General features: G+C 45.4%; 1 protein-coding gene and 1 pseudogene across 3 annotated transcripts; one reads left to right on the forward strand and one right to left on the reverse strand.

Annotated features, from left to right (window-relative positions):
* Positions 1–29755: 29755 nt before the first annotated feature.
* On the reverse strand, positions 29756–419919 carry LOC141153489 (alpha-1-antitrypsin-like). 3 transcript variants are annotated; one of them, XM_073638325.1, is made up of 5 exons: positions 419762–419782; positions 32725–33370; positions 31731–32001; positions 30342–30489; positions 29756–29988 (listed from the first exon to the last, which is right to left on the reverse strand). In XM_073638325.1, exons 2-5 carry the CDS (start codon positions 33362–33364, stop codon positions 29800–29802), a joined length of 1248 nt encoding a protein of 415 aa, XP_073494426.1. In that variant the 5' UTR covers positions 33365–33370; positions 419762–419782; the 3' UTR covers positions 29756–29799. The 3 variants fall into 3 exon arrangements, with proteins under 3 accessions (XP_073494426.1, XP_073494425.1, XP_073494427.1); XM_073638324.1 differs by lacking the exon at positions 419762–419782 and adding an exon at positions 41323–41482; XM_073638326.1 differs by lacking the exons at positions 29756–29988; positions 30342–30489; positions 31731–32001; positions 32725–33370 and adding exons at positions 412988–413221; positions 413576–413723; positions 415164–415434; positions 416157–416802 and having other exon boundaries at positions 419762–419919.
* On the forward strand, positions 167305–184358 carry LOC141155344 (uncharacterized; annotated as a pseudogene).
* Positions 419920–576716: the final 156797 nt, after the last annotated feature.

The following is a 576716-nucleotide window of genomic DNA, read 5'->3' on the forward strand; positions in this document are numbered from 1 at the left end:
GCTTCTCAGCAGCCGACACATCCTTTTTCTTTCCCATTTTGGCAGAAAATGTAGGCTGCTTAATAATGTGAGACAGCCTTCTTAAGTAGTCTTGCCTTTCATTGGACACACCTGCCAAACTAATTAGCACAGGTGTCTGCAATTGCTTACAGTGATATAAAGAGCCCTGACACACAACACCATCAATGAGTTTAACTGACAAACAAACAAATTCTTCCCTTATCACTCCTAAACACTTTTTGCATAATAATTTGGAACACAGTGTACATATGCTTTTCCACAAAACACCAGTGGTTCACGTAGTGAATCTTACAGTTCTAACTTGCCAACCGTGGTCTGAATGGAGTTGTTCAATAAAGGGCCCAAAATTAAGATAACATAGATGGGAGAGGTCTCTATGAATAGGAATTCCTAAGTATTTGATACCCTGTGAGGGCCAGGCAAAGGGAAAGTTGGACTGGATGGAATCCTATATGGATTTGGGGAGGGAGACATCGAGGGCCTCAGACTTCGCTGCATTGATTTTAAAATTTGACCATGTAACAAAGTGATCTATTTCAGCCATAACAGCATGGATGGATATTATGTGATTGAGTGATATATACTAGGACATTATCAGCAAATAGAGAGCACTTGTACTCGGTGCCTCCCACCTCAATCCACCTAATATTGGGGTTTTGGCGAATTGATGAGAGCAGGTGCTCCGTCACTAGGATGTATAAGAGAGGGGACAGAGGACATCCCTGCCTTGTTCTATTGGTGATTGTGAAAGGTGATGAAAATGTTCTGATGCACCCCCTGGGCCTTGGGACACCCGGAGCCGGACCCTTTTTGGTGGATGCTGGTGGTTGTAGTCTTCGTGGCGGCGACCCGGTTCCGTGGCTCAGGGTGGTCAAACCAGTGGCAGAACTATTTATGTGGTTTTGATGTTTAAATGTCCAACTACGCCACCCGTGGATTGCGGTCAGAGTGAACCGCCGCTGCAGGGCAGACCGCTGAGGCTGGTGTTCTGGGTGCAGCAGAGCGTAGCATAACTCCCCACGGGAGGAGTATAGCCTCAGGGCAGTGTATGCGGAGGATGGGGGTGATGGTGCAGGGCAGCAGCAGTAACGACACGGAGTCAGTGATGCAGTCCAGGGCCTTTACTCACAGTTCTTATTATCCAGACCACGTCTGCAGGTAACGGCTGCCCACGTCGTACTGTGCTCACCAGGTGAGAGGCTCAGACAACTCCCAGATAACTTTGGAGCGCTTCACAGGACCCCCTTTGTGTGTCCTTTGTCTGGCCTTTCTTACCAACCCTTCTGTCCAGCTGCCACGGGCCTCCTCTTGGTAAACTTGGCGCCAGTTTCCCTGACCCTATGTGGTGCCTTCCTAGCGGGTGTAGCGAGAGGCTGCGCCACATAAAATGTCACAGCCTCCGGTTTCTAGCTGAGGGTCGTTTCCTGCCTCCACTAGTTTCGGGGACCGGTCTCCCCCTTTGGCCTGACCCCTCCACGCAGGTGGATTCGGGCGTGCGGTGGCGACTCGCCCGTCCGCACCCCTGGGATCCCTTCATTCCTCGTTCCTGGAGCCTTCTCCGCTCCTCTTCCTTCCTTCTCCCTCTTCCAGGCCTGGGCCTCTGTTACTAGGCCCGCCTCCGGAGCAGAGCTCATGCAGAGCCCCTGCTCCCTGCCACTTCTGCTCAGACTTCTCTGCACTGAAATAAGATGGTGCCCACCTTTTATACTCCCTTCTCAATGCACCCAGGAACTGCTTCCTCCCTGCTCCTGCACTACAGGGTTCCCCTTCCTCAGTGTTCCCTCCCCCCACTCCAGCCAGGGACAGGGACTGTCGTGCCCACCTCAGAGGCATATTGTTCGCCCTGCCCCATGGCAATGTGGTGTAATGCATGCAGGTGTCGGGTCCTGATCCACACTCCATCCTTACCTGAGAGTGAGATATCACACCTCTGGGTGAGGTGCAATACGTCTGTAGCAACCGAGCCCTCAGGGTGCTACAGTTCCATTTATCTTCAGCCTAGGTGACGTATTGCGATACAGGGCCGTGATTTTGGCTATAAAAGGGTCCCCTAGACCCCTACCCCAAGCTTTTTAAGAGAATCATATATGGCGTGCCAGGAGACTCTATGGAATGCTTTCTCAGCATCCAACGAGAGTATCTAATTACAAATTTTTAACTGCATCTAGCCCAGGAAATACTTTGTGCCTAGTAGCAGTGTCTGCTAGTCAGCGGATTATCCCGGCTGTTAAGCAAGCTACACCACCTGTAGTTTGGACACTTAATTTTTTCAAAGAAAATGCTTCGGGACCACGGGATACTCAGTGAAGAGCATCAGGAGGCACCCCAAGGCATAGGGGCTGGGACTGGCAGTAGGATGCCTTGCGGTGGACAGCCGAGCTCGATCCTTATAAAAGCTTTTTAACTGCAGCAGCTTTAGTGGACGCTACTGGAGCTGGAATTACGCGGCTGCTGGCATGAGACTTGCCCTCCAATAGATCCTTGTAAATGGATTTAAAGTGTATTCATTCAAATTAGAGAGACAATTTAAATTAAAAAGCTTAGAGCTGCCTCCACCACAGGGGGGCTCGCTCTACCCACCAGCGGACAGGCACCTGTATTGGGAGAGGGGGGCTGGCCGTCAGGGTTCACCGCGGCTCTGGCACAAACCTGGCGACACGGAGGTGGCACGGGCAGGAGCGGACTGAACGTGTCGGCTTCTCACTTTTTGGATTTTAGAAGGGCATGACATGCCTATATCTGTGTCTCCCCCTCCTTTTACTCCTCCACCTCTTTTATTTTCGCATGACTATATGTACTTGTCACTTTTCCATGTGTTAGTTGTGTCTTCTGAGCAGTTTGTCAGCTTTTGGACACCTTTGAAGGTGTTTTCTATGTGTTTCTATGTGTTTTTGTTTGCCTGCCATTGGATTTAACGGTGTTCGAAGGTGTTCGACGAACAGTTCGACGAACAGTTCGGTGAACACACGGGTGTTCGACGAACCGAACCGAACTCGAAAACTACGGGGGTGGCTCAACACTAGTAACAAAGTGATCTATTTCAGCCATAACAGCAGGGATGGATATATGTGATTGAGTGATATTTACTAGGACATCATCAGCAAATAGAGAGCACTTGTACTCGGTGCCTCCCACCTCAATCCACCTAATATTGGGGTTATGGCGAATTGATGAGAGCAGGTGCTCCGTCACTAGGATGTATAAGAGAGGGGACAGAGGACATCCCTGCCTTGTCCCATTGGTGATTATGAAAGGTGATGAAAATGTTCTGACGCGCCCCCTGGGCCTTGGGACTCCCGGAGCCGGACCCTTTTTGGTGGATGCTGGTGGTTGTAGTCTCCGTGGCGGCGACGCGGTTCCGTGGCTCAGGGTGGTCAAACCAGTGGCAGAACTATTTATGTGGTTTTGATGTTTAAATGTCCGACTACGCCACCCGTGGATTGCGGTCAGAGTGAACCGCCGCTGCAGGGCAAACCGCTGAGGCTGGTGTTGTTGGTGCAGCAGAGAGTAGTATAACTCCCCACGGGAGGAGTATAGCCTCAGCGCAGTGTATGCGGAGGATGGGGGTGATGGTGCAGGGCAGCAGTAGTAGCGACACGGAGTCAGTGATGCAGTCCAGGGCCTTTACTCACAGTTTTTATTATACAGACCACTTCTGCAGGTAACGGCTGCCCACGTCGTACTGTGCTCACCAGGTGAGGGGTTCAGACAACTCCCAGATAACTTTGGAGCGCTTTACAGGACCACCTTTGTGTGTCCTTTATCTGGCCTTCCTTACCAACGCTTCGGTCCGGCTGCCTCGGGCCTCCTCTTGGTAAACTTGGCGCCAGTTTCCCTGACCCTATGTGGTGCCTTCCTAGCGGGTGTAGCGAGGGGCTGCGCAACATAAAATGTCACAGCCTCCGGTTTGTAGTTGAGGGTCGTTTACCACCTCCACTAGTTTCGGGGACCGGTCTCCCCCTTTGGCCTGACCCCTCCACGCAGGTGGATTCGGGCGTGCGGAGGCGACTCACCCGTCCGCACCCCTGGGATCCCTTCATTCCTCGTTCCTGGAGCCTAATCCGCTCATCTTCCTTCCTTCTCCCTCTTCCAGGCGTGGGCCTCTATTACTTGGCCCGCCTACGGAGCAGAGCTCATGCAGAGCCCCTGCTCCTTGTCACTTCTTGCCAGACTTCTCTGCACTGAACTAAGATGGTGCCCACCTTTTATACTCCCTTCTCAATGCACCCAGGAACTGCTTCCTCCCTGCTCTACAGGGTTCCCCTTCCTCAGTGTTCCCTCCCCCCACTCCAGCCAGGGACAGGGACTGTCGTGCCCATCTCAGGAGCATTTTGGTCGCCCTGCCCCATGGCAATGTGGTGTAATGCATGCAGGTGTCGGGATCCTGATCCTTACTCCATCCTTACCTGAGAGTGAGATATCACACCTCTGGGTGAGTTGCAATACCTCTGTAGCAACCGAGCCCTCGGGGTGCTACAGTTCCATTTATCTTCAGCCTAGGTGACGTATTGCGATACAGGCCCGTGATTTTGGCTATAAAAGGGTCCCCTAGACCCCTACCCCAAGCTTTTTAAGGGAATAATATATGGCGTTCCAGGAGACTCTATGGAATGCTTTCTCAGCATCCAACGAGAGTATCTAATTACAAATTTTTAACTGCATCTAGCCCAGGAAATACTTTGTGCCTAGTAACAGTGTCTGCTAGTCAGCGGATTATCCCTGCTGTTAAGCAAGCTACACCACCTGTAGTTTGGACACTTCATTTTTTCAAAGGAAATGCTTGGGGACCCCTGGATACTCAGTGAAGAGCATCAGGAGGCACCCCAAGGCATAGGGGCTGGGACTGGCGGTAGGACGCCTTGCTGTGGACCACCGAGCTCGATCCTTATAAAAGCTTTTTAACTGCAGCAGCTTTAGTGGACGCTACTGGAGCTGGAATTACGCGGCTGCTGGCATGAGACTTGCCCTCCAATAGATCCTTGTAAAAGGATTTAAAGTGTATTCATTCAAGTTAGAGAAACAATTTAAATTACAAAGCTTAGACCTGCCTCCACCACAAGGGGCCTCGCTCGACCCACCAGCGGACAGGCACCAGTATTGGAAGAGGGGGCTGGCCATCAGGGTCCACCGCGGCTCTGGCACAAACCCGGTCGCACGGGCAGGAATGGACTGGCTGTGTCGGCTTCTCACTTTTTGGGTTTTAGAAGGGCATGACATATGTCTCCCCCTCCTTTTACTCCTCCTCCTCTTTTCTTTTCTCATGACTATATGTACTTGTCACTTTTCCATGTGTTAGTTTTGTCTTCTGAGCAGTTTGTCAGCTTTTGGACACCTTTGAAGGTGTTTTCTATGTGTTTCTAAGTATTTTTGTGTGCCTGCCATTGGTTTTAATGGTGTTCAACAGTGTTCGACGAACAGTTCGACGAACAGTTCGGCGAACATACGGGTGTTCGACGAACCGAACCGAACTCGAACACTCCGGGGGTGGCTCAACACTACTAACCACTGAACCACGGTGCTGCCATCTTGCTTCTTCCTTTGATATCTAACATGCTGGAGAAACTTGCACCTATTAACACTCAGTATCTTCAGCTCCTTTGTGAGAAACTAATGTATTTGGGCAGCCACTCAGTCTACCAAATAAAATTCCTGAGAAGGAAATTGGGGATGGCTTCGCCACTGGTACTGGGGGCACTACTAATACCATGCTGTCGTGCCATAGTTCACTGGAAATATTCCAAGCTGGTTGGAGCCAAGCTGATTCCCATAGAAAAGTACCAGCAGCAATCTAAGGAGATGGTAGCCTCTATCATCATCACGACCTCTATCATCACGACCTCGGGACTATGAACTCTCCTGAAGGAGAAGCCAGGGCCCACTGGAGGAGTCTCCGGTTCTCTGGTGCACCCGTCCAACCCAGCTGAGAAGCATCCCTGGCTAAGAAAAGACTGTGGGAAGGTTTCTGGACACTCTATGGCTGCTTTTTTGCTGTGGCCTAGCTCCAGTGACATGTATCATCCCTGGCCGCATTCAACTTGTCCACGTGTTTGTGTTTAGGCGGTCCTTCCCACTAAGTGCACTGGGGAGGGCACGGGTAATGTTCTGGGACACATGCTTGTGGAAGGCGGGGACGACACCGGGAGAAATAGTGGCGGCTGGAGATCGAGTAAGGAGACCTAGCCGCCGCCGTCATGAGATTGTGAAAAGCTTCCGCCTCCACAAGCGTAAAAGGCAACATTTCAAGTGCAAGCAGCTGTCCAGAAATGTGTCAGTTTAGTATTGCAGCCTGTGGGTGGGTGGCTGGCTGGTTGCATACTTGCGCTTGCATTCCAAGTAATAGAAAATGAAGGAGATGGATGGCCTCATCATCATCATGTGGCACCCCGAGGTCTGGTTACCACAGTGGCAGCAATGTCATGTCTGAGAGCAAGTGGGAGGTTCCCTGGTTGGGGACAATTAGCATGCAGCACCTCCTGCCTCAGCCCAGGGAGGGGAGAATTCTGCCCTTTATAAACTGGGTATGGGGCAGGGTTAGACAGACAAGTTCCAGACTAGTTCCAGAACAGAGACGGAGAGGGACAGGTCAGCAGCAGGCTGAGGAGTCCCTGTAGACAGAGAAGGAACACAAGACCAGGCGGGGAGCTAGCAGAGCTCGGCCTGGCTAGAGACTGCAGAGCCGGACACTGGAGTCCGAGGCTGTGAGGGTTATAAGCCCAGCAGCATAAAACCACCACACAGGGGATTTCACGTCCTCTGGCCCAAGGAAGCCCGGAGGCTCAGCCACCCGACAGGGACCACTACTTCCCTCCGGGGTACAGAAGGCCCGAGTCGCCAGTCATACAGGCGAGAACACGCGGTACACTCAGAGACGCGGGCTAACACCACACTACAATGGGATAGCCAAGAAAGAGTGAAGTCATTACGGTAGGCCTACAAACTCCCCCTGACCAGCGGGATTTTCCAATTGCTCTCAGACTGACCAGGCCTCCATTGTATTCCGGAAGGGTCTTTTAATATCACCAACAGTAAAGACCCTGAAACACATAACAGACAGACTCCGTGTGGTTACTGCTGCTCCCGCGCACCATCACTCCCATCATCTACACTCACTGCCCTGAGGCTAAAACTCCTCCCGTGGGGAATTATACTATTCTCTGCTGCACCCACAACACCTGCCTCAGCGGTCTGCCCTGCAGCGGCGGTTCACTTTGACCGCAATCCACGGGTGGCGTATTCGGACGCTTAAAACATTTAAAAACCCTATAAACAGATCCGCCACTGGTTTGACCACCCTGAGCCACGGGACCGGGTCATCGCCACGAAAGGACTACAACCCCCAGCATTCATTCACAAAGGGCCCGGTTCCGGGTTCCCCACGGCCCAGGGGGGCGTGTCAATCACAACCTGAAAGGTTTGCCCTATGAACTCTCCTGATGGAGAAGCCAGGGCCCACCGGAGGAGTTTCCGGTTCTCTGGTGGGCCCGTTCAACCCTACCGAGAAGCAGGCCTGGCTAAGAAAAGTGCGTGGGAAGGTTCCCGAACACTCTATGGCTGATTTTTTACTGTGGACTGGCTCCAGCAATCCATAAGATTGCAATCTATGAGATCCCTTCATTGGCTCCCAATTGCCCAGCGTATCCAGTTCAAATTATTAACACTGACGTACAAAGAAATCCATAACCTTTCTTATCCGTACATCTCTGAACTAATCTCCTAATATATTCCCTTCTGTAATTTCCGGTCCTCCCAAGACCTCCTTCTTTCAACACTTATTTGTTCTTCACCCAATCACCTCCAATACTTCGACCAAATATCCCCCATCCTCTGGAATTCTGTGCCTCAACACGTCCGATTAGCCAGCACATTCAGATCCTTCAGACACAACCTGAAAACCCATCTCTTCAAGACAGCCTACAGCCTCGCATTGACTTGCTGCCACCTCACCTCAACACCACCAGAACTAATGCAACTCCACGACCTACGGTCTCATTCCCCACCATTTCTATAGAATGTAAGGCCGCAAGTGCAGAGTCTAGCTCAGTTAAGTTCTCCCTCTGATATCTAACAATAACAAACAGGTCATGCTGGAGAAACTAGCACCTACTGCCACTCAGTGTCTTCAGCTCCTTTGTGAGAAACTAATGTTTGCTCAGCCAGTCTACCAAATATAATTCCTGAGGTACGGAAATTGCGGATGGCTTTGCTTCTGGTACTGGGTGCTAATACGAAACCATGGTGTGCCATTCACTGGATATTCCTGGCTGGTTGGAGACAAACTCATTCCCACAGAAAAGTACCAGCAAGCTAAGGAGATGATAGCCTCTATCATCATGAAGGAGTTTGCTCATTGTCTAGTAGCCTGGCTTTTATACTAAAGATCCTGCTCATTTTTATAGTTTTAAGTGAGAACTCAGAGACCGTGGTCTTGCTCCAGGTTCAGTGGAGACAGCCATTGCTCAAACTCTGCATGGAGAGCTGTCCACTAGTGATGAGTGAACGTGCTCGCCACTGCTCGGTACTCGCCTGAGCATCACGGTGCTCCACAAGCTCGGCGCTTACTGAATATTTTTGGGTTGTTTGGGCAGGAGCTCAGGTCCCCTCCCTTCATGTTTGGCGCTCTTTAGAGAGCCAATGAACATGCAGGGATTGCCTGCCATGCACTGTAGTGCCGTAGCCATGTTGATTGTGGCATTACAGTGATTGGCTGGCCGCACAGCGTCATCAGGTCTATATCAGACCTGGCGCTGCCATGCTCGTCACAGTCACTCCAGAATCAGACAGTGTAGGGAGAGCTGCTGCTGAGCCAGGGAGAGATTTGCTTGTTGATAGTTAGTATAGGTATTCCATAACATATATATATATATATATATATATATACATATATATATATATATACATATCTGAACTAACAGTCCTTCTGAGGACTAATCCAGCTGGATATAATCAGTGTTAGGCAGGCAGGCAGTGTACGTGGCAGACTGCAGTGTATATAGCACAAGAGGGTCCATTGAATGTCCTGTCTACTGCTGCTGTAATAATTACAGATATTTTTAGAGATAGCCCAGATTTCAGCGGCCAGGGAAATTTTTTTTTTATCTTAATCCTGGTTATTTGATTCAAAGCCATTGGACTCACTGCATACACTATAACTGGAGAGCAGACCCTCTCCTTTCTAATGGGAACATGTCAAACCTTGTTACTTTGGCCCTGCTTTATGTGTCTTTAAATTCTTAGTGGGGTTTTTCTTAAAATTGGTCAGCCATTGGACTCACTGCATACCCTATAACTGGATAGCAGACCCGCTCCTTTCTAATGGGAACATATCATTACTGTGGCCCAGCTCTATGTGTCTTTAAATTGTTAGTGGGGTTTTTCCTAAATTTTGGCAGCTGATGGACTCACTGCATACCCTATGTATTGTCACTAGTGTTGAGCGAGCATGCTCGACACTGCTCGGTACTCGCCCGAGCATCTCACTACTCGGGATGCTCGGCGAGCACCGAGCATTTTCGGGTTACTCGGGCGGGAGCTTGGGTCTCCGCCCTGCATACTTGGCGCTCTTTACAGAGCCAATGAACATGCAGGGATTGCCAGCCAGTCACTGTAATGACACAGCCATGTTGGTTGTGGGCATTACAGTGATTGGCTAACCGCACAGCATCACCTCGAGTATTTAAAACAGACAGTTTAGGGAGAGTGCTGCTGACGTAGGGAGAGATTTATACTGCGAAATAGGTAGTGTAGGGTCTCTAAAGCCTGCCAAATCAAACAAACAGTCCTTCTGAGGACTAATATCCATCCCAGATATCAGGCAGGCAGGCTGTATAGGAGACGCAATGGTTATACCAACAAACACTGCATTACAGTCCTGTGTGCTGCTTCTCAAATTGCTAGACTTAGCCCCCGGTCCCTGGGGCCAGGAAAAATTCTTTTTTTTTCAACTAAATCCTCTTTATTTATTTATTTTTTCCTCAGTCAGACTGTACAAATACCCGTCTTATTAACCTTTTGGTATTTCCCCCTTCCAAAAAATAAATTTAGTGTGTCTGTGAGTGTTCAGACACAAATATATCTGATTAAAAGAGCCTGGTGAAGGCAAGATAACTAGAACTGTGGTTTTGCAGTTCCACGGTTCAAATCTCTGTATTTTCCACTTTTTTGCCCTTTTTTCCATAAAAAAAAACAATTTGAGTGTCTCGCTGACTGTTCAGACACAAATATATCTGTTGAAAAGATTCTGGTGTAGGCCAGAGAACTAGAACTGTGGTTCTCCTCTTTCACGGTCCAAATCTGGGTGTAATCCACCTATTTGCCTTTTTTACATAAAAAAAACGGTTTGAGTGTCTCGCTGACTGGTGTAGGCCTGAGAACTAGGATTGTGGTATTCCTCTTCCACGGTTCTAATCTCCTTTTTATTACCCTTTTGCCATTGATAGGACGATTGTAAGCTATTTTACTTCATTTACAATGGGCAAGGCGCGTGGCAAGGGACGTGGAACTGGACGTTCTGGTGATGATGCGTGTAGAGGATGAGGCCGTAGCCAAGGTGAAAATGTGCCAAAACCAACAGCCACATCTTCTCGCTTCTAGTTCTTGACCGAATTACTAGGGAAGCACACGACAGCTCCACTATTGCGAACTGATCAGTGTGAACAGGTTATTAATTGGATAGCAGATAATACTTCCAGTCACCTTGGCACCACCACCTCCGGTCTGTCTTCCACATGGTCAACTCTTAGTAGCCGTGAGTCTCAACCGCATACTCCTCCTCACCCTGATGCCCCTTCCTCCCACCATGCTGAGTGTCGTCAGGCAGCAACTGATCCCACACTTGGACACTCTGAAGAGCTGTTCACTGGTCCATTTCCATATTTGGGCCCCTCGCCTGCTCCGCTTGAAGTGGTGGAAGAGGAGATCCCATGTAGCGATGGCCAAATATTTGAACAGCCACGGCCACAGGAAGGCGACGCTGGCAATTTGTCACAAGAGGTGGACGATGACGAGACACAATTGCCACGAAGTGAGGAGGAAGACCGTGGTGCAGAAGTGGGAGAGGAGGAAGTGGTGAATGATCTAGTAACTGACCCAACGTGGCAGGAAGACATGCAGAGCGAGGCCAGCAGCACACAGGGGGAGGGAGGCGGCGTACCCCAACAGGCAGGAAGAAGTAGTGTGGTGACCGCAGACAGAAGGCGGGCAACCGCTCACCATAACACCAACACGAGGGATGCTGCCAGTACAACCGGTAGGTCTTCCAGAGTCAGGAATTTTTTTAAAGACTCTGCTGATAACCCCAAAAAGGCCATTTGTACTACCTGTCAGGCCAGCATTAGCAGGGGTGACAAAACTACCAGTCTTACCATCACCAGCATGATCAGGCACATGTCAGCAAAGCACCCGACTTTGTGGAGTGAACCCCAGCGTCCACGACCAGTGTCAGCAGGTGTTACCACTGCTTCTTCCGCTGTTGTGCATATAAGAGAACCCCCTGTTGTGCGTGCAAGGCAATCCCCTGTTCATACTGCATGCAAAGATGCCCCCTCCTCTCAGTATTCACATGTTATGGCAGTTTCTCAAGAAACAGCATCAACGTCCACGTCCCACCGCAACATTCAATTGTCCATATCCCAGACCTTTGAGCGAAAGTGGAAATTCGCAGCTAACGCCCCACAGGCCACATTCCTAAATTCGCACATTTCACGACTGCTTGCGTTGGAAATGCTGCCTTTTAGGCTGGTGGAGACGGAATCCTTCCGCAATCTTATGGCGGTCGCCGTCCCTCGGTACTCGGTCCCAAGCCGACACTATTTTGCCCGGTGTGCCATCCCCGCACTACACAAGCACGTGTCCCAAAGCATCTGCCGTGCCCTCAACAACGCAGTTACTGGGAGAGTCCAACTGACAACGGACACGTGGACAAGTGCTTGTGGCCAGGGACGGTACATCTCTCTGACGGCACACAGGGTAGACATAGTGGAAGCCGGGACCCAGTCGGACCTTGGGACGGAACACGTCCTCCCCACACCGAGGATTGTGGGCCCAATGTCAGTCATAGTTGCCTCCACAGTGTATAGCTCCTGCGCATCATCCTCCTCCTCATGTTCCTCCTCCATCTCAGATATCACCACATCAGTTACAAGCTGGAAGCACTGCAGTACTGCCTCCACCAAGCGGCAACAGGCTGTGCTGAAACTCATAAGCTTAGGTGATAAACCTCACACTGCTTGTGAGTTGTGGAAAGCTGTGAAAGAGCAGGCAGATCTGTGGCTGAGATCGCTGAACCTACATCCCGGCATGGTCGTGTGTGACAATGGCCGTAACCTGGTGACAGCTCTGAGGCGAGGTGAGATCACACACGTACCATGCCTGGCTCATGTGCTTAACCTCGTGGTTCAGCGGTTTCTTAAATCGTACCCCGAGTTGCCCGATCTGCTTGTGAAAGTACGCCGCCTGTCAGCTCATTTTTGCAAGTCGGCTACAGCTTCCGCCGCCCTTGCTGTGTTGCAGCAGCGTTTGCAGCTTCCGGCACAACGACTGGTGTGTGATGTCCCCACACGTTGGAACTCTACCCTCCACATGTTGCAAAGGATTTGTGAGCAGAAGAGAGCAGTTGTGGAGTAGTGTTGAGCCACCCCCGTAGTGTTCGAGTTCGGTTCGGTTCGTCGAACACCCGTGTGTTCGCCGAACTGTTCGTCGAACTGTTCGTCGAACATCTTCGAACACCGTTAAAACCAATGGCAGGCAAACAAAAACACATAGAAACACATAGAAAACACCTTCAAAGGTGTCCAAAAGCTGACAAACTGCTCAGAAGACACAACTAACACATGGAAAAGTGACAAGTACATATAGTCATGCGAAAATAAAAGAGGTGGAGGAGTAAAAGGAGGGGGAGACACAGATATAGGCATGTCATGCCCTTCTAAAATCCAAAAAGTGAGAAGCCGACATGGCCAGTCCGCTCCTGCCCGTGCCACCTCCGTGTCGCCGGGTTTGTGCCAGAGCCGCGGTGAACCCTGATGGCCAGCCCCCCTCTCCCAATACTGGTGCCTGTCCGCTGGTGGGTCGAGCGAGCCCCCCCTGTGGTGGAGGCAGCTCTAAGCTTTTTAATTTAAATTGTCTCTCTAATTTGAATGAATACACTTTAAATCCATTTACAAGGATCTATTGGAGGGCAAGTCTCATGTCAGCAGCCGCGTAATTCCAGCTCCAGTAGCGTCCACTAAAGCTGCTGCAGTTAAAAAGCTTTTATAAGGATCGAGCTCGGCTGTCCACCGCAAGGCATCCTACTGCCAGTCCCAGCCCCTATGCCTTGGGGTGCCTCCTGATGCTCTTCACTGAGTATCCCATGGTCCCGAAGCATTTCCTTTGAAAAAATTAAGTGTCTAAACTACAGGTGGTGTAGCTTGCTTAACAGCTGGGATAATCCGCTGACTAGCAGACACTGCTACTAGGCACAAAGTATTTCCTGGGCTAGATGCAGTTAAAAATTTGTAATTAGATACTCTCGTTGGATGCTGAGAAAGCATTCCATAGAGTCTCCTGGCACGCCATATATGATTCTCTTAAAAAGCTTGGGGTAGGGGTCTAGGGGACCCTTTTATAGCCAAAATCACGGCCCTGTATCGCAATACGTCACCTAGGCTGAAGATAAATGGAACTGTAGCACCCTGAGGGCTCGGTTGCTACAGACGTATTGCACCTCACCCAGAGGTGTGATATCTCACTCTCAGGTAAGGATGGAGTGTGGATCAGGACCCGACACCTGCATGCATTACACCACATTGCCGTGGGGCAGGGCGACCAATATGCCCCTGAGATGGGCACGACAGTCCCTGTCCCTGGCTGGAGTGGGGGGAGGGAACACTGAGGAAGGGGAACCCTGTAGTGCAGGAGCAGGGAGGAAGCAGTTCCTGGGTGCATTGAGAAGGGAGTATAAAAGGTGGGCACCATCTTAGTTCAGTGCAGAGAAGTCTGAGCAGAAGTGGCAGGGAGCAGGGGCTCTGCATGAGCTCTGCTCCGGAGGCGGGACTAGTAACAGAGGCCCAGGCCTGGAAGAGGGAGAAGGAAGGAAGAGGAGCGGAGAAGGCTCCAGGAACGAGGAATGAAGGGATCCCAGGGGTGCGGACGGGCGAGTCGCCACCGCACGCCCGAATCCACCTGCGTGGAGGGGTCAGGCCAAAGGGGGAGACCGATCCCCGAACTAGTGGAGGCAGGAAACGACCCTCAGCTAGAAACCGGAGGCTCTGACATTTTATGTGGCGCAGCCCCTCGCTACACCCGCTAGGAAGGCACCACATAGGGTCAGGGAAACTGGCGCCAAGTTTACCAAGAGGAGGCCCTAGGCAGCCGGACAGAAGTGTTGGTAAGAATGGCCAGACAAAGGACACACAAAGGGGGTCCTGTGAAGTGCTCCAAAGTTATCTGGGAGTTGTCTGAGCCCCTCACCTGGTGAGCACAGTACGACGTGGGCAGCCGTTACCTGCAGACGTGGTCTGGATAATATGAACTGTGAGTAAAGGCCCTGGACTGCATCACTGACTCCGTGTTGTTACTGCTGCTGCCCTGCACCATCACCCCCATCCTCCGCATACACTGCCCTGAGGCTATACTCCTCCCTTGGGGAGTTATGCTACGCTCTGCTGCACCCACAACACCAGCCTCAGCGGTCTGCCCTGTAGCGGCGGTTCACTCTGACCGCAATCCACGGGTGGCATAGTCGGACATTTAAACATCAAAACCACATAAATAGTTCCGCCACTGGTTTGACCGCCCTGAGCCACGGAACCGGGTCGCCGCCACGAAGACTACAACCACCAGCATCCACCAAAAAGGGTCCGGCTCCGGGTGTCCCAAGGCCCAGGGGGTGCGTCAGAACATTTTCATCACCTTTCACAATCACCAATGGGACAAGGCAGTGATGTCCTCTGTCCCCTCTCTTATACATCCTAGTGACGGAGCACCTGCTCTCATCAATTCGCCATAACCCCAATATTAGGTGGATTGAGGTGGGAGGCACCGAGTACAAGTGCTCTCTATTTGCTGATGATGTCCTAGTATATATCATTCAATCACATATATCCATCCATGCTGTTATGGCTGAAATAGATCACTTTGTTACATGGTAAAATTTTAAAATCAATGCAGCGAAGTCTGAGGCCCTCGATGTCTCCCTCCCCAAATCCATATAGGATTCCATCCAGTCCAACTTTCCCTTTGCCTGGCCCTCACAGGGTATCAAATACTTAGGAATTCTTATTCATAGAGACCTCTCCCATCTATGTTATCTTAATTTTGGGCCCTTTATTGAACAACTCCATACAGACCACGGTTGGCAAGTTAGAACTGTAAGATTCACTACGTGAACCACTGGTGTTTTGTGGAAAAGCACATGTACACTGCGTTCCAAATTATTATGCAAAAAGTGTTTAGGAGTGATAAGGGAAGAATTTGTTTGTTTGTCAGTTAAACTCATTGATGGTGATGTGTGTCAGGGCTCTTTATATCACTGTAAGCAATTGCAGACACCTGTGCTAATTAGTTTGGCAGGTGTGTCCAATGAAAGGCAAGAATACTTAAGAAGGCTCTCTCACATTATTAAGCAGCCTACATTTTCTGCCAAAATGGGAAAGAAAAAGGATGTGTCGGCTGCTGAGAAGCAACAAATTGTGGAGTGTTTAGGTCAAGGCATGACTACAATCAACATTGTGCGATGATCAGGATGAAGTGTCTTGGCAATCAAGAAGTATGTAGCTGATTCACAGTACACACGTGTGCGTGCTGATAAGGGCAAATTGAGGACTCTTTCCTACAGGCAATTACGTCAGGTTGAAAGAGCAGCGGCAAAAAAGCCTTGTCATAGCAGCAGACAAGTTTTTGAAGCTGCTTGTGCCTCCAACGTCCCCCGAACAACAAGATGCAGGGTCCTTCAGAGGTTTGCAGCTGTGCATGCGCCATCCTGTCGACCTCCTCTATCCACTTCACACAAGCAGAAACGGCTCCAGTGGGCCAAACATTACATGAAGACTGATTTCAAAACTGTTTTGTTCACGGATGAGTGCCGTGCAGCGCTCGATGGTCCAGATGGATGGAGTGGAGGATGGCTGGTTGATGGACACCCCACGCAAACACGGCTACAGCGCCAACAAGGAGGAGGTGGAGTAATGTTTTGGGCCGGAATCATGGGGAGAGAGATTGTCGGCCCCTTTAGGATCCCTGAAGGCGCTAAAGATGAACTCCATAATGTATGTGGATTTTCTCAAACAGCACTTCCTGCCATGGTTCAAGAAGAAGAACCGTGTATTTCACAGCAAGATCATTTTTCTGCATGATAATGCACCATCTCATGCTGCACATAAAACATCTGCATCTCTGGCTGATATGGGCATAAAAGGGGACAAACTTATGGTGTGACCCCCATGCTCCCCTGACCTCTACCCCATTCAGAACCTTTGGAGCATCATTAAAAGGAGTGTCTATGATGGCGGGGGGCAGTTCACATCTAAGCAACAGCTCTGGGAGGGTATTCTGTCCTCATGCAAAACAATTGAAGCAGAAACCATCCAAAACCTGACAAATTCAATGGACGAGAGAGTTCAGAAGCTCCTTTCGAACAAGGGGTCCTATGTGAAAATGTAACATCACTAGTGTTGAGCGATACCTTCCGATATCAGGAAATATTGTATCGGATTGGATCGGGCCGATACCCAAAAAGTATCGGATATCGCCGATTCCGATACCGGAAACCAATGCAAGTCAATGGGACACAAATATCGGAATGAAAATAAACCCTTTCTTTCCTTGTAGGTTAATTCTACATGAAGTAAAACAACTAAGAATAATGTAGAATGACATGAAAAGCCGGCAATTCATCAGCGGCATACACCGGTACCCGACAATTTACAACAGAAAGAATAGAGCTTCACACATAGATTAGATAGATAGAAACATGTCAGTCACATATATATGAAGTACAGTGACAGTGTTGCTTACTGTACTTGTCATTTAGTGTAAAGGATTTATCAAAAAAAATATTAGTGTTTTCTTGCACCGTCTCTTTAAAAAAGCCGGCCGGCAATTCAGCAGCGGTACCCGACAATTTATAACAGACAGAATAGAGCTTCACACATAGATTAGATAGATAGAAACATGTCAGTCACATATATATGAAGTACAGTGACAGTGTTGCTTAATGTACTTGTCATTTAGTGTAAAGGATTTATTTAAAAAAATAATAGTGTTTTCATGCACCGTCTCTTTAAGAAAGCCGGCCGGCAATTCAGCAGCGGTACCCGACAATTTAGAATAGAAAGAATAGAGAATCACACATAGATTAGATAGATAGAAACATGTCAGTCACATATATATGAAGTACAGTGACAGTGTTGCTTTCTGTACTTGTCATTTAGTGTTAAAATAAAGGATTTATTTAAAAAAAAATTGGCGTGGGGTTCCCCGTAATTTTAGGCTCTAGCGGATGTTAAGCAGACAGCTGGGGCAAATGTTTGAAGCCTGGGAAGGGGGTAATACCCACGGAGCTTCCCAGGCTACTAATATCAGCCCCCAGCTGAATACCTAGCCTTTACTAGCTATTAAAATGGGGGAACCCCCCCAAAAAAATGACGTGGGGTCCCCCCTAATTTAATAGCTAGCAAAGGCTAGGCAGACAGCTGGGGGCTGATATTAATAGCCCAGGAAGGGAGCCATGAATATTGGCCCCCTCCCAGGCTAGAAACACCAGCCGTCAGCCGCCCCAGAAATGGCGCATCCATAGGATGCGCCAATTCTGGCACTTAGCCTCGCTCTTCCACGCTGCCCTGGTGCGGTGGCAGGGGGTAATAGGGTTGGGGTTGATGTCAGCTTATAATGCCAGCTGACATCAAGCCCAGGTTAGTAATGGAGAGGCGTCTATAAGACACCCCCATTACTAACCCCATAGTCAAAGTTAAAAGAAAACACAAACACCCAGAATAAAGTCCTTTAATTGAAATAAAGACACAATTCTTTATTGTTCTAAATTAAACCATACTTACCATCACGCCCATTCCAGCTGAAGCCAACGATCTCCTGCAATAAAAGTAAAATAATAAAGCAACCTCATCCTTACCTTTCCATGGTTCCCAGGACAGCTTCAGCTCTGCTACATCGAGATGACAGGCTGGACCGCAGCAGAAAGCTGCCATCCAGCCTGTCATCCCGCAGACACTGAGAAGTGCAGGCATGCTTGCGCTCCTCAGTGTCTCTCTGTGACGTCATCCAGATGAGCCGAGTTCATGTCCAATGAACTCAGCTCACCTCATGCACGTCACTGACAGCGTGGGAAAATTCTCCTGCACTCAGCGCTTCAGCGTGAGAATTCTCCCACGCTGTCAGTGACATACATGAGGTGAGGTCATGTCCAATGAACTCAGCTCACCTCATGCACGTCACTGACAGCGTGGGAAAATTCTCACGCTGAAGCGCTGAGTGCAGGAGAATTTTCCCACGCTGTCAGTGACGTGCATGAGGTGAGCTGAGTTCATTGGACATGACCTCGGCTCATCTGGATGCCGTCACAGCGAGACACTGAGGAGCGCAAGCATGCCTGCGCTTCTCAGTGTCTGCGGGATGACAGGCTGGATGGCAGCGTTCTGCTGCGGTCCAGCCTGTCATCTCGATGTAGCAGAGCTGAAGCTGTCCTGGGAACCATGGAAAGGTAAGGATGAGGTTGCTTTATTATATTACTTTTATTGCAGGAGATCGTTGGCTTCAGCTGGAATGGGCGTGACTGTAAGTATGGTTTAATTTAGAACAATAAAGAATTGTGTCTTTATTTCAATTAAAGGACTTTTTTCTGGGTGTTTGTGTTTTTTTTAAATACTTTACTAGAAATTCATGGTGGTCATGTCTAATATTGGCGTGACCCCATGAATTTCGGGCTTAGGGCCAGCTGATAATGCCAAGCTGGCCTTAACCCCTTTATTACCCAGTGAGCCACCGCACCAGGGCCCTGGATGAGTTGGGTACAGCGCCAGAAGATGGCGCTTCTATGAACGCGCCATTTTCCGGGGCGGCTGCGGACTGCAATTTGCAGCGGGTGGGGCCCAGAAAGCTTGGGCCTCCCTGCGCTGCGGATTCCAGCCCCCAGCTGCCTTGTTGTACCTGGCTGGACACAAAAATAGGGCGAAGCCCCACGTATTTTTTTTTTTAATTATTTCATGAAATTCATGGAATAAGTAAGAAAAAAAGGGCTTCCCTATATTGTTGTGTCCGGCTAGGTACAAATAGGCAGCTGGTGGTTGGGGGCAGCCCGTTCCTGCCTGCTGTACCTGACTGGACACAAATATAGGGCGAAGCCCCACATAATTTTTTTTTAATTATTTCATGAATTTCCTGAAATAATTAAAAAAAAATTGACGTGGGGCTTTGCACTATATTTGGGTCCAGCCAGGTACAGCAGGCAGGAACGGGCTGCCCCCAATCACCAGCTGCCTATTTGTACCTGGTTGGACACAACAATATAGGGAAGCCCTTTTTTTCTTAATTATTCCATGAATTTCATGAAATAATTAAAAAAAAAAAACGTGGAGCTTCTCCCTATTTTTGTGTCCAGCCAGGTACAACTAGGCAGCTGGGGGATGGAATCTGCAGCGCAGGGAGGCCCAAGCTTTCTGCCCCCCCGCTGAAAATTGCAGTCCGCAGCCGCCCCGGAAAATGGCGCGTTCATAGAAGCTGGATGCTGTACCTGGCTGGCATACAAAAATATGGCGAAGCCCACGTCAAAAGTTTTGGGAAAAATTAATTAAAAAATAAATAATAATTTAGGGACTGCATCTTTATTAACTCCTCAAATGTCATTTAGTGTTAAAATAATGGATTTATTTTAAAAAAAAATAGCGTGGGATCCCCCATAATTTTAGTCTCTAGCGGAGGTTAAGCAGACGGCTGGGGCAGATGTTTGAAGCCTGGGAAGGGGGTAAAACCCACGGAGCTTCCCAGGCTACTAATATCAGCCCCCAGCTGAATACCTAGCCTTTACTAGCTATTAAAATGGGGGACCCCCCCAAAAAAAATGACGTGGGGTCCCCCCTATTTTAATAGCTAGCAAAGGCTAGGCAGACAGCTGGGGGCTGATATTAATAGCCCAGGAAGGGTGCCATGAATATTGGCCCCCTCCCAGGCTAGAAACACCAGTCGTCAGCCGCCCCATAAATGGCGCATCCATAGGATGCGCCAACTCTGGCACTTAGCCTCGCTCTTCCACGCTGCCCTGGTGCGGTGGCAGGGGGTAATAGTGGTGGGGTTCATGTCAGCGCCAGCTGCCATGAAGCCCAGGTTAGTAATGATGGGTGTCTATAAGACACCCCCATTACTAACCTACAAAGTGTTAAAAAGAAAAAACACACTACACCCAGAAAAAAATAATTTATTTGAAATAAAACACACAATTTTATTTAATTCTTAGTTTACTAAAAATAATAGTTACCTGTCCACGTTCCTGCGCTGATCTCCCATGCACAGCTGTCACATCTGGAGATGGTGACAGCTGTGCATGGCTGCTGTAAGCTCACGCTGCCGGGAACACGTCCGCTCCCGGCAGCGGGAGCCACTGACTGAGGTCACCGGAGTGCATTCAGGCAGCGCAGCTCCGGAGACCTCCTTTACGGCACTGCTGTACCGTGGGAATTTCTCACGATACAGCAGGGCCGTAAAGGAGCTAACCGGAGCAGCGCTGCCTGAACTCCGGTGAACCCTTACGGCCCCGTCATTCTAGCGGCGGCAGCGGTTCAGAGCGGTCACATTCTATGTGGCTGCTCTGAACTGGAGATCTTCGTGGGACACTCGTGGACTGCTACGGAGGGGTAAGGATAAGGTTGTGGTTTATTATTTTATATTTTATTACAGGAGATCGATGGCTTCGGGGAATTAGGTGTCTTGGTGAGTATAGGTGTAGTTTTTTATTTTTTACTTTATTTTAGGTGGCGATCGGCGGGGACAGGTAATGTATGAACTAATTTCTTTTAGGTAACCACTGGCCACCAATGACATGTATTTAACATTTATTGGGGACACAGTAGTGCAATTTAAATAGCAGGATCAGGCTGATGGGAACTACTGCTCCCATCGAGCTGATCCTGCTGGCAGGAGTGGACGGGGGACAGACATAGGCCGATGGGAGTAGTAGTGTCACATCGGCCTATGTCTGCCTGCACGCACACACACCGCACACACCCGCACACATCGCACAGACACCGCGCACACCCGCACAAACATCGCGCACACACCCCGCACACACACCCCGCACACACACCCCGCACACACACTAATCATGACGGGCTGATGGTCTGGGAGGTGAGGCTGACCTGTGCGGCCGTGGGAAAGTTCATGTGAGTTCATGCAGTCAAGCATGAACTCGCATGAACCCTCTGAGGTCAACGCGGCGACTTCAAATGAACAGCTGATCGGCATCAGCTGATACCTCAGCTGTTCATTTGAAATAACCGGCGGGAAAGCGCAGCACAGAACGGGAAAGCCGGCGGTGAAGTCTTTTCACTGCCGGCTTCCCCGCCCGGGTCCTTCACTCCCCGCTCCTTGGAGCTGCGCTCCCCGCCCGGTCCTAACTTACGATCGGGATGGGAGGTGGCGAGGGGAGCGGAGGATCGGGGTGGGAGGCTGCGGGGAAGCAGTATGGGGCTGTGTGATTGTTTAAAAGCCGGCGGCTTTATACCGCCCGCCGGCTTTAAACCAATCAGGAGAATTCTCCCCCGCTGGGATGGCATTCTGATGACAGGCTGGATCGCGCTGCCATCCAGCTTGTCATCCTTCACAGACACTGCAGAGCGCAGGCATTATGGGAACTTCCGATTCCGGTATCCGATATTGTAAAAGTATCGGAATTAAGTATCGGAATTCCGATACCGCGAATATCGGCCGATACCCGATATTACAGTATCGGAATGCTCAACACTAAACATCACCTAGAATAAAGTTTTGAGTTGAAAACTGTTTGATTTCAGTTTCTAACAACCTGCTAATGCTTATAATTTCAAAAATGACCATTTTTTTGGTCTTTATTAAAATGAAAAGGTTGATCGAAAAGTTTGGGGGATCTAAGAGTGTGGCAACCCAGTAGTCATGATTACTTCGAATTCTGACAATATGAGGGTCATGCTGCAGGTAGTGCAGCAAGAAGGCACTTATGTGCCTTGCGCATCTCGGAGCCCCAAAATTATTTTCCGGGCTAGATGCAGCTAAAAATTATTTTTAATTTTAAATCTGGTGAAGCTTTAGTATAGATGGCCTAATAGGATCAGTGCTGCACACTGCTACAAAGCCCAAATTATTTTCCAGTCAAGATACAGATAAACATGATTAGTAATTTGAAAGCTTAAAACGGTTGGTAGGGTGATTTTAACCAATCATCAAGCTTTTACTCTCCCCAGGATGACACAGGGGTAGAAAAGTCGTTTCGGATCCATGATTTGTTCATCTTTATGAACGTGAGTCTGTCTACATTATCAGTGGAGAGCCGCGTGCGCTTATCTGTCAGCACACCACCAGCAGCGCTGAACACACGTTCAGACAGAACGCTGGCTGCGGGGCATGACAAGATCTCCAAGGCGTAAGTGGCTAGCTCCGGCCATATATCCAGATTGGAAGCCCAAAAAGAGCAAGGGTCCAGTGACACAGTTGTGGCTTCAATGTTTACTTGGAGATACTCCTGTACCATCGTCTCTAGGCGTTGACTATGTGTCAGACTTCTTGTCTCCTGTGGCCTTGCAAAGGATGGGCTAAAAAAGTGGTGAAATGATTCCGCAAAATTGATGTTACCAGCAGATACTGTGGTTCTGTTACGGTTTGAGTGCTGAACACTTGACGGTCCCATGGTTGGCAAGTTGGAACTGTGAGATTCACTACGTGCACCACTGGTATTTTGTGGAAAAGCACATGTAAGATTCTGCAACAGTCTCTGCTGATACTCCTGCATGCGTGCATCCCTTTCTATGGCAGGAATAATTTCTGCAAATTTACTTTTGTACCGGGGATCTAACAGTGTGGCAACCCAGTAGTCAGGATTATTTCTAATTCTCACAATTCGAGGGTCATGTTGCAGGTAGTGCAGCAAGAAGGCACTCATGTGTGTTGCGCATCCAGGAGCACCAAGTCCCTGTTGTGTTGGTGGCGAGGTAACAATCATGCTTCCTTCCTCTGTCCTCTCCCCCCAACCTCGCACAACAGAAATGTGATCAAGGTCTCCCTCATCTGATGAGTCTTCCATCAGTTCGTCCTACACTTCTTCCTGGGCTCCTGCACCTTCCTCACTAGTTTGGCTGCTACCATGCGCCCTGGTAAAACCATCTCCCCCACCCTCACATGCCTGCCGCCTTGGTGCTGCCGACCGTCTGGACCTTGCAGATGTTAGCCCTTCCGCATACAACTCCTCCTCCTCTACTTCCTCCACCTCCTCTTGTGCCACCACCTGACTCCGAATTCTGTTTAACATGTGCTCCAGCATGTAAATCACCGGAATAGTCATGCTGATAATGGCATCGTCAGCACTAAACATCTTCGTCGCCATTTCAAAACTGTGCAGAAGGGTGCATAGGTCCCTGATCTGAGACCACTCCTCCAGCGTGATTTGCCCCACCTCTGAATCTCGTTGGCCCAGGCTATACGTCAGAACGTATTGCACCAGGGCTTGTCGGTGCTGCCACAGTCTCTGCAACATGTGCAGAGTTGAATTCCACCGGGTAGGCACATCGCATTTTAGCCGGTGAAGTGGCAGGCCCAACGACTTCTTTAGAGATGTAAGTCACTGAGCTGCGGGATGCGAACGGCGGAAGTGAGCACACAGCGACCATGCCCTCTGCAGAAGGCCATCTAGTCTGGGATAGTGGGCTAAAAATTGCTGGACAACCAGGTTCAACACGTGAGCCATACAAGGCACGTGTGTGACATTGCCCCGGCGAAGGGCCGCACCCAGGTTTGCAGCATTGTCGCACACGGCCTTCCCTGGTATCAGGTCCAGTGGAGACAACCATTCATGAAATTGGTTCTCCAGAGCTGACCACAACTCCTCAGCTGTGTGACTCACATTTCCCAGACATTTCAATGTAAAAACCGCCTGATGACGTTGAGCCCTACTGCCAGCATAGTAAGGAGGTGTGCAGGATCCCTTCTGCGCAGTTAGAAAGCTTGTGGCATGACCAGACAGGCTTTGGGTGCAGGTGGAAGACCGAGAGGAGGTTGAGGAGGCAGAAGCAGTGGAGGAACTTTGACATAAAGAGGATTGACGCACAACTCGTGGGGACGGCAAGACTTGGACAGCAGCCCTTTGTCCTGCTGTCACCATAGTTACCCAGTGCCCAGTCAGCGACATGTAACGCCCCTGTCCATGCCTACTCGTCCAAGTGTCTGTGGTGAAATGCACCCTGTCACACACAGAGTTTCTCAAAGAAGCGGTGATGTTATGTGCGACATGCTGGTGGAGCGCAGGCACACCTTTCTTTGAGAAGTAGTGCCGACTGGGCATCTGGTACTGGGGCACTGCGACGGACATAAGGTCTCGAAAATCCTCTGTGTCCACCAGGCGGAAAGGCAGCATTTCTGTAGCCAAGAGCTTGCAGATGGTGAAATTCAACCTCTTAGCTTTCTCATGGCTAGGAGGAAATGGTCTTTTACTTGTCCACATCTGAGAGACCGAGGGCTGGCTATTGTGCTTAGACGGGGTTGATAAGGGTGTCCCCGGCAAACTGCCGGTCTGTGAGGAAGATGCAGGCGGACATGTTAGGTTGCCTTCATCCAAAGGTGGTGCTATCGATGTCGGACAGCGCTCAACACCAGCTGGTGTTACCACCTCCAAAGAAAATGATGACCTGCCAATCACGCTGGCTGTTGCGGGTAAAGAGGTGGCAGGTCTGCGCCCCAAAACAGGTGTGACTGCTGTCCCCCCAGTCACAGAGGATGAAGAGGCCGCGGATGCACAAGATATGGCAGACGGTGGTTGGCCCGGCCGGCTAGGCCGCATTGTAGCACACTGAGCTTCCCACTGCAACTTATGCTTCATGTCCATGTGCCGGTTCATGCATGAAGTACTCAAACTATGTATTTTTTGGCCTCTACTTAGCTTTTGCTGACAAATGTTACAGATAACACGAGTTGGGTCATCTTTATCGATCTGAAAAAATGCCCAGGCTATGCAAGGCTTAGCACCCATGCGACCTGAAGAGCCACCACGACTTGTGGTGAGAGGCAGAGTTGTGTTTGAGGATGCAGTTGTTGACGTGCTTCCAGTACTACGTCTCTGTCCAGGAAGGCGCAACCTGACCTCGTCGTCACTAGCATCTTCCTCCACCTCCTCTGCTGACCTCATCTCTTGGCTGACTGTGGGTTGACAGTAAGTGGGATCTCCGACCTCATCAACATCACCCTGTGCGTTATCACACCCGTCGTCCTCAGAGCCAACCTGTTCCTGCCCTGACAAAAAACTAAAGTTGTCGCTCCAATCAGGTATTTGAGTCTTATCATCGTCTTCCTCATTGTCTCCACCAACAGGAGTTACAGTTTGGGAATGAGGGTCTACATTATGGTCAGAACCTTCTGCGTCTGGTCCTGGATCCGACTCATAAAGATTCTGGGCATCAGTGCAGATCATTTCCTCGTCTGGATTCACAGAAGCGCTGGAGTCGACCTCTGATTCCCAGGCTATAGTATGAGTAAACAGCTCTGCAGACTCAACCATCTGTTCTACCTCATACTCAGACGGGCAGCTGGAGATTTGGGAGCTGTGAGGAAGCAAGTGCGATTTGGGTGACACCTTTGAGGACTGGAGTATTTGTGATGTTGAAGTTGATGTGGAGGAGAGCCCACTTAAAGGAGCACTTGATATCCGTTGAAGCACCTGCTGTTTTTGTGCCTCATCTGGAATTTGTAGCGATTGGCGTGGCCGTAAGAAAGGGATCTTATCACATTGTCCGCTAAAAGAAGTAGACATTTTAGTTTGGCTGGAAGATGGTCTTTCTTCTGCAGATGTTACTGTTGCTTTAACACCTACCCCACGGACACAACCTTTTTTCCCCTTCCCAACACGCCTATTCCCCTTTCCACCAGCAGCAGGCCTTTTTCCACTCATTTTGGTGGTTAACTAATTCACAACTCTGGAGTTGTTTGCACAAAAAAACAATGGATGGTAACCGAGCAGAGCTGAGTGGCCAAACTGTGGTATTAGGCCAAAACTATTGGCTGGGTTAGATGCAGAAAAAAATTATTTTGAATTTGCAACCTGATGGAGGTCAGTATAGATGGATTAATAGAACAAGACCCACACACAGCTAGAAGCCCAATATTTTTTCAGAGGTAGATGCAGGAAAAAAATATATTCAGTTTGCAACCTGATGGAGGTCAGTATAGATGGACTAATACAACAAGTCCCACACACAGCTAGAAGCCCAATATTTTTTCAGAGGTAGATGCAGAAAAAAATATATTCAGTTTACAACCTGATGGAGGTCAGTATAGATGGACTAATACAACAAGTCCCACACACAGCTAGAAGCCCAAATATTTTTTCAGAGGTACTGTAGATGCAGATAAAAATTAGTTTTAATTTGCAACCTGATGGAGGTCAGTATAGATGGACTAATAGAGAAAGTCCGACACACTACTAGAAGGCCAAATATTTTTTCAGAGCTAGATGCAGAAAAAAATTATATTCAGTTTGCAACCTGATGGAGGTCAGTATAGATGGACTAATAGAGAAAGTCCGACACACTACTAGAAGGCCAAATATTTTTTCAGAGCTAGATGCAGAAAAAAATTATATTCAGTTTGCAACCTGATGGAGGTCAGTATAGATGGACTAATAGAATGATGCTATGCCCAAAAGATTTTACTTCACTAGGTGCAGTAAAAAAATTGGTATTCTATACACAGGTGGTATATCTTGAAACACAGATAGGCTACTCCACTGACTAACACACTCTGCAATAGGCCAAAAAGGATTAGCTTTGCTAGATTCAGCCAAATGCTGTGAAAAAAACTTGCACAGCACTGGCACAGACCTGCCTGGCAAAAACTGATAGGAACTGATGTAACCTAGTCCTGAAAAGGACTGCAATCACAACTATTCCCTACTCCCAAGCTATCTGTAGATTTGTGCGATAATTGTCTTGAAATTAACAAGGTATAGCGCACACAGCAACAGCGGTGCCGTGTAACACGCAGCTGCAGCAGTGAGAAAATGGTGGCGACGGGGAAAATGGCTTGGTCTTATAGGGCAAGGACATGTGACATACACTGCCAATGACACATGCCCTTGCTTGTGTGAATAAAAGCACTTCGCTCCGTGTGTGCGCTGCTGATAGGCTGACAGATTGCACCTCCCCACTGTAAATGCGGGAAAGAGAAAAAAAAATGGAGATCTTCATTGTTCCTGCAGAGATCCATCCCCTGCCCCTCCCCCCACCCCGCTGTACACTCAAACTGCGTATTAACATTAATTTTCATCATTACTGAGAAAAAATCCAGTTATGATTTTGGTGCACGAACAGTTATCGAACAGCCGAATTTTTCTCAAATTGTTCGTGTTCACCGAACGGCTCGAACACCGCCCAAAACAGCTCGAATTTGAGATTGGCGAACAGTTCGAGTAGAACAACGCTCATCTCTAGTTGTTAGGTGTTGGGCATTTGCTGGATTTGAAATATGTTCATAACCATCAGTGGATTCTGTGGTCTCCCATTCTGGTCCAACCATGGCTGATACTGCTCAGCATCATCATCAGTCCCAATGCCTAGCTGGTGCACGAGTTGTACAAGATGTCTCTTGGGTCTTTGTTCCTAGTAACATGAAGCTTAGGTTGTGGAGGGAAATAGGGCTGCTACAGCCTAAGTCCAGGATTCTCTGCACTGACCTTGCCCGTGACATGGCTTACTGTGATTGGTGGTTTGGGAGTCGGCTGATCCAGTGACCTGCCACCGCCTGACTGGTCGCGGGTGACGTCACCAATAGTGCGATGGTGGGCAGGGCTTAATCTTTAAATAGCCCTCCCACAAACATGGCGGCGCGCTCTGATCATTGAGCTGTGATGGTGGTTGTTGTGTGGACTCTTGGTCGTTTCGGCTCCACGTGTGCTTTAGCTTCTGTCAGGCAGGTTTAGCAGGGGATAGACAGCCTTAGATGGAGGGAGGCAGGTAGCTTCGTCTGACCGTCTGGCTCCGACAAAGGGGTTGCCATACACCCCGAGCAGTCTGCAGACGCCTTATTCCCGGCACCGCCTGTAAGTCACGTGGAGAGATACCCCTCAGTCCGGTAGCACGCCGGCTGGGAGCACATCTACGCCAGCGTGTATCACACAGGCATCCTAGCGCCTGCTGTGTAGTCTCTGTGCTGTAAACAGGGCTGCGGATACATTATTTATCGCACATCTCTCATGCAGTTAACGGAGATAGTGCGAATCCCTATTCCATTTCCGGTGTGCAGTAACATGGAAGGGATTGTTATTTCAGTTGGTTGTTTTACCTTCTTACCCGGAAGGTGTTCGGCCGCAGTCCTCTAGGTTGCATTGCGGACTCCGGGTTAAGTTGCTTTCCATTATTTAATAAAGTTGTTTGCCACCGTCCCCTTAACAGTATCAGAGTGCCAGGGTCTTGCCGAACATGGCTGACAACCAGCAACTGCAGCGCTATGCAGTATACAGCAACTTGAGGCCAGACTTAGGAATCTGGAACAAGCTGCCAATCTGGTTAACTCGGCTGCGGTGAATGCTGCATTTATAAGGCAAGAAATCCCACTTATTAAACCTGACAGGGCACACCTGTGAAGTGAAAACCATTTCCGGTGACTACCTCTTGAAGCTCATCAAGAGAATGCCAACAGTGTGCAAAGCAGTCATCAAAGCAAAAGGTGGCTACTTTGAAGAACCTAGAATATAAGACATATTTTCAGTTGTTTCACACTTTTTTGTGAAGTGTATAATTCCACATGTGTTAATTCATAGTTTTGATGCCTTCAGTGTGAATGTACAATTTTCAAAGTCATGAAAATACAGAAAAAATTTTAAATGAGAAGGTGTGTCCAAACTTTTGGTCTGTACTGTATGTGCTCTTTGTATGCATGTGTCTGTACGAAGGGGTTCTGTGTATACCCATATGTCTATATGTATGTGCTCTGTGCATGCACGTGTCTGTATGTATGTGCTCTGTTTATACATATTTGAATGTATCTGTGTATATGTGTATATGTGATGGGTATATACATGCACTGGTTAGCACTGCAGCCTTGCAGCTCTGGGGTCCTGGGTTCAAATCCCACCAAGGACAACATCCTGTACTGATCCCGAGTTACATCCTGTAGATCTTTTTATTCAACCGAAATGTTTCTGTGTGATGGTGCAATATGTGAGCATTTGGGGCCCCACTTTAAACTTTTGCCTAGGGCCCCACTTTGTCTAAAACTGTCCCTGCTAACAAGGAATAGGTGAAGTCCCACAAAAAAATCCTGTACTTTCCCTAATGACTACTCCGCTGGCCGGTGCCGCTCCCCTGGTGTCTACATACTTCCTGCAGCGGTCACCTACTGAGCATCCATGTGACCACTGCAGCCAATCATTGGACTCACATGTATTAGTGACCGCTAAGGACAGTGATATTGGCGGCAGCAGTCATGGAGCGATGTGCATCACGTTATCAGTGCAGCTGTCTAGACGTGTCACCCTGATAATACAAGACTGAAGCAAGGACGGCACAGACACAAAGAATAGATGAAGCACTTTATTGTGTGAGGAATGCGTCGGGTCTCATTCTATCTCGTTGGGTTTATTATTCTTCCGCTGAAAACTTCCACAGAAATATCTTTCCTGAAGATGGAGATGAAGAACGGGCGGTTTATTTTGATGTGTTGTGGGAGACTGAACTTTGTTATTCCAACGGCCGTGGCGGCAGAGGCTTCTGTTCCCTCCTCATCCACTTTTAGCACAGCTTTATGCACAGCCTATAGAGATTGAGAGTAAAAAAGTCATAAAACATAGATCATTTGCACTCGTCTTGAGTCTTTAAGGGGGTGGGTAAATTAAGAACATTCCCTCCCGCAAGACCCCCCAAGAATTAGCTGCAATGATCAGAGGATGCAACTGACCCCTCCTTCAGCTGTAGCAGAAACGATGCTTAAATCTTTGGATAACCTATTATAATAAAAATGTATTTTTTGACAAATTATGTTGATAGGGGTGAACTAATTTGCATAATTTTCCCCATGGAGCATTGCCAATGTGCTTCCAGTTGGTCTCATTAAGGAGATTCAGTCCCTGAAAAATGATTCATTGCTCAAACCCAAATTAATTTTACCTTTGACACTTTTAACCTGGAGTCTTCCGTAATCCCGGACAGGTCGGCGTGGTCAGAAAATACATCTGTGATACCCAAGTGTTCTAGTTCCTTCACAAGATCAAGTTCACCAGAAATGGAAAATTTTGGAATTGATAGAATAATCTCTCTGTGCAAAAGGATAAAAGTCTCATTATGTCATAGAAATGTCTCTCTAAAAAGTCCATGTTCACACTGCAATCATAAGATCTTAATTGTGCCATTACAGTAATAACAAGCTAATTTTCATCTGCAAAAACCATACCGAGCAACTAACCTTCACCAGGATGAATAGCAATACCAGGCAAAGCTTGTAGATAGCAGAAGTGTGAGTGCAGCTCTGAGGTATAATATAAGATGTAACTCAGGATCAGTAATGTATGACCACCGTGAATGCACCAGCAGAATAGTGAGTGCAGCTCTGGAGTATAATACAGGATGTCACTCAGGATCAGTAATGTAATGTATGTACACAGTGACTGCACCAGCAGAATAGTGAGCGCAGCTCTGGAGGATAATACAGGATGTAACTCAGGATCAGTAATGTAATGTATGTACACAGTGACTGCACCAGCAGAATAGTGAGTGCAGCTCTGGAGTATAATACAGGATGTCACTCAGGATCAGTAATGTAATGTATGTACACAGTGACTGCACCAGCAGAATAGTGAGCGCAGCTCTGGAGGATAATACAGGATGTAACTCAGGATCAGTAATGTAATGTATGTACACAGTGACTGCACCAGCAGAATAGTGAGTGCAGCTCTGGAGTATAATACAGGATGTAACTCAGGATCAGTAATGTAATGTATCTACACAGTGACTGCACCAGCAGAATAGTGAGTGCAGCTCTGGAGTATAATACAGGATGTAACTCAGGATCAGTACAGGACCACTAATGTATGTACACAGTGACTGCACCAGCAAAATAGTGAGTTCAGCTCTGGAGTATAATACAAGATGTAACTCAGGATCAGTACAGGATCAGTAATGTATGTACACAGTGACTGCACCAGCAGACTAGTGAGTGCAGCTCTGGAGTATAATACAGGATGTAACTCAGGATCAGTAATGTAATGTATGTACACAGTGACTGCACCAGCAGAATAGTGAGTGCAGCTCTGGAGTATAATACAGGATGTAACTCAGGACCAGTAATGTAATGTATGTACACAGTGACAGCATTAGTAGAATAGTGAGTGCAGCTCTGGAGTATAATACCAGATATAACTCAGGATCAGTAATAAAATGTATGTACACAGTGACTGCACCAGCAGAATAGTGAGTGCAGCTCTGGAGTATAATATGTGGTCAGTTCTGTACATAGTGAATGTGTACAATGAAATCCTATAGTCTTTCGTCCTTTGTTACCTTGATTTCATTGCGTTGTTCCATGCCTCTTCTGTCAGATTCTGAAAAGCTTTTCCAGCATCATGCAGTTTCCCTTTATCTGGTAACATAAATACTGCCGTGATGTTTCCTTTGTAGGGGACCTCGACCACTGTGCATTCAGCCTCAGAAATATAACCAATGTTATATTCTCCTTGTCTGGTCATCATCGGCACCTTCACTACTGTGTTCTTATCCACATGGAAGTCCTCTTCTCTGGTATGATCTACATTGAATGCTTCTACCCAGGATCCTACAAGAAATCCCACCAGTATTTCACTTATATTACTTATTTAGTATTTGTTATATTTTTGCAGTTTTTAAAATTTTTGATCTTCCAAAGTTTTCATTCTTTCTCTTTTTGTTTCATGGTGACGTGAAACCTGTTGCTTTTCTTTACATATAAGTAACTCTGTCCTTACATTTCTTTATTGGGGAATTTCAGATTCTAGAAAATTGATACTTTTCCTTTATAATAGGTCATTAAGTCTGATCACCAAGGGTCTCACTCCCAGCTCCTCTTTGAGATTGTGGCACTCCAGCAAGTTCCATGCCCGAGTCATTGTTTACCAGGCACGGTCCTGGACATTTAGTAGTGACTGTGCTCGATCCAACGGCTCAATCACTTGATTGGGACTGATCTCAGGCACCAGGAATGGTCACTACCAAATATCCAGGACCATGACTGGTAAACAAAAAAGGGAACGCAACACTCAACGGAGCAACTTGGCCTCTTTTATTTAGCTGATGAAGATGAAGTAAATTCAACCCCCATAAATTACTAAAACCCCTTTAATGAGGAAGAGTCCAGTAGAAAATAAAAACATGCTACGTTCTCTTCTGTACTTTGTGCTACATATGAGTCCTGCCATGGTTTTTAGAGGAAACAGGGGCTTCCATCTCTCTTGACCCCCATAGCAGCTATATTTGATATATTCACTTCCTAAAATCAATTGATAATAGTTTTGCTCCTTACCCTTGAAGGATATTGTGTTGATGATAACCAGAGTCGTCAGCGGATCAAGATTGTCTAAGAGATCTTTAATATTCCCATTGGTTTTCTTCTCCACGTAACTATTGATTTGTTCTACGGCCTCTTGTACTTTGTGGAAGTCGGTGGCAATGGCTTCCGATCGGTAAAATTTCTTGGCGTCATCTATGAACTTTTCTAGAAGATTCAGCTTGTTATCAATGAAGAGCGCATTGGCGATGTCTAGCTTAAATCCATCTTTTTGTTCTTTGATGATTTTTAAAAGATTCTGGAAGCCTTTGTGGATCATTTCCTCTGAGATCGAGGATGTGTTGAAACCTAATCCTTCATGGATCTGACTGAGGGTCTTGGACTTGGCACCAAGTGAGAGTAAAGAAAATGCTATTGAGATACTCATCGGGGAGTAGAAAAAGTTTTCATGGGGGTGAAGGGCAGCCAGATGGTAGAAGAGCTTGAAGGAAAGCTTGAGGTTTGCTGTGGATATTGGTAGCAAAGCTTCTGATTCATTTTTGTGGTGGGGTTGGTCATGGTGGTCATGGTCATCATCATGTGGTCCTCCATGGTGACCACACACAAGTGCACAAAGCAGAGCTTGGCTGAAGCACAGGAAGACGAAAAGCTTCATTTTTCTCTGAAACAGACATATTATTAATTCATTATAAGTATGTGAACCCCTATATTTTCCATTAATTATATTCAGGACTTTTTGTATAGCTTGGTGAACAAAGCTCCTGCTGTATTATGGTCTTTATGGCTGCCCAAAATAATGCAGTAAAAAGCAATGAAATCATTGTTATGATCTGCTACAAGCACTAAGGAAAGACAGGAGATCTGTCCCTACAATAGAACTAAGCTAGATCCCTACGATGTAACGGGGAACCTGATCTTGCGATCAGACCCGCTAAAGTCCTCAGCTAGTCTGAACAAAGACCTATAGATGTGAGGGAGGGATCCCTACAAGAACTAGGGACTGGGAGAAAGATGGACACCTCCTAGAAGAAATTGTAGCAGTAAAAAGACAAACAAACAACATAGAACATAGAGGTCAAAAGACCTAGCTAAACTGACTGAGAAAGGTAATTAAGCACCTGGCTAGCTTAAGAGTAGAAATTACAATGAAGTCCAGCAAGGCTAGAAGGGCGGAGCATGATTAAATAGGCAAAAACGGTCATGTGACCAGCATAATAGAAAAAACCTAACAGGAGAGTTCTAACAGTACCCCCTCTTCTATGAGGATACTCTGGATCCCCTAGGCCCAGGCTTATCAGGAAACCTCTTGTGAAACGCTCTGACAAGTCTGGAAGCAGAAACATCATCTGCCCTCACCCATGAGTTATCCTCGGGACCGAAACCCTTCCAAGCGACGAGATACTGCAAACTCCCTCTATACCGTCTCGAATTAAGGATGCAGGAAATTTCATATTCCCCGTCCTCCACCACTGGAGGAACAGTGGCAGTGGCGTCTCTATCTGATGCATAAGCTTTTTTCAATAGAGAAACATGAAACCCGGGATTAATCTTCCAGGAGGTAGGAACCTCCAACCTAACAGTAGATTGGTTAACTACCTGAAGCACCTTAAAGGGCCCTACAAACTTGGGACCCAATTTTTTAGAAGGAATCCTCAACCGCAGATTCTTAGAGGAAACCAAACCATGTCACCAACCGTAAACAAAATCTCTTGACGTTTCCTGTCAAAGTACCTCTTAGATTTTTTGTTAGCCTCCTGAAGATTACCACGCACATCCGTCCAAACTCTTTCCAAATCACCGGAAAAACTCTCCTCCTCAGGCACAGCCGATACCAATTTGGAGAATGACCCAAAAGACGGATGTCTCCCAGAACAACAAAAAAAGGCGAACACCCAGCAGAAGAGGATGTATGGTTGTTAAGAGCAAATTCAGCAAGCGGCAGAAACTCAGACCACCCCTCTTGATTGTCTGCCACAAAACAATGCAAGAACTGCTCAACATCCTGGTTCTTTCTTTCTGTCTGGCCATTAGACTCAGGATGATATCCAGATGAAAATGACAAATTAACTCCCAACCTGTCACAAAAGGCACGCCAAAAAAAAGCCACGAACTGAGGTCCCCTATCAGAAACAATGTCAGTAGGAACACCATGGAGTCTGACAATCTCCTTGACAAAGGCCTTAGCGAGTGTCTTAGCGAAGGGCAGTTTGATGAAAGGAACCAAGTAACACATCTTGCTAAAACGGTCCACGGCTACCCAGATGACCGTGAAACCCTCAGAGGGGGGAAGGTCAGTAATAAAGTCCATAGCCAGATGTGTCCAAGGTGCACTAGGAAACTCCAGAGGGCAAAGCAACCCCGCAGCAGGAGTATGTGAAGACTTAGATCTAGCACACACTGTACATTGACGCACCCACTTAATGAACTCCTTCTGCCATCCAGGCCACCAAAAACTGCGACCCACAAGTCTCTTGGTCTCAGAAATTCCTGGATGACCTGCCAACCGAGACTCATGACACTCAACAAACAAATCTCTCCTAAAGGTCCTAGGCACAAACAACCTCCCATGGGGAGTGTTAGATGGGGCATTCTCCTGTGCTTTAAGAATCTCATCTTCCAAAACGAAGTCCAATGCTGCAATCACAACACCTTCTTGTAAAATGCTCTCCTCCTCCTCAGCACCGACCATGGGAGAAAAGCTGCGAGACAAAGCATCAGCTTTAACATTCTTGGTACCTGGGATGTAAGTAACGTAAAAATTAAAACGCGAAAAAAAAGTGCCCATCTAGCCTGACGGGCATTCAAGCGCTTGGCAGCATCAAGATAGATCAGATTTTTATGATCAGTGAAAACCTGATTGGGAAAATCAGCCCCTTCCAAGAGATGACGCCAGTGTTCAAATGCGAGTTTAATAGCCAGTAATTCCCGATTACCAATATCGTAATTAAGTTCAGTCTCAGAAAAATTTTTTGAAAAAAAGGCACAGGGATGTACTCCATCCTTGTTTTCCTGAGACAGCACCGCACCGACCCCCACAGAAGAAGCATCAACCTCAACCAAAAACGGCTTAGTCACATCAGGCTGCATAAGGATGGGGGCAGAGCTGAACCTCTTCTTTAGAAACACAAAAGCTTCAATGGCCTCAGTAGTCCACTGAACCGTATTAGAACATTTCCTGGTGAGATCGGTCAGTGGTTTAACAATAATAGAAAATTTTTTAATGAATTTTCTGTAATAATTGGCGAAACCCAAAAACCTCTGTATCGATTTCAAACCAATAGGCTTAGGCCATTCCTGCACAGCTTGAACTTTCACCGAGTCCATCTCAAAACCCTCGCTGGAGATAATGTAGCCCAAAAAACTAATTCTCTGTACAGCGAACTCACATTTCTCCAGCTTAGCAAAAAGCGAATTGTCAATCAATAACTGCAATACCTCACGTACGCTCCGCCAATGAGACTCCAGGTTAGGCGAATAAATCAAAATGTCATCCAAATACACAGCCACATTTTTGCCGATCAAAGGTCTAAGGATGTCATTAGTAAGATTCTGAAAAAATGCTGGTGCATTGGTAAGACCAAAAGGCATAACCAAATTCTCAAAATGACCCACAGGAGTGTTAAAAGCAGTCTTCCATTCATCACCCTCCTTCATGCGCAACAAATTGTATGCCCCGCGGAGATCAATTTTAGAGAACCACTTGGCCCCCACTAACTGGTTAAACAAATCAGGAATCAATGGCAGTGGGTAGGGATTGCGTACAGTAATTTTATTAATCTCGCGAAAGTCCAGACAAGGACGTAAACCGCCGTCCTTTTTTTTGACAAAAAAAAAAATCCAACAGCCACAGGTGACTTAGAGGGTCTGATATGACCGGCGGCGAGGGCTCGTCTGTATGTATTCCTCCAAAGCCTTTCTCTCAGGAATAGTCAGATTAAATAAACGACTTTTAGGAAGAGTCGCTCCAGGGACAAATTCAATGGTACAATCGTAGTGTCTATGGGGAGGCAAAATTTGCGACTCCTCCTCAGAAAAAACTTTCCAAAAATCCTGAATAGGTACAGGTAATTCCCCTTTATCCGCAGCAGCAATGCGCCCGTTACAACACTTGTCATAACACTTAGGGCTCCAGGACTTAATTTCATTGGCAGACCAATCCAGTACAGGATTGTGCAATTTTAACCAGGGCAACCCCAAAACTACTGGAGAAGGCAAATTATTTAATACCACCAAATCCAAATTTTCTTGGTGAATACCATTAATAGTGAGGGGAAATTCATAAACCTTGTGAGTAACACATTTCAAGGGAGAGCCATCGACAGAAACCACGGCAATAGGGGATGACAAAGGTTTGGGTTTTAAATTAAGTTTTTCCAAGAATCCCCCATCAATCACATTCAGAGTTGAACCACAATCCACAAATACCCGAAATTCAATTAATTCTTCCTGAGCTGCGAAAGTAGCAGAAAGAAATACACCCTTAGTGTTTAAACAGGCTATACGGGCGTAACTGACCTTTTTTTTTTCTTTGTTCATACAAAGCACACAGTTCTTAATGAAATGGTCAGACTTGAAGAAATAAAAGCACAAACCTTCAGAAAACCTGCGGTCTTTTTCCTGAGAGCGGGGTGACATCGCCCCAATCTCCATCGGCTCTCCAGTGTCAGTACAGACCCTCTCAAGACTCGAAGCTGACATGGCAGAGGATTTACTCTCATTAACCTTTTCACACAGTCTCCTGTCCACCCGTATAGCTAATTGCATTGCCTCCTACAAGTTTCCAGGTGTAGGATAAGCAATCAGCAGATCCTTAACCCTTTCACCTAGCCCAGCAAGAAACAAACTTTTCAGAGCTGAATCATTCCACCCCACCTGAGCAGACCACCGACGGAAGTGAGTACAATAATTTTCCACATTACCTGATCCCTGCCTCAAATGTCTCAATACCGTCTCAGCTGATGAGACACGATCAGGATCATCATACAACAACCCCAAAGCAGAAAAAAAACTATCCACTGATCTAAGGCATGGAACACTAGGTTGGAGAGAAAAGGCCCATCCCGGAGGTTCTTTGCTCAAAAGTGACATTATGAACCCTATGCGCTGTGATTCATCAACAGAGGATCTGGGTCTCAAACGAAAATACAATAAACAAGCATTTTTAAAGGAAAAAAAATCTTGTTGTTCACCAAAAAATAAATCAGGCAATAGTACCTTTGGCTCCACAAAATGCGCTCCAGAACAGCTACTCACGTGTTGTTGGAGCTCGGCCACCTCCAGAGAGAGTCCCTGCAGGCATTGAGCCAAATCCTGAACTGACACCATGATGGAAACTGGAGGTCCTTCCTTAGAGAATTTTTTTGGGCTGGACTTACTGTTATGATCTGCTACAAGCACTAAGGAAAGACAGGAGATCTGTCCCTACAATAGAACTAAGCTGGATCCCTACGATGTAACGGGGAACCTGATCCTGTGTTCAGACGCGCTAAAGTCCTCAGCTAGTCTGAACGAAGACATATAGATGTGAGGGAGGGATCCCTACAAGAACTAGGGACTGGGAGAAAGATGGACACCTCCTAGCAGAAATTGTAGCAGTAAAAAGACAAACAAAAAACATAGAACATAGAGGTCAAAAGACCTAGCTAAACTGATTGAGAAAGGTAACAAAGCACCTGGCTAGCTTAAGAGTAGAAATTACAATGAAGTCCAGCAAGGCCTGAAGGGCGGAGCAGGATTAAATAGGCAAAAACGGTCATGTGACCAGCAAAATAGAAAAAACCTAACAGGAGAGTTCTAACAATCATGGTATGTACGCCAAAAAAAGTGTACTTGTCAGACAAAAACCAAGCCCACACGTGTCCATAGATGTAAAAATAAAAAAAGTTATGCGTCTGAGAGAAAGGAGATACAGACACATTTATTTAATTTTTTTTTTACTAAGTTTTGAATTTTTTTTACCAATTTTTTTTCACCAGGTAAAAATCCGTCAGTTTTTGTTCTTTTATCCTCACTGCTCCTCTGAGTATGCCGTTTTTCCAGTCATTAAAATCCGCCGTATGACTCCAGTGATGTGGCTTTTTATTTAATGCTGATTTCTATGTTTTTTACCAAGTGGGCGTGACTCATAAGATTTTTTTCTGGGGGCGTGTCTTGAGCTGCTCTGCATAATTTCCCTGTGAGCACCGCACTCTTGATAAAGACCATAAAAATTAGCACTAAATAAAAAAACACATATCTTTGGAAACATGTCGGATTTTAGAAAAAATAAAAAGTGTAATATTCAGAGAAGCAGCGGGAATTATACTGGATAAGAACCTGCTTCCTTCTGACCTGGTGACGCGTCCTCTTTAAATATAAAGACCTTTTTCTTACTGCACGCTAAATGTTTTAAATACAAATGACCTAAAAAAAATTGACAGAATTTCATTTTTTCCCCATTTGTCCACAGAAAATAGTTTGAATTAATATGCAAATTAGGTTCTCAGTGCACAGTGGACGGTCTGGAGCACCATCCCTCTGTCAGTCTGGTCCCTAGGCTCCTCCTCCCACTTCATTGATTGACAGCACCGGCTTCACTTGGGAGCCATGATGACCTGTACTCGTTATTTAAAAGGATTGTCTGGGAATAATTATTTTTTCTTCTAGAAGTTTGCACGTAAAAATTATAAGCATCCTAATACTCATCCTACCCAGGTCCAGTGCTGTCTTTTGGCTCCATTTTTATTTACTGACTGTAACTTTGCTGTAATGACTCTAGTGCATGTGACCACAGTAGCCAATCACTGGGTTTAGCAACTTGATTGGCTGCTGCCGTCATGTGCCTGATAGTCTTGACATTACAACTGCAGAGAATAAATAAAAAAGACCAGAGCGAGATGGAAAGGCATTCCTGGACCTGGGGAGGGTGACTATTAGTATGTTTATTCATTTCCACATGTGTGAGCCTTTACGAGAAAGAGAAAAGTATTAAAAGACAACTCCTTTAAGCTTTAATGATTGAGTGGATTAGCACCATATTATATTGTTACATTTTATAATTGTTTTCTTGTTTTCTGCTTGTACACATGAAGCATTTTGTATCAATGTGATTGTTCACTTCTCTGTTCATTTTTTACTTACAAAATAATAAAGAATATATTAAAAAATACCAGTGTGGATAAGAAATACCAAGGAGAAAATATCTGGAAGAAGATCAGCTCACTAAAACACAGAGAACAAAAGTGAGGTAAGGTCCAAGAAGAAACAATACAAAGAGAAGGCAAAAGACTCAACAGCAGAGAGGAAAGACAACAGCAACTTCTCAAAGTAGAGAGAAGATTAGAAAGAAGAAAATGGAAGAAAAGGAGAAAGAGATTACGATGAAAGACAATAAGCAGGAGGATTAATAGAAAAGAAAATAGGAATAGGAGAGAAAGTCAAGAAGAAGGAGAATTGGGGAATGCAAGATAAAGGTAGAGAAAAACAATAGGAGGAGAAGAAAGGAAGGTAAGGAAGAATAAAAGCAATGAGAAGTAGAAGAAAAGTAGATGGATGTAATATAAGTAAAATAGGAAAAGATCAGGGAGCAAAGAAGAATAATGAGGAGAAGAAACTGAATATGGAAGATGAAAGACAAAATGGAAAAAGAAAAGAAAATAAGAAGAAGGAAAACACAAAGAGAAGAGGAAAGTAAAAAATAGAACAAGGGGGAAAAGGGAAGATGAAATGGAGAAGGAGAAAGGAAAAGAGATGAAGAAGGACAATAAGCAGGAATATAAGAAGAGATGAAAATGAAAAATTAGAAGGAAAAAAAGAGGAAGAAATGGAAATTAAAAAAAGAACAGTTGGAAGAAGAAAGGAAAAGAAGAGTTGAAGATGAAAAAAATAGAAAAGGAGGTGGAGAAAGGAAAGAATGAAACCATGGAGGAAGATAAGACAAAAAGATAAGTCAAAAAATGAATATGGGAAGAGCAATGAGGAGAAGAATAAGAAGCAGGAAATGAAAAGGACAAATAAAAGTAAATAAAGGAGAAAAATGAGCCTGAAAAAAGAGGAACAAGGAAATATGCAATAGAGAAAATGAACATAAAGGAGGGCAAGAAAAAAGGAAAAATTTAAATAAGTAAAGAAGGAAAAGAATTAAGAGCAGAAGGAAACACAAAGTAGATGAAAAGTAAGAGGAGAATAAATGAGAAAAAAGAAAAACAAGGAGAAGGATATAAAGAGAAGAGGAAATTCAGGATTAGGAGAAGAATCAGACACAAAGAAGAATAAAGAAAAGAGAAGTAGTAATACAAAATAATGATACTAGGTTGGAAAAGAAAGGAAGAAAGTAGAGGAGTGCGATGTTCTGCCAATAATAGCTATTCTTATGTCGGCATAAAACGTCTGATCATAATGTTTGTTTGTCAAGTGATCGCAGACATGTTTACAGGGGCCAATAATTGGGTATGAGCATTGGTAAGATTATCGCAGAATCTCCAAGAGCCTCAGGCCACTGTCCTTTATCGCTCCCATACTTTACACTTAAGCTTTGCTTGTTTAGATAAAATACAAGAAGTCAGCACGAGGAGAGATTATTTGAATTGTAGCATGGACAGAAGACTAGGTAGAAATTATAGATGTAATACTCACCAGCAGCTTGTGGGGCTCTCCAGGATGAGTGGAGTTATAAAGCCGCCTCTCCCTGTATATATATATACTGTATATGTTTATTTACTCTTGTACTTGTGTAACGCTGAAGTTCTTCCAATTAGATTGCAGCAACCTTTGTCCTGTATCCTTGATTCAACTCATTAAATAGTGATGCAAGAAATTGAGGTTACGCTGCAGGCCAGCTCTGCCCAAAACTGTGGGGGTGGAAAATTACAAAATCCTTAAACAATGTCTTCTGCTTTAGGTGACTGTTCAGAACAAGCTGTCATGTGTGAATAAGGAATAACACTACCTCTGGTCATTAAATCGCAGGTGTCCTGCAGTTTCCCAGGCTCTATACCAAATTTTCAGATGTCGCTGAGCTAGTAGGAACAGACCAGATGCTATAATGTCTCTCATGTATCCTACTCCCACACATGAGGGATTCTTGCTATTCTGTCACTATGTAGCACATGCTCAGAAGCATGGAGGATATTATACAGCAATACTGAGCTGTGTAGCTGAGAATCCATCTCTGGATTAGATAACGCACTTACTAGAAAGCAATGGCAAGAACATGGAAGTCATTTTATAGGAAAACTGATCAGGGTAGCTTTGAATTTATCTTTGGGTTCATTAAGCAACAGCAACGTGGAGGACATTATACAGCAGTACCTAGCAGTGTAGATGTGAATCCAGCTCTATGTGAGATCATACTCTTAGGAAAATAGGAGGAAAATATGTGGCTCATAATTGGAAAAAAGTATATTCCTTTGATAAGATATGTTACAGAGTTTCTTATATGATTTGTATGATTTATTTCCACTTATATTGTTCTCAATATGGTTACCTTTTCTGTTCCATCAGACATATTAAATGAACCAGTATAGCATCAATATTGCTGCTCACCTGTCCTAGGTGCAGTGCCGTATTCTGCTTCTTTCCCCTATGGCCAGCTCGCTCTGTGTTAGTCCGCACCAGGTACTACAGTAGCCCGGCATGTAGGTCCGATGTCACTAAGGCTGGATCAGTACTCCGGTAGATGTGCACTCTGCTACTATGAGCTTTCCGGGAGTCAAGTGTCATTTCCCACTTGTCTCTGCATCAGCCAGGAGTCTGATTATTTTCTCAGCTGCTCCCAAAAGCTATCCTGCACCCAGCTTTTACTAGTAGCTTAGCCCTGCTAATCCCACTACTGTACTTACTTTCAACTCTTAACAAATCAAGGTACCTGATAAGTAACTTATCTCTGCTATTCCTGATGATGTCTGCACCTTCAACTCTGTTGATTGCCTACACAACTCTGTTGGTAGAGGAACTTGTCCTACGCGCAATGGGTTTGTGGAGATGCTGGTAAAGAGGGGTTTGGAACCCGTGATTAGTTAGGAGACTAAATCACCGCACAACGATACAAACAGTTTATTTATTGTAAAGTCATGATGCAGACATGTGGCCAAATATTAAGGGTGCAAGGACTTATGCGACATAGATCAGAAATAGATCTCTCCAGGGTCTTTAACATTAAATCGATGGGTGCAGAATAGAGGAAGAAGCCCTCCTGCATCTAAGCTATGTGTGCTATTAATTTCTACACTGTTGTTGCTGTGTGCTACTGCAATCTTGCAGCTAAGGTGGCTGTGTATGTGCTGTCCATACTTTGGCTCTACTGCATCTAGTGCTTCCACACCGTCTTGTCCTATCCAAAGACAACTGACAACTTCTGTTACTGGACGGGCTACTCCACTCCCTTTCTTTGGCAGCCGCACAGCAGTACTCCTGGTAGATGAGGGCAAGAAAGAGCAGGAGCTCCAGTGGATGGCAAGTGCTGCAGCAAGTGGCCTCTCCTCTTCCTCCACCTCAGTATCACACACAGTACAGTCCTCAGAGTTGACACCCCAATCACCTTTGTTTCCCTCCACATCACAACTCTCCAACTGCCCAACTGACTGTGGGGTACCACAGATGGCGAGTCTGCACAGCTGTTCACCCATTCTATGCCATGGGCATCAGAGGTCTTCTCCAAAGATTCACAGAGTCAAGAGAAGGAAAGCATCTGCACCAATGCCCAAAATTGTTTACTGTTGGATTCAGGGCAGGACGAAGTAAGGTCCGAGCAGAATCCTGACCCTCATCACCAGATGTTAACCCCCAGGGGTGAAGTTGATTCTTATGAGACTCAGATACCTGAGGCTCATGCAGACTGTACTGTGCTGTCAGGGTAGGAAGAGGTATAGGGTGACACTCAGGGCAAGAAATGGGAGAACAGAGAAGGTGATGACAAGGTTGTAGATCTCACTTGATGTGAACCTAAAGGCACATAGCTGAGATGCTCAGTAGAGGAGGAGGAGGAAGATGAGGAGGTTATGTTGCAGCTTCCCGCACAGACACTGAGTGATGCAATCACGACAAGCACGGCATCCTTAGCCACAACTGTGGTTGTGGCCAGCAGCGGTCACGGGTCTGCAGCTCGCCGGGGTGGCAAGGGTTGCCTAGTCTGGACCTTTTTTGACACCACAAAGGATGAGCCAACTCACATTATCTGCCAACTCTACAAAATATTACTCAGTAGAAGGAAAAATTGCAATAATTTGACTACTAGATTAATGAACCATCAAATGCATTCTCATAATGCGTTACTCTGGCAATCTCAATGCAATAAAATGCGGACCAGCGGCCCTCACCAACCATCGGCCACCCCATCAACCATATCTGCTGCTTCTTCCTCCTCCTCTGTTACCATGCCAAGTGCTGTCTCTCAGGTCTCTGACCACAGAATCTCCACTTGTTTACCAGCTCCAGTCAGGCTGAGTGACAGCCCGTCAGCTGTAACGGAAGCGGACACACCTGCTGTGTTTGTTTCACCGAGCACACCACATGTTTTTCAATCCACCGTAACTAGAGATGAGCAGTGTTTGACTCGAACTGTTCACCAATCTCAAATTCGAGCTGTTTTGGGCGGTGTTCGAGCAGTTCGGCGAACACGAACGATTTGAAAAAAATTCGGCTGTTCGAGGTTATGTTCGATAACTGTTCGTGCACCAAAATCATAACTGGATTTTTTCTCAGTAATGCTGAAAATTAATGTTAATACGCAGTTTGAGTGTACAGCGGGGCGGGGGGAGGGGCAGGGGATGGATCTCTGCAGGAATAATGAAGATCTTCATTTTTTTTTCTCTTTCCCGCATTTACAGTGGGGAGGTGCAGTCTGTCAGCCTATCAGCAGCACACACACGGAGCGAACTGCTTTTTTTCACACAAGCAAAGGCACGTGTCATTGGCAGTGTATGTCACATGTCCTTGCCCTATAAGACCCAGCCATTTTCCCCGTCGCCACCATTTTCTCACTGCTGCAGCTGTGTGTTAGACGGCACCGCTGTTGCTGTGTGCGCTATACTTTGTTCATTTCAAGACAATTTTCGCACAAATCAACAGATAGCTTGGGAGTAGGGAAGAGTTTTGATTGCAGTCCTTTTAAGGAGCAAGTTACATCATTTCATACGACTTTTATCAGGCAGGTCTGTGCTCTTAAACAGATAGGTTGGGAGTAAAGACTAATTGTAATTGCAGTACTTTTCAGGGCTAGGTTACATCAGGTCCTATCACTTTTATCAGGCAGGTCTGTGCCAGTGCTGTGCAAGTTATTTTCACAGCATTTGGCTAAATCTAGCAAAGCAAATCCTTTTTGGCCTATTGCAGAGTGTGTTAGTCAGTGGAGTAGCCTATCTGTGTTGCAAGCTACACCACCTGTGTATAGAATACAATTTTTTTAGTGCACCTAGTGCAGTAAAACCTTTTGGGTATAGCATCGTTCTATTAGTCCATCTATACTAACCTCCACCAGGTTGCAAATTCAATATAATATTTTTCTACATCGAGCTCTGAAAAAATATTTAGGCTTCTAGCAGTGTGTGGGACTTGGTCTATTAGTCCATCTATACTAACCTCCATCAGGTTGCAAATTCAATATAATTTTTTTCTGCATCTAGCTCTGAAAAAATATTTCAGCTTCTAGCAGTGTGTGGTACTTGTTCTATTAGTCGATCTATACTGACCTCCATCAGGTTGCAAATTCAATATCATTTTTTTCTGCATCTAGCTATGAAAAAATATTTCAGCTTCTAGCAGTGTGTGGGACTTGTTCTATTAGTCCATCTATACTGACCTCCATCAGGTTGCAAATTGAATATATTTTTTTTCTGCTTCTAACCCAGCCAATACTTTTGGCCTAATACCACAGTTTGGCCACTCAGCTCTGCTCGGTTCCCATCCATTGTTTTTTTGTGCAAACAACTCCAGAGTTGTGAATTAGTTAACCACCAAAATGAGTGGAAAAAGGCCTGCTGCTGGTGGAAAGGGGAATAGGTGTGTTGGGAAGGGTAAAAATGGTTGTGTCCGTGGGGTAGGTGTTAAAGCAACAGTAACATCTGCAGAAGAAAGACCGTCTTCCAGAAAAACTAAAATGTCTACTTCTTTTAGCGGACAATGTGCTAAGATCCCTTTCTTACGGCCACGCCAATCGCTACAAATTCCAGATGAGGCACAAAAACAGCAGGTGCTTCAACGGATATCAAGTGCTCCTTTAAGTTGGCTCTCCTCCACCTCAACTTCAACATCACAAATACTCCAGTCCTCAGAGGTGTCACCCCAATCGCACTTGCTTCCTCACAGCTCCCAAGTCTCCAGCTGCCCGTCTGAGTGTGGGGTAGAACAGATGGTTGAGTCTGCAGAGCTGTTTACTCATACTATAGCCTGGGAATCAGAGGTCTGTTCCAGAGCTTCTGTGAATCCAGACGAGGAAATGATCTGCACTGATGCCCAGAATCTTTATGAGTCAGATCCAGGACCAGGCGCAGAAGGTTCTGACCATAATGTAGACCCTCATTCCCAAACTGTAACTCCTGTTGGTGGAGACAATGAGGAAGACGATGATAAGACTCAAATACCTGATTGGAGCGACAACTTTAGTTTTTTGTCAGGGCAGGAACAGGTTGGCTCTGAGGACTAGAGATGAGCGTTGTTCTACTCGAACTGTTCGCCAATCTGAAATTCGAGCTGTTTTGGGCGGTGTTCGAGCCGTTCGGCGAACACGAACAATTTGAGAAAAATTCGGCTGTTCGAGGTTATGTTCGATAACTGTTTGTGCACCAAAATCATAACTGGATTTTTTCTCAGTAATGATGAAAATTAATGGTAATACGCAGTTTGAGTGTACAGCGGGGTGGGGGGAGGGGCAGGGGATGGATCTCTGCAGGAACAATGAAGATCTCCATTTTTTTTTCTCTTTCCCGCATTTGCAGTGGGGAGGTGCAATCTGTCAGCCTATCAGCAGCGCACACACGGAGCGAAGTGCTTTTTTTCACACAAGCAAGGGCATGTGTCATTGGCAGTGTATGTCACATGTCCTTGCCCTATAACACCAAGCCATTTTCCCCGTCGCCACCATTTTCTCACTGCTGCAGCTGCGTGTTAGACGGCACCGCTGTTGCTGTGTGCGCTATACCTTGTTAATTTCAAGCCAATTTTCGCACAAATATACAGATAGCTTGGGAGTAGGGAATAGTTGTGAATGCAGTCCTTTTAAGGACTAGGTTACAGCATTTCCTACGACTTTTATCAGGGAGGTCTGTGCTCTTAAATAGATAGGTTGTGGGAGTAAAGACTAATTGTAATTGCAGTCCTTTTCAGGGCTAGGTTACATCAGTTCCTATCAGTTTTTGCCAGGCAGGTCTGTGCCAGTGCTGTGCAAGTTTTTTTCACAGCATTTGGCTGAATCTAGCAAAGCTTTTCCTTTTTGGCCTATTGCAGAGTGTGTTAGTCAGTGGAGTAGCCTATCTGTGTTGCAAGATATACCACCTGTGTATAGAATACCAATTTTTTTACTGCACCTAGTGAAGTAAAATCTTTTGGGCATAGCATCATTCTATTAGTCCATCTATACTGACCTCCATCAGGTTGCAAATTAAAACAAATTTTTATCTGCATCTACAGTACCTCTGAAAAAATATTTGGGCTTCTACCTGTGTGTGGGACTTGTATTAGTCCATCTATACTGACCTCCATCAGGTTGCAAACTGAATATATTTTTTTCCTGCATCTACCTCTGAAAAAATATTGGGCTTCTATGTGTGTGTGGGTCTTGTTCTATTAATCCATCATCCATCTATACTGACCTCCATCAGGTTGCAAACTGAATATAATTTTTTTCTGCATCTAGCTCTGAAAAAATATTTGGCCTTCTAGCTGTGTGTGGGTCTTGTTCTATTAATCCATCTATACTGACCTCCATCAGGTTGCAAACTGAATCTAATTTTTTTCTGCAACTAGCTCTGAAAAAATATTGGGCTTCTAGCTGTGTGTGGGTCTTGTTGTATTAGTCCATCTATACTGACCTCCATCAGGTTGCAAACTGAATATATTTTTTTCCTGCATCTACCTCTGAAAAAATATTGGGCTTCTAGCTGTGTGTGGGTCTTGTTCTATTAATCCATCTATACTGACCTCCATCAGGTTGCAAACTGAATATAATTTTTTTCTGCATCTAGCTCTGAAAAAATATTTGGCCTTCTAGTAGTGTGTCGGACTTTCTCTATTAGTCCATCTATACTGACCTCCATCAGGTTGCAAATTAAAACTAATTTTTATCTGCATCTACAGTACCTCTGAAAAAATATTTGGGCTTCTAGCTGTGTGTGGGACTTGTTGTATTAGTCCATCTATACTGACCTCCATCAGGTTGCAAACTGAATATATTTTTTTCTGCATCTACCTCTGAAAAAATATTGGGCTTCTAGCTGTGTGTGGGACTTGTTGTATTAGTCCATCTATACTGACCTCCATCAGGTTGCAAACTGAATATATTTTTTTCTGCATCTACCTCTGAAAAAATATTGGGCTTCTAGCTGTGTGTGGGACTTGTTGTATTAGTCCATCTATACTGACCTCCATCAGGTTGCAAACTGAATATATTTTTTTCTGCATCTACCTCTGAAAAAATATTGGGCTTCTAGCTGTGTGTGGGTCTTGTTCTATTAATCCATCTATACTGACCTCCATCAGGTTGCAAACTGAATATAATTTTTTTCTGCATCTAGCTCTGAAAAAATATTTGGCCTTCTAGTAGTGTGTCGGACTTTCTCTATTAGTCCATCTATACTGACCTCCATCAGGTTGCAAATTAAAACTAATTTTTATCTGCATCTACAGTACCTCTGAAAAAATATTTGGGCTTCTAGCTGTGTGTGGGACTTGTTGTATTAGTCCATCTATACTGACCTCCATCAGGTTGCAAACTGAATATATTTTTTTCTGCATCTACCTCTGAAAAAATATTGGGCTTCTAGCTGTGTGTGGGACTTGTTGTATTAGTCCATCTATACTGACCTTCATCAGGTTGCAAACTGAATATATTTTTTTCTGCATCTACCTCTGAAAAAATATTGGGCTTCTAGCTGTGTGTGGGTCTTGTTCTATTAATCCATCTATACTGACCTCCATCAGGTTGCAAACTGAATATAATTTTTTTCTGCATCTAGCTCTGAAAAAATATTTGGCCTTCTAGTAGTGTGTCGGACTTTCTCTATTAGTCCATCTATACTGACCTCCATCAGGTTGCAAATTAAAACTAATTTTTATCTGCATCTACAGTACCTCTGAAAAAATATTTGGGCTTCTAGCTGTGTGTGGGACTTGTTGTATTAGTCCATCTATACTGACCTCCATCAGGTTGCAAATTCAAAATAATTTTTTTCTGCATCTAACCCAGCCAATAGTTTTGGCCTAATACCACAGTTTGGCCACTCAGCTCTGCTCGGTTACCATCCATTGTTTTTTTGTGCAAACAACTCCAGAGTTGTGAATTAGTTAACCACCAAAATGAGTGGAAAAAGGCCTGCTGCTGGTGGAAAGGGGAATAGGCGTGTTGGGAAGGGGAAAAAAGGTTGTGTCCGTGGGGTAGGTGTTAAAGCAACAGTAACATCTGCAGAAGAAAGACCATCTTCCAGCCAAACTAAAATGTCTACTTCTTTTAGCGGACAATATGATAAGATCCCTTTCTTACGGCCACGCCAATCGCTACAAATTCCAGATGAGGCACAAAAACAGCAGGTGCTTCAACGGATATCAAGTGCTCCTTTAAGTGGGCTCTCCTCCACATCAACTTCAACATCACAAATACTCCAGTCCTCAAAGGTGTCACCCAAATCGCACTTGCTTCCTCACAGCTCCCAAATCTCCAGCTGCCCGTCTGAGTATGAGGTAGAACAGATGGTTGAGTCTGCAGAGCTGTTTACTCATACTATAGCCTGGGAATCAGAGGTCGACTCCAGCGCTTCTGTGAATCCAGACGAGGAAATGATCTGCACTGATGCCCAGAATCTTTATGAGTCGGATCCAGGACCAGACGCAGAAGGTTCTGACCATAATGTAGACCCTCATTCCCAAACTGTAACTCCTGTTGGTGGAGACAATGAGGAAGACGATGATAAGACTCAAATACCTGATTGGAGCGACAACTTTAGTTTTTTGTCAGGGCAGGAACAGGTTGGCTCTGAGGACGACGGGTGTGATAACGCACAGGGTGATGATGATGAGGTCGGAGATCCCACTTACTGTCAACCCACAGTCAGCCAAGAGATGAGGTCAGCAGAGGAGGTGGAGGAAGATGCTAGTGACGACGAGGTCAGGTTGCGCCTTCCTGGACAGAGACGTAGTACTGGAAGCACGTCAACAACTGCATCCTCAAACACAACTCTGCCTCTCACCACAAGTCGTGGTGGCTCTTCAGGTCGCATGGGTGCTAAGCCTTGCATAGCCTGGGCATTTTTTCATATCGATAAAGATGACCCAACTCGTGTTATCTGTAACATTTGTCAGCAAAAGCTAAGTAGAGGCCAAAAATACATAGTTTGAGTACTTCATGCATGAACCGGCACATGGACATGAAGCATAAGTTGCAGTGGGAAGCTCAGTGTGCTACAATGCGGCCTAGCCGGCCGGGCCACCACCGTCTGCCATATCTTGTGCATCCGCGGCCTCTTCATCCTCTGTGACTGGGGGGACAGCAGTCACACCTGTTTTGGGGCGCAGACCTGCCACCTCTTTACCTGCAACAGCCAGCGTGATTGGCAGGTCATCATTTTCTTTGGAGGTGGTAACACCAGCTGGTGTTGAGCGCTGTCCGACATCGATAGCACCACCTTTGGATCAAGGCAACCTAACATGTCCGCCTGCATCTTCCTCACAGACCGGCAGTTTGCCGGGGACACCCTTATCAACCCCGTCTAAGCACAATAGCCAGCCCTCGGTCCCTCAGATGTGGACAAGTAAAAGACCATTTCCTCCTAGCCATGAGAAAGCTAAGAGGTTGAATTTCACCATCTGCAAGCTCTTGGCTACAGAAATGCTGCCTTTCCGCCTGGTGGACACAGAGGATTTTCGAGACCTTATGTCCGTCGCAGTGCCCCAGTACCAGATGCCCAGTCGGCACTACTTCTCAAAGAAAGGTGTGCCTGCGCTCCACCAGCATGTCGCACATAACATCACCGCTTCTTTGAGAAACTCTGTGTGTGACAGGGTGCATTTCACCACAGACACTTGGACGAGTAGGCATGGACAGGGGCGTTACATGTCGCTGACTGGGCACTGGGTAACTATGGTGACAGCAGGACAAGGGGCTGCTGTCCAAGTCTTGCCGTCCCCACGAGTTGTGCGTCAATCCTCTTTATGTCAAAGTTCCTCCACTGCTTCTGCCTCCTCAACCTCCTCTCGGTCTTCCACCTGCACCCAAAGCCTGTCTGGTCATGCCACAAGCTTTCTAACTGCGCAGAAGGGATCCTGCACACCTCCTTACTATGCTGGCAGTAGGGCTCAACGTCATCAGGCGGTTTTTACATTGAAATGTCTGGGAAATGTGAGTCACACAGCTGAGGAGTTGTGGTCAGCTCTGGAGAACCAATTTCATGAATGGTTGTCTCCACTGGACCTGAAACCAGGGAAGGCCGTGTGCGACAATGCTGCAAACCTGGGTGCGGCCCTTCGCCGGGGCAATGTCACACACGTGCCTTGTATGGCTCACGTGTTGAACCTGGTTGTCCAGCAATTTTTAGCCCACTATCCCAGACTAGATGGCCTTCTGCAGAGGGCACGGTCGCTGTGTGCTCACTTCCGCCGTTCGCATCCCGCAGCTCAGCGACTTACATCTCTACAGAAGTCATTGGGCCTGCCACTTCACCGGCTAAAATGCGATGTGCCTACCCGGTGGAATTCAACTCTGCACATGTTGCAGCGACTGTGGCAGCACCGACAAGCCCTGGTGCAATACGTTCTGACATATAGCCTGGGCCAACGAGATTCAGAGGTGGGACAAATCACGCTGGAGGAGTGGTCTCAGATCAGGGACCTATGCACCCTTCTGCACAGTTTTGAAATGGCGACGAAGATGTTTAGTGCTGACGATGCCATTATCAGCATGACTATTCCGGTGATTTACATGCTGGAGCACATGTTAAACAGAATTCGGAGTCAGGTGGTGGCACAAGAGGAGGTGGAGGAAGTAGAGGAGGAGGAGTTGTATGCGGAAGGGCTAACATCTGCAAGGTCCAGACGGTCGGCAGCACCAAGGCGGCAGGCATGTGAGGGTGGGGGTGATGGTTTTACCAGGGCGCATGGTAGCAGCCAAACTAGTGAGGAAGGTGCAGGAGCCCAGGAAGAAGTGGAGGACGAACTGATGGAAGACTCATCAGATGAGGGAGACCTTGATCACATTTCTGTTGTGCGAGGTTGGGGGGAGAGGACAGAGGAAGGAAGCATGATTGTTACCTCGCCACCAACACAACAGGGACTTGGTGCTCCTGGATGCACAACACACATGAGTGCCTTCTTGCTGCACTACCTGCAACATGACCCTCGAATTGTGAGAATTAGAAATAATCCTGACTACTGGGTTGCCACACTGTTAGATCCCCGGTACAAAAGTAAATTTGCAGAAATTATTCCTGCCATAGAAAGGGATGCACGCATGCAGGAGTATCAGCAGAGACTGTTGCAGAATCTTACATGTGCTTTTCCACAAAATACCAGTGGTGCACGTAGTGAATCTCACAGTTCCAACTTGCCAACCGTGGGACCGTCAAGTGTTCAGCACTCAAACCGTAACAGAACCACAGTATCTGCTGGTAACATCAATTTTGCGGAATCATTTCACCACTTTTTTAGCCCATCCTTTGCAAGGCCACAGGAGACAAGAAGTCTGACACATAGTCAACGCCTAGAGACGATGGTACAGGAGTATCTCCAAGTAAACATTGAAGCCACGACTGTGTCACTGGACCCTTGCTCTTTTTGGGCTTCCAATCTGGATAAATGGCCGGAGCTAGCCACTTACGCCTTGGAGATCTTGTCATGCCCCGCAGCCAGCGTTCTGTCTGAACGTGTGTTCAGCGCTGCTGGTGGTGTGCTGACAGATAAGCGCACGCGGCTCTCCACTGATAATGTAGACAGACTCACGTTCATAAAGATGAACAAATCATGGATCCGAAACGACTTTTCTACCCCTGTGTCATCCTGGGGAGAGTAAAAGCTTGATGATTGGTTAAAATCACCCTACCAACCGTTTTAAGCTTTCAAATTACTAATCATGTTTATCTGTATCTTGACTGGAAAATAATTTGGGCTTTGTAGCAGTGTGCAGCACTGATCCTATTAGGCCATCTATACTAAAGCTTCACCAGATTTAAAATTAAAAATAATTTTTAGCTGCATCTAGCCCGGAAAATAATTTTGGGGCTCCAAGATGCGCAAGGCACATAAGTGCCTTCTTGCTGCACTACCTGCAGCATGACCCTCAGATTGTCAGAATTCGAAGTAATCATGACTACTGGGTTGCCACACTCTTAGATCCCCCAAACTTTTCGATCAACCTTTTCATTTTAATAAAGACCAAAAAAATTGTCATTTTTGAAATTATAAGCATTAGCAGGTTGTTAGAAACTGAAATCAAACAGTTTTCAACTCAAAACTTTATTCTAGGTGATGTTACATTTTCACATAGGACCCCTTGTTCGAAAGGAGCTTCTGAACTCTCTCGTCCATTGAATTTGTCAGGTTTTGGATAGTTTATGCTTCAATTGTTTTGCATGAGGACAGAATACCCTCCCAGAGCTGTTGCTTAGATGTGAACTGCCTCCCGCCATCATAGACACTCCTTTTAATGATGCTCCAAAGGTTCTGAATGGGGTAGAGGTCAGGGGAGCATGGGGGTCACACCATAAGTTTGTCCCCTTTTATGCCCATATCAGCCAGAGATGCAGATGTTTTATGTGCAGCATGAGATGGTGCATTATCATGCAGAAAAATGATCTTGCTGTGAAATACACGGTTCTTCTTCTTGAACCATGGCAGGAAGTGCTGTTTGAGAAAATCCACATACATTATGGAGTTCATCTTTAGCGCCTTCAGGGATCCTAAAGGGGCCGACAATCTCTCTCCCCATGATTCCAGCCCAAAACATTACTCCACCTCCTCCTTGTTGGCGCTGTAGCCGTGTTTGCGTGGGGTGTCCATCAACCAGCCATCCTCCACTCCATCCATCTGGACCATCGAGCGCTGCACGGCACTCATCCGTGAACAAAACAGTTTTGAAATCAGTCTTCATGTAATGTTTGGCCCACTGGAGCCGTTTCTGCTTGTGTGAAGTGGATAGAGGAGGTCGACAGGATGGCGCATGCACAGCTGCAAACCTCTGAAGGACCCTGCATCTTGTTGTTCGGGGGACGTTGGAGGCACAAGCAGCTTCAAAAACTTGTCTGCTGCTATGACAAGGCTTTTTTGCCGCTGCTCTTTCAACCTGACGTAATTGCCTGTAGGAAAGAGTCCTCAATTTGCCCTTATCAGCACGCACACGTGTGTACTGTGAATCAGCTACATACTTCTTGATTGCCAAGACACTTCATCCTGATCATCGCACAATGTTGATTGTAGTCATGCCTTGACCTAAACACTCCACAATTTGTTGCTTCTCAGCAGCCGACACATCCTTTTTCTTTCCCATTTTGGCAGAAAATGTAGGCTGCTTAATAATGTGAGAGAGCCTTCTTAAGTAGTCTTGCCTTTCATTGGACACACCTGCCAAACTAATTAGCACAGGTGTCTGCAATTGCTTACAGTGATATAAAGAGCCCTGACACACATCACCATCAATGAGTTTAACTGACAAACAAACAAATTCTTCCCTTATCACTCCTAAACACTTTTTGCATAATAATTTGGAACACAGTGTACATGTGCTTTTCCACAAAACACCAGTGGTTCACGTAGTGAATCTTACAGTTCTAACTTGCCAACCGTGGTCTGTTTGGAGTTGTTCAATAAAGGGCCCAAAATTAAGATAACATAGATGGGAGAGGTCTCTATGAATAGGAATTCCTAAGTATTTGATACCCTGTGAGGGCCAGGCAAAGGGAAAGTTGGACTGGATGGAATCCTATATGGATTTGGGGAGGGAGACATCGAGGGCCTCAGACTTCGCTGCATTGATTTTAAAATTTTACCATGTAACAAAGTGATCTATTTCAGCCATAACAGCATGGATGGATATATGTGATTGAGTGTTATATACTAGGACATCATCAGCAAATAGAGAGCACTTGTACTCGGTGCCTCCCACCTCAATCCACCTAATATTGGGGTTATGGCGAATTGATGAGAGCAGGTGCTCCGTCACTAGGATGTATAAGAGAGGGGACAGAGGACATCACTGCCTTGTCCCATTGGTGATTGTGAAAGGTGATGAAAATGTTCTGACGCACCCCCTGGGCCTTGGGACACCCGGAGCCGGACCCTTTTTGGTGGATGCTGGTGGTTGTAGTCTTCGTGGCGGCGACCCGGTTCCGTGGCTCAGGGCGGTCAAACCAGTGGCGGAACTATTTATGTGGTTTTGATGTTTAAATGTCCGACTACGCCACCCGTGGATTGCGGTCAGAGTGAACCGCCGCTACAGGGCAGACCGCTGAGGCTGGTGTTGTGGGTGCAGCAGAGCGTAGCATAACTCCCCACGGGAGGAGTATAGCCTCAGGGCAGTGTATGCGGAGGATGGGGATGATGGTGCAGGGCAGCAGCAGTTACGACACGGAGTCAGTGATGCAGTCCAGGGCCTTTACTCACAGTTCTTAGTATCCAGACCACGTCTGCAGGTAACGGCTGCCCACGTCGTACTGTGCTCACCAGGTGAGGGGCTCAGACAACTCCCAGATAACTTTGGAGCACTTCACAGGACCCCCTTTGTGTGTCCTTTGTCTGGCCTTTCTTACCAACACTTCTGTCCGGCTGCCTCGGGCCTCCTCTTGGTAAACTTGGCGCCAGTTTCCCTGACCCTATGTGGTGCCTTCCTAGCGGGTGTAGCGAGGGGCTGCGCCACATAAAATGTCAGAGCCTCTGGTTTCTAGCTGAGGGTCGTTTCCTGCCTCCACTAGTTCGGGGACCGGTCTCCCCCTTTGGCCTGACCCCTCCACGCAGGTGGATTCGGGCGTGCGGTGGCGACTCGCCCGTCCGCACCCCTGGGATCCCTTCATTCCTCGTTCCTGGAGCCTTCTCCGCTCCTCTTCCTTCCTTCTCCCTCTTCCAGGCCTGGGCCTCTGTTACTAGGCCCGCCTCCGGAGCAGAGCTCATGCAGAGCCCCTGCACCCTGCCACTTCTGCTCAGACTTCTCTGCACTGAACTAAGATGGTGCCCACCTTTTAAACTCCCTTCTCAATGCACCCAGGAACTGCTTCCTCCCTGCTCCTGCACTACAGGGTTCCCCTTCCTCAGTGTTCCCTCCCCCCACTCCAGCCAGGGACAGGGACTGTCGTGCCCATCTCAGGGGCATATGGGTCGCCCTGCCCCACGGCAATGTGGTGTAATGCATGCAGGTGTCGGGTCCTGATCCACACTCCATCCTTACCTGAGAGTGAGATATCACACCTCTGGGTGAGGTGCAATACGTCTGTAGCAACCGAGCCCTCAGGGTGCTACAGTTCCATTTATCTTCAGCCTAGGTGACGTATTGCGATACAGGGCCGTGATTTTGGCTATAAAAGGGTCCCCTAGACCCCTACCCCAAGCTTTTTAAGAGAATCATATATGGCGTGCCAGGAGACTCTATGGAATGCTTTCTCAGCATCCAACGAGAGTATCTAATTACAAATTTTTAACTGCATCTAGCCCAGGAAATACTTTGTGCCTAGTAGCAGTGTCTGCTAGTCAGCGGATTATCCCGGCTGTTAAGCAAGCTGCACCACCTGTAGTTTAGACACTTAATTTTTTCAAAGTAAATGCTTCGGGACCATGGGATACTTAGTGAAGAGCATCAGGAGGCACCCCAAGGCATAGGGGCTGGGACTGGCAGTAGGATGCCTTGCGGTGGACAGCCGAGCTCGATCCTTATAAAAGCTTTTTAACTGCAGAAGCTTTAGTGGACGCTACTGGAGCTGGAATTACCGCTGCTGCTGGCATGAGACTTGCCCTCCAATAGATCCTTGTAAATGGATTTAAAGTGTATTCATTCAAATTAGAGAGACAATTTAAATTAAAAAGCTTAGAGCTGCCTCCACCACAGGGGGGCTCGCTCGACCCACCAGCGGACAGGCACCAGTATTGGGAGAGGGGGGCTGGCCGTCAGGGTTCACCGCGGCTCTGGCACAAACCCGGCGACACGGAGGTGGCACGGGCAGGAGCGGACTGGCCGTGTTGGCTTCTCACTTTTTGGATTTTAGAAGGGCATGACATGCCTATATCTGTGTCTCCCCCTCCTTTTACTCCTCCACCTCTTTTATTTTCGCATGACTATATGTACTTGTCACTTTTCCATGTGTTAGTTATGTCTTCTGAGCAGTTTGTCAGCTTTTGGACACCTTTGAAGGTGTTTTCTATGTGTTTCTATGTGTTTTTGTTTGCCTGCCATTGGTTTTAACGGTGTTCGAAGGTGTTCGACGAACAGTTCGACGAACAGTTCGGCGAACACACGGGTGTTCGACGAACCGAACCGAACTCGAACACTACGGGAGTGGCTCAACACTACTGAGGACGACGGGTGTGATAACACACAGGGTGATGATGATGAGGTTGGATATCCCACTTACTGTCATCCCACAGTCAGCCAAGAGATGAGGTCAGCAGAGGAGGTGGAGGAGGATGCTAGTGACGACGAGGTCAGGTTGCGCCTTCCTGGACAGAGACGTAGTACTGGAAGCACGTCAACAACTGCATCCTCAAACACAACTCTGCCTCTGACCACAAGACGTGGTGGCTCTTCAGGTCGCATGGGTGCTAAGCCTTGCATAGCCTGGGCATTTTTTCAGATCAATAAAGATGACCCAACACGTGTTATCTGTAACATTTGTCAGCAAAAGCTAAGTAGAGGCAAAAAAATACATAGTTTGAGTACTTCATGCATGAACGGGCACATGGACATGAAGCATAAGTTGCAGTGGAAGCTCACTGTGCTACAATGCGGCCTAGCCGCCCGGGCCAACCACCGTCTGCCACATCTTGTGCATCCGCGACCTCTTCATCCTCTGTGACTTGGGGGACAGTAGTCACACCTGTTTTGGGACGCAGACCTGCAACCTCTTTACCCGCAACAGCCAGCGTGATTGGCAGGTCATCATTTTCTTTGGAGGTGGTAACACCAGCTGGTGTTGAGCGCTGTCCGACATCGATAGCACCACCTTTGGATCAAGGCAACCTAACATGTCCGCCTGCATCTTCCTCACAGACCGGCAGTTTGCTGGGGACACCCTTCTCAACCCCGTCTAAGCACAACAGCCAGCCCTCGGTGCCTCAGATGTGGACAAGTAAAAGACCATTTGCTCCTAGCCATGAGAAAGCTAAGAGGTTGAATTTCACCATCTGCAAGCTCTTGGCTACAGAAATGCTTCCTTTCCGCCTGGTGGACACAGAGGATTTTTGAAACCTTATGTCCGACTCAGTGCCCCAGTACCAGATGCCCAGTCGGCACTACTTCTCAAAGAAAGGTGTGCCTGCGCTCCACCAGCATGTCGCACACAACATCACCACTTCTTTTAGAAACTCTGTGTGTGACAGGGTGCATTTCACCACAGACACTTGGACGAGTAGGCATGGACAGGGGCTTTACATGTTGCTGACTGGGCACTGGGTAACTATGGTGACAGCAGGACAAGGGGCTGCTGTCAAAATCTTGCCGTCCCCACGAGTTGTGCATCAATCCTCTTTATGTCAAAGTTCCTCCACTGCTTCTGCCTCCTCAACCTCCTCTCGGTTCTCCACCTGCACTCAAAGCCTGTCTGGTCATGCCACAAGCTTTCTAACTGCGCAGAAGGGATCCAGCACACTTCCTTACTATGCTGGCAGCAGGGCTCAACGTCATCAGGCAGTTTTTACTTTGAAATGTCTGGGAAATGTGAGTCACACAGCTGAGGAGTTGTGGTCAGCTCTGGAGAACCAGTTTCATGAATGGTTGTCTCCACTGGACCTGAATCCAGGGAAGGCCATGTGCGACAATGCTGCAAACCTGGAAGCGGCCCTTCGCCGGGGCAATGTCACACACGTGCCTTGTATGGCTCACGTGTTGAACGTAGTTGTCAAGCAAATTTTAGCTCCCTATCCTGGACTAGGTGGCCTTCTGCAGAGGGCACGGTCGCTGTGTGCTCACTTCCGCCGTTCGCATCCCGCAGCTCAGCGAATTACATCTCTACAGAAGTCGTTCGGCATGCCACTTCACTGGCTAAAATGCGATGTGCCTACCCTGTGGAATTCAACTCTGCACATGTTGCAGCGACTGTGGCAGCACCGACAAGCCCTGGTGCAATACGTTCTGACGTATAGCCTGGGCCAAAGAGATCCAGAGGTGGGGCAAATCACGCTGGAGGAGTGGTCTCAGATCAGGGACCTATGCACCCTTCTGCACAGTTTTGAAATGGCGACGAAGATGTTTAGTGCTGACGATGCCATTATCAGCATGACTATTCCGTTGACATACATGCTGGAGCACATGTTAAACAGAATTCTGAGTCAGGTGGTGGCACAAGAGGAGGTGGAGGAAGTAGAGGAGGAGGAGTTGTATGCGGAAGGGCTAACATCTGCAAGGTCCAGACGGTTGGCAGCACCAAGGCGGCAGGCATGTGAGGGTGCGGGAGATGGTTTTACCAGGGCGCATGGTAGCAGCCAAACTAGTGAGGAAGGTGCAGGAGCCCAGGAAGAAGTGGAGGACGAACTGATGGAAGACTAATCAGATGAGGGAGACCTTGATCACATTTCTGTTGTGCGAGGTTGGGGGGAGAGGACAGAGGAAGGAAGCATGATTGTTACCTCGCCACCAACACAACAGGGACTTGGTGCTCTTGGATGCACAAGACACATGAGTGCCTTCTTGCTGCACTACCTGCAACATGACCCTCTAATTGTGAGAATTAGAAATAATCCTGACTACTGGGTTGCCACACTGTTAGATCCCCGGTACAAAAGTAAATTTGGAGAAATTATTCCTGCCATAGAAAGGGATGCACGCATGCAGGATTATCAGCAGAGAGTGTTGCAGAATCTTACATGTGCTTTTCCACAAAACACCAGTGGTGCACGTAGTGAATCTCACAGTTCCAACTTGCCAACCGTGGGACCGTCGAGTGTCCAGCACTCAAACCGTAACAGAAACAAAGTATCTGCTGGTAAAATCAATTTTGTGGAATCATTTCATCACTTTTTTAGCCCATCCTTTGCAAGGCCACAGGAGACAAGAAGTCTGACACATAGTCAACGCCTAGAGACGATGGTGCAGGAGTATCTCCAAGTAAACATTGAAGCCATGACTTTGTCACTAGACCCTTCCTCTTTTTGGGCTTCCAATCTGGATAAATGGCAGGAGCTCGCCACTCACGCCTTGGAGATCTTGTCATGCCCTGCAGCCAGCGTTCTGTCTGAACGTGTGTTCAGCGCTGCTGGTGGTGTGCTGACAGATAAGCGCATGCGGCTCTCCACTGATAATGTAGACAGGCTCACGTTCATAAAGATGAACAAATCATGGATCCGAAACTACTTTTCTACCCCTGTGTCATCCTGGGGAGAGTAAAAGCTTGATGATTTGTTAAAATCACCTCACCAACCGTTTTAAGCTTTAAAATTACTAATCATGTTTATCTGTATCTTGGCTGGAAAATAATTTGGGCTTTGCAGCTGTGTGAAGTATTGATTCTATTAGGCCCTCTATACTAAGCTCCACCAGATTAAAAATTACTAATCATGTTTATCTGTATCTTGGCTGGAAAATAATTTGGGCTTTGTAGTAGTGTTCAGTACTGATTCTATTAGGCCATCTATACTAAGCTCCACCAGATTTAAAATTACTAATCATATTTATCTGTATCTTGGCTGGAAAATAATTTGGGCTTTGTAGCAGTGTGCAGTACTGATTCTATTTGGCCATCTATACTAAGCTCCACCAGATTTAAAATTACTAATCATGTTTATCTGTATATTGGCTGGAAAATAATTTGGGCTTCGTAGCAGTGTGCAGTACTGATTCTATTAGGCCATCTATACTAAGCTCCACCAGCTTTCAAATTAATAATAATTTTTAGCTGCATCTAGCCCGGAAAATAATTTTGGGTCTCCTAGATGCGCAAGACACATGAGTGCCTTCTTGCTGCACTACCTGCAACATGACCCTCAGATTGTCAGAATTCAAAGTAATCCTGACTACCGGGTTGCCACACTCTTAGATCCCCCACACTCTTCGATCAACCTTTTCATTTTAATAAAGAACCAAAAAATGGTCATTTTTGAAATTATAAGCATTAGCAGGTTATTAGAAACTGAAATCAAACAGTTTTCAACTCAAAACTTTATTCTAGGTGATGTTACATTTTCACATAGGACCCCTTGTTCGAAAGGAGCTTCTGAACTGTCTCGTCCATTGAATTTGTCAGGTTTTGGATGGTTTCTGCTTCAATTGTTTTGCATGAGGACAGAATACCATCCCAGGGCTGTTGCTTAGATGTGAACTGCCTCCCGCCATCATAGACACTCCTTTTGATGATGCTCCAGAGGTTCTGAATAGGGTTGAGGTCAGGGGAGCATGGGGGTCACACCATAAGTTTGTCCCCTTTTATGCCCATATCAGCCAGAGATGCAGATGTGTTATGTGCAGCATGAGACTGTGCATTATCATGCATGAAAATGATCTTGCTGTGGAATACACAGTTCTTCTTCTTTAACCATGGCAGGAAGTGCTGTTTCAGAAACTCCACATACATTATGGAGTTCATCTTTACCCATTCAGGGATCCTAAAGAGGCCGATAATCTCTCTCCCCATGAATCCAGCCCAAAACATTACTCCACCTCCTCCTTGTTGGCGCTGTAGCCGTGGTTGCATGGAGTGTCCATCAACCAGCCATCCTCCACTCCATCCATCTGGACTATCGAGCGTTACACGGCTCTCATCGGTGAACTAAACAGTTTTGAAGTTAGTCTTCATGTATTGTTTGGCCCACTGGAGCCGTTTCTGCTTGTGTGCAGTGAATAGAGGAGGTCGACAGGATGGCTTACGCACAGCTGCAAACCTCTGAAGGACTTTGCATCTTGCTTTTCGGGGGACGTTGGAGGCACGAGCACCTTCAAAAACTTGTCTGCTGCTATGACAAGGCTTTTTTGCCGCTGCTCTTTTAGCCTGACATAATTGCCTGTAGGAAAGAGTCCTCAATTTTACCTTATCAGCACGCACACTTGTGTACTGTGAATCAGCTACATACTTCTTGATTGTGCGATGATCAGGATGAAGTGTCTTGGCAATGTTGATTGCAGTCATGCCTTGACCTAAACACTCCACAATTTGTTGCTTCTCAGCAGCCGACACATCCTTTTTCTTTCCCATTTTGGCAGAAAATGTAGGCTGCTTAATAATGTGGGACAGCCTTCTTAAGTAGTCTTGCCTTTCATTGGACACACCGGCCAAACTAATTAGCACAGGTGTCTGCAATTGCTTACAGTGATATAAAGAGCCCTGACACACATCACCATCAATGAGTTTAGCTGACAAACAAATTCTTCCCTTATCACTCCTAAACACTATTTGCATAATAATTTGGAACACAGAGTACATGTGCTTTTCCACAAAACACCAGTGGTTCACGTAGTGAATCTTACAGTTCTAACTAGCCAACCGTGGTCTGTATGGAGTTGTTCAATAAAGGGCCCAAAATTAAGATAACATAGCTGGGAGAGTTCTCTATCAATAGGAATTCCTAAGTATTTGATACCCTGTGAGGGTCAGGCAAAGGGAAAGTTGGACTGGATGGAATCCTGTATGGATTTGGGGAGGGAGACATCGAGGGCCTCAGACTTCGCTGCATTGATTTTAAAATTTGACCATGAAACAAAGTGATCTATTTCAGCCATAACATCAGGGATGGATATATGTGATTGAGTGATATATACTAGGACATCATCAGCAAATGCAGAGCCCTTGTACTCGGTGCCTCCCACCTCAATCCACCTAATATTGGGGTTATGGCGAATTGATGAGAGCAGGTGCTCCGTCACTACGATGTATAAGAGAGGGGACAGAGGACATCCCTGCCTTGTCCCATTGGTGATTATGAAAGGTGATGAAAATGTTCTGACGCGCCCCCTGGGCCTTGGGACACCTGGAGCCGGACCCTTTTTGGTGGATGCTGGTGGTTGTAGTCTCCGTGGCGGCGACCCCGTTCCGTGGCTCAGGGCGGTCAAACCAGTGGCGGAACTATTTATGTGGTTTTGATGTTTAAATGTCCGACTACGCCACCCGTGGATTGCGGTCAGAGTGAACCGCCGCTGCAGGGCAGACCGCTGAGGCTGGTGTTGTGGGTGCAGCAGAGCGTAGTTTAACTCCCCACGGGAGAAGTGTAGCCTCAGGGCTGTGTATGCGGAGGATGGGGGTGATGGTGCAGGGCTCCAGCAGTTATGGCACGGAGTCAGTGATGCAGTCCAGGGCCTTTACTCACAGTTCTTATTATCCAGACCACTTCTGTACGAAACAGCTGCCCACGTCGTACTGTGCTCACCAGGTGAGGGGCTCAGACAACTCCCAGATAACTTTGGAGTGCTTCACAGGACCCCCTTTGTGTGTCCTTTGTCTGGCCTTTCTTACCAACGCTTCTGTCCGGCTGCCTCGGGCCTCCTCTTGGTTAACTTGGCGCCGGTTTCCCTGACCCAATGTGGTGCCTTCCTAGCGGGTGTAGCGAGGGGCTGCGCCACATAAAATGTCACAGCCTCCGGTTTCTAGCTGAGGGTCGTTTCCCGCCTCCACTAGTTTCGGGGACCGGTCTACCCCTTTGGCCTGACCCCTCCACGCAGTTGTATTTCGGGCGTGCGGTGCTGACTCGCCCGTCCGCACCCCTGTGATCCCATTATTCCACGTTCCTGGAGCCTTCTCCGCTCCTCTTCCTTCCTTCTCCCTCTTCCTGGCCTGGGCCTCTGTTACTAGGCCCGCCTCCGGAGCAGAGCTCATGCAGAGCCCCTGCTCCCTGTCACTTCTGCTCAGACTTCTCTGGACTGAACTAAGATGGTGCCCACCTTTTATACTCCCTTCTCAATGCACCCAGGAACTGCTTCCTCCCTGCTCCTGCACTATAGGGTTCCCCTTCCTCGGTGTTCCCTCCCCCCACTCCAGCCAGGGACAGGGACTGTCGTGCCCATCTCAGGGGCATATTGGTCGCCCTGCCCCACGGCAATGTGGTGTAATGCATTCAGGTGTCGGGGTCCTGATCCACACTCTATCCTTACCTGAGAGTGAGATATCACACTTCTGGGTGGAGTGCAATGCCTCTGTAGCAACCGAACCCTCGGGGTGCTACAGTTCCATTTATCTTCAGCCTAGGTGACGTATTGCAAAAAAGGGCCGTGATTTTGGCTATAAAAGGGTCCCCTAGACCCCTACCCCAAGCTTTTTAAGAGAATCATATATGGCGTGCCAGGAGACTCTATGGAATGCTTTCTCAGCATCCAACGAGAGTATCTAATTACAAATTTTTTTTAACTGCATCTAGCCCAGGAAATACTTTGTGCCTAGTAGCAGTGTCTGCTAGTCAGCGGATTATCCCAGCTGTTAAGCAAGCTACACCACCTGTAGTTTGGACACTTCATTTTTTCAAAGGAAATGCTTCGGGACACCGGGATACTCAGTGAAGAGCATCAGGAGGCACCCCAAGGCATAGGGGCTGGGACTGGCGGGACGCATTGTGGTGGACCGCCGAGCTCGATCCTTATAAAAGCTTTTTAACTGCAGCAGCTTTAGTGGACGCTACTGGAGCTGGAATTACGCGACTGCTGGCATGAGACTTGCCCTCCAATAGATCCTTGTAAAAGGATTTAAAGTGTATTCATTCAAATTAGAGAGACAATTTAAATTAAAAAGCTTAGACCTGCCTCCACCACAGGGGGGCTCGCTCGACCCACCAGCGGACAGGCACCAGTATTGAGAGAGGCGGGCTGGCCGTCAGGGTCCACCGCAGCTCTGGCACAAACCCGGCAACACGGAGGTCGCACGGGCAGGAACCTACTGGCCGTGTCGGCTTCGCACTTTTTCCGTTTTAGAAGGGCATGACATGCCTACATCTGTGTCTCCCCCTCCTTTTACTCCTCCACCTCTTTTCTTTTCGCATGACTATATGTACTTGTTACTTTTCCATGTGTTAGTTATGTCTTCTGAGCAGTTTGTCAGCTTTTGGACACCTTTGAAGGTGTTTTCTATGTGTTTCTATGTGTTTTTGTTTGCCTGCCATTGGTTTTAAAGGTGTTCGAAGGTGTTCGACGAACAGTTCGACGAACAGTTCGGCAAACATACGGGTGTTCGATGAACCGAACTCGAACACTACGGGGGTGGCTCAACACTAACCGTATCATCTACGCCTGCACCTCACTGACGGTCCAGCAGTTTTTACGGTTCACCATACTCTGCCCTCTCTCAGCACTGCAGCCAGCCCTTGATAGTTGTGGTCACGTAAAAGATTGTCTCTTCCCACACATGACAAAGCTAAGAGGTTGAACTCCATGATCTCAAATCTGTTGGCCACGGAAATGCTGCCTTTCCGCCTGGTGATTACAGAAGTTTTCCAAAAGCTGATGGCCGTCGCAGTCCCCCTGTACCAGTTGCCCAGTCGCCATTACTTCCCTCAGAAAGCTGTGCCTGTGCTACACCAGCATGTCGCAGACAACATCACCCATTCATTGTCTAAATCTATGTGTGCCAGGGTGCATTTCACCACAGACACATTGATGAGTAAGCATGGCCAAGGGCGTTACATCTCACTGACTGGGCACTGGGTGACTCTGGTAGCTGTGGGAGCAGGAGGGGAAGGGGCTGCTCCACAAGTGTTGGAATTCCCAAGGCTTGCAGAACAAACCTCTGTATCTAACACTTCCTCCAGTGCTTCTGCCTCTTCCACCTCCTCTAGGGCCTCCACCTGCACTCTCAACCTCTGCCTTAATAAGACACATGTTCCAACAGTGCAGAGAGAATCCCCCCCACCTCCGTACTGCGCAGCCAAGGCTCACCACAATCAGGCAGAGCTAAAATTAATATGCCTTGGAGATCGCAGTCACATGTGAGGGGTTTGTTGAAGATTCCCACTCAACTCCCATCAAAAGCTGTTTAAGTAGATATGATTACCTGTGTAAACTTAAAAGATGTTATTGGTGTTTAGAAGATATGTATTACATGTAATAATAATAATAATTAGTGATGAGTGAACGCGCTCGCCACTGCTCGGTACTCGCCTGAGCATCACTGTGCTCGACGAGTTCGACGAGTATTTCCGGGTTGCTCGGGCGGGAAATCGGGTCCCCTCCCTGCATGTTTGGCGCTCTTTAGAGAGCCAGTGAACATGCAGGGATTGCCTGCCATGCACTGTAATGCCGTAGCCATGTTAGTTGTGGCATTACAGTGATTGGCTAGCTGCACAGCATGTGTCAGATATATATAAGACCAGGTGCCGCCATGCTCGTCACATTTTACTCCGGGAACAGGCAGAATAGGGAGGGATGCTGCTGCGTCAGGGACAGATTTGTTTGTTCATAGTTAGTACAGGTATTCCACAACAAACAGTACAGACCAAAAGTTTGGACACACCTTCTCATTTAAAGATTTTTTTGTATTTTCATGACTATGACAATTGTACATTCACACTGAAGGCATCAAAACTATGAATTAACAAATGTGGAATTATAAACTTAAAAAAGTGAGAAACAACTGAAAATATGTCTTATATTCTAGGTTCTTCAAAGCAGCCACCTTTTGCTTTGATGACTGCTTTGCAGACTCTTGGCATTCTCTTCATGAGCTTCAAGAGGAAGTCACCAGAAATGGTTTAGCAACAATCTTGAAGGAGTTCCTAGAGATGCTTAGCACTTGTTAGCCCTTTTGCCTTCACTCTGCAGTCCCGCTCACCCCAAACCATCTCGATTGGGTTCAGGTCTGGTGACTGTGGAGTCCAGGTCATATGGCGTAGCACCCCATCACTCTCCTTCTTGGTCAAATAGCCCTTACACAGCCTGGAGGTGTGTTTAGGGTCATTGTCCTGTTGAAAAATAAATGATGGTCCAACTAAACGCAAACCGGATGGAATAGCATGCCGCTGCAAGATGCTGTGGTAGCCATGCTGGTTCAGTATGCCTTCATACTTCATGACACTGTGGGGGATTTATTCAAAATTGAAGGCATACTGAACCAGCATGGCTATCACAGCATCTTCCAGCGGCATGCTATTCCATCTGGTTTGCGTTTAGTTGGACCATCATTTATTTTTCAACCAGACAATGACCCCAAACACACCTCTAGGCTGTGTAAGGGCTATTTGACCAAGAAGGAGAGTGATGGGGTGCTACGACGGATGACCTGGCCTCCACAGTCACCAGACCTGAACCCAATCGAGATGGTTTGGGGTGAGCTGGACCACAGAGTGAAGGCAAAAGGGCCAACAAGTGCTAAACATCTCTGGGAACTCCTTCAAGATTGCTGGAAGACCATTTCCGGTGACTACCTCTTGAAGCTCATCAAGAGAATGCCAAGAGTGTGCAAAGCAGTCATCAAAGCAAAAGGTGGCTACTTTAAAGAACCTAGAATATAGGACATATTTTCAGTTGTTTCACACTGTTTTGTTAAGTATATAATTCCACATGTGTTAATTCATAGTTTTGATGCCTTCAGTGTGAATGTACAATTTTCAAAGTCATAAAAATACAGAAAAATCTTTAAATGAGAAGGTGTGTCCAAACTTTTGGTCTGTACTGTATATCCATCTGAACCAACAGTCCTTCTGAGGACTAATCCAGCTGCACATAATCAGTTATAGGCAGGCAGTGTATGTGTCAGACTGCAGTGTATGATAAAGCAAAAGAGGGTCCATTGAACGTCCTGTTAGTCTAGGTATTCCACAACATATATATATATATATATATATATATACAGTATATACAGTATATATATAAATAACTATATCAGAGCTAGGCAGGCAGGCAGTGTATGTGGCAGACTGCAGTGTGTAATACAGCACAAAAGGGTCCATTGAACGTCCTGTCTGCTGTGGCTGTAATAATTACAAATATTTCAAGACAGCCCCAGAGATCAGGGGCCAGGGAAAATATTTTGTTATCTTAATCCTGATTATTTGCTTAAAAAGCAATCCAGAGTACACCATTTTTCTGCTCAGTGCACAATAAAGCCAGATCTGTTCCATATTACAGCGATAAAAATTCAGAAATTTGTACTGAATGTGGAAAATATTTGCCTCCTTTTCAATTCTGTTGCAGTGTGTCGGTGAAGCTATTCACACTAGTTCTCCGTGTAGAATAATATTAGTAAATTACAGGCCTACAATTTAAAGCCGTGGTTCTCTGTCAGACATATCACCGAAAAGACTTCAAAAATCATACATTTCTTCTATTTTCATTCCGTTGCTGTGTGTTGGTGAAGCTATTCACACTAGGTCTCTTTGTAGAATAATATTAGCAATTACTGCCCTACAATATAAAGCTGTGGTTCTCTGTCAGAAATATCACCAAAAAAACATCAAAAAGTATACATTTCTTCTGTTTTTATTCCGTTGCAATGTGTCGGTGAAGCTATTTACAAAATGTCTCAGTGTAGAATAATATTAGTAAGTTACAGCCCTACAATTTATAGCCATTGTTCTCTGTCAGACATATCGCCGAAAAGATTTCAAAGATCATACATTTCTTCCATTTTCATTCCGTTGCAGTGTGGCGGTAAAGCTATTCACACTAGGTCTCCGTGTAGAATAATATTAGTAAATTATAGGCCTACAATTTAAAGCTGTGGCTACCTGTCAGACATATCATCGAAAAGACTTAAAAAATCATACATTTCTTCCATTTTCATTCCGTTTCAGTGTGTTAGTGAAGAAATTCACACCATGTCTCTTTGTAGAATAATATTATCAAATTAGAGGCCTACAATTTAAAGCTGTGTTTCTCTGTCAGACATAGTACCAAAAAACCTACTAAAATCATACATTTCTTCCGTTTTTCATTCCGTTGCAGTCTGTCTGTGAAGCTATAAACACTAGATCTCAGTGTAGAATAATATTAGTAAATTACAGGCCTACAATTCATAGCCATTGTTTTCTGTCAGACATATCACCGAAAAGATTTCAAAGATCATACATTTCTTCCATTTTCATTCCATTGCAGTGTGTCGGTGAAGCTTTTCACACTAGGTCTCCGTGTAGAATAACATTAGTAAATTACAGGCCTACAATTTAAAGCCGTGGTTCTCTGTCAGATATATCACCGAAAAACTTCTAAAATAATACATTTCTTCCATTTTCATTCCGTTGCAGTGTGTCGGTGAAGCTATTCACACTAGGTCTCCGTGTCGAATCATATTAGTAAATAATAGGCCTACATTTTAAAGCCGTGGTTCTCTGTCAGACATATCACCGAAAAGACTGTTCAAAAATCATACATTTCTACCATTTTCATTCTGTTGCAGTGTGTCGGTGAAGCTATTCACACTAGGTCTCCATGTAGAATAATAATAGTAAATTACAGGCTTACACTTTAAAGCCATGGTTCTCTGTCAGACATATCACCGAAAAGACTTCTAAAATCATACATTTCTTCCTATTTAATTCCGTTGCAGTGTGTCGGTGAAGCTATTCACACTTTGTCTCTGTGTAGAATAATATTAGTAAATTACAGGCCTACAATTTAAAGCCGTGGTTCTCTGTCAGACATATCACTGAAAAGACTGTTCAAAAATCATACATTTCTTCCATTTTCATTCCGTTGCAGTGTGTCGGTGAAGCTATTCACACTAGGTCTGCGTGTAGAATAATATTAGTAAATTACAGGCCTACAATTTAAATCCGTGGTTCTCTTTCAGACATATCACCGAAAAGACTTCTCAAAAATCATACATTTCTTCCATTTTCATTCCGTTGCAGTGTGTCAGTGAAGCTATTCACACTAGTTCTCCGTGTAGAATAATATTAGTAAATTAGAGGCCTACAATTTAAAACCGTGGTTCTCTGTCAGACATATCACCTAAAAGACTGTTTAAAAATCATACATTTCTTTCATTTTCATTCTGTTGCAGTGTGTCGGTGAAGCTATTCACAATAGTTTTCAGTGCAGAATAATATTAGTAAATAATAGGAAAACAATTTAAAGCCGTGGTTCTCTGTCAGACATATCACCGAAAAGACTGTTCAAAAATCATACATTTCTTCCATTTTCATTCTGTTGCAGTGTGTCGGTGAAGCTATTCACACTAGGTCACCATATAGAATAATATTAGTAAATTACAGGCCTACAATTTAAAGCCATGGTTCTCTGTCAGACATATCACCGAAAAGACTTCTAAAATCATACATTTCTTCCAATTTCATTCCGTTGCAGCGTGTCAGTGAAGTTATTCACACTAGGTCTCGGTGTAAGATAATATTAGTAAATTACAGGCCTACAATTTAAAGCCGTGGTTCTCTGTCAGACATATCACCGAAAAGACTGTTCAAAAATCATACATTTCTTCCATTTTCATTCTGTTGCAGTGTGTCGGTGAAGCTATTCACACTTGGTCTCCGTGTAGAATAATATTAGTAAATTAGAGGCCGCCAATTTAAAACCGTGGTTCTCTGTCAGACATATCACCTAAAAGACGGTTCAAAAATCATACATTTCTTCCATTTTCATTCCGATGCAGTGTTTTGGTAAAGCTATTCACACTAGGTCCCTTTGTAGAATCATATTAGCAATTACTGGCCTACAATATAAAGCTGTGATTGTCTTTCAGACATATCACCAAAAAAACTTCTAAAATCATACATTTCTTCCATTTTCATTCTATTGCAGTGTGTTAGTGAAGCTATTCACGCTGGGTCTCCGTGCAGAATAATATTAGAAAATTAGAGGCCTACAACTTAAAGCCGTGGTTCTCTGATAGACATATCACCTAAAAGACTGTTCAAAAATTATATATTTCTTCCATTTTCATTCCATTGCAGTGTGTCGGTGAATCTGTTCACACTTGGTCTTTGTGTAGAATAATATTAGTAAATTAGAGGTCTACAATTTAAAGCCGTGGTTCTCTGTCAGAGATATCACAGAAAAGACTGTTCAAAAATCATACATTTCTTCCATTTTCACTCCGTTGCAGTGTGTCGGTGATGCTATTCACACTAGGTCTCTTTGTAGAATAATATTAGCAATTACTGCCCTACATTATAAAGCTGTGGTTCTGTTTGACATATCACCAAAAAAACTTCTAAAATCATACATTTCTTCCTTCTTTATTCCATTGCCGTGTGTCGGTGAATCTATTTACACTAGGTCTCAGTGTAGAATAATATAAGTGAATTACAGGCCTACAATTTATAGCCATTGTTCTCTGTCAGACGTATCACCGAAAAGATTTCAATGTTCATACATTAGTTCCATTTTCATTCCGTTGCAGTGTGTCAGTGAAGGTATTTACACTAGGTCTCCGTGTAGAATAATATTAGTAAATTAGAGGCCGCCAATTTAAAACCGTGGTTCTCTGTCAGACATATCACCTAAAAGACTGTTCAAAAATCATACATTTCTTCCATTTTCATTCCGTTGCAGTGTTTTGGTAAAGCTATTCACACTAGGTCCCTTTGTAGAATCATATTAGCAATTACTGGCCTACAATATAAAGCTGTGGTTGTCTTTCAGACATATCACCAAAAAAACTTCTAAAATCATACATTTCTTCCATTTTCATTCTATTGCAGTGTGTTAGTGAAGCTATTCACGCTGGGTCTCCGTGCAGAATAATATTAGAAAATTGGAGGCCTACAACTTAAAGCCGTGGTTCTCTGATGGACATATCACCTAAAAGACTGTTCAAAAATTATATATTTCTTCCATTTTCATTCCATTGCAGTGTGTCGGTGAATCTGTTCACACTTGGTCTTTGTGTAGAATAATATTAGTAAATTAGAGGTCTACAATTTAAAGACGTGGTTCTCTGTCAGAGATATCACAGAAAAAACTGTTCAAAAATCATACATTTCTTCCATTTTCACTCCGTTGCAGTGTGTCGGTGAAGCTATTCACACTAGGTCTCTTTGTAGAATAATATTAGCAATTACTGCCCTACATTATAAAGCTGTGGTTCTGTTTCACATATCACCAAAAAAACTTCTAAAATCATACATTTCTTCCTTCTTTATTCCATTGCCGTGTGTCGGTGAATCTATTTACACTAGGTCTCAGTGTAGAATAATATAAGTGAATTACAGGCCTACAATTTATAGCCATTGTTCTCTGTCAGACGTATCACCGAAAAGATTTCAAAGTTCATACATTCCTTCCATTTTCATTCCGTTGCAGTGTGTCAGTGAAGCTATTTACACTAGGTCTCCGTGTAGAATAAAATTAGTAAATGAGAGGCCTACAATTTAAAGCTGTGGTTATCTGTCAGACATATCACCGAAAAGACTTCAAAAATCATACATTTCTTCCCTTTTTATTCCCTTTCAGTTTGTCGGTGAAGCTATTCACGCTCTGTCTCAGTGTAGAATAATATTAGTAAATTAGAAACCTACAATTTAAAGCCGTGGTTCTCTGTCAGACATATCACCTAAAAGACTGTTCAAAAATCATACATTTCTTCCATTTTCATTCCGTTGCAGTGTGTCGGTGAAGCTATTCACACTAGGTCTCCGTGTAGAATAGTATTAGTAAATTACACGGACACAAAATAAAGCCATAGTTCTCGGTCACACATATCACTGAAAAGACTTCCAAAATCATACATTTCTTCCATTTTCGTTCCATTGTAGTGTGTCGGTGAAGCTACTCACACTAGGTCTCCGTGTAGAATAATATTAGTAAATTACAGGCCTACAATTTAAAGCTGTGGTTCTCTGTCAGACATATCTCCTAAAAGCCTTGTTCAAAAATCATACATTTCTTCGTTTTTCATTCCGTTGCAGTGTGTCGGTGAAGCTATTCACACTAGGTCTCCGTATAGAGAAATATCAGTAAATTACTGGCCTACAATTTAAAGCCTTCATTCTCTGTCAGACATATTACCTAAAAGACTGTTCAAAAATCATACATTTCTTCCATTTTCACTCTGTTGCAGTGTGTTGGTGAAGCTATTCACACTAGGTCTCCGTGTAGAATAATATTAGTAAATTACAGGCTTACAATTTCAAGCCGTCATTCTCTGTCAGACATATAACCTAAAATACTGTTCAAAAATTATAAATTTCTTCCATTTTCATTCCGTTGCAGTGTGTCGGTGAAGCTATTCACACTAGGTCTCAGTGTGGAATAATATTAGTAAATAACAGGCCTACAATATAAATCCATGGTCCTATGTCAGACATATCACCGAAAAGACTTCCAAACTCATACATTTCTTCCATTTTCCTTCCGTTGCAGTGTGTCAGTGAAGCTATTCATACTTGGTGTTTGTGTAGAAAAATTATAGTAAATTACAGGCCTACAATTTAAATCCGTGGTTCTCTGTCATACGTATCACCGGAAAGTCTGTTCAAAAGTCATACATTTTTTCCATTTTCATTCCATTGCAGGGTGTCTGTAATGCTATTCATACTAGGTCTTCTTGCAGAATAATATTAGTAAATTACAGGCCTACAATTTACAGCCGTGGTTCTCTGTCAGACATATCACTGAAAAGACTGTTCAAAAATCATACATTTCTTCCATTTTCATTCTGTTGCAGTGTGTCGGTGAAGCTATTCACACTAGGTCTCCATATAGAATAATATTAGTGAATTACAGGCTTAAAATTTAAAGCCATGGTTCTCTGTCAGACATATCACCGAAAAGACTTCTAAAATCATACATTTCTTCCAATTTCATTCCGTTGCAGCATGTCAGTGAAGCTATTCACACTAGGTCTCCGTGTAAGATAATATTAGTAAATTACAGGCCTAAAATTTAAAGCCGTGGTTCTCTGTCAGACATAACACAAAAAAGACTACAAAAATCATACATTTCTTCCATTTTCATTCCGATGCAGTGTTTTGGTAAAGCTAATCACAGTAGGTCCCTTTGTAGAATAATATTAGCGAATACTGGCCTACAATATAAAGCTGTGGTTGTCTTTCAGACATATCACCAAAAAAACTTCTCAAATCATACATTTCTTCCATTTTCATTCTATTGCAGTGTGTTAGTGAAGCTATTCACGCTGGGTCTCCGTGCAGAATAATATTAGTAAATTAGAGGCCTACAATTTAAAACCGTGGTTCTCTGTCAGACATATCACCTAAAAGACTGTTTAAAAATCATACATTTCTTTCATTTTCATTCTGTTGCAGTGTGTCGGTGAAGCTATTCACAATAGTTTTCAGTGCAGAATAATATTAGTAAATAATAGGAAAACAATTTAAAGCCGTGGTTCTCTGTCAGACATATCACCGAAAAGACTGTTCAAAAATCATACATTTCTTCCATTTTCATTCTGTTGCAGTGTGTCGGTGAAGCTATTCACACTAGGTCACCATATAGAATAATATTAGTAAATTACAGGCCTACAATTTAAAGCCATGGTTCTCTGTCAGACATATCACCGAAAAGACTTCTAAAATCATACATTTCTTCCAATTTCATTCCGTTGCAGCGTGTCAGTGAAGTTATTCACACTAGGTCTCGGTGTAAGATAATATTAGTAAATTACAGGCCTACAATTTAAAGCCGTGGTTCTCTGTCAGACATATCACCGAAAAGACTGTTCAAAAATCATACATTTCTTCCATTTTCATTCTGTTGCAGTGTGTCGGTGAAGCTATTCACACTTGGTCTCCGTGTAGAATAATATTAGTAAATTAGAGGCCGCCAATTTAAAACCGTGGTTCTCTGTCAGACATATCACCTAAAAGACGGTTCAAAAATCATACATTTCTTCCATTTTCATTCCGATGCAGTGTTTTGGTAAAGCTATTCACACTAGGTCCCTTTGTAGAATCATATTAGCAATTACTGGCCTACAATATAAAGCTGTGATTGTCTTTCAGACATATCACCAAAAAAACTTCTAAAATCATACATTTCTTCCATTTTCATTCTATTGCAGTGTGTTAGTGAAGCTATTCACGCTGGGTCTCCGTGCAGAATAATATTAGAAAATTAGAGGCCTACAACTTAAAGCCGTGGTTCTCTGATAGACATATCACCTAAAAGACTGTTCAAAAATTATATATTTCTTCCATTTTCATTCCATTGCAGTGTGTCGGTGAATCTGTTCACACTTGGTCTTTGTGTAGAATAATATTAGTAAATTAGAGGTCTACAATTTAAAGCCGTGGTTCTCTGTCAGAGATATCACAGAAAAGACTGTTCAAAAATCATACATTTCTTCCATTTTCACTCCGTTGCAGTGTGTCGGTGAAGCTATTCACACTAGGTCTCTTTGTAGAATAATATTAGCAATTACTGCCCTACATTATAAAGCTGTGGTTCTGTTTGACATATCACCAAAAAAACTTCTAAAATCATACATTTCTTCCTTCTTTATTCCATTGCCGTGTGTCGGTGAATCTATTTACACTAGGTCTCAGTGTAGAATAATATAAGTGAATTACAGGCCTACAATTTATAGCCATTGTTCTCTGTCAGACGTATCACCGAAAAGATTTCAATGTTCATACATTAGTTCCATTTTCATTCCGTTGCAGTGTGTCAGTGAAGGTATTTACACTAGGTCTCCGTGTAGAATAATATTAGTAAATTAGAGGCCGCCAATTTAAAACCGTGGTTCTCTGTCAGACATATCACCTAAAAGACTGTTCAAAAATCATACATTTCTTCCATTTTCATTCCAATGCAGTGTTTTGGTAAAGCTATTCACACTAGGTCCCTTTGTAGAATCATATTAGCAATTACTGGCCTACAATATAAAGCTGTGGTTGTCTTTCAGACATATCACCAAAAAAACTTCTAAAATCATACATTTCTTCCATTTTCATTCTATTGCAGTGTGTTAGTGAAGCTATTCACGCTGGGTCTCCGTGCAGAATAATATTAGAAAATTGGAGGCCTACAACTTAAAGCCGTGGTTCTCTGATGGACATATCACCTAAAAGACTGTTCAAAAATTATATATTTCTTCCATTTTCATTCCATTGCAGTGTGTCGGTGAATCTGTTCACACTTGGTCTTTGTGTAGAATAATATTAGTAAATTAGAGGTCTACAATTTAAAGACGTGGTTCTCTGTCAGAGATATCACAGAAAAAACTGTTCAAAAATCATACATTTCTTCCATTTTCACTCCGTTGCAGTGTGTCGGTGAAGCTATTCACACTAGGTCTCTTTGTAGAATAATATTAGCAATTACTGCCCTACATTATAAAGCTGTGGTTCTGTTTCACATATCACCAAAAAAACTTCTAAAATCATACATTTCTTCCTTCTTTATTCCATTGCCGTGTGTCGGTGAATCTATTTACACTAGGTCTCAGTGTAGAATAATATAAGTGAATTACAGGCCTACAATTTATAGCCATTGTTCTCTGTCAGACGTATCACCGAAAAGATTTCAAAGTTCATACATTCCTTCCATTTTCATTCCGTTGCAGTGTGTCAGTGAAGCTATTTACACTAGGTCTCCGTGTAGAATAAAATTAGTAAATGAGAGGCCTACAATTTAAAGCTGTGGTTATCTGTCAGACATATCACCGAAAAGACTTCAAAAATCATACATTTCTTCCCTTTTTATTCCCTTTCAGTTTGTCGGTGAAGCTATTCACGCTCTGTCTCAGTGTAGAATAATATTAGTAAATTAGAAACCTACAATTTAAAGCCGTGGTTCTCTGTCAGACATATCACCTAAAAGACTGTTCAAAAATCATACATTTCTTCCATTTTCATTCCGTTGCAGTGTGTCGGTGAAGCTATTCACACTAGGTCTCCGTGTAGAATAGTATTAGTAAATTACAGGGACACAAAATAAAGCCATAGTTCTCGGTCACACATATCACTGAAAAGACTTCCAAAATCATACATTTCTTCCATTTTCGTTCCATTGTAGTGTGTCGGTGAAGCTACTCACACTAGGTCTCCGTGTAGAATAATATTAGTAAATTACAGGCCTACAATTTAAAGCTGTGGTTCTCTGTCAGACATATCTCCTAAAAGCCTTGTTCAAAAATCATACATTTCTTCGTTTTTCATTCCGTTGCAGTGTGTCGGTGAAGCTATTCACACTAGGTCTCCGTATAGCGTAATATCAGTAAATTACTGGCCTACAATTTAAAGCCTTCATTCTCTGTCAGACATATTACCTAAAAGACTGTTCAAAAATCATACATTTCTTCCATTTTCACTCTGTTGCAGTGTGTTGGTGAAGCTATTCACACTAGGTCTCCGTGTAGAATAATATTAGTAAATTACAGGCTTACAATTTCAAGCCGTCATTCTCTGTCAGACATATAACCTAAAATACTGTTCAAAAATTATAAATTTCTTCCATTTTCATTCCGTTGCAGTGTGTCGGTGAAGCTATTCACACTAGGTCTCAGTGTGGAATAATATTAGTAAATAACAGGCCTACAATATAAATCCATGGTCCTATGTCAGACATATCACCGAAAAGACTTCCAAACTCATACATTTCTTCCATTTTCCTTCCGTTGCAGTGTGTCAGTGAAGCTATTCATACTTGGTGTTTGTGTAGAAAAATTATAGTAAATTACAGGCCTACAATTTAAATCCGTGGTTCTCTGTCATACGTATCACCGGAAAGTCTGTTCAAAAGTCATACATTTTTTCCATTTTCATTCCATTGCAGGGTGTCTGTAATGCTATTCATACTAGGTCTTCTTGCAGAATAATATTAGTAAATTACAGGCCTACAATTTACAGCCGTGGTTCTCTGTCAGACATATCACTGAAAAGACTGTTCAAAAATCATACATTTCTTCCATTTTCATTCTGTTGCAGTGTGTCGGTGAAGCTATTCACACTAGGTCTCCATATAGAATAATATTAGTGAATTACAGGCTTAAAATTTAAAGCCATGGTTCTCTGTCAGACATATCACCGAAAAGACTTCTAAAATCATACATTTCTTCCAATTTCATTCCGTTGCAGCATGTCAGTGAAGCTATTCACACTAGGTCTCCGTGTAAGATAATATTAGTAAATTACAGGCCTAAAATTTAAAGCCGTGGTTCTCTGTCAGACATAACACAAAAAAGACTACAAAAATCAAACATTTCTTCCATTTTCATTCCGATGCAGTGTTTTGGTAAAGCTAATCACAGTAGGTCCCTTTGTAGAATAATATTAGCGAATACTGGCCTACAATATAAAGCTGTGGTTGTCTTTCAGACATATCACCAAAAAAACTTCTCAAATCATACATTTCTTCCATTTTCATTCTATTGCAGTGTGTTAGTGAAGCTATTCACGCTGGGTCTCCGTGCAGAATAATATTAGAAAATTAGAGGCCTACAATTTAAAGCCGTGGTTCTCTGATAGACATATCACCTAAAAGACTGTTCAAAAATTATATATTTCTTCCATTTTCATTTCATTGCAGTGTGTCGGTGAATCTGTTCACACTTGGTCTTTGTGTAGAATAATATTAGTAAATTAGAAGGTCTACAATTTAAAGCGGTGGTTCTTTGTCAGAGATATCACAGAAAAGACTGTTCAAAAATCATACATTTCTTCCATTTTCACTCTGTTGCAGTGTGTTGGTGAAGCTATTCACACTAGGTCTCCGTGTAGAATAATATTAGTAAATTACAGGCCTACAATTTAAAGCCGTCATTCTCTGTCAGACATATAGCCTAAAATACTGTTCAAAAATTATACATTTCTTCCATTTTCATTCCGTTGCAGTGTGTCGGTGAAGCTATTCACACTAGGTCTCAGTGTGGAATAATATTAGTAAATAACAGGCCTACAATATAAATCCATGGTCCTCTGTCAGACATATCACCGAAAAGACTTACAAACTCATATATTTCTTCCATTTTCCTTCCGTTGCAGTGTGTCAGTGAAGCTATTCACACTTGGTCTTTGTGTAGAAAAATTATAGTAAAGTACAGGCCTACAATTTAAATCCGTAGTTCTCTGTCATACGTATCACCGAAAAGACTGTTCAAAAGTCATACATTTTTTCCATTTTCATTCCATTGCAGGGTGTCGGTGTAGCTATTCATACTAGGTCTTCTTGTAGAATAATATTAGTAAATTACAGGCCTACAATTTACAGCCATGGTTTTCTATCAGACAAATCACCGAAATGACTTTTAAAATCATACATTTCTTCCATTTCCATTCCTTTGCAGTGTGTCGGTGAAGCTATTCACACTAGGTCTCCGTGTAGAATAATATTAGTAAATTAAAGGCTTACAATATATAACCATGGTTCTCTCAGACTTGTCACGGAAAAGACTTCCAAAATCATACATTTCTTTCATTTTCATTCCATTGCAGTGTGTCGGTGAAGCTACTCACACTAGGTCTCCGTGTAGAATAATATTAGTAAATTACAGGCCTACAATTTAAAGCTTTGGTTCTCTGTCAGACATATCACCTACAAGACTTCCAAAAATCATACATTTCTTCCATTTTCATTCTGTTGCAGTGTGTTGGTGAAGCTATTTACATTGGGTCTACGTGTAGAATAATATTAGTAAATTAGAGGCCTACAATATAAAGCCGTCATTCTGTGTCAGACATATCACCTAAAAGACTGTTCAAATACCATACATTTCTTCCATTTTAATTCTGTTGCAGTGTTTTGGTGAAGCTATTTACGCTGGGTCTCCGTGTAGAAAAACATTAGTAAATTAACGCCTACAATTTAAAGCCTTGGTTCTCTGTCAGACACATCACCTAAAACACTGTTCAAAAATCATACAATTCTTCCATTTTCAATCCGTTGCAGTGTGTCGGTGAAGCTATTCACACTTGGTCTCCAAGTAGAATAATATTAGTAAATTAGTGGCCTACAATTTAAAGCCGTGGCTCTCTCTCAGACATATCACTAAAAAGACTTCTAAATTCATACATTTCTTCCATTTTCATTCCGTTGCAGTGTGTCGGTGTAGCTATTCAAACTAGGTCTCCGTGTAGAATAATATTAGTAAATTACAGGCCTACAATTTAAAGCCGTCATTCTCTGTCAGACATATCACCTAAAAGAGTGTTCAAAAATCATACATTTCTTCCATTTTCATTCCGTTGCACTGTGTTGGTGAAGCTATTCACACTAGATCTCTTTGTAGAATAGTATTAGCAAATTTCAGGCCTACAATTTAAAGTTGTGTTTCTCTGTCAGACATATCACTAAAAAAAACCTTCTAAAATCATACATTTCTGCCGTTTTTATTCCATTGCAGTGTGTCGGTGAAGCTATTCACACTAGGTCTCCGTGTAGAATAATATTAGTAAATTACAGGCCTACAATTTAAAGCCGTGGTTCTATGTCAGACATATCACCTAAAAGACTGTTCAAAAATCATACAATTCTTTCACTTTCATTCCGTTGCAGTGTGTAGGTGAAGCTATTCACACTTGGTCTCCGTGTAGAATAATATTAGTAAATTAGTTGCCTACAATTTAAAGCCGTGTCTCTCTCTCAGAAATATCACCAAAAAGACTTCTAAATTCATACATTTCTTCCATTTTCATTCCGTTGCAGTGTGTCGGTGAAGCTATTCAAACTAGGTCTCCGTGTAGAATAATATTAGTAAATTACAGGCCTACAATTTAAAGCCGTCATTCTCTGTTAGACATATCACCTAAAAGACTGTTCAAAAATCATAAATTTCTTCCATTTTCATTCCGTTGCAGTGTGTCAGTTAAGCTATTCACACTAGGTCTCAGTGTAGAATAATAGTAGTAAATTACAAGCCTACAATTTAAAGCCGTGGTTCTCTGTCAGACATATCACCGAAAAGACTGTTCAAAAATCATACATTTCTTCCATTTTCATTCCGTAGCAGTGTGTCGGTGAAGCTATTCACACTAGGTCTCCGTGTAGAATAATATTAGTTAATTACAGGTATACAATATAAAGCAATGGTTCCCTGTCAGACATATCACCGAAAAGTCTTCCAAAATCATACATTTCTTCCATTTTCGTTCCGTCGCAGTGTGTCGGTGAAGCTACTCACACTAGGTCTCCGTGTAGAATAATATTAGTAAATTACAGGGATACAATATAAAGCCATGGTTCTCTGTCAGACATAATCCCCTAAAAGCTTGTTAAAAATCATACATTTCTTCTTTTTTCATTCCGTTGCAGTGTGTCTTTGAAGCTATTCACACTAGGTCTCCGTGTAGAATAATATTAGTTAATTACAGGTCTACAATTTAAAGCCGTCATTCTCTGTCAGACATATCACCTAAAAGACTGTTCAAATATCACACAATTCTTCCATTTTCATTCCGTTGCAGTGTGTCGGTGAAGCTATTCACACTCGGCCTCCGTGAAGAATAATATTAGTAAATTAGAGGCCTACAATTTAAAGCCGTGGTTCTCTGTCAGACATATCACCAAAAAGACTTCTAAATTCATACAATTCTTCCATTTTCATTCTGTTGCAGTGTGTCAGTGAAGCTATTCACACTGAGTCTCCGTGTAGAATAATATTAGTCAATTACAGGGATACAATATAAAGCAATGGTTCCCTGTCAGACATATCACCGAAAAGACTTCCCATATCATACATTTCTTCCATTTTCTTTGCGTTGCAGTGTGTCGGTGAAGCTACTCACACAAGGTCTCCGTGTAGAATAATATTAGTAAATTACAGGGATACAATATAAAGCCATGGTTCTCTGTCAGACATAATCCCCTAAAAGCTTGTTCAAAAATCATACATTTCTTCTTTTTTCATTCCATTGCAGTGTGTCTTTGAACCTATTCACACTAGGTCTCCGTGTAGAATAATATTAGTTAATTACAGGTCTACAATTTAAAGCCGTCATTCTCTGTGAGACATATCACCTAAAAGACTGTTCAAATATCATACATTTCTTCCATTTTCATTCTGTTGCAGAGTGTTGGTGAAGCTATTCACGCTGGGTCTCCGTGTAGAATAATATTAGTAAATTAGAGGCCTACAATTGAAAGCCGTGGTTCTCTGTCAGACATATCACCTAAAAGACTGTTCAAATATCATACATTTCTTCCATTTTCATTCTGTTGCAGTGTGTTGGTGAAGCTATTCACACTAGGTCTCTTTGTAGAATAATATTAGCAAATTATAGGCCTACAATTTAAAGCTGTGGATCTCTGTCAGACATATCACTAAAAAAAAACTTCTAAAATCATACATTTCTTCAGTTTTTATTCCGTTACAGTGTGTCGGTGAAGCTATTCACACTAGGTCTCCATGTAGAATAATATTAGTAAATTACAGGCCTACAATTTAAAGCCGTCATTCTTTGTCAGACATATAACCTAAAATACTGTTAAAAAATTATACATTTCTTCCATTTTCATTCCTTTGCAGTGTGTCGGTGAAGCTATTCACACTAGGTCTCCATGTAGAATAACATTAGTAAATTACAGTGATGCAATATAAATCCATGGTACTCTGTCAGACTTATCACCGAAAAGACTTCCAAACTCATACATTTCTTCCATTTTCATTCCGTTGCAGTGTGTCAGTGAAGCTATTCACACTTGGTCTTTGTGTAGAAAAATAATAGTAAATTCAAAGCCTACAATTTAAATCCGTGGTTCTCTGTCATACATATCACCGAAAAGACTTTTCAAAAGTCATACATTTTTTCCATTTTCATTCCATTGCAGGGTGTCGGTGTAGCAATTCATACTAGGTCTACTTGTACAATAATATTAGTAAATTACAGGCCTACAATTTACAGCCATGGTTCTCTATCAGACAAATCACCGAAATGACTTCTTAAATCATACATTTCTTCCATTTCCATTCCTTTGCAGTGTGTCGGTGAAGCTATTCACACCAGGTCTCCGTGTAGAATAATATTAGTAAATTACAGGCCTACAATATAAAGCCATGGTTCTCTGTCAGACATGTCACAGAAAAGACTTCCAAAATCATACATTTCTTCCATTTTCATTCCGTTGCAGTGTGTCGGTGAAGCTACTCACACTAGATCTCCGTGTAGAATAATATTAGTAAATTACAGGCCTACAATTTAAAGCTTTGGTTCTCTGTCAGACATATCACCTAAAAGACTGTCCAAAAATCATACATTTCTTCCATTTTCATTCCGTTGCAGTGTGTTGGTGAAGCTATTTACACTGGGTCTCCTTGTAGAATAATATTAGTAAATTAGAGGCCTACAATATAAAGCCGTCATTCTGTGTCAGACATATCACCTAAAAGACTGTTCAAATACCATACATTTCTTCCATTTTCATTATGTTGCAGTGTGTTAGTGAAGTTATACACGCTGGGTCTCCGTGTAGAATAATATTAGTAAATTAGATGCCTACAATTTAAAGCCTTGGTTCTCTGTCAGACATATCACCTAAAAGACTGTTCAAAAATCATACAATTCTTTCACTTTCATTCCGTTGCAGTGTGTAGGTGAAGCTATTCACACTTGGTCTCCGTGTAGAATAATATTAGTAAATTAGTGGCCTACAATTTAAAGCCGTGGCTCTCTCTCAGAAATATCACCAAAAAGACTTCTAAATTCATACATTTCTTCCATTTTCATTCCGTTGCAGTGTGCCGGTGATGCTATTCAAACTAGGTCTCCGTGTAGATTAATATTAGTAAATTACAGGCCTACAATTTAAAGCCGTCATTCTCTGTTAGACATATCACCTAAAAGACTGTTCAAAAATCATAAATTTCTTCCATTTTCATTCCGTTGCAGTGTGTCAGTTAATCTATTCACACTAGGTCTCAGTGTAGAATAATAGTAATAAATTACAAGCCTACAATTTAAAGCTGTGGTTCTCTGTCAGACATATCACTGAAAAGACTGTTCAAAAATCATACATTTCTTCCATTTTCATTCCGTTGCAGTCTGTCGGTAAAGCTATTCACACTAGGTCTCCGTGAAGAATAATATTAGTTAATTACAGGCCTACAGTTTAAAGCCACGGTTCTCTGTCAGACATATCACCGAAAAGATTTCTAAAATCATTCATTTATTCCTTTTTCATTCCGTTGCAGTGTGTTGGTGAAGCTTTTCACACTAGGTCTCCGTATAGAATAATATTAGTAAATTAAAGGCCTAAATATAAAGCCATAGTTCTCTGTCAGACATATCACCGAAAAGACTTCCAAAATCATACTTTTCTTCAATTTCGGTTCCGTTGCAGTGTGTCTGTGAAGCTACTCACACTAGTTCTCTGTGTAGAATAATATTAGTAAATTACAGGCCTACAATTTAAAGCTATGGTTCTCTGTCAGACATATCACCTAAAATACTGTACAAAAATCATACAATTCTTCCATTTTCATTCTGTTGCATTGTGTTGGTGGAGCTATTCACGCTGGGTCTCCATGTAGAATAATATTAATCAATTACAGGGATACAATATAAAGTAATGGTTCCCTGTCAGACATATCACTGAAAAGACTTCCAAAATAATACATTTCTTACATTTTCGTTCCGTTGCAGTGTATCGGTGAAGCTACTCACAGTAGGTCTCCGTGTAGAATAATATTAGTAAATTAGAGGCCTACAATTTAAAGCCGTCATTCTCTGTCAGACATATCACCTATAAGACTGTTCAAAAATCATACATTTCTTCCATTTTCATTCTGTTGCAGTTTGTTGGTGAAGCTATTCATACTTGGTCTCCGTGTAGAATAATATTAGTAAATGAGAGGCCTACAATTTAAAGCCATGGTTCTCTGTCAGACATATCACCTAAAAGACTGTTCAAAAATGATACAATTCTTCCATTTTCATTCCTTTGCAGTGTGTCGGTGAAGCTATTCACACTTGGTCTCCGTGTGAAATTATCTTAGTAAGTTAGAGGCCTACAATTTAAATCCGTGTTTCTCTGTCAGACATATCACCGAAAGGACTATTAAAATCATACATTTATTCCATTTTCATTCCGTTGCAGTAGGTCGGTGAAGCTATTCACACTAGGTCTCCGTGCAGAATAATATTAGTCAATTACAGGGATACAAAATAAAGCAATGGTTCCCTTTCAGACATATCACCGAAAAGACTTCCAAAATCATACATTTCTTCCATTTTCATTCGGTTGCAGTGTGTCGGTGAAGCTATTCACACTAGGTCTCCGTGTAGAAAATATTAGTAAATACAAGGATACAATATAAAGCCATGGTTCTCTGTCAGACATATCACCTAAAATCCTGTTCAAAAATCATACATTTCTTCCATTTTCATTCGGTTGCAGTGTGTCGGTGAAGCTATTCACACTAGTTTTCCGTGTAGAATAATATTAGTAAATTACAGGGATACAATATAAATCCACGGTCTTATGTCAGATATATCACCGAAAAGACTTCCAAACTCATACATTTCTTCCATTTTCTTTCCTTTGCAGTGTGTTGGTGAAGCTATTCACACTTGGTCTTTGTGTAGAATATTATTGTTACGGGTCCGGGTGGTGGATCCTCTGTGCCGAGGTGCAAGGAGGGACCCAGAGGGGCGTGACTAAGTATCCACCGAAACCGACCCTGGGCGTACGGCAGCTATCGACACCGTGACCAGGGAGGATCCGGGCAGAGGGACCAGGTGCTACTCTGGGGACGACCTTGTAAGAGAGCAGGTGGCTCCCACGAGTCAGATGCCTGGGACAGACCGGTATGGTGGATGGACACTGCAAGCAGTCGGAAGTCTCTGGTAGCTGAGATTTGGTCACAGTTCGAGAAAGCAGGGCGAGTAGCAGTCTTTAGGTTTACCCGGAAGGTGGTCACAGCAAGTGATGGCAGGGTCTCCAGGCAGGCTGGCAGAAAACAGGCAGGTGCTCCCAGGTGAGCGGGCAGACAGATGAGGCGGGTAACTGTCAGCTAACTGGTGGGCGCTCCCAGGAGAGCGGGCTGACGGACACAGCAGGTAACAGGCAGGTAACTGGTGGACGCTCCCAGGTGAGCGGTCTGACAGACGAGGCAGGCGGATACTCCCAGGTGAGAGGGCAGATTGCCAAGGCAGGTAGCAGACAGGTAACAGGTGAGCACTCCAGGTGAGCAGGCTGGCAGGCTCGGCAGGTAACGGACAGATATCAGGCTGGCAGGCTGGATGAGAAGTCAGGCTAGCAGCGGAACCTGAGGGCTGAAGCACAGGTGAGACAGTGCAAACCACTTTGCTCGGGCACCTCCATTTTGGAGGAGGTGCCTTATATATGGGAAGTCCTCCGGCAATTGGCTGGGGACTCCTTAGGACTACGTGCGCGGCCCCTTTAAGAGAGGGGGAGCACGCGCGCACCCTAAGCACAGTGTCCGGGAAGGAGCGCGCGCCGGCAGCAGCGAGGGAAGGAGCGCTGGAGGACGCCGTGCACTGAACAGGAAGGTGAGAGGGACGGCGTCTCTGCCTAGCAGGAGGCAGAGACGCCGATGCTACAGTACCCCCCCTTTAAGCCCCCCTTTTTTTAGGCCAGAGAGAAATTTCTCAAGGAGAAGCAGAGCGTTGATGTTCTCCCTGGGTTCCCAAGTTCTTTCCTCTGGACCAAACCCCTTCCAATCCACCAGAAAAAAGGTTCTCCCTCTTACCCTCTTGGTGGCCAGGATACTCTCCTCTTCAAAGACATCCTCAGCAGAAACTGGAGTAGGAGGAGTACCTGGATTGTCGGAAAAAGTGTTAAGGACAACGGGTTTGAGGAGGGATACGTGGAAGGAGTTGGGAATGTGTAGGGTTGCCGGGAGTTTTAATTTGTAGGCAACTGGGTTAATTTGCCTGAGGACTTCGAAGGGTCCGATGAACCGAGGACCCAACTTGTAGGAGGGTACTTTGAGCCGCACATATTTGGAAGAGAGCCAAACTTTGTCTCCCGGATGGAATTGAGGTGGATCCAGACGTCTCTTATCAGCATATCTCTTCATCCGCTCGGAGGACAGAAGAAGAGCGGACCTGGTACTCTCCCAAATAGTAGAAAATTCGCTGACAAGAGACTTTGCGGCAGGGTTGTCCACAGAAGCGGAGACAGGAACTGGAATCTGGGGGTACTGGCCATAGACAATAAAGAATGGGGATTTGGAAGAGGATTCGCTCTCATCGTTATTATAAGAGAACTCGTCCCATGGTAGGAGATCCACCCAATCTGAATGGTGGGCATTAACGAAGTGCCGGAGGTAGCTGGTCAGGATCTGATTTATCCGCTCCACTTGACCATTGGACTGTGGGTGGTAAGCGGAGGAGAAATCCAGGGTGACGTCTAGCAGCTTACATGTGGCTCTCCAAAAGCGTGAGGTGAACTGATCCCCATGATCCGACAAGATGTGGAGGGGTAGGCCATGGAGACGGAAGATAAAGTCTTTAGCCTGCTCGGGTGCAGATGGGAGACCAGGCAGGGGAATGAAGTGGGCCATTTTAGAAAAGCGGTCAACGACCACCCAAATGACTGTACAACCGGCAGAAACAGGAAGATCGGTGATAAAGTCCATAGCAATGTGCTGCCATGGAGCAGCAGGTACGGGCAGGGGCAAGAGATGGCCAGCTGGTAGATGTCAAGGAACTTTGTTACGGGCACAGGATGAACAGGCAGCGACGAAGTCTACAACGTCCTTACGCAGGGTAGGCCACCAGTAATGCTGTTTAATGAGCTGGAAGGTCTTCTTTTGGCCAGCATGGCCAGCTAGTTTAGAAGAATGTCCCCAGCGAAGAACCCTCTCCCGATCTAGTACTGCTACAAACGTCTTACCGGGTGGAAGACGAGTAAAATCCAAGGGGACCACATTCATCACCTTGGAGGAGTCAATGATGTGCGTAGGCTCCTCCTCTTGATCAGAGGACAGGAAGGACTGGGACAAGGCATCAGCTTTGACGTTCTTATCCGCCGGGCGGAAATGAAGAATGAAGTCGAAGCGGGCAAAAAACAATGACCACCGGGCCTGGCGAGGATTGAGTCTCTGGGCATTTTGGAGATATGCCAGGTTTTTGTGATCCGCGTAGATAATTACCGGATATATGGCCCCTTCAAGCAGATATCGCCACTCCCCCAGTGCCAATTTGACGGCTAGCAGTTCACGGTCTCCTATGGAGTAGTTGCGCTCAGACGAGGAGAAGATTTGGGAGACGAAGCCGCAGGTTACCATTCTCCCGATAGAAGATTTTTGGGTGAGTACCGCTCCAGCTCCGGAGGAGGAGGCATCAAGCTCCAGGTAGAATTGTTTATTACAGTCCAGATAGTGCAGGACGGGAGCAGAGGCGAAGGCTTTCTTTAAAGAAAGGAAGGCCTCCTCGGCTTCAGGCGACCAAACCTTGGGATTAGCCCCCTTACGGGTAACCGCAGATATGGGAGCAGTCCGGGACGAGAAGTGTGGGATGAAAATACGATAGTAATCCGCGAAGCATAGGAATCGCTGTATCGCCTTCAAACCTTCTGGACGGGGCCATTTTAGAACGGAAGAGAGCTTCTCGGGATCCATTTGCAGACCTGTCTGGGAGATAACATAGCCCAAGAAAGGTAGGGAGGTCTGGTCGAAGAGGCACTTCTCGTATTTGGCATAGAGGTGGTTCTGCCGAAGCCTAAGCAGGACCTGACAAACATCCCTTCGGTGTGTGGGGAGATCCGGAGAGAAGACCAAGATATCATCCCGGTATACCACTACGCAGGAGTACAGGAGGTCACAGAAGATGTCGCTAACCAGCTTTTGAAATACAGCGGGAGTGTTAAAGAGACCAAAGGGCATCACAAGGTACTCATAGTGACCGTCCCGGGTATTGAATGCTGTCTTCCACTCATCTCCTTGACGGATACGGACCAGGTTATATGCTCCTCGTAGATCCAGCTTGGAGAAGATCCTGGCGCCCTTAAGACGGTCAAACAATTTGGAGATGAGCAACAGGGGGTATTTGTTTTTTACAGTGATTAGATTGAGTCCTCTGTAGTCAATACAGGGACGTAGCGAGCCGTCTTTCTTTTTAACAAAGAAGAATCCGGCTCCAGCCGGGGAGGTAGATTTTCGGATAAATCCCCTAGCCAGATTTTCTTCAATGTATTCAGACATGGCCCGGGTCTCGGCTGCAGACAACGGGTAGATACGCCCACGGGGAGGAGTGGCGCCAGGTACCAGGTCGATCGGGCAGTCATATTGCCTATGGGGTGGCATCGTCTCTGCCTCCTTTTTACCGAAGACGTCACATAGGGCCAGTAAGGAGCTGGGAGACCTGGTAGATTAGCTGGAGTAGGCGGAGGGCGAGCTGGGCGGACCGGAACCAGGCAGGTCTTATGGCAGTCTGGACCCCACCGGAGTACTTCACCGGATCGCCAGTTCAATACCGGTTTGTGTGTCTGGAGCCAAGGTAGACCTAGCAACAGGGAGTGAGAGTGTACGGACAGCACATGGAATGAGATTTCCACAGAGTACAGCATTCCCACCTGCAGGGTTATGGGTTCAGTGACGAGCAGGATGGTCACCGGGAGAAGTCTTCCACGGAGGCGACTAACAATGGTTCAGCCAGGGGCTTGGTGGGAATATGGTATCTCTCTACCAAAGACTGGGAGATGAGGTTTCCAGCAGCTCCAGAATCCAGGTGGGTGAGTTCAAAGGACGGTTTTCTCCCCAAGCAATAGAGACCGACAAGGTCAGAGACGGAGAGGGCTTACTTTTGTCTAGGATGACCTCTCTGAGCGGTCCTAGACACTGGCATTTCCCGGCTTCTCCGGGCAGGAACGGATGGAGGGCTCCATACTGGTACAATAGAAACAGCTTCCCTCGGCTCGGCGAGATTCTTGGAGAGATTTGACCATCTTGGTCTGGTCGATCTGCATAGGTTCAGGCGAGTGCGCCCGGGGAGTGACTGGTTGAGAGGCAGGTCTCAGGGAAGTAGGAGCAGAGCGAGAAAAGTATCTCTCCCAGGCGGTCTCTTTGGCACGTTCTTGGAACCGGATGTCAATCCGGGTAGCGAGTAACACCAGGTCATCCAGAGTGGTAGGAATGTCCCGACCAGCTAACTCATCCTTAATCTGGCCGGAAAGACCTTCCCAGAAGACGGACACCAGGGAATCATTTTCCCACGTAAGCTCAGAAGCGAGGGTGCGGAACTGTATGGCATATTGGCCCACGATGAGACTCTCTTGGCAGAGACGTAGCAGAGAGGAGGCAGAAGAGTCTTCATCGAAAACTTTCCGGAAAGCAGCGAGGAAAGATGTCAGGTCGGACACCAGGGGGTCCCCTCTCTCCCACAGGGGATTTAGCAATGCCAGTGCCTCCCCAGTGAGATGGGACATGATGAAGGCCACCTTGGCCCGGTCGGACATGAACTGGTATGCCAATAGCTCAAAGTGCAGGGTGCACTGGTTTATGAAACCCCGAGCTAAAGCAGGTCCGCCGGCAAAGCGTGGAGGTGCCAGAAGCCGAGGTCCATAGCCGGGTGCCATGAAGGGACTGGATTGCGGTACTGCAGGAATAGGCACGGCTGGGCCAGAGGTAGACATAGACGAGTCACACAAAACGCCTAGACGAGAGTTAACGGACCGTAGATAGGCCAGTACCACTTCCTGCTGAGTTTTCTGACGTAAGACTTCCTGGTGCAGATCGGAGATCTGGGGACCACCGGGTTCCATGGCCCAAGCAAACTGTTACGGGTCCGGGTGGTGAAACCTCTGTGCCGAGGTGCAAGGAGGGACCCAGAGGGGCGTGACTAAGTATCCACCCGAACCGACCCTGGTCGTATGGCAGCTAACGTCACCGTGACCAGGGAGGATCCGGGCAGAGGGACCAGGTGCTACTCTGGGGACGACCTTGTAAGAGAGCAGGTGGCTCCCACGGGTCAGATGGCAGGGACTGACCGGTATGTTGGATGGACACGGCAAGCAGGCGGAAATCTCTGGTAGCTGACAGGTGGTCACAGTTCAAGAAAGCAGGGCGAGTAGCAGTCTTTAGGTTCACCAGGAAGGTGGTCACAGCAAGTGACGGCAAGGTATCCAGGCAGGCTGGCTGAAAACAGGCAGGTGCTCCCAGGTGAGCGGGCAGACAGACGAGGCGGGTAACAGATTGGTAACTGGTGGGCTCTCCTAGGTGAGCAGGCTGACGGACACAGCAGGTAACGGGCAGGTAACTGGTGGATGCTCCCAGGTGAGCAGGCAGACAGACGAAACAGGTAACAGGCACATAACTGGTGGACGCTCCCAGGTGAGCGGTCTGACAGACGAGGCAGGTAAAAGGCAGGTAACTGATGGACGATCCCAGATGAGCGGTCTGACAGACGAGGCAGGCAGATGCTCCCAGGTGAGCGGGCAGATAGCCAAGGCAGGTAGCTGGCAGGTAACAGGAGAGCGCTCCAGGTGAGCAGGCTGGCAGGTAACGGACAGATAACAGGCTGGTAGGCTGGATGAGAAGTCAGGCTAGCAGCGGAACCTGAGGGCTGAAGCATAGGTGAGACACAGTGCAAACAACTTTGCTCGGGCACCTCCATTTTGGAGGAGGTGCCTTATACATGGGAAGTCCACCGGCAATTGGCTGGGGACTCCTTAGGATGACGCGTGCGGCCCCTTTAAGAGAGAGGTAGAGCACGCGCGTCCTAAGCACAGTACCCGGGAAGGAGCACGCGCCGGCAGCAGCGAGGGAAGGAGCGCTGGAGGATGCCGCGCGCTGAACAGGAAGGTGAGAGGGACGACGTCTCTGCTTAGCAGGAGGCAGAGACGCCAAAGCTACAAATTTTAGTAAATTACAGGCCTACAATTTAAAGCCGTCGTTCTCTGTCAGACATATCACCTAAAAGACTTCAAAAATCATACAATTATTCCATTTTCATTCCGATGCAGTGTGTCTGTAAAGCTATTCACACTAGGTCTCCGTGTAGAATAATATTATAAATTACAGGCCTACAATTTCAATCCGTCGTTCTCTGTCAGACATATCACCTAAAAGACTGTTCAAAAATCATACATTTCTTCTATTTTCATACTGTTGCAGTGTGTTGGTGAAGCAATTCACGCTGGGTCTCCGTGAACAATAATATTAGTAAATTAGAGGCCTACAATTTAAAGCTGTGGTTCTCTGTCAGACATATCACCGAAAAGACTTCTAAAATCATACATTTCTCTCATTTTCATTCCGTTGCAGTGTGTCGGTGAAGCTATTCACACTAGGTCTCCGTGTAGAATATTATTAGTCAATTACAGGGATACATTATAAAGCATTGGTTCCCTGTCAGACATATCACCGAAAAGACATCCAAAATCATACATTTCTTCCATTTTCATTTCGTTGCAGTGTGTCGGTGAAGCTATTCACACTTGATCTCCGTGTAGAATAATTTTAGTAAATTACAGGCCTACAATTTAAAGCCATGTTTCTCTGTCAGACATATCACCAACAAGACTATTCAAAAATCAAACATTTCTTCCATATTAATTCCGTTGCAGTGTGTCGGTTAAGCTATTCACACTAGGTCTCAGTGTAGAATAATATTAGTAAATAACAGGCCTTCAATTTAAAGCTGAGGTTCTCTGTCAGACATATCACCAAAAAGACTGTTCAAAAATCATACATTTCTTCCATTTTCATTCCATTGCAGTGTGTCGGTGAGGCTATTCACACTAGGTCTCAGTGTAGAATAATGTTAGTAAATAACAGGCCTACACTTTAAAGCTGTGTTTCTCTGTCAGACATATCACCGAAAAGACTGTTCAATAATCATACATTTCCTCCATTTTCATTCCGTTGCAGTGTGTCTTTGAAGCTGTTCACACTAGGTCTACATGTAGAATATTATTAGTAAATTACAGGCCTACAATTTAAAGCTGTGGTTCTCTGTCAGACATATCACCGAAAAGCCTTCCAAAATCATACATTTCTTCCATTTTCGTTCCGTTGCAGTGTGTCGGTGAAGCTACTCACACTAAGTCTCCGTGTAGAATAATATTAGTAAATTACAGGCCTACAATTTAAAGCCGTGGTTCTCTGTCAGACATATCACCTAAAACACTGTCCACAAATCATACAATTCTTCCATTTTCATTCCGTTGCAGTGTGACGGTGAAGCTATTCACCCTAAGTCTCCTTGTAGAATAATATTAGTCAATTACAGGGATACAATATAAAGCATTGGTTCCCTGTCAGACATATCACTGAAAAGGCTTCCAAAATCATACATTTCTTCCATTTTCATTCCGTTGCAGTGTGTCGGTGAAGCTATTCACACTTGGTAACCGTGTAGAATAATTTTAGTAAATTCCAGGCCTACAATTTAAATCCGTGGTTCTCTGTCAGACATATCACCTAAAAGACTGTTCAAAAATCATACAATTCTTCTATTTTCATTCTGTTGCAGTGTGTTTGTGAAGCTATTCACACTAGGTCTCCGTGTAGAATAATATTAGTAAATTACAGGCCTACAATTTAAAGCCGTCGTTCTCTATCAGAAATATCACCTAAAAGACTGTACAAAAATCACACATTTCTTCCATTTTCATTCTGTTGCAGTGTGTTGGTATAGCTATTCACGCTGGGTCTCCGTGTAGAATAATATTAGTTAATTAGAGGCCTACAATTTAAAGCTGTGGTTCTCTGTCAGACATATCACCGAAAAGACTTCTAAAATCAAACATTTCTTCCATTTTCATTCCGTTGCCGTGTGTCGGTGAAGCTATTCACACTAGGTCTCCGTGTTGAATAATATAAGTCAACTACAGGGATACAATATAAATCAATGGTTCCCTGTCAGACATATCACCGAAAAGACTTCCAAAATCATACAATTCTTCCATTGTCATTCCGTTGCAGTGTGTCGGTGAAACTATATACACTTGGTCTCAGTGTAGAATAATTTTAGTAAATTACAGGCCTACAATTTAAAGCCATGGTTCACTGTCAAACATATCACAAAAAACTATTCAAAAATCATACATTTCTTCCATTTTCATTCCTTTGCAGTGTGTCGGTTAAGCTCTTCACACTAGGTCTCAGTGTAGAATAATATTAGTAAATAACAGGCCTAAAATTTAAAGCTGTGGTTCTCTGTCAGACATATCACCGAAAAGACTGTTCAAAAGTCGTACATTTCGTCCATTTTCATTCCGTTGCAGTGTGTCTTTGAAGCTGTTCACACTAGGTCTCCGTGTAGAATAATATTAGTAAATTACAGGCCTACAATTTAAAGCCGTGGTTCTCTGTTAGACATATCACCAAAAACTATTCAAAAATCATACATTTCTTCCTTTTTCAATCCGTTGCAGTGTGTCGATGAAGCTATTCACATTAGGTATCCGTGTAGAATAATATTAGCAAATTACAGGCCTAAATATAAAGCCATGGTTCTCTGTCAGACATATCACCGAAAAGCCTTCCAAAATCATACATTTCTTCCATTTTCGTTCTGTTGCAGTGTGTCGGTGAAGCTACTCACACTAAGTCTCCGTGTAGATTAATATTAGTAAATTACAGGCATACAATTTAAAGCAGTGGTTCTCTGTCAAACATATCACCTAAAAGACTGTTCAAAAATCATACAGTTCTTCCATTTTCATTCCGTTGCAGTGTGTCGGTGAAGCTATTCACCCTAAGTCTCCATGTAGAATAATATTAGTCAATTACAGGGTTTCAATATAAAGCAATGGTTCCCTGTCAGACATATCACTGAAAAGGATTCCAAAATCATACATTTCTTCCATTTTCATTCCGTTGCAGTGTGTCGGTGAAGCTATTCACACTTGGTAACCGTGTAGAATAATTTTAGTAAATTCAAGGAATACAATTTAAAGCCGTGGTTCTCTGTCAGACATATCACCTAAAAGACTGTTCAAAAATCATACATTTCTTAAATTTTCATTCCGTTGCACTGTGTCGGTGAAGCTATTCACACTAGGTCTCCGGGTAGAATAATATTAGTAAATTACAGGCCTGCAATTTAAAGCCATCATTCTCTATCAGAAATATCACCTAAAAGACTGTTTAAAAATCATACATTTCTTCCATTTTCATTCTGTTGCAGTGTGTTGGTGAAGCTATTCACGCTGGGTCTCCGTGTAGAATAATATTAGTAAATTAGAGGCCTACAATTTAAAGACGTGGTTCTCTGTCAGACATATCACCGAAAAGACTTCTAAAATCAAACATTTCTTCCATTTTCATTCCGTTGCAGTGTGTCGGTGAAGCTATTCACACTATCACTCCATGTAGTATAATATTAGTCAACTACAGGGATAAAATATAAAACAATGGTTCCCTGTCAGACTTATCACCGAAAAGACTTCCAAAATCATACATTTCTTCCATTTTCATTCCGCTGCAGTGTGTCGTTGAAGCTATTCACACTCGGTCTCAGTGTAGAATAGTTTTAGTAAATTACAGGCCTACAATTTAAAGCCATGGTTCACTGTCAGACATATCACCAAAAACTATTCAAAAATCATACATTTCTTCCATTTTCATTCCGTTGCAGTGTGTCGGTTAAGCTATTCACACTAGGTTTCCGTGTAGAATAATAATAGTAAATTACAGGCCTACAATTTAAAGCCGTGGATCTCTGTCAGACATATCACTGAAAAGACTGCTAAAATCATACATTTCTTCCTTTTTCATTCCGTTGCAGTGTGTCGGTGAATCTATTCACACTAGGTATCCGTGCAGAATAATATTAGTAAATTACAGGCCTAAATATAAAGCCATGGTTCTCTGTCAGACATATCACCGAAAAGCCTTCCAAAATCATACATTTCTTCCATTTTCGTTCCGTTGCAGTGTGTCGGTGAAGCTACTCACATTAATTCTCCGTGTAGATTAATATTAGTAAATTACAGGCCTACAATTTAAAGCCATGGTTCTCTGTCAGACATATCACCTAAAAGACTGTTCAAAAATCATACAATTCTTCCATTTTCATTCCGTTGCAGTGTGTCGGTGAAGCTATTCACCCTAAGTCTCCGTGTAGAATAATATTAGTCAATTACAGGGATACAATATAAAGCAATGGTTCCCTGTCAGATATATCACTGAAAAGGTTTCCAAAATCATAAATTTCTTCCATTTTCATTCCGTTGCAGTGTGTCGGTGAAGCTATTCACGCTTGGTAACCGTGTAGAATAATTTTAGTAAATTCAAGGCCTACAATTTAAAGCCGTGGTTCTCTGTCAGACATATCACCTAAAAGACTGTTCAAAAATCATACAATTCTTCCATTTTCATTCTGTTGCAGTGTCTCGGTGAAGCTATTCAAACTATGTCTCCATGTAGAATAATATTAGTAAATTACAGGCCTACAATTTAAAGCCATCATTCTCTATCAGAAATATCACTTAAAGACTGTTCAAAATCATACATTTCTTCCATTTTCATTCTGTTGCAGTGTGTTGGTGAAGCTATTCACGCTGGGTTTCCGTGTTGAATAATATTAGTAAATTAGAGGCCTACAATTTAAAGCCGTGGTTCTCTTTCAGGCATATCACCGAAAAGACTTCTAAAATCAAACATTTCTTCCATTTTCATTCCATTGCAGTGTGTCGGTGAAGCTATTTACATTAGGTCTCCGTGTAGAATAATATTAGTCAACTACAGGGATACAATATAAAGCAATGGTTCCCTGTCAGACATATCACCGAAAAGACTTCCAAAATCATACATTTCTTCCATTTTCATTCCATTTCAGTGTGTCGGTTAAGCTATTCACACTAGGTCTCAGTGTAGAATAATATTAGTAAATAACAGGCCTTCAATTTAAAGCTGAGGTTCTCTGTCTGACATATCACCAAAAGACTGTTCAAAAATCATACATTTCTTGCATTTTCATTCCATTGCAGTGTGTCGGTGAAGCTATTCACACTAGGTCTCAGTGTAGAATAATGTTAGTAAATAACAGGCCTACAATTTAAAGCTGTGTTTCTCTGTCAGACATATCACCGAAAAGACTGTTCAAAAATCATACATTTCCTCCATTTTCATTCCGTTGCAGTGTGTCTTTGAAGCTGTTCACACTAGGTCTCCATGTAGAATATTATTAGTAAATTACAGGCCTACAATTTAAAGCCGTGGTTCTCTGTCAGACATATCACCGAAAAGACTTCTAGAATCATACATTTCTTCCTTTTTCATTCCGTTGCAGTGTGCGGGGGAAGCTATTCACACTAGTTATCCGTGTAGAAAAATATTAGTAAATTACAGGCCTAAATATAAAGCCATGGTTCTCTGTCAGACATATCACCGAAAAGCCTTCCAAAATCATACATTTCTTCCATTTTCGTTCCGTTGCAGTGTGTCGGTGAAGCTATTCACACTTGGTAACCGTGTAGAATAATTTTAGTAATTTCCAGGCCTACAATTTAAAGCCTTGGTTCTCTGTCAGACATATCACCTAAAAGACTGTTCAAAAATCATACAATTCTTCTATTTTCATTCTGTTGCAGTGTGTTTGTGAAGCTATTCACACTAGGTCTCCGTGTAGAATAATGTTAGTAAATTACAGGCCTACAATTTAAAGCCGTCGTTCTCTATCAGAAATATCACCTAAAAGACTGTTCAAAAATCATACATTTCTTCCATTTTCATTCAGTTGCAGTGTGTTGGTGTAGCTATTCACTCTGGGTGTCTGTGTAGAATAATATTAGTTAATTAGAGGCCTACAATTTAAAGCTGTGGTTCTCTGTCAGACATATCACCGAAAAGACTTCTAAAATCAAATATTTCTTCCATTTTCATTCCGTTGCCGTGTGTCGTTGAAGCTATTCACACTAGGTCTCCGTGTAGAATAATATAAGTCAACTACAGGGATACAATATAAACCAATGGTTCCCTGTCAGACATATCACCGAAAAGACTTCCAAAATCATACATTTCTTCCATTGTCATTCCGTTGCAGTGTGTCGGTGAAGCTATTCACACTTGGTCTCAGTGTAGAATAATTTTAGTAAATTACAGGTCTACAATTTAAAGCCATGGTTCACTGTCAGACATATCACCAAAAACTATTCAAAAATCATACATTTCTTCCATTTTCATTCCGTTGCAGTGTGTCGGTTAAGCTATTCACACTAGGTCTCAGTGTAGAATAATATTAGTAAGTAACAGGCCTAAAATTTAAAGGAGTGGTTCTCTGTTAGACATATCACTGAAAAGACTGTTCAAAAATCAAACATTTCCTCTATTTTCATTCCGTTGCAGTGTGTCTTTGAAGCTATTCATACTAGGTCTCCGTGTAGAATAATATTAGTAAATAACAGGCCTACAATTTAAGAAATGGTTAACTGTCAGACATATCACCAAAAACTATTCAAAAAACATACATTTCTTCCATTTTCATTCCGTTGCAGTGTGTCGGTTAAGCTATTCACACTAGGTCTCAATGTGGATTAATATTAGTAAATAACAGGCCTAAAATTTAAAGCTGTTGTTCTCTGTCAGACATATCACCGAAAAGACTGTTCAAAAATCATACATTTCTGCCTTTTTCATTCCGTTGCAGTGTGTGATTGAAGCTATTCACATTAGGTATCCATGTAGAATAATATTAGTAAATGACAGGCCTAAATATAAAGCCATGGTTCTCTGTCAGACATATCACCGAAAAGCCTTCCAAAATCATACATTTCTTCCATTTTCGTTCCGTTGCAGTGTGTCGGTGAAGCTACTCACACTAGGTCTCAGTGTAGAATAATATTAGTAAATGACAGGCCTAAATATAAAGCCATGGATCTCTGTCAGACATATCACCGAAAAGAATGTTCAAAAATCATACATTTCTTCCAATTTCATTCCGTTGCAGTGTGTCGGTGAAACAATTTACACTAGGTCTCCGTGTAGAAGAATATTAGTAAATTACAGGCCTACAATTTAAAGCCGTGGTTCTCTGTCAGACATATCACCTAAAAGACTGTTCAAAAATCGTACAATTCTTCCATTTTCATTCTGTTGCAGTGTGTCGGTGAAGCTATTCACACTATGTCTCCGTGTAGAATAATATTAGTCAATTACAGGGATACAATATAAAGCAATGGTTCCCTGTCAGACATATCACTGAATAGGGTTCCAAAATCATACATTTCTTCCATTTTCATTCCGTTGCAGTGTGTCGGTGAAGCTATTCACACTTGGTAACCGTGTAGAATAATTTTAGTAAATTCAAGGCCTACAATTTAAAGCAGTGGTTCTCTGTCAGACATATTACCTAAAAGACTGTACAAAAATCATACATTTCTTCCATTTTCTTTCCGTTGCAGTGTGTCGTTTAAGCTATTCACACTAGGTCTCCGTGTAGAATAATATTAGTAAATTACAGGCCTACAATTTAAAGCCGTGGTTCTCTGTCAGACATATCACCGAAAAGACTGCTAAAATCATACATTTCTTCCTTTTTCATTCCGTTGCAGTGTGTGGATGAATCTATTCACACTAGGTATCTGTGTAGATTAATATTAGTAAATTACAGGCCTAAATATAAAGCCATGGTTCTCTGTCAGACATATCACCGAAAAGCCTTCCAAAATCATACATTTCTTCCATTTTCGTTCCTGTGCAGTGTGTCGGTGAAGCTACTCACACTAAGTCTCCGTGTAGATTAATAATAGTAAATTACAGGCCTACAATTTAAAGCCTTGGTTCTCTGTCACACATATCACCTAAAAGACTGTTCAAAAATCATATAATTCTTCCATTTTCATTCCGTTGCTGTGTGTCGGTGAAGTTATTCACCCTAAGTCTCCGTGTAGAATAATATTAGTCAATTACAGGGATACAATATAAAGCAATGGTTCCCTGTCAGACATATCACTGAAAAGGCTTCCAAAATCATAAATTTCTTCCATTTTCATTCCGTTGCAGTGTGTCGGTGAAGCTATTCATGCTTCGTAACCGTGTAGAATAATTTTAGTAAATTCAAGGCCTACAATTTAAAGCTGTGGTTCTCTGTCAGACATATTACCTAAAAGACTGTTCAAAAATTATATATTTCTTCCATTTTCATTCCTTTGCAGTGTGTTTGTGAAGCTATTCACACTAGGTCTCCGCATAGAAAAATATTAGTAAATTACAGGCCTACAATTTAAAGCCGTGGTTCTCTGGCAGAAATATCACCTAAAAGACTGTTCAAAAATCATTAATTTCTTCCATTTTCATTCTGTTACAGTGTGTTGGTGAAGCTATTCACGTTGGGTCTCCGTGCAGAATAACATTAGTAAATGAGAGGCCTACAATTTAAAGCCGTGGTTCTCTGTCAGACATATCACCGAAAAGACTGCTAAAATCATACATTTCTTCCTTTTTCATTCCGTTGCAGTGTGTGGGTGAATCTATTCACACTAGGTCTCCGTGTAGAATAATATTAGTCCACTACAGGGATACAATATAAAACAATGGTTCCCTGTCAGACATATCACTGAAAAGACTTCCAAAATCATACATTTCTTCCATTTTCATTCCGTTGCAGTGTGTCGGTGAAGCTATTCACACTTGGTCTCAGTGTAGAATAGTTTTAGTAAATTACAGGCCTACAATTTAAAGCCATGGTTCACTGTCAGACTTATCACCAAAAACTCTTCAAAAATCATACATTTCTTCCATTTTCATTCCGTTGCAGTGTGTTGTTTAAGCTATTCACACTAGGTCTCCGTGTAGAATAATATTAGTAAATTACACACCTACAATTTAAAGCCGTGGTTCTCTGTCAGAAATATCACCTAAAAGACTGTTCAAAATCATACATTTCTTCCATTTTCATTCTGATACAGTGTGTTGGTGAAGCTATTCACGCTGGGTCTCCGTGCAGAATAACATTAGTAAATGAGAGGCCTACAATTTAAAGCCGTGGTTCTCTGTCAGACATATCACCGAAAAGACTGCTAAAATCATACATTTCTTCCTTTTTCATTCCGTTGCAGTGTGTGGTTGAATCTATTCACACTAGGTCTCCGTGTAGAATAATATTAGTCCACTACAGGGATACAATATAAAACAATGGTTCCCTGTCAGACATATCACCGAAAAGACTTCCAAAATCATACATTTCTTCCATTTTCATTCCGTTGCAGTGTGTCGGTGAAGCTATTCACACTTGGTCTCAGTGTAGAATAGTTTTAGTAAATTACAGGCCTACAATTTAAAGCCATGGTTCACTGTCAGACTTATCACCAAAAACTCTTCAAAAATCATACATTTCTTCCATTTTCATTCCGTTGCAGTGTGTTGTTTAAGCTATTCACACTAGGTCTCCGTGTAGAATAATATTAGTAAATTACAGGCCTACAATTTAAAGCCGTGGTTCTCTGTCAGACATATCACCGAAAAGACTGTTCAAAAATCATATAATTCTTCCATTTTCATTCCGTTGCTGTGTGTCGGTGAAGTTATTCACCCTAAGTCTCCGTGTAGAATAATATTAGTCAATTACAGGGATACAATATAAAGCAATGGTTCCCTGTCAGACATATCACTGAAAAGGCTTCCAAAATCATAAATTTCTTCCATTTTCATTCCGTTGCAGTGTGTCGGTGAAGCTATTCATGCTTCGTAACCGTGTAGAATAATTTTAGTAAATTCAAGGCCTACAATTTAAAGCTGTGGTTCTCTGTCAGACATATTACCTAAAAGACTGTTCAAAAATTATATATTTCTTCCATTTTCATTCCTTTGCAGTGTGTTTGTGAAGCTATTCACACTAGGTCTCCGCATAGAAAAATATTAGTAAATTACAGGCCTACAATTTAAAGCCGTGGTTCTCTGGCAGAAATATCACCTAAAAGACTGTTCAAAAATCATTAATTTCTTCCATTTTCATTCTGTTACAGTGTGTTGGTGAAGCTATTCACGTTGGGTCTCCGTGCAGAATAACATTAGTAAATGAGAGGCCTACAATTTAAAGCCGTGGTTCTCTTTCAGACATATCACCGAAAAGACTGCTAAAATCATACATTTCTTCCTTTTTCATTCCGTTGCAGTGTGTGGGTGAATCTATTCACACTAGGTCTCCGTGTAGAATAATATTAGTCCACTACAGGGATACAATATAAAACAATGGTTCCCTGTCAGACATATCACTGAAAAGACTTCCAAAATCATACATTTCTTCCATTTTCATTCCGTTGCAGTGTGTCGGTGAAGCTATTCACACTTGGTCTCAGTGTAGAATAGTTTTAGTAAATTACAGGCCTACAATTTAAAGCCATGGTTCACTGTCAGACTTATCACCAAAAACTCTTCAAAAATCATACATTTCTTCCATTTTCATTCCGTTGCAGTGTGTTGTTTAAGCTATTCACACTAGGTCTCCGTGTAGAATAATATTAGTAAATTACAGGCCTACAATTTAAAGCCGTGGTTCTCTGTCAGAAATATCACCTAAAAGACTGTTCAAAATCATACATTTCTTCCATTTTCATTCTGATACAGTGTGTTGGTGAAGCTATTCACGCTGGGTCTCCGTGCAGAATAACATTAGTAAATGAGAGGCCTACAATTTAAAGCCGTGGTTCTCTGTCAGACATATCACCGAAAAGACTGCTAAAATCATACATTTCTTCCTTTTTCATTCCGTTGCAGTGTGTGGTTGAATCTATTCACACTAGGTCTCCGTGTAGAATAATATTAGTCCACTACAGGGATACAATATAAAACAATGGTTCCCTGTCAGACATATCACCGAAAAGACTTCCAAAATCATACATTTCTTCCATTTTCATTCCGTTGCAGTGTGTCGGTGAAGCTATTCACACTTGGTCTCAGTGTAGAATAGTTTTAGTAAATTACAGGCCTACAATTTAAAGCCATGGTTCACTGTCAGACTTATCACCAAAAACTCTTCAAAAATCATACATTTCTTCCATTTTCATTCCGTTGCAGTGTGTTGTTTAAGCTATTCACACTAGGTCTCCGTGTAGAATAATATTAGTAAATTACAGGCCTACAATTTAAAGCCGTGGTTCTCTGTCAGACATATCACCGAAAAGACTGCTAAAATCATACATTTCTTCCTTTTTCATTCCGTTGCAGTGTGTGGATGAATCTATTCACACTAGGTATCCGTGTAGATTAATATTAGTAAATTACAGGCCTAAATATAAAGCCATGGTTCTCTGTCAGACATATCACCGAAAATCCTTCCAAAATCATACATTTCTTCCATTTTCGTTCCGTTGCAATGTGTCGTTGAAGCTACTCACACTAAGTCTCCGTGTAGAATAATATTAGCAAATTACAGGCCTAAAATTTAAAGCCGTGGTTCTCTGTCAGACATATCACCTTAAAGACTGTTCAAAAATCATACAATTCTTCCATTTTCATTTCATTGCAGTGTGTCGGTGAAGCTATTCACCCTAAGTCTCCGTGTAGAATAATATTAGTCAATTACAGGGATACAATATAAAGCAATGGTTCCCTGTCAGAAATATCACTGAAAAGGATTCCAAAATCATACATTTCTTCCATTTTCATTCCGTTGCAGTGTGTCGGTGAAGCTATACACACTAGGTCTCCATGTAGAATAATATTAGAAAATGACAGGCCTACAATTTAAAGCCGTCGTTCTCTATCAGAAATATCACCTAAAAGACGGTTCAAAATCATACATTTCTTCCATTTTCAGTCTGTCGCAGTGTGTTGGTGAAGCTATTCATGCTGGGTCTCCGTGTAGAATAATATTAGTAAATTAGAAGCCTACAATTTAAAGCCGTGGTTCTCTGTCAGACATATCACCGAACAGACTTCTAAAATCAAACATTTCTTCCATTTTCATTCCGTTGCAGTGAGTCTGTGAAGCTATTCACACTTGTTCTCCATGTAGAATAATATTAGTCAACTACAGGGATACAATATAAAGCAATGGTTCCCTGTCAGACATATCACCGAAAAGACTTCCAAAATCATACATTTCTTCCATTTTCATTCCGTTGCAGTGTGTCGCTGAATCTATTCACACTAGATATCCGTGTATAATAACATTAGTAAATTACAGGCCTAAATATAAAGCCATGGTTCTCTGTCAGACATATCACCGAAAAAAATGTTCAAAAATCATACATTTCTTCCAATTTCATTCCGTTGCAGTGTGTCGGTTTAGCTATTCACACTAGGTCTCCGTGTAGAATAATATTAGTAAATTACAGGCCTACAATTTGAAGCCGTGGTTCTCTGTCAGACATGTCACCTAAAAGACTGTTCAAAAATCATACGTTTCTTCCAATTTCATTCCGTTGCAATGTGTCGGTGAAGCAATTCACACTAGGTCTCCGTGTAGAATAATATTAGTAAATTACAGGCCTACAAGTTGAAGCCATGGTTCTCTGTCAGATATATCACCGAAAAGACTGTTCAAAAATCATACATTTCTTCCAATTTCATTCCGTTGCAGTGTGGCGGTGAAGCTATTCACACTAGGTCTCCGTGTAGAATAATATTAGTAAATTACAGGCCTACAATTTAAAGCCGTGGTTCTCTGTCAGACATATCACCGAAATGACTGTTCAAAAATCATACAATTCTTCCATTTTCATTCTGTTGCAGTGTGTCGGTGAAGTTATTCACACTTGGTCTCCGTGTATAATAATTTTAGTAAATTACAGGCCTCCAATTTAAAGACGTGATTCTCTGTGAGACATATCTCCTAAAAGACTGTACAAAAATCATACATTTCTTCCATTTTCATTCCTTTGCAGTGTGTCGGTGAAGCTATTCACACTAGGTCTCCGTGTAGAATAATATTAGTAAATTATAAGCCTACAATTTAAAGCCGTCGTTCTCTGTCAGAAATATCATCTAAACTACATTTCAAAAATCATACATTTCTTCCATTTTCATTCTTTTGCAGTGTGTTGGTGAAGCTATTCACGCTGGGTCTCCGTGTAGAATAATATTAGTAAATTAGAGGCCTACAATTTAAAGCCGTGGTTCTCTGTCAGACATATCACCTAAAAGACTGTTCAAAAATCATACAGTTCTTCCATTTTCATTCCGTTGCAGTGTGTCAGTGAAGCTATTCACACTTGGTCTCCTTGTAGAATATATTAGTAAATTAAAGGCCTACAATTTAAAGCCGTGGTTCTCTGTTAGACAAATCACCGAAAAGACTTGTAAAATCATACATTTCTTCCATTTTCATTCCGTTGCAGTGTGTCGGTGAAGCTATTCACACTTGGTAACCGTGTAGAATAATTTTAGTGAATTCAAGGCCTACAATTTAAAGCCGTGGTTCTCTGTCAGACATATCACCTTAAAGACTGTTCAAAAATCATAAATTTCTTCCATTTTCATTCCTTTGCAATGTGTTTGTGAAGCTATTCACACTAGGTCTCCGTGTAGAATAATATTAGTAAATTACAGTCCTACAATTTAAAGCCATAATTCTCTGTCAGAAATATAACATAAAAGACTGTTCAAAAATCATACATTTCTTCCATTTTCATTCTGTTGCAGTGTGTTGGTGAAGCTATTCACGCTGGGTCTCCGTGTAGAATAATATTAGTAAATTAGAGGCCTACAATTTAAAGCCGTGGTTCTCTGTCAGACATATCACCGAAAAGACTTCATAAAACAAACATTTCTTCCATTTTCATTCCGTTGCAGTGTGTCAGTGAAGCTATTCACACTAGGTCTCCATGTAGAATAATATTAGTCAACTACATGCATACAATATAAAGCATTGGTTCCCTGTCAGACATATCACTCAAAAGACTTCCAAAATCATACATTTCTTCCATTTTCATTCCGTTGCAGTGTGTCGGTAAAGCTATTCACACTTCGTCTCCGTGTAGAATAATTTTAGTAAATTACAGGCCTACAATTTAAAGCCATGGTTCTCTGTCAAACATATCACCAAAAAGACTATTCAAAAAACATACATTTCTTCCATTTTCATTCCGTTGCAGTGTGTCGGTTAAGCTATTCACACTAGGTCTCAGTGTAGAATAATATTAGTAAATAACAGGCCTACAATTTAAAGCTGTGGTTCTCTGTCAGACATATCACCGAAAAGACTGTTCAAAAATCATCCATTTCCTCCATTTTCATTCCATTGCAGTGTGTCTTTGAAGCTATTCACACTAGGTCTCCTTGTAGAATAATATTAGTACATTACAGGCCTACAATTTAAAGCCGTGGTTCTCTGTCAGACATATCACTGAAAAGACTACTAAAATCATACATTTCTTCCTTTTTCATTCTGTTGCAGTGTGTCGGTGAAGCTATTCACACTAGGTATCCGTGTAGAAAAATATTAGTAAATTACAGGCCTAAATATAAAGCCATGGTTCTCTGTCAGACATATCACCGAAAAGCCTTCCAAAATCATACATTTCTTCCATTTTTGTTCCGTTGCATTGTGTCAGTGAAGCTACACACACTAAATCTCCATGTAGAATAATAATAGTAAATTACAGGCCTACAATTTAAAGCCATGGTTCTCTGTCAGATATGTCACCTAAAAGACTGTTCAAAAATCATACAATTCTTCCATTTTTATTCCGTTGCAGTGTGTCGGTGAAGCTATTCACCCTAAGTCTCCTTGTAGAATAATATTAATCAACTACAGGGATACAATATAAAGCAATGGCTCCCTGTCAGACATATCACCGAAAAGACTTCCAAAATCATACATTTCTTCCATTTTCATTCCGATGCAGTGTGTCGGTGAAGCTATTCACACTTTGTCTCTGTGTAGAATAATTTTAGTAAATTACAGGCCTACAATTTAAAGCCATGGTTCTCTGGCAGACATATCACAAAAAATACTCTTCAAAAATCATACATTTCTTCCATTTTCATTCCGTTGCAGTGTGTCGTTGAAGCTATTCACACTAGGTCTCAGTGTAGAATAATATTAGTAAATTAGAGGCCTACAATTTAAAGCCGTAGTTCTCTGTCAGACAAATCACCGAAAAGACTTCTAAAATCATACATTTCTTCCATTTTCATTCCGTTGCAGTGTGTCGGTGAAGCTATTCACACTAGGTCTTCGTGTAGAATAATATTAGTCAATTACAGGGATACAATATAAAGCAATGGTTCCCTGTCAGACATATCACCGAAAAGACTTCCAAAATCATACATTTCTTCCATTTTCATTCCGTTGCAATGTGTCGGTGAAGCTATTCACACTTGGTATCCGTGTAGCATAATTTTAGTAATTTACAGGCTTACAATTAAAAGCCGTTGTTCTCTGTCAGACATATCACCTAAAAGACTGTTCAAAAATCATAGATTTATTCCATTTTCATTCCGTTGCAGTGTGTCGGTGAAGCTATTCACACTAGGTCTCCGTGTAGAATAATATTAGTCAATTACAGTGATACAATATAAAGCAATGGTTCCCTGTCAGACATATCACTGAAAAGGGTTCCAAAATCATACATATCTTCCATTTTCATTCCGTTGCAGTGTGTCAGTGAAGCTATTCCCACTTGGTCTCCGTGTAGAATAATTTTAGTAAATTACAGGCCTACAATATAAAGCTATGGTTCTCTGTCAGACATATCACCTAAAAGGCTGTTCAAAAATCATACATTTCTTCCATTTTCGTTCCCTTGCAGTGTGTCGGTGATGCTATTCACACAGGTCTCCGTGTAGAATAATATTAGTAAATTACAGGCCCACAATTTAAAACCGTCATTCTCTGTCAGAAATATCACCTAAAAGACTGTTCAAAAATCATACATTTATTCCATTTTCATTCTGTTGCAGTGTGTTGGTGAAGGTATTCACGCTGGGTCTCCGTGTAGAATAATATTCGTAAATTAGAGGCCTTCAATTTAAAGCCGTGGTTCTATGTCAGACATATCACCAAAAAGACTATTCAAAAATCATACATTTCTTCCATTTTCATTCCGTTGCAGTGTGTCGGTGAAGCTAATCACACTAGGTCTCCGTGTAGAATAATATTAGTCAACTACAGGGATAGCATATAAAGCAATGGTTCCCTGTCAGACATATTACCGAAAAGAATTTCAAAATCATACATTTCTTCCATTTTCATTCCGTTGCAGTGTGTCGGTGAAGCTATTCACACTTGGTCTCCGTGTAGAATAATTTTAGTAAATTACAGGCCTACAATTTAAAACCATGGTTCTCTGTCAGACGTATCACCGAAAAGCCTTCCAAAATCATACATTTTTTCCATTTTTGTTCCATTGCATTGTGTCGGTGAAGCTACACACACTAAATCTCCATGTAGAATAATATTAGTAAATTACAGGACTACAATTTAAAGCCATGGTTCTCTGTCAGACATGTCACCTAAAAGACTGTTCAAAAATCATACGATTCTTCCATTTTTATTCCGTTGCAGTGTGTCGGTGAAGCTATTCACCCTAAGTCTCCTTGTAGAATAATATTAATCAACTACAGGGATACAATATAAAGCAATGGCTCCCTGTCAGACATATCACCGAAAAGACTTCCAAAATCATACATTTCTTCCATTTTCATTCCGATGCAGTGTGTCGGTGAAGCTATTCACACTTTGTCTCTGTGTAGAATAATTTTAGTAAATTACAGGCCTACAATTTAAAGCCATGGTTCTCTGGCAGACATATCACAAAAAATACTCTTCAAAAATCATACATTTCTTCCATTTTCATTCCGTTGCAGTGTGTCGTTGAAGCTATTCACACTAGGTCTCAGTGTAGAATAATATTAGTAAATTAGAGGCCTACAATTTAAAGCCGTAGTTCTCTGTCAGACAAATCACCGAAAAGACTTCTAAAATCATACATTTCTTCCATTTTCATTCCGTTGCAGTGTGTCGGTGAAGCTATTCACACTAGGTCTTCGTGTAGAATAATATTAGTCAATTACAGGGATACAATATAAAGCAATGGTTCCCTGTCAGACATATCACCGAAAAGACTTCCAAAATCATACATTTCTTCCATTTTCATTCCGTTGCAATGTGTCGGTGAAGCTATTCACACTTGGTATCCGTGTAGCATAATTTTAGTAATTTACAGGCTTACAATTAAAAGCCGTTGTTCTCTGTCAGACATATCACCTAAAAGACTGTTCAAAAATCATAGATTTATTCCATTTTCATTCCGTTGCAGTGTGTCGGTGAAGCTATTCACACTAGGTCTCCGTGTAGAATAATATTAGTCAATTACAGTGATACAATATAAAGCAATGGTTCCCTGTCAGACATATCACTGAAAAGGGTTCCAAAATCATACATATCTTCCATTTTCATTCCGTTGCAGTGTGTCAGTGAAGCTATTCACACTTGGTCTCCGTGTAGAATAATTTTAGTAAATTACAGGCCTACAATATAAAGCCATGGTTCTCTGTCAGACATATCACCTAAAAGGCTGTTCAAAAATCATACATTTCTTCCATTTTCGTTCCCTTGCAGTGTGTCGGTGATGCTATTCACACAGGTCTCCGTGTAGAATAATATTAGTAAATTACAGGCCCACAATTTAAAACCGTCATTCTCTGTCAGAAATATCACCTAAAAGACTGTTCAAAAATCATACATTTATTCCATTTTCATTCTGTTGCAGTGTGTTGGTGAAGGTATTCACGCTGGGTCTCCGTGTAGAATAATATTCGTAAATTAGAGGCCTTCAATTTAAAGCCGTGGTTCTATGTCAGACATATCACCAAAAAGACTATTCAAAAATCATACATTTCTTCCATTTTCATTCCGTTGCAGTGTGTCGGTGAAGCTAATCACACTAGGTCTCCGTGTAGAATAATATTAGTCAACTACAGGGATAGCATATAAAGCAATGGTTCCCTGTCAGACATATTACCGAAAAGAATTTCAAAATCATACATTTCTTCCATTTTCATTCCGTTGCAGTGTGTCGGTGAAGCTATTCACACTTGGTCTCCGTGTAGAATAATTTTAGTAAATTACAGGCCTACAATTTAAAACCATGGTTCTCTGTCAGACGTATCACCGAAAAGCCTTCCAAAATCATACATTTTTTCCATTTTTGTTCCATTGCATTGTGTCGGTGAAGCTACACACACTAAATCTCCATGTAGAATAATATTAGTAAATTACAGGACTACAATTTAATGCCATGGTTCTCTTTCAGACATGTCACCTAAAAGACTGTTCAAAAATCATACGATTCTTCCATTTTTATTCCGTTGCAGTGTGTCGGTGAAGCTATTCACCCTAAGTCTCTTTGTAGAATAATATTAGTCAACTACAGGGATACAATATAAAGTAATGGCTCCCTGTCAGACATATCACCGAAAAGACTTCCAAAATCATACATTTCTTCCATTTTCATTTCGATGCAGTGTGTCGGTGAAGCTATTCACACTTTGTCTCTGTGTAGAATAATTTTAGTAAATTGCAGGCCTACAATTTAAAGCCATGGTTCTCTGGCAGACATATCACAAAAAATACAATTCAAAAATCATACATTTCTTCCATTTTCATTCCGTTGCAGTGTGTCGTTGAAGCTATTCACACTAGGTCTCAGTGTAGAATAATATTAGTAAATAACAGATCTACAATTTAAAGCTGTGGTTCTCTGTCAGACATATCACCGAAAAGAATGTTCAAAAATCATACATTTCTTACATTTTCATTCCGTTGCAGTGTGTCGGTGAAGCTATTCACACTTGGTCTCCATGTAGAATAATTTTAGTAAATTACAGGCCTACAATTTAAAGCCATGGCTCCCTGTCAGACATATCACCGAAAAGACTTCCAAAATCATACATTTCTTCCATTTTCATTCCATTGCAGTGTGTCAGTGAAGCTATTCATACTTAGTCTCCGTGTAGAATAATTTTAGTAAATTACAGGCCTACAATTTAAAGCCATGGTTCTCTGTCAGACATATCACCGAAAAGACTATTCAAAAATCATACATTTCTTCCATTTTCATTCCGTTGCAGTGTGTCGCTGAAGCTATTCACACTAGATATCCGTGTAGAATAATATTAGTAAATTACAGGCCTAAATATAAAGCCATGGTTCTCTGTCAGATATATCACCGAAAAGACTGTTCAAAAATCATACATTTCTTCCAATTTCATTCCGTTGCACTGTGTCGGTGATGCTATTCACACTAGGTCTCAGTGTAGAATAATATTAGTAAATAACAGATCTACAATTTAAAGCTGTGGTTCTCTGTCAGACATATCACCGAAAAGAATGTTCAAAAATCATACATTTCTTCCATTTTCATTCCGTTGCAGTGTGTCGGTGAAGCTATTCATACTTAGTCTCCGTGTAGAATAATTTTAGTAAATTACAGGCCAACAATTTAAAGCCGTGGTTCTCTCTCAGACATATCACCGAAATGACTGTTCAAAAATCATACAATTCTTCCATTTTCATTCTGTTGCAGTGTGTCGGTGAAGCTATTCACACTTTGTCTCCGTGTAGAATAATTTTAGTAAATTACAGGCCTACAATTTAAAGACGTGATTCTCTGTGAGACATATCACCTAAAAGACTGTACAAAAATCATACATTTCTTCCATTTTCATTCCTTTGCAGTGTGTCGGTGAAACTATTCACACTAGGTCTCCGTGTAGAATAATATTAGTAAATTATAAGCCTACAATTTAAAGCCGTCGTTCTCTGTCAGAAATATCATCTAAACTACTTTTAAAAAATCATACATTTCTTCCATTTTCATTCTTTTCCAGTGTGTTGGTGAAGCTATTCACGCTGGGTCTCCGTGTAGAATAATATTAGTAACTTAGAGGCCTACAATTTAAAGCCATGGTTCCCTGTCAGACATATCACCTAAAAGACTGTTCAAAAATCATACAGTTCTTCCATTTTCATTCCGTTGCAGTGTGTCGTTGAAGCTATTCACACTTGGTCTCCTTGTAGAATATATTAGTAAATTAAAGGCCTACAATTTAAAGCCGTGGTTCTCTGTCAGACAAATCACCGAAAAGACTTCTAAAATCATACATTTCTTCCATTTTCATTCCGTTGCAGTGTGTCGGTGAAGCTATTGACACTAGGTCTCCGTGTAGAATAATATTAGTCAATTACAGGGATACAATATAAAGCAATGGTTCCCTGTCAGACATATCACCTAAAAGACTTCCAAAATCATACATTTCTTCCATTTTCATTCCGTTGCAGTGTGTCGGTGAAGCTATTCACACTTGGTGTCCGTGTAGCATAATTTTAGTAATTTACAGGCATACAATTAAAAGCCGTGGTTCTCTGTCAGACATGTCACCTAAAAGACTGTTCAAAAATCATAGATTTATTCCATTTTAATTCCGTTGCAGTGTGTCGGTGAAGCTATTCACACTAGGTCTCCGTGTAGAATAAAATTAGTCAATTACAGGGATACAATATAAAGCAATGGTTCCCTGTCAGACATATCACTGAAAATTGTTCCAAAATCATACATATCTTCCATTTTCATTCCGTTTCAGTGTGTCAGTGAAGCTATTCACACTTGGTCTCCGTGTAGAATAATTTTAGTAAATTACAGGCCTACAATTTAAAGCCGTGGTTCTCTGTCAGACATATCACCTAAAAGGCTGTTCAAAAATAATACATTTCTTCCATTTCCGTTCCGTTGCAGTGTGTCGGTGATGCTAATCACACAGGTCTCCGTGTAGAATAATATTAGTAAATTACAGGCCTACAATTTAAAACCGTCATTTTCTGTCAGAAATATCACCTAAAAGACTGTTCAAAAATCATACATTTATTCCATTTTCATTCTGTTGCAGTGTGTTGGTGAAGCTATTCACGCTGGGTCTCCGTGTAGAATAATATTCGTAAATTAGAGGCCTTCAATTTAAAGCCGTGGTTCTATGTCAGACATATCACCAAAAAGACTATTCAAAAATCATACATTTCTTCCATTTTCATTCCGTTGCAGTGTGTCGGTGAAGCTATTCACACTTGGTCTCCAAGTAGAATAATTTTAGTAAATTACAGGCCTACAATTTAAAGCCATGGCTCCATGGCAGACATATCACCGAAAAGACTTCCAAAATCATACATTTCTTCCATTTTCATTCCATTGCAGTGTGTCAGTGAAGCTATTCATACTTAGTCTCCGTGTAGAATAATTTTAGTAAATTACAGGCCTACAATTTAAAGCCATGGTTCTCTGTCAGACATATCACCGAAAATACTATTCAAAAATCATACATTTCTTCCATTTTCATTCCGTTGCAGTGTGTCGCTGAAGCTATTCACACTAGATATCCGTGTAGAATAATATTAGTAAATTACAGGCCTAAATATAAAGCCATGGTTCTCTGTCAGATATATCACCGAAAAGACTGTTCAAAAATCATACATTTCTTCCAATTTCATTCCGTTGCACTGTGTCGGTGATGCTATTCACACTAGGTCTCCGTGTAGAATAATATTAGTAAATTACAGGCCTACAATTTAAAGCCGTGGTTCTCTGTCAGACATATCACCGAAATGACTGTTCAAAAATCATACAATTCTTCCCTTTTCATTCTGTTGCAGTGTGTCGGTGAAGCTATTCACACTTGGTCTCCGTGTAGAATAATTTTAGTAAATTACAGGCCTACAATTTAAAGACGTGATTCTCTGTGAGACATATCACCTAAAAGACTGTACAAAAATCATACATTTCTTCCATTTTCATTCCTTTGCAGTGTGTCGGTGAAACTATTCACACTAGGTCTCCGTGTAGAATAATATTAGTAAATTATAAGCCTACAATTTAAAGCCGTCGTTCTCTGTCAGAAATATCATCTAAACTACTTTTCAAAAATCATACATTTCTTCCATTTTCATTCTTTTGCAGTGTGTTGGTGAAGCTATTCACGCTGGGTCTCCGTGTAGAATAATATTAGTAACTTAGAGGCCTACAATTTAAAGCCGTGGTTCCCTGTCAGACATATCACCTAAAAGACTGTTCAAAAATCATACAGTTCTTCCATTTTCATTCCGTTGCAGTGTGTCGGTGAAGCTATTCACACTTGGTCTCCTTGTAGAATATATTAGTAAATTAAAGGCCTACAATTTAAAGCCGTGGTTCTCTGTCAGACAAATCACCGAAAAGACTTCTAAAATCATACATTTCTTCCATTTTCATTCCGTTGCAGTGTGTCGGTGAAGCTATTGACACTAGGTCTCCGTGTAGAATAATATTAGTCAATTACAGGGATACAATATAAAGCAATGGTTCCCTGTCAGACATATCACCGAAAAGACTTCCAAAATCATACATTTCTTCCATTTTCATTCCGTTGCAGTGTGTCGGTGAAGCTATTCACACTTGGTGTCCGTGTAGCATAATTTTAGTAATTTACAGGCATACAATTAAAAGCCGTGGTTCTCTGTCAGACATGTCACCTAAAAGACTGTTCAAAAATCATAGATTTATTCCATTTTAATTCCGTTGCAGTGTGTCGGTGAAGCTATTCACACTAGGTCTCCGTGTAGAATAAAATTAGTCAATTACAGGGATACAATATAAAGCAATGGTTCCCTGTCAGACATATCACTGAAAATTGTTCCAAAATCATACATATCTTCCATTTTCATTCCGTTGCAGTGTGTCAGTGAAGCTATTCACACTTGGTCTCCGTGTAGAATAATTTTAGTAAATTACAGGCCTACAATTTAAAGCCGTGGTTCTCTGTCAGACATATCACCTAAAAGGCTGTTCAAAAATAATACATTTCTTCCATTTCCGTTCCGTTGCAGTGTGTCGGTGATGCTAATCACACAGGTCACCGTGTAGAATAATATTAGTAAATTACAGGCCTACAATTTAAAACCGTAATTTTCTGTCAGAAATATCACCTAAAAGACTGTTCAAAAATCATACATTTATTCCATTTTCATTCTGTTGCAGTGTGTTGGTGAAGCTATTCACGCTGGGTCTCCGTGTAGAATAATATTCGTAAATTAGAGGCCTTCAATTTAAAGCCGTGGTTCTATGTCAGACATATCACCAAAAAGACTATTCAAAAATCATACATTTCTTCCATTTTCATTCCATTGCAGTGTGTCAGTGAAGCTATTCATACTTAGTCTCCGTGTAGAATAATTTTAGTAAATTACAGGCCTACAATTTAAAGCCATGGTTCTCTGTCAGACATATCACCGAAAAGACTATTCAAAAATCATACATTTCTTCCATTTTCATTCCGTTGCAGTGTGTCGCTGAAGCTATTCACACTAGATATCCGTGTAGAATAATATTAGTAAATTACAGGCCTAAATATAAAGCCATGGTTCTCTGTCAGATATATCACCGAAAAGACTGTTCAAAAATCATACAATTCTTCCATTTTCATTCTGTTGCAGTGTGTCGGTGAAGTTATTCACACTTGGTCTCCGTGTATAATAATTTTAGTAAATTACAGGCCTCCAATTTAAAGACGTGATTCTCTGTGAGACATATCTCCTAAAAGACTGTACAAAAATCATACATTTCTTCCATTTTCATTCCTTTGCAGTGTGTCGGTGAAGCTATTCACACTAGGTCTCCGTGTAGAATAATATTAGTAAATTATAAGCCTACAATTTAAAGCCGTCGTTCTCTGTCAGAAATATCATCTAAACTACATTTCAAAAATCATACATTTCTTCCATTTTCATTCTTTTGCAGTGTGTTGGTGAAGCTATTCACGCTGGGTCTCCGTGTAGAATAATATTAGTAAATTAGAGGCCTACAATTTAAAGCCGTGGTTCTCTGTCAGACATATCACCTAAAAGACTGTTCAAAAATCATACAGTTCTTCCATTTTCATTCCGTTGCAGTGTGTCAGTGAAGCTATTCACACTTGGTCTCCTTGTAGAATATATTAGTAAATTAAAGGCCTACAATTTAAAGCCGTGGTTCTCTGTTAGACAAATCACCGAAAAGACTTGTAAAATCATACATTTCTTCCATTTTCATTCCGTTGCAGTGTGTCGGTGAAGCTATTCACACTTGGTAACCGTGTAGAATAATTTTAGTGAATTCAAGGCCTACAATTTAAAGCCGTGGTTCTCTGTCAGACATATCACCTTAAAGACTGTTCAAAAATCATACATTTCTTCCATTTTCATTCCTTTGCAATGTGTTTGTGAAGCTATTCACACTAGGTCTCCGTGTAGAATAATATTAGTAAATTACAGTCCTACAATTTAAAGCCATAATTCTCTGTCAGAAATATAACATAAAAGACTGTTCAAAAATCATACATTTCTTCCATTTTCATTCTGTTGCAGTGTGTTGGTGAAGCTATTCACGCTGGGTCTCCGTGTAGAATAATATTAGTAAATTAGAGGCCTACAATTTAAAGCCGTGGTTCTCTGTCAGACATATCACCGAAAAGACTTCATAAAACAAACATTTCTTCCATTTTCATTCCGTTGCAGTGTGTCAGTGAAGCTATTCACACTAGGTCTCCATGTAGAATAATATTAGTCAACTACATGCATACAATATAAAGCATTGGTTCCCTGTCAGACATATCACTCAAAAGACTTCCAAAATCATACATTTCTTCCATTTTCATTCCGTTGCAGTGTGTCGGTAAAGCTATTCACACTTCGTCTCCGTGTAGAATAATTTTAGTAAATTACAGGCCTACAATTTAAAGCCATGGTTCTCTGTCAGACATATCACCAAAAAGACTATTCAAAAAACATACATTTCTTCCATTTTCATTCCGTTGCAGTGTGTCGGTTAAGCTATTCACACTAGGTCTCAGTGTAGAATAATATTAGTAAATAACAGGCCTACAATTTAAAGCTGTGGTTCTCTGTCAGACATATCACCGAAAAGACTGTTCAAAAATCATCCATTTCCTCCATTTTCATTCCATTGCAGTGTGTCTTTGAAGCTATTCACACTAGGTCTCCTTGTAGAATAATATTAGTACATTACAGGCCTACAATTTAAAGCCGTGGTTCTCTGTCAGACATATCACTGAAAAGACTACTAAAATCATACATTTCTTCCTTTTTCATTCTGTTGCAGTGTGTCGGTGAAGCTATTCACACTAGGTATCCGTGTAGAAAAATATTAGTAAATTACAGGCCTAAATATAAAGCCATGGTTCTCTGTCAGACATATCACCGAAAAGCCTTCCAAAATCATACATTTCTTCCATTTTTGTTCCGTTGCATTGTGTCAGTGAAGCTACACACACTAAATCTCCATGTAGAATAATATTAGTAAATTACAGGCCTACAATTTAAAGCCATGGTTCTCTGTCAGATATGTCACCTAAAAGACTGTTCAAAAATCATACAATTCTTCCATTTTTATTCCGTTGCAGTGTGTCGGTGAAGCTATTCACCCTAAGTCTCCTTGTAGAATAATATTAATCAACTACAGGGATACAATATAAAGCAATGGCTCCCTGTCAGACATATCACCGAAAAGACTTCCAAAATCATACATTTCTTCCATTTTCATTCCGATGCAGTGTGTCGGTGAAGCTATTCACACTTTGTCTCTGTGTAGAATAATTTTAGTAAATTACAGGCCTACAATTTAAAGCCATGGTTCTCTGGCAGACATATCACAAAAAATACTCTTCAAAAATCATACATTTCTTCCATTTTCATTCCGTTGCAGTGTGTCGTTGAAGCTATTCACACTAGGTCTCAGTGTAGAATAATATTAGTAAATTAGAGGCCTACAATTTAAAGCCGTAGTTCTCTGTCAGACAAATCACCGAAAAGACTTCTAAAATCATACATTTCTTCCATTTTCATTCCGTTGCAGTGTGTCGGTGAAGCTATTCACACTAGGTCTTCGTGTAGAATAATATTAGTCAATTACAGGGATACAATATAAAGCAATGGTTCCCTGTCAGACATATCACCGAAAAGACTTCCAAAATCATACATTTCTTCCATTTTCATTCCGTTGCAATGTGTCGGTGAAGCTATTCACACTTGGTATCCGTGTAGCATAATTTTAGTAATTTACAGGCTTACAATTAAAAGCCGTTGTTCTCTGTCAGACATATCACCTAAAAGACTGTTCAAAAATCATAGATTTATTCCATTTTCATTCCGTTGCAGTGTGTCGGTGAAGCTATTCACACTAGGTCTCCGTGTAGAATAATATTAGTCAATTACAGTGATACAATATAAAGCAATGGTTCCCTGTCAGACATATCACTGAAAAGGGTTCCAAAATCATACATATCTTCCATTTTCATTCCGTTGCAGTGTGTCAGTGAAGCTATTCCCACTTGGTCTCCGTGTAGAATAATTTTAGTAAATTACAGGCCTACAATATAAAGCCATGGTTCTCTGTCAGACATATCACCTAAAAGGCTGTTCAAAAATCATACATTTCTTCCATTTTCGTTCCCTTGCAGTGTGTCGGTGATGCTATTCACACAGGTCTCCGTGTAGAATAATATTAGTAAATTACAGGCCCACAATTTAAAACCGTCATTCTCTGTCAGAAATATCACCTAAAAGACTGTTCAAAAATCATACATTTATTCCATTTTCATTCTGTTGCAGTGTGTTGGTGAAGGTATTCACGCTGGGTCTCCGTGTAGAATAATATTCGTAAATTAGAGGCCTTCAATTTAAAGCCGTGGTTCTATGTCAGACATATCACCAAAAAGACTATTCAAAAATCATACATTTCTTCCATTTTCATTCCGTTGCAGTGTGTCGGTGAAGCTAATCACACTAGGTCTCCGTGTAGAATAATATTAGTCAACTACAGGGATAGCATATAAAGCAATGGTTCCCTGTCAGACATATTACCGAAAAGAATTTCAAAATCATACATTTCTTCCATTTTCATTCCGTTGCAGTGTGTCGGTGAAGCTATTCACACTTGGTCTCCGTGTAGAATAATTTTAGTAAATTACAGGCCTACAATTTAAAACCATGGTTCTCTGTCAGACGTATCACCGAAAAGCCTTCCAAAATCATACATTTTTTCCATTTTTGTTCCATTGCATTGTGTCGGTGAAGCTACACACACTAAATCTCCATGTAGAATAATATTAGTAAATTACAGGACTACAATTTAAAGCCATGGTTCTCTGTCAGACATGTCACCTAAAAGACTGTTCAAAAATCATACGATTCTTCCATTTTTATTCCGTTGCAGTGTGTCGCTGAAGCTATTCACCCTAAGTCTCCTTGTAGAATAATATTAATCAACTACAGGGATACAATATAAAGCAATGGCTCCCTGTCAGACATATCACCGAAAAGACTTCCAAAATCATACATTTCTTCCATTTTCATTCCGATGCAGTGTGTCGGTGAAGCTATTCACACTTTGTCTCTGTGTAGAATAATTTTAGTAAATTACAGGCCTACAATTTAAAGCCATGGTTCTCTGGCAGACATATCACAAAAAATACTCTTCAAAAATCATACATTTCTTCCATTTTCATTCCGTTGCAGTGTGTCGTTGAAGCTATTCACACTAGGTCTCAGTGTAGAATAATATTAGTAAATTAGAGGCCTACAATTTAAAGCCGTAGTTCTCTGTCAGACAAATCACCGAAAAGACTTCTAAAATCATACATTTCTTCCATTTTCATTCCGTTGCAGTGTGTCGGTGAAGCTATTCACACTAGGTCTTCGTGTAGAATAATATTAGTCAATTACAGGGATACAATATAAAGCAATGGTTCCCTGTCAGACATATCACCGAAAAGACTTCCAAAATCATACATTTCTTCCATTTTCATTCCGTTGCAATGTGTCGGTGAAGCTATTCACACTTGGTATCCGTGTAGCATAATTTTAGTAATTTACAGGCTTACAATTAAAAGCCGTTGTTCTCTGTCAGACATATCACCTAAAAGACTGTTCAAAAATCATAGATTTATTCCATTTTCATTCCGTTGCAGTGTGTCGGTGAAGCTATTCACACTAGGTCTCCGTGTAGAATAATATTAGTCAATTACAGTGATACAATATAAAGCAATGGTTCCCTGTCAGACATATCACTGAAAAGGGTTCCAAAATCATACATATCTTCCATTTTCATTCCGTTGCAGTGTGTCAGTGAAGCTATTCCCACTTGGTCTCCGTGTAGAATAATTTTAGTAAATTACAGGCCTACAATATAAAGCCATGGTTCTCTGTCAGACATATCACCTAAAAGGCTGTTCAAAAATCATACATTTCTTCCATTTTCGTTCCCTTGCAGTGTGTCGGTGATGCTATTCACACAGGTCTCCGTGTAGAATAATATTAGTAAATTACAGGCCCACAATTTAAAACCGTCATTCTCTGTCAGAAATATCACCTAAAAGACTGTTCAAAAATCATACATTTATTCCATTTTCATTCTGTTGCAGTGTGTTGGTGAAGGTATTCACGCTGGGTCTCCGTGTAGAATAATATTCGTAAATTAGAGGCCTTCAATTTAAAGCCGTGGTTCTATGTCAGACATATCACCAAAAAGACTATTCAAAAATCATACATTTCTTCCATTTTCATTCCGTTGCAGTGTGTCGGTGAAGCTAATCACACTAGGTCTCCGTGTAGAATAATATTAGTCAACTACAGGGATAGCATATAAAGCAATGGTTCCCTGTCAGACATATTACCGAAAAGAATTTCAAAATCATACATTTCTTCCATTTTCATTCCGTTGCAGTGTGTCGGTGAAGCTATTCACACTTGGTCTCCGTGTAGAATAATTTTAGTAAATTACAGGCCTACAATTTAAAACCATGGTTCTCTGTCAGACGTATCACCGAAAAGCCTTCCAAAATCATACATTTTTTCCATTTTTGTTCCATTGCATTGTGTCGGTGAAGCTACACACACTAAATCTCCATGTAGAATAATATTAGTAAATTACAGGACTACAATTTAAAGCCATGGTTCTCTTTCAGACATGTCACCTAAAAGACTGTTCAAAAATCATACGATTCTTCCATTTTTATTCCGTTGCAGTGTGTCGGTGAAGCTATTCACCCTAAGTCTCTTTGTAGAATAATATTAGTCAACTACAGGGATACAATATAAAGTAATGGCTCCCTGTCAGACATATCACCGAAAAGACTTCCAAAATCATACATTTCTTCCATTTTCATTCCGATGCAGTGTGTCGGTGAAGCTATTCACACTTTGTCTCTGTGTAGAATAATTTTAGTAAATTGCAGGCCTACAATTTAAAGCCATGGTTCTCTGGCAGACATATCACAAAAAATACAATTCAAAAATCATACATTTCTTCCATTTTCATTCCGTTGCAGTGTGTCGTTGAAGCTATTCACACTAGGTCTCAGTGTAGAATAATATTAGTAAATAACAGATCTACAATTTAAAGCTGTGGTTCTCTGTCAGACATATCACCGAAAAGAATGTTCAAAAATCATACATTTCTTACATTTTCATTCCGTTGCAGTGTGTCGGTGAAGCTATTCACACTTGGTCTCCATGTAGAATAATTTTAGTAAATTACAGGCCTACAATTTAAAGCCATGGCTCCCTGTCAGACATATCACCGAAAAGACTTCCAAAATCATACATTTCTTCCATTTTCATTCCATTGCAGTGTGTCAGTGAAGCTATTCATACTTAGTCTCCGTGTAGAATAATTTTAGTAAATTACAGGCCTACAATTTAAAGCCATGGTTCTCTGTCAGACATATCACCGAAAAGACTATTCAAAAATCATACATTTCTTCCATTTTCATTCCGTTGCAGTGTGTCGCTGAAGCTATTCACACTAGATATCCGTGTAGAATAATATTAGTAAATTACAGGCCTAAATATAAAGCCATGGTTCTCTGTCAGATATATCACCGAAAAGACTGTTCAAAAATCATACATTTCTTCCAATTTCATTCCGTTGCACTGTGTCGGTGATGCTATTCACACTAGGTCTCAGTGTAGAATAATATTAGTAAATAACAGATCTACAATTTAAAGCTGTGGTTCTCTGTCAGACATATCACCGAAAAGAATGTTCAAAAATCATACATTTCTTCCATTTTCATTCCGTTGCAGTGTGTCGGTGAAGCTATTCATACTTAGTCTCCGTGTAGAATAATTTTAGTAAATTACAGGCCAACAATTTAAAGCCGTGGTTCTCTCTCAGACATATCACCGAAATGACTGTTCAAAAATCATACAATTCTTCCATTTTCATTCTGTTGCAGTGTGTCGGTGAAGCTATTCACACTTTGTCTCCGTGTAGAATAATTTTAGTAAATTACAGGCCTACAATTTAAAGACGTGATTCTCTGTGAGACATATCACCTAAAAGACTGTACAAAAATCATACATTTCTTCCATTTTCATTCCTTTGCAGTGTGTCGGTGAAACTATTCACACTAGGTCTCCGTGTAGAATAATATTAGTAAATTATAAGCCTACAATTTAAAGCCGTCGTTCTCTGTCAGAAATATCATCTAAACTACTTTTAAAAAATCATACATTTCTTCCATTTTCATTCTTTTCCAGTGTGTTGGTGAAGCTATTCACGCTGGGTCTCCGTGTAGAATAATATTAGTAACTTAGAGGCCTACAATTTAAAGCCGTGGTTCCCTGTCAGACATATCACCTAAAAGACTGTTCAAAAATCATACAGTTCTTCCATTTTCATTCCGTTGCAGTGTGTCGTTGAAGCTATTCACACTTGGTCTCCTTGTAGAATATATTAGTAAATTAAAGGCCTACAATTTAAAGCCGTGGTTCTCTGTCAGACAAATCACCGAAAAGACTTCTAAAATCATACATTTCTTCCATTTTCATTCCGTTGCAGTGTGTCGGTGAAGCTATTGACACTAGGTCTCCGTGTAGAATAATATTAGTCAATTACAGGGATACAATATAAAGCAATGGTTCCCTGTCAGACATATCACCGAAAAGACTTCCAAAATCATACATTTCTTCCATTTTCATTCCGTTGCAGTGTGTCGGTGAAGCTATTCACACTTGGTGTCCGTGTAGCATAATTTTAGTAATTTACAGGCATACAATTAAAAGCCGTGGTTCTCTGTCAGACATGTCACCTAAAAGACTGTTCAAAAATCATAGATTTATTCCATTTTAATTCCGTTGCAGTGTGTCGGTGAAGCTATTCACACTAGGTCTCCGTGTAGAATAAAATTAGTCAATTACAGGGATACAATATAAAGCAATGGTTCCCTGTCAGACATATCACTGAAAATTGTTCCAAAATCATACATATCTTCCATTTTCATTCCGTTTCAGTGTGTTAGTGAAGCTATTCACACTTGGTCTCCGTGTAGAATAATTTTAGTAAATTACAGGCCTACAATTTAAAGCCGTGGTTCTCTGTCAGACATATCACCTAAAAGGCTGTTCAAAAATAATACATTTCTTCCATTTCCGTTCCGTTGCAGTGTGTCGGTGATGCTAATCACACAGGTCTCCGTGTAGAATAATATTAGTAAATTACAGGCCTACAATTTAAAACCGTCATTTTCTGTCAGAAATATCACCTAAAAGACTGTTCAAAAATCATACATTTATTCCATTTTCATTCTGTTGCAGTGTGTTGGTGAAGCTATTCACGCTGGGTCTCCGTGTAGAATAATATTCGTAAATTAGAGGCCTTCAATTTAAAGCCGTGGTTCTATGTCAGACATATCACCAAAAAGACTATTCAAAAATCATACATTTCTTCCATTTTCATTCCGTTGCAGTGTGTCGGTGAAGCTATTCACACTTGGTCTCCAAGTAGAATAATTTTAGTAAATTACAGGCCTACAATTTAAAGCCATGGCTCCATGGCAGACATATCACCGAAAAGACTTCCAAAATCATACATTTCTTCCATTTTCATTCCATTGCAGTGTGTCAGTGAAGCTATTCATACTTAGTCTCCGTGTAGAATAATTTTAGTAAATTACAGGCCTACAATTTAAAGCCATGGTTCTCTGTCAGACATATCACCGAAAATACTATTCAAAAATCATACATTTCTTCCATTTTCATTCCGTTGCAGTGTGTCGCTGAAGCTATTCACACTAGATATCCGTGTAGAATAATATTAGTAAATTACAGGCCTAAATATAAAGCCATGGTTCTCTGTCAGATATATCACCGAAAAGACTGTTCAAAAATCATACATTTCTTCCAATTTCATTCCGTTGCACTGTGTCGGTGATGCTATTCACACTAGGTCTCCGTGTAGAATAATATTAGTAAATTACAGGCCTACAATTTAAAGCCGTGGTTCTCTGTCAGACATATCACCGAAATGACTGTTCAAAAATCATACAATTCTTCCCTTTTCATTCTGTTGCAGTGTGTCGGTGAAGCTATTCACACTTGGTCTCCGTGTAGAATAATTTTAGTAAATTACAGGCCTACAATTTAAAGACGTGATTCTCTGTGAGACATATCACCTAAAAGACTGTACAAAAATCATACATTTCTTCCATTTTCATTCCTTTGCAGTGTGTCGGTGAAACTATTCACACTAGGTCTCCGTGTAGAATAATATTAGTAAATTATAAGCCTACAATTTAAAGCCGTCGTTCTCTGTCAGAAATATCATCTAAACTACTTTTCAAAAATCATACATTTCTTCCATTTTCATTCTTTTGCAGTGTGTTGGTGAAGCTATTCACGCTGGGTCTCCGTGTAGAATAATATTAGTAACTTAGAGGCCTACAATTTAAAGCCGTGGTTCCCTGTCAGACATATCACCTAAAAGACTGTTCAAAAATCATACAGTTCTTCCATTTTCATTCCGTTGCAGTGTGTCGGTGAAGCTATTCACACTTGGTCTCCTTGTAGAATATATTAGTAAATTAAAGGCCTACAATTTAAAGCCGTGGTTCTCTGTCAGACAAATCACCGAAAAGACTTCTAAAATCATACATTTCTTCCATTTTCATTCCGTTGCAGTGTGTCGGTGAAGCTATTGACACTAGGTCTACGTGTAGAATAATATTAGTCAATTACAGGGATACAATATAAAGCAATGGTTCCCTGTCAGACATATCACCGAAAAGACTTCCAAAATCATACATTTCTTCCATTTTCATTCCGTTGCAGTGTGTCGGTGAAGCTATTCACACTTGGTGTCCGTGTAGCATAATTTTAGTAATTTACAGGCATACAATTAAAAGCCGTGGTTCTCTGTCAGACATGTCACCTAAAAGACTGTTCAAAAATCATAGATTTATTTCATTTTAATTCCGTTGCAGTGTGTCGGTGAAGCTATTCACACTAGGTCTCCGTGTAGAATAAAATTAGTCAATTACAGGGATACAATATAAAGCAATGGTTCCCTGTCAGACATATCACTGAAAATTGTTCCAAAATCATACATATCTTCCATTTTCATTCCGTTGCAGTGTGTCAGTGAAGCTATTCACACTTGGTCTCCGTGTAGAATAATTTTAGTAAATTACAGGCCTACAATTTAAAGCCGTGGTTCTCTGTCAGACATATCACCTAAAAGGCTGTTCAAAAATAATACATTTCTTCCATTTCCGTTCCGTTGCAGTGTGTCGGTGATGCTAATCACACAGGTCTCCGTGTAGAATAATATTAGTAAATTACAGGCCTACAATTTAAAACCGTAATTTTCTGTCAGAAATATCACCTAAAAGACTGTTCAAAAATCATACATTTATTCCATTTTCATTCTGTTGCAGTGTGTTGGTGAAGCTATTCACGCTGGGTCTCCGTGTAGAATAATATTCGTAAATTAGAGGCCTTCAATTTAAAGCCGTGGTTCTATGTCAGACATATCACCAAAAAGACTATTCAAAAATCATACATTTCTTCCATTTTCATTCCGTTGCAGTGTGTCGGTGAAGCTATTCACACTTGGTCTCCAAGTAGAATAATTTTAGTAAATTACAGGCCTACAATTTAAAGCCATGGCTCCATGGCAGACATATCACCGAAAAGACTTCCAAAATCATACATTTCTTCCATTTTCATTCCATTGCAGTGTGTCAGTGAAGCTATTCATACTTAGTCTCCGTGTAGAATAATTTTAGTAAATTACAGGCCTACAATTTAAAGCCATGGTTCTCTGTCAGACATATCACCGAAAAGACTATTCAAAAATCATACATTTCTTCCATTTTCATTCCGTTGCAGTGTGTCGCTGAAGCTATTCACACTAGATATCCGTGTAGAATAATATTAGTAAATTACAGGCCTAAATATAAAGCCATGGTTCTCTGTCAGATATATCACCGAAAAGACTGTTCAAAAATCATACATTTCTTCCAATTTCATTCCGTTGCACTGTGTCGGTGATGCTATTCACACTAGGTCTCCGTGTAGAATAATATTAGTAAATTACAGGCCTACAATTTAAAGCCGTGGTTCTCTGTCAGACATATCACCGAAATGACTGTTCAAAAATCATACAATTCTTCCATTTTCATTCTGTTGCAGTGTGTCGGTGAAGCTATTCACACTTGGTCTCCGTGTAGAATAATTTTAGTAAATTACAGGCCTACAATTTAAAGACGTGATTCTCTGTGAGACATGTCACCTAAAAGACTGTACAAAAATCATACATTTCTTCCATTTTCATTCCTTTGCAGTGTGTCGGTGAAGCTATTCACACTAGGTCTCCATGTAGAATAATATTAGTAAATTATAAGCCTACAATTTAAAGCCGTCGTTCTCTGTCAGAAATAACATCTAAACTACATTTCAAAAATCATACATTTCTTCCATTTTCATTCTTTTGCAGTGTGTTGGTGAAGCTATTCACGCTGGGTCTCCGTGTAGAATAATATTAGTAAATTAGAGGCCTACAATTTAAAGCCGTGGTTCTCTGTCAGACATATCAACTAAAAGACTGTTCAAAAATCATACAGTTCTTCCATTTTCATTCCGTTGCAGTGTGTCGGTGAAGCTATTCACACTTGGTCTCCTTGTAGAATATATTAGTAAATTAAAGGCCTACAATTTAAAGCCGTGGTTCTCTGTCAGACAAATCACCGAAAAGACTTCTAAAATCATACATTTCTTCCATTTTCATTCCGTTGCAGTGTGTCGGTGAAGCTATTCACACTAGGTCTTCGTGTAGAATAATATTTGTCAATTACAGGGATACAATAGAAAGCAATGGTTCCCTGTCAGACATATCACCGAAAAGACTTCCAAAATCATACATTTCTTCCATTTTCATTCCGTTGCAGTGTGTCGGTGAAGCTATTCACACTTGGTATCCGTGTAGCATAATTTTAGTAATTTACAGGCTTACAATTAAAAGCCGTGGTTCTCTTTCAGACATTTCACCTAAAAGACTGTTCAAAAATCATAGATTTATTCCATTTTAATTCCGTTGCAGTGTGTCGGTGAAGCTATTCACACTAGGTCTCCGTGTAGAATAATATTAGTCAATTACAGTGATACAATATAAAGCAATGGTTCCCTGTCAGACATATCACTGAAAAGGGTTCCAAAATCATACATATCTTCCATTTTCATTCCGTTGCAGTGTGTCAGTGAAGCTATTCACACTTGGTCTCCGTGTAGAATAATTTTAGTAAATTACAGGCCTACAATTTAAAGCCGTGGTTCTCTGTCAGACATATCACCTAAAAGGCTGTTCAAAAATCATACATTTCTTCCATTTTCGTTCCGTTGCAGTGTGTCGGTGATGCTATTCACACAGGTCTCCGTGTAGAATAATATTAGTAAATTACAGGGCTACAATTTAAAACCGTCATTCTCTGTCAGAAATATCACCTAAAAGACTGTTCAAAAATCATACATTTATTCCATTTTCATTCTGTTGCAGTGTGTTGGTGAAGCTATTCACGCTGGGTCTCCGTGTAGAATAATATTCGTAAATTAGAGGCCTTCAATTTAAAGTCGTGGTTCTATGTCAGACATATCACCAAAAAGACTATTCAAAAATCATACATTTCTTCCATTTTCATTCCGTTGCAGTGTGTCAGTGAAGCTAATCACACTAGGTCTCCGTGTAGAATAATATTAGTCAACTACAGGGATAGAATATAAAGCAATGGTTCCCTGTCAGACATATTACCGAAAAGAATTTCAAAATCATACATTTCTTCCATTTTCATTCCGTTGCAGTGTGTCGGTGAAGCTATTCACACTTGGTCTCCGTGTAGAATAATTTTAGTAAATTACAGGCCTACAATTTAAAACCATGGTTCTCTGTCAGACATATCACCAAAAAGACTATTCAAAAATCATACATTTCTTCCATTTTCATTCCGTTGCAGTGTGTCGGTTAAGCTATTCACACTAGGTCTCAGTGTAGAATAATATTAGTAAATAACAGGCCTACAATTTAAAGCAGTTATTCTCTGTCCGACATGTCACCGAAAAGACTGTTCAAAAATCATACATTTCCTCCATTTTCAGCCCATTGCAGTGTGTCTTTGAAGCTATTCACACTAGGTCTCCTTGTAGAATAATATTAGTAAATTACAGGCCTACAATTTAAAACTGTGGTTCTCTGTCAGACATATCATCTAAAAGACTGTTCAAAAATCATACAATTCTTCCATTTTCATTACGTTGCTGTGTGTTGGTGAAGCTATTCCCCCTAAGTCTCCGTGTAGAATAATTTTAGTAAATTCCAGGCCTACAATTTAAAGCCGTGGTTCTCTTTCAGACATATCACCTAAAAGACTGTTCAAAAATCATACATTTCTTCCATTTTCATTCCGTTGCAGTGTGTCGGTGAAGCTATTCACACTAGGTCTCCGTGTAGAATAATATTAGTCAACTACAGGGATACAATATAAAGCAATGGTTCCCTGTCAGACACATCACTGAAAAGACTTCTAAAATCAAAAATTTCTTCCATTTTCATTCCGTTGCAGTGTTTTGGTGAAGCTATTCACACTTGGTCTCCGTGTAGAATAATTTTAATAAATTGCAGGCCTACAATTTAAAGCCATGGTTCTGTGTCAGACATATCACCAAAAAGACTATTCAAAAATCCTGCATTTCTTCCATTTTCATTCTGTTGCAGTGTGTCGGTTAAGCTATTCACAATAGGTCTCATTGTAGAATACTATTGGTAAATAACAGGCCTACAATTTAAAGCCATGGTTCTGTGTCAGACATATCACCGAAAAGACTGTTTAAAAATCATACATTTCTTCCATTTTCATTCCGTTGCAGTGTGTCGGTGAAGCTATTCACACTTGGTCTCCGTGTAGAATAATTTTAGTAAATTACAGGCCTACAATTTAAAGCCATGCTTCTCTATCAGACATATCACCGAAAAAACTATTCAAAAATACTACATTTCTTCCATTTTCATTCCGATGCAGTGTGTCACTTAAGCTATTCACACTAGGTATCCGTGTAGAATAATAATAGTAAATTACAGGCCTAAATATAAAGCCATGGTTCTCTGTCAGACATATCACCAAAAAGACTTCTAAAATCATACATTTCTTCCATTTTCATTCCGTTGCAGTGTGTTGGTGAAGCTATTCACACTAGGTCTCCGTGTAGAATAATATTAGTCAATTACAGGGATATAATATAAAGCATTGGTTCCCTGTCAGACATATCACCGAAAAGACTTCCAAAATCATACATTTCTTCCATTTTCATTCTTTTGCAGTGTGTTGGAGAAGCTATTCACGCTGGGTCTCCGTGTTGAATAATATTAGTAAATTAGAGACTTACAATTTAAAGCCGTGGTTCTCAGTCAGACATATCACCTAAAAGACTGTTCAAAAATCATACAGTTCTTCCATTTTCATTCCTTTGCAGTGTGTCGGTGAAGCTGTTCACACTAGGTCTCCGTGTAGAATAATATTAGTCAATTACAGGGATACAATATAAAGCAATGCTTCCCTGTCAGACATATCACCGAAAAGACTTCCAAAATCATACATTTCTTCTATTTTCATTCCGTTGCAGTGTGTCAGTGAAGCTATTCATACTTAGTCTCCGTGTGGAATAATTTTAGAAAATTACAGGCCTACAATTTAAAGCCATGGTTCTCTGTCAGACATATCACCGAAAAGACTATTCAAAAATCATACATTTCTTCCATTTTCATTCCGTTGCAGTGTGTCAGTGATGCTCTTCACACTTGGTATCCGTGTAGCATAATTTTAATAATTTACAGGCCTACAATTAAAAGTCGTGGTTCTCTGTCAGACATATCACCTAAAAGACTGTACAAAAATCTTACATTTCTTCCATTTTAATTCCGTTGCAGTGTGACGGTGAAGCTAATCACACTAGGTCTCCGTGTAGAATAATATTTGTCAACTACAGGGATACAATATAAATCCATGGTTCCCTGTCAGACATGTCACCGAAAAGACTTACAAAATCATACATTTCTTCCACTTTCATTCCGTTGCAGTGTGTCGGTGAAGCTATTCACACTTGGTATCCGTGTAGCATAATTTTAGTAATTTACAGGCCTACAATTAAAAGCCGTGGTTCTCTTTCAGACACATCACCTAAAAGACTGTACAAAAATAATAGATTTATTCCATTTTAATTCCGTTGCATTGTGTCGGTGAAGCTATTCACATTAGGTCTCCGTGTAGAATAATATTAGTCAATTACAGGGATACAATATAAAGCAATGGTTCCCTGTCAGACATATCACTGAAAACGGTTCCAAAATCATACATATCTTCCATTTTCATTCCGTTGCAGTGTGTCAGTGAAGCTATTCACACTTGGTCTCCGTGTAGAATAATTTTAGTAAATTACAGGCCTACAGTTTAAAGCCGTGGTTCTCTGTCAGACATATCACCTAAAAGACTGTTCAAAAATCATACATTTCTTCCATTTTCATTCCGTTGCAGTGTGTCGGTGATGCTATTCACACTAGGTCTCCGTGTAGAATAATATTAGTAAATTACAGGCCTACAATTTAAAACCGTCATTTTCTGTCAGAAATATCACCTAAAAGACTGTTCAAAAATCATACATTTCTTCCATTTTCATTCTGTTGCAGTGTGTTGGTGAAGCTATTCACGCTGGGTCTCCGTGTAGAATAATATTAGTAAATTAGAGGCCTTCAATTTAAAGCCGTGATTCTCTGTCAGACATATCACCTTAAAGACTTCTAAAATCAAATATTTCTTCCTATTTCATTCCGTTGCAGTGTGTCGGTGTAGCTAATCACACTAGGTCTCCATGTAGAATAATATTAGTCAACTACAGGGATACAATATAAAGCAATGATTCCCTGTCAGAAATATCACCGAAAAGACTTTCAAAATCATACATTTCTTCCAAGTTCAGTTCATTGCAGTGTGTCTTTGAAGCTATTCACACTAGGTCTCCGAGTAGAATAATATTAGTAAATTAAAGGCCTACAATTTAAAGCCGTGGTTCTCTGCCAGACGTATCACCGAAAAGACTTCTAAAATCAAACATTTCTTCCATTTCCATTCCGTTGCAGTTTGTCGTTGAAGCTATTCATACTAGGTCTCCGTGTAGAATAATATTAGTCAACTACAGGGATACAATATAAAGCAATGGATACCTGTCAGACATATCACCGAAAAGACTTTAAAAATCATACATTTCTTACATTTTCATTCCGTTGCAGTATGTCGGTGAAGCTATTCACACTTGGTTTCCGCGTAGAATAATTTTAGTAAATTACAGGCCTACAATTTAAAACAATGGTTCTCTGTCAGACATATCATCAAAAAGACTATTCAAAAATCATACATTTCTTCCATTTTCATTCCGTTGCAGTGTGTCGGTTAAGCTATTCACACTAGGTCTCATTGTATAATAATATTAGTAAATAACAGGCCTACAATTTAAAGCAGTTATTCTCTGTCAGACATATCACTGAAAAGACTGTTCAAAAATCATACATTTCCTCCATTTTCAGTCCATTGCAGTGTGTCTTTGAAGCTATTCACACTAGGTCTCCAAGTAGAATAATATTAGTAAATTACAGGCCTACAATTTAAAGCCGTGGTTCTCTGTCAGACATATCACCTAATAGACTGTTCAAAAATCATACAATTCTTCCATTTTCATTCCGTTGCAGTGTGTCGGTGAAGCTATTCACCCTAAGTCTCCGTGTAGAATAATATTAGTCAATTACAGGGATACCATTTAAAGCAATGGTTCCTTGTCAGACATATCACGGAAAAGGCTTCCAAAATCATACATTCCTTCCATTTTCATTCCGTTGCAGTATGTCGATGAAGCTATTCACACTTGGTAACCGTGTAGAATAATTTTAGTAAATTCCAGGCCTACAATTTAAAGCCGCTGTTCTCTATCAGACATATCACTTAAAAGTCTGTTCAAAAATCATACATTTCTTCCATTTTCATTCTGTTGCAGTGTGTTGGTGAAGCTATTCACACTGGGTCTCCGTGTTGAATAATATTAGTAAATTACAGGCCTACAAATTAAAGCCGTCGTTCTCTATCAGAAATATCACCTAAAAGACTGTTCAAAAATCATACATTTCTTCCATTTTCATTCTGTTGCAGTGTTTTGGTGAAGCTATTCACGCTGGGTCTCCATGTAGAATAATATTAGAAAATTAGAGGCCTACAATTTAAAGCTGTGGTTCTCTGTCAGACATATCACCGAAAAGACTTCTAAAATCAAACATTTCTTCCATTTTCATTCCGTTGCAGTGTGTCGTTGAAGCTATTCACACTTGGTCTCCGTGTAGAATAATATTAGTCAACTACAGGGATACAATATAAAGCAATGGTTCCATGTCAGACATATCACCGAAAAGACTTCCAAAATCAAAAATTTCTTCCATTTTCATTCCGTTGCAGTGTGTCGGTGAAGCTATTCACAATTGGCCTCCATGTAGAACAATTTTAGTAAATTACAGGCCTGCAATTTAAAGCCATGGTTCTCTGTCAGACATATCAGCAAAAAGACTATTCAAAAATCATACATTTCTTCCATTTTCATTCTGTTGCAGTGTGTCGTTAAAGCTATTCACACTTGGTCTCCGTGTAGAATAATTTTAGTAAATTACAGGCATACAATTTAAAGCCATGCTTCTCTGTCAGACATATCACTGAAAAGACTATTCAAAAATCATACATTTCTTCCATTTTCATTCCGGTGCAGTTTGTCGCGGAAGCTATTCACACTAGGTATCCGTGTAGAATAATATTAGTAAATTACAGGCCTAAATATAAAGCCATGGTTCTTTGTCAGACATATCGCCGAAAAGACTGTTCAAAAATCATACATTTCTTCCATTTTCATTCCGTTGCAGTGTGTCGGTGAAGCTATTCAAACTAGGTCTCCGTGTAGAATAATATTAGTAAATTACAGGCCTACAATTTAAAGCCGTGGTTCTCTGTCAGACATATCACCTAAAAGACTTTTCAAAAATCATACAATTCTTCCATTTTCAATCCGCTGCAGTGTGTTGGTGAAGCTATTCACGCTGGGTCTCCGTGTAGAATAATATTAGTAAATTAGAGTCATACAATATAAAGCCGTGGTTCTCTGTCAGATATATCACCTAAAAGGCAGTTCAAACATCATGCAGTTCTTCCATTTTCATTCCATTGCAGTGTGTCGGTGAAGCTATTCACACTTGGTCTCCGTGTAGAATATATTAGTAAATTAGAGGCCTACAATTTAAAGCCGTGGCTCTCTGTTAGACATATCACCGAAAAGACTTCTAAAATCAAACATTTCTTCCATTTTCATTCCTTTGCAGTGTGTCGGTGAAGCTATTCACACTAGGTCTCCGTGTAGAATAATATTAGTCAATTACAGGGATACAATATAAAGCATTGGTTCCCTGTCAGACATATCACCGAAAAGACTTCCAAAATCATACATTTCTTCCATTTTCATTCTTTTGCAGTGTGTTGGTGAAGCTATTCACGCTGGGTCTCCGTGTAGAATAATATTAGTAAATAGAGGCATACAATTTAAAGCCGTGGTTCTCTGTCAGACATATCACCTAAAAGACTGTTCAAAAATCATACAGTTGTTCCATTTTCAGTCCATTGCAGTGTGTCGGTGAAGCTATTCACTCTTGGTCTCCGTGTAGAATATATTAGTAAATTAGAGGCCTACAATTTAAAGCCGGGGTTCTCTGTTTGACATATCACCGAAAAGACTTCTAAAATTAAACATTTCTTCCATTTTCATTCCTTTGCAGTGTATTGTTGAAGCTATTCATGCTGGGTCTCCGTGTAGAATAATATTAGTAAATTAGAGGCCTACAATTTAAAGCCGTGGTTCTCTGACAGACATATCACCGAAAAGACTTCTAAAATCATACATTTCTTCCATTTTCATTCCGTTGCAGTGTGTCGGTGAAGCTATTCACACTAGGTCTCCGTGTAGAATATTAGTCAATTACAGGGATACAATATAAAGCAATGGTTCCCTGTCAGACATATCACCGAAAAGACTTCCAAAATCATACATTTCTTCCATTTTCATTCCGTTGCAGTGTGTCGGTGAAGCTATTCACACTTTGTCTCCGTGTAGGATAATATTAGTAAATTACAGGCCTAAATATAAAGCCATGGTTCTCTGTCAGACATATCACCGAAAAGACTTCTAAAATCATACATTTCTTCCATTTTCATTCCGTTGCAGTGTGTCGGTAAAGCTACTCACACTAGGTCTCCGTGTAGAATAATATTAGTAAATTACAGGCCGATAATTTAAAGCCGTGTTTCTCTGTCAGATATATCACCTAAAAGACTGTTCAAAAGTCATACAATTCTTCCATTTTCATTCCGTTGCAGTGTGTCGGTGAAGCTATTCCCACTAATTCTCCGTGTAGAATAATATTAGTCAATTACAGGGATACAATATAAAGCAATGGTTCCCTGTCACACATATCATTTAAAAGGGTTCCAAAATCATACATTTCTTCCATTTTCATTCCGTTGCAGTGTGTCGGTGAAGCTATTCACACTTGGTCTCCATGTAGAATAATTTTAGTAAATTACAGGCCTACAATTTAAAGCCGTGGTTCTCTGTCAGGCATATCACCTAAAAGACTGTTCAAAAATCATACATTTCTTCCATTTTCATTCGGTTGCAGTGTGTTGGTGAAGCTATTCACGCTGGGTCTCCGTGTAGAATAATATTAGTAAATTAGAGGCCTGCAATTTAAAGCTGTGGTTCTCTGTCAGACATATCACCAAAAAGACTGTTCAGAAATCATACATTTCTTCCATTTTCATTCTGTTGCAGTTTGTCGGTGAAGCTATTCACACTTGGTCTCCGTGTAGCATATATTAGTAAATTAGAGGCCTACAATTTAAAGCCGTGGTTCTCTGTCAGACATATCACCGAAAAGACTTCTAAAATCGTACATTTCTTCCATTTTCATTCCGTTGAAGTGTGCCGGTGAAGCTATTCACACTAGGTCTCCATGTAGAATAATCTTAGTCAATTACAGGGATACAATATAAAGCAATGGTTCCCTGTCAGACATATCACCGAAAAGACTTCCAAAATCATACATTTCATCCATTTTCATTCCGTTGCAGTGTGTCGGTGAAGCTATTCACACTTGGTCTCCGTGAGACATAATTTTAGTAATTTACAGGCCTTCAATTTAAAGCCGTGGTTCTCTGTCAGACATATCACCTAAAGGACTATTCAAAAATCATACATTTCTTCCATTTTCATTCCTTTGCAGTGTGTCGGTGAAGCTATTCACACTAGGTCTCCGTGTAGAATAATATTAGTCAATTACAGGGATACAATATAAAGCAATGGTTCCCAGTCAGACATAACACCGAAAAGACTTCCAAAATCATACTTTTCTTCCATTTTCAATCCGTTGCAGTGTGTCGGTGACGCTATTCACACTTGGTCTTTGTGTAGATTAATATTAGTAAATTACAGGCCAACAATTTAATGCCGTGGTTCTCTGTCAGACATATCACCTAAAAGACTGTTCAAAAATCATGCATTTCTTCCATTTTCTTTCCGTTGCAGTGTGTCGCTGAAGCTATTCGCACTTGGTCTCCGTGTAGAATAATATTAGTAAATTACTGGCCTACAATTTAAAGCTGTGTTTCTCTGTCATGTATGGCCCCGTCCAGCTTTCACAGCTGTTCGGCTGCTTCCATAATCTTCGTCTCCATTGGCCAATAGGCATATTGAAGGTGGATACACCTCCCCCTGCATTATCCCTCGCTAAAGCCCGCAGTGGTGAAACGCGCTTTGGGATTCCGGTGTGGGGCACAAGCAGCTCGGTGGTAATCACACTGTAACTGATGACCTTGGTCTGCTTCCTGTTCTATTCAGTGTACTCGTTTTACCCTTGGTGCCTTTGTTTGCATCTTATCCTACATAAATTTTATGTACTGTACATTTAAAAAACTTACCTTCAACCCTCTTTCCAGATTTCAGGATGAACTAGGGTCCCTCCTCTAGGATGCGGTACTCTCAGGAACAATCACTGAAAAAGAAAAAAGATTGCCTGATTAACATAACCCCAAAGGAATCCGTTTTTTATTTACTACTCAAGGTGCATAAGGACCCAATAATTCCACCGGGTAGACCTATAGTTTTTGGAGTTGAAAACATATGTGAGCCGATATATCGACTAAATTTTGAGACCTTATGTGGAGGCACAACCTTCCTATTCAAAGGACACATCTGACTTTCTCAAGAAGATGGTTGGGCTTATTGTGGATGACTATACTACACTAGTCATTTGTGACAGTGAGTCTCTCTATACATCTATAAATAACAATGATAGTGTTAGGTGTTTGCTGGATTTGAAATGGGTCCAGAACTTTCTGTGGTTTCCCATTCTGGTCCAGGCAGGGCTGATGCTGCTCAGCATCGTCATCAGTCCCAACGCCTAGCTGGTCCACGAGATGAACAGGTTGTCTCTTGGGTCTTTGCTCCTAGCAACATGAAGGATAGGTTGCAGAGGGAGACAGGGCTGCTAAAAATTAAGTCCAGGATTCTCTGTACTGATTTAGTGTTGAGCCACCCCCGTAGTGTTCGAGTTCGGTTCGGTTCGTCGAACACCCGTGTGTTCGTTGAACTGTTCGTCGAACACCTTCGAACACCGTTAAAACCAATGGCAGGCAAACAAAAACTCATAGAAACACATAGAAAACACCTTCAAAGGTGTCCAAAAGCTGACAAACTGCTCAGAAGACACAACTAACACATGGAAAAGTGACAAGTACATATAGTCATGCGAAAAGAAAAGAGGTGGAGGAGTAAAAGGAGGGGGAGACACAGATATCGGCATGTCATGCCCTTCTAAAATCCAAAAAGTGAGAAGCCGACACGTTCAGTCCGCTCCTGCCCGTGCCACCTCCATGTCGCCGGGTTTGTGCCAGAGCCGCGGTGAACCCTGACGGCCAGCCTCCCTCTCCCAATACTGGTGCCTGTCCGCTGGTGGGTCGAGCGAGCCCCCCTGTGGTGGAGGCAGCTCTAAGCTTTTTAATTTAAATTGTCTCTCTAATTTGAATGAATACACTTTAAATCCATTTACAACGATCTATTGGAGGGCAAGTCTCATGCCAGCAGCCGCGTAATTCCAGCTCCAGTAGCGTCCACTAAAGCTGCTGCAGTTAAAAAGCTTTTATAAGGATCGAGCTCGGCTGTCCACCGCAAGGCATCCTACTGCCAGTCCCAGCCCCTATGCCTTGGGGTGCCTCCTGATGCTCTTCACTGAGTATCCCATGGTCCCGAAGCATTTCCTTTGAAAAATTTAAGTGTCCAAACTACAGGTGGTGTAGCTTGCTTAACAGCCGGGATAATCCGCTGACTAGCAGACACTGCTACTAGGCACAAAGTATTTCCTGGGCTAGATGCAGTTAAAAATTTGTAATTAGATACTTTCGTTGGATGCTGAGAAAGCATTCCATAGAGTCTCCTGGCACGCCATATATGATTCTCTTAAAAAGCTTGGGGTAGGGGTCTAGGGGACCCTTTTATAGCCAAAATCACGGCCCTGTATCACAATACGTCACCTAGGCTGAAGATAAATGGAACTGTAGCACCCTGAGGGCTCGGTTGCTACAGAGGTATTGCACCTCACCCAGAGGTGTGATATCTCACTCTCAGGTAAGGATGGAGTGTGGATCAGGACCCGACACCTGCATGCATTACACCACATTGACGTGGGGCAGGGCGACCAATATGCCTCTGAGATGGGCACGACAGTCCCTGTCCCTGGCTGGAGTGGGGGGAGGGAACACTGAGGAAGGGGAACCCTGTAGTGCAGGAGCAGGGAGGAAGCAGTTCCTGGGTGCATTGAGAAGGGAGTATAAAAGGTGGGCACCATCTTAGTTCAGTGCAGAGAAGTCTGAGCAGAAGTGGCAGGGAGCAGGGGCTCTGCATGAGCTCTGCTCCGGAGGCGGGCCTAGTAACAGAGGTCCAGGCCTGGAAGAGGGAGAAGGAAGGAAGAGGAGTGGAGAAGGCTCCAGGAATGAGGAATGAAGGGATCCCAGGGGTGCGGACGGGCGAGTCACAACCGCACGCTCGAATCCACCTGCGTGGAGGGGTCAGGCCAAAGGGGGAGACCGGTCCCCGAAACTAGTGGAGGCAGGAAACGACCCTCAGCTAGAAACTGGAGGCTGTGACATTTTATGTGGTGCAGCCCCTCGCTACACCCGCTAGGAAGGCACCACATAGGGTCAGGGAAACTGGCGCCAAGTTTACCAAGAGGAGGCCCGAGGCAGCCGGACAGAAGGGTTGGTAAGAAAGGCCAGGCGATGGACACACAAAAGGGGTCCTGTGAAGCGCTCCAAAGTTATCTGGGAGTTGTCTGAGCCCCTCAGCTGGTGAGCACAGTACGACGTGGGCAGCCGTTACCAGCAGACGTGGTCTGGATAATAAGAACTGTGAGTAAAGGCCCTGGACTGCATCACTGACTCCGTGTCGTTACTGCTGCTGCCCTGCACCATCACCCCCATCCTCCGCATACACTGCCCTGAGGCTATACTCCTCCCGTGGGGAGTTATGCTACGCTCTGCTGCACCCACAACACCAGCCTCAGCGGTCTGCCCTGCAGCGGCGGTTCACTCTGACCGCAATCCACGGGTGGCGTAGTTGGACATTTAAACATCAAAACCACATAAATAGTTCCGCCACTGGTTTTACCACCCTGAGCCACGGAACCGGGTCGCCGCCACGAAGACTACAACCACCAGCATCCACCAAAAAGGGTCCGGCTCCGGGTGTCCCAAGGCCCAGGGGGTGCATCAGAACATTTTCATCACCTTTCACAATCACCAATGGGACAAGTCAGGGATGTCCTCTGTCCCCTCTCTTATACATCCTAGTGACGGAGCACCTGCTCTCATCAATTCGCCATAACCCCAATATTAAGTGGATTGAGGTGGGAGGCACCGAGTACAAGTGCTCTCTATTTGCTGATGATGTCCTAGTATATATCACTCAATCACATATATCCATCCATGCTGTTATGGCTGAAATAGATCACTTTGTTACATGGTCAAATTTTAAAATCAATGCAGCGAAGTCTGAGGCCCTCGATGTCTCCCTCCCCAAATCCATATAGGATTCCATCCAGTCCAACTTTCCCTTTGCCTGGCCCTCACAGGGTATCAAATACTTAGGAATTCCTATTCATAGAGACCTCTCCCATCTATGTTATCTTAATTTTGGGCCCTTTATTGAACAACTCCATACAGACCACGGTTGGCAAGTTAGAACTGTAAGATTCACTACGCGAACCACTGGTGTTTTGTGGAAAAGCACATGTACACTGTGTTCCAAATTATTATGCAAAAAGTGTTTAGGAGTGATAAGGGAAGAATTTGTTTGTTTGTCAGTTAAACTCATTGATGGTGATGTGTGTCAGGGCTCTTTATATCACTGTAAGCAATTGCAGACACCTGTGCTAATTAGTTTGGCAGCTGTGTCCAATGAAAGGCAAGACTACTTAAGAAGGCTGTCTCACATAATTAAGCAGCCTACATTTTCTGCCAAAATGGGAAAGAAAAAGGATTTGTCGGCTGCTGAGAAGCAACAAATTGTGTAGTGTTTAGGTCAAGGCATGACTACAATCAACATTGTGCGATGATCAGGATGAAGTGTCTTGCCAATCAAGAAGTATGTAGCTGATTCACAGTACACACGTGTGCGTGCTGATAAGGGCAAATTGAGGACTCTTTCCTACAGGCAATTACGTCAGGTTAAAAGAGCAGCGGCAAAAAAGCCTTGTCATAGCAGCAGACAAGTTTTTGAAGCTGCTGGTGCCTCCAACGTCCCCCGAACAACAAGATGCAGGGTCCTTCAGAGGTTTGCAGCTGTGCATACGCCATCCTGTCGACCTCCTCTATCCACTTCACACAAGCAGAAACGGCTCCAGTGGGCCAAACATTACATGAAGACTGATTTCAAAACTGTTTTGTTCACGGATGAGTGCCGTGCAGCGCTCGATGGTCCAGATGGATGGAGTGGAGGATGGCTGGTTGACGGACACCCCACGCAAACACGGCTACAGCGCCAACAAGGAGGAGGTGGAGTAATGTTTTGGGCTGGAATCATGGGGAGAGAGATTGTCGGCCCCTTTAGGATCCCTGAAGGCGCTAAAGATGAACTCCATAATGTATGTGGATTTTCTCAAACAGCGCTTCCTGCCATGGTTCAAGAAGAAGAACCGTGTATTTCACAGCAAGATCATTTTTTTGCATGATAATGCACCATCTCATGCTGCACATAAAACATTTGCATCTCTGGCTGATATGGGCATAAAAGGGGACAAACTTATGGTGTGACCCCCATGCTCCCCTGACCTCTACCCCATTCAGAACCTCTGGAGCATCATCAAAAGGAGTGTCTATGATGGCGGGAGGCAGTTCACATCTAAGCAACAGCTCTGGGAGGGTATTCTGTCCTCATGCAAAACAATTGAAGCAGAAACCATCCAAAACCTGACAAATTCAATGGACGAGAGAGTTCAGAAGCTCCTTTCGAACAAGGGGTCCTATGTGAAAATGTAACATCACCTAGAATAAAGTTTTGAGTTGAAAACTGTTTGATTTCAGTTTCTAATAACCTGCTAATGCTTATAATTTCCAAAATGACCATTTTTTTGGTCTTTATTAAAATGAAAAGGTTGATCGAAAAGTTTGGGGGATCTAAGAGTGTGGCAACCCAGTAGTCATGATTACTTCGAATTCTGACAATATGAGGGTCATGTTGCAGGTAGTGCAGCAAGAAGGCACTTATGTGTCTTGCGCATCTCGGAGTCCCAAAATTATTTTCCGGGCTAGATGCAGCTAAAAATTATTATTAATTTTAAATCTGGTGCAGCTTAGTATAGATGGCCTAATAGGATCAGTGCTGCACACTGCTACAAAGCCCAAATTATTTTCCAGTCAAGATACAGATAAACATGATCAGTAATTTTAAATCTGGTGGAGCTTATTACAGATGGCCTAATAGAATCAGTGCTGCACACTGCTACAAAGCCCAAATTATTTTCCAGTCAAGATACAGATAAACATGATTGGTAATTTGAAAGCTTAAAACGGTTGGTAGGGTGATTTTAACCAATCATCAAGCTTTTACTCTCCCCAGGATGACACAGGGGTAGAAAAGTCGTTTCGAATCCATGATTTGTTCATCTTTATGAACGTGAGTCTGTCTACATTATCAGTGGAGAGCCGCGTGCGCTTATCTGTCAGCACACCACCAGCAGCGCTGAACACACGTTCAGACAGAACGCTGGCTGCGGGGCATGACAAGATCTCCAAGGCGTAAGTGGCTAGCTCCGGCCATTTATCCAGATTGGAAGCCCAAAAAGAGCAAGGGTCCAGTGACACAGTCATGGCTTCAATGTTTACTTGGAGATACTCCTGTACCATTGTCTCTAGGCGTTGACTATGTGTCAGACTTCTTGTCTCCTGTGGCCTTGCAAAGGATGGGCTAAAAAAGTGGTGAAATGATTCTGCAAAATTGATGTTACCAGCAGATACTGTGGTTCTGTTACGGTTTGAGTGCTGAACACTTGACGGTCCCACAGTTGGCAAGTTGGAACTTTGAGATTCACTACGTGCACCACTGGTGCTTTGTGGAAAAGCACATGTAAGATTCTGCAACAGTCTCTGCTGATACTCCTGCATGCGTGCATCCCTTTCTATGGCAGGAATAATTTCTGCAAATTTACTTTTGTACCGGGGATCTAACAGTGTGGCAACCCAGTAGTCAGGATTATTTCTAATTCTCACAATTCGAGGGTCATGTTGCAGGTAGTGCAGCAAGAAGGCACTCATGTGTGTTGCGCATCCAGCATTCAGGAGCAACAAGTCCCTGTTGTGTTGGTGGCGAGGTAACAATCATGCTTCCTTCCTCTGTCCTCTCCCCCCAACCTCGCACAACAGAAATGTGATCAAGGTCTCCCTCATCTGATGAGTCTTACATCAGTTCGTCCTCCACTTCTTCCTGGGCTCCTGCACCTTCCTCACTAGTTTGGCTGCTACCATGCGCCCTGGTAAAACCATCTCCCCCACCCTCACATGCCTGCCGCCTTGGTGCTGCCGACCGTCTGGACCTTGCAGATATTAGCCCTTCCGCATACAACTCCTCCTCCTCTACTTCCTCCACCTCCTCTTGTGCCACCACCTGACTCCGAATTCTGTTTAACATGTGCTCCAGCATGTAAATCACCGGAATAGTCATGCTGATAATGGCATCATCAGCACTAAACATCTTCGTCGCCATTTCAAAACTGTGCAGAAGGGTGCATAGGTCACTGATCTGAGACCACTCCTCCAGCGTGATTTGCCCCACCTCTGGATCTCGTTGACCCAGGCTATACGTCAGAACGTATTGCACCAGGGCCTGTCGGTGCTGCCACAGTCGCTGCAACATGTGCAGAGTTGAATTCCACCGGGTAGGCACATCGCATTTTAGCCGGTGAAGTGGCAGGCCCAACGACTTCTGTAGAGATGTAAGTCGCTGAGCTGCGGGATGCGAACGGCGGAAGTGAGCACACAGCGACCGTGCCCTCTGCAGAAGGCCATCTAGTCTGGGATAGTGGGCTAAAAATTGCTGGACAACCAGGTTCAACACGTGAGCCATACAAGGCACGTGTGTGACATTGCCCCAGTGAAGCGCCGCACCCAGGTTTGCAGCATTGTCACACACGGCCTTCCCTGGTTTCAGGTCCAGTGGAGACAACCATTCCTGAAATTGGTTCTCCAGAGCTGACCACAACTCCTCAGCTGTGTGACTCACATTTCCCAGACATTTCAAAGTAAAAACCGCCTGATGACGTTGAGCCCTACTGCCAGCATAGTAAGGAGGTGTGCAATATCCCTTCTGCACAGTTAGAAAGCTTGTGGTATGACCAGACAGGCTTTGGGTGCAGGTGGAAGACCGAGAGGAGGTTGAGGAGGCAGAAGCAGTGGAGGAACTTTGACATAAAGAGGATTGACGCACAACTCGTGGGGACGGCAAGACTTGGACAGCAGCCCCTTGTCCTGCTGTCACCATAGTTACCCAGTGCCCAGTCAGCGACATGTAACGCCCCTGTCCATGCCTACTCGTCCAAGTGTCTGTGGTGAAATGCACCCTGTCACACACAGAGTTTCTCAAAGAAGCGTTGATGTTGTGTGCGACATGCTGGTGGAGCGCAGGCACACCTTTCTTTGAGAAGTAGTGCCGACTGGGCATCTGGTACTGGGGCACTGCGACAGACATAAGGTCTCGAAAATCCTCTGTGTCCACCAGGCGGAAAGGCAGCATTTCTGTAGCCAAGAGCTTGCAGATGGTGAAATTCAACCTCTTAGCTTTCTCATGGCTAGGAGGAAGTGGTCTTTTACTTGTCCACATCTGAGGGACCGAGGGCTGGCTATTGTGCTTAGACGGGGTTGATAAGGGTGTCCCCGGCAAACTGCCGGTCTGTGAGGAAGATGCAGGCGGATATGTTAGGTTGCCTTGATCCAAAGGTGGTGCTATCGATGTCGGACAGCGCTCAACACCAGCTGGTGTTACCACCTCCAAAGAAAATGATGACCTGCCAATCACGCTGGCTGTTGCGGGTAAAGAGGTGGCAGGTCTGCGCCCCAAAACAGGTGTGACTGCTGTCCCCCCAGTCACAGAGGATGAAGAGGCCGCGGATGCACAAGATATGGCAGACGGTGGTTGGCCCGGCCGGCTAGGACGCATTGTAGCACACTGAGCTTCCCACTGCAACTTATGCTTCATGTCCATGTGCCGGTTCATGCATGAAGTACTCAAACTATGTATTTTTTGGCCTCTACTTAGCTTTTGCTGACAAATGTTACAGATAACACGAGTTGGGTCATCTTTATCGATCTGAAAAAATGCCCAGGCTATGCAAGGCTTAGCACCCATGCGACCTGAAGAGCCACCACGACTTGTGGTGAGAGGCAGAGTTGTGTTTGAGGATGCAGTTGTTGACGTGCTTCCAGTACTACGTCTCTGTCCAGGAAGGCGCAACCTGACCTCGTCGTAACTAGCATCTTCCTCCACCTCCTCTGCTGACCTCATCTCTTGGCTGACTGTGGGTTGACAGTAAGTGGGATCTCCAACCTCATCATCATCACCCTGTGCATTATTACACCCGTCGTCCTCAGAGCCAACCTGTTCCTGCCCTGACAAAAAACTAAAGTTGTCGCTCCAATCAGGTATTTGAGTTTCATCATCGTCTTCCTCATTGTCTCCACCAACAGGAGTTACAGTTTGGGAATGAGGGTCTACATTATGGTCAGAACCTTCTGCGTCTGGTCCTGGATCCGACTCATAAAGATTCTGGGCATAAGTGCAGATCATTTCCTCGTCTGGATTCACAGAAGCGCTGGAGTCGAGCTCTGATTCCCAGGCTATAGTATGAGTAAACAGCTCTGCAGACTCAACCATCTGTTCTACCTCATACTCAGACGGGCAGCTGGAGATTTGGGAGCTGTGAGGAAGCAAGTGCGATTGGGGTGACACCTTTGAGGACTGGAGTATTTGTGATGTTGAAGTTGATGTGGAGGAGAGCCCACTTAAAGGAGCACTTGATATCCGTTGAAGCACCTGCTGTTTTTCTGCCTCATCTGGAATTTGTAGCGAATGGCGTGGCCGTAAGAAAGGGATCTTATCACATTGTCCGCTAAAAGAAGTAGACATTTTAGTTTGGCTGGAAGATGGTCTTTCTTCTGCAGATGTTACTGTTGCTTTAACACCTACCCAACGGACACAAACTTTTTTCCCCTTCCCAACACGCCTATTCCCCTTTCCACCAGCAGCAGGCCTTTTTCCACTCATTTTGGTGGTTAACTAATTCACAACTCTGGAGTTGTTTGCACAAAAAAACAATGGATGGGAACCGAGCAGAGCCTGAGTGGCCAAACTGTGGTATTAGGCCAAAACTATTGGCTGGGTTAGATGCAGAAAAAAATTATATTCAATTTGCAACCTGATGGAGGTCAGTATAGATGGACTAATAGAACAAGTCCCACACACAGCTAGAAGCCCAAATATTTTTTCAGAGGTAGATGCAGAAAAAAAATATATTCAGTTTGCAACCTGATGGAGGTCAGTATAGATGGACTAATAGAGAAAGTCCCACACACTGCTAGAAGGCCAAATATTTTTTCAGAGCTAGATGCAGACAAAAAAATATTTTGAATTTGCAACCTGATGGAGGTCAGTATAGGTGGACTAATAGAACAAGTCCCACACACTGCTAGAAGGCCAAATATTTTTTCAGAGCTAGATGCAGAAAAAAATTATATTCAGTTTGCAACCAGATGGAGGTCAGTATAGATGGACTAATAGAACAAGTCCCACACACAGCTAGAAAACCAAATATTTTTTCAGAGGTAGATGCAGAAAAAAATTATATTCAGTTTGCAACCTGATGGAGCTCTGTATAGATGGATTAATAGAACAAGTCCCACACACAGCTAGAAGGCCAAATATTTTTTCAGAGGTAGATGCAGATAAAAATTATTTTTAATTTGCAGCCTGATGGAGATCAGTATAGATGGACTAATAGAGAAAGTCCCACACACTGCTAGAAGGCCAAATATTTTTTTAGAGCTAGATGCAGACAAAAAATTATTTTGAATTTGCAACCTGATGGAGGTCAGTATAGATGGACTAATAGAGAAAGTCCCACACACTGCTAGAAGGCCAAATATTTTTTCAGAGCTAGATGCAGATATAAATTATTTTTAATTTGCAACCTGATGGAGATCAGTATAGATGGACTAATAGAGAAAGTCCCACACACTGCTAGAAGGCCAAATATTTTTTCAAAGCTAGATGCAGAAAAAAATTATTTTCAGTTTGCAACCTGATGGAGGTCAGTATAGGTGGACTAATAGAACAAGTCCCACACACAGCTAGAAGGCCAAATATTTTTTCAGAGGTAGATGCAGATAAAAATTATTTTTAATTTGCAACCTGTGGAGGTCAGTATAGATGGACTAATAGAGAAAGTCCCACACACTGATAGAAGGCCAAATATTTTTTCAGAGCTAGATGCAGACAAAAAATTATTTTTAATTTGCAACCTGATGGAGGTCAGTATAGATGGACTAATAGAACAAGTCCCACACACTGCTAGAAGGCCAAATATTTTTTCAGAGCTAGATGTAGATAAAAATTATTTTTAATTTGCAACCTGATGGAGGTCAGTATAGATGGACTAATAGAGAAAGTCCCACACACTGCTAGAAGGCCAAATATTTTTTCAGAGCTAGATGCAGAAAAAAATTATATTAAGTTTGCAACCTGATGGAGGTCAGTATAGATGGACTAATAGAACAAGTCCCACACACAGCTAGAAGGCCAAATATTTTTTCAGAGGTAGATGCAGGTAAAAATTATTTTTAATTTGCAGCCTGATGGAGGTCAGTATAGATGGACTAATAGAGAAAGTCCCACACACTGCTAGAAGGCCAAATATTTTTTCAGAGCTAGATGCAGACAAAAAATTATTTTGAATTTGCAACCTGATGGAGGTCAGTATAGATGGACTAATAGAAAAAGTCCCACACACTGCTAGAAGGCCAAATATTTTTTCAGAGCTAGATGCAGACAAAAAATTATTTTTAATTTGCAACCTGATGGAGGTCAGTATAGATGGACTAATAGAGAAAGTCCCACACACTGCTAGAAGGCCAAATATTTTTTCAGAGCTAGATGCAGATAAAAATTATTTTTAATTTGCAACCTGATAGTGGTCAGTATAGATGGACTAATAGAGAAAGTCCCACACACTGCTAGAAGGCCAAATATTTTTTCAGAGCTAGATGCAGAAAAAAATTATATTCAGTTTGCAACCTGATGGAGGTCAGTATAGATGGACTAATAGAACAAGTCCCACACACAGCTAGAAGCCCAAATATTTTTTCAGAGGTAGATGCAGATAAAAATTATTTTTAATTTGCAACCTGATGGAGGTGAGTATAGATGGACTAATAGAGAAAGTCCCACACACTGCTAGAAGGCCAAATATTTTTTCAGAGCTAGATGCAGAAAAAAATTATATTAAGTTTGCAACCTGATGGAGGTCAGTATAGATGGACTAATAGAACAAGTCCCACACACAGCTAGAAGGCCAAATATTTTTTCAGAGGTAGATGCAGATAAAAATTATTTTTAATTTGCAGCCTGATGGAGGTCAGTATAGATGGACTAATAGAGAAAGTCCCACACACTGCTAGAAGGCCAAATATTTTTTCAGAGCTAGATGCAGACAAAAAATTATTTTGAATTTGCAACCTGATGGAGGTCAGTATAGATGGACTAATAGAAAAAGTCCCACACACTGCTAGAAGGCCAAATATTTTTTCAGAGCTAGATGCAGACAAAAAATTATTTTGAATTTGCAGCGTGATGGAGGTCAGTATAGATGGACTAATAGAACAAGTCCCACACACTGCTAGAAGGCCAAATATTTTTTCAGAGCTAGATGCAGAAAAAAATTATATTCAGTTTGCAACCTGATGGAGGTCAGTATAGATGGACTAATAGAATGATGCTATGCCCAAAAGATTTTACTTCACTGGGTGCAGTAAAAAAATTGGTATTCTATACACAGGTGGTATATCTTGCAACACAGATAGGCTACTCCACTGACTAACACACTCTGCAATAGGCCAAAAAGGATTAGCTTTGCTAGATTCAGCCAAATGCTGTGAAAAAAACTTGCACAGCACTGGCACAGACCTGCCTTGCAAAAACTGATAGGAACTGATGTAACCTAGTCCTGAAAAGGACTGCAATTACAATTAGTCTTTACTCCCACAATCTATCTATTTAAGAGCACAGACCTGCCTGATAAAAGTCGTAGGAAATGCTGTAACCTAGTCCTTAAAAGGACTGCAATCACAACTATTCCCTACTCCCAAGCTATCTGTAGATTTGTGCGAAAATTGGCTTGAAATTAACAAGGTATAGCGCACACAGCAACAGCGGTGCCGTCTAACACGCAGCTGCAGCAGTGAGAAAATGGTGGCGACGGGGAAAATGGCTTGGTCTTATAGGGCAAGGACATGTGACATACACTGCCAATGACACATGCCCTTGCTTGTGTGAAAAAAAGCACTTCGCTCCGTGTGTGCACTGCTGATAGGCTGACAGATTGCACCTCCCCACTGTAAATGCGGGAAAGAGAAAAAAAAATGGAGATCTTCATTATTCCTGCAGAGATCCATCCCCTGCCCCTCCCCCCACCCCGCTGTACACTCAAACTGCGTATTAACATTAATTTTCATCATTACTGAGAAAAAATCCAGTTATGATTTTGGTGCACGAACAGTTATCGAACATAACCTCGAACAGCCGAATTTTTCTCAAATCGTTCGTGTTCGCCGAACGGCTCGAACACCGCCCAAAACAGCTCGAATTTGAGATTGGCGAACAGTTCGAGTCGAACAACGCTCATCTCTAATGAGCATGCCCGTGACATGGCGGACCGTGATTGGTGGTTTGGGAGTCACCTGATCCGGTGACTTGGCACAGCCTGATTGGTTGCGGGTGACGTCACCATTGGTGTGACGGTGGGCAGGGTTTAATCTTTAAAAAGCCCGCCCACAAACATGGCGGTGCGCTCTGATCATTGAGAAGTGATGGTGTTGTGTGGACGCTTGGTCTCTTGGGTTCCACGTGTTCTATAGTTTCTGCAGGCAGGTTTAGTGGAAATAGGCAGGCTAGTTGAAATAGGCAGGTAGCTTCATCTGACAGCCTGGCTCTGACAAAGGGGTCGCCTTACACCCCGAGCAGTCTGCAGACACCCTATTTCCGGTACCTCCTGTAAGCCACGTGGAGGGATCCTCCTCAGTCCGGTAGCATGCCGGCTGGGAGCACGTATTCGCCGGCGTGAGTCACACACGCATCCTAGTGCCAACTGTGTAGTCCCTGTGCTGCAACAGGACTACAGATATATTATTTAACACACATCTCTCGAGAAGTTAACTGAGATAGTGTGAATTTCTATTCCTATTCCGGTGTGCTGTAACACGGAAGGGATTGTCATTTAAGTTGGTTGTTTTACCTTCTCACCCGGAAGGTGTTCGGCCGCAATCCACCAGGCTGCATCGCGGACCCCAGGTTCTGTTGCATTCCATTATAATGAAGTTGTTTGCAGCCGTCCCCTTAACAGTATCAGAGCACCAGGGTCTTGCCGAACTTGGCTGACAACCAGCAACTGCAGCGCTATGTACAACAACTTAAGGCCAGACTTAGGACTCTGGAACAAGCTGCCCCGGTAGCTGATATCACTGCAGTAGCTACCCAGGCGGCTTCTCAAGTTTCCAATCTGGTTAACACGGCTGCGGTGAATGCTGTGACAGCAGCAAATGCCCCATTACCCCGTTTTGGTCTCCCGGAAAAATTTTCTGGGGACAGTAAATCCTGCAGGGGTTTTATTACTTTATGCTCCATTCAGTTGGAGATCATGGAGGCACAGTTCCCCTCAGAAAGAGCCAAAGTGGGTTATGTCATCTCGTTACTCTCCCACAGGGCTCTGGAGTGGGCTACTCCTCTGTGGGAGCGGAATGATTCGGTAGTGGCTAATGCGGGTCTCTTTCTTAATGCCCTAAAGAGTGTATTCCAAGGTCCTCAGGTCACGCATAATATGGATCTTAAGCTTCTTGCATTGATCCAGGGTTCGGCCACCGCCAGCCACTTTGCCATCCAGTTCAGAACCTTAGCGGCTGAACTGGATTGGTCTGAGCAGTCGCTAATCCCGGTGTTTTGGAAGGGTCTGGCTGGGCATATTAAAAATGCTCTATCTACCAGAGAGCTTCCAACCTCCCTGGAGGAGTTAATCTCTCTCGCTAACCGAATACATTTGCGTCATGCAGAACACAAGTTAGAGCTGGAGGTCCCCAGACCTCAGTGTCAGTTGGCACCATCCTTCTCTAGACCCATTTCCAAACCCGCGACTCCCGACCCGGAGTCTGAGGCTATGGACATATCCCGAACTGAGCCTAGCTCCTCTCATTCCCGACCTGCACATCTCTTGGAGTTCCCCGTTAATAAGGGTTCCAAGCAGTCGGGAAAACGAGTGTGTCTAACCACCGATGGAGGAGGTGTGTTCGATTCTGGGGCTTCTTCCTCCAAATTATTGTATAAGGTGACAATGTCCTTCAGAGCATCAGCAGCTACTGCCAAGGCGTGGGTGGATTCTGGCGCCAATGGCAATTTTTTGTCATCTACATTTGCCCAGAGGCATGCCATCCTTATAGAGTTGCTGCCAAGACCAACGAACATTAGGGTTGTCATCAGTTCACTCCTGGACACACAAATCGCCCACCAGTCGATTTCCCTCACCATGTCATTTCCTCAGGGTCACCGGGAGGTTATCTCCTTTCTTATTATTCCCGGTGGACTAGATGAGGTGTTATTGGGTCTTCCATGGTTACGTTGTCACACTCCACACATTGACTAGAATACGGGGAGAATTTCTTCCTGGAGTGAGAATTGTGTGTCTCAGTGTATGGTTACAGTCACCCGGAGGGTAGTCTCTGACCCTTCTACCGATGTGGCTCCTGGCACAGATCCTCTGTCTATCACCAAGACCCAGATCTTGTCAGATTATGTCAAAAGGAACCCTCGGGTAGACCTTTTGTCCCAGTCCATGGATACGGCTGAGGACGATGACGAGCCAAGGCTCACCGTTCCTTCGTGAAGTATGTGGAGGGTGGCCCCAGTGTCCTTAAACCAGGTTCCTTTGGGGAGGACGTTCGTTCCCCCTAATCTACGAAATGAGGTGCTCTCCTGGGCTCATGCCCCTAAGATGGGAGCCCATCTTGGGGTCAAACGTACCACAAAGTCCCTTCAACGGTCCTATTGGTGGCCCCGGTGGCGCCAGGACAATAAGGAATATGTTCTTGCGTGTGCCTTCTGTGCGAGAGATAAGTCATCCCGTCAAAGTCCTGCTGGCCTTCTCCACCCGTTACCCGTGGCGGACTCCATAGATAGAGAGTCGGCTGACACTCTTCACCGTCCTGCTCCCGTATTCTATCCGGGCGACAGAGTGTGGCTCATGGCTCGCAATACCAAAGTTTGCGGGGAATCTGCTAAGTATGCCCCCAGCTTTATTGGTCCTTTCAAAATTTTGGCCCAAGTAAACTCTGTAATGTACTGCTTACAGTTACCACGACACCTGAGGAGTCACGACACTTTCCATGTGTCGCTCCTTAGACCCGTTCACCTGATAAAACTCGCTGAACCCCAACCTGCTACAGACACCAGGGGTGATAATCTCGAGGTGCAGGCTATTATGGGGTCTAGGATGGTTCGTGGGAGAAAAGGTTACCCAGCACACCAGAGGGGCCATGGATCTGAGGATCAGCTCTGTGAACCCGTGGACCACATTCATGCTCCCCTGCTCGTTAAGGAAAATGAGTGTCAAGTGGAGGGGGATGTTAGAAGGGGGAATAATGTTACGCGTTGGGCGTTTGTTGGATTCGAAATGGGTCCAGAGCCTTCTGTGGTCTCCGGTCCAGCCAGGGCTGATGCTGCTCAGCATCGTCGTCAGTCCCAATGCCTAGCTGGTCCACGAGACGTACAGGTTGTCTCTTGGGTCTTTGCTCCTAGCAACATGAAGGATAGGTTGCGGAGGGAGACAGGGCTGCAAAAACCTAAGTCCAGGATTCTCTGTACTGAGCATGCCCGTGACATGGCGGACCCTGATTGGTGGTTTGGGAGTCACCTGATCCGGTGACCTGGCACCGCCTGATTGGTCGCGGGTGACGTCACCAATGGTGTGAGGTGGGCAGGGCTTAATCTTTAAAAAGCCCGCCCACAAACATGGCGGCACGCTCTGATCATTGAGCAGTGATGGTGTTGTGTAGATGCTTGGTCTCTTGGGCTCCACTTGTGCTTTATTTTCTGCAGGCTGGTTTAGTGGAAATAGGCAGGCTAGTTGAAATAGGCAGGTAGTTTCATCTGACAGCCTGGTTCTGACAAAGGGGTCGCCTTACACCCCGAGCAGTCTGCAGACACCCTATTCCCGGTACCTCCTGTAAGCCACGTGGAGGGATCCTCCTCAGTCCGGTAGCACGCCGGCTGGGAGCACATATTCAGCGGCGTGAGTTACACACGCATACTAGCGCCAACTGTGCAGTCCCTGTGCTGCAACACGACTACAGATATATTATTTATCGCACATCTGTCATGCTGTTAACTAGTGTTGAGCCACCCCCGTAGTGTTCTAGTTCGGTTCGGTTCGTCGAACACCCGTGTGTTCGCCGAACTGTTCGTCGAACTGTTCGTCGAACACCTTCGAACACCGTTAAAACCAATGGCAGGCAAACAAAAACACATAGAAACACATAGAAAACACCTTCAAAGGTGTCCAAAAGCTGACAAACTGCTCAGAAGACACAACTAACACATGGAAAAGTGACAAGTACATATGGTCATGCGAAAAGAAAAGAGGTGGAGGAGTAAAAGGAGGGCGAGACACAGATATAGGCATGTCATGCCCTTCTAAAATCCAAAAAGTGAGAAGCCGACACGTTCAGTCCGCTCCTGCCCGTGCCACCTCCGTGTCGCCGGGTTTGTGCCAGAGCCGCGGTGAACCCTGACGGCCAGCCCCCCTCTCCCAATACTGGTGCCTGTCCGCTGGTGGGTCGAGCGAGCCCCCCTGTGGTGGAGGCAGCTCTAAGCTTTTTAATTTAAATTGTCTCTCTAATTTGAATAAATACACTTTAAAACCATTTACAAGGATCTATTGGAGGGCAAGTCTCATGCCAGCAGCCGCGTAATTCCAGCTCCAGTAGCGTCCACTAAAGCTGCTGCAGTTAAAAAGCTTTTATAAGGATCGAGCTCGGCTGTCCACCGCAAGGCATCCTACTGCCAGTCCGAGCCCCTATGCCTTGGGGTGCCTCCTGATGCTCTTCACTGAGTATCCCGTGGTCCCGAAGCATTTTCTTTGAAAAAATGAAGTGTCCAAACTACAGGTGGTCTAGCTTGCTTAACAGCCGGGATAATCCGCTGACTAGCAGACACTGCTACTAGGCACAAAGTATTTCCTGGGCTAGATGCAGTTAAAAATTTGTAATTAGATACTCTCGTTGGATGCTGAGAAAGCATTCCATAGAGTCTCCTGGCACGCCATATATCATTCTCTTAAAAAGCTTGGGGTAGGGGTCTAGGGGACCCTTTTATAGACAAAATCACTGCCCTGTATCGCAATACGTCACCTAGGCTGAAGATAAATGGAACTGTAGCACCCTGAGGGCTCGGTTGCTACAGAGGTATTGCACCTCACCCAGAGGTGTGATATCTCACTCTCAGGTAAGGATGTAGTGTGGATCAGGACCCGACACCTGCATGCATTACACCACATTGCCGTGGGGCAGGGCGACCAATATGCCCCTGAGATGGGCACGACAGTCCCTGTCCCTGGCTGGAGTGGGGGGAGGGAACACTGAGGAAGGGGAACCCTGTAGTGCAGGAGCAGGGAGGAAGCAGTTCCTGGGTGCATTGAGAAGGGAGTATAAAAGGTGGGCACCATCTTAGTTCAGTGCAGAGAAGTCTGAGCAGAAGTGGCAGGGAGCAGGGGCTCTGCATGAGCTCTGCTCCGGAGGCGGGCCTAGTAACAGAGGCCCAGGCCTGGAAGAGGGAGAAGGAAGGAAGAGAAGCGGAGAAGGCTTCAGGAACGAGGAACGAAGGGATCTCAGGGGTGCGGATGGGCGAGTCGCCACCGCACGCCCGAATCCACCTGCGTGGAGGGGTCAGGCCAAAGGGGGAGACCAGTCCCCGAAACTAGTGGAGGCAGGAAACGACCCTCAGCTAGAAACAGGAGGCTGTGACATTTTATGTGGCGCAGCCCCTCACTACACCCGCTAGGAAGGCACCACATAGGGTCAGGGAAACTGGCGCCAAGTTTACCAAGAGGAGGCCCGAGGCAGCCGGACAGAAGGGTTGGTAAGAAAGGCCAGACAAAGGACACACAAAGGGGGTCCTGTGAAGCACTCCAAAGTTATCTGGGAGTTGTCTGAGCCCCTCACCTGGTGAGCACAGTACGACGTGTGCAGCCGTTACCTGCAGACGTGGTCTGGATAATAAGAACTGTGAGTAAAGGCCCTGGACTGCATCACTGACTCCGTGTCATTACTGCTGCTGCCCTGCACCATCACCCCCATCCTCCGCATACACTGCCCTGAGGCTATACTCCTCCCGTGGGGAGTTATGCTACGCTCTGCTGCACCCACAACACCAGCCTCAGCGGTCTGCCCTGGAACGGCGGTTCACTCTGACCGCAATCCACGGGTGGCGTAGTCGGACATTTAAACATCAAAACCACATAAATAGTTCCGCCACTGGTTTGACCGCCCTGAGCCACGGAACCGGGTTGCCGCCACGGAGACTACAACCACCAGCATCCACCAACAAGGGTCCGGCTCCGGGTGTCCCAAGGCCCAGGGGGCGCGGCAGAACATTTTCATCACCTTTCACAATCACCAATGGGACAAGGCAGGGATGTTCTCTGTCCCCTCTCTTATACATCCTAGTGACGGAGCACCTGCTCTCATCAATTCGCCATAACCCCAATATTAGGTGGATTGAGGTGGGAGGCACCGAGTACAAGTGCTCTCTATTTGCTGATGATGTCCTAGTATATATCACTCAATCACATATATCCATCCATGCTGTTATGGCTGAAATAGATCACTTTGTTACATGGTCAAATTTTAAAATCAATGCAGCGAAATCTGAGGCCCTCGATGTCTCCCTCCCCAAATCCATATAGGATTCCATCCAGTCCAACTTTCCCTTTGCCTGGCCCTCACAAGGTATCAAATACTTAGGAATTCCTATTCATAGAGACCTCTCCCATCTATGTTATCTTAATTTTGGGCCCTTTATTGAACAACTCCATACAGACCACGGTTGGCAAGTTAGAACTGTGAGATTCACTACGTGAACCACTGGTGTTTTGTGGAAAAGCACATGTACACTGTGTTCCAAATTATTATGCAAAAAGTGTTTAGGAGTGATAAGGGAATAATTTGTTTGTTTGTCAGTTAAACTCATTGATGGTGATGTGTGTCAGGGCTCTTTATATCACTGTAAGCAATTGCAGACACCTGTGCTAATTAGTTTGGCAGGTGTGTCCAATGAAAGGCAAGACTACTTAAGAAGGCTGTCTCACATTATTAAGCAGCCTACATTTTCTGCCAAAATGGGAAAGAAAAAGGATGTGTCGGCTGCTGAGAAGCAACAAATTGTGGAGTGTTTAGGTCAAGGCATGACTACAATCAACATTGTGCGATGATCAGGATGAAGTGTCTTGGCAATCAAGAAGTATGTAGCTGATTCACAGTACACACGTGTGCGTGCTGATAAGGGCAAATTGAAGACTCTTTCCTACAGGCAATTACGTCAGGTTGAAGAGCAGCGGCAAAAAAGCCTTGTCATAGCAGCAGACAAGTTTTTGAAGCTGCTTGTGCCTCCAACGTCCCCCGAACAACAAGATGCAGGGTCCTTCAGAGGTTTGCAGCTGTGCATACGCCATCCTGTCGACCTCCTCTATCCACTTCACACAAGCAGAAACGGCTCCAGTGGGCCAAACATTACATGAAGACTGATTTCAAAACTGTTTTGTTCACGGATGAGTGCCGTGCAGCGCTCGATGGTCCAGATGGATGGAGTGGAGGATGGCTGGTTGATGGACACCCCTCGCAAACACGGCTACAGCGCCAACAAGGAGGAGGTGGAGTAATGTTTTGGGCTGGAATCATGGGGAGAGAGATTGTCGGCCCCTTTAGGATCCCTGAAGGCGCTAAAGATGAACTCCATAATGTATGTGGATTTTCTCAAACCGCACTTCCTGCCATGGTTCAAGAAGAAGAACCGTGTATTTCACAGCAAGATCATTTTTCTGCATGATAATGCACCATCTCATGCTGCACATAAAACATCTGCATCTCTGGCTGATATGGGCATAAAAGGGGACAAACTTATAGTGTGACCCCCATGCTCCCCTGACCTCTACCCCATTCAGAACCTTTGGAGCATCATTAAAAGGAGTGTCTATGATGGCGGGAGGCAGTTCACATCTAAGCAACAGCTCTGGGAGGGTATTCTGTCCTCATGCAAAACAATTGAAGCAGAAACCATCCAAAACCTGACAAATTCATTGGACGAGAGAGTTCAGAAGCTCCTTTCGAACAAGGGGTCCTATGTGAAAATGTAACATCACCTAGAATAAAGTTTTGAGTTGAAAACTGTTTGATTTCAGTTTCTAACAACCTGCTAATGCTTATAATTTCAAAAATGACCATTTTTTTGGTCTTTATTAAAATGAAAAGGTTGATCGAAAAGTTTGGGGGATCTAAGAGTGTGGCAACCCAGTAGTCATGATTACTTCGAATTCTGACAACATGAGGGTCATGCTGCAGGTAGTGCAGCAAGAAGGCACTTATGTGTCTTGCGCATCTCGGAGCCCCAAAATTATTTTCCGGGCTAGATGCAGCTAAAAATTATTATTAATTTTAAATTTGGTGAAGCTTTAGTATAGATGGCCTAATAGGATCAGTGCTGCACACTGCTACAAAGCCCAAATTATTTTCCAGTCAAGATACAGATAAACATGATTAGTAATTTTAAATCTGGTGGAGCTTATTATAGATGGCCTAATAGAATCAGTGCTGCACACTGCTACAAAGCCCAAATTATTTTCCAGCCAAGATACAGATAAACATGATTAGTAATTTGAAAGCTTAAAACGGTTGGTAGGGTGATTTTAACCAATCATCAAGCTTTTACTCTCCCCAGGATCACACAGGGGTAGAAAAGTCATTTCGGATCCATGATTTGTTCATCTTTATGAACGTGAGTCTGTCTACATTATCAGTGGAGAGCCGCGTGCGCTTATCTGTCAGCACACCACCAGCAGCGCTGAACACACGTTCAGACAGAACGCTGGCTGCGGGGCATGACAAGATCTCCAAGGCGTAAGTGGCTAGCTCCGGCCATTTATCCAGATTGGAAGCCCAAAAAGAGCAAGGGTCCAGTGACACAGTCGTGGCTTCAATGTTTACTTGGAGATACTCCTGTACCATCGTCTCTAGGCGTTGACTATGTGTCAGACTTCTTGTCTCCTGTGGCCTTGCAAATGATGGGCTAAAAAAGTGGTGAAATGATTCCGCAAAATTGATGTTACCAGCAGATACTGTGGTTCTGTTACGGTTTGAGTGCTGAACACTTGACGGTCCCACGGTTGGCAAGTTGGAACTGTGAGATTCACTACGTGCACCACTGGTATTTTGTGGAAAAGCACATGTAAGATTCTGCAACAGTCTCTGCTGATACTCCTGCATGCGTGCATCCCTTTCTATGGCAGGAATAATTTCTGCAAATTTACTTTTGTACCGGGGATCTAACAGTGTGGCAACCCAGTAGTCAGGATTATTTCTAATTCTCACAATTTGAGGGTCATGTTGCAGGTAGTGCAGCAAGAAGGCACTCATGTGTGTTGTGCATCCAGGAGCACCAAGTCCCTGTTGTGTTGGTGGCGAGGTAACAATCATGCTTCCTTCCTCTGTCCTCTCCCCCCAACCTCGCACAACAGAAATGTGATCAAGGTCTCCCTCATCTGATGAGTCTTCCATCAGTTCGTCCTCCACTTCTTCCTGGGCTCCTGCACCTTGCTCACTAGTTTGGCTGCTACCATGCGCCCTGGTAAAACCATCTCCCCCACCCTCACATGCCTGCGCCTTGGTGCTGCCGACCGTCTGGACCTTGCAGATGTTAGCCCTTCCGCATACAACTCCTCCTCCTCTACTTCCTCCACCTCCTCTTGTGCCACCACCTGACTCCGAATTCTGTTTAACATGTGCTCCAGCATGTAAATCACCGGAATAGTCATGCTGATAATGGCATCGTCAGCACTAAACATCTTCGTCGCCATTTCAAAACTGTGCAGAAGGGTGCATAGGTCCCTGATCTGAGACCACTCCTCCAGCGTGATTTGCCCCACCTCTGGATCTCGTTGGCCCAGGCTATACGTCAGAACGTATTGCACCAGGGCTTGTCGGTGCTGCCACAGTCGCTGCTACATGTGCAGAGTTGAATTCCACTGGGTAGGCACATCGCAATTTAGCCGGTGAAGTGGCAGGCCCAACGACTTCTGTAGAGATGTAAGTCGCTGAGCTGCGGGATGCGAACGGCGAAAGTAAAAACACAGCGACCGTGCCCTCTGCAGAAGGCCATCTAGTCTGGGATAGTGGGCTAAAAATTTCTGGACAACCAGGTTCAACACGTGAGCCATACAAGGCACGTGTGTGACATTGCCCCGGCGAAGGGCCGCACCCAGGTTTGCAGCATTGTCGCACACGGCCTTCCCTGGTTTCAGGTCCAGTGGAGACAACCATTCATGAAATTGGTTCTCCAGAGCTGACCACAACTCCTCAGCTGTGTGACTCACATTTCCCAGACATTTCAATGTAAAAACCGCCTGATGACGTTGAGCCCTACTGCCAGCATAGTAAGGAGGTGTGCAGGATCCCTTCTGCGCAGTTAGAAAGCTTGTGGCATGACCAGACAGGCTTTGGGTGCAGGTGGAAGACCGAGAGGAGGTTGAGGAGGCAGAAGCAGTGGAGGAACTTTGACATAAAGAGGACTGACGCACAACTCGTGGGGACGGCAAGACATGGACAGCAGCCCCTTGTCCTGCTGTCACCATAGTTACCCAGTGCCCAGTCAGCGACATGTAACGCCCCTGTCCATGCCTACTCGTCCAAGTGTCTGTGGTGAAATGCACCCTGTCACACACAGAGTTTCTCAAAGAAGCGGTGATGTTGTGTGCGACATGCTGGTGGAGCGCAGGCACACCTTTCTTTGAGAAGTAGTGCCGACTGGGCATCTGGTACTGGGGCACTGCGACGGACATAAGGTCTCGAAAATCCTCTGTGTCCACCAGGCGGAAAGGCAGCATTTCTGTAGCCAAGAACTTGCAGATGGTGAAATTCAACCTCTTAGCTTTCTCATGGCTAGGAGGAAATGGTCTTTTACTTGTCCACATCTGAGGGACCGAGGGCTGGATATTGTGCTTAGACGGGGTTGATAAGGGTGTCCCCGGCAAACTGCCGGTCTGTGAGGAAGATGCAGGCGGACATGTTAGGTTGCCTTGATCCAAAGGTGGTGCTATCGATGTCGGACAGCGCTCAACACCAGCTGGTGTTACCACCTCCAAAGAAAATGATGACCTGCCAATCACGCTGGCTGTTGCGGGTAAAGAGTTGGCAGGTCTGCGCCCCAAAACAGGTGTGACTGCTGTCCCCCCAGTCACAGAGGATGAAGAGGCCGTGGATGCACAAGATATGGCAGACGGTGGTTGGCCCGGCCGGCTAGGCCGCATTGTAGCACACTGAGCTTCCCACTGCAACTTATGCTTCATGTCCATGTGCCGTTTCATGCATGAAGTACGCAAACTATGTATTTTTTGGCCTCTACTTAGCTTTTGCTGACAAATGTTACAGATAACACGAGTTGGGTCATCTTTATCGATCTGAAAAAATGCCCAGGCTATGCAAGGCTTAGCACCCATGCGACCTGAAGAGCCACCACAACTTGTGGTGAGAGGCAGAGTTGTGTTTGAGGATGCAGTTGTTGACGTGCTTCCAGTACTACTTCTCTGTCCAGGAAGGCGCAACCTGACCTCGTCGTTACTAGCATCTTCCTCCACCTCCTCTGCTGACCTCATCTCTTGGCTGACTGTGGGTTGACAGTAAGTGGGATCTCCAACCTCATCATCATCACCCTGTGCGTTATCACACCCGTCGTCCTCAGAGCCAACCTGTTCCTGCCCTGACAAAAAACTAAAGTTGTCGCTCCAATCAGGTATTTGAGTCTTATCATCGTCTTCCTCATTGTCTCCACCAACAGGAGTTACAGTTTGGGAATGAGGGTCTACATTACGGTCAGAACCTTCTGCGTCTGGTCCTGTATCCGACTCATAAAGATTCTGGGCATCAGTGCAGATCATTTCCTCGTCTGGATTCACAGAAGCGCTGGAGTCGACCTCTGATTCCCAGGCTATAGTATGAGTAAACAGCTCTGCAGACTCAACCATCTGTTCTACCTCATACTCAGACGGGCAGCTGGAGATTTGGGAGCTGTGAGGAAGCAAGTGCGATTGGGGTGACATCTTTGAGGACTGGAGTATTTGTGATGTTGAAGTTGATGTGGAGGAGAGCCCACTTAAAGGAGCACTTGATATCCGTTGAAGCACCTGCTGTTTTTGTGTCTCATCTGGAATTTGTAGCGATTGGCATGGCCGTAAGAAAGGGATCTTATCACATTGACCGCTAAAAGAAGTAGACATTTTAGTTTGGCTGGAAGATGGTCTTTCTTCTGCAGATGTTACTGTTGCTTTAACACCTACCCCACGGACACAACCTTTTTTCCCCTTCCCAACATGCCTATTCCCCTTTCCACCAGCAGCAGGCCTTTTTCCACTCATTTTGGTGGTTAACTAATTAACAACTCTGGAGTTGTTTGCACAAAAAAACAATGGGTGGGAACCGAGCAGAGCTGAGTGGCCAAACTGTGGTACTAGGCCAAAACTATTGGCTGGGTTAGATGCAGAAAAAAATTATATTCAATTTGCAACCTGATGGAGGTCAGTATAGATGGACTAATACAGAAAGTCCCACACACTGCTAGAAGGCCAAATATTTTTTCAGAGCTAGATGCAGAAAAAAATATATTCAGTTTGCAACCTGATGGAGGTCTGTATAGATGGATAAATAGAACAAGTCCCACACACAGCTAGAAGCCCAATATTTTTTCAGAGGTAGATGCAGAAAAAAATATATTCAGTTTGCAACCTGATGGAGGTCAGTATAGATGGACTAATACAACAAGTCCCACACACAGCTAGAAGCCCAATATTTTTTCAGAGGTAGATGCAGAAAAAAATATATTCAGTTTGCAACCTGATGGAGGTCTGTATAGATGGATTAATAGAACAAGTCCCACACACAGCTAGAAGCCCAATATTTTTTCAGAGGTAGATGCAGAAAAAAATATATTCAGTTTGCAACCTGATGGGGGTCAGTATAGATGGACTAATACAACAAGTCCCACACACAGCTAGAAGCCCAATATTTTTTCAGAGGTAGATGCAGAAAAAAATATATTCAGTTTGCAACCTGATGGAGGTCTGTATAGATGGATTAATAGAACAAGTCCCACACACAGCTAGAAGCCCAATATTTTTTCAGAGGTAGATGCAGAAAAAAATATATTCAGTTTGCAACCTGATGGGGGTCAGTATAGATGGACTAATACAACAAGTCCCACACACAGCTAGAAGCCCAATATTTTTTCAGAGGTAGATGCAGAAAAAAATATATTCAGTTTGCAACCTGATGGAGGTCTGTATAGATGGATTAATAGAACAAGTCCCACACAGAGCTAGAAGCCCAATATTTTTTCAGAGGTAGATGCAGAAAAAAATATATTCAGTTTGCAACCTGATGGAGGTCTGTATAGATGGATTAATAGAACAAGTCCCACACACAGCTAGAAGCCCAATATTTTTTCAGAGGTAGATGCAGAAAAAAATATATTAAGTTTGCAACCTGATGGAGGTCAGTATAGATGGACTAATACAACAAGTCCCACACACAGCTAGAAGCCCAATATTTTTTCAGAGGTAGATGCAGAAAAAAATATATTCAGTTTGCAACCTGATGGAGGTCAGTATAGATGGACTAATACAACAAGTCCCACACACAGCTAGAAGCCCAATATTTTTTCAGAGGTAGATGCAGAAAAAAATATATTCAGTTTGCAACCTGATGGAGGTCAGTATAGATGGACTAATACAACAAGTCCCACACACAGCTAGAAGCCCAATATTTTTTCAGAGGTAGATGTAGAAAAAAATATATTCAGTTTGCAACCTGATGGAGGTCTGTATAGATGGACTAATACAACAAGTCCCACACACAGCTAGAAGCCCAATATTTTTTCAGAGGTAGATGCAGAAAAAAATATATTCAGTTTGCAACCTGATGGAGGTCAGTATAGATGGACTAATACAACAAGTCCCACACACAGCTAGAAGCCCAATATTTTTTCAGAGGTAGATGCAGAAAAAAATATATTCAGTTTGCAACCTGATGGAGGTCTGTATAGATGGATTAATAGAGCAAGTCCCACACACAGCTAGAAGCCCAATATTTTTTCAGAGGTAGATGCAGAAAAAAATATATTCAGTTTGCAACCTGATGGAGGTCTGTATAGATGGATTAATAGAACAAGTCCCACACACAGCTAGAAGCCCAATATTTTTTCAGATCTAGATGCAGAAAAAAATTATATTCAATTTGCAACCTGATGGAGGTCAGTATAGATTGACTAATAGAATGATGCTATGCCCAAAAGATTTTACTTCACTAGGTGCAGTAAAAAAATTGATATTCTATACACAGGTGGTATATCTTGCAACACAGATAGGCTACTCCACTGACTAACACACTCTGCAATAGGCCAAAAAGTATTAGCTTTGCTAGATTCAGCCAAATGCTGTGAAAAAAACTTGCACAGCACTGGCACAGACCTGCCTGGCAAAAACTGATAGGAACTGATGTAACCTAGTCCTGAAAAGGACTCCAATTACAATTAGTCTTTACTCCCACAATCTATCTATTTAAGAGCACAGACCTGTCTGATAAAAGTCGTAGGAAATGCTGTAACCTAGTCCTTAAAAGGACTGCAATCACAACTATTCCCTACTCCCAAGCTATCTGTAGATTTGTGCGAAAATTGGCTTGAAATTAACAAGGTATAGCGCACACAGCAACAGCGGTGCCGTCTAACACGCAGCTGCAGCAGTGAGAAAATGGTGGCGACGGGGAAAATGGCTTGGTCTTATAGGGCAAGGACATGTGACATACACTGCCAATGACACATGCCCTTGCTTGTGTGAAAAAAAGCACTTCGCTCCGTGTGTGCGCTGCTGATAGGCTGACAGATTGCACCTCCCCACTGTAAATGCGGGAAAGAGAAAAAAAAAATGGAGATCTTCATTGTTCCTGCAGAGATCCATCCCCTGCCCCTCCCCCCACCCCGCTGTACACTCAAACTGCGTATTAACATTAATTTTCATCATTACTGAGAAAAAATCCAGTTATGATTTTGGTGCACGAACAGTTATCGAACATAACCTCGAACAGCCGAATTTTTCTCAAATTGTTCGTGTTCGCCGAACGGCTCGAACACCGCCCAAAACAGCTCGAATTTGAGATTGGCGAACAGTTCGAGTAGAACAACGCTCATCTCTACTGTTAACAGAGATAGTGCGAATTCCTATTCCCATCCCGGTGTGCTGTAACACGGAAGGGATTGTCATTTAAGTTGGTTGTTTTACCTTCTCACCCGGAAGGTGTTCGGCCACAGTCCACCAGGCTACATCGCGGACCCCGGGTGCAGTTGCATTCCATTATATTAAAGTTGTTTGCAACCGTCCCCTTAACAGATGGTCTAAGAGCCACTCAATTTTTTCTTGAGACATTAAATTATGATATGCCATTTGTTAATTTTGTCCTTGATCTTTCGGCTTTCTCCCTGCCCCACAACTTTTTCTTGTTTGACGAGTCCCTCTTCCTGCATTCTAAAGGTGTTAGAATCTATGTTGTTATCCATCTTGTTGTGGTTTGCTGGCTTCTAGTCTTTTCCTCTGGTGCTGGGTGTCTTGGTCACGTGATCTCTTCACTCTTTATGACTCAGCACCTGTCTCCCATTTCCTGATGGACATCAGTGTTGTTACGCTTGTGCTCTTGTTAAGTTGCCTTGTTAGTTCTTTGTGCTTAGGACAATTGATATCCTGGGAATTCTTGTTCCAACAGTTTTGTTCCCTTTAATCTTCATTTCTGCAACTAACTTTTCTGTTAGGAGGTCTCCTGTTTTTGCTCCCAGTCCTTAGATCTTTTAGGGTCTTCTTTTGAGTTCAGTGCAGGAGTTTCAGTCGGGCTATTCACAAGGAATAGGGCACCCACCCCAGCGTATTGTTTAAGCTGAGTCTCAGTGCAGGGACAGCTTTTCCCCCCTATTCCTTAGTTTTTAGTTGCAGTACATAGCAGTATGTCCAGCCACGTTTAAAATAAAAAAATTAAAAAATAGGGAAAAAAAGTTTTTGTTTTTTTTTCCTCCTCTTGGGTTTTCTTCAATATGAATACCATCCAGGAGCTTGGAATCTTTTTTGTCAAACAGAAGGATGGGGGGTCTTAGGCCATGTCTGGATTTTCAGGAGATTAATAAGATCACTGTGTGCAATCCTTACCCGTTACCACTTATTCCAGAATTGTTTAACCAATTGACCGGAGCCAAATGGTTTTTTAACATTGACCTTTGTGGGGCATATAATTTGCTGCGGGGTAAGGATTTAGATGAATGGAAGACAGCTTTTAACACCCTGGAAGGTCATTTTGAGTATTCGGTGATGCCTTTTGGGCTTACTAACGCTCCTGCATTTTTACAAAATTTCATCAATGACATTCTGAGACCCTTGATCGGTAGGAGTGTTATTGTTTATCTGGGTGATATTTTGATTTATTCATCGGATCTTGAGTCTCATTGGCAGAGAGTCCGCAAAGTTCTTCAGATACTGAGAGATAACACACTCTTTGCTAAATTGAAGAAGTGTCAATTTGCTGTCCAGAAAATTAGTTTTCTGGGTTACTTTGTCTCTTGTGATGGTTTTGAGATGGACCCGGTGAAAGTTCAGGCTGTGCTGGAGTGGCTGAGGCCTGAAGGTTTGAAATCCGTACAGAGGTTTTTGGGGTTTGCCAATTATTACAGGAAATTCATTAAGAATTTCTCTGTCATCGCTAAACCCATTACTGATCTCACCAAGAAGGGTGCTAATAAGGTCCAATGGTCCACTGAAGCTATTGAAGCTTTTGCGTATATCCAGGAGAGGTTCAGCTCTGCTCCTGTTCTTATCCAGACAGATGAGTCCAAGCCATTTTTGGTTCAGTTGGATGCCTCATCTATAGGCGTGGGGGCAGTTCTGTCCCAGGAGGGAGAGGATGGGATGCATCCCTGAGCTTTCTTTTCAAAAAAAATTTCTGAGACAGAGCTCAACTATGATGTTGGGAATCGTGAGTTGTTGGCTATTAAACTCGCTTTCGAGCATTGACGACATTTTTTGGAGGGGGCTCGACATCCTATACAGGTTTTCACTGATCATAGGAATTTTATCTATCTGGACGCAGCTAAACGTTTGAATGGCCATCAGGCTAGGAGGGCACTGTTTTTTCCGTAACCTTTCTCCCGGGGACAAAGAATGTTAAGGCTAACGCTTTGTCTCATAGTTTCTCTCTAGCTGTGAATGCTGAGAGGGAGGAGTGTATTTTGTAGAGAGGGGTGGTGGTGGCCGCATTGGATTCTGAGTTGGAGAATAGCATCCTAGGAGCTCAGAGTGCGGCACCAACTAAAACTCCGTGTGGTAAATTGTTTGTGCCTAGAGCCTTGAGGAGAGCATTGTTCGTTGAATGTCATGAGTCTCAGATGGCTGGTCACCCAGGAATTTCGGAAACTAGGAAGTCTATCGGTCGCAGTTTCTGGTGGCCAGGGTGACAAAGGGAAGTCATCAAGTGGGTGCGTCAGTGTTCTGTGTGCGCTAGGTCGAAGGCCTCTCACGCTCCAGCTGCGGGGTTGCTGTGCCCCTTGGAAGTTCCTAGTTCACCATGGATGCACCTTGCCATGGAATTTATCACTGATCTGCCTGGATCAGAGGGTTTTTGTGTCATCTGGGTTATTGGATCAGTGTACGCCTGAACCTTAAAGAGGCTAACAGGAGATCAAAAAGGTATTTTGACAAAGAAAAAAAGGAGTACGTGTTTGCTGTTGAGGACATGGTTTGGTTATTCTCTAGGAATCTTCGTTTGAAAATTCCTTCTAAAAAACTGGGGCCTATATTTGTCTGTCCTTTCAAAGTGGTTCAGATTGTCGACTCGGCAGCAGTGAGGTTGGGCATTCTTTCATCCTGGAGGATTAATTCTGTGTTTCATGTGTCGTTACTTAAGAAGGCGGACACGCCTGATAAGCAGGCAAAGCCTACTGTTCCTCCTGTTGATGAGGACGGTTTTGAGATTTCTGGCATTTTGGATTCCAGGTGGCTTAGAGGGAGATTACAGTATCTTGTGTCCTGGAGGTGTTTCGGCCCCAAGGATATTTCCTGGGTGAAGGCCGATAAAGTCTCGGCCTCAAGGCTAATTAAGGCTTTACACAGGAGATTTCCCGGTAAGGCTCGGCTTAGAGGATCCGGAGAATCCTCTTAAAAGGGGAGGTACTGTTAGAATCTATGTTGCTTTACTATCGGCCATCTTCTTGTGATTTGCTGGCATCTAGTCTTTTCCTCTGGTGCTGGGTGTCTGGGTCATGTGATCTCTTCATTCTTTATTACTCAGCACCTGTCTCCCATTCCCCGCTGGACATCAGTGTTGTTACGCTTGTGCTCTGGTTAAGTTGCCTTGTTAGTTCTTTGTGCTTAGGACAATTGATATCCTGGGACTTCTTGTTCCAACAGTTTTGTTCCCTTTAATCTTCGGTTCTGCAACTAATTTTTCTGTTAGGAGGTCTCCTGTTTTTGCTCCCAGTCCTTAGATATTTTAGGGACCCCCTTTCCCCATTCTTCAGATCTTATTTTGAGTTCAGTGCAGGAGTTTCGGTGGGGCTATTCACAAGGAATAGGGCACCCACCCCAGCATAGGGTTTAAGCTGAGTCTCAGTGCAGGAACAGCTTTTCCCCCCTATTCCTTAGTTCTTAGTTGCAGTACATAACATCCGGGGCAAGGCAATGGGGGCACCATGTGCATCCTCATATGCCAACCTCTTCCTGGGGCTGTGGGAGAGGAACATTTTTTTGTCTGAGTCTTTGCCATATCTAGACAGAGTCCTATCCTGGCATCGTTATATAGACGATATTTTGTTTCTGTGGCAGGGCTCACATGACGAACTTCTTGTGTTTATACAAGCACTGAACACAAATGATCTGAATATCAAATTGACCCACAAAATGGGTCATAAAGATATCGACTTGATGTTCATTTGGAGGTGGATAACTCAGGCATGATTCAAACAGATGTGCACAGGAAGACAACAGCCGCTAACTCTTTACTACATGCCGAATCCGCACATCTCAAAAAACTCATTGACAGTATACCCATAGGCCAATTCCTAAGAATGCGGAGAATCTGTTCTAAGGACACTAATTTTGAGAAACAATCTCACGATCTGACGGAGTGGTTCTTGGAACGTGGCTACTTTGGAAAAGCTGTACAACGTTCATATCGTCACGCTAAGTTTGCAAAGAGAAATGTTCTTCTATATAACTCCAAACGCCAAGAAGGTAAGGATGTTGTAAGATTTATATCCACATTCAATTCAATAATTAAAGAGAGCTGGTTGAGTCTAGACAAGTATTGGAACATTCTTACCATGGACTCTGTACTTACAAACTATGTTACTGAACATCCGGCAATCACGTATAGAAGTTTGCATAACCTAAAAGATATATTGGTACATAGTTATGTTAAAACCAAGACCAACGAACAATCTTTAACAGTGGTAAACCTAAATGGGGATGTAAACCTGTGGGTCTTGTGTGGCTTGCCCAAATATAGTCAAGACAGACTCCTTCACTGATTCATCAAATCTCAGAGACTATAAAATTACCCATGAGATTACTTGTAAAACAATTGGCATTATCTATATACGAGCTAACTGTCCTTGTAATAAATACTATGTTGGCTTGACAACACGAGAGTTTAGAAGGCGAGTTAAGGAACATGTGCTGGATTTACAGGCTGCCAAGGAGAGCAATGATCCAGCTGAACTCAAAACCCTACCACGTCACTTCAAGGATTACTATGACTGTGATAGTTCAAAACTCAAGGTAAGGGGAATTGATCGAGTCTATATCGACTCAAGAGGTGGAAATTGGAAAAGGGTTCTTGCACAAAGGCAAGTTAAGTGGATCATCTTATTAGACTCATTATCACCTAAAGGACTCAATGAAACAGTAAGTTTTGTCCCCTTCTTAAAATACTTAGGCTATGTGCCCACGATGTAGAAATGCCCTAGATTTTTTTCCTGAGCGTTTCTGCATCTCCCTGCAGAAAAAACTCATGCGGATTGTACATGCGTTTTTCCTGCCAGGGACAAGCGGATGTGAAGCATTCTTCACATGCATTTCCGCATGTGGGTTGTCAAGCGCTTCACATGCGATTTTAGCATCACTTGGAAAGTGCTTGACAACTTGGTCACACTATATAAATCAATGCAACCGGCATGGATTTATATAGTGTGACCGAAAGAATGTTAAAAAATAAATATAATACTTACCTTCTGATGGCCCCCGGAGTCGTTGTTTTGGCTTGCCGGCAGCTCCTGGTAGATTTAAGGACTTGCCGACGTCAGCGGTCGCGTGACCCGTCACATGACTAAATGACATCAGCGCAGGTCCTTAAGTCTACCGCGAGCTGCCAGCAAGCCAAGACAAGCACAGTTTCTTTCCTCTTTACCTTTTGTTTTGCACCAGTCACTTTCTTCTATATGGTAACTATTGCATTTATGTAATGTTTGTGTTCCACTGTGGAACACACACTCACAGTGTGTCCCCTCCCCTCATAGTGTTAGGTAAGCTGACAGCTTCCGCCCCGCTATGCATTCCACTGTGGAGCACAGCCCGACGTCGCTTCTGCCCTCCTGCCACACTCCTATTGGAGCGCGGCATGTGGGACGGAAGTGACGCCGGCGATCAAGCATGGTCTCGTCTGGCGTTCCCAGCTGTTCGGCTGCTTCCCTAATCCTTGTCCCCATTAGTCAATAGGCATGTATAAGGGGAATACACCTCCCCCTGCATTATCCCTCGTTAAAGCCCTCAGTGGCGAAACGTGCGTCGGGAATCCGGTGTGGGGCACAAGCAGCTCGGTGCTAAGCACACTGTAACTGATGACCTTGGTCTGCTTTCTGTTCTATTCAGTGTACTCATTTTACCCTTGGTGCCTTTGTTTGCATCTTATCCTACATGAATTTTATGTACATCTTGCACAGTTGCACTTTAAGCACTGTCACTTTCTACTATTTATTAGCTATAGATCTGTTTTATGGTGCACTGTCACTTCAATATAATTTTTCTGTCATTTGACATTTTGTGATATATTTCAGATCTTTAGTTCTTACTAGTGATGAGCGAGCACTAAAATGCTCGGGTGCTCGATACTCAGGTTGAGCACATTGGAATACTCGGGTACTCGACCCAAGCAACGAGCCCAATGTAAGTCTATGGGAAGCGCGAGCATTTTTCAGGCAGCTCCCCCCGGCAGTCTGCAGAGGGCCTAAAAATTGCCCAAATAGATGGGAACAGTGCTCAAATGACATGGGAACAGCATGGGGCAGATCCTTGGAAGCATTTCTGACTCCCAGATCACTGCTGTCAACAACGTTGTCAGAGGTATTACGCCACTTTTACGGACTCACAATAAAACATACCAAAACGAAACCAAAATGGATTTTCCAGGGAAATATGTAAAGGAACATTCTTTCCAGAGTAATGACTTGTATTTAAGGCAAAATAAATAATAAAAAACAAAAATGCTAATCCACACCTTGGGCTATGTTCACACGTAGCGTTTTTGATGCGTTGTTTCACTTTTGCATTGCTTTCAACCGTGACAAATGCATTCACCGGGAAATGTCATTTTAACATTTTAAAACCTTATCTGGACATGTGTTGTGTGAGATGTCATCAGACACATCGTGTTTCATTTATGAAGGAGGGATTCTGAAAGTCACAAAGCCTATTTTTTTAGGTCCATCAGGTGGCCCTTACTATTCTTAAAGGGCCAGCAGTCGGCCCTCACTATTGTAAGAGAGCCATCAGCCGGCTATGTTTAATTGTTCCCATTACTAAAGAGTGGGTCTCCTATGCTGTTATTGCATATGCAGTGAGTGGTAGGGATGCGCAAAATTTGGACGCACCCCAATAGCACTTTGAAAATTTGGATGCAACCCAATACCCCTTTGAAGAGACTTAGAGGAGGGCCTCCTGAAAACAATGTTCCAGTTATTAGGAAGTAAGTCTCCCATTGTGTTTGCCTATGCAGTGAATGCAAGGGTTGCCAAAAATTTGGAGGCACTCCAATGCCCCTTGGAAGAGACGTGGAGGTCAGAGGGCCTCCTGAAAACAATGTTCCCATTATTTTGAAGTGGGTCTCCCATTGTGTTTGCCTATGCAGTGAATGCAAGGACTGCCAAAAATTGGGAGGAACTTGAATGCCCCTTGGAAGAGACGTGGAGGAGGGCCTCATAAAAAATGCTCCCATTTGAAAGGAGCGGGGCACCTATACTTGTAATGCCCATGCATTAAGTGTATGGGCTGACAAACTTTTACCCCTGGGGGGTATACATGAACATACTGTATAATTTTTTTTCTTTACAGGCATAATAAACACCCTTTAAAAAAATTATGTGGGTGTTGCATCATGGAACACGGTCACCCTGGTGATATGGTGGTGGAGGATGAGGAGGATGAGGAGAAGGAGGAGGACAAGAGCAAATAGCCAAAATCAGGAAGCGTATTCCCATGACTGGGTGTGAAAAGGTACATGGGAATACATCTCCCAAGAAAAGACACTGGATTTCATTTTATGTTATGCTTCTATCATTCAGTGGTGTTGAGAAATCTGGCCCAATCAAGCCCTTGTTCATTTTTATAAGAGCCAGCCTGTCAGCATTTTCAGTTGACAGGCGGATGCGCTTATCAGTTATAATTCCACCAGCGGCGTTAAAAACCCGCTCTGATAAAACGCTGGCGGCAGGGTAGGCCAGGACCTCCAAGGCATAGAGAGCCACTTCATTCCACGTATCCAGGTTGGATATCCAATAATTATAAGGCACAGAGGAATGACGGAGGACGTTGGTACGGTCGGAGAGGTACTCCTTCAGCATCTTCCCAAACTTTGCACCTGTTGTTAGAGTACCCCGCGCCTCAGGGCTTGTGCGATGGGAGGATCTGAGAAAATTCTCCCAGAACTTTGACAGTATTCCCCTGCCTCTGCTGGATTGAAGTTGTGTCTCTCTCGCCTGTACTCCTTGGTTGTCCAACGAAGTTTGACCTCTGCCGCCAGCGTTTTCAGATGGGAATTTTTATAATTGTTCCGCAACTAGGGCCTTCTGGTACAGCCTAATTTTTGTAGACCTGTCCGTTTCAGGAATAAGAGATATAAAGTTCTTCTTGTAGAATCGGTCTAGAAGTGTCACTAACCAGTAATGACTGTCACCTAAAATTTTGAGAACGAGAGGGTCATGGGAAAGGCAGCGCAACATAAACTCAGCCATGCATGCCAGACTACTAACACGCAAGACTTCCGTGTACTCACCAAGAGGATGACTGACCATGCTCTCCTCCTACTCTGTCGTCTGGCCATCCATGCTGAACAGACGGTATGACAGCTGTGCAGGTAGTACCGTCTATAGTGCATGAAACTAGCTCCTGTCATTTCTCCTCCTCCTCTTCCTCATTGTCCCCCAATCAACGTTGGGCTGAGATGAGGCTGGGCTGTGTGTAATCATCCTGTATGATTCCTTGATCCATCTCATCGTGCTCCGCCTGCAATGCATCCTCTTTGATTGTGAGCAGAGAGCATTTCAGAAGACAGAGAAGCGGGATGGTGACGCTAATTATGGCATCATAGCCGCTCACCATCTTGGTGGAGTCCTCAAAGTTTTGGAGGTTTGTACATATGTCTGACATCTATGTCCACTCTTGAGGTCTTATGTGTGGAGTCGGAACTGAATACCGACGGCCTTGTTGATGCTGGTACTCAACAACTGCCCTCTTCTGTTCACAAATCCTTCCCAACATCTTCAGTGTAGAGTTCCAACGAGTGGTGACATCACACACTAGTCTGTGACCCGGAAGCTGCAAACGCTGCTGAAACACGGCAAGGGCGGCGGAAGCTAGAGATGACTTTCCAAAATGGGCACACAGGTGGCGTACTTTAACAAGCAGATCTGGCAGCTCCGGGTAGGATTTGATAAACCGCTGAAACAGGAGGTTAAGCACATGGGCCAGGCATGGTATGTTTGTGTACTCGCCTCGCCTCAGAGCAGCCACCAGGTTCCGGCCATAGTCACACATGACCATGCCTGGCTATAGGTTCAGTGGTGTGAGCCACAGATCTGCCTGCTCTTTCAGAGTTGTCCACAACGCTTCATCATTGTGTGCTTTGTTATCTAAGCATATTAGCTTCGGCACAGCCTGTTGCCGCTTGGCCGAGGCAGTGATACAGTGCTTCCAGCTTGTGACTGATGTGGTCATTTCGGAGATGGAGGATGAAGAGGAGGAGGATGAGGTACAGGAGCTGTAGACCATGGGGGCAACCCTGATTGACCTAGGGCCCACAATCCCTGGCGTCGGGAGGACGTGTTCCGTCCCAAGGTCCGACTGGGTCCCAGCTTCCACTATGTTAACCCAGAGTGCCATCAGTGAGATGCACCATCCCTGCCCACAAGCACTTGTCCACGTTTCCGTGGTTAGGTGGACTTTCCTGGTAACTGCGTTGTTGAGGGCACGGCTAATGTTTTGGGACACGTGCTTGTGTCATGCAGCGACGACACACCGGGAGAAATAGTGGCGGCTGGGGACCGAATACCGAGGGTCGGCCACCGCTCTCAGGTTGCGGAATGCTTCCATCTCCACGAGCCTAAAAGGCAACATTTCGAGCGCAAGAAGTCAATGTGAGAATTTAGTAATGTGGCCTGTGGGGCGCTGGCTGCGTATTTGCGCTTGCGTTCCAAGGACTGGGGTATGGACAACTGAACGCTCCGCTGGGACAAGGATGTGGACGTGCTTCCTGATGCTGCTACTTAAGAGTGTGCAACGACAGGTGTAAGGCAGGAGGCATCTTTGCATGCACCATGGACAGGGGATTGGCTTGCATGCACAACAGCGGAAGAAGCAATGGTGCCACCCGCAGACACTGTTCCTGGACCCTGGGGTTTGGCCCACAAAGTTGGGTGCTTTGCTGCCATGTGTCTGATCATGCTGGTGGTGGTCAGGCTGCTAGTTTTGCCACCCATGCTGATGCTGTCCTGGTAGGTGGTGCAAATGGCCTTTTTGGGGTTATTGGCAGAGTCTTTATAAAACAACCAAACTCGGGAAGACCTAACAGTTGTACTGGCAACTTCCTTCGTGTTGGTGTTACGGGGAATGGTTGCCTGCCTTCTGTCTGCAGCCACCATACTGCTTCTTCCTGCCTGTTGGGGTGCTCTGCCTCCCTCCCCCTGTTTGCTGCTATCTTCGCTCTGCATGTCCTCCTACTAGGTTGGGTCAGTTATTATATCATCCACCACCTCGTCTTCCACTTCCGCATCCTGGTCCTCCTCCTGACTTTCTGGCAATTGTGTCTCATCATCGTCCACCTCTTGTGACACTTTCCCACCGTCGCCTTCATGTGACTGTGGCTGCTTAAATATTTGGACATTACTACATGCGATCTCCTCTTGCCTCGCTTCAAGTGGACCGGGCGAGAGGCCCGAATCTATAAAAGGAAAAGTGAACAGCTCTTCAGAGTGTCCAAGTGTGGGATCATTTGTCTCTGGGCATTCAGCATGGTGGGAGGAAGGAGGATCAGGGTGAGGAATATGCGGTCCAGACTCAAAGCTACTGAGACTTGACCGTGTGGAAGACAGGGTGGTGGTGGTGGTGGTGGCTAAGTGACTGGAAGCATTATCCGCTACCCACCCAACAACATTTTGACACTGCTCTGGGTTCAATAGTGGTGTGCTGCGGTCCCCTAGGAATTGGGACATGAAGGTCAGGCTAGAAGATGTGGGTGTTTGCTGTGGCACAATTTCAGCTTGCCCACTGCTTTGGCCGCGGCATGCCCCATCATCATCATGTCCAGTTCCCCATCCCTTGCCACGTGCCTTGCCCATTTTAAATGGATATGGATAAATATCTTCCACGCTCAGAACAAATGACTGAATTTGGAGCAAACTTATATGTGATCCGTGTGACGGACAAACCTCAATTTTAAATACCTTACCTGTAGGTAACTATTTGTACATCAAACTGTTGTCAATTGCTTCACTGACACACTGAAATTTTTTTTAATGAAGGTCAGAAATTGCACTATTTTCTGAAAACGTATATGTGATCAGTGTGACGGAGAAAACACAGTTTTAAATACATGGCCTGAAGGTAACTATTTTGAACAGTAAACCGGTGTCAAAACTTTGCTGACATAGTGAAAAAAAATTTGAAAAGAGGCCAGAAATGGCAGTATTTTCTGAAAACTTATATGTGATCCGTGTTACAGAGAAAACACAGTTTTAAATACCTGGCCTGTAGGTAACTATTTTGAACAGCAATCTGGTGTCAATTGCTTCACTGTCACTCTGAAACAAATTTTTAATGAAGGTCAGAAATGGCAGCATTTTTTGAAAACGTATATGTGATCCGTGTGATGGAGAAAACATGGTTCTAAATACCTGGCCTGTAGTTAACTATTTTGAACATCAAACTGTTGTCAATTGCTACACTGACACAGTGAAAAAAAATTTGAATGGAGGCCAAAAATTGCAGTATTTTCTGAAAACGTCTATGTGATCTGTGCGACAGAGAAAACACAGTTTTAAATACCTGGCCTGTAGATAACTACTTTGAGCAGCAAACTGTTGTCAATTGCTTCACTGACACACTGAAACAAATTTTTAATGGAGGGTAGAAATGGCAGTATTTTCTGAAAGCGTATATGTGATCCGTGCGATGGAGAAAATACAGTTTTAAACACCTGGCCTGTAGGTACCTATTTTTAACAGCAATCTGGTGATAATTGCTTCACTGACACACTGAAACAAATTTTCAATGAAAGTCAGAAATGGCAGTATTTTCTGAAAATGTATATGTGATCCGTGTGACGGAGAAAACACAGTTTTAAACACCTGGCCAGTAGGTAACTCTTTTGAACAGCATTCTGGTGATAATTGCTTCACTGACACACTGAAACTATTTTTTAATGAAGGTCAAAAATTGCAGTATTTTCTGAAAACGTATAGTATAGACCAAAAGTTTGGACACTTCTTCTCATTTAAAGTTTTTTCTGTATTTTCATAACTATGAAAAATGTACATTCCCACTGAAGGCATCAAACCTATGAATTAACACATGTAGAATTATATACTTAACAAAAAAGTGTGAAACAACTGAAAATATGTCTTATATTCTAGGTTCTTCAAAGTAGCCACCTTTTGCTTTGATGACTGCTTTTTTTATGTTTTCTTTTTGCTCCACAATTTTTTATACACTTGTACTCTTCGGTCAAAAATGACAGATAGCCTTTTATAGTGATCTCCAGCCATTTTATGAGTAAAATAAAGGAGCTATAATCTCATTTTGGACTATATATCACATCTACTACTATTTGTCAATTTATTTAGGTCCTTTTGGTCCATGCAGATTTACACATACATACATTTTCTCATTACAATACTGCTGATGGATTACCTTCCAGTATAGTTATGTGCCAAATATTTTTACCCTGCTGTTCCTGTAAAATAGTTCAATTCAGTTCTCAACATTTCATATTGTAAATGAACATATTCTCTTTTTTACTTGTGTTCCCTGATCTAATTTCTGTGAAATGCTGACCTGAAAGAGTACTAATAAATTCTGAAAAGTGTGTTTGCTTTACTCTGAGCTCTTATCCTAAAGGGTGGGGGTGGGGTTTATTTTATCCTATCAGTAGACAATTGCCATAGTAGCCTATCCAGTTTCATTTTCAGTCCAGCTGGAGAGAGAGCAGAAAGGACATATACAGACACCAGAGTTCTAAAGGTTCATCTTTACAGGTATGTAGCAGATAAACTATTTTTTATTGCCAAAGTATTCAATTCTTTTGATTAGATGGTATAGGGTAAAGCAGCAATTGATAGAATGAGTGCATGCTTATATGGATGGTCTTGTTTGTGATGCTCCAGCATCACAATTGCAGGGGATTTCTCAATGTGTGATGGGGCCCTAATTGTGTTTATTGTTGTAAAACTGGTAATAGTTTGTTCTCTCATTGTATTATTATTTTTTATGTATATTTTATGTTTTCATTCCAGAGTGTTGCCTCTTTGCCTAATGAGAAAACGTATAATGACTGAAAAAGATTTGGAGGACTTTGTAAACGCCTCTAATTCTGATGATGATGATGATGCCCCGCCTGAGAATGAGTCAGAAGAGGAGGACCACATAAGTGATGGGGAATCCAATGCAGAGCAATCTGATTCTGAAGTGGAATCTGATGAGGAAACCCAGACAACTAGTGGGATCCAAGAAATCCTTTCAAACAACAAAGATGTCATTTGGAACCTGCAGCCTTTTACTCAGTCTGGTAGAATGTCTTCTAAAGATGTCATAAAAGGTACACCTGGTCCTACCAGGTATGCTATATCAAGAATTGATGACATACAATCTGCATTCAAATTGTTTATAAATATTACCATGCAAAAAATCATAATCCAAATGTCCAACATTGAGGGACAACAAGTTTATGGCGAGAAATGGAATACTTTAGATTTGACAGCTTTAAATGCTTTCATAGGATTACTACTGTTAGCAGGAGTCTACAGGTCATACGGTGAGTCAACCAGTAGTTTATGGGATTCAGAAACTGGTCGCCACATATTTAGGGCCACAATGTCTGTGAAAAGATTTCATCAAATTTCAAGAGTCCTTCGTTTTGATAATAAAAGCAATCGAATTGAAAGAAGAGCCACAGACAAACTTGCCCCTATTAGAGAATTGTGGAACAAATGGGTAGAAAATCTACCAAAATTGTATAATCCTGGTGACAATGTGACTGTAGATGAGCAATTAGTCTCAATCAGAGGTAGGTGCCCATTCAGGCAGTATATTCCAAGTAAGCCTGCAAAGTACGGCATCAAAATATGGACTCTGTGTGACAGCAAAAGTGCGTACGCTCTAAATGCACAGGTATACATAGGAAAACAAGCTGGAGAAAGAGCCGAAAAAAATCAAGGCATGCGAGTAGTCTTGGATTTGACCCAGGGACTCAAAGGACAAAATGTCACATGCGACAATTTTTTTACATCATATCAATTAGGGCAGATGTTGATGAAAAGAAAAATGACCATGTTGGGTACTATTAGAAAAATAAGCCAGAACTGCCGCAAGGTATTCTCAGTAAGAGAGACATTTATAGTTATATGTTTTATTTTACTAAGGATACCACAGTAGTTTCTTACGTCCCAAAAAAATACAAGCAGGTAATTCTAATGAACACAATGCATCATGATAGAGAAAACAGTAATAGAGATGACATCAAACCGGACTTCATTTTCGAATATAATGCTACAAAAGGGGCTGTTGATACTCTAGATCAACTGATAGGCACTTACACCTGTAAGCGCAAAACAAATCGGTGGCCAATGGTGATTTTTTATAATATGCTTGACTAGCTTTTACCCGCGGCTTCGCTCGTGTGGAATTTGGTCTGCCACATTAAGTTTCATGACAGATCATTTTAATAGTAAAAAAAAATAATCTTAATAGTAAAAAAAATAATCTTAATAGTAAAAAAAAAATTATCTTATTTAGTTACTCGTTCATCCAAAATTTCAGATGTCTAACTTCAAAACTGACTGATTCCATACAATCTTTGAACCCCTATAATATGAAGAGGGAAACTCTTGAGGGTGGAATTATCAAAATTCCTTTCTTAGTGCTCATTTAAGCTATAATAGAACCTATCTGCAAATTTCAAGATGCTAAGTTCAGTGGTTTCGGCTGTGCGTTGACCGCTAGGTGTGTCAGTCAATCAGGTTTACAGTTTTATATAATCTTCGCCTGTATGGTGTGTTTATAAAAAGTAGCCCTATGTCCTTCCCCAGGCTTGAAATTATCCATATCAAATTTCATCACAAACGGATTACTAAACACTGATTAATAAACAGGACGGACTGAAGTTACTTGCGTTTAATATTGTTCGTGTTAGTAAAGAATTAGTATGTAATTGGAATAATGGACATCTGCAGGTAATTTATCTATGTGTTTTTACTGCAATATACTCCTGTAAACTATGTTATTTGATTTCTTTCGTTCAGCGAAAATATGTAGATTTTGCGATTTAGAAACATGTGAGCAAGCTACGCATAGCTGACCGTGGGAAAAACAGGGCGTGCCTAAATGTATCCCCGCTACCTTCAAAGTTTGCCCTTGCGATTTATTGATGGTCATTGAAAATGCAACTTTAAGTGGGAACTGCAAACGTTTGAAATTAAAGGGTAAGTTATTGGGTATTATTGGGATGCGTGGTATAAGAATATTTTCACCCTTACCTTCTCCAGTTAAAATTGTGGCCTTTACAATGTGCCTGCCTAGTTCAGTGACTCGCAATCTCGTGCCATTATATAATCTCGGGGCGTCCAAGTTGCGCATTAACAAAACGGGTATACCGACCTTTAATTCGAGCTTATGAGATGGGACCCCGGATAGCTCCAAAGAGTTAAGAAACTCCACGGGGTAGCTCGTACAGTCTTCAGATGAAATGACTGTGTCGATGGAGTTGTAGGTTGTTGCATCGCTGGTTACTTGGTCCAAGATAATTTTATTGATTTTCGCAACTGTTTCATTTCTTGGTGCTAGTATAGTTCTTTCACATAGCCAATTTTCATCGTGGATGTTTTGTTGCAAATTTGGAAAAACTTGAGCAATAAGTGCGTCTTCCGAATCCACAACATGACAAAAATGGTTAGTGAATAGAACCATACCTTCTTCGTCAGTTTCGATTCGACCTTCACCGATCTCGAGCAGTTTCTCAGCATACGCGCCCGACTCTAGATCACTGAATAACTGGACACGCATATTGGTGGTGAGGTGCAGCTTTTCAACTTTGGTCCATTAATATGAGGATTTCAGACATGCGTTAATTTCGTCTGCTGCAGTGCCTCGCTCGATGACAGGCAAAGTTTGCCTAAAGTCCCAGCCAATAAAACAACCACACCACCCATTATTGTTTGTTTACTATGTAAGTCTTGTAGACAACGATCAAGAGCTTCGATGGCGCGTTTGTGTGACATTGTGCACTCGTCCCACACAATTAATTTGCACTGTTGCAACAGGAGGCCACGGGCGCTGCTCTTGCTGATATTACACGATGGGGTTTCTTCGTTCACCAGATTAAGAGGTAATTTAAAGACTGAATGTGCCGTCCGTCCACCGCTTAGCGATGTTGCAGCAATTCCAGAGGAAGCCACAGCTAATGCAACGTTATGACCGCTACGAATTTATGCTAAAAGTAAATTAAGCAAGAAAGTTTTTCCTGTACCACCCGGGGCATCAAGGAAAAAAAGTCCGCCTTCACCATTCTCAACTCGTCCAACTATTTTGTGATAAATCTCTCTTTGATCATGTAGCAAACGTGGCTCAGATTCGCAAACGTGAGCGTCTAACTGGTTGGTATCATAGCTTAGCTCTTTTATCAACTCGTTCGACAGCTCTCCTCTACGCCGCGGTGAGGGTAGACCAAAATCGGACAATTTATTTCAAGAAATTATTAATATTTTGTCCTCAATAAGCCCCAACGCCTCATTGAAACAGAGATCATCGTTAACGTGATCCATTCTTTCAAACCTGTGCATGATATCCTCTGATAACGCAGTTTTATACTTGTGCCAGAGTTGTAGAGGATTGGATAAACCGCAAGTGCATATCAATATGGCAAACAGCTCTCTTATTTTCGCCGGGGAGCGACATAGCACGGCCTCTTCTAAGGTGGTATCCCTGTGGTTATCATCTTCCAACAACCCCATCTTCTCACACACCTGCCGAAAAGTTGCAAGTTCTTGACCTTCAAATGTTTTTAAATCCGAGAAGTTGGTTGGACCCCTTATTACATTCAGCAGCATATGCAAGCAATAACATTCAAAATTGATAACGTGCACTGTGTAAATGTGACCTAGAGCGTCTCCTGCCTTCACACCTGGCCAGCCATCGACAGGTGTTCCTTGTAAACAACGTTTCCATTGCTTCCGTGCCACATTCCAAGTATAGTAGCGAGGCAAGTCAATGTAAAGTAATGTTTTTGCAGACGTATCACTTTGGCACAACAGGAAAAATGCAGTTAGTGTAGTTTTAGGTGGTGCTTCTAATCTCTCTCTAAAATTATTTTCCGTAAAGTAAACCCTCGCGTCATTGGGTAAATGAATCGCGAGATGAGTGACGGTTGGGTGTCTCTCGTGCAGAGGCAGACCTAAGATCCGCCACGCTGCTTCATTACTACTAACATATCGGCCGGTTCTAAAGGTCTGCACCTCATCTCTTGGGTCAATGTTAACATTCCCTTGCTGGCAGATGTTAAAAATAGCCTGGTCGCTACCCTTATTAATATATTTACAAATATATTTTATCGCCTGTACCGTATTACAGAACTCTACATTTAAATGAGAATTAAAATTTTTTGATAAGAGTGGAGAATATGGGACCACCCAGCTATTGTCCACCAATATTTCCTGTGTTCCTCTACGGGTTTTTATAATCGTCGTGCGTCCACCATTCTCTGGTGCTCTGCGCCTGTACAAAGGATAACCTTTGTCATTGGTTTGAGTATCTTTTAAAAGCTTCCTCGGATATTTTTTGGTACATTTTCCTTCCTTCATGCATGGCGATGAAGAATTGAATGTACCACATGGCCCGTGAATCATATTCTTTGTCACTGTATCATAGAGCTTTTGATCGGTTTCTGGGTTTGGTATCTCAGCACATATGATTTCGTCAATTTGGTTCGGATGCAATTTTTCCTTTAACCACAGCAGTAAGTGCACATGAGGCAAACCTCGCTTTTGCCACTCGATCGAGTACATGAAGCATTGCATATCACCAAATATGTTACATTTGGAAGTAGAACTAACAACTTCTGCACTTTTATTCTAAATATTCGAGCTGTTAAGTCATGTCTGTCCATTGAATTTTGACCAGCCATAAGCTCTTTGGTGATTTCTGGCCAAGCGGGGTTGCAAGTCATTTTAATAAATAAATCAGGCCTCCCATAATTACGTACGTATGTGAACGCATCTTGTGTGTATTCGTGTAGGTATCTCGGGCTATTTACAAATGATGACGGGAGAATCACCATCTGACCTAAGTTATTTGGATCCAAATCCGCATCATTTCTTATTGCATCTTGCAAGTGAATATAATTTTCTGCGCGCATTTTTTTTTTATTTAAAGAAATGAACCTTAAGCGCTCACTTTCCATCTTTACATACATGTTGACCAGAAACTGATGAAGTAGGAGCCTACACTTAAGCATCAAATTAAAATCGCTGCGACGGACCATCAAGTGAAAGGCATAAAAATCTTTGCAGGACACCTTTTTGCTTGCCATTGCTTGTTTGGTAATTGGATTTATCTGAGGAATATCAATGCTGTACCCCCCTTGTCCTTTCCAAAAAAATATTGGGTACTCGAGAGCGTCATAGAATCTATGTGTATCGGGAACCCTAGTGAGCATGCCATCGCGCGGCTGCACAACGATGTCTCGAGACATAGCTTGCTCGCTACTAACTATTACAGCAGCTATTTCATTTGTAGTAGGGGCATTGAATCATCTCTCATGTTGACCACGTGGTACATGGTCTGGGTGAATCACTACTTTGAAATGATCGTCATTGATCATTCTGTCTCTAGCCGTTTTAAATTCATGCACCAAAATGTTGTGGTCGTGAAGTACTCGTTGTAATTTTTTAACTATGTTTCTATCTACGCTTTGCACGCACTCAGTACGCCTGTTGATTTGTTCTTCTTCGTCACCTATGAAATAAAATTGTGGTTGCGAAATGGACGGAGGAATTAAAGAACCGATACGGTGGTATACTTGTCCTTGTATTCTAAAGGTCGGGCAAAACCCTGGCATTGAGACAATTTGATCTGCTCCAAAAGACGTCATATGAAAGCACATGTTGTATTTTCTTATATTATTTAGAAAAAGGCGAGATTCATCAGTTTCATTAGAGAAAAGCTCTTTTAAAGGTTGAACTGGCTCGTCTATATAAGGAAGAGCTACTTTCCCGCCCAAACAACACATACCTGCTGCTTCCTCTTTCCACTTAAGAGCTCCGCAATATTTGCAATCTATGGTCATTGCTTCTATTTTTATAAGCTTGTGAGTTTCATAATCAAGAGTCTCGTCATGCTCAAATGCAGCTTTATTAAACAATATCCATGTATTTCTTGTAAATGTTTGACGTCGCTGTGCTGCCCTTTCAGCAACAGTGCGTCTGCGAGATTCGGCCATTTCATAAGTTTCAGTGGCTCTTTGGGACGCCATGTAAGTCGCTTGCTGCTGACGTCGAGCTTGGGACTCTTCTGGAGTTTCAGCAGCCCGATGGGACACCAGATACTCTGCATGCTGTTCACATCGGGCTTGGAACTGTTCTTGAGTTTCAGCAGCCCGTTGAGATGCCAAAAACTCCGCATTCCGTTCACGTTGGGCTTGGGATTGTTCTGGAGTCTCTGCAGCTCTATGTGCCGCACAATGCACCGACTGCTCAAGCCTTCGTTGCTCGGCTTGTTGAGACGTCTCATCACGTCTAATTATTTTCATAGCTCGGGCTTTATTAGAGCTTTGCGAAATGTTAGACTTATGCTTTCGCGGCATTTTTATAAGTACTAATTACAAAATAGGTACTTAGTAAAGTTCAGACAAAATACTTAAAAATCGAATTAGTTATATTACGATCGCTGTACAGACGATATCAGTTGTATATGACTGGTCTATGAAGAGCAGCTGTGGCGCGGTTACCCATAGCAACCATTCCCAGTGCTCTGTGGAAGCTGAGAGCAGCCTGCTGGTGCTGTGGGTGACATGCTGCGCTGCACACACACAGGGCTGTGCTGCACACAGGAGGGGAGGACGCCATTTGTGTAGCGCTGCTGCCGGTGCTGTCAGGCTGCAGTGTGTGCATCCTTCATGGAGCCGCGCTCAGGTTACTGCCCCTCCCCGTGTGTGAGTCACTTCCCCTCCACCCAGGTGAGGCGCTCGGAACTTTCCCGGCTGCAGCAGCTGGCGCAGGTGAGCGCATGTTTTATTATACGGTGTTATGTGGAGGGACAATGGCGGCGGGGACCCCCTGTGTGAGGACAATGACGGCCCGGTGCCCCCGGGCAACCTGCAGGAGGAAGCTTCACACTCCCCCCGGGCTGTGGGCGCGGGCAGGCCGTGCTGGGATGTGTAGTTCCCTTGTTACCTGTTCCTGACATATGGGCTGTTTTCTGTGGTTTTTTTTTTTTTTTTTAGTCTGAGAAAATGTCATAAATTATCCTTCTCCCTTCAGCTGTTTCCAGAGTGTAATGTATCAGGGTGAACTCATGACTGACAGCTGCCAAAGTTTCTAGGAAATGTCAGTCCCTGGGGGTCGTGTGTGAACCCCCTGTGCCACACTTGTACCTGGCCACGGTATATGATCACCCCTGTATTCTGACTGTGGACAGGCAGCAACTGTGACCTCACTATACAATGATCCACTATGGGCAAGTTATTCTATTATCAATCTCTTCTGACTGCTGTAAATCAGCCATTTAAATATCACCTGTGTATGTGTGTATATAAGAGAGGTCTCAGAGGCCAGATTTTTTTCCGATTTAATTGACATGTATCGTTATATTACGACCAAAATTACATAAAATCACTACAAATTGTAGCCTATATGTTATTCCGATGTATAATCTATATTACTGTAAAGTTTCATGTAAATCCGTCCAGTAGTTTTTTCGTGAAAGAGTAACAAACATACATACTCACAAACTTTCGCATTTATAATATTAGTAGAATGTGTCAGCATACAATGCATTCGTGCTATGGAAGGAAATAGACTCAAATTGGAACAAAAATAAACTATATAAGAGAAGACTTTTTATAGAGGAGTTGGGAAAATCACTGGTTAGCCCATATATTGAAGAACGAAAGGTAACACCCAGAGCTGATGGAGCGGCAGCCATTGTCCACAGGATCCAACAGCAAGATAAAGAAAGTGAACAAACAGCTTACACCTGCACTGCTACAATACCAACGGCCTCCACCAGCAACGCAACCAGCCTAAAACGGAAACGATGCGACTTCTGTCCAACAACAAGCAATCACAAATCAAATGTGGTATGTTACAGATGTGGAAAATATTTATGCAAAAGACGTGTCAATTATACCTGTGACAATTTCAAACAGTAAATTTTGCACCGTGTGACCTATTTATCATTTTACATAAAAAAACTGAACTGTTAATTTTTTTTTTTTTTTTGGAAAATAATATAATTACATTTAGTTTATTGATATTAGTTATAGTTTACAGTTGGTTGAATAATTCTTTTTGTATGTGCAAATATGCAATATGCATAAATATTCCAATAAAGCCATGTTAAATGTTTTGACACAAAAAAAATAAAAAGGAAGTTTTTCTTTCCATTTTTCAATTGTTTATAAACAACCAGGTTCACATACAACATAATGCTGCAAAAAATATTCAATTAAAACACTTAAATTAGCTAAAAATCAAGACTTTATTAGGTCCGGTCAAAATTGACCGGAAGATAACAAGTGTATAGTGGCAACAAGGAGAATAGCAGGGTTGAATACTTGGCCTGTAGGTAACTATTTTGAACAGCATACTGGTGTCAAAACTTTGCTGACACAGTGCAAAAAAATTTGAATGGAGGCCAAAAATGGCAGTATTTTCTGAAAACATACATGTGATCCGTGAGACGGAGACAAAACAGTTTTAAATACCTGGCCTGTAGTTAACTATTTTGAACAACAAATAGATGTCAAAAACTTCGCTGACACAGTGAGAAAAAATTTGAATGGAGGTAAAAAATGTCAGTATTTTCTGAAAACCTTTATGTGATCCGTGTGATGGAGAGAACACAGTTTTAAATACCTGGCCTTGTAGGTAACTATTTTGAACAGCAATCTATTGTCAATTGCTTCACTGACACACTTAAACAAATTTTTAACGGAGGTCAGAAATGGCAGTATTTTCTGAAAACAAATATGTGATCCGTGTGACGGAGAAAGCACGGTTCTAAATACCTGACTAGTAGTTAACTATTTTGAACATCAAACAGATGTCAAAAACTTCACAGAGACAGTGAAAAAAAAATTGAATGGAGGCCAAAAATGGCAGTATTTTCTAAAAACGTATATGTGATCCGTGTGAGAGAAAAATACTTAAATACCTGGCCTGTAGGTAACTATTTTGAACAGCAAACCGGTGTCAAAAGCTTCGCTGACACAGTGAAAAAATATTTGAATGGAGGCCAAAGATGGCAGTATTTTCTGAAAACGTATATGTGATCCGTGTGACGGAGAAAACACCGTTTTTAACACCTGGCCAGTAGGTAACTATTTTGAACAGCAATCTGGTGATAATTGCTTCTCTGACACACTGAAACTATTTTTTAATGAATGTCAAGAATTGCAGTATTTTCTGAAAATGTATATGTGATCCGTGTGATGGAGAAAACACAGTTTTAAATACCTGGCCTGTAGGTAACTATTTTGAACAGCAAACCGGTGTCAAAAACTTTGCTGACACAGTGAAAAAAAATTTGAATGGAGGCCAAAAAGGCAGTATTTTCTGAAAACCTATATGTGATCCGTGTAATGAAGAAAACATGGTTCTGAATACCTGGCCTGTAGCTAACTATTTTGAACAGCAAACAGGTGACAAAAACTTAACTAACAAAGTGAAAAAAAATTTAAATGGAGGCCAAAAATGTCTATATTTTGTGAAAACATATATGTGATCCATGTGATGGAGAAAACACAGTTTTAAATACCTGGCCTGTAGGTAACTATTTTGAACAGCAATCTGGTGTCAATTGCTTCACTGACACACTGAAACAAATTTTTAATGGAGGTCAGAAATGGCAGTATTTTCTAAAAACAAATGTATGTGATCTGTGTGTCGGAGAAAACACAGTTATAAATACATTGCCTGTAGGTAACTATTTTGAACAGCATACAGGTGTCAAAAACTTTGCTGACACAGTGAAAAAAAATTTGAAAGGAGGCCAAAAATTGAAGTATTTTCTGAAAACCTATATGTGATCCGTGTAACGGACAAAACACGGTTCAAAATACATGGCTTGTATGTAACTATTTTGAACAGCAAACCGGTGTCAAAAATTTCACCAACACAGTGAAAAAAAATTTGAATGTAGGCCAAAAATGGCTGTATTTTGTGAAAACGTATATGTGATCCGTGTGATGGAGAGAACACAGTTTTAAATAACTGGCCTGTAGGTAACTATTTTGAACAGCAATCTGGTGTCAATTGCTTCACTGATACAGTGAAAATTTTTTTTAATGGAGATCAGAAATGGCAGTATTTTCTGAAAACGTATATGTGATCCGTGTGACGGAGAAAACACAGTTTTAAGCAACTGGCCAGTAGGTAACTATTTTGAACAGCAATCTGGTGATAATTGCTTCACTGACACACTGAAACAATTTTTTAATTAAGGTCCAGAGTTGCAGTATTTTCTGAAAACGTATATGTGATCCGTGTGACGGAGAAAACACAGTTGTAAATACCTGGCCTGTAGGTAACTATTTTGAACAGCAAACCGGTGTCAAAAACATCGCTGACACAGTGAAAATAAATTTGAATGGAGGCCAAAAAGGCAGTATTTTCTGAAAACCTATATGTGATCGTGTAACGTAGAAAACACGGTTCTAAATACCTGGCCTGTTTGTAACTATTTTGAACAGCAAACCGGTGTCAGAAATTTCACTGACACAGTGAAAAAAAAATTGAATGGAGGCCAAAAATAGCTGTATTTTGTGAAAACGTATATGTGACCCGTGTGATAGAGAAAACACAGTTTTAAATTTCTGGCCTGTAGGTAACTATTTTGTACAGCAATCTGGTGTCAATTGCTTCACTGACACACTGAAACAAATTTTTAATGGAGGTCAGAAATGGCAGTATTTTCTGAAAACATATATGTGATCTGTGTGACGGAGAAAACACAGTTTTAAATAACAGAACTGTAGGTAACCATTTTTCACAACAATCTGGTGTCAATTGCTTCATTGACACACTGAAACATATTTTTAATGGAGGATAGAAATGGCAGTATTTTCTGAAAACGTATATGTGATTCGTGTGATGAAGAAAACACAGTTTTAAATACCTGTGCTGTAGTTAACTATTTTGAACAGCAAACCAAAGTCAAAAACTTTGCTAACACAGTGAAAAAAAATTTGAATTGAGGCCAAAAATGGCAGTGATTTCTGAAATCATATATGTGATCTGTGTGACGGAGAAAACACATTTTGAAACACCTGGCCTGTAGGTAACTATTTTAAAGAGCAAGCTGGTGATAATTGCTTCACTGACACACTGCAACAAATTTTTAATGGAGGTCAGAAATGGCAGTATTTTCTGAAAACATATATGTGATCTGTGTGACGGAGAAAACACAGTTTTAAATAACAGAACTGTAGGTAACCATTTTTCACAACAATCTGGTGTCAATTGCTTCATTGACACACTGAAACATATTTTTAATGGAGGATAGAAATGGCAGTATTTTCTGAAAACGTATATGTGATTCGTGTGATGGAGAAAACACAGTTTTAAATACCTGTCCTGTAGTTAACTATTTTGAACAGCAAACCAAAGTCAAAAACTTTGCTAACACAGTGAAAAAAAATTTGAATTGAGGCCAAAAATGGCAGTGATTTCTGAAAACATATATATGATCTGTGTGACGGAGAAAACACAGTTTGAAACACCTGGCCTGTAGGTAACTATTTTAAAGAGCAAGCTGGTGATAATTGCTTCACTGACACACTGCAACAAATTTTTAATGGAGGTCAGAAATGGCAGTATTTTCTGAAAATATATATGTGATCCGTGTGATGGAGAAAACACAGTTTTAAATACCTGGCCTGAAGGTAACTATTTTGAACAGCATACAGGTATCAAAAATTTCGCTGACACAGTGAAAAAAAATTTGAATGGAGGCCAAAAATGGCAGCATTTTCTGAAAACGTATGTGATCCATGTGACAGAGAAAACACGGTTCTAAATACCTGGCCTGTAGGTAACTATTTTGAACAGCATATCGGTGTAAAAAACTTCGCTGACACAGTGAAAAAAAATTTGAATGGAGGCCAAAAATGGCAGCATTTTCTGAAAACGTATATGTGATCTGTGTGACGGAGAAAACGCGGTTCTAAATACCTGGCCAGTAGGTAACTATTTTTAACAGCAATCTGGTGATAATTGCTTCACTGACACACTGAAACAATTATTTAATGAAGGTCAAAAATTGCAGTATTTTCTGAAAACGTATATGTGATCCGTGTGACCGAGAAAACACAGTTGTAAATACCTGGCCTGTAGGTAACTATTTTGAACAGCAAACCGGTGTCAAAAACATCGCTGACACAGTGAAAATAAATTTGAATGGAGGCCAAAAAGGCAGTATTTTCTGAAAACCTATATGTGATCGTGTAACGTAGAAAACACGGTTCTAAATACCTGGCCTGTTTGTAACTATTTTGAACAGCAAACCGGTGTCAGAAATTTCACTGACACAGTGAAAAAAAAATTGAATGGAGGCCAAAAATAGCTGTATTTTGTGAAAACGTATATGTGATCCGTGTGATAGAGAAAACACAGTTTTAAATTTCTGGCCTGTAGGTAACTATTTTGAACAGCAATCTGGTGTCAATTGCTTCACTGACACACTGAAACAAATTTTTAATGGAGGTCAGAAATGGCAGTATTTTCTGAAAACATATATGTGATCTGTGTGACGGAGAAAACACAGTTTTAAATAACAGAACTGTAGGTAACCATTTTTCACAACAATCTGGTGTCAATTGCTTCATTGACACACTGAAACATATTTTTAATGGAGGATAGAAATTGCAGTATTTTCTGAAAACGTATATGTGATTCGTGTGATGGAGAAAACACAGTTTTAAATACCTGTCCTGTAGTTAACTATTTTGAACAGCAAACCAAAGTCAAAAACTTTGCTAACACAGTGAAAAAAAATTTGAATTGAGGCCAAAAATGGCAGTGATTTCTGAAAACATATATGTGATCTGTGTGACGGAGAAAACACAGTTTGAAACACCTGGCCTGTAGGTAACTATTTTAAAGAGCAAGCTGGTGATAATTGCTTCACTGACACACTGCAACAAATTTTTAATGGAGGTCAGAAATGGCAGTATTTTCTGAAAATATATATGTGATCCGTGTGATGGAGAAAACACAGTTTTAAATACCTGGCCTGAAGGTAACTATTTTGAACAGCATACAGGTATCAAAAATTTCGCTGACACAGTGAAAAAAAATTTGAATGGAGGCCAAAAATGGCAGCATTTTCTGAAAACGTATGTGATCCATGTGACAGAGAAAACACGGTTCTAAATACCTGGCCTGTAGGTAATTATTTTGAACAGCAAACTGTTGTCAATTGCTTCACTGACACACTGAAACAATTTTTTAATGGAGGTTAGAAATGGCAGTTTTTTCTGAAAACGTATATGTGATCCGTGTGACGGAGAAAACGTGGTTCTAAATACCTGGCCAGTAGGTAACTATTTTGAACAGCAATCTGATGATAATTGCTTCACTGACACACTGAAACAATTATTTAATGAAGGTCAAAAATTGCAGTATTTTCTGAAAACGTATATGTGATCCATGTGACGGAGAAAACACAGTTTTAAATACTTGGCCTGTAGGTAACTATTTTGAACAGCATATCGTGTAAAAAACTTCGCTGACACAGTGAAAAAAAATTTGAATGGAGGCCAAAAATGGCAGCATTTTCTGAAAACGTATATGTGATCTGTGTGACGGAGAAAACGCGGTTCTAAATACCTGGCCAGTAGGTAACTATTTTGAACAGCAATCTGGTGATAATTGCTTCACTGACACACTGAAACAATTATTTAATGAAGGTCAAAAATTGCAGTATTTTCTGAAAACGTATATGTGATCCATGTGACGGAGAAAACACAGTATTAAATACTTGGCCTGTAGGTAACTATTTTGAACAGCATATCGGTGTAAAAACTTTGCTGACACAGTGAAAAAAAATTTGAATGGAGGCCAAAAATGTCAGTATTTTCTGAAAACATACATGTGATCCGTGTGACAGAGAAAACAAGGTCTTAAATACATGGCCTGTAGGTAACTATTTTGAACAGCAAACTGGTGTCAATTGCTGCACTTACACGCTGAAACAATTTTTTAATGGAGGTCAGAAATGGCAGTATTTTCTGAAAATATATATGTGATCCGTGTGATGGAGAAAACACAGTTTTAAATACCTGGCCTGAAGGTAACTATTTTGAACAGCATACAGGTATCAAAAATTTCGCTGACACAGTGAAAAAAAATTTGAATGGAGGCCAAAAATGGCAGCATTTTCTGAAAACGTATGTGATCCATGTGACAGAGAAAACACGGTTCTAAATACCTGGCCTGTAGGTAATTATTTTGAACAGCAAACTGTTGTCAATTGCTTCACTGACACACTGAAACAATTTTTTAATGGAGGTTAGAAATGGCAGTTTTTTCTGAAAACGTATATGTGATCCGTGTGACGGAGAAAACGCGGTTCTAAATACCTGGCCAGTAGGTAACTATTTTGAACAGCAATCTGATGATAATTGCTTCACTGACACACTGAAACAATTATTTAATGAAGGTCAAAAATTGCAGTATTTTCTGAAAACGTATATGTGATCCATGTGACGGAGAAAACACAGTTTTAAATACTTGGCCTGTAGGTAACTATTTTGAACAGCATATCGTGTAAAAAACTTCGCTGACACAGTGAAAAAAAATTTGAATGGAGGCCAAAAATGGCAGCATTTTCTGAAAACGTATATGTGATCTGTGTGACGGAGAAAACGCGGTTCTAAATACCTGGCCAGTAGGTAACTATTTTGAACAGCAATCTGGTGATAATTGCTTCACTGACACACTGAAACAATTATTTAATGAAGGTCAAAAATTGCAGTATTTTCTGAAAACGTATATGTGATCCATGTGACGGAGAAAACACAGTATTAAATACTTGGCCTGTAGGTAACTATTTTGAACAGCATATCGGTGTAAAAACTTTGCTGACACAGTGAAAAAAAATTTGAATGGAGGCCAAAAATGTCAGTATTTTCTGAAAACATACATGTGATCCGTGTGACAGAGAAAACAAGGTTTTAAATACATGGCCTGTAGGTAACTATTTTGAACAGCAAACTGGTGTCAATTGCTGCACTTACACGCTGAAACAATTTTTTAATGGAGGTCAGAAATGGCAGTATTTTCTGAAAATATATATGTGATCCGTGTGATGGAGAAAACACAGTTTTAAATAGCTGGCCTGAAGGTAACTATTTTGAACAGCATACAGGTATCAAAAATTTTGCTGACACAGTGAAAAAAATTTGAATGGAGGCCAAAAATGGCAGCATTTTCTGAAAACGTATGTGATCCATGTGACAGAGAAAACACGGTTCTAAATACCTGGCCTGTAGTTAACTATTTTGAACAGCAAACTGTTGTCAATTGCTTCACTGACACACTGAAACAATTTTTTAATGGAGGTTAGAAATGGCATTCATTTCTGAAAACATATATGTGATCCGTGTGACAGAGAAAACACAGTTTTAAATACCTGGCCTGTAGGTAACTATTTTGAACAGCAAACTGTTGTCAATTGCTTCACTGACACACTGAAACAATTTTTTAAAGAAGGTCAAAAATTGAAGTATTTTCTGAAAACCTATATGTGATCCGTGTAACGGACAAAACACGGTTCTAAATACCTGGCTTGTATGTAACTATTTTGAACAGCAAACCGGTGTCAAAAATTTCACCAACACAGTGAAAAAAAATTTGAATGTAGGCCAAAAATGGCTGTATTTTGTAAAACGTATATGTGATCCGTGTGATGGAGAGAACACAGTTTTAAATACCTGGCCTGTAGGTAACTATTTTGAACAGCATTCTGGTGTCAATTGCTTCACTGACACAGTGAAAATTTTTTTTAATGGAGATCAGAAATGGCAGTATTTTCTGAAAACGTATATGTGATCCATGTGATGGAGAAAACACAGTTTTAAACACCTGGCTAGTAGGTAACTATTTTGAACAGCAATCTGGGGATAATTGCTTCACTGACACACTGAAACAATTTTTTAATGAAGGTCCAGAGTTGCAGTATTTTCTGAAAACGTATATGTGATCCGTGTGACGGAGAAAACGCAGTTGTAAATACCTGGCCTGTAGGTAACTATTTTGAACAGCAAACCGGTGTCAAAAACATCGCTGACACATTGAAAATAAATTTGAATGGAGGCCAAAAAGGCAGTATTTTCTGAAAACCTATATGTGATTGTGTAACGTAGAAAACACGGTTCTAAATACCTGGCCTGTATGTAACTATTTTGAACAGCAAACCGGTGTCAGAAATTTCACTGACACGGTGAAAAAAAATTTGAGTGGAGGCCAAAAATAGCTGTATTTTGTGAATGCGTAAATGTGATCCGTGTGATAGAGAAAACACAGTTTTAAATTTCTGGCCTGTAGGTAACTATTTTGAACAGCAATCTGGTGTCAATTGCTTCACTGACCCACTGAAACAAATTTTTAATGGAGGTCAGAAATGGCAGTATTTTCTGAAAACATATATGTGATCTGTGTGACAGAGAAAACACTGTTTTAAATAACAGAACTGTAGGTAACCATTTTTCAAAACAATCTGGTGTCAATTGCTTAATTGACACACTGAAACATATTTTTAATGGAGGATAGAAATTGCAGTATTTTCTGAAAATGTATACGTGATTCGTGTGATAGAGAAAACACAGTTTTAAATACCTGGCCTGTAGTTAACTATTTTGAACAGCAAACCAAAGTCAAAAACTTTGCTGACACAGTGAAAAAAAATTTGAATTGAGGCCAAAAATGGCAGCGATTTCTGAAAACATATATGTGATCTGTGTGACGGAGAAAACACAGTTTGAAACACCTGGCCTGTAGGTAACTATTTTAAAGAGCAAGCTGGAGATAATTGCTTCACTGACACACTGAAACAAATTTTTAATGGAGGTCAGAAATGGCAGTATTTTCTGAAAATATATATGTGATCCGTGTGACGGAGAAAGCACAGTTTTAAATACCTGGCCTGAAGGTAACTATTTTGAACAGCATACCGGTATCAAAAACTTCGCTGACACAGTGAAAAAAAATTTGAATGGAGGCCAAAAATGGCAGCATTTTCTGAAAACGTATATGTGATCCATGTGACAGAGAAAACACGGTTCTAAATACCTGGCCTGTAGATAACTATTTTGAACAGCAAACTGTTGTCAATTGCTTCACTGACACACTGAAACAATTTTTTAATGGAGGTTAGAAATGGCAGTTTTTTCTGAAAACGTATATGTGATCCGTGTGACGGTGAAAACGCGGTTCTAAATACCTGGCCAGTAGGTAACTATTTTGAACAGCAATCTGATGATAATTGCTTCACTGACACACTGAAACAATTATTTAATGAAGGTCAAAAATTGCAGTATTTTCTGAAAACGTATATGTGATCCATGTGACGGAGAAAACACAGTTTTAAATACTTGGCCTGTAGGTAATTATTTTGAACAGCATATCGGTGTAAAAAACTTCGCTGACACAGTGAAAAAAAATTTGAATGGAGGCCAAAAATGGCAGCATTTTCTGAAAACGTATATGTGATCTGTGTGATGGAGAAAACGCGTTTCTAAATACCTGGCCAGTAGGTAACTATTTTGAACAGCAATCTGGTGATAATTGCTTCACTGACACACTGAAACAATTATTTAATGAAGGTCAAAAATTGCAGTATTTTCTGAAAACGTATATGTGATCCATGTGACGGAGAAAACACAGTATTAAATACTTGGCCTGTAGGTAACTATTTTGAACAGCATATCGGTGTAAAAACTTTGCTGACACAGTGAAAAAAAATTTGAATGGAGGCCAAAAATGTCAGTATTTTCTGAAAACATACATGTGATCCGTGTGACAGAGAAAACAAGGTCTTAAATACATGGCCTGTAGGTAACTATTTTGAACAGCAAACTGGTGTCAATTGCTGCACTTACACGCTGAAACAATTTTTTAATGGAGGTCAGAAATGGCAGTATTTTCTGAAAATATATATGTGATCCGTGTGATGGAGAAAACACAGTTTTAAATACCTGGCCTGAAGGTAACTATTTTGAACAGCATACAGGTATCAAAAATTTCGCTGACACAGTGAAAAAAAATTTGAATGGAGGCCAAAAATGGCAGCATTTTCTGAAAACGTATGTGATCCATGTGACAGAGAAAACACGGTTCTAAATACCTGGCCTGTAGGTAATTATTTTGAACAGCAAACTGTTGTCAATTGCTTCACTGACACACTGAAACAATTTTTTAATGGAGGTTAGAAATGGCAGTTTTTTCTGAAAACGTATATGTGATCCGTGTGACGGAGAAAACGCGGTTCTAAATACCTGGCCAGTAGGTAACTATTTTGAACAGCAATCTGATGATAATTGCTTCACTGACACACTGAAACAATTATTTAATGAAGGTCAAAAATTGCAGTATTTTCTGAAAACGTATATGTGATCCATGTGACGGAGAAAACACAGTTTTAAATACTTGGCCTGTAGGTAACTATTTTGAACAGCATATCGTGTAAAAAACTTCGCTGACACAGTGAAAAAAAATTTGAATGGAGGCCAAAAATGGCAGCATTTTCTGAAAACGTATATGTGATCTGTGTGACGGAGAAAACGCGGTTCTAAATACCTGGCCAGTAGGTAACTATTTTGAACAGCAATCTGGTGATAATTGCTTCACTGACACACTGAAACAATTATTTAATGAAGGTCAAAAATTGCAGTATTTTCTGAAAACGTATATGTGATCCATGTGACGGAGAAAACACAGTATTAAATACTTGGCCTGTAGGTAACTATTTTGAACAGCATATCGGTGTAAAAACTTTGCTGACACAGTGAAAAAAAATTTGAATGGAGGCCAAAAATGTCAGTATTTTCTGAAAACATACATGTGATCCGTGTGACAGAGAAAACAAGGTTTTAAATACATGGCCTGTAGGTAACTATTTTGAACAGCAAACTGGTGTCAATTGCTGCACTTACACGCTGAAACAATTTTTTAATGGAGGTCAGAAATGGCAGTATTTTCTGAAAATATATATGTGATCCGTGTGATGGAGAAAACACAGTTTTAAATAGCTGGCCTGAAGGTAACTATTTTGAACAGCATACAGGTATCAAAAATTTTGCTGACACAGTGAAAAAAATTTGAATGGAGGCCAAAAATGGCAGCATTTTCTGAAAACGTATGTGATCCATGTGACAGAGAAAACACGGTTCTAAATACCTGGCCTGTAGTTAACTATTTTGAACAGCAAACTGTTGTCAATTGCTTCACTGACACACTGAAACAATTTTTTAATGGAGGTTAGAAATGGCATTCATTTCTGAAAACATATATGTGATCCGTGTGACAGAGAAAACACAGTTTTAAATACCTGGCCTGTAGGTAACTATTTTGAACAGCAAACTGTTGTCAATTGCTTCACTGACACACTGAAACAATTTTTTAAAGAAGGTCAAAAATTGAAGTATTTTCTGAAAACCTATATGTGATCCGTGTAACGGACAAAACACGGTTCTAAATACCTGGCTTGTATGTAACTATTTTGAACAGCAAACCGGTGTCAAAAATTTCACCAACACAGTGAAAAAAAATTTGAATGTAGGCCAAAAATGGCTGTATTTTGTAAAACGTATATGTGATCCGTGTGATGGAGAGAACACAGTTTTAAATACCTGGCCTGTAGGTAACTATTTTGAACAGCATTCTGGTGTCAATTGCTTCACTGACACAGTGAAAATTTTTTTTAATGGAGATCAGAAATGGCAGTATTTTCTGAAAACGTATATGTGATCCATGTGATGGAGAAAACACAGTTTTAAACACCTGGCTAGTAGGTAACTATTTTGAACAGCAATCTGGGGATAATTGCTTCACTGACACACTGAAACAATTTTTTAATGAAGGTCCAGAGTTGCAGTATTTTCTGAAAACGTATATGTGATCCGTGTGACGGAGAAAACGCAGTTGTAAATACCTGGCCTGTAGGTAACTATTTTGAACAGCAAACCGGTGTCAAAAACATCGCTGACACATTGAAAATAAATTTGAATGGAGGCCAAAAAGGCAGTATTTTCTGAAAACCTATATGTGATCGTGTAACGTAGAAAACACGGTTCTAAATACCTGGCCTGTATGTAACTATTTTGAACAGCAAACCGGTGTCAGAAATTTCACTGACACGGTGAAAAAAAATTTGAGTGGAGGCCAAAAATAGCTGTATTTTGTGAATGCGTAAATGTGATCCGTGTGATAGAGAAAACACAGTTTTAAATTTCTGGCCTGTAGGTAACTATTTTGAACAGCAATCTGGTGTCAATTGCTTCACTGACCCACTGAAACAAATTTTTAATGGAGGTCAGAAATGGCAGTATTTTCTGAAAACATATATGTGATCTGTGTGACAGAGAAAACACTGTTTTAAATAACAGAACTGTAGGTAACCATTTTTCAAAACAATCTGGTGTCAATTGCTTAATTGACACACTGAAACATATTTTTAATGGAGGATAGAAATTGCAGTATTTTCTGAAAATGTATACGTGATTCGTGTGATAGAGAAAACACAGTTTTAAATACCTGGCCTGTAGTTAACTATTTTGAACAGCAAACCAAAGTCAAAAACTTTGCTGACACAGTGAAAAAAAATTTGAATTGAGGCCAAAAATGGCAGCGATTTCTGAAAACATATATGTGATCTGTGTGACGGAGAAAACACAGTTTGAAACACCTGGCCTGTAGGTAACTATTTTAAAGAGCAAGCTGGAGATAATTGCTTCACTGACACACTGAAACAAATTTTTAATGGAGGTCAGAAATGGCAGTATTTTCTGAAAATATATATGTGATCCGTGTGACGGAGAAAGCACAGTTTTAAATACCTGGCCTGAAGGTAACTATTTTGAACAGCATACCGGTATCAAAAACTTCGCTGACACAGTGAAAAAAAATTTGAATGGAGGCCAAAAATGGCAGCATTTTCTGAAAACGTATATGTGATCCATGTGACAGAGAAAACACGGTTCTAAATACCTGGCCTGTAGATAACTATTTTGAACAGCAAACTGTTGTCAATTGCTTCACTGACACACTGAAACAATTTTTTAATGGAGGTTAGAAATGGCAGTTTTTTCTGAAAACGTATATGTGATCCGTGTGACGGTGAAAACGCGGTTCTAAATACCTGGCCAGTAGGTAACTATTTTGAACAGCAATCTGATGATAATTGCTTCACTGACACACTGAAACAATTATTTAATGAAGGTCAAAAATTGCAGTATTTTCTGAAAACGTATATGTGATCCATGTGACGGAGAAAACACAGTTTTAAATACTTGGCCTGTAGGTAATTATTTTGAACAGCATATCGGTGTAAAAAACTTCGCTGACACAGTGAAAAAAAATTTGAATGGAGGCCAAAAATGGCAGCATTTTCTGAAAACGTATATGTGATCTGTGTGATGGAGAAAACGCGTTTCTAAATACCTGGCCAGTAGGTAACTATTTTGAACAGCAATCTGGTGATAATTGCTTCACTGACACACTGAAACAATTATTTAATGAAGGTCAAAAATTGCAGTATTTTCTGAAAACGTATATGTGATCCATGTGACAGAGAAAACACAGTATTAAATACTTGGCCTGTAGGTAACTATTTTGAACAGCATATCGGTGTAAAAAACTTTGCTGACACAGTGAAAAAAAATTTGAATGGAGGCCAAAAAGTCAGTATTTTCTGAAAACATACATTTGATCCGTGTGACAGAGAAAACAAAGTTTTAAATACATGGCCTGTAGGTAACAATTTTGAACAGCAAACTGGTGTCAATTGCTGCACTTACACGCTGAAACAATTTTTTAATGGAGGTTAAAAATGGCAGTATTTTCCGAAAACGTATATGTGATCTGTGTGACGGAGAAAACACAGTTTTAAATACCTGGCCTGTAGGTAACTATTTCGAACAGCAATCTGGTGTCAATTGCTTCACTGACACACTGAAATTTTTTTTTAATGGAGGTCAGAAATGGCAGTATTTTCTGAAAACGTAAATGTGATCCGTGTGACGGAAAAAACACAGTTTTAAATACCTGGCCTATAGTTAACTATTTTGAACAGCAAACCGATGTCAAAAACTTTTCTGACACAGTGAAAAAAAAATTGAATTGAGGCCAAAAATGGTAGCATTTTCTGAAAATGTATATGTGATCCGTGTAACGTAGAAAACACAGTTTTAAATACCTGGCCTGTAGATAACTATTTTGAACAGCAAACTGTTGTCAATTGCTTCACTGACACACTGAAACAAATTTTTAATGGAGGTTAGAAGTGGCAGTATTTTCTGAAAACGTATATGTGATCCGTGTGATGGTGAAAACACAGTTTTAAATGCCTGGCCTGTAGGTAACTATTTTAAACAGCAATCTGATGATAATTGCTTCACTGACACACTGAAACTAATTTTTAATGGAGGTCAGAAATGGCAGTATTTTCCAAAAACGTACATGTGATCTGTGTGACAGAGAAAATACAGTTTTAAATACCTGACCTTTGGGTAACTATTTTGAACAACAATCTGGTGTCAATTGCTTTACTGACACTGAAACAAATTTTAATGGAGATCAGAAATGGCAATTTTTTTCTGAAAACGTATATGTGATCCGTGTGACGGAGAAAACACAGCTTTAAATACCTGGCCTGTAGGTAACTATTTTGAACAGCAAACAGGTGTCAAAAACTTTGCTGACACAGTGAAAAAAAATTTGAATGGAGGCAAAAAATGGCAGTGTTTTCTGAAAACGTATATGTGATCCGTGTGATAGAGAAAACACAGTTTTAAATAACTGGCCTGTAGGTAACTATTTTGAAAAGCAAACTGTTGTCAATAGCTTCACGGACACACTAAAACAAATTTTTAATGGAGCCTAGAAATGGCAGTATTTTCTGAAAACGTATATGTGATCCGTGTGATGGAGAAAACACAGTTTTAAGCATCTGGCCTGTAGGTAACTATTTTGAACAGCAACCTGCTGATAATTTCTTCACTGACACACTGAAACAAATTTTTAATGAAGGTCAGAAATGGATATATTTTTTGAAAATATATATGTGATCCGTGTGACGGAGAAAACACCGTTTTAAATACCTGGCCTGTAGGTAACTATTTTGAACAGCATTCCGGCATCAAAAACATCGCTGATGCAGTGAAAAAAAAATTGAATGGAGGTTAGAAATGGCAGTATTTTCTGAAAACGTATATGTGATCCGTGTGACGGAGAAAACACAGTTTTAAACACCAGGCCAGTAGGTAACTATTTTGAACAGCAATCTGGTGATAATTACTTCACTGACACACTGAAACAATTATTTAATGAAGGTCAAAAATTGCAGTATTTTCTGAAAACGTATATGTGATCCGTGTGACGGAGAAAACACAGTTTTAAATACCTGGCCTGTAGGTAACTATTTCGAACAGCAATCTGGTGTCAATTGCTTCACTGACACACTGAAATTTTTTTTTAATGGAGGTCAGAAATGGCAGTATTTTCTGAAAACGTAAATGTGATCCGTGTGACGGAAAAAACACAGTTTTAAATACCTGGCCTATAGTTAACTATTTTGAACAGCAAACCGATGTCAAAAACTTTTCTGACACAGTGAAAAAAAAATTGAATTGAGGCCAAAAATGGTAGCATTTTCTGAAAATGTATATGTGATCCGTGTAACGTAGAAAACACAGTTTTAAATACCTGGCCTGTAGATAACTATTTTGAACAGCAAACTGTTGTCAATTGCTTCACTGACACACTGAAACAAATTTTTAATGGAGGTTAGAAGTGGCAGTATTTTCTGAAAACGTATATGTGATCCGTGTGATGGTGAAAACACAGTTTTAAATGCCTGGCCTGTAGGTAACTATTTTAAACAGCAATCTGATGATAATTGCTTCACTGACACACTGAAACTAATTTTTAATGGAGGTCAGAAATGGCAGTATTTTCCAAAAACGTACATGTGATCTGTGTGACAGAGAAAATACAGTTTTAAATACCTGACCTTTGGGTAACTATTTTGAACAACAATCTGGTGTCAATTGCTTTACTGACACTGAAACAAATTTTAATGGAGATCAGAAATGGCAATTTTTTTCTGAAAACGTATATGTGATCCGTGTGACGGAGAAAACACAGCTTTAAATACCTGGCCTGTAGGTAACTATTTTGAACAGCAAACAGGTGTCAAAAACTTTGCTGACACAGTGAAAAAAAATTTGAATGGAGGCAAAAAATGGCAGTGTTTTCTGAAAACGTATATGTGATCCGTGTGATAGAGAAAACACAGTTTTAAATAACTGGCCTGTAGGTAACTATTTTGAAAAGCAAACTGTTGTCAATAGCTTCACTGACACACTAAAACAAATTTTTAATGGAGCCTAGAAATGGCAGTATTTTCTGAAAACGTATATGTGATCCGTGTGATGGAGAAAACACAGTTTTAAGCATCTGGCCTGTAGGTAACTATTTTGAACAGCAACCTGCTGATAATTTCTTCACTGACACACTGAAACAAATTTTTAATGAAGGTCAGAAATGGATATATTTTTTGAAAATATATATGTGATCCGTGTGACGGAGAAAACACCGTTTTAAATACCTGGCCTGTAGGTAACTATTTTGAACAGCATTCCGGCATCAAAAACATCGCTGATGCAGTGAAAAAAAAATTGAATGGAGGTTAGAAATGGCAGTATTTTCTGAAAACGTATATGTGATCCGTGTGACGGAGAAAACACAGTTTTAAACACCAGGCCAGTAGGTAACTATTTTGAACAGCAATCTGGTGATAATTACTTCACTGACACACTGAAACAATTATTTAATGAAGGTCAAAAATTGCAGTATTTTCTGAAAACGTATATGTGATCCGTGTGACGGAGAAAACACGGTTCTAAATACCTGGCCTGTAGGTAACTATTTTGAACAGCAAACTGTTGTCAATTGCTTCACTGACACACTGAAACAAATTTTTAATGGAGATTAGAAATGGCAGTATTTTCTGAAAACGTATATGTGATCCGTGTGATGGAGAAAACACAGTTTTAAATACCTGGCCTGTAGGTAACTATTTTGAACAGCAAACCGATGTCAAAAACTTTGCTGACACAGTGAAAAAAATTTGAATGGAGGCCAAAAATGGCAGTATTTTCTGAAAGCGTATATGTGATCCGTGTGACGGAGAAAGCAGTTTTAAATAGCTGGATTTTTAGCGCTGTAATATTTAAGGACCTGGCTGTATTCTGCAGTGCCAACAAGAAAATGGCGCAAAAAAACAGTGTTCTCTGGATTGTTTTTTAAGCAAATAATGAGGAATAAGATCCAAAAACAATTTATTCCTGGCCCCCGAGACCTGGGCCTTTGTATAGAAATATCTATCAGCAGCAGAAAGCAGAATTGGAATGGAGCCTCTTGTGCTATATGCACTGCAGTCTGCTATATACCCTGCCTGCCTGCCTATATACACTGCCTGCCTGATATCGCTGCAGATAGATTAGTCCTCAGAAGGACTGTTTGTTGAGATGGATATGTGTAATGTACTTGTTTTCTCCCTACACTACCTAATACACAACAAAATCTCTCCCTAGCTCAGCAGCACCTCTCCCTACACTGCCTGATTCCGGAGTGACTGTGACAAGCATGGCGAGCTCCGAGCACCTCAAGTACAGAGATGCACGGGTGAGTACCGAGTACTTGCGAGTATGCTCGCTCATCACTAGTTTTTACGTAAGATATGTACTTAGGATACATTGGTAAACCAGCATTATATACCTTACATTCTTTTGGATTAGTTGTACACTCCGAGCTATTTATTTATTTATTGATCATCCACTGTATTGGTAGTTTTTACTTTCATTATGATGTTCTATCTAGTCTACTGATACTAGTCATTTTCCATATACTGATGATATATTTGTGCCCTATTTTTGTTATTCCACCTGTTGGTATTTTCTTCCTTTTTATTATTGTTTTTTGGATCTTATATAATAAAGATAGCTGTGTGATTTATGTATAGGTTGATACCACCGAAAAGACTTCAAAATTCATATATTTCTTCCATTATCATTCCATTGCAGTGTGTCGGTGAAGCTATTCACACTAGGTCTCCGTGTAGAATAATAATAGTAAATTACAGGAATGCTATTTAAAATCGTGGTTTTCTGTCAGAAGTATCACATATAACTGCTTTCCAAAATCAGCCATTCCTCGTGAAGGTGGAAATATTGTCCTTCATTTAAAATGGGCAAGGTGCATGGCAAGGGACTGTTAAGTGGACGTGATGGTGATGGTGCATGTGTACAAGTTGCCCGAGGACTTGGCCGCGGGCAATGTGAAATTGTGCCACAACAAACACCCACATCTTGTTGCTCGACCTCCTGTCCCAATTACTAGGGGACCGCAGAGCACCACTATTGAACAAAGAGCAGTGTGAAAAGGTTATTCGTTGGATAGCAGATAATGCTTCCAGTCACTTGGCTACCACCTCCTTCACCCTGTCTTCCACACGGTCAAGTCTCAGTAGCTGTGAGTCTGGTCCACATATTCCTCACCGTGATCCTCCTTCCTCCCACCATGCCTGGAGGCAACTAATCCCACATTTAGACTCTCAGAAGAGCTGTTCACTTTTCCATTTGTAGATTCTGGCCTCTCGCTCGGCCAGCTTCAAGCAAGTCAAGAGTAGAATGCGTGTAGCGATGCTCAAATATTTGAGCAGCCACGGTCACATGAAGGCGATGGTGGTAAAAGTGCAATTAGTGTCGCAAGAGGTGGATGATAATGATGAGACACAATTGCCAGAAAGTCAGGAGGAAGACCCGGGTGCGGAAGTGGAAGATGAGGTGGTGGATGATATAATAACTGATCCAACCTGGCAGGGGGACACACAGAGCAAGGACAGCAGCACACAGGTGGCGGGTGTGCGGTGGCCGCAGACACAAGGCGGGAAAACGTTCCTCGTAATGCCAAAACAATAGAAGTTGCCAGTTCAACTGTTAGGTTTTCCCAAGTCTGGTTATTTTTTGAAGACTCTGAAGATAACCCCAAAAAGGCCATTTGCACTACCTGCCATGCCAGCATCAGCAAGGGTAATAAAACTTGCAGCCTGACCACCACCAGCATGATCAGGCACATGGCAGCATTGCAACCGACTAAGTGGGCCGAAACCCAGGGTCCAGCAACAGTGTCTGCTGGTGACACCACTGCTTCTTCCACTGTAGTGCGTGCACCCAATCCCCTTGTCTATGGAGGATGCCAAGATGCCTCCCGCCCTGCATCTGTCGTTGCACTCTCTCAAGTTACACCATCAGCAAGCACGTCCACGTCCTTATCCCAGCGTAGCGTTCAGTTGTCCCTGCTCCAGTCCTTGGAGCGCAAGTGCAAATACGCAGCTAACGCCCCACAGGCCACACTACTAAATTCACACATTTCGCGAATGCTTGTGCTTGAAATGTTGCCTTTTATGCTGGTGGAGATGGCAGCTTTCTGCAACCTGATGGCAGCGGCCATTCCTCGGTACTCGGTCCCCAGCTACCACTATTTCTCACGATATGCCATCCCCGCATTACACGAGCATGTGTCCCACAATATTAGACATGCCCTCAACAACGCATTTACTGGGAAAGTCCACCTAACCACAGACATGTGGACAAGTGCTTGTGGGCAGGGATGGTTCATCTCGCTGACGGCACACTGGGTTAACATAGTGGAAGCCGGGACCCAGTCGGACCTTGGGATGGAACTCATCCTCCCGACGCCAAGGATTGTGGGCCCTAGGTCAATCAGGGTGTCCCCCACGGTCTACAGCTCCTGCACCTCATCCTCCTCAGCCTCCTCCTCCTCTTCAGCCTCCATCTCCGAAATGATCACATCAGTTGCAAGCTGGAAGCACTGCAGCACTGCCTCGGCCAAGCGGCAACAGGCTGTGCTGAAGCTAATATGCTTAGGTGACAAACCACACAACACTGAAGAGTTGTGGACAGCTCTGAAAGAGCAGGCAAATCTGTGACTCACACCGCTGAACCTACAGCCAGGCATGGTCATGTGTGACAATGGCCGGAATCTGGTGTTGGCTCTGAGGGGAGGCGAGCTCACACACATACCATGCCTGGCCCATGTGCTTAACCTCGTTATTCAGCGATTTCTCAAAACCTACCTTGATCTGTTGGATCTGCTTGTCAAAATACACCACCTCTGTGCCCATTTTAGAAAGTCAGCTACAGCTTCCGCCGCCTTTGCCGTGCTTCAGCAGCGTTTGCAGCTTCCAGTTCACTGACTGATCTGCGATGTCTCCACGCATTGGAACTCTACACTGCAGATGTTGGGAAGGATTTGTGAGCAGAAGAGGGCAGTTGTTGACTAGGCATGAGCGAACATTTCAATGTTCCATTCCGAAAAGTTCGCCGAACAAATTGATATTCACCGAATTAATTCGCCGAATGTTTGTCGAATATTTCCGAATCCTATAGGAGTCAATGGGGAGTCCAAAGAAATGCATATACAATGCCTAGAAAGATGACCAACATCTGCCAAACACATCAAATTAGGTGTAGACACCAGGGAAGTGCCATCAATTGACTCAGAGTGCAAGTATTATAATTACTATTACTGTGACAGCGATATTTATTCAGTTGCGCTTTACATGTCAAATGGGGTCCACGACTGGTACAACAGGAGAGAGGATCCTGCCTGCAAGGGCACACTGTCATGGACGTGGTTTGTGGAACCACTGTGCCACGGACCCGGAGAACCTGGAGGGGCGTGACTAAGCGATCACCGGACTGTTCACTAGAGCCTCTGATGATGAGGTTAGACTTGGCTCCCGATGAACGCCAGGTGCCACTCCAAGACAGACCAATGGATGTGCAGAAGCTGGACCCAGTAGGACAGACTAGATGGTGCAGCAGGTTGAGTCTGTATCAGAGTGTATCAAGCAGAGTCTGTATCAGAGTGCAGCAGGCAGAGTCTGTATCAGGAGTGCAGCAGGCAGAGTGCAGTAGGCAGAGTCTGTATCAGGAGTGCAGCAGGCAGAGTCTGTATCAGAGTGCATCAGACAGAGTCTGTATCATGAGTGCAGCTGACAGTCTGTATCATGAGTGCAGCAGGCAGAGTCTGTATCAGAGTGCAGCAGGCAGAGTCTGTATCAGGAGTGCAGCAAGCAGAGTCTGTATCAGGAGTTCAGCAGGCAGAGTCTGTATCAGGAGTGCAGCAAGGACTGGTATGCAACCTTACACAACTTAAGACTGCAGAACAGGAAGGTTCCACTACAGCCAACCCAATAGATGGAGACCCAATCAGGATTCTCCATATTTAAAAAAATTAGTGGCAGACGCCAGCAAAGTGGCATCAATTTCACTACTGTACAAATAGTGTAAATAAGACCCACACCTTTTCCAGTACAGTCAACCCAGGAGATGGAGACCTAACCAGGAGCCATTCACATTGCCTTAAATGAGGGCCTAACACCACCGAAGTGGCATCAATGTCATCAGACTACAAGTAGTTTAACACAGACCCATACCTGTTCCACTACAGCCAGCCCAGGAGATGCAGACTCAATCAGAAGTGCTTCCATTTAAAAAAATAGGGCTTAAGACCACCATTTCCATGGCCAACAGATTGGAGATGGTGGTGTTCAACCTCTTAGCTTTGTCATGTGTAGGATGAAACAATCTTTTACGTGACCAGAAGAGCGGGATTGAGGGCTGGCTGCAGTGTTGGGAGAGGGCAGAGTATGGTGAAATGGACAAACCGACAGACCATGAGTCAGGTGCAGGCGTAGATGTTACGGTGGATTGAGAAAAGTGTGGTTTGCTGAGAGAAACAAACACAGCAGGCATGTCCGCTTCACTTACAGCTGATGAGCTGTCACTCAGCCTAACTGCAGCGGGTACACAGCTGGTTCTGTTGGACACCTGCGTGACACAACTTGGCATGGCAACAGAGGAGGAGGAAGAAGCAGTAGAGGTGTTTGATGGGGCGGCTGATGGCTGTTTATTGAAAATCAATTTAGAGTTGATCATATTTGTGTACCCGTTTGGGGAGAATAATATCTGCACCAAATGCTCAATTTCACTACAATATAACTCTAGAAATGTATGTAGACCAAAACCTCTTCCACTACAGTCAACCCAATGGATGGAGAGATCTATTCAGGAATCCCCACATTTCCAAAAATTAGCGGCAGACGCCAACAAAGTGTAATCAATTTCACTACAGTAGAAATAGTGTAAATGAGACCCACATCTCTTCCAATACAGACAACACAAGAGATGGAGACTTAACCAGGAGTGTTCACATTGCCCTAAATGAGGGCCTAACAAACACCACCAAAGGGGCATCAATTTCAGTAGAGTATAAGTATTGCAAAGGAGGCCAAAACCAGCTCCTCTACAGCCAACCCAATAGATGGAGACCAAATCATGATTCTCCATATTTCAAAAAATTAGTGGCAGACATTAGCAATGTCTAATCAATTTCACTACAGTAGAAATAGTGTAAATAAGACCCACACCTCTTCCAGTACAGCCAACCCAGGAGATTGAGACCTAACCAGGAGTGTTCACATTGCCCTAAATGAGGGCCTAACACCACCGAAGTGGCATCAATTTTACTAGAGTATAAGTATTGCAAAGGAGTCCTAAACCAGTTCCACTACAGCCAACCCAATAGATGGAGACCCAATCAAGATTGCCTACATTTAAAAAAATTAGTGGCAGACGCCAGCAAAGTGGCATCAATTTCACTACTGTACAAATGGTGTAAATGAGATCCACACCTCTTCCAGTACAGCCAACCCAGGAGATGGAGACCTAACCAGGAGTGTTCACATTGCCCTAAATGAGGGCCTAACACCACCAAAGTGGCATCAATGTCATCTGACTACAAGTAGTTTAACGGAGACCCAAACCTGTCCCACTACAGCCAACCCAATGGATGGAGACCCAATCAGAATTCTCCACTTTTCCCAAAATTAGGGCCTAAAACCTGCAGCAGCAGCAAGAGCAGGCACAGGAGCCATATCACAGACTGTAATTTCAAGAGATCAATGCAGCACACTCAAAACGACAAAATCGCCTACTCTGTACAGTCTGCAATTGGGGTGCAAAAGTCCTTGGAGATTCATTACTTGCTCATCTTGATGAAAGTTAGACAGTCTACACTTTCAGGGGACAGCCGGGTGCGCTTATCCGTCAAGACACTACCAGCAGCGCTGAAGACACGTTCAGAGAGAATGCAGGCTGCCAGGCATGATAAAACCAAGGCGTGAGATGCAAGTGACGCGCCCCTGGGCCTGTGTCGCGCTGCGTTGCGCATGCGGGAGCCTACCCGGAGCCGGATCAGTGGAGGGTTGTGGTCTCGTGGCGGTGACCCGGTCCGTGCCCAGGGAGTCAAACTAGACGGCAGTCTATTAGTAGTAAATAGTTGATGACTACGCCACCCGTTGAGTGCAGCCAGGGAGCTGCTGCTGCAGGGCAGACCGCTGAGGCCGGTGGTAGGATTGTGCAGCGTGATAGTATAACCCCCAACGGGAGGGGTATGGCCTCAGGGCAGCCGACGTGGATGATGGGGGTAGCAGGAACCACTCAGAGACGGTACAGTGTAGTTCAGGGTCTTTACTGGTAACAACGATAGACCCTCCCGGAGTACTTGCTAGCAAACGGGGCCTGGTCAGTCTTTGAGCAGATGGGATCTCCCCTGGCCAGGCGTAGTTGTAGGCCTCACAAACTGACTGTACTCTTCTGGCTACCTTGCTAGAAGCTGATGTAAGTAGCCCACGTCCCTGAGTGTACCGTGTGGTGCTCACCCGTATGGCCGGTGACTCGGGGCCTTCTAATGGCTTCCGCTCCACGATGGCGGTGCTGGTCCCACGCGTGTGACCGTGCCTTCGGGCTTCTGGGCCAGAGGACCTGAAATCCCCTGCCTGACGGATTCTGCTGCTGGGTAGAAGTTAGTCCCCACAGCCTCGGACTCCGGGTCCGGTAAAGAATCTTCTTAGTCAGGGCGAGCGCTGCAGCTGCCAGCCCCTGACTCCTTGGAACTCTCCTGTTTCCTATGCTGCTTCTTGTCTCCACTCTCCTTGTCTGACTCACCCTGCCTCAGCCCCGGGTTTATACAGGGGAAGTTCTTCCCCTCCCAAGACTGGGCAGGAGGTGTGGCATGCACAGGATCCCTGACCAAAGGACCTCCCACCTGCTCTCAGACATAACATTACATTACTGTGGAAAACCAGACCCCTGGGGTGCCACATTCCCCCCTAGTGAAATGTAGTACTCCGGGACTAAACACATTTAGAAAAACATAACAAAGTATAACAATAACAACACAATAAGAAAAACACATAAGATGGTTGCGGCGTGTCCGCAACCGGGTGCAGTCTTTGAAGAAAAGCAAAGGTGTCCATTTCACCAACACAGGGAGACGTAACCAGGTAGGGGTCTGTCCTACCCCGAGTCCTTAACAGTCTCTAGTCCATCCTGGGTTACGCTCCAACTATATACAAGGATTCCCGGTAAATCCACCAAGGTTTCCTAAAAACAACTGGAAACACAAAATTATTCACAAGCAACAATACACAGAAAAACATAAATAAAACAATTTATACACTTTAAATTCTCCAGCGTGCGGGTAACTGGCCTCTAGTGGCCCGAGTGGACCTACGGAGCTGACTGTCTGGCCCTGAACTACAGGGTGTAGGAGCTGTCGAGGGTAAACTGGGCAGCTGTCTACCGGCTCTTTGTCTCACTAGGGGTACGGCAGGCTCACTATAAGCAGAGGGTTGATTCTCCTGTTCTGCTTGTGTGGAGTCTTCTGCCTCCTGGACCGGCTGTTCTTCCAGCTCTACCCGTTGCTCCGTAGGTTCTTGGGATGATGGTTGGAGGAAGGTGAGTACGGGTACCACAACTGCACCATTGACTTGAGTCCAAGACTGAGGGAAGTCCCCGAGCACGGTACTAACCATATCTTCCCTTTCTTCCACGGGTCGATGGTCTTCTTGTTCCTCTTCAGGGTTCCTCAGTTGTTCGGGACACTTCTTCAGGTGGTCCCGGGATACAATGGCTGTGGTTTCCCCTCCGTCTTTACTGATGGTACAGACCTTCGGGTTCTCGTGGCTTGAGGGCAGTACGGTGTACGGGTCCTCCTCCCACTGGTCATCCAACTTGTGGAGCCGTCTTTTCCTCTTCAAGACCTGCTCTCCGGGTACCAGGGGAACAGCGGGAGCATACTGGTTGTAAGTCTTCTCTTGTCTTTCCCTAGCCTGACAGAGACTTCGCTCCACGCTCTCTTGTACTCTCCGGTACTGCTGCTGCCTCTCTGTGTCCCAGTCTGTTTCTGGTGAAGTGTCCTCAGGTGTCAGGACTCCCATTTCCAGGTCAACAGGTAACTTACCAGGTCTCGCCCTCATTAGGTAAGCCGGGGTACAGTTGGTGGAACCTACCGGGATGTGGTTGTATAGGTCCACCAGATCGGGCAACTTCTCAGGCCACAGACTGCGTTCTTCCAGGGGCAATGTTTTTAGCAGATCCATTACCACCTGGTTCATTTTTTCACAAAGTCCATTAGTTTGCGGATGGTAGGGTGTCGTCCTTATCTTCCGGCAGCCATACAGATTGCAGAATTCCTGGAAGACCTCCGCTTCAAAGGCAGGTCCCTGGTCCGTCAGCACTTGGTCCGGGTACCCGTGTGGACGGCAGAAGTGCTGCTGGAAGGCTCTAGCTGCTGTTTGAGCCGTTAAGTCCTTGACGGGGACGACAACCAAGAACCGGGAGTAATGATCCACGATGGTTAACGCGTAGACGTAGCCACTTCTGCTTGGGGTCAGTTTTACATGATCCAAGGCTACCAGTTCCAACGGTTGCCGGGTGACGATGGACTGCAGGGGAGTCTTCTGGCTGGCCCGGTCCTTCCTTCTCAGATTGCACGGGCCACAGTCTCTGCACCACTTCTCGATGGTTCCCCTCATGCCTACCCAGTGGAACCGCTCGCGCAGCAGGAACTCCAGCTTTTTCCACCCGAAGTGTCCAGCTCCGTCGTGGTATGCCTCCATCACCATGGCTGCGTCTCTTCGTGGCACCACTACTTGCCAGAGTAGTTCATGCGTCCGGGAGTTGACCATTCTGCGGCACAACTTCCCCTTGTAAAGGAATAGTCGACTCTTCTCCGCCCATAGTTGTTTGGCTTCCTCCGGAGCGTCTGGTTCAAGTCGAGCCTCCGGCCGAGTCAGCATCTCCTTCACCAGTCGGACGGCAGGGTCGCTGTCTTGCATTTCCGCCCAGTTGTAGTGGGGTAAGGGGTTCAACGTAGCAGCCTGTTTACCCCTTACCCGGTGGGAATACTGGATAGTCCCATGACGGTGGAACGCAGGGAGTTCAACTTCTTCCAGTCCCTCCGGATCTTCTCCTTCGTCCGGCAGGTTGGGCATCCTGGACAGGGCATCCGCGTTAGTATTGGAGCGTCCTGCCCGGTATTTGATTGTGAACTCGTAGTTGGACAGACGGGCCATCCACCTCTGCTCCAGGGCACCGAGTCTTGCCGTGTCCAGGTGTATCAACGGGTTGTTATCCGTGTATACGGTGAACCGGGAAGAAGCGAGGTAATGCCTAAAGCGCTCGGTGACTGCCCATACCACGGCCAGGAACTCTAGCTTAAATGAGCTGTAATTCTCGGGGTTCCTTTCGGTGGGTCGCAGTTTTCGGCTGGCATAGGAGATCACTCGTTCTCTCCCCTGCTGAATCTGGGATAGTACGGCTCCTAGCCCGATGTTACTGGCGTCGGTGTAGAGGATGAAGGGCTGGCTATAGTCTGGGTACGCCAAGATTTCATCCCCCGTGAGGGCCATCTTCAGCTGGCGGAAGGACTCTTCTTCTAGCTCTTCCCATTTGAAGGGCGGCTTCTGGTTCTTGGCCTTCCGGGACTGGCCTATCAGGAGGTCCTGCATAGGCGCTGCCTTTTTGGTGAAACCGGGAATAAACCTTCGGTAGTAGCCTACCAACCCTAGGAACTGCCGCACTTCTTTTACGCTGGAGGGGCTTGGCCATCCCTTAATTGCGGTGATCTTATCGGGGTCGGGAGCCACTCCGTCAGCGCTCACCACGTGTCCCAGGTATTGCACCTTTGGTTTCAGGAGGTGACACTTGGAGGGTTTCACCTTTAGGCCGTAACTCGCCAGAGCTTCGAACACCTCCGCCAGGTGTTTCAGGTGGTCCGCATAAGTTTTGGAGTATACGATGACATCGTCCAGGTACAACAGGACCGTCTCGAAGTTTCTGTGGCCCAGACAGCACTCCATTAATCGTTGGAAGGTTCCTGGGGCGTTGCAGAGTCCGAACGGCATGCAGGTGAACTCACTAAGTCCCATCGGGGTGGTGAATGCGGTCTTCTCCCGGTCCGCCTCTGCTACAGGAACCTGCCAGTACCCGCTAGTGAGATCCAAGGTAGAGAAGAAGTTAGCAGATCTTAAAGCAGCCAATGACTCCTCTATCCTTGGTAAGGGGTACGCATCCTTGTGTGTGATACGGTTGATTTTCCGGTAATCTACACACATCCTCATGGTGTTGTCTTTCTTTTTGACTAAAACTAGTGGGGCTGCCCAGGGGCTACAGCTATCCCGGATTACCCCAGCCTCCTTCATGTCTCTAAGCATCCCCTTGGCGTGTTGATAATGTGCAGGGGGTACGGGTCGATACCTCTCTTTTATGGGAGGATGATCTCCCGTGGGGATGCGGTGTTCTACCCCCTTGACTCGCCCGAAGTCTAACGGGTGTTTACTAAACACTCTCTCATACTCTTGAACCACCCGATAGACTCCTTGTTTCTGATGTGAGGGAGTGGAATCAGTACCCAAATGTAGTTGCTGACACCAGTCCTCCATGTCTTTCTTAGAGCCGTTACCTTCCCCCGGGTGAGATGGAGGCAAGGGTTCCACAGATTGTATAGAATTTTGATTAGTGGTATATAATTTGGCTAGCGTGGCATACCGGGGCAGGTACACTTCCCTCTCCCCGATATTTATTATGCGAATGGGCACCCTCCCATGGCGTACATTGACCACCCCCCGTGCTGTCAAAATGGTGGGCCTACTGTCTGAGTAAACTGGTTCTACCATTGCCTGGTAATCTCTTCCTCTCAGACCAATAGCTGCCCGGCACCAAATCATCATTTCACTTTTTGGGGGCATGGCAATAGGAAAAGGGTCACACATTCTTACGCTACCAATCTCACCGCCGGAGAGTTCCACTTGTTGCCGTTGCATCAGTGCCCGGATCTCTTTCTGGAGCACCCGCTGCTCGCCGGAGCTGGCGTTCTTGGCAACCTGCTGTAAAAGGAAAATCACCTCTGCAAGACAATTTTCAATTACGTTAGTTCCTAGAGTTATTTTTGGGTGACTCTCATGTTTATCAATATCTACAATGATCAGTCCCTGTGCGGCCAGTTCGACTCTACCGATTTTGAGGGCCACCTCCTTAAATCCGATCTGTGGCACGGGCTGGCCATTGCTGGCGATGATACTCAAGTCGTCGTCAGGGTAGTGGGTAATATCCGAGTCATTCCAGTACTGCTTGAAGAGCACGTACGGGATGGTGGTGACCTGTGACCCGGTATCCAGTAGGGCACTCATGGGAATGCCATCCAGTACCACAGGCAAGACTGGACGTCCTCCCACATATCTGTCGCGCCAGTTCGATGGGCCTGGTGATCTTTTTCCTGGGGGTTGGCCCTCTACCCCAGGTTGTGCCCGTTTAAAGAACAGTACCTTTCCATATGTCCGGGTTGATTGCAGCGGCGGCAGATGGGTCGTCCGTCCTTGCTGTATCGGTCACTGGGTCTTCCTCTGGCCGGTGGGGTCCTCCTTGGTCGACGCCACAGGATGTCCTCCGGTCCGGATGCCAGCTGGATCTTCCCTGGGGTGGAAACCTGTAAAGACTGCACAGTTCGGGTTAGCGCAGCAACGCTCTTAGCTAGCTCTTGGACCTGATGGTGTAGGTCTGGAGCCGGGTCATTGTCCAAAGCCTGCGCATCAGCTCCCACAGGCCCTGCTGACAAGGGCGCCGCCTCCTGGTAGTAAGTGGTAGTGGGGCGTCTGTGGGTCACAACGCCACCTGGTGCCGGTTCTCGGAGCACCCGGATGGCTCTGTCCTTGAACTGTGCAAAGTCCAGATGGGGATCCTGTAAGGCCATTGCCCGCAACTGGGTTCGGTGGGCATTGCAATATAAACCCTCTATAAATTGTTCAGTCAACAGCCTGTCCTCGTTTCCCACCCCATCAGGGTCGGTCTGCTTTATGGCCCTCAGGGCCTCTTGTAGGTTTAGTGCATAGTCCCTTATACTCTCATGCGCTCGCTGCTTGCACCCGTAGAATCTAAGCTTAATCTCGGCTGAGGTGCGGGTATCAAAGGTGTCCTTCAGCCGGGTTAGTATCCCTGCGACAGTCTTCCTCCCAGGTGGCCAGGATTTTACTTCCCTTTTGGCTGCCCCGGTTAGTTGGGCCACCAGGATGCTCACTTTTTGCTCTTCTGTGAGGGGGTACACCTGGAAGAGGCTATCCAGCTTTTCTCTAAAGTCATGCAGGGTATGTGACTCCCCTGAGTACTGGGGTAGCCAAGCTGCTCCCGGGATATAGGGCATGGTGAAGGGCATAACTGCAGCAGCGGTAGCGCTGGCGGGGGTTGGGGCAGTGAAGCTCTCCTCCGTATCCGACATCTTCCTCCCCCCTAGTGGACCGTGGCCTACCTTGCGATGATCCTCTTCCGTAGGCCGCGGCTCCGCAGTGGATCGTCAGGGTTGAGGACCTTCCGTCGCGCTCCTGTGACGTCGGCGTCTGCTGGGCTCCTTCCAGGACCTTACGCAACGTCCGGACGTGAGGCGGGGCTTCAGTTCTCGCGCGCTTTCGGAGTCCACGCCCCTCTTCTTCCCACGCGGCGTCCTCAAGATGGCGTCCAATGGCGGGAAAACACCACGGATGGCGGGAAGAAGGTCGAAGATGGCGCCGGATGGCGGGAAAACTTCGCGGATGGCGGGAAGAAGGTAGAAGATGGCGCCGGGTGGCGGGAAACCTCCACGGATAGCGGGAATCTTCACCACTGGTAAGTTTGAACAGTCTTTGCTTTTCAGGCACGCAGTACCCGGTGGTTGCGGGCACGAAATCCTGCCGACTACGCCAAAGTTGACGCGCCCCTGGGCCTGTGTCGCGCTGCGTTGCGCATGCGGGAGCCTACCCGGAGCCGGATCAGTGGAGGGTTGTGGTCTCGTGGCGGTGACCCGGTCCGTGCCCAGGGAGTCAAACTAGACGGCAGTCTATTAGTAGTAAATAGTTGATGACTACGCCACCCGTTGAGTGCAGCCAGGGAGCTGCTGCTGCAGGGCAGACCGCTGAGGCCGGTGGTAGGATTGTGCAGCGTGATAGTATAACCCCCAACGGGAGGGGTATGGCCTCAGGGCAGCCGACGTGGATGATGGGGGTAGCAGGAACCACTCAGAGACGGTACAGTGTAGTTCAGGGTCTTTACTGGTAACAACGATAGACCCTCCCGGAGTACTTGCTAGCAAACGGGGCCTGGTCAGTCTTTGAGCAGATGGGATCTCCCCTGGCCAGGCGTAGTTGTAGGCCTCACAAACTGACTGTACTCTTCTGGCTACCTTGCTAGAAGCTGATGTAAGTAGCCCACGTCCCTGAGTGTACCGTGTGGTGCTCACCCGTATGGCCGGTGACTCGGGGCCTTCTAATGGCTTCCGCTCCACGATGGCGGTGCTGGTCCCACGCGTGTGACCGTGCCTTCGGGCTTCTGGGCCAGAGGACCTGAAATCCCCTGCCTGACGGATTCTGCTGCTGGGTAGAAGTTAGTCCCCACAGCCTCGGACTCCGGGTCCGGTAAAGAATCTTCTTAGTCAGGGCGAGCGCTGCAGCTGCCAGCCCCTGACTCCTTGGAACTCTCCTGTTTCCTATGCTGCTTCTTGTCTCCACTCTCCTTGTCTGACTCACCCTGCCTCAGCCCCGGGTTTATACAGGGGAAGTTCTTCCCCTCCCAAGACTGGGCAGGAGGTGTGGCATGCACAGGATCCCTGACCAAAGGACCTCCCACCTGCTCTCAGACATAACATTACATTACTGTGGAAAACCAGACCCCTGGGGTGCCACACAAGCTCAGGCCATTCATCCATTTTTGAAGACTAAAATGTAAAAGGGTCCAATCCCTCCCTGATCGTATTGATATTGAACTCTAGATACTCCTGCACCATCCTCTCAAGTCGTTTACTACATGTCAGACTTGTACTCTGTTGTGCTGGTGCACGAGCTGGCGCCAAAAATGTGTGAAAGGAATACCAGAAATTGCTCCTATCACTTACTCTGCTGCTGCGGCTAATGTTTTGGCATTGATGAACTGACGTGCCAAAGGTTGAAAGACTACAGCTGTGATGCACACTGTGTGCCTCACTACTATCTTGGAGAAAACCTCTATTAAGGTTGCTTAAAAGCTTGTTTTGATACTCCAACATAAGCGGGTCCCTTTCCAGGGATGGAAGCATCAGGCAAAATTGACTCTTATAACGTGGATCTAATAAAGTGGCAACCCAGTAGTCAGCATCAGTGATGAGTGAGCATGCTCGCTACTACTCGGTGCATGCCTGAGCATCTCACTGCTTGAGATGCTCGGCTCTCGCTGAGTATTCCCGGGGTTTCTCGGCGGAAGCTTGGGTCTTCTCCCTGCATGTTTGTTGCTCTTTACAGAGCCAATGAACATGCAGGGATTACCTGCCACTCACTGTAATGCCGTAGCCATGTTGGTTGTGGCATTACAGTGATTGGCTGGCCGCACAGCGTTATCAGGTCTATTTTAGACCTGGCGCCACCATGCTCGTCACAGTTCCTCTGGAATCAAACAGTGTAGGGAGAGGTGCTGCTGAGCTAGGGAGAGGTTGGCTTGTTTCTAGTTTGTGTAGGTGTACCAAACTATATTAGAGACACATATCATCTCAGCAAACAGTCCTTCTGAGGACTAATCCATCTGCAGAGATATCAGGCAGGTAGTGTATATAGGCAGGCAGGCAGGGTATATTGCAGACTGCAGTGCACATAGCACAAGAGGCTCCATTTCAGTTTTGTCTGCTGCTGCTGTTAGATATTTCTAGAAATAGGCCCAGGTCTCAGGGGCCAGGAATAATTTTTTTTAGATCTTAATCCTCATTATTTGCTTAAAAAGCAATCCAGAGAACACTGTTGTTCTGCGTCATTTGCTTGTTGACACTGCAGAATACAGCCAGTCCTTTCAATATTACAGCGCTAGAAATCCAGCTATTTAAAACTGTGGTTTGTCCATCACATGGATCACATATAATTGGACTGAAAATACTGCCATTTGTGGCCTCCATTAAAAATTTGTTTCAGTGTGTCAATGAAGCAATTGACACCAGTCTGCTGTTCAAAATAGTTACCTACAGGCCAGGTATTTAAAACCTTTTTTCCTCCGTCACACGGATTACACATACATTTTCAGAAAATACTGCCATTTCTGGCCCCCATTAAAAAAAATTTCAGTGTGTCAGTGAAGCAATTGACACTAGTTTGCTGTTCAAAATAGTTAACTACAGGCCAGGTATTTAAAACTGTGTTTTCTCCGTCACATGGATCACATATACGTTTTCAGAAAATACTGCCATTTCTGGCCTCCATTAAGTTTTTTTTCAGTGTGTCAGTGAGCCAATTGACACCATCCTTTTGCCCGACCTTCCTGTCCCAGATAATGCTTCCAGTCACTTTGCCACCACCACCCTGTCTTCCACACGGTCAAGTCTCAGAAGTCGTCAGTCTAGACTGCATATCCCTCACCCTGATCCTCCAACTTCCCACCATACCGAGTGCCCGGAGACAACTGATTCCACACTTGGACACTTCGAAGAGATGTTCACTTTTCCATTTATAGATTTGGGCCTCTCGCCCGGTCCACTTGAAGCGGGGCAAGAGGAGATCACATGTAGAGATGCCAAAATATTTGACAAGCCACGGTCACACGAAGGTGACGGTGAGAAAGTGAAGTAGTGTTGAGCGAGCATGCTCGACACTGCTCGGTACTCGCCCGAGCATCTCACTACTCGGGATGTTCGGTGAGCACCGAGCATTTCCGGGTTACTCGGGCTGGAGCTCGGGTCTCCGCCCAGCATGTTTGGCACTCTTTACAGAGCCAATGAACATGCAGGGATTGCCAGCCAGTCACTGTAATGCTGCAGCCATGTTGGTTGTGGGTATTACAATGATTGGCTGGCCACACAGCATCACCACAAGTATTTAAAACCGGGCGCCGCCATCTTGGACACAGTCGCTCCGGATCACTCAGTGTAGGGAGAGTGCTGCTTAGATAGGGAGAGATTTATACTGCGAAATAGGTAGTGTAGGGTCTCTAAAGCCTGCAAAATCAAACAAACAGTCCTTCTTAGGACTAATATCCATCCCAGATATCAGGCAGGCAGGCGGGCTGTATAGGAGAAGCAGTGGTTATACCAACAAACACTGCATTAAAGTCCTGTGTGCTGCTACTACTCAAATTGCTAGACTTAGCCCCAGGTCTCACGGGCCAGGAAAAATCCTTTTTTTTTCATCTAAATCCTCTTTTTTTTTTTTCCTCCTGTCTTATTAACCTTTTGGTATTTCCCTCCCCCCCCAAAAAAAAATTGAGTATGTCTGTGAGTGTTCAGAAACAAATATATCTGTTTAAAAGAGTCTGGTTTCAGGTAGATAACTAGAACTGTGGTTTTGCAGTTCCACGGTTCAAATCTCTGTATTATCCACTTTTTTGCATTTTTTCCATAACAAAAACCCGCTTGAGTGTCTCTCTGACTGTTCAGACACAAACATATCTTTTTAAAATAGTCTGGTATACGCCAGGAAATTAGAACTGTGGTTTTCCTCTTCCACGGTTCAAATCTGGGTGTAATCCACCTTTTTGCCTTTTTTACATAAAAAAACAGTTTGCTTGTCTCGCTGACTGTTCAGACACAAATATATCTGTTTAAAAGATTCTGGTGTAGGCCAGAGAACTAGAACTGTGGTTTTCCTCTTCCACGGTTCAAATCTGTGTGTAATAGAGATGAGCGTTGTTCTACTCGAACTGTTCGCCAATCTCAAATTCAAGCTGTTTTGGGCGGTGTTCGAGCCGTTCGGCGAACACGAACAATTTGAGAAAAATTCGGCTGTTCGAGGTTATGTTCGATAACTGTTCGTGCACCAAAATCATAACTGGATTTTTTCTCAGTAATGATGAAAATTAATGTTAATACGCAGTTTGAGTGTACAGCGGGGTGGGGGGAGGGGCAGGGGATGGATCTCTGCAGGAACAATGAAGATCTCCATTTTTTTTTCTCTTTCCCGCATTTGCAGTGGGGAGGTGCAATCTGTCAGTCTATCAGCAGCGCACACACGGAGCGAAGTGCTTTTTTTCACACAAACAAGGGCATGTGTCATTGGCAGTGTATGTCACATGTCCTTGCCCTATAAGACCAAGCCATTTTCCCCGTCGCCACCATTTTCTCACTGCTGCAGCTGCGTGTTAGACGGCACCGCTGTTGCTGTGTGCGCTATACCTTGTTAATTTCAAGCCAATTTTCGCACAAATATACAGATAGCTTGGGAGTAGGGAATAGTTGTGATTGCAGTCCTTTTAAGGACTAGGTTACAGCATTTCCTACGACTTTTATCAGGGAGGTCTGTGCTCTTAAATAGATAGCTTGTGGGAGTAAAGACTAATTGTAATTGGAGTCCTTTTCAGGACTAGGTTACATCAGTTACTATCAGTTTTTGCCAGGCAGGTCTGTGCCAGTGCTGTGCAAGTTTTTTTCACAGCATTTGGCTGAATCTAGCAAAGCTAATCCTTTTTGGCCTATTGCAGAGTGTGTTAGTCAGTGGAGTAGGAAATCTGTATTGCAAGATATACCACCTGTATAGGTGTATAGAATACCAATTTTTTTACTGCACCTAGTGAAGTAAAATCTTTTGGGCATAGCATCATTCTATTAGTCCATCTATACTGACCTCCATCAGGTTGCAAATTAAAACTAATTTTTATCTGCATCTACAGTACCTCTGAAAAAATATTTGGACTTCTAGCTGTGTGTGGGACTTGTTGTATTAGTCCATCTATACTGACCTCCATCAGGTTGCAAACTGAATATATTTTTTTCCTGCATCTACCTCTGAAAAAATATTGGGCTTCTAGCTGTGTGTGGGTCTTGTTCTATTAATCCATCTATACTGACCTCCATCAGGTTGCAAACTGAATATAATTTTTTTCTGCATCTAGCTCTGAAAAAATATTTGGCCTTCTAGTAGTGTGTCGGACTTTCTCTATTAGTCCATCTATACTGACCTCCATCAGGTTGCAAATTAAAACTAATTTTTATCTGCATCTACAGTACCTCTGAAAAAATATTTGGGCTTCTAGCTGTGTGTGGGACTGTTGTATTAGTCCATCTATTCTGACCTCCATCAGGTTGCAAACTGAATATATTTTTTTCTGCATCTACCTCTGAAAAAATATTGGGTTTCTAGCTGTGTGTGGGACTAGTTGTATTAGTCCATCTATACTGACCTCCATCAGGTTGCAAACTGAATATATTTTTTTCTGCATCTACCTCTGAAAAGATATTGGGCTTCTAGCTGTGTGTGGGTCTTGTTCTATTAATCCATCTATACTGACCTCCATCAGGTTGCAAACTGAATATAATTTTTTCTGCATCTAGCTCTGAAAAAATATTTGGCCTTCTAGTAGTGTGTCGGACTTTCTCTATTAGTCCATCTATACTGACCTCCATCAGGTTGCAAACTGAATATATTTTTTTCTGCATCTACCTCTGAAAAAATATTTGGCCTTCTAGTAGTGTGTCGGACTTTCTCTATTAGTCCATCTATACTGACCTCCATCAGGTTGCAAATTAAAACTAATTTTTATCTGCATCTACAGTACCTCTGAAAAAATATTTGGGCTTCTAGCTTTGTGTGGGACTTGTTGTATTAGTCCATCTATACTGACCTCCATCAGGTTGCAAACTGAATATATTTTTTTTCCTGCATCTACCTCTGAAAAAATATTGGGCTTCTAGCTGTGTGTGGGTCTTGTTCTATTAATCCATCTATACTGACCTCCATCAGGTTGCAAATTCAAAATAATTTTTTTTCTGCATCTAACCCAGCCAATAGTTTTGGCCTAATACCACAGTTTGGCCACTCAGCTCTGCTCGGTTACCATCCATTGTTTTTTTGTGCAAACAACTCCAGAGTTGTGAATTAGTTAACCACCAAAATGAGTGGAAAAAGGCCTGCTGCTGGTGGAAAGGGGAATAGGCGTGTTGGGAAGGGGAAAAAAGGTTGTGTCCGTGGGGTAGGTGTTAAAGCAACAGTAACATCTGCAGAAGAAAGACCATCTTCCAGCCAAATTAAAATGTCTACTTCTTTTAGCGGACAATGTGATAAGATCCCTTTCTTACGGCCACGCCAATCGCTACAAATTCCAGATGAGGCACAAAAACAGCAGGTGCTTCAACGGATATCAAGTGCTCCTTTAAGTGGGCTCTCCTCCACATCAACTTCAACATCACAAATACTCCAGTCCTCAAAGGTGTCACCCAAATCGCACTTGCTTCCTCACAGCTCCCAAATCTCCAGCTGCCCGTCTGAGTATGAGGTAGAACAGATGGTTGAGTCTGCAGAGCTGTTTACTCATACTATAGCCTGGGAATCAGAGGTCGACTCCAGCGCTTCTGTGAATCCAGACGAGGAAATGATCTGCACTGATGCCCAGAATCTTTATGAGTCGGATCCAGGACCAGACGCAGAAGGTTCTGACCATAATGTAGACCCTCATTCCCAAACTGTAACTCCTGTTGGTGGAGACAATGAGGAAGACGATGATAAGACTCAAATACCTGATTGGAGCGACAACTTTAGTTTTTTGTCAGGGCAGGAACAGGTTGGCTCTGAGGACGACGGGTGTGATAACGCACAGGGTGATGATGATGAGGTCGGAGATCCCACTTACTGTCAACCAACAGTCAGCCAAGAGATGAGGTCAGCAGAGGAGGTGGAGGAAGATGCTAGTGACGACGAGGTCAGGTTGCGCCTTCCTGGACAGAGACGTAGTACTGGAAGCACGTCAACAACTGCATCCTCAAACACAACTCTGCCTCTCACCACAAGTCGTGGTGGCTCTTCAGGTCGCATTGGGTGCTAAGCCTTGCATAGCCTGGGCATTTTTTCAGATCGATAAAGATGACCCAACTCGTGTTATCTGTAACATTTGTCAGCAAAAGCTAAGTAGAGGCCAAAAAATACATAGTTTGAGTACTTCATGCATGAACCGGCACATGGACATGAAGCATAAGTTGCAGTGGGAAGCTCAGTGTGCTACAATGCGGCCTAGCCGGCCGGGCCAACCACCGTCTGCAATATCTTGTGCATCCGCGGCCTCTTCATCCTCTGTGACTGGGGGGACAGCAGTCACACCTGTTTTGGGGTGCAGACCTGCCACCTCTTTACCCGCAACAGCCAGCGTGATTGGCAGGTCATCATTTTCTTTGGAGGTGGTAACACCAGCTGGTGTTGAGCGCTGTCCGACATCGATAGCACCACCTTTGGATCAAGGCAACCTAACATGTCCGCCTGCATCTTCCTCACAGACCTGCAGTTTGCCGGGGACACCCTTATCAACCCCGTCTAAGCACAATAGCCAGCCCTCGGTCCCTCAGATGTGGACAAGTAAAAGACCATTTCCTCCTAGCCATGAGAAAGCTAAGAGGTTGAATTTCACCATCTGCAAGCTCTTGGCTACAGAAATGCTGCCTTTCCGCTTGGTGGACACAGAGGATTTTCGAGACCTTATGTCCGTCGCAGTGCCCCAGTACCAGATGCCCAGTCGGCACTACTTCTCAAAGAAAGGTGTGCCTGCGCTCCACCAGCATGTCGCACATAACATCACCGCTTCTTTGAGAAACTCTGTGTGTGACAGGGTGCATTTCACCACAGACTCTTGGACGAGTAGGCATGGACAGGGGCGTTACATGTCGCTGACTGGGCACTGGGTAACTATGGTGACAGCAGGACAAGGGGCTGCTGTCCAAGTCTTGCCGTCCCCACGAGTTGTGCGTCAATCCTCTTTATGTCAAAGTTCCTCCACTGCTTCTGCCTCCTCAACCTCCTCTCGGTCTTCGACCTGCACCCAAAGCCTGTCTGGTCATGCCACAAGCTTTCTAACTGTGCAGAAGGGATCCTGCACACCTCCTTACTATGCTGGCAGTAGGGCTCAATGTCATCAGGCGGTTTTTACATTGAAATGTCTGGGAAATGTGAGTCACACAGCTGAGGAGTTGTGGTCAGCTCTGGAGAACCAATTTCATGAATGGTTGTCTCCACTGGACCTGAAACCAGGGAAGGCCGTGTGCGACAATGCTGCAAACCTGGGTGCGGCCCTTCGCCGGGGCAATGTCACACACGTGCCTTGTATGGCTCACATGTTGAACCTGGTTGTCCAGCAATTTTTAGCCCACTATCCCAGACTAGATGGCCTTCTGCAGAGGGCACGGTCGCTGTGTGCTCACTTCCGCCATTCGCATCCCGCAGCTCAGCGACTTACATCTCTACAGAAGTCGTTGGGCCTGCCACTTCACCGGCTAAAATGCGATGTGCCTACCCGGTGAAATTCAACTCTGCACATGTTGCAGCGACTGTGGCAGCACCGACAAGCCCTGGTGCAATACGTTCTGACGTATAGCCTGGGCCAACGAGATTCAGAGGTGGGGCAAATCACGCTGGAGGAGTGGTCTCAGATCAGGGACCTATGCACCCTTCTGCACAGTTTTGAAATGGCGACGAAGATGTTTAGTGCTGACGATGCCATTATCAGCATGACTATTCCGGTGATTTACATGCTGGAGCACATGTTAAACAGAATTCGGAGTCAGGTGGTGGCACAAGAGGAGGTGGAGGAAGTAGAGGAGAAGGAGTTGTATGCGGAAGGGCTAACATCTGCAAGCTCCAGACGGTCGGCAGCACCAAGGCGGCAGGCATGTGAGGGTGGGGGAGATGGTTTTACCAGGGCGCATGGTAGCAGCCAAACTAGTGAGGAAGGTGCAGGAGCCCAGGAAGAAGTGGAGGACGAACTGATGGAAGACTCATCAGATGAGGGAGACCTTGATCACATTTCTGTTGTGCGAGGTTGGGGGGAGAGGACAGAGGAAGGAAGCATGATTGTTACCTCGCCACCAACACAACAGGGACATGGTGCTCCTGGATGCGCAACACAAATGAGTGCCTTCTTGCTGCACTACCTGCAACATGACCCTCGAATTGTGAGAATTAGAAATAATCCTGACTACTGGGTTGCCACACTGTTAGATCCCCGGTACAAAAGTAAATTTGCAGAAATTATTCCTGCCATAGAAAGGGATGCACGCATGCAGGAGTATCAGCAGAGACTGTTGCAGAATCTTACATGTGCTTTTCCACAAAATACCAGTGGTGCACGTAGTGAATCTCACAGTTCCAACTTGCCAACCGTGGGACCGTCAAGTGTTCAGCACTCAAACCGTAACAGAACCACAGTATCTGCTGGTAACATCAATTTTGCGGAATCATTTCACCACTTTTTAGCCCTTCCTTTGCAAGGCCACAGGAGACAAGAAGTCTGACACATAGTCAACACCTAGGAGTATCTCCAAGTAAACATTGAAGCCACGACTGTGTCACTGGACCCTTGCTCTTTTTGGGCTTCCAATCTGGATAAATGGCCGGAGCTAGCCACTTACGCCTTGGAGATCTTGTCATGCCCCGCAGCCAGCGTTCTGTCTGAACGTATGTTCAGCGCTGCTGGTGGTGTGCTGACAGATAAGCGCACGCGACTCTCCACTGATAATGTAGACAGACTCACGTTCATAAAGATGAACAAATCATGGATCCGAAACGAATTTTCTACCCCTGTGTCATCCTGGGGAGAGTAAAAGCTTGATGATTGGTTAAAATCACCCTACCAACCGTTTTAAGCTTTCAAATTACTAATCATGTTTATCTGTATCTTGACTGGAAAATAATTTGGGCTTTGTAGCAGTGTGCAGCACTGATCCTATTAGGCCATCTATACTAAAGCTTCACCAGATTTAAAATTAAAAATAATTTTTAGCTGCATCTAGCCCGGAAAATAATTTTGGGGCTCCGAGATGCGCAAGGCACATAAGTGCCTTCTTGCTGCACTACCTGCAGCATGACCCTCATATTGTCAGAATTCGAAGTAATCATGACTACTGGGTTGCCACACTCTTAGATCCCCCAAACTTTTCGATCAACCTTTTCATTTTAATAAAGACCAAAAAAATGGTCATTTTTGAAATTATAAGCATTAGCAGGTTGTTAGAAACTGAAATCAAACAGTTTTCAACTCAAAACTTTATTCTAGGTGATGTTACATTTTCACATAGGACCCCTTGTTCGAAATGAGCTTCTGAACTCTCTCGTCCATTGAATTTGTCAGGTTTTGGATGGTTTCTGCTTCAATTGTTTTGCATGAGGACAGAATACCCTCCCAGAGCTGTTGCTTAGATGTGAACTGCCTCCCGCCATCATAGACACTCCTTTTAATGATGCTCCAAAGGTTCTGAATGGGGTAGAGGTCAGGGGAGCATGGGGGTCACACCATAAGTTTGTCCCCTTTTATGCCCATATCAGCCAGAGATGCAGATGTTTTATGTGCAGCATGAGATGGTGCATTATCATGCAGAAAAATGATCTTGCTGTGAAATACACGGTTCTTCTTCTTGAACCATGGCAGGAAGTGCTGTTTGAGAAAATCCACATACATTATGGAGTTCATCTTTAGCGCCTTCAGGGATCCTAAAGGGGCCGACAATCTCTCTCCCCATGATTCCAGCCCAAAACATTACTCCACCTCCTCCTTGTTGGCGCTGTAGCCGTGTTTGCGTGGGGTGTCCATCAACCAGTCATCCTCCACTCCATCCATCTGGACCATCGAGCGCTGCACGGCACTCATCCGTGAACAAAACAGTTTTGAAATCAGTCTTCATGTAATGTTTGGCCCACTGGAGCCGTTTCTGCTTGTGTGAAGCGGATAGAGGAGGTCGACAGGATGGCGCATGCACAGCTGCAAACCTCTGAAGGACCCTGCATCTTGTTGTTCGGGGGACGTTGGAGGCACAAGCAGCTTCAAAAACTTGTCTGCTGCTATGACAAGGCTTTTTTGCCGCTGCTCTTTCAACCTGACGTAATTGCCTGTAGGAAAGAGTCCTCAATTTGCCCTTATCAGCACGCACACGTGTGTACTGTGAATGAGCTACATACTTCTTGATTGCCAAGACACTTCATCCTGATCATCGCACAATGTTGATTGTAGTCATGCCTTGACCTAAACACTCCACAATTCGTTGCTTCTCAGCAGCCGACACATCCTTTTTCTTTCCCATTTTGGCAGAAAATGTAGGCTGCTTAATAATGTGAGAGAGCCTTCTTAAGTAGTCTTGCCTTTCATTGGACACACCTGCCAAACTAATTAGCACAGGTGTCTGCAATTGCTTACAGTGATATAAAGAGCCTGACACACATCACCATCAATGAGTTTAACTGACAAACAAACAAATTCTTCCCTTATCACTCCTAAACACTTTTTGCATAATAATTTGGAACGCAGTGTACATGTGCTTTTCCACAAAACACCAGTGGTTCACGTAGTGAATCTTACAGTTCTAACTTGCCAACCGTGGTCTGTGTGGAGTTGTTCAATAAAGGGCCCAAAATTAAGATAACATAGATGGGAGAGGTCTCTATGAATAGGAATTCCTAAGTATTTGATACCCTGTGAGGGCCAGGCAAAGGGAAAGTTGGACTGGATGGAATCCTATATGGATTTAGGGAGGGAGACATCGAGGGCCTCAGACTTCGCTGCATTGATTTTAAAATTTTACCATGTAACAAAGTGATCTATTTCAGCCATAACAGCATGGATGGATATATGTGATTGAGTGATATATACTAGGACATCATCAGCAAATAGAGAGCACTTGTACTCGGTGCCTCCCACCTCAATCCACCTAATATTGGGGTTATGGCGAATTGATGAGAGCAGGTGCTCCGTCACTAGGATGTATAAGAGAGGGGACAGAGGACATCACTGCCTTGTCCCATTGGTGATTGTGAAAGGTGATGAAAATGTTCTGACGCACCCCCTGGGCCTTGGGACACCCGGAGCCGGACCCTTTTTGGTGGATGCTGGTGGTTGTAGTCTTCGTGGCGGCGACCCGGTTCCGTGGCTCAGGGCGGTCAAACCAGTGGCGGAACTATTTATGTGGTTTTGATGTTTAAATGTCCGACTACGCCACCCGTGGATTGCGGTCAGAGTGAACCGCCGCTACAGGGCAGACCGCTGAGGCTGGTGTTGTGGGTGCAGCAGAGCGTAGCATAACTCCCCACGGGAGGAGTATAGCCTCAGGGCAGTGTATGCGGAGGATGGGGGTGATGGTGCAGGGCAGCAGCAGTAACAACACGGAGTCAGTGATGCAGTTCAGGGTCTTTACTCACAGTTCTTATTATCCAGACCACGTCTGCAGGTAACTGCTGCCCACGTCGTACTGTGCTCACCAGGTGAGGGGCACAGACAACTCCCAGATAACTTTGGAGCACTTCACAGGACCCCCTTTGTGTGTACTTTGTCTGGCCTTTCTTACCAACACTTCTGTCCGGCTGCCTCGGGCCTCCTCTTGGTAAACTTGGCGCCAGTTTCCCTGACCCTATGTGGTGCCTTCGTAGCGGGTGTAGCGAGGGGCTGCGCCACATAAAATGTCAGAGCCTCCGGTTTCTAGCTGAGGGTCGTTTCCTGCCTCCACTAGTTCGGGGACCGGTCTCCCCCTTTGGCCTGACCCATCCACGCAGGTGGATTCGGGCGTGCGGTGGCGACTCGCCCGTCCGCACCCCTGGGATCCCTTCATTCCTCGTTCCTCGAGCCTTCTCCGCTCCTCTTCCTTCCTTCTCCCTCTTCCAGGCCTGGGCCTCTGTTACTAGGCCCGCCTCCGGAGCAGAGCTCATGCAGAGCCCCTGCTCCCTGCCACTTCTGGTCAGACTTCTCTGCACTGAACTAAGATGGTGCCCACCTTTTATACTCCCTTCTCAATGCACCCAGGAACTGCTTCCTCCCTGCTCCTGCACTACAGGGTTCCCCTTCCTCAGTGTTCCCTCCCCCCACTCCAGCCAGGGACAGGGACTGTCGTGCCCATCTCAGGGGCATATTGGTCGCCCTGCCCCACGGCAATGTGGTTTAATGCATGCAGGTGTCGGGTCCTGATCCACACTCCATCCTTACCTGAGAGTGAGATATCACACCTCTGGGTGAGGTGCAATACGTCTGTAGCAACCGAGCCCTCAGGGTGCTACAGTTCCATTTATCTTCAGCCTAGGTGACGTATTGCGATACAGGGCCGTGATTTTGGCTATAAAAGGGTCCCCTAGACCCCTACCCCAAGCTTTTTAAGAGAATCATATATGGCGTGCCAGGAGACTCTATGGAATGCTTTCTCAGCATCCAACGAGAGTATCTAATTACAAATTATTAACTGCATCTAGCCCAGGAAATACTTTGTGCCTAGTAGCAGTGTCTGCTAGTCAGCGGATTATCCCGGCTGTTAAGCAAGCTGCACCACCTGTAGTTTAGACACTTAATTTTTTCAAAGGAAATGCTTCGGGACCATGGGATACTTAGTGAAGAGCATCAGGAGGCACCCCAAGGCATAGGGGCTGGGACTGGCAGTAGGATGCCTTGCGGTGGACAGCCGAGCTCGATCCTTATAAAAGCTTTTTAACTGCAGCAGCTTTAGTGGATGCTACTGGAGCTGGAATTACCGCAGCTGCTGGCATGAGACTTGCCCTCCAATAGATCCTTGTAAATGGATTTAAAGTGTATTCATTCAAATTAGAGAGACAATTTAAATTAAAAAGCTTAGAGCTGCCTCCACCACAGGGGGGCTCGCTCGACCCACCAGTGGACAGGCACCAGTATTGGGAGAGGGGGGCTGGCCGTCAGGGTTCACCGCGGCTCTGGCACAAACCCGGCGACACGGAGGTGGCACGGGCAGGAGCGGACTGGCCGTGTCGGCTTCTCACTTTTTGGATTTTAGAAGGGCATGACATGCCTATATCTGTGTCTCCCCCTCCTTTTACTCCTCCACCTCTTTTATTTTCGCATGACTATATGTACTTGTCACTTTTCCATGTGTTAGTTATGTCTTCTGAGCAGTTTGTCAGCTTTTGGACACCTTTGAAGGTGTTTTCTATGTGTTTCTATGTGTTTTTGTTTGCCTACCATTGGTTTTAACGGTGTTCGAAGGTGTTCGACGAACAGTGCGACGAACAGTTCGGCGAACACACGGGTGTTCGACGAACCGAACCGAACTCGAACACTACGGGGGTGGCTCAACACTAGTGTGTAATCCACCTTTTTGCCTTTTTTATATAAGAAAAACAGTTTGAGTGTCTCGCTGACTGTTCAGACACAAATGTATCTGTTTAAAAGATTCTGGTGTAGGCCAGAGAAAGAGAACTGTGGTTTTCCTCTTCCACGGTTCAAATCTGTGTGTAATCCACCTTTTTGCCTTTTTTACATAAAAAAACAGTTTGCTTGTCTCGCTGACTGTTCAGACACAAATATATCTGTTTAAAAGATTCTGGTGTAGGCCAGAGAACTAGAACTGTGGTTTTCCTCTTCCACGGTTCAAATCTGTGTGTAATCCACCTTTTTGCCTTTTTTATATAAGAAAAACAGTTTGAGTGTCTCGCTGACTGTTCAGACACAAATATATCTGTTTAAAAGATTCTGCTGTAAGCCAGAGAACTAGAACTGTGGTTTTCCTCTTCCATGGTTCAAATCTGGGTGTAAACCACCTTTTTGCCTTTTTTACAAAAAAACAAAACAAAACAGTTTCAGTGTCTCGCTGACTGTTCAGACACAAATATATCTGTTTAACAGATTCTGGTGTGGGCCAGGGAACTAGAACTGTGGTTTTCCTCTTCCAGTGTTCAAATCTGGGTGTAATCCACCTTTTTGCATAAAAAAAAAACAGTTTGAGTGTCTCGCTGACTGTTCAGACACAAATGTATCTGTTTAAAAGATTCTGGTGTAGGCCAGAGAAATAGAACTGTGGTTTTACTCTTCCACGGTTCAAATCTGTGTGTAATCCACCTTTTTGCCTTTTTTACATAAAAAAACAGTTTGCTTGTCTCGCTGACTGTTCAGACACAAATATATCTGTTTAAAAGATTCTGGTGTAGGCCAGAGAACTAGAACTGTGGTTTTCCTCTTCCACGGTTCAAATCTGTGTGTAATCCACCTTTTTGCCTTTTTTATATAAAAAAAACAGTTTGAGTGTCTCGCTGACTGTTCAGACACAAATATATCTGTTTAAAAGATTCTGCTGTAAGCCAGAGAACTAGAACTGTGGTTTTCCTCTTCCATGGTTCAAATCTGGGTGTAAACCACCTTTTTGCCTTTTTTACAAAAAAACAAAACAAAACAGTTTCAGTGTCTCGCTGACTGTTCAGACACAAATATATCTGTTTAACAGATTCTGGTGTAGGCCAGGGAACTAGAACTGTGGTTTTCCTCTTCCAGTGTTCAAATCTGGGTGTAATCCACCTTTTTGCATAAAAAAAAAACAGTTTGAGTGTCTCGCTGACTGTTCAGACACAAATGTATCTGTTTAAAAGATTCTGGTGTAGGCCAGAGAAATAGAACTGTGGTTTTACTCTTCCACGGTTCAAATCGGGATGTAATCCACCTTTTTGCATGAAAAAAACAGTTTCAGTGTCTTGCTGACTGTCCAGACACAAATATATCTGATTAAAAGTTTCTGGTGTAGGCCAGAGAACTAGAACTGTGGTTTTCCTCTTCCACAGTTCAAATTTGGGTGTAATCCACCTTTTTGCCTTTTTTACATAAAAAAAACAGTTTGAGTGTCTCGCTGACTGTTAAGTCACAAATATATCTGTTTAAAAGATTCTGGTGTAGGCCAGAGAACTAAAACTGTGCTTTTCTTCTTCAACGGTTCTAATCTCCTTTTTATTACCCTTTTGCCATTAATAGTGCGAGTGTAAGCAATTTTACTTCATTTAAAATGGGCAAGGCGCGTGGCAAGGGACGTGGAACTGGACGTTCTGGTGATGGTGCGTGCAGAGGACGGAGCCGTGGCCAAGGTGAAAATGTGCCACAACCAACAGCCACATCTTCTCGCTCCCAGTTCTTGACCGAATTACTAGAGAAGCACACAACAACACAACTATTGCGAACTGATCAGTGTGAACAGGTTATTAATTGGATAGCAGATAATAATTCCAGTCACCTGGGGACCACCACCTTCGGTCTGTCTTCCACATGGTCAAGTCTTAGTAGCCATGAGTCTTGACAGCATACTCCTCCTCACCCTGACGCTCCTTCCTCCCACCATGCCGGGTGTCGTCAGACAGCAACTTATCCCACAGTTGGACTCTCTGAAGAACTGTTCCCTGGTCCATTTCCATATTTGGGCCCCTCGCCTGCTCCGCTTGAAGTGGTGGAAGAGGAGATCCCATGTAGCGATGGCCAAATATTTGAACAGCCACGGCCACAGGTAGGCGACGCTGGCAATTTGTCACAAGAGGTGGACGATGACGAGACACAATTGCCACGAAGTGAGGAGGAGGACCGTGGTGCGGAAGTGGAAGAGGAGGAGGTGGTGGATGATCTAGTAACTGACTCAACGTGGCAGGAGGACACGCAGAGCGAGGCCAGCAGCACACAGGGGGAGGGAGGCAGAGTACCCCAACAGGCAGGAAGAAGCAGGGTGGTGGCCGCAGACGGAAGGCGGGCAACCATTCCCCGTTACACCAACACGAGGGACGTTGCCAGTACAACTGGTAGGTCTTCCAGAGTCTGGAATGTTTTTAAAGACTCTGCTGATAACCCCAAAAAGGCCATTTGCACCACCTGCCAGGCCAGCATCAGCAGGGGTGACAAAACTACCAGCCTGACCACCACCAGCATGATCAGGCACATTTCAGCAAAGCACCCGAATTTGTGGGGCGAACCCCAGGGTCCACGACCAGTGTTAGCGGGTGTCACTGTGGCGCCTCTGAGGGCTCTGTCGCCACAGAGGTACTGTACCTCACCCAGAGGTGTGGCATCTCCTACTCTCAGGTAAAGATGGAGTACTGCCCGGGACCCCAACACCCGCATTTGACACTAAACTACTCCAGGCCGGCTGGAAGGGCATTATGCCCTTCTGCTGCCCTGTCCCTGGCTGGAGTGGGGGGAACCAAAGAGAGGGGGAACCAGTAGTGGGTGTGGGTGGAGGACGTAGAACAGGGGAGCACTTAGAGAATAGATATAAAAAGGGAAGCAATCTTAGTCAGGAGAGTTCAGTTCAGTCAGTGAGTAGTAAGGAGAGGAGAGGAGGGGAGCAGAGTCTCTTCAGGAGCTCTGCTCCAAAGTGGGGTCTAGTGAGAGATGCCCAGTAGAGGAGTGGGAGCAAGGGAGGAATGCTCCAGGAACAGAAGGACTTCACCCGTATTCCCGAATCTGCCAGGCGTCAGAGGGATCAGGCCGCAGGAAGGGAACCGGTCCCTGGACCAGCCGTGTTACTCCAGGTCTCAGTTGGAAAACCGGAGGCTTCTGCACTTCCATGGTGCAGTTGACACAACCTCACCCTAGCCGCCGTGAAGGGCACCAAGTAGGTCCGGGAACTCCAGGTTGCCCAGAGGGATCTCAGAGTACCCGATCGGTATTGTGTGTGGGGGAGCGCAGGGCAGGAGGGAGAAGACCCAGCTCGGGAAGTCGGCCAAGGATGGAACGTAAAGAAAGGGGGTCCCGTTAAGTGCTTCTAATCTACCTGAAGGAGTGCTGAACCCCTGCCTGGCAAACGCAGTGCGACGCGGGAGTCTGACACCTGGACAGTGTACCTAAGGAACCTTAAAGAACTGTGAGTAAACTCGGATGACTGCACTCCACTGACTCTGTCAGTTATTTCTACCATGCTACCACACCTGCACTACAATGCCCAGCATCACCATCCGCAACTACACTGCCCCGGGGGCCCGCTTCGCCTGTGGGGAGCAGAAACATCCCAGCTGCCATCCCATCACCCCCGGAGGTCTGCAGCAGCGCCGGTACTCATTGCCGGGAACCACATGTGGCGTAACGAGACAAACCTGTTAGCAAAACCCCTTTAAAAGAGTGACCACAGGGTACGGGCCCGGGAGCCGACTGCCGTGACATCCCACAGAAGGTCAAGGAACGGCTACCGAGTTTCCCCCATATCGTCTCCCCTGGGCGAGTTATCACCACTGCTTCTTCCGCTGTTGTGCATGTAAGAGAACCCCCTGTTGTGCTTGCAATTCAATCCCCAATCCATACTGCATGCAAAGATGCCCCCTCCTCTCAGTCTAAACTTGTTATGGCAGTTTCTCCAGAAACAGCATCCACGTCTACGTCCCACCGCAGCGTTCAATTGTCCATATCCCAGACCTTTGAACGAAAGCGCAAATTCGCAGCTAACGCCCCACAGGCCACAGTCCTAAATTCGCACATTTCACTACTGCTTGCGTTGGAAATGCTGCCTTTTAGGCTGGTGGAGACGGAATCCTTCCGCAACCTTATGGCGGTGGCCATCCCTTGGTACTCGGTCCCCAGCCGACACTATTTTGCCTGATGTGCCATCCCCGCACTACACAAGCATGTGTCCCAAAACATCTGCCATGCCCTCAACAACGCAGTTACTGGGAGAGTCCACCTGACAACGGACACGTGGACAAGTGCTTGTGGCCAGGGATGGTACATCTCCCTGACCGCACACTGGGTAAACATAGTGTAAGCCGGGACCCAGTCGGACCTTGGGACGGAACACATCCTCCCCACACCGAGGATTGCGGGCCCTATGTCAGTCAGAGTTGCCCCCACAGTGTACAGCTCCTGCGCATTATCCTCCTCCTCATGTCCAGCCTCCATCTCAGATATCACCACATCAGTTACAAGCTGGAAGCACTGCAGTACTGCCTCAGCCAAGCGGCAACAGGCTGTGCTGAAACTCATAAGCTTAGATGATAAACCTCACACTGCTTGTGAGTTGTGGACAGCTGTGAAAGAGCAGGCAGACCTGTGGCTGAGACCACTGAACCTACATCCAGGCATGGTTGTGTGTGACAATGGCCGTAACCTGATTGCGGCTCTGAGGCGAAATCACACACGTACCATACCCGGCTCATGTGCTTAACCTCGTGGTTCAGCGGTTTCTTAAATTGTACCCCGAGTTGCCAGATCTGCTCGTCAAAGAACGCCGCCAGTCAGCTCTTTTTCGGAAGTGGGCTACAGCTTCCGCCGCCCTTGCTGTGTTGCAGCAGCGTTTGCAGCTTCAGGCACACCGACTGGTGTGTGTTGTCCCCACAAGTTGGAACTCTACCATCCACATGTTGCAAAGGATTTGTGAGCAGAAGAGAGCAGTTGTGGAGTACCAGCTGCAACAAGGTCGTCGATATTCAGGTCAGACTCCACACATAAGACCTCAGGAGTGGACCTGGATGTCTGACATATGTACCATCCTGACAAACTTTGAGGAGTCCACCAAGATGGTGAGTGGCGATGACACCATCATTAGCGTCAGCATCCCACTTGTCTGTCTTTTGCAGAGAATTAAAGAGGAGGAATTGCAGCCAGAGAATGATGAGATGGATGAAGGAGCCGTAGCGGTTAATTACACACAGCCCAGCCTCATCTCATCCCAACGTGCATTGGGGAACAATGAGGGTGAGGAGGAGGAGGAGGAAGAACAGGAGCTGGTATCATGCACTGTAGACGGTAGTACCTGTACAACTATCATACCGTCGGTTCAGCGTGGGTGGCCTGAGGACAAGGGGGAGGAGGACGAGGAGGAGGAGAGCATGGTCAGTCGTCTGTTGAGGAGGACACGGAAGTCCTGCCCCTTACCAATCTGGCACTCATGGCTGACTTTATGCTACGCTGACTTAACCTTGACCCTCGCGTTGTCAAAATGTTGGGTGACAGTCATTACTTGTTGGTGACACTTTTAGACCCCCGCTACAAGGAGAACTTTCACTCTCTTATTCCTGAGGTGGAGAGGTCTACAAAAAATTCCCATCTGAACATGCTAGCGGCAGAGGTCACAGTTCGTTGCCCAACCAAGGCGTACAGGCGAGAGAGACGCAACTCCAATCCAGCTGAGGCAGGGGAGCACTGTCAACGTTCTGGGACAGTTCTCTGAGACCCGCCCAGCTTACAGGCCCTGAGGCGCGGGGTACTCTCACAAGGAGTGGAAAGTTGCAAAAGATGATGAGGGAGTACCTTGCTGACCGTACCAGCGTTCTCCGTGATTCCTCTGTGCCTTTTAATTATTAGGTATCCAAGCTGGACACTTTGAATGAACTTGCTCTTGAAGCCTTGGAGGTCCTGGCATGCCCTGCCGCTAGTATGTAATCGGAGAGTGTTTTTAGTGCCGATGGGGAAACTACAACTGATAAGCGCACTCGCCTGTCAACTGACAATTAGAGATGAGCGTTGTTCTACTCGAACTGTTCGCCAATCTCAAATTCGAGCTGTTTTGGGCGGTGTTCGAGCCGTTCGGCGAACACGAACAATTTGAGAAAAATTCGGCTGTTCGAGGTTATGTTCGATAACTGTTCGTGCACCAAAATCATAACTGGATTTTTTCTCAGTAATGATGAAAATTAATGTTAATACGCAGTTTGAGTGTACAGCGGGGTGGGGGAAGGGGCAGGGGATGGATCTCTGCAGGAACAATGAAGATCTCCATTTTTTTTTTCTCTTTCCCGCATTTACAGTGGGGAGGTGCAATCTGTCAGTCTATCAGCAGCGCACACACGGAGCGAAGTGCTTTTTTCACACAAGCAAGGGCATGTGTCATTGGCAGTGTATGTCACATGTCCTTGCCCTATAAGACCAAGCCATTTTCCCCGTCGCCACCATTTTCTCACTGCTGCAGCTGCGTGTTAGACGGCACCGCTGTTGCTGTGTGCGCTATACCTTGTTAATTTCAAGCCAATTTTCGCACAAATCTACAGATAGCTTGGGAGTAGGGAATAGTTGTGATTGCAGTCCTTTTAAGGACTAGGTTACAGCGTTTCCTACGACTTTTATCAGGCAGGTCTGTGCTCTTAAATAGATAGATTGTGGGAGTAAAGACTAATTGTAATTGGAGTCCTTTTCAGGACTAGGTTACATCAGTTCCTATCAGTTTTTGCCAGGCAGGTCTGTGCCAGTGCTGTGCAAGTTTTTTTCACAGCATTTGGCTGAATCTAGCAAAGCTAATCCTTTTTGGCCTATTGCAGAGTGTGTTAGTCAGTGGAGTAGCCTATCTGTGTTGCAAGATATACCACCTGTGTATAGAATACCAATTTTTTTACTGCACCTAGTGAAGTAAAATCTTTTGGGCATAGCATCATTCTATTAGTCCATCTATACTGACCTCCATCAGGTTGCAAATTGAATATAATTTTTTTCTGCATCTAGCTCTGAAAAAATATTGGGCTTCTAGCTGTGTGTGGGACTTGTTGTATTAGTCCATCTATACTGACCTCCATCAGGTTGCAAACTGAATATATTTTTTTCTGCATCTACCTCTGAAAAAATATTGGGCTTCTAGCTGTGTGTGGGACTTGTTGTATTAGTCCATCTATACTGACCTCCATCAGGTTGCAAACTGAATATATTTTTTTCTGCATCTACCTCTGAAAAAATATTGGGCTTCTAGCTGTGTGTGGGACTTGTTCTATTAATCCATCTATACAGACCTCCATCAGGTTGCAAACTGAATATATTTTTTTCTGCATCTACCTCTGAAAAAATATTGGGCTTCTAGCTGTGTGTGTGACTTGTTGTATTAGTCAATCTATACTGACCTCCATCAGGTTGCAAACTGAATATATTTTTTTCTGCATCTACCTCTGAAAAAATATTGGGCTTCTAGCTGTGTGTGGGACTTGTTCTATTAATCCATCTATACAGACCTCCATCAGGTTGCAAACTGAATATATTTTTTTCTGCATCTACCTCTGAAAAAATATGTGGCCTTCTAGCAGTGTGTGGGACTTTCTCTATTAGTCCATCTATACTGACCTCCATCAGGTTGCAAATTAAAAATAATTTTTATCTGCATCTACAGTACCTCTGAAAAAATATTTGGGCTTCTAGCTGTGTGTGGGACTTGTTCTATTAGTCCATCTATACTGACCTCCATCAGGTTGCAAATTGAATATAATTTTTATCTGCATCTAGCTCTGAAAAAATATTTGGCCTTCTAGCAGTGTGTGGGACTTTCTCTATTAGTCCATCTATACTGACCTCCATCAGGTTGCAAATTGAATATAATTTTTATCTGCATCTAGCTTTAAAAAAATATTTGGCCTTCTAGCAGTGTGTGGGACTTTCTCTATTAGTCCATCTATACTGACCTCCATCAGGTTGCAAATTAAAAATAATTTTTATCTGCATCTACCTCTGAAAAAATATTTGGGCTTCTAGCTGTGTGTGGGACTTGTTCTATTACTCCATCTATACTGACCTCCATCAGGTTGCAAACTGAATATATTTTTTTCTGCATCTACCTCTGAAAAAATATTGGGCTTCTAGCTGTGTGTGGGACTTGTTGTATTAGTCCATCTATACTTACCTCCATCAGGTTGCAAATTAAAAATAATTTTTATCTGCATCTACAGTACCTCTGAAAAAATATTTGGGCTTCTAGCTGTGTGTGGGACTTGTTCTATTAGTCCATCTATACTGACATCCATCAGGTTGCAAATTGAATATAATTTTTATCTGCATCTAGCTCTGAAAAAATATTTGGCCTTCTAGCAGTGTGTGGGACTTTCTCTATTAGTCCATCTATACTGACCTCCATCAGGTTGCAAATTAAAAATAATTTTAATCTGCATCTAGCTCTGAAAAAATATTTGGCCTTCTAGCAGTGTGTGGGACTTTCTCTATTAGTCCATCTATACTGACCTCCATCAGGTTGCAAATTAAAAATAATTTTTATCTGCATCTACCTCTGAAAAAATATTTGGGCTTCTAGCTGTGTGTGGGACTTGTTCTATTAATCCATCTATACAGACCTCCATCAGGTTGCAAACTGAATATAATTTTTTTCTGCATCTAGCTCTGAAAAAATATTTGGCCTTCTAGCAGTGTGTGGGACTTGTTCTATTAGTCCACCTATACTGACCTCCATCAGGTTGCAAATTCAAAATAATTTTTTGTCTGCATCTAGCTCTGAAAAAATATTTGGCCTTCTAGCAGTGTGTGGGACTTTCTCTATTAGTCCATCTATACTGACCTCCATCAGGTTGCAAACTGAATATATTTTTTTTCTGCATTTACCTTTGAAAAAATATTGGGCTTGTAGCTGTGTGTGGGACTTGTTCTATTAATCCATCTATACAGACCTCCATCAGGTTGCAAACTGAATAAAAAATTTTTATGCATCTACCTCTGAAAAAATATTTGGGCTTCTAGCTGTGTGTGGGACTTGTTCTATTAGTCCATCTATACTGACCTAAATCAGGTTGCAAATTGAATATAATTTTTTTTGGCATCTAACCCAGCCAATAGTTTTGGCCTAATACCACAGTTTGGCCACTCAGCTCTGCTCGGTTACCATCCATTGTTTTTTTGTGCAAACAACTCCAGAGTTGTGAATTAGTTAACCACCAAAATGAGTGGAAAAAGGCCTGCTGCTGGTGGAAAGGGGAATAGGCGTGTTGGGAAGGGGAAAAAAGGTTGTGTCCGTGGGGTAGGTGTTAAAGCAACAGTAACATCTGCAGAAGAAAGACCATCTTCCAGCCAAACTAAAATGTCTACTTCTTTTAGCGGACAATGTGATAAGATCCCTTTCTTATGGCCACGCCAATCGCTACAAATTCCAGATGAGGCAGAAAAACAGCAGGTGCTTCAACGGATATCAAGTGCTCCTTTAAGTGGGCTCTCCTCCACATCAACTTCAACAGCACAAATACTCCAGTCCTCAAAGGTGTCACCCCAATCGCACTTGCTTCCTCACAGCTCCCAAATCTCCAGCTGCCCGTCTGAGTATGAGGTAGAACAGATGGTTGAGTCTGCAGAGCTGTTTACTCATACTATAGCCTGGGAATCAGAGGTCGACTCCAGCGCTTCTGTGAATCCAGACGAGGAAATGATCTGCACTGATGCCCAGAATCTTTATGAGTCGGATCCAGGACCAGACGCAGAAGGTTCTGACCATAATGTAGACCCTCATTCCCAAACTGTAACTCCTGTTGGTGGAGACAATGAGGAAGACGATGATAAGACTCAAATACCTGATTGGAGCGACAACTTTAGTTTTTTGTCAGGGCAGGAACAGGTTGGCTCTGAGGATGACGGGTGTGATAACGCACAGGGTGATGATGATGAGGTTGGAGATCCCACTTACTGTCAACCCACAGTCAGCCAAGAGATGAGGTCAGCAGAGGAGGTGGAGGAAGATGCTAGTGACGACGAGGTCAGGTTGCGCCTTCCTGGACAGAGACGTAGTACTGGAAGCACGTCAACAACTGCATCCTCAAACACAACTCTGCCTCTCACCACAAGTCATGGTGGCTCTTCAGGTCGCATGGGTGCTAAGCCTTGCATAGCCTGGGCATTTTTTCAGATCGATAAAGATGACCCAACTCGTGTTATCTGTAACATTTGTCAGCAAAAGCTAAGTAGAGGCCAAAAAATACATAGTTTGAGTACTTCATGCATGAACCGGCACATGGACATGAAGCATAAGTTGCAGTGGGAAGCTCAGTGTGCTACAATGCGGCCTAGCTGGCCGGGCCAACCACCGTCTGCCATATCTTGTGCATCCGCGGCCTCTTCATCCTCTGTGACTGGGGGGACAGCAGTCACACCTGTTTTGGGGGGCAGACCTGCCACCTCTTTACCCGCAACAGCCAGCGTGATTGGCAGGTCATCATTTTCTTTGGAGGTGGTAACACCAGCTGGTGTTGAGCGTTGTCCGACATCGATAGCACCACCTTTGGATCAAGGCAACCTAACATGTCCGCCTGCATCTTCCTCACAGACCGGCAGTTTGCCGGGGACACCGTTATCAACCCCGTCTAAGCACAATAGCCAGCCCTCGGTCCCTCAGATGTGGACAAGTAAAAGACCATTTCCTCCTAGCCATGAGAAAGCTAAGAGGTTGAATTTCACCATCTGCAAGCTCTTGGCTACAGAAATGCTGCCTTTCCGCCTATTGGACACAGAGGATTTTCGAGACCTTATGTCCGTCGCAGTGCCCCAGTACCAGATGCCCAGTCGGCACTACTTCTCAAAGAAAGGTGTGCCTGCGCTCCACCAGCATGTCGCACACAACATCACCGCTTCTTTGAGAAACTCTGTGTGTGACAGGGTGCATTTCACCACAGACACTTGGACGAGTAGGCATGGACAGGGGCGTTACATGTCGCTGACTGGGCACTGGGTAACTATGGTGACAGCAGGACAAGGGGCTGCTGTCCAAGTCTTGCCGTCCCCACGAGTTGTGCGTCAATCCTCTTTATGTCAAAGTTCCTCCACTGCTTCTGCCTCCTCAACCTCCTCTCGGTCTTCCACCTGCACCCAAAGCCTGTCTGGTCATGCCACAAGCTTTCTAACTGCGCAGAAGGGATCCTGCACACCTCCTTACTATGCTGGCAGTAGGGCTCAACGTCATCAGGCGGTTTTTACATTGAAATGTCTGGGAAATGTGAGTCACACAGCTGAGGAGTTGTGGTCAGCTCTGGAGAACCAATTTCATGAATGGTTGTCTCCACTGGACCTGAAACCAGGGAAGGCCGTGTGCGACAATGCTGCAAACCTGGGTGCGGCCCTTCGCCGGGGCAATGTCACACACGTGCCTTGTATGGCTCACGTGTTGAACCTGGTTGTCCAGCAATTTTTAGCCCACTATCCCAGACTAGATGGCCTTCTGCAGATGGCACGGTCGCTGTGTGCTCACTTCCGCCGTTCGCATCCCGCAGCTCAGCGACTTACATCTCTACAGAAGTCGTTGGGCCTGCCACTTCACCGGCTAAAATGCGATGTGCCTACCCGGTGGAATTCAACTCTGCACATGTTGCAGCGACTGTGGCAGCACCGACAAGCCCTGGTGCAATACGTTCTGACGTATAGCCTGGGCCAACGAGATCCAGAGGTGGGGCAAATCACGCTGGAGGAGTGGTCTCAGATCAGGGATCTATGCACCCTTCTGCACAGTTTTGAAATGGCGACGAAGATGTTTAGTGCTGACGATGCCATTATCAGCATGACTATTCCGGTGATTTACATGCTGGAGCACATGTTAAACAGAATTTGGAGTCAGGTGGTGGCACAAGAGGAGGTGGAGGAAGTAGAGGAGGAGGAGTTGTATGCGGAAGGGCTAACATCTGCAAGGTCCAGACGGTCGGCAGCACAAAGGCGGCAGGAATGTGAGGGTGGGGGAGATGGTTTTACCAGGGCGCATGGTAGCAGCCAAACTAGTGAGGAAGGTGCAGAAGCCCAGGAAGAAGTGGAGGACGAACTGATGGAAGACTCATCAGATGAGGGAGACCTTGATCACATTTCTGTTGTGCGAGGTTGGGGGGAGAGGACAGAGGAAGGAAGCATGATTGTTACCTCACCACCAACACAACAGGGACTTGGTGCTCCTGGATGCGCAACACACATGAGTGCCTTCTTGCTGCACTACCTGCAACATGACCCTCGAATTGTGAGAATTAGAAATAATCCTGACTACTGGGTTGCCACACTGTTAGATCCCCGGTACAAAAGTAAATTTGCAGAAATTATTCCTGCCATAGAAAGGGATGCACGCATGCAGGAGTATCAGCAGAGACTGTTGCAGAATCTTACATGTGCTTTTCCACAAAATACCAGTGGTGCACGTAGTGAATCTCACAGTTCCAACTTGCCAACCGTGGGACCGTCAAGTGTTCAGCACTCAAACCGTAACAGAACCACACTATCTGCTGGTAACATCAATTTTGCGGAATCATTTCACCACTTTTTTAGCCCATCCTTTGCAAAGCCACAGGAGACAAGAAGTCTGACACATAGTCAACGCCTAGAGACGATGGTACAGGAGTATCTCCAAGTAAACATTGAAGCCATGACTGTGTCACTGGACCCTTGCTCTTTTTGGGCTTCCAATCTGGATAAATGGCCGGAGCTAGCCACTTATGCCTTGGAGATCTTGTCATGCCCCACAGCCAGCGTTCTGTCTGAACGTGTGTTCAGCGCTGCTGGTGGTGTGCTGACAGATAAGCGCACGCGGCTCTCCACTGATAATGTAGACAGACTCACGTTCATAAAGATGAACAAATCATGGATCCGAAACGACTTTTCTACCCCTGTGTCATCCTGGGGAGAGTAAAAGCTTGATGATTGGTTAAAATCACCCTACCAACCGTTTTAAGCTTTCAAATTACTAATCATGTTTATCTGTATCTTGGCTGGAAAATAATTTGGGCTTTGTAGCAGTGTGCAGCACTGATTCTATTAGGCCATCTATAATAAGCTTCACCAGATTTAAAATTACTAATCATGTTTATCTGTATCTTGACTGGAAAATAATTTGGGCTTTGTAGCAGTGTGCAGCACTGATCCTATTAGGCCATCTTTACTAAAGCTTCACCAGATTTAAAATTAATAATAATTTTTAGCTGCATCTAGCCCGGAAAATAATTTTGGGGCTCCGAGATGCGCAAGACACATAAGTGCCTTCTTGCTGCACTACCTGCAGCATGACCCTCATATTGTCAGAATTCGAAGTAATCATGACTACTGGGTTGCCACACTCTTAGATCCGCCAAACTTTTCGATCAACCTTTTCATTTTAATAAAGACCAAAAAAATGGTCATTTTTGAAATTATAAGCATTAGCAGGTTATTAGAAACTGAAATCAAACAGTTTTCAACTCAAAACTTTATTCTAGGTGATGTTACATTTTCACATAGGACCCCTTGTTCGAAAGGAGCTTCTGAACTCTCTCGTCCATTGAATTTGTCAGGTTTTGGATGGTTTCTGCTTCAATTGTTTTGCATGAGGACAGAATACCCTCCCAGAGCTGTTGCTTAGATGTGAACTGCCTCCCGCCATCATAGACACTCCTTTTGATGATGCTCCAGAGGTTCTGAATGGGGTAGAGGTCAGGGGAGCATGGGGGTCACACCATAAGTTTGTCCCCTTTTATGCCCATATCAGCCAGAGATGCAGATGTTTTATGTGCAGCATGAGATGGTGCATTATCATGCAAAAAAATGATCTTGCTGTGAAATACACGGTTCTTCTTCTTGAACCATGGCAGGAAGTGCTGTTTGAGAAAATCCACATACATTATGGAGTTCATCTTTAGCGCCTTCAGGGATCCTAAAGGGGCCGACAATCTCTCTCCCCATGATTCCAGCCCAAAACATTACTCCACCTCCTCCTTGTTGGCGCTGTAGCCGTGTTTGCGTGGGGTGTCCATCAACCAGCCATCCTCCACTCCATCCATCTGGACCATCGAGCGCTGCACGGCACTCATCCGTGAACAAAACAGTTTTGAAATCAGTCTTCATGTAATGTTTGGCCCACTGGAGCCGTTTCTGCTTGTGTGAAGTGGATAGAGGAGGTCGACAGGATGGCATATGCACAGCTGCAAACCTTTGAAGGACCCTGCATCTTGTTGTTCGGGGGACGTTGGAGGCACCAGCAGCTTCAAAAACTTGTCTGCTGCTATGACAAGGCTTTTTTGCCGCTGCTCTTTCAACCTGACGTAATTGCCTGTAGGAAAGAGTCCTCAATTTGCCCTTATCAGCACGCACACGTGTGTACTGTGAATCAGCTACATACTTCTTGATTGCCAAGACACTTCATCCTGATCATCGCACAATGTTGATTGTAGTCATGCCTTGACCTAAACACTCCACAATTTGTTGCTTCTCAGCAGCCGACACATCCTTTTTCTTTCCCATTTTGGCAGAAAATGTAGGCTGCTTAATAATGTGAGACAGCCTTCTTAAGTAGTCTTGCCTTTCATTGGACACACCTGCCAAACTAATTAGCACAGGTGTCTGCAATTGCTTACAGTGATATAAAGAGCCCTGACACACATCACCATCAATGAGTTTAACTGACAAACAAACAAATTCTTCCCTTATCACTCCTAAACACTTTTTGCATAGTAATTTGGAACACAGTGTACATGTGCTTTTCCACAAAACACCAGTGGTTCACGTAGTGAATCTTACAGTTCTAACTTGCCAACCGTGGTCTGTATGGAGTTGTTCAATAAAGGGCCCAAAATTAAGATAACATAGATGGGAGAGGTCTCTATGAATAGGAATTCCTAAGTATTTGATACCCTGTGAGGGCCAGGCAAAGGGAAAGTTGGACTGGATGGAATCCTATATGGATTTGGGGAGGGAGACATCGAGGGCCTCAGACTTCGCTGCATTGATTTTAAAATTTGACCATGTAACAAAGTAATCTATTTCAGCCATAACAGCATGGATGGATATATGTGATTGAGTGATATATACTAGGACATCATCAGCAAATAGAGAGCACTTGTACACGGTGTCTCCCACCTCAATCCACCTAATATTGGGGTTATGGCGAATTGATGAGAGCAGGTGCTCCGTCACTAGGATGTATAAGAGAGGGGACAGAGAACATACCTGCCTTGTCCCATTGGTGATTGTGAAAGGTGATGAAAATGTTCTGACGCGCCCCCTGGGCCTTGGGACACCCGGAGCCGGACCCTTTTTGGTGGATGCTGGTGGTTGTAGTCTCCGTGGCGGCGACCCGGTTCCGTGGCTCAGGGCGGTCAAACCAGTGGCGGAACTATTTATGTGGTTTTGATGTTTAAATGTCCGACTACGCCACCCGTGGATTGCGGTCAGAGTGAACCGCCGCTCCAGGGCAGACCGCTGAGGCTGGTGTTGTGGGTGCAGCAGAGCGTAGCATAACTCCCCACGGGAGGAGTATAGCCTCAGGGCAGTGTATGCGGAGGATGGGGGTGATGGTGCAGGGCAGCAGCAGTAACGACACGGAGTCAGTGATGCAGTCCAGGGCCTTTACTCACAGTTCTTATTATCCAGACCACGTCTGCAGGTAACGGCTGCCCACGTCGTACTGTGCTCACCAGGTGAGGGGCTCAGACAACTCCCAGATAACTTTGGAGCGCTTCACAGGACCCCCTTTGTGTGTCCTTTGTCTGGCCTTTCTTACCAACCCTTCTGTCCGGCTGCCTCGGGCCTCCTCTTGGTAAACTTGGCGCCAGTTTCCCTGACCCTGTGTGGTGCCTTCCTAGCGGGTGTAGCGAGGGGCTGCGCCACATAAAATGTAACAGCCTCCTGTTTCTAGCTGAGGGTCGTTTCCTGCCTCCACTAGTTTCGGGGACCGGTCTCCCCCTTTGGCCTGACCCCTCCACGCAGGTGGATTCGGGCGTGCGGTGGCAACTCGCCCGTCCGCACCCCTGGGATCCCTTCGTTCCTCATTCCTGGAGCCTTCTCCGCTCCTCTTCCTTCCTTCTCCCTCTTCCAGGCCTGGGCCTCTGTTACTAGGCCCGCCTCCGGAGCAGAGCTCATGCAGATCCCCTGCTCCCTGCCACTTCTGCTCAGACTTCTCTGCACTGAACTAAGATGGTGCCCACCTTTTATACTCCCTTCTCAATGCACCCAGGAACTGCTTCCTCCCTGCTCCTGCACTACAGGGTTCCCCTTCCTCAGTGTTCCCTCCCCCCTCTCCAGCCAGGGACAGGGACTGTCGTGCCCATCTCAGGGGCATATTGGTCGCCCTGCCCCACGGCAATGTGGTGTAATGCATGCAGGTGTCGGGTCCTGATCCACACTCCATCCTTACCTGAGAGTGAGATATCACACCTCTGGGTGAGGTGCAATACGTCTGTAGCAACCGAGCCCTCAGGGTGCTACAGTTCCATTTATCTTCAGCCTAGGTGACGTATTGCGATACAGGGCCGTGATTTTGGCTATAAAAGGGTCCCTTAGACCCCTACCCCAAGCTTTTTAAGAGAATCATATATGGCGTGCCAGGAGACTCTATGGAATGCTTTCTCAGCATCCAACGAGAGTATCTAATTACAAATTTTTAACTGCATCTAGCCCAGGAAATACTTTGTGCCTAGTAGCAGTGTCTGCTAGTCAGCGGATTATCCCGGCTGTTAAGCAAGCTACACCACCTGTAGTTTGGACACTTAATTTTTTCAAAGGAAATGCTTCGGGACCACGGGATACTCAGTGAAGAGCATCAGGAGGCACCCCAAGGCATAGGGGCTGGGACTGGCAGTAGGATGCCTTGCGGTGGACAGCCGAGCTCGATCCTTATAAAAGCTTTTTAACTGCAGCAGCTTTAGTGGACGCTACTGGAGCTGGAATTACGCGGCTGCTGGCATGAGACTTGCCCTCCAAAAGATCCTTGTAAATGGATTTAAAGTGTATTCATTCAAATTAGAGAGACAATTTAAATTAAAAAGCTTAGAGCTGCCTCCACCACAGGGGGGCTCGCTCGACCCACCAGCGGACAGGCACCAGTATTGGGACACGGGGGCTGGCCGTCAGGGTTCACCGCGGCTCTGGCACAAACCCGGCGACGCGGAGGTGGCACGGGCAGGAGCGGACTGAACGTGTCGGCTTCTCACTTTTTGGATTTTAGAAGGGCATGACATGCCTATATCTGTGTCTCCCCCTCCTTTTACTCCTCCACCTCTTTTCTTTTCGCATGACTATATGTACTTGTCACTTTTCCATGTGTTAGTTGTGTCTTCTGAGCAGTTTGTCAGCTTTTGGACACCTTTGAAGGTGTTTTCTATGTGTTTCTATGTGTTTTTGTTTGCCTGCCATTGGTTTTAACGGTGTTCGAAGGTGTTCGACGAACAGTTCGACGAACAGTTCGGCGAACACACGGGTGTTCGACGAACCGAACCGAACTCGAACACTACGGGGGTGGCTCAACACTACTGACAATGCTGACAAGCTGACCCTTATCAAAATGAACAAGGGCTGGATTGGGCCAGACTTCTCATCACCACCAAATGACAGCAGAGTAACATAAAGTCAAATCCACTGTGTTATTTCGGGAAGTGTATTCCCATGCACCGCTTCAGACCCAAACATGGGTATACGCTTCCTCATTTCGGCTGCTTTTTGCTCTTCTCCTTATCCTCAGCCTCCACCACCACTATACCACCAGGGTGACCGTAGTCCGTGTTGCCAGCATTGCAAGTTCCTCCATCCTAATTTTTGGCAGCTTTTGCTTGGAAGGCATAGGCAAAGACTATGGGAGACCCACTCCCCAATAATGGGAATAATGTTTTTAATATGCTGCTCTGCATGGCTCTTGCAAAGGGCATTGCAAGTTCCTCTGTCCTAATTTTTGGCAGCTTTTGCTTGGAAGGCATAGGCAAAGACTATGGGAGACCCACTCCCCAATAATGGGAATAATGTTTTAATATGCTGTACTGCATGGCTCTTGTAAGGGGCACTGCAAGTTCCTCCGTCCTAATTTTTGGCAGCTTTTGCTTGGAAGGCATAGGCAAAGACTATGGGAGACCAACTCCCCAATAATGGGAATAATGTTTTTAATATGCTGTACTGCCTGGCTCTTGTAAGGGGCATTAAAATTATCTTGTTAAGCTACTGTGACCTACACGTCTCTTCCAAGGGTCATTGATATTGTCTTTTTATTCCACTGGAACCTCCACGTCTCTTCCAAGGGGCATTGATATTGTCTTTTTATTCCACTGGGACCTCCACCACTCTTGCAAGGGACATTGATATTGTCTTTTTATTCCACTGGGACCTCCACCACTCTTCCAAGGGGCATTGATATTGTCTTTTTATTCCACTGGGACCTCCACGTCTCTTCCAAGGGGCATTAAAAACATCTTGTTAAACCACTCTGAACTCAACGTCTCTTCCAAGGGGCATTAAAACCGTCTTGTTAAGCTACTGTGACGTCCACGTCTCTTCCACGGGGCATTGAAACCATCTTGGTAAACCACTCTGAACTCCACGTCTCTTCTAAGGGGCATTAAAACCGTCTTGTTAAGCTACTGTGACCTCCACTTCTTTTCCAAGGGGCATTAAAACCATATTGATAAACCACTCTGAACTCCACGTCTCTTCCAAGGGGCATTAATACCGTCTTGCTAAGCTCCTGTGACCTCCACGTCTCTTCCAAGGGGCATTAAAACCATCTTGTTAAACCACTCTGAACTCCACGTCTCTTCTAATGGGCATAAAATCCTTCTTGTTAAACCACTCTGAACTAAACGTCTCTTCCAAGGGGCATTAAAATCATCTTGTTAAGCTACTGTGACCTCCACTTCTCTTCCAAGGGACATTGATATTGTCTTTTTATTCCACTGGGACCTCCACCACTCTTCCAAGGGGCATTGATATTGTCTTTTTATTCCACTGGGACCTCCACGTCTCTTCCAAGGGGCATTAAAGCTGTCTTGGTAAACCACTCTGAACTCCACGTCTCTTCCAAGGGGCATTAAAACCGTATTATTAAGCTACTGTGACCTCCACGTCTCTTCCAAGGGGCATTAAAGCTGTCTTGTTAAACCACTCTGAACTCCACGTCTCTTCCAAGGGGCATTAAAACTGTATTATTAAGCTACTGTGACCTCCACGTCTCTTCCAAGGGGCATTAAAACCGTTTTGATAAACCACTCTGAACTCCACGTCTCTTCCAAGAGGCATTAAATCCGTCTTGTTAAGCTACTGTGACCTCCACGTCTCTTCCAAGGGGCATTAAAACCATCTTGTTAAACCACTCTGAACTCCACGTCTCTTCTAATGGGCATTAAAACTGTCTTTTTAAACCACTCTGAACTCCACGTCTCTTTCAAGGGGTATTAAAACCATATTGTTAAGCTACTGTGACCTCCACGTCTCTTCCAAGGGGCATTAAAGCCGTCTTGTTAAACCACTCTGAGCTCCACAGCTCTTCCAAGGGGCATTGAACTGTTGTTTTTAATTACCTCTAACCTCAACGACTCTTCCAACTGGCATTGCATTTCCTCCTAATTCTAGTCAGCTTTTGCTTTTAAATGCATAGGCGAACACTAAGGGAGTCCCTCTCCCCAATAATGGGTAGAAGGTTTTTAGTACTCTGTAATCCACGTCTGTTTCAAGGGGCATTGCAGTTCCTCATAATTTCTGGAAAGCCTTCCATTCACTGCCAACAGTGTACAGGAGACCCAGTTGCTATAAATGGAAAAAACTGTTTAGTTAAGGCCCTCTGACCTCCATGTCACTTCTAAGGGGCATTGGAGTGCCTCGAAATTTTTGGTAGGCATTGCACTCACTGTATGCCCTATAACTGTGTAGCCGAACCGCTGCTTTTGGTACAGAAACATATCCTGCAATACATGTGTGGATGACTGGCCTGACATTGATGTGAATGGTCCCTTTTCCTCCTGCTCTTGCTCCTTTGCCACCACCTCATCCATCATTCATCACCTGAAGCTTTGTTTTAACAGGAGTCATAGAACTTGGATAGTAGCAGGAAAACATCCCGCAATCCTCGGAGGAGGTAGGATATGCGCCAAAACGCTGACCACTTCAGGCCTAGCCGCTACTACATACATGCTCTTGTATTCCAAGGAACAGAAAGCTAAGGAGATGGATGGCCTCATGATCATGAATAATTTACTCATTGTGTAGGAGGCCGACCACTGCTGCTGTCTACCTTCTGAACTTCGTGTTGAAACCTGATTGACCCAGGACCCGCAATCCTCTATGTCTGGAGGACGTGTTGCATCCCAGTGTCCAACTGTGTCCCGGCTTCCACAATACTAACCCAGTGTGAAGGCGACAGTGAGATGGACCATCCCTGGCTGCATTCACTTGTCCACGTGTTTGTGGTTAGGCTGTCCTTCCCACTAAATGCACTGGGGAGGGCACAGGTAATGTTTTGGTATGAGCGCCTGTGTAAAAGGCGCACCGGGACAAATAGGGGCGGCTGGGGACCGAGTATGGACACCCGGCCGCCCCCTGGCGGCTGGCGACTGAGTGTGGACACCCGGCCGCCGGGCGGCTGGGGACTGAGTATGGATACCAGGCCGCTGACGCAGCCATGACATGGTGGCCGGCGTCTGCCTCCACAAGCCTAAAAGGTCTCATTTCAAGTGCAAGCAAGCTAGCAGTATGGTATTGCAGCCTGGGGGTTGGTGGGTGGCAGGCTGCACACTTACGCTTGCATTCCAAGAAAACAAAGAAGATGCTAACTTCTATCATCATTATCATGCTCCTCACCTTGGCACTCTCAATTCCCTGATGGAGAACCCAGGGCCCACTGGAGGAGTCTCTGGTTGTCTGGTAGGCTCGTCCTAAGTTGCCCTAAAGCAGGCCAGGCTAAGAAAAGTGTGGGGAAGGTTCCCGCGACAAATAGTGGCTGCTGGGGACTGAGTATGGAGACCTCGCTGCCGACACAGCCATGAGGTAGTGGCCAGCTTCGGCCTCCTCCAAACTAAAAGGCCCCATTTCAAGTGCAAGCCAGCAGTATAGTATTGCAGCCTGCGGGTGGGTGGGTGGTTGGCAGCATATTTGCTCTTGCATTGAAAGGAATGGGGAAGGTACAATTGAACATTTCCCTGGGACAAGGACTTGCACGGGGATAGTTGCAAGTCTGCATCTTCTGATGCAACAAGGATCACTGCCTTCACTTTTAGGCAGTGACCTGTTTGTCAGAGATGTTTCCATGGGTCTTCCCCATGCTGTTCCCATGTCTTTTCAGCACTGTATGCATGTGTCACACAGCACATGGCCAGATAAAGTTGTAAAATTTTAAAATGACATTTCCCGGTGAATGCATTTGTCACGGTTGAAAGCAATACAAAAGTGCAAAAACGCATAAAAAATGCTACTTGTGAACATAGCCCAATGTGTGGAGGAGTATTTTTGTTTTTGGTTATTTACTTTACCTTACACAAAACTTTACCCTGGAAAGGATGTTACTTAATATATTTCACAGGAAAACAGTTTCAATTTCGTTTTTGAACGTTTTATTGTGAGCCCGTAAAAGTGGCATAATACCACTGACCATGTTGTTGACAGCAGTGACCTGGGGGTCAGAAATGCTTCCTGGGGCGATCCCCATGCTGTCCCCATGTCATTTGAGCACTGTAACAATCGTTTTGGCCACTTTTTAGGCTTTCTACAGACTGCCAGGGGTTCCACTGCAAAAATGCTCGGGTCTCCCATAGACTAACATTGGGCTCGTTGCTCGAGTCGAGCACCTCAGTATCACAGTGAGCAAAGCCCGAGCTTCTCGCACCCAAGCATTTTAGTGCTTGCTCAACACTAATCATAAGAGGTGGGTGATGATGAGACACAATGGACAGAAAGTCAGGAGGAGGACCAGGGTGAGGAAGTGGAAGACGAGGTGGTGGATGATATAGTAACTGACCCAACTTGGCAGGAGGTCATGAAGAGCGAGGACAGCAGCACACAGGTGGAGGGAGGCGGAGCACCCCAAAAAGCAGAAAGAAGCAGTGTGGTGGCCGCAGACAGAATGCTGGCAACCGTTCCCCGTAACACCAACACAAAGAAATTTGCCAGTACAACTGTTAGGTCTTCCAGAGTCTGGTTGTTTTTTAAAGGCTCTGCCGATAACCCCAAAAAAGCCAATCCCCTGTCAATGATGCATGTGAAGATGCCTCCTGCCCTGCACCTGTCATTGCACACTCTTAAGTAGCAGCATCAGGAAGCACGTCCACGTTCTTGTCCCAGCGCAGCGTTCAGTTGTCCATACCCCAGTCCTTGGAATGCAAGCGTAAATACACAGCCAACACCCCACAGGCTACACTGCTAAATTTCCACATTTCATGACTGCTTGCACTCGAAATGTTGCCTTTTAGTCTCATGGAGACGGAAGCATTCCACAGCCTGATGGCAGCAGCCGTCCTTCTGTACTCAGTCCTCAGCCGCCACTATTTCTCCCGGTGTGCCATCCCTGCATTACCTAAGCACGTGTCCCAAAACATTAGCCGTGCAATCAACAACACAGTTATCGGAAAAGTCCACTTAACCACAGACACGTGGACAAGTGCTTGTTGGCTAGGATGGTACATCTTGCTGACGGCACACTGGGTTAACATAGTGGAAGCTGGGACCCAGTCGGACCTTGGGACGGAACACATCCTCCCGACGCCAAGGATTGTGGGCCCTAGGTCAATCAGGGTTGCCCCCATGGTCTACAGCTCCTGCACCTCATCTTCCTCAGCCTCCTCCTCCTCTTCAGCCTCCATCTCCGAAATTACCACATCAGTCACAAGCTGGAAGCACTGCAGCACTACCTTGGCCAAGCTGCAACAGGCTGTGCTGAAGCTAATATGCTTAGGTGACAAACCTCACATTGCTGAAGAGTTGTGGACAGCTCTGAAAAAGCAGGCAGATCTTTGGCTGACACCGCTGAACCTACAGCCAGGCATGGTCGTGTGTGACAATGGCCGGAACCTGGTGGCGGCTCTGAGGCGAGGCAAGCTCACACACGTATCATGCCTGGCCCATGTGCTTAACATCGTGGTTCAGGGGTTTCTCAAATCCTACCCAGATCTGTTAGTTAAAGTACGCTGCCTGTGTGCCCATTTTAGAAAGTCAGCTACAGCTTCCGCCGCCCTTGCCGTGTTTCTGCAGCGTTTGCTGCTTCCGGCACACATACCGGTGTGTGATGTCCCCACGCATTGGAACTCTACACTGCAGATGTTGATTAACAGCACCGTTCCACTAATGGAGTCCTATATAATAATTTTGGTCATAAACTCATTTTTAGACATAACACGTATACTTTTTCTACCGGGGCTTACACCCCTAAAAAAGAAAGATATGAGAATATTATTGAACCATAAAACCGTTTTTTATTGAAAAAAGAAATTAAAAAAGACATAAAATACAATACAGTGCTTCACAAGAGTGAGCAGGAGACAAAATGATTATGTGTGCACAGGCTGTTAGACATAATTGAAAAAATCCTTAATGAAAAGGACCCTCATGATAGATAGAACTATAGGAAAAACAAGTATATTTCAATGGGTTGTTCCATAATACCAATTTTGAAGCAAACATTAGCCCATAATGCAAGAACAATCCTAGTAGGTGATTCAATCAAAAATTTAAATATTGTATACACAAGAAAATAACATCAAAACTTTGTAGATCTCCTGTACAATGCAGGAGATTATAAACATAGGTGGCCTAGCCAGATGGAAATTTGGATCGCAGCCAATAAACACCTATTTTTCCGCGTGGCTATTTAATTGCGTGTAAATAGATGCAGAGTAAAAATCAGAGGGGTTAATACCTTTGTAAAGTGCTCTGTGCAGCCGCCCGCCCGTCATTCCGACGCGCGTTTTGTCTAGCCTTCTTCAGAGAGCTACGTTGAATGTATTGCGTACGTGATATATATAGTGTATATGTGGATCCCCCATTGCTATCAGGTGTGTGCTCCGATATTTCCGGTCATAGCCTAGCCTCCAATGGCGCATGCGTAGAATGACCACATCCTCTGAATCATGGAGCTTCCATTCGCGGCTGGTGAGCCGCAAGCAACAAGTTGCTACGCAACACTTGCATGCTCGGGATCACAGAGGCCGGGTAAGGAAGAATCCTGGAAGCGGTCGGTTGCGCGTATGCGCACCAGTCTAGGCTTGTTGCTGAGGTATACAGGAATAGTGATGTATTTGAGTCAGTGTTGACATCTGTAGCTATCCTATTGTAGAAGCCAATATCACGCAGCTGCAAACGCGTGGGCCATTACCCACTTAAATCAGATCAATATATAAATGTGCATATGCATTCAAGATAAACAGTAAGAGATAGCATGCAACATATTCCAGCCAATATTGTAAATAGTAAACAAGCACGTCATCATTATACAAATAAACATTATTCAATGACAATACAAGTAAGATATACAAGCTTGACATATTATGTTTACAAGTTAGTATATATATATGAATAAATAAATAATAAAGAATGAAAATAAATTAAATAGAAATAAAAAATACTAATGAAATATATTAAAAAATGATAAAAAATAAGAGAGGTTGAATGAAAAAGATTGTAAAAAGGGAAAATGATAATGAAAATAAACATAAACAGTTGGAAATAAAATGTAATAATAGTAAATATAAAAATAAAAAATGAAGAATGATAGATAATGAAAAATAATGAAGTGTGAATGAAAAAAAAGTGAAATATATAAGTGTAATGTGTAAGATAATGGAACAAGGATTGTGAAACTATGTGAAAGTGAAATATAAGTGTCCGGGTACCTGTGAATGTGTGTGATGGGAGATGAATGAAAGTGAATGATGAGGTGTGTACATAGGGTGATTGCTGTGATTATTGAGCAATATTATTGCTCATAATTGGTAACCGTACCAATTCAATGCATATAATTAATAACTGCAGTGAATATTATAAATAATGCGATTAAATATTAAAATTTGATTACTCATAAATAGTGAGTGATATAATTACTCATAATTGGTGAACCAAATAATATAATAAATATAAATGTGAAAATGATATTAATAAATGTGAGTGATACGTGACAATTAAAATTTAGTTGATATGCAAAGTGATGATGAAAAATAAAAAAAGAATGAATGTGCGTGACCTGGGAATTAATGACAAGTAAAAAATAAAAGTGAGCAAACGTAAGTAAAACCAGACATACATGCTGAATAAATTCTGTATGAATTAAGGTATAAAAGTTAAGACCATATTACTGAGTGACTATAAATATGGAACCGAATACTGTGCAAGAGCTGGAAAAAACAAACAAAAAAAAACAACCTTAAACATAACGTCGATAAGTAAATTGTCAATAAATTAATTAATTAATGATGGAAAATTCCAGCATGACGTGTGTTGTTCACTTGAGTACTGGAGCATGAATGTTCGCATAGGACATAAATATTATGTCTGGATTCATCCCTCGTGGTATGAATAGTTTCATACGTAGCAGCCATCTTTTTAACAGCCATCACAGACCAGACTGAAAGTGTCCTCGGCACAACCGGCAACAGTATTGGAAGGAGGATACCCACTGTATAGACCAATATATATACCTACGTATAAATAGAACTAAGATTAAAAATAACTAAAAAAAAATTAAAAACAGTCAGAATTTCACAAAAATGAACCAAAGCCGAAGTTCTCAATCAATCCATATGGGACAATTGAATGTAACCGATATATCCACCGACTTTCTACCTGGGATAATGTCCTGAATAGATCACCACCCCTGAAACCTAATGATACCTTATCAATGGCTTTGATTTTCAAGAGAGTTGCATCTGAGTGATGAAGTTGTTTGAAATGGTGTGGCAGAGTCTTAAGCTGTTCAAAATCTTCAGCATTTTTCGATTTCTCAATATCACGCACATGCTCCCTCACACGGATACTAAATTCTCTGGTAGTCATGCCCACATTAATTTTTTTACATGGGCATTCAGCAACATACACTACTCCTTTTGTGGAGCATGTGAGAAATTGTCTTATGGTAAATTCACGATCATGCGCAGAGTTATAAAATGTTTTGCTTTTTACGGTATTCAAACATGCTTTACACTGTCCACAAGGACAAAAACCTTGTATTTGATCCCTGAAAGATGTTGATGTGATCTTACTGGGATTATATTGGCTCCGTACCAGGAAATCCTTCAAATTGTTTGATCTCTTGGCTGTAATGCATGGTTTGGATGGCAGTGTTTTACCCAGGATAACATCTGTTTGGAGGACATTCCAATGTTTTTGGACAATTTGAATAAATCTATCCCATTGTTTGTTATAGGGAGTAATTAATCTGATCTGATTAGTACTCTCATTCCCCTTAGAATTGTTGTAAGAACACAATGCCTGATCCCTACTGATCGCTTTGGCTCTCTTGTATCCATGCCTGATTTGTCTATGTCCATACCACGGTCCCTAAACCTACTATATAAATCCACTGCCTGTTTCTCAAAAGCATCCTCCGTTGAGCAAATCCTTCTTGCTCGAAGGAATTGACCAACTGGTATGCCACGTATGGTAGATGGGTGGTGGGAGGAATCAGCCCTCAAAATAGAATTTGTGGCAGTGGATTTACGAAATATGTTCGTTTGTACCATGCCATCAGATGTAACCACAATGTCTATATCAAGAAAATTGATGCTATGTCCATACTGGTAGGTTAATCTGATGTTAAGATTATTATTATTGATAGTGTGCATAAATTCATGAAGGTTATCAATAGAGCCTTCCTACACAAATAGAATGTCATCAATATATCTGATCCAGTTATGGATCTTTTCACTACCAGCAACTGGAGAACCTTGAAAAATGTCTCTCTCCCATGCTCCTAAGAATAGATTAGCTTAGGCTGGGGCACATGCTGCCCCCATGGCCGTCCCCTGAGTTTGTAAGAACACCTGATCCTTAAATAAAAAACAGTTGTGTGATAGTACAAATTCTAGTAACACCACTAGTAATTCAATAAGGTCAGGGTCCAAGTTACTGTTCTTGTGATACCACATTGTAGCCCTCAGGCCATGAGTATGTTTAATGGAAGTATATAGTGCTTCCACATCTGCGGTGACAAACACCATATGGGGATCTAAATGTAGCTGGTCTAAGTGCTGCAGATGTGTCCTGAACTAATGAAGGAAGTGTTGCAACAATGGGCTTCAAGTAATGGTCAATTAATAGACAAATAGTTTCACATAATCCACCATTCCCGGAGATAATTGGTCTTCCCGGTGGGTCTGTGGAGTTTTTGTGAATCTTTGGGATCAGGCATAAGGTTGGCATATGGGGTTTTAGTTTTTTAATGCTATCAAGAAAGCTTTTTGGAATTATTCCACCATCATATGCTTTTTCCAAAATATCAATCAGCTCCGATTGAAACTTGGCAATGGGACTACCTGAGAGCTTCTTATAACAGTTCTGGTCTGACAGGAGTTTGTAGGCCTGTATTTCATATAGTTGGTTGGGCCAAATGACCAAATTCCCCTGCAGATGTTGAGCAGGATTTGTGAGCAGAAGAGGGCAGTTGTTGAGTACCAGGATCAAGAAGGCCGTCGGTATTCAGTTCAGACTCCACACATAAGACCTCAGGAGTGGACATGGATGTCAGACATATGTACCATCCTCCAAAACTTTGAGGACTCCACCAAGATGGTGAGCGGCGATGATGCCGTAATTAGCGTAACCATCCTGCTTCTCTGTCTTCTCAAATGCTCTCTGCTCACAATCAAAGAGGATGCATTGCTGGCGGAGCACGATGAGATGGAGCAAGGAACCATACAGGGTGATTACACACAGCCCAGCCTCATCTCATCCCAACGTGGATTGGGGGACAATGAGGAAGAGGAGGAGGAGGAAGAAGAACAGGAGCAAGTTTCATGCGCTATAGACGGTACTACCTCCACAACTGTCATACGGTCTGCTCAGCGTGGATGGCCAAAGGACAGAGAGGAGGAGGAGGAGAGCATGGTCAGTCATCCTCTGGTGAGGACACAGAAGTCTTGCCTGTTAGCAGTCTGGCACGCATGGCTGAGTTTATGTTACGCTGCCTTTCCCATGACCCTCGCGTTCTTAACATTTTGGGTGACAGTCATTACTGATTAGTGACACTTCTAGACCCACGCTACAAGGAGAACTTTATAACTCTTATTCCTGAGGCGGACAGGTCTACTAAAATGGGGCAGTACCAGAATGCCCTTGTTGCGGAAATATTAAAAAATTCCCATATGAAAACGCTGGTGGCAGAGGTCACAGTTCGTTGGACAACCAAGGAATACAGGCGAGAGAGACACAACTTCAATCCAGTAGAGGCAGGGTTACACTGTCAAAGTTCTGGGAGAGTTTTCACAGCCCCCCCATCGCACAGGCCCTGAGGCATGGGGTACTCTCACAATGAGTGCAAAGTTTGGGAAGATGCTGACGGAGTACCTTGCCGACTGTACCAACATCCTCCGTGATTCCTCTGTGCCTTTTAATTATTGGGTATCCAAGCTGGATACATGGAATGAACTGGCTCTCTATGCCTTGGAGGTCCTGGCCTGCCCTGCCACCAGCGTTTTATCAGAGCGGGTTTTTAGTGCCGCTGGTGGAATTATAACTGATAAGCGCATCCACTTGTCAACTGAAAATGCTGACAGACTGACTCTTATAAAAATGAACAAGGGCTGGATTGGGCCAGACTTCTCAATACCACTGAATGATAGCAGCGTAACATAAACTCAAATCCAGTGTCTTTTTTTCGGAGGTGTATTCCCATGCACCTCTTCACACCCACACATGGATGTACGCTTCCTGATTTTGGCTATTTGCTCTTGTCCTCCTCCTTCGCCTCATCCTCATCCTCCACCACTATATCACCAGGGTGACCGTGGTCCGTGATGCAACACCCACATAATTTTTTTGAAGGGTGTTTATGATGCCCGTGAAAAAAAACTTTTATACAGTATGTTCATGTATACACTCCAGGTGTAAATGTTTGTCAGCCCATACACTTAGTGCATGGGCATTACAAGTATAGGAGACCCGCTTCTTTCTCATGGGAACATTTTTTATGAGGCCCGCTTCCACATCTCTTCCAAGGTGCATTGGAGTGACTCCCAACTTTTGCCAGCCCTTCCATTCCCTGCATAGGCAAACACAATGGGAGACCCACTTACTAATAATGGGAAATTTTTTTTTCAGCATGCCCTCCTCTGCATCTCTTCCAAGGTGCATTTGACTGCCTCCAAATTTTTAGCAACCCTTGCATTCACTGCATAGGCAAACACAATGGGAGACCCTCTTCCTAATAATGGGAACATTGTTTTCATGAGGCCCTCTGACCTCCACGTCTCTTCCAAGGTGCATTTGAGTGCCTCCAAATTTTTGGCAACCCTTGCATTCACTGCATAGGCAAACAGAATGGGAGACCTACTTCCTAATAATGGGAACATTGTTTTCAGGAGGCTCTCCTCTAAGTCTTTTCAAATTGGCATTGGGGTGCATCCAAATTTTCAAAGTGGTATTGGGGTGCGTCCAAATTTTGGGCAGCCCTGCCACTTACTGCATATGCAATAACAGTATAGGAGACCCACTCTTTAGTAATGGGAAAAATAAAACATAGCCGGCTGATGGCACTCTAAGAATAGTGAGGGCCGACTGCTGGCCCTTTAAGAATAGGAAAGGCCGCCTGATGGTCCTATAAAAATAGGCTTCGTGACTTTCAGAGTCCCTCCTTCATAAATGAAATTGAATGTGTCTGATGATGTTTCACACACCACATGGCCAGATAAGGTTGGAAAATGTTAAAATGACATTTCCTGGTGAATGCATTTGTCACGGTTGAAAGCAATGCAAAAGTGCAAAAACGCATCAAAAACGCTAAGTGTGAACATTGCCCAAGGTGTGGAGTAGTTTTTTTGTTTTTAGTTATTTATTTTGCTTTATATACAAGTCATTATCCTGGAAAGAATGTTCCTTAACATATTTACCAGGAAAATCCATTTTGGCTGTGTTTTTGTATGTTTTATTGTGAGTCCGTAAAAGTGGCGTAATACCTCTGACAACGTTGTTGACAGAAGTGAACTGGGAGTCAGAAATGCTTCCAGGGGTCTTCCCCATGTTGTTCCCATGTCATTTGAGCACTGTTCCCATCGATTGGGGCAATTTTTAGGCCCTCTGCTGACCGCCGGGGGGAGCCGCCTGAAAAATGCTCAAGTTTCCTATTGGGCTCGTTGCTCGGGTCGAGCACCCGAGTATTCCAATGTGCTCGATCTGAGCATGGAGCACCCGAGCAATTTAGTGCTTGCCCATGACTAGTCAGCATTATTTCGAATCCTAATTATACGGGGATCATGTTGCAGATGTGCATGTGAATCAAGAAGGCACTCATATGTCGGGCTCTTCCAGGAGGTCCAAAGCCAGGCTGTACTGTGGGCTGTGTAACACTGATGCTTGTTTCCTCTGTCCCCTCCTGCCAACCACGTTCAAACAAGAGGGGATGTTTATCCTCTTCATCCTCTGACATCTGCTTGCCCATCACCTCTTCCTCCTCCATTAGTTTCTCGGCTCTTGCACCTTCACTAACAGTTTGCCTGGTATCACCAAACCCCCTCGATCGCTGTAATCCACCATCACTTGGCATCCGCCTGTGTGATGACAGTCTGGAAATTTGAGACATTGGTATCCCTTCCGCATCCTTCTCTTTTTCTGGGGCCACCACCTCCTGCCGCAGGTTATTCAAAGTTTGCTCCAGCATGTATATGACCGGAATAGTGATGCTGATGATGGCATCGTCAGAAAAACCGGTTTAGTAGCCATTTCAAAACTGTGCAGAAGGGTACAGAGGTCCTTAATTTGTTCCCACTCCACAAACGTGATATGCCCCAAGTCCGTACTGCGTTGCCCCAAGCTATACATCATGACATACTGCGTCAGAGCTCGTTGCTGCTGGCACAGTCGCTGCAATATGTGCAGAGCGGAATTCCACCGTGTTGGCACATCGCAGATCAACCTGTTAACTGGCACGGACAAAGACCTCTGTATCGATGCAAGTCGATGGCATGAGGGGTGCGAATGGCGGAAGTGAACACACAGCTTCCGTACTTTGTGAAGCATCTCATCCAGGCAAGGATAGTGGCGGAGAAATTGCTGTACCACCAGGTTGAGGACGTGAGCCATGCAAGGCACCTGTGCGAGCTTGCACCATTATCACACACGGCCTTCCATGGCTCTAGGTTCAGCAGAGACATCAATTGCTCAAACTGAGCCTGGAGAGCTGCCCACAACTCTTCACCTCTATGACTGCGATCTCCAAGGCATATTAATTTGAAGACTTCCTGACAACGATGAGCCCTGACTGCGCAGTATGAAGGTGGTGTTTATTCACTCCGCACCCTTGGAATGTGTGCCTCGTTAAGGCAGAGGTTGAGTGCGCAGGTGGAGGCCCTAGAGGAGGTGGGAAATTCAGAGGTTTCTTCTGCAAGCCTTGGGGATTCCAAGATTTGTGGAACAGCCCCTTCCCTACCTGCCCCCACAGCCACCAAAGTCACCCAGGGCCCAGTCAGCGAGATGTAACGCCCTTGGCCATGCTTACTCGTCTAGGTGTCTGTGGTGAAATGCACCCTGGCACACGTAGATTTAGACAAGGAACGGGTGATGTTGTCTGAGACATTCTGGTGTAGCGCAGGCACAGCTTTCTTAGAGAAGTAATAGAAACTGGGCGACTGTTACTGGCGGACTGCGACGGCCATCAGTTTTCGGAAACCGTCTGTTTGTACCAGGCGGAAAGGCAGCATTTCCATGGCCAAGAGATTGGAGATGGTGGAGTTCAACCTCTTAGCTTGTCATGCGTAGGATGAAACAATCTTTGACGTGACCACAACTGCGGGACCGAGGGCTGGATATGGTGCTAAAAGAGGGTGCAGTATGGTGAACCGGAAAAATTGGTGGAGCGTGAGTGAGGTGCAGATGTCACCTTGGATTGAGAAACATGCGGTGTGCTCGGTGAAACAAACACAGCATGCGTGTCCGCTTCCATTACAGCTGACGGGCTGTCACTCAGCCTGACTGGAGCGAGTAAAGAACCGGAGTTTCTGCTATGGGAGGCCTGCTTGACAATACTTGACACGGTAATAGAGGAGGAGGAAGAAGCAGCCGATGCGTTTGATGGGGCAGCTGATGGTTGTTGAGGTGCGATGGTCCGCATTTAAGTGCGGTAAGATTCCCAGCATAAATAATGTTTGAGCATGTGAACATTCATGCATGTAGTAGTCAAATTATTGCAGTTTTTCCCTCTGCTGAGTTTTTTATTTCAAAGTTTGCAGATAACGTGAGTTGGCTCATCCTTTGCAGTGACAAAAAAGGCCCATGCTAGGCAACCCTTGCTGCCCCTGCGAGCTGTAGAACCCGTGACTGCTGCTGGCCACAGCCATGGTTGTGTGGTCGTGGCTAAGGATGCAGTGCTCCTCGTGCTTGCATCACTCCGTGTCTGCGCCGTAGGGCAAAATGTAACCTCCTTGTCTTCCTCCTCCACCTCCTCAGATGAGTTACTCGGCTGATTGACTATGGGTTCATACCAAGTAGGATCTTCAACCTCGTCATCATCCAATATGTTATCCCATTCCTCACCCTCAGAGTGACCCCTCTCCTCTTGATGCCCTGACAGCACAGTACAGTCCGCATGAGCCTCAGGTATCTAAGTCTCATCGGGATCACCTCCCTCCCCTGCGGTTAATGCCTGATGACAAGGGTCAGGAACCTGCTCGGACCCTACATCGTCCTGCCCCGAATCCAAGCTAAAAAAATTTTCGGCATCGGTGCAGATGCTTTCCTCCCCTTGACTCTGTGACTGTTTGGAGTACACTTCTGATGCCAATGGTGTAGAATGGGTGAAGAGTTCTACAGACTCGCCCATCTGTGGTTCGCTACAGTCAGTTGGGCAGTTGGCCAGCTGTGAAGTGAGGGAACGCATGGGTAATTGGGGTGCCACCTATGTGAACTATACTGCTTGTGATGTTGAGGTGGAGGAAGAAGAGGAGAGGGCACTGAAAGCAAAGCTTGGCATCCACTGAAGCACCAGCTCTTTCTGGGCCTTATCAACAAGGCATATTGCTGTTCAGCTGCCAAAGATAGGGAGTGGAGTAGGCTGTCCACTAACATAAGTTGTCTGTTGTCTGTGGATAGGACCTGTATGTGTTGGTTCACTAGCGCTTTCACTAACATTACCACGCACCACATCTTGAACACCAAGCCTATTCCCCCTTCTACCACCCCCTCTCTTTTTCCCACTCATGTTGGTCAGATACAGTGGTAGGAGAACGCAATTAACTAAAAAAAAATATGATTTTTTCCTGTGCAATAGCTCAGCACACATCTGAATTTCTGCGACACTAAATGACAAAGTAAGATATGGCCTGCCGTATAACGTTACTAACAGACAAAAGAAATTTGTTTGTGTGCATGAGGCCAATAAAACCTACGAGATATTCTCCGAACAATTTCAAACTGAGATGTCCCCTGCTGTATTACTTTAGGAACAGAAGAATTTTTTTTTTGAATGTGGATGAGGCCAGTATGACATAGAATATATGCTCCAAAATATTTCACTCATATCTAGCCAGCGGTATCACTTTACTCAGAGCAAAAAATATTTTTGGGTTACTCTGCATAAGCTCTGCGTCCAGCTGACTTTGACCGCCACTGACATAGTAGCTGGCTTATAGCACTGTATGACTTTTGGCACAGGAAAAAATATTTCTTGGACTGGGCCTAGTAAAAGAAGTTTTTTTTTTTACTGTGAAACCAGGACAAGTTCAACAACACTATAATAGGATTGCCTTTTGTAGACTGGATCAACATTGCCACAGTAAAAAACCTTTGGTGGACTCTGCCTGCCAGCCAAAAATATATATAGGTTTGACTGTGCGTACAAGCTGAATTTGACCGCCACTGTCATAGTAGCTGGCTTATAGCACTGTATGACTTTTGGCACAGGAAAAAATAATTTTTGGACTGGGCATAATATTGGGAGCATTGTTTTCAGGAAGCCCTCCAACCTTTACTTCTCTTGCAAGGGATATTGGAGTTCTTCTAAATTTTTGGCAGCCGTTGATTCACTGCATAGGTAAACAGAATGGGAGACACACTTCCTAATAATGGGAGAATTTTTTGCAGGAGGCCCTCCGTCCTCTACATCTCTTGCAAGGGGCATTGGAGTTCCTACAAATTTTTGGCAGCCATTGCTTCACTGCATAGGCAAATAGTATGGGAGACACACTTCCTAATAATGGGAACATTGTTTTCAGGAGGTCCTCTGACCTCTTCGTCTCTTGCAATGGGCATTGGAGTTCCTCCAAATTATTGGCAGTGTTGCTTCCCTGCATAGGCAAATAGAATGGGAGGCACACTTCCTAATAATGGAAACATTGTTTTCAGGAGGCCCTCTGACCTCTACGTCTCTTGGAAGGGGCATTGGAATCCCTCCAAATTTTTGGCAATAATTGCTACACTGCATAGGCAAACGGTATGGAAGACACACTTCTAAATAATGGAAACATTGTTTTCAGGAGGCTCTCCGACCTCTACGTCTCTTGCAAGGGGCATTGGAGTTCCTCCAAATTTTTAGCAGCCGTTTCTTCACTGCATAGGCAAACAGTCTGGGAGACACACTTCGTAATAATGGGAACATTGTTTTCAGGAGGCCCTCCGACCTCTACATCTCTTGCAAGGGGCATTGGAGTTCATCCAAATTTTTGGCAACCGTTGCATTCACTGCATACCCTTTAACTGTATAGCAGACCCTCTCCTTTCTAATAGGAACATGTTGTTACTGTGGCCCAGCTCTATGTGTCTTTAAATTGTTAGTGGGGTTTTTCCCAAATTTTGGCAGCCCTTGCAGTCACAGCATGGGCATTACCACTATAGGACACCCGCTCCTTTATAATGTGAACATTTTTTTACTGAGACACTCCTCTATATCGCTTCAAAGGGTTATTGGGTTGTGTCAAAATTTTTGGCAGCACTTGCAGTTAGAGATGAGCGTTGTTCTACTCGAACTGTTCGCCAATCTCAAATTCGAGCTGTTTTGGGTGGTGTTCGAGCCGGTCGGCGAACACGAACAATTTGAGAAAAATTCGGCTGTTCGAGGTTATGTTCGATAACTGTTCGTGCACCAAAATCATAACTGGATTTTTTCTCAGTAATGATGAAAATTAATGTTAATACGCAGTTTGAGTGTACAGCGGGGCGGGGGGAGGGGCAGGGGATGGATCTCTGCAGGAACAATGAAGATCTCCATTTTTTTTTCTCTTTCCCGCATTTGCAGTGGGGAGGTGCAATCTGTCAGCCTATCAGCAGCGCACACACGGAGCGAAGTGCTTTTTTTCACACAAGCAAGGGCATGTGTGATTGGCAGTGTATGTCACATGTCCTTGCCCTATAAGACCAAGCCATTTTCCCCGTCGCCACCATTTTCTCACTGCTGCAGCTGCGTGTTAGACGGCACCGCTGTTGCTGTGTGCGCTATACCTTGTTAATTTCAAGCCAATTTTCGCACAAATATACAGATAGCTTGGGAGTAGGGAATAGTTGTGATTGCAGTCCTTTTAAGGACTAGGTTACAGCATTTCCTACGACTTTTATCAGGCAGGTCTGTGCTCTTAAATAGATAGATTGTGGGAGTAAAGACTAATTGTAATTGGAGTCCTTTTCAGGACTAGGTTACATCAGTTCCTATCAGTTTTTGCCAGGCAGGTCTGTGCCAGTGCTGTGCAAGTTTTTTTCACAGCATTTGGCTGAATCTAGCAAAGCTAATCCTTTTTGACCTATTGCAGAGTGTGTTAGTCAGTGGAGTAGCCTATCTGTGTTGCAAGATATACCACCTGTGTATAGAATACCAATTTTTTTACTGCACCTAGTGAAGTAAAATCTTTTGGGCATAGCATCATTCTATTAGTCCATCTATACTGACCTCCATCAGGTTGCAAACTGAATATAATTTTTTTCTGCATCTAGCTCTGAAAAAATATTTGGGCTTCTAGCAGTGTGTGGGACTTGGTCTATTAGTCCATCTATACTGACCTCCATCAGGTTGCAAATTAAAAATAATTTTTTTCTTCATTTAGCTCTGAAAAAATATTTGGGCTTCTAGCAGTGTGTGGGACTTGGTCTATTAGTCCATCTATACTGACCTCCATCAGGTTGCAAATTAAAAATAATTTTTTTCTGCATCTAGCTCTGAAAAAATATTTGGGCTTCTAGCAGTGTGTGGGACTTGGTCTATTAGTCCATCTATACTGACCTCCATCAGGTTGCAAATTAAAAATAATTTTTTTCTTCATTTATCTCTGAAAAAATATTTGGGCTTCTAGCAGCGTGTGGGACTTGTTCTATTAGTCCATCTATACTGACCTCCATCAGGTTGCAAATTAAAAATAATTTTTTTCTGCATCTAGCTCTGAAAAAATATTTGGGCTTCTAGCAGTGTGTGGGACTTGGTCTATTAGTCCATCTATACTGACCTCCATCAGGTTGCAAATTAAAAATAATTTTTTTCTGCATCTAGCTCTGAAAAAATATTTGGGCTTCTAGCAGTGTGTGGGACTTGGTCTATTAGTCCATCTATACTGACCTCCATCAGGTTGCAAATTAAAAATAATTTTTTTCTGCATCTAGCTCTGAAAAAATATTTGGGCTTCTAGCGGTGTGTGGGACTTGGTCTATTAGTCCATCTATACTGACCTCCATCAGGTTGCAAATTAAAAATAATTTTTTTCTGCATCTAGCTCTGAAAAAATATTTGGGCTTCTAGCAGTGTGTGGGACTTGGTCTATTAGTCCATCTATACTGACCTCCATCAGGTTGCAAATTAAAAATAATTTTTTTCTGCATCTAGCTCTGAAAAAATATTTGGGCTTCTAGCAGTGTGTGGGACTTGGTCTATTAGTCCATCTATACTGACCTCCATCAGGTTGCAAATTAAAAATAATTTCTTTCTGCATCTAGCTCTGAAAAAATATTTGGGCTTCTAGCGGTGTGTGGGACTTGGTCTATTAGTCCATCTATACTGACCTCCATCAGGTTGCAAATTAAAAATATTTTTTTTCTGCATCTAGCTCTGAAAAAATATTTGGGCTTCTAGCGGTGTGTGGGACTTGGTCTATTAGTCCATCTATACTGACCTCCATCAGGTTGCAAATTAAAAATAATTTTTTTCTTCATTTATCTCTGAAAAAATATTTGGGCTTCTAGCAGCGTGTGGGACTTGGTCTATTAGTCCATCTATACTGACCTCCATCAGGTTGCAAATTAAAAATAATTTTTTTCTGCATCTAGCTCTGAAAAAATATTTGGGCTTCTAGCAGTGTGTGGGACTTGGTCTATTAGTCCATCTATACTGACCTCCATCAGGTTGCAAATTAAAAATAATTTTTTCTGCATCTAGCTCTGAAAAAATATTTGGGCTTCTAGCGGTGTGTGGGACTTGGTCTATTAGTCCATCTATACTGACCTCCATCAGGTTGCAAATTAAAAATAATTTTTTTCTGCATCTAGCTTTGAAAAAATATTTGGGCTTCTAGCAGTGTGTGGGACTTGGTCTATTAGTCCATCTATACTGACCTCCATCAGGTTGCAAATTGAATAAAAAAAATTTCTGCATCTAGCTCTGAAAAAATATTTGGGCTTCTAGCGGTGTGTGGGACTTGGTCTATTAGTCCATCTATACTGACCTCCATCAGGTTGCAAATTAAAAATAATTTTTTTCTGCATCTAACCCAGCCAATAGTTTTGGCCTAATACCACAGTTTGGCCACTCAGCTCTGCTCGGTTACCATCCATTGTTTTTTTGTGCAAACAACTCCAGAGTTGTGAATTAGTTAACCACCAAAATGAGTGGAAAAAGGCCTGCTGCTGGTGGAAAGGGGAATAGGCGTGTTGGGAAGGGGAAAAAAGGTTGTGTCCGTGGGGTAGGTGCAGAAGAAAGACCATCTTCCAGCCAAACTAAAATGTCTACTTCTTTTAGCGGACAATGTGATAAGATCCCTTTCTTACGGCCATGCCAATCGCTACAAATTCCAGATGAGGCACAAAAACAGCAGGTGCTTCAACGGATATCAAGTGCTCCTTTAAGTGGGCTCTCCTCCACATCAACTTCAACATCACAAATACTCCAGTCCTCAAAGGTGTCACCCAAATCGCACTTGCTTCCTCACAGCTCCCAAATCTCCAGCTGCCCGTCTGAGTATGAGGTAGAACAGATGGTTGAGTCTGCAGAGCTGTTTACTCATACTATAGCCTGGGAATCAGAGGTCGACTCCAGCGCTTCTGTGAATCCAGACGAGGAAATGATCTGCACTGATGCCCAGAATCTTTATGAGTCGGATCCAGGACCAGACGCAGAAGGTTCTGACCATAATGTAGACCCTCATTCCCAAACTGTAACTCCTGTTGGAGACAATGAGGAAGACGATGATAAGACTCAAATACCTGATTGGAGCGACAACTTTAGTTTTTTGTCAGGGCAGGAACAGGTTGGCTCTGAGGACGACGGGTGTGATAACGCACAGGGTGATGATGATGAGGTCGGAGATCCCACTTACTGTCAACCCACAGTCAGCCAAGAGATGAGGTCAGCAGAGGAGGTGGAGGAAGATGCTAGTGACGACGAGGTCAGGTTGCGCCTTCCTGGACAGAGACGTAGTACTGGAAGCACGTCAACAACTGCATCCTCAAACACAACTCTGCCTCTCACCACAAGTCGTGGTGGCTCTTCAGGTCGCATGGGTGCTAAGCCTTGCATAGCCTGGGCATTTTTTCAGATCGATAAATATGACCCAACTCGTGTTATCTGTAACATTTGTCAGCAAAAGCTAAGTAGAGGCCAAAAAATACATAGTTTGAGTACTTCATGCATGAACCGGCACATGGACATGAAGCATAAGTTGCAGTGGGAAGCTCAGTGTGCTACAATGCGGCCTAGCCGGCCGGGCCAATCACCGTCTGCCATATCTTTTGCATCCGCGGCCTCTTCATCCTCTGTGACTGGGGGGACAGCAGTCACACCTGTTTTGGGGGGCAGACCTGCCACCTCTTTACCCGCAACAGCCAGCGTGATTGGCAGGTCATCATTTTCTTTGGAGGTGGTAACACCAGCTAGTGTTGAGCGCTGTCTGACATCGATAGCACCACCTTTGGATCAAGGCAACCTAACATGTCCGCCTGCATCTTCCTCACAGACCGGCAGTTTGCCGGGGACACCCTTATCAACCCCGTCTAAGCACAATAGCCAGCCCTCGGTCCCTCAGATGTGGACAAGTAAAAGACCATTTCCTCCTAGCCATGAGAAAGCTAAGAGGTTGAATTTCACCATCTGCAAGCTCTTGGCTACAGAAATGCTGCCTTTCCGCATGGTGGACACAGAGGATTTTCGAGACCTTATGTCCGTCGCAGTGCCCCAGTACCAGATGCCCAGTCGGCACTACTTCTCAAAGAAAGGTGTGCCTGCGCTCCACCAGCATGTCGCACCTAACATCACCGCTTCTTTGAGAAACTCTGTGTGTGACAGGGTGCATTTCACCACAGACACTTGGACGAGTAGGCATGGACAGGGGCGTTACATGTCGCTGACTGGGCACTGGGTAACTATGGTGACAGCAGGACAAGGGGCTGCTGTCCAAGTCTTGCCGTCCCCACGAGTTGTGCGTCAATCCTCTTTATGTCAAAGTTCCTCCACTGCTTCTGCCTCCTCAACCTCCTCTCGGTCTTCCACCTGCACCCAAAGCCTGTCTGGTCATGCCACAAGCTTTCTAACTGCGCAGAAGGGATCCTGCACACCTCCTTACTATGCTGGCAGTAGGGCTCAACGTCATCAGGCGGTTTTTACATTGAAATGTCTGGGAAATGTGAGTCACACAGCTGAGGAGTTGTGGTCAGCTCTGGAGAACCAATTTCATGAATGGTTGTCTCCACTGGACCTGAAACCAGGGAAGGCCGTGTGCGACAATGCTGCAAACCTGGGTGCGGCCCTTCGCCGGGGCAATGTCACACACGTGCCTTGTATGGCTCACGTGTTGAACCTGGTTGTCCAGCAATTTTTAGCCCACTATCCCAGACTAGATGGCCTTCTGCAGAGGGCACGGTCGCTGTGTGCTCACTTCCGCCATTCGCATCCCGCAGCTCAGCGACTTACATCTCTACAGAAGTCGTTGGGCCTGCCACTTCACCGGCTAAAATGCGATGTGCCTACCCGGTGGAATTCAACTCTGCACATGTTGCAGCGACTGTGGCAGCACCGACAAGACCTGGTGCAATACGTTCTGACGTATAGCCTGGGCCAACGAGATTCAGAGGTGGGGCAAATCACGCTGGAGGAGTGGTCTCAGATCAGGAACCTATGCACCCTTCTGCACAGTTTTGAAATGGCGACGAAGATGTTTAGTGCTGACGATGCCATTATCAGCATGACTATTCCGGTGATTTACATGCTGGAGCACATGTTAAACAGAATTCGGAGTCAGGTGGTGGCACAAGAGGAGGTGGAGGAAGTAGAGGAGGAGGAGTTGTATGCGGAAGGGCTAACATCTGCAAGGTCCAGACGGTCGGCAGCACCAAGGCGGCAGGCATGTGAGGGTGGGGGAGATGGTTTTACCAGGGCGCATGGTAGCAGCCAAACTAGTGAGGAAGGTGCAGGAGCCCAGGAAGAAGTGGAGGACGAACTGATGGAAGACTCATCAGATGAGTGAGACCTTGATCACATTTCTGTTGTGCGAGGTTGGGGGGAGAGGACAGAGGAAGGAAGCATGATTGTTACCTCGCCACCAACACAACAGGGACTTGGTGCTCCTGGATGCGCAACACACATGAGTGCCTTCTTGCTGCACTACCTGCAACATGACCCTCGAATTGTGAGAATTAGAAATAATCCTGATTACTGGGTTGCCACACTGTTAGATCCCCGGTACAAAAGTAAATTTGCAGAAATTATTCCTGCCATAGAAAGGGATGCACGCATGCAGGAGTATCAGCAGAGACTGTTGCAGAATCTTACATGTGCTTTTCCACAAAATACCAGTGGTGCACGTAGTGAATCTCACAGTTCCAACTTGCCAACCGTGGGACCGTCAAGTGTTCAGCACTCAAACCGTAACAGAACCACAGTATCTGCTGGTAACATCAATTTTGCGGAATCATTTCACCACTTTTTTAGCCCATCCTTTGCAAGGCCACAGGAGACAAGAAGTCTGACACATAGTCAACGCCTAGAGACGATGGTACAGGAGTATCTCCAAGTAAACATTGAAGCCACGACTGTGTCACTGGACCCTTGCTCTTTTTGGGCTTCCAATCTGGATAAATGGCCGGAGCTAGCCACTTACGCCTTGGAGATCTTGTCATGCCCCGCAGCCAGCGTTCTGTCTGAACGTGTGTTCAGCGCTGCTGGTGGTGTGCTGACAGATAAGCGCACGCGGCTCTCCACTGATAATGTAGACAGACTCACGTTCATAAAGATGAACAAATCATGGATCCGAAACGACTTTTCTACCCCTGTGTCATCCTGGGGAGAGTAAAAGCTTGATGATTGGTTAAAATCACCCTACCAACCGTTTTAAGCTTTCAAATTACTAATCATGTTTATCTGTATCTTGACTGGAAAATAATTTGGGCTTTGTAGCAGTGTGCAGCACTGATCCTATTAGGCCATCTATAATAAGCTTCACCAGATTTAAAATTAAAAATAATTTTTAGCTGCATCTAGCCCGGAAAATAATTTTGGGGCTCCGAGATGCGCAAGACACATAAGTGCCTTCTTGCTGCACTACCTGCAGCATGACCCTCATATTGTCAGAATTCGAAGTAATCATGACTACTGGGTTGCCACACTCTTAGATCCCCCAAACTTTTCGATCAACCTTTTCATTTTAATAAAGACCAAAAAAATGGTCATTTTTGAAATTATAAGCATTAGCAGGTTGTTAGAAACTGAAATCAAACAGTTTTCATCTCAAAACTTTATTCTAGGTGATGTTACATTTTCACATAGGACCCCTTGTTCGAAAGGAGCTTCTGAACTCTCTCGTCCATTGAATTTGTCAGGTTTTGGATGGTTTCTGCTTCAATTGTTTTGCATGAGGACAGAATACCCTCCCAGAGCTGTTGCTTAGATGTGAACTGCCTCCCGCCATCATAGACACTCCTTTTAATGATGCTCCAAAGGTTCTGAATGGGGTAGAGGTCAGGGGAGCATGGGGGTCACACCATAAGTTTGTCCCCTTTTATGCCCATATCAGCCAGAGATGCAGATGTTTTATGTGCAGCATGAGATGGTGCATTATCATGCAGAAAAATGATCTTGCTGTGAAATACACGGTTCTTCTTCTTGAACCATGGCAGGAAGTGCTGTTTGAGAAAATCCACATACATTATGGAGTTCATCTTTAGCGCCTTCAGGGATCCTAAAGGGGCCGACAATCTCTCTCCCCATGATTCCAGCCCAAAACATTACTCCACCTCCTCCTTGTTGGCGCTGTAGCCGTGTTTGCGTGGGGTGTCCATCAACCAGCCATCCTCCACTCCATTCATCTGGACCATCGAGCGCTGCACGGCACTCATCCGTGAACAAAACAGTTTTGAAATCAGTCTTCATGTAATGTTTGGCCCACTGGAGCCGTTTCTGCTTGTGTGAAGTGGATAGAGGAGGTCGACAGGATGGCATATGCACAGCTGCAAACCTCTGAAGGACCCTGCATCTTGTTGTTCGGGGGACGTTGGAGGCACAAGCAGCTTCAAAAACTTGTCTGCTGCTATGACAAGGCTTTTTTGCCGCTGCTGTTTCAACCTGACGTAATTGCCTGTAGGAAAGAGTCCTCAATTTGCCCTTATCAGCACGCACACGTGTGTACTGTGAATCAGCTACATACTTCTTGATTGCCAAGACACTTCATCCTGATCATCGCACAATGTTGATTGTAGTCATGCCTTGACCTAAACACTCCACAATTTGTTGCTTCTCAGCAGCCGACACATCCTTTTTCTTTCCCATTTTGGCAGAAAATGTAGGCTGCTTAATAATGTGAGAGAGCCTTCTTAAGTAGTCTTGCCTTTCATTGGACACACCTGCCAAACTAATTAGCACAGGTGTCTGCAATTGCTTACAGTGATATAAAGAGCCCTGACACACATCACCATCAATGAGTTTAACTGACAAACAAACAAATTCTTCCCTTATCACTCCTAAACACTTTTTGCATAATAATTTGGAACGCGGTGTACATGTGCTTTTCCACAAAACACCAGTGGTTCACGTAGTGAATCTTACAGTTCTAACTTGCCAACCGTGGTCTGTATGGAATTGTTCAATAAAGGGCCCAAAATTAAGATAACATAGATGGGAGAGGTCTCTATGAATAGGAATTCCTAAGTATTTGATACCCTGTGAGGGCTAGGCAAAGGGAAAGTTGGACTGGATGGAATCCTATATGGATTTAGGGAGGGAGACATCGAGGGCCTCAGACTTCGCTGCATTGATTTTAAAATTTTACCATGTAACAAAGTGATCTATTTCAGCCATAACAGCAGGGATGGATATATGTGATTGAGTGATATATACTAGGACATCATCAGCAAATAGAGAGCACTTGTACTCGGTGCCTCCCACCTCAATCCACCTAATATTGGGGTTATGGCGAATTGATGAGAGCAGGTGCTCCGTCACTAGGATGTATAAGAGAGGGGACAGAGGACATCCCTGCCTTGTCCCATTGGTGATTGTGAAAGGTGATGAAAATGTTCTGACGCACCCCCTGGGCCTTGGGACACCCGGAGCCGGACACTTTTTGGTGGATGCTGGTGGTTGTAGTCTTCGTGGCGGCGATCCGGTTCCGTGGCTCAGGGCGGTCAAACCAGTGGCGGAACTATTTATGTGGTTTTGATGTTTAAATGTCCGACTACGCCACCCGTGGATTGCGGTCAGAGTGAACCGCCGCTACAGGGCAGACCGCTAAGGCTGGTGTTGTGGGTGCAGCAGAGCGTAGCATAACTCCCCACGGGAGGAGTATAGCCTCAGGGCAGTGTATGCGGAGGATGGGGGTGATGGTGCAGGGCAGCAGCAGTAACGACACGGAGTCAGTGATGCAGTTCAGGGCCTTTACTCACAGTTCTTATTATCCAGACCACGTCTGCAGGTAACGGCTGCCAATGTCGTACTGTGTCCTCCTCTTGGTAAACTTGGCGCCAGTTTCCCTGACCCTATGTGGTGCCTTCCTAGCGGGTGGAGCAAGGGGCTGCGCCACATAAAATGTCAGAGCCTCCGGTTTCTAGCTGAGGGTCGTTTCCTGCCTCCACTAGTTCGGGGACCGGTCTCCCCCTTTGGCCTGACCCCTCCACGCAGTTGGATTCGGGCGTGCGGTGGCGACTCGCCCGTCCGCACCCCTGGGATCACTTCATTCCTCGTTCCTGGAGCCTTCTCCGCTCCTCTTCCTTCCTTCTCCCTCTTGCAGGCCTGGGCCTCTGTTACTAGGCCCGCCTCCGGAGCAGAGCTCATGCAGAGCCCCTGCCCCCTGCCACTTCTGCTCAGACTTCTCTGCACTGAACTAAGATGGTGCCCACCTTTTATACTCCCTTCTCAATGCACCCAGGAACTGCTTCCTCCCTGCTCCTGCACTGCAGGGTTCCCCTTCCTCAGTGTTCCCTCCCCCCACTCCAGCCAGGGACAGGGACTGTCGTGCCCATCTCAGGGGCATATTGGTCGCCCTGCCCCACGGCAATGTGGTGTAATGCATGCAGGTGTCGGGTCCTGATCCACACTCCATCCTTATCTGAGAGTGAGATATCACACCTCTGGGTGAGGTGCAATACGTCTGTAGCAACTGAGCCCTCGGTGCTACAGTTCCATTTATCTTCAGCCTAGGTGACGTATTGTGATACAGGGCCGTGATTTTGGCTATAAAAGGGTCCCCTAGACCCCTACCCCAAGCTTTTTAAGAGAATCATATATGGCGTGCCAGGAGACTCTATGGAATGCTTTCTCAGCATCCAACGAGAGTATCTACTTACAAATTTTTAACTGCATCTAGCCCAGGAAATACTTTGTGCCTAGTAGCAGTGTCTGCTAGTCAGCGGATTATCCCGGCTGTTAAGCAAGCTACACCACCTGTAGTTTGGACACTTAATTTTTTCAAAGGAAATGCTTCGGGACCACGGGATACTTAGTGAAGAGCATCAGGAGGCACCCCAAGGCATAGGGGCTGGGACTGGCACTAGGATGCCTTGCGGTGGACAGCCGAGCTCGATCCTTATAAAAGCTTTTTAACTGCAGCAGCTTTAGTGGACGCTACTGGAGCTGGAATTACGCGGCTGCTGGCATGAGACTTGCCCTCCAATAGATCCTTGTAAATGGATTTAAAGTGTATTCATTCAAATTAGAGGGATAATTTAAATTAAAAAGCTTAGAGCTGCCTCCACCACAGGGGGGCTCTCTCGACCCACCAGCGGACAGGCGCCAGTATTGGGAGAGGGGGGCTGGCCGTCAGGGTTCACCGCGGCTCTGGCACAAACCCGGCGACACGGAGGTGGCACGGGCAGGAGCGGACTGGCCGTCTCGGCTTCTCACTTTTTGGATTTTAGAAGGGCATGACAGCCTATATCTATGTCTCCCCCTCCTTTTACTCCTCCACCTCTTTTCTTTTCGCATGACTATATGTACTTGTCACTTTTCCATGTGTTAGTTGTGTCTTCTGAGCAGTTTGTCAGCTTTTGGACACCTTTGAAGGTGTTTTCTATGTGTTTCTATGTGTTTTTGTTTGCCTGCCATTGGTTTTAACGGTGTTCGAAGGTGTTCGACGAACAGTTCGACGAACAGTTCGGCGAACACACGGGTGTTCGACGAACCGAACCGAACTCGAACACTACGGGGGTGGCTCAACACTACTTGCAGTCACTGCATACTCAATAACAGTATAGGATCCCACTCTGAAATACTACCTATACCACATGCCACATCAGAGAGGCAACGGGAGATTAGGGAGATAAATAAGTGGCTCAGGAACTGGTGTAGGAAGGAGGCATTTGGGTTCCAGGAGAAATGGGCCGACTTCTCAGTTGGCTACAGGTTCTACGCTAATGACAGGCTGCAACTCAATGGGGAGGGTGCAGCTGTGCTGGGGGAGAAAATGGCTAGAAGGTTGGAGGAGTGTTTAAACTAGGGATTGGGGAGAGGGTATTCATTTTATAGGTGGGGAAGATAGTGCAGATAGTGACCTGGGCACAAATAAAGAAATTGGGGGTGGGTTAGAGCAGTCAATATAGTAAGAAGGAATAGAGGTACAGAGAGATACATAAAATGCATGTACACTAATGCCAGAAGCCTCACCAACAAAATGGAGGAATTAGAATTAATTTTGTTGGAAAATAATTATGACATGGTGGGGATATCTGAGACATGGCTGGACGAGAGCCATGACAGGGCAGTTAATTTATAGGGCTATAGTCTGTTCAGAAATGACGGTGAAAACAAGCGAGAGGGGGGGATGTTTATATGTAAAATCATCCTTAAAACCCATCTTGCGTGAGAATATACAGTATGTGAATCTAATGAAAATGTAGAGTCCCTGTGGGTGGAGATAAGGGGAGAGGGAAAAAAAATAAATTACTGATAGGGGTTTGTTATAAGTCTCCAAAAATAATCAAAGCAGCGGAGAATATCCTCGTAAAGCCAATAGATGAAGCAGCGACTCAAGAAGAAGTCATTATTATGGGGGACTTGAACTACCCTGAAATACATTGGGGAGCAGAAACCTGCAGTTCAAGCAAAGGTAATAGGTTTTTGACAACTATGAGAGACAATTACCTTTCACAACTGCTTCAGGACCCAACAAGAAGGGGGGCACTGCTAGACCTAATATTAACCAACAGGCCAGACCGCATATCAAATATACGAGTTGGGGGTCACTTGGTAATAGTGATCACAAAATAATATGTTTTCATGTATCCTTTAATAAGATGTGTAGTAGAGGGGTTACAAGGACACTAAACTTCAGGAAGGCAAATTTCCAACGGTTGAGAGATGATCTTAGTGCAATAAACTGGGACGATATCCTGAGACATAAACCTACACAAAGCAAATGGGAGACATTAATTAGCATCCTAAATAGGACCTGTGCACAATATAAACCCTATGGGAATAAACATGCTAGAAATAGAAGGAAACCACTATGGATAAATAGAGCTGTAAGGGGCGCAATATGTGCCAAATAGAAAGCATTTAGAGAACTAAAGCAAGTAGGTAGTGATGAGGCATTAAATAAATACAGAAAATTAAATAAATTCTGTAAAAACCAAATCAAGGCAGCAAAGACTGAGACAGAGAGACTCATTGCCAGAGAAAGTAAAAATAATCCCAAAATATTCTTTAACTAAATAAATAGTAAAAAACTAAAAAAATGATAGTGTTGGCCCCCTTAAGAATAGTCTGGGTGAAATTGTGGATGAGGATGAGGAAAAAGCCAATATGCTAAATGATTTTTTTTCAACTGCATTTACACAAGAAAATCGCATGACAGAAAAAATGATCAGTGATGACAAAAATTCTCCATTAAATATCACTTGCTTAACCCAGCAGGAAGTATGGGCGTCTAAAAATCTCTAAAGTTGCCAAATCCCCAGGCCCGGATGGGATACACCCGCGAGTACTGCACGAGTTAAGTAATGTCATAGATAGACCAATATTATTAATCTTTAAAGATTCCATAATAACAGGGTCTGTACCATAGGACTGGCGTATAGCAAATGTGGTACCAATATTCAAAAAGGGGACAAAAAACTGAACTTGGAAATTATAGGCCAATAAGCTTAACCTCTACTGTGGGTGGAGATAAGGGGAGAGGGAAAAAAAATAAATTACTGATAGGGGTTTGTTATAAGTCTCCAAAAATAATCAAAGCAGCGGAGAATATCCTCGTAAAGCCAATAGATGAAGCAGCGACTCAAGAAGAAGTCATTATTATGGGGGACTTGAACTACCCTGAAATACATTGGGGAGCAGAAACCTGCAGTTCAAGCAAAGGTAATAGGTTTTTGACAACTATGAGAGACAATTACCTTTCACAACTGCTTCAGGACCCAACAAGAAGGGGGGCACTGCTAGACCTAATATTAACCAACAGGCCAGACCGCATATCAAATATACGAGTTGGGGGTCACTTGGTAATAGTGATCACAAAATAATATGTTTTCATGTATCCTTTAATAAGATGTGTAGTAGAGGGGTTACAAGGACACTAAACTTCAGGAAGGCAAATTTCCAACGGTTGAGAGATGATCTTAGTGCAATAAACTGGGACGATATCCTGAGACATAAACCTACACAAAGCAAATGGGAGACATTAATTAGCATCCTAAATAGGACCTGTGCACAATATAAACCCTATGGGAATAAACATGCTAGAAATAGAAGGAAACCACTATGGATAAATAGAGCTGTAAGGGGCGCAATATGTGCCAAATAGAAAGCATTTAGAGAACTAAAGCAAGTAGGTAGTGATGAGGCATTAAATAAATACAGAAAATTAAATAAATTCTGTAAAAACCAAATCAAGGCAGCAAAGACTGAGACAGAGAGACTCATTGCCAGAGAAAGTAAAAATAATCCCAAAATATTCTTTAACTAAATAAATAGTAAAAAACTAAAAAAATGATAGTGTTGGCCCCCTTAAGAATAGTCTGGGTGAAATTGTGGATGAGGATGAGGAAAAAGCCAATATGCTAAATGATTTTTTTTCAACTGCATTTACACAAGAAAATCGCATGACAGAAAAAATGATCAGTGATGACAAAAATTCTCCATTAAATATCACTTGCTTAACCCAGCAGGAAGTATGGGCGTCTAAAAATCTCTAAAGTTGCCAAATCCCCAGGCCCGGATGGGATACACCCGCGAGTACTGCACGAGTTAAGTAATGTCATAGATAGACCAATATTATTAATCTTTAAAGATTCCATAATAACAGGGTCTGTACCATAGGACTGGCGTATAGCAAATGTGGTACCAATATTCAAAAAGGGGACAAAAAACTGAACTTGGAAATTATAGGCCAATAAGCTTAACCTCTACTGTGGGTGGAGATAAGGGGAGAGGGAAAAAAAATAAATTACTGATAGGGGTTTGTTATAAGTCTCCAAAAATAATCAAAGCAGCGGAGAATATCCTCGTAAAGCCAATAGATGAAGCAGCGACTCAAGAAGAAGTCATTATTATGGGGGACTTGAACTACCCTGAAATACATTGGGGAGCAGAAACCTGCAGTTCAAGCAAAGGTAATAGGTTTTTGACAACTATGAGAGACAATTACCTTTCACAACTGCTTCAGGACCCAACAAGAAGGGGGGCACTGCTAGACCTAATATTAACCAACAGGCCAGACCGCATATCAAATATACGAGTTGGGGGTCACTTGGTAATAGTGATCACAAAATAATATGTTTTCATGTATCCTTTAATAAGATGTGTAGTAGAGGGGTTACAAGGACACTAAACTTCAGGAAGGCAAATTTCCAACGGTTGAGAGATGATCTTAGTGCAATAAACTGGGACGATATCCTGAGACATAAACCTACACAAAGCAAATGGGAGACATTAATTAGCATCCTAAATAGGACCTGTGCACAATATAAACCCTATGGGAATAAACATGCTAGAAATAGAAGGAAACCACTATGGATAAATAGAGCTGTAAGGGGCGCAATATGTGCCAAATAGAAAGCATTTAGAGAACTAAAGCAAGTAGGTAGTGATGAGGCATTAAATAAATACAGAAAATTAAATAAATTCTGTAAAAACCAAATCAAGGCAGCAAAGACTGAGACAGAGAGACTCATTGCCAGAGAAAGTAAAAATAATCCCAAAATATTCTTTAACTAAATAAATAGTAAAAAACTAAAAAAATGATAGTGTTGGCCCCCTTAAGAATAGTCTGGGTGAAATTGTGGATGAGGATGAGGAAAAAGCCAATATGCTAAATGATTTTTTTTCAACTGCATTTACACAAGAAAATCGCATGACAGAAAAAATGATCAGTGATGACAAAAATTCTCCATTAAATATCACTTGCTTAACCCAGCAGGAAGTATGGGCGTCTAAAAATCTCTAAAGTTGCCAAATCCCCAGGCCCGGATGGGATACACCCGCGAGTACTGCACGAGTTAAGTAATGTCATAGATAGACCAATATTATTAATCTTTAAAGATTCCATAATAACAGGGTCTGTACCATAGGACTGGCGTATAGCAAATGTGGTACCAATATTCAAAAAGGGGACAAAAAACTGAACTTGGAAATTATAGGCCAATAAGCTTAACCTCTACTGTGGGTAAAATCTTGCAGGGTTTCCTAAGAGATGCTATACTAGAGTATCTGAAGAGGAATAACCTCATGACTAGTCTTGATCGAGCACTAAAAGGCTCGAGTGCTCGAAGCTCAGGCCGAGCTCACCGTGATACTCGGGTGCTCGACCCGAGCAACGAGCCCAATGTTAGTCTATGGGAGACCCGAGCATTTTTGCGGCGGCACACCCGGCAGTTTGTAGAAAGCCTAAAAAGAGCCCAAAACGATACTGACAGTGCTCAAATGACATGCGGACAGCATGGGGATTGCCCCAGAAAGCATTTCTGACCCCCCAGGTCACTGCTGTCAACAACGTGGTGAGAGGTATTAAGCCACTTTTACGGGCTCACAATAAAACGTTCAAAATTGAAACTGAAACTGTTTTCCTGTGAAATATGTTAAGTAACATCCTTTCCAGGGTAAAGACTTGTGTATAGGGTAAAATAAATAAACAAAAACAAAAATACTCCTCCACACCCTGGGCTATGTTCACAAGTAGCATTTTTTATGCATTTTTGCACTTTTTTATTGCTTTCAACCGTGACAAATGCATTCACCGGGAAATGTCATTTTAAAATTTTACAACCTTATCTGGCCATGTGCTGTATGACACATGCATACAGTGCTGAAAAGACATGGGAACAGCATGGGGAAGACCCCTGGAAACATCTCTGACACCCAGGTCACTGCCTAAAAGTGTGCCCATCATAAGTGATCCTTGCCACATCAGAAGATGCAGACTTGCAACTATCCCCGTGCAAGTTCTAGTCCCAGGGCAGTGTTCAATTGTACCTCCCCCATTCCTTGCAATGCAAGCGCAAATATGCAGCCAACCACCCACCTACCCGCAGGCTGCAATACTATACTGCTGGCTTGCACTTGAAATGGGGCCATTTAGTTTGGAGGAGGCCGAAGCTGGCCACTACCTCATGGCTGCATCGGCGGCAAGGTCTCCATACTCAGTCCCCAGCCGCCACTATTTGTCCCGGGAACCTTCCCCACACTTTTCTTAGTCTGGCCTGCTTTAGGGCAGCATTGGATGAGCCCACCAGACAACCACAGTCTACTCCAGTGGGCCCTGGGTTCTCCATCAGGGGAGTTGAGAGTGCCAAGGTGAGGAGCATGATGATGATGATAGAAGTTAGCATCTTCTTTGTTTTCTTGGAATGCAAGCGTAAGTGTGTAGCCTGCCACCCACCCACCCCCAGGCAGCAATACCATGCTGCTAGATTGCTTGCCCTTGAAATGAGGCCTTTTAGGCTTGTGGAGGCAGATGCCGGCCACCATGTCATGGCTGCGTCGGCGGCCTGGTATCAATACTCAGTCCCCAGCCGCCCAGCGGCCGGGTGTCCACACTCGGTCCCCAGCCGCCCGGCGGCAGTCGGGTGTCCATACTCGGTCCCCAGCTGCCCCTATTTGTCCCGGTTCGCCTTATACACAAGCGCGCATACCAAAATATTACCTGTGCCCTCCCCAGTGCATTTAGTGGGAAGGACAGCCTATTCCGCTGTAGTGTGTGCACGCCAACCCCCTGTTCATGGCACATGCGAAGATGCCTCCCGCCCTGCACCTGTCGTTGAAGACTTGCAACTATCCCCATTCAAGTCCTGTCCCAGGGCAGTGTTCAATTGTACCTGCCCCATTCCTTGCAATGCAAGCGCAAGTATGCAGCCTGCCACCCACCCACCCCCAGGCTGCAATACCATACTGCTTGCTTGCTTGCACTTGAAATTGGGCCTTTTAGGCATGTGGTGGCGGAATCTGGCAACAACGTCATCGCTGCGTCGGTGGCCTGGTATCCATACTCAGTCCCCAGCCGCTCGGCGGCAGGGTTTCCATGCTTGGTCCCCAGCCGCCAGGGGGCGGCCAGGTGTCCATACTTGGTCACCATCCGCTCCGCGGCCGGGTGCCCACACACGGTCCCCAGCCACCTAGGGGTGGCCGGGTGTCCATAAACGGTTCCCAGCCGCCCCTATTTGTCCCGGTGCTCCTTATACTCAAGCGCGCATACCAAAACATTACCTGTGCCCTCCCCAATGCATTTAGTGGGAAGGACAGCATAACCACAAACACGTGGACAAGTGAATGTGGCCAGGGATGGTCCATCTCACTGACGCCTTCACACTGTGTTAATATTGTGGAAGCCGGGACACAGTTGGACATTGGGATGCAACACGTCCTCCAGACATAGAGGATTGTGTGTCCTGGGTCAGTCAGGCTTCAACGCAAAGTTCAAAAGGTAGACAGCAGCAGTGGTCGGCCTCCTACACAACGAGTAAATATTTCATGATCATGAGGCCATCCATCTCCTTAGCTTTTTGTTCCTTGGAATGCAAGCGCATGTATTTAGTAGCAGCTTGGCCTGAGGTGGTCAGCGTTTTGGCTGTAATGCACTCGCCCGGACTGACTGGCGTGTGCTTGTATATGTAGTGATTCCACTGGAACGTACCGGAGAGTGAATGCCTGGAGGGGCGTAACTAAGTATCCACCCGATCCGACCAAGGTCGCACGATGGCATACGACGCCAGTGCACCAAGGAGGGACCGAGCAGAGGGACCAGGTGCTACTCCAGGTCAGACCCCGGACATGGCTGTTGACCCACACCGGGGAATACAGGAACAGGCAGGTTAGGCTGGCACACAGACTGATGGGTACAGGCAGACACGACAGGTATGCAGGCAGGTGGATATTGGTGAGCACGACTGGTGTGCAGGCAGGGAGGTACTGGCAGGTATGACAGGTTGGAGCACAGAGTGGATAGGACCCAGTACAGACTGGGACTCAGGAACAGAACCGCAGATGCGGTGGACAAACAGCAGAGTGAGGCCGCCCGGAGCGGCGAGCAAGAGCAGAACAAGATGAGACCGCCTGGAGCGGTGAGCGAGAGGAGAGCAGGACGAGGCCGCCTGGAGCAGCGAGCAAGGGGTCAGAGCAGAGCGAGACTGCCGGGGCAGCGAGCAAAGGGTCAGAGCAGAGCGAGACTGCCGGAGCAGCGAGCAAAGGGTCAGAGCAGAGCGAGACTGCCGGAGCAGCGAGCAAAGGGTCAGAGTAGAGCGAGACTGCCGGAGCAGCGAGCAAAGGGTCAGAGCAGAGTGAGACTGCCGGAGCAGGGAGCAAAGGGTCAGAGCAGAGCAAGACTGCCGGAGCAGCGAGCAAAGGGTCAGAGCAGAGCGAGACTGCCGGAGCAGCGAGCAAAGGGTCAGAGCAGAGCGAGACTGCCGGAGCAGCGAGCAAAGGGTCAGAGCAGAGCGAGACAGCCGGAGCAACAAGCAAAGGGTCAGAACAGAGCGAGACCGCCAGGAGTGGTGAGCAAAGGCAGAGCAGTCAAGAACCGCCGGAGCGGCGAGCAAGGCAGAGCAGACGGGACAGGGCTCTGTTCACACAGAACAGACAGGAAGGGAAAAGCAGAACCAGATACCCACAGGGTACTTGCAGTGAAGTAGCGAGTGGACCACAAACTCACAAACAGAAGTACAGTGACAACGAGCAGGAGTAGGTACGAGTTCAGACTCTGTAGAAAAAGGGAAGATATGGGCGTAGAGAGAAACGGGAAACAGTCTGGAAGATGGTTAGGGCAGGAACAGACACTGGGAAAGGACACAGACCACAGATCTAGGTATGCGGCACCTAGAGGGCGGAAGGAACAGGCAAAGAGCGTGTTCACACGGGCCTGGAAATACAGCCTCTAGGAAAGGCAGCTAGCAAGTGAACACAGACAGGACTCAGTTCAGAAACGGGAACTGATACCGCAAGGCAGGAAACATAGACAGGACCTGGCACGTCAGCGACCAGAAGCCAACTGACAGAACACAATGCTCAGGCACGGATTCCAGGAAGGAGCTGGGTTAAATACCAGGTGACAGACAGCAATAGGCTGAGGGCGCACAAGGGGTGTGTCTGCAGAAGCTACAAGAAGCAGGAAGTGATCGGGATCCGCCCTTAAGCAGCAGAAACAGAGGCAAGCAGACAGCATGGAGGGAAGCTGTTAGAACTCTCCTGTTAGTTTTTTTCTACTTTGCTGGTCACATGACATTTTTGCCTATTTAATCCTGATCCGCCCTTCTGGCCTTGCTGGACTTCATTGTAATTTCTACTCTTAAGCTAGCCAGGTGCTTTGTAACCTTTCTCAGTCAGTTTAGCTAGGTCTTTTGACCTCTTTGTTCTATGTTGTTTGTTTGTTTTTTTACTGCTACAATTTCTGCTAGGAGGTGTCCATCTTTCTCCCAGTCCCTAGTTCTTGTAGGGATCCCTCCCTCACATCTATATGTCTTCGTTCAGACTAGCTGAGGACTTTAGCGGGTCTGATAGCAGGATCAGGATCCCCGTTACATCGTTGGGATCTAGCTTAGTTCTATTGTAGGACAGATCTCCTGTCTTTCCTTAGTGCTTGTAGCCGATCATAACAGTAAGTCCAGCCCAAAAATATCTCTAAGGAAAGACCTCCAGTTTCCATCATGGTGTCGGTTCAGGATTTGGCTCAACGCCTGCAGGGACTCTCTCTGGAGGTGGCCGAGCTCCAACAACATGTGAGTAGCTGTTTTGGAGCGCATTTTGTGGAGCCAAAGGTATGATTGCCTGATTTATTTTTTGGTGAAGAACATTTTTTTTTCCTTTAAAAATGCTTGTTTATTGTATTTTCGTTTGAGACCCAGATCCTCTGGTGATGAATCACAGCGCATAGGGTTCATAATGTCACTTTTGCGCAAAGAACCTCAGGGATGGGCCTTTTCTCTCCAACCTAGTGTTCCGTGCTTTAGATCAGTGGATAGTTTTTTTCTGCTTTGGGGTTGTTGTATGATGATCCTGATCGTGTCTCATCAGCTGAGACGGAATTGAGACTTTTGAGGCAGGGATCAGGTAATGTGGAAAATTATTGTACTCACTTCCGTTGGTGGTCTGCTCAGGTGGGGTGGAACGATTCAGCTCTGAAAAGTTTGTTTCTTGCTGGGCTAGGTGAAAGGGTTAAGGATCTGCTTATTGCTTATCCTACACCTGGAAACTTGCAGGAGGCAATGCAATTAGCTATACGGGTGGACAGGAGACTGCGTGCAAGGGTTAATGAGAGTAAATCCTTTGCCATGTCAGCTCCTAGTCTTGAGAGGGTCTGTACTGACATTGGAGAGCCGATGGAGATTGGGGCGATGTCACCCCGCTCTCAGGAAAAAGACCGCAGGTTTTCTGAAGGTTTGTGCTTTTATTGCGGAAAATCTGACCATTTCATTAAGAACTGTGTGCTTCGTATGAACAAAGAAAAAAAAAAAAGGTCAGTTACGCCCGTATAGCCTGTTTAAACACTAAGGGGGTATTTCTTTCTGCTACTACTGCAGCTCAGGAAGAATTAATTGAATTTTGGGTATTTGTGGATTGTGGTTCTACTCTGAATGTGATTGATGGGGGATTCTTGGAAAAACTTAACTTAAAACCCAAACCTTTTTTCATCCCCTATTGCCGTGGTTTCTGTCGATGGCTCTCCCTTGAAATGTGTCACTCACAAGGTTTATGAATTTCCCCTCACTATTAATGGTATTCACCAAGAAAATTTGGATTTGGTAGTATTAAATAATTTGCCTTCTCCAGTAGTTTTAGGGTTACCCTGGTTAAAATTGCACAATCCTGTACTGGATTGGTCTACTAATGAAATTAAGTCCTGGAGCCCTAAGTGTTATGATAAGTGTTGTAACGGGCGCATTGCTGCTGTGAAAAAAGGGGAATTACCTGTACCTATTCAGGATTTTTGGAAAGTTTTTTCTGAGGAGGAGTCGCAAACTTTGCCTCCCCATAGAGACTATGATTGTACCATTGAATTTGTCCCTGGACGACTCTTCCTAAATGTCATTTATTTAATCTTACTATTCCTGAGAGAAAGGCTTTAGAGGAATACATACAGACGAGCTTGGCAGCCGGTCATATCAGACCCTCTAAGTCACCTGTGGCTGTTGGATTTTTTGTTAAAAAAATGGACAGCGGTTTACGTCCTTGTCTGTACTTTCGCGAGATTAATAAAATTACTGTACGCAATCCCTACCCACTGCCATTGATTCCTGATTTGTTTAACCAGTTAGTGGGGGCCAAGTGGTTCTCTAAAATTGATCTCCGGGGGGCATACAATTTGTTGCGCATGAAGGAGGGTGATGAATGGAAGACTGCTTTTAACACTCTTGTGGGTCATTTTGAGAATCTGGTTATGCCTTTTGGTCTTACCAATGCACCAGCATTTTTTCAGAATCTTATTAATGACATCCTTAGACCTTTGATCGGCAAAAATGTGATTGTGTATTTGGATGACATTTTGATTTATTCGCCTGATCTGGAGTCTCATTGGCGGAGCGTACGTGAGGTATTACAGTTATTAATTGACAATTCGGTTTTTGCTAAGCTATAGAAATGTGAGTTCGCTGTACAGAGAATTAGTTTTTTGGGCTACATTATCTCCAGCGAGGGCTTTGAGATGGACCCGGTGAAAGTTCAAGCTGTGCAGGAATGGCCTAGGCCTATTGGTTTGAAATCGATACAGAGGTTTTTGGGTTTCGCCAATTATTACAGAAAATTCATTAAAAATTTTTCTATTATTGTTAAACCACTGACCGATCTCACCGGGAAAGGTGCTAATGCGGTTCAGTGGACTACTGAGGCCATTGAAGCGTTTGTGTTTCTAAAGGAGAGGTTCAGCTCTGCCCCCATCCTTATGCAGCCTGATGTGACTAAGCCGTTTTTGGTTGAGGTTGATCCTTCTTCTGTGGGGGTCGGTGCTGTGTTGTCCCAGGAAAACAAGGATGGAGTACATCCCTTTGCCTTTTTTTCAAAAAAAATTTCTGAGACTGAACTTAATTACGATATTGGTAATCGGGAATTGCTGGCTATTAAACTCGCATTTGAACACTGGCGTCATCTCTTGGAAGGTGCTGAATTTCCCATTCAGGTTTTCACTGATCATAAAAATCTGATCTATCTTGATGCTGCCAAGCGCTTGAATGCCCATCAGGCTAGGTGGGCACTTTTTTTTTTGCGTTTTAATTTTTCCGTTACTTACATCCCGGGTACAAAGAATGTTAAAGCTGATGCTTTGTCTCGCAGCTTTTCTCCCATGGTCGGTGCTGAGGAGGAGGAGAGCATTTTACAAGAAGGCGTTGTGATTGCTGCATTGGACTCCGTTTTGGAACATGGGATTCTTAAAGCACAGAAGGATGTCCCAAAAAACACTCCCCATGGGAGGTTGTTTGTGCTTAGGACCTTTAGCAGAGATTTGTTTGCTGAGTGTCATGAGTCTCGGTTGGCAGGTCATCCAGGAATTTCTGAGACCAAGAGACTTGTGGGTCGCAGTTTTTGGTGGCCTGGATGGCAGAAAGAAGTCATTAAGTGGGTGCGTCAATGTACTGTGTGTGCTAGATCTAAGTCATCTCATACTCCTGCTGCGGGGTTGCTTTGCCCTCTGGAGGTCCCTAGTGCACCTTAGACACATCTGGCTATGGACTTTATTACTGACCTTCCCTCCTCTGAGGGTTTCACTGTCATCTGGGTGGTCGTGGACCGTTTTAGCAAGATGTGTCACTTGGTTCCCTTCATCAAACTGCCCTGCGCTAAGACACTCGCTAAGGCCTTTGTCAAGGAAATTGTCAGACTCCATGGTTTTCCTACTGACATTGTTTCTGATAGGGGACCTCAGTTCGTGGCTCGTTTTTGGCGTGCCTTTTGTGACAGGTTGGGAGTTAATTTGTCGTTTTCATCTGGATATCATCCTGAGTCTAATGGCCAGACAGGAAGAATCAGGATGTTGAGCAATTCTTGAGTTGTTTTGTGGCAGACAATCAAGAGGGGTGGTCTGAGTTTCTGCCGCTTGCTGAATTTGCTCTTAACAACCATACATCCTCTTCTGCTGGGTGTTCGCCTTTTTTTTGTTGTTCTGGGAGACATCCGTCTTTTGGGTCATTCTCCAAATTGGTATCGGCTGTGCCTGAGGAGGAGAGTTTTTCCGGTGATTTGGAGAGAGTTTGGACGGATGTGCGTCCTAATCTTCAGGAGGCTAACAAAAAATCTAATAGGTACTTTGACAGGAAACGTCAAGAGGTTTTGTTTACGGTTGGTGACATGGTTTGGTTGTCCTCTAATAATCTGCGGTTGAGGATTCCTTCTAAAAAATTGGGTCCCAAGTTTGTAGGGCCCTTTAAAGTGCTTCAGGTAGTTAACCAATCTGCTGTTAGGTTGAAGGTTCCTACCTCCTGGAAGATTAATCCGGTGTTTCATGTTTCTCTATTGAAAAAAGCTGATGTATCAGATAGAGACGCCACTACCACCGTTCCTCCGGTGGTGGAGGATGGGGAATATGAAATTTCCCGCATCCTTAATTCTAGACGGTATAGGGGGAGTTTGCAGTATCTCGTCGATTGGAAGGGTTTCGGTCCCGAGGATAACTCATGGGTGAGGGCGGATGATGTTTCTGCTTCCAGACTTGTCAGAGCGTTTCACAAGAGGTTTCCTGATAAGCCTGGGCCTAGAGGATCCGGAGGATCCTCATAGAAGAGTGGGTACTGTTAGAACTCTCCTATTAGGTTTTTTCTATTTTGCTGGTCACATGACCTTTTTTACCTATTTAATCCGGCTCCGCCCTTCTGGCCATGCTGGACTTCATTGAAATTTCTACTCTTCAGCTAGCCAGGTGCTTTGTAACCTTTCTCAGTCAGTTTAGCTAGGTCTTTGTTCTATGTTGTTTGTTTGTCTTTTTACTGCTACAATTTCTGCTAGGAGGTGTCCATCTTTCTCCCAGTCCCTAGTCCTTGTAGGGATCCCTCCCTCACATCTATAGGTCTTCGTTCAGACTAGCTGAGGACTTTAACGGGTCTAATGGCAGGATCAGGTTCCCCGTTACATAGTAGGGATCTAGCTTAGCTCTATTTTAGGGACAGATCTCCTGTCTGATCATAACAGAAGCCAGAGTGATAGTCTGGACTGGAGATCAAGTGTGCGCTCTTGCACAGTGGGAGATGGACCACTATGCAAGGACGCCGCCCGGAATGTAACATTGGCGCATATCCTACCTCCTCCGAGGATTGATGGATGTTTTCCTGCTACTATCCCAGTTCTATGACTCCCGTTAAAACAAAGCTTCAGGTGATGAATGATGGATGAAGTGGTGGCAAAGGAGAAAGAGCAGGAGGAACAGGGAACATTCACATCAATATCAGGCCAGTCAACCACACATGTCTTGTAGGATATGTTTCTGTACCAAAAGGAGCAGTTGGCTACACAGTTATAGGGCATACAGTGAATGCAATGCCTACCAAAAATTTCGAGGCACTCCAATGCCTCTTGGAAATGATATTGAGGTCAGAGGGACTTAACTAAACCGTTTTTTCATTTTATAGCAACTGGGTCTCCTGTACACTGTTGGCATAAGCAGTGAAAGGAAGGCTTTCCAAAAATTATGAGGAACTGCAAGACGGTTTTAATGCCCCTTGGAAGAGACGTGGAGGTCACAGTGGAATAAAAAGACAATATCAATGCCCCTTGGAAGAGACGTGGAGGTCCCAGTGGAATAAAAAGACAATATCAATGCCCCTTGGAAGAGTGGTGGAGGTCCCATTGGAATAAAAAGACAATATCAATGCCCCTTGGAAGAGACGTGGAGTTCAGAGCGGTTTAACAAGATGGATTTAATGCCCCTTGGAAGAGACGTGGAGGTCACAGTAGCTTAACGAGACGGTTTTAATGCCCCTTGGAAGAGACGTGGAGGTCACAGTGGAATAAAAAGACAATATCAATGCCCCTTGGAAGAGTCGTGGAGGTCCCAGTGGAATAAAAAGACAATATCAATGACCCTTGGTAGAGACGTGGAGGTCACAGTAGCTTAACAAGATAATTTTTATGCCCCTTTCAAGAGCCATGCAGTACAGCATATTAAAAACATTATTCCCATTATTGGGGAGTGGGTCTCCCATAGTCTTTGCCTATGCCTTAGAAGCAAAAGCTGCCAAAAATTAGGACGGATGAACTTGCAATGCCCCTTACAAGAGCCATGTGGTACACAATATTAAAAACATTATTCCCATTATTGAGGAGTGGGTCTTCCATAGTCTTTGCATATGCCTTCCAAGCAAAAGCTGCCAAAAAATAGAACAGAGGAACTTGCAATGCCCCTTAAAAGAGCCATGCAGTACAGCATATTAAAAACATTATTCCCATTATTGGGGAGTGGGTCTCCCATAGTCTTTGCCTATGCCTTCCAAGCAAAAGCTGCCAAAAATTAGGACGGAGGAACTTGCAATGCTGGCAACATGGACCACGGTCACCATGGTTGTATAGTGGTGGTGGAGGCTGAGGATAAAGAGAAGAGCAATGCCGAAATGAGGAAGCATATACCCATGTGTGGGTGTGAAGCTGTGCATGGGAATACACCTCCCGAAATAACACAGTGTATTTGACTTTATATTACTGTGCTGTCATTTGGTGGTGATGAGAAGTCGGGCCCAATCCAGCCCTTGATCATTTTGATAAGGGTCAGCTTGTCAGCATTGTCAGTTGACAGGCGAGTGCGCTTATCAGTTATAATTCCCCCAGCGGCACTAAAAACACGCTCCGATAACATGCTAGCGGCAGGGCAGGCCAGGACCTCCAAGGCTTCAAGAGCAAGTTCAATCCAAGTGTCCAGCTTGGATACCCAATAATTAAAAGGCACAGAGGAATCTCGGAGGACGCTGGTACGGTCGGCAAGATACTCCCTCACCATCTTTTGAAACTTTCCACTCCTTGTGAGAGTACACCATGCCTCAGGGCCTGTAAGCTGGGTGGGTCTCAGAAAACTGTCCCAGAACGTTTACAGTATTCCCCTGCCTCTGCTGGATTGGAGTTGCATCTGTCTTGCCTGTACGCCTTGGTTGGGTAATGAACTGTGACCTCTGCCGCTAGAGTGTTCAGATGGGATTTTTTTAACAGTTCAGCAGCAAGGGCCTTCTGGTACTGCCCCATTTTTGTAGACCTCTCCACCTCAGGAATAAGAGAGTGAAAGTTTTTCTGGTAGCAGGGGTCTAAAAGTGTCACCAACCAGTAATGACTGTCACCCAACATTTTGACAACGCGAGGGTCACGGTTAAGGCAGCGTAACATAAAGTCAGCCATGCGTGCCAGACTGGTAACGGGCAAGACTTCCGTGTCCTCACCAAGATGACGACTGACCATGCTCTCCTCCTCCTCCTCCTCCCCCCTGTCCTCAGGCCACCCACGCTGAACCGACGGTATGACAGTTGTACAGGTACTATCGTCTACAGTGCATGATACCAGCTCCTGTTCTTCCTCCTCCTCTTCCTCTCCCTCATTGTCCCCCAATGCACATTGGGCTGAGATGAGGCTGGGCTGTGTGTATTCGCCCGCTACCGCTTTTTGATCCATCTCATCATACTCTGGCTGCAATGCCTCCTCTTTAATTCTTTGCAGAGAGCATTGCAAAAGACAGACAAGTGGAATGCTGATGCTAATGATGGCATCATCACCACTCACCATCTTGGTAGACTCCTAAAACTTTGTCAGGATGGTACATATGTCAGACATCCAGGTCCACTCCTGAGGTCTTATGTGTGGAGTCTGACCTGAATATCGACGGCCTTGTTGCAGCTGGTACTCCACAACTGCTCTCTTCTGCTCACAAATCCTTTGCAACATGTGGATGGTAGAGTTCCAACGTGTGGGGACATCACACACCAGTCGGTGTGCCGGAAGATGCAAACGCTGCTGCAATACAGCAAGGGCGGCGGAAGCTGTAGCCGACTTGCGAAAATGAGCTGACAGGCGGCTTACTTTGACCATTGGATCTGGCAACTTGGGGAACGATTTAAGAAACCGCTGAACCACGAGGTTAAGTACATGAGCCAGTCATGGTACGTGTGTGATCTCGCCTTACCTCAGAGCCGCCACCAGGTTACGGCCATTGTCACACACGACCATGCCTGTATGTAGGTTCAGTGGTCTCAGCCACAGATCTGCCTACTCTTTCACAGCTGTCCACAACTCAAAAGCAGTGTGAGGTTTAGCACCTAAGCTTATGAGTTTCAGCACAGCCTGTTGCCGCTTGGCTGAGGCAGTACTGCAGTGCTTCCAGCTTGTAACTGATGTGGTGATATCAGAGAAGGAGGCTGAACATGAGGAGGAGGATGATGCGCAGGAGCTGTACACTGTGAGGGTAACTCTGACTGATATAGGGCCCGAAATCCTCGGTGTGGGGAAGATGTGTTCCGTCCCAGCTTCCACTATGTTAACCCAGGGTGCCGTAAGGGAGATGCACCGTCCCTTGCCACAAGCACTTGTCCACGTGTCCGTTGTCAGGTGGACTCTCCCAGTAACTGCATTGTTGAGGGCAAAGCAGATGTTTTGGGACACGTGCTTGTGTAGTGCGGGGATGGCACATCGGGCAAAATAGTGTCGGCTGGAGACCGAGTACCAAGGGACGGCCACCGCGATAAGGTTGTGGAAGGATTCCATCTCCACCAGCCTAAAAGGCAGCATTTCCAATGCAAGCAGTCGTGAAATGTGCGAATTTAGGACTGTTGCCTGTGGTGCATTGGCTGTGAATTTGCGCTTTCGTTCAAAGGTCGGGGATATGGACAATTGAACGCTGCGGTGGTACTTGGACGTGGATGCTGTTACTTGAGAAACTGCCATAACAAGTGAAAACTGAGAGGAGGGGGCATCTTTGCATGCAGTATGGACAGGGGATTGCCTTGCACACACAAAAGGGGGTTCTCTTACACGCACAACAGTGGAAGAAGCAGTTGTGACATCCCCTGACACTGGTCGTGGACCATGGGGTTTGCCCCACAAAGTCCGGTGCTTTGTTGCCATCTGCCTGATCATGCTGGTGGTGGTCAGGCTGGTAGTTTTGTCACCCCTGCTGATGCTGGCCTGGCAGGTGGTACAAATGGCCTTTTTGGGGTTATCAGCAGAGTCTTTAAAAAAATTCCAGACTCTGGAAGACCTACCATTTGTACTGGCAACGTCCCTTATTTTGGTTTTACGGGGAACGGTTGCCCGCCTTCTGTCTGCGGCCACCACACCGCTTCTTCCTGCCTGTTGGGGTACTCTGCCTCCCTCCCCCTATGTGCTACTGGCCTCGCTCTGCGTGTCCTCCTGCCACGTTGGGTCAGTTACTAGATCATCCACCACCTTCTACTCTTCCACTTCCGCACCACGGTACTCCTCCTCACTTCGTGGCAATTGTGTCTCGTCATCGTCCACCTCTTGTGACAAATTGCCAGCGTCGCCTTCCTGTGGCCGTGGCTGTTCAAATATTTGGCCATCGCTACATGGGATCTCCTCTTCCACCACTTCAAGCGGAGCAGGCTAGGGGCCCAAATATGGAAATGGACCAGTGAACAGCTCTTCAGAGTGTCCAACTGTGGGACCAGTTGCTGTCTGACGACACTCGGCATGGTGGGAGGAAGGAGCATCAGGGTGAGGATTAGTATGCGGTCGAGACTCACTGCTACTAAGACTTGACCGTGTGGAAGACAGACCGGAGGTGGTGGTGCCCAGGTGACTGGAAGTATTATCTGCTATCCAATTAATAACCTGTTCACAACGATCAGTTCGCAATAGCGGTGTTGTTGTGTGCTTCCCTAGTAATTTGGTCAAGAACTGGGAGCGAGAAGATGTGGCTGTTGGTTGTGGCACATTTTCACCTTGGCCACGGCCCCGTCCTCTGCGCACACTATCACCAGAACGTCCAGTTCCACGTCCCTTGCCACACGCCTTGCCCATTGTAAATGAAGTAAAATAGCTTACACTCGCACTATCAATGGCAAAAGGGTAATAAAAAGGAGATTAGAACTGTGGAAGAGGAAAACCACAGTTCTAGTTCTCTGGCCTACACCAGAATCTTTTAAACAGATATATTTGTGTCTGAACAGTCAGCGAAACACTCAAATTGTTTTTTTTTTATGTAAAAAAAGCAAAAAGGTGGATTACACCCAGATTTGAACCGTGGAAGAGGAAAACCACAGTTCTAATTTCCTGGCGTATACCAGACTGTTTTAAATAGATATATTTGTGTCTGAAAACTCACAGACACACTCAATTTTTTTTTTTGGGGGGGGGGAATACCAAAAGGTTAATAAGATGGGTATTTGTACAGTCTGACTGAGGAATAAAAAAAAAAAAAGAGGATTTAGATGAAAAAAAATTTTTTTTCCTGGCCCCCGACACCTGGGGCTAAGTCTAGCAATTTGAGCAGTAGCAGCACACAGGACTGTAATGCAGTGTTTGTTGTTATAACCACTGCGTCTCCTATACAGCCTGCCTGCCTGCCTGATATCTGAGATGGATATTAGTCCTCAGAAGGACTGTTTGTTTGAGCAGGCTTTAGAGTCCCTACACTACCTATTTCGCAGTTTAAATCTCTCCCTAGCTCAGCAGCACTCTCCCTATACTGTCTGATCCGGAGCGACTATGTCCAAGATGGCGGCGCCCGGTTTTAAATACACGAGGTGACGCTGTGCGGCCAACCAATCACTGTAATGCCCACAACCAACATGGCTGTGGCATTACAGTGACTGGCTGGTAATCCCTGCATGTTCATTGGCTCTGTAAAGAGCGTCAAACATGCAGGGAGGAGACCCGAGCTCCCGCTCGAGTAACCCGAAAATGCTCGGTGGTCGCCGAACATCCCGAGTAGTGAGATGCTCGAGCGAGTACCGAGCAGTGTCGAGCATGCTCGCTCAACACTACTCATGACCCAATATCAACATGGGTTTACGAGGGACCTTTCCTGTCAAACTAATCTGATCAGCTTTTATGAGGCGGCAAGTTCCCGACTGAACCAAGGAAATGCAGTGGATGTTGTGTATATGGACTTTTCAAAAGCTTTTGATATGGTTCCACACAAAAGGTTGATACATAAAATGAGAACAATGGGGATAGGGGAAAATATATGTATGTGGGTTTAGAACTGGCTCAGTGATAGGAAACAAAGGGTGGTTATTAATGGAACACACTCAGACTGGGTCTCAGTTAACAGTGGAGTACCACAGGGGTCAGTATTGGGCCCACTTCTTTTTAACATATTTATTAATGACCTTGTAGGGGGCATGCAGAGTAATATTTCAATATTTGCAGATGACACTAAACTCTGCAGGGCAATCAATAGAGAGGAGGACTATTTTATATTACAGGAGGATCTATAAAAACTAGAAGCTTGGGCTGATGAATGGCAAATTAGCTTTAATGTGGATTAATGTAAGGTAATGCACTTGGGCAGAGGAAATAAAATGTATAATTATATGCTTAATTGTAAAACACTGGGCAAAACTGTAACTGAAAAAGATCTGGTTATATTGGTGGACGACAAGCTCACGTTTGGTGGCCAGTGTCAGGCAGCTGCTGCAAAGGCAAATAAAATAATGGGATGCATTAAAATAGGCATAGATGCTCATGAGGAGAACATCATTTTACCTCTATACAAGTCACTAGTGCGACCATACTTGGAATACTGTGTACAATTCTGGTCTCCGGTGTATAAGAAAAACATAGCTGAACTAGAGCGGGTGCAGAGAAGAGCGACCAAGATTATTAGAGGATTGGGGAGTCTGCAATACCAAGACAGGTTATTACACTTGGGGTTATTTACTGTGGAAAAACGAAGGCTTAGGGGTGATCTTATTACTATGTACAAGTATATGAGGGGACAGTACAAAGACCTTTCTACTGATCTTTTTACTCTGAGGCCAGAGACGGGGACAAGGGGGCATCTTCTACGTCTGGAGGAAAGAAGGTTTAATCATAATCACAGACGCGGATTCGTTACTGTAAGAGCAGTGAGACTATGGAACTCTCTGCCACATGATGTTGTAATGAGTGATTCACTACTAAAATTTAAGAAGGGCATGGATGCCTTTCTTGAAAAGTATAATATTACAGGTTATATATACTAGATTCCTTGATAGGGCGTTGATCCATGGAACTAGTCTGATTGTCATATGGAGCCTGGAAGGATTTTTTTTTCCCCAATGTGGAGCTTAGTGTTTGCCACAAGGGTTTTTTTTGCATTCCTCTCGATCAGCATGTTAGGCTATGGGTTGAACTAGATGGACTTAGTCTTCCTTCAACCTTAAAACTATGTTACTATGTTACTGCTTTGGCCAAGCGGCAACAGACTGTTCTGAAGATAACATGCTTAATGCTTAGGTGACAAACCGCCCAGCGCTGCAGAGTTGTTGAAAGTTGTAACACAGCAGCTTGATCTGTGGCTCTCACCACTGAACATACAGCCAGGCATGGTTGTGTGTGACAATGGGCAGTCCCTGGTGACAGAGAAAAGACAGCTGTATTAGATGCGGTTTCCCAAGTCCTTTCACCAAGCTAAAGAATATGGCTGTGGTGAAATACAACACCTCACCGACAGGCATGGATTAAGAGTAGCAAGGGCCCCGGGCAGTTTAGAAGGCGCGGGCCCCCCCACACACACACACACTTGATGTATCACGTCACATGATCCCCTGTGATAGATCATGTGATAGTTCACGTGAAATTAATTTGGCACAATATTAATATATTAATTATAATATTTTTTTTAGGCTGTGTGCCCACTATGCTTTTTTAATTCCGCAGCAGAAACACATAAAAAATGCTTGATAGAAGGTCTGCCATGTTCCCCAGTGATAATCCGCATGTGCTGTGCACATGCTGCGGAAATTTCCGCTGCAGATTATCATTGCGGAAAAATCCGCAGCACTGCCAATTATTTTGCAGAAGCGCGTCGTTTTCGCCGCCATTGACTTGCATTGGAACGCATGGATTCCGCATCACTGGATCTGAACATACGGAATCCTTGCGTTTCAATGTGCGGATGGTACCCGGGTTTGGAGAAGAGGAGACTCCGGACCCGGGTACCATAGAACCTGTAAAAAAAAGAATAAAATAAAAAATATACATTATACTTACCTTCTGATGGCCCCCGGTGTCTTTATCCGATGCTTCCTGGCTTGCCGGCAGCTCCTGGTAGACTAAAGGTGACGTCATTTAGTCATGTGACGGGTCACGCGACCGCTGACGTTGGCAGGCCATCAGAAGGTAAGTATATATTTATTTTTTATTTTTTACCATTCTTTTACTGCCACACTGTAAAAATCCATGCCGGCTGCATGGATTTATATATGTGTGATGAAGTTGTCAAGTACTTTCCAAGCGATGCTAAAATCGCTTGGAAAGCACTTGACAACCCGCTTGGGGAAATGCACGTGAAGAACGCTTCATATCAGCTTGTCCCTGGCAGGAAAACGCATGTACAATCCGCATGTACAATCCGCATGTACAATCCGCATGCGTTTTTTCTGACAGGGAGATGCAGAAACACTCAAAAAAATCCGGAGCATTTCGCCATCATGGACACATAGCCTTACATTAATTGAATGGCTTAATATTGAGCACACGTAGCCATCTATACACAGAAGGAGGCCGCACGTAGCCATCTATACACAGTGGGAGGCCACACGTAGCCATCTATACACAGCGGGAGGCCGCACGTAGCCATTTATACACAGCGGGAGGCCACACGTAGCCATCTATACACAGCAGGAGGCCGCACGGCGCCATCTATACACAGAAGGAGGCCCCACATTGCCATCTATACACAGCAGGAGGCCGCACGTAGCCATCTATACAAAGCAGGAGGCCGCACATAGCCAACTATACACAGCAGGAGGCCGCACGTAGCCATCTATGCACAGAAGGAGGCCCCACATAGCCATCTATACACATCAGGGGGCCACACACAGCCATCTATACAAAGCAGGAGGCCGCACGTAGCCAATTATACACAGCAGGAGGCCGCACGTAGCCATCTATGCACAGCAGGAGGCCGCACGCAGTCAAGCACACACACAAGCATATACAAACATATACTGTACATACACGCATAAACACATTTGAAGCACAAAAATACATATAAACAGACATCACACAATGTTATCTGCCTGCACACACACACTCACTCACTCAATCACTCTCACACACACTCTCACGCACACACACACTCTCACACACACACACACACACACACTCTCACACACACACACACACACACACACACTCTCACACACACTCACCATACCCCGGCTCGGCTCCAGTCCTCCAGCTCCTCTCCGGTGCAGCAGCGCAGGGCGCGAACTGCGTGATGTCACACTAGCAGACACGGCCGCGCACAGGGCCGTGTCTCCTAGCAGTGACGCTGTCGGGCCAGCACACAGGGAAGTTAACAGGTGCAGTGCTGGACGGCCGAAAAAGAAGTAACGACTGTGCGTCGCTTCTGGGGGAGCGATCCGGGGTACCCCCCGCCACTGTCTGCCGGTATGTGCCGCGGCGCAGCACATATTATAATGAGGGCAATCTGGTCATGCATTTTTGCTGACAGGGAGATGCAGAAACGCTTAAAAAAAATCTGAAGCATTTCTGCATCGTGGACACATAGCCTTACATTTATTGTATGGCTTAATATTGAGCACACGTAGCCATCCATACACAGCAGGAGGCTGCACGTAGCCATATATACACAGCAGGAGGCCCCACATAGTCATCTATACACAGCAGGAGGCCGCATGTAGCCATCTAAACACAGCAGGGGGCCACACGTAGCCATCTATACACAGCAGGAGGTCGCATGGTGCCATCTATACACAGCAGGGGGCCACACGTAGCCATCTATACACAGCAGGAGGTCGCATGGTGCCATCTATACACAGTAGGGGGCCGCACATAGCCATCTATCCACAGCGGCAGGCCACACGGCGCCATATATACACAGCAGGATGCCGCATGTAGCCATCTATACACAGCGGGAGGCCGCACGTAGCCATCTCTACACAGCGGGAGGCCGCACGTAGCCATCTATACACAGCAGGAGGCCGCACATACCGATTTATACACAGCGGGAGGCCGCACATAGCCATCTATAAGCAGCAGGAGACCGCACGTAGCCATCTATACACAGCAGGAGGCCGCACGGTGCCATCTATACACAGCAGGAGGCCGCACGGCGCCATCTATACACAGCAGGGGGCCGCACGTAGCCATCTATACAAAGCAGGAAGCCTCACGTAGCCATCTATATACAGCAGAAGGCCGCACGTAGCCATCTATACACAGCAGGAGGCCGCACGCAGTCACGCACACACAGACATATACAGACATATACATACACGCATATTCACATTTGAAACACAAAAATACATACAAACAGACATCACACAATGATATCTGCCTGCACACACACACTCACTCAATCACTCTCACACACACTCTCACACACACACTCACACACACACTCACTCACACACACACTCTCACACACACACACACTCTCATACACACTCTCACACACACACACACTCACCATCCCCCGGTTCGGCTCCAATCCTCCAGCTCCTCACTGGTGCTGCAGCGCAGGGCGTGCACTGCGTGACGTCACACTAGTAGACACGGCCGCGCACAAGGCCGTGTCTCCTAGCAGTGACAGTGCTGGCCCGGCCAAAGAAGAAGTAGCGGCCATGCGCCGCTTCTGGGTGAGCAATACGAGGGTCCGCCCGCCACTGTCTGCCGGTATGTTCCGCGGCACCACACATATTATAATGAGGGCAATCTGGCCATGTATTTTTTCTGACAGGAAGATGCAGAAACGCTCCAAAAAAATCTGGAGCATTTCTGCATCATGGACACATAGCCTTACATTAATTGTATGACTTAATATTGAGCACACATAGCCATCTATACACAGCAGGAGGCCGCACGGAGCCATCTATACACAGCAGGAGGCTGAATGTAGCCATCTATACACCGCAGGGGGCCACACGTAGCCATGTATACACAGCAGGAGGCCACACATAGCCATCTATACACAGCAGGAGGCCGCACGTAGCCATCTATGCACAGCGGGAGGCCGCACGTAGCCATCTATACAAAGCGGGATGCCGCACGTAGCCATCTAAACACAGCAGGAGGCCGCACAGCGCCATCTATACACAGCAGGGGGCCGCCCGTAGCCATCTGTATGAAGCAGGAGGCCACATGTAGCCATCTATACACAGCAGGAGGCCACACGTAGCCATCTATATACAGCAGGAGGCCGCACGCAGTCACGTACACACACAAACATTTACAGACATATACAGTACAGACCAAAAGTTTGGACACACCTTCTCATTTAAAGATTTTTCTGTATTTTCATGACTTTGAAAATTGTACATTCACACTGAAGGCATCAAAACTATGAATTAACACATGTGGAATTATATACTTAACAAAAAAGTGTGAAACAACTGAAAATATGTCTTATATTCTAGGCTCTTCAAAGTAGCCACCTTTTGCTTTGATGACTGCTTTGCACACTCTTGGCATTCTCTTGATGAGCTTCAAGAGGTAGTCACCGGAAATGGTTTTCTCTTCACAGGTGTGCCCTGTCAGGTTTAATAAGTGGGATTTCTTGCCTTATAAATGGGGTTGGAACCATCAGTTGTGTTGTGAAGAAGTCTGGTGGATACACAGCTGATAGTCCTACTGAATAGACTGTTAGAATTTGTATTATGGCAAGAAAAAAGCAGCTAAGTAAAGAAAAACGAGTGGCCATCATTACTTTAAGAAATGAATGTCAGTCAGTCCGAAAAATTGGGCAAACGTTGAAAGTGTCCCAAAGTGCAGTTGCAAAAACCATCAAGCGCTACAAAGAAACTGGCTCACATGAGGACCGCCCCAGGAAAGGAAGACCAAGAGTCACCTCTGCTTCTGAGGATAAGTTTATCCGAGTCACCAGCCTCAGAAATCGCAGGTTAACAGCAGCTCAGATTACAGACCAGGTCAATGCCGCACAGAGTTCTAGCAGCAGACACATCTCTTCAACAACTGTTAAGAGGAGACTTTTTCCAGCAGGCCTTCATGGTAAAATAGCTGCTAGGAAACCACTGCTAAGGACAGGCAACAAGCAGAAGAGACTTGTTTGGGCTAAAGAACACAATGAATGGACATTAGACCAGTGGAAATCTGTGCTTTGGTCTGATGAGTCCAAATTTGAGATCTTTGGTTCCAACCATCGTGTTTTTGTGCGACGCAGAAAAGGTGAACGGATGGACTCTACATGCCTGGTTCCCACCGTGAAGCACGGAGGAGGAGGTGTGACGGTGTGGGGGTGCTTTGCTTGTGACACTGTTGGGGATTTATTCAAAATTGAAGGCATACTGAACCAGCATGGCTACCACAGCATCTTGCAGCAGCATGCTATTCCATCCAGTTTGAGTTTAGTTGGACCATCATTTATTTTTCAACAGGACAATGACCCCAAACACACCTCCAGGCAGTGTAAGGGCTATTTGACCAAGAAGGAGAGTGATGGGGTGCTACGCCAGATAACCTGGCCTCCACAGTCACCAGACCTGAACCCAATCGAGATGGTTTGGGGTGAGCTGGACCGCAGAGTGAAGGCAAAAGGGCCAACAAGTGCTAAGCATCTCTGGGAACTCCTTCAAGATTATTGGGAGACCATTTCCGGTGACTACCTGTTGAAGCTCATCAAGAGAATGCCAAGAGTGTGCAAAGCAGTCGTCAAAGCAAAAGGTGGCTACTTTGAAGAACCTAGAATATAAGACTAGAGATGAGCGGTGTTCGACTAGAACTGTTCGCCAATCTCAAATTCGAGCTGTTTTGGGCGGTGTTCGAGTTGTTCGACGAACCCGAACGATTTGCAAAAAATTTGGCTGTTCGAGGTTATGTTCGATAACTGTTCGTGCACCAAAAGCGTGTCCTGCATGTCTGGCGCTATTTAGAGCACCAATCATGCAGGGATTGTCTGCCACTCACTGAAATGCCACAGCCATGGTGGTTGTGGCATTACAGTGATTGCCCAAATCGATGGGAACAGTGCCAACAGTAAAACATGAAAAGCCGGCAATTCAGCAGCGGCATACACCGGTACCCGACAATTTAGAACCGAAAGAATAGAGCTTCACACATAGATTAGATAGATAGAAACATGTCAGCCACATATATAAGAAGTACAGTGACAGTGTTGCTTACTGTACTTGTCATTTAGTGTAAAGGATTTATCAAAAAAAATAATAGTGTTTTCATGCACCGTCTCTTTAAAAAAGCCGGCCGGCATTTCAGCATCTGTACCCGACAATTTAGAATAGAAGGAATAGAGCATCACACATAGATTAGATACATAGAAACATGTCAGTCACATATATAAGAAGTACAGTGATAGTGTTGATTACTGTACTTGTCATTTAGTGTTAAAATAAAGGATTTATTTAAAAAAAAATTGGCGTGGGGTTCCCCGTAATTTTAGTCTCTAGCGGAGGTTAAGCAGACAGCTGGGGCAGATGTTTGAAGCCTGGGAAGGGGGTAATACCCACGGAGCTTCCCAGGCTACTAATATCAGCCCCCAGCGGAATACCTAGCCTTTACTAGCTATTAAAATGGGGGACCCCCCCCAAAAAATGACGTGGGGTCCCCCCTATTTTAATAGCTAGCAAAGGCTAGGCAGACAGCTGGGGGCTGATATTAATAGCCCAGGAAGGGTGCCATGAATATTGGCCCCCTCCCAGGCTAGAAACACCAGCCGTCAGCCACCCCAGAAATGGCGCATCCATAGGATGCGCCAATTCTGGCACTTAGCCTCGCTCTTCCCACTGCCCTGTAGCGGAGGCAGTGGGGTAATAGGGCTGGGGTTGATGTCAGCTTATAATGCCAGCTGACATCAAGCCCAGGTTAGTAATGGAGAGGCGTCTATAAGACACCCCCATTACTAACCCCATAGTGAAAGTTAAAAGAAAACACAAACACCCAGAATAAAGTCCTTTAATTGAAATAAAGACACAATCCTTTATTGTTCTAAATTAAACCATACTTACCACCACGCCCATTCCAGCTGAAGCCAACGATCTCCTGCAATAAAAGTAAAATAATAAAGCAACCTCATCCTTACCTTTCCATGGTTCCCAGACAGCTTCAGCTCTGCTACATTGAGATGACAGGCTGGACCGCAGCAGAACGCTGCCATCCAGCCTGTCATCCCGCAGACACTGAGAAGCGCAGGCATGCTCGCACTCCTCAGTGTCTGGCTGTGACGGCATAAAGATGAGCCGACAATGAACTCGGCTCACCTCATGCACGTCACTGACAGCGTGGGAGAATTCTCCTGCACTCAGCGCTTCAGCGTGAGAATTTTCCCACGCTGTCAGTGACGTGCATGAGGTGAGCCGAGTTCATTGGACATGAATGAGCTCACCTCATGCACGTCACTGACAGCGTGGGAAAATTCTCACGCTGAAGCGCTGAGTGCAGGAGAATTTTCCCACGCTGTCAATGACGTGCATGAGGTGAGCTCATTCATGTCCATTGAACTCAGCTGACCTCATGTACGTCACTGACAGCGTGGGAGAATTCTCACGCTGAAGCGCTGAGTGCAGGAGAATTCTTCCACACTGTCAGTGACGTACATGAGGTGAGCTGAGTTCATTGGACATGACCTCGGCTCATCTGGATGCCGTCACAGAGAGACACTGAGGAGCGCAAGCATGCCTGTGCTTTTCAGTGTCTGCGGGATGACAGGCTGGATGGCAGCGTTCTGCTGCGGTCCAGCCTGTCATCTCGATGTAGCAGAGCTGAAGCTGTCTGGGAACCATGGAAAGGTAAGGATGAGGTTGCTTTATTATTTTACTTTTATTGCAGGAGATCGTTGGCTTCAGCTGGAATGGGCGTGACGGTAAGTATGGTTTAATTTAGAACAATAAAGAATTGTGTGTTTATTTCAATTAAAGGACTTTATTCTGGGTGTTGTGTTTTTTTTAAATACTTTACTAGAAATTCATGGTGGTCTTGTCTAATATTGGCGTGACCCCATGAATTTCGGGCTTAGGGCCAGCTGATAATGCCAAGCTGGCCCTAACCCCTTTATTACCCAGTGACCACCGCACCAGGGCACTGGATGAGTTGGGTACAGCGCCAGAAGATGGCGCTTCTATGAACGCGCCATTTTCCGGGGTGGCTGCGGACTGCAATTTGCAGCTGGGGGGACCCAGAAAGCTTGGGCCTCCCTGCGCTGCAGATTCCAGCCCCCAGCTGCCTAGTTGTAACTGGCTGGACACAAAAATAGGGCGAAGCCCCACGTATTTTTTTTTTTAATTATTTCATGAAATTCATGAAATAATTAAGAAAAAAAGGGCTTCCCTATATTGTTGTGTCCGGCCAGGTACAAATAGGCAGCTGGTGGTTGGGGGCAGCCCGTTCCTGCCTGCTGTACCTGGCTGGACACAAATATAGTGCGTAGCCCCACGTCAATTTTTTTTTAAATTATTTCATGAAACTAGATGGTGGCCCGATTCTAACGCATCGGGTATTCTAGAATATGTATGCGGCAGACCCGGCGCAATCAGCAGAGCGGTGTTTAAATTTGGCGCCAAAATCGCTGACTGGTCGCGGCCAGCAACCGCGACCAATCAGCAAAGCGGTGTTGAAATTTGGCGACTATATCACTGATTGTTCACGGCCGGCGGTCGCGACTAATCAGCAGAGCGGGGTTTAAATTTTGCGCAAATAATGCTGATAGGTTGTGGTCGCGACCAATCAGCAAAGCGGTGTTTAAATTTGGCGCCAATAATGGTGATTGGTCACGACCTCGACCATTCAGCAGAGCAGTGTTTAAATTTGGCGGCAACAATGTTGATTAGTCGCGGCCGGCGGTCACGACCAATCAGCAGAGCGGGGTTTAAATTTGGTGCCAATAATGCTGATTGGTCGCAATCGCCGGCCGCGACCAAACAGCAGAGCGGTGTTTAAATTTGGCGTCAAAATCGCTGATTGGTCGCGGAAGGCAACTGTGACCAATCAGCAGAGCGGGGTTTAAATTTGGCGCCAATACTGCTGATTGGTCGTGGCCGGCAACCGTGACCAATCAGCCGAGCAGGGTTTAAATTTGGCGCCAATACTACTGATTGGTCGCGGACGGCGACCGCGATCAATCAGCAGAGCGGTGTTTAAATTTGGCGCCAATAATGCTGATTTGTCGCGGCCGGCATCCGTGACCAATTAGCAGAGCGGGGTTTAAATTTGGCGCCAATCTCGCTGATTGGTCGCGGCTGGAGTCCGCGACCAATCAGCAGAGCGTTGTTTAAATTTGGCGCCAATCTCACTGATTGGATGCGTCTGGCGTCCGCGACCAATCAGCAGAGCGTTGTTTAAATTTGGCGCCAAGCTCGCTGATTGGTCGCGGAAGCTATTTAAATGTGGCGCCCAAATTGGTGATTGGTCGCGGGCAGCGTCCGCGACCAATCAGCAGAGCGGTGTTTAACTTTAGCGCCAAGATCACTGATTGGTCGCGTGCGGAGAGCACGACCAATCAGCTAATCGTATTGGTGAGGACCGGGGAGCGCCGCTGCCTGGTCGGATACTTCCGTTGCGAGAAGCCGGGAGATGAGCGACTGCTCGCAGTAGAAGTATCCCGACCCGCAGCGCCGCTCCCCGGTCCTCCCTTCACACCCTAGCCGCTGATGTCCCCACAGTATCCGCATGGTGTTACAAAGATCCGGACATTTGTGTTAAAAATCGCTGATTGGTCGCGGGGGCTGCCCGCGACCAATCACCGATTTGGGCGCCAAATTTAAATATCGGCCGCAACCAATCACCAATCTTGGCTCCACATTTAAACACCGCTGTGCTGATTGGTCGCCGACGCTGGGCGCGACCAATCACCGATTTTGGCGCCACATTTAAATAGCGTCCGCGACCAATCATTACAGCGGTGTTTAAATGTGGAGCCAAGATGGGTGATTGGTCGCGGAGGATATTTAAATTTGGCGCCCAAATCGGTGATTGGTCGCGGGCAGCGCCAGCGACCAATCAGCGATTTTTAACACAAATGTCCGGACCTTTGTAACACCATGCGGATACTGTGGGGACATCAGCGGCTAGGGTGTGAAGGGAGGACCGGGGAGCGGCGCTGCGGGTCGGGATACTTCTGCTGCGAGCGCCCGCTCATGTCCCGGGTTCTCGGAGCGGAACTATCCGCACAGGCAGCGCCGCTGACATCCAATTGGTCGCGGCCGCTATTTAAATGTGCGGCACATATCGGTGATTGGTCGCCGTCTTGACCGCGACCAATCACTGATCTTGCCGCCAAAGTTAAACACTACTGTGCTGATTGGTCGCGGACACTGCCCGCGACCAATCACAGATTTGTGCGCCAAATTTAAATATCGGCCGCGACCAATCACCGATCTTGGATCCACATTTAAACAACGCTGTGCTGATTGGTCGCGGCCGATGTTTAAATGTGGCGCCAAAATCGGTGATTGGTCGCGGTCTTGGCGCGCGACCAATCACTGATCTTGCCGCCAAAGTTAAACACTACCGTGCTGATTGGTCGCGGACGCTGCCCGCGATCAATCACCGATTTGTGCGCCAAATTTAAATATCAGCCTCATGCACGTCACTGACAGCGTGGGAAAATTCTCACGCTGAAGCGCTGAGTGCAGGAGAATTTTCCCACGCTGTCAGTGACGTGCATTAGGTGAGCCGAGTTCATTGGACATGACCTCGGCTCATCTGGATGCCGTCACAGCGAGACACTGAGGAGCGCAAGCATGCCTGCGCTTCTCAGTGTCTGCGGGATGACAGGCTGGATGGCAGCGTTCTGCTGCGGTCCAGCCAGTCATCTCGATGTAGCAGAGCTGAAGCTGTCATGGGAACCATGGAAAGGTAAGGATGATGTTGGTTTATTATTTTTCTTTTATTTCAGGAGATCGTTGGCTTCAGCTGGAATGGGCGTGATGGTAAGTATGGTTTAATTTAGAACAATAAAGAATTGTGTCTTTATTTCAATTAAAGGACTTTATTCTGGGTGTTTGTGGTTTTTTTTTAACTTTGACTATGGGGTTAGTAATGGGGTTGTCTTATAGACGCCTCTCCATTACTAACCTGGGCTTGATGTCAGCTGGCATTATAAGCTGACAACAACCCCAGCCCTATTACCCCACTGCCACCGCTACAGGGCAGTGGGAAGAGCGAGGCTAAGTGCCAGAATTGGCGAATCCTATGGATGCGCCATTTCTGGGGCGGCTGACGGCTGGTGTTTCTAGCCTGGGATGGGGCCAATATTCATGGTACCCTTCCTGGGCTATTAATATCAGCCCCCAGCTGTCTGCCTAGCCTTTGCTACCTATTAAAATAGGGGGGACCCCACGTCATTTTTTTGGGGGGGGTCCCCCATTTTAATAGCTAGTAAAGGCTAGGTATTCAGCTGGGGGCTGATATTAGTAGCCTGGGAAGCTCCGTGGGTATCAACCCCTTCCCAGGCTTCAAACATCTGCCCCAGCCGTCTGCTTAACCTCCGCTAGAGACTAAAATTAAGGGGAACCCCACGCCAATTTTTTTTTTAATAAATCCTTTATTTTAACACTAAATGACAAGTACAGTAACCAACACTGTCACTGTACTTATTATATATGTGATTGGCATGTTTATATCTATCTATGTGTGATGCTCTATTCTTTCTGTTATAATTTGTCGGGTACCGCTGCTGAATTGCCGGCCGGCTTTTTTAAAGAGACGGTGCATGAAAACACTATTATTTTTTTAAATAAATCCTTTACACTAAATGACAAGTACAGTAAGCAACACTGTCACTGTGCTTCTTATATGTGTGACTGACATGTTTCTATCTATCTAATCTATGTGTGAGGCTCTATTCCTTCTTGTCTAAATTGTCGGGTACCGGTGTATGCCGCTGCTGAATTGCCGGCCGGCTTTTTTAAAGAGAGCGTCTTCTGAGCAGTTTGTCAGCTTTTGGACACCTTTGAAGGTGTTTTCTATGTGTTTCTATGTGTTTTTGTTTGCCTGCCATTGGTTTTAACGGTGTTCGACGGTGTTCTAAGGTGTTCGACGAACAGTTCGACGAACAGTTCCTCGTACATCCCGGTGTTCGACGAACCGAACCCGAACACTACGGGGGTGGCTAAACACTATATAAGACATATTTTCAGTTGTTTCACACTTTTTTGTTAAGTATTTAATTCCACATGTGTTAATTCATAGTTTTGATGCCTTCAGTGTGAATGTACAATTTTCATAGTAATGAAAATACAGAAAAATCTTTAAATGAGAAGGTGTGTCCAAACTTTTGGTCTGTACTGTACATACATGTATATTCACATTTGAAACACAAAAATACATATAAACAGACATCACACAATGATATCTGCCTGCACACACACACTCACTCACTCAATCACTCACACACACACACACACACACACTTACACACACTCTCACACACACACACGCTCACACACACTCTCACACACACACACACTCACCAACCCCCAGCTCGGCTCCAGTCTTCCAGCTCCTCTCCAGTGCAGCAGCGCAGGGCACGTACTGCGTGATGTCACTCTAGCAGACATGGCCACGCACAGAGCCGTGTCTCCTAGCAGTAACAGGGCTGGGCCAGCACACAGGGAAGTTAACAGGTGCAGTGCTGGCCCGGCGGAAGAAGAAGTAGCGGCCGTGTGCTTCTTCTGGGGGAGCGTTCCGGGGGCCCCCCCTCCACTGTCTGCCGGTCTGTGCCGCGGCGCTGCACATATTATAATGAGGGCAATCTGGCCATGGACCCCCCGGAGCCCCAGGCCCCCTGGAGCCCCGGGTGTTAGAACCCCCCTGTTAGTTTTTTTCTATTTTGTGGTCACGTGACCTGCTGCCTATTTATTCCAGCTCGCCCTCCTGGCTTTGCTGGACTTCAGTGTAGAGATGAGCGTTGTTCTACTCGAACTGTTCGCCAATCTCAAATTCGAGCTGTTTTGGGCGGTGTTCGAGCCGTTCGGCGAACACGAACAATTTGAGAAAAATTCGGCTGTTCGAGGTTATGTTCGATAACTGTTCGTGCACCAAAATCATAACTGGATTTTTTCTCAGTAATGATGAAAATTAATGTTAATACGCAGTTTGAATGTACAGCGGGGTGGGGGGAGGGGCAGGGGATGGATCTCTGCAGGAACAATGAAGATCTCCATTTTTTTTTCTCTTTCCCGCATTTACAGTGGGGAGGTGCAATCTGTCAGCCTATCAGCAGCGCACACACGGAGCGAAGTGCTTTTTTTCACACAAGCAAGGGCATGTGTCATTGGCAGTGTATGTCACATGTCCTTGCCCTATAAGACCAAGCCATTTTCCCCGTCGCCACCATTTTCTCACTGCTGCAGCTGCGTGTTAGACGGCACCGCTGTTGCTGTGTGCGCTATACCTTGTTAATTTCAAGCCAATTTTCGCACAAATATACAGATAGCTTGGGAGTAGGGAATAGTTGTGATTGCAGTCCTTTTAAGGACTAGGTTACAGCATTTCCTACGACTTTTATCAGGCAGGTCTGTGCTCTTAAATAGATAGGTTGTGGGAGTAAAGACTAATTGTAATTGGAGTCCTTTTCAGGACTAGGTTACATCAGTTCCTATCAGTTTTTGCCAGGCAGGTCTGTGCCAGTGCTGTGCAAGTTTTTTTCACAGCATTTGGCTGAATCTAGCAAAGATAATCCTTTTTGGCCTATTGCAGAGTGTGTTAGTCAGTGGAGTAGCCTATCTGTGTTGCAAGATATACCACCTGTGTATAGAATACCAATTTTTTTACTGCACCTAGTGAAGTAAAATCTTTTGGGCATAGCATCATTCTATTAGTCCATCTATACTGACCTCCATCAGGTTGCAAACTGAATCTAATTTTTTTCTGCATCTAGCTCTGAAAAAATAATTGGCCTTCTAGCAGTGTGTGGGACTTGTTCTATTAGTCCACCTATACTGACCTCCATCAGGTTGCAAACTGAATATATTTTTTTCTGCATCTACCTCTGAAAAAATATTGGGCTTCTAGCTGTGTGTGGGACTTGTTGTATTAATCCATCTATACAGACCTCCATCAGGTTGCAAACTGAATATAATTTTTTTCTGCATCTAGCTCTGAAAAAATATTTGGCCTTCTAGTAGTGTGTGGGACTTTCTCTGTTAGTCCATCTATACTGACCTCCATCAGGTTGCAAACTGAATATATTTTTTTCTGCATCTACCTCTGAAAAAATATTGGGCTTCTAGCTGTGTGTGGGTCTTGTTCTATTAATCCATCTATACAGACCTCCATCAGGTTGCAAACTGAATATAATTTTTTTCTGCATCTAGCTCTGAAAAAATATTTGGCCTTCTAGCAGTGTGTGGGACTTGTTCTATTAGTCCACCTATACTGACCTCCATCAGGTTGCAAATTCAAAATAATTTTTTGTATGTATCTAGCTCTGAAAAAATATTTGGCCTTCTAGCAGTGTGTGGGACTTTCTCTGTTAGTCCATCTATACTGACCTCCATCAGGTTGCAAACTGAATCTAATTTTTTTCTGCATCTAGCTCTGAAAAAATATTTGGCCTTCTAGCAGTGTGTCGGACTTTCTCTATTAGTCCATCTATACTGACCTCCTGTAACATACCTGGCGGCGTCCTTGCATGGTGGTCCATCTCCCACTGTGCAAGAGGGCGCACTTGATCTCCTGTCCAGAATGTTTCTCTGGCTTCCCTCCATGCTGTCTGTTTGTGTCTGTTTCTGCTGCTTAAGGGCGGCGCCCGATCACTTCCTGCCTTTTGTACCTGCTGTGGGTCACTCCCCTTGTGCGTCCTCAGCCTATTGCTGTCTGTCACTTGGTATATAGCTCAGCAGCTCCCTTCTATCCCTGCCTGAGCATAAGTGTTTCCTTCAGTGTGTGCTTGCACTCTGAAGGTGCCAGGTCCCGTCTTTGTTTCCTTGTCTGCCTTTCCTGGAGGCTGTATTTCCAGGCCTGTCTGAACTTAGTCCTGTATGTCTCCTGCTTTGCGGTATTAGTTCTCGTGTCTGAACTAAGTCCTGTATGTCTCCTGCTTTTCGGTATTAGTTCCCGTGTCTGAACTGAGTCCTGTATGTCTCCTGCTTTTTGTATCAGTTTCCGTGTCTGAACTGAGTCCTGTATTTCTCCTGCTTTGCGGTATTAGTTCCCGTGTCTGAACTAGTCCTGTATGTCTCCTGCTTTTTGTATCAGTTCCCGTGTCTGAACTGAGTCCTGTATGTCTCCTGCTTTTTGTATCAGTTCCCGTGTCTGAACTGAGTCCTGTATGTCTCCTGCTTTGCGGTATCAGCTCCCGTGTCTGAACTGTGTCCTGTATGTCTCCTGCTTTGCGGTATTAGTTCCCGTGTCTGAACTAAGTCCTGTATGTCTCCTGCTTTGCGGTATTAGTTCCCGTGTCTGAACTGAGTCCTTTCTGTGTTCTCTTGTCTGTCCTGTCTGAACACGCTCCTAGCCTGTTCCTCTCGCCTTCTAGTGGCCGATTTCCTAGACCCGCTCCTGTGTCTGGTCTGTCCTGTCTGAACACGCTCCTTGCCTGTTCGTTCCGCCTCTCTGGGGGCCGTATTCCCAGACCCGCTCCTGTATCCCTCTGCAGTGTCGGTCTTCTCCGTACACTCAGTTCCAGTCTGAACTCTCTCCTGTCCTTTACCTGTTTTGCCTCTATGTCCGTTCCCTTCCTTTTTCTGCAGAGTCTGAACTCGTACCTAACTCCTGCCTGTTGTCTCTGTACTCCCGTTTGTGAGTTTGTGGTCCACTCGCTACTTCACTGCAAGTACCCTGTGGGTGTCTGGCTCTGTCTTTCCCTTCCTGTCTGTTCCGTGTGAACAGAGTCCTGTCCTGCCCTGCTTCTGCCCGCTGCTCTGGCAGTCCTGTCCTGCCCTGCTTCTGCCCGCTGCTCTGGCAGTCCTGTCCTGTCCTGCCCTGCTCAGCCTTGTCTGCACTCTAGCTGTGCTTGCCTGTAACCCTCTGCCTGTATTGTTCCTGAGTCCCGGTGTGTACTGGGTCCTATCCCGCCTGTGTTCCTACCTGCTAGTGCCTCCCTGTCTGCACTCTAGCTGTGCTTGCCTTTACCCCCCTGCCTGCATACCCGCCTGCCTGCATACCAGTCGTGCCTGCCTATACCCACCAGTCTGTGTGCCAGCCTACCAGCCTGTTCCTGTATTCCCCTGTGTGGGTCAACAGCCGTGTCCGGGGTCTGTCCTGGAGTAGCACCTGGTCCCTCTGCTCGGTTCCTCCTTGGTGCACTGGCGTCGTATGCCGTCGTGCGACCCTGGTCGGATCGGGTGAATACTTAGTCACGCCCCTCCAGGCATTCACTCTCCGGCACGGTCCAGTGGAATCACTACAATCACACGCACACGCCGCTTAGCCCGGGCGTGTGCATAACAGCATGCTCAGGCCATGGTTCCCGTTGAGCCCCACGGCCTTCGCCCTCTGAGAAGTTTTCCAGCGAATATATGCATTAAAATAAATAAATAAATTTTTTTTCTCTTAGCTGAGTTCCAGGCGAAATTACGCACCGTCCAGATGGATCTATCAGCTCTCGTTCCTGCGGATCCGCCACGTTACTATGGGGATCCAAGACAGTGTCGTGCATTTGTGGAGCAATGCATGCTACACTTTAAGGCCTACCCTCTCTACTTTCCTTCCGATTGGGCTAAAGTGGCCTTTATGATGTCTTACCTGGCGGGTGATGCCTTGGAATGGATCAACCCCCTATATGAAACACAGGATCCGATCCTCCGGGACCTAATGGCCTTCCTGGTGGCCTTTCTAATGGTCTTCGATGATCCTAACCCGGAGGCTCCTGCTGAAGCTTCACCTCCCAATATCCCGGAGCAGCCCCGATGGGTAATGTGTGTGGGTAGCGCAATAGTCCTCCAGCCCAATGAGACTAGTGCCCACCCAGAATCCTCACAGGGTGACTACGCTTTCCGGAATACTTCTCTCAACCTCAAGAGGCAGTCCAGACGTGCTAGACGTAGAGGCAAGCCGTCACGCCAGGGTCTGTCCTCCCTGAGACCTCCTGACCCCAACCTTGAAGTCCCTACTGAAGCTTCATCTCCCTGTATCCCGGAGAAACCCCAATGGGTAATGTGCGTGGGTAGTGCACCAGTTCTCCTGCCCGAAGAGACTTCTGCCCATCCAGACTCCACACAGGAGAACTTCCTGCACCCGGCATCAGATGCTTCTCTCTCTTTAACCGGTGTGCATGTCCAAGGATGCTCCAAAGCTGTGGTTACCTCTGAGTCTGTGCACCTCTACTACCTGGCGGAGGATCCCCTGTTGCCTCCTGAATCCTCCGGGATACCACTCGATGACAAATGGAGAGAGACTTCTCTACACCCGGTACTCAATACTTTGTCCGCTTCGTCCTGTGAGCCTGACAATGGGTACCCCAAAGTGGTAGTTACCTCCGAGTCTCTACACCCCTCCGACCAGGCGGAGGATCTCCAGTTGTCTCCTGAACCCTTCGGGGTGCTACCTGGTAACGAAAGGACAGAGACTCTCCTATACTCTGTACCTGATACCTCGCTCGCTTCGTCCAGTGAGTCCAACCTAGTGTACTCCGAAGCAGAAGTTACTCCCGAGTCTCTACACCCCTCCGACCAGGCGGAGGACCTCCAGTTGTGTTCAGAACCCTTCGGGGTGCCACCTGGTGGTGAATGGACAGAGACTTTCCTATACTCGGTACCCGATACCTCGCCTGCTTCCTCCAGTGAGTCCAACCTAGTGTACTCCGAAGCAGAGGTTACTCCCGAGTCTCTACACCCCTCCGACCAGGCGGAGGACCTCCAGTTGTGTTCAGAACCCTTCGGGGTGCCACCTGGTGGTGAATGGACAGAGACTTTCCTATACTCGGTACCCGATACCTCGCCTGCTTCCTCCAGTGAGTCCGACCTAGTGTACTCTGAAGCAGTTGTTTTCTCTGAGCCTCTGCACTCTTCTGACCCGGCGGAGGACCTCCAGTTGTTTCCTGAATCCTCCGGGGTACCACCAGATAACAAAGAGACAGTGACTTTTCCTCATTATGTACCTGATAACCCGTCTATTTTTTCCTGTGAGCTTGACAAGATGTACCTCGAAGCAGAGATTACCCTCAAGTCTCTGTCCCCCTCCAACCCAGTGAACGACTGGTCCTCGAATTCCCTGCGGAAGATTCTGGCAGGTCTGAAGAAGAGGGGGCGTAAGGGGGGAGGTACTGTAACATACCTGGCGGCGTCCTTGCATGGTGGTCCATCTCCCACTGTGCAAGAGGGCGCACTTGATCTCCTGTCCAGAATGTCTCTCTGGCTTCCCTCCATGCTGTCTGTTTGTGTCTGTTTCTGCTGCTTAAGGGCGGCGCCCGATCACTTCCTGCCTTTTGTACCTGCTGTGGGTCACTCCCCTTGTGCGTCCTCAGCCTATTGCTGTCTGTCACTTGGTATATAGCTCAGCAGCTCCCTTCTATCCCTGCCTGAGCATAAGTGTTTCCTTCAGTGTGTGCTTGCACTCTGAAGGTGCCAGGTCCCGTCTTTGTTTCCTTGTCTGCCTTTCCTGGAGGCTGTATTTCCAGGCCTGTCTGAACTTAGTCCTGTATGTCTCCTGCTTTGCGGTATTAGTTCCCGTGTCTGAACTAAGTCCTGTATGTCTCCTGCTTTTCGGTATTAGTTCCCGTGTCTGAACTGAGTCCTGTATGTCTCCTGCTTTTTGTATCAGTTTCCGTGTCTGAACTGAGTCCTGTATTTCTCCTGCTTTGCGGTATTAGTTCCCGTGTCTGAACTAGTCCTGTATGTCTCCTGCTTTTTGTATCAGTTCCCGTGTCTGAACTGAGTCCTGTATGTCTCCTGCTTTTTGTATCAGTTCCCGTGTCTGAACTGAGTCCTGTATGTCTCCTGCTTTGCGGTATCAGCTCCCGTGTCTGAACTGTGTCCTGTATGTCTCCTGCTTTGCGGTATTAGTTCCCGTGTCTGAACTAAGTCCTGTATGTCTCCTGCTTTGCGGTATTAGTTCCCGTGTCTGAACTGAGTCCTTTCTGTGTTCTCTTGTCTGTCCTGTCTGAACACGCTCCTAGCCTGTTCCTCTCGCCTTCTAGTGGCCGATTTCCTAGACCCGCTCCTGTGTCTGGTCTGTCCTGTCTGAACACGCTCCTTGCCTGTTCGTTCCGCCTCTCTGGGGGCCGTATTCCCAGACCCGCTCCTGTATCCCTCTGCAGTGTCGGTCTTCTCCGTACACTCAGTTCCAGTCTGAACTCTCTCCTGTCCTTTACCTGTTTTGCCTCTATGTCCGTTCCCTTCCTTTTTCTGCAGAGTCTGAACTCGTACCTAACTCCTGCCTGTTGTCTCTGTACTCCCGTTTGTGAGTTTGTGGTCCACTCGCTACTTCACTGCAAGTACCCTGTGGGTGTCTGGCTCTGTCTTTCCCTTCCTGTCTGTTCCGTGTGAACAGAGTCCTGTCCTGCCCTGCTTCTGCCCGCTGCTCTGGCAGTCCTGTCCTGCCCTGCTTCTGCCCGCTGCTCTGGCAGTCCTGTCCTGTCCTGCCCTGCTCAGCCTTGTCTGCACTCTAGCTGTGCTTGCCTGTAACCCTCTGCCTGTATTGTTCCTGAGTCCCGGTGTGTACTGGGTCCTATCCCGCCTGTGTTCCTACCTGCTAGTGCCTCCCTGTCTGCACTCTAGCTGTGCTTGCCTTTACCCCCCTGCCTGCATACCCGCCTGCCTGCATACCAGTCGTGCCTGCCTATACCCACCAGTCTGTGTGCCAGCCTACCAGCCTGTTCCTGTATTCCCCTGTGTGGGTCAACAGCCGTGTCCGGGGTCTGTCCTGGAGTAGCACCTGGTCCCTCTGCTCGGTTCCTCCTTGGTGCACTGGCGTCGTATGCCGTCGTGCGACCCTGGTCGGATCGGGTGAATACTTAGTCACGCCCCTCCAGGCATTCACTCTCCGGCACGGTCCAGTGGAATCACTACAATCACACGCACACGCCGCTTAGCCCGGGCGTGTGCATAACACCTCCATCAGGTTGCAAATTAAAAATAATTTTTATCTGCATCTACAGTACCTCTGAAAAAATATTTGGGCTTCTAGCTGTGTGTGGGACTTGTTGTATTAGTCCATCTATACTGACCTCCATCAGGTTGCAAACTGAATATATTTTTTTCTGCATCTACCTCTGAAAAAATATTGGGCTTCTAGCTGTGTGTGGGTCTTGTTCTATTAATCCATCTATACAGACCTTCATCAGGTTGCAAACTGAATCTAATTTTTTTCTGCATCTACCTCTGAAAAAATATTGGGCTTCTAGCTGTGTGTGGGACTTGTTGTATTAGTCCATCTATACTGACCTCCATCAGGTTGCAAACTGAATATATTTTTTTCTGCATCTACCTCTGAAAAAATATTGGGCTTCTAGCTGTGTGTGGGACTTGTTCTATTAATCCATCTATACAGACCTCCATCAGGTTGCAAACTGAATATATTTTTTTCTGCATCTACCTCTGAAAAAATATTGAGCTTCTAGCTGTGTGTGGGACTTGTTCTATTAATCCATCTATACAGACCTCCATCAGGTTGCAAACTGAATATATTTTTTTCTGCATCTACCTCTGAAAAAATATTGGGCTTCTAGCTGTGTGTGGGACTTGTTGTATTAGTCCATCTATACTGACCTCCATCAGGTTGCAAACTGAATATATTTTTTTTTGCATCTACCTCTGAAAAAATATTGGGCCTCTAGCTGTGTGTGGGACTTGTTGTATTAGTCCATCTATACTGACCTCCATCAGGTTGCAAACTGAATCTAATTTTTTTCTGCATCTAGCTCTGAAAAAATATTTGGCCTTCTAGCAGTGTGTCGGACTTTCTCTATTAGTCCATCTATACTGACCTCCATCAGGTTGCAAATTAAAAATAATTTTTATCTGCATCTACAGTACCTCTGAAAAAATATTTGGGCTTCTAGCTGTGTGTGGGACTTGTTGTATTAGTCCATCTATACTGACCTCCATCAGGTTGCAAACTGAATATTTTTTTTTCTGCATCTACCTCTGAAAAAATATTGGGCTTCTAGCTGTGTGTGGGTCTTGTTCTATTAATCCATCTATACAGACCTCCATCAGGTTGCAAACTGAATATAATTTTTTTCTGCATCTACCTCTGAAAAAATATTGGGCTTCTAGCTGTGTGTGGGACTTGTTGCATTAGTCCATCTATACTGACCTCCATCAGGTTGCAAACTGAATATATTTTTTTCTGCATCTACCTCTGAAAAAATATTGGGCTTCTAGCTGTGTGTGGGACTTGTTCTATTAATCCATCTATACAGACCTCCATCAGGTTGCAAACTGAATATATTTTTTTCTGCATCTACCTCTGAAAAAATATTGGGCTTCTAGCTGTGTGTGGGACTTGTTGTATTAGTCCATCTATACTGACCTCCATCAGGTTGCAAATTGAATATAATTTTTTTCTGCATCTAACCCAGCCAATAGTTTTGGCCTAATAACACAGTTTGGCCACACAGCTCTGCTCGGTTACCATCCATTGTTTTTTTGTGCAAACAACTCCAGAGTTGTGAATTAGTTAACCACCAAAATGAGTGGAAAAAGGCCTGCTGCTGGTGGAAAGGGGAATAGGCGTGTTGGGAAGGGGAAAAAAGGTTGTGTCCGTGGGGTAGGTGTTAAAGCAACAGTAACATCTGCAGAAGAAAGACCATCTTCCAGCCAAACTAAAATGTCTACTTCTTTTAGCGGACAATGTGATAAGATCCCTTTGTTACGGCCACGCCAATCGCTACAAATTCCAGATGAGGCACAAAAACAGCAGGTGCTTCAACGGATATCAAGTGCTCCTTTAAGTGGGCTCTCCTCCACATCAACTTCAACATCACAAATACTCCAGTCCTCAAAGGTGTCACCCAAATCGCACTTGCTTCCTCACAGCTCCCAAATCTCCAGCTGCCCGTCTGAGTATGAGGTAGAACAGATGGTTGAGTCTGCAGAGCTGTTTACTCATACTATAGCCTGGGAATCAGAGGTCGACTCCAGCGCTTCTGTGAATCCAGACGAGGAAATGATCTGCACTGATGCCCAGAATCTTTATGAGTCGGATCCAGGACCAGACGCAGAAGGTTCTGACCATAATGTAGACCCTCATTCCCAAACTGTAACTCCTGTTGGTGGAGACAATGAGGAAGACGATGATAAGACTCAAATACCTGATTGGAGCGACAACTTTAGTTTTTTGTCAGGGCAGGAACAGGTTGGCTCTGAGGACGACGGGTGTGATAACACACAGGGTGATGATGATGAGGTTGGAGATCCCACTTACTGTCAACCCACAGTCAGCCAAGAGATGAGGTCAGCAGAGGAGGTGGAGCAAGATGCTAGTGACGACGAGGTCAATTTGCGCCTTCCTGGACAGAGACGTAGTACTGGAAGCACGTCAACAACTGCATCCTCAAACACAACTCTGCCTCTCACCACAAGTCGTGGTGGCTCTTCAGGTCGCATGGGTGCTAAGCCTTGCATAGCCTGGGCACTTTTTCAGATCGATAAAGATGACCCAACTCGTGTTATCTGTAACATTTGTCAGCAAAAGCTAAGTAGAGGCCAAAAAATACATAGTTTGAGTACTTCATGCATGAACCGGCACATGGACATGAAGCATAAGTTGCAGTGGGAAGCTCAGTGTGCTACAATGCGGCCTAGCCGGCCGGGCCAACCACCGTCTGCCATATCTTGTGCATCCGCGGCCTCTTCATCCTCTGTGACTGGGGGGACAGCAGTCACACCTGTTTTGGGGGGCAGACCTGCCACCTCTTTACCCGCAACAGCCAGCGTGATTGGCAGGTCATCATTTTCTTTGGAGGTGGTAACACCAGCTGGTGTTGAGCGCTGTCCGACATCGATAGCACCACCTTTGGATCAAGGCAACCTAACATGTCCGCCTGCATCTTCCTCACAGACCGGCAGTTTGCCGGGGACACCCTTATCAACCCCGTCTAAGCACAATAGCCAGCCCTCGGTCCCTCAGATGTGGACAAGTAAAAGACCATTTCCTCCTAGCCATGAGAAAGCTAAGAGGTTGAATTTCACCATCTGCAAGCTCTTGGCTACAGAAATGCTGCCTTTCCGCCTGGTGGACACAGAGGATTTTCGAGACCTTATGTCCGTCGCAGTGCCCCAGTACCAGATGCCCAGTCGGCACTACTTCTCAAAGAAAGGTGTGCCTGCGCTCCACCAGCATGTCGCACACAACATCACCGCTTCTTTGAGAAACTCTGTGTGTGACAGGGTGCATTTCACCACAGACACTTGGACGAGTAGGCATGGACAGGGGCGTTACATGTCGCTGACTGGGCACTGGGTAACTATGGTGACAGCAGGACAAGGAGCTGCTGTCCAAGTCTTGCCGTCCCCACGAGTTGTGCGTCAATCCTCTTTATGTCAAAGTTCCTCCACTGCTTCTGCCTCCTCAACCTCCTCTCGGTCTTCCACCTGCACCCAAAGACTGTCTGGTCATGCCACAAGCTTTCTAACTGCGCAGAAGGGATCCTGCACACCTCCTTACTATGCTGGCAGTAGGGCTCAACGTCATCAGGCGGTTTTTACTTTGAAATGTCTGGGAAATGTGAGTCACACAGCTGAGGAGTTGTGGTCAGCTCTGGAGAACCAATTTCATGAATGGCTGTCTCCACTGGACCTGAAACCAGGGAAGGCCGTGTGCGACAATGCTGCAAACCTGGGTGCGGCCCTTCGCCGGGGCAATGTCACACACGTGCCTTGTATGGCTCACGTGTTGAACCTGGTTGTCCAGCAATTTTTAGCCCACTATCCCAGACTAGATGGCCTTCTGCAGAGGGCACGGTCGCTGTGTGCTCACTTCCGCCGTTCGCATCCCGCAGCTCAGCGACTTACATCTCTACAGAAGTCGTTGGGCCTGCCACTTCACCGGCTAAAATGCGATGTGCCTACCCGGTGGAATTCAACTCTGCACATGTTGCAGCGACTGTGGCAGCACCGACAAGCCCTGGTGCAATACGTTCTGATGTATAGCCTGGGCCAATGAGATCCAGAGGTGGGGCAAATCACGCTGGAGGAGTGGTCTCAGATCAGGGACCTATGCACCCTTCGGAACAGTTTTGAAATGGCGACGAAGATGTTTAGTGCTGATGATGCCATTATCAGCATGACTATTCCGGTGATTTACATGCTGGAGCACATGTTAAACAGAATTCGGAGTCAGGTGGTGGCACAAGAGGAGGTGGAGGAAGTAGAGGAGGAGGAGTTGCATGCGGAAGGGCTAACATCTGCAAGGTCCAGACGGTCGGCAGCAACAAGGCGGCAGGCATATCAGGGTGGGGGAGATGGTTTTACCAGGGCGCATGGTAGCAGCCAAACTAGTGAGGAAGGTGCAGGAGCCCAGGAAGAAGTGGAGGACGAACTGATGGAAGACTCATCAGATGAGGGAGACCTTGATCACATTTCTGTTGTACGAGGTTGGGGGGAGAGGACAGAGGAAGGAAGCATGATTGTTACCTCGCCACCAACACAACAGGGACTTGGTGCTCCTGGATGCGCAACACACATGAGTGCCTTCTTGCTGCACTACCTGCAACATGACCCTCGAATTGTGAGAATTAGAAATAATCCTGACTACTGGGTTGCCACACTGTTAGATCCCCGGTACAAAAGTAAATTTGCCGAAATTATTCCTGCCATAGAAAGGGTTGCACGCATGCAGGAGTATCAGCAGAGACTGTTGCAGAATCTTACATGTGCTTTTCCACAAAACACCAGTGGTGCACGTAGTGAATCTCACAGTTCCAACTTGCCAACCGTGGGACCGTCAAGTGTTCAGCACTCAAACCGTAACAGAACCACAGTATCTGCTGGTAACATCAATTTTGCGGAATCATTTCACCACTTTTTTAGCCCATCCTTTGCAAGGCCACAGGAGACAAGAAGTCTGACACATAGTCAACGCCTAGAGACGATGGTACAGGAGTATCTCCAAGTAAACATTGAAGCCACGACTGTGTCACTGGACCCTTGCTCTTTTTGGGCTTCCAATCTGGATAAATGGCCGGAGCTAGCCACTTACGCCTTGGAGATCTTGTCATGCCCCGCAGCCAGCGTTCTGTCTGAACGTGTGTTCAGCGCTGCTGGTGGTGTGCTGACAGATAAGCGCACGCGGCTCTCCACTGATAATGTAGACAGACTCACGTTCATAAAGATGAACAAATCATGGATCCGAAACGACTTTTCTACCCCTGTGTCATCCTGGGGAGAGTAAAAGCTTGATGATTGGTTAAAATCACCCTACCAACCGTTTTAAGCTTTCAAATTACTAATCATGTTTATCTGTATCTTGACTGGAAAATAATTTGGGCTTTGTAGCAGTGTGCAGCACTGATCCTATTAGGCCATCTATAATAAGCTCCACCAGATTTAAAATTAAAAATAATTTTTAGCTGCATCTAGCCCGGAAAATAATTTTGGGGCTCCGAGATGCGCAAGACACATAAGTGCCTTCTTGCTGCACTACCTGCAGCATGACCCTCATATTGTCAGAATTCGAAGTAATCATGACTACTGGGTTGCCACACTCTTAGATCCCCCAAACTTTTCGATCAACCTTTTCATTTTAATAAAGACCAAAAAAATGGTCATTTTTGAAATTATAAGCATTAGCAGGTTGTTAGAAACTGAAATCAAACAGTTTTCAACTCAAAACTTTATTCTAGGTGATGTTACATTTTCACATAGGACCCCTTGTTCAAAAGGAGCTTCTGAACTCTCTCGTCCATTGAATTTGTCAGGTTTTGGATGGTTTCTGCTTCAATTGTTTTGCATGAGGACAGAATACCCTCCCAGAGCTGTTGCTTAGATGTGAACTGCCTCCCGCCATCATAGACACTCCTTTTAATGATGCTCCAAAGGTTCTGAAAGGGGTAGAGGTCAGGGGAGCATGGGGGTCACACCATAAGTTTGTCCCCTTTTATGCCCATATCAGCCAGAGATGCAGATGTTTTATGTGCAGCATGAGATGGTGCATTATCATGCAGAAAAATGATCTTGCTGTGAAATACACGGTTCTTCTTCTTGAACCATGGCAGGAAGTGCTGTTTGAGAAAATCCACATACATTATGGAGTTCATCTTTAGCGCCTTCAGGGATCCTAAAGGGACCGACAATCTCTCTCCCCATGATTCCAGCCCAAAACATTACTCCACCTCCTCCTTGTTGGCGCTGTAGCCGTGTTTGCGTGGGGTGTCCATAAACCAGCCATCCTCCACTCCATCCATCTGGACCATCGAGCGCTGCACGGCACTCATCCGTGAACAAAACAGTTTTGAAATCAGTCTTCATGTAATGTTTGGCCCACTGGAGCCGTTTCTGCTTGTGTGAAGTGGATAGAGGAGGTCGACAGGATGGCGTATGCACAGCTGCAAACCTCTGAAGGACCCTGCATCTTGTTGTTCGGGGGATGTTGGAGGCACAAACAGCTTCAAAAACTTGTCTGCTGCTATGACAAGGCTTTTTTGCCACTGCTCTGTCAACCTGACGTAATTGCCTGTAGGAAAGAGTCCTCAATTTGCCCTTATCAGCACGCACACGTGTGTACTGTGAATCAGCTACATACTTCTTGATTGCCAAGACACTTCATCCTGATCATCGCACAATGTTGATTGTAGTCATGCCTTGACCTAAACACTCCACAATTTGTTGCTTCTCAGCAGCCGACACATCCTTTTTCTTTCCAATTTTGGCGGAAAATGTAGGCTGCTTAATAATGTGAGAGAGCCTTCTTAAGTAGTCTTGCCTTTCATTGGACACACCTGCCAAACTAATTAGCACAGGTGTCTGCAATTGCTTACAGTGATATAAAGAGCCCTGACACACATCACCATCAATGAGTTTAACTGACAAACAAACAAATTCTTCCCTTATCACTCCTAAACACTTTTTGCATAATAATTTGGAACGCAGTGTACATGTGCTTTTCCACAAAACACCAGTGGTTCACGTAGTGAATCTTACAGTTCTAACTTGCCAACCGTGGTCTGTATGGAATTGTTCAATAAAGGGCCCAAAATTAAGATAACATAGATGGGAGAGGTCTCTATGAATAGGAATTCCTAAGTATTTGATACCCTGTGAGGGCCAGGCAAAGGGAAAGTTGGACTGGATGGAATCCTATATGGATTTGGGGAGGGAGACATCGAGGGCCTCAGACTTCGCTGCATTGATTTTAAAATTTTACCATGTAACAAAGTGATCTATTTCAGCCATAACAGCAGGGATGGATATATGTGATTGAGTGATATATACTAGGACATCATCAGCAAATAGAGAGCACTTGTACTCGGTGCCTCCCACCTCAATCCACCTAATATTGGGGTTATGGCGAATTGATGAGAGCAGGTGCTCCGTCACTAGGATGTATAAGAGAGGGGACAGAGGACATCCCTGCCTTGTCCCATTGGTGATTGTGAAAGGTGATGAAAATGTTCTGACGCACCCCCTGGGCCTTGGGACACCCGGAGCCGGACCCTTTTTGGTGGATGCTGGTGGTTGTAGTCTTCGTGGCGGCGACCCGGTTCCGTGGCTCAGGGCGGTCAAACCAGTGGCGGAACTATTTATGTGGTTTTGATGTTTAAATGTCCGACTACGCCACCCGTGGATTGCGGTCAGAGTGAACCGCCGCTACAGGGCAGACCGCTGAGGCTGGTGTTGTGGGTGCAGCAGAGCGTAGCATAACTCCCCATGGGAGGAGTATAGCCTCAGGGCAGTGTATGCGGAGGATGGGGGTGATGGTGCAGGGCAGCAGCAGTAACGACACGGAGTCAGTGATGCAGTCCAGGGCCTTTACTCACAGTTCTTATTATCCAGACCACGTCTGCAGGTAACGGCTGCCCACGTCGTACTGTGCTCACCAGGTGAGGGGCTCAGACAACTCCCAGATAACTTTGGAGCACTTCACAGGACCCCCTTTGTGTGTCCTTTGTCTGGCCTTTCTTACCAACACTTCTGTCCGGCTGCCTCGGGCCTCCTCTTGGTAAACTTGGCGCCAGTTTCCCTGACCCTATGTGGTGCCTTCCTAGCGGGTGTAGCGAGGGGTTGCGCCACATAAAATGTCAGAGCCTCCGGTTTCTAGCTGAGGGTCGTTTCCTGCCTCCACTAGTTCGGGGACCGGTCTACCCCTTTGGCCTGACCCCTCCACGCAGGTGGATTCGGGCGTGCGGTGGCGACTCGCCCGTCCGCACCCCTGGGATCCCTTCATTCCTCGTTCCTGGAGCCTTCTCTGCTCCTCTTCCTTCCTTCTCCCTCTTCCAGGCCTGGGCCTCTGTTACTAGGCCCGCCTCCGGAGCAGAGCTCATGCAGAGCCCCTGCTCCCTGCCACTTCTGCTCAGACTTCTCTGCCATGAACTAAGATGGTGCCCACCTTTTATACTCCCTTCTCAATGCACCCAGGAAGTGGGGGGAGGGAACACTGAGGAAGGGGAACCCTGCTCCTGCACTACAGGGTTCCCCTTCCTCAGTGTTCCCTCCCCCCACTCCAGCCAGGGACAGGGACTGTCGTGCCCATCTCAGGGGCATATTGGTCGCCCTGCCCCACGGCAATGTGGTGTAATGCATGCAGGTGTCGGGTCCTGATCCACACTCCATCCTTACCTGAGAGTGAGATATCACACCTCTGGGTGAGGTGCAATACGTCTGTAGCAACCGAGCCCTCAGGGTGCTACAGTTCCATTTATCTTCAGCCTAGGTGACGTATTGCGATACAGGGCCGTGATTTTGGCTATAAAAGGGTCCCCTAGACCCCTACCCCAAGCTTTTTAAGAGAATCATATATGGCGTGCCAGGAGACTCTATGGAATGCTTTCTCAGCATCCAACGAGAGTATCTAATTACAAATTTTTAACTGCATCTAGCACAGGAAATACTTTGTGCCTAGTAGCAGTGTCTGCTAGTCAGCGGATTATCCCGGCTGTTAAGCAAGCTACACCACCTGTAGTTTAGACACTTAATTTTTTCAAAGGAAATGCTTCGGGACCATGGGATACTTAGTGAAGAGCATCAGGAGGCACCCCAAGGCATAGGGGCTGGGACTGGCAGTAGGATGCCTTGCGGTGGACAGACGAGCTCGATCCTTATAAAAGCTTTTTAACTGCAGCAGCTTTAGTGGACGCTACTGGAGCTGGAATTACCGCGGCTGCTGGCATGAGACTTGCCCTCCAATAGATCCTTGTAAATGGATTTAAAGTGTATTCATTCAAATTAGAGAGACAATTTAAATTAAAAAGCTTAGAGCTGCCTCCACCACAGGGGGGCTCGCTCGACCCACCAGCGGACAGGCACCAGTATTGGGAGAGGGGGGCTGGCCGTCAGGGCTCACCGCGGCTCTGGCACAAACCCGGCGACACGGAGGTGGCACGGGCAGGAGCGGACTGGCCGTGTCGGCTTCTCACTTTTTGGATTTTAGAAGGGCATGACATGCCTATATCTGTGTCTCCCCCTCCTTTTACTCATCCACCTCTTTTATTTTCGCATGACTATATGTACTTGTCACTTTTCCATGTGTTAGTTATGTCTTCTGAGCAGTTTGTCAGCTTTTGGACACCTTTGAAGGTGTTTTCTATGTGTTTCTATGTGTTTTTGTTTGCCTGCCATTGGTTTTAACGGTGTTCGAAGGTGTTTGACGAACAGTTCGACGAACAGTCCGGCGAACACACGGGTGTTCGACGAACCGAACCGAACTCGAACACTACGGGGGTGGCTCAACACTACTTATAATTTCAAAAATGACCATTTTTTTGGTCTTTATTAAAATGAAAAGGTTGATCGAAAAGTTTGGGGGATCTAAGAGTGTGGCAACCCAGTAGTCATGATTACTTCGAATTCTGACAATATGAGGGTCATGCTGCAGGTAGTGCAGCAAGAAGGCACTTATGTGTCTTGCGCATCTCGGAGCCCCAAAATTATTTTCCGGGCTAGATGCAGCTAAAAATTATTATTAATTTTAAATCTGGTGAAGCTTTAGTATAGATGGCCTAATAGGATCAGTGCTGCACACTGCTACAAAGCCCAAATTATTTTCCAGTCAAGATACAGATAAACATGATTAGTAATTTTAAATCTGGTGGAGCTTATTATAGATGGCCTAATAGAATCAGTGCTGCACACTGCTACAAAGCCCAAATTATTTTCCAGCCAAGATACAGATAAACATGATTAGTAATTTGAAAGCTTAAAACGGTTGGTAGGGTGATTTTATCCAATCATCAAGCTTTTACTCTCCCCAGGATGACACAGGGGTAGAAAAGTCGTTTCGGATCCATGATTTGTTCATCTTTATGAACGTGAGTCTGTCTACATTATCAGTGGAGAGCCGCGTGCGCTTATCTGTCAGCACACCACCAGCAGCGCTGAACACACGTTCAGACAGAACGCTGGCTGCGGGGCATGACAAGATCTCCAAGGCGTAAGTGGCTAGCTCCGGCCATTTATCCAGATTGGATGCCCAAAAAGAGCAAGGGTCCAGTGACACAGTCGTGGCTTCAATGTTTACTTGGAGATACTCCTGTACCATCGTCTCTAGGCGTTGACTATGTGTCAGACTTCTTGTCTCCTGTGGCCTTGCAAAGGATGGGCTAAAAAAGTGGTGAAATGATTCCGCAAAATTGATGTTACCAGCAGATACTGTGGTTCTGTTACGGTTTGAGTGCTGAACACTTGACGGTCCCACGGTTGGCAAGTTGGAACTGTGAGATTCACTACGTGCACCACTGGTATTTTGTGGAAAAGCACATGTAAGATTCTGCAACAGTCTCTGCTGATACTCCTGCATGCGTGCATCCCTTTCTATGGCAGGAATAATTTCTGCAAATTTACTTTTGTACCGGGGATCTAACAGTGTGGCAACCCAGTAGTCAGGATTATTTCTAATTCTCACAATTAGAGGGTCATGTTGCAGGAAGTGCAGCAAGAAGGCACTCATGTGTGTTGCGCATCCAGGAGCACCAAGTCCCTGTTGTGTTGGTGGCGAGGTAACAATCATGCTTCCTTCCTCTGTCCTCTCCCCCCAACCTCGCACAACAGAAATGTGATCAAGGTCTCCCTCATCTGATGATTCTTCCATCAGTTCGTCCTCCACTTCTTCCTGGGCTCCTGCACCTTCCTCACTAGTTTGGCTGCTACCATGCGCCCTGGTAAAACCATCTCCCCCACCCTCACATGCCTGCCGCCTTGGTGCTGCTGACCGTCTGGACCTTGCAGATGTTAGCCCTTCCGCATACAACTCCTCCTCCTCTACTTCCTCCACCTCCTCTTGTGCCACCACCTGACTCCGAATTCTGTTTAACATGTGCTCCAGCATGTAAATCACGGGAATAGTCATGCTGATAATGGCATCGTCAGCACTAAACATCTTCGTCGCCATTTCAAAACTGTGCAGAAGGGTGCATAGGTCCCTGATCTGAGACCACTCCTCCAGCGTGATTTGCCCCACCTCTGAATCTCGTTAGCCCAGGCTATACGTCAAAACGTATTGCACCAGGGCTTGTCGGTGCTGCCACAGTCGTTGCAACATGTGCAGTGTTGAATTCCACCGGGTAGGCACATCGCATTTTAGCCGGTGAAGTGGCAGGCCCAACGACTTCTGTAGAGATGTAAGTCGCTGAGCTGCGGGATGCGAACGGCGGAAGTGAGCACACAGCGACCGTGCCCTCTGCAGAAGGCCATCTAGTCTGGGATAGTGGGCTAAAAATTGCTGGACAACCAGGTTCAACACGTGAGCCATACAAGGCACGTGTGTGACATTGCCCCGGCGAAGGGCCGCACCCAGGTTTGCAGCATTGTCGCACACGGCCTTCCCTGGTTTCAGGTCCAGTGGAGACAACCATTCATGAAATTGGTTCTCCAGAGCTGACCACAACTCCTCAGCTGTGTGACTCACATTTCCCAGACATTTCAAAGTAAAAACCGCCTGATGACGTTGAGCCCTACTGCCAGCATAGTAAGGAGGTGTGCAGGATCCCTTCTGCGCAGTTAGAAAGCTTGTGGCATGACCAGACAGGCTTTGGGTGCAGGTGGAAGACCGAGAGGAGGTTGAGGAGGCAGAAGCAGTGGAGGAACTTTGACATAAAGAGGATTGACGCACAACTCGTGGGGACGGCAAGACTTGGACAGCAGCCCCTTGTCCTGCTGTCACCATAGTTATCCAGTGCCCAGTCAGCGACATGTAACGCCCCTGTCCATGCCTACTCGTCCAAGTGTCTGTGGTGAAATGCACCCTGTCACACACAGAGTTTCTCAAAGAAGCGGTGATGTTGTGTGCGACATGCTGGTGGAGCGCAGGCACACCTTTCTTTGAGAAGTAGTGCCGACTGGGCATCTGGTACTGGGGCACTGCGACGGACATAATGTCTCGAAAACCCTCTGTGTCCACCAGGCGGAAAGGCAGCATTTCTGTAGCCAAGAGCTTGCAGATGGTGAAATTCAACCTCTTAGCTTTCTCATGGCTAGGAGGAAATGGTCTTTTATTTGTCCACATCTGAGGGACCGAGGGCTGGCTATTGTGCTTAGACGGGGTTGATAAGGGTGTCCCCGGCAAACTGCCGGTCTGTGAGGAAGATGCAGGCGGACATGTTAGGTTGCCTTGATCCAAAGGTGGTGCTATCGAAGTCGGACAGCGCTCAACACCAGCTGGTGTTACCACCTCCAAAGAAAATGATGACCTGCCAATCACGCTGGCTGTTGCGGGTAAAGAGTAGAGATGAGCGTTGTTCTACTCGAACTGTTCGCCAATCTCAAATTCGAGCTGTTTTGGGCGGTGTTCGAGCCGTTCGGCGAACACGAACAATTTGAGAAAATTCGGCTGTTCGAGGTTATGTTCGATAACTGTTCGTGCACCAAAATCATAACTGGATTTTTTCTCAGTAATGATGAAAATTAATGTTAATACGCAGTTTGAGTGTACAGCGGGGTGGGGGGAGGGGCAGGGGATGGATCTCTGCAGGAACAATGAAGATCTCCATTTTTTTTTCTCTTTCCCGCATTTACAGTGGGGAGGTGCAATCTGTCAGCCTATCAGCAGCGCACACACGGAGCGAAGTGCTTTTTTTCACACAAGCAAGGGCATGTGTCATTGGCAGTGTATGTCACATGTCCTTGCCCTATAAGACCAAGCCATTTTCCCCGTCGCCACCATTTTCTCACAGCTGCAGCTGCGTGTTAGACGGCACCGCTGTTGCTGTGTGCGCTATACCTTGTTAATTTCAAGCCAATTTTCGCACAAATATACAGATAGCTTGGGAGTAGGGAATAGTTGTGATTGCAGTCCTTTTAAGGACTAGGTTACAGCATTTCCTACGACTTTTATCAGGCAGGTCTATGCTCTTAAATAGATAGGTTGTGGGAGTAAAGACTAGTGTTGAGCCACCCCCGTAGTGTTCGGGTTCGGTTCGGTTCGTCGAACACCGGGATGTTCGAGGAACTGTTCGTCGAACTGTTCGTCGAACACCTTAGAACACCGTCGAACACCGTTAAAACCAATGGCAGGCAAACAAAAACACATAGAAACACATAGAAAACACCTGCAAAGGTGTCCAAAAGCTGACAAACTGCTCAGAAGACACTCTGTTTAAAAAAGCCGGCCGGCAAATTCAGCAGCGGCATACACCGGTACCCGACAATTTAGACAAGAAGGAATAGAGCCTCACACATAGATTAGATAGATAGAAACATGTCAGTCACACATATAAGAAGTGAAAGTGTTGGTTACTGCATTTGTCATTTAGTGTAAAGGATTTATTAAAAAAAATATTAGTGTTTTCGTGCACCGTCTCTTTAAAAAAGCCGGCCGGCAATTCAGCATCTGTACCCGACAATTTAGAACAGAAAGAATAGAGCTTCACACATAGATTAGATAGATAGAAACATGTCAGTCACATATATAATAAGTATAGTGATAGTGTTGCTTACTGTACTTGTCATTTAGTGTAAAGGATTTATTTAAAAAAATAATACTGTTTTCATGCACTGTCTCTTTAAAAAAGCCGGCCGGCAATTCAGCAGCGGTACCCGACAATTTAGAACAGAAAGATAGAGCATCACACATAGATTAGATAGATAGAAACATGTCAGTCACATATATATGAAGTACAGTGATAGTGTTGGTTACTGTACTTGTCATTTAGTATTAAAATAAAGGATTTATTATTAAAAAAATTGGCGTGGGGTTCCCCTTAATTTTAGGCTCTAGCGGAGGTTAAGCAGACGGCTGGGGCAGATGTTTGAAGCCTGGGAAGGGGGTAATACCCACGGAGCTTCCCAGGCTACTAATATCAGCCCCCAGCTGAATACATAGCCTTTACTAGCTATTAAAATGGGGGACCCCCCAAAAAAAATGACGTGGGGTCCCCCCTAATTTAATAGCTAGCAAAGGCTAGGCAGACAGCTGGGGGCTGATATTAATAGCCCAGGAAGGGAGCCATGAATATTGGCCACCTCCCAGGCTAGAAACACCAGCCGTCAGCCGCCCCAGAAATGGCGCATTCATAGGATGCGCCAATTCTGGCACTTAGCCTCGCTCTTCCACGCTGCCCTGGTGCGGTGGCAGGGGGTAATAGGGTTGGGGTTGATGTCAGCTTATAATGCCAGCTGACATCAAGCCCAGGTTAGTAATGGAGAGGCGTCTATAAGACACCCCCATTACTAACCCCATAGTCAAAGTTAAAAAAAACACAAACACCCAGAATAAAGTCCTTTAATTGAAATAAAGACACAATCCTTTATTGTTCTAAATTAAACCATACCTACCATCACGCCCATTCCAGCTGAAGCCAACGATCTCCTGCAATAAAAGAAAAATAATAAAGCAACCTCATCCTTACCTTTCCATGGTTCCCACGACAGCTCCAGCTCTGCTACATCGAGATGACAGGCTGGACCGCAGCAGAACGCCGCCATCCAGCCTGTTATCCCGCAGACACTGAGAAGCGCAGGCTTGCTTGCGCTGCTCAGCGTCTCTCTGTGACGACATCCAGATGAGCCGAGTTCATGTCCAATGAACTCGGCTCACCTCATGCACGTCACTGACAGCGTGGGAAAATTCTCACGCTGAAGCGCTGATTGCAGGAGAATTTTCCCACGCTGTCAGTGACGTGCAGGAGGTGAGCTGAGTTCATTGGACATGAGCTCACCTCATGCACATCACTGACAGCGTGGGAGAATTCTCCTGCACTCAGCACTTCAGCGTGAGAATTTTCCCACGCTGTCAGTGACGTGCATGAGGTGAGCCGAGTTCATTGGACATGACCTCGGCTCATCTGGATGCCGTCACAGCGAGACAGTGAGGAGCGCAAGCATGCCTGCGCTTCTCAGTGTCTGCGGGATGACAGACTGGATGGCAGCGTTCTGCTGCGGTCCAGCCAGTCATCTCGATGTAGCAGAGCTGAAGCTGTCGTGGGAACCATGGAAAGGTAAGGATGAGGTTGGTTTATTATTTTTCTTTTATTGCAGGAGATCGTTGGCTTCAGCTGGAATGGGCGTGATGGTAAGTATGGTTTAATTCAGAACAATAAAGAATTGTGTCTTTATTTCAATTAAAGGACTTTATTCTGGGTGTTGTGTTTTTTTTAAATACTTTACTAGAAATTCATGGCGGTCATGTCTAATACTGGCGTGACCCCATGAATTTTGGGCTTGGGGCCAGCTGATAATACCAAGCTGGCCCTAACCCCTTTATTACCCAGTGAGCCACCGCACCAGGGCCCTGGATGAGTTGGGTACAGCGCCAGAAGATGGCGCTTCTATGAACGCGCCATTTTCCGGGGTGGCTGCGGACTGCAATTTGTAGCGGGGGGGGCCCAGAAAGCTTGGGCCTCCCTGCGCTGCAGATTCCAGCCCCCAGCTGCCTAGTTGTACCTGGCTGGACACAAAAATAGGGCGAAGCCCCACGTACTTTTTTTTTAATTATTTCATGAATTTCATGAAATAATTAAGCAAAAAAGGCCTTCCCTATATTGTTGTGTCCGGCCAGGTACAAATAGGCAGCTGGTGGTTGGGGGCAGCCCGTTCCTGCCTGCGGTACCTGGCTGGACACAAATATAGTGCGAAGCCCCACTTCAATTTTTTTTAATTATTTCATGAAATTCATGAAATAATTAAGAAAAAAAGGGCTTCCCTATATTGTTGTGTCCGGCCAGGTACAAATAGGCAGCTGGTGGTTGGGGGCAGCCCGTTCCTGCCTGCTGTACCTGGCTGGACACAAATATAGTGCGAAGCCCCACTTCAATTTTTTTAAATTATTTCAGGAAATTCATGAAATAATTTAAAAAAAATTGACATGGGGCTTCGCACTATATTTGTGTCCAGCCAGGTACAGCAGGCAGGAACGGGCTGCCCCCAACCACCAGCTGCCTATTTGTACCTGGCCGGACACAACAATATAGGGAAGCCCTTTTTTCTTAATTATTTCATGAAATAATTTAAAGAAAATTGACGTGGGGCTTCGCCCTGTTTTTGTGTCCAGCCAGGTACAACTAGGCAGCTGGGGGCTGGAATCCGCAGCGCAGGGAGGCCCAAGCTTTCTGGGCCACCCCCGCTGCAAATTGCAGTCCGCAGCCACCCCGGAAAATGGCGCGTTCATAGAAGCGCCATCTTCTGGCGCTGTACCCAACTCATCCAGGGCCCTGATGCGGTGGCTCACTGGGTAATAAAGGGGTTAGGGCCAGCTTGGCATTATCAGCTGGCCCTAAGCCCGAAATTCATGGGGTCACGCCAATATTAGACATGACCACCATGAATTTCTAGTAAAGTATTTAAAAAAAACACAACACCCAGAAAAAAGTCCTTTAATTGAAATAAACACACAATTCTTTATTGTTCTAAATTAAACCATACTTACCATCACGCCCATTCCAGCTGAAGCCAACGATCTCCTGCAATAAAAGAAAAATAATAAAGCAACCTCATCCTTACCTTTCCATGGTTCCCACGACAGCTTCAGCTCTGCTACATCGAGATGACAGGCTGGACCGCAGCAGAACGCTGCCATCCAGCCTGTCATCCCGCAGACACTGAGAAGCGCAGGCTTGCTTGCGCTCCACAGTGTCTCTCTGTGAGGGCATCCAGATGAGCCGAGTTTATGTCCAATGAACTCGGCTCACCTCATGCACGTCACTGACAGCGTGGGAAAATTCTCCTGCACTCAGCGCTTCAGCGTGGGAGAATTCTCACGCTGAAGCGCTGAGTGCAGGAGAATTCTCCCACGCTGTCAGTGACGTGCAGGAGGTGAGCTGAGTTCATTGGACATGAGCTCACCTTATGCAAGTCACTGACAGCGTGGGAGAATTCTCCTGCACTCACCGCTTCAGCGTGAGAATTTTCCCACGCTGTCAGTGACGTGCATGAGGTGAGCCGAGTTCATTGGACATGAACTCGGCTCATCTGGATGTCGTCACAGAGAGACGCTGAGCAGCGCAAGCAAGCCTGCGCTTCTCAGTGTCTGCGGGATGAGAGGCTGGATGGCAGCGTTCTGCTGCGGTCCAGCCTGTCATCTCGATGTAGCAGAGCTGAAGCTGTCGTGGGAACCATGGAAAGGTAAGGATGAGGTTGCTTTATTATTTTTCTTTTATTGCAGGAGATCGTTGGCTTCAGCTGGAATGGGCGTGACGGTAAGTATGGTTTAATTTAGAACAATAAAGGATTGTGTCTTTATTTCAATTAAAGGACTTTATTCTGGGTGTTTGTGTTTTTTTTAACTTTGACTATGGGGTTAGTAATGGGGGTGTCTTATAGACGCCTCTCCATTACTAACCTGGGCTTGATGTCAGCTGGCATTATAAGCTGACATCAACCCCAGCCCTATTACCCCCTGCCACCGCACCAGGGCAGCGTGGAAGAGCGAGGCTAAGTGCCAGAATTGGCGCATCCTATGAATGCGCCATTTCTGGGGCGGCTGACGGCTGGTGTTTCTAGCCTGGGAGGGGGCCAATATTCATGGCTCCCTTCCTGGGCTATTAATATCAGCCCCCAGCTGTCTGCCTAGCCTTTGCTAGCTATTAAATTAGGGGGGACCCCACGTCATTTTTTTGGGGGGGTCCCCCATTTTAATAGCTAGTAAAGGCTATGTATTCAGCTGGGGGCTGATATTAGTAGCCTGGGAAGCTCCGTGGGTATTACCCCCTTCCCAGGCTTCAAACATCTGCCCCAGCCGTCTGCTTAACCTCCGCTAGAGCCTAAAATTAAGGGGAACCCCACGCCAATTTTTTTAATAATAAATCCTTTGTTTTAATACTAAATGACAAGTACAGTAACCAACACTGTCACTGTACTTCATATATATGTGACTGACATGTTTCTATCTATCTAATCTATGTGTGATTCTCTATTCTTTCTATTCTAAATTGTCGGGTACCGCTGCTGAATTGCCGGCCGGCTTTTTTAAAGAGACAGTGCATGAAAACACTATTATTTTTTTTGATAAATCCTTTACGCTAAATGACAAGTACAGTAAGCAGCACTTTCACTGTACTTCGTATATATGTGGCTGACATGTTTATATCTATCTAATCTATGTGTGAAGCTCTATTCTTTCGGTTCTAAATTGTCGGGTACAGGTGTATGCCGCTGCTGAATTGCCGGCTTTTCATGTTTCACTGTTGGCACTGTTCCCATCGATTTGGGCAATCACTGTAATGCCACAACCACCATGGCTGTGGCATTACAGTGAGTGGCAGACAATCCCTGCATGATTGGTGCTCTAAATAGCGCCAGACATGCAGGACACGCTTTTGGTGCACGAACAGTTATCGAACATAACCTCGAACAGCCGAATTTTTTGCAAATCGTTCGGGTTCGTCGAACAACTCGAACACCGCCCAAAACAGCTCGAATTTGAGATTGGCGAACAGTTCTAGTCGAACACCGCTCATCTCTAGTAAAGACTAATTGTAATTGGAGTCCTTTTCAGGACTAGGTTACATCAGTTCCTATCAGTTTTTGCCAGGCAGGTCTGTGCCAGTGCTGTTCAAGTTTTTTTCACAGCATTTGGCTGAATCTAGCAAAGCTAATCCTTTTTGGCCTATTGCAGAGTGTGTTAGTCAGTGGAGTAGCCTATCTGTGTTGCAAGATATACCACCTGTGTATAGAATACCAATTTTTTTACTGCACCTAGTGAAGTAAAATCTTTTGGGCATAGCATCATTCTATTAGTCCATCTATACTGACCTCCATCAGGTTGCAAACTGAATATAATTTTTTTCTGCATCTAGCTCTGAAAAAATATTGGGCTTCTAGCTGTGTGTGGGTCTTGTTCTATTAATCCATCTATACTGACCTCCATCAGGTTGCAAACTGAATATAATTTTTTTCTGCATCTAGCTCTGAAAAAATATTGGGCTTCTAGCTGTGTGTGGGTCTTGTTCTATTAATCCATCTATACTGACCTCCATCAGGTTGCAAACTGAATATAATTTTTTTCTGCATCTAGCTCTGAAAAAATATTGGGCTTCTAGCTGTGTGTGGGTCTTGTTCTATTAATCCATCTATACTGACCTCCATCAGGTTGCAAACTGAATAAAAAATTTTTCTGCATCTAGCTCTGAAAAAATATTTGGCCTTCTAGCAGTGTGTGGGACTTGTTCTATTAGTCCACCTATACTGACCTCCATCAGGTTGCAAACTGAATATATTTTTTTCTGCATCTACCTCTGAAAAAATATTGGGCTTCTAGCTGTGTGTGGGACTTGTTGTATTAGTCCATCTATACTGACTTCCATCAGGTTGCAAACTGAATATATTTTTTTCTGCATCTACCTCTGAAAAAATATTGGGCTTCTAGCTGTGTGTGGGTTTTGTTCTATTAATCCATCTATACTGACCTCCATCAGGTTGCAAACTGAATATAATTTTATTCTGCATCTAGCTATGAAAAAATATTGGGCTTCTAGATGTGTGTGGGTCTTGTTCTATTAATCCATCTATACTGACCTCCATCAGGTTGCAAACTGAATATAATTTTTTTCTGCATCTAGCTCTGAAAAAATATTGGGCTTCTAGCTGTGTGTGGGTCTTGTTCTATTAATCCATCTATACTGACCTCCATCAGGTTGCAAACTGAATATAATTTTTTTCTGCATCTAGCTCTGAAAAAATATTGGGCTTCTAGCTGTGTGTGGGTCTTGTTCTATTAATCCATCTATACTGACCTCCATCAGGTTGCAAACTGAATATAATTTTTTTCTGCATCTAGCTCTGAAAAAATATTGGGCTTCTAGCTGTGTGTGGGACTTGTTGTATTAGTCCATCTATACTGACCTCCATCAGGTTGCAAACTGAATATATTTTTTTCTGCATCTACCTCTGAAAAAAATATTGGGCTTCTAGCTGTGTGTGGGTCTTGTTCTATTAATCCATCTATACTGACCTCCATCAGGTTGCAAACTGAATCTAATTTTTTTCTGCATCTACCTCTGAAAAAATATTGGGCTTCTAGCTGTGTGTGGGTCTTGTTCTATTAATCCATCTATACTGACCTCCATCAGGTTGCAAACTGAATCTATTTTTTTTCTGCATCTAGCTCTGAAAAAATATTGGGCTTCTAGCTGTGTGTGGGTCTTGTTCTATTAATCCATCTATACTGACCTCCATCAGGTTGCAAACTGAATATATTTTTTTCTGCATCTACCTCTGAAAAAATATTGGGCTTCTAGCTGTGTGTGGGACTTGTTGTATTAGTCCATCTATACTGACCTCCATCACGTTGCAAACTGAATATATTTTTTTCTGCATCTACCTCTAAAAAATATTGGGCTTCTAGCTGTGTGTGGGACTTGTTGTATTAGTCCATCTATACTGACCTCCATCAGGTTGCAAATTGAATATAATTTTTTTCTGCATCTAACCCAGCCAATAGTTTTGGCCTAATACCACAGTTTGGCCACTCAGCTCTGCTCGGTTACCATCCATTGTTTTTTTGTGCAAACAACTCCAGAGTTGTGAATTAGTTAACCACCAAAATGAGTGGAAAAAGGCCTGCTGCTGGTGGAAAGGGGAATAGGCGTGTTGGGAAGGGGAAAAAAGGTTGTGTCCGTGGGGTAGGTGTTAAAGCAACAGTAACATCTGCAGAAGAAAGACCATCTTCCAGCCAAACTAAAATGTCTACTTCTTTTAGCGGACAATGTGATAAGATCCCTTTCTTACGGCCACGCCAATCGCTACAAATTCCAGATGAGGCACAAAAACAGCAGGTGCTTCAACGGATATCAAGTGCTCCTTTAAGTGGGCTCTCCTCCACATCAACTTCAACATCACAAATACTCCAGTCCTCAAAGGTGTCACCCAAATCGCACTTGCTTCCTCACAGCTCCCAAATCTCCAGCTGCCCGTCTGAGTGTGATGTAGAACAGATGGTTGAGTCTGCAGAGCTGTTTACTCATACTATAGCCTGGGAATCAGAGGTCGACTCCAGCGCTTCTGTGAATCCAGACGAGGAAATGATCTGCACTGATGCCCAGAATCTTTATGAGTCGGATCCAGGACCAGACGCAGAAGGTTCTGACCATAATGTAGACCCTCATTCCCAAACTGTAACTCCTGTTGGTGGAGACAATGAGGAAGACGATGATAAGACTCAAATACCTGATTGGAGCGACAACTTTAGTTTTTTGTCAGGGCAGGAACAGGTTGGCTCTGAGGACGACGGGTGTGATAACACAGGGTGATGATGATGAGGTTGGAGATCCCACTTACTGTCAACCCACAGTCAGCCAAGAGATGAGGTCAGCAGAGGAGGTGGAGGAAGATGCTAGTGACGACGAGGTCAGGTTGTGCCTTCCTGGACAGAGACGTAGTACTGGAAGCACGTCAACAACTGCATCCTCAAACACAACTCTGCCTCTCACCACAAGTCGTGGTGGCTCTTCAGGTCGCATGGGTGCTAAGTCTTGCATAGCCTGGGCATTTTTTCAGATCGATAAAGATGACCCAACTCGTGTTATCTGTAACATTTGTCAGCAAAAGCTAAGTAGAGGCCAAAAAATACATAGTTTGAGTACTTCATGCATGAACCGGCACATGGACATGAAGCATAAGTTGCAGTGGGAAGCTCAGTGTGCTACAATGCGGCCTAGCCGGCCGGGCCAACCACCGTCTGCCATATCTTGTGCATCCGCGGCCTCTTCATCCTCTGTGACTGGGGGGACAGCAGTCACACCTGTTTTGGGGCGCAGACCTGCCACCTCTTTACCCGCAACAGCCAGCGTGATTGGCAGGTCATCATTTTCTTTGGAGGTGGGAACACCAGCTGGTGTTGAGCGCTGTCCGACATCGATAGCACCACCTTTGGATCAAGGCAACCTAACATGTCCGCCTGCATCTTCCTCACAGACCGGCAGTTTGCCGGGGACACCCTTATCAACCCCGTCTAAGCACAATAGCCAGCCCTCGGTCCCTCAGATGTGGACAAGTAAAAGACCATTTCCTCCTAGCCATGAGAAAGCTAAGAGGTTGAATTTCACCATCTGCAAGCTCTTGGCTACAGAAATGCTGCCTTTCCGCCTGGTGGACACACAGGATTTTCGAGACCTTATGTCCGTCGCAGTGCCCCAGTACCAGATGCCCAGTCGGCACTACTTCTCAAAGAAAGGTGTGCCTGCGCTCCACCAGCATGTCGCACACAACATCACCGCTTCTTTGAGAAACTCTGTGTGTGACAGGGTGCATTTCACCACAGACACTTGGACGAGTAGGCATGGACAGGGGCGTTACATGTCGCTGACTGGGCACTGGGTAACTATGGTGACAGCAGGACAAGGGGCTGCTGTCCAAGTCTTGCCGTCCCCACGAGTTGTGCGTCAATCCTCTTTATGTCAAAGTTCCTCCACTGCTTCTGCCTCCTCAACCTCCTCTCGGTCTTCCACCTGCACCCAAAGCCTGTCTGGTCATGCCACAAGCTTTCTAACTGCGCAGAAGGGATCCTGCACACCTCCTTACTATGCTGGCAGTAGGGCTCAACGTCATCAGGCGGTTTTTACATTGAAATGTCTGGGAAATGTGAGTCACACAGCTGAGGAGTTGTGGTCAGCTCTGGAGAACCAATTTCATGAATGGTTGTCTCCACTGGACCTGAAACCAGGGAAGGCCGTGTGCGACAATGCTGCAAACCTGGGTGCGGCCCTTCGCCGGGGCAATGTCACACACGTGCCTTGTATGGCTCACGTGTTGAACCTGGTTGTCCAGCAATTTTTAGCCCACTATCCCAGACTAGATGGCCTTCTGCAGAGGGCACGGTCGCTGTGTGCTCACTTCCGCCGTTCACATCCCGCAGCTCAGCGACTTACATCTCTACAGAAGTCGTTGGGCCTGTCACTTCACCGGCTAAAATGCGATGTGCCTACCCGGTGGAATTCAACTCTGCACATGTTGCAGCGACTGTGGCAGCACCGACAAGCCCTGGTGCAATACGTTCTGGGCCAACGAGATTCAGAGGTGGGGCAAATCACGCTGGAGGAGTGGTCTCAGATCAGGGACCTATGCACCCTTCTGCACAGTTTTGAAATGGCGACGAAGATGTTTAGTGCTGACGATGCCATTATCAGCATGACTATTCCGGTGATTTACATGCTGGAGCACATGTTAAACAGAATTCGGAGTCAGGTGGTGGCACAAGAGGAGGTGGAGGAAGTAGAGGAGGAGGAGTTGTATGCGGAAGGGCTAACATCTGCAAGGTCCAGACGGTCGGCAGCACCAAGGCGGCAGGCATGTGAGGGTGGGGGAGATGGTTTTACCAGGGCGCATGGTAGCAGCCAAACTAGTGAGGAAGGTGCAGGAGCCCAGGAAGAAGTGGAGGACGAACTGATGGAAGACTCATCAGATGAGGGAGACCTTGATCACATTTCTGTTGTGCGAGGTTGGGGGGAGAGGACAGAGGAAGGAAGCATGATTGTTACCTCGCCACCAACACAACAGGGACTTGGTGCTCCTGGATGCGCAACACACATGAGTGCCTTCTTGCTGCACTACCTGCAACATGACCCTCGAATTGTGAGAATTAGAAATAATCCTGACTACTGGGTTGCCACACTGTTAGATCCCCGGTACAAAAGTAAATTTGCAGAAATTATTCCTGCCATAGAAAGGGATGCACGCATGCAGGAGTATCAGCAGAGACTGTTGCAGAATCTTACATGTGCTTTTCCACAAAATACCAGTGGTGCACGTAGTGAATCTCACAGTTCCAACTTGCCAACCGTGGGACCGTCAAGTGTTCAGCACTCAAACCGTAACAGAACCACAGTATCTGCTGGTAACATCAATTTTGCGGAATCATTTCACCACTTTTTTAGCCCATCCTTTGCAAGGCCACAGGAGACAAGAAGTCTGACACATAGTCAACGCCTAGAGACGATGGTACAGGAGTATCTCCAAGTAAACATTGAAGCCACGACTGTGTCACTGGACCCTTGCTCTTTTTGGGCTTCCAATCTGGATAAATGGCCGGAGCTAGCCACTTACGCCTTGGAGATCTTGTCATGCCCCGCAGCCAGCGTTCTGTCTGAAGGTGTGTTCAGCGCTGCTGGTGGTGTGCTGACAGATAAGCGCACGCGGCTCTCCACTGATAATGTATACAGACTCACGTTCATAAAGATGAACAAATCATGGATCCGAAACGACTTTTCTACCCCTGTGTCATCCTGGGGAGAGTAAAAGCTTGATGATTGGTTAAAATCACCCTACCAACCGTTTTAAGCTTTCAAATTACTAATCATGTTTATCTGTATCTTGACTGGAAAATAATTTGGGCTTTGTAGCAGTGTGCAGCACTGATCCTATTAGGCCATCTATACTAAAGCTTCACCAGATATAAAATTTAAAATAATTTTTAGCTGCATCTAGCCCGGAAAATAATTTTGGGGCTCCGAGATGCGCAAGACACATAAGTGCCTTCTTGCTGCACTACCTGCAGCATGACCCTCATATTGTCAGAATTCGAAGTAATCATGACTACTGGGTTGCCACACTCTTAGATCCCCCAAACTTTTCGATCAACCTTTTCATTTTAATAAAGACCAAAAAAATGGTCATTTTTGAAATTATAAGCATTAGCAGGTTGTTAGAAACTGAAATCAAACAGTTTTCAACTCAAAACTTTATTCTAGGTGATGTTACATTTTCACATAGGACCCCTTGTTCGAAAGGAGCTTCTGAACTCTCTCATCCATTGAATTTGTCAGGTTTTGGATGGTTTCTGCTTCAATTGTTTTGCATGAGGACAGAATACCCTCCCAGAGCTGTTGCTTAGATGTGAACTGCCTCCCGCCATCATAGACACTCCTTTTAATGATGCTCCAAAGGTTCTGAATGGGGTAGAGGTCAGGGGAGCATGGGGGTCACACCATAAGTTTGTCCCCTTTTATGCCCATATCAGCCAGAGATGCAGATGTTTTATGTGCAGCATGAGATGGTGCATTATCATGCAGAAAAATGATCTTGCTGTGAAATACACGGTTCTTCTTCTTGAACCATGGCAGGAAGTGCTGTTTGAGAAAATCCACATACATTATGGAGTTCATCTTTAGCGCCTTCAGGGATCCTAAAGGGGCCGACAATCTCTCTCCCCATGATTCCAGCCCAAAACATTACTCCACCTCCTCCTTGTTGGCGCTGTAGCCGTGTTTGCGTGGGGTGTCCATCAACCAGCCATCCTCCACTCCATCCATCTGGACCATCGAGCGCTGCACGGCACTCATCCGTGAACAAAACTGTTTTGAAATCAGTCTTCATGTAATGTTTGGCCCACTGGAGCTGTTTCTGCTTGTGTGAAGTGGATAGAGGAGGTCGACAGGATGGCGTATGCACAGCTGCAAACCTCTGAAGGACCCTGCATCTTGTTGTTCGGGGGACGTTGGAGGCACAAGCAGCTTCAAAAACTTGTCTACTGCTATGACAAGGCTTTTTGGCCGCTGCTCTTTCAACCTGACGTAATTGCCTGTAGGAAAGAGTCCTCAATTTGCCCTTATCAGCACGCACACGTGTGTACTGTGAATCAGCTACATACTTCTTGATTGCCAAGACACTTCATCCTGATCATCGCACAATGTTGATTGTAGTCATGCCTTGACCTAAACACTCCACAATTTGTTGCTTCTCAGCAGCCGACACATCCTTTTTCTTTCCCATTTTGGCAGAAAATGTAGGCTGCTTAATAATGTGAGAGAGCCTTCTTAAGTAGTCTTGCCTTTCATTGGACACACCTGCCAAACTAATTAGCACAGGTGTCTGCAATTGCATACAGTGATATAAAGAGCCCTGACACACATCACCATCAATGAGTTTAACTGACAAACAAACAAATTCTTCCCTTATCACTCCTAAACACTTTTTGCATAATAATTTGGAACGCAGTGTACATGTGCTTTTCCACAAAACACCAGCGGTTCACGTAGTGAATCTTACAGTTCTAACTTGCCAACCGTGGTCTGTATGGAGTTGTTCAATAAAGGGCCCAAAATTAAGATAACATAGATGGGAGAGGTCTCTATGAATAGGAATTCCTAAGTATTTGATACCCTGTGAGGGACAGGCAAAGGGAAAGTTGGACTGGATGGAATCCTATATGGATTTGGGGAGGGAGACATCGAGGGCCTCAGACTTCGCTGCATTGATTTTAAAATTTTACCATGTAACAAAGTGGTCTATTTCAGCCATAACAGCAGGGATGGATATATGTGATTGAGTGATATATACTAGGACATCATCAGCAAATAGAGAGCACTTGTACTCGGTGCCTCCCACCTCAATCCACCTAATATTGGGGTTATGGCAAATTGATGAGAGCAGGTGCTCCGTCACTAGGATGTATAAGAGAGGGGACAGAGAACATCCCTGCCTTGTCCCATTGGTGATTGTGAAAGGTGATGAAAATGTTCTGACGCGCCCCCTGGGCCTTGGAACACCCGGAGCCGGACCCTTTTTGGTGGATGCTGGTGGTTGTAGTCTCCGTGGCGGCAACCCGGTTCCGTGGCTCAGGGCGTTCAAACCAGTGGCGGAACTATTTATGTGGTTTTGATGTTTAAATGTCCGACTACGCCACCCGTGGATTGCGGTCAGAGTGAACCGCCGCTCCAGGGCAGACCGCTGAGGCTGGTGTTGTGGGTGCAGCAGAGCGTAGCATAACTCCCCACGGGAGGAGTATAGCCTCAGGGCAGTGTATGCGGAGGATGGGGGTGATGGTGCAGGGCAGCAGCAGTAACGACACGGAGTCAGTGATGCAGTCCAGGGCCTTTACTCACAGTTCTTATTATCCAGACCACGTCTGCAGGTAACGGCTGCCCACGTCGTACTGTGCTCACCAGGTGAGGGGCTCAGACAACTCCCAGATAACTTTGGAGCACTTCACAGGACCCCCTTTGTGTGTCCTTTGTCTGGCCTTTCTTACCAACACTTCTGTCCGGCTGCCTCGGGCCTCCTCTTGGTAAACTTGGCGCCAGTTTCCCTGACCCTATGTGGTGCCTTCCTAGCGGGTGTAGCGAGGGGCTGCGCCACATAAAATGTCAGAGCCTCCGGTTTCTAGCTGAGGGTCGTTTCCTGCCTCCACTAGTTCGGGGACCGGTCTCCCCCTTTGGCCTGACCCCTCCACGCAGGTGGATTCGGGCATGCGGTGGCGACTCGCCCGTCCGCACCCCTGGGATCCCTTCATTCCTCGTTCCTGGAGCCTTCTCCGCTCCTCTTCCTTCCTTCTCCCTCTTCCAGGCCTGGGCCTCTGTTACTAGGCCCGCCTCCGGAGCAGAGCTCATGCAGAGCCCCTGCTCCCTGCCACTTCTGCTCAGACTTCTCTGCACTGAACTAAGATGGTGCCCACCTTTTATACTCCCTTCTCAATGCTCCCAGGAACTGCTTCCTCCCTGCTCCTGCACTACAGGGTTCCCCTTCCTCAGTGTTCCCTCCCCCCACTCCAGCCAGGGACAGGGACTGTCGTGCCCATCTCAGGGGCATATTGGTCGCCCTGCCCCACGGCAATGTGGTGTAATGCATGCAGGTGTCGGGTCCTGATCCACACTCCATCCTTACCTGAGAGTGAGATATCACACCTCTGGGTGAGGTGCAATACGTCTGTAGCAACCGAGCCCTCAGGGTGCTACAGTTCCATTTATCTTCAGCCTAGGTGACGTATTGCGATACAGGGCCGTGATTTTGGCTATAAAAGGGTCCCCTAGACCCCTACCCCAAGCTTTTTAAGAGAATCATATATGGCGTGCCAGGAGACTCTATGGAATGCTTTCTCAGCATCCAACGAGAGTATCTAATTACAAATTTTTAACTGCATCTAGCCCAGGAAATACTTTGTGCCTAGTAGCAGTGTCTGCTAGTCAGCGGATTATCCCGGCTGTTAAGCAAGCTACACCACCTGTAGTTTAGACACTTAATTTTTTCAAAGGAAATGATTCGGGACCATGGGATATTAGTGAAGAGCATCAGGAGGCACCCCAAGGCATAGGGGCTGGGACTGGCATTAGGATGCCTTGCGGTGGACAGCCGAGCTCGATCCTTATAAAAGCTTTTTAACTGCAGCAGCTTTAGTGGACGCTACTGGAGCTGGAATTACGCGGCTGCTGGCATGAGACTTGCCCTCCAATAGATCCTTGTAAATGGATTTAAAGTGTATTCATTCAAATTAGAGAGACAATTTAAATTAAAAAGCTTAGAGCTGCCTCCACCACAGGGGGGCTCGCTCGACCCACCAGCGGACAGGCACCAGTATTGGGAGAGGGGGGCTGGCCGTCAGGGTTCACTGCGGCTCTGGCACAAACCCGGCGACACGGAGGTGGCACGGGCAGGAGCGGACTGGCCGTGTCGGCTTCTCACTTTTTGGATTTTAGAAGGGCATGACATGCCTATATCTGTGTCTCCCCCTCCTTTTACTCCTCCACCTCTTTTATTTTCGCATGACTATATGTACTTGTCACTTTTCCATGTGTTAGTTATGTCTTCTGAGCAGTTTGTCAGCTTTTGGACACCTTTGAAGGTGTTTTCTATGTGTTTCTATGTGTTTTTCTTTGCCTGCCATTGTTTTTAACGGTGTTCGAAGGTGTTCGACGAACAGTTCGACGAACAGTTCGGCGAACACACGGGTGTTCGACGAACCGAACCGAACTCGAACACTACGGGGGTGGCTCAACACTAGTAAAGAGGTGGCAGGTCTGCGCCCCAAAACAGGTGTGACTGCTGTCCCCCCAGTCACAGAGGATGAAGAGGCCGCGGATGCACAAGACATGGCAGACGGTGGTTGGCCCGGCCGGCTAGGCCGCATTGTAGCACACTGAGCTTCCCACTGCAACTTATGCTTCATGTCCATGTGCCGGTTCATGCATGAAGTACTCAAACTATGTATTTTTTGGCCTCTACTTAGCTTTTGCTGACAAATGTTACAGATAACACGAGTTGGGTCATCTTTATCGATCTGAAAAAATGCCCAGGCTATGCAAGGCTTAGCACCCATGCGACCTGAAGAGCCACCACGACTTGTGGTGAGAGGCAGAGTTGTGTTTGAGGATGCAGTTGTTGACGTGCTTCCAGTACTACGTCTCTGTCCAGGAAGGCACAACCTGACCTCGTCGTCACTAGCATCTTCCTCCACCTCCTCTGCTGACCTCATCTCTTGGCTGACTGTGGGTTGACAGTAAGTGGGATCTCCAACCTCATCATCATCACCCTGTGCGTTATCACACCCGTCGTCCTCAGAGCCAACCTGTTCCTGCCCTGACAAAAAACTAAAGTTGTCGCTCCAATCAGGTATTTGAGTCTTATCATCGTCTTCCTCATTGTCTCCACCAACAGGAGTTACAGTTTGGGAATGAGGGTCTACATTATGGTCAGAACCTTCTGCGTCTGGTCCTAGATCCGACTCATAAAGATTCTGGGCATCAGTGCAGATCATTTCCTCGTCTGGATTCACAGAAGCGCTGGAGTCGACCTCTGATTCCCAGGCTATAGTATGAGTAAACAGCTCTGCAGACTCAACCATCTGTTCTACCTCATACTCAGACGGGCAGCTGGAGATTTGGGAGCTGTGAGGAAGCAAGTGCGATTGGGGTGACACCTTTGAGGACTGGAGTATTTGTGATGTTGAAGTTGATGTGGAGGAGAGCCCACTTAAAGGAGTACTTGATATCCATTGAAGCACCTGCTGTTTTTGTGCCTCATCTGGAATTTGTAGCGATTGGCGTGGCCGTAAGAAAGGGATCTTATCACATTGTCCGCTAAAAGAAGTAGACATTTTAGTTTGGCTGGAAGATGGTCTTTCTTCTGCAGATGTTACTGTTGGTTTAACACCTACACCACGGACACAACCTTTTTTCCCCTTCCCAACATGCCTATTCCCCTTTCCACCAGCAGCAGGCCTTTTTCCACTCATTTTGGTGGTTAACTAATTCACAACTCTGGAGTTGTTTGCACAAAAAACAATGGATGGGAAACGAGCAGAGCTGAGTGGCCAAACTGTGGTATTAGGCCAAAACTATTGGCTGGGTTAGATGCAGAAAAAAATTATATTCAATTTGCAACCTGATGGAGGTCTGTATAGATGGATTAATAGAACAAGTCCCACACACAGCTAGAAGCCCAATATTTTTTCAGAGGTAGATGCAGAAAAAAATATATTCAGTTTGCAACCTGATGGAGGTCAGTATAGATGGACTAATACAACAAGTCCCACACACAGCTAGAAGCCCAATATTTTTTCAGAGGTAGATGCAGAAAAAAATATATTCAGTTTGCAACCTGATGGAGGTCTGTATAGATGGATTAATAGAACAAGTCCCACACACAGCTAGAAGCCCAATATTTTTTCAGAGGTAGATGCAGAAAAAAATATATTCAGTTTGCAACCTGATGAAGGTCTGTATAGATGGATTAATAGAACAAGTCCCACACACAGCTAGAAGCCCAATATTTTTTCAGAGGTAGATGCAGAAAAAAATATATTCAGTTTGCAACCTGATGGAGGTCTGTATAGATGGATTAATAGAACAAGTCCCACACACAGCTAGAAGCCCAATATTTTTTCAGAGGTAGATGCAGAAAAAAATATATTCAGTTTGCAACCTGATGGAGGTCTGTATAGATTGATTAATAGAACAAGCCCCACACACAGCTAGAAGCCCAATATTTTTTCAGAGGTAGATGCAGAAAAAAATATATTCAGTTTACAACCTGATGGAGGTCAGTATAGATGGACTAATACAACAAGTCCCACACACAGCTAGAAGCCCAATATTTTTTCAGAGGTAGATGCAGAAAAAAATATATTCAGTTTGCAACCTGATGGAGGTCAGTATAGATGGACTAATACAACAAGTCCCACACACAGCTAGAAGCCCAATATTTTTTCAGAGGTAGATGCAGAAAAAAATATATTCAGTTTGCAACCTGATGGAGGTCTGTATAGATGGAATAATAGAACAAGTCCCACACACAGCTAGAAGCCCAATATTTTTTCAGAGGTAGATGCAGAAAAAAATATATTCAGTTTGCAACCTGATGGAGGTCGGTATAGATGGATTAATAGAACAAGTCCCACACACAGCTAGAAGCCCAATATTTTTTCAGCGGTAGATGCAGAAAAAAATATATTCAGTTTGCAACCTGATGGAGGTCTGTATAGATGGATTAATAGAACAAGTCCCACACACAGCTAGAAGCCCAATATTTTTTCAGAGGTAGATGCAGAAAAAAATATATCCAGTTTGCAACCTGATGGAGGTCAGTATAGATGGACTAATACAACAATCCCACACACAGCTAGAAGCCCAATATTTTTTCAGAGGTAGATGCAGAAAAAAATATATTCAGTTTGCAACCTGATGGAGGTCTGTATAGATGGATTAATAGAACAAGTCCCACACACAGCTAGAAGCCCAATATTTTTTCAGAGGTAGATGCAGAAAAAAATATATTCAGTTTGCAACCTGATGGAGGTCTGTATAGATGGATTAATAGAACAAGTCCCACACACAGCTAGAAGCCCAATATTTTTTCAGAGGTAGATGCAGAAAAAAATATATTCAGTTTGCAACCTGATGGAGGTCTGTATAGATGGATTAATAGAACAAGTCCCACACACAGCTAGAAGCCCAATATTTTTTCAGAGGTAGATGCAGAAAAAAATATATTCAGTTTGCAACCTGATGGAGGTCTGTATAGATGGATTAATAGAACAAGTCCCACACACAGCTAGAAGCCCAATATTTTTTCAGAGGTAGATGCAGAAAAAAATATATTCAGTTTGCAACCTGATGGAGGTCTGTATAGATGGATTAATAGTACAAGTCCCACACACAGCTAGAAGCCCAATATTTTTTCAGAGCTAGATGCAGAAAAAAATATATTCAGTTTGCAACCTGATGGAGGTCTGTATAGATGGATTAATAGAACAAGTCCCACACACAGCTAGAAGCCCAATATTTTTTCAGAGCTAGATGCAGAAAAAAATTATATTCAATTTGCAACCTGATGGAGGTCAGTATAGATGGACGAATAGAATGATGCTATGCCCAAAAGATTTTACTTCACTAGGTGCAGTAAAAAAATTGGTATTCTATACACAGGTGGTATATCTTGCAACACAGATAGGCTACTCCACTGACTAACACACTCTGCAATAGGCCAAAAAGGATTAGCTTTGCTAGATTCAGCCAAATGCTGTGAAAAAAACTTGCACAGCACTGGCACAGACCTGCCTGGCAAAAACTGATAGGAACTGATGTAACCTAGTCCTGAAAAGGACTCCAATTACAATTAGTCTTTACTCCCACAACCTATCTAATTAAGAGCACAGACCTGCCTGATAAAAGTCATAGGAAATGCTGTAAACTAGTCCTTAAAAGGACTGCAATCACAACTATTCCCTACTCCCAAGCTATCTGTATATTTGTGCGAAAATTGGCTTGAAATTAACAAGGTATAGCGCACACAGCAACAGCGGTGCCGTCTAACACGCAGCTGCAGCAGTGAGAAAATGGTGGCGACGGGGAAAATGGCTTGGTCTTATAGGGCAAGGACATGTGACATACACTGCCAATGACACATGCCCTTGCTTGTGTGAAAAAAAGCACTTCGCTCCGTGTGTGCGCTGCTGATAGGCTGACAGATTGCACCTCCCCACTGTAAATGCGGGAAAGAGAAAAAAAAATGGAGATCTTCATTGTTCCTGCAGAGATCCATCCCCTGCCCCTCCCCCCACCCCGCTGTACACTCAAACTGCGTATTAACATTAATTTTCATCATTACTGAGAAAAAATCCAGTTATGATTTTGGTGCACGAACAGTTATCGAACATAACCTCGAACAGCCGAATTTTTCTCAAATTGTTCGTGTTCGCCGAACGGCTCGAACACCGCCCAAAACAGCTCGAATTTGAGATTGGCGAACAGTTCGAGTAGAACAACGCTCATCTCTATTTGCAACCTGATGGAGATGAGTATAGATGAACTAATAGACCAAGTCCCACACACTGCTAGAAGCCCAAATATTTTTTCAGAGCTAGATGCAGAAAAAAATTATATTCAGTTTGCAACCTGATGGAGGTCAGTATAGAAGGACTAATAGAACAAGTCCCACACACTGCTAGAAGCCCAAATATTTTTTCAGAGCTAGATGCAGAAAAAAATTATATTCAATTTGCAACCTGATGGAGGTCAGTATAGATGGACTAATAGAATGATGCTATGCCCAAAAGGTTTTACTTCACTAGGTGCAGTAAAAAATTGGTATTCTATACACAGGTGGTTTAGCTTGCAACACAGATAGGCTACTCCACTGACTAACACACTCTGCAATAGGCCAAAAAGGATTAGCTTTGCTAGATTTAGCCAAATGCTGTGAAAAAACTTGCACAGCACTGGCACAGACCTGCCTGGCAAAAAGTGATAGGAACTGATGTAACTTAGTCCTGAAAAGGACTGCAATTACAATTAGTCTTTACTCCCACAATCTATCTATTTAAGAGCACAGACCTGCCTGATAAAAGTCGTAGGAAATGCTGTAACCTAGTCCTTAAAAGGACTGCAATCACAACTATTCCCTACTCCCAAGCTATCTGTATATTTGTGCGAAAATTGGCTTGAAATTAACAAGGTACAGCGCACACAGCAACAGCGGTGCCGTCTAACACGCAGCTGCAGCAGTGAGAAAATGGTGGCGACGGGGAAAATGGCTTGGTCTTATAGGGCAAGGACATGTGACATACACTGCCAATGACACATGCCCTTGCTTGTGTGAAAAAAAGCACTTCGCTCCGTGTGTGCGCTGCTGATAGGCTGACAGATTGCACCTCCCCACTGCAAATGCGGGAAAGAGAAAAAAAAATGGAGATCTTCATTGTTCCTGCAGAGATCCATCCCCTGCCCCTCCCCCCACCCCGCTGTACACTCAAACTGCGTATTAACATTAATTTTCATCATTACTGAGAAAAAATCCAGTTATGATTTTGGTGCACGAACAGTTATCGAACATAACCTCGAACAGCCGAATTTTTCTCAAATTGTTCGTGTTCGCCGAACGGCTCGAACACCGCCCAAAGCAGCTCGAATTTGAGATTGGCGAACAGTTCGAGTAGAACAACGCTCATCTCTAGTTATAAAGCCACCTCTCCCTGTATTTATATATACATATATATATATATATATATATATATATATATATATATATGTATATTTACTCTTGTACTTGTGCAATGCTGAAATTCTTCCAATTAGATTGCAGCAACCTTTGTCCTGTATCCTTGATTAAACTCATTAAACAGTGATGCAAGAAAATCAGGTTACGCTGCAGGCCAGCTCTGACCAAAACTGTGGGGTGGAAAAATTACAAAATCCTTAAACAGTGTCTTCTGCTTTAGGTGACTGTTCAGAATAAGCTGTCATGTGTGAATAAGGAATAACACTACCTCTGGTCATTAAATCACTTGTGTCCTGCACCTCTTACTGGTTTCCCAGGCTCTATCCAAAGTTTTCAGCTGTCTCTTAGCTAGTAGGAGCGGACTAGATGCTATAATATCTCTCATGTATCCTAAACCCAGACATGAGGGTTTCCTGCTATTCTGTCACTATGTAGCGCATGCTCAGAAGCATGGAGGATATTATAAGCAGGCTCAGACTGGCCCACCAAGAAATCGGTGGATCCCCCCGGTGGGCCCTGACTCCGACACTCTCTCTCTTCTCAGTCTGCAGCACATACACTGGATACCCGGTTTAAGCTCTGCCCCTCACCACCCATCAGAAGAGGAGAGAAAAACTGAGCATATACACAAATGCTCTTATATACACTATATAATGAAGTACAGTGTATATGTCTGCATTTATGTGAATGTGTATATGTGTGACATTTTTAGTGATAGTCAGACATTAAAAAGCGTATATGCTTTAGCTAAAATCACATTTACCTTTTAAAAAAATAACTGGTATTTTTATAATCAGAATAAATTAATATATCTATAATGTTTATAGCAAAAATGAAATAGTAAAAAAAATGACCACCTCCCCACGCCCCCAGAAGTTAATAAAAGTAAATCACTAAAAGGGTTGTTCAATTTCAAAAATTACTGCATAAGCTCAAGGGTATAAAAAAAATACAAAAAAACTGAGGTTTTACTCTCTTTATCTTTGCTGATTGGCTGTAGCTGTGAAGTTGTGTCTGCAGCGCTGTAGTCAATCACTGAACTCAGCATCTGATGTAGACGTCTCAAGCCACTGAGCTCGGTGATTGTCATGCCCCATGATTTGGGAATCATGACTGTATTGCACTTCATTCAGTTGCTATATATTGCTGTTTCATTGCATTGCAATAATGTTTGCTTTCCTTAGAAGTTTGTCCTTTCTCTCTCCCTGTCTCCCTCTGATGTGGCTGTGATGTAACTAACCCCTCGCTTCTTCCCCATGTTCTTTCCTTATTCTCCATCTTAACCAATATAGAAGCTGATGTGCTTACACCCTGTATCTAAAAAAGGTCCTGTTACCTGCTGCTGCATGCACTTCAACAAGTATTCTTCAAGAAATATAAATCTTCTTCTGAATCTTCACCAACGTGCCATCCTGCAGTCATGTTAAACTATCTGAGGATATCGCTCTCGTGAGTAAGGTGAAAAAGAGACAGCCTAGAAATGGTGTCTCACAGCTCCCTATAGTTGCAACTCAGCTATGGAGTCAGAATAGTAAAAAGACCTTCCCAGATTCATCTGTAAAGCCAGACACAACTTCTATAAAGCTACAGAACATACAGCAGAGCATCTGCTCTCAGCACATAAGAGACCATACAGTGTTCCTTCTCCCTATGAATTACTATGGCGGAGGGGAAGACTGCACGCTCTCTACCAGTTCCATTGTTAGATGAATAATGTATAGAGCTTGATCCACCATCCAGTGAGAAGGCTAAACGTCCTACAAAACCTACATGGAAAGTTAGAGAGCTTGATCCACCATCCAGTGAGAAGGCTAAACGTCCTACAAAACCTACATGGAAAGTTAGAGAGCTTGATCCACCATCCAGTGGGAAGGCTAAACTTCCTACAAAACCTACATGGAAAGTTAGAGAGCTTGATCCACCATCCAGTGAGAAGGCTAAACGTCCTACAAAACCTACATGGAAAGTTAGAGAGCTTGATCCACCATCCAGTGAGAAGGCTAAACGTCCTACAAAACCTACATGGAAAGTTAGAGAGCTTGATCCACCATCCAGTGAGAAGGCTAAACGTCCTACAAAACCTACATGGAAAGTTAGAGAGAACTTTGAATCCTCTAAACATGAGCTTTCTTGTGTTATAGCAGAGTTATGGAAAAAAAACTGCTGAGTTACTAATAGCCTCTCTCAGCCTGCTTCTCTCGAACTACCACTAGAGGGAGCCCTTGCACAACTGTGTTCCGATTACACTGGTCAACAAATTTTAACTTTTTTTGTTTCCTGTTTTAAAATGTATTGCCTTTATGTATTTTGAGGCTCTGGTTTCAGAAATGTAATCAGAATTTCTGGACCACCACCACGCCCATTGTGCTGCCTCTTCTTACTACGGCCCACGGCCACTCATTATTGGTAAGACCATCATTGGACTAACTAGCCTGTTTATGTAAATTGCTGATGGATGCTCCTGATACACTTATACTGGCATTTGTTATATGATGGTGATTATTCCTATGCCCTGTATAAGTGTGCTGCACTTTATATTTACATTTTTTGCAGCTTATTTTGATACTTCTTATTAGGGTTCTGTCCCTTTTTGGGCTGTGGAGGATTTGGTTGCACTTTGATGCCGTCAGTTGCTGGTGTTTGTTTGTCTGCATGAAATTTTTTGTATTTAATAAATAAAAAATGTTTGTTTTAGTCATCATAACTCCGGTGTCTCCTTTTATATAATGTTTGCTAGGAGTTGGTTTAACTGTGCCTGTGGGAAGGAACAGCCCCTACTCCCACCATAGTATCAGGACTTGGGCTATTTTGCTAACGATGTAATGGTAAGTATTAGTGATGAGTGAACGTGCTCGGTACTCGCCCAAGCATCACGGTCCACGGCAAGCTCGATGCTCGACAGAGATTGCTTTCCATGCACTGTAATGCCGCAGCCATGTTGGTTGTGGGCATTACAGTAATTGGCAGGCCGCACAGCATCATCAGGTCTATATAAGACCTTGCACCACTATGCTCGTCACAGTCTACCTCGGAATCAGGCAGAGTAGGGAGAGCTGCTGCTGAGTCAGGGAGAGATTTGCTTGTTTAGAGTTAGTATAGGTATTCCACAACATATATCTATATATCCAACTGAACTAACAGTCCTTCTGAGGACTAATCCAGCTGCATATTTTCAGTGGTGAAGGTCATAGCAAGAGTTAGGCAGACAGGCAGTGTATTTGGCAGACTGCAGTGCATATAGTGCAAGAGGGTCCATAGCACGTTCTGGCTGCTGCTGTTCTTACAGATATTTCTAGACATAGCCCCAGATATCAAGAGGCCAGGGCAAATTTTTTTTTAATCTTAATACTGGTTATTTGCTTAAAAACCAAGGCAGGCAGGGTATGTGACAAACTGCAGTTCATGATACAGCACAAGAGGGTCCATTGCAAGTTTAACTTCTGAGTAGAGATGAGCGGTGTTCGACTCAAACTGTTCGCCAATCTCAAATTCGAGCTGCTTTGAGCGGTGTTCGAGACGTTCGGCGAACATGAACGATTTGAAAAAAATTCGGCTGTTCGAGGTTATGTTCGATAACTGTTTGTGCCCCAAAATCATAACTGGATTTTTTCTCAGTAATGCTGAAAATTAATGTTAATACGCAGTTTGAGTGTACAGCGTGGCGGGGGGAGGGGCAGGGGATGGATCTCTGCAGGAATAATGAAGATCTCCATTTTTTTTTCTCTTTCCCGCATTTACAGTGGGGAGGTGCAATCTGTCAGCCTATCAGCAGCGCACACACGGAGCGAAGTGCTTTTTTTCACAAAAGCAAGGGCATGTGTCATTGGCAGTGTATGTCACATGTACTTGCCCTATAAGACCCAGCCATTTTCCCCGTCGCCACCATTTTCTCACTGCTGCAGCTGCGTGTTAGACGGCACCGCTGTTGCTGTGTGCGCTATACCTTGTTAATTTCAAGCCAATTTTCGCAAAAATCTACAGATAGCTTGGGAGTAGGGAAAAGTTGAGATTGCAGTCCTTTTAAGGACTAGGTTACAGCATTTCCTACGACTTTTATCAGGCAGGTCTGTGCTCTTAAATAGATAGATTGTGGGAGTAAAGACTAATTGTAATTGCAGTCCTTTTCAGGACTAAGTTACATCAGTTCCTATCACTTTTTGCCAGGCAGGTCTGTGCCAGTGCTGTGCAAGTTTTTTCACAGCATTTGGCTAAATCTAGCAAAGCTAATCCTTTTTGGCCTATTGCAGAGTGTGTTAGTCAGTGGAGTAGCCTATCTGTGTTGCAAGCTAAACCATCTGTGTATAGAATACCAATTTTTTACTGCACCTAGTGAAGTAAAACCTTTTGGGCATAGCATCATTCTATTAGTCCATCTATACTGACCTCCATCAGGTTGCAAATTGAATATAATTTTTTTCTGCATCTAGCTCTGAAAAAATATTTGGGCTTCTAGCAGTGTGTGGGACTTGTTCTATTAGTCCTTCTATACTGACCTCCATCAGGTTGCAAACTGAATATAATTTTTTTCTGCATCTAGCTCTGAAAAAATATTTGGGCTTCTAGCAGTGTGTGGGACTTGGTCTATTAGTTCATCTATACTCATCTCCATCAGGTTGCAAATAGAGATGAGCGTTGTTCTACTCGAACTGTTCGCCAATCTCAAATTCGAGCTGTTTTGGGCGGTGTTCGAGCCGTTCGGCGAACACGAACAATTTGAGAAAAATTCGGCTGTTCGAGGTTATGTTCGATAACTGTTCGTGCACCAAAATCATAACTGGATTTTTTCTCAGTAATGATGAAAATTAATGTTAATACGCAGTTTGAGTGTACAGCGGGGTGGGGGGAGGGGCAGGGGATGGATCTCTGCAGGAACAATGAAGATCTCCATTTTTTTTTCTCTTTCCCGCATTTACAGTGGGGAGGTGCAATCTGTCAGCCTATCAGCAGCGCACACACGGAGCGAAGTGCTTTTTTTCACACAAGCAAGGGCATGTGTCATTGGCAGTGTATGTCACATGTCCTTGCCCTATAAGACCAAGCCATTTTCCCCGTCGCCACCATTTTCTCACTGCTGCAGCTGCGTGTTAGACGGCACCGCTGTTGCTGTGTGCGCTATACCTTGTTAATTTCAAGCCAATTTTCGCACAAATATACAGATAGCTTGGGAGTAGGGAATAGTTGTGATTGCAGTCCTTTTAAGGACTAGGTTACAGCATTTCCTATGACTTTTATCAGGCAGGTCTGTGCTCTTAATTAGATAGGTTGTGGGAGTAAAGACTAATTGTAATTGGAGTCCTTTTCAGGACTAGGTTACATCAGTTCCTATCAGTTTTTGCCAGGCAGGTCTGTGCCAGTGCTGTGCAAGTTTTTTTCACAGCATTTGGCTGAATCTAGCAAAGCTAATCCTTTTTGGCCTATTGCAGAGTGTGTTAGTCAGTGGAGTAGCCTATCTGTGTTGCAAGATATACCACCTGTTGTCATGCTGTCTCTGTATACTGGAGGTAGGGGGTCTAAGCTGACCCTAAGCTGGGGCCCTGACTAATCCCTCAACCTGGAGGTACTGTTAAAGGTACAGAGGTCCAGGCCGCCAGCGTAACCCCTACCTCCTGAAGATCCCTGCACCTCAGTAATCTAGTCCTGAGAAGGACCCCGATCACAACCAAAGGGAACAAGAAATAATATGCCCAAACACAGTATTTAGACGAACGAGACAGTACAAGGGAAAAACCAAAACCACCTTGCATACAAACAACTACTCAACTACAACAGAGGGAAAACCAACGGGAAAGGAGATAAATGATAAAGCGAGGAAAGGGAAAAAACACTACCAAATACACTTATCTCAGCAACTCCAAACACCACGATCCGCTCTGTCAGTCTGAATGAAATGCTTTCACCGACACCTCCCAAACAGACCAGCAGGTATATGAAGGAGTCTCACTACAGAAGTATTGATTGCAGCTGGGCGAGGCTGGACCTCATCTAGCCCAGAGAGAGAGAGAGAATTAACTCCCTCACTGCCGAGAAACACAAAGCACCAACAAGTCAGCTGCGAGAAGTCAGGCTGTGTACTCGTGACGATCTTCGTGGCAACACACCCGTGACACCTGTGTATAGAATACCAATTTTTTTACTGCACCTAGTGAAGTAAAATCTTTTGGGCATAGCATCATTCTATTAGTCCATCTATACTGACCTCCATCAGGTTGCAAACTGAATCTAATTTTTTTCTGCATCTAGCTCTGAAAAAATATTTGGCCTTCTAGCAGTGTGTGGGACTTGTTCTATTAGTCCACCTATACTGACCTCCATCAGGTTGCAAACTGAATATATTTTTTTCTGCATCTACCTCTGAAAAAATATTGGGCTTCTAGCTGTGTGTGGGACTTGTTGTATTAGTCCATCTATACTGACCTCCATCAGGTTGCAAACTGAATATATTTTTTTCTGCATCTACCTCTGAAAAAATATTGGGCTTCTAGCTGTGTGTGGGTCTTGTTCTATTAATCCATCTATACAGACCTCCATCAGGTTGCAAACTGAATATAATTTTTTTCTGCATCTAGCTCTGAAAAAATATTTGGCCTTCTAGTAGTGTGTGGGACTTTCTCTGTTAGTCCATCTATACTGACCTCCATCAGGTTGCAAACTGAATATATTTTTTTCTGCATCTACCTCTGAAAAAATATTGGGCTTCTAGCTGTGTGTGGGTCTTGTTCTATTAATCCATCTATACTGACCTCCATCAGGTTGCAAACTGAATATAATTTTTTTCTGCATCTAGCTCTGAAAAAATATTTGGCCTTCTAGTAGTGTGTCGGACATTCTCTATTAGTCCATCTATACTGACCTCCATCAGGTTGCAAATTAAAAATAATTTTTATCTGCATCTACAGTACCTCTGAAAAAATATTTGGGCTTCTAGCTGTGTGTGGGACTTGTTGTATTAGTCCATCTATACTGACCTCCATCAGGTTGCAAACTGAATATATTTTTTTCTGCATCTACCTCTGAAAAAATATTGGGCTTCTAGCTGTGTGTGGGACTTGTTGTATTAGTCCATCTATACTGACCTCCATCAGGTTGCAAACTGAATATATTTTTTTCTGCATCTACCTCTGAAAAAATATTGGGCTTCTAGCTGTGTGTGGGTCTTGTTCTATTAATCCATCTATACAGACCTCCATCAGGTTGCAAACTGAATATAATTTTTTTCTGCATCTAGCTCTGAAAAAATATTTGGCCTTCTAGCAGTGTGTGGGACTTGTTCTATTAGTCCACCTATACTGACCTCCATCAGGTTGCAAATTCAAAATAATTTTTTGTATGCATCTAGCTCTGAAAAAATATTTGGCCTTCTAGCAGTGTGTGGGACTTTCTCTGTTAGTCCATCTATACTGACCTCCATCAGGTTGCAAACTGAATCTAATTTTTTTCTGCATCTAGCTCTGAAAAAATATTTGGCCTTCTAGCAGTGTGTCGGACTTTTTCTATTAGTCCATTTATACTGACCTCCATCAGGTTGCAAATTAAAAATAATTTTTATCTGCATCTACAGTACCTCTGAAAAAATATTTGGGCTTCTAGCTGTGTGTGGGACTTGTTGCATTAGTCCATCTATACTGACCTCCATCAGGTTGCAAACTGAATCTAATTTTTTTCTGCATCTAGCTCTGAAAAAATATTTGGCCTTCTAGCTGTGTGTGGGACTTGTTCTATTAGTCCACCTATACTGACCTCCATCAGGTTGCAAACTGAATATATTTTTTTCTGCATCTACCTCTGAAAAAATATTGGGCTTCTAGCTGTGTGTGGGACTTGTTGTATTAGTCCATCTATACTGACCTCCATCAGGTTGCAAACTGAATAGATTTTTTTCTGCATCTACCTCTGAAAAAATATTGGGCTTCTAGCTGTGTGTGGGTCTTGTTCTATTAATCCATCTATACAGACCTCCATCAGGTTGCAAACTGAATATAATTTTTTTCTGCATCTAGCTCTGAAAAAATATTTGGCCTTCTAGTAGTGTGTGGGACTTTCTCTGTTAGTCCATCTATACTGACCTCCATCAGGTTGCAAACTGAATATATTTTTTTCTGCATCTACCTCTGAAAAAATATTGGGCTTCTAGCTGTGTGTGGGTCTTGTTCTATTAATCCATCTATACTGACCTCCATCAGGTTGCAAACTGAATATAATTTTTTTCTGCATCTAGCTCTGAAAAAATATTTGGCCTTCTAGTAGTGTGTCGGACATTCTCTATTAGTCCATCTATACTGACCTCCATCAGGTTGCAAATTAAAAATAATTTTTATCTGCATCTACAGTACCTCTGAAAAAATATTTGGGCTTCTAGCTGTGTGTGGGACTTGTTGTATTAGTCCATCTATACTGACCTCCATCAGGTTGCAAACTGAATATATTTTTTTCTGCATCTACCTCTGAAAAAATATTGGGCTTCTAGCTGTGTGTGGGTCTTGTTCTATTAATCCATCTATACAGACCTCCATCAGGTTGCAAACTGAATATAATTTTTTTCTGCATCTAGCTCTGAAAAAATATTTGGCCTTCTAGCAGTGTGTGGGACTTGTTCTATTAGTCCACCTATACTGACCTCCATCAGGTTGCAAATTCAAAATAATTTTTTGTATGCATCTAGCTCTGAAAAAATATTTGGCCTTCTAGCAGTGTGTGGGACTTTCTCTGTTAGTCCATCTATACTGACCTCCATCAGGTTGCAAACTGAATCTAATTTTTTTCTGCATCTAGCTCTGAAAAAATATTTGGCCTTCTAGCAGTGTGTCGGACTTTTTCTATTAGTCCATCTATACTGACCTCCATCAGGTTGCAAATTAAAAATAATTTTTATCTGCATCTACAGTACCTCTGAAAAAATATTTGGGCTTCTAGCTGTGTGTGGGACTTGTTGCATTAGTCCATCTATACTGACCTCCATCAGGTTGCAAACTGAATATATTTTTTTCTGCATCTACCTCTGAAAAAATATTGGGCTTCTAGCTGTGTGTGGGTCTTGTTCTATTAATCCATCTATACAGACCTCCATCAGGTTGCAAACTGAATATAATTTTTTTCTGCATCTAGCTCTGAAAAAATATTTGGCCTTCTAGCAGTGTGTGGGACTTGTTCTATTAGTCCACCTATACTGACCTCCATCAGGTTGCAAATTCAAAATAATTTTTTGTATGCATCTAGCTCTGAAAAAATATTTGGCCTTCTAGCAGTGTGTGGGACTTTCTCTGTTAGTCCATCTATACTGACCTCCATCAGGTTGCAAACTGAATCTAATTTTTTTCTGCATCTAGCTCTGAAAAAATATTTGGGCTTCTAGCAGTGTGTCGGACTTTTTCTATTAGTCCATCTATACTGACCTCCATCAGGTTGCAAATTAAAAATAATTTTTATCTGCATCTACAGTACCTCTGAAAAAATATTTGGGCTTCTAGCTGTGTGTGGGACTTGTTGCATTAGTCCATCTATACTGACCTCCATCAGGTTGCAAACTGAATATATTTTTTTCTGCATCTACCTCTGAAAAAATATTGGGCTTCTAGCTGTGTGTGGGTCTTGTTCTATTAATCCATCTATACAGACCTCCATCAGGTTGCAAACTGAATATAATTTTTTTCTGCATCTACCTCTGAAAAAATATTGGGCTTCTAGCTGTGTGTGGGACTTGTTGTATTAGTCCATCTATACTGACCTCCATCAGGTTGCAAACTGAATATATTTTTTTCTGCATCTACCTCTGAAAAAATATTGGGCTTCTATCTGTGTGTGGGACTTGTTCTATTAATCCATCTATACAGACCTCCATCAGGTTGCAAACTGAATATATTTTTTTCTGCATCTACCTCTGAAAAAATATTGGGCTTCTAGCTGTGTGTGGGACTTGTTGTATTAGTCCATCTATACTGACCTCCATCAGGTTGCAAACTGAATATATTTTTTTCTGCATCTACCTCTGAAAAAATATTGGGCTTCTAGCTGTGTGTGGGACTTGTTGTATTAGTCCATCTATACTGACCTCCATCAGGTTGCAAACTGAATATATTTTTTTCTGCATCTACCTCTGAAAAAATATTGGGCTTCTAGCTGTGTGTGGGACTTGTTGTATTAGTCCATCTATACTGACCTCCATCAGGTTGCAAATTGAATATAATTTTTTTCTGCATCTAACCCAGCCAATAGTTTTGGCCTAATACCACAGTTTGGCCAATCAGCTCTGCTCGGTTACCATCCATTGTTTTTTTGTGCAAACAACTCCAGAGTTGTGAATTAGTTAACCACCAAAATGAGTGGAAAAAGGCCTGCTGCTGGTGGAAAGGGGAATAGGCGTGTTGGGAAGGGGAAAAAAGGTTGTGTCCGTGGGGTAGGTGTTAAAGCAACAGTAACAACTGCAGAAGAAAGACCATCTTCCAGCCAAACTAAAATGTCTACTTCTTTTAGCGGACAATGTGATAAGATCCCTTTCTTACGGCCACGCCAATCGCTACAAATTCCAGATGAGGCACAAAAACAGCAGGTGCTTCAACGGATATCAAGTGCTCCTTTAAGTGGGCTCTCCTCCACATCAACTTCAACATCACAAATACTCCAGTCCTCAAAGGTGTCACCCAAATCGCACTTGCTTCCTCACAGCTCCCAAATCTCCAGCTGCCCGTCTGAGTATGAGGTAGAACAGATGGTTGAGTCTGCAGAGCTGTTTACTCATACTATAGCCTGGGAATCAGAGGTCGACTCCAGCGCTTCTGTGAATCCAGACGAGGAAATGATCTGCACTGATGCCCAGAATCTTTATGAGTCGGATCCAGGACCAGACGCAGAAGGTTCTGACCATAATGTAGACCCTCATTCCCAAACTGTAACTCCTGTTGGTGGAGACAATGAGGAAGACGATGATAAGACTCAAATACCTGATTGGAGCGACAACTTTAGTTTTTTGTCAGGGCAGGAACAGGTTGGCTCTGAGGACGATGGGTGTGATAACACACAGGGTGATGATGATGAGGTTGGAGATCCCACTTACTGTCAACCCACAGTCAGCCAAGAGATGAGGTCAGCAGAGGAGGTGGAGGAAGATGCTAGTGACGACGAGGTCAGGTTGTGCCTTCCTGGACAGAGACGTAGTACTGGAAGCACGTCAACAACTGCATCCTCAAACACAACTCTGCCTCTCACCACAAGTCGTGGTGGCTCTTCAGGTCGCATGGGTGCTAAGCCTTGCATAGCCTGGGCATTTTTTCAGATCGATAAAGATGACCCAACTCGTGTTATCTGTAACATTTGTCAGCAAAAGCTAAGTAGAGGCCAAAAAATACATAGTTTGAGTACTTCATGCATGAACCGGCACATGGACATGAAGCATAAGTTGCAGTGGGAAGCTCAGTGTGCTACAATGCGGCCTAGCCGGCCGGGCCAACCACCGTCTGCCATATCTTGTGCATCCGCGGCCTCTTCATCCTCTGTGACTGGGGGGACAGCAGTCACACCTGTTTTGGGGGGCAGACCTGCCACCTCTTTACCCGCAACAGCCAGCGTGATTGGCAGGTCATCATTTTCTTTGGAGGTGGTAACACCAGCTGGTGTTGAGCGCTGTCCGACATCGATAGCACCACCTTTGGATCAAGGCAACCTAACATGTCCGCCTGCATCTTCCTCACAGACCGGCAGTTTGCCGGGGACACCCTTATCAACCCCGTCTAAGCACAATAGCCAGCCCTCGGTCCCTCAGATGTGGACAAGTAAAAGACCATTTCCTCCTAGCCATGAGAAAGCTAAGAGGTTGAATTTCACCATCTGCAAGCTCTTGGCTACAGAAATGCTGCCTTTCCGCCTGGTGGACACACAGGATTTTCGAGACCTTATGTCCGTCGCAGTGCCCCAGTACCAGATGCCCAGTCGGCACTACTTCTCAAAGAAAGGTGTGCCTGCGCTCCACCAGCATGTCGCACACAACATCACCGCTTCTTTGAGAAACTCTGTGTGTGACAGGGTGCATTTCACCACAGACACTTGGACGAGTAGGCATGGACAGGGGTGTTACATGTCGCTGACTGGGCACTGGGTAACTATGGTGACAGCAGGACAAGGGGCTGCTGTCCAAGTCTTGCCGTCCCCACGAGTTGTGCGTCAATCCTCTTTATGTCAAAGTTCCTCCACTGCTTCTGCCTCCTCAACCTCCTCTCGGTCTTCCACCTGCACCCAAAGCCTGTCTGGTCATGCCACAAGCTTTCTAACTGCGCAGAAGGGATCCTGCACACCTCCTTACTATGCTGGCAGTAGGGCTCAACGTCATCAGGCGGTTTTTACTTTGAAATGTCTGGGAAATGTGAGTCACACAGCTGAGGAGTTGTGGTCAGCTCTGGAGAACCAATTTCATGAATGGCTGTCTCCACTGGACCTGAAACCAGGGAAGGCCGTGTGCGACAATGCTGCAAACCTGGGTGCGGCCCTTCGCCGGGGCAATGTCACACACGTGCCTTGTATGGCTCACGTGTTGAACCTGCAATTTTTAGCCCACTATCCCAGACTAGATGGCCTTCTGCAGAGGGCACGGTCGCTGTGTGCTCACTTCCGCCGTTCGCATCCCGCAGCTCAGCGACTTACATCTCTACAGAAGTCGTTGGGCCTGCCACTTCACCGGCTAAAATGCGATGTGCCTACCCAGTGGAATTCAACTCTGCACATGTTGCAGCGACTGTGGCAGCACCGACAAGCCCTGGTGCAATACGTTCTGACGTATAGCCTGGGCCAACGAGATCCAGAGGTGGGGCAAATCACGCTGGAGGAGTGGTCTCAGATCAGGGACCTATGCACCCTTCTGCACAGTTTTGAAATGGCGACGAAGATGTTTAGTGCTGATGATGCCATTATCAGCATGACTAATCCGCTGATTTACATGCTGGAGCACATGTTAAACAGAATTCGGAGTCAGGTGGTGGCACAAGAGGAGGTGGAGGAAGTAGAGGAGGAGGAGTTGTATGCGGAAGGGCTAACATCTGCAAGGTCCAGACGGTCGGCAGCACCAAGGCGGCAGGCATGTGAGGGTGGGGGAGATGGTTTTACCAGGGCGCATGGTAGCAGCCAAACTAGTGAGGAAGGTGCAGGAGCCCAAGAAGAAGTGGAGGACGAACTGATGGAAGACTCATCAGATGAGGGAGACCTTGATCACATTTCTGTTGTGCGAGGTTGGGGGGAGAGGACAGAGGAAGGAAGCATGATTGTTACCTCGCCACCAACACAACAGGGACTTGGTGCTCCTGGATGCGCAACACACATGAGTGCCTTCTTGCTGCACTACCTGCAACATGACCCTCGAATTGTGAGAATTAGAAATAATCCTGACTACTGGGTTGCCACACTGTTAGATCCCCGGTACAAAAGTAAATTTGCCGAAATTATTCCTGCCATAGAAAGGGATGCACGCATGCAGGAGTATCAGCAGAGACTGTTGCAGAATCTTACATGTGCTTTTCCACAAAACACCAGTGGTGCACGTAGTGAATCTCACAGTTCCAACTTGCCAACCGTGGGACCGTCAAGTGTTCAGCACTCAAACCGTAACAGAACCACAGTATCTGCAGGTAACATCAATTTTGCGGAATCATTTCACCACTTTTTTAGCCCATCCTTTGCAAGGCCACAGGAGACAAGAAGTCTGACACATAGTCAACGCCTAGAGACGATGGTACAGGAGTATGTCCAAGTAAACATTGAAGCCACGACTGTGTCACTGGACCCTTGCTCTTTTTGGGCTTCCAATCTGGATAAATGGCCGGAGCTAGCCACTTACGCCTTGGAGATCTTGTCATGCCCCGCAGCCAGCGTTCTGTCTGAACGTGTGTTCAGCGCTGCTGGTGGTGTGCTGACAGATAAGCGCACGCGGCTCTCCACTGATAATGTAGACAGACTCACGTTCATAAAGATGAACAAATCATGGATCCGAAACGACTTTTCTACCCCTGTGTCATCCTGGGGAGAGTAAAAGCTTGATGATTGGTTAAAATCACCCTACCAACCGTTTTAAGCTTTCAAATTACTAATCATGTTTATCTGTATCTTGACTGGAAAATAATTTGGGCTTTGTAGCAGTGTGCAGCACTGATCCTATTAGGCCATCTATAATAAGCTCCACCAGATTTAAAATTTAAAATAATTTTTAGCTGCATCTAGCCCGGAAAATAATTTTGGGGCTCCGAGATGCGCAAGACACATAAGTGCCTTCTTGCTGCACTACCTGCAGCATGACCCTCATATTGTCAGAATTCGAAGTAATCATGACTACTGGGTTGCCACACTCTTAGATCCCCCAAACTTTTCGATCAACCTTTTCATTTTAATAAAGACCAAAAAAATGGTCATTTTTGAAATTATAAGCATTAGCAGGTTGTTAGAAACTGAAATCAAACAGTTTTCAACTCAAAACTTTATTCTAGGTGATGTTACATTTTCACATAGGACCCCTTGTTCAAAAGGAGCTTCTGAACTCTCTCGTCCATTGAATTTGTCAGGTTTTGGATGGTTTCTGCTTCAATTGTTTTGCATGAGGACAGAATACCCTCCCAGAGCTGTTGCTTAGATGTGAACTGCCTCCCGCCATCATAGACACTCCTTTTAATGATGCTCCAAAGGTTCTGAATGGGGTAGAGGTCAGGGGAGCATGGGGGTCACACCATAAGTTTGTCCCCTTTTATGCCCATATCAGCCAGAGATGCAGATGTTTTATGTGCAGCATGAGATGGTGCATTATCATGCAGAAAAATGATCTTGCTGTGAAATACACGGTTCTTCTTCTTGAACCATGGCAGGAAGTGCTGTTTGAGAAAATCCACATACATTATGGAGTTCATCTTTAGTGCCTTCAGGGATCCTAAAGGGGCCGACAATCTCTCTCCCCATGATTCCAGCCCAAAACATTACTCCACCTCCTCCTTGTTGGCGCTGTAGCCGTGTTTGCGTGGGGTGTCCATCAACCAGCCATCCTCCACTCCATCCATCTGGACCATCGAGCGCTGCACGGCACTCATCCGTGAACAAAACAGTTTTGAAATCAGTCTTCATGTAATGTTTGGCCCACTGGAGCCGTTTCTGCTTGTGTGAAATGGATAGAGGAGGTCGACAGGATGGCGTATGCACAGCTGCAAACCTCTGAAGGACCCTGCATCTTGTTGTTCGGGGGACGTTGGAGGCACAAGCAGCTTCAAAAACTTGTCTGCTGCTATGACAAGGCTTTTTTGCCGCTGCTCTTTCAACCTGACGTAATTGCCTGTAGGAAAGAGTCCTCAATTTGCCCTTATCAGCACGCACACGTGTGTACTGTGAATCAGCTACATACTTCTTGATTGCCAAGACACTTCATCCTGATCATCGCACAATGTTGATTGTAGTCATGCCTTGACCTAAACACTCCACAATTTGTTGCTTCTCAGCAGCCGACACATCCTTTTTCTTTCCCATTTTGGCAGAAAATGTAGGCTGCTTAATAATGTGAGAGCCTTCTTAAGTAGTCTTGCCTTTCATTGGACACACCTGCCAAACTAATTAGCACAGGTGTCTGCAATTGCTTACAGTGATATAAAGAGCCCTGACACACATCACCATCAATGAGTTTAACTGACAAACAAACAAATTCTTCCCTTATCACTCCTAAACACTTTTTGCATAATAATTTGGAACGCAGTGTACATGTGCTTTTCCACAAAACACCAGTGGTTCACGTAGTGAATCTTACAGTTCTAACTTACCAACCGTGGTCTGTATGGAATTGTTCAATAAAGGGCCCAAAATTAAGATAACATAGATGGGAGAGGTCTCTATGAATAGGAATTCCTAAGTATTTGATACCCTGTGAGGGCCAGGCAAAGGGGAAGTTGGACTGGATGGAATCCTATATGAATTTGGGGAGGGAGACATCGAGGGCCTCAGACTTCGCTGCATTGATTTTAAAATTTTACCATGTAACAAAGTGATCTATTTCAGCCATAACAGCAGGGATGGATATATGTGATTGAGTGATATATACTAGGACATCATCAGCAAATAGAGAGCACTTGTACTCGGTGCCTCCCACCTCAATCCACCTAATATTGGGGTTATGGCGAATTGATGAGAGCAGGTGCTCCGTCACTAGGATGTATAAGAGAGGGGACAGAGGACATCCCTGCCTTGTCCCATTGGTGATTGTGAAAGGTGATAATAAATATTCTGACGCACCCCCTGGGCCTTGGGACACCCGGAGCCGGACCCTTTTTGGTGGATGCTGGTGGTTGTAGTCTTCGTGGCGGCGACCCGGTTCCTTGGCTCAGGGCGGTCAAACCAGTGGCGGAACTATTTATGTGGTTTTGATGTTTAAATGTCCGACTACGCCACCCGTGGATTGCGGTCAGAGTGAACCGCCGCTACAGGCAGACCGCTGAGGCTGGTGTTGTGGGTGCAGCAGAGCGTAGCATAACTCCCCACGGGAGGAGTATAGCCTCAGGGCAGTGTATGCGGAGGATGGGGGTGATGGTGCAGGGCAGCAGCAGTAACGACACGGAGTCAGTGATGCAGTCCAGGGTCTTTACTCACAGTTCTTATTATCCAGACCACGTCTGCAGGTAACGGCTGCCCACGTCGTACTGTGCTCACCAGGTGAGGGGCTCAGACAACTCCCAGATAACTTTGGAGCACTTCACAGGACCCCCTTTGTGTGTCCTTTGTCTGGCCTTTCTTACCAACACATCTGTCCGGCTGCCTCGGGCCTCCTCTTGGTAAACTTGGCGCTAGTTTCCCTGACCCTATGTGGTGCCTTCCTAGCGGGTGTAGCGAGGGGCTGCGCCACATAAAATGTCAGAGCCTCCGGTTTCTAGCTGAGGGTCGTTTCCTGCCTCCACTAGTTCGGGGACCTGTCTCCCCCTTTGGCCTGACCCCTCCACGCAGGTGGATTCGGGCGTGCGGTGGCGACTCGCCCATCCGCACCCCTGGGATCCCTTCATTCCTCGTTCCTGGAGCCTTCTCCGCTCCTCTTCCTTCCTTCTCCCTCTTCCAGGCCTGGGCCTCTGTTACTAGGCCCGCCTCCGGAGCAGAGCTCATGCAGAGCCCCTGCTCCCTGCCACTTCTGCTCAGACTTCTCTGCACTGAACTAAGATGGTGCCCACCTTTTGTACTCCCTTCTCAGTGCACCCAGGAACTGCTTCCTCCCTGCTCCTGCACTACCGGGTTCCCCTTCCTCAGTGTTCCCTCCCCCCACTCCAGCCAGGGACAGGGACTGTCGTGCCCATCTCAGGGGCATATTGGTCGCCCTGCCCCACGGCAATGTGGTGTAATGCATGCAGGTGTCGGGTCCTGATCCACACTCCATCCTTACCTGAGAGTGAGATATCACACCTCTGGGTGAGGTGCAATACGTCTGTAGCAACCGAGCCCTCAGGGTGCTACAGTTCCATTTATCTTCAGCCTAGGTGACGTATTGCGATACAGGGCCGTGATTTTGGCTATAAAAGGGTCCCCTAGACCCCTACCCCAAGCTTTTTAAGAGAATCATATATGGCGTGCCAGGAGACTCTATGGAATGCTTTCTCAGCATCCAATGAGAGTATCTAATTACAAATTTTTAACTGCATCTAGCCCAGGAAATACTTTGTGCCTAGTAGCAGTGTCTGCTAGTCAGCGGATTATCCCGGCTGTTAAGCAAGCTACACCACCTGTAGTTTAGACACTTAATTTTTTCAAAGGAAATGCTTCGGGACCATGGGATACTTAGTGAAGAGCATCAGGAGGCACCCCAAGGCATAGGGGCTGGGACTGGCAGTAGGATGCCTTGCGGTGGACAGCCGAGCTCGATCCTTATAAAAGCTTTTTAACTGCAGCAGCTTTAGTGGACGCTACTGGAGCTGGAATTACCGCGGCTGCTGGCATGAGACTTGCCCTCCAATAGATCCTTGTAAATGGATTTAAAGTGTATTCATTCAAATTAGAGAGACAATTTAAATTAAAAAGCTTAGAGCTGCCTCCACCACAGGGGGGCTCGCTCGACCCACCAGCGGACAGGCACCAGTATTGGGAGAGGGGGGCTGGCCGTCAGGGTTCACCGCGGCTCTGGCACAAACCCGGCGACACGGAGGTGGCACGGGCAGGAGCGGACTGGCCGTGTCGGCTTCTCACTTTTTGGATTTTAGAAGGGCATGACATGCCTATATCTGTGTCTCCCCCTCCTTTTACTCCTCCACCTCTTTTATTTTCGCATGACTATATGTACTTGTCACTTTTCCATGTGTTAGTTATGTCTTCTGAGCAGTTTGTCAGCTTTTGGACACCTTTGAAGGTGTTTTCTATGTGTTTCTATGTGTTTTTGTTTGCCTGCCATTGGGTTTAACGGTGTTCAAAGGTGTTCGACGAACAGTTCGACGAACAGTTCGGCGAACACACGGGTGTTCGACAAACCGAACCGAACTCGAACACTACGGGGGTGGCTCAAAACTAGTTGCAAATTGAATATAATTTTTATCTGCATCTAACCCAGCCAATAGTTTTGGCCTAATACCACAGTTTGGCCACTCAGCTCTGCTCGGTTCCCATCCATTGTTTTTTTGTGCAAACAACCCCAGAGTTGTGAATTAGTTAACCACCAAAATGAGTGGAAAAAGGCCTGCTGCTGGTGGAAAGGGGAATAGGCGTGTTGGGAAGGGGAAAAAAGGTGGTGTCCGTGGGGTAGGTGTTAAAGCAACAGTAACATCTGCAGAAGAAAGACCATCTTCCAGCCAAGCTAAAATGTCTAATTCTTTTAGCGGACAATGCGATAAGATTCCTTTCTTACGGCCAGTCCAATCGCTACAAATTCCAGATGAGGCACAAAAACAGCAGGTGCTCTCAACGGATATCAAGTGCTCCTTTAAGTGGGCTCTCCTCCACATCAACTTCAACATCACAAATACTCCAGTCCCCAGAGGTGTCATCTCAATCGCACTTGCTTCCTCACAGCTCCCAAATCTCCAGCTGCCCATCTGAGTATGGGGTAGAACAGATGGTTGAGACTGCAGAGCTGTTTACTCATACTATAGCTTGGGAATCAGAGGTCGGCTCCAGAGTTTCTGTGATTCCAGACGAGGAAATGATCTGCACTGATGCCCAGAATCTTTATGAGTCGGATCCAGGACCAGACGCAGAAGGTTCTGACCATAATGTAGACCCTCATTCCCAAACTGTAACTCCTGTTGGTGGAGACAATGAGGAAGACGATGATGAGACTCAAATACCTGATTGGAGCGACAACTTTAGTTTTTTGTCAGGGCAGGAACAGGTTGGTTCTGAGGACGACGGGTGTGATAACACACAGGGTGATGATGATGAGGTTGGAGATCCCACTTACTGTCAACCCACAGTCAGCCAAGAGATGAGGTCAGCAGAGGAGGTGGAGGAGGATGCTAGTGACGACGAGGTCAGGTTGCGCCTTCCTGGACAGAGACATAGTACTGGAAGCACGCCAATAACTGCATCCTCAAACACAACTCTGCCTCTGACCACAAGTCATGGGGGCTCTTCAGGTCGCATGGGTGCTAAGCCTTGCATAACCTGGGCATTTTTTCAGATCGATAAAGATGACCCAACTCGTGTTATCTGTAACATTTGTCAGCAAAAGCTAAGTAGAGGCCAAAAAATACATAGTTTGAGTACTTCATGCATGAAGCGCCACATGGGCATGAAGCATAAGTTGCAGTGGGAAGCTCACTGTGCTACAATGCGGCCTAGCCGGCCGGGACAACCACCATCTGCCCCACCTGTGTCATTCTGGGGAGTCTAAAAGCTACTGCGTAGTCTTTTCCAAAAATTTGAGGGAATTACCACGGGAATGGTTTGGAAGAGGTATAAGAGTTTAGGTAGGACGTTCATTTTTAGTATACTTATTCTGCTGAACCAGGAAAAATCCTTCACCGTCCAAGAAGTAAGATCTTTATGGAGTTGTTCAATAAAGGGCCCAAAATTAAGATAAAATAGATGGGAGAGGTCTCTATGAATATGAATTCCTAAGTATTTGATACCCTGTGAGGGCCAGGCAAAGGGAAAGTTAGACTGGAAGGAATCCTGTATGGATTTGGGGAGGGAGACATCGAGGGCCTCAGACTTCGTTGCATTGATTTTAAAATTTGTCCATGTAACAAAGTGATCTATTTCAGCCATAACAGCAGGGATGGATATATGTGATTGAGTGATATATACTAGGACATCATCAGCAAATGCAGAGTACTTGTACTCGGTGCCTCCCACCTCAATCCACCTAATATTGGGGTTATCGCGAATTGATGAGAGCAGGTGCTCCATCACTAGGATGTATAAGAAAGGGGACAGAGGACATCCCTGCCTTGTGCCATTGGTGATTATGAAAGGTGATGAAAATGTTCCATTTATCTTCAGCCTAGCTGACGGATTGCGATACAGGGCCATGATTTTGGCTATAAAAGGGTCCCCTCTACCCCTACCCCAAGCTTTTTAAGAGAATAATATATGGCGTGCCAGGAGACTCTATGGAATGCTTTCTCAGCATCCAACGAGAGTATCTAATTACAAATTTTTAACTGCAACTAGCCCAGGCAATACATTGGGCCTAGTAGCAGTGTCTGCTAGTCAGCGGAGTAGCCACCGTGTAGTGCTGGCGCCCCTACCCTCTGCTAGGCAGGGACGCTGTTCCCCTCACCGCTCTGCTCCGTGCCCGGCGTCCCTCTCCCGCTCTGCTGGCAGCGCGCGCTCCTTCCCGGCCACTGTGCTTAGGGCGCGCGCGCCCTCCCTCCCTCTTAAAGGGGCCGCGCGCGCCGTCCTAAGGAGTCCCCGGCCAATGGCCGGAGGACTTTACCGTATATAAGGCACCTCCTCCAAAATGGAGGTGCCCGAGCAATGTTGTTTGCACCTGTGTCTCACCTGTGCTTCAGCCCTCAGGTCCCGTTGCCAGTTTCCTGCCAGTTACCTGCCAGATTCCTGCCTGATTACTTGCTACCTGCCTGCTAGTCTGAGGTCCGACGGTCTGCCTTACTAATCCTGTCAGTCTGTCTAAGGACCAGCCTGCCCGCTCACCTGGGAGCGCACATCAGATACCTGCCAGCTTGTCTGAGGTCCGACGGTCTGCCTTACTAATCCTGTCAGTCTGTCTAAGGACCAGCCTGCCCGCTCACCTGGGAGTGCACATCAGCTACCTGCCTGCCTGCCTGAGGTCCCACGGTCTGCCTTCCAACTCCTGTCAGTCTGTCTATGGACCAGCTTGCCCGCTCACCTGGGAGCGCACATCTGCTCTCTGCCTGCTAGCCTACCTGGAGGCTCCGCCATCACGTGCTGTGACCACCTGCCTGTCCAGTGACTCCTGCCCGCTCACCTGGGAGCGCTCTTCTGCTACCTGTCTGTTTGCCTACCCGGAGGCTCTGCCGTCACGTGCTGTGACCACCCGCCTGTCCAGAGACTTCTGCCCGCTCACCTGGGAGCGCTCATCTGTCGCCTGTCCGCTGGTCTTCCTGGAGGCTCTGCCGTCACATGCTGTGACCACCCGTTCATCCAGAGACTCTCGCCTGCTCACCTGGGAGCTCACGTCTATCTTCAGCCGCCACAGGTCGTACCAACCCTATACCTAGAGACTGCCCCGGTCACTTGCCGTGACCTCCAGCCCGTTCACTCAGAGACTGTCCCGTTCACTCAGAGACTGTCCCGTTCACTCAGAGACTGTCCCGTTCACCTGCTGAGACTTCCAGCCCGTCTTCCCTGGTCGCCACCCTCTCCCTTACAAGGACCGCCTCCTTGTATAGTAGCTCTGAGGTTCCGCCTCCCAGACCCGTTACAGTTTGCTCGGGCCATGGAACCCGGTGGCACCCAAGCTCCCTCGCTCTCGGACCTGTGTCATGAACTGTCCCGTCAAAGGTCCCAACAGGAGTCCATCCTGGGTCAAATGCGGAATGTCAATACTCGCCTGGACACTCTGACTGCTCCACCAGCAACCTCCACCAGTGCCATGTCTCGCAATCCGGCAGCTCCGCTGCCCACTAATACCATGGTATCCTACCCTGGACCCCGGTTTTCTGCACCTCCTCGCTTCGGAGGCGACTCCGCCCAGGCTCGGGGCTTCATAAATCAGTGCACCCTGCACTTTGAACTTTTGTCCCACCAGTTTAACTCCGACCGAGCCAAAATTGCATTCATCATGTCCCATCTCACCGGGGAGGCCCTGGCCTGGCTAAATCCTCTATGGGAGAGAGGAGACCCCCTGGTGTCCAACTTGCCTGCTTTTCTCATGGCTTTCCGGAAAGTCTTCGACGAACCCGGACGGAAGACCTCATCCGCATCATCGTTGCTACGCCTCCGTCAGGAAAGTCTCACCGTGGGCCAATATGCCATACGGTTCCGTACCCTTGCCTCGGAGCTGGCCTGGGATAACGACGCTCTGGTTTCCGTCTTCTGGGAGGGTCTGTCCGGCCGTATTAAAGATGAACTTGCCGGTCGGGACATTCCTACCACTCTCGATGACTTAATAACTCTTGCCACCCGGATTGACCTACGGTTCCAGGAGCGTGCCAGAGAGGTCACCCGTGAGAGGAGGTTACCACGTCTAGCTCCTACTTTTCAGAAACCCATCACTCCTTCTGTCTCTAACCAGGTACACCCTCCTGAGCCTATGCAGGTCGACCAGACCAAGATGGTCAAGACCCGTCAGGACTTACGTCGTGCCGAGGGGACCTGCTTCTACTGTGGCAGTAAGGAGCACCGGATCCGTGCCTGCCCGGAGAGATCGGGAAACGCCTGTGTCTAGGTTCGCTCAGAGAGGTCCACCTAGACAAGAATAAATCCTCTCCATCCCTGCTGTTGTCAGTTTCAATCGTCTACGGGGAGAACCGTTATTTCGAACTAGCCCAACTGGACTCTGGAGCAGCCGGGAATCTTATTTCACAGTCCCTGGTAGAGAAATACCGCATCCCCACCAAACCTCTGGCTGTACCCTTGTCTGTTGCTGCCGTGGATGGGGGGCTCTTACCACGCCCCATCCAACTCATCACCGAATCCATTACTCTGCAGGTGGGAATGCTGCATTCTGAAAGTATCTCCTTCCATGTTCTGCCTGGACTCTCTCACGCCCTCTTGCTAGGCCTACCTTGGCTCCAGAAACATGCACCCGTTCTTGACTGGCAGACCGGAGAAGTCCTTCGCTGGGGACAGGGCTGCCATAAGACCTGTCTGGTTCCCGTTCATCCCGTCCGTCCTTCTCCTACCCCAGCTAATCTACCTGGACTTCCGATTCCTTATTGGTCTTATGCTGATGTCTTTAATAAAAAGGAGGCAGAGACACTACCCCCTCATAGACCATACGACTGTCCTATCGACCTGTTACCTGGTACTTCTCCTCCCCGTGGGCGTATTTATCCATTATCCGCTGCTGAGACCCGGTCGATGTCCGAATATATTGAGGAAAATCTGGCCAGCGGATTCATTCGGAAATCCACCTCCCCGGTGGGAGCAGGCTTCTTTTTCGTCAAAAAGAAGGACGGCTCTCTCCGTCCCTGTATAGACTATAGAGGCCTTAACCAGATCACGGTGAAGAATAAGTACCCCCTTCCGCTCATTCCGGAGTTATTTGATCGTCTGAGGGGGGCTAGAATCTTCACCAAACTGGACCTCCGTGGGGCGTACAACCTGGTTCGTATCCATCAGGGGGATGAATGGAAGACGGCATTCAACACCCGGGATGGCCACTATGAATATCTGGTAATGCCCTTTGGTCTCTGTAACGCTCCTGCCGTCTTTCAAGAGTTGGTCAATGACATCTTCCGGGACCTTCTCTACTCCTGCGTAGTGGTGTACCTGGACGACATCTTGGTCTTCTCTCCGGATCTCCAGACTCACCGGAGGGACGTTCGTCAGGTCCTGCTCAGGCTCAGGCAGAACCATCTCTACGCTAAATATGAGAAGTGCCTCTTTGAGCAGACCTCGCTTCCATTTCTGGGCTACATTATCTCTCAGACCGGCCTACAAATGGATCCTGAGAAACTGTCTGCCATCGAGAAATGGCCCCGACCAGAGGGGTTGAAGGCTATTCAACGGTTCCTGGGCTTCGCCAACTATTACCGCCTCTTCATCCCTCACTTCTCTTCCCGGACTGCCCCAATTTCCGCACTCACCCGTAAGGGTACTAATCCCAAAGACTGGCCGCCCGAAGCAGAGGAGGCCTTTCTTTCCCTAAAACAGGCCTTCTCTTCCGCCCAGGTGCTGCATCGCCCGGACGGCAACAAGCAGTTCTTCCTGGAAGTTGACGCCTCCTCCTCTGGAGCCGGAGCGGTACTTACTCAAAAATCATCTTCCGGGAGAATGGTAACTTGTGGCTTCTTCTCCAAACTCTTCTCCTCTTCTGAGCGCAACTATTCCATAGGAGACCGAGAGTTATTGGCCATCAAACTGGCGTTGGAGGAGTGGCGTTACCTATTCGAGGGGGCTCTTCATCCGGTAATAATTTACACTGACCACAAGAACTTGGCTTACCTCCAGCATGCCCAGAGACTTAACCCGCGCCAAGCCCGGTGGTCCTTGTTTTTTGCTCGTTTTGATTTTGTTCTTCATTTTCGCCCGGCTGACAAAAACGTCAAAGCAGACGCCTTGTCCCGATCCTTTCTGGTGTCCGATCTCGAGGAAGAACCTAAACATATCATCGATCCCGCCAGAGTAATGCAGGTGGCTCCCGTGAGTCTAAATCGTCTCCCTCCCGGTAAGACGTTTGTTTCAGTACCTGATCGGGAGAAGATCCTACACTGGGGCCATTCGTCTAAACTAGCTGGCCACGCCGGTCAGAAAAAGACCCTCCAGCTTATTGCCCGGCACTATTGGTGGCCTACCCTGCACAAGGACATAAAAGACTTTGTTTCTGCCTGTGTGTCCTGCGCCCGCAACAAAGTCCCGAGACATCTGCCAGCCGGACGCCTCCTTCCGCTTCCTGTACCTGCTGCCCCCTGGCAGCATATAGCAATGGACTTTATAACTGATCTCCCCGTCTCTGCCGGTTGTACGGTCATTTGGGTGGTCGCTGACCGCTTTTCCAAGATGGCTCACTTTATTCCCCTGCCAGGCCTTCCGTCTGCACCCGAGCTGGCTAAAGACTTTATCCGCCACATCTTCCGTCTTCATGGCCTGCCCCTCCACATCGTGTCGGATCGTGGGGTACAGTTCACCTCACGTTTCTGGAGAGCCACTTGTAAACTACTAGACGTCACCCTGGACTTCTCTTCCGCTTACCACCCACAGTCCGATGGTCAAGTGGAGCGGATCAATCAGAACCTGACCAGTTACCTCCGGCACTTCGTTAATGCCCACCATTCTGACTGGGTGGATCTCCTACCATGGGCCGAGTTCTCTTATAATAATCACGAGAGCGAATCCTCCTCCAAATCCCCGTTTTTTGTAGTCTTTGGTCAGCATCCTCGGATTCCTTTTCCTGTCTCCACCTCTGTGGACAACCCGGCTGCGGAATCTCTCGTTAGCAAATTTTCCTCCATATGGGAGAGTACCCGGTCCGCACTCCTTCTGTCATCCGAGCGTATGAAAAGACACGCTGACAAAAAACGCCTGGATCCTCCACAATTTCGTCCAGGAGATAAAGTCTGGCTCTCATCTAAATATGTTCGACTCAAGATACCTTCTTACAAGTTAGGGCCTCGGTTCATCGGCCCTCTGGAGGTCATCAGTCAGATCAACCCGGTGGCCTATAAATTGAAACTCCCGGCCAACTTACGGATCCCCAACTCCTTCCATGTATCTCTCCTCAAACCCGTGGTGCTTAACTCTTTTTCCAAGTCTACAGGTACGCCTCCTGCTCCGGTTTCTGCTGAGGACGAGTTTGAGGTAGAGAACATACTTGCCACCAAAAGGGTAAGAGGAAAGACCTTTTTTCTGGTAGATTGGAAGGGGTTTGGTCCTGAGGAGAGAACGTGAGAGCCCCGGGAGAACATCCATGCCCCTCTCATCCTAGCTAAATTTCTATCTGGCGTAAAAAAGGGGGGGACTAAAGGGGGGGGTACTGTAGTGCCGGCGTCCCTGCCCTCTGCTAGGCAGGGACGCTGTTCCCCTCACCGCTCTGCTCCGTGCCCGGCGTCCCTCTCCTGCTCTGCTGGCAGCGCGCGCTCCTTCCCGGCCACTGTGCTTAGGGCGCGCTAGCGCGCCCTCCCTCCCTCTTAAAGGGGCCGCGCGCGCCGTCCTAAGGAGTCCCCGGCCAATGGCCGGAGGACTTTACCGTATATAAGGCACCTCCTCCAAAATGGAGGTGCCCGAGCAATGTTGTTTGCACCTGTGTCTCACCTGTGCTTCAGCCCTCAGGTCCCGTTGCCAGTTACCTGCCAGTTACCTGCCAGATTCCTGCCTGATTACTTGCTACCTGCCTGCTAGTCTGAGGTCCGATGGTCTGCCTTACTAATCCTGTCAGTCTGTCTAAGGACCAGCCTGCCCGCTCACCTGGGAGCGCACATCAGCTACCTGCCTGCCTGCCTGAGGTCCGACGGTCTGCCTTCCAACTCCTGTCAGTCTGTCTATGGACCAGCTTGCCCGCTCACCTGGGAGCGCACATCTGCTATCTGCCTGCTAGCCTACCTGGAGGCTCCGCCGTCACGTGCTGTGACCACCTGCCTGTCCAGTGACTCCTGCCCGCTCACCTGGGAGCGCTCTTCTGCTACCTGTCTGTTTGCCTACCCGGAGGCTCTGCCGTCACGTGCTGTGACCACCTGCCTGTCCAGAGACTTCTGCCCGCTCACCTGGGAGCGCTCATCTGTTGCCTGTCCGCTGGTCTTCCTGGAGGCTCCGCCGTCACATGCTGTGACCACCCGTTCATCCAGAGACTCTCGCCTGCTCACCTGGGAGCTCACGTCTATCTTCAGCCGCCACAGGTCGTACCAACCCTATACCTAGAGACTGCCCCGGTCACTTGCCGTGACCTCCAGCCCGTTCACTCAGAGACTGTCCCGTTCACTCAGAGACTGTCCCGTTCACCTGCTGAGACTTCCAGCCCGTCTTCCCTGGTCGCCACCCGCTCCCTTACAAGGACCGCCTCCTTGTATAGTAGCTCTGAGGTTCCGCCTCCCAGACCCGTTACACACCGCCTGTAGGTCTAATTACAAATTTTTAACTGCATCTAGCCCAGGAAATACTTTGGACCTAGTAGCAGTGTCTGATAGTCAGCGGATAATCCCACCTGTTAAGCAAGCTACACCACCTGTAGTTTGGACACTTAATTTTTTCAAAGGACATGCTTAGGGACCCCGGGACACTCAGTGAAGAGCATCGGGGAGGCACCCCAAGGCACAGGGGCAGGGACTGGCGGTAGGACGCCTTGCGGTGGACCACCAAGCTCGATCCTTATAGAAGCTTTTTAACTGCAGCAGCTTTAGTGGACGCTACTGGAGCTGGAATTCCAGCAGCTGTTGGCATCAGACTTGCCCTCCAATAGATCCTTGTAAAAGGATTTAAAGTGTACTCATTCATATTACAGAGATAATTTAAATTAAAAAGCTTAGACCTGCCTCCACCACAGGGGAGCTCGCTCGACTCACCAGCGGACAGGCACCAGTATTGGGAGAGGGGGGCTGCCCATCAGAGTCTACCGCAGCTCTGGCACAAACCCGGCGACATGGAGGTCGCACGGGCAGGAACCAACTGGCCGTGTCGGCTTCGCACTTTTTTGGTTTTAGAAGGGCATGACATGCCTATATCTGTGTCTCCCCCTCCTTTTACTCCTCCACCTCTTTTCTTTTCGCATGACTATATGTACTTGTCACTTTTCCATGTGTTAGTTGTGTTTTCTGAGCAGTTTGTCAGGTTTTGGACACCTCTGAAGGTGTTTTCTATGTGTTTCTATGTGTTTTTGTTTGCCTGCCATTAGTTTTAACGGTGTTCGACAAACAGTTCGACAAACAGTTCGGCGAACATACCGGTGTTCGACGAACTGAACCGAACTCGAACACTACGGGGGTGGCTCAACTCTAGTTACAAGCCCATTTGAAGCAAGAGAATCTTGAGAGACTGGCTGTCGAGAGCCGAGTGGGGGCATTGGAGACAAAGAGGTCTGAGAGAATTCTGCTGATAAAGGAGCAGTTGAATCAGGAAGAGCTTCAGAGATGGGTTGCTGAAAGGCAAGTAGCTGAGCTAGAGGAAGAAGATGTCGAGCTCAAAGGTCGCCTGGCAAAGCACCAGTCAGTGAATGAGGCCTCCTTGGAGAAGGAAAAGCGCAAACAAGTTGCGCTTAATCCTTTATACCATGAGAAGGTGGACCTGAGGAGAGCTGAGAGAGTGTTAAAAGAATATAAGTATGAAATGGAAGTTGTCAAGATGAGAATTCTTGAATTCATAGCTGTGAGTCAGCTCAGGGGAAGCATACAGGGTGAAGAAGCTGAAAGTCAGTTGTCCCTGAAACCTGAGCCAGATGATCATTGGAGACCACTGGTGAGACAGAAACGTCTCGGTACAAGTTTCTCATAGATGGACCCGAAGATTTGAGAGAAGAATGCTCCAGAGAGTCAGTGCATGAAGAGTGTAGCGTCGGCGTCCCTGCCTCCTGCTAGGCAGAGACGCCATTCCTCTCACCTCCCTGCTCCGTCCTCGGCGTCCTCTTCCCGCGCTGCTGGCAGCGCTCGCCGCTTCCCGGGCACTGTGCTTAGGGCGCGCGCACGCGCTCCCTCTCTCTTAAAGGGGCCGCGCGCGCCATCCTAAGGAGTCCCCGGCCAATTGCCGGTGGAGCTCCCATATATAAGGCACCTCCTCCAAATGCCAAGACTGTGCAAAGCAGTCATCAAAGCAAAAGGTGGCTACTTTAAAGAACCTAGAATATAAGACATATTTTCAGTTGTTTCACACTTTTTTGTTAAGTATATAATTCCACATGTGTTAATTCATAGTTTTGATGCCTTCAGTGTAAATGTACAATTTTCATAGTCATGAAAATACAGAAAAATCTTTAAATGAGAAGGTGTGTCCAAACTTTTGGTCTGTACTGTATATGCATGCAGATGGAGTACCGAGTGACCTACCTGCGAGAGGTAGAACAGTTGAATCTCGCCAGTCTGTGAATGGAAAGACAGCATTGTCTGAGCAGCAGAAGAAGGCGGCAGTCTATAAGTTGTGGGAGCAGACAGAGAAAATGAACTTCAAATAATAGGACGGCTAAAGTAGAAGTTAGAGACCTTCCAAGATTTCCTGAGGATAGTGGGCATGGGTTTAGAGGTATTGAAACCTCCAGCAACTCAGGTCTGAGAGGCCTATACAAACGACCCAATTGAGTGCGGGACAGCACGAAGTCAGACCTTACCTTAGATACCAGGGCAAGTAAGTCACACTGCTGTATTGACCGCTGGAAGTGGGGGAGGTCTGACAACGTTACGACTCGGAAATGTGACATGACGAAGCTAGTGACAATGACAGATGGTAGGTCCCTAAGAAATGGGATAATGTTTATGACTAATGTTCCAGGGGCTGAACAGCGCAATTGTCAAGTACATGGTCTCTGTGTGAACCGTGGGTTATAATGTGATTGCTTATACTTTGTGTTCAGCCCCACAAGTTTGAACAGAGGGGGGGTATATGTAATGAAGCGGCTTGCTGTATTGCTAAAATGTCCAGGGGGTGTGTTCTTGCTGACCATTTACCTCCCCCTCAGGTGACTGATCACATGACTGTGACATCATCACAGGTCCTGTGTGCACAGAAGGATTTATCAATCCTGGTGGTTTTGAAACAGAGACAGAGAGAGAGGCCTGGTGAAGCCTGGAAGGCAGAGGCTGGATCCCTGTGTTTGAGATGCCAGTAGCCTTGGAAGGCAAGAGGCCTGGTCCCTGTGTGGGACTCCACTAGCCGAGAATTCAGAGGCTGGATCCCTGTGTTTGAGATACCAGTAGCCTTGGTAGGCACGTGGCTTGGAGACTAGGTATGGGACGCCTTAAAGCCACAGCTGTGGCAGAACCGAGCTGACAGAAGCAGCTGAGACCCGCCAAAGGTAAATCGGCGCGATAAGTGAATATTGTTGCTGTACCTAGCTGAAGTCTGTATTTGAAGCCAAGCGGGCATAGCTGCCACTGAAAAGGCTCTAGGATACATGTGTAACATTCCTGCGAGCCACTGAGATGGACTATGTTATGTGCGGTTTATGATGTGTAATAAACTGCTGGACTGCATATTACCGGAAAACGTTGCATGTGTGCTTTAATTGACCCGGTGAAGCGAGAACCCCAGCGTGATGAATAGCGGTACCTTACAGCCCCTTAAAACTCATTTGCCATTTATCAGCCCAAGCTTCTAGTTTGCGAACACTGGAGAAAGCTAAGTACAAGGCATACAGTGCAGGCCAAAAGTATTGGCACCCCTGCAATTATGTCAGATAATACTCAGTTTCTTCCTGAAAATGCTCTCTACAGAACAAAAATAATCTTTTCCTCCCCCTTCCTGGGCAATCGTTGGTGACTATATCGGTGAGTCATTGATATTTCACAATATATATACTTTGGATATTTCTAAATGTTTTATGCCTGACACTCTTTTGAACTGTCTACATGTTTACATATATATTATCCATGTTGTCATCGGTTCTTATAATCATTTATTGATTGCTCTTACTCTAGTCTACTTCTTTACCATATATATAGGCCTTTTTGGTCCTGTGTCTGGTGAGGACCTACGTATTTGCAGCTTATATTAGGACGCTGTTCCAGTTATTTACTATTACGGGTATTCCCTACTCTTCGCTGCAGTGTGACCATGGCCATTCTTTTATCTATCCCTGTATACTAATTTGCTCTGCAACCTGCACGTATTTGGAATATGTACTTTTTATTGTGATTTTTCTATTTTCAATAAAGCTTTTTCTATATATGCCTTGTACTTAGCTTTCTCCAGTGTTCGTACACTTACTTTTGAGTAGGCAATATCTCACGGCTATGGGGTATAAGTTGTGTCTCTTCCATACCTCCTACACATGATGTTTACTATGCTGTCCGATGTGTTTACAAGCTTCTAGTTTACATAGATTCTCCTGTAATACAAAATTGTCCTCCTCTGTATTGATTACCCTGCAGAGTTTAGTGTCATCTGCAAATATTGAAATACTACTCTGTATGCCCCCTACAAGGTCATTAATAAATGTTAAAAAGAAGGGGGCCCAATACTGACCCCTGTGGTACCCCACTGTTAACTGAGACCCAGTCTGAGTGTGTTCCATTAGTAACCACTTGTGTTGAGCGAGCACTAAAATGCTCAGTTGCTCGTAGCTCTGGCCGAGTTCGCCGTGATACTCGGGTGCTCGACCCGAGCAACGAGCCCAATGTTAGTCTATGGGAGACCCGAGCATTTTTGCGGCGGCACCCTGGGCAGTATGTCGAAAGCCTAAAAAGTGCCCAAAATGATAGTGACAGTGCTCAAAAGACATGGGGACAGCATGGGCATCGCCCCAGGAAGCATTTCTGACCCCCAGGTCACTGCTGTCAACAACGTGGTCAGAGGTATTAAGCTACTTTTACAGGCTCACAAGAAAACGTTCAAAAAAAAAACTAAATATGTTAAGGAACTTCCTTTCCAGGGTAAAGACTTGTGTATAAGGTAAAATAAATAACCCAAAACAAAACTACTCCTCCACACCTTGGGCTATGTTCACAAGTAGCATTTTTTATGCATTTTTGCACTTTTGTATTACTTTCAGCTATGACAAATGCATTCACTGGGAAATGTCATTTTAACATTTTACAATCTTATCTGGTCATGTGCTGTGTGACATATGCATACAGTGCTGAAAAGACATGGGAACAGCATGAGGAAGAACCCGGGAAGCATCTCTGACACCCAGGTCACTGCCTAAAAGTGTGCCCATCAGAAGTGATCCTTGCCGCATCAGAAGATGCAGATTTGTAACTATCCCCATGCAAGTCCTTGTCCCAGGGCAGTGTTCAATTGTACCTCCCCCATTCCTTGCAATGCAAGTGCAAGTATGCAGCCTGCCACCCACCCACACCCAGGCTGCAATGCCATACTGCTAGCTTGCTTGCACTTGAAATTGGGCCTTTTAGGCATTTGGAGGTGGAATCTGGCCACAACGTCATGGCTGCATCGGGGGCCTGGTATCCATACTCAGTCCCCAGCCGCCCGGCGGCCGGGTGTCCATGCTCGGTCCCCAGCCGCCTGGGGGTGGCCGGGTGTCCATAAATGGTCCCCAGCCACCCCTATTTCCCCTGTCAACTTCCCCCCACACACTTTTCTTAGCCCGGCCTGCTTTAGGGCAGCATTGGACGAGCCCACCAGAGAAACAGACTCCTCTGGTGGGCCCTGGCTTCTCCATCAGGGGAGTTGAGAGTGCCAAGGTGAGGAGCATGATGATGATGATAGAAGTTAGCATCTGCTTTGTTTTCCTGGAATGCAAGCGTAAGTGTGCAACCTGCCACCCACCCACCCCCAAGCTGCAATACCATACTGCTAGCTTGCTTGCACTTGAAATTGGGCCTTTTCGGCATGTTGATGCTGAATCTGGCAACCACGTCATGGCTGCGTCGGTGGCCTGGTATCCATACTCAGTCCCCAGCCGCCCGGTGGACCGATGTCCACGCTCGGTCCACTGCCGCCAGGGGGCGGCAGGGTGTCCATACTCATCCCCAGCTGCCCCGAGGCTGGGTGTCCACACACGGTCCCCAGCTGCCTGGGGGCGGCCGGGTGTCCATAAACGGTCCCCAGCCACCCCTATTTGAAGGACAGCCTAACCACGAACACGTGAACAAGTGAATGTAGCCAGGGATGGTTCATCTCACGAATTCACACTGGGTTAATATTGTGGAAGCCGGGACACAGTTGGACACTGGGATGCAACACGTCCTCCAGACATAGAGGATTGCGGGTCCTGGGTCAATCAGGCTTCAACAAAAAGTTCAAAAGATAGACAGCAGCAGTGGTCAGCCTCCTAAACAAAGAGTAAATTATTCATGATCATGAGGTCATCCATCTCCTTAGCTTTCTGATCCTAGGAATGCAAGCGCATGTATGTAGTAGCGGCTAGGCCTGAGGTGGTCAGCGTTTTGGCGCATATCCTACCTCCTCCGAGTATTGCTGGATGTTTTCCTGCTACTATCCCAGTTCTATGACTCCTGTTAAAACAAAGCGTCAGGTGATAAATGATGGATGAGGTGGTGGCAAAGTAGAAAGAGCAGGAGGAACAGGGACCGATCACATCAATATCAGGCCAGTCAACCACACATGTCTTGTAGGATATGTTTCTGTACCCAAAGGAGCGGTTCGGCTACACAGTTATAGGGAATACAGTGAGTGCAATGCCTACGAAAAATTTCGAGGCACTCCAATGCCCCTTGGAAGTGACATGGAGGTCAGAGGGCCTTAACTAAACCGTTTTTTCCATTTATAGCAACTGGGTCTCCTGTGCACTGTTGGGCTAAGCAGTGAATGGAAGGCTTTCCAAAAATTATGAAGAACTGCAATGGCCCTTGAAACAGATGTGGATTACAGCATACTAAAAACCTTCTACCCATTATTGGGGAGTGAGTCTCCCTTAGTGTTCGCCTATGTATTGAAAAGGAAAAGCTGACTAAAATTAGGAGGAATTGCAATGCCCGTTGGAAGAGTCAAGGAGGTTAGAGTTAATTAAAAACAACATTTCAATGACCCTTGGAAGAGCTGATGAGTTCAGAATGGTTTAACAAGACGGTTTTAATGCCTCTTGGAAGAGACGTGGAGGTCGCAGTAGCTTAACAAGACAGTTTTAATGCCCCTTGGAAAACTGGTGGAGGTCGCAGTAGCTTAACAAGACGGTTTTAATGCCCCTTGGAAGAGATGTGGAGGTCGCAGTAGCTTATCAAGACAGTTTTAATGCCCCTTGGAAGAGACGTGGAGGTCTCAGTGGAATAAAAAGACAATATCAATGCCCCCTGAAAATGTGGTGGAGGTCACAGTAGCTTAACAAGACGGTTTTAATGCCCCTTGGAGGAGACGTGGAGTTCGCAGTAGCTTAACAAAATAGTTTTAATGCCCCTTGGAAGAGACGTGGAGGTTGCAGTAGCTTATCAAGATGGTTTTTATGCCCCTTGGAAAAGTGGTGGAGGTCGCAGTAGCTTAACAAGATGGTTTCAATGCCCCTGGGAAAAGTGGTGGAGGTCGCAGTAGCCTAGCAAGACAGTTTTAATGCCCCTTGGAAGAGACGTAGAGGTCGCAGTAGCTTAACAAGACGGTTTTAATGCCCCTTGGAAAAGTGGTGGAGGTCGCAGTAGCTTAACCAGACAGTTTTAATGACCCTTGGAACAGATGTGGAGGTCGCAGTTTCTTTACAAGATGGTTTTAATGCCCCTTGGTAGAGAAGTGGAGGTCGCAATGGAATAATAAGACAATATCAATGCCCCTTGAAAATGTGGTGGAGGTCGCACTCGCAGTAGCTTAACAAGATGGTTTTAATGCCCCTGGAAAAAGTGGTGGAGGTCACAGTAGCTTAACAAGATGGTTTTAATGCCCCTTGGAAGAGATGTGGAGGTCGCAGTGGAATAAAAAGACAATATCAATGCCCCTTGAAAATGTGGTGAAGCTCGTAGCAGCTTAACAAGACGGTTTTAATGCCCCTGGGAAAAGTGGTGGAGGTCGCAGTAACTTAACAAGACGGTTTTAATGCCCCTTGGAAGAGACGTGGAGGTCGCCGAAGCTTAACAACTTGGTTTTAATGCCCCTCGGAAAAGTGGTGGAGGTCGCAGTAGCTTAACAAGATGGTTTTAACGCCCCTTGGAAGAGACGTGGAGGTCGCAGTAGCTTATCAAGACAATTTCTAATGCCCCTTGGAAGAGACGTGGAGGTCGCAGTGGAATAAAAAGACATTATCAATGCCCCTTGAAAATGTGGTGGAGGTCGCAGTAGCTTAACAAGACGGTTTTAATGCCCCTTGGAAAAGTGGTGGAGGTCGCAGTAGCTTAACCAGACAGTTTTAATGACCCTTGGAACAGACGTGGAGGTCGCAGTATCTTTACAAGATGGTTTTAATGCCCCTTGGTAAAGACGTGGAGGTCGCAATGGAATAAAAAGAAAATATCAATGCCCCTTGAAAATGTGGTGGAGGTCGCACTCGCAGTAGCTTAACAAGATGGTTTTAATGCCCCTGGAAAAAGTGGTGGAGGTCACAGTAGCTTAACAAGATGGTTTTAATGCCCCTTGGAAGAGATGTGGAGGTCGCAGTGGAATAAAAAGACAATATCAATGCCCCTTGAAAATGTGGTGAAGCTCGTAGCAGCTTAACAAGACGGTTTTAATGCCCCTGCGAAAAGTGGTGGAGGTCGCAGTAGCTTAACAAGACGGTTTTAATGCCCCTTGGAAGAGACGTGGAGGTCGCCGAAGCTTAACAAGTTGGTTTTAATGCCCCTCGGAAAAGTGGTGGAGGTCGCAGTAGCTTAACAAGATGGTTTTAACGCCCCTTGGAAGAGACGTGGAGGTCGCAGTAGCTTAACAAGACAATTTCTAATGCCCCTTGGAAGAGACGTGGAGGTCGCAGTGGAATAAAAAGACATTATCAATGCCCCTTGAAAATGTGGTGGAGGTCGCAGTAGCTTAACAAGACGGTTTTAATGCCCCTTGGAAAAGTGGTGGAGGTCGCAGTAGCTTAACCAGACAGTTTTAATGACCCTTGGAACAGACGTGGAGGTCGCAGTATCTTTACAAGATGGTTTTAATGCCCCTTGGTAGAGACGTGGAGGTCGCAATGGAATAAAAAGACAATATCAATGCCCCTTGAAAATGTGGTGGAGGTCGCACTCGCAGTAGCTTAACAAGATGGTTTTAATGCCCCTGGAAAAAGTGGTGGAGGTCACAGTAGCTTAACAAGATGGTTTTAATGCCCCTTGGAAGAGATGTGGAGGTCGCAGTGGAATAAAAAGACAATTTCAATGCCCCTTGAAAATGTGGTGAAGCTCGTAGCAGCTTAACAAGACGGTTTTAATGCCCCTCGGAAAAGTGGTGGAGGTCGCAGTAGCTTAACAAGATGGTTTTAACGCCCCTTGGAAGAGACGTGGAGGTCGCAGTAGCTTAACAAGACAATTTCTAATGCCCCTTGGAAGAGACGTGGAGGTCGCAGTGGAATAAAAAGACATTATCAATGCCCCTTGAAAATGTGGTGGAGGTCGCAGTAGCTTAACAAGACGGTTTTAATGCCCCTTGGAAGAAACGTGGAGGTCGCAGTGGAATAAGAAGACAATATAAATGCCCCTTGAAAATGTGGTGGAGGTCGCAGTAGCTTAACAAGACGGTTTTAATGCCCCTTGGAAGAGATGTGGAGGTCGCAGTAGCTTAACAAGATGGTTTTAATGCCCCTTGGAAGAATGGTGGAGGTCGCAGTAGCTTAACAAGATGGTTTTAATGCCCCTTGGAAGAGCCATGCAGTACAGCATCTTAAAAATATTATTCCCATTACTGGGGAGTGGGTCTCCCATAGTCTTTGCTTATGCCATCCAAGCAAAAGCTGCCAAAAATAAGGACGGAGGAACTTTCAATAATGGCAACACAGACCACGTTCACCCAGGTGGTATAGTGGTGGTGGAGGCTCAGGATAAGGAGAAGAGCAAAATACAGCCGAAATGAGGAAGCGTATACCCATGTGTGGGTGTGAAGCGATGCATGGAAATACACCTCCCGAAATAGCACAGTGGATTTGACTTTATGTTACTCTGCTGTCATTTGGTGGTGATGAGAAGTCTGGCCCAATCCAGCCCTTGTTCATTTTGATTAGGGTCAGCTTGTCAGCATTGTCAGTTGACAGGCGAGTGCGCTTATCAGTTATAATTCCCCCAGCGGCACTGAAAACACGCTCCGATAACACGCTAGCGGCAGGGCAGGCCAGGACCTCCAAGGCGTACAGAGTGAGTTTATTCCAAGTGTTCAGCTTGGATACCCAATAATTAAAAGGCACAGAGGAATCACGGAGGACGCTGGTACGGTCGGCAAAGTACTCCCTCATCATCTTTTGAAACTTTCCACTCCTTGTGAGATTACCCCACGCCTCAGGGCCTGTAAGCTGGGCGGATCTCAGAAAACTGTCCCAGAATATTGACAGTGTTCCCCTGCCTCTGCTGGATTGGAGTTGCGTCTCTCTCGCCTGTACGCCTTGGTTGGTCAACGAACTGTGACCTCTGCCGCTAGCGTGTTCAGATGGGAATTTTTTTAACAGTTCTGCAGCAAGGGCCTTCTGGTACTGCCCCATTTTTGTAGACCTCTCCACCTCAGGAATAAGAGAGTGAAAGTTCTCCTTGTAGTGGGGGTCTAAAAGTGTCACCAACCAGTAATCAAGAAAGAAGGAATTGTGCGGTGTTAGTGAAGCGCTAGAACAACTAGACAGGGGATTAGTTTATAACACACAAACCTTTTATTGTTTAGTACGCTCTTTAACGCCACGATTCGTGGCGTTAGAGAGCGTATTAAACAATAAAAGGTTTGTGTGTTATAACCCAATCCCCTGTCTAGTTATTCTAGCGCTTCACTAACACCGCACAATTCCTTCTTTCTTGATTGCTAATCTCTCCTGTGGAGAGCGGTGGAAGCTGCTCTGTTTACAACCAGCGTACTGCAGGACCTGCCATGATGTCATTGTAGAAAGCCCACTTCGGTCACACGGTCCTGATCATGTGACCGCTAAAGCAGACAGAAGCTCCCTACAGCAGTTCCTGTTAAGCTGCCGTCATCTTACAGACTCCCACCTGGAAGCGTTTTCCCTTGTTGTGCGGGGCTCCTTTGCACAACAGGACCTGGTGAGTGGTCACAACATCTCCCCCTTCATTCCCCCCCCAAACCTCAGGCTCTTCACCATTGGCGTTCCAACAGCTTTTGTTTTCCACACCAACCAGTAATGACTGTCACCCAACATTTTTACAACGCGAGGGTCACGGTAAAGGTAGCGTAACATAAAGTCAGCCATGCGTGCCAAACTGGTAACGGGCAAGACTTCCGTGTCCTCACCAAGATGACGACTGACCATGCTCTCCTCCTCCTCCTCCTCCCCCCTGTCCTCAGGTCACCCACGCTGAACCGACGGTATGACAGTTGTACAGGTACTACCATCTACAGCTCATGATACCAGCTCCTGTTCTTCCTCCTCCTCTTCCTCCTCTCCCTCATTGTCCCCCAATACACATTGGGATGAGATGAGGCTGGCCTGTGTGTAATCGCCCGCTATGGCTTCTTGATCCATCTCATCATACTCTGGCTGCAATGCCTCCTCTTTAATTCTCTGCAGAGAACGTTGCAAAAGACAGACAAGTGGGATGCTGATGCTAATGATTGCGTCATCACCACTCACCATCTTGGTGGACTCCTCAAAGTTTGTCAGGATGGTACATATGTCAGACATCCAGGTCCACTCCTGAGGTCTTATGTAGTGTTGAGCCACCCCCGTAGTGTTCAAGTTCGGTTAGGTTCGTCGAACACCCGTGTGTTCGCCGAACTGTTCGTTGAACTGTTCGTCGAACACCTTCGAACACCGTTAAAACCAATGGCAGGCAAACAAAAACACATAGAAACACATAGAAAACACCTTCAAAGGTGTCCAAAAGCTGACAAACTGCTCAGAAGACACAACTAACACATGGAAAAGTGACAAGTACATATAGGAGGGGGAGACACAGATATAGGCATGTCATGCCCTTCTAAAATCCAAAAAGTGAGAAGCCGACACGGCCAGTCCGTTCCTGCCCGTGCCACCTCTGTGTCGCCGGATTTGTGCCAGAGCCGCGGTGGACCCTGACGGCCAGCCCCCCTATCCCAATACTGGTGCCTGTCCGCCGGTGGGTCGAGGCCCCCCACGGTGGGGGGGGGAGTAACATCTGCAGAAGAAAGACCATCTTCCAGCCAAACTAAGATGTCGACTTCTTTTCGTGGAAAATGTGATACGAACCCATTCTTACGGACTCGCCCATCGCTACAAATTCTAGATGAGGCACAAAAACAGCAGGTGCTTCAATGGATATCAAGTGCTCCTTCAAGTGGGCTCTCCATCACCTCAATTTCAACATCACAAATACTCCAGTCCTCAGAGGTGTCACCCCAATCGCACTTGCTTCCTCACAGCTCCCAAGTCTCCAGCTGCCCGTCTGAGTATGGGGTAACACAGATGGTTGAGTCTGCACAGCTGTTTACTCATACTATAGCCTGGGAAACGGAGGTCTGCTCCAGAGCTTCTGTTAATCCAGATGAGGAAATGATCTGATCTGATGCCCAGAATCTTTATAAGTCGGATCCAGGACCAGATGAAGAAAGTTCTGAGCATAATGTAGACCCTTGTTCCCAAACTGTAACTCCTGTTGGTGGAGACAATGATGAAGACGTTGATGAGACTCAAATACCTGATTGGAGCGACAACTTGACTTTTCGGTCAGGGCAGGAAGAGGTTGGCTCTGAGGACGACGGGTGTGATAACACACAGGGTGATGATGACGAGGTTGGAGATCCCACTTACTGTCAACCCACAGTCAGCCAGTCGATGAGGTCAGCAGAGGAGGTGGAGGAGGATGTGACTAGCCCTGGGGATGTGGATGACTCGGTACCCGGGCATTTGCCTGGCCTTGGGGATGTCGCGGTGGTCGGCTCCCTGGCCCGTACCCTGGGGTCTCTCTTTAAAAGGGTGGATAATTGTTAATTTTATAAGAGTTCATGACGCCACCTGTGGTATCTGTTGACAAGCACCAGCGCTGCAGCAGTCCACTGAGGCCGGTGATAAGGCAGCTCGATGGTATAGCTCCCCACAGGTGGAGCTAGGTCTCAGGGCAGCGTATGCAGGGGGAATGCAGTACAGGCGAGACCCAGCTGGGTCAGAGCAAGAACGGGAACGGACACGGTAGTCACTTCAGTACCTTTTACTGGTGGAAATTCAGGCACATCCCGGAGCACTGTAGGGTGAAGGGTGCATAACAGGATCCTCCCCAATGAGCGGGTGTAGGGCCTCCTGTTTCTTGCCTCTGCGTAGTAAGTTTCTGACCTGCCTGGAGCTAGGCCTAACTTTGTCTCTGTCCTGCGCTGGCTGACCTTGTGGTAGGGCCTTCTCTTGGAGTTCACGCTCCCAGTATGCGGGGCCTAAGCGTCTCCTGGCTCTGTTACATATCCGCACCTTAGCGATCCTGGGACTTGCAGTTCTCCAGGGATTCCGGTTATGCCTTACTGGGGCATAGAGATACCGGTAAGCTCGGATCCTGTGTCCGGTAAATGCTTCGGGGTGAGCTGGTTAAGCTCCTCTGCCCCTTATGTACTAACTCGCCACTCGCCTTCGGCCTACTCGGGCCCTCACTAGGCTATACACACTAACGGCATCTTGCCGCGCTTCATTGATCTTACGGCACCGGCACACCTTAAGCTCTATCTGGGCTCCCTGAATCTAGCAAGCAGGAGCCTCGTGCTCCACTGCTGAACTATTAACTGCGTTCTCTAGACTAGACTGAGCTCCACTGCAGACTGACCTCTCTTAGGCTTCTCTACTGCAGGAACTCTTCAGAGGAACTGAACTGCCTAGCTCCACCTTCCCTATTTATATCCCTAACGGGCTCCCTCTGCTGGTCTGAGGTGGAAGGTGGAGATGTGTGAATGTTTATGGGGGCCTCTTGTGGAGGATTCCATCAATGCACTCTTCTAGGATCTGTGATACCAAGCGCAGTGGGGCATCACAGATGCTATTGACGACGAGGTTAGGTTGCGCCTTCCTGAACAGAGACGGAGTACTGGAAGCACGTCAACAACTGCATCCTCAACCACAACTCTGCCTCTGACCACAAGTCGTAGTGGCTCTTCAGGTCACATGGGCTCTAAGCCTTGCATAGTCTGGGCATTTATTCAGATCGATAAGGATGACCCAACTCGTGTTATCTGTAATATTTGTCAGCAAAAGCTAAGTAGAGGCCAAAAAATCCATAGTTTGAGTACTTCATGCATGTACCGTCACATGGATATGAAGCATAAGTTGCAGTGGGAAGCTCACTGTGCTACAATGCGGCCTAGCCGGCTGGGCCAACCACCGTCTGCCCCATCTTGTGCATCCGCAGCCTCTTCATCCTCTGTGACTGGGGGGACAGCAGTCACACATGTTTTTGGACGCAGACCTGCCACCTCTTTACCCGCAACAGCCAGTGTGATTGGCAGGTCGTCAGTTCATTGGGAAGTGGAAACACCTGCTAGTGTTAAGCGCTCTCCGACATCGAGAGCACCACCTTTGGATCAAGGCAACCTAACATGTCCGCCTGCATCTTCCTCACAGACCGGTAGTTTGCCGGGGACACCCTACTCAACACCGTCTAAGCACAACAGCCAGCCCTCGGTCCCTCAGATGTGGAAAAGTAAAAGACCATTTCCTCCTAGCCATTAGAAAGCTAAGAGGTTGAATTTCACCATCTGCAAGCTGTTGGCTACAGAAATGCTGCCTTTCCACCTGGAGGACACAGAGGATTTTCAAGACCTTATGTCCGTCACAGTGCCCCAGTACCAGATGCCCAGTCGGCACTACTTCTCAAAGAAAGGTGTGCCTGCGCTCCACTAGCATGTCGCACACAACATCACCGCTTCTTTGAGAAACTCTGTGTGTGACAGGGTGCACTTAACCACAGACACTTGGACGAGAAGGCATGGACAGGGGCGTTACATGTCACTGACTGGGCACTGGGTAACTATGGTGACAGCAGGACAAGGGGCTGCTGTCCAAGTCTTACCGTCCCCACGAGTTGTGCGTCAATCCTCTTTATCTCGAAGTTCCTCCACTGCTTCTGCCTCCTCAACCTCCTCTCGGTCCTCCACCTGTACCCAAAGCCTGTCTGGTAATGCCACCTGCTTTCTAACTGCGCAGAAGGAATCCTGCACACCTCCTTACTATGCTGGCAGCAGGGCTCAACGGTATCAGTGTTTACTTTGAAATGTCTGGGAAATGTGAGTCACACAGCTGAGGAGTTGTGGTCAGCTCTGGAGACCCAGTTTCATGAAAGGTTGTCTCCACTGGACCTGCAACCAGGGAAGGCCATGTGCAACAATGCTGCAAACCTGGGTGCGGCACTTCGCCGGGGCAATGTCACACACGTGCCTTGTATGGCTCACGTGTTGAACCTGGTTGTCCAGCAATTTTTAGCCCACTATCCCGGACTAGATGGCCTTCTGCAGAGGGCACGGTCGCTGTGTGCTCACTTCCGCCGTTCGCATCCCGCAGTTCAACGACTTACATCTCTACAGAAGTCGTTGGGCCTGCCAGTTCACCGGCTGAAATGCGATGTGCCGACATGGTGGAATTCAACTCTGCACATGTTGCAGCGACTGTGGCAGCACCGACAAGCCCTGGTGCAATACGTTCTGACGTATAGCCTGGGCCAACGAGATCCAGAGGTGGGGCAAATCACGCTACAGGAGTGGTCTCAGATCAGGGACCTATGAAGTTGACGCGCCCCCTGGGCCATGGGGTACCCTGAGCCGGGCCGGTAGACGCTGGGGGTTGTAGTCACTGTGGCGGTGACCCAGTCCGTGACCCAGGGCGGTCAATACAAGGGTAATTTGTATATATGGATTTTATAATGTCTGACTACGCCACCTGTGGAGTGCGGCCAAAGGGGCCGCCGCTGCGGAACAGTCCTCTGAAGCTGGTGGTTTTGCAGCAACGGTATTATTACTTACCACAGGAAGAGTGTAGCTTCAGGGCAGTGTGGGTGGAAGATGGTGGTTGTAGTGCAGGGAGTCAGTAATGAACACAGAGTCCATGTGATGCCTTCTCAAGATATTACTCACAGTTGTTGTAGTCCAGATTACAGGTACCAGAGCAATCTCCCCCGTCGTGCTGTGCATACTCAGTGAGGGGCTCAGTCCACCTCCAGATAGGTCTGGAGTACTTAGCAGGACCCCCTTCTGTGTGTCCTTTCTCTGGCCTTCTCCCTGCACCTCACACCCAGTGACACTTCTATCCGGTATCCTCGGGCCTTGGCGGGTGACGTGTGTTCCGTCCCCTGGGTCCTATGTGGCTACCTTCTTAGTGAGACTGGTGTGGACTTTGGCCTGCAGTACATGAAATGCAGCAGCCTCCGGTTTCTAGTTGAGCCATGCTGTTTCTCCGCTAGTTGAGGGACCGGTTCCCCTTATCTGGCCTGACCCCTCTACCTCCTGGTAGCAGCGGGAGTACGGGTGGCCTTCTGCACGGCCCGTAGCCGTAGGGTCCCTTCGGTTCCTGGAGCCTTCCAGCTCCCACTCCTCTCTTCTCTCCTTCAGTCCTGGGCCTCCCAGGCTAGGCCCGCCTCCGGAGCAGAGCTCATGCCTAGTCTCTGCTCCTGTCACTTTTCCTCCTCTGACTGGCTTGCTCTTTCTAAGATGGCTTCCTATTTATACTCTCCTTGTCATGTGCTCTCCTAAGCTGCTCCCCTAAGCACCCACTACATAGGACCCTCAAACCAGCTAGGGACCTGGGACTGTGCTCTCCCTTAGGAGCAATCTCGCCCTACCCCCACTGTGGGATTGTGTTGGATGCAGGAGTTAGGGTCCCGAGCCATACGCCTTCCTTACCTGAGGGTGAGATACCACACCTCTGGGTGAGATGCAGTAACTCTGTGGCGACTGAACCCTCAGGGGCGCCACACACCCTTCTGCACAGTTTTGAAATGGCGACGAAGATGTGTAGTGCTGACGACGATGCCATTATCAGCCTGACTATTCCGGTGATTTACATGCTGGAGCACACATTAAACAGAATTCAGAGTCAGGTGGTGGGACAAGGGGAGGTGGAGGAAGTAGAGGAGGAGTCGTATGCGGAAGGGATAACATCTCCAAGGTCCAGACGGTTGGCAGCACCAAGGCGGCAGGCATGGGAGGGTGGGGGAGAGGGATTAACCAGGGCGCATGGTAGCAGCCAAACTGTTGAGGAAGGTGCAGGAGCCGAGGAAGAAGTGGAGGACAAACTGGCGATGGGCATGGAAGACTCATCAGATGAGGGAGACCTTGATCACATTTCTGTTGTGCGAGGTTGGAGGGAGAGGGCAGAGGAAGGAAGCATGATTCTTACCTCGCTACCAACACAACAAGGACTTGGTCCTTCTGGATGTGCAAGACACATGAGTGCCTTCTTGCTGCACTACCTGCAACATGACCCCCGGATTGTCAGAATTCGAAGTAATCCCGACTACTGGGTTGCCACACTCTTAGATCCCCGGTACAAAAGTATATTTGCCGAAATAATTCCTGCCATAAAAAGGTATTGACGAATGCAGGAGTATCTGCAGACGCTGTTGCAGAATCTTACATGTGCTTTTCCACAAAACACCAGTGGTGCACGTAGTGAATCTCACAGTTCTAACTTGCCAACGGTGGGACTGTCGAGTCTTCATCACTCAAACAGTAACAGTAACACAGTATCTGCTGGTAACAGCAATTTTGTTGAATCGTTTCACCACTTTTTTAGACCATCCTTTGCAAGGCCTCAGGAGACAAGAAGTCTGACACATAGTCAATGCCTAGAGAGGATGGTACAGGAGAATCTCCAAGTTAACATCAAAGCCATGACTGTGTCACTGGACCCTTGCTCATTTTGGTATGCCAATCTGGAAAAATCGCCGGAGCTCGCCATTTACGCCTTGGAGATCTTGTCATGCCATGCAGCCAGCGTTCTCTCTGAACGTGTGTTCATCGCTGCTGGTGGTGTGCTGACAGATAAGCGCACGCGGCTGTCCACTGAGAATGTAGACAGACTCACGTTCATAAAGATGAACAAATCATGGATTCGCAAGGACATTTCTACCCCTGTGTCATCCTTGGGAGACTAAAAGCTTGGGGATTTGGTAAAATCACCTCACCAACCATTTTAAGCAACAGTGGGGCAATTGATGCCACTTAACCCTAGAACGCATAACCATAAAAATCTACACTTTCACATACCTGGGGCCCTTTAGGCCCATGTGCAAATAACATGGAATAACTCAAACTCAAATGACAAACAACTATATACATGAAGAATACCTAGAGTTTCAAAATTCTAACTAAATTAATCTTGCAGAAAATAGAAAACAATTAACTGGGCGGGCCTGCAAGGCCACAGGTATGCATTCTAGGGTTAAGTGGTGTCTGTGCAACAATTTTGAGAGTCCCCTTGCTGTGTCTTACGTGACGTTGGCATCGTCAATTCCAGGTGGGTTGGGTCGCACCCCCCCCCCTTTTAACTGTAAGAAACTACATACACTATGGCTTGGGGTAACACAGATGGTTGAGTCTGAAGAGCTGTTTACTCAGAGGTCTGCTCCAAATCTTCAGTGTCTGCTAGTCAGTGTAGAATTTTTAACTGCATCTAGCCTAGGCAATACTTTGGGCGTAGTAGCCCAGCTGCGAAGCAAGCTGCACCGCCTGTGTATCTAATAAGAATTTTTAAATGAATCTAGCCTAGGCAGACTGTGGGGACCCCCAACCAAACCCAGACGCTCAGCCCCCCTACCGCCCCCCTTTCATGGACAATACAATAATGTAACTCTTACAACTGGATGGGTGAGGATCGGTCACAGCTTTATTAACTCTTTATACTCATTCCATTAGAAAGGCATTTTATTTCTAAAATAATTCAGCTTGTTGCAGCATGCCCTTGGTCCCCACTCCGGCAAGTTGGCCAACAAGTGTAACTCTCCAACATGTCCTTTCTATTTCCAGGCCACGGAGGATCCAGCGTTCTCGTATGCAGGACTCTGACCCCCACCCATCACTCTTAACGCTTGTTCCACTCCGTCCTGGAGTCCTGACAGGAATATGTCCAGTCCAATATCTATTAAGTGAACACCGTCGGGCCGTATGAGGCCTGCTTTATCTCCTTCCAGTTGTCGGTGTCGTATCACTACACCGCCTCTGTCTCTTCTAAATTTTGCCATCCGAATATGTATTACCCGCCTTGTCCATTCGATGGCCGTGATGTCTCGCGCACCTTGCCATACCGCTATCGGCACAATCTCTGACCATACTATAGCTAATTTTGTAAAAAATTCTCTGAAGCGCTCAGTGTCTAGTTTCATTATTGCCATTAGTTATGCGCTCTTGTGATGACCTAGGTTGTTTCCCCCGGCCTGTATAACTAAGATAACCGGACCTCTTGCCTCTCTCCCTACCTTGATTACCTCCATTAGTACCTGTGGCCATAGCAGGCCTCTAATACCTCTCCAGTTGAAATATGTGTTATGAAACTCTAATTTCCTCCCACCTGGGCGGACTTTCGCCCTTTTTTGTGCCCAATATATATACGAGTGGCCTATCACTCACACTGTTGGCTTAGCATCACCTGTAAAAGAAACAAACCACATTAGGATAACAAGTCCGGTTTTATGTATCTCGCCAAACACGTGGATCGCCATCTCCCTATCCTCTGAACTTCCATTTCTGACAGTCCTGCTCTTGCTGCTTCCGTGGCCGCACCTATGCGGAATGAGTGTGTCCCGTAATCTTTGGGGTGGTTCCCTGCCGATGTTATGCATTTATTAAATATAGCTTGGAACAGGTATCTTGATAATTGCGTTCCATCAATGTGTGATAGGAAGAAATTACTTTGTGATCTGATGGTTAGATATGTTTTTACTATTGTTACCCGACTCAGTGTACCGTTTGTGGGTTGTAGAAGTACCCAAGTACCCCTGCCCGCTGGAACCGTTTTCGATTGGTGTATGCGTAGACGTATTGCACTATTGGCTATGACTACATCCTGGTGTATTAAGCCTCCACTGGTGGTAATTTTGGATTGAGGGACTAATTCGCTTATACATAGCGCCCCGAAGAAGGCGATCACAAATGCAGTAGACATTAGTGTTGCTTCAAATTGTGAGTGTCATGTTAATGGTGGTAGGGATAAGATGTGAGAAATCAGTTTTAGTGACACGGGACGGGACGTCTACATTCCTGACTTGGCTGACCCCTTTTCCACCCTTTTATGGATTGTCTGATGATGAATCTTTGTCACATCTCCCCAATTCAGTAGTTGGAAGTGAAATGCTACTCCGGTCAGACACCGCTGCGCTGATGCCCCTGATATGCCCCTCATCATTAGCTGGTGGAGAAATTCTATGGTGACTTGTGATCTGGCTTGTTCACATTGGTCAACCCGTCTGCCTGCTACTAGTCGTGTCCACTTTTCCCATGCCTTACCGTATGCTTGCCACGTCGACGGGGCAACTGACGCTCTGATTAATGGCATCAACTATTCGCCACTAGATCCCATAGGGAGGGTGGGCAACTGTTGCCCGATGGGTGGGCGTTGTGGAAGAGCTCTGTGAAAATCTGCCAATTGAATTGTTATAAAGCGTTAGCAGCAGCTTTATACCCCTCAGCATAGTGGCTAGCGCAGACCCATACATTGTGTTTTAGGCACAGGAATGCTAGCCTGCGTAGTAGGCCTAGCACTGGGAGAGACGATGATGCCATCTTATTAATGCAGTGCGCTAGGCTGGTGTTTTGTGTTATGAAGCGTATATTTTTGTTAGCCAGGCGCGCGCCCCATATTTCTATTGCTACCACTATTGGGAAAAATTATTTTCAGGGCTAGATGCAGCTAAAAATTATTATTAATTTCAAAGCTGGTGGAGCTTGGTATAGATGGCCTAATACAATGAGTCCCACACACTGCTAGAAGCCCAAATATTTTTTCAGAGCTAGATGCAGATAAAAATTATTTTTAATTTGCAACCTGATGGAGGTCAGTATAGATGAACTAGTAGACCCAGTCCCACACACTGCTAGAAGCCCAAATATTTTTTCAGAGCTAGATGCAGAAAAAAATTATATTCAATTTGCAACCTGATGGAGGTCAGTATACATGGACTAATAGAACAACTCCCACTCACTGCTAGAAGCCCAAATATTTTTTCAGAGCTAGATGCAGATAAAAATTATTTTTAATTTGCAACCTGATGGAGGTCAGTATAGATGGACTAATAGACCAAGTCCCACACACTGCTAGAAGCCCAAACATTTTTTCAGAAGTAGATGCAGAAAAAAATGATATTCAATTTGCAACCTGATGGAGGTCAGTATAGATGGACTAATAGAACAAGTCCCACACACTGCTAGAAGCCCAAATTTTTTTTCAGAGGTAGATGCAGAAAAAAATTATATTCAATTTGCAACCTGATGGAGGTCAGTATAGATGGACTAATAGAACAAGTCCCACACACTGCTAGAAGGCCAAATATTTTTTTCAGAGCTAGAGGCAGAAAAAAATTATATTCAGTTTGCAACCTGATGGAGGTCAGTATAGATGGACTAATAGAACAAGTCCCACACACAGCTAGAAGCCCAAATATTTTTTCAGAGGTAGATGCAGATAAAAATTATTTTTAATTTGCAGCCTGATGGAGGTCAGTATAGATGGACTAATAGAGAAAGTCCCACACACTGCTAGAAGGCCAAATATTTTTTCAGAGCTAGATGCAGACAAAAAATTATTTTTAATTTGCATCCTGATGGAGGTCAGTATAGATGGACTAATAGAGAAAGTCCCACACACTGCTAGAAGCCCAAATATTTTTTCAGAGCTAGATGCAGATAAAAATTATTTTTAATTTGCAACCTGATGGAGGTCAGTGTAGATGGACTAATAGACCAAGTCCCACACACTGTTAGAAGCCCAAATATTTTTTCAGAAGTAGATGCAGAAAAAAATTATATTCAATTTGCAACCTGATGGAGGTCAGTATAGATGGACTAATAGAACAAGTCCCACACACTGCTAGAAGCCCAAATTTTTTTTCAGAGGTAGATGCAGAAAAAAATGATATTCAGTTTGCAACCTGATGGAGGTCAGTATAGATGGACTAATAGAGAAAGTCCCACACACTGCTAGAAGGCCAAATATTTTTTCAGAGCTAGATGCAGACAAAAAATTATTTTTAATTTGCAACCTGATGGAGGTCAGTATAGATGGACTAATAGAGAAAGTCCCACACACTGCTAGAAGGCCAAATATTTTTTCAGAGCTAGAAGTGATATACAAGGCCACATGTATATGCAAATTGGAATATATTGGGAAGACACGAAGGGAGTTAAAGAAAAGGATATTAGAACACTTACGTGATATTAAAAACAAGAAAGATACCCCAATAGCCAATCATGTAAATACTATGCACCTGGGTGATGCCAATGTCATTAAATTTATGGGCATTGAGAAGGTGACACCACCCATAAGAGGAGGAAACTGGGATTTACGCATACTACAAAAGGAAACTCGATGGATCTTCACCCTGGGCACCACTACCCCACTTGGTATGAATGAGATTCTATCCTTTGCCCCATTCCTTCCAGAATAGGGACAGAATAGGGATAGTTAGATAGGGAGAGCCACCGTAGAGTGGGGGCGCCACTTGCGCAGGATTTGTAGGGTGCCAACCCCCACGTAGGTAGGGTAAGCAGATGAGTTGTTATCTAGTCTTTTTAATAGGGCCCCCCCCCACCCCCTTTTTCTTCTGCTCCTCTTGAGAGGTCCGTTGTGGTTTTGGCGACTGATTAATACAATATTTCTTGTCTAATTATTGGTCCTATGTCTAATTATTCGTCCTATGGGAACCCCCATTTAATATACTGATGCATTGTACGTTTATGGTCTTTTCTATCTTGATACAAACCTTCTCAATCCATGATCTATCTGTAAAAAATATATATGGAGAGAACTGTACGTGTTTGTTTAGGCAATTAGGCATTTTTTCTGGTGATCACCAGATAGAGCCTTTTTACATACCATTAATACGGGGCATTTCCTATAATAGAGATGTGGACAGCTTAGGGTTTCTTTTCCCTCTGTTGAATATCTCTTACCCCATTCAATATGACTGCTGGACCGCATAGGGGAGGAGTCTGTGCGCTCCAGCATGGCGTGAGGCGGTACCACGTATTGGGAAGGTGATGCGTGTCTCTTAGCATCACGCTTGCGTTCCATGTCCATAGGAACGCGTAACGTTGGCTTCCGGTAACTGGGTATTCTGGGACCGGAAGTGCGTTCCATGTCCATAGGAACGCGTGACGTTGGCTTCCGGCAACTGGGTATTCTGGGACCGGAAGTACGTCACGGTTAGCGCCGTAATTATGAAGGAGCGCGGCTTGATGCACGTATATAAAGCACGGCAACATATGTACCCATCCGAGGCATTAGGATGTAATTGAGGAACTAATGCGGGAATGAAGAACTATATACCCTTGATGAAGAGGAACTATGTACCCCTGATGAAGGATTGAAACGCGTCGGGATGTTCCGTGGATCAACTGATCACCTGTAATATAAAGGGTGAACATACATAAAAAGACCCCGGGTGAGATGTTTCCATTTTCTATGAGGATTTAATGCCTGGATGGTAATAGAAGGCTCCTCACAGTTCTATTTCTGTATACATACCTACCATTTAATAATGGCTTGTTATGTTTATGGGTATATGCAGATATAGGTATGATCACCGTATGTATTGCTATATGGGTATTTGGTGATGTGTACTTCGGCTTATTGCTTATATGTAAGGTTCTTTTTGGACTTCACAGTTTGAGTATCTTTTTTGATCCTTACCTGTGCTGGACCTGATAGGGCTTGATACTCTGTCTAGCTATATTTTAGACATTTATATCTTGTTACTCACGATATATTTATACACCATATGGGCATCTTGCAAAAATTCTTTTTTAAATATTTCATTAATAAAAGTTATATTTTATATGCACTTGTTTGCTATTTCTAGTTGAAATTTTCATAACAAGTCTCTGGCCTTCGCTAGTTTGTAATAGAGAAAGTCCCACACACTGCTAGAAGGCCAAATATTTTTTCAGAGCTAGATGCAGATAAAAATTATTTTTAATTTGCAACCTGATGGAGGTCAGTATAAATGGACTAATAGAGAAAGTCCCACACACTGCTAGAAGGCCAAATATTTTTTCAGAGCTAGATGCAGAAAAAAATTATATTCAGTTTGCAACCTGATGGAGGTCAGTATAGATGGACTAATAGAACAAGTCCCACACACAGCTAGAAGCCCAAATATTTTTTCAGAGGTATATAAAGATAAAAATTATTTTTAATTTGCAGCCTGAAGGAGGTCAGTATAGATGGACTAATAGAGAAAGTCCCACACACTGCTAGAAGGCCAAATACTTTTTCAGAGCTAGATGCAGACAAAAAATTATTTTGAATTTGCAGCGTGATGGAGGTCAGTATAGATGGACTAATAGAACAAGTCCCACACACTGCTAGAAGGCCAAATATTTTTTCAGAGCTAGATGCAGAAAAAAATTATATTCAGTTTGCAACCTGATGGAGGTCAGTATAGATGGACTAATAGAACAAGTCCCACACACAGCTAGAAGCCCAAATATTTTTTCAGAGGTAGATGCAGATAAAAATTATTTTTAATTTGCAGCCTGAAGGAGGTCAGTATAGATGGACTAATAGAGAAAGTCCCACACACTGCTAGAAGGCCAAATATTTTTTCAGAGCTAGATGCAGACAAAAAAATATTTTGAATTTGCAACCTGATGGAGGTCAGTATAGATGGACTAATAGAGAAAGTCCCACACATTGCTAGAAGGCCAAATATTTTTTCAGAGCTAGATGCAGATAAAAAATATTTTTAATTTGCAACCTGATGGAGGTCAGTATAGATGGACTAATAGAGAAAGTCCCACACACTGCTAGAAGGCCAAATATTTTTTCAGAGCTAGATGCAGACAAAAAATTATTTTGAATTTGCAGCGTGATGGAGGTCAGTATAGATGGACTAATAGAACAAGTCCCACATACTGCTAGAAGGCCAAATATTTTTTCAGAGCTAGATGCAGAAAAAAATTATATTCAGTTTGCAACCTGATGGAGGTCAGTATAGATGGACTAATAGAACAAGTCCCACACACTGCTAGAAGCCCAAATATTTTTTCAGAGCTAGATGCAGAAAAAAATTATATTCAATTTTCAACCTGATGGAGGTCAGTATAGATGGACTAATAGAATGATGCTATGCCCAAAAGGTTTTACTTCACTAGGTGCAGTAAAAAAATTGGTATTCTATACACAGGTGGTATATCTTGCAACACAGATAGGCTACTCCACTGACTAACACACTCTGCAATAGGCAAAAAAGGATTAGCTTTGCTAGATTCAGCCAAATGCTGTGAAAAAAACTTGCACAGCACTGGCACAGACCTGCCTGGCAAAAACTGATAGGAACTGATGTAACCTAGTCCTGAAAAGGACTGCAATTACAATTAGTCTTTACTCCCACAATCTATCTATTTAAGAGCACAGACCTGCCTGATAAAAGTCGTAGGAAATGCTGTAACCTAGTCCTTAAAAGGACTGCAATCACAACTATTCCCTACTCCCAAGCTATCTGTAGATTTGTGCGAAAATTGGCTTGAAATTAACAAGGTATAGCGCACACAGCAACAGCGGTGCCGTCTAACACGCAGCTGCAGCAGTGAGAAAATGGTGGCGACGGGGAAAATGGCTTGGTCTTATAGGGCAAGGACATGTGACATACACTGCCAATGACACATGCCCTTGCTTGTGTGAAAAAAAGCACTTCGCTCCGTGTGTGCGCTGCAGATAGGCTGACAGATTGCACCTCCCCACTGTAAATGCGGGAAAGAGAAAAAAAAATGGAGATCTTCATTATTCCTGCAGAGATCCATCCCCTGCCCCTCCCCCCACCCTGCTGTACACTCAAACTGCGTATTAACATTAATTTTCATCATTACTGAGAAAAAATCCAGTTATGATTTTGGTGCACGAACAGTTATCGAACATAACCTCGAACAGCCGAATTTTTCTCAAATCGTTCGTGTTCGCCGAATGGCTCGAACACCGCCCAAAACAGCTCGAATTTGAGATTGGCGAACAGTTCGAGTCGAACAACGCTCATCTCTAGTCTTATGTGTGGAGTCTGACCTGAATATCGACGGCCTTGTTGCATCTGGTACTCCACAACTGCTCTCTTCTGCTCACAATTCCTTTGCAACATGTGGAGGGTAGAGTTCCAACATGTGGGGACATCACACACCAGTCGGTGTGCCGGAAGCTGCAAACGCTGCTGCAACACAGCAAGGGCGGCAGAAGTTGTAGCTGACTTGCGAAAATGAGCTGACAGGCAGCGTACTTTAACAAGCAGATCTGGCAACTCTGGGTATTATTTAAGAAACTGCTGAACCACGAGGTTAAGCACATGAGCCAGGCATGGTACGTGTGTGATCTCGCCTCGCCTCAGAGCCGCCACCAGGTTACGGCCATTGTCACACACGACCATGCCTGGATGTAGGTTCAGCGGTTTCAGCCACAGATCTGCCTGCTCTTTCACAGCTGTCCACAACTCACAAGCATAGTGAGGTTTATCACCTAAGTTTATGAGTTTCAGCACAGCCTGTTGCCGCTTGGCTGAGACAATACTGCAGTGCTTCCAGCTTGTAACTGATGTGGATATATCTGAGATGGAGGCTGAACATGAGGAGGAGGAAGAGGTGCAGGATCTGTACACTGTGGGGGCAACTCTGACTGACATAGGGCCCGCAATCCTAGGTGTGGGGAGGATGGGATCAGTCCCAAGGTCCGACTGGGACCCGGCTTACACTATGTTTTCCCAGTGTGCCGTCAGGGAGATGTACCGTCCCTGGCCACAAGCACTTGTCCACGTGTCCGTTGTCAGGTGGACTCTCCAAGTAACTGCGTTGTTGAGGGCACGGCAGATGTTTTGGGACACGTGCTTGTGTAGTGTGGGGATGGCACACCGGGCGAAATAGTGTCGGCTGGGGACCGAGTACCGAGGGAGGCCACCGCCATAAGGTTGCGGAAGGATTCCGTGTCCACCAGCCTAAAAGGCAGCATTTCCAACGCAAGCAGTCGTGAAATGTGCGAATTTAGGACTGTGGCCTGTGGGGCGTTGGCTGCAAATTTGCGCTTTCGTTCAAAGGTCTGGGATATGGACAATTGAACTCTGCGGTGGGACGTGGATGTGGACGTTGATGCTGTTTCTTGAGAAACTGCCATAACAAGTGAAGACTGAGAGGAGGGGGCATCTTTGCATGCAGTATGGACAGGGGATTGCCTTGCACGCACAACAGGGGGTTCTATTACACACACAACAGCGGAAGAAGCAGTGGTGACACCCGCTGACACTGGTCGTGGACCCTGGGGTTCGCCCCACAAAGTCGGGTGCTTTGCTGCCATGTGCCTGATCATGCTGGTGGTGGTCAGGCTGGTAGTTTTGTCACCCCTGCTGATGCTGGCATGGCAGGTGGTACAAATGGCCTTTTTGGGGTTATCAGCAGAGTCTTTAAAAAAATTCCAGACTCTGGAAGACCTACCGGTTGTACTGGCAATGTCCCTCATGTTGGTGTTACGGGGAACTGTTGCCCGCCTTCTGTGTGCGGCCACCACACTGCTTCTTCCTTCCTGTTGTGGTACTCTGCCTCCCTCCCCCTGTGTGCTGCTGGCCTCACTCTGCATGTCCTCCTGCCACGTTGGGTCAGTTACTAGATCATCCACCACCTCCTCCTCTTCCACTTGCGCACCACGATCCTCCTCCTCACTTCGTGGCAATTGTGTCTCGTCATCGTCCACCTCTTGTGACAAATTGCCAGCGTCGACTTCCTCTGGCCGTGTCTGTTCAAATATTTGGGCATCACTACATGGGATCTCCTCTTCCACCACTTCAAGCGGAGCAGGCGAGGGGCACAAATATGGAAATGGACCAGTGAACAGCTCTTCAGAGTGTCCAAGTGTGGGATCAGTTGCTGTCTGATGACACTCGGCATGGTGGGAGGAAGGAGCATCAGGGTGAGGAGGAGTATGCGGTCGAGACTCACGGCTACTAAAACCTGACCTTGTGGAGGACATACCGGAGGTGGTGGTGCCCAGGTAACTGGAAGTATTATCTGCTATCCAATTAATAACCTGTTCACACTGATCAGTTCGCAATACTGGTGTTGTAGTGTGCTTCCCTAGTTATTCGGTCAAGAAGTGGGAGTGAGAAGATGTGGCTGTTGGTTGTGGCACATTTTCACCTTGGCCACGGCCTCGTCCTCTACACGCACCATCACCAGAACGTCCAGTTCCACGTCCCTTGCCACGCGCCTTGCCCATTGTAAATTAAGTAAAACAGCTTACACTCGCACTATCAATGGAAAAAGGGTAATAAAAAGGAGATTAGAACCCTGGAAGAGGAAAACCACAGTTCTATTTCTCTGGCCTACACCAGAATATTTCAAACAGATATATTTGTGTCTGAACAATCAGGGAGACACTATTACAGTTTTTCTTTACGGAAAAAATACCAAAAGCTGGATAATACAGATATTTGACCCGTGGAACTGCAAAATCACAGTTATATTTTTCTGGCCTACACCAGAATCTTTCAAACAGATATATTTGTGTCTGAACAATCAGGGAGACACTATTACTGTTTTTCTTTACGGAAAAAATACCAAAAGCTGGATAATACAGAGATTTGACCCATGGAACTGCAAAACCACAGTTATATTTTTCTGGCCTACACCAGAATCTTTCAAACAGATATATTTGTGTCTGAACAGTCAGGGAGACACTATTACTGTTTTTCTTCACGGCAAAAAATGCAAAAAACAGGATAATACAGAGATTTGACCCGTGGAACTGCAAAACCACAGTTATAGTTATGTGGCGTACACCAGACTCTTTTAAACAGATAAATTGGTGTCTGACCAGTCAGGGAGACACTATTACAGTTTTTTTTTTACGTAAAAAATGGCAAAAACAGGATAATACAGAGATTTCACCCTTGGAACTGCAAAACCATAGTTATATTTTTCTGGCCTACACCAGACTCTTTTAAACAGCTATATTGGTGTCTGACCAGTCAGGGAGACACTATTACGTTTTTTTTTACGGCAAAAAATGCCAAATACAAGATAATACAGAGATTTGACCAGTGGAACTGCAAAACCACAGTTATATTTTTCTGGCCTACACCAGACACTTTTAAACAGATATATTGGTGTCTGAACAGTCACAGACACACTCAATTTTTTTTTTTTGGGGGGGGGGAGACCAAATGGTTAATAAGACGTGTATTTTGACAGTCTGACAGAGGAAAAAAAAAATACAGGATTTAGATGAAAAAAAATATAATTTTTCCAGGCCCCTGAGACAAGGGTGATAAGTCTAGCAATTTGACCAACAGGAGCACACAGGACTGTAATGCAGCATTTGCTGGTATAACCGCTGCGTCTCCTATACAGCCTGCCTGCCTGCCTGATATCTGGGATGGATATTAGTCCTGAGAAGGACTGTTTGTCTGATTTGGCAGGCTTTAGAGACCCTACACTAACTATTTCGGAGTATAAATCTCTCCCTAGCTCAGCAGCACTGACCCTACTCTGTCTGATCCGGAGCGACTGTGTCCAAGATGGCGGCACCCGGTTTTAAATACTCGAGGTGACGCTGTGCAGCCAGTCAATCACTGTAATGCCCACAAACAACATGGCTGCGGCATTACAGTGACTGGCTGGCAATCCCTGCATGTTCATTGGCTCTGTAAAGAGCGCCAAACGTGCAAGGCGGAGATCCGAGCTCCCGCCCGAGTACCCCGGAAATGCTCAGTGCTCGCCGAACATCCCGAGTAGTGAGATGCTCGGGCGAGTACCGAGTAGTGACGAGCATGCTCGCTCAACTCTAATAACCACCCTTTGTTTCCTATCACTGAGCCAATTCTTAACCCACATACATATATTTTCCCCTATCCCCATTGTTCTCATTTTATGTATCAACCTTTTGTGTGGAACCGTATAAAAAGCTTTAGAAAAGTCCATATACACAACATCCACTGCTTTTCCTTAGTCCAGTCCAGAACTTACCACTTCATAAAAGCTGATCAGATTAGTCTGACAGGAATGGTCCCTCGTAAACCCATGTTGATATTGGGTCATGAGGTTATTCCACTTCAGAAACTCTAGTATAGCGTCTTTTAGGAAACCCTCCAGGATTTTACCCACAGTAGAGGTTAAGCTCTACCAAGTTCAGTTTTTGTCCTCTTTTTCAATATTGGCACCACATTTGCTATACGGCAGTCCTGTGGTACAGACCCTGTTATTATGGAATCTTTAAAGATTAAAAATAATGGTCTATCTATGACGTTACTTAATTCCTGCAGTACTCGCAGGTGTATGCCATCCGGGCCCGAGGATTTGTCAACTTTAGTGAATTTTAGATGCCGCCGTACTTCCTGCTGGGTTAAGCAAGTGACATTTAATGGAGAATTTTTGTCATCACTAATCATGTTTTCTGCGATTTTCTTGTGTAAATACTGTTGAAAAAAAATAATTTAGCATATTGGCTATTTCCCCATCCTCATCCACCATTTCACCCAGATTATTTTTAAGGGGGCCAACAATATCATTTTTTAGTTTTTTAATATTTATGTAGTTAAAGAATATTTTGGGATTATTTTTACTTTCTCTGGCAATGAGTCTCTCTGTCTCAATCTTTGCTGCCTTGATTTGGTTTTTACAGAATTTATTTACGAGATTTTCTGTATTTATTTAATGCCTCATCACTACCTACTTGCTTTAGTTCTCTAAATGCTTTCTTTTGGGCACATATTGCCCCCCTTACAGCTCTATTTAGCTATAGTGGTTTCCTCCTATTTCTAGCATGTTTATTCCCATAGGGTATATATTGTGCACAGGTCCTATTCAGGATGCTAATAAATGTCTCCCATTTGCTTTGTGTAGTTTTATGTCTCAGGATATCGTCCCAGTTTATTGCACAAAGATCATCTCTCAACCGTTGGAAATTTGCCTTCCTGAAGTTTAGTGTCCTTGTAACCCCTCTACTACACATCTTATTAAAGGTTACATGAAAACGTATTATTTTGTGATCACTATTACCCAAGTGACCCGCAACTCGTATATTTGATATGCGGTCTGGCCTGTTGGTTAATATTAGATCTTGCAGTGCCTCCCTTCTTGTTGGGTCCTGAACCAGTTGTGAAAGGTAATTGTCTCTCATAGTTGTCAAAAACCTATTACCTTTGCTAGAACTACAGGTTTCTGTTCCCCAATGTATTTCAGGGTAGTTGAAGTCCCAGATAATAATGACTTCTTGAGTCGCTGCTTCTTCTATTTGCTTTACAAGGATATTCTCCGCAGCTTCCATTATTTTTGGAGACTTATAACAAACCCCTATCAGTAATTTATTATTTTTTCCCCCTCCCCTTATCTCCACCTACAGGGACTCTACATTTTCATTAGATTCACATATATTCTCACGCAAGATGGGTTTTAAGGATGATTTTACATATAAACACCCCCCCCTCTCGCTTGTTTGTACTGTCATTTCTGAACTGACTATAGCCGTGTAAATTAACTGTCCAGTCATGGCTCTCGTCCAGCCATGTCTCAGATATCCCCGCCATGTCATAATTATTTTCCAACAAAATTTATTCTAATTCCTCCATTTTGTTGGTGAGGATTCTGGCATTAGTGTACATGCATTCTATGTATCTCTCTATACTTCTATTCCTTCTTACTATATTGACTGTTCTAACCCCACCCCCAATTTCTTTATTTGTGCCCAGGTCACTATCTGCACTATCTTCCCCACCTATTAAATAAATACCCTCCCCCCCAATCCCAAGTTTAAACACTCCTCCAACCTTCTAGACATTTCTCCCCCAGCACAGCTGCACCCTCCCCATTGAGGTGCAGCCTGTCATAGAACCTGTAGCCGACTGAGAAGTCGGCCTAGTTCTCAAGGAACCCAAACCCCTCCTTCCTACACCAATTCCTGAGCCACTTATTTATCTCCTTAATCTCCCGTTGCCTCTCTGGCATGGCCCGTGGTACAGGTAGTATTTCAGAGAATACCACCTTGGAGGTCCTTGCTTTAAGCTTGCAGCCTAATTCCCTGAAATCATCTTTAAGCACCTTCCACCTTCCTCTAACTTTGTCATTTGTGCCAGTGTGCACCATGACCGCTGGGTCCTCACCAGCCCCTCTCAGTAATCTGTCAACCTGATCAGCAATGTGCCGGACTCGAGCGGCAGGTAGGCAGCACACTATTCGATGATCCCTGTCTTTGTGACAGATTGCCCTAACTGTTCCCCTAATAATGGAGTCCCCCACTAACAACACCTGCCTGGCCTACCATGCTCTCCTATTTTCCCCCTTACTGGAGCTGACACTCCTCCAGCTTTCAGAGGACATTACTTGCTGCAGTAGTGCTACCCCTGTACTGACACCCCCCTCATCTGCCAACTTTGAAAACTTAATGGGGTGTGCCAGATCAGGACTCGCCTCCCTGGCACTCTTCCCTCTAACCCTCCTTCTAACTGTCACCCAGCTAGCTGCTTCACTGTCCTGCAGCTCCCTACTACCACCCTCCCCCACATCTACCCCAGTAAGCAGCTGCTCAGTGAGCAGCAGACTCCTTTCCATATTGTCAATGGATCTCATTGTTGCCAGCTGCTCATTTAGATCCAGTACCTGGGCTTCCAAACGCACAACGTGCACACCTCTCGCACAGCAGTATGCACCCACGACCGGCTGTTCAAGGATTGCATACATGTGGCAAGATGTACACTGGATAGCATTGTCAATAATGGAGCTCATTTCCTTATGGGGATTGCACTAAACAGAAATGTTAAGTAAAAATAAATGTAAAGAATTAATAAAATACAGACAGTAATTCAGTCCAAATTCCTTCCTTCCAAACTCCCTGAATCCAAGTTACTGGATCACAAGTCACACACTTACTTCTGTTTGCATTTACGCTCCGGTCACACTCAGCTCGTTCACACTCGCTAAAGAAGAAGATTAAGACTTTTGTTTTTTTTCCCCTTTAGCAGCAATCCACCCTACAGCTCAATGCACTTCCAAATGACAAGGAGTAGATACGGTTTCCCAAAAGTCAGTCCTTTCACCGAGCTAAAAATTATGGCTGTGGTGAAATTACAACTCACCGACAAGCTGTGGACTGGCTCCGTACTGTCCCTGGCCACATTCACTTGTCCACATGTTTGTGGTTAGGCAGTCCTTCCCAGTAAGTAAACTGGGGAGGGCACGGGTAATGTTGTAGGACCTGGGCTTGTGGAAGGTGAAGACGACTCCGGGACAAATAGTGGCGTCTGGGGACCGGGTATGGATACCCGGTCGCCGCCGCCATAAAATTGTGGACAGCTTCCGCCTCCACAAGACTAAAAGGCCCCATTTCAAGTGCAAGCAGCTGTCAAAAATTTGGCAATATAGTATTGCAGCCTATGGGTTGGTGCGTGGCTGGCTGCATACTTGCGCTTGCATTCCAAGGAATGGCGTATGGACAACTGAACACTGCACTGGGACAAGGACATGGACGGTGATTGTTGCAAGTCTGCAATGACAGGTGCATGGCGGGAGACATCTTCGCATGCGCCAAGGATCACTTATGATGGGCACACTTTTAGACAGTGACGTGGTAGTCAGAGATGCTACCAGGGGTCTTCCGCATGCTGTTCCCATATCTTTTCAGCACTGTATGCATGTATCTGATGATGTGTCACACACCACATGGCCAGATAAGGTTGTAAAATGTTAAAATGACATTTCCTGGTGAATGCATTTTTCTTGGTTAAAACCAATGCAAAAGTGCAAAAACACATCAAAAACGCTACATGTGAACATAGCCCAAGGTGTGGAGGAGCATTTTTGTTTTTTATATTTATTTTGCCTTATATACAAGTCATTACCCTGGAAAGGATGTTCCTTAACATATTTCCCAGGAAAATCCATTTTGGTTTCGTTTTGTATGTTTTATTGTGACGTAATACTCTGACAACATTGTTGAGTGCAGTGACCTGGGAGTCATAAATGCTTCCAGGGGTCTTCCCCATACTATTCCCTTTTTAGACCCTCTGCAGACCGCCGGGGGGAGCCGCCGGAAAAATGCTCGAGTTTCCCATAGACTTACATTGGGCTCGTTGCTCGGATCGAGCAGCCGAGTATTCTAATGTGCTCGACCCGAGCAACGAGTACCCGAGCATTTTAGTGCTCGCCCATCACTGTTCACCACAGCTCACCACAAGTCTTGTACTCTGCAGAACTTCAGGACGTTTGATGACATCACGATCATATGACTGGTCATGTGACCATGATGTCATTATAGGTCCTGTACTCTGCGAGAGTCAGAAGAGCTGAAGAGGAGGCGGCTTGGTGTCGATAAGCCCTCAATTGTCTGGGTGTCCCTGTCTTCATATCCATCTGTGTGTGTATGTGTGGTTGAGCCTAGAGTATATGGGCTCCTGGTAGGTATATATTAGTGAGTACAACAGGATGTATGGGCTTCTGGTAGGTGTATATTAGTGAGTACAACAGGATGTATGGGCTCCTGGTAGGTATATATTAGTGAGTACAACAGGATGTATGGGCTCCTGGTAGGTATAATTAATGAATACAACATGATGTATGGGCTCCTGGTAGGTATATATTAGTGAGTACAACAGCGTGTATGGGCTCTTGCTGGTATATGTTATTGGCATTGTATTTGTATATGTATATTTTATATGTGTATTTATATGTGTATTTTTCTACATTTTTCTACATTTGGCATTTTAAGAGTCTCTGGTTTGAGGTGCAGCACAGCTGTCAATTAATGAATGTGAGCACCTGATTTCTCAGGGGACACCCAGGTGGGTGTATATAATAGCCTGTAAGTAAGATTTTTTTTATATATATATTTTTGCCTGATGAAGAGGCTGGAACAGCCTTGAAATGCATAGTAAATAAATGTAGATTTTCAAGATCACCCCTTTGTGGCATCGGTTCCTGGGCAGTGCTATTTTTCACGCATTCCCATCCCCATCATCTGTCATCCGGTTGTATATATAAGTGAGTACATCAGAATGTATGGATTTTTTGAAGGTATATATGTGCTGGACGTAAGTGCTCTTTGTGTGCATGTGTCTGTACGAAGGGGCTCTGTTTATACCCATATGTCTATATGTATGTGCTCTGTGCATGCACGTGTCTGTATGTATGTGCTCTGTTTATACATATTTGAATGTGTCTGTGTATAGATATGTGTATTTGTGATGGGTAGGCCAAGCTAAGAGGTTAGCTCTGGCATAGTTCTTTGAGGTCTGCAGAACCTGTAATTAGCCACAAGATGCCACTGTCCTGGGTGCAGATGTCAGGTTGAGTCTGCTAGCAGTGTTATAGACAGTGATGGGTTAAAGTTCTGTGATGACAGCTCACAGAGGGTGGGCACATTAGCAAAAAGCCTCTGTTTTAGTGTCCAGAGGGCAGTTAGAGATAGGACAGTGACCATTACGGGCAGCCTGAATATATGTGGCTGCTATGGTAGACGGGAGCTCCATACCTTCAGACAGTGGGATCAATAGTGCAAAAGTCTCACTACGCAAGAGCAAGAGTCCTGTTAGCAAGGCCGGTGAAACTCAAAGGAAGTGTTGAGGACCCAGGGCACTTCTTGTCTGCAGGAAGCAGAAGAAGATAAATAGGACTCCAGGCTAAGACGTGGGGGAGAGATTGGATCCAGATCACTGTTAGTATTACAGAAGAGTCTCTTGGGCTAGAGATAGAGTCACTGAGATGCTTCACTCAAAGAGGGAAGCAGGGCTGAAGATGTTGCAGGCGCCTGTGAGAGAGATAATTACCCGTCGGGACTTATCCATTATATCTGCCTGTAAATACTGTACATATTCCTCTTCCCCAAGTAAAGTCCAAGTTCTGGTTAAGAACCTTGTGTCCTCTGAGTTTATTGCTGCCTTGGTCCCAGAAGAGAAATGCCTGGAGACAGCCGCGATAGGATGGTTTGAAGTAAGTGGAGAGCACAACATACACAGCCACACAACAGAGGGAGGACACGAATTGTCTGTAGGGTGCAAGACTGAGCAGGGGCTACAACTCGCCCACGACTACCTCGCTGGGGCACCTTACATCTACATACTTCCTGCAGCTGTCACCTACTGAGCATCCATGTGACCACTGCAGCCAATCATTGGACTCACATGTATAAGTGACCGCTAAGGACAGTGACATTGGCGGCAACAGTCATGGAGCGATGTGCATCATGTTATCAGTGCAGCTGTCTAGACGTGTCACCCTGATAATACAAGACTGGAGCAAGGACGGCACAGACACGGAGAATAGATGAAGCACTTTATTATGTGAGGAACACATCGGGTCTCATTCTATTTTGTTGGGTTTACTATTTTTCCGCTGAAAACTTCCAAAGAAATATCTTTCCTGAAGATGGAGATTAAGAACGGACGGTTTATTTTGATGTGTTGTGGGAGACTGAGCTTTGTTACTCCAACGGCTGTGGCAGCAGAGGCTTCTGTTCCCTCCTCATCCATTTTCAGCACGGCTTTATGCACAGCCTATAGAGGTTGAGAGCAGAAAAGTCATAAAACATAGATCATTTGCTCTTGTCTTGAGTCTTTAAGGGGGTGGGCAAATTAAGAACATTCCCTCCCGCAAGACCCCCCAAGAATCAGCTGCAGTGAATACAGGATGCAACTGACCCCTCCTTCAGCTGCAGCAGAAATGATGCTTAAATCTTTGGACAACCTATTATAATAAAAATTTATTTTTTTGACAAATTATGTTGATAGGGGTGAACTAATTTGCATAGTTTTCCCCATGGAGCATTGCCAATGTGCTTCCAGTCGGTCTCATTAAGGAGATTCAGTCCCTGAAAAATGATTCATTGCTCAAACCCAAATTAATTTTACCTTTGACACTTTTAACCTGGAGTCTCCCGTAATCCCGGACAGGTCGGCGTGGTCAGAAAATACCTCTGTGATACCCAAGTGTTTTAGTTCCTTCACAAGATCAAGTTCACCAGAAATGGAAAATTTCGGAATTGATAGAATAATCTCTCTGTGCAAAAGGATAAAAGTCTCATTATGTCATAGAAATGTCTCTCTAAAAAGTCCATGGTCACACTGCAATCATAAGATCTTAATTGTGCCATTACAGTAATAACAGGCTAATTTTCATCTGCAAAAACCATACCGAGCAACTAACCTTCACCAGGATGAATAGCAATACCAGGCAAAGCTTGTAGATAGCAGAAGTGTGAGAGCAGCTCTGAGGTATAGTATAAGATGTCACTCAGGATCAGTAATATAATGTATGTACACAGTGACTGCACCAGCAGAATAGTGAGTGCAGCTCTGGAGTAAAATACAGGATGTAACTCAGGATCAGTAATGCAATGTATGTACACAGTGACTGGACCAGCAGACTAGTGAGTGCAGCTCTGGAGTATAATACAGGATGTAACTCAGGATCAGTAATATAATGTATGTACACAGTGACTGCACCAGCAGAATAGTGAGTGCAGCTCTGGAGTATAATACAGGATGTGACTCAGGATCAGTACAGGATCAGTAATGTAATGTATGTACACAGTGACTGCAACAGCAGAATAGTGAGTGCAGCTCTGGAGTATAATACAGGATGTGAATCAGGATCAGTAATGTAATGTATGTACACAGTGACTGCACCAGCAGAATAGTGAATGCAGCTCTGGAGTATAATACAGGATGTAACTCAGGATCAGTAATGTAATGTATGTACACAGTGACTGCACCAGCAGAATAGTGAGTGCAGCTCTGGAGAATAATACAAGATGTAACTCAGGATCAGTAAAGCAATGTATGTACACAGTGACTGCACCAGCAGACTAGTGAGTGCAGCTCTGGAGTATAATACAGGATGTAACTCAGAATCAGTAATGTAATGTATGTACACAGTGACTGCACCAGCAGAATAATGAGTGCAGCTCTGGAGTATAATACAGGAGGTAACTCAGGATCAGTACAGGATCAGTAATGTAATGTATGTACACAGTGATTGCACCAGCAGAATAGTGAGTGCAGCTCTGGAGTATAATACAGAATGTAACTCAGGATCAGGAATGTAATGTAATGTACACAGTGACTGCACCAGCAGAATAGTGAGTGCAGCTCTGGAGTATAATACTGGATGTAACTCAGGATCAGTAATGTAATGTATGTACACAGTGACTGCACCAGCAGAATAGTGAGTGCAGCTCTGGAGTATAACACAGGATGTTACTCAGGATCAGTAATGTAATGTATGTACACAGTGACTGCACCAGTAGAATAGTGAGTGCAGCTCTGGAGTATAATACAGGATGTAACTCAGGATCAGTACAGGATCAGTAATATAATGTATGTACACAGTGACTGCACAAGCAGAATAGTGAGTGCAGCTCTGGAGTATAATATGTGGTCAGTTCTGTACATAGTGAATGTGTACAATGAAATCGTATAGTGTTTCGTCCTTTGTTACCTTGATTTCATTGCGTTGTTCCATGCCTCTTCTGTCAGATTCTGAAAAGCTTTTCCAGCATCATGCAGTTTCCCTTTATCTGGTAACATAAATATTGCTGTGATGTTTCCTTTGTAGGGGACCTCGACCACTGTGCATTCAGTCTCAGAAATATAACCCGTGATATATTCTCCATGTCTGGTCATCATCGGCACCTTCACTACTGTGTTCTCATCCACATGGAAGTCCTCTTCTCTGGTATGATCTACATTGAATGCTTCTACCCAGGATCCTACAAGAAATCCCACCAGTATTTCACTTATTACTTATTTAGCATTTGTTATATTTTTGCAGTTTTTTAAATTTTTGATCTTCCAAAGTTTTCATTCTTTCTCTTTTTGTTTCCCTGTGATGTGAAACCTGTTGCTTTTCTTTACATATAAGTAACTCTGTCCTTACATTTCTTTATTGGGGAATTTCAGATTCTATAAAATTGATACTTTTCCTTTATAATAGGTCATTAAGTCTGATCACCAATGGTCTCACTCCCAGCTCCTCCTTGAGATTGTGGCACTCCAGCAAGTTCCATGCCCGAGTCATTGTTTACCAGGCACGGTCCTGGACATTTAGTAGTGACTGTGCTCGATCCAACAGCTCAATCACTTGATTGGGACTGATCTCAGGCACCAGGAATGGTCACTACCAAATATCCAGGACCATGGCTGGTAAACAAAACAGGGAACGCAACACTCAACGGAGCAACTTTGCCTCTTTCATTTAGCTGATGAAGGTGAAGGGAATTCAACCCCCATTAATTACTAAAACCCCTTTAATGAGGAAGAGCCCAGTAGAAAATAAAAACATGCTATGTTCTCTTCTGTACTTTGTGCTGCATATGGAGTCCTGCTATGGTTTTTAGAGGAAATAGGGGCTTCCATCTCTCTTGACCCCCATAGCAGCCATATTTGATATACTCACTTCCTAAAATCAATTGATAATAGTTTTGCTCCTTACCCTTGAAGAATATTGTGCTGACGATAACCAGAGCCGTCAGCGGATCAAGATTGTCTAAGAGATCTTTAATATTCCCATTGGTTTTCTTCTCCACATAACTATTGATTTGTTCTATGGCTTCTTGTCCTTTGTGGAAGTCGGTGGCAATGGCTTCCGATCGGTAAAATTTCTTGGCGTCGTCTATGAACTTTTCTAGAAGATTCAGCTTGTTATCAATGAAGAGCCCATTGGCGATGTCTAGCTTAAATCCATCTTTTTGTTCTTTGATGATTTTTACAAGATTATGGAAGCCTTTGTGGATCATTTCCTCTGAGATCAAGGATGTGTTGTAACCAAATCCTTCATGAATCTGACTGAGGGTCTTGGACTTGGCACCAAGTGAGAGTAAAGAAAATGCTATTGAGATACTCATCGGGGAGTAGAAAAAGTTGTCATCGGGGTAAGTGTCAATCTGTTCATCGAAGAGGTCGTAGGAAAACTTGAGGTTTGCTCTGGATATCCGTCGCAAAGCTTCTGATTCACTTTTGTGGTGGGGTTGGTCATGGTGCTCATGGTCATCATCATGTGGTCCTCCATGGTGACCATACACAAGTGCACAAAGCAGAGCTTGGCTGAAGCACAGGAAGTCGAAAAGCTTCATTTTTCTCTGAAACAGACATATTATTAATTCATTATAAGTATGTGAACCCCTATATTTTTCATTAATTATATTCAGGGCTTTTTGTTTAGCTTGGGGAACAAAGCTCCTGCTGTATTATGGTCTTTATGGCTCCACAAAATAATGCAGCAAAAAGTAATGAAATCATGGTATGTACCCCACAAAAAATGTACTCGTCAGACAAAAACCAAGCCCACACGTGTCCATAGATGGAAAAATAAAAAAAAGTTATGCGTCTGAGAGAAAGGAGATACAGACACATTTATTTAGTTTTTTTTTTTTACTAAGTTTTGAATTTTTTTACCAATTTTTTTTCACCAGGTCAAAATCCGTCAGTTTTTGTTCTTTTATCCTCGCTGCTCCTCTGAGTATGCCATTTTTCCAGTCATTAAAATCCGCCGTATGACTCCAGAGATGTGGCTTTTTATTTAATTCTGATTTCTATGGTTTTTACCAAGTGGGCGTGACTGATACGATTTTTTTCTGGGGGCGTGTCTTGAGCTGCTCTGCATAATTTCCCTGTGAGCACCGCCCTCTTGATAAAGACCATAAAAATTAGCACTAAATAAAAAGACACATATCTTTGGAAACATGTCGGATTTTAGAAAAAATAAAAAAGTGTAATATTCAGGGAATCAGCGGGAATTATACCGGATAAGAACCTGCTTCCTTCTGACCTGGTGACGCGTCCTCTTTAAATATAAAGGCCTTTTTCTTACTGCACGCTAAATGTTTTAAATGCAAACGTCCTCAAAAAACTTTGACAGATTTTAATTTCTCCATTTGTCCACAGAAAATAGTCTGAATTAATATGCAAATTAGGTGCTCAGTGCACAGTAGGTGGGCATGACAGCACTGGCTTCACTTGGGAGCCATGATGACCTGTACTCATTACTTAAAAGGATTGTCTGGGAATAATTATTTTTTCTTCTAGAGGCTTGCACGTAAAAATTATAAGCATCCTAATACTCACCCTCCCCAGGTCCAGTGCTGTCCTTTGGCTCCATTTTTATTTACTGACTGTAGCTTTGCTGTAATGACTCTAGTGCATGTGACCACTGCAGCCAATCACTGGGTTTAGCAACTTGATTGGCTGCTGCCGTCATGTGCCTGATAGTCTTGACATCAGAGCTGCAGAGAATAAATACTAAAGACCAGAGCGAGATGGAAAGAAATTCCTGGACCTGGGGAGGGTGACTATTAGTGTGTTTATTCGTTTCCACATGTGTGACCCTTTACAAGAAAGAGAAAAGTATTAAAAGACAACTCCTTTAAGCTTTAATGATTGAGTGGATTAGCACCATATTATATTGTTACATTTTATAATTGATTTCTTGTTTTCTGTTTGTACACATGTAGCATTTTGTATCAATGTGATTGTTCACTCCTCTGTTCATTTTTCACTTACAAAATAATAAAGAATATATTAAAAAAATACCAGTGTGGATAAGAAATACCAAGGAGAAAATATCTGGAAGAAGATCAGCTCACTAAAACACAGAGAACAAAAGTGAGGTAAGGTCCAAGAAGAAACAATACAAAGAGAAGACAAAAGACTCAACAGCAGAGAGGAAAGACAACAGCAACTTCTCAAAGTAGAGAGAAGATTAGAAAGAAGAAAATGGAAGAAAAGGAGAAAGAGATTACGATGAAAGACAATAAGCAGGAGGATAAATAGAAAAGAAAATAGGAATAGGAGAGAAAGTCAAGAAGAAGGAGAATTGGGGAATGCAAGATAAAAGAAGAGAAAAATAAATGGAGGAGGAGAAAGGAAGGTAAGGAAGAATAAGAGCAATGAGAAGTAGAAGAAAAGTAGAGGGAGGTATTGTGTGGTAATTAAAAAAGGAAAAGATCAGAGAGCAAATAAGAATAATGAGGAGAAGAAACTGAATATGGAAGATGAAAGACAAAATGGAAAAAGAAAAGAAAATATGAAGAAGGAAAACACAAAGAGAAGAGGAAAATCAAAAATAGAACAAGGGGAGAAAAGGAAAGATGAAATGGAGAAGGAGAAAGGAAAAAGATGAAGAAGAAGGACAACAAGCAGGAATATAAGAAGAGATGAAAATGAAAAAATAGAAGAAGGAAAAAAGAGGAAGAAATAAAAATTAATAAAAGAACAGTTGGAAGAAGAAAGGAAAAGAAGAGAAGAAGATGAAAAAAATAGAAAAGGAGGTGGAGAAAGGAAAGAAAGAAACCATGGAGGAAGATAAGACAAAAAGGTAAGTCAAAAAATGAAGATGGGAAGAGCAATGAGGAGAGGAATAAGAAGCAGGAAATGAAAAGGACAAATAAAAGTAAATAAAGGAGAAAAATGAACAAGAAAAAAAAGGAACAAGGAAATATGTAATAGAGAAAATGAACATAAAGGAGGGCAAGAAAAAAGGAAAAATAGAAATAGGTAAAGAAGGAAGAGAATGAAGAGTAGAAGGAAACACAAAGTAGATGAAAAGTAAGAGGAGCATAAGTGACAAAAAAGAAAAACAAGAAGGAAAAGGATGTAAAGAGAAGAGGAAATTCAGGATTAGGACATGAATCAGACACAAAGAAGAATAAAGAAAAGAAAAGTAGTAATACAAAATAATGTTACTAGGTTGGAAAAGAAAGGAAGAAAGTGGAGGAGTGCGATGTTCTGCCAATAACAGCTATTCTTATGTCGGCATAAAACGTCTGATCATAATGTTTGTTTGTCAAGTGATCACAGACATGTTTACAGGGGCCAATAATTGGGAATGAGCATTGGTAAGATTATCGCTGAGTCTCTCTATTAGTCTCAAATATGCCTTCTGTTTTATCAGAGCCTCAGGACGCTGTCCTTTATCGCTCGCATACTTTACACTTAAGCTTTGTTTGTTTAGATAAAATACAAGAAGTCAGCACGAGGAGAGATTATTTGAATTGTAGCATGGACAGAAGACTAGGTAGAAATTATAGATGTAATACTCACCAGCAGCTTGTGGAGCTCTCCGGGCTGAGTGGAGTTATAAAGCCACCTCTCCCTGTATATATATATATATACATATATATATATATATATATATATATATATATATATGTATATTTACTCTTGTACTTGTGTAACGCTGAAGTTCTTCCAATTAGATTGCAGCAACCTTTGTCCTGTATCCTTTATTCAACTGATTAAACAGTGATGCAAGAAATTCAGGTTACGCTGCAGGCCAGCTCTGCCCAAAACTGTGGGGGTGGAAAAATTACAAAATCCTTAAACAATGTCTTCTGCTTTAGGTGACTGTTCAGAACAAGCTGTCATGTGTGAATAAGGAATAAAACTACCTCTGGTCATTAAATCGCAGGTGTCCTGCAGTTTCCCAGGCTCTATCCCAAATTTTCAGATGTCGCTGAGCTAGTAGGAACAGACCAGATGCTATAATATCTCTCATGTATCCTACTCCCGCACATGAGGGATTCTTGCTATTCTGTCACTATGTAGCACATGCTCAGAAGCATGGAGGATATTATACAGCAATACTGAGCTGTGTAGCTGAGAATCCATCTCTGGATTAGATAACACACTTACTAGAAAGCAGTGGCAAAAGCATGGAGGTCATTTTATAGGAAAACTGAGCAGAGTAGCTTTGAATTTATCTTTGCGGTCATTAAGCAACAGCAACGTGGAGGACATTATACAGCAGTACCTAGCAGTGTAGTTGTGAATCCAGCTCTATGTGAGATCATACTCTTAGGAAAATAGGAGGAAAATAGTTGGCTCATAATTGGAAAAAAGTATATTCCTTTGATAAGATATGTTACAGAGTTTCTTATATGATTTGTATGATTTATTTCCACTTATCAATATGGTTACCTTTTCTTATCCATCAGACATCTTAAATGAACCAGTATAGCATCAATATTGCTACTCACATGTCCCAGGTGCAGCGCCGTATTCTGCTTCTTACCCCTATGGCAGGTTTGCTCTGTGTTAGTCCGCGCCAGGTACTACAGTAGCCCGGCATGTAGGTCCGATGTCACTAAGGCTGGATCAGTACTCCGGTAGATGTGCACTCTGCTACTATGAGCTTTCTGGGAGTCAAGTGTAATTTCCCACTTGTCTCTGCATCATCCAGGAGTCTGATTATTTTCTCAGCTACTCCTAAGTGCTATCCTGCACCCAGCTTTTACTAGTAGCTTAGCCCTGCTAATCCCACTACTGTACGTACTTTCAACTCTTAACGAATCAAGTTACCTGATAACTAACTTATCTCTGCTATTCCTGATGATGTCCACACCTTCAACTCTGTTGATTGCCTACACAACTCTGTTGGTAGAGGAAATTGTCCTACGCGCAATGGGTTTGTGGAGATGCTGGTAAAGAGGGGTTTGGAACCCGTGATTAGTTAGGAGACTAAATCACCGCACAAGGATACAAACAGTTTATTTATTGCAAAGGCATGCTTCAGACATGTGGCCAAACATTAAGGGTGAAAGGACTTATGCGACATAGATCATAAATAGATCTCTCCAGGGTCTTTAACATTAAATTGATGGGTGCTGATTAGAGGAAAAATCCCTCCTGCATCTAAGCTATGTGTGTGCTATGAATTTCTACACTGTTGTTGCTGTGTGCTACTGCACTCTTGCAGCTAAGGTGGCTGTGTATGTGCTGTCCACACTTTGGCTCTACTGCATCTAGTGCTTCCACACCGTCTTGTCCTATCCAAATGTGGCACCCCAGTGGGTCTGGTTTCCACAGTAATGTAATGTTATGTCTGAGAGCAGGTGGGAGGTCCTTTGGTCGGGGATCCTGTGCATGCCACACCTCCTGCCCAGTCTTGGGAGGGGAAGAACTTCCCCTATATAAACCCGGGGCTGAAGCAGGGTTATCAGTCAAGGAGAGTAGAGACAAGAAACAGCAGAAGCAATATTACTACGAGTCAGGGGCTGGCAGCTGCAGAGCTCGCCCTGACTGAGAAGCTTTCTTACCGGACCCGGCGTCCGAGGCTGTGGGGACTAACTCTTACCCAGCAGCAGAAGCCGACCGGCAGGGGATTTCAGGTCCTCAGGCCCAGAAACCCGAAGGCACGGTCACACGCGTGGGACCAGCACCGCCATCGTGGAGCGGAAGCCATTAGAAGGCCCCGAGTCACCGGCCATACGGGTGAGCACCACACGGTACACTCAGGGACGTGGGCTACTTATATCCGCTTCTAGCAAGGTAGCCAGAAGAGTACAGTCAGTTTGGGAGGCCTACAACTCCGCCTGGCCAGGGGAGATCCCATCTGCTCAAGGACTGACCAGGCCCCGTTCACTAGCAAGTACTCCGGGAGTGTTATGTTCTGCTACCAAAACTAAGGAAAGAGAGGAGATCTGTCCCTACTATGAGACTCAGCTGAATCCCTACGATGTAACAGGGAACCTGATCCTGCGATCAGACCTGCTAAAGTCCTAATCTAGTCTGTACGAAGACCTATAGATGTGGGGAGGGAATCCCTACAAGTACTAAGGACTGGGAGGAATATGGGACACCTCCTAACAGAAATAGTAGCAGACAGACGAACAAACAAAATAGATAGAACATAGAGGTCCGTAGACCAAGCAAACTAAGAGAGTTAGATACAGAGCACAGGCTAGCTAGAAAGTAGATATACAATGAAGTCCAGCAAAGCCAGAAGGGTGGAGCAGGACTAAATAGGCCAACAAGGTCATGTGACCAGCAAAGGAAAAAAAACCTAACAGCAAGGTTCTAACAGTACCCCCCCTTCTAAGAGGATCCTCCGGATCCCCTAGGACCAGGCTTATCAGGAAATCTCCTGTGAAACGCTCTGATAAGTCTGGACGCGGAAACATCATCTGACCTCACCCAAGAGTTATCCTCGGGTCCGAAACCTTTCCAGGCCACAAGATACTGCAAACTACCTCTATACCGTCTAGAGTCAAGGATGCGAGAAATTTCATATTCCCCGTCCTCCACCACCGGAGGAACAGAGGCAGAGGCGTCACCATCCGACACAACAGCTTTTTTTAACAGAGAGACATGAAAGACCGGATTAATTCTCCAGGAGGTAGGAACCTCCAACCTAACAGCAGATTGGTTGACAACCTGAAGCACCTTAAAGGGCCCTACAAACTTGGGACCCAATTTCTTAGAAGGAATCCTCAACCGCAGATTCCTAGAGGACAACCAAACCATGTCACCAACAGCGAACAAAACCTCCTGTCGTTTCCTATCAAAGTAGTCTTTAGATTTTCTGTTGGCCTCCTGAAGATTACCACGCACATCCGTCCAAACTCTTTCCAAATCACCGGAAAAATTCTCCTCCTCAGGCACGGCAGATCCCAACTTGGAGAACGACCCAAACGACGGATGTCTCCCAGAACAACAAAAAAAAGGCGAACAACCAGCAGAAGAAGATGTATGATTGTTCAGAGCAAATTCGGCAAGTGGCAGAAACTCAGACCACCCCTCCTGATTGTCTGCCACAAAACAACGCAAGAACTGCTCAACATCCTGGTTTTTCCTTTCTGTCTGGCCATTAGATTCAGGATGATATCCGGACGAAAACGACAAATGAATTCCCAACCTGTCACAAAAGGCACGCCAAAAACGAGCCACGAACTGAGGACCCCTATCAGAAACAATGTCAGTAGGAACGCCATGAAGTCTGACAATTTCCTTGACAAAGGCCTTAGCGAGAGTTTTAGCGCAGGGCAGTTTGACGAAGGGAACCAAGTGACACATCTTGCTAAAACGGTCCACGACCACCCAGATGACAGTAAAACCCTCAGAGGGGGGAAGGTCAGTTATAAAGTCCATAGCCAAATGTGTCCAAGGAGCACTGGGGACCTCCAAAGGACAAAGCAACCCCGCAGCAGGAGTATGTGAGGACTTAGATCTAGCACATATAGTACATTGGCGCACCCACTTAATGACTTCCTTCTGCCATCCAGGCCACCAAAAACTGCGACCCACCAGTCTCTTGGTCTCAGAGATTCCGGGATGACCTGCCAACCGAGATTCGTGACACTCAACAAACAAATCTCTCCTAAAGGTCTCAGGCACAAACAACCTCCCATGAGGAGTGTTAGATGGGGCATTCTCCTGAGCTTTAAGAATCTCATCTTCCAAAACGGAGTCTAAAGCAGCTATCACAACACCTTCTTGTAAAATGTTTTCCTCTTTCTCAGCACCGACTATGGGAGAAAAACTGCGAGACAAGGCATCCGCCTTTACATTCTTAGTACCAGGGATGTAAGTAACGGAGAAATTAAACCGCGAGAAAAACAGTGCCCACCTAGCCTGACGGGCATTCAGGCGCTTGGCAGCATCAAGATATATCAGATTTTTATGATCCATAAGAACCTGAACGGGAAATTCCGCACCTTCCAAGAAGTGGCGCCAGTGTTCAAATGCGAGTTTAATAGCCAATAATTCCCGATTACCAATATCGTAATTCAATTCAGTCTCCGAAAATTTTTTTGAAAAAAAGGCACAGGGATGTAATCCATCCCCGTTATCCTGAGACAATACTGCGCCAACCCCCACAGAGGAAGCATCAACCTCAACCAAAAACGGCCTAGTAACATCAGGCTGCATAAGGATGGGAGCAGAGGTGAACCTCTCCTTGAGATACACAAAAGCTTCAATGGCCTCAGAAGACCACTGAACTGCATCAGCACCTTTCCTGGTGAGATCAGTCAGAGGTTTGACAATACTAGAAAAATTTTTTATGAACTTTCTATAGTAATTGGCGAAACCCAAAAACCTCTGTATCGATTTCAAACCAATAGGCCTAGGCCATTCCTGCACAGCCTGAACCTTAACCGGATCCATCTCAAAACCTTTGCTGGAGATAATGTAGCCCAAAAAACTAATTCTCTGTACAGCGAACTCACATTTCTCCAGCTTAGCAAAAAGCGAATTGTCCATTAATAACTGTAATACCTCACGTACGCTCCGCCAATGAGACTCCAGATCTGGCGAATAAATCAAAATGTCATCCAAATACACAACCACATTTTTACCGATCAAAGGTCTAAGGATGTCATTAATCAGATTCTGAAAAAATGCAGGAGCATTAGTAAGACCAAAAGGCATAACCAGATTCTCAAAATGACCCACAGGAGTGTTAAAAGCAGTCTTCCATTCATCACCCTCCTTCATGCGCAACAGATTGTATGCCCCCTTAAGGTCAATTTTAGAGAACCACTTGGCCCCCAATAACTGGTTAAACAGATCAGGAATCAATGGCAGTGGGTAAGGATTGCGTACCGTAATTTTGTTAATCTCACGAAAATCCAGACAAGGACGTAAACCGCCGTCCTTTTTTTTACAAAAAAAAATCCAACCGCCACAGGAGACTTAGAGGGCCTAATGTGACCGGCGGCCAAGCTTGTCTGTATGTATTCCTCCAAAGCCTTCCTCTCAGGAATAGTAAGGTTAAATAAACGACTCTTAGGAAGAGTCGCTCCAGGAACAAATTCAATAGAACAATCATAGTCTCTATGGGGAGGCAAAACCTGCGAATCCTTCTCAGAAAAAACTCTCCAAAAATCCTGAATAGGAACAGGCAATTCTCCCCTATCCAAAGCTGCAATACGCCCGTTACAACACTTGTCATAACATTTATGGCTCCAGGATTTAATTTCACTGGTAGACCAATCCAGTACAGGATTGTGGAATTTTAACCAGGGCAAACCCAATATTACTGGAGAAGGCAAGTTATTCAACACTACCAAATCCAATTTCTCATGGTGAACACCATTAATAGTGAGAGGAAATTCACTGACCTTGAGAGTAATATTCTTCAAAGGGGAGCCATCCACAGAAACCACAGCAATGGGGGATGACAAAGGTTCAGGTTTTAAATTGAGTTTTTCCACGAATCCCCCATCAATTACATTCAGTGTAGACCCGCAATCAACAAACACCCGAAATTCCATTAATTTTTCCTGAGCAATCGTGGAAGCAGCTAAAAATATACCCTTGGAATTTAAACAGGCAATACGGGCGTGACTGACCATTTTTTTTTCTTTCTTCATACGAAGCTCACAGCCTTTAATCAAATGACCAGATTTTCCGCAATAGAAACACAAGCCTTGCGAAAAACGACGGTCTTTTTCTTGAGAGCGAGGTGCCACCGATCCAATCTCCATCGGTTCACCACTGTTAGTACACACATTATCATAACCAGAAACTGACATAGCAGAGGATTTGCTCTCATTAACCCAAGCACGCAGTCTTCTATCCACCCGTATAGCTAATTGCATAGCCTGTTGCAAATCTTCAGGTGTAGGATAAGCAATTAGCAGGTCTTTAACCCTTTCACTGAGCCCAGCAAGAAATAGACTTTTCAGAGCAGAATCGTTCCACCCTGTTTGAGTGGACCAACGACGAAAATGTGTACAATATTTTTCCACATTACCCGATCCTTGTTTTAGACGTCTCAACTCAGTCTCAGCTGATGCGACACGGTCAGGATCATCATATAATAGTCCCAAAGCAGAAAAAAAACTATCCACTGATCTGAAGCATGAATCACTAGGTTGCAAAGAAAAGGCCCACTCCTGAGGCTCTTTGCGCAAAAGTGACATTATGAACCCTACGCGCTGGGATTCATCCCCAGAGGACTTAGGTCTCAAACGAAAATACAATAAGCAAGCATTTTTAAATGAAAAAAATTCTCGGTGTTCACCAAAAAATAAATCCGGCAAACATACCTTAGGCTCCAAGAAATGTGCTCCAGGACAGTTACTCACGTGCTGACGGAGCTCGGCCACCTGCAGAGAGAGTCCCTTCAGGCGATGAGCCAAATCCTGAACCGACACCATGATGGAACAGAAAAATCTTTCCTTAGAGAATTTGCTGGCTGGACTTACTGTTATGTTCTGCTACCAAAGCTAAGGAAAGAGAGGAGATCTGTCCCTACTATGAGACTCAGCTGAATCCCTACGATGTAACAGGGAACCTGATTCTGCGATCAGACCTGCTAAAGTCCTAATCTAGTCTGTACGAAGACCTATAGATGTGGGGAGGGAATCCCTACAAGTACTAAGGACTGGGAGGAATATGGGACACCTCCTAACAGAAATAGTAGCAGACAGACGAACAAACAAAATAGATAGAACATAGAGGTCCGTAGACCAAGCAAACTAACAGAGTTAGATACAGAGCACAGGCTAGCTAGAAAGTAGATATACAATGAAGTCCAGCAAAGCCAGAAGGGCGGAGCAGGACTAAATAGGCCAACAAGGTCATGTGACCAGCAAAGGAAAAAAAACCTAACAGCAAGGTTCTAACAGGGAGGGTCTATCGTTGTTACCAGTAAAGACCCTGAATTACACCGCACCGTCTCTGAGTGGTTCCTGCTACCCCCATCATCCACATCTGCTGCCCTGAGGCCATACCCCTCCCGTTGGGGGTTATACCATCTACGCTGCACCATCCATCCACCGGCCTCAGCGGACTGTCCTGCAGCGGCAGATCCATAGCTGCATTCAACGGGTGGCGTAGTCGTCCTACATCTACCGCTGTTACATCGCCGCTCAGTTTGACTCCCTGGGCACGGACCGGGTCACCGCCACGAGACTACAACCCTCAAGAGATCCGGCTCCGGGTAAGCTCCCGCGTGCGCAACGCAGCGCGACACAGGCCCAGGGGCGCGTCACAAAGACAACTGACAACTTCTTTTACTGGACGGGCTACTCCACTCCCTTTCTTTGGCAGCCGCACAGCAGTACTCCTTGTAGATGAGGGCAAGAAAGAGCAGGTGCTCCAGTGGATGGCAAGTGCTGCTGCAAGTGGCCTCTTCTCTTCCTCCACCTCAACATCACACACAGTATAGTCCTCAGAGTTGACACCCCAATTACCTTTGTTTCCCCGCACATCACAACTCTCCAACTGCCCAACTGACTGTGGGGTACCACAGATGGCGAGTCTGCACAGCTGTTCACCCATTCTATGCCATGGGCATCAGATGTCTTCTCCAAAGATTCACAGAGTCAAGAGAAGGAAAGCATCTGCACCAATGCCAAAATTGTTTACTGTTGGATTCAGGGCAGGACGAAGTAAGGTCCGAGCAGAATCCTGATCCTCGTCACCAGATGTTAACCCCCAGAGGTGAAGTTAATTCTTATGAGACTCAGATACCTGAGGCTCATGCAGACTGTACTGTGCTGTCAGGGCAGGAAGAGGTATAGGGTGACTCTCAGGGCACGAAATGGGAGAACAGAGAGGATGATGATAAGGTTGTAGATCTCACTTGATGTGAACCTAAAGGCACATAGCTGAGAAGCTCAGTAGAGGAGCAGGAGGAAGACAAGGAGGTTATGTTGCAGCTTCCCGCACAGACACTGAGTGATGCAATCACGACAAGCACGGCATACTTAGCCATAACTGCGGTTGTGGCCAGCAGCGGTCACGGGTCTACAGCTTGCCGGGGTTGCAAGGGTTGCCTAGTCTGGACCTTTTTTGACACCACAAAGGATGAGCCAACTCACATTATCTGCCAACTCTGCAAAAAATTACTTAGTAGAAGGAAAAATTACAATAATTTGACTGCTAGAGTCATGAACCATCAAATGCATTCTCAAAATGCGTTACTCTGCAATCTCAATGCAATAAAATGTGGACCAACGGGCCTCACCAACCATCGGCCACCCCATCAACCATATCTGCTGCTTCTTCCCCCTCCTCTGTTACCATGCCAAGTGTTGTCACGCAGGTCTCTGACCACAGAATCTCCACTTGTTTACCCGCTCCAGTCAGGCTGAGTGACAGCACGTCAGCTGTAATGGAAGCGGACATGCCTGCTGTGTTTGTTTCACCGAGCACACCACATGTTTCTCAATCCACCGTAACATCTGCGCCTGCACCTCACTCACGGTCCAGCAGTTTGTCCGGTTCACCATACTCCGCCCTCTCTCAGCACTGCTGCCAGCCCTTGATAGTTGTGGTCACATAAAAGATTGTTTCTTCCCACACATGACAAAGCTAAGAGGTTGAACTCCATGATCTCCAATCTGTTGGCCACGGAAATGCTGCCTTTCCGCCTGGTGAATACAGAAGTGTTCCAAAATCTGATGGCCGTTGCAGTCCCCCAGTACCAGTTGCCCAGTCACCATTACTTCCCTAAGAAAGTTGTGCCTGTGCTACACCAGCATGTCGCAGAGACAACATCACCCATTCATTGTCTAAATCTATGTGTGCCAGGGTGCATTTCACCACAGACACCTGAACGAGTAAGCATGGCCAAGGGCGTTACATCTAACTGACACTGGGTGACTCTGGTAGATGTGGGAGCAGGAGGGGAAGGGGCTGCTCCACAAGTGTTGGAATTCCCAAGGCTTGCTGAACAAACCTCTGTATCTAACACTTCCTCCATTGCTTCTGCCTCTTCCACCTCCTCTAGGGCCTCCACCTGTGCCCTCAATCTCTGCCTTAATAAGATACAAGTTCCAACAGTGCAGAGAGAATCCCCCCCACCTCCCTACTGCGCAGCCAGGACTCACCGAAATCAGGCAGTGTTAAAATTAATATGTCTTGGAGATCGCAGTCACATGTGAGGGGGTGGGTGAAGATTCCCACTCCACTCCCATCAAAAGCTGTTTTAGTAGATATAATTACCTGTGTAAACATAAAAGATGTTATTGGTGTTTAGCAGATATGTGTTACATGTAATAATAATAATAATTAGTGATGAGTGAACGCGCTGGCCACTGCTCGGTACTCGCCTGAGCATCACTGTGCTCGACGATTTCGACGAGTATTTCCGGGTTGCTCGGGCGGGAGCTCAGGTCCCCTCCCTGCATGTTTGGTGCTCTTCAGAGGGCCAGTGAACATGCAGGGATTGCCTGTCACACACTGTAATGCAGTAGCCATGGTAGTTGTGGCATTACAGTGATTGGCTGGCGGCACAGCATGTGTCAGGTGTATATAAGACCGGGCACCACCATGCTCATCACATTTTACTCCGGGAACAGGCAGAATAGGGAGAGCTGCTGCTGCGTGAGGATTTGCTTGTTCATAGTTAGTATAGGTATTCCACAACATATATATATATATATATATATAGATCCATCTGAACCAACAGTCCTTCTGAGGACTAATTCAGCTGCATATAATCAGTTATAGGCAGGCAGTGTATGTGTCAGACTGCAGTGAATGATAAAGCACAAGAGGGTCCATTGAAAGTCCTGTTAGTCTAGGTATTCCACAACATATACTTTATATATACAGTACAGACCAAAAGTTTGGACACACCTTCTCATTTAAAGATTTTTCTGTATTTTCATGACCATGAAAATTGTACATTCACACTGAAGGCAGCAAAACTATGAATTAACACATGTGGAATTATATACTTAACAAAAAAGTGTGAAACAACTGAAAATATGTCTTATATTCTAGGTTCTTCAAAGTAGCCACCTTTTGCTTTGATGACTGCTTTGCACACTCTTGGCATTCTCTTGATGAGCTTCAAGAGGTAGTCACCGGAACTGGTCTTCCAACAATCTTGAAGGAGTTCCCAGAGATGCTTAGCACTTGTTGGCCCTTTTGCCTTCACTCTGGGGTCCAGCTCACCCCAAACCATCTCGATTGGGTTCAGGACTGGTGACTGTGGAGGCCAGGTCATCTGGCGTAGCACCCCATCACTCTCCTTCTTGGTAAAATAGCCCTTACACAGCCTGGAGGTGTGTTTGGGGTCATTGTCCTGTTGAAAAATAAATGATGGTCCAACTAAATGCAAACTGGATGGAATAGCATGCCGCTGCAAGATGCTGTGGTAGCCATGCTGGTTCAGTATGCCTTCAATTTTGAATAAATCCCCAACAGTGTCACCAGCAAAGCACCCCCACACCATCACACCTCCTCCTACATGCTTTACGGTGGGAACCAGGCATGTAGAGTCCATCCGTTCACCTTTTCTGCGTCGCACAAAGACACGATGGTTGGAACCAAAGATCTCAAATTTGGACTCATCATACCAAAGCACAGATTTCCGCTGGTCTAATGTCCATTCCTTGTGTTCTTTAGCCCAAACAAGTCTCTTCTGCTTGTTGCCTGTCCTCAGCTGTGGTTTCCTAGCAGCTATTTTACCATGAAGGCCTGCTGCACAAAGTCTCCTCTTAACTAGTGTTGAGCCACCCCCGTAGTGTTCGAGTTCGGTTCGGTTCGTCGAACACCCGTGTGTTCGCCGAACTGTTCGTCGAACTGTTCGTCGAACACTTTCGAACACCGTTAAAACCAATGGCAGGCAAACAAAAACACATAGAAACACATAGAAAACACCTTCAAAGGTGTCCAAAAGCTGACAAACTGCTCAGAAGACATAACTAACACATGGAAAAGTGACAAGTACATATAGTCATGCGAAAATAAAAGAGGTGGAGGAGTAAAAGGAGGGGGAGACACAGATATAGGCATGTCATGCCCTTCTAAAATCCAAAAAGTGAGAAGCCGACACGGCCAGTCCGCTCCTGCCCGTGCCACCTCCGTGTCGCCGGGTTTGTGCCAGAGCCGCGGTGAATCCTGACGGCCAGCCCCCCTCTCCCAATACTGGTGCCTGTCCGCTGGTGGGTCGAGCGAGCCCCCCTGTGGTGGAGGCAGCTCTAAGCTTTTTAATTTAAATTGTCTCTCTAATTTGAATGAATACACTTTAAATCCATTTACAAGGATCTATTGGAGGGCAAGTCTCATGCCAGCAGCCGCGGTAATTCCAGCTCCAGTAGCGTCCACTAAAGCTGCTGCAGTTAAAAAGCTTTTATAAGGATCGAGCTCGGCTGTCCACCGCAAGGCATCCTACTGCCAGTCCCAGCCCCTATGCCTTGGGGTGCCTCCTGATGCTCTTCACTAAGTATCCCATGGTCCCGAAGCATTTCCTTTGAAAAAATTAAGTGTCTAAACTACAGGTGGTGTAGCTTGCTTAACAGCCGGGATAATCCGCTGACTAGCAGACACTGCTACTAGGCACAAAGTATTTCCTGGGCTAGATGCAGTTAAAAATTTGTAATTAGATACTCTCGTTGGATGCTGAGAAAGCATTCCATAGAGTCTCCTGGCACGCCATATATGATTCTCTTAAAAAGCTTGGGGTAGGGGTCTAGGGGACCCTTTTATAGCCAAAATCACGGCCCTGTATCGCAATACGTCACCTAGGCTGAAGATAAATGGAACTGTAGCACCCTGAGGGCTCGGTTGCTACAGACGTATTGCACCTCACCCAGAGGTGTGATATCTCACTCTCAGGTAAGGATGGAGTGTGGATCAGGACCCGACACCTGCATGCTTTACACCACATTGCCGTGGGGCAGAGCGACCAATATGCCCCTGAGATGGGCACGACAGTCCCTGTCCCTGGCTGGAGTGGGGGGAGGGAACACTGAGGAAGGGGAACCCTGTAGTGCAGGAGCAGGGAGGAAGCAGTTCCTGGGTGCATTGAGAAGGGAGTATAAAGGTGGGCACCATCTTAGTTCAGTGCAGAGAAGTCTGAGCGGAAGTGGCAGGGAGCAGGGGCTCTGCATGAGCTCTGCTCCGGAGGCGGGCCTAGTAACAGAGGCCCAGGCCTGGAAGAGGGAGAAGGAAGGAAGAGGAGCGGAGAAGGCTCCAGGAACGAGGAATGAAGGGATCCCAGGGGTGCAGACGGGCGAGTCGCCACCGCACGCCCGAATCCACCTGCGTGGAGGGGTCAGGCCAAAGGGGGAGACCGGTCCCCGAACTAGTGGAGGCAGGAAATGACCCTCAGCTAGAAACCGGAGGCTCTGACATTTTATGTGGCGCAGCCGCTCGCTACACCCGCTAGGAAGGCACCACATAGGGTCAGGGAAACTGGCGCCAAGTTTACCAAGAGGAGGCCCGAGGCAGCCGGACAGAAGTGTTGGTAAGAAAGGCCAGACAAAGGACACACAAAGGGGGTCCTGTGAAGTGCTCCAAAGTTATCTGGGAGTTGTCTGAGCCCCTCACCTGGTGAGCACAGTACGACGTGGGCAGCCGTTACCTGCAGACGTGGTCTGGATAATAAGAACTGTGAGTAAAGGCCCTGGACTGCATCACTGACTCCGTGTCGTTACTGCTGCTGCCCTGCACCATCACCCCCATCCTCCGCATACACTGCCCTGAGGCTATACTCCTCCCGTGGGGAGTTATGCTACGCTCTGCTGCACCCACAACACCAGCCTCAGCGGTCTGCCCTGTAGCGGCGGTTCACTCTGACCGCAATCCACGGGTGGCGTAGTCGGACATTTAAACATCAAAACCACATAAATAGTTCCGCCACTGGTTTGACCGCCCTGAGCCACGGAACCGGGTCGCCGCCACGAAGACTACAACCACCAGCATCCACCAAAAAGGGTCCGGCTCCGGGTGTCCCAAGGCCCAGGGGGTGCGTCAGAACATTTTCATCACCTTTCACAATCACCAATGGGACAAGGCAGGGATGTCCTCTGTCCCCTCTCTTATACATCCTAGTGACGGAGCACCTGCTCTCATCAATTCGCCATAACCCCAATATTAGGTGGATTGAGGTGGGAGGCACCGAGTACAAGTGCTCTCTATTTGCTGATGATGTCCTAGTATATATCACTCAATCACATATATCCATCCCTGCTGTTATGGCTGAAATAGATCACTTTGTTACATGGTAAAATTTTAAAATCAATGCAGCGAAGTCTGAGGCCCTCGATGTCTCCCTCCCCAAATCCATATAGGATTCCATCCAGTCCAACTTTCCCTTTGCCTGGCCCTCACAGGGTATCAAATACTTAGGAATTCCTATTCATAGAGACCTCTCCCATCTATGTTATCTTAATTTTGGGCCCTTTATTGAACAATTCCATACAGACCACGGTTGGCAAGTTAGAACTGTAAGATTCACTACGTGAACCACTGGTGTTTTGTGGAAAAGCACATGTACACTGTGTTCCAAATTATTATGCAAAAAGTGTTTAGGAGTGATAAGGGAAGAATTTGTTTGTTTGTCAGTTAAACTCATTGATGGTGATGTGTGTCAGGGCTCTTTATATCACTGTAAGCAATTGCAGACACCTGTGCTAATTAGTTTGGCAGGTGTGTCCAATGAAAGGCAAGACTACTTAAGAAGGCTCTCTCACATTATTAAGCAGCCTACATTTTCTGCCAAAATGGGAAAGAAACAGGATGTGTCGGCTGCTGAGAAGCAACAAATTGTGGAGTGTTTAGGTCAAGGCATGACTACAATCAACATTGTGCGATGATCAGGATGAAGTGTCTTGGCAATCAAGAAGTATGTAGCTGATTCACAGTACACACGTGTGCGTGCTGATAAGGGCAAATTGAGGACTCTTTCCTACAGGCAATTACGTCAGGTTGAAAGAGCAGCGGCAAAAAAGCCTTGTCATAGCAGCAGACAAGTTTTTGAAGCTGCTTGTGCCTCCAACGTCCCCCGAACAACAAGATGCAGGGTCCTTCAGAGGTTTGCAGCTGTGCATACGCCATCCTGTCGACCTCCTTTATCCACCTCGATGGTCCAGATGGATGGAGTGGAGGATGGCTGGTTGATGGACACCCCACGCAAACACGGCTACAGCGCCAACAAGGAGGAGGTGGAGTAATGTTTTGGGCTGGAATCATGGGGAGAGAGATTGTCGGCCCCTTTAGGATCCCTGAAGGCGCTAAAGATGAACTCCATAATGTATGTGGATTTTCTCAAACAGCACTTCCTGCCATGGTTCAAGAAGAAGAACCGTGTATTTCACAGCAAGATCATTTTTCTGCATGATAGTGCACCATCTCATGCTGCACATAAAACATCTTCATCTCTGGCTGATATGTGCATAAAAGGGGACAAACTTATGGTGTGACCCCCATGCTCCCCTGACCTCTACCCCATTCAGAACCTTTGGAGCATCATTAAAAGGAGTGTCTATGATGGCGGGAGGCAGTTCACATCTAAGCAACCGCTCTGGGAGGGTATTCTGTCCTCATGCAAAACAATTGAAGCAGAAACCATCCAAAACCTGACAAATTCAATGGACGAGAGAGTTCAGAAGCTCCTTTCGAACAAGGGGTCCTATGTGAAAATGTAACATCACCTAGAATAAAGTTTTGAGTTGAAAACTGTTTGATTTCAGTTTCTAACAACCTGCTAATGCTTATAATTTCAAAAATGACCATTTTTTTGGTCTTTATTAAAATGAAAAGGTTGATCGAAAAGTTTGGGGGATCTAAGAGTGTGGCAACCCAGTAGTCATGATTACTTCGAATTCTGACAATATGAGGGTCATGCTGCAGGTAGTGCAGCAAGAAGGCACTTATGTGTCTTGCGCATCTCGGAGCCCCAAAATTATTTTCCGGGCTAGATGCAGCTAAAAATTATTTTTAATTTTAAATCTGGTGGAGCTTATTATAGATGGCCTAATAGGATCAGTGCTGCACACTGCTACAAAGCCCAAATTATTTTCCAGTCAAGATACAGATAAACATGATTAGTAATTTGAAAGCTTAAAACGGTTGGTAGGGTGATTTTAACCAATCATCAAGCTTTTACTCTCCCCAGGATGACACAGGGGTAGAAAAGTCGTTTCGGATCCATGATTTGTTCATCTTTATGAACGTGAGTCTGTCTACATTATCAGTGGAGAGCCGCGTGCGCTTATCTGTCAGCACACCACCAGCAGCGCTGAACACACGTTCAGACAGAACGCTGGCTGCGGGGCATGACAAGATCTCCAAGGCGTAAGTGTCTAGCTCCGGCCATTTATCCAGATTGGAAGCCCAAAAAGAGCAAGGGTCCAGTGACACAGTCGTGGCTTCAATGTTTACTTGGAGATACTCCTGTACCATCCTCTCTAGGCGTTGACTATGTGTCAGACTTCTTGTCTCCTGTGGCCTTGCAAAGGATGGGCTAAAAAAGTGGTGAAATGATTCCGCAAAATTGATGTTACCAGCAGATACTGTGGTTCTGTTACGGTTTGAGTGCTGAACACTTGACGGTCCCACGGTTGGCAAGTTGGAACTGTGAGATTCACTACGTGCACCACTGGTGTTTTGTGGAAAAGCACATGTAAGATTCTGCAACAGTCTCTGCTGATACTCCTGCATGCGTGCATCCCTTTCTATGGCAGGAATAATTTCGGCAAATTTACTTTTGTACCGGGGATCTAACAGTGTGGCAACCCAGTAGTCAGGATTATTTCTAATTCTCACAATTCGAGGGTCATGTTGCAGGTAGTGCAGCAAGAAGGCACTCATGTGTGTTGCGCATCCAGGAGCACCAAGTCCCTGTTGTGTTGGTGGCGAGGTAACAATCATGCTTCCTTCCTCTGTCCTCTCCCCCCAACCTCGCACAACAGAAATGTGATCAAGGTCTCCCTCATCTGATGAGTCTTCCATCAGTTCGTCCTCCACTTCTTCCTGGGCTCCTGCACCTTCCTCACTAGTTTGGCTGCTACCATGCGCCCTGGTAAAACCATCTCCCCCACCCTCACATGCCTGCCGCCTTGGTGCTGCCGACCGTCTGGACCTTGCAGATGTTAGCCCTTCCGCATAAAACTCCTCCTCCTCTACTTCCTCCACCTCCTCTTGTGCCACCACCTGATTCCGAATTCTGTTTAACATGTGCTCCAGCATGTAAATCACCGGAATAGTCATGCTGATAATGGCATCATCAGCACTAAACATCTTCGTCGCCATTTCAAAACTGTGCAGAAGGGTGCATAGGTCCCTGATCTGAGACCACTCCTCCAGCATGATTTGCCCCACCTCTGGATCTCGTTGGCCCAGGCTATACGTCAGAACGTATTGCACCAGGGCTTGTCGGTGCTGCCACAGTCGCTGCAACATGTGCAGAGTTGAATTCCACCGGGTAGGCACATCGCATTTTAGCCGGTGAAGTGGCAGGCCCAACGACTTCTGTAGAGATGTAAGTCGCTGAGCTGCGGGATGCGAACGGCGGAAGTGAGCACACAGCGACCGTGCCCTCTGCAGAAGGCCATCTAGTCTGGGATAGTGGGCTAAAAATTGCTGGACAACCAGGTTCAACACGTGAGCCATACAAGGCACGTGTGTGACATTGCCCCGGCGAAGGGCCGCACCCAGGTTTGCAGCATTGTCGCACACGGCCTTCCCTGGTTTCAGGTCCAGTGGAGACAGCCATTCATGAAATTGGTTCTCCAGAGCTGACCACAACTCCTCAGCTGTGTGACTCACATTTCCCAGACATTTCAAAGTAAAAACCGCCTGATGACGTTGAGCCCTACTGCCAGCATAGTAAGGAGGTGTGCAGGATCCCTTCTGCGCAGTTAGAAAGCTTGTGGCATGACCAGACAGGCTTTGGGTGCAGGTGGAAGACCGAGAGGAGGTTGAGGAGGCAGAAGCAGTGGAGGAACTTTGACATAAAGAGGATTGACGCACAACTCGTGGGGACGGCAAGACTTGGACAGCAGCCCCTTGTCCTGCTGTCACCATAGTTACCCAGTGCCCAGTCAGCGACATGTAACGCCCCTGTCCATGCCTACTCGTCCAAGTGTCTGTGGTGAAATGCACCCTGTCACACACAGAGTTTCTCAAAGAAGCGGTGATGTTGTGTGCGACATGCTGGTGGAGCGCAGGCACACCTTTCTTTGAGAAGTAGTGCCGACTGGGCATCTGGTACTGGGGCACTGCGACGGACATAAGGTCTCGAAAATCCTCTGTGTCCACCAGGCGGAAAGGCAGCATTTCTGTAGCCAAGAGCTTGCAGATGGTGAAATTCAACCTCTTAGCTTTCTCATGGCTAGGAGGAAATGGTCTTTTACTTGTCCACATCTGAGGGACCGAGGGCTGGCTATTGTGCTTAGACGGGGTTGATAAGGGTGTCCCCGGCAAACTGCCGGTCTGTGAGGAAGATGCAGGCGGACATGTTAGGTTGCCTATTTCCAAAGGTGGTGCTATCGATGTCGGACAGCGCTCAACACCAGCTGGTGTTACCACCTCCAAAGAAAATGATGACCTGCCAATCACGCTGGCTGTTGCGGGTAAAGAGGTGGCAGGTCTGCGCCCCAAAACAGGTGTGACTGCTGTCCCCCCAGTCACAGAGGATGAAGAGGCCGCGGATGCACAAGATATGGCAGACGGTGGTTGGCCCGGCCGGCTAGGCCGCATTGTAGCACACTGAGCTTCCCACTGCAACTTATGCTTCATGTCCATGTGCCGGTTCATGCATGAAGTACTCAAACTATGTATTTTTTGGCCTCTACTTAGCTTTTGCTGACAAATGTAACAGATAACACGAGTTGGGTCATCTTTATCGATCTGAAAAAATGCCCAGGCTATGCAAGGCTTAGCACCCATGCGACCTGAAGAGCCACCACGACTTGTGGTGAGAGGCAGAGTTGTGTTTGAGGATGCAGTTGTTGACGTGCTTCCAGTACTACGTCTCTGTCCAGGAAGGCACAACCTGACCTCGTCGTCACTAGCATCTTCCTCCACCTCCTCTGCTGACCTCATCTCTTGGCTGACTGTGGGTTGACATTAAGTGGGATCTCCGACCTCATCATCATCACCCTGTGCGTTATCACACCCGTCGTCCTCAGAGCCAACCTGTTCCTGCCCTGACAAAAAACTAAAGTTGTCGCTCCAATCAGGTATTTGAGTCTTATCATCGTCTTCCTCATTGTCTCCACCAACAGGAGTTACAGTTTGGGAATGAGGGTCTACATTATGGTCAGAACCTTCTGCGTCTGGTCCTGGATCCGACTCATAAAGATTCTGGGCATCAGTGCAGATCATTTCCTCGTCTGGATTCACAGAAGCGCTGGAGTCGACCTCTGATTCCCAGGCTACAGTATGAGTAAACAGCTCTGCAGACTCAACCATCTGTTCTACCTCATACTCAGACGGGCAGCTGGAGATTTGGGAGCTGTGAGGAAGCAAGTGCAATTTGGGTGACACCTTTGAGGACTGGAGTATTTGTGATGTTGAAGTTGATGTGGAGGAGAGCCCACTTAAAGGAGCACTTGATATCCGTTGAAGCACCTGCTGTTTTTGTGCCTCATCTGGAATTTGTAGCGATTGGCGTGGCCGTAAGAAAGGGATCTTATCACATTGTCCGCTAAAAGAAGTAGACATTTTAGTTTGGCTGGAAGATGGTCTTTCTTCTGCAGATGTTACTGTTGCTTTAACACCTACCCCACGGACACAACCTTTTTTCCCCTTCCCAACACGCCTATTCCCCTTTCCACCAGCAGCAGGCCTTTTTCCACTCATTTTGGTGGTTAACTAATTCACAACTCTGGAGTTGTTTGCACAAAAAAACAATGGATGGTAACCGAGCAAAGCTGAGTTGCCAAACTGTGGTATTAGGCCAAAACTATTGGCTGGGTTAGATGCAGAAAAAAATTATATTCAATTTGCAACCTGATGGAGGTCAGTATAGATGGACTAATACAACAAGTCCCACACACAGCTAGAAGCCCAATATTTTTTCAGAGGTAGATGCAGAAAAAAATATATTCAGTTTGCAACCTGATGGAGGTCAGTATAGATGGACTAATACAACAAGTCCCACACACAGCTAGAAGCCCAATATTTTTTCAGAGGTAGATGCAGAAAAAAATATATTCAGTTTGCAACCTGATGGAGGTCTGTATAGATGGATTAATAGAACAAGTCCCACACACAGCTAGAAGCCCAATATTTTTTCAGAGGTAGATGCAGAAAAAAATATATTCAGTTTGCAACCTGATGGAGGTCAGTATAGATGGACTAATACAACAAGTCCCACACACAGCTAGAAGCCCAATATTTTTTCAGAGGTAGATGCAGAAAAAAATTATATTCAGTTTGCAACCTGATGGAGGTCAGTAGAGATGGACTAATACAACCAGTCCCACACACAGCTAGAAGCCCAAATATTTTTTCAGAGGTACTGTAGATGCAGATAAAAATTATTTTTAATTTGCAACCTGATGGAGGTCAGTATAGATGGACTAATAGAGAAAGTCCGACACACTGCTAGAAGGCCAAATATTTTTTCAGAGCTAGATGCAGAAAAAAATTAGATTCAGTTTGCAACCTGATGGAGGTCAGTATAGATGGACTAACAGAGAAAGTCCCACACACTGCTAGAAGGCCAAATATTTTTTCAGAGCTAGATGCATACAAAAAATTATTTTGAATTTGCAACCTGATGGAGGTCAGTATAGGTGGACTAATAGAACAAGTCCCACACACTGCTAGAAGGCCAAATATTTTTTCAGAGCTAGATGCAGAAAAAAATTATATTCAGTTTGCAACCTGATGGAGGTCTGTATAGATGGATTAATAGAACAAGACCCACACACAGCTAGAAGCCCAATATTTTTTCAGAGGTAGATGCAGAAAAAAATATATTCAGTTTGCAACCTGATGGAGGTCAGTATAGATGTACTAATACAACAATTCCCACACACAGCTAGAAGCCCAATATTTTTTCAGAGGTAGATGCAGAAAAAAATATATTCAGTTTGCAACCTGATGGAGGTCAGTATAGATGGACTAATACAACAAGTCCCACACACAGCTAGAAGCCCAAATATTTTTTCAGAGGTACTGTAGATGCAGATAAAAATTATTTTTAATTTGCAACCTGATGGAGGTCAGTATAGATGGACTAATAGAGAAAGTCCGACACACTACTAGAAGGCCAAATATTTTTTCAGAGCTAGATGCAGAAAAAAATTATATTCAGTTTGCAACCTGATAGAGGTCAGTATAGATGGATTAATAGAACAAGACCCACACACAGCTAGAAGCCCAATATTTTTTCAGAGGTAGATGCAGAAAAAAATATATTCAGTTTGCAACCTGATGGAGGTCAGTATAGATAGACTAACAGAGAAAGTCCCACACACTACTAGAAGGCCAAATATTTTTTCAGAGCTAGATGCAGAAAAAAATTATATTCAGTTTGCAACCTGATGGAGGTCTGTATAGATGGATTAATAGAACAAGACCCACACACAGCTAGAAGCCCAATATTTTTTCAGAGGTAGATGCAGAAAAAAATATATTCAGTTGGCAACCTGATGGAGGTCAGTATAGATGGACTAATACAACAAGTCGCACACACAGCTAGAAGCCCAATATTTTTTCAGAGGTAGATGCAGAAAAAAATATATTCAGTTTGCAACCTGATGGAGGTCAGTATAGGTGGACTAATAGAACAAGTCCCACACACTGCTAGAAGGCCAAATATTTTTTCAGAGCTAGATGCAGAAAAAAATTAGATTCAGTTTGCAACCTGATGGAGGTCAGTATAGATGGACTAATAGAATGATGCTATGCCCAAAAGATTTTACTTCACTAGGTGCAGTAAAAAAATTGGTATTCTATACACAGGTGGTATATCTTGCAACACAGTTAGGCTACTCCACTGACTAACACACTCTGCAATAGGCCAAAAAGGATTAGCTTTGCTAGATTCAGCCAAATGCTGTGAAAAAAACTTGCACAGCACTGGCACAGACCTGCCTGGCAAAAACTGATAGGAACTGATGTAACCTAGTCCTGAAAAGGACTCCAATTACAATTAGTCTTTACTCCCACAACCTATCTATTTAAGAGCACAGACCTGCCTGATAAAAGTCGTAGAAAATGCTGTAACCTAGTCCTTAAAAGGACTGCAATCACAACTATTCCCTACTCCCAAGCTATCTGTATATTTGTGCGAAAATTGGCTTGAAATTAACAAGGTATAGCGCACACAGCAACAGCGGTGCCGTCTAACACGCAGCTGCAGCAGTGAGAAAATGGCGACGGGGAAAATGGCTTGGTCTTATAGGGCAAGGACATGTGACATACACTGCCAATGACACATGCCCTTGCTTGTGTGAAAAAAAGCACTTCGCTCCGTGTGTGCGCTGCTGATAGGCTGACAGATTGCACCTCCCCACTGTAAATGCGGAAAAGAGAAAAAAAAATGGAGATCTTCATTGTTCCTGCAGAGATCCATCCCCTGCCCCTCCCCCCACCCCGCTGTACACTCAAACTGCGTATTAACATTAATTTTCATCATTACTGAGAAAAAATCCAGTTATGATTTTGGTGCACGAACAGTTATCGAACATAACCTCGAACAGCCGAATTTTTCTCAAATTGTTCGTGTTCGCCGAACGGCTCGAACACCTCCCAAAACAGCTCGAATTTGAGATTGGCGAACAGTTCGAGTAGAACAACGCTCATCTCTACTCTTAACAGTTGTTGAAGAGATGTGTCTGCTGCTAGAACTCTGTGTGGCATTGACCTGGTCACTAATCTGAGCTGCTGTTATCCTGCGATTTCTGAGGCTGGTGACTCAGATAAACTTATCCACAGAAGCAGAGGTGACTCTTGGTCTTCCTTTCCTGGGGCGGTCCTCATGTGAGCCAGTTTCTTTGTAGCTCTTGATGGTTTTTGCAACTGCACTTGGGGACACTTTCAAAGTTTTCCCAATTTTTCGCACTGATTGACCTTCATTTCTTAAAGTAATGATGTCCACTCGTTTTTCTTTACTTAGCTGCTATTTTCTTGCCATAATACAAATTCTAACAGTCTATTCAGTAGGACTATCAGCTGTGTATCCACCTGACTTCTGCACAACACAACTGATGGTCCCAACCCGATTTATAAGGCAAGAAATCCCACTTATTAAACCTGACAGGGCACATCTGTGAAGTGAAAACCATTTCCGGTGACTACTAGTGTTGAGCCACCCCCGTAGTGTTCGAGTTCGGTTCGGTTCGTCGAACACCCGTGTGTTCGCCGAACTGTTCGTCGAACTGTTCGTCGAACACCTTCGAACACCGTTAAAACCAATGGCAGGCAAACAAAAACACATAGAAACACATAGAAAACACCTTCAAAGGTGTCCAAAAGCTGACAAACTGCTCAGAAGACATAACTAACACATGGAAAAGTGACAAGTACATATAGTCATGGAAAATAAAAGAGGTGGAGGAGTAAAAGGAGGGGGAGACACAGATATAGGCATGTCATGCCCTTCTAAAATCCAAAAAGTGAGAAGCCGACACGGCCAGTCCGCTCCTGCCCGTGCCACCTCCGTGTCGCCGGGTTTGTGCCAGAGCCGCGGTGAACCCTGACGGCCAGCCCCCCTCTCCCAATACTGGTGCCTGTCCGCTGGTGGGTCGAGCAAGCCCCCCTGTGGTGGAGGCAGCTCTAAGCTTTTTAATTTAAATTGTCTCTCTAATTTGAATGAATACACTTTAAATCCATTTACAAGGATCTATTGGAGGGCAAGTCTCATGCCAGCAGCCGCGGTAATTCCAGCTCCAGTAGCGTCCACTAAAGCTGCTGCAGTTAAAAAGCTTTTATAAGGATCGAGCTCGGCTGTCCACCGCAAGGCATCCTACTGCCAGTCCCAGCCCCTATGCCTTGGGGTGCCTCCTGATGCTCTTCACTAAGTATCCCATGGTCCCGAAGCATTTCCTTTAAAAAAATTAAGTGTCTAAACTACAGGTGGTGCAGCTTGCTTAACAGCCGGGATAATCCGCTCACTAGCAGACACTGCTACTAGGCACAAAGTATTTCCTGGGCTAGATGCAGTTAAAAATTTGTAATTAGATACTCTCGTTGGATGCTGAGAAAGCATTCCATAGAGTCTCCTGGCACGCCATATATGATTCTCTTAAAAAGCTTGGGGTAGGGGTCTAGGGGACCCTTTTATAGCCAAAATCACGGCCCTGTATCGCAATACGTCACCTAGGCTGAAGATAAATGGAACTGTAGCACCCTGAGGGCTCGGTTGCTACAGACGTATTGCACCTCACCCAGAGGTGTGATATCTCACTCTCAGGTAAGGATGGAGTGTGGATCAGGACCCGACACCTGCATGCATTACACCACATTGCCGTGGGGCAGGGCGACCAATATGCCCCTGAGATGGGCACGACAGTCCCTGTCCCTGGCTGGAGTGGGGGGAGGGAACACTGAGGAAGGGGAACCCTGTAGTGCAGGAGCAGGGAGGAAGCAGTTCCTGGGTGCATTGAGAAGGGAGTATAAAAGGTGGGCACCATCTTAGTTCAGTGCAGAGAAGTCTGAGCAGAAGTGGCAGGGAGCAGGGGCTCTGCATGAGCTCTGCTCCGGAGGCGGGCCTAGTAACAGAGGCCCAGGCCTGGAAGAGGGAGAAGGAAGGAAGAGGAGCGGAGAAGGCTCCAGGAACGAGGAATGAAGGGATCCCAGGGGTGCGGACGGGCGAGTCGCCACCGCACGCCCGAATCCACCTGCGTGGAGGGGTCAGGCCAAAGGGGGAGACCGGTCCCCGAACTAGTGGAGGCAGGAAACGACCCTCAGCTAGAAACCAGAGGCTCTGACATTTTATGTGGCGCAGCCCCTCGCTACACCCGCTAGGAAGGCACCACATAGGGTCAGGGAAACTGGCGCCAAGTTTACCAAGAGGAGGCCCGAGGCAGCCGGACAGAAGTGTTGGTAAGAAAGGCCAGACAAAGGACACACAAAGGGGGTCCTGTGAAGTGCTCCAAAGTTATCTGGGAGTTGTCTGAGCCCCTCACCTGGTGAGCACAGTACGACGTGGGCAGCCGTTACCTGCAGACGTGGTCTGGATAATAAGAACTGTGAGTAAAGGCCCTGAACTGCATCACTGACTCCGTGTCGTTACTGCTGCTGCCCTGCACCATCACCCCCATCCTCCGCATACACTGCCCTGAGGCTATACTCCTCCTGTGGGGAGTTATGCTACGCTCTGCTGCACCCACAACACCATCCTCAGTGGTCTGCCCTGTAGCGGCGGTTCACTCTGACCGCAATCCACGGGTGGCGTAGTCGGACATTTAAACATGAAAACCACATAAATAGTTCCGCCACTGGTTTGACCGCCCTGAGCCACGGAACTGGGTCGCCGCCACGAAGACTACAACCACCAGCATCCACCAAATAGGGTCCGGCTCCGGGTGTCCCAAGGCCCAGGGGGTGCGTCAGAACATTTTCATCACCTTTCACAATCACCAATGGGACAAGGCAGTGATGTCCTCTGTCCCCTCTCTTATACATCCTAGTGACGGAGCACCTGCTCTCATCAATTCGCCATAACCCCAATATTAGGTGGATTGAGGTGGGAGGCACCGAGTACAAGTGCTCTCTATTTGCTGATGATGTCCTAGTATATATCACTCAATCACATATATCCATCCATGCTGTTATGGCTGAAATAGATCACTTTGTTACATGGTAAAATTTTAAAATCAATGCAGCGAAGTCTGAGGCCCTCGATGTCTCCCTCCCCAAATCCATATAGGATTCCATCCAGTCCAACTTTCCCTTTGCCTGGCCCTCACAGGGTATCAAATACTTTGGAATTCCTATTCATAGAGACCTCTCCCATCTATGTTATCTTAATTTTGGGCCCTGTATTGAACAACTCCATACAGACCACGGTTGGCAAGTTAGAACTGTAAGATTCACTACGTGAACCACTGGTGTTTTGTGGAAAAGCACATGTACACTGCGTTCCAAATTATTATACAAAAAGTGTTTAGGAGTGATAAGGGAAGAATTTGTTTGTTTGTCAGTTAAACTCATTGATGGTGATGTGTGTCAGGGCTCTTTATATCACTGTAAGCAATTGCAGACACCTGTGCTAATTAGTTTGGCAGGTGTGTCCAATGAAAGGCAAGACTACTTAAGAAGGCTCTCTCACATTATTAAGCAGCCTACATTTTCTGCCAAAATGGGAAAGAAAAAGGATGTGTCGGCTGCTGAGAAGCAACAAATTGTGGAGTGTTTAGGTCAAGGCATGACTACAATCAACATTGTGCGATGATCAGGATGAAGTGTCTTGGCAATCAAGAAGTATGTAGCTGATTCACAGTACACACGTGTGCGTGCTGATAAGGGCAAATTGAGGACTCTTTCCTACAGGCAATTGCGTCAGGTTGAAAGAGCAGCGGCAAAAAAGCCTTGTCATAGCAGCAGAAAAGTTTTTGAAGCTGCTTGTGCCTCCAACGTCCCCCGAACAACAAGATGCAGGGTCCTTCAGAGGTTTGCAGCTGTGCATGCGCCATCCTGTCGACCTCCTCTATCCACTTCACACAAGCAGAAACGGCTCCAGTGGGCCAAACATTACATGAAGACTGATTTCAAAACTGTTTTGTTCACGGATGAGTGCCGTGCAGCGCTCGATGGTCCAGATGGATGGAGTGGAGGATGGCTGCTTGATGGACACCCCACGCAAACACGGCTACAGCGCCAACAAGGAGGAGGTGGAGTAATGTTTTGGGCTGGAATCATGGGGAGAGAGATTGTCGGCCCCTTTAGGATCCCTGAAGGTGCTAAAGATGAACTCCATAATGTATGTGGATTTTCTCAAACAGCACTTCCTGCCATGGTTCAAGAAGAAGAACCGTGTATTTCACAGCAAGATCATTTTTCTGCATGATAATGCACCATCTCATGCTGCACATAAAACATCTGCATCTCTGGCTGATATGGGCATAAAAGGGGACAAACTTATGGTGTGACCACCATGCTCCCCTGACCTCTACCCCATTCAGAACCTTTGGAGCATCATTAAAAGGAGTGTCTATGATGGCGGGAGGCAGTTCACATCTAAGCAACAGCTCTGGGAGGGTATTCTGTCCTCATGCAAAACAATTGAAGCAGAAACCATCCAAAACCTGACAAATTCAATGGACGAGAGAGTTCAGAAGCTCCTTTCGAACAAGGGGTCCTATGTGAAAATGTAACATCACCTAGAATAAAGTTTTGAGTTGAAAACTGTTTGATTTCAGTTTCTAACAACCTGCTAATGCTTATAATTTCAAAAATGACCATTTTTTTGGTCTTTATTAAAATGAAAAGGTTGATCGAAAAGTTTGGGGGATCTAAGAGTGTGGCAACCCAGTAGTCATGATTACTTCGAATTCTGACAATATGAGGGTCATGCTGCAGGTAGTGCAGCAAGAAGGCACTTGTGTGCCTTGCGCATCTCGGAGCCCCAAAATTATTTTCCGGGCTAGATGCAGCTAAAAATTATTTTTAATTTTAAATCTGGTGAAGCTTTAGTATAGATGGCCTAATAGGATCAGTGCTGCACACTGCTACAAAGCCCAAATTATTTTCCAGTCAAGATACAGATAAACATGATTAGTAATTTGAAAGCTTAAAACGGTTGGTAGGGTGATTTTAACCAATCATCAAGCTTTTACTCTCCCCAGGATGACACAGGGGTAGAAAAGTCGTTTCGGATCCATGATTTGTTCATCTTTATGAACGTGAGTCTGTCTACATTATCAGTGGAGAGCCACGTGCGCTTATCTGTCAGCACACCACCAGCAGCGCTGAACACACGTTCAGACAGAACGCTGGCTGCGGGGCATGACAAGATCTCCAAGGCGTAAGTGGCTAGCTCCGGCCATTTATCCAGATTGGAAGCCCAAAAAGAGCAAGGGTCCAGTGACACAGTCGTGGCTTCAATGTTTACTTGGAGATACTCCTGTACCATCCTCTCTAGGCGTTGACTATGTGTCAGACTTCTTGTCTCCTGTGGCCTTGCAAAGGATGGGCTAAAAAAGTGGTGAAATGATTCCACAAAATTGATGTTACCAGCAGATACTGTGGTTCTGTTACGGTTTGAGTGCTGAACACTTGACGGTCCCACGGTTGGCAAGTTGGAACTGTGAGATTCACTACGTGCACCACTGGTATTTTGTGGAAAAGCACATGTAAGATTCTGCAACAGTCTCTGCTGATACTCCTGCATGCGTGCATCCCTTTCTATGGCAGGAATAATTTCTGCAAATTTACTTTTGTACCGGGGATCTAACAGTGTGGGAACCCAGTAGTCAGGATTATTTCTAATTCTCACAATTCGAGGGTCATGTTGCAGGTAGTGCAGCAAGAAGGCACTCATGTGTGTTGCGCATCCAGGAGCACCAAGTCCCTGTTGTGTTGGTGGCGAGGTAACAATCATGCTTCCTTCCTCTGTCCTCTCCCCCCAACCTCGCACAACAGAAATGTGATCAAGGTCTCCCTCATCTGATGAGTCTTCCATCAGTTCGTCCTCCACTTCTTCCTGGGCTCCTGCACCTTCCTCACTAGTTTGGCTGCTACCATGCGCCCTGGTAAAACCATCTCCCCCACCCTCACATGCCTGCCGCCTTGGTGCTGCCGACCGTCTGGACTTTGCAGATGTTAGCCCTTCCGCATACAACTCCTCCTCCTCTACTTCCTCCACCTCCTCTTGTGCCACCACCTGACTCCGAATTCTGTTTAACATGTGCTCCAGCATGTAAATCACCGGAATAGTCATGCTGATAATGGCATCGTCAGCACTAAACATCTTCGTCGCTATTTCAAAACTGTGCAGAAGGGTGCATAGGTCCCTGATCTGAGACCACTCCTCCAGCGTGATTTGCCCCACCTCTGAATCTCGTTGGCCCAGGCTATACGTCAGAACGTATTGCACCAGGGCTTGTCGGTGCTGCCACAGTCGCTGCAACATGTGCAGAGTTGAATTCCACCGGGTAGGCACATCGCATTTTAGCCGGTGAAGTGGCAGGCCCAACGACTTCTGTAGAGATGTAAGTCGCTGAGCTGCGGGATGCGAACGGCGGAAGTGAGCACACAGCGACCGTGCCCTCTGCAGAAGGCCATCTAGTCTGGGATAGTGGGCTAAAAATTGCTGGACAACCAGGTTCAACACGTGAGCCATACAAGGCACGTGTGTGACATTGCCCCGGCGAAGGGCCGCACCCAGGTTTGCAGCATTGTCGCACACGGCCTTCCCTGGTTTCAGGTCCAGTGGAGACAACCATTCATGAAATTGGTTCTCCAGAGCTGACCACAACTCCTCAGCTGTGTGACTCACATTTCCCAGACATTTCAATGTAAAAACCGCCTGATGACGTTGAGCCCTACTGCCAGCATAGTAAGGAGGTGTGCAGGATCCCTTCTGCACAGTTAGAAAGCTTGTGGCATGACCAGACAGGCTTTGGGTGCAGGTGGAAGACCGAGAGGAGGTTGAGGAGGCAGAAGCAGTGGAGGAACTTTGACATAAAGAGGATTGACGCACAACTCGTGGGGACGGCAAGACTTGGACAGCAGCCCCTTGTCCTGCTGTCACCATAGTTACCCAGTGCCCAGTCAGCGACATGTAACGCCCCTGTCCATGCCTACTCGTCCAAGTGTCTGTGGTGAAATGCACCCTGTCACACACAGAGTTTCTCAAAGAAGCGGTGATGTTGTGTGCGACATGCTGGTGGAGCGCAGGCACACCTTTCTTTGAGAAGTAGTGCCGACTGGGCATCTGGTACTGGGGCACTGCGACGGACATAAGGTCTCGAAAATCCTCTGTGTCCACCAGGCGGAAAGGCAGCATTTCTGTAGCCAAGAGCTTGCAGATGGTGAAATTCAACCTCTTAGCTTTCTCATGGCTAGGAGGAAATGGTCTTTTACCTGTCCACATCTGAGGGACCGAGGGCTGGCTATTGTGCTTAGACGGGGTTGATAAGGGTGTCCCCGGCAAACTGCCGGTCTGTGAGGAAGATGCAGGCGGACATGTTAGGTTGCCTTGATCCAAAGGTGGTGCTATCGATGTCGGACAGCGCTCAACACCAGCTGGTGTTACCACCTCCAAAGAAAATGATGACCTGCCAATCACGCTGGCTGTTGCGGGTAAAGAGGTGGCAGGTCTGCGCCCCAAAACAGGTGTGACTGCTGTCCCCCCAGTCACAGAGGATGAAGAGGCCGCGGATGCACAAGATATGGCAGACGGTGATTGGCCCGGCCGGCTAGGCCGCATTGTAGCACACTGAGCTTCCCACTGCAACTTATGCTTCATGTCCATGTGCCGGTTCATGCATGAAGTACTCAAACTATGTATTTTTTGGCCTCTACTTAGCTTTTGCTGACAAATGTTACAGATAACATGAGTTGGGTCATCTTTATCGATCTGAAAAAATGCCCAGGCTATGCAAGGCTTAGCACCCATGCGACCTGAAGAGCCACCACGGCTTGTGGTGAGAGGCAGAGTTGTGTTTGAGGATGCAGTTGTTGACGTGCTTCCAGTACTACGTCTCTGTCCAGGAAGGCGCAACCTGACCTCGTCGTCACTAGCATCTTCCTCCACCTCCTCTGCTGACCTCATCTCTTGGCTGACTGTGGGTTGACAGTAAGTGGGATCTCCGACCTCATCATCATCACCCTGTGCGTTATCACACCCGTCGTCCTCAGAGCCAACCTGTTCCTGCCCTGACAAAAAACTAAAGTTGTCGCTCCAATCAGGTATTTGAGTCTTATCATCGTCTTCCTCATTGTCTCCACCAACAGGAGTTACAGTTTGGGAATGAGGGTCTACATTATGGTCAGAACCTTCTGCGTCTGTTCCTGGATCCGACTCATAAAGATTCTGGGCATCAGTGCAGATCATTTCCTCGTCTGGATTCACAGAAGCGCTGGAGTCGACCTCTGATTCCCAGGCTATAGTATGAGTAAACAGCTCTGCAGACTCAACCATCTGTTCTACCTCATACTCAGACGGGCAGCTGGAGATTTGGGAGCTGTGAGGAAGCAAGTGCGATTTGGGTGACACCTTTGAGGACTGGAGTATTTGTGATGTTGAAGTTGATGTGGAGGAGAGCCCACTTAAAGGAGCACTTGATATCCGTTGAAGCACCTGCTGTTTTTGTGCCTCATCTGGAATTTGTAGCGATTGGCGTGGCCGTAAGAAAGGGATCTTATCACATTGTCCGCTAAAAGAAGTAGAAATTTTAGTTTGGCTGGAAGATGGTCTTTCTTCTGCAGATGTTACTGTTGCTTTAACACCTACCCCACGGACACAACCTTTTTTCCCCTTCCCAACACGCCTATTCCCCTTTCCACCAGCAGCAGGCCTTTTTCCACTCATTTTGGTGGTTAACTAATTCACAACTCTGGAGTTGTTTGCACAAAAAATCAATGGATGGTAACCGAGCAGAGCTGAGTGGCCAAACTGTGGTATTAGGCCAAAACTATTGGCTGGGTTAGATGCAGAAAAAAATTATTTTGAATTTGCAACCTGATGGAGGTCAGTATAGATGGACTAATACAAATAGTCCCACACACTGCTAGAAGCCCAAATATTTTTTCAGAGGTACTGTAGATGCAGATAAAAATTATTTTTAATTTGCAACCTGATGGAGGTCAGTATAGATGGACTAATAGACCAAGTCCCACACACTGCTAGAAGCCCAAATATTTTTTGAGAGCTAGATGCAGAAAAAAATTATTTTTAATTTGCAACCTGATGGAGGTCAGTATAGATGGACTAATAGACCAAGTCCCACACACCGCTAGAAGCCCAACTATTTTTTCAGAGCTAGATGCAGAAAAAAATTATATTCAATTTGCAACCTGCTGGAGGTCAGTATAGAAGGACTAATAGAACAAGTCCCACACACTGCTAGAAGCCCAAATATTTTTTCAGAGCTAAATGAAGAAAAAAATTATTTTTAATTTGCAACCTGATGGAGGTCAGTATAGATGGACTAATAGACCAAGTCCCACACACTGCTAGAAGCCCAAATATTTTTTCAGAGCTAGATGCAGAAAAAAATTATTTTTAATTTGCAACCTGATGGAGGTCAGTATAGATGGACTAATAGAACAAGTCCCACACACCGCTAGAAGCCCAAATATTTTTTCAGAGCTAGATGCAGAAAAAAATTATTTTAATTTGCAACCTGATGGAGGTCAGTATAGATGGACTAATAGACCAAGTCCCACACACTGCTAGAAGCCCAAATATTTTTTCAGAGCTAGATGCAGAAAAAAATTATTTTTAATTTGCAACCTGATGGAGGTCAGTATAGATGGACTAATAGACCAAGTCCCACACACCGCTAGAAGCCCAAATATTTTTTCAGAGCTAGATGCAGAAAAAAAATATTTTTAATTTGCAACCTGATGGAGGTCAGTATAGATGGACTAATAGACCAAGTCCCACACACTGCTGGAAGCCCAAATATTTTTTCAGAGCTAGATGCATAAAAAAATTATTTTTAATTTGCAACCTGATGGAGGTCAGTATAGATGGACTAATAGACCAAGTCCCACACACCGCTAGAAGCCCAACTATTTTTTCAGAGCTAGATGCAGAAAAAAATTATATTCAATTTGCAACCTGCTGGAGGTCAGTATAGAAGGACTAATAGAACAAGTCCCACACACTGCTAGAAGCCCAAATATTTTTTCAGAGCTAAATGAAGAAAAAAATTATTTTTAATTTGCAACCTGATGGAGGTCAGTATAGATGGACTAATAGACCAAGTCCCACACACTGCTAGAAGCCCAAATATTTTTTCAGAGCTGGATGCAGAAAAAAATTATTCTTAATTTGCAACCTGATGGAGGTCAGTATAGATGGACTAATAGACCAAGTCCCACACACTGCTAGAAGCCCAAATATTTTTTCAGAGCTAGATGCAGAAAAAAATTATTTTTAATTTGCAACCTGATGGAGGTCAGTATAGATGGACTAATAGACCAAGTCCCACACACTGCTAGAAGCCCAAATATTTTTTCAGAGCTAGATGCAGAAAAAAATTATTTTTAATTTGCAACCTGATGGAGGTCAGTATAGATGGACTAATAGACCAAGTCCCACACACCGCTAGAAGCCCAACTATTTTTTCAGAGCTAGATGCAGAAAAAAATTATATTCAATTTGCAACCTGCTGGAGGTCAGTATAGAAGGACTAATAGAACAAGTCCCACACACTGCTAGAAGCCCAAATATTTTTTCAGAGCTAAATGAAGAAAAAAATTATTTTTAATTTGCAACCTGATGGAGGTCAGTATAGATGGACTAATAGACCAAGTCCCACACACTGCTAGAAGCCCAAATATTTTTTCAGAGCTAGATGCAGAAAAAAATTATATTCAGTTTGCAACCTGATGGAGGTCAGTATAGATGGACTAATAGAATGATGCTATGCCCAAAAGATTTTACTTCACTAGGTGCAGTAAAAAAATTGGTATTCTATACACAGGTGTTATATCTTGCAACACAGATAGGCTACTCCACTGACTAACACACTCTGCAATAGGCCAAAAAGGATTAGCTTTGCTAGATTCAGCCAAATGCTGTGAAAAAAACTTGCACAGCACTGGCACAGACCTGCCTGGCAAAAACTGATAGGAACTCATGTAACCTAGTCCTGAAAAGGACTCCAATTACAATTAGTCTTTACTCCCACAACCTATCTATTTAAGAGCACAGACCTCCCTGATAAAAGTCGTAGGAAATGCTGTAACCTAGTCCTTAAAAGGACTGCAATCACAACTATTCCCTACTCCCAAGCTATCTGTATATTTGTGCGAAAATTGGCTTGAAATTAACAAGGTATAGCGCACACAGCAACAGCGGTGCCGTCGAACACGCAGCTGCAGCAGTGAGAAAATGGTGGCGACGGGGAAAATGGCTTGGTCTTATAGGGCAAGGACATGTGACATACACTGCCAATGACACATGCCCTTGCTTGTGTGAAAAAAAGCACTTCGCTCCGTGTGTGCGCTGCTGATAGGCTGACAGATTGCACCTCCCCACTGCAAATGCGGGAAAGAGAAAAAAAAATGGAGATCTTCATTGTTCCTGCAGAGATCCATCCCCTGCCCCTCCCCCCACCCCGCTGTACACTCAAACTGCGTATTAACATTAATTTTCATCATTACTGAGAAAAAATCCAGTTATGATTTTGGTGCACGAACAGTTATCGAACATAACCTCGAACAGCCGAATTTTTCTCAAATTGTTCGTGTTCGCCGAACGGCTCGAACACCGCCCAAAACAGCTCGAATTTGAGATTGGCGAACAGTTCGAGTAGAACAACGCTCATCTCTAGTGACTACCTCTTGAAGCTCATCAAGAGAATGCCAAGAGTGTGCAAAGCAGTCATCAAAGCAGAAGGTGGTTTCACACTTTTTTGTTAAGTATATAATTCCACATGTGTTAATTCACAGTTTTGATGCCTTCAGTGTGAATGTACAATTTTCAAAGTCATGAAAATACAGAAAAATATTTAAATGAGAAGGTGTGTCCAAACTTTTGGTCTGTACTGTATATACAGCATATATATATAAATATCTATATCAGAGCTAGACAGGCAGGCAGTGTATGTGGCAGATTGCAGTGTGTAATATATCACAAAAGGGTCCATTGAACATCCTGTTTGCTGTGGCTGTAATAATTACAAATATTTTTAGACAGCCCCAGATATCAGGGGCCAGGGAAAATTTTTTGCTATCTTAATCCTGGTTATTTGCTTAAAAAGCAATCCAGAGTAGAGATGAGTGTTGTTCTACTCGAACTGTTCGCCAATCTCAAATTCGAGCTGTTTTGGGCGGTGTTCGAGCCGTTCGGCGAACACGAACGATTTGAGAAAAATTCAGCTGTTCGAGGCTATGTTCGATAACTGTTCGTGCACCAAATCATAACTGGATTTTTTCTCAGTAATGATGAAAATTAATGTTAATACGCAGTTTGAGTGTACAGCGGGGTGGGGGGAGGGGCAGGGGATGGATCTCTGCAGGAATAATGAAGATCTCCATTTTTTTTTCTCTTTCCCGCATTTGCAGTGGGGAGGTGCAATCTGTCAGCCTATCAGCAGCGCACACACGGAGCGAACTGCTGTTTTTCACACAAGCAAGGGCATGTGTCATTGGCAGTGTATGTCACATGTCCTTGCCCTATAAGACCAAGTCATTTTCCCCGTCGCCACCATTTTCTCACTGCTGCAGCTGCGTGTTAGACGGCACCGCTGTTGCTGTGTGCGCTATACCTTGTTAATTTCAAGCCAATTTTCGCACAAATCTACACATAGCTTGGGAGTAGGGAATAGTTGTGATTGCAGTCCTTTTAAGGACTAGGTTACAGCATTTCCTACGACTTTTATCAGGCAAGTCTGTGCTCTTAAATAGATAGATTGTGGGAGTAAAGACTAATTGTAATTGGAGTCCTTTTCAGGACTAGGTTACATCAGTTCCTATCAGTTTTTGCCAGGCAGGTCTGTGCCAGTGCTGTGCAAGTTTTTTTCACAGCATTTGGCTGAATCTAGCAAAGCTAATCCTTTTTGGCCTATTGCAGAGTGTGTTAGTCAGTGGAGTAGCCTATCTGTGTTGCAAGATATACCACCTGTGTATAGAATACCAATTTTTTTACTGCACCTAGTGAAGTAAAATTTTTTGGGCATAGCATTATTCTATTAGTCCATCTATACTGACCTCCATCAGGTTGCAAATTGAATATAATTTTTTTCTGCATCTAGCTCTGAAAAAATATTTGGCCTTCTAGCAGTGTGTGGGACTTTCTCTATTAGTCCATCTATACTGACCTCCATCAGGTTGCAAACTGAATATATTTTTTTCTACATCTACCTCTGAAAAAATATTGGGCTTGTAGCTGTGTGTGGGACTTGTTCTATTAATCCATCTATACAGACCTCCATCAGGTTGCAAACTGAATATAATTTTTTTCTGCATCTACCTCTGAAAAAATATTTGGGCTTCTAGCTGTGTGTGGGACTTGTTGTATTAGTCCATCTATACTGACCTCCATCAGGTTGCAAACTGAATATATTTTTTTCTGCATCTACCTCTGAAAAAATATTGGGTTTCAAGCTGTGTGTGGGACTTGTTCTATTAATCCATCTATACAGACCTCCATCAGGTTGCAAACTGAATATAATTTTTTTCTGCATCTAGCTCTGAAAAAATATTTGGCCTTCTAGCAGTGTGTGGGACTTTCTCTATTAGTCCATCTATACTGACCTCCATCAGGTTGCAAATTAAAAATAATTTTTATCTGCATCTAGCTCTGAAAAAATATTTGGGCTTCTAGCTGTGTGTGGGACTTGTTCTATTACTCCATCTATACTGACCTCCATCAGGTTGCAAATTGAATATAATTTTTTTCTGCATCTAGCTCTGAAAAAATATTGGGCTTCTAGCTGTGTGTGGGACTTGTTGTATTAGTCCATCTATACTGACCTCCATCAGGTTGCAAACTGAATATATTTTTTTCTGCATCTACCTCTGAAAAAATATTGGGCTTCTAGCTGTGTGTGGGACTTGTTCTATTAATCCATCTATACAGACCTCCTTCAGGTTGCAACCTGAATATAATTTTTTTCTGCATCTAGCTCTGAAAAAATATTTGGCCTTCAAGCTGTGTGTGGGACTTTCTCTATTAGTCCATCTATACTGACCTCCATCAGGTTGCAAATTAAAAATAATTTTATCTACAACTACCTCTGAAAAAATATTTGGGCTTCTAGCTGTGTGTGGGACTTGTTCTATTAGTCCATCTATACTGACCTCCATCACGCTGCAAATTCAAAATATTTTTTTGTCTGCATCTAGCTCTGAAAAAATATTTGGCCTTCTAGCTGTGTGTGGGACTTGTTCTATTAGTCCATCTATACTGACCTCCATAAGGTTGCAAATTAAATATAATTTTTTTCTGCATCTAGCTCTGAAAAAATATTGGCTTCTAGCTGTGTGTGGGACTTGTTGTATTAGTCCATCTATACTGACCTCCATCACGCTGCAAATTCAAAATAATTTTTTGTCTGCATCTAGCTCTGAAAAAATATTTGGCCTTCTAGCAATGTGTGGGACTTTCTCTATTAGTCCATCTATACTGACCTCCATCTGGTTGCAAATTAAAAATAATTTTTATCTGCATCTAGCTCTGAAAAAATATTTGGGCTTCTAGCTGTGTGTGGGACTTGTTCTATTAGTCCATCTATACTGACCTCCATCAGGTTGCAAATTGAATATAATTTTTTTTTTTTCCTGCATCTAGCTCTGAAAAAATATTGGGCTTCTAGCTGTGTGTGGGACTTGTTGTATTAGTCCATCTATACTGACCTCCATCAGGTTGCAAACTGAATATATTTTTTTCTGCATCTACCTCTGAAAAAATATTGGGCTTCTAGCTGTGTGTGGGACTTGTTCTATTAATCCATCTATACAGACCTCCATCAGGTTGCAAACTGAATATAATTTTTTTCTGCATCTAGCTCTGAAAAAATATTTGGCCTTCTAGCAGTGTGTGGGACTTTCTCTATTAGCCATCTATACTGACCTCCATCAGGTTGCAAATTAAAAATTATTTTTATCTGCATCTACCTCTGAAAAAATATTTGGGCTTCTAGCTGTGTGTGGGACATGTTCTATTACTCCATCTATACTGACCTCCATCAGGTTGCAAATTAAAAATAATTTTTATCTGCATCTAGCTCTGAAAAAATATTTGGGCTTCTAGCTGTGTGTGGGACTTGTTCTATTACTCCATCTATACTGACCTCCATCAGGTTGCAAATTGAATATAATTTTTTTCTGCATCTAGCTCTGAAAAAATATTGGGCTTCTAGCTGTGTGTGGGATTTGTTGTATTAGTCCATCTATACTGACCTCCATCAGGTTGCAAACTGAATATATTTTTTTCTGCATCTACCTCTGAAAAAATATTGGGCTTCTAGCTGTGTGTGGGACTTGTTCTATTAATCCATCTATACAGACCTCCATCAGGTTGCAAACTGAATATAATTTTTTTCTGCATCTAGCTCTGAAAAAATATTTGGCCTTCTAGCAGTGTGTGGGACTTTCTCTATTAGTCCATCTATACTGACCTCCATCAGGTTGCAAATTAAAAATAATTTTTATCTGCATCTACCTCTGAAAAAATATTTGGGCTTCTAGCTGTGTGTGGGACTTGTTCTATTAGTCCATCTATACTGACCTCCATCACGCTGCAAATTCAAAATAATTTTTTGTCTGCATGTAGCTCTGAAAAAATATTTGGCCTTCTAGCAGTGTGTGGGACTTTCTCTATTAGTCCATCTATACTGACCTCCATCAGGTTGCAAATTAAAAATAATTTTTATCTGCATCTAGCTCTGAAAAAATATTTGGGCTTCTAGCTGTGTGTGGGACTTGTTCTATTACTCCATCTATACTGACCTCCATCAGGTTGCAAATTGAGTATAATTTTTTTCTGCATCTAGCTCTGAAAAAATATTGGGCATCTAGCTGTGTGTGGGACTTGTTGTATTAGTCCATCTATACTGACCTCCATCAGGTTGCAAACTGAATATATATTTTTCTGCATCTACCTCTGAAAAAATATTGGGCTTCTAGCTGTGTGTGGGACTTGTTCTATTAATCCATCTATACAGACCTCCATCAGGTTGCAAACTGAATATAATTTTTTTCTGCATCTAGCTCTGAAAAAATATTTGGCCTTCTAGCAGTGTGTGGGACTTTCTCTATTAGTCCATCTATACTGACCTCAATCAGGTTGCAAATTAAAAATAATTTTTATCTGCATCTACCTCTGAAAAAATATTTGGGCTTCAAGCTGTGTGTGGGACTTGTTCTATTAATCCTTCTATACTGACCTCCATCAGGTTGCAAATTGAATATAATTTTTTTCTGCATCTAACCCAGCCAATAGTTTTGGCCTAATACCACAGTTTGGCCACTCAGCTCTGCTCGGTTCCCATCCATTGTTTTTTTGTGCAAACAACTCCAGAGTTGTGAATTAGTTAACCACCAAAATGAGTGGAAAAAGGCCTGCTGCTGGTGGAAAGGGGAATAGGCGTGTTGGGAAGGGTAAAAAAGGTTGTGTCCGTTGGGTAGGTGTTAAAGCAACAGTAACATCTGCAGAAGAAAGACCATCTTCCAGCCAAACTAAAATGTCTACTTCTTTTAGCGGACAATGTGATAAGATCCCTTTCTTACGGCCACGCCAATCGCTACAAATTCCAGATGAGGCACAAAAACAGCAGGTGCTTCAACGGATATCAAGTGCTCCTTTAAGTGGGCTCTCCTCCACATCAACTTCAACATCACAAATACTCCAGTCCTCAAAGGTGTCACCCCAATCGCACTTGCTTCCTCACAGCTCCCAAATCTCCAGCTGCACGTCTGAGTATGAGGTAGAACAGATGGTTGAGTCTGCAGAGCTGTTTACTCATACTATAGCCTGGGAATCAGAGGTCGACTCCAGTGCTTCTGTGAATCCAGACGAGGAAATGATCTGCACTGATGCCCAGAATCTTTATGAGTCGGATCCAGGACCAAACGGAGAAGGTTCTGACCATAATGTAGACCCTCATTCCCAAACTGTAACTCCTGTTGGTGGAGACAATGAGGAAGACGATGATGAGACTCAAATACCTGATTGGAGCGACAACTTTAGTTTTTTGTCAGGGCAGGAACAGGTTGGCTCTGAGGACGACGGGTGTGATAACGCACAGGGTGATGATGATGAGGTTGGAGATCCCACTTACTGTCAACCCACAGTCAGCCAAGAGATGAGGTCAGCAGAGGAGGTGGAGGAAGATGCTAGTGACGATGAGGTCAGGTTGCGCCTTCCTGGACAGAGACGTAGTACTGGAAGCACGTCAACAACTGCATCCTCAAACACAACTCTGCCTCTCACCACAAGTCGTGGTGGCTCTTCAGGTCACATGGGTGCTAAGCCTTGCATAGCCTGGGCATTTTTTCAGATCGATAAAGATGACCCAACTCGTGTTATCTGTAACATTTGTCAGCAAAAGCTAAGTAGAGGCCAAAAAATACATAGTTTGAGTACTTCATGCATGAACCGGCACATGGACATGAAGCATAAGTTGCAGTGGGAAGGTCAGTGTGCTACAATTCGGCCTAGCCGGCTGGGCCAACCACCGTCTGCCATATCTTGTGCATTCACGGCCTCTTCATCCTCTGTGACTGGGGGGGACAGCAGTCACACCTGTTTTGGGGCGCAGACCTGCCACCTCTTTACCCGCAACAGCCAGCGTGATTGGCAGGTCATCATTTTCTTTGGAGGTGGTAACACCAGCTGGTGTTGAGCGCTGTCCGACATCGATAGCACCACCTTTGGATCAAGGCAACCTAACATGTCCGCCTGCATCTTCCTCACAGACCGGCAGTTTGCCGGGGACACCCTTATCAACCCCGTCTAAGCACAATAGCCAGCCCTCAGTCCCTCAGATGTGGACAAGTAAAAGACAATTTCCTCCTAGCCATGAGAAAGCTAAGAGGTTGAATTTCACCATCTGCAAGCTCTTGGCTACAGAAATGCTGCCTTTCCACCTGGTGGACACAGAGGATTTTCGAGACCTTATGTCCGTCGCAGTGCCCCAGTACCAGATGCCCAGTCGGCACTACTTCTCAAAGAAAGGTGTGCCTGCGCTCCACCAGCATGTCGCACACAACATCACCGCTTCTTTGAGAAACTCTGTGTGTGACAGGGTGCATTTCACCACAGACACTTGGATGAGTAGGCATGGACAGGGGCGTTACATGTCGCTGACTGGGCACTGGGTAACTATGGTGACAGCAGGACAAGGGGCTGCTGTCCAAGTCTTGCCGTCCCCACGAGTTGTGCATCAATCCTCTTTATGTCAAAGTTCCTCCACTGCTTCTGCCTCCTCAACCTCCTCTCGGTCTTCCACCTGCACCCAAAGCCTGTCTGGTCATGCCACAAGCTTTCTAACTGCGCAGAAGGGATCCTGCACACCTCCTTACTATGCTGGCAGTAGGTCTCAACGTCATCAGGCGGTTTTTACTTTGAAATGTCTGGGAAATGTGAGTCACACAGCTGAGGAGTTGTGGTCAGCTCTGGAGAACCAATTTCATGAATGGCTGTCTCCACTGGACCTGAAACCAGGGAAGGCCGTGTGCGACAATGCTGTAAACCTGGGTGCGGCCCTTCGCCGGGGCAATGTCACACACGTTCCTTGTATGGCTCACGTGTTGAACCTGGTTGTCCAGCAATTTTTAGCCCACTATCCCAGACTAGATGGCCTTCTGCAGAGGGCACGGTCGCTGTGTGCTCACTTCCGCCGTTCGCATCCCGCAGCTCAGCGACTTACATCTCTACAGAAGTCGTTGGGCCTGCCACTTCACCGGCTAAAATGCGATGTGCCTACCCGGTGGAATTCAACTCTGCACATGTTGCAGCGACTGTGGCAGCACCGACAAGCCCTGGTGCAATACGTTCTGACGTATAGCCTGGGCCAACGAGATCCAGAGGTGGGGCAAATCACGCTGGAGGAGTGGTCTCAGATCAGGGACCTATGCACCCTTCTGCACAGTTTTGAAATGGCGACGAAGATGTTTAGTGCTGATGATGCCATTATCAGCATGACTATTCCGGTGATTTACATGCTGGAGCACATGTTAAACAGAATTCGGAGTCAGGTGGTGGCACAAGAGGAGGTGGAGGAAGTAGAGGAGGAGGAGTTGTATGCGGAAGGGCTAACATCTGCAAGGTCCAGACGGTCGGCAGCACCAAGGCGGCAGGCATGTGAGGGTGGGGGAGATGGTTTTACCAGGGCGCATTGTAGCAGCCGCCAAACTAGTGAGGAAGGTGCAGGAGCCCAGGAAGAAGTGGAGGACGAAATGATGGAAGACTCATCAGATGAGGGAGATCTTGATCACATTTCTGTTGTGCGAGGTTGGGGGGAGAGGACAGAGGAAGGAAGCATGATTGTTACCTCGCCACCAACACAACAGGGACTTGGTGCTCCTGGATGCGCAACACACATGAGTGCCTTCTTGCTGCACTACCTGCAACATGACCGTCGAATTGGGAGAATTAGAAATAATCCTGACTACTGGGTTGCCACACTGTTAGATCCCCGGTACAAAAGTAAATTTGCAGAAATTATTCCTGCCATAGAAAGGGATGCACGCATGCAGGAGTATCAGCAGAGACTGTTGCAGAATCTTACATGTGCTTTTCCACAAAACACCAGTGGTGCACGTAGTGAATCTAACAGTTCCAACTTGCCAACAGTGGGACCGTCAAGTGTTGAGCACTCAAACCATAACAGAACCACAGTATCTGCTGGTAACATCAATTTTGCGCAATCATTTCACCACTTTTTTAGCCCATCCTTTGCAAGGCCACAGGAGACAAGAAGTCTGACACATAGTCAACGCCTAGAGACGATGGTACAGGAGTATCTCCAAGTAAACATTGAAGCCATGACTGTGTCACTGGACCCTTGCTCTTTTTGGGCTTCCAATCTGGATAAATGGCCGGAGCTAGCCACTTACGCCTTGGAGATCTTGTCATGCCCCGCAGCCAGCGTTCTGTCTGAACGTGTGTTCAGCGCTGCTGGTGGTGTGCTGACAGATAAGCGCATGCGGCTCTCCACTGATAATGTAGACAGACTCACGTTCATAAAGATGAACAAATCATGGATCCGAAACGACTTTTCTACCTCTGTGTCATCCTGGGGAGAGTAAAAGATGGATGATTGGTTAAAATCACCCTACCAACCGTTTTAAGCTTTCAAATTACTAATCATGTTTATCTGTATCTTGGCTGGAAAATAATTTGGGCTTTGTAGCAGTGTGCAGCACTGATTCTATTAGGCCATCTATAATAAGCTCCACCAGATTTAAAATTACTAATCATGTTTATCTGTATCTTGGCTGGAAAATAATTTGGGCTTTGTAGCAGTGTGCAGCACTGATCCTATTAGGCCATCTATACTAAGATCCACCAGATTTAAAATTAATAATAATTTTTAGCTGCATCTAGCCCGGAAAATAATTTTGGGGCTCCGAGATGCGCAAGACACATAAGTGCCTTCTAGCTGAACTACCTGCAACATGACCCTCATATTGTCAGAATTCGAAGTAATCATGACTACTGGGTTGCCACACTCTTACATCCGCCAAACTTTTCGATCAACCTTTTCATTTTAATAAAGACCAAAAAAATGGTCATTTTTGAAATTATAAGCATTAGCAGGTTATTAGAAACTGAAATCAAACAGTTTTCAACTCAAAACTTTATTCTAGGTGATGTTACATTTTCACATAGGACCCCTTGTTCGAAAGGAGCTTCTGAACTCTCTCGTTCATTGAATTTGTCAGGTTTTGGATGGTTTCTGCTTCAATTGTTTTGCATGAGGACAGAATACCCTCCCAGAGCTGTTGCTTAGATGTGAACTGCCTCCCGCCATCATAGACACTCCTTTTGATGATGCTCCAGAGGTTCTGAATGGGGTAGAGGTCAGGGGAGCATGGGGGTCACACCATAAGTTTGTCCCCTTTTATGCCCATATCAGCCAGAGGTGCAGATGTTTTATGTGCAGCATGAGATGGTGCATTATCATGCAAAAAAATGATCTTGCTGTGAAATACACGGTTCTTCTTCTTGAACCATGGCAGGAAGTGCTGTTTGAGAAAATCCACATACATTATGGAGTTCATCTTTAGCGCCTTCAGGGATCCTAAAGGGGCCGACAATCTCTCTCCCCATGATTCCAGCCCAAAACATTACTCCACCTCCTCCTTGTTGGCGCTGTAGCCGTGTTTGCGTGGGGTGTCCATCAACCAGCCATCCTCCACTCCATCCATCTGGACCATCGAGCGCTGCACGGCACTCATCCGTGAACAAAACAGTTTTGAAATCAGTCTTCATGTAATGTTTGGCCCACTGGAGCCGTTTCTGCTTGTGTGAAGTGGATAGAGGAGGTCGACAGGATGGCGTATGCACAGCTGCAAACCTCTGAAGGACCCTGCATCTTGTTGTTCGGGGGACATTGGAGGCACCAGCAGCTTCAAAAACTTGTCTGCTGCTATGACAAGGCTATTTTGCCGCTGCTCTTTTAACCTGACGTAATTGCTTGTAGGAAAGAGTCCTCAATTTGCCCTTATCAGCACGCACACGTGTGTACTGTGAATCAGCTACATACTTCTTGATTGCCAAGACACTTCATCCTGATCATCGCACAATGTTGATTGTAGTCATGCCTTGACCTAAACACTCCACAATTTGTTGCTTCTCAGCAGCCGACACATCCTTTTTCTTTCCCATTTTGGCAGAAAATGTAGGCTGCTTAATAATGTGAGACAGCCTTCTTAAGTAGTCTTGCCTTTCATTGGACACACCTGCCAAACTAATTAGCACAGGTGTCTGCAATTGCTTACAGTGATATAAAGAGCCCTGACACACATCACCATCAATGAGTTTAACTGACAAACAAACAAATTCTTCCCTTATCACTCCTAAACACTTTTTGCATAATAATTTGGAACACAGTGTACATGTGCTTTTCCACAAAACGCCAGTGGTTCACGTAGTGAATCTTACAGTTCTAACTTGCCAACCGTGGTCTGTATGGAGTTGTTCAATAAAGGGCCCAAAATTAAGATAACATAGATGGGAGAGGTCTCTATGAATAGGAATTCCTAAGTATTTGATACCCTGTGAGGGACAGGCAAAGGGAAAGTTGGACTGGATGGAATCCTATATGGATTTGGGGAGGGAGACATCGAGGTCCTCAGACTTCGCTGCATTGATTTTAAAATTTGACCATGTAACAAAGTGATCTATTTCAGCCATAACAGCATGGATGGATATATGTGATTGAGTGATATATACTAGGACATCATCAGCAAATAGAGAGCACTTGTACTCGGTGCCTCCCACCTCAATCCACCTAATATTGGGGTTATGGCGAATTGATGAGAGCAGGTGCTCCGTCACTAGGATGTATAAGAGAGGGGACAGAGAACATCCCTGCCTTGTCCCATTGGTGATTGTGAAAGGTGATGAAAATGTTCTGACGCACCCCCTGGGCCTTGGGACACGCGGAGCCGGACCCTTTTTGGTGGATGCTGGTGGTTGTAGTCTCCGTGGCGGCGACCCGGTTCCGTGGCTCAGGGCGGTCAAACCAGTGGCGGAACTATTTATGTGGTTTTGATGTTTAAATGTCCGACTACGCCACCCGTGGATTGCGGTCAGAGTGAACCGCCGCTACAGGGCAGACCGCTGAGGCTGGTGTTGTGGGTGCAGCAGAGCGTAGCATAACTCCCCACGGGAGGAGTATAGCCTCAGGGCAGTGTATGCGGAGGATGGGGGTGATGGTGCAGGGCAGCAGCAGTAACGACACGGAGTCAGTGATGCAGTCCAGGACCTTTACTCACAGTTCTTATTATCCAGACCACGTCTGCAGGTAACGGCTGCCCACGTCGTACTGTGCTCACCAGGTGAGGGACTCAGACAACTCCCAGATAACTTTGGAGCGCTTCACAGGACCCCCTTTGTGTGTCCTTTGTCTGGCCTTTCTTACCAACCCTTCTATCCGGCTGCCTCAGGCCTCCTCTTGGTAAACTAGGCGCCAGTTTCCCTGACCCTATGTGGTGCCTTCCTAGCGGGTGTAGCGAGGGGCTGCGCCACATAAAATGTCACAGCCTACGGTTTCTAGCTGAGGGTCGTTTCCTGCCTCCACTAGTTTCGGGGACCGGTCTCCCCCTTTGGCCTGACCCCTCCACGCAGGTGGATTCGGGCGTGCGGTGGTGACTCGCCCGTCCGCACCCCTGGGATCCCTTCGTTCCTCGTTCCTGGAGCCTTCTCCTCTCCTCTTCCTTCCTTCTCCCTCTTCCAGGCCTGGGCCTCTGTTACTAGGCCCGCCTCCGGAGCAGAGCTCATGCAGAGCCCCTGCTCCCTGCCATTTCTGCTCAGACTTCTCTGCACTGAACTAAGATGGTGCCCACCTTTTATACTCCCTTCTCAATGCACCCAGGAACTGCTTCCTCCCTGCTCCTGCACTACAGGGTTCCCCTTCCTCAGTGTTCCCTCCCCCCACTCCAGCCAGGGACAGGGACTGTCGTGCCCATCTCAGGGGCATATTGGTCGCCCTGCCCCACGGCAATGTGGTGTAATGCATGCAGGTGTCGGGTCCTGATCCACACTCCATCCTTACCTGAGAGTGAGATATCACACCTCTGGGTGAGGTGCAATACCTCTGTAGCAACCGAGCCCTCAGGGTAATACAGTTCCATTTATCTTCAGCCTAGGTGACGTATTGCGATACAGGGCCGTGATTTTGGCTATAAAAGGGTCCCCTAGACCCCTACCCCAAGCTTTTTAAGAGAATCATATATGGCGTGCCAGGAGACTCTATGGAATGCTTTCTCAGCATCCAACGAGAGTATCTAATTACAAATTTTTAACTGCATCTAGCCCAGGAAATACTTTGTGCCTAGTAGCAGTGTCTGCTAGTCAGCGGATTATCCCGGCTGTTAAGCAAGCTACACCACCTGTAGTTTTGACACTTAATTTTTTCAAAGGAAATGCTTCGGGACCACGGGATACTCAGTGAAGAGCATCAGGAGGCACCCCAAGGCATAGGGGCTGGGACTGGCAGTAGGATGCCTTGCGGTGGACAGCCGAGCTCGATCCTTATAAAAGCTTTTTAACTGCAGCAGCTTTAGTGGATGCTACTGGAGCTGGAATTACGCGGCTGCTGGCATGAGACTTGCCCTCCAATAGATCCTTGTAAATGGATTTAAAGTGTATTCATTCAAATTAGAGAGACAATTTAAATTAAAAAGCTTAGAGCTGCCTCCACCACAGGGGGGCTCGCTCAACCCACCTGCGGACAGGCACCAGTATTGGGAGAGGGGGGCTGGCTGTCAGGGTTCACCGCGGCTCTGGCACAAACCCGGCGACACGGAGGTGGCTCGAGCAGGAGCGGACTGAACGTGTCGGCTTCTCACTTTTTGGATTTTAGAAGGGCATGACATGCCTATATCTGTGTCTCCCCCTCCTTTTACTCCTCCACCTCTTTTCTTTTCGCATGACTATATGTACTTGTCACTTTTCCATGTGTTAGTTGTGTCTTCAGAGCAGTTTGTCAGCTTTTGGACACCTTTGAAGGTGTTTTCTATGTGTTTCTATGTGTTTTTGTTTGCCTGCCATTGGTTTTAACGGTGTTCGAAGGTGTTCGACGAACAGTTCGACGAACAGTTCGGCGAACACACGGGTGTTCGACGAACCGAACCGAACTCGAACACTACGGGGGTGGCTCAACACTAATCCAGAGTACACCATTTTTCTGCTCACTGCAGAATAAAGCCAGATCTGTTCCATATTACAGCGATAAAAAAATCCAGAAATTTGTACTGAATGTGGAAAATATTTGCCTCCTTTTCCATTCTGCTGCAGTGTGTCAGTGAAGCTATTCACACTAGGTCTCCGTGTAGAATAATATTAGTAAATTACAGGCCCACAATTTAAAGCCGTGTTTCTATGTCAGACATATCACCGAAAAGACTTAAAAAATCATACATGTCTTCCATTTTCATTCTGTTGCAGTGTGTCGGTGAAGCTATTCACACTAGGTCTCCGTGTAGAATAATATTAGTAAATTACAGGCCTACAATTTAAAGCTGTGGTTCTCTGTCAGACATATCACCTAAAAGACTGTTCAAAAATCATACATTTCTTCCATTTTCATCCGTTGCAGTGTGTCGGTGAAGCTATTCACGCTAGGTCTCCATGTAGAATTATATTAGTAAATTACAGGCCTACAATTTAAAGCCGTGGTTATCTGTCAGACATATCACCAAAAAGTCTTCAAAAATCATACATTTCTTCCATTTTCATTCCGTTGCAGTGTGTTGGTGAAGCTATTCACACTAGGTCTCTTTGAAGAATAATATTAGCAAATTACAGGCCTACAATTTAAAGCTGTGGTTCTCTGTCAGTCATATCACCTAAAAGACTATTCAAAAATCATACATTTTTCCATTTTCATTCCGTTGCAGTGTCTCGATGAAGCTATTCACACTTGGTCTCCGTGTAGAATAATATTAGTAAATTACAGGCCTACAATTTAAAGCCATTGTTCTCTGTCAGACATATCACCGAAAAGATTTCAAAGATCATACATTTCTTACATTTTCATTCCGTTGCAGTGTGTTGGTGAAGCTATTCACAATAGGTCTCTTGGTGGAATAATATTAGCAAATTACAAGCCTACAATTTAAAGCTGTGGTTCTCTGTCAGACATATCACCAAAAAGACTTCTAATATCATACATTTCTTCCGTTTTTATTCCGTTGCAGTGTGTTGGTAAAGCTATTCACACTAGGTCTCCGTGTAGAATAATATTAGTAAATTAAAGGGATACAATATAAAGCCATGGTTCTCTGTCAGACATATCACCGAAAAGACTGTTCAAAAATCATACATTTCTTCCATTTTCATTCCGTTGCAATGTGTCGGTGAAGCTATTCATGCTGGGTCTCCTTGTAGAATAATATTAGTAAATTACAGGCTTACAGTTTAAAGCCGTTGTTCTCTGTCAGACATATCACCGAAACGACTTCTAAAATCATACATTTCTTCCATTTTTATTCCGTTGCAGTGTGTTGGTGAAGCTATTCACACTAGGTCTCCGTGTAGAATAATATTAGCAAATTACAGGCCTAGAATTTAAAGGTGTGGTTCTCTGTCCGACATATCACCTAAAAGACTGTTCAAAAATCATACATTTATTAGTATTAGTCACTTTCTGTGCTATGACATGTGTTTGCCGCCCACACTTCTTCCTCTTTAACTTTTGTTTTGCACCAGTCACTTTCTTCTATATGGTAACTATTGCCATTATTTAATGTTTACGTTACACTGTGGAACGCACTCTCACTGTGTGTCCCCTCATAGTGTTAGCTAAGCTGACAGCTTGCTCCGCGCTATGCGTTCCACTGTGGAGCGCAGCCCGTAGTCGCTTCCGCCCCCAGCCACGCTCCTATTGGAGCAAGGCATGGGGACAGAAGTGACGTCGGCGGTCATGCATGGCCCCATCTGCCGTTGACAGCTGTTCGGCTGCTTCCCTAATCCTCATCCCCATTGGCCAATAGGCTTATTGAAAGGGGATACACCTCCCCCTGCATTATCCCTCGTTAAAGCCTGCAGTGGTGAAACGCGCATCGGGAATCCGGTGTGGGGCACAAGCAGCTCGGTGGTAAGCACACTATAACTGATGACCTTGGTCTGCTTTCTGTTCTATTCAGTGTACTCGTTTTACCCTTGGTGCCTTTGTTTGCATCTTATCCTACATGAATTTTATGTACATCTTTCACAGTTGCACTTTATGCACTGTCACTTTCTACTATTTATTAGCTATAGATCTGTTTTATGGTGCACTGTCACTTTATTATAATTTTTCTGTCATTTGACATTTTGTGATATATTTCAGGTCTTTAGTTCTTACGTAATATATGTACTTAGGATACATTGGTAAACCAGCACTATATTCCTTACATTCTTTTGGTTTAGTTGTACACTCCGAGCTATTTATTTATTTATTGATCATCCACTGTATTGGTATTTTCTACTTTCATTATGATGTGCTATCTAGTCTACTAATACCAGTCATTTTCCATATACTGATGATATATTTGTGTACCATTTTTGTTATCCCAGCTGTTGGATTTTGTCTTCCTTTTTATTACTGTTTTTTTGGATCTTATATAATAAAGATGTTAGTTTTTGGAATTATCAGTAGCTGTGTGATTTATGTAAAGGCTCTTTTCATTTGGTGGTTACACAGCCGTTTATTTATTTCTGTGCTTTTTTGCTAATCTATTTTCCTGTGTTTTTACAGAGGTTGTTTCTAGTCTTAATATGGACTAGCGTACGAAAGAGGCTGCTTGGCAATCCCAAGCACTTACTGTTTTTAGGAACAAAACTCCACAGGTGGAGAATAGTGATCTGACTAAACTATCTGATATAAAATGGGACCTTAAACATCTTTCCCACCAAAGATCTAAGTGTGGTGGAATAAGACAACATTAGAGAACTATGTATGTGAATAGTTGATCCCTCGTGGACTCCGTGTGCAGGTCTTTCCCTCCTATCGCAGGAATGATGATGATTTCACTGCACAATGGAGGGGTATTTGCAATGAATGTTCCGAAAAATTCCTTCTACTCATCATCAAGAAAAATGGTCACACACTTATCTCTTTGGATAAAGAGATTGCCAGATTACAGGATGAATTAAAATCCTTGGCTACTTCAAATGAATTGGAGAATTGCAACAAAGATATTGATGATAGCTTCTCTACTTGAGAGAAACATATTCAGAGTGTTAAATCCAATAAATATCAACGAGACCTGCAAGATTATCGTGCAGAGAAAATATATAAATGGCAATTTACACCTCAGCAGGAGATACGCCATTCTTCTTTCTCCTCAGCCGCTTCAACAGATAGTGAGAACATACCAGACAATAATCAAGGTAGACCGAAATATGAACATCGAAGCTACAATTTCAGACGGAATACATTTAGGAACACAACCGATGGTAGTCCGGGCGCCTCTGCATCAAAGGTAATTAACCTTTCCAATATTAATTTAACATCATCTCAATTGGATGTTCTTAATTTGGGACTATACTTTTCCCCTACATCCAAGTTCGACTACTTCACGGCATTAAAAGATCTGCAATTGTTTGCAAGGAAGTTAATTTTTAAAAACATCTTTCATAAACCTATTGATGTTAATATCTTTTCAACTTCAGAAGAACAAGAAGCGGTGAAGATTCTGCAAAGTTTACTGGACGAACAATCCGATTCACAATTAGGTAGGTTACCAAAAAATGTAGTTCCTACATCTAAAAGATTTCCCCCATTGTCTATGTATCCAAACATAGACCTATTTGTGCAGTTGGTGAGTGCAGAGTTTAAAAGGATATCAACTACATTACCCTATGACAACTTACACTGTGTTCAGAATTATTAGGCAAATGAGTATTTTGATCACATGATACTTTTTATTCATGTTGTCCTACTCCAAGCTGCATAGGCTTGAGAGCCAACTACCAATTAAGTAAATCTGGTGATGTGCATCTCTGTAATGAGGAGGGGTGTTGACTAATGACATCAACACCCTATATAAGGTGTGCTTAATTATTAGGCAACCTTCATTTCCTTTGGCAAAATGGGTCAGAATAGAGTTTTGATGGGCTCTGAAAAGTCCAAAATTGTGAGATATCTTGCAGAGGGATGCAGCAGTCTTGAAATTTCCAAACTTTTGAAGCGTGATCACCGAACAATCAAGCGTTTCATGGAAAATAGCCAACAAGGTCGCAAGAAGCATGTTGGCCAAAAAAGGCACAAAATAACTGCCCATGAATTGAGGAAAATCAAGCGTGAAGCTGCCAAGATGCCATTCGCCACCAGTTTTGCCATATTTCAGAGCTGCAACGTTACTGGAGTATCAAAAACCACAAGGTGTGCGATACTCAGGGACATGGCCAAGGTAAGGAAGGCTGAAAAACGACCAAGTTTGAACAAGAAACATAAGATAAAACTTCAAGAATGGTTCAAGAAATATCTTAAGAATGATTTTTCAAAGGTTTTATGGACTGATGAAATGAGAGTGACTCTTGACGGGCAAGATGGATAGGCCAGAGGCTGGATCAGTAAAGGGCAGAGAGCTCCACTCCGACTCAGACGCCAGCAAGGTGGAGGTGGGGTACTGGTATGGGCTGGTATCATCAAAGATGAACTTGTGGGACCTTTTCGGGTTGAGGATGGAGTGAAGCTCAACTCCCAGACCTACTGCCAGTTTCTGGAAGACAACTTCTTCAAGCAGTGATACAGGAAGAAGTCAGTATCGTTCAAGAAAAACATGATTTTCATGCAGGACAATGCGCCATCACATGCATCCAGCTACTCCACAGCGTGGCTGGCCAGTAAAGGTCTAAAAGAAGAAAAAATAATGACATGGGCCCCTTGTTCACCTGATCTGAACCCCATAGAGAACCTATGGTCCATCATAAAATGTGAGATCTACAGGGAGGGAAAACAGTACACCTCTCGAAACAGTGTCTGGGAGGCTGTGGTGGCTGCTGCACGCAATGTTGATCGAAAACAGATCAAGCAACTGACAGAATCTATGGATGGAAGGCTGTTGAGTGTCATCATAAAGAAAGGTGGCTATATTGATCACTAATTATTTTGTTTTTTGTTTTTGCAAGTCAGAAATATTTATTTCTAAATTTTGTCCACTGATATTGGTTTACCTGGTGAAAATAAACAAGTGAGATGGGAATATATTTGTTTTTTATTAAGTTGCCTAATAATTCGGGACAGTAACAGTTACCTGCACAAACAGATATCCTCCTAAGATAGCCAAATCTAAAAAAAACCCACTCCAACTTCCAAAAATATTAAGCTTGGATATTTATGAGTCTTTTGGGTTGATTGAGAACATAGTTGTTGATCAATAATAAAAATAATCCTCTAAAATACAACTTGCCTAATAATTCGGCACACAGTGTATATAGGAAGGAGAAAAAGGTGCTCAATGAACATAAAAAACTGGAAAACATTACAATTAAGGTATCCGATAATGGGGGCAACGTGGTGCTTTGGCTCACGTCCATGTACACTCGGGAAGCTAAACATCAGTTAAATGATACATATACATATAAAAAACTTACCTTCAACCCTCTTTCCAAATTTTAGGATGAACTTGGGTCCCTCCTCCAGGATGCGGTACTCTCAGGAACAATCACTGAAAAAGAAAAAAGATTGCCTGATTAACATAACCCCAAAGGAATCAGTTTTTTATTTACTACTCAAGGTGCATAAGGACTAGTGTTGAGCGAGCACTAAAATACTTGGGTGCTCGAAGCTTGGGCCGAGCTCACCGTGATACTCGGGTGCTCAACCCGAGCAATGAGCCCAATGTTAGTCTATAGGAGACCCGAGCATTTTTGTGGCGGTACCCCTGGCAGTCTGTAGAAAGCCTGAAAAGTGCCCAAAACGATAGTGTTAGAACCCTCCTGTTTGTTTTTTCTATCTTGTGGTTTGCGGTCACGTGACCATCTGTCTTTATATTCAAGCTCCACCCTTCTGGCTGTGCTGGACTTCAGTGTTTTACTGTTTCTCTAGCCTGGTGCTTCTGTGCCTTTCTCTGTCAAGTTCACTTAGTCCTCTGGGACCTCTAGTACTTTTTGTCAGTTTGTCTTTTTGTGTTCTGCAATAACTTCTGTTTAGGAGGTGTCCCATTTTTGTCCCAGTCCTTAGTTCTTTTAGGGATTCCTTCCTTAAATCTATAGGTCTTCGTTCAGACTAGCCAAGGATTAAGGCGGGTCTGTTCACTAGGAACAGGCAGCCCGCTACATCATAGGGATTCAGCTTAGTCTTACTGTAGGGACAGCTTTCCCTTATGTTTCCTTAGTACATGTTGCAGATCATAACAGTAAGTCCAGCCCAAAAAACTGAAAGGAACGAAATTTGGGGCTCAGTATGGTTTCCGTCCAGGATTTGGCTCAACGCCTGCAGGGATTGTCTCTTGAGGTGGCCGATCTTCAGCAACACGTGAGTAGCTGTTCTAGAGCGCATTTTGTGGAACTCAAGGTAGGACTGCCTGATGTTTTTTATGGTAAACAGCAAGATTTTTTTTCCTTTTAAAATGCTTGTTATATTTTCGTTTGAGACCAAGGTCCTCTGGGAATGAATCACAGCGCATTGGTTTTATTATGTCACTTTTGCGCAATGAACCACAGGGGTGGGCCTTTTCTCTCCAGCCTAATGATCCATGTTTAAGGTCTGTTGAAGAATTTTTTTCTGCTATGGGGCTATTATATGACGATCCTGATCAAATCTCATCTGCTTTATCAGAACTTAGATGTTTGAATCAGGGGTCAGATGATGTTGAAAATTATTGCACACACTTCAGGAGATGGGCTTCAGAAGTTAAGTGGATTGATCCAGCGCTGAGATGATTATTTCTTGCTGGTCTGAGTGAAAGGGTTAAGGATTTTCTAATTGCATTCCCTGCACCTGAGACTCTGCAGGAAGCTATGCAGTTAGCTGTTCGTATAGACAGGAGACTGAGGTGCAGGATCAATGAGGTAAAGACTCCTGTAATGTCAGGTCCTAGTCCCCAGAAAATCTGCTCTGTTGGCGGAGAACCGATGGAGGTTGGGGCGATGTCACTCCGCTCTCAGGAAAGAGACCGGAGATTCGCAGAGGGATTGTGTCTTTATTGTGGTAAAGCTGACCATTTGATTAAGTATTGTGAGAGTCGTTTAAGTAAAGAAAAAAAAAAGGTCAGTTATGCCCATATAGCTTGTTTACGCTCTGCAGGAGTATTTCTTTCTGGGAGTACTACTCTGCTGGGAGATTTGATTGAAGTTCAGGTATTTGTGGATTGTGGTTCAACACTTAATGTGATTGATAAAGGGTTTTTGGAAAACCTTAAATTGAAATCCAAACCTTTGTCATCACCTATTTCTCTGGTTGCAATTGATAACACTCCTTTGAAATGTATTACTCACAAGACTTCTGCATTTCCCCTCACTATCAATGGAGGTCACCAAGAAATTTTGGACTTGGTTGTTTTGGATAATTTGCCCTCCAGTTGTTCTAGGATTGCCTTGGTTAAGACTGCACAATCCTTTATTGGACAGGTCTACTAATGTGATTAAGTCTTGGAGTCCGAAGTGCTATGATAAATGTTGTAATGGTCGCATTGCGGCTGTGGCAAAAGGGGAATTACCGGTACCTATTCAAGATTTTTGGAGGGTTTTTTCGGAGGAGGAGTGGGAAGTTTTACCTCCTCATAGGGATTATGATTGCGCCATTGAGTTTGTTCCGGGTGCTACTCTTCCCAAAAGTCGCTTGTTTAATCTGACTATCCCTGAAAGAAAGGCCTTGGAGGAGTACGTAGAGACTAGCCTGGCTGCTGGTCACATTAGACCTTCTAAGTCGCCTGTGGCAGTTGGATTTTTCTTTGTTAAAAAAAAGGACGGCGGTTTACGTCCATGTCTGGATTTTCGTGAAATTAATAAGATTACAGTACGCAATTCCTACCCATTGCCGTTAATTCCTGACTTGTTTAACCAATTAGTGGGAGCCAAGTGGTTCTCCAAAATTGATCTCCGGGGGCATACAATTTGTTACGAGTGAAGGATGGTGATGAATGGAAAACTGCTTTTAACTCTCCGGTAGGTCATTTTGAGAATCTGGTGATGCCTTTTGGTCTTACCAATGCACCTGCATTTTTTCAGAACCTTAGTAATGACATCCTGAGGCCTTTGATTGGTAAGAATGTGGTTGTGTATTTGGATGACATTTTGATTTATTCACCAGATCTAGAGTCCCATTGGCAGAGTGTATGTGAAGTTTTGCAGTTATTGAGTGATAATTGAGTCTTTGCTAAACTGGAGAAATGTGAGTTCGCTGAGCAGAAAATTAGATTTTTGGTCTACATTGTCTCCAGCGAGGGCTTTGAGATGGACCCTGTGAAGGTTCAGGCTGTGCAGTAATGGCCTAGGCCTATTGGTTTGAAATTTATACAGAGATTTTTGCGTTTTGCCAATTATTACAGGAATTTCATTAAGAATTTTTCTGTAATTGTTAAACCTCTAACCGATCTCACCAGGAAAGGTGCGAATACGGCCCAGTGGACTACTGAGGCCATTGAAACGTTTGAGTATCTCAAAGAGAGGTTCAGTTCTGCCCCTATCCTTATGCAGCCTTATGAGACCAAGCCTTTTTTGGTCGAGGTCGATGCTTCATCGGTGGGGATCAGAGCAGTTTTGTCTCAGGAGAACAAGGGTGGAGTACATCCTTGTGCCTTCTTTTCAAGGAAATTTTCGGAAAACGAACTGAATTATGATGTTGGAAATCGGGAGCTGCCTTGTTTCCTTGTTGCCATGTTTCCTTGTTGAAAAAGGCTGACGTATCTGATAGGGACGCCACTGTCACAGTTCCTCCTGTGGTGGAAGACGGCGAATATGAAATTTCTCGTATCTTGAATTCTAGATGGCATAGAGGGAGATTACAGTATCTTGTCTCCTGGAAGGGTTTCGGTCCCGAAGACAACTCCTGGGTAAGGACGGATGATGTCTCTGCTCCTAGGCTTGTTAAAGCTTTCCACAGGAAGTTTCCGGATAGGCCTTGGCCTGGAGGATCTGGAGGATCCTCATAAAAGAGGGGGTACTGTTAGAACCCTCCTGTTTGTTTTTTCTGTCTTGTGGTTTTCGGTCACGTGACCATCTGCCTTTATATTCCAGCTCTGCCCTTCTGGCTGTGCTGTACTTCAGTGTTTTACTGTTTCTCTAGCCTGGTGCTTCTGTGCCTTTCTCTGTCAAGTTTGCTTGGTCCTCTGGTACCTCTAGTACTTTTTGTCAGCTTGTTTTTTTGTGTTCTCCACCAACTTCTGTTTAGGAGGTGTCCCATTTTTGTCCCAGTCCTTAGTTCTTTTAGGGATCCCTTCCTTAAATCTATAGGTCTTCGTTCAGACTAGCAGAGGACTAAGGCAGGTCTGTTCACTAGGAACAGGCAGCCCGCTACATCGTAGGGATTCCGCTTAGACTTACTGTAGGGACAGCTTTCCCTTATCTTTCCTTAGTACATGTTGCAGATCATAACAAATAGTGACAGTGCTCAAATGACATCAGGACAGCATGGGGATCGCCCCAGGAAGCATTTCTGACCCCCAGGTCACTGCTGTCAACAACGTGGTCAGAGGTATTAAGCCACTTTTACGGGCTCACAATAAAACGTTCAAAAACGAAACTGAAAGTGTTTTCCTGTGAAATATGTTAAGGAACATTCTTTCCAGGGTAAAGACTTGTGTATAAGGTAAAATAAATAACCTAAAACAAAAATCCTCCTCCACACCTTGGGCTATGTTCAAAAGTAGCATTTTTTATGTGTTTTTGCACTTTTGTATTGCTTTCAATCGTGACAAATGCATTCACCAGGAAATGTCATTTTAACATTTTACAACCTTATCTTGCCATGTGCTGTATGACACGTGCATACAGTGCTGAAAAGACATGGGAACAGCATGGGGAAGACCCCTGGAAGCATCTCTGACACCCAGGTCACTGTCTAAAAGTGTGCCCATCAGAAGTGATCCTTGTCGCATCAGAAGATGCAGACTTGCAACTATCCCCGTGCAAGTCCTTGTCCCAAGGCAGTGTTCAATTGTACCTCCCCCATTCCTTGCAATGCAAGCGCAAATATGCAGCCAACCACACACCCGCAGGCTGCAATACTATACTGCTAGCTTGCACTTAAAATGGGGCCTTTTAGTTTGGAGGAGGCCGAAGCTGGTCACTACCTCATGGCTGCGTTGGCGGCGAGGTCTCCATACTCAGTCCCCAGCCGCCACTATTTGTCCCGGGAACCTTCCCCACACTTTTCTTAGCCTGGCCTGCTTTAAGGCAGCATTGGACGAGCCCACCAGACAACCAGACTCCTCCGGTGGGCCCTGGCTTCTCCATCAGGGGAATTGAGAGTGCCAAGGTGAGGAGCATGATGATGATGATAGAAGTTAGCATCTGCTTTGTTTTCTTGGAATGCAAGCGTAAGTGTGCAGCCTGCCACCCACCCACCCCCAGGCTGCAATACCATACTGCTATCTTGCTTGCACTTGAAATGAGGCCTTTTAGGCTTGTGGATGCAGACGCCGGCCACCATGTCATGGCTGCGTCGGCGGCCTGGTATCCATACTCAGTCCCCAGCCGCACGGCGGCCTGGTGTCCACACTCGGTCCCCAGCCGCCAAGGGGCAGCCAGGTGTTCATACTCGGTCCCCAGCCGCCCCTATTTGTCCTGATGCACCTTATACACAAGCACGCATACCAAAACATTACCTGTACCCTCCCCAGTGCATTTAGTGGGAAGGACAGCCTATTCCACTGTAGTGTGTGCACACCGACCCCCTGTTCATGGCACATGCGAAGATGCCTCCCGCCCTACACCTGTCGTTGCAGACTTGCAACTATCCCCGTACAAGTCCTTGTCCCAGTGCAGTGTTCAATTGTACCTCTCCCATTCCCTGCAATGCAAGCGCAAGTATGCAGCCTGCCACCCACCCACCCCCAGGCTGCAATACCATACTGCTTGCATGCTTACACTTGAAATTGGGCCTTTTAGGCATGTGGAGCCGGAATCTGTCCACCACATCATGGCTGCGTCGGCGGCCTGGTAATCATACTCAGTCCCCAGCCGCCCTGCGGCCGGGTTACCACACTTGGTCCCCAGCCGCCAGAAGGCGGCCGGGTGTCCATACTCGGTCCCCAGCCGCCTCGCGGCTGGGTGCCCAAACATGGTCCCCAGCCGCCCCTATTTGTCCCGGTGCGCCTTATACACAGGCGCGCATACCAAAACATTACCTGTGCCCTCCCCAGTGCATTTAGTGGGAAGGACAGCCTTACCACAAACACGTGGACAAGTGAATGTGACCAGGGATGGTCCATCTCACTGACGCCTTCACACTGGGTTAATATTGTGGAAGCCGGGACACAGTTGGACACTGGGATGCAACCCAGACATAGAGGATTGCGGGTCCTGGGTCAATCAGGCTTCAACACAAAGTGCAGAAGGTAGACAGCAGCAGTGGTCGGCCTCCTACACATGAGTAAATTATTCATGATCATGAGGCCATCCATCTCCTTAGCTTTCTGTTCCTTGGAATGCAAGCGCATGTATGTAGTATCGGATAGGCCTGAGGTGGTCAGCATTTTGGCGCATATCCTACCTACTCCGAGGATTGCTGGATGTTTTACTGCTACTATCCCAGTTCTATGAATCCCGTTAAAACAAAGCTTCAGGTGATGAATGATGGATGAGGTGGTGGCAAAGGAGAAAGAGCAGGAGGAACAGGGACCATTCTTATCAATATCAGGCCAGTCAACCACACATGTCTTGTATGATATGTTTCTGTACCAAAAGGAGTGGTTCGGCTGCACAGTTATAGGGCATACATTGAGTGCAATGCCTACCAAAAATTTTGAGGCACTGCAATGCCCCTTGGAAGTGACATGGAGGCCAGAGGGCCTTAACTAAAGCGTTTTTTCCATTTATAACAACTGGGTCTCCTGTACACTGTTGGTTTAAGCAGTGAATGGAAGGCTTTTCAAAAATTATGAGGAACTGCAATGCCCCTTGAAACAGACGCGGGTTACAGCGTACTAAAAACCTTCTACCCATTATTGGGGAGTGGGTCTCCCTTAGTGTTCGCCTATGCATTGAAAAGCAAAAGCTGACTAAAATTAGGAAGAAATGCAATGCCCGTTGGAAGAGTCGTGGAGGTTAGAGGTAATTAAAAACAACATTTCAATGCCCCTTGGAAGAGCTGTGGAGTTCAGAGTGGTTTAACAAGACGGTTTTAATGCCCCTTGGAAGAGACGTGGAGTTCAGAGTGGTTTAACATGACGGTTTTAATGCCCCTTGGAAGAGACGTGGAGGTCCCAGTGGAATAAAAAGACAATATCAATGCCCCGTGGAAGAGTGGTGGAGGTCGCAGTGGAATAAAAATACTATATCAATGCCCCATGGAAGAGTGGTGGAGGTCGCTGTGGAATAAAAAGACAATATCAATGCCCCTTGGAAGAGTGGTGGAGGTCCCAGTGGAATAAAAAGACAATATCAATGACCCTTGGAAGAGACGTGAAGGTCACAGTAGCTTAGCAAGACGATTTTAATGCCCCTTGGAAGAGACGTGGAGTTCAGAGTGGTTTAACAAGACGGTTTTAATGCCCCTTGGAAGAGACGTGGAGGTCACAGTAGCTTAACAAGACGGTTTTAATGCCCCTTGGAATAGACGTAGAGTTCAGAGTGGTTTAACATGACAGTTTTAATGCCCCTTGGAAGAGACGTGGAGGTCCCAGTGGAATAAAAAGACAATATCAATGCCCCTTGGAAGAGTGGTGGAGGTCCCAGTGGAATAAAAAGACAATATCAATGCCCCTTGGAAGAGTGGTGGAGGTTACAGTGGAATAAAAAGGCAATATCAATGCCTCTTGCAAGAGTGGTGGAGGTCGCAGTGGAATAAAAAGACAACATCAATGCCCCTTGGAAGAGTGATGGAGGTCCTAGTGGAATAAAAAGACAATATCAATGACCCTTGGAAGAGACGTGGAGGTCATAGTAGCTTAACAAGACGATTTTAATGCCCCTTGGAAGAGTCGTGGAGTTCAGAGTGGTTTAACAAGATGGTTTTAATGCCCCTTGGAAGTGATGTGGAGGTGACAGTAGCTTAACAAGACGGTTTTAATGCCCCTTGGTAGAGACGTGGAGGTCACAGTGGAATAAAAAGACAATATCAATGCCCCTTGGAAGAGACGTGGAGGTCCCAGTGGAATAAAAAGACAATATCAATGACCCTTGGAAGAGACATGGACGTCACAGTAGCTTAACAAGACGATTTTAATGCCCCTTACAAGAGCCAAGCAGTACAGCATATTAAAAACATTATTCTCATTATTGGGGAGTGGGTCTCCTATAGTCTTTGCCTATGCCTTCCAAGCAAAAGCTTCCAAAAATTAGGATGGAGGAACTTGCAATGCCCCTTACAAGAGCCATGCAGTACAGCATATTAAAAACATGATTCCCATTATTGGAGAGTGGGTCTCCCATAGTCTTTGCCTATGCCTTGCAAGCAAAAGCTGCCAAAAATTAGGACCGAGGAACTTGCAATGCCCCTTACAAGAGCCATGCAGTACAGCATATTAAAAAGATTATTCCCATTATTGGGGAGTGGGTCTCCCATAGTCTTTGCCTATGCCTTCCAAGCAAAAGTTGCCAAAAATTAGGACGGAGGAACTTGCAATGCTGGCAACATGGACCACGGTCACCCTGGTGGTATAGTGGTGGTGGAGGCTGAGGATAAGGAGAAGAGCAAAAAACAGCCGAAATGAGGAAGTGAATACCCATGTGTGGGTGTGAAGCGGTGCATGGGAATACACTTCCCGAAATAACACAGTGGATTTGACTTTATGTTACCCTGCTGTCATTTGGTGGTAATGAGAAGTCTGGCCCAATCCAGCCCTTGTTCATTTTGATAAGGGTCAGCTTGTCAGCATTGACAGGCGAGTGCGCTTATCAGTTATAATTCCCCCAGTGGCACTAAAGACACGCTCCGATAACATGCTAGCGGCAGGGCAGGCCAGGACCTCCAAGGCGTACAGAGCGAGTTCATTCCAAGTGTCCAGCTTGGATACCCAATAATTAAAAGGCACAGAGGAATCACGGAGGACGCTGGTACGGTTGGCAAGGTACTCCCTCACCATCTTTTGAAGCTTTCCACTCCTTGTGAGAGTACCCCGCACCTCAGGGCCTGTAAGCTGGGCGGGTCTCAGAAAACTGTCCCTGAACGTTGACAGTGTTCCACTGCCTCTGCTGGATTGGAGTTGCGTCTCTCTCGCCTGTACGCCTTGGTTGGCGTACAGACGAGAGAGAATTTTTTTAACAGTTCTGCAGCAAGGGCTTTCTGGTAATACCCCATTTTTGTAGACCTCTCCACCTGAGGAATAAGAGAGTGAAAGTTCTCCTTGTAGCGGGGTGTCTAAAAGTGTCACCAACCAGTAATGACTGTCACCCAACATTTTGACAACGCAAGGGTCACGGTAAAGGCAGCGTAACATAAAGTCAGCCATGCGTGCCAGACTGGTAACGGGCAAGACTTCCGTGTCCTCACCAAGATGACGACTGACCATGCTCTCCTCCTCCTCCTCCACCCCTGTCCTCTGGCCACCCATGCTGAACCGACGGTATGACAGTTGTACAGGTACTACCGTCAACAGCTCATGATACCAGCTCCTATTCTTCCTCCTCCTCCTCTCCCTCATTGTCCCCCAATGCCCGTTGGGATGAGATGAGGCTGGACTGTGTTAATCGCCCGCTACGGCTTCTTGATCCATCTCATCATACTCTGGCTGCAATGCCGCCTCTTCAATTCTCTGCAGAGAGAGTTGCAAAAGACAGACAAGTGGGATGCTGATGCTAATGATGGCGTCATCCCCACTCACCATCTGGGTGGACTCCTCAAAGTTTGTCAGGATGGTACATATGTCAGACATCCAGGTCCACTCCTTAGGTCTTATGTGTGGAGTCTGAACTGAATACCGATGGCCTTGTTGATGCTGGTACTCCACAACTGCTCTCTTCTGCTCACAAATCCTTTGCAACATGTGGAGGGTAGAGTTCCAACGTGTGCGGACATCACACACCAGTCGGTGTGCCAGAAGCTGCAAACGCTGCTGCAACACAGCAAGGGCAGTGGAAGCTGTAGCCGACTTCCGAAAATGAGCTGTCAAGCGGCGTACTTTGACGAGCAGATCTGGCAACTCGAGGTACGATTTAAGAAACTGCTGAACCACGAGGTTAAGCACATGAGGCAGGTATGGTACGTGTGTGATCTCGCCTCGCCTCAGAGCCGCCACCAGGTTACGGCCATTGTAACACACGACCATGCCTGGATGTAGGTTCAGCGGTCTCAGCCACAGATCTGCCTGCTCTTTCACAGCTGTCCACAAATCACAAGCTGTGTGAGGTTTATCACCTAAACTTATGAGTTTCAGCACAGCCTGTTGCTGCTTGACTGAGGCAGTAGAGCAGTGCTTCCAGCTTGTAACTGATGTGGTGATATCTGAGATGGAGGCTGAACATGAGGAGGAGGATGATGCGCAGGAGCTGTACACTGTGGCGGCAGCTCTGACTGACATAGGGCCCGCAATCCTCGGTGTGGGGAGGATGTGTTCCGTCCCAAGGTCCGACTGGGTCCCAGCTTCCACTATGTTTACCCAGTGTGCCGTCAGGGAGATGTACCGTCCCTGGCCACAAGCACTTGTCCACGTGTCTGTTGTCAGGTGGACTCTCCCAGTAACTGCATTGTTGAAGGCATGGCAGATGTTTTGGGACACGTGCTTGTGTAGTGCGGGGATGGCACGCCAGGCAAAATAGTGTCAGCTGGGGACCGAGTACCGAGGGAGGCCACCGCCATGAGGTTGCGGAAGGATTCCATCTCCACCAGCCTAAAAGGCAGCATTTCCAAAGCAAGCAGTCGTGAAATGTGCGAATTCAGGACTGTGGCCTGTGGGGCATTGGCTGCAAATTAGCGCTTTTGTTCAAAGGTCTGGGATATGGACAATTGAACGCTGCGGTGGGATGTGGACGTGGACGTTGATGCTGTTTCTTGAGAAATTGCCATAACAAGTGAAGACTGAGAGGAGGGGACATCTTTGCATGCAGTATGGACACGGGATTGCTTTGCACGCACAACAGGGGGTTCTCTTATACGCACAACAGTGGAAGAAGCAGTAGTGACACGCGCTGACACTGGTCTTGGACCCTGGGGTTCGCCCCACAAAGTCGGGTGCTTTGCTGACATGTGCCTGATCATGCTGGTGGTGGTCAGGCTGGTAATTTTGTCACCCCTGCTGATGCTGGCCTGGCAGGTGGTACAAATGGCCTTTTTGTGGTTATCAGCAGTGTCTTTAAAATAATTCCAGACTCTGGAAGACCTACCGGTTGTACTGGCAATGTCCCTCGTGTTGGTGTTACGGGGAATGGTTGCCCGACTTCTGTCTGCGGCCACCACACTGCTTCTTCCTGCCTGTTGGGGTACTCTGCCCCCTCCCTCTGTGTGCTGCTGGCCTCACTCTGCATGTCCTCCTGCCACGTTGGGTCAGTTACTAGATCATCCACCACCTCCTCCTCAATCACTTCCATACCACGGTCCTCCTCCTCACTTCGTGGCAATTGAGTCTCGTCATCGTCCACCTCTTGTGACAAATTGCCAGCGTCGCCTTCCTGTGGCCGTAGCTGGTCAAATATTTGGCCATCGCTACATGGGATCTCCTCTTCCACCACTTCAAGCGGAGCTGGCGAGGGGTCCAAATATGGAAATGGACCAGTGAACAGCTCTTCAGAGTGTCCAAGTGTGGGATCAGTTGCTGTCTGACAACACTCGGCATGGTGGGAGGAAGGAGCATCAGGGTGAGGAGGAGTATGCGGTCGAGACTCACGGCAACTAAGACTTGACCGTGTGGAAGACAGACCGGAGTTGGTGGTGCCCAGGTGATTGGAAGTATTATCTGTTATCCAATTAATAACCTGTTCACACTGATCAGTTCGCAATAGTGGTGTTGTTGTGTGCTTCCCTAGTAATTAGGTCAAGAACTGGGAGCGAAAAGATGTGGCTGTTGGTTGTGGCACATTTTCACCTTGGCCACGGCCCTGTCCTCTGCACCGCCATCACCAAACCGTCTAGTTCCACGTCCCTTGCCACGCGCCTTGCCCATTGTAAATGAAGTAAAATAGCTTACACTCGCACTATCAATGGCAAAAGGGTATTAAAAAGGAGATTAGAACCGTGGAAGAGGAAAACCACAGTTCTAGTTCTCTGGCCTACACCAGAATCTTTTAAACAGATATATTTGTGTCTGAACAGTCAGCGAGACACTCAGACTGTTTTTTTTATGTAAAAAAGGCAAAAAGGTGGATTATACCCAGATTTGAACCGTGGAAGAGGAAAACCACAGTTCTATTTTCCTGGCGTATACCAGACTTTTTTAAAAATACATATTTGTGTCTGAACAGTCAGCGAGACACTTAAACTGTATTTTTTATGGAAAAACGACAAAAAGTGGATAATACAGAGATTTGAACTGTGGAACTGTAAAACCACAGTTCTAGTTATCTGGCCAAAACCAGACTCTTTTAAACAGATATATTTGTGTCTGAACAATCACAGACACACTCAATTTTTTTTTTTTGGGGGGGGGGGGGGAACCAAAAGGTTAATAAGACGGGTATTTGTACAGTCTGACTGAGTAAAAAAAAAAAGTGGATTTAGATGAAAAAAAATAATTTTTCCTGGCCCCTGAGACCTGGGGCTAAGTCAAGCAATTTGAGCAGCAGCAGCACACAGGACTGTAATGCAGTGTTTGTTGATATAACCACTGCGTCTCCTATACAGCCTGCCTGCCTGATATCTGAGATGGATATTAGTCCTCAGAAGGACTAATTGTTTGATTTTGCAGGCTTTAGAGACCCTACACTACCTATTTCGCAGTATAAATCTCTCCCTAGCTCAGCAGCACTCTCCCTACACTGTCTGATCCGGAGCGACTGTGTCCAAGAAGGCGGCGCCCGGTTTTAAATACTCAAGGTGACGCTGTGTGGCCAGCCAATCACTGTAATGCCCACAACCAACATGGCTGCGGCATTATAGTGACTGGCTGGCAATCGCCGGAATGTTCATTGGCTCTGTAAAGAGCGCCCAACATGCAGGGCGGAGACCCGAGCTCCCTCCCGAGTTACCCAAAAATGCTCGGTGATCGCCGAACATCCCGAATAGTGAGATGCTCGGGCGAATACCGAGCAGTGTCGAGCATGCTCGCTCAACACCAATAAGGACCCAATAAATCCTACGGTTAGACCTATAGTTTCTGGAGTTGAAAACATGTGTGAGCCGATATGCTCATTTATCGACTACATTTTGAAACCTTATATGGAGTCTCAACCTTCCTATTTAAAGGACACATCTTACTTTCTCAAGAAGATGGATGGACTTATGGTGGATGACTATACTACACTAGTCATTTGTGACGTTGATTCACTTTATACATCTATAAATCACAATGACTGTCAAAGAGTCATGCAATTTTTTCTTGAGACATCAAATTATGAAATGCCATTTGTTAATTTTGTCCTTGATCTTTTGGCTTTCGCCCTGCCCCACAACTTTTTCTTGTTTGATGGGTCCCACTTCCTGCATTCTAACGGTGTTAGAATCTATGTTGTTATCCATCTTGCTGTGGTTTGCTGGCTTCTAGTCTTTTCCTCTGGTGCTGGATGTCTTGGTCACGTGATCTCTTCACTATTAGTGTTGAGCGAGCACTAAAATGCTCGGGTGCTCGAAGCTCAGGCCGAGCTCACCGTGATACTCGGGTGCTCGACCCAAGCAACGAGCCCAATGTTAGTCTATGGGAGACCTGAGCATTTTTGCGGCGGCACCCCTGGCAGTCTGTAGAAAGCCTAAAAAGTGCCCAAAACGATACTGACAGTGCTCAAATGACATGGGGACAGCATGGGGATCACCCCAGGAAGCATTTCTGACCCCCAGGTCACTGCTGTCAACAGCGTGCTCCGAGGTATTAAGCCACTTTTACGGGCTCACAATAAAACGTTCAAAAACTAAACTGAAACTGTTTTCCTGTGAAATATGTTAAGGAACATCCTTTTAAGGGTAAAGACTTGTGTATAAGGTAAAAAAAAAAAAAAAAAGAGGATTTAGATGAAAAAAAGGGATTTTTCCTGGCCCCTGAGACCTGGGGCTAAGTCTAGCAATTTGAGCAGCAGCAGCACACAGGACTGTAATGCAGTGTTTGTTGGTATAGCCACTGCGTCTCCTATACAGCCTGCCTGCCTGCCTGATATCTGGGATGGATATTAGTCCTCAGAAGGACTGTTTGTTTGATTTTGCAGGCTTTAGAGACCCTACATTACCTATTTCACAATATAAATCTCTCCCTAGCTCAGCATCACTCTCCCTACACTGTCTGATCCAGAGCGACTGTGTCCAAGATGGCGGCGCCTGGTTTTAAATACTCGAGGTGACACTGTCCGGCCAGCCAATCACTGTAATGCCCACAACCAACATGGCTGCGGCATTACAGTGACTGGCTGGCAATCCCTGCATGTTCATTGGCTCTGTAAAGAGCGCCAAACATGCAGGGCAGAGACCCGAGCTCCCGCCCAAGTAAACCGAAAATGCTCAGTGCTCGCCGAACATCCCGAGTAGTGAGGTGCTCGGGCGAGTACCGAGCAGTGTCGAGCATGCTCGCTCAACGCTATTCACTATTTATTACTCAGCGCCTGTCTCCCATTCCCTACTGGACATCAGTCTTGTTACGCTTGTGCTCTGGTTAAGTTGCCTTGTTAGTTCTGTGTGCTTAGGACAATTGATATCCTGGGACTTCTTGTTCCAACAGTTTTGTTCCCTTTAATCTTCATTTCTGCAACTAACTTTTCTGTTAAGAGGTCTCCTGTTTTTGCTCCCAGTCCTTAGATCTTTTAGGGACCCTCTTTCCCCTTCCTTCAGGTCTTCTTTTGAGTTCAGTGCAGGAGTTTCGGTGGGGCTATTAACAAGGAACAGGGCACCCACCCCAGCGTAGGGTTTAAGATGAGTCTCAGTGCAGGGACAGCTTTCCCCCCCTATTCATTAGTTCTTAGTTGCAGTACATAACAATATGTCCAGCCACGTTTAAAATAAAAATAAAAAAATGGAAAAAAAAGTTGTTGTTTGTTCCTCTTCTTGGGTTTTCTTCAGTATGAGTACCATCCAGGAGCTTGCTCAACGCTTGAAAGGGTTGACTCTGGAGGTTACCGGTCTTCAGCAGTAGGTGAGTAAATACCCTGCAGAACGCTATGAAGAACCTAAGGTAGGATTACCTGAGTGTTTCTCGGGGAAACGACAGGATTTTTTGTTCATTTAAAAATGCTTGTTTGTTGTATTTTTGGCTCAGACCTAGATCTTTTGGGAGTGAACTACAGCGTGTAGGGATTATTATGTCTGTATTGCGTAAAGAACCTTAAATCTGGGCATTTTCTTGTCTCCTGATGATCATTGTTTGAGGTCTGTGGAGGCATTTTTTGATGCCATGGGTTTGCTGTATGATGATATTGATCGGGTTACATCAGCTGAGGCAAAGCTCAGTTGTCTCAAACAGGGTTCTCTTGATGCTGAGAGTTATTGCACCCTGTTCAGACAATGGTCTGCAGAGGTCACGTGGAACGACCCTGCACTCAAGTTTCAGTTTCTGGCAGGCTTGAGTGAAAGGGTAAAAGATTTACTCATTGCATTTCCTGCACCTGATACATTGCAAGTTGCCATGCAGCTAGCTATCCGTGTGGATAGAAGGTTGAGGGCCAGACAGAATGAGGAGAAGTTTCCTGTATTGGTGGATTCTGTTTCTCACAATAATCCTGCCGACACTGGGGAACCTATGCAGGTAGGGGCAATGTCATCCTGTTCCAAGGAGAGGGACAGGAGGTTCTCTGAGGGACTTTGCTTGTATTGCGGTAAGGCTGATCATTTTTTAAAGCAATGCGAGGTTCGCTTAAGGAAAGAAAAAAAAATGGTCAGTAGAAATAACACTCCCGTTCGCAATGCGTTTTTACATTCTGCTGGGGTGTTTTTTCCTGGTAATACCACCTGTCAGGGACGTTTGATTGAGTTTCAGGTTATGGTGGATTGTGGTTCTGCACTTAATTTGATTGTTCTTGCTTAATTGCCTTCCCTGGTCGTCCTGGGGTTGCCCGGGTTAAAAGTGCATAATCCTTTGCTGGACTGGTCGTCTGCTTCCATAAGATCCTGGGGTCAGGGGTGTTATGGTAAGTGTTGTAATGTTCACATTGCGGCTGTTGTGAAGGGGGAATTACCTGAACCCATTCAGGATTTTTGGAGGGTTTTTTCGGAGGTGGAGTTAAAAGCTTTACCACCTCATAGAGATTACGATTGCGCTATTGAGTTCGTCCCTGATGCTAAGCTCCCAAAGGGTCGGTTGTTTACTCTGACAATTCCCGAGAGGGAGGCTTTGAAAGAATATCTTCAGACTAGTTTAGCTGCAGGTCACATAAGACCCTCTAAGTCTCCTGTGGCGGTTGGGTTCTTTTTCGTCAAAAAGAAGGATGGGGGTCTTAGGCCATGTCTGGATTTTCGGGAGATTAATAAGATCACTGTGCGCAATCCTTACCTGTTACCACTTATTCCGGATTTGTTTAACCAATTGACCGGAGCTAAATGGTTTTCTAAGATTGACCTTCGTGGGGCATATAATTTGCTGCGGGGGAAGGACAGAGATGAATGGAAGACAGCTTTTAACACCCCAGAAGGTCATTTTGAGTATTTGGTGATGCCTTTTGGGCTTACTAACGCTCCTGCATTTTTTTAAAATTTCATCAATGACATTCTGAGACCCTTGATTGGTATGAGTGTTATTGTTTATCTGGATGACATTTTGATTTATTCATCGGATCTTGAATCTCTTTGGCAGAAAGTCCGCGAAGTTCTTAAGATACTGAGAGACAGCACACTCTTTGCTAAATTGGAGAAGTGTCAGTTTGCTGTCCAGAAAATTAGTTTTTTGGGTTACTTTGTCGCTTGTGATGGTTTTGAGATGGTTCCGGTGAAATTCAGGCTGTGCTGGAGTGGCCGAGGCCTGAAGGTTTGAAGTCTGTACAGAGGTTTATGGGGTTTGCCAAGTATTACAGGAAATTCATAAAGAATTTCACTGTCATAGCTAAACCCCTTACTGATCTCACCAAGAAGGGTGCTAATACAGTCCAATGGTCCAGTGAGGCTATTGAAGCTTTTGAGTATCTCCAGGAGAGGCTCAGCTCTGCTCCTGTTCTTATCCAGATGGATGAGACCAAGCCATTTTGGTTGAGGTGGATGCCTCATCTATAGGCGTGTGGGCAGTTCTGTCCCAGGAGGGTGAAGATGGGGTGCATCCCTGAGCTTTATTTTAAAAAAAAAATTCTGAGACAGAGCTCAACTATGATGTTGGGAATCGTGAGTTGTTGGCTATTAAACTCGCTTTCGAGCATTGGCGACAATTTTTGGAGGGGGCTCGACATCCTATACAGGTTTTCACTGATCATAAGAATTTGATCTATTTGGACGCAGGTACACGTTTCAATGCCCATCAGGCTAGGTGGGCACTGTTTTTTGCCCGGTTCAATTTTTCCGTAACCTTTCTCCCGGGGACAAAGAATGTTAAGGCTAACGCTTTGTCTCGTAGCTTCTCTCCAGCTGTGAATGCTGAGAGGGAGGAGTGTATTTTGTAGAGAGGGGTGGTGGTGGCCCCATTGGATTCTGAGTTGGAGAATAGCATCCTAGGAGCTCAGAGTGCGGCACCAACTAACACTCCATGTGGTAAATTGTTTGTGCCTAGAGCCTTGAGGAGAGTGTTGTTTGTTGAATGTCATGAGTCTCGGTTGGCGAGTCACCCAGGAATTTCGGAAACTAGGAAGTCTATTGGTCGGAGTTTCTGGTGGCCAGGGTGGCAAAGGGAAGTCATGAAGCGGGTGCGTCAGTGTTCTGTGTGCGCTAGGTCGAAGGCCTCTCACACTCCAGCTGCGGGGTTGCTGTGCCCCTTGGAAGTTCCTAGTTCGCCATGGACGCACCTTGCCATCGATTTTATCACCGATCTGCCTGTATCGGAGGGTTTTTCTGTCATCTGGGTTGTTGTTGACCCTGTTAGTAAAATGTGTCATCTGGTTCTATTCAAGAAGTTACCTTGAGCCAAGACTCTTGCTAAGGTTTTTGTGAAAGAGATTGTCAGGCTCTATGGTATTCCCATGGACATTGTTTCCTATAGAGGACCACAGTTTGTGGCTCGCTTTTGGCGTGCTTTTTGTGACATATTGAAAATTCATTTGTCATTCTCGGCGGGGTATCATCCAGAGTCCAATGGACAGACTGAAAGGAAGAACCAGGATGTCGAGCAGTTTTTGAGATGTTTTGTGGCAGACAATCAGGAAATGTGGTCAGAATTTCTACCACTTGCGGAGTTTGCCCTTAAAAATAATACTTCTTCCTCGGCTGGGTGTTCTCCTTTTCTTTGTTGTACTGGCAGGTATCCATCTTTTGGTGCATTTTCCAAAGTTGGGGCTGCTGTACCGGAGGAGGACAATTTTTCTGGTGATTTGGAGAGGGTTTCGACCAGTGTATGCCTGAACCTTAAAGAGGCTAACAGGAGATCAAAAAGGTATTTTGACAAAAAAAGAAAGGAGTCCGTTTTTGCTGTTGGGGACATGGTTTGGTTGTCCTCTAGGAATCTTCGTTTGAAAATTCCTTCTAAAAATCTGGGGCCTAAATTTGTGGGTCCATTCAAAGTGCTTCAGATTGTCAACTCGGCAGCGGTGAGGTTGGGCATTCCCTCGTCTTGGAGGATTAATTCTGTGTTTCATGTGTCATTACTTAAGAAGGCAGACACGCCTGATAAGCAACTGAAGCCTACTGTTCCTCCAGTTGATGAGGATGGTGAATTTTAGATTTCTCGCATTTTGGATTCCAGGTGGCATAGAGGTAGATTACAGTATCTTGTGTCCTGGAGGGGTTTCGGCCCCGAGGATGATTCCTGGGTGAAGGCCGAGGACGTCTCGGCCTCAAGGCTAATTAAGGCTTTTCACAGGAGATTTCCTGGTAAGGCTCGGCCCAGAGGATCCGGAGGATCCTCATAAAAGGGGAGGTACTGTTAGAATCTATGTTGTTTTACTATCAGCCATCTTGTTGTGGTTTGCTGGCTTCTAGTCTTTTTCTCTGGTGCTGGGTGTCTTGGTCACATGATCTCTTCACTCTTTATTACTCAGCATCTGTCTCCCATTCCCCGCTGGACATCAGTCTTGTTACACTTGTGCTCTGGTTAAGTTGCCTTGTTAGTGTGGCACCCTGCTGTTCACAGGTACCACAGGACCCAAAAGGGTGCATGGATGGACTTCTCCACAAGAGGCCCTCATTACATACAAACACCTCCACCCTTCCACCTCATACCACCAGAGGGAGCCCGGATAGGGATATATATATGGAGGGTGGAGCCAGGCAGTCAGTCAGAAGGAGTCAGACAGAGTCAGAGAGTCTGAGAGCGTGTTGACGCTGAGAGCAGCGAAGACGCAGCACGTCTGCTGCTGAGTTCTGAGGGCCCCGAGTGTGGCCAACGGCAAAGAGGAGAGAGGAGTTGAAGGGGCAGAGGAGCATCCTAGGCTCACCCCGATATACAAACCGGACAACGGGTCCACGTCTACAGGGTCCCTTTATACCCATTAGGGATCACCGGCATTCCAGGAGGACTACAAGTCCCTGGCCGACCTGAAGCTAGACCCATTACAGGACCAGGAACCACGAAGGCCCCGGCGACAAGGGATAGTGGTTGCCAGCAGAAGGTCCTACTACCGAGCGACAGGTGAAGGAACAGCACGACACCTAAGCTAGGCCCAGTTGCAGGCTGGTCAGGAGCATACAGAGAGGCAGACACGGACCAGGAGGCCTTATACCCGCTCACTGGGGAGAAGTCCTGAAGTGCACCAATCCTACTGAGTACCCTGGACCGTACCTGACATCCGCACCAGTAAAGTTATTGAAGCGAATCCCCTGTCTCTGTCAGTTACTCCTGCTGCGCCATCCCGCCTGCACTACAAGCCCAAGCATCACCATTCACCACCAAACTTCACACTGCCCTGGGGGCCCACTCCACCTGTGGGGAGCAGAAACATGCCAGCTGCCATCCCATCACCCCCCGGAAGTCTGCAGCAGCGCTGGTAATCCGTACCAGATTCCAAAGGTGGCATCACAAACTTTATAAATCCCATATAAATAATCTCCCTTTTATTGACCGCCCTGGGTCACGGACTGGGCCAGCCACTGTGACATATTCCCCCGGCATCTACCGGCCCGGCACCGGGTTCCCCATGGCCCAGGGGGTGCGTCATTAGTTCTTTGTGCTTAGGACAATTGATATCCTGGGACTTCTTGTTCAACCAGTTTTGTTCCCTTTAATCTTCGTTTCTGCAACTAACTTTTCTGTTAGGAGGTCTCCTGTTTTTGCTCCCAGTCCTTAGATCTTTTAGGGACCCCCTTTCCTCTTCCTTCAGGTCTTCTTATGATTTCAGTGCAGGAGTTTCGGTGGGGCTATTCACAAGGAATAGGGCACCCACCCCAGCATAGGGTTTAAGCTGAGTCTCAGTGCAGGGACAGCTTTTCCCCCCTATTCCTTAGTTCTTAATTGCAGTACATAACATCCGGGGCAAGGCAATGGGGGCACCTTGTGCATCCTCATATGCCAACCTGTTCCTGGGGCTGTGGGTGAGGGACATTTTTTCATCTGAGTCTTTGCCATATCTAGACAGAGTCTTATCCTGGCATCGTGTTACATAGACGATATTTTGTTTCTGTGGCAGGGCTTATATGACGAACTTCTTGTGTTTATACCAGCACTGAACACAAATGATCTGAATATCAAATTGACCCACAAAATGGGTCGTAAAAATATCGACTTCCTTGATGTTCGGTTGGAGGTGGATAACTCAGGCATGATTCAAACAGATGGGCACAGGAAAACAACAGCCGCTAACTCTTTACTACATGCCGAATCCACACATCTCAAAATACTCATTGACAATATACCCATAGGCCAATTCCTAAGAATGCGGAGAATCTGTTCTAAGGACTCTAATTTTGAGAAACAATCTCATGATCTGACGGAGTGGTTCTTGGAACGTGGCTACTTTGGAAAAGCTGTACAACACGGATATCTTCATGCTAAGTTTGCAAAGAGAAATGATCTTCCATATAACTCCAAACGCCAAGAAGGTAAGGATGTTGTAAGATTTATATCCAAATTCAATTCAAGAATTAAAGAAAGCTAGTTGAGTCTGGACAAGTATTGGAACATTCTTACCATGGACTCTGTACTTACCAACTATGTTACTGAACATCCGGCCATCACGTATAGAAGATCGCATAACCTAAAAGATATATTGGTACATAGTTATGTTAAAAACCAAGACCAACGAACAATCTTTAACAGTGGTAAACCTAAATGGGGATGTAAACCCTGTGGGTCTTGTGTGGCTTGCCCAAATAGTGTAAAGACAGACTCCTTTACTGATTCATCAAATCTCAGAGTCTATAAGATTACACATGAGATTACATGTAAAACAATTGGCATTATCTATATAGCTAACTGTCCTTGTAATAAAAACTATGTTGGCTTGACAACACGAGAGTTTAGAAGGCGAGTTATGGAACATGTGCTGGATATACAGGCAGCCAAGGAGAGCAATGATCCAACTGAACTCAAAACCCTACCACGTCATTTCAAGGATTACCATGACTGTGATAGTTCAAAGCTCAAGGTAAGGGGAATTGATCGAGTCTATATCGACTCAAGACAAGAGGTGGCAAATGGAAAAGGGTTCTTGCACAAAGGCAAGTTAAGTGGATCATCCTATTAGACACATTATCACCTAAAGGTCCCAATGAAACAGTAAGCTTTGTCCCCTTCTTAAAACACTTAGGCTATGTGCCCACGATACAGAAATGCTCCGGATTTTTTCCAGAGCATTTCTGCATCTCCCTGGCGGAAAAAACCCATGCGGATTGTACATGCGTTTTTCCTGCCAGGGACAAGCGGATGTGAAGCGTTCTTCACATGCATTTCCGCATGCGGGTTTGTCAAGCGATTTTAGCATCACTTGGAAAGTGCTTGACAACTTGGTGACACTATTAGTGTTGAGCCACCCCCGTAGTGTTCGAGTTTGGTTCGGTTCGTCGAACACCCGTGTGTTCGCCGAACTGTTCGTCGAACTGTTCGTCGAACACCTTCGAACACCGTTAAAACCAATGGCAGGCAAACAAAAACACATAGAAACACATAGAAAACACCTTCAAAGGTGTCCAAAAGCTGACAAACTGCTCAGAAGACACAACTAGCACATGGAAAAGTGACAAGTACATATAGTCATGTGAAAAGAAAAGAGGTGGAGGAGTAAAAGGAGGGGGAGACACAGATATAGGCATGTCATGCCCTTCTAAAATCCAAAAAGTGAGAAGCCGACATGGCCAGTCCGCTCCTGCCCGTGCCACCTCCGTGTCGCCGGGTTTGTGCCTGAGCCGCGGTGAACGCTGACGGCCAGCCCCCCTCTCCCAATACTGGTGCCTGTCCGCTGGTGGGTCGAGCGAGCCCCCCTGTGGTGGAGGCAGCTCTAAGCTTTTTAATTGAAATTGTCTCTCTAATTTGAATTAATACACTTTAAATCCATTTACAAGGATCTATTGGAGGGCAAGTCTCATGCCAGCAGCCGCATAATTCCAGCTCCAGTAGCGTCCACTAAAGCTGCTGCAGTTAAAAAGCTTTTATAAGGATCTTGCTCGGCTGTCCACCGCAAGGCATCCTACTGCCAGTCCCAGCCCCTATGCCTTGGGGTGCCTCCTGATGCTCTTCACTGAGTATCCCGTGGTCCCGAAGCATTTCCTTTGAAAAAATAAAGTGTCCAAACTACAGGTGGTGTAGCTTGCTTAACAGCCGGGATAATCCGCTGACTAGCAGACGCTGCTACTAGGCACAAAGTATTTCCTGGGCTAGATGCAGTTAAAAATTTGTAATTAGATACTCTCGTTGGATGCTGAGAAAGCATTCCATAGAGTCTCCTGGCACGAAAATATATGATTCTCTTAAAAAGCTTGGGGTAGGGGTCTAGGGGACCCTTTTATAGCCAAAATCACGGCCCTGTATCGCAATACGTCACCTAGGCTGAAGATAAATGGAACTGTAGCACCCTGAGAGCTCGGTTGCTACAGAGGTATTGCATCTCACCCAGAGGTGTGATATCTCACTCTCAGGTAAGGATGGAGTCTGGATCAGGACCCGACACCTGCATGCATTACACCACATTGCCGTGGGGCAGGGCGACCAATATGCCCCTGAGATGGGCACGACAGTCCCTGTCCCTGGCTGGAGTGGGGGGAGGGAACACTGAGGAAGGGGAACCCTGTAGTGCAGGAGCAGGGAGGAAGCAGTTCCTGGGTGCATTGAGAAGGGAGTATAAAAGGTGGGCACCTTCTTAGTTCAGTGCAGAGAAGTCTGAGCAGAAGTGACAGGGAGCAGGGGCTCTGCATGAGCTCTGCTCCGGAGGCGGGCCTAGTAACAGAGGCCCTGGCCTGGAAGAGGGAGAAGGGAGGAAGAGGAGCGGAGAAGGCTCCAGGAACGAGGAACGAAGGGATCCCAGGGGTGCGGACGGGCGAGTCGCCACCGCACGCCCGAATCCACCTGCGTGGAGGGGTCAGGCCAAAGGGGGAGACCGGTCCCCGAAACTAGTGGAGGCAGGAAACGACCCTCAGCTAGAAACCGGAGGCTGTGACATTTTATGTGGCGCAGCCCCTCGCTACACCCGATAGGAAGGCACCACATAGGGTCAGGGAAACTGGCGCCAAGTTTACCAAGAGGAGGCCCGAGGCAGCCGGACAGAAGGGTTGGTAAGAAAGGCCAGACAAAGGACACACAAAGGGGGTCCTGTGAAGCGCTCCAAAGTTATCTGGGAGTTGTCTGGGCCCCTCACCAGGTGAGCACAGTACGACGTGGGCAGCCGTTACCTGCAGACGTGGTCAGGATAATAAGAACTGTGAGTAAAGGCCCTGGACTGCATCACTGACTCCGTGTTGTTACTGCTGCTGCCCTGCACCATCACCCCCATCCTCCGCATACACTGCCCTGAGGCTATACTCCTCCCTATGCTACGCTCTGCTGCACCCACAACACCAGCCTCAGCGGTCTGCCCTGCAGCGGCGGTTCACTCTGACCACAATCCACGGGTGGCGTAGTCGGACATTTAAACATCAAAACCACATAAATAGTTCCGCCACTAGTTTGACCGCCCTGAGCCACGGAACAGGGTCGCCGCCACGGAGACTACAACCACCAGCATCCACCAAAAAGGGTCCGGCTCCGGGTGTCCCAAGGCCCAGGGGGTGCATCAGAACATTTTCATCACCTTTCACAATCACCAATGGGACAAGGCAGGGATGTCCTCTGTCCCCTCTCTTATACATCCTAGTGACGGAGCACCTGCTCTCATCAATTCGCCATAACCCCAATATTAGGTGGATTGAGGTGGGAGGCACCGAGTTCAAGTGCTCTCTATTTGCTGATGATGTCCTAGTATATATCACTCAATCACATATATCCATCCATGCTGTTATGGCTGAAATAGATCACTTTGTTACATGGTCAAATTTTAAAATCAATGCGCGAAGTCGGAGGCCCTCGATGTCTCCCTCCCCAAATCCATACAGGATTCCATCCAGTCCAACTTTCCCTTTGCCTGGCCCTAACAGGGTATCAAATACTTAGGAATTCCTATTCATAGAGACCTCTCCCATCTATGTTATCTTAATTTTGGGCCCTTTATTGAACAACTCCATACAGACCACGGTTGGCAAGTTAGAACTGTAAGATTCACTACGTGAACCACTGGTGTTTTGTGGAAAAGCACATATACACTGTGTTCCAAATTATTATGCAAAAAAGTGTTTAGGAGTGATAACGGAAGAATTTGTTTGTTTGTCAGTTAAACTCATTGATGGTGATGTGTGTCAGGGCTCTTTATATCACTGTAAGCAATTGCAGACACCTGTGCTAATTAGTTTGGCAGGTGTGTTCAATGAAAGGCAAGACTACTTAAGAAGGCTGTCCCACATTATTAAGCAGCCTACATTTTCTGCCAAAATGGGAAAGAAAAAGGATGTGTCGGCTGCTGAGAAGCAACAAATTGTGGAGTGTTTAGGTCAAGGCATGACTACAATCAACATTGTGCGATGATCAGGATGAAGTGTCTTGGCAATCAAGAAGTATGTAGCTGATTCACAGTACACACGTGTGCGTGCTGATAAGGGCAAATTGAGGACTCTTTCCTACAGGCAATTATGTCAGGTTAAAAGAGCAGCGGCAAAAAAGCCTTGTCATAGCAGCAGAAAAGTTTTTGAAGCTGCTGGTGCCTCCAACGTCCCCCGAACAACAAGATGCAGGGTCCTTCAGAGGTTTGCAGCTGTTCATACGCCATCCTGTCGACCTCCTCTATCCACTTCACACAAGCAGAAACGGCTCCAGTGGGCCAAACATTACATGAAGACTGATTTCAAAACTGTTTTGTTCACGGATGAGTGCCGTGCAACGCTCGATGGTCCAGATGGATGGAGTGGAGGATGGCTGGTTGATGGACACCCCACGCAAACACAGCTACAGCGCCAACAAGGAGGAGGTGGAGTAATGTTTTGGGCTGGAATCATGGGGAGAGAGATTGTCGGCCCCTTTAGGATCCCTGAAGGGGTAAAGATGAACTCCATAATGTATGTGGAGTTTCTCAAACAGCACTTCCTGCCATGGTTCAAGAAGAAGAATCGTGTATTCCAAAGCAAGATCATTTTTATGCATGATAATGCACCATCTCATGCTGCACATAAAACATCTGCATCTCTGACTGATATGGGCATAAAAGGGGACAAACTTATGGTGTGACCCCCATGCTCCCCTGACCTCTACCCCATTCAGAACCTCTGGAGCATCATCAAAAGGAGTGTCTATGATGGTGGGAGGCAGTTCACATCTAAGCAACAGCTCTGGGAGGGTATTCTGTCCTCATGCAAAACAATTGAAGCAGAAACCATCCAAACCTGACAAATTCAATGGACGAGAGAGTTCAGAAGCTCCTTTCAAACAAGGGGGCCTATGTGCAAATGTAACATCACCTAGAATAAGGTCTTGAGTTGAAAACTGTTTGATTTCAGTTTCTAATAACCTGCTAATGCTTATAATTTCAAAAATGACCATTTTTTGGTCTTTATTAAAATGAAAAGGTTGATCGAAAAGTTTGGGGGATCTAAGAGTGTGGCAACCCAGTAGTCAGGATTACTTCGAATTCTGACAATATGAGGGTCATGTTGCAGGTAGTGCAGCAAGAAGGCACTTATGTGTCTTGCGCATCTCGGAGCCCCAAAATTATTTTCCGGGCTAGATGCAGCTAAAAATTATTATTAATTTTAAATCTGGTGGAGCTTAGTATAGATGGCCTAATAGAATCAGTGCTGCACACTGCTTCAAAGCCCAAATTATTTTCCAGCCAAGATACTGATAAACATGATTAGTAATTTTAAATCTGGTGGAGCTTATTATAGATGGCCTAATAGAATCAGTGCTGCACACTGCTACAAACCCCAAATTATTTTCCAGCCAAGATACAGATAAACATGATTAGTAATTTGAAAGCTTAAAACGGTTGGTGAGGTGATTTTAATCAATCATCAAGCTTTTACTCTCCCCAGGATGACACAGGGGTAGAAAAGTCGTTTCGGATCCATGATTTGTTCATCTTTATGAACGTGAGTCTGTCTACATTATCAGTGGAGAGCCGCGTGCGCTTATCTGTCAGCACACCACCAGCAGCGCTGAACACACGTTCAGACAGAACGCTGGCTGCGGGGCATGACAAGATCTCCAAGGCGTAAGTGGCTAGCTCCGGCCATTTATCCAGATTGGAAGCCCAAAAAGAGCAAGGGTCCAGTGACACAGTCATGGCTTCAATGTTTACTTGGAGATACTCCTGTACCATCGTCTCTAGGCGTTGACTATGTGTCAGACTTCTTGTCTCCTGTGGCCTTGCAAAGGATGGGCTAAAAAATTGGTGAAATGATTCTGCAAAATTGATGTTACCAGCAGATACTGTGGTTCTGTTCCGGTTTGAGTGCTGAACACTCGACGGTCCCACGGTTGGCAAGTTGGAACTGTGAGATTCACTACGTGCACCACTGGTGTTTTGTGGAAAAGCACATGTAAGATTTTGCAACAGTCTCTGCTGATACTCCTGCATGCGTGCATCCCTTTCTATGGCAGGAATAATTTCTGTAAATTTACTTTTGTACCGGGGATCTAACGGTGTGGCAACCCAGTAGTCAGGATTATTTCTAATTCTCACAATTCGAGGGTCATGTTGCAGGTAGTGCAGCAAGAAGGCACTCATGTGTGTTGCGCATCCAGGAGCACCAAGTCCCTGTTGTGTTGGTGGCGAGGTAACAATCATGCTTCCTTCCTCTGTCCTCTCCCCTCAACCTCGCACAACAGAAATGTGATCAAGGTCTCCCTCATCTGATGAGTCTTCCATCAGTTCGTCCTCCACTTCTTCCTGGGCTACTGCACCTTCCTCACTAGTTTGGCTGCTACCATGCTCCCTGGTAAAACCATCTCCCCCACCCTCACATGCCTGCCGCCTTGGTGCTGCCGACCGTCTGGACCTTGCAGATGTTAGCCCTTCCGCATACAACTCCTCCTCCTCTACTTCCTCCACCTCCTCTTGTGCCACCACCTGACTCTGAATTCTGTTTAACATGTGCTCCAGCATGTAAATCACCGGAATAGTCATGCTGATAATGGCACTAAACATCTTCGTCGCCATTTCAAAACTGTGCAGAAGGGTGCATAGGTCCCTGATCTGAGACCACTCCTGCAGCGTGATTTGCCCCACCTCTGGATCTCGTTGGCCCAGGCTATGCGTCAGAACGTATTGCACCAGGGCTTGTCGGTGCTGCCACAGTCTCTGCAACATGTGCAGAGTTGAATTCCACCAGGTAGGCACATCGCATTTTAGCCGGTGAAGTGGCAGGCCCAACGACTTCTGTAGAGATGTAAGTCGCTGAGCTGCGGGATGCGAATGGCGGAAGTGAGCACACAGCGACTGTGCCTTCTGCAGAAGTCCAACTAGTCTGGGATAGTGGGCTAAAAATTGCTGGACAACCAGGTTCAACACGTGAGCCATACAAGGCACATGTGTGACATTGCCCCGGCGGAGGGCCGCACCCAGGATTGCAGCATTGTCGCACACGACCTTCCCTGGTTTCAGGTCCAGTGGAGACAACCATTCATGAAACTGGTTCTCCAGAGCTGACCACAACTCCTCAGCTGTGTGACTCACATTTCCCAGATATTTCCAAGTAAATACCGCCTGATGACGTTGAGCCCTGCTGCCAGCATAGTAAGGAGGAGTGCAGGATCCCTTCTGCGCAGTTAGAAAGCTTGTGGCGTGACCAGACAGGCTTTGGGTGCAGGTGGAGGACCAAGAGGAGGTTGAGGAGGCAGAAGCAGTGGAGGAACTACGAGATAAAGAGGATTGACACACAACTCATGGGGACGGCAAGACTTGGACAGCAGCCCCTGGTCCTGCTGTCACCATAGTTACCCATTGCCCTGTCATCGACATTTAACGCCCCTGTCTATGCCTACTCGTTCAAGTGTCTGTGGTGAAATGCACCCTGTCACACACAGAGTTTCTCAAAGAAGCGGTGATGTTGTGTGCGACATGCTGGTGGAGCGCAGGCACACCTTTCTTTGAGAAGTAGTGCCGACTGGGCATCTGGTACTGGGGTACTGCGACGGACATAAGGTCTCGAAAATCCTCTGTGTCCACCAGGTGGAAAGGCAGCATTTCTGTAGCCAAGAACTTGCAGATGGTGAAATTCAACCTCTTAGCTTTCTCATGGCTAGGAGGAAATGGTCTTTTACTTGTCCACATCTGAGGGACCGAGGGCTGGCTGTTGTGCTTAGATGGCATTGTGAAGGGTGTCCCCGGCAAACTGCCTGTCTGTGAGGAAGATGACATGTTAGGTGGCCTTGATCCAAAGGTGGTGCTATCGATGTCGGACAGCGCTGAACACCAGCTGGTGTTTCCACCTCCAAAGAAAATGATGACCTGCCAATCACGCTGGCTGTTGCGGGTAAAGAGGTGGCAGGTCTGCGTCCCCAAACAGGTGTGACTGCTGTCCCGCCAGTCACAGAGGATGAAGAGGCCGCGGATGCACAAGATGTGGCAGACTGTGGTTGGCCCGGCCCGCTAGGCCGCATTGTAGCACAGTGAGCTTCCCACTGCAACTTATGCTTCATGTCCATGTGCCGGTTCATGAATGAAGTACTCAAACTATATATTTTTTGGCCTCTACTTAGCTTTTGCTGACAAATGTTACAGATAACACGAGTTGGGTCATCCTTATCTATCTGAAAAAATGCCCAGGCTATGCAAAGCTTAGCACCCATGCGACCTGAAGAGCCTCCACGACTTGTAGTCAGAGGCAGAGTTGTGTTTAAGGATGCAGTTGTTGACGTGCTTCCAGTACTACGTCTCTGTCCAGGAAGGCGCAACGTGACCTCGTCGTCAATAGCATCCTCCTCCACCGCCTCTGCTGACCTCATCTCTTGGATGACTGTGGGTTGACAGTAAGTGGGATCTCCAACCTCGTCATCATCACCCTGTGTGTTATCACACCCGTCGTCCTCAGAGCCAACCTCTTCCTGCCATGACAAAAAACTAAAGTTGTCGCTCCAATCAGGTATTTGAGTCTCATCATCGTCTTCCTCATTGTCTCCACCAACAGGAGTTACTGTTTGGGAACGAGGGTCTACATTATGGTCAGAACCTTCTGCGTCTGGTACTGGATCTGACTCATAAAGATTCTGGGCATCAGTGCAGATGATCATTTCCTCGTCTGGATTCACAGAAGCTCTGGAGCTGACCTCTGATTCCCAGGCTATAGTATGAGTAAACAGCTCTGCAGACTCAACCATCTGTTCTACCCTATACTCAGACGGGCAGCTGGAGACTTGGGAGCTGTGAGGAAGCAAATGCGATTGGGGTGACACCTCTGAGGACTGGAGTATTTGTGATGTTGAAGTTGAGGTGGAGGAGAGCCCGCTTAAAGGAGCACTTGATATCCGTTGAAGCACCTGCTGTTTTTGTGCCTCATCTGGAATTTGTAGCGATTGGCGTGGCCTTAAGAAAGGGATCTTATCACATTGTCCGCTAAAATAAGTAGACATCTTAGTTTGGCTGGAAGATGGTCTTTCTTCTGCAGACGTTACTGTTGCTTTAACACCTACCCCACGGACACAACCTTTTTTTCCCTTCCCAACACGCCTATTCCCCTTTCCACCAGCAGCAGGCCTTTTTCTACTCATTTTGGTGGTTAACTAATTGACAAATCTGTAGTTGTTTGCACAAAAAAACAATGGATGGGAACCGAGCAGAGCGGAGTTGAAAAACTGTGGTACTAGACCAAAAGTATTGGCTGGGCTAGATGCAGATAAAAATTAGTTTGAATTTGCAATCTTGGGGAGGTTAGTATAGATGGACTAATAGAACAAGTCCCACTCACTGCTACAAGCCGAAGCCAAAATATTTTTTCAGAGCTAGATGCAGATAAAAATTAGTTTGAATTTGCAAGTATAGATGGACTAATAGAACGAGTCCCACACAGTGCTACAAGCCAAAGCCCAAATATTTTTTCAGAGCTAGATGCAGATAAAAATGAATTTGAATTTGCAACCTGGTGGAGCTTAGTATAGATGGACTAATAGAACAAGTCACACACACTGCTACAAGCCGAAGCCAAAATATTTTTTCAGAGCTAGATGCAGATAAAAATTATTTTGAATTTGCAACCTGGTGGAGGTTAGTATAGATGGACTAATAGAACAAGTCACACACACTGCTACAAGCCGAAGCCAAAATATTTTTTCAGAGCTAGATGCAGATAAAAATTATTTTGAATTTGCAACCTGGTGGAGGTTAGTATAGATGGACTAATAGAACAAGTCCCACACAGTGATACAAGTCGAAGCCCAAATATTTTTTCAGAGCTAGATGCAGATAAAAATTATTTTGAATTTGCAACCTGGTGGATGTTAGTATAGATGGACTAATAGAACAAGTCACACACACTGCTACAAGCCGAAGCCAAAATATTTTTTCAGAGCTAGATGCAGATAAAAATTACTTTGAATTTCCAACCTGGTGGAGGTTAGTATAGATGGACTAATAGAATGATGCTATGCCCAAAAGGTTTTACTTCACTAGGTGCAGTAAAAAAATTTGTATTCTATACAAAGGTGGTGTAGCTTGCAACACAGAAAGGCTTCTCCACTGACTAACACACGCTTCAAGAGGACAAAAAGGATTTGCTTTGCTAGATTTAGCCAAATGCTGTAAAAAAAACTTGCACAGCACTGGCAGAGACCTGCCTGGCAAAAAGTGATAGGAACTGATGTAACCTAGCCCTCAAAAGGACTGCAATTACAATTAGTCTTTACTCCCAACCTATCTATTTAAGAGCACAGACCTGCCTGATAAAAGTGATAGGAACTGATGTAACCTAGCCCTCAAAAAGACTGCAATTACAATTAGTCTTTACTCCCAACCTATCTATTTAAGAGCACAGACCTGCCTGATAAAAGTCGTAGGAAATGATGTAACCTAGTCCTCAAAAGGACTGCAATCACAACTATTCCCTACTCCCAAGCTATCTGTAAATTTGTGTGAAAATTGGCTTGAAATTAACACTGAAAGTATAGCGCACACAGCAACAGCGGTGCCGTCTAACACGCATCTGCAGCAGTGAGAAAATGGTGGCGACGGGGAAAATGGCTGGGTCTTATAGGGCAAGGACATGTGACATACACTGCCAATGACACATGCCCTTGCTCTTGTGAAAAAAAGCACTTCGCTCCGTGTGTGCGCTGCTGATAGGCTGACAGACTGCACCTCCCCACTGTAAATGCGGGAAAGAGAAAAAAAAATGGTGATCTTCATTATTTATGCAGAGATCCATTCCCTGCCCCTCCCCCCGCCCCACTGTACACTCAAACTGCGTATTAACATTAATTTTCAGCATTACTGAGAAAAAATCCAGTTATGATTTTGGTGCACGAACAGTTATCGAACATAACCTCGAACAGCCGAATTTTTTTCAAATTGTTCGTGTTCGCCGAACGGCTCGAACACCGCCCAAAACAGCTCGAATTTGAGATTGGCGAACAGTTTGAGTCGAACACCGCTCATCTCTAGTTGGGGTTAGCCAGAATTTCCTCACCGGTTAGGACTTCCTTCATTAACGCAAAGGACTCAGTCTGTTCTTTGCCCCACTGGAATGGGGGACTTTTACCTCTTTTGGACTGTCCTACTAGGAGATCTTGTAAAGGTGCTGCCTTTTTGGTGTAGTCCTTAATGAACCTCCTGTAGTACCCGACCAGTCCCAGAAATTGACGTACTTCTTTGATGTTCCTTTGTTCAGGCCACTTCTGGTTGGCAGTGACCTTCTCCATGTCTGGTGCTACCCCCTCTGAGCTGACTACGTGTCCCAGGTACTGAACCTTCCGTTTCAGCAGGTGGCACATGGAAGGTTTTAGTTTCATCCCATACCGGGACAATGCCTCAATTACCTCCGCCAGATGCTTTAGATGGTCTTCATACATCCTCTAGTACACGATAACGTCATCCAGGTATAGCAGCACTGTCTCAAAGTTCTGGTGTCCCAAGCAGCACTCCATCAACCTCTGGAACGTTCCGGGTGCGTTGCAGAGTCCAAATGGCATGCTGTTGAATTTGCATAATCCCATGGGGGTGGTGAAGGCTGTCTTCTCCCAGTCTTCCTCAGCAACAGAGACTTGCCAGTACCCGCTAGTGAGATCCAATGTAGAGAAATAATTGGCAGATTTTAGTGCAGCCAGGTATCCCTCTATACGGGGCAAATGGTATGCATCTTTATGTGTTATTCGATTAATTTGTCTATAATCTACACACATCCTCATGCTAATGTCCTTCTTCCTGACCAGGACCAGGGGAGCTGCCCAGGGGCTACAGCTATCGCTTACTACCCGTGCCTTTTTCATGTCATGCAACATTTCTTTTGCTATTTGGTAGTGTGCTGGTGGAATGGGTCTGTAACGCTCCTTAATGGGTGGATGGTTACCTGTGGGTATGTGGTGTTGCACCACTTTGACCCTTCCAAAATCAAGTGGGTGTTTACTAAACACCTGTTCATATTCCTGAACCACTCTGTAAACACCGTGTTTTTGATGGACAGGAGTGGCGTCAGTTCCAACATGGAGCTGTTGACACCATTTCTCCCACTGGGTTTCGGAGTCATTCTCTTCCACCGTATCTGGTGGGGTCAAGGATTCCACGGTGTGTATGGCATTATTATTCACAGTATACAGTCTGGCAACAGTGGCGTATCTTGGTGATCTGACTTCCTCCTCCCCACAATTTAGGAGGCGTATGGGTACCCTCCCATTGTGCACATCAACTACCCCTCGAGCAGTTAGGAGTGTAGGTCTGTGCTCTGAGTTAATGGGCTCTACTACCGCCTGGTAGTTCTTCCCCTTGAGACCTATTGCTGACCTACACCAGATCAGCATTTCACTCGTTGGGAGAATCACAATGGGTATCGGGTCTGTCACCCGTACATTACCAATCTCACCACCTGTTAGTTTTACCTGTTGCTGGTACAGGAGAGCTCGAATCTCTCTCTGGAGCACCTTCCTCTGCCCTGGTTTGGCAGTGTCAGCAATCTGCTGGAGTAAGAACAACACTTCTCCCAAACAGTTACCAACAACATTTGTACCAAGTATCTTATATGGATTTGTATCACCAGGGTTAGATTCTATGACAATCAGTCCTTGGTCTTTTAGTTACACTCTCGCCACCTTCACTGTCACATCTTTAACCCCTACCAGGTTAAGAGGAAGGCCATTGGAGGCATACACAGAGAGATATGGGGCTGGAGGGTGGAGTTCATCTATGGACCAGTACCTTTTGTAGAGGACATCAGCTATGATGGCTACCTGTGAGCCGGTGTCCAGTAATGCAGGTGTTGCTATGTCGTCCAGCACGATGGACAGGAAATGCCTTCCTCCTACAAACCAGTCGTACCAGCTTGATGGGCCTGGTTGATCTACTCCTGGGTGTCGGCCCTTGGCCCTAGGGTTTGCCCGTTTAAAGAACAGATCCGCACGGTGTGACCTGCCTTGTGGTATTGGTAGCAGAAGAGTTCTCCTGGAGGGTGACGTTGGTCGTTGGTCCTCCCACGGAGTGGCGTTGTCCTCCTTCTTCTCCTCATCCAGGGGACATGTTCCGGACTGTCGGCGAGAAGGATCCTTCCTTCCGGCTTGGGCTCCGTCTGTAGCTGCAAGGCGCTCAGGACAGTGGTCAGGGTTTTACTTAGCTGACGCACTTCAGAGCGCAGGCTGTCCAGCTCGCTAGGGGGCGCTGTTTGCACTTTTGTCTCAGCCGCTAATGAAGGGGCAGTGAGTGCTGTGGCCATTGGGGTGGCCCCACCCTGGTAACGCTGGATAGCGGTATCTGATGTTTCCATGGGCTGAAGGCCCTTAATAGCCATGTCCTTCAGGGTGTCAAAGGTGGCATTTGGATGATCTAAGGCCCACCACCGTACAGTTCTGTTCTCCTCCTGGGACCTTAACCCCCGGATGAATTGTTCTGACAGCATTTTGTCCTCATCATGTATGCTGGCTGGACTAACCTGTTTCAGGGCCCGCAGTGCCTCTTGTAGTCGCCAGGCATAGTCCTGGATACTGTCCTCAGGTTTCTGGGTACAGTGGTAGAACCTCATCCGAAGATCTGTCTCAGTGCGGTTTTCAAAGACAGTTTGCAGTCTCTTAAATATAATGGATACTGATTCCTGGTCTGCGGCTGGCCAGGTTTAACTTCCCGCTCTGCGGCACCAGTCAATTGTCCCAGCACAACAGCGGCTCTCTGTTTACCAGTAGAGATGAGCGGTGTTCGACTCGAACTGTTCGCCAATCTCAAATTCGAGCTGTTTTGGGCGGTGTTCGAGCCGTTCGGCGAACACGAACGATTTGAAAAAAATTCGGCTGTTCGAGGTTATGTTCGATAACTGTTCGTACCCCAAAATCATAACTGGATTTTTTCTCAGTAATGCTGAAAATTAATGTTAATACTAGTGTTGAGCCACCCCCGTAGTGTTCGAGTTCGGTTCGGTTCATCGAACACCCGTGTGTTCGCCGAACTGTTCGTCGAACTGTTCGTCGAACACCTTCGAACACCGTTAAAACCAATGGCAGGCAAACAAAAACACATAGAAACACATAGAAAACACCTTCAAAGGTGTCCAAAAGCTGACAAACTGCTCAGAAGACACAACTAACACATGGAAAAGTGACAAGTACATATAGTCATGCGAAAAGAAAAGAGGTGGAGGAGTAAAAGGAGGGGGAGACACAGATATAGGCATGTCATGCCCTTCTAAAATCCAAAAAGTGAGAAGCCGAGACGGCCAGTCCGCTCCTGCCCGTGCCACCTCCGTGTCGCCGGGTTTGTGCCAGAGCCGCGGTGAACCCTGACGGCCAGCCCCCCTCTCCCAATACTGGTGCCTGTCCGCTGGTGGGTCGAGAGAGCCCCCCTGTGGTGGAGGCAGCTCTAAGCTTTTTAATTTAAATTGTCCCTCTAATTTGAATGAATACACTTTAAATCCATTTACAAGGATCTATTGGAGGGCAAGTCTCATGCCAGCAGCCGCGTAATTCCAGCTCCAGTAGCGTCCACTAAAGCTGCTGCAGTTAAAAAGCTTTTATAAGGATCGAGCTCGGCTGTCCACCGCAAGGCATCCTAGTGCCAGTCCCAGCCCCTATGCCTTGGGGTGCCTCCTGATGCTCTTCACTGAGTATCCCGTGGTCCCGAAGCATTTCCTTTGAAAAAATTAAGTGTCCAAACTACAGGTGGTGTAGCTTGCTTAACAGCCGGGATAATCCGCTGACTAGCAGACACTGCTACTAGGCACAAAGTATTTCCTGGGCTAGATGCAGTTAAAAATTTGTAAGTAGATACTCTCGTTGGATGCTGAGAAAGCATTCCATAGAGTCTCCTGGCACGCCATATATGATTCTCTTAAAAAGCTTGGGGTAGGGGTCTAGGGGACCCTTTTATAGCCAAAATCACGGCCCTGTATCACAATACGTCACCTAGGCTGAAGATAAATGGAACTGTAGCACCGAGGGCTCGGTTGCTACAGACGTATTGCACCTCACCCAGAGGTGTGATATCTCACTCTCAGATAAGGATGGAGTGTGGATCAGGACCCGACACCTGCATGCATTACACCACATTGCCGTGGGGCAGGGCGACCAATATGCCCCTGAGATGGGCACGACAGTCCCTGTCCCTGGCTGGAGTGGGGGGAGGGAACACTGAGGAAGGGGAACCCTGCAGTGCAGGAGCAGGGAGGAAGCAGTTCCTGGGTGCATTGAGAAGGGAGTATAAAAGGTGGGCACCATCTTAGTTCAGTGCAGAGAAGTCTGAGCAGAAGTGGCAGGGAGCAGGGGCTCTGCATGAGCTCTGCTCCGGAGGCGGGCCTAGTAACAGAGGCCCAGGCCTGCAAGAGGGAGAAGGAAGGAAGAGGAGCGGAGAAGGCTCCAGGAACGAGGAATGAAGGGATCCCAGGGGTGCGGACGGGCGAGTCGCCACCGCACGCCCGAATCCACCTGCGTGGAGGGGTCAGGCCAAAGGGGGAGACCGGTCCCCGAACTAGTGGAGGCAGGAAACGACCCTCAGCTAGAAACCGGAGGCTCTGACATTTTATGTGGCGCAGCCCCTTGCTCCACCCGCTAGGAAGGCACCACATAGGGTCAGGGAAACTGGCGCCAAGTTTACCAAGAGGAGGCCCGAGGCAGCCAGACAGAAGTGTTGGTAAGAAAGGCCAGACAAAGAACACACAAAGGGGTCCTGTGAAGCGCTCCAAAGTTATCTGGGAGTTGTCTGAGCCCCTCACCTGGTGAGCACAGTACGACGTGGGCAGCCGTTACCTGCAGACGTGGTCTGGATAATAAGAACTGTGAGTAAAGGCCCTGAACTGCATCACTGACTCCGTGTCGTTACTGCTGCTGCCCTGCACCATCACCCCCATCCTCCGCATACACTGCCCTGAGGCTATACTCCTCCCGTGGGGAGTTATGCTACGCTCTGCTGCACCCACAACACCAGCCTTAGCGGTCTGCCCTGTAGCGGCGGTTCACTCTGACCGCAATCCACGGGTGGCGTAGTCGGACATTTAAACATCAAAACCACATAAATAGTTCCGCCACTGGTTTGACCGCCCTGAGCCACGGAACCGGATCGCCGCCACCAAGACTACAACCACCAGCATCCACCAAAAAGGGTCCGGCTCCGGGTGTCCCAAGGCCCAGGGGGTGCGTCAGAACATTTTCATCACCTTTCACAATCACCAATGGGACAAGGCAGGGATGTCCTCTGTCCCCTCTCTTATACATCCTAGTGACGGAGCACCTGCTCTCATCAATTCGCCATAACCCCAATATTAGGTGGATTGAGGTGGGAGGCACCGAGTACAAGTGCTCTCTATTTGCTGATGATGTCCTAGTATATATCACTCAATCACATATATCCATCCCTGCTGTTATGGCTGAAATAGATCACTTTGTTACATGGTAAAATTTTAAAATCAATGCAGCGAAGTCTGAGGCCCTCGATGTCTCCCTCCCTAAATCCATATAGGATTCCATCCAGTCCAACTTTCCCTTTGCCTGGCCCTCAGAGGGTATCAAATACTTAGGAATTCCTATTCATAGAGACCTCTCCCATCTATGTTATCTTAATTTTGGGCCCTTTATTGAACAATTCCATACAGACCACGGTTGGCAAGTTAGAACTGTAAGATTCACTACGTGAACCACTGGTGTTTTGTGGAAAAGCACATGTACACCGCGTTCCAAATTATTATGCAAAAAGTGTTTAGGAGTGATAAGGGAAAAATTTGTTTGTTTGTCAGTTAAACTCATTGATGGTGATGTGTGTCAGGGCTCTTTATATCACTGTAAGCAATTGCAGACACCTGTGCTAATTAGTTTGGCAGGTGTGTCCAATGAAAGGCAAGACTACTTAAGAAGGCTCTCTCACATTATTAAGCAGCCTACATTTTCTGCCAAAATGGGAAAGAAAAAGGATGTGTCGGCTGCTGAGAAGCAACAAATTGTGGAGTGTTTAGGTCAAGGCATGACTACAATCAACATTGTGCGATGATCAGGATGAAGTGTCTTGGCAATCAAGAAGTATGTAGCTGATTCACAGTACACACGTGTGCGTGCTGATAAGGGCAAATTGAGGACTCTTTCCTACAGGCAATTACGTCAGGTTGAAAGAGCAGCGGCAAAAAAGCCTTGTCATAGCAGCAGACAAGTTTTTGAAGCTGCTTGTGCCTCCAACGTCCCCCGAACAACAAGATGCAGGGTCCTTCAGAGGTTTGCAGCTGTGCATACGCCATCCTGTCGACCTCCTCTTTCCACTTCACACAAGCAGAAACGGCTCCAGTGGGCCAAACATTACATGAAGACTGATTTCAAAACTGTTTTGTTCACGGATGAGTGCCGTGCAGCGCTCGATGGTCCAGATGAATGGAGTGGAGGATGGCTGGTTGATGGACACCCCACGCAAACACGGCTACAGCGCCAACAAGGAGGAGGTGGAGTAATGTTTTGGGCTGGAATCATGGGGAGAGAGATTGTCGGCCCCTTTAGGATCCCTGAAGGCGCTAAAGATGAACTCCATAATGTATGTGGATTTTCTCAAACAGCACTTCCTGCCATGGTTCAAGAAGAAGAACCGTGTATTTCACAGCAAGATCATTTTTCTGCATGATAATGCACCATCTCATGCTGCACATAAAACATCTGCATCTCTGGCTGATATGGGCATAAAAGGGGACAAACTTATGGTGTGACCCCCATGCTCCCCTGACCTCTACCCCATTCAGAACCTTTGGAGCATCATTAAAAGGAGTGTCTATGATGGCGGGAGGCAGTTCACATCTAAGCAACAGCTCTGGGAGGGTATTCTGTCCTCATGCAAAACAATTGAAGCAGAAACCATCCAAAACCTGACAAATTCAATGGACGAGAGAGTTCAGAAGCTCCTTTCGAACAAGGGGTCCTATGTGAAAATGTAACATCACCTAGAATAAAGTTTTGAGTTGAAAACTGTTTGATTTCAGTTTCTAACAACCTGCTAATGCTTATAATTTCAAAAATGACCATTTTTTTGGTCTTTATTAAAATGAAAAGGTTGATCGAAAAGTTTGGGGGATCTAAGAGTGTGGCAACCCAGTAGTCATGATTACTTCGAATTCTGACAATATGAGGGTTATGCTGCAGGTAGTGCAGCAAGAAGGCACTTATGTGTCTTGCGCATCTCGGAGCCCCAAAATTATTTTCCGGGCTAGATGCAGCTAAAAATTATTTTTAATTTTAAATCTGGTGAAGCTTATTATAGATGGCCTAATAGGATCAGTGCTGCACACTGCTACAAAGCCCAAATTATTTTCCAGTCAAGATACAGATAAACATGATTAGTAATTTGAAAGCTTAAAACGGTTGGTAGGGTGATTTTAACCAATCATCAAGCTTTTACTCTCCCCAGGATGACACAGGGGTAGAAAAGTCGTTTCGGATCCATGATTTGTTCATCTTTATGAACGTGAGTCTGTCTACATTATCAGTGGAGAGCCGCGTGCGCTTATCTGTCAGCACACCACCAGCAGCGCTGAACACACGTTCAGACAGAACGCTGGCTGCGGGGCATGACAAGATCTCCAAGGCGTAAGTGGCTAGCTCCGGCCATTTATCCAGATTGGAAGCCCAAAAAGAGCAAGGGTCCAGTGACACAGTCGTGGCTTCAATGTTTACTTGGAGATACTCCTGTACCATCGTCTCTAGGCGTTGACTATGTGTCAGACTTCTTGTCTCCTGTGGCCTTGCAAAGGATGGGCTAAAAAAGTGGTGAAATGATTCCGCAAAATTGATGTTACCAGCAGATACTGTGGTTCTGTTACGGTTTGAGTGCTGAACACTTGACGGTCCCACGGTTGGCAAGTTGGAACTGTGAGATTCACTACGTGCACCACTGGTATTTTGTGGAAAAGCACATGTAAGATTCTGCAACAGTCTCTGCTGATACTCCTGCATGCGTGCATCCCTTTCTATGGCAGGAATAATTTCTGCAAATTTACTTTTGTACCGGGGATCTAACAGTGTGGCAACCCAGTAATCAGGATTATTTCTAATTCTCACAATTCGAGGGTCATGTTGCAGGTAGTGCAGCAAGAAGGCACTCATGTGTGTTGCGCATCCAGGAGCACCAAGTCCCTGTTGTGTTGGTGGCGAGGTAACAATCATGCTTCCTTCCTCTGTCCTCTCCCCCCAACCTCGCACAACAGAAATGTGATCAAGGTCTCCCTCATCTGATGAGTCTTCCATCAGTTCGTCCTCCACTTCTTCCTGGGCTCCTGCACCTTCCTCACTAGTTTGGCTGCTACCATGCGCCCTGGTTAAACCATCTCCCCCACCCTCACATGCCTGCCGACTTGGTGCTGCCGACCGTCTGGACCTTGCAGATGTTAGCCCTTCCGCATACAACTCCTCCTCCTCTACTTCCTCCACCTCCTCTTGTGCCACCACCTGACTCCGAATTCTGTTTAACATGTGCTCCAGCATGTAAATCACCGGAATAGTCATGCTGATAATGGCATCGTCAGCACTAAACATCTTCGTCGCCATTTCAAAACTGTGCAGAAGGGTGCATAGGTCCCTGATCTGAGACCACTCCTCCAGCGTGATTTGCCCCACCTCTGAATCTCGTTGGCCCAGGCTATACGTCAGAACGTATTGCACCAGGGCTTGTCGGTGCTGCCACAGTCGCTGCAACATGTGCAGAGTTGAATTCCACCGGGTAGGCACATCGCATTTTAGCCGGTGAAGTGGCAGGCCCAACGACTTCTGTAGAGATGTAAGTCGCTGAGCTGTGGGATGCGAACGGCGGAAGTGAGCACACAGCGACCGTGCCCTCTGCAGAAGGCCATCTAGTCTGGGATAGTGGGCTAAAAATTGCTGGACAACCAGGTTCAACACGTGAGCCATACAAGGCACGTGTGTGACATTGCCCCGGCGAAGGGCCGCACCCAGGTTTGCAGCATTGTCGCACACGGCCTTCCCTGGTTTCAGGTCCAGTGGAGACAACCATTCATGAAATTGGTTCTCCAGAGCTGACCACAACTCCTCAGCTGTGTGACTCACATTTCCCAGACATTTCAATGTAAAAACCGCCTGATGACGTTGAGCCCTACTGCCAGCATAGTAAGGAGGTGTGCAGGATCCCTTCTGCACAGTTAGAAAGCTTGTGGCATGACCAGACAGGCTTTGGGTGCAGGTGGAAGACCGAGAGGAGGTTGAGGAGGCAGAAGCAGTGGAGGAAAAATGACATAAAGAGGATTGACGCACAACTCGTGGGGACGGCAAGACTTGGACAGCAGCCCCTTGTCCTGCTGTCACCATAGTTACCCAGTGCCCAGTCAGCGACATGTAACGCCCCTGTCCATGCCTACTCGTCCAAGTGTCTGTGGTGAAATGCACCCTGTCACACACAGAGTTTCTCAAAGAAGCGGTGATGTTGTGTGCGACATGCTGGTGGAGCGCAGGCACACCTTTCTTTGAGAAGTAGTGCCGACTGGGCATCTGGTACTGGGGCACTGCGACGGACATAAGGTCTCGAAAATCCTCTGTGTCCACCAGGCGGAAAGGCAGCATTTCTGTAGCCAAGAGCTTGCAGATGGTGAAATTCAACCTCTTAGCTTTCTCATGGCTAGGAGGAAATGGTCTTTTACTTGTCCACATCTGAGGGACCGAGGGCTGGCTATTGTGCTTAGACGGGGTTGATAAGGGTGTCCCCGGCAAACTGCCGGTCTGTGAGGAAGATGCAGGCGGACATGTTAGGTTGCCTTGATCCAAAGGTGGTGCTATCGATGTCAGACAGCGCTCAAGACCAGCTGGTGTTACCACCTCCAAAGAAAATGATGACCTGCCAATCACGCTGGCTGTTGCGGGTAAAGAGGTGGCAGGTCTGCGCCCCAAAACAGGTGTGACTGCTGCCCCCCCAGTCACAGAGGATGAAGAGGCCGCGGATGCACAAGATATGGCAGACAGTGGTTGGCCCGGCCGGCTAGACCGCATTGTAGCACACTGAGCTTCCCACTGCAACTTATGCTTCATGTCCATGTGCCGGTTCATGCATGAAGTACTCAAACTATGTATTTTTGGCCTCTACTTAGCTTTTGCTGACAAATGTTACAGATAACACGAGTTGGGTCATCTTTATCGATCTGAAAAAATGCCCAGGCTATGCAAGGCTTAGCACCCATGCGACCTGAAGAGCCACCACGACTTGTGGTGAGAGGCAGAGTTGTGTTTGAGGATGCAGTTGTTGACGTGCTTCCAGTACTACGTCTCTGTCCAGGAAGGTGCAACCTGACCTCGTCGTCACTAGCATCTTCCTCCACCTCCTCTGCTGACCTCATCTCTTGGCTGACTGTGGGTTGACAGTAAGTGGGAACTCCGACCTCATGATCATCACCCTGTGCGTTATCACACCCGTCGTCCTCAGAGCCAACCTGTTCCTGCCCTGACAAAAAACTAAAGTTGTCGCTCCAATCAGGTATTTGAGTCTTATCATCGTCTTCCTCATTGTCTCCACCAACAGGAGTTACAGTTTGGGAATGAGGGTCTACATTATGGTCAGAACCTTCTGCGTCTGGTCCTGGATCCGACTCATAAAGATTCTGGGCATCAGTGCAGATCATTTCCTCGTCTGGATTCACAGAAGCGCTGGAGTCGACCTCTGATTCCCAGGCTATAGTATGAGTAAACAGCTCTGCAGACTCAACCATCTGTTCTACCTCATACTCAGACGGGCAGCTGGAGATTTGGGAGCTGTGAGGAAGCAAGTGCGATTTGGGTGACACCTTTGAGGACTGGAGTATTTGTGATGTTGAAGTTGATGTGGAGGAGAGCCCACTTAAAGGAGCACTTGATATCCGTTGAAGCACCTGCTGTTTTTGTGCCTCATCTGGAATTTGTAGCGATTGGCGTGGCCGTAAGAAAGGGATCTTATCACATTGTCCGCTAAAAGAAGTAGACATTTTAGTTTGGCTGGAAGATGGTCTTTCTTCTGCACCTACCCCACGGACACAACCTTTTTTCCCCTTCCCAACACGCCTATTCCCCTTTCCACCAGCAGCAGGCCTTTTTCCACTCATTTTGGTGGTTAACTAATTCACAACTCTGGAGTTGTTTGCACAAAAAAACAATGGATGGTAACCGAGCAGAGCTGAGTGGCCAAACTGTGGTATTAGGCCAAAACTATTGGCTGGGTTAGATGCAGAAAAAAATTATTTTTAATTTGCAACCTGATGGAGGTCAGTATAGATGGACTAATAGACCAAGTCCCACACACCGCTAGAAGCCCAAATATTTTTTCAGAGCTAGATGCAGAAAATTTTTTTATTCAATTTGCAACCTGATGGAGGTCAGTATAGATGGACTAATAGACCAAGTCCCACACACTGCTAGAAGCCCAAATATTTTTTCAGAGCTAGATGCAGAAAAAAAATATTTTTAATTTGCAACCTGATGGAGGTCAGTATAGATGGACTAATAGACCAAGTCCCACACACCGCTGAAAGCCCAAATATTTTTTCAGAGCTAGATGCAGAAAAAACTTATATTCAATTTGCAACCTGCTGGAGGTCAGTATAGAAGGACTAATAGAACAAGTCCCACACACTGCTAGAAGCCCAAATATTTTTTCAGAGCTAAATGAAGAAAATAATTATTTTTAATTTGCAACCTGATGGAGGTCAGTATAGATGGACTAATAGACCAAGTCCCACACACTGCTAGAAGCCCAAATATTTTTTCAGAGCTAGATGCAGAAAAAAATTATTTTTAATTTGCAACCTGATGGAGGTCAGTATAGATGGACAAATAGAACAAGTCCCACACGCTGCTAGAAGCCCAAATATTTTTTCAGAGATAAATGAAGAAAAAAATTATTTTTAATTTGCAACCTGATGGAGGTCAGTATAGATGGACTAATAGACCAAGTCCCACACACTGCTAGAAGCCCAAATATTTTTTCAGAGCTAGATGCAGAAAAAAATTATTTTTAATTTGCAACCTGATGGAGGTCAGTATAGATGGACTAATAGAACAAGTCCCACACGCTGCTAGAAGCCCAAATATTTTTTCAGAGATAAATGAAGAAAAAAATTATTTTTAATTTGCAACCTGATGGAGGTCAGTATAGATGGACTAATAGACCAAGTCCCACACACTGCTAGAAGCCCAAATATTTTTTCAGAGCTAGATGCAGAAAAAAATTATTTTTAATTTGCAACCTGATGGAGGTCAGTATAGATGGACTAATAGACCAAGTCCCACACACCGCTAGAAGCCCAAATATTTTTTCAGAGCTAGATGCAGAAAAAAATTATATTCAATTTGCAACCTGCTGGAGGTCAGTATAGAAGGACTAATAGAACAAGTCCCACACACTGCTAGAAGCCCAAATATTTTTTCAGAGCTAAATGAAAAAAATTATTTTTAATTTGCAACCTGATGGAGGTCAGTATAGATGGACTAATAGACCAAGTCCCACACACTGCTAGAAGCCCAAATATTTTTTCAGAGCTAGATGCAGAAAAAAATTATTTTTAATTTGCAACCTGATGGAGGTCAGTATAGATGGACTAATAGACCAAGTCCCACACACCGCTAGAAGCCCAAATATTTTTTCAGAGCTAGATGCAGAAAATTTTTTTATTCAATTTGCAACCTGATGGAGGTCAGTATAGATGGACTAATAGACCAAGTCCCACACACTGTTAGAAGCCCAAATATTTTTTCAGAGCTAGATGCAGAAAAAAATTATTTTTAATTTGCAACCTGATGGAGGTCAGTATAGATGGACTAATAGACCAAGTCCCACACACTGCTAGAAGCCCAAATATTTTTTCAGAGCTAGATGCAGAAAAAAATTATTTTTAATTTGCAACCTGATGGAGGTCAGTATAGATGGACTAATAGAACAAGTCCCACACGCTGCTAGAAGCCCAAATATTTTTTCAGAGATAAATGAAGAAAAAAATTATTTTTAATTTGCAACCTGATGGAGGTCAGTATAGATGGACTAATAGACCAAGTCCCACACACTGCTAGAAGCCCAAATATTTTTTCAGAGCTAGATGCAGAAAAAAATTATTTTTAATTTGCAACCTGATGGAGGTCAGTATAGATGGACTAATAGAATGATGCTATGCCCAAAAGATTTTACTTCACTAGGTGCAGTAAAAAAATTGGTATTCTATACACAGGTGGTATATCTTGCAACACAGATAGGCTACTCCACTGACTAACACACTCTGCAATAGGCCAAAAAGGATTAGCTTTGCTAGATTCAGCCAAATGCTGTGAAAAAAACTTGCACAGCACTGGCACAGACCTGCCTGGCAAAAACTGATAGGAACTGATGTAACCTAGTCCTGAAAAGGACTCCAATTACAATTAGTCTTTACTTGATAAAAGTCGTAGGAAATGCTGTAACCTAGTCCTTAAAAGGACTGCAATCACAACTATTCCCTACTCCCAAGCTATCTGTATATTTGTGCGAAAATTGGCTTGAAATTAACAAGGTATAGCGCACACAGCAACAGCGGTGCCGTCTAACACGCAGCTGCAGCAGTGAGAAAATGGTGGCGACGGGGAAAATGGCTTGGTCTTATAGGGCAAGGACATGTGACATACACTGCCAATCACACATGCCCTTGCTTGTGTGAAAAAAAGCAGTTCGCTCCGTGCTGATAGGCTGACAGATTGCACCTCCCCACTGCAAATGCAGGAAAGAGAAAAAAAAATGGAGATCTTCATTGTTCCTGCAGAGATCCATCCCCTGCCCCTCCCCCCGCCCCGCTGTACACTCAAACTGCGTATTAACATTAATTTTCATCATTACTGAGAAAAAATCCAGTTATGATTTTGGTGCACGAACAGTTATCGAACATAACCTCGAACAGCCGAATTTTTCTCAAATTGTTCGTGTTCGCCGACCGGCTCGAACACCGCCCAAAACAGCTCGAATTTGAGATTGGCGAACAGTTCGAGTAGAACAACGCTCATCTCTAGTTAATACACAGTTTGAGTGTACAGCGGGGCGGGGGGAGGGGCAGGGGATGGATCTCTGCAGGAATAATGAAGATCTCCATTTTTTTTTCTCTTTCCCGCATTTACAGTGGGGAGGTGCAATCTGTCAGCCTATCAGCAGCGCACACACGGAGCGAAATGCTTTTTTTCACACAAGCAAGGGCATGTGTCATTGGCTGCGTATGTCACATGTCCTTGCCCTATAAGACCCAGCCATTTTCCCCGTCGCCACCATTTTCTCACTGCTGCAGCTGCATGTTAGACGGCACCGCTGTTGCTGTGTGCGCTATACCTTGTTAATTTCAAGCCAATTTTCGCACAAATCTACAGATAGCTTGGGAGTAGGGAAGAGTTGTGATTGCAGTCCTTTTAAGGTCTAGGTTACAGCATTTCCTATGACTTTTATCAGGCAGGTCTGTGCTCTTAAATAGATAGGTTGGGAGTAAAGACTAATTGTAATTGCAGTCCTTTTCAGGACTAAGTTAAATCAGTTCCTATCAGTTTTTGCCAGGCAGGTCTGTGCCAGCGCTGTGCAAGTTTTTTTCACAGCATTTGGCTAAATCTAGCAAAGCTAATCCTTTTGGCCTATTGCAGAGTGTGTTAGTCAGTGGAGTAGCCTATCTGTGTTGCAAGCTACACCACCTGTGTATAGAATACCAATTTTTTTACTGCACCTAGTGAAGTAAAACCTTTTGGGCATAGCATCATTCTATTAGTCCATCTATACTGACCTCCATCAGGTTGCAAATTCAATATAATTTTTTTCTGCATCTACCTCTGAAAAAATATTTGGGCTTCTAGCAGTGTGTGGGACTTGGTCTATTAGTCCATCTATACTGACCTCCATCAGGTTGCAAATTGAATATCATTTTTTTCTGCATCCAGCTCTGAAAAAAAAATTGGGCTTCAAGCAGTGTGTGGGACTTAGTCTATTAGTCCATCTATACTGACCTCCATCAGGTTGCAAATTAAAAATATTTTTTTTCTGCTTCTAGCTCTGAAAAAATATTTGGGCTTCTAGCAGTGTGTGGGACTTGTTCTATTAGTCCATCTATACTGACCTCCATCAGGTTGCAAATTGAATATAATTTTTCTCTGCATCAAGCTCTGAAAAAATATTTGGGCTTCTAGCAGTGTGTGGGACTTGTTCTATTAGTCCATCTATACTGACCTCCATCAGGTTGCAAATTGAATATCATTTTTTTCTGCATCTAGCTCTGAAAAAAAATTTGGGCTTCTAGCAGTGTGTGGGACTTGTTCTATTAGTCCATCTATACTGACCTCCATCAGGTTGCAAATTGAATATAATTTTTTTCTGCATCTAGCTCTGAAAAAAAATTTGGGCTTCTAGCAGTGTGTGGGACTTGGTCTATTAGTCCATCTATACTGACCTCCATCAGGTTGCAAATAAAAATAATTTTTTTCTGCATTTAGCTCTGAAAAAATATTTGGGCTTCTAGCAGTGTGTGGGACTTGTTCTATTAGGCCATCTATACTGACCTCCATCAGGTTGCAAATTGAATATAATTTTTTTCTGCATCTAGCTCTGAAAAAATATTTGGGCTTCAAGCAGTGTGTGGGACTTTCTCTATTAGTCATTCTATACTGACCTCCATCAGGTTGCAAATTGAATATAATTTTTTTCTGCATCTAGCTCTGAAAAAAAATTTGGGCTTCTAGCAGTGTGTGGGACTTGTTCCATTAGTCCATCTATACTGACCTCCATCAGGTTGCAAATTAAAAATATTTTTTTTCTGCATCTAGCTCTGAAAAAATATTTGGGCTTCTAGCTGTGTGTGGGGCTTGTTCTATTAGTCCATCTATACTGACCTCCATCAGGTTGCAAATTGAATATAATTTTTTTCTGCATCTAGCTCTGAAAAAAATTTGGGGCTTCTAGCAGTGTGTAGGACTTGGTCTATTAGTCCATCTATACTGACCTCCATCAGGTTGCAAATTCAATATCATTTTTATCTGCATCTAACCCAGCCAATAATTTTGGCCTAATACCACAGTTTGGCCACTCAGCTCTGCTCGGTTCCCATCCATTGTTTTTTTGTGCAAACAACTCCAGAGTTGTAGAATCATAGAATGGTAGAGTTGGAAGGGACCTCCTGGGTCATCTGGTCCAACCCCCTGCTCAAAGCAGGATTCACTAAATCATCTCAGACAGATGTCTGTCCAGCCTCTGTTTGAAGACGTCCATTGAAGGGGAACTCACCACTTCTCGTGGCAGCCTGTTCCACTCATTAATCACCCTAACTGTCAAAAAGTTTTTTCTAATATCTAATCTGTGTCTCCTCCCATTTAGTTTCATCCCGTTGCTTCTAGTCTTTCCCTGTGCAAATGAGAATAAAGATGATCCTTCTACAATGTGACAGCCCTTGACATATTTGTAGACAGCTATTAAGTCTCCTCTCAGTCTTCTTTTTTGCAAGCTAAACATTCCCAAATCCTGCAACCGTTCCTCATAGGACATGGTTTGCAGACCAGTCACCATTCTGGTCGCTCTTCTCTGAACTTGTTCCAGTTTGTCTATGTCTTTTTTAAAATGTGAATTGTGAATTAGTTAACCACCAAAATGAGTGGAAAAAGGCCTGCTGCTGGTGGAAAGGGGAATAGGTGTGTTGGGAAGGGGAAAAAAGGTTGTGTCCGTGGGGTAGGTGTTAAAGCAACAGTAACATCTGCAGAGGAAAGACCATCTTCCAGCCAAACTAAAATGTCTACTTCTTTTAGCGGACAATGCGATAAGATCCCTTTCTTATGGCCACGCCAATCGCTACAAATTCCAGATGAGGCACAAAAACATCAGGTGCTTCAACGGATATCTAGTGCTCCATTAAGTGGGCTCTCCTCCACCTCAACTTCAACATCACAAATACTCCAGTCCTCAGAGGTGTTACCCCAATCGCACTTGCTTCCTCACAGCTCCCAGATCTCCAACTGCCCATCTGAGTATGTGGTAGAACAGATGGTTGAGTCTGCAGAGCTGTTTACTCATACTATAGCCTGGGAATCAGAGGTCGGCTCCAGAGCTTCTGTGAATCCAGACGAGGAAATGATCTGCACTGATGCCCAGAATCTTTATGAGTCGGATCCAGGACCAGACGCAGAAGGTTCTGACTATAATGTAGACCCACATTCCCAAACTGTAACTCCTGCTGGTGGAGACAATGAGGAAGACGATGATGAGACTCAAATACCTGATTGGAGCGACAACTTTAGTTTTTTGTCAGGACAGGAATAGGTTGGCTCTGAGGACGACGGGTGTGATAACACACAGGGTGATGATGATGAGGTTGGAGATCCCACTTACTGTCAACCCACAGTGAGCCAAGAGATGAGGTCAGCAGAGGAGGTGGAGGAGGATGCTAGTGATGACGAGGTCAGGTTGCGCCTTCCTGGACAGTGACGTAGTACTGGAAGCACGTCAACAACTGCATCCTCAATCAGAACTCTGCCTCTGACCACAAGTCGTGGAGGCTCTTCAGGTCGCATGGGTGCTAAGCCTTGCATAGCCTGGGCATTTTTTCAGATCGATAAAGATGACCCAACTCGTGTTATCTGTAACATTTGTCAGCAAAAGCTAAGTAGAGGCCAAAAAATACATAGTTTGATTACTTCATGCATGAACCGGCACATGGACATGAAGCATAAGTTGCAGTGGGAAGCTCACTGTGCTACAATGTGGCCTAGCCGGCCGGGCCAACCACTGTCTGCCACATCTTATGCATCCGCGGCCTCTTCATCCTCTGTGACTGAGGGGACAGCAGTCACACCTGTTTTGGGACGCAGACCTGCCACCTCTTTACCCGCAACAGCCAGCGTGATTGGCAGGTCATCATTTTATTTGGAGGTGGTAACACCAGCTGGTGTTGAGCGCTGTCCGACATCGATAGCACCACCTTTGGATCAAGGCCACCTAACATGTCCGCCTGCATCTTCCTCACAGACTGGCAGTTTGCCGGGGACACCCTTATCAACCCCGTCTAAGCACAACAGCCAGCCCTCGGTCCCTCAGATATGGACAGTTAAAAGACCATTTCCTCCTAGCCATGAGAAAGCTAAGAGGTTGAATTTCATCATCTGCAAGCTCTTGGCTACAGAAATGCTGCCTTTCAGCCTGGTGGACACAGAGGATTTTCGAGACCTTATGTCTGTCGCAGTGCCCCAGTACCAGATGCAAAGTGGGCACTACTTCTCAAAGAAAGGTGTGCCTGCGCTCCACCAGCATGTCGCACACAACATCACCGCTTCTTTGAGAAACTCTGTGTGTGACAGGGTGCATTTCACCACAGACACTTGGACGAGTAGGCATGGACAGGGGCGGTACATGTCGCTGACTGGACACTGGGTAACTATGGTGACAGCAGGACAAGGGGCTGCTGTCCAAGTCTTGCCGTCCCAACGAGTTGTGCGTCAATCCTCTTTTTCTCAAAGTTCCTCCACTGCTTCTGCCTCCTCAACCTCCTCTCGGTCCTCCACCTGCACCCAAAGCCTGTCTGGTCATGCCACAAGCTTTCTAACTGCGCAGAAGGGATCCTGCACACCTCCTTACTATGCTGGCAGTAGGGCTCAACGTCATCAGGCGGTTTTTACTTTGAAATGTCTGGGAAATGTGAGTCACACAGCTGAGGAGTTGTGGTCAGCTCTGGAGAACCAATTTCATGAATGGTTGTCTCCACTGGACCTGAAACCAGGGAAGGCCGTGTGCGACAATGCTGTAAACCTGGGTGCAGCCCTTTGCCGGGGCAATGTCACACATGTGCCTTGTATGGCTCACGTGTTGAACCTGGTTGTCCAGCAATATTTAGCCCGCTATCCCGGACTAGATAGCCTTTTGCAGAGGGCACGGTCGCTGTGTGCTCACTTACGTCGTTCGCATCCCGCAGCTCAGTGACTTACATCTCTACAGAAGTCGTTGGGCCTGCCACTTCACCGGCTAAAATTCGATGTGCCTACCCAGTGGAATTCAACTCTGCACATGTTGCAGCGACTGTGCCAGCACCGACAAGCCCTGGTGCAATACGTTCTGACGCATAGCCTGGGCCAAAGAGATCCAGAGGTGGGGCAAATCACGCTGGAGGAGTGGTCTCAGAACAGGGACCTATGCACCCTTCTGCACAGTTTTGAAATGGCGACGAAGATGTTTAGTGCTGACGATGCCATTATCAGCATGACTATTCCGGTGATTTACATGCTGGAGCACATGTTAAACAGAATTTGGAGTCTGGTAGTGGCACAAGAGGAGGTGGAGGAAGTAGAGGAGGAGGAGTTGTAGCCCCTTGCTCTTTTTGGGCTTCCAATCTGGATAAACGGCCGGAACTCGCCACTTACGAATTGGAGATCTTGTCATGCCCCGCAGCCAGCGTTCTGTCTGAACGTGTGTTCAGCGCTGCTGGTGGTGTGCTGACAGATAAGCGCACGCGGCTCTCCACTGATAATATAGACAGACTCACATTCATAAAGATGAACAAATCATGGATCCGAAATGACTTTTCTACCCCTGTGTCATCCTGGGGAGAGTAAAAGCTTGATGATTGGTTAAAATCACCTCACCAACCATTTTATGCTTTCAAATTACTAATCATGTTTACCTGTATCTTGGCTGGAAAATTATTTGGGCTTTGTAGCAGTGTGCAGTACTGATTCGATTAGGCCATCTATTCTAAGCTCCACCAGATTTAAAATTACTAATCATGTTTATCTGTATCTTGGCTGGAAAATAATTTAGGCTTTGTAGCAGTGTGCAGTAATGCTTCTATTAGGCCATCTATACTAAGCTCCACCAGATTTAAAATTACTAATCATGTTTATCTGTATCTTGGCTGGAAAATAATTTGGGCTTTGTAGCAGTGTGCAGTAATGATTCTATTAGGCCATCTATACCAAGCTCCTTCAGATTTAAAATTACTAATCATGTATATCTGTATCTTGGCTGGAAAATAATTTGGGCTTTGTAGCAGTGTGCAGTAATGATTCTATTAGGCCATCTATACTAAGCTCCACCAGATTTAAAATTACAAATCATGTTTATCTGTATCTTGGCTGGAAAATAATTTGGACTTTGTAGCAGTGTGCAGTAATGATTCTATTAGGCCATCTATACTAAGCTCCACCAGATTTAAAATTACTAATCATGTTTATCTGTATCTTGGCTGGAAAACAATTTGGGCTTTGTAGCAGTGTGCAGTAATGATTCTATTAGGTCAACTATACTAAGCTACACCAGATTTAAAATTACTAATCATGTTTATCTGTATCTTGGCTGGAAAATAATTTGGGCTTTGTAGCAGTGTGCAGTAATGATTCTATTAGGCCATCTATACCAAGCTCCACCAGCTTTCAAATTAATAATAATTTTTAGCTGCATCTAGCCCAGAAAATTATTTTGGGGCTCCTAGAAGCGCAAGACACATGAGTGCCTTCTTGCTGCACTACCTGCAACATGACCCTCAGATTGTCAGCATTCGAAGTAATCCTGACTACTAGGTTGCCACACTCTTAGATCCCCCACACTTTTCGATCAACCTTTTCATTTTAATAAAGAACAAAAAAATGGTCATTTTTGAAATTATAAGTAGTGTTGAGCGATACCTTCCGATATCAGGAAATATCGTATCGGATTGGATCGGGCCGATACCCAAAAAGTATCGGATATCGCCGATTCCGATACCGGAAACCAATGCAAGTCAATGGGACACAAATATCGGAATGAAAATAAACCCTTTCTTTCCTTGTAGGTTAATTCTACATGAAGTAAAACAACTAAGAATAATGTAGAATGACATGAAAAGCCGGCAATTCATCAGCGGCATTCACCGGTACCCGACAATTTACAACAGAAAGAATAGAGCTTCACACATAGATTAGATAGATAGAAACATGTCAGTCACATATATATGAAGTACAGTGACAGTGTTGCTTACTGTACTTGTCATTTAGTGTAAAGGATTTATTAAAAAAAATATTAGTGTTTTCGTGCACCGTCTCTTTAAAAAAGCCGGCCGGCAATTCAGCATCTGTACCCGACAATTTATAACAGACAGAATAGAGCTTCACACATAGATTAGATAGATAGAAACATGTCAGTCACATATATAAGAAGTACAGTGACAGTGTTGCTTACAGAACTTGTCATTTAGTGTAAAGGATTTATTTAAAAAAATAATAGTGTTTTCATGCACCGTCTCTTTAAGAAAGCCGGCCGGCAATTCAGCATCTGTACCCGACAATTTAGAATAGAAGGAATAGAGAATCACACATAGATTAGATAGATAGAAACATGTCAGTCACATATATATGAAGTACAGTGACAGTGTTGATTACTGTACTTGTCATTTAGTGTTAAAATAAAGGATTTATTTAAAAAAAAATTGGCGTGGGGTTCCCCTTAATTTTAGGCTCTAGCGGAGGTTAAGCAGACAGCTGGGGCAAATGTTTGAAGCCTGGGAAGGGGGTAATACCCACGGAGCTTCCCAGGCTACTAATATCAGCCCCCAGCTGAATACCTAGCCTTTACTAGCTATTAAAATGGGGGACCCCCCAAAAAAAATGACGTGGGGTCCCCCCTAATTTAATAGCTAGCACAGGCTAGGCAGACAGCTGGGGGCTGATATTAATAGCCCAGGAAGGGTGCCATGAATATTGGCCCCCTCCCAGGCTAGAAACACCAGCCGTCAGCCGCCCCAGAAATGGCGCATCCATAGGATGCGCCAATTCTGGCACTTAGCCTCGCTCTTCCACGCTGCCCTGGTGCGGTGGCAGGGGGTAATAGGGTTGGGGTTGATGTCAGCTTATAATGCCAGCTGACATCAAGCCCAGGTTAGTAATGGAGAGGCGTCTATAAGACACCCCCATTACTAACCCCATAGTCAAAGTTAAAAGAAAACACAAACACCCAGAGTAAAGTCCTTTAATTGAAATAAAGACACAATTCTTTATTGTTCTAAATTAAACCATACTTACCATCACGCCCATTCCAGCTGAAGCCAACGATCTCCTGCAATAAAAGAAAAATAATAAAGCAACCTCATCCTTACCTTTCGATGGTTCCCAGGACAGCTCCAGCTCTGCTACATCGAGATGACAGGCTGGACCGCAGCAGAAAGCTGCCATCCAGCCTGTCATCCCGCAGACACTGAGAAGCGCAGGCATGCTTGCGCTCCTCAGTGTCTCTCTGTGACGTCATCCAGATGAGCCGAGTTCATGTCCAATGAACTCAGCTCACCTCATGCACGTCACTGACAGCGTGGGAAAATTCTCCTGCACTCAGCGCTTCAGCGTGAGAATTCTCCCACGCTGTCAGTGACATACATGAGGTGAGGTCATGTCCAATGAACTCAGCTCACCTCATGCACGTCACTGACAGCGTGGGAAAATTCTCACGCTGAAGTGCTGAGTGCAGGAGAATTTTCCCACGCTGTCAGTGACGTACATGAAGTGAGCGGAGTTCATTGGACATGACCTCGGCTCATCTGGATGCCGTCACAGCCAGACACTGAGGAGTGGAAGTATGCCTGCGCTTCTCAGTGTCTGCGGGATGACAGGATGGATGGCAGCGTTCTGCTGCGGTCCAGCCTGTCATCTCGATGTAGCAGAGCTGAAGCTGTCGTGGGAGCCATGGAAAGGTAAGGATGAGGTTGCTTTATTATTTTACTTTTATTGCAGGAGATCGTTGGCTTCAGCTGGAATGGGCGGGGTGGTAAGTATGGTTTAATTTAGAACAATAAAGAATTGTGTGTTTATTTCAATTAAAGGACTTTTTTCTTGGTGTTTGTGTTTTTTTAAATACTTTACTAGAAATTCATGGTGGTCATGTCTAATATTGGCGTGACCCCATGAATTTTGGGCTTAGGGCCAGCTGATAATGCCAAGCTGGCCTTAACCCCTTTATTGCCCAGTGAGCCACCGCACCAGGGCCCTGGATGAGTTGGGTACAGCGCCAGAAGATGGCGCTTCTATGAACGCGCCATTTTCTGGGGCGGCTGCGGACTGCAATTTGCAGCGGGGGTGGCCCAGAAAGCTTGGGTCTCCCTGCGCTGCGGATTCCAGCCCCCAGCTGCCTAGTTGTATCTGGCTGGGCACAAAAATAGGGCGAAGCCCCACGCATTTTTTTTTTAAATTATTTCATGAAATTCATGGAATAATTAAGAAAAAAAGGGCTTCCCTATATTGTTGTGTCCAACCAGGTACAAATAGGCAGCTGGTGGTTGGGGGCAGCCCATTCCTGCCTGCTGTACCTGGCTGGACACAAATATAGTGCGAAGCCCCACGTCAATTTTTTTTTAATTATTTCATGAAATAATTTTTTTAAAAAAGGGCTTCCCTATATTGTTGTGTCCGGCCAGGTACAAATAGGCAGCTGGTGGTTGGGGGCAGCCTGTTCCTGCCTGCTGTACCTGGCTGGACACAAATATAGGGCGAAGCCCAACGTCAATTTTTTTTAAAATAAGTCCTTTATTTTAACACTAAATGACATTTGAGGAGTTAATAAAGATGCAGTCCCTAAATTATTATTTATTTTTTAATTAATTTTTCCCAAAACTTTTGACGTGGGCTTCGCCATATTTTTGTATGCCAGCCAGGTACAGCATCCAGCTTCTATGAACGCGCCATTTTCCGGGGTGGCTGCGGACTGCAATTTTCAGCGGGGGGAGAGAGGGGGGCAGAAAGCTTGGGCCTCCCTGCGCTGCAGATTCCAGCCCCCAGCTGCCTAGTTGTACCTGGCTGGACACAAAAATAGGGAGAAGCTTCACGTATTTTTTTTTTTTAATTATTTCATGAAATTCATGAAATAATTAAGAAAAAAAGGGCTTCCCTATATTGTTGTGTCCAACCAGGTACAAATAGGCAGCTGGTGGTTGGGGGCAGCCCGTTCCTGCCTGCTGTACCTGGCTGGACACAAATATAGTGCGAAGTCCCACGTCAATTTTTTTTAAATCATTTCAGGAAATTCATGAAATAATTTAAAAAAATTGATGTGGGGCTTCGCCCTATATTTGTGTCCAGTCAGGTACAGCAGGCAGGAACGGGCTGCCCCCAACCACCAGCTGCCTATTTGTACCTAGCCGCACACAACAATATAGGGAAGCCCTTTTTTTCTTAATTATTCCATGAATTTCATGAATTTAAAAAAAAAAAATGTGGAGCTTCGCCCTATTTTTGTGTCCAGCCAGGTACAACTAGGCAGCTGGGGGCTGGAATCTGCAGCGCAGGGAGGCCCAAGCTTTCTGGGCCCCACCCGCTGCAAATTGCAGTCCGCAGCCGCCCCGGAAAATGGCGCGTTCATAGAAGCGCCATCTTCTGGCGCTGTACCCAACTCATCCAGGGCCCTGATGCGGTGGCTCACTGGGTAATAAAGGGGTTAAGGCCAGCTTGGCATTATCAGCTGGCCCTAAGCCCGAAATTCATGGGGTCACGCCAATATTAGACATGACCACCATGAATTTCTAGTAAAGTATTTAAAAAAAACACAAACACCCTGAAAAAAGTCCTTTAATTGAAATAAACACACAATTCTTTATTGTTCTAAATTAAACCATACTTACCATCACGCCCATTCCAGCTGAAGCCAACGATCTCCTGCAATAAAAGAAAAATAATAAAGCAACCTCATCCTTACCTTTCCATGGCTCCCAAGACGGCTCCAGCTCTGCTACATCGAGATGACAGGCTGGACCGCAGCAGAACGCTGCCATCCAGCCTGTCATCCCGCAGAGACTGAGAAGCGCAGGCATACTTCCACTCCTCAGTGTCTGGCTGTGACGTCATCCAGATGAGCCGACAATGAACTCGGCTCACCTCATGTACGTCACTGACAGCGTGGGAGAATTCTCCTGCACTCAGCGCTTCAGCGTGAGAATTTTCCCACGCTGTCAGTGACGTGCATGAGGTGAGGTCATGTCCAATGAACTCGGCGCACCTCATGCACGTCACTGACAGCGTGGGAGAATTCTCACGCTGAAGCGCTGAGTGCAGGAGAATTTTCCCACGCTGTCAGTGACGTGCATGAGGTGAGCTGAGTTCATTGGACATGACCTCGGCTCATCTGGATGACGTCACAGAGAGACACTGAGGAGCGCAAGCATGCCTGCGCTTCTCAGTGTCCGCGGGATGACAGGCTGGATGGCAGCGTTCTGCTGCGGTCCAGCCTGTCATCTCGATGTAGCAGAGCTGAAGCTGTCCTGGGAACCATGGAAAGGTAAGGATGAGGTTGCTTTATTATTTTACTTTTATTGCAGGAGATCGTTGGCTTCAGCTGGAATGGGCGTGGCGGTAAGTATGGTTTAATTTAGAACAATAAAGAATTGTGTCTTTATTTCAATTAAAGGACTTTTTTCTGGGTGTTTGTGTTTTTTTTAAATACTTTACTAGAAATTCATGGCGGTCATGTCTAATATTGGCGTGATCCCATGAATTTCGGGCTTAGGGCCAGCTGATAATGCCAAGCTGGCCTTAACCCCTTTATTACCCAGTGAGCCACCGCACCAGGGCCCTGGATGAGTTGGGTACAGCGCCAGAAGATGGCGCTTCTATGAACGCGCCATTTTCCGGGGCGGCTGCGGACTGCAATTTGCAGCGGGTGGGGCCCAGAAAGCTTGGGTCTCCCTGCGCTGCAGATTCCAGCCCCCAGCTGCCTAGTTGTACCTGGCTGGACACAAAAATAGGGCGAAGCGCCACACATTTTTTTTTTTAATTATTTCATGAAATTCATGGAATAATTAAGAAAAAAAGGGCTTCCCTATATTGTTGTGTCCGGCTAGGTACAAATAGGCAGCTGGTGGTTGGGGGCAGCCCGTTCCTGCCTGCTGTACCTGGCTGGACACAATTATAGGGCGAAGCCCCACATAATTTTTTTTTAATTATTTCATGAATTTCCTGAAATAATTAAAAAAAAATTGACGTGGGGCTTCACACTATATTTGTGTCCAGTCAGGTACAGCAGGCAGGAACGGGCTGCCCCCAACCACCAGCTGCCTATTTGTACCTAGCCGAACACAACAATATAGGGAAGCCCTTTTTTTCTTAATTATTCCATGAATTTCATGAAATAATTAAAAAAAAAAAACGTGGAGCTTCTCCCTATTTTTGTGTCCAGCCAGGTACAACTAGGCAGCTGGGGGATGGAATCTGCAGCGCAGGGAGGCCCAAGCTTTCTGCCCTCCCCCCCCCGCTGAAAATTGCAGTCCGCGGCCGCCCCGGAAAATGGCGCGTTCATAGAAGCTGGATGCTGTACCTGGCTGGCATACAAAAATATGGCGAAGCCCACGTCAAAAGTTTTGGGAAAAATTTATTAAAAAATAAATAACAATTTAGGGACTGCATCTTTATTAAGTCCTCAAATGTCATTTAGTGTTAAAATAAAGGATTTATTTAAAAAAAAAATGGCGTGGGATCCCCCATAATTTTAGTCTCTAGCGGAGGTTAAGCAGACGGCTGGGGCAGATGTTTGAAGCCTGGGAAGTGGGTAAAACCCACGGAGCTTCCCAGGCTACTAATATCAGCCCCCAGCTGAATACCTAGCCTTTACTAGCTATTAAAATGGGGGACCCCCCCCAAAAAAATGACGTGGGGTCCCCTCTATTTTAATAGCTAGCAAAGGCTAGGCAGACAGCTGGGGGCTGATATTAATAGCTCAGGAAGGGTGCCATGAATATTGGCCCCCTCCCAGGCTAGAAACACCAGCCGTCAGCCGCCCCAGAAATGGCGCATCCATAGGATGCGCCAATTCTGGCACTTAGCCTCGCTCTTCCACGCTGCCCTGGTGCGGTGGCAGGGGGTAATAGTGGTGGGGTTCATGTCAGCGCCAGCTGCCATGAAGCCCAGGTTAGTAATGATGGCCGTCTATATGACACCCCCATTACTAACCTACAAAGTGTTAAAAAGAAAAAACACACTACACCCAGAAAAAAATAATTTATTTGAAATAAAACACCATTTTATTTAATTCTTAGTTTACTAAAAAAAAAATAGTTACCTGTCCACGTTCCTGCGCTGATCTCCCATGCACAGCTGTCACATCTGGAGATGGTGACAGCTGTGCATGGCTGCTGTAAGCTCACGCTGCCGGGAACACGTCCGCTCCCGGCAGCGGGAGCCACTGACTGAGGTCACCGGAGTGCATTCAGGCAGCGCAGCTCCGGAGACCTCCTTTACGGCAGTGCTGTACCGTGGGAATTTCTCACGATACAGCAGTGCCGTAAAGGAGCTAACTGGAGCAGCGCTGCCTGAACTCCGGTGAACCCTTACGGCCCCGTCATTCTAGCGGCGGCAGCGGTTCAGAGCGGTCACATTCTATGTGGCTGCTCTGAACTGGAGATCTTCGTGGGACACTCGTGGACTACTACAGAGGGGTAAGGATAAGGTTGTGGTTTATTATTTTATATTTTATTACAGGAGATCGATGGCTTCGGGGAATTAGGTGTCTTGGTGAGTATAGGTGTAGTTTTTTATTTTTTACTTTATTTTAGGTGGCGATCGGCGGGGACAGGTAATGTATGAACTAATTTCTTTTAGGTAACCACTGGCCACCAATGACATGTATTTAACATTTATTGGGGACACAGTAGGGCAATTTAAATAGCAGGATCAGGCTGATGGGAACTACTGCTCCCATCGAGCTGATCCTGCTGGCAGGAGTGGACGGGGGACAGACATAGGCCGATGGGAGTAGTAGTGTCACATCGGCCTATGTCTGCCCGCACACACACCCGCACACACACCCGCACACACACACCCCGCACACACACCCGCACACACACCCCGCACACACACACACCCCGCACACACTAATCATGACGGGTCCGGGAGGTGAGGCTGACCTGTGCGGCCGTGGGAAAGTTGATGTGAGTTCATGCAGTCAAGCATGAACTCACATGAACCCTCTGAGGGCACCGCGGCTACTTCAAATGAACAGCTGATCGGCATCACCTGATACCTCAGCTGTTCATTTGAAATAACCGGCGGGAAAGCGCAGCACAGAACGGGAAAGCCGGCGGTGAAGTCTTTTCACTGCCGGCTTCCCCGCCCGGGTCCTTCGCTCCTTGGTGCTGCGCTCCCCGCCCGGTCCTAATTTACGATCGGGATGGGAGGTGGCGAGGGGAGCGGAGGATCGGGGTGGGAGGCTGCGGGGAAGCAGTATGGGGCTGCGTGATTGTTTAAAAGCCGGCGGCTTTTTACCGCGCCGGCTTTTAAACAATCAGGAGAATTCTCCCACGCTGGGATGGCATTCTGATGACAAGCTGGATCGCAGCTGAGCGCTGCCATCCAGCTTGTCATCCTTCAGAGACACTGCAGAGCGCAGGCATTATGGGAACTTCCGATTCCGGTATTCGATATTATAAAAGTATCGGAATTAAGTATCGGAATTCCGATACAGTGAATATCGGCCGATACCCGATATTTCAGTATCGGAATGCTCAACACTAATTATAAGTATTAGCAGGTTATTAGAAACTGAAATCAAACAGTTTTCAACTCAAAACTTTATTCTAGGTGATGTTACATTTGCACATAGGACCCCTTGTTCGAAAGGAGCTTCTGAACTGTCTCGTCCATTGAATTTGTCAGGTTTTGGATGGTTTCTGCTTCAATTGTTTTGCATGAGGACAGAATACCCTCCCAGAGCTGTTGCTTAGATGTGAACTGCCTCCCGCCATCATAGACACTCCTTTTGATGATGCTCCAGAGGTTCTGAATGGGGTTGAGGTCAGGGGAGCATGTGGGTAACACAATAAGTTTGTCCCCTTTTATGCCCATATCAGCCAGAGATGCAGATGTGTTATGTGCAGCATGAGAGTGTGCATTATCATGCATGAAAATGATCTTGCTGTGGAATACACGGTTCATCTTCTTGAACCATGGCAGGAAGTGCTGTTTGAGAAACTCCATATACATTATGGAGTTCATCTTTACCCCTTCAGGGATCCTAAAGGGGCCGACAATCTCTCTCCCCATGATTCCAGCCCAAAAAAATACTCCACATCCTCCTTGTTGGCGCTGTAGCCATGTTTGCGTGGGGTGTCCATCAACCAGCCATCCTCCACTCCATCCATCTGGACCATCGAGTGTTGCACGGCACTCATCCGTGAACAAAACAGGTTTGAAGTCAGTCTCATGTATTGTTTGGCCCACTGGAGCCGTTTCTGCTTGTGTGCAGTGGATAGAGGAGGTCGATAGGATGGCTTACGCACAGCTGCAAACCTCTGAAGGACCCTGCATCTTGTTGTTCGGGGGACGTTGGAGGCACCAGCAGCTTCAAAAACTTGTCTGCTGCTATGACAAGGCTTTTTTGCCGCTGCTCTTTTAACCTGACGTAATTGCCTGTAGGAAAAAGTCCTCAATTTGCCCTTATCAGCACGCACACGTGTGTACTGTGAATCAGCTACATACTTCTTGATTGCCAAGACACTTCATCCTGATCATCGCACAATGTTGATTGTAGTCATGCCTTGACCTAAACACTCCACAATTTGTTGCTTCTCAGCAGCTGACAAATCCTTTTTCTCTCCCATTTTGGCAGAAAATGTAGGCTGCTTAATAACATGGGACAGCCTTCTTAAGTAGTCTTGTCTTTCATTGGACACACCTGCCAAACTAATTAGCACAGGTGTCTGCAATTGCTTACAGTGATATAAAGAGCCCTAACACACATCATCATCAATGAGTTTTACTGACAAACAAACAAATTCTTCCCTTATCACTCCTAAACACTTTTTGCATAATAATTTGGAACACAGTGTACATGTGCTTTTCCACAAAACACCAGTGGCTCACGTAGTGAATCTTACAGTTCTAACTTGCCAACCGTGGTCTGTATGGAGTTGTTCAATAAAGGGCCCAAAATTAAGAAAACATAGATGGGAGAGGTCTCTATGAATAGGAATTCCTAAGTATTTGATACCCTGTGAGGGCCAGGCAAAGGGAAAGTTGGACTTGATGGAATCCTGTATGAATTTGGGGAGGGAAACATCGAGGGCCTCAGACTTCGCTGCATTGATTTTAAAATTTGACCATGTAACAAAGTGATCTATTTCAGCCATAACTGCAGGGATGGATATATGTGATTGAGTGATATTTACTAGGACATCATCAGCAAATGCAGAGCACTTGTACTCGGTGCCTCCCACCTCAATCCACCTAATATTGGGGTTATGGCGAATTGATTAGAGCAGGTGCTCCGTCACTAGGATGTATAAGAGAGGGGACAAAGGACATCCCTGCCTTGTCCCATTGGTGATTATGAAAGGTGATGAAAATGTTCTGAAGCACCCCCTGGGCCTTGGGACACCCGGAGGCAGACCCTTTTTGGTGGATGCTGGTGGTTGTAGTCTCCGTGGCGGCGACCCGGTTCCGTGGCTCAGGGAGGTCAAACCAGTGGCGGAACTATTTATGTGGTTTTGATGTTTAAATGTCCGACTACGCCACCCGTAGATTGCGGTCAGAGTGAACTGCCGCTGCAGGGCAGTCCGCTGAGGCTGGTGTTGTGGGTGCAGCAGAGCGTAGTATAACTCCCCACGGGAGGAGTATAGCCTCAGGGCAGTGTATGCAGAGGATGGGGGTGATGGTGCAGGGCAGTAACAGTAACGACACGGAGTCAGTGATGCAGTCCAGGGCCTTTACTCACAGTTCTTATTATCCAGACCACTTCTGCAGGTAACGGCTGCCCACGTCGTACTGTGCTCACCAGGTGAGGGGCTCAGACAACTCCCAGATAACTTTGGAGCGCTTCATAGGACCCCCTTTGTGAGTCCTTTCCCTGGCCTTTCTTACCAATGCTTCTGTCTGGCTGCCTCAGGCCTCCTCTTGGTACACTTGGTGCCATTTTCCCTGACCCTATGTGGTGCCTTCCTAGCGGGTGTAGCGAGGGGCTGCGCACATAAAATGTTTCAGCCTCCGGTTTCTAGCTGAGGGTCGTTTCCCGCCTCCACTAGTTTCGGGGACCGGTCTCCCCCTTTGGCCTGACCCCTCCACGCAGGTGGATTCTGGCGTGCGGTGGCGACTCGCCCGTCCGCACCCCTGGGATCCCTTCGTTCCTCGGTCCTGGAGCCTTCTCCGCTCCTCTTCCTTCCTTCTCCCTCTTCCAGGCCTGGGCCTCTGTTACTAGGCCCGCCTCCGGAGCAGAGCTCATGCAGAGCCCCTGCTCCCTGTCACTTCTGCTCAGACTTCTCTGCACTGAACTAAGATGGTGCCCACCTTTTATACTTCCTTCTCAATGCACCCAGGAACTGCTTCCTCCCTGCTCCTGCACTACAGGGTTTCCCTTCCTCGGTGTTCCCTCCCCCCACTCCAGCCAGGGACAGGGACTGTCGTACCCATCTCAGGGGCATATTGGTCACCCTGCCCCACGGCAATGTGGTGTAATGCATGCAGGTGTCGGGGTCCTGATCCACACTCCAGCCTTACCTGAGAGTGAGATATCACACCTCTGGGTGAGGTGCAATACGTCTGTAGCAACCGAGCCCTCGGGGTGCTACAGTTCCATTCATCTTCAGCCTAGGTGACGTATTGCGATACAGGGCCGTGATTTTGGCTATAAAAGGGTCCCCTAGACCCCTACCCCAAGCTTTTTAAGAGAATAATATATGGCGTGCCAGGAGACTCTATGGAATGCTTTCTCAGCATCCAACGAGAGTATCTAATTACAAATTTTTAACTGCATCTAGCCCAGGAAATACTTTGTGCCTAGTAGCAGTGTCTGCTAGTCAGCGGATTATCCCAGCTGTTAAGCAAGCTACATCACCTGTAGTTTGGACACTTAATTTTTTCAAAGGAAATGCTTCGGGACCACGGGATACTCAGTGAAGAGCATCAGGAGGCACCCCAAGGCATAGGGGCTGGGAATGGCGGGAGGACGCCTTGCGGTGGACTGCCGAGCTCGATCCTTATAAAAGCTTTTTAACTGCAGCAGCTTTAGTGGACGCTACTGGAGCTGGAATTACGCGGCTGCTGGCATGAGACTTGCCCTCCAATAGATCCTTGTAAAAGGATTTAAAGTGTATTCATTCAAATTAGAGAGACAATTTAAATTAAAAAGCTTAGAGCTGCCTCCACCACAGGGGGCTCGCTCGACCCACCAGCGGACAGGCACCAGTATTGGGAGAGGGGAGCTGGCCATCAGGGTCCACCGCAGCTCTGGCACAAACCCGGCGACACGGAGGTGGCACGGGCAGGAATGGACTGGCCGTGTCGGCTTCTCACTTTTTGGATTTTAGAAGGGCATGACATGCCTATATCTGTGTCTCTCCCTCCTTTTACTCCTCCATCTCTTTTCTTTTCGCATGACTATATGTACTTGTCACTTTTCCATGTGTTAGTTATGTCTTCTGAGCAGTCTGTCAGCTTTTGGACACCTTTGAAGGTGTTTTCTATGTGTTTCTATATGTTTTTGTTTGCCTGCCATTGGTTTTAACGGTGTTCGAAGGTGTTCGACGAACAGTTCGACGAACAGTTCGGCGAACACAAGGGTGTTCGACGAACCGAACCGAACTCGAACACTACCGGGGTGGCTCAACACTATTTACCAGTAATTGAGTACATGTCTAATACACCGCATATTTTCCTTTTGAATCCAGACAGGATGTCTGGTTTGCCGTCATACTGGGGAAGCCATTTCACTCCGGGGATATACGGCAGGGCCATGGGTATCAATGGAGTCATGACCCCTGCTGGTGGGGTGGCCACTCCGGCCTGAGCAGCGCCGGGCGCGAGTTGAACATTGGGACAGTTAACTGGTTCTTCGGCGTCTTGCTGGTCATCGGCCATGGTTGCGCCCCCCTAGTAAAGCGTAGCTTACCTTCTTTCTTTTTCGGGTAGGCCGCAGCTCCGCAGACGATGGTCTCCTTCCAGGACCTGACGCATCCTGGTCTGCGTCAGAGCGCGAGGCGGGGCTTGAGCTTCGCGCGCTACCAATGGTAATGCCTCTCTGGTTCTCGTGGTTACGCCCCTCTTCTTCCCGCGCGGCGACGCGGTAATGTTGGCGATGTTCACCACAGTTCAAACACAGTTCAAATACGGCACACAGTACCCGGTGGCAACGGGCACGACATCCTGTTCGTGATGCCTGGAAGAGCTGATTCGCCCAGGGGGAATACGGGGGTTACTCGGTACCCGGGCCTTTACCTTCTTTGTAGGATGTCATGGCAGTCGGCTCCCGGGCCCGTCCTCTGGGGTCACTCTTTAAAAGGGGGTTTTTGTTAACAGTTTGTCTTGTGATGCCACCTGTGATACCGGTAATGAATACCAGTGCTGCTGCAGACCTCCGGGGGTGATGGGATGGCAGCTTGGATGTTTCTGCTCCCCACAGGCAGAGCAGGCCCCCGGGCAGGGTTGATAGAAGGGATTCAGGTGAGAGGTGGCCCGGTCGGGTCAGGGGGAATGACAGACACGCACCCAGGGGATTTGCTTCAGTACCTTTACTGGTGTAACGGCAGGTAGGGTCCAGGGTACTTAATAGGAAGGGTGCACTTCAGAACTCTCCCCAGTGAGCGGGTTGTAGGCCTCCTGGTCCATGTCTTCCTCTCTCTAAGCTTCTGGCCAGCCTGGAACTTGGCTTAGCTTCGATGTTGTTTTGCCCTCTCACCTGACTACTTGGTAGTAGGTCTGGAAGCCTCCTGGTATGCCAGTTGTCCCTACTGGGTGTAGAGAACCCTGTAGGCGCAGACCCGGTGTCCGGCTTGTCTCCTGGGGTGAGCTTTAGATGCTCCTCTGCCCCCTTAAATCCTCTCTCCTTGCCTCGGCCACACTCAGGGCCCTCAACACAGCAGCAGACGTGCTGCTCCTTCACTGATCTCAGTGTCAGCACACTCACCCTACCTAACTCCACCTTCCAGTTTATAAATCCCTAACAGGGCTCCCTCTGGTGGTGTGAGGAGGAAGGGTGGAGGTGTCTGTTGTGTAATGGGGCCCTCTGGTGGAGAAGTCCGTCCATGCACCCTTTTGGGTTCTGTGGTACCTGTGGTAGTAGGGTGCCACAACTTGTTCATCTTGATGAAAGTTAGGCAGTCTACACTTTCAGGGGACAGCCGGGTGCGCTTATCCGTCAAGACACTACCAGCTGCACTAAAAACACGTTCAGAGAATATGCTGGCTGCAGGGCATGATAAAACCAAGGCGTGAGAAGCAAGTTCAGGCCATTCATCCATTTTTGAAGACTAAAATGTAAAAGGGTCCAATCCCTCCCTGATCGTATTGATATTGAAATCTAGATACTCCTGCCCATCCTTTCCAGTCATTCTCTACATGTCAAACTTGTACCCTGTTGTGCTGGTGCACGAGCTGGTGCAAAAAATGTGTGAAAGGACTCCCAGAAATTGCTTCTACCACTTACTCTGCTGCTGCGGCTAATGTTTTGGCGTTGATGAACTGATGTGCCAAAGGTTGAAAGACTACAGCTGCGATGCACACTGTGTGCCTCACTGTTATCTTGGAGAAAACCTCTATTAAGGTTGCTTAAAAGATTGTTTTGATACTCCAACATAAGCGGGTCCCTTTCCAGGGCAGGAAGCATCTGGCAAAATTGACTCTTATAACGTGGATCTAATAAAGTGGCCACCCAGTAGTCAGCATTAGTGATGAGCGAGCATGCTCGCTACTGCTCGGTGCTCGCCCGAGCATCTCACTGGTCGAGATGCTCGGCGCTCGCCGAGTATTCCCCAGGTTGCTTGGTGGGAGCTCGGGTCTCCTCCCTGCATGTTTGACACTCTTTACAGAGCCAATGAACATGCAGGGATTACCTGACACTCACTGTAATGCCGTAGCCATGTTGGTTGTGGCATTACAGTGATTGGCTGGCTGCAGAGCGTTATCAGGTCTATATCAGACCTGGCACCGCCATGCTCGTCACAGTCACTCCAGAATCAGACAGTGTAGGGAGAGATGCTGCTGAGCTAGGGAGAGATTTGCTTGTTTCTACTTAGTGTAGGTGTACAGACTATATTAGAGACACATATCCATCTCAACAAACAGTCCTTCTGAGGACTAATCCATCTGCAGAGATATCAGGCAGGTAGTGTATATAGGCAGGCAGGCAGGGTATATAGCGGACTGCAGTGCACATAGCACAAGAGGCTCCATTCCAGTTTTGTCTGCTGCTGCTGTTAGATATTTCTAGAAATAGGCCCAGGTCTCAGGGGACAGGAATAATTTTTTTTAGATCTTAATCCTCATTATTTGCTTAAAAAGCAATCCAGAGAACACAGTTGTTCTGCGCCATTTGTTTTTTGGCACTGCAGAATACAGCCAGGTCCTTTCCATATTACAGTGCTAGAAATCCAGCTACTTAAAACTGTGGTTTGTCCATCACGCGGATCACATATACAGTTTCAGAAAATACTGTCATTGCTGGCCTCCTTTAAAAATTTGTTTCAGTGTGTCAGTGAAGCAATTTACACCAGTTTGCTGTTCAAATTAGTTACTTACCTACAGGCCAGGTATTTAAAACTGTGTTTTCTCCATCACATGGATCACATATACGTCTTCAGAAAATACTGCCATTTCTGGCATCCATTACATTTTTTTTTCAGTGTGTCAGTGAAGCAATTGACACCATCTTTTCACCCGACCTTCCTCTCCCAAATCCTAGGGGACCGCAGTACACCACTATTGAACCAAGAGCAGTGTCAAAAGGTTGTTGGTTGGATAGCAGATAATGCTTCCAGTCACTTTGCCACCACCAACACCACCACCCTGTCTTCCACACGGTCAAGTCTCAGAAGTCGTGAGTCTAGACTGCATGTTCCTCACCCTGATCCTCCTCCTTCCCACCATGCCGAGTGCCCAGAGACAACTGATTCCTCACTTGGACACTCCGAAGAGCTGTTCACTTTTCCATTTATAGATTCGGGCCTCTCGCCCGGTCCACTTGAAGCGGGGCAAGAGGAGATCGCATGTAGCAATGCCCAAATATTTGACAAGCCACGGTCACACGAAGGTGATGGTGGGAACGTGTCACAAGAGGTGGTTGATGATGAGACACAATGGACAGAAAGTCAGGAGGAGGACAAGGGTGCGGTGAAAGATGAGGTGGTGGATGATATAGTAACTGACCCAACCTTGCAGGAGGTCACGAAGAGCGAGGACAGCAGCACACAGGTGGAGGGAGGCAGAGCACCCCAAAAGGCAGGAAGAAGCAGTGTGGTGGCCGCAGAGAGAAGGCAGGCAACCATTCCCTGTAACACCAACATGAAGGAAGTTGTCAGTACAACTGTTAGGTCTTCCCGAGTCTGGTTGTTTTTTAAAGACTCTGCCAATAACCCCAAAAAGGCCATTTGCATCACCTGCCAGGCCAGCATCAGTAGAGGTGTCAAAACTAGCAGCCTGACCGCCACCAGCATGATCAGGCACATGGCAGCAAAGCACCCAACTTTGTGGGCCAAACCCCAGGGTCCAGGAACAGTGTCTGCGTGTGGCACCACTGCTTCTTCTGCTGTTGTGCATGCAAGCCAATCCCCTGTCCATGGTGCATGCGAAGATGACTCCTGCCCTGCACCTGTCGTTGCACACTCTTAAGTAGCAGCATCAGGAAGCATGTCTACGTCCTTTTCCCAGCGCAGCGTTCAGTATTCTATACCGCAGTCCTTGTAATGCAAGAGCAAATAGGCAGCCAACACCCCACAAGCTACACTACTAAATTCCCACATTTCACGACTGCTTGCGCTCGAAATATTGCCTTTTAGGCTCCTGGAGACGGAAGCATTCTGCAGCCTAATGGCGGCGGCCATCCCTCTATACTCGGTCCCCAGCCACCACTATTTCTCCTGGTGTGCCGTCCCCACATTACAAAAGCACGTGTCCCAAAACATTAGCTGTGCCCTCAACAACACAGTTATCAGTAAAGTCCACCTAACCAGAGACACGTGGACAAGTGCTTGTGGGCAGGGACGGTACATCTCGCTGAAGGCACACTGGGTTAACATAGTGGAAGGCGGGACCCAGTCGGACCTTGGGATGGAACATGTCCTCCCGACGCCAAGGATTGCGGGCCCTAGTTCAATCAGGGTTGCCACCACGGTCTACAGCTCCGGCACCTCATCTTCCTCAGCCTCCTCCTCCTCTTCAGCCTCCATTTCTGAAATGACCACATCAGTCACAAGCAGGAAGCACTGCAGCACTGCCTCGGCCAAGCAGCAACAGGCTGTGCTGAAGCTAATATGCTTAGGTGACAAACCGCACGATGCTGAAGAGTTGTGGACAGCACAGAAAGAGCAGGCAGATCTGTGGCTCACACCGCTGAACCTACAGCCAGGCATGGTCATATGTGACCATGGCCGGAACCTGGTGGCGGCTCTGAGGCGAGGCGAGCTCACACACGTACCATGCCTGGCCCATGTGCTTAACCTCGTGGTTCAGAGGTTTCTCAAATCCTACCCAGATCTGCTTGTTAAAGGACGCCCCTGTGTGCCCAATTTAGAAAGTTACCTATAGCTTCCGCCGCCCTTGCCGTGTTTCAGCATCATTTGCAGCTTCCGGCTCAAAGACTGGTGTGTGATGTCCCCACGCATTGGAACTCTACACTGCAGATGTTAGGAAGGATTTGTGAGCAGAAGAGGGCAGTTGTTGAGTACCAGCATCAACAAGGCAGTCGGTATTCAGTTCAGACTCAACACATAAGACCTCAGGAGTGGACATGGATGTCAGACATATATACCATCCTCCGAAACTTTGAGGACTCCACCAAGATGGTGTGCGGCGATGACGCCATAATTAGCGTAACCATCCTGCTTCTCTGTCTTCTGAAATGCTCTCTGCTCACAATCAAAGAGGATACATTGCTGGCGGAGCGCGATGAGATGGAGCAAGGAACCATACAGGGTGATTACACACAGCCCAGCCTCATCTCATCCCAACGTAGATTGGGTGACAATGAGGAAGAGGAGGAGGAGGAAGAAGAACAGGAGCTAGTTTCATGCGCTATAGACGGTACTACCTGCACAACTGTCATACGGTCTGTTCAGCGTGGATGGCCAGAGGACAGAGAGGAGGAGGAGAGCATGGTCAGTCATCCTCTTGGTGAGGACATGGAAGTCTTGCCTGTTAGCAGTCTGGCACGCATGGCTGAGTTTATGTTACGCTGCCTTTCCCATGACCCTCGCGTTCTCAACATTTTGGGTGACAGTCATTACTGGTTGGTGACACTTCTAGACCCATGCTAAAAGGAGAACTTTATAACTCTTATTCCTGAGGCGGACAGGTCTACAAAAATGGGGCAGTACCAGAAGGCCCTTGTTGCGGAACTATTAAAAAAATTCCCATCTGAAAACGCTGGCGGCAGAGGTCACAGTTGGTTGGACAACCAAGGAGTACAGGCGAGAGAGACACAACTTCAATCCAGTAGAGGCAGGGGAACACTGTCAAAGTTCTGGGAGAATTTTCTCAGCCCCTCCCATCGCACAGGCCCTGAGGCATGGGGTACTCTCACAAGGAGTGCAAAGTTTGGTAAGATGCTGAGGGAGTACCTTACCGACTGTATCAACATCCTCCGTGATTCCTCTGTGCCTTATAATTATTGGGTATCCAAGCTGGATACGTGGAATGAACTGGCTCTCTACGCCTTGGAGGTCCTGGCCTGTCCTGCCGCCAGCATTTTATCAGAGCAGGTTTTTAGTGCCGCTGGTGGAATTATAACTGATAAGCGCATCCACCTGTCAACTGAAAATGCAGACAGGCTGACTCTTATAAAAATGAACAAGGGCTGGATTGGGCCAGGCTTCTCAACACCACTGAAAGATAGCAGTGTAACATAAACTCAAATCCAATGTCTTTTTTTGGGAGGTGTATTCCCATGCACCTCTTCACACCCACACATGGGTATACGCTTCCTGATTTTGGCTATTTGCTCTTGTCCTCCTCCTTCTCCTCATCCTCCACCACCATATCACCAGGGTGACCGTGGTCCGTGACCAACACCCACATAATTTTTTTGAAGGGTGTTTATGATGCCCGTAAAAAAATTTTTTTATAAAGCATGTTCATGTATACCCCCCAGGTGTCAATGTTTGTCAGCCCATACACTTAGTGCATGGGCATTACAAGTATAGGAGACCCGCTCCTTTCTAATGGGAACATTTTTTATGAGGCCCGCCTCCACATCTCTTCCAAGGGGCATTGGAGTGCCTCCCAACTTTTGGCAGCCCTTCCATTCACTGCATAGGCAAACACAATGGGAGACCCACTTCCTAATAATGGGAAAAAAAAATTTCAGCATGCCCTCCTCTACGTCTCTTCCAAGGGGCATTTGAGTGGCTCCAAATTTTTGGCAGCCCTTGCATTCACTGCATAGGCAAACACAATGGGAGACCTACTTCCTAATAATGGGAACATTGTTTTCAGGAGGCTCTCCTCTAAATCTCTTCAAATTGGCATTGGGGTGCGTCCAAATTTTCAAAGTGGTATTGGGGTGCATCAAAATTTTGGGCAGCCCTGCCACTCACTGCATACGCAATAACAGTATAGGAGACCTACTCTTTAGTAATGGGAACAATAAAACATAGCCGACTGATTGCACTTTAAGAATAGTGAGGGCCGACGGCTTGCCCTTTAAGAATAGTAAAGGCCGCCTGATGGCCCTATAAAAATAGGCTTTGTGACTTTAAGTGTCCCTCCTTCATAAATGAAACAGGATGTGTCTGATGATGTTTCACACACCACATGGCCAGATAAGGTTGGAAAATGTTAAAATGACATTTCCTGGTGAATGCATTTGTCACGGGTGAAAGCAATGCAAAAGTGCAAAAACGCATCAAAAACTCTAAGTGTGAATATAGCCCAAGGTGTGGAGGAGTATTTTTGTTTTTGGTTATTTATTTTGCTTTGTATACAAGTCATTACCCTGGAAAGAATGTTCCTTAACATATTTCCCAGGAAAATCCATTTTGGTTTTGTTTTTGTATGTTTTATTGTGAGTAGAGATGAGCGGTGTTCGACTCGAACTGTTCGCCAATCTCAAATTCGAGCTGTTTTGGGCGGTGTTCGAGCCGTTCGACGAACACGAATGATTTGAAAAACATCCGGCTTTTCGAGGTTATGTTCGATAACTCTTCGTGCACCAAAATCGTAACTGGATTTTTGCACAGTAATGCTGTTAATTAATGTTAATACACAGTTTGAGTGTACAGTGGGTGGGGGGAGGGGCAGGGAATGGTTCTCTGCAGAAATAATGAAGATCTCCATTTTTTTTTCATTCTCACATTTACAGTGGGGAGGTGCAGTCTGTCAGTCTGTCACACAAGCAAGGGCATGTGTCATTAGCTGTGTATGTCACATGTCCTTGCTGTAGCATCAGCGTCTCTGCCCCCTGCTAGGCAGAGACGCCGTCCCTCTTACCTTCCTGTTCCGGGCCCAGCGTCCTCCAGCGCTCCTTCCCTCGCTGCTGCCGGCGTGCGCTCCTTCCCAGGCACTGTGCTTAGGGCGCGTGCACGCTCCCCCTCTCTTAAAGGGACCGCGCGCACCGTGCTAAGGAGTCCCGGGCCAATAGCTGGAGGACCTCCCATATATAAGGCACTTCCTACAAAATGGAGGTGCCCGAGCAAAGTTGTTGCAAAGCATACTCACCTCTGCTTCAGCCCTCAGGTCCCGTTGCCAGCCTGACTACTAGTCCGGTCTGCCTGCTTGTCTGCTCTTCAGCCCGACAGTCGGTCTCAAGCATCCACCAGTCTGTCTGTGGGCAAGTCCACCTACGGACCAGGAAGCACCTGCCAGTTACCTGCCTGCTACCTGCCGTACTTGCTAGCCCGCTCACCTGGGAGCGCTCTCCTACCCGCCTGCTAGCCTACCTGGAGGATCTGCTGTCACTTGCCGTGACCACCTGCCTGCCAGCCAAGAGACTCTTACCTGCTCTGCTGTCACTTGCCGTGACCACCTGCCTGACTGCCAAGAGACTCTTACCCGTTCTGCAGTCACTTGCCGTGACCACCCGCCTGCTCACCAGAGACTGCTACCCTCCTGTTGTGTCCACCCGCTACACCGGTCAGTCCCAGCTATCTGACCCGTGGGAGCCACCTGCTCAATTACAAGGTCGTCCCCAGACTAACACCTGCCTCTCGGGGTCCCTCCTTGTTCTAAGGCACAGTGGTTCCACCACCCGGCCCCGTTACACTTGCCCTATAAGACCCAGCCATTTTCCACGTCGCCACCATTTTCTCACTGCTGCAGCTGAGTGTTAGACGGCACCGCTGCTGCTGTGGGCGCTATACTTTCTAACTGTGTGAATTGCAAGCGAATTTGCTCTAAAATAGACAGATAGGTTGGGAGTAGTGTTGAGCCACCCACGTAGTGTTCGAGTTCGGTTCGGTTCGTCGAACACCCGTATGTTCGCCGAACTGTTCGTCGAACTGTTTGTCGAACACCGTTAAAACCAATGGCAGGCAAACAAAAACACATAGAAACACATAGAAAACACCTTCAAAGGTGTCCCAAAGCTGACAAACTGCTCAGAAGACACAACTTACACAAGGAAAAGTGACAAATACATATAGTCATGCGAAAAGAAAAGAGGTGGAGGTGTAAATGGAGGGGGAGACACAGATATAGGCATGTCATGCCCTTCTAAAACCAAAAAAGTGCGAAGCCGACACGGCCAGTCCGTTCCTGCTCTCGTGCGACCTCTGTGTCGCCGGGTTTGTGCCAGAGCTGCGGTGGACCCTGATGGCCAGCCCCCTCTCCCAATACTGGTGCCTCTCCGCTGGTGGGTCGAGCGAGCCCCCCTGCGGTGGAGGCAGGTCTAAGCTTTTTAATTTAAATTGTTTCTCTAACTTGAATGAATACACTTTAAATCCTTTTACAAGAATCTATTGGAGGGCAAGTCTCATGCCAGCAGCCCCGTAATTCCAGCTCCAGTAGCGTCCACTAAAGCTGCTGCAGTTAAAAAGCTTTTATAAGGATCGAGCTTGGCGGTCTACCGCAAGGCGTCCTACCGGCAGTCCCAGCCCCTGTGCCTTGGGGTGCCTCCCCGATGCTCTTCACTGAGTGTCCTGGGGGCCCAAAGCATTTCCTTTGAAAAAATTAAGTGTCCAAACTACAGGTGGTGTAGCTTGCTTAAGAGCTGAGATAATCCGCTGACTAGCAGACACTGCTACTTGGCACAAAGTATTTCCTGGGCTAGATGCAGTTAAAAATTTGTAATTAGATACTCTCGTTGGATGCTGAGAAAGCACTCCATAGAGTTTCCTGGCACGCCATATATTATTCCCTTAAAAAGCTTGGGGTAGGGGTCTAGGGGACCCTTTTATAGGCAAAATCACGGCCCTGTATCGCAATACGTCACCTAGGCTGAAGATAAATGGAACATTTTCATCACCTTTCATAATCACCAATGGAACAAGGCAGGGATATCCTCTGTCCCCTCTCTTATACATCCTAGTGACGGAGCACCTGCTTTCATCAATTCGCCATAACCCCAATATTAGGGGGATTGAGGTGGGAGGCACCGAGTACAAGTGCTCTGCATTTGCTGATGATGTTCTAGTATATATCACTCAATCACATATATCCATCCCTGCTGTTATGGCTGAAATAGATCACTTTGTTACATGGTCAAATTTTAAAATCAATGCAGCGAAGTCTGAGGCCCTCGATGTCTCCCTCCCCAAATCCATACAGGATTCCATCCAGTCCAACTTTCCCTTTGCCTGGCCCTCAAAGTGTATCAAATACTTAGGAATTCCTATTCATAGAGACCTCTCCCGCCTATGTTATCTTAATTTTGGGCCCTTTATTGAGCAACTCCATACAGACCACCGTTGGCAAGTTAGAACTGTAAGATTCACTAAGTGAACCACTGGTGTTTTGTGGAAAAGCGCATGTACACTGTGTTCCAAATTATTATCCAAAAAGTGTTTAGGAGTGATAAGGGAAGAATTTGTCTGTTTGTCAGTTAAACTCATTGATGGTGATGTGTGTCAGGGCTCTTTATATCACTGTAAGCAATTGCAGACACCTGTGCTAATTAGTTTGGCAGGTGTGTCCAATGAAAGGCAAGACTACTTAAGAAGGCTGTCCCACATTATTAAGCAGCCTACATTTACTGCCAAAATGGGAAAGAAAAAGCATGTGTCGGCTGATGAGAAGCAACAAATTGTGGAGTGTTTAGGTCAAGGCATGACTACAATCAACATTGCCAAGACACTTCATCCTGATTATCGCACAATCAAGAAGTATGTAGCTGATTCACAGTACACACATGTGCGTGCTGATAAGGCAAAATTGAGGACTCTTTACTACAGGCAATTACGTCAGGTTAAAAGAGCAGCGGCAAAAAAGCCTTGTCATAGCAGCAGACACGTTTTTGAAGCTGCTGGTGCCTCCAACGTCCCCCGAACAACAAGGTGCAGAGTCCTTCAGAGGTTTGCAGCTGTGCGTAAGCCATCCTGTTGACCTTCTCTATCCACTGCACACAAGTAGAAACGGCTCCAGTGGGCCAAACAATACATGAAGACTGACTTCAAAACTGTTTTGTTCACCGATGAGTGCCGTGCAACGCTCGATGGTCTAGATGGATGGAGTGGAGGATGACTGGTTGATGGACACCCCACGCCAACACGGCTACAGCGCCAACAAGGAGGAGGTGGAGTAATGTTTTGGATTGGAATCATGGGGAGAGAGATTGTCGGCCCCTTTAGGATCCCTGAAGGGGTAAAGATGAACTCCATAATGTATGTGGAGTTTCTCAAACAGCACTTCCTGCCATGGTTCAAGAAGAAGAACTGTGTATTCCACAGCAAGATCATTTTCATGCATGATAATGCACCATCTCATGCTGCACATAACACATCTGCATCTCTGGCTGATATGGGCATAAAAGGGGATAAACTTATGGTGTGACCCCCATGCTCCCCTGACCTCAACCCCATTCAGAACCTCTGGAGCATCATCAAAAGGAGTGTCTATGATGGCGGGAGGCAGTTCACATCTAAGCAACAGCTGTGGGAGGGTATTCTGTCCTCATGCAAAACAATTGAAGCAGAAACCATCCAAAACCTGACAAATTCAATGGACGAGAGAGGTCAGAAGCTCCTTTCGAACAAGGGGTCCTATGTGCAAATGTAACATCACCTAGAATGCAATTTTGAGTTGAAAACTGTTTGATTTCAATTTCTAATAACCTGCTAATGCTTATAATTTCAAAAATGACCATTTTTTTGTTCTTTATTAAAATGAAAAGGTTGATCGAAGAGTGTGGGGGTCTAAGAGTGTGGCAACCCAGTAGTCAGGATTACTTAGAATTCTGACAATCTGAGGGTCATGTTGCAGGTAGTGCAGCAAGAAGGCACTCATGTGTCTTGCGCTTCTAGGAGCCCCAAAATTATTTTCCGGGCTAGATGCAGCTAAAAATTATTATTAATTTGAAAGCTGGTGGAGCTTAGTATAGATGGCCTATTAGAATCAGTACTGCAAACTCCTACAAAGCCCAAATTATTTTACAGCCAAGATACAGATAAATATGATGAGTAATTTTAAATCTGATGGAGTTTAGTATAGATGGCCTAATAGAATCAGTACTGCACACTGCTACAAGGCCCAAATTATTTTCCAGCCAAGATACAGATAAACATGATTAGTAATTTTAAATCTGGTTGAGCTTAGTATAGATGGCCTAATAGAATCAGTACTGCACACTGCTACAAAGCCCAAATTATTTTCCAGCCAAGAAACAGATAAAATGATTAGTAATTTTAAAGCTTAAAACGGTTGGTGAGGTGATTTTAACAAATCATCAAGCTTTTACTCTCCCCAGGATGACACAGGGGTAGAAAAGTCGTTTCGGATCCATGATTTTGTAACATACCTGGCGGCGTCCTTGCATGGTGGTCCATCTCCCACTGTGCAAGAGGGCGCACTTGATCTCCTGTCCAGAATGTCTCTCTGGCTTCCCTCCATGCTGTCTGTTTGTGTCTGTTTCTGCTGCTTAAGGGCGGCGCCCGATCACTTCCTGCCTTTTGTACCTGCTGTGGGTCACACCCCTTGTGCGTCCTCAGCCTATTGCTGTCTGTCACTTGGTATATAGCTCAGCAGCTCCCTTCTATCCCTGCCTGAGCATAGTGTTTCCTTCAGTGTGTGCTTGCACTCTGAAGGTGCCAGGTCCCGTTCTTTGTTTCCTTGTCTGCCTTTCCTGGAGGCTGTATTTCCAGGCCTGTCTGAACTGAGTCCTGTATGTCTCCTGCTTTGCGGTATTAGTTCCCGTGTCTGAACTTAGTCCTGTATGTCTCCTGCTTTGCGGTATCAGCTCCCGTGTCTGAACTGAGTCCTGTATGTCTCCTGCTTTTCGGTATTAGTTCCCGTGTCTGAACTGAGTCCTTTCTGTGTTCTCTTGTCTGTCCTGTCTGAACACTCTCCTAGCCTGTTCCTCCCGCCTTCTAGGGGCCGATTACCTAGACCCGCTCCTGTATCTTGTCTGTCCTGTCTGAACACGCTCCTTGCCTGTTCGTCCCGCCTCTCTGGGGGCAGTATTCCCAGACCCGCTCCTGTATCCCGCTGCAGTGTCGGTCTCCTCCGTACACTCAGTTCCAGTCTGAACTCTCTCCTATCCTTTACCTGTTTTTGCCTCTATGTCCGTTCCCTTCCTTTTTCTGCAGAGTCTGAACTCGTACCTAACTCCTGCCAGTTGTCTCTGTACTCCCGTTTGTGAGTTTGTGGTCCACTCGCTACTTCACTGCAAGTACCCTGTGAGTGTCTGGCTCTGCCTTTCCCTTCCTGTCTGTTCCGTGTGAACAGAGCCCTGTCCTCCCTGCTCAGCCTTGTCTGCACTCTAGCCGTGCTTGCCTGTACCCCTTTGCCTGTATTGTTCCTGTGTCCCGGTGTGTACTGGGTCCTATCCCGCCTGTGTTCCTACCTGCTAGTGCCTCCCTGTCTGCACTCTAGCTGTGCTTGCCTTTACCCCCCTGCCTGCATACCCGCCTGCCTGCATACCAGTCGTGCCTGCCTATACCCACCAGTCTGTGTGCCAGCCTACCAGCCTGTTCCTGTATTCCCCTGTGTGGGTCAACAGCCGTGTCCGGGGTCTGTCCTGGAGTAGCACCTGGTCCCTCTGCTCGGTTCCTCCTTGGTGCACTGGCGTCGTATGCCGTCGTGCGACCCTGGTCGGATCGGGTGAATACCTAGTAACGCCCCTCCAGGCATTCACTCTCCGGCACGGTCCAGTGGAATCACTACAATCACACGCACACGCCGCTTAGCCCGGGCGTGTGCATAACAGATTTGTTCATCTTTATGAACGTGAGTCTGTCTACATTACCAATGGAGAGCCGCAAGTGCTTATCTGTCAGCACACCACCAGCAGCGCTGAACACACGTTCAGACAGAACGCTGGCTGCGGGCATGACAAGATCTCCAAGGCGTAAGTGGCGAGCTCCGACCATTTATCCAGATTGGAAGCCCAAAAAGAGCAAGGGTCCAGTGACACAGTCATGACTTCAATGTTTACTTGGAGATACTCCTGTACCATCGTCTCTAGGCGTTGACTATGTGTCAGACTTCTTGTCTCCTGTGGCCTTGCAAAGGATGGGTTAAAAAAGTGATGAAATGATTCCGCAAAATTGATGTTACCAGCAGATACTGTGCTTCTGTTACATTTTGAGAGCTGAACACTCGACGGTCCCATGGTTGGCAAGTTGGAACTGTGAGATTCACTACGTGCACCACTAGTGTTTTGGGGAAAAGCACATGTAAGATTCTGCAACAGTCTCTGCTGATACTCCTGCATGCGTGCATCTCTTTCTATGGCAGGAATAATTTCTGCAAATTTACTTTTGTAATGGGGATCTAAGAGTGTGGCAACCCAGTAGTCAGGATTATTTCTAATTCTCACAATTCGAGGGTCATGTTGCAGATAGTACAGCAAGAAGGCACTCATGTGTCTTGCGCATCCAGGAGCACCAAGTCCCTGTTGTGTTGGTGGCGAGGTAACAATCATACTTCCTTCCTCTGCCCTCTCCCCCCAACCTCGCACAACAGAAATGTGATCAAGGTCTCCCTCATTTGATGAGTCTTCCATCAGTTCGTTCTCCACTTCTTCCTGGGCTCCTGCACCTTCCTCAACAGTTTGTCTGCTACCATGCCCCATGGTTAATCCCTCTCCCCCACCCTCCCATGCCTGCCGCCTTGGTGCTGCCGACCGTCTGGACCTTGCAGATGTTAGCCCTTCCGCATACAACTCCTCCTCCTCTACTTTGTCCACCTCCTCTTGTCCCACCACCTGACTCCGAATTCTGTTTAACGTATGCTCCAGCATGTACATCACCGGAATAGTCATGCTGATAATGGCATCGTCAGCACTAAACATCTTCGTCACCATTTCAAAACTGTGCAGAAGGGTGCATAGGTCCCTGATCTGAGACCACTCCTCCAGCGTGATTTGCCCCACCTTTGGATCTCGTTGGCCCAGGCTATACGTCAGAACGTATTGCACCAGGGCTTGTCGATGCTGCCACAGTCGCTGCGACATGTGCAGAGATGAATTCTACCGTGTCGGCACATCGCATTTCAGTCGGTGAAGTGGCAGGCCCAACGACTACTGTAGCGATGTAAGTCGCTGAGCTGCGGGATGTGAACGGCAAAAGTGAGCACACAGCGACCGTGCCCTCTGCAGAAGGCCATCGAGTCCGGGATAGTGGGCTAAAAATTGCTGGACAACCAGGTTCAACACGTGAGCCATACAAGGCACGTGTGTGACATTGCCCCTGCGAAGGGCCGCACCCAGGTTTGCAGCATTGTAGCACACGGCCTTCCATGGTTGCAGGTCCAGTGGAGACAACCATTCATGAAACTGGTTCTCCAGAGCTGACCACAACTCCTCAGCTGTGTGACTCACATTTCCCAGACATTTCAAAGTAAAAACCACCTGATGACGTTGAGCCCTGCTGCTAGCATAGTAAGGAGGTGTGCAGGATTCCTTATGCGCAGTTATGCCCGCGGGGAGGAGGAGCACCAGGCACCAGGTCGATGGGGCAATCATACGGCCGATGAGGTGGTCTTGTCTCTGCTTCCTTTTTGTCGAAGACGTCCGCATAGGACAAGTAGGATGCCGGCAGACCAGGTAGATTAGCCGGAGTAGATGGGGGTCGAGCAGGATGAATCGGAACCAGACAGGACTCATGGCATTCCTGACCCCAACGGAGCACTTAACCAGATCTCCAATTCAGGATGGGCTCATGTCTTTGTAACCAGGGTAGACCAAGCAAGAGGGGGTGAGAGAGACCAAACAGCACATGAAAGGAGATCTTCTCCGAGAGCAGCATTCCCACCTGAAGGGCTACAGGCTCCGTGACGCGCAAGGTGATCTCCGGAAAAAGCCTCCCATCCACGGAGGCAACCGCCAACGGTTCAGCCAGATGTATGGTAGGAATTTGATGCTGCTCCACAACAGCCTGTTGAATGACATTCCCGGCGGCTCCAGAATCCAGATGAGCAATCTCGAAGAAGCGGGTCTCACCATTGGAAATAGAAACAGACAGAATCAAGGACGGAGAGGATTTACTCTTGACTAGGACGACCTCTCCGAGTGGTCCTAGACACTGGAGTTTCCCGGCCCCACCGGGCAGGAACAGATCAGATGCTCTTTACTGCCACAGTAGAAGCAACTCCCCTCGGCTCAGCGCGTCTCCTGGCGAGATTTGACCATATTGGTTTGGTCAATTTGCATGGGCTCAGGCAAACATGCCGGGGGAATTGCTAGTTGCGAGGCTGGAAATCTTCTCTCCCGGGTAGTCTCCTTAGCATGTTCCAGAAAACGGATGTCAATCAGGGTAGCTAATGACACCAAGTCATCCAGGGTGGAAGGGACGTCACAACTAGAGATGAGCGTTGTTCTACTCGAACTGTTCACCAATCTCAAATTCGAGCTGTTTTGGGCGGTGTTCGAGCCGTTCGGCGAACACGAACAATTTGAGAAAAATTCGGCTGTTCGAGGTTATGTTCGATAACTGTTCGTGCACCAAAATCATAACTGGATTTTTTCTCAGTAATGATGAAAATTAATGTTAATACGCAGTTTGAGTGTACAGCGGGGTGGGGGGAGGGGCAGGGGATGGATCTCTGCAGGAACAATGAAGATCTCCATTTTTTTTTCTCTTTCCCGCATTTACAGTGGGGAGGTGCAATCTGTCAGCCTATCAGCAGCGCACACACGGAGCGAAGTCCTTTTTTTCACACAAGCAAGGGCATGTGTCATTGGCAGTGTATGTCACATGTCCTTGCCCTATAAGACCAAGCCATTTTCCCCGTCGCCACCATTTTCTCACTGCTGCAGCTGCGTGTTAGACGGCACCGCTGTTGCTGTGTGCGCTATACCTTGTTAATTTCAAGCCAATTTTCGCACAAATATACAGATAGCTTGGGAGTAGGGAATAGTTGTGATTGCAGTCCTTTTAAGGACTAGGTTACAGCATTTCCTACGACTTTTATCAGGCAGGTCTGTGCTCTTAAATAGATAGGTTGTGGGAGTAAAGACTAATTGTAATTGGAGTCCTTTTCAGGACTAGGTTACATCAGTTCCTATCAGTTTTTGCCAGGCAGGTCTGTGCCAGTGCTGTGCAAGTTTTTTTCACAGCATTTGGCTGAATCTAGCAAAGCTAATCCTTTTTGGCCTATTGCAGAGTGTGTTAGTCAGTGGAGTAGCCTATCTGTGTTGCAAGATATACCACCTGTGTATAGAATACCAATTTTTTTACTGCACCTAGTGAAGTAAAATCTTTTGGGCATAGCATCATTCTATTAGTCCATCTATACTGACCTCCATCAGGTTGCAAACTGAATATAATTTTTTTCTGCATCTAGCTCTGAAAAAATATTTGGGCTTCTAGCAGTGTGTGGGACTTGTTCTATTAGTCCACCTATACTGACCTCCATCAGGTTGCAAACTGAATATATTTTTTTCTGCATCTACCTCTGAAAAAATATTGGGCTTCTAGCTGTGTGTGGGACTTGTTGTATTAGTCCATCTATACTGACCTCCATCAGGTTGCAAACTGAATATATTTTTTTCTGCATCTACCTCTGAAAAAATATTGGGCTTCTAGCTGTGTGTGGGTCTTGTTCTATTAATCCATCTATACAGACCTCCATCAGGTTGCAAACTGAATATAATTTTTTTCTACATCTAGCTCTGAAAAAATATTTGGCCTTCTAGTAGTGTGTGGGACTTTCTCTGTTAGTCCATCTATACTGACCTCCATCAGGTTGCAAACTGAATATATTTTTTTCTGCATCTACCTCTGAAAAAATATTGGGCTTCTAGCTGTGTGTGGGTCTTGTTCTATTAATCCATCTATACTGACCTCCATCAGGTTGCAAACTGAATATAATTTTTTTCTGCATCTAGCTCTGAAAAAATATTTGGCCTTCTAGTAGTGTGTCGGACTTTCTCTATTAGTCCATCTATACTGACCTCCATCAGGTTGCAAATTAAAAATAATTTTTATCTGCATCTACAGTACCTCTGAAAAAATATTTGGGCTTCTAGCTGTGTGTGGGACTTGTTGTATTAGTCCATCTATACTGACCTCCATCAGGTTGCAAACTGAATATATTTTTTTCTGCATCTACCTCTGAAAAAATATTGGGCTTCTAGCTGTGTGTGGGACTTGTTGTATTAGTCCATCTATACTGACCTCCATCAGGTTGCAAATTGAATATAATTTTTTTCTGCATCTAACCCAGCCAATAGTTTTGGCCTAATACCACAGTTTGGCCACTCAGCTCTGCTCGGTTACCATCCATTGTTTTTTTGTGCAAACAACTCCAGAGTTGTGAATTAGTTAACCACCAAAATGAGTGGAAAAAGGCCTGCTGCTGGTGGAAAGGGTAATAGGCGTGTTGGGAAGGGGAAAAAAGGTTGTGTCCGTGGGGTAGGTGTTAAAGCAACAGTAACATCTGCAGAAGAAAGACCATCTTCCAGCCAAACTAAAATGTCTACTTCTTTCAGCGGACAATGTGATAAGATCCCTTTCTTACGGCCACGCCAATCGCTACAAATTCCAGATGAGGCACAAAAACAGCAGGTGCTTCAACGGATATCAAGCGCTCCTTTAAGTGGGCTCTCCTCCACATCAACTTCAACATCACAAATACTCCAGTCCTCAAAGGTGTCACCCAAATCGCACTTGCTTCCTCACAGCTCCCAAATCTCCAGCTGCCCGTCTGAGTATGAGGTAGAACAGATGGTTGAATCTGCAGAGCTGTTTACTCATACTATAGCCTGGGAATCAGAGGTCGACTCCAGCGCTTCTGTGAATCCAGACGAGGAAATGATCTGCACTGATGCCCATAATCTTTATGAGTCGGATCCAGGACCAGACGCAGAAGGTTCTGACCATAATGTAGACCCTCATTCCCAAACTGTAACTCCTGTTGGTGGAGACAATGAGGAAGACGATGATAAGACTCAAATACCTGATTGGAGCGACAACTTTAGTTTTATGTCAGGGCAGGAACAGGTTGGCTCTGAGGACGACGGGTGTGATAACACACAGGGTGATGATGATGAGGTTGGAGATCCCACTTACTGTCAACCCACAGTCAGCCAAGAGATGAGGTCAGCAGAGGAGGTGGAGTAAGATGCTAGTGACGACGAGGTCAGGTTGCGCCTTCCTGGACAGAGACGTAGTACTGGAAGCACGTCAACAACTGCATCCTCAAACACAACTCTGCCTCTCACCACAAGTCGTGGTGGCTCTTCAGGTCACATGGGTGCTAAGCTTTGCATAGCCTGGGCATTTTTTCAGATCGATAAAGATGACCCAACTCGTGTTATCTGTAACATTTGTCAGCAAAAGCTAAGTAGAGGCCAAAAAATACATAGTTTGAGTACTTCATGCATGAACCGGCACATGGACATGAAGCATAAGTTGCAGTGGGAAGCTCAGTGTGCTACAATGCGGCCTAGCCGGCCGGGCCAACCACCGTCTGCCATATCTTGTGCATCCGCGGCCTCTTCATCCTCTGTGACTGGGGGGATAGCAGTCACACCTGTTTTGGGGCGCAGACCTGCCACCTCTTTACCCGCAACAGCCAGCGTGATTGGCAGGTCATCATTTTCTTTGGAGGTGGGAACACCAGCTGGTGTTGAGCGCTGTCCGACATCGATAGCACCACCTTTGGATCAAGGCAACCTAACATGTCCGCCTGCATCTTCCTCACAGACCGGCAGTTTGCCGGGGACACCCTTATCAACCCCGTCTAAGCACAATAGCCAGCCCTCGGTCCCTCAGATGTGGACAAGTAAAAGACCATTTCCTCCTAGCCATGAGAAAGCTAAGAGGTTGAATTTCACCATCTGCAAGCTCTTGGCTACAGAAATGCTGCCTTTCCGCCTGGTGGACACAGAGGATTTTCGAGACCTTATGTCCGTCGCAGTGCCCCAGTACCAGATGCCCAGTCGGCACTACTTCTCAAAGAAAGGTGTGCCTGCGCTCCACCAGCATGTCGCACACAACATCACCGCTTCTTTGAGAAACTCTGTGTGTGACAGGGTGCATTTCAGCACAGACACTTGGACGAGTAGGCATGGACAGGGGCGTTACATGTCGCTGACTGGGCACTGGGTAACTATGGTGACAGCAGGACAAGGGGCTGCTGTCCAAGTCTTGCCGTCCCCACGAGTTGTGCGTCAATCCTCTTTATGTCAAAGTTCCTCCACTGCTTCTGCCTCCTCAACCTCCTCTCGGTCTTCCACCTGCACCCAAAGCCTGTCTGGTCATGCCACAAGCTTTCTAACTGCGCAGAAGGGATCCTGCACACCTCCTTACTATGCTGGCAGTAGGGCTCAACGTCATCAGGCGGTTTTTACATTGAAATGTCTGGGAAATGTGAGTCACACAGCTGAGGAGTTGTGGTCAGCTCTGGAGAACCAATTTCATGAATGGTTGTCTGCACTGGACCTGAAACCAGGGAAGGCCGTGTGCGACAATGCTGCAAACCTGGGTGCGGCCCTTCGCCAGGGCAATGTCACACACGTGCCTTGTATGGCTCACGTGTTGAACCTGGTTGTCCAGCAATTTTTAGCCCACTATCCCAGACTAGATGGCCTTCTGCAGAGGGCACGGTCGCTGTGTGCTCACTTCCGCCGTTCGCATCCCGCAGCTCAGCGACTTACATCTCTACAGAAGTCGTTGGGCCTGCCACTTCACCGGCTAAAATGCGATGTGCCTACCCGGTGGAATTCAACTCTGCACATGTTGCAGCGACTGTGGCAGCACCGACAAGCCCTGGTGCAATACGTTCTGACGTATAGCCTGGGCCAACGAGATTCAGAGGTGGGGCAAATCACGCTGGAGGAGTGGTCTCAGATCAGGGACCTATGCACCCTTCTGCACAGTTTTGAAATGGCGACGAAGATGTTTAGTGCTGACGATGCCATTATCAGCATGACTATTCCGGTGATTTACATGCTGGAGCACATGTTAAACAGAATTCGGAGTCAGGTGGTGGCACAAGAGGAGGTGGAGGAAGTAGAGGAGGAGGAGTTGTATGCGGAAGGGCTAACATTTGCAAGGTCCAGACGGTCGGCAGCACCAAGGCGGCAGGCATGTGAGGGTGGGGGAATGGTTTTACCAGGGCGCATGGTAGCAGCCAAACTAGTGAGGAAGGTGCAGGAGCCCAGGAAGAAGTGGAGGACGAACTGATGGAAGACTCATCAGATGAGGGAGACCTTGATCACATTTCTGTTGTGCGAGGTTGGGGGGAGAGGACAGAGGAAGGAAGCATGATTGTTACCTCGCCACCAACACAACAGGGACTTGGTGCTCCTGGATGCGCAACACACATGAGTGCCTTCTTGCTGCACTACCTGCAACATGACCCTCGAATTGTGAGAATTAGAAATAATCCTGACTACTGGGTTGCCACACTGTTAGATCCCCGGTACAAAAGTAAATTTGCAGAAATTATTCCTGCCATAGAAAGGGATGCACGCATGCAGGAGTATCAGCAGAGACTGTTGCAGAATCTTACATGTGCTTTTCCACAAAATACCAGTGGTGCACGTAGTGAATCTCACAGTTCCAACTTGCCAACCGTGGGACCGTCAAGTGTTCAGCACTCAAACCGTAACAGAACCACAGTATCTGCTGGTAACATCAATTTTGCGGAATCATTTCACCACTTTTTTAGCCCATCCTTTGCAAGGCCACAGGAGACAAGAAGTCTGACACATAGTCAACGCCTAGAGACGATGGTACAGGAGTATCTCCAAGTAAACATTGAAGCCACGACTGTGTCACTGGACCCTTGCTCTTTTTGGGCTTCCAATCTGGATAAATGGCCGGAGCTAGCCACTTACGCCTTGGAGATCTTGTCATGCCCCGCAGCCAGCGTTCTGTCTGAACGTGTGTTCAGCGCTGCTGGTGGTGTGCTGACAGATAAGCGCACGCGGCTCTCCACTGATAATGTAGACAGACTCACGTTCATAAAGATGAACAAATCATGGATCCGAAACGACTTTTCTACCCCTGTGTCATCCTGGGGAGAGTAAAAGCTTGATGATTGGTTAAAATCACCCTACCAACCGTTTTAAGCTTTCAAATTACTAATCATGTTTATCTGTATCTTGACTGGAAAATAATTTGGGCTTTGTAGCAGTGTGCAGCACTGATCCTATTAGGCCATCTATACTAAAGCTTCACCAGATTTAAAATGAAAAATAATTTTTAGCTGCATCTAGCCCGGAAAATAATTTTGGGGCTCCGAGATGCGCAAGACACATAAGTGCCTTCTTGCTGCACTACCTGCAGCATGACCCTCATATTGTCAGAATTCGAAGTAATCATGACTACTGGGTTGCCACACTCTTAGATCCCCCAAACTTTTCGATCAACCTTTTCATTTTAATAAAGACCAAAAAAATGGTCATTTTTGAAATTATAAGCATTAGCAGGTTGTTAGAAACTGAAATCAAACAGTTTTCAACTCAAAACTTTATTCTAGGTGATGTTACATTTTCACATAGGACCCCTTGTTCGAAAGGAGCTTCTGAACTCTCTCGTCCATTGAATTTGTCAGGTTTTGGATGGTTTCTGCTTCAATTGTTTTGCATGAGGACAGAATACCCTCCCAGAGCTGTTGCTTAGATGTGAACTGCCTCCCGCCATCATAGACACTCCTTTTAATGATGCTCCAAAGGTTCTGAATGGGGTAGAGGTCAGGGGAGCATGGGGGTCACACCATAAGTTTGTCCACTTTTATGCCCATATCAGCCAGAGATGCAGATGTTTTATGTGCAGCATGAGATGGTGCATTATCATGCAGAAAAATGATCTTGCTGTGAAATACACGGTTCTTCTTCTTGAACCATGGCAGGAAGTGCTGTTTGAGAAAATCCACATACATTATGCAGTTCATCTTTAGCGCCTTCAGGGATCCTAAAGGGGCCGACAATCTCTCTCCCCATGATTCCAGCCCAAAACATTACTCCACCTCCTCCTTGTTGGCGCTGTAGCCGTGTTTGCGTGGGGTGTCCATCAACCAGCCATCCTCCACTCCATCCATCTGGACCATCGAGCGCTGCACGGCACTCATCCGTGAACAAAACTGTTTTGAAATCAGTCTTCATGTAATGTTTGGCCCACTGGAGCCGTTTCTGCTTGTGTGAAGTGGATAGAGGAGGTCGACAGGATGGCGTATGCACAGCTGCAAACCTCTGAAGGACCCTGCATCTTGTTGTTCGGGGGACGTTGGAGGCACAAGCAGCTTCAAAAACTTGTCTGCTGCTATGACAAGGCTTTTTTGCCGCTGCTCTTTCAACCTGACATAATTGCCTGTAGGAAAGAGTCCTCAATTTGCCCTTATCAGCACGCACACGTGTGTACTGTGAATCAGCTACATACTTCTTGATTGCCAAGACACTTCATCCTGATCATCGCACAATGTTGATTGTAGTCATGCCTTGACCTAAACACTCCACAATTTGTTGCTTCTCAGCAGCCGACACATCCTTTTTCTTTCCCATTTTGGCAGAAAATGTAGGCTGCTTAATAATGTGAGAGAGCCTTCTTAAGTAGTCTTGCCTTTCATTGGACACACCTGCCAAACTAATTAGCACAGGTGTCTGCAATTGCTTACAGTGATATAAAGAGCCCTGACACACATCACCATCAATGAGTTTAACTGACAAACAAACAAATTCTTCCCTTATCACTCCTAAACACTTTTTGCATAATAATTTGGAACGCAGTGTACATGTGCTTTTCCACAAAACACCAGCGGTTCACGTAGTGAATTTTACAGTTCTAACTTGCCAACCGTGGTCTGTATGGAGTTGTTCAATAAAGGGCCCAAAATTAAGATAACATAGATGGGAGAGGTCTCTATGAATAGGAATTCCTAAGTATTTGATACCCTGTGAGGGCCAGGCAAAGGGAAAGTTGGACTGGATGGAATCCTATATGGATTTGGGGAGGGAGACAACGAGGGCCTCAGACTTCGCTGCATTGATTTTAAAATTTGACCATGTAACAAAGTGATCTATTTCAGCCATAACAGCAGGGATGGATATATGTGATTGAGTGATATATACTAGGACATCATCAGCAAATAGAGAGCACTTGTACTCGGTGCCTCCCACCTCAATCCACCTAATATTGGGGTTATGGCGAATTGATGAGAGCAGGTGCTCCGTCACTAGGATGTATAAGAGAGGGGACAGAGGACATCCCTGCCTTGTCCCATTGGTGATTGTGAAAGGTGATGAAAATGTTCTGACGCACCCCCTGGGCCTTGGGACACCCGGAGCCGGACCCTTTTTGGTGGATGCTGGTGGTTGTAGTCTTCGTGGCGGCAACCCGGTTCCGTGGCTCAGGGCGGTCAAACCAGTGGCGGAACTATTTATGTGGTTTTGATGTTTAAATGTCCGACTACGCCACCCGTGGATTGCGGTCAGAGTGAACCGCCGCTACAGGGCAGACCGCTGAGGCTGGTGTTGTGGGTGCAGCAGAGTGTAGCATAACTCCCCACGGGAGGAGTATAACCTCAGGGCAGTGTATGCGGAGGATGGGGGTGATGGTGCAGGGCAGCAGCAGTAACGACACGGAGTCAGTGATGCAGTCCAGGGCCTTTACTCACAGTTCTTATTATCCAGACCACGTCTGCAGGTAACGGCTGCCCACGTCGTACTGTGCTCACCAGGTGAGGGGCTCAGACAACTCCCAGATAACTTTGGAGCACTTCACAGGACCCCCTTTGTGTGTCCTTTGTCTGGCCTTTCTTACCAACACTTCTGTCCGGCTGCCTCGGGCCTCCTCTTGGTAAACTTGGCGCCAGTTTCCCTGACCCTATGTGGTGCCTTCCTAGCGGGTGTAGCGAGGGGCTGCGCCACATAAAATGTCAGAGCCTCCGGTTTCTAGCTGAGGGTCGTTTCCTGCCTCCACTAGTTCGGGGACCGGTCTCCCCCTTTGGCCTGACCCCTCCACGCAGGTGGATTCGGGCGTGCGGTGGCGACTCGCCCGTCCGCACCCCTGGGATCCCTTCATTCCTCGTTCCTGGAGCCTTCTCTGCTCCTCTTCCTTCCTTCTCCCTCTTCCAGGCCTGGGCCTCTGTTACTAGGCCCGCCTCCGGAGCAGAGCTCATGCAGAGCCCCTGCTCCCTGCCACTTCTGCTCAGACTTCTCTGCACTGAACTAAGATGGTGCCCACCTTTTATACTCCCTTCTCAATGCACCCAGGAACTGCTTCCTCCCTGCTCCTGCACTACAGGGTTCCCCTTCCTCAGTGTTCCCTCCCCCCACTCCAGCCAGGGACAGGGACTGTCGTGCCCATCTCAGGGGCATATTGGTCGCCCTGCCCCACGGCAATGTGGTGTAATGCATGCAGGTGTCGGGTCCTGATCCACACTCCATCCTTACCTGAGAGTGAGATATCACACCTCTGGGTGAGGTGCAATACGTCTGTAGCAACCGAGCCCTCAGGGTGCTACAGTTCCATTTATCTTCAGCCTAGGTGACGTATTGCGATACAGGGCCGTGATTTTGGCTATAAAAGGGTCCCCTAGACCCCTACCCCAAGCTTTTTAAGAGAATCATATATGGCGTGCCAGGAGACTCTATGGAATGCTTTCTCAGCATCCAACGAGAGTATCTAATTACAAATTTTTAACTGCATATAGCCCAGGAAATACTTTGTGACTAGTAGCAGTGTCTGCTAGTCAGCGGATTATCCCGGCTGTTAAGCAAGCTACACCACCTGTAGTTTAGACACTTAATTTTTTCAAAGGAAATGATTCGGGACCATGGGATACTTAGTGAAGAGCATCAGGAGGCACCCCAAGGCATAGGGGCTGGGACTGGCAGTAGGATGCCTTGCGGTGGACAGCCGAGCTCGATCCTTATAAAAGCTTTTTAACTGCAGCAGCTTTAGTGGACGCTACTGGAGCTGGAATTACGCGGCTGCTGGCATGAGACTTGCCCTCCAATAGATCCTTGTAAATGGATTTAAAGTGTATTCATTCAAATTAGAGAGACAATTTAAATTAAAAAGCTTAGAGCTGCCTCCACCACAGGGGGGCTCGCTCGACCCACCAGCGGACAGGCACCAGTATTGGGAGAGGGGGGCTGGCCGTCAGGGTTCACCGCGGCTCTGGCACAAACCCGGCGACACGGAGGTGGCACGGGCAGGAGCGGACTGGCCGTGTCGGCTTCTCACTTTTTGGATTTTAGAAGGGCATGACATGCCTATATCTGTGTCTCCCCCTCCTTTTACTCCTCCACCTCTTTTATTTTCGCATGACTATATGTACTTGTCACTTTTCCATGTGTTAGTTATGTCTTCTGAGCAGTTTGTCAGCTTTTGGACACCTTTGAAGGTGTTTTCTATGTGTTTCTATGTGTTTTTGTTTGCCTGCCATTGGTTTTAACGGTGTTCGAAGGTGTTCGACGAACAGTTCGACGAACAGTTCGGTGAACACACGGGTGTTCGACGAACCGAACCGAACTCGAACACTACGGGGGTGGCTCAACACTAGTCACAACCGGCTAGCTCATCCTTGATCCGTCCGGAAAGACCCTCCCAGAAGGTGAACACTAGGGTCTCGTTGTTCTAGGTAAACGCAGATGCGAGGGTTCGGAAATGAATGGCATGATGGCCCACGGAGAGACTCCCTTGGCGGAGATGGAGAAGTAAGGAGGCAGTAGAAGATTTTTGTCCGGGCTCATCGAAGACCTTCCTGAAAGCAGCGAGGAAAGCCAGTAGATCGGACACCAGGGGATCCCCTCTTTCCCACAGAGGGTTTAGCCATGCCAATGCCTCCCTGGTGAGGTGAGACATGATGAACGCCACCTTGGCCCGGTCAGAGGGGAACTGATGTGCCAGGAGTTTAAAGTGCAGCGTGCACTGATTCAAAAATTCAAGAAGCCCCGACACAAGACGGGGTCACCACCAAAACATGGAGGCGCAGAGAGCCGGGGTCCAGAGCCGGGTGCCATAGTGCCAGTGGGATGAGGTGCCGCCGGAGCTGGTGCGGCTCGGCTAGAGACGGACACAGACGGGGAGGACAGCATGTCCAGGAGGGAGTTGACAGTCCCCAGATAGGACAGGATAGTTTCCTGTTGAGATCTCTGATGTGAGACCTCCTGATACAGATCAGAGAGAGTAAAGGAGCCTGGGGGCCACCAGGTTCCATAGCCTGTGCAAACTGTTATGAGTCCTGGTGGTGGAACCTCTGTGCTTCGGTGCAAGGAGGGACCAGAAAGGCATAACTAAGTGCCTACTCGGCCCGACCAAGGTCACACGGCGGCTTCGTCGACTCCGTGAACCAGGGAGGAACCGGGCAGGTGGACCAGGTGCCACTCTGGGACCGACCTTGTGTGAGAGCAGGTGACTCCCATGGGTCAGATGGCAGGAACTGACCGGTACAGAGCATGGCAACGGCAGGACGGCTGACGGGTGGCACGGGTATATAAGCAGGCTGGCTTGGCAGATAGCCAGACTGGTGCTCCGGGTAGTCAAGCAGGCGGGCACAGCAGGTAACTGGCAGGTGCTCCAGGTAGACTGGCTGGCAGGCACGACAGGTAACAGGTAGATGCTCCAGGTAGGCAGACTGGCGGGCACGGCAGGTTACAGACTTGTGCTCCAGGTAAGCAGGCTGGCGGGCACAACTGTAGACAGACTGGAGAACAGAACTGTTAGACAGGCTGGTGGGCTTGACTGACAGACAGACTGGCAGGCAGGACTGACAGGCAGCGGGACCTGAGGGCTGGAGCAAGTGTTAAGCACACGGAACAACAACCTTGCACAGGCACCTCCATTTCGGAGGAGGTGCCTTTTATAGCGGAAGTCCTCTGGCCATTGGCCGACGACTCTATAAGACGGAGCACGGCCCCTTTAAGTGGGAGGGAGCACGCGTGCGCCCTAAGCACAGTGCCCGTGAAGCTGCGCACAGTGCGCGCCACAGCAGCGGAACGGGAAAACGCCGGACCTGGACCGCGGCGGTGAGGGGAACGGCGTCTATGCCCGGCAGGAGGCAGAGATGCCGATGCTACACACTATTGTATGGCATGGGCACTCGGTTTCTGTCAGAATCTCAGTATTTGCACAAGAACACCAAAAATGTGCTGCACCAGCGGTTGCAGAGGTACACAGGCCAGGAATTATCTACACTATCTGACTACCACACAAGCACCTATCTATCTACCTAATATCTCTCATTACACAGGAGAACACTGAGCTGCGTCTGTCTCCAGCAGTGACATGGATATAATGGCACTGAGGGAACATGGCCGCTTTTTATATTGAGAGGACATGTGATTTCTGCAGCCAATTGCAGAATCCCTTATGTCTGGACAGTGTAGATGCTTCCTGCGCTATGATTGGCTGGACACGCTTTCCTCTGTTAATGTTACTGCCCACAGGAAAATAACAAAGCAGTGCGCCTCTGATCTGACCTGTTCTAAGCTCTCCACAGCCCCCCCACTCACGTGGCACATGTCACCGTTCATCTTACACTTGCACTATGGTAACAAAACTGTTCAAAACGCTGTGGTTGCCCAGTATTCGAGGTCCCACGCAAATTCGTCAAACTTTTCCGATTTTCAGAAAATTTGCTTGCCTTTGCGATTGCGAATCCGAATGTGCCATAATCATGCCGAATTTGAAACTTTCGAACATTCGTCGAACAAATTCGCTCAACACTATTGTTGACTACCAGCATCAAGAAGGCTGTCAGTATTCAGGTCAGACGCCACATATAAAACCTCAGGAGTGGACATGGAGGTCAGACATCTGTACCATCCTCCAAAACTTTGGCGACTCCACAAAGATGATGCTGAGATTAGCGTCACCATACCGCTTCTCTGTCTTCTGAAACGCTCTCTGCTTGCAATTAAAGAGGTTGCATTGCAGGCAGGGCACGATGAGATGGAGCAAGGAACCATACAGGGTGATTACACACAGCCAAGCCTCATCTCATCCCAACGTGGATTGGGTGACAATGAGGAAGAGGAGGAGGAGGAAGGACAGGAGCTAGTTTCATGCACTATAGACGGTACTACCTGCACAGCTGTCATACCGTCTGTCCAGCGTGGAAGGCCTGAGGACAGGGAGGAGGAGGAAGAGGAGGAGGAGGAGGAGAGCATGGTCAGTCGTCCTCTTGGTGAGGGCACGGAAGTCTTGCTTCTTTGCAGTCTGGCACACATGGCTGAGTTTATGTTATGCTGCCTTTACCATGACCCTTGCGATATCCAAATTTTTGATGACAGTCATTATTATTATCATTAATATTTTATTATTAAAAAATTCCCATCTGAAAATGTTGGTGGCAGAGGTCACAGTTCGTTGGACAACCAAGGAGTACAAACAAGAGAGCCAAAATTGCAATCCAGCAGAGGCAGGGGAACACTGTCAAAGTTCTGGGAGAGTTTTCTCAGCCCCTCCCATCTCACAGGCCCTGAGGTGCGGGGTACTCTCATAAGGAGTGCAGAGTTTCGGAAGATGGTGAGGGAGTACCTTGCCGACCTTACAAACGTCTTCCATGATTTCTCTGTGCCTTATAATAATTGGGTATCCAAGCTAGACACGTGTCATCAACTGGCTCTCTATGCCTTGGAGGTCCTGCCCTGCCGCTAGCGATTTTTCATAGCTGGTTTTTAGTGCTGCTGGTGGAATTATAACTGAAAGGTGCATCCGCCTGTCAACTGAAAATGCTGACAGGCTGACTCTTAGAAAAATGAACAAGGATTGGGCCAGACTTCTCCACCACAGAATGATAGCAGTGTAACATAAACTCAAATACAGTGTCTTTTTTGAGGAGGTCTAACTATTCCCATGCACCTCTGTCTTCACACCCAGACATTGATATACGCTTCCTGATTTTGTCTATTTGCTCTTGTCCTCCTCCTTCTCTGCATCCTCATCCTCCACCACCATATCACCACATTATGTACCATATCAACATATCTACGTCTCTTGCAAAGGGCATTGGAGTTCCTCCAAATTTTTGACAGCCGTTGCTTCACTGCATAGGCAAACAGTATGGGAGATACACTTCCTAATATTGGGAACATTGTTTTCAGAAGGCCCAACGACCTCTATGTCTCTTGCAAGGGGCATTGGAGTTCCTCCAAATTTTTGACAGCCATTGCTTCACTGTGTTACACTCGCACCTGGACTGATTGGCGTGAGCGTGATTAGTGATCCCACTGTACTATGAACCGAGGAGTGCCTGGAGGGGCATAATTAAGTATCAACCTGACCTGACCAAGGTCGCACGGCGGCTTAGTCAACTCCGTGGACCAAGGAGGAACCGAGCAGAGGGACCAGGTGCGACTCCAGGTCAGACCCCGGTCACAGTTGTTGACCCACACTGGGGAATGCAGGAACAGGCATGTTAGACTGGCATACAGGCAGGTGGGTATTGGCAAGTACGGCTGATATGCAGACAGGTGGGCACTGGCAAGTACGGCTGGTATGCAGACAGGTGGGTACTGGCAAGTACGGCTGGTATGCAGACAGGTGGGCACTGGCAAGCATGGCTGGTATGCAGACAGGTGGGCACTGGCAAGCACGGCTGGTATGCAGACAGGGAGATACTGGCAAGCAAGGCTGGTATGCAGACAGGGAGATACTGGCAAGCATGGCTGGATTGCAGACAGGGAGGTACTAGCAGGTTGGAGCGCAGGCTGGATAGGGTCCAGTACAGACTGAGAAACAGGTACAGAGAGGCAGATGCGGTAGACAAGCAGAGTAAAGCGAAACCGCCGGAGTGGAGGACAAGGCAGAGCAGAGAGGAACTGCTGGTGCGGTGAGCAAGCAGAGCGGAGCGAAAACCGCAGGTGCGGTGGGCACGGCAGAGCAGAGCGGTACCGCTGGAGCGGTGGGCAAGTCAGAGCAGAGAAAAACCGCTGGTGCGGTGAGCAAGGCAGAGCAGAGAGAAACCGCGGGAGCGGTGGGTAAGGCAGAGCAGAGGGAAGCCGCCAGAGCGGTGGGCAAGTCATAGAAGAGAGGAGTCGCCATAGAGGTGGGTAAGGCGGAGCAGAGGGAAGCTGCCAGAGCGGTGGGCAAGTCAGAGCAGAGAGAAACCGCCGGAGAGGTGGGTAAGGCAGAGCAGAGGGAAGCCGCCGCAGCGTTGGGCAAGTCAGAGCGGAGAGAAACCACCGGAGCGGTGGGCAAGACAGAGCGGAGCGAAACCGCTGGTGCGGTGGACAAGGCAGAGAGGACAGGGCTCTGTTCACATGGAACAGACAGGAAAATGCAGGAAGATGGCTAGAACACAGGAGGAAGATACGGAGGAAGGGAAAAGGGACAAGCAGAACCAGATACACACAAGGTACTTCACATGAACTAGCGAGTGGACACAAAACTCACAAACAGAAGTACAGAGACAATGAGTTGGAGTTTAGTGCAGGTTCAGATACTGCAGGAAAAGGGAAGGTACGGACATAGAGACAAACAGGTAACAGGCTAGGATACAGTTCAGACAGGAACTGCTACTGCTATGAGATACAAGAACAGGCCTGGGTATACAGCCCCCAGAATGGCGGAAACAGACTAGAAATAGGACAGGACCTGGCAATTCAGTAGCAAAGACTAACTGAGTGAAGGTGTTGCTCAGGCACCTCCTACAGGGTGGAGGGGGTTTTAATATCCAGTGACTCACAGCAATAGGCTGGAGACGCATTAGGGGTGCGCCCACAGCAGCTATAAGAATCAGGAAGTAACTGGGCCGCCGCCCTAAACAGTCAGTCAAGAGTAATGCACATAGCATGAACTGGAGCAAGGTTTGTAGGCTGGACTGACAGGTAAGTTTGCGGTCTTGCATAGTGGGAGGTGGTACACTATGCAAGCACGCCGCCAGGGATGTTACACACTGCACAGGCAAACAGTACGGGAGACACACTTCCTAATAATGGGAACATTGTTTCCAGGAGGCCCTCCGACCTCTACGTCTCTTGCAATGGGCATTGGAGTCCCTCCAAATTTTTGTCAGTCGTTGCTTCACTGCATAGGCAAACAGTATGGGATACACACCTCCTAATAAAGGAAACATTGTTTTCAGGAGGCCCTCCGACCTTTATGTCTCTTGCAATGGGCATTGCAGTTCCTCCAAATTTTTGGCAGCCATTGCTTCACTGCCTAGGCAAACAGTATAGGAGACACACTTCCTAATAATGGGAGCAATTTTTGCAGGAAGCCCTCGGACCTCTACTTTTCTTGCAAGGGGTATTGGAGTTCCTCCAAATTTTTGGCAGCCGTTGCTTCACTGCATAGGCAAACAGTATGGGAGACACACTTCCTAATAATGGGAACATTGTTTTCAGGAGGCTCTCCGACCTCTATGTCTTTTGCAAGGGGCATTGGAGTTCCTCCAAATTTTTGGCAGCCGTTGCTTCCCAGCATAGGCAAATAGAATGAGAGACACACTTTCTAATAGTGATGAGCGAATGCGCTCGTCACTACTCGGTACTCGCCTGAGCATCATGGTGCTCGACAAGCTCGGCGCTCGCCGAGTATTTCCAGGTTGCTCGGGCGGGAACTCGGGTCCCCTCCCTGCATGTTTGGAGCTTTTAGAGAGCCAATGAACATGCAGGGATTGCCTGCCATGCACTGTAATGCCGTAGCCATGTTGTTTGTGGGCATTACAGTGATTGGCTGGCCGCACAGCGTCATCAGGTCTATATAAGACCTGGCGCCGCCATGCTCGTCACAGTCACTCCGGATCAGACAGTGTAGGGAGAGGTGCTGCTGCATCAGGGAGAGATTTAATCGTGTATTAGGTAGTGTAGGGAGAAAAAACGTACATTACACATATCCATCTTAACAAACAGTCCTTTTGAGTGCTAACTAATCCATCTGCAGAGATATCAGGCAGGCAGTGTATATAGGCAGGCAGGCAGTGTATATAACAGACTGCAGTGCATATGATATAAGAGGCTCCATTCCAGTTCTGCCTTCTGCTGCTGTTATATTTCTAGAAATAGGCCCAGGTCTCAGGGGCCAGGAATAATTTTTTTTGCATCTTAATCCTCATAATTTGCTTAAAAAGCAATCCAGAGAACACTGTTTTTCTACGCCATTTGCTTGTTGGCACTGCAGAATACAGCCAGGTCCTTTCTATATTACAGCGCTAAAAATCCAGCTATTTAAAACTGTGTTTTCTCCATCACACGGATTACATATACGTTTTCAGAAAATACTGCCATTTCTGGCCTGCATTAAAAAAAAAATTTCAGTGTGTCACCAAAGTTTTTGACATTGATTTGCTGTTCAAAACAGTTACCCACAGGCCAGGTATTTAAAACTGTGTTTTCTCCATCACACGGATCACATATTCCTTTTTCAGAAAATACTGCCATTTCTGGCCTCCATTAAAAAAAAGTTTCAGTGTGTCAGTGAAGCAATTCAAAGCAGTTTGCTGTTCAAACGACTTACCTACAGGCCCGGTATTTAAAACTCTGTTTTCTCTATCACACGGATCACATATAAGTTCGCTCCAAACTCAGTCATTTGTAGTGAGCGTGGAAGATACTATCCTCCATTTAAAATGAGCAAGGCACCTGGCAAGGGACGGGGAACTGGACGTGATGGTGATGGTGCATGCAGAGGCCGAGGACAAGGCCGTGGGCAAGCCGAAATTGTGCCACAACAAACACCCACATCTTCTCGCCTGAACTTCCTATCTCAATTTCTAGGGAACCGCAGCCACCACTATTGAACCCAGAGCAGTGTCAAAATGTTGTTGGTTGGATAGCGGATAATGCTTCCAGTCACTTAGCCACCACCACCACCACCACCACCCTGTCTTCCACACGGTCAAGTCTCAGTAGCCGTGAGTCTGGACCGCATATTCCTCATCCTGATCCTCCTTCCTCCCACCATGCCGAGTACCTAGAGACAACTGATCCCACACTTGGACACTCTGAAGAGCTGTTCACTTTTCCATTTATAGATTCGGGCATCTCGCCAGGTCCACTTGAAGAGGAGATCGCTTGTAGCGATGCCCAAATATTTGACCAGCCACGGTCACACGAAGGCGACGGTGGGAAAGTGTCACAAGAGGTGGATGATGATGAGACACAATTGCCAGAAAGTCAGGAGGAGGACCAGGGTGCGGAAGTGGAAGACGAGGTGGTGGACGATATATTAACTGACCCAATCTGGCGGGGGGGCATACAGAGTGAGGACAGCAGCACACAGGGAGAGGGAGGCAAAGCACCCCAACAGGCAGGAAGAAGCAGTGTGGTGGCCGCAGACAGAAGGCAGGCAACCGTTCCCCGTAACACAAACACGAAGGAAGCTGCCAGTACAACTGTTAGGTCTTCCCGAGTCTGGTTGTTTTTTAAAGACTCTGCCGATAACCCCAAAAAGGCCATTTGCACCACCTGCCAGGCCAGCATCAGCAGGGGTGGCAAAACGACCAGCCTAACCACCACCAGCATGATCAGGCACATGGCCGCAAAGCACCCGACTTTGTGGGCCGAACCCCAGGGTCCAGGAACAGTGTCTGCGGGTGGCACCATTGCTTCTTCCGCTGTTGTGGATGCAAGCCAATCCCCTGTCTATGGTGCATGCGAAGATGCCTCCTGCCCTGCACCTGTCATTGCACACTCTCAAGTAGCAGCATCAGGAATCACGTCCATTTCCTTGTCCCAGTGCAGCGTTCAGTTGTCCATACCCCAGTCCTGGGAACACAAGTGCAAATATGCAGCCAACACCCCACAGGCCACACTACAAAATTCTCACATTTCATGACTGCTTGCGCTCGAAATGTTGCCTTTTAGGCTCGTGGAGACGGAAGCATTCTGCAACCTGATGGCGGCCGTCCCTCGGTACTCGGTCCCTAGCTGCCACTATTTCTCCCGGTGTGCCGTCCCCGCATTACACAAGCACGTGTCCCAATACATTAGCCGTGCTCTCAACAACCCAGTTACCGTTAAAGTCCACCTAACCATGGACACATGGACAAGTGCTTGTGGGCAGGGATGGTACATCTCGCTGACGGCACACTGGGTTAACATAGTGGAAGCCGGGACCCAGTCGAACCTTGGGACGGAACACGTCCTCCCGATGCCAAGGATTGCGGGCCCTAGGTCAATCAGGGTTGCCCCCATGGTCTACAGCTCCTGCACCTTATCCTCCTCAGCCTCCTCCTCCTCTTCAGCCTCTATCTCCAAAATGACCACATCATTCACAAGCTGGAAGCACTGCAGCACTCCCTCGGCCAAGCAACAACAGGCTGTGCTGAAGCTAATATGCTTAGGTGAAAAAACGCACAATGCTCAAGAGTTGGGGACAGCTCTGAAAGAGCAGGCAGATCTGTGGCTCACACCGCTGAACCTACAGCCAGGCATGGTCGTGTGTGACAATGGCCGGAACCTGGTCGCAGTTCTGAGGCGAGGCGAGCTCACACACGTACCATGCCTGGCCCATGTGCTTAACCTCGTGGTTCAGCGGTTTCTCAAATCCTACTCGGAGCTGCCGGATCTGCTTGTTAAAATACGCCACCTGTGTGCCCATTTTAGAAAGTCAGCTACTGCTTCCGCCGGCCTTGCAGTGTTTCAGCAGCGTTTGCGGCTTCCGGCTCACAGACTGGTGTGTGATGTCCCCACGCGTTGGAACTCTACACTGAAGATATTGGGAAGAATTTATGAGCAGAAGAGGGCCGTTGTTGAGAACCAGCATCAACAAGGTCGTCGGTATTCAGTTCAGACTCCAAACATAAGACCTCAGGAGTGGACATGGATGTCAGACATATGTACAATCCTCCAAAAATTTGAGGACTCCACCAAGATGGTGAGCAGCGATGATGCCATAATTAGCGTCACCATCCCGCTTCTCTGTCTACTGAAACGCTCTCTGCTCTCAATCAAAGAGGATGCATTGCAGGCGGAGCACGATGAGATGGAGCAAGGAACCATACAGGGTGATAGCACACAGCCAAGCCTCATCTCATCCCAATGTGGATTGGGTGACAATGAGGAAGAGGGTGAGGAGGAGGAAGGACAGGAGCTAGTTTCATGCACTATAGACGGTACTACCTGCACAGCTGTCATACCGTCTGTCCAGCGTGGATGGCTAGAGGACAGAGAGGAGGAGGAGGAAGTGGAGAGCATGGTCAGTCATCCTCTTGGTGAAGACACGGAAGTCTTGCCTGTTAGCAGTCTGGCACGCATGGCTGAGTTTATGTTACGCTGCCTTTCCCATGACCCTCGCGTTCTCAAAATTTTGGGTGACAGTCATTACTGGTTGGTGACACTTCTAGACCCACTCTACAAGGAGAAGTTTATATCTCTTATTCCTGAGGCGGACAGGTCTACAAAAATGGGGCTGTCCCAGGCCCTTGTTGCGGAACTATTAAAAAAATTCCCATCTGAAAACGCTGGCGGCAGAGGGCACACTTCGTTGGGCAACCAAGGAGTACAGGCGAGAGAGACACAACTTCAATCTATCAAAGGCAGGGGAACACTGTCAAAGTTCTGGGAGAGTTTTCTCAGACCCTCCCATCGGACAGGCCCTGAGGCGCGGGGTACTCCCACAAGGAGTGCAAAGTTTCGGAAAATGCTGAGGGAGTACCTTGCCGACCGTACCAACGTCCCGCTGTGCCTTATAATTATTGGGTATCCAAGCTGGATACGTGGAATGAACTGGCTCTCTATGCCTTGGAGGTCCTGGCCTGCTCTGCCGCCAGCGTTTTATCAGAGTGGGTTTTTAGTGCCGCTGGTGGAATTATAACTGATAAGCGCATACGCCTGTCAACAGAAAATGCTGACAGGCTAACTCTTATAAAAATGAACAAGGGCTGGATTGGGCCAGACATCTCAACACCACTGAATGATAGCAGCGTAACGTAAACTCCAATTTAGTGTCTTTTCTTGAGAGGTGTATTCCCTTGCACCTTTTCACACCCACACATGGGTATACGCTTCCTGATTTTGGCTATTTTCTCTTGTCCTCCTCCTTCTCCTCATCCTCCACCACCATATCACCAGGGGGACCATGGCGCGTGATGCAACACCCACCTAATTTTTTTAAAGGGTGTTTATGATGCCTGAAAAAAAATTTTTGATACAATATGTTCATGTATACCCCCCAAGGGGTCAATGTTTGTCAGCCCATACACTTAGAGCATGGGCATTACAAGTATAGGAGGCCCGCTCCTTTCCAATGGGAACATTTTTTTATGAGGCCCTCCTCCACGTCTCTTCCAAGAGGCATTGAAGTGCCTCCAAATTTTTGGCAGCCCTTGCATACACTGCATAAGCCAACACTATGGGAGACTCTCTCCTTTCGAATGGGAATTTGTCGTTCCTTGTTACTGTGGCCCTGCTCTGTGTGTCTTTAAATTCTTAGTGGGGTTTTTCCTAAAATTGTCAGACATTGGACTCACTGCATACCCTATAACTGTATAGTAGACTCTCTCCTTTCTAATGAGAACATGTCGTACCTTGTTACTGTGGCCCTGTTCTGTGTGTCTGTAAATTCTTACTGGGGTTTTTCCTAAAATTGGTCAGCCGTTGCACTCACTGCATACCCTATAACTGTATAGCAGACCCTCTCCTTTCTAATGGGAACATGTCGTACCTTGTTACTGTGGCCCTGCTCTATGTGTCTTTAAATTCTTAGTGGGGTTTTTCCCAAATTTTGGCAGCCCTTGCAGTCACAGCATGGGCATTACCACTTATAGAAGACCCGCTCCTTTATAATGGGAACATTTTTTTTACTGAGACCCTCCTCTATGTCTCTTCAAAGGGGTATTAGGTTGCGTCCAAATTTTTGGCACCCCTTGCAGTCACTGGATACACAATAACAGTATAGGAAACCCACTTGTTAATAATGGGAACAACAAAGCATAGCCGGCTGATGGCTCTCTAACAATAGCTAGGGCCGACTGCTGGCATTTTAAGAATAGTAAGGGCCGTCTGATGTCCCTATAAAAATAGGCTTTATGACTTTCAGAGTCCCTCCATCATAAATAAAACTGGAAGTGTCTGATGATGTGTCACACACCACATTGCCACCTAAAGTTGTAAAATGTTAAAATGACATTTCCCGGTAAATGCATTTGTCTTAAAAAAAAAGTAAAAGAAAACAAAACAATAGGATCTTTCTTTAGCATAAAAAGCAGCGTCACCAATTTAACAACAATGTAATCACATTGTTCAGCTCATGCACCTCCTCCTCCATCTCCGAAATGACCACATTAGTCACAAGCTGACAGCACTGCAGCACTGGCTTGGCCAAGCGGCAACAGGCTGTGCTGAACATAACATGCTTAATGCTTAGGTGACAAACGCCCAGCGCTGCAGAGTTGTTGAAATCTGTAACACAGCAGCCTGATCTGTTGACCTCACCGCTTAACATACAGCCAGGCATGGTCGTGTGTGACAATGGGCGGAACCTGGTGACGTAGAAATGACAGCCGGGGTAGATACGGTTTCCCTCTATGCCAGTCCTTTCACCGAGCTAAAGAATATGGCTGTGGTGAAATACGACTCCCACTTAGAAGCTGTTTCAGATTGAAAAACATTGTGCCCACCAGAGGATTTGATTCTGAGGGCTAACCTTTCTCCCCCGCTCAGGAGCCCCATAGCAGCTGCAAAGTTAGCACTATCATGAACTTTCCTGAGGTAGAAGCCAAGGCACACCAGAGGATTCACTGGTGGGACCGTCCAACCCTGCCGAAAAGCAGTCCTGGCTAAGAAAAGTGTGTGGAAAGGTTGCCGAACACTCTATGGCTGCTTTTTTTAATGTGGATTGGCCATGCTTATGCATGTTATTTCTCAAACCGCATTACAGATCAGGCCATTGTCCAGCTCTGTATTCAAGAAATTAAATGCACAAAGAAAGATGTGTGTGTGTGTGTCAAAGCACCACCAACAAGTTGATGTTGGATGGGCTGCCATTGCTTCTACAACAAGCTGCATTACAGGACTTCCTGTGAGAAATAACATGCAGGGTAGATAGGGTTTCCCTCTATGCCAGTCCTTTCACCGAGCTAAAATAAAACTGTCAGCAAAAAAAAGTTGTGGACTGGCTCCGTACCGTGCCTGGCCACATTCACATGTCCATGTGTTTGTTCTTAGGCGGTCCTTCCCAGTAAGTGCACTGGGGAGAGCACGGGTAATGTTGTGGGACCCGTGCTTGTGGAAGGCGGAGGCGATACCGGGAGATATAGTGGCGGCTGGGTATCGAGTATAGACACCCGGCCGCCGCTGGCATGAGGCTGTGAAAAGCTTCCGCCTCCACGAGCATAAAAGGCCATATTTAAAGTGCAAAAAGCTGCCCAGAAATCTGGCAGTTTAGTGTTTCGGCCTGTGGGTGGGTGGGTGGCTGGCTGCATACTTGCACTTGCATTCCAAGTAACAGAAAACTAAGCAGATGGTGGCCTCTATCATCATCATGGCCTCACCTCGGCACTATGAACTCTCCTGAAGGAGAAGCCAAGGCCCACCGGAGGAGTTTCCGGTTATCTGGTGGGCCCGTCCAACCCTGCCGAAAAGCAGCCCTGGCTAAGAAAAGTGTGGGGGAAGGTTCCCGGACACTCTATGGCTACTTCTTTAATGTGGATCGTCCATGCTTATGCATGTTATTTCTCAAACCACATTACAGATCAGGCCATTGTCCAACTCTGTATTTAAGAAATTAAATGCGCAAAGAAAGATGTGTATGTGTGTCAAAGCACCACCGACAAGGGCGAGTTGATGTTGAACGGGCTGCCATTGATTCTGCAACAAGCTGCATTACAGGACTTCCTGTGAGAAATGACATGCAGGGTAGATAGGGTTTCCCTCTATGCCAGTCCTTTCACCGAGCTAAAATAAAACTGTCAGCAAAAAAAAGTTGTGGACTGGATCCGCACCGTCCCTGGCCACATTCACATGTCCACGTGTTTGTGGTTAGGCGGTCCTTTCCAGTAAGTGCACTGGGGAGGGCACGGGTAATTTTGTGGGACCCATGCTTGTGGAAGGCGGAGGCGATACCGGAAAATATAGTGGTGGCTGGGGACTGAGTATGGACACTCAGCCGCCGCCGGCATGAGGTTGTGAAAAGCTTCCACCTCCACGAGTTTAATAGGCCACATTTCAAGTGCAAGCAGCTGTCAAAAATTTGGCAGTATAGTATTGCAGCCTGTGGGTGGGTGGCTGGCTGCATACTTGCACTTGCATTCCAAGGAATGGGGTAGAGACAACTGAACGCTGAAGAGGGACAAGGACGTGGACGGTGATTGTTGCAAGTCTGCAACGACAGGTGCATGGCGGGAGGCATCTTCGCATGCGCCAAGGATCACTTTTGATGGGCACACTTTTAGGCAGTGGCCTGGGAGTCAGAGATGCTTCCAGAGGTCTTCCCCATGCTGTTCCCATGTCTTTTCAGCACTGTATGCATGTGTCTGATGATGTGTCACACACCACATGGCCAGATAAGGTTGTAAAATGTTAAAATTACATTTCCTGGTGAATGCATTTGTCTTGATTGAAAGCAATGCAGAAGTGCAAAAACGCATCAAAAACGCAACGTGTGAACATGGCCCAAGGTGTGGAGGA

This window comes from Phyllobates terribilis, unplaced genomic scaffold, assembly GCF_046119375.1.
Source record: "Phyllobates terribilis strain yellow unplaced genomic scaffold, ASM4611937v1 Scaffold_7__3_contigs__length_470593459, whole genome shotgun sequence".
NCBI lineage: Eukaryota > Metazoa > Chordata > Amphibia > Anura > Dendrobatidae > Phyllobates > Phyllobates terribilis.

Bases quoted from the DNA above. Each gene is read 5' to 3' on its own strand.
- LOC141153489 (XM_073638325.1), bottom strand. From the start codon at position 33,364: ATGAAGCTTTTCGTCTTCCTGTGCTTCAGCCAAGCTCTGCTTTGTGCA. The intron at 32,002-32,724 runs GTAAGGAGCAAA...GATTTCTTGTAG, and splicing joins CAACACAATATCCTTCAAGG to GATCCTGGGTAGAAGCATTC. The intron at 29,989-30,341 runs GTAAAATTAATT...CAATCTCTATAG, and splicing joins CCAGGTTAAAAGTGTCAAAG to GCTGTGCATAAAGCTGTGCT.